General features: G+C 37.9%; 15 protein-coding genes across 45 annotated transcripts; 7 read left to right on the top strand and 8 right to left on the bottom strand.

Moving 5' to 3' along the window:
* Positions 1-31874: 31874 nt before the first annotated feature.
* On the bottom strand, positions 31875-46525 carry tmtc4 (transmembrane O-mannosyltransferase targeting cadherins 4). Of its 2 annotated transcripts, none has more exons than XM_079881345.1 (18): positions 46049-46525; positions 45740-45939; positions 45076-45191; positions 44343-44559; positions 43545-43629; positions 42391-42485; positions 42163-42255; positions 41924-42085; positions 40837-41039; positions 39482-39656; positions 39207-39338; positions 38836-38915; positions 38572-38679; positions 38330-38471; positions 36004-36118; positions 32503-32615; positions 32320-32389; positions 31875-32098 (listed from the first exon to the last, which is right to left on the bottom strand). In XM_079881345.1, exons 2-18 carry the CDS (start codon positions 45899-45901, stop codon positions 31950-31952), a joined length of 2217 nt encoding a protein of 738 aa, XP_079737471.1. In that variant the 5' UTR covers positions 45902-45939; positions 46049-46525; the 3' UTR covers positions 31875-31949. The 2 variants fall into 2 exon arrangements, with proteins under 2 accessions (XP_079737471.1, XP_079737472.1); XM_079881346.1 differs by having other exon boundaries at positions 45740-45935; positions 46302-46507.
* A 741-nt stretch (positions 46526-47266) lies between these two features.
* Positions 47267-74722, top strand: LOC307164415 (phospholipase D1; the record flags this gene model as incomplete). Of its 4 annotated transcripts, XM_079881249.1 has the most annotated exons (29): positions 47267-47608; positions 49306-49413; positions 50264-50409; positions 51527-51691; positions 53850-53980; positions 54228-54373; positions 54680-54797; positions 55043-55108; positions 55749-55807; positions 55901-55993; positions 56497-56649; positions 57044-57193; positions 57464-57547; positions 59117-59198; positions 59356-59466; positions 61699-61908; positions 65498-65723; positions 65907-66035; positions 66235-66360; positions 67100-67218; positions 70167-70280; positions 70427-70537; positions 71870-71955; positions 72057-72170; positions 72482-72531; positions 72686-72820; positions 73521-73674; positions 74142-74256; positions 74498-74722. In XM_079881249.1, the coding sequence occupies exons 4-29, from the start codon at positions 51547-51549 to the stop codon at positions 74720-74722; spliced, it is 3252 nt and encodes a 1083-aa protein (XP_079737375.1). In that variant the 5' UTR covers positions 47267-47608; positions 49306-49413; positions 50264-50409; positions 51527-51546. The 4 variants fall into 4 exon arrangements, with proteins under 4 accessions (XP_079737375.1, XP_079737376.1, XP_079737374.1 ...); XM_079881250.1 differs by lacking the exon at positions 47267-47608 and having other exon boundaries at positions 49236-49413; positions 65501-65723; XM_079881248.1 differs by lacking the exon at positions 47267-47608 and having other exon boundaries at positions 49236-49413.
* On the bottom strand, positions 71867-188642 carry nalcn (sodium leak channel, non-selective). 6 transcript variants are annotated; one of them, XM_079881245.1, is made up of 47 exons: positions 188554-188642; positions 184037-184128; positions 183817-183878; positions 183042-183182; positions 182056-182238; positions 178597-178680; positions 178342-178481; positions 178132-178260; positions 175573-175724; positions 171757-171899; positions 171309-171413; positions 166369-166455; positions 145142-145273; positions 143802-143969; positions 140680-140871; positions 139403-139540; positions 135124-135198; positions 105742-105878; positions 105080-105221; positions 104713-104786; positions 98007-98108; positions 97817-97886; positions 97632-97723; positions 97110-97232; positions 96856-96912; positions 96027-96147; positions 94897-95028; positions 94300-94467; positions 93661-93765; positions 93462-93568; positions 88124-88244; positions 87949-88047; positions 87771-87864; positions 85711-85817; positions 85552-85626; positions 85262-85381; positions 84632-84700; positions 84360-84508; positions 84035-84128; positions 83671-83803; positions 80391-80506; positions 79113-79270; positions 78740-78890; positions 77271-77420; positions 77059-77173; positions 75821-75940; positions 71867-71941 (listed from the first exon to the last, which is right to left on the bottom strand). In XM_079881245.1, exons 3-47 carry the CDS (start codon positions 183856-183858, stop codon positions 71928-71930), a joined length of 5226 nt encoding a protein of 1741 aa, XP_079737371.1. In that variant the 5' UTR covers positions 183859-183878; positions 184037-184128; positions 188554-188642; the 3' UTR covers positions 71867-71927. The 6 variants fall into 6 exon arrangements, with proteins under 6 accessions (XP_079737371.1, XP_079737368.1, XP_079737370.1 ...); XM_079881242.1 differs by lacking the exon at positions 71867-71941 and having other exon boundaries at positions 75085-75940; positions 77059-77170; XM_079881241.1 differs by lacking the exon at positions 71867-71941 and having other exon boundaries at positions 75102-75940.
* A 5747-nt stretch (positions 188643-194389) lies between these two features.
* itgbl1 (integrin, beta-like 1) lies at positions 194390-240268 on the top strand. The gene is made up of 11 exons (XM_079882435.1): positions 194390-194602; positions 195970-196172; positions 210992-211138; positions 211819-211941; positions 212488-212628; positions 219446-219586; positions 220197-220343; positions 227673-227789; positions 236537-236683; positions 237855-237968; positions 239355-240268. The coding sequence occupies exons 1-11, from the start codon at positions 194511-194513 to the stop codon at positions 239441-239443; spliced, it is 1461 nt and encodes a 486-aa protein (XP_079738561.1). The 5' UTR covers positions 194390-194510; the 3' UTR covers positions 239444-240268.
* Positions 240269-240278: 10 nt separating this feature from the next.
* Positions 240279-377519, bottom strand: fgf14 (fibroblast growth factor 14). 3 transcript variants are annotated; one of them, XM_079882437.1, is made up of 5 exons: positions 376638-377519; positions 287419-287529; positions 284491-284594; positions 245439-245637; positions 240279-243245 (listed from the first exon to the last, which is right to left on the bottom strand). In XM_079882437.1, exons 1-5 carry the CDS (start codon positions 376726-376728, stop codon positions 243106-243108), a joined length of 645 nt encoding a protein of 214 aa, XP_079738563.1. In that variant the 5' UTR covers positions 376729-377519; the 3' UTR covers positions 240279-243105. The 3 variants fall into 3 exon arrangements, with proteins under 3 accessions (XP_079738563.1, XP_079738564.1, XP_079738562.1); XM_079882438.1 differs by lacking the exon at positions 376638-377519 and adding an exon at positions 360449-360648; XM_079882436.1 differs by lacking the exon at positions 376638-377519 and adding an exon at positions 297989-299374.
* Positions 377520-386474: 8955 nt separating this feature from the next.
* On the top strand, positions 386475-388144 carry cfap97d2 (CFAP97 domain containing 2). Of its 3 annotated transcripts, none has more exons than XM_079881542.1 (5): positions 386475-386641; positions 386902-386982; positions 387153-387271; positions 387358-387538; positions 387700-388144. In XM_079881542.1, exons 1-5 carry the CDS (start codon positions 386546-386548, stop codon positions 387718-387720), a joined length of 498 nt encoding a protein of 165 aa, XP_079737668.1. In that variant the 5' UTR covers positions 386475-386545; the 3' UTR covers positions 387721-388144. The 3 variants fall into 3 exon arrangements, with proteins under 3 accessions (XP_079737668.1, XP_079737667.1, XP_079737669.1); XM_079881541.1 differs by having other exon boundaries at positions 387675-388144; XM_079881543.1 differs by lacking the exon at positions 386902-386982 and having other exon boundaries at positions 387675-388144.
* Positions 388145-388389: 245 nt separating this feature from the next.
* pikfyve (phosphoinositide kinase, FYVE finger containing) lies at positions 388390-413838 on the top strand. 9 transcript variants are annotated; one of them, XM_079882425.1, is made up of 43 exons: positions 388399-388540; positions 391711-391886; positions 393148-393195; positions 393426-393584; positions 395026-395135; positions 395310-395481; positions 396668-396875; positions 398029-398055; positions 398231-398314; positions 398414-398552; positions 398663-398820; positions 399046-399157; positions 400163-400310; positions 400398-400565; positions 401652-401714; positions 402129-402258; positions 402534-402714; positions 402793-402867; positions 402946-403053; positions 403156-403296; positions 403420-403546; positions 403986-405232; positions 405747-405847; positions 405993-406064; positions 406241-406412; positions 406517-406695; positions 406810-406923; positions 407011-407119; positions 407206-407360; positions 407448-407544; positions 407921-407975; positions 408058-408198; positions 408299-408419; positions 408511-408606; positions 409386-409469; positions 409567-409661; positions 410878-410937; positions 411603-411779; positions 411911-412014; positions 412142-412270; positions 412404-412665; positions 412761-412835; positions 412934-413838. In XM_079882425.1, the coding sequence occupies exons 2-43, from the start codon at positions 391721-391723 to the stop codon at positions 413047-413049; spliced, it is 6285 nt and encodes a 2094-aa protein (XP_079738551.1). In that variant the 5' UTR covers positions 388399-388540; positions 391711-391720; the 3' UTR covers positions 413050-413838. The 9 variants fall into 9 exon arrangements, with proteins under 9 accessions (XP_079738554.1, XP_079738551.1, XP_079738547.1 ...); XM_079882421.1 differs by having other exon boundaries at positions 400398-400616; XM_079882422.1 differs by having other exon boundaries at positions 388401-388540; positions 395310-395460; positions 400398-400616.
* Positions 413839-415397: 1559 nt separating this feature from the next.
* On the bottom strand, positions 415398-443156 carry ankrd44 (ankyrin repeat domain 44). Of its 4 annotated transcripts, none has more exons than XM_079882433.1 (28): positions 442656-443156; positions 437327-437410; positions 435654-435732; positions 435277-435347; positions 434857-435057; positions 433304-433391; positions 432093-432235; positions 431795-432007; positions 431631-431709; positions 431175-431289; positions 430994-431076; positions 429204-429321; positions 428235-428303; positions 427376-427516; positions 426346-426411; positions 423797-423908; positions 423479-423550; positions 422284-422485; positions 422113-422200; positions 421497-421614; positions 420416-420635; positions 420222-420309; positions 420044-420127; positions 419761-419906; positions 419560-419642; positions 419162-419241; positions 418835-418926; positions 415398-418417 (listed from the first exon to the last, which is right to left on the bottom strand). In XM_079882433.1, the coding sequence occupies exons 1-28, from the start codon at positions 442680-442682 to the stop codon at positions 418386-418388; spliced, it is 2994 nt and encodes a 997-aa protein (XP_079738559.1). In that variant the 5' UTR covers positions 442683-443156; the 3' UTR covers positions 415398-418385. The 4 variants fall into 4 exon arrangements, with proteins under 4 accessions (XP_079738559.1, XP_079738560.1, XP_079738557.1 ...); XM_079882434.1 differs by having other exon boundaries at positions 429204-429267; XM_079882431.1 differs by having other exon boundaries at positions 415400-418514.
* Positions 443157-445951: 2795 nt separating this feature from the next.
* On the bottom strand, positions 445952-461835 carry sf3b1 (splicing factor 3b, subunit 1). 5 transcript variants are annotated; one of them, XM_079880217.1, is made up of 26 exons: positions 461728-461799; positions 455174-455346; positions 454967-455068; positions 454690-454804; positions 453058-453112; positions 452682-452761; positions 452348-452536; positions 451704-451953; positions 451401-451613; positions 451178-451299; positions 450887-451084; positions 450599-450700; positions 450335-450514; positions 450151-450237; positions 449787-450057; positions 449530-449675; positions 449243-449389; positions 449033-449158; positions 448726-448947; positions 448448-448630; positions 448226-448337; positions 447513-447633; positions 447293-447424; positions 446934-447206; positions 446623-446839; positions 445952-446508 (listed from the first exon to the last, which is right to left on the bottom strand). In XM_079880217.1, exons 6-26 carry the CDS (start codon positions 452736-452738, stop codon positions 446350-446352), a joined length of 3507 nt encoding a protein of 1168 aa, XP_079736343.1. In that variant the 5' UTR covers positions 452739-452761; positions 453058-453112; positions 454690-454804; positions 454967-455068; positions 455174-455346; positions 461728-461799; the 3' UTR covers positions 445952-446349. The 5 variants fall into 5 exon arrangements, 4 of the variants coding, with proteins under 4 accessions (XP_079736343.1, XP_079736342.1, XP_079736344.1 ...); XM_079880216.1 differs by lacking the exon at positions 453058-453112 and having other exon boundaries at positions 461728-461835; XM_079880218.1 differs by lacking the exons at positions 454690-454804; positions 454967-455068; positions 455174-455346; positions 461728-461799 and adding an exon at positions 453668-453722.
* On the bottom strand, positions 456383-461801 carry LOC307163900 (uncharacterized protein). Its single transcript, XM_079880220.1, has 3 exons — positions 461308-461801; positions 460181-460247; positions 456383-459944 (listed from the first exon to the last, which is right to left on the bottom strand). Exon 3 carries the CDS (start codon positions 459931-459933, stop codon positions 457084-457086), a length of 2850 nt encoding a protein of 949 aa, XP_079736346.1. The 5' UTR covers positions 459934-459944; positions 460181-460247; positions 461308-461801; the 3' UTR covers positions 456383-457083.
* A 1224-nt stretch (positions 461836-463059) lies between the features above and the next one.
* Positions 463060-468752, top strand: coq10b (coenzyme Q10B). Its single transcript, XM_079882420.1, has 5 exons — positions 463060-463233; positions 465442-465594; positions 467145-467337; positions 467479-467580; positions 468520-468752. The coding sequence occupies exons 1-5, from the start codon at positions 463133-463135 to the stop codon at positions 468685-468687; spliced, it is 717 nt and encodes a 238-aa protein (XP_079738546.1). The 5' UTR covers positions 463060-463132; the 3' UTR covers positions 468688-468752.
* Positions 468753-472842: 4090 nt separating this feature from the next.
* On the bottom strand, positions 472843-480475 carry hspd1 (heat shock 60 protein 1). The gene is made up of 11 exons (XM_079882332.1): positions 480318-480475; positions 478400-478575; positions 477610-477945; positions 477081-477176; positions 476892-476985; positions 476641-476809; positions 475209-475308; positions 474800-475045; positions 474542-474716; positions 474253-474431; positions 472843-473842 (listed from the first exon to the last, which is right to left on the bottom strand). Exons 2-11 carry the CDS (start codon positions 478571-478573, stop codon positions 473684-473686), a joined length of 1728 nt encoding a protein of 575 aa, XP_079738458.1. The 5' UTR covers positions 478574-478575; positions 480318-480475; the 3' UTR covers positions 472843-473683.
* A 585-nt stretch (positions 480476-481060) lies between these two features.
* On the top strand, positions 481061-489637 carry LOC307165053 (MOB-like protein phocein). 3 transcript variants are annotated; one of them, XM_079882337.1, is made up of 9 exons: positions 481065-481168; positions 482567-482725; positions 485198-485260; positions 485662-485762; positions 486218-486260; positions 487289-487375; positions 487723-487802; positions 488547-488658; positions 489111-489637. In XM_079882337.1, exons 1-9 carry the CDS (start codon positions 481166-481168, stop codon positions 489240-489242), a joined length of 780 nt encoding a protein of 259 aa, XP_079738463.1. In that variant the 5' UTR covers positions 481065-481165; the 3' UTR covers positions 489243-489637. The 3 variants fall into 3 exon arrangements, with proteins under 3 accessions (XP_079738462.1, XP_079738463.1, XP_079738461.1); XM_079882335.1 differs by lacking the exons at positions 481065-481168; positions 482567-482725 and adding an exon at positions 484393-484497; XM_079882336.1 differs by lacking the exons at positions 485198-485260; positions 485662-485762; positions 486218-486260; ... (2 more) ...; positions 488547-488658; positions 489111-489637 and adding exons at positions 482816-482905; positions 483024-483695 and having other exon boundaries at positions 481061-481168.
* Positions 489638-489680: 43 nt separating this feature from the next.
* Positions 489681-504239, bottom strand: rftn2 (raftlin family member 2). The gene is made up of 9 exons (XM_079882333.1): positions 503752-504239; positions 497509-497689; positions 496309-496417; positions 495243-495420; positions 494367-494585; positions 492887-492993; positions 492688-492791; positions 492533-492611; positions 489681-491235 (listed from the first exon to the last, which is right to left on the bottom strand). The coding sequence occupies exons 1-9, from the start codon at positions 503888-503890 to the stop codon at positions 491038-491040; spliced, it is 1314 nt and encodes a 437-aa protein (XP_079738459.1). The 5' UTR covers positions 503891-504239; the 3' UTR covers positions 489681-491037.
* Positions 504240-511197: 6958 nt separating this feature from the next.
* Positions 511198-576389, top strand: plcl1 (phospholipase C like 1). Its single transcript, XM_079882430.1, has 8 exons — positions 511198-511911; positions 558629-559252; positions 560894-562588; positions 568832-569194; positions 571697-571900; positions 573199-573274; positions 574894-575003; positions 576134-576389. Exons 1-8 carry the CDS (start codon positions 511744-511746, stop codon positions 576299-576301), a joined length of 3408 nt encoding a protein of 1135 aa, XP_079738556.1. The 5' UTR covers positions 511198-511743; the 3' UTR covers positions 576302-576389.
* The last annotated feature ends 327 nt before the right edge of the window (positions 576390-576716 follow it).

The following is a 576716-nucleotide window of genomic DNA, read 5'->3' as shown; positions in this document are numbered from 1 at the left end:
TCCCATCGGGTAATGTTCTAAACACATTTGTGGCCAGATACAGAGAATACGTTGTGTAAGTAGACAAGTGGTCAAACGCAAAGACCGCAAGTGTGGGTATTTGGATAGACCTGTTAAGTTTCATTGTAATATAGTCTGCTGCAGGTATTTGTGCAGGTAAATCATAGAGATCTTTGAGGCTGCTAGCTCGAACAAATGCTGCCCATCCTGGGCTGAGTGGAGGTGTAACTCTCCTGACCTTGCTGTCAGCCGTTGAGCCATCCGAGCTGATGTGCCTAGCCTCCTCGGCCTGTCTGTCACGGGGGCATCAGTGCTGTGGAAATGGTTCATTTGATTCTCTGACACTGGATAGCGTGAGTTGGCGGGTGCAGAAACAGAGGTTAGCCTCGCCATCTGACAAGTGGGCACAAGAATGCACAGGAAGCAGAGATAAAGATAGGTAGAGAGACAGAGAGAGAGAGAGAGAGAGAGCTTCTGAGCGTTTTCATGAAGGACGTCGGGTAATATCCAAAGCCAAGCTACACAGCTGGGGATCAAATCCCATAGATGCAGCAGAGCAACTTAATTAGAATTCATAAGGTGCAAAAAGTGATTTGTGTTTGTGTGGGCACAGTATGAAAAAAATGAACAATAGACATTATGTGCAGAAGAAACCTTTTAAAAATATTATTTATATATTCAGCTTTTCTGCTAATTTTCTGTGTATATAGCTATGTATATAATATCCCACATCGATTATCAATGTAGTCTTTAGGAAATCTCAAATGAATATCTGTGTGTGTGTGTGTGTGTGTGTGTGTGTGTGTGTGTGTGTGTGTGTGTAAGTATATACATTTTACAGTATGAAAAATGGATATTCATTTTGAGATTTATTTATAGTAGGCCTATTACAATACACACAATCTATTATTACCTGTCATTTTAATTTTCATATTTTAATGATAAGTCGTTTAATAGGCTCTGTTTTTGTTCACATTTTCATTTTTATTTTACAAACTTACAGGACAAGCATTTGCTAGATTATGCATTTATTTATTTACCGTGCGCCACTTTTCAGATTTCCATCATGAAGGTTTGTCCAATAAATTGCAATACACTTTGTGCTTTGTTACTTTTGAAACAAAGTCTCAGCTTTCAAATTCTGTTCATTTTGGCGCTCTTTAATGTGACGCGAGATCACTGTAGCGCCTCCGTTCAAGCGAAGTGAAGCGCGAGTGAAGGCCATCATCTCTTCTTCTACCTTACAGAACTAAATAAACATGAATGTACATCAGAAAATATTTTGAAAGATAGTCCAACTTACCGAAATCTGTATCGTGTCTCTCATCTCATGTAATAGCTCGATCAGTAGAAAGACATCAATAAAACAGCTGGTAAACAATGTCATGTAACTCAGAAAAGCCATTCGTCGACTATTAACAGTCAGTAAGAGCGCACTCGCCACCAAGTGGGCAGGGGGAGAATTACAGTTACAAGTTACAATACATCAGCCTCGGTGTAATCTGTCAAAATGACAGACAGCTTTCAGATTTTTCCGTCACTGCTAAAAATATTTTGTCAATGACGAAAAATGTTTGGTTAAGGATACCTCTGATATATAACTGTCAGATATAAATGTCTAATGTATTACTAAAATTTTGAAGTAAAAAATTACAATAAAAATACACATAATTCATATATACACATATATACACATTATTCAATGAGTTATGGTAAATGTACTGTAAATCTCTTTGGATATGTGTGTGCTAAATGACTACTTATTATTTTCAGGCCAGTTGCTGTGGTCAGCAGCCCTGCTGTGTTTGTGTAGCGATCTGACTCCCGTCGTCAGGTTTCACTCCTCAAGACTGACAACAGTCTCCAGTCATCCACTGATCTGAGACAGTGTTACTATGTTGCCGTTGGCTACCTGAGTTCAGCCAGGCCAGACGCCATGACAGAGCGGCCCACTCATGTCCTGCCAGGCTTCAACCGTTTAGATAAACAGTTTAGGCTTTCAAAGGCTTTCGACGGACACCAATCCGCACATTTTGCCTGGCTCGGTATGGGTCTGCATGCTACGTGTTAGTTGAGTACTGTCCTTGACCCCCTTTGCTGAAATGATGTTTGTGGATTGTGGGTATGTAGTGATGCAATTTTACTTCCATCCTGTGGTGGAAGTGCAAAATAATTGTGAAAATAAACCTTTGTTAGAAACCAAAATCACATTCATAAATGATTTCATTTTGCTGTGAATTACTATACAATTCCATCTAGGTTGAATGACTTTGTTACTCTCTCTTCTTTTGCAAAGTTCCAAGCTATTCTGAAGAAAATTAGCCCTCATTCTGTGCGAATGGATGTCACCTCACACATCTGCCATCACTTCAGACCCCAATTATCATCCTGAGAATTTTAAATTGTACATTAACTTAATGGCAATTGGATTGTGTATGTTCATACCGCATCCTGACACTGGAAATTAAACAGGGTTCAGAATTATTATGCAAAAAATTGGCCCTTGATACACAAGCCCAATCAAATTTGTAGCAAAACCATTTAGCCCGTGTTAAGGATTAATGACGGCCATTGGAAACAATTTGGAACTTAATCAGTTTAACTGAGGAGGGTAAATTTAATATGATAATTGATCCGCATAAAGCAGAGTCACATAGCGGGGAAGCTATGCAAATGACTGACCCTTACCTAGTGACTAATCGGCAGATGCGCTGATGCTGGGATCTGTTTTCATCAGGGAACTTTGAGGAACTTCCGAGTTTAGGAGTGCAAGTCCTCCTTGGAGTCCAGGAAGCAAACCTATCCCGTCTCACACTGGGCCCTGTCGTGGTCAACCTACATTTCCATAATTCACAGCTTCCCCTGCCATGACTGCAAGACGCAAATAAGTGTTTCTAATGATATCAAATGGAGTTGTAGAGGACAGTGTTTTAATGCAGTGAAGGGGCTCCCAGTGGGACTGTTATTGCCACTATAGAACATCAGTTACACAGTTGCAACAATAGTCTCTTAATTGATTCATTTAATTAGCGGGAGATGCAGCCAGTGCTGCGTCTTGTCATCTTGTATCTTAGGGGGTCCCGTACAGCCTGTGTGCTGTCTGCCACTTAACAGTCCCTGCACTTGTCACTCTCCTATTAAAGTGTAATTATATGTAAATGAAAAACCACAAAACCTGACAGAAGTTGCCAAATGAATCGTTGTTAGATATACCATGCTTCTGGAAAAATAAGGGGAGAAGGAAGTGCACACTGAATATAATATACTGTATATATAAATATATATACCTGACATGAGACTGTGGAGCTGTAACAATTCTATGAAAGGTCACACTCAGTCTTCAAACCCACAGTGTTTTGCTAATGCCTTTGTCTCAGCCATAGCAAAGCAGGTGGCTCACAATTTGTGAGTCCTTTTAAGTCTGTATAGGTGAAGACATCACCTATGTTTCAGACATGCTCTGTGGTCATTAACCATCAATGGTTTGTACTGTATCATTGTGGACTGAGGAGAATTTTCCCAATTGAGATATTCTCCCAAAGGAGCTAGTCAGATCTTCATACAAAAAGTAATTTGGTAAAGGTATACCATATTATTGTTTTTAATGGTAAAAATAAAATGACATTTTGAAATAATTGTAATAATGTTGCCTGGGTGACCCTGAACATAACCACTTTTTCCACTCTTAAGCAGATAAGTCTGTCATATCGCTGTGGAGAAATTTTGGCCCACTCTTTGCAGAATAATTTAGCACCTTTGAAGGGTTTGTGGCTTCCAAAATTCCCTTACAGCGATGTGGAAAAACTGATTTCTAATTTTACAGAACAGCCTTTACTTTTTCCACATAGGTCCGATTTTTTTTTTTGTTGCTTTAAGTAACTTAATAATATACAAAATGTATATATTTTAACATATTATCTATACACTGAATAACATTTAGTGTTAAAGTGTGTGTGCATGATTGTGACCACCCATATTCCCATACAATAATTTGTGTGGGAATATGGGTGCGCTTCCCTAGTCCAGATGTGTATGGATGCAACCACAATCGTCACCTGACATTGGCACCTCAGGGGTAAGAACGTTTCATGAATAATTTTGTATCTAAAGGAGACCCTCTCCATACAAGTTCCGTCATTCAGGCATTTTTATATAGATCTTCTTTGCAAGTTGTCACCAGATTTATACCCCTTTCTGACATTGTGAATGACAAGTATTGATTGACCCGCTCGCAGTCTATGGACGTGTTAGTTAATTCCAGGAAAATGGAGGATGTGCTAAAATTGAGGAAAATCAAATGGGGGGGGGAGCTGGGGAATTCTGGCCTGCTGAAATACTCCATTCAGAAGACACAAGTAATTGTACGTATTACATTCGATCGCTACCTAAAAGTGCGGTAGACCCCGTGCAAAAAGTCTTGGGGCTTTTTCTATTGACTTGAGCACAGCAGTAACTCTTTGATAAAAGTGCAGAATACGAAGGCTTCTCTGTTCATTTGGCTTGCCCGCCCATTCTCCTTTCACTGTACTATAACACGCTGTGCGTTTAGGTCAATACATGGAAAGAGGGTTCGTGAGCATCATAAGGCTGGTTAATGGACACCCAAATTCACATTAATTTGACCGGATGCATACTAGTTGAACCGAATGACGAGGAACAGCGACCCATTAATCCTATTCAGCCGCATATCCTGTTGTGAGACTACTGTCATCCCCTGCACAGGGTTCTCAGATTAATTAATTGATTGAACTGATTTGCCAGCACTTACAGCAGGAAATATACTGTATTTGTAAATGTTAACTTTTAAAGGTGAGCCTGTCCCCTCTCGAGAGCGTGTTGAAAGAGAAAGGTTATAGTCACGGACGGGATTATAATTTTCTCAAATCCCATTAAATGCTCTTATCGGCGGTCAACCCAGAGGCTAAACTCTTTCTGCGGCCCTTTCATGCTGACTCAGCCCACAAAACGAATCTCCGCAACCTGTATCAAAGCTTGATTGTTCTTTACACTTTGTTTCTGTGTGTTTTGGCTTTCCTTTCCTGTCTCAGTTACATAATGCATATTCGTACCCTATTTGAGAGGGATGATTAGAGGTTGAAAGAGGGATATCTACAGAGACAGAACAACTTTCTGGCCTGCTCCCGCTCTCTGCCTTCATCTTGTGTGTTTTGAGTAGTATTGTGTTCAGAGGCTAGGGAGAGCTGTGGAATTTCCTGTTCGGGGTAGGCCAACGTGCAGCTCCGCACTCGTTCCCTGCCCCAGCGAAAGAGCGCTTTCAGTGAGTGCTTGGAGCACGATCAGTGAGCTAAGAATATCTCGTGGCCCTCGGGTCAAAACTAAATGTGCTTCGACGGTTGACATTGCTGTGTTTATTTGGAAAAGGAAAGTAAGGATGGGCCAGTTGGATGAGGTTGCCCTCTCTTTGCCCACAGGAAAAGGGCGCTGCTTTCATTAATCACAATGATGGTTTGAGCCTTGATTTCATTGGCTGAGGTAATAAAACAAATATGATTTATATCAAAATTCAAGTTGGTAATAGGATACACAGAGAGAAGCTGCACAAATCCTTCTTAAGCAAATCCAGAGACCGACTAAAGGGCCAATCCTGATATGTAAAATCGAGGGGGAGGGGGGGGGGGGTATTTCTTATTGTTATCACAAAACCTGCTAGTATTATCAGTGACGAAACATTTATCAGTGCCACGGCCGACTCAATATACTTTCTAAATATATTTTTGTTCTGTGTTTTGGTTGAGTCAAAGTTAGCAGTAGGCGTACTGTATCAAAAGAGTTTTAAGCTCAATGAATGTTCTGATTTGAGGATTATCTGAGAACTTCCTGTTCCTTGCTCTCAGATTACACAGGTGACGCTTTGCAAATCTTATCAGCGTTAGAGGACAGTTGTTTGTGTGTGTTATGATGAGTACTCTGTAAATGTGAATTATAAAAAAAATCATGCTTTTGATTGCGCACACAAGGAGTCACGTTGCGCTCTCAACAACCAGAGCATGTCTTCCTTTGCCGTTTTATACACCCGCACTTTTGCATTTAATGGAAAACCGCTTTAGCCCTGTCACACGTTTCCTGAGCTCTCAAAGTTTGTAATCGCATTTGGTGAGCAAAACTCTGAAACTCTTTCAAATCATATCCTACAGAGAAAGTTCCTGTACGCTTTTATGAACTGTGAGTTTGTCAGAGTCAAAGGCCAACATTAAAACCACAGACATTAGAAAGATTAATGCTGACATCTCATAGCCTCTCTAATATATGGAGTGATGTATGGTGTTCCTGTAGAATGACCTCACTCCCATGACTAATGGTTTCACTTGGCCGATGCAGAAAAGGTCACGACCCAGTGGATAGAGGAAATGGCCAGTTAGTGGGAGGTCACCCCACAGGAGATGCCTTTGGAGTGTCACAGTAGTGTCACCTGCACTGATTCGCTACTTCAGACCCGGCACCTGACTCCCTACTAGAAAATACTGAACAGTAACCGGTAGAGCCTTGCATTTAGGAGAACCCGGCCTCACCCAGTAGAACAATTGCAAAGTGTCAATTTCAACTAAAAAATGAAGACAAATTGAAAGAGGAAACAATTCGTTCACAACAGGACACGCGGCTGTTGAGGATAACCTGCCTTCAAAAGATGCTGGCCTGTCCGATCGGACTAGTTTAGCGCTAGGGCACTTCAAAGCATCTTGTCCCGAGCAGCTTTCCTGCCATTCTTGTTTACGGCTCTCAGGTTGCTATAAGTAGCCCGGCATCCTGTCCCCTGCCGTCTCAGGTGGATTGACTTTGTTTGTGTAGCTGAGACGCAGGGATTTAGTGGTCCTTGGTGCCTTCAGACTTCTGTTAATGGAGCTGTTCAGTTTGCTAGTGCTGTGTCATTTATCACTCTGGAGCTGGACAACTGAAGGCCACTCACGGCCAAGTTCTTTTTCGTTCTTCACTTCAAGAGAAGTTTGAAATACCTGAGCAGCAATATACTGTTAACCTATTGCGTAATAATAGCACTCCTATCCATTGCGTAATCGCCATAGTCCAATGGTAGTTCAGAGGTGTTTTCCAGATGGACCGAACTTATGTCACACCAGTTTGCTTTTTGATCTTGCTTGAAGTATATCCTGCCCTTGAGAGTCTGGTTGAGTGTTTTTTTTAAAGGCATGTAAGTGTGTAAAATAGCATCTTTAGGGGTACAACAGCTGGGGTCACTGGGCCAGTACACTCAGAAGGTACACCTTATCTACACATGAGGGGTGCATATTAGTACTTCATCGGTCTAGTTCACCCAAATTCTGTGATCATTTACTCGCCCTCATGTTGTTCCAAACCTGTAGTGTACATTTTAAATATTTTGAAAAATGTCTTTTGGTTGTCCTTGCCCGTACAATCAAAGTCAGCTAAGTCCAATGTTGGTTGGACCCCACTGTCTTTAAAATATCTTTTTTTGTGTTCCTTAAGAAAAAAAGGACAGACTGGTTTGGAACAACATGAGGGTGAGTAAATGATTATTTAGTGTACATATTAGTAGGCTACCTTTTGTAGGTACTGCCCCATTGACTAGCAGTTGTACCCCTAAAGGTATATTTTAGCACTATTTAGTATTATTGTGTAGTACATGAAATGTACTGCACTGTGGTACTAAACAGTAATAAAATATGAAATTAAATGATGATAATGTACTTATATATGAACATGGAAACAAAACCATTTTTCCTTACCAACAGCAGTCTTGAGATTCTAGACTTTTGTCTCTGGCATAACACATAGTTTTCCATGTTAATTACGCAGGCTGAAGAGGAGGAGGGGGTGGAGAAAGAGAAAGCGAAAAATGAAACCGTATAGTCAACTTCATTTAGTGGTTTCTAATTGCACCCTACAGGCCCCTGGCAGACGGCAGGGGTCTCTCTACGAGTGGGACGCAGCAGTGTCTTTTACACGCACACACACACTCCCGGAGAAAGAGAGTGGCGAGAACATGAAACGGGTCAGAGATTAAACACTTTCTTTACACTGGTAATTAAGCCATCATCAGGCTGAGGGGCGTTTATTATCAGCCCGCCGCTTGTCTAGATGGATGTGAATTCTGAGTGAGCTCTTAAGACTTCCATCCACACAAACATGCTTGTGCGCACACATACACACGTAGCCTACCCGTGTACACATACGCACACTCATTTGTCTCTGCATAATGATGTCTTCGCGCACAGGGTAGAGACTGCGTCAGGAAGCGGACAACTCCAACTCATTTATTAGGGCCTTTTATTTCTCAATATTACGTTATTGCTGAAATGATTGTATGGGCAGGGAGGTGTGTTATTTCACACAAGCTTTTATCATTTGCACTCACTGTGCTGTTGCATATGATTTAAAATGTATTATTTGAATCATTGACATCAAGCAGAAATTAATGTAGGTTTTAAAGAAAATATCTTGATTGTATCCTGATTGCTATTTAAAAAGTGGACAGGGAAAAAAAGTTGTATTTGAAGAACATGCACATATCCAGAGCAACAGATGCGGCTTTATATATATATATATATATATATATATATATATATATATATATATATATATATATATGTATGTGTGTGTGTGTGGATTACATTACATAATCAGTTTCTTTAAAGGGTGCTATCAGCTGTCAATCACAGTTTTTTAGGGGCTGAGATGAAAGACAGGGGTCTTATAAATAAATGAACATGTAAATATAGGACCTAGAATCACCTGTAATTTCAATTAATTATCGGATTGACACTAAAAAGAGAAAATATGTAAATATTCGTTTAATTTTGTATTTTTGTCATAAATAAGGCCTAAAAGTGTCTTATAAATAATGAGATGTGTAAATGAAACAAAGAAGCACAAATAGGGGATGAATGCTCACTAGTCTCATGTCAGGTCAATAGGGGGGAAAATAAACAAAATTAAAGTAGACAGCCAGTGTAGCTGTCTTAAGATGTCAGTCATCTTTAGACAATTATAGATGCAGCTTTCCTATAAGATGTTCTTATTTTGAAATTGGCATCATTATAGATATCGAAATAACATACTACTGCTTGCTTATGCCAGCTTAAAGTAATGTTTAAAGTCAGTCGACACTTACCTTTCATTTTGAGGATTTATTTACCACTGTCATTCTTTGTGTCCATGGTTGACGTGGTGCATGTGTTTCTTTGGTGGTCTCGGGCCAATCTGCTCAGCCCACCTCATGAATGGCACACATGTTCCATTGTTAGACCTCTGTGCATAATTGCACACAGTCACACCAACAAGGCGGCAAAAGTGGCACTTAGTCCAGTAAATTACCTTGGTTGGGTAATTACCTGCTTGTTCAGTATAGTTTTGTGGTCACCTGTCAGACCAGCTCCTGTCCAGAATGTACTGCTACACCTGCACCTTTTGTCAGGACCCCATAGCAGCGTCTCCAACCACCTTCTCTTCACCACCCGCCTCTTCTTAATCACTTTCGACTTTATCTCCCCTTCCGCCCAACGCAGGGGTTATCTTCCACCTTCATTACCTCACTGCTCTGATTACAGGGGAACAGGAGAGTGGTGGAGGTGTGTGGCGCGCAGCGCCCGCCATTCACTAAGTGTTTATGTAGTAACGCTTTGTGTCATTGTTATTAATGACTTGTGTTTCGGATATACCCGTCTGGATCAGATGAGGTGGGGCACAGAAGCAGCCACAGCAATTATTTGCGCCTGCCCGACAATGAGGGCAGATAGAGGAGTAAAGCTGGGAGTCTGCATTGCATTATGAAATATGCTACGTGAGGATAACCCACTGGGTTTTTGCGTGCGCCGTGGTGTGTGCCAGGCTCCTAGGCGGGCAATCTCAGAGACAGTAGGGAGGCCCGGTGTTATTTCTAGGCACATTTGGCATGGCCTCCATGGGTGTTAGCCTGTCAAACTGGAACAGAAGTCATAAAAGCAACTTTTGAGACCATGTCTTTGGATACAAATGTATTTAAAGAGGAATGGATCAATTAAAAGAGATATACAAAAGGTAAAAAAAAACAAAAAAAACATAGTCAACATAAAACCATTATATATAGAAAAAATTTACACTACCGGTGAAAAAATTGGAAACATTAAGGTTTTTTAATGCTTTTGAAAGTCTCTTAATCTCACCAAGGATGCATTTATTTGATCAAAAATACAGTAAAAACAGTAATACTGTGAAATGTTATTACAATTTCAATTAACTGATTTCTGTTGTAAAATATTTTAAAATGTCATTTATTCCTGGATGGAAAAACTTAATTCTCAGCAGCCATTACTTCAGTCTTCAGTGTCACATTATCCTTCAGAAATCATTCTAAGATCATTTCTAATTATTATTAATGTTGAAAACAATTTTAGCTGCTTTAGTTTTTGGAAATCATGATACGCTGCCATTCAAAGGTTTTGGGTAAATAAGATACTTAAGTAAAATAATATACTTTTATTTAGCAAAGGCACATTAAATTGTTCAAACATGACAGTAAAGACATGTATTAAATTAATAAATATGACAAAAAAAGTTATTTTTATAATAAATGCTGTTATTTTGAACTTTCTATTCATCAAAGAATCTTCTTTAGCACCAAATCAGCATATTAGAATGATTTCTGAAAGATCATGTGATACTAAAGACTGGAGTAATGACTGCTGAACATTCAGCTTGTTACTTATGGCAAATAAATGCAGCCTTGGTGAGATTAAGAGACTGCTTCGCTTTCACAGAAATAAATGCAATTTTAAAATGAAATGTTATATGTAATGTTATAATATTTCACATGTTTTTTGTTTGCCTCTCTGCTGCTAAATCAAAGATATTAGGTTCAGTCCAGGGTGACCCCATTAACCATATCATAATTTCACCCTCGAGCAAGGAACAAAACACTAAGTTGTTCTAGGGAGACTATGCCTGCCATTAGTGTGCTGTACGCCACTGTACTTGCTACTGTACGCGTCTACTAAATAGCTGGTCATGAAATTACAGCACTACCTGTCTGACCTACACTCTGTTTTCCACTATTCTCATTCTAATCAGCCTGCTGTGATCATCATTTCTGTCAGGACCACTATCATCAAATACGATTGACAATTAGCATACAGTTTGGATTGGTGGTATGATTCTGTTTCGGGGCGAGAACTCCCTGCGCATCCATGCAGCCTAGCATGGATAAGGGCAGGGAGAGCAGCAATAACCCCCCTTAGGGTAAACAGAACCAACATGAATGTATTGCAGATATCATTAATTCAAGATTTTAAAGTACAACATAATTCAAGAATATATTCTGATTCAAGGGGAATTAGAATGCCATACTGACTGGACGGGAGGAGGAGCTGGGGATGGAGGAGGGTAATTAGCTCCTCAGAAACGCGATAGCTGCTGATAATACTGAAGGAGCTTATATATGTATACAGTGATAGGCGTTGTATTCCTATACGTAGATGTGGATCAGCTGAGAGTCAGCTGATGCGAGCTTGACTAACGTGAAATGCCAGAACTGACGCTATGCTTGATGCTTGATGAGTCTCAAATAGAAAAGCCAAAAAGACTTGTTTTTGAGGCCACTGTTGTGACATGTTTACCTGGTATAACAGTGGCACCATGCCCAGCTGCCATAGAAGCAATGCAAAAGCTGGCCAGAGTCGGTGATGTGAGACGTCTCAGGTTGGATATCGAATGAGACTGCGAGTCTTGTCAACCCTGTTGTGTTTGTTGCCGCTTGTACAGCCTTACTGAAACGTACCTGTCAGTCTGGCCCTGTCGTGTTTTTGGGATCCTTCCTGCTTTCCTGAATTTGAGACTATGTCATGCTGAACAGTTACAGTTAAGTCACAGATTTATACAATAGAGATTGTGTCAAAGTAGCTTCACATTAATAATTGGTAAAATAATTGTTAATGTTGTAAAATTAATCAATTATGAAACAAATTGAATTTCAGCTGTAAAGCAGTTAGAAGAAGATAATAGTGTAATTTAGCTCAGTTTAATTATATGTTATTTAATCAACACATGTGACATACTTTTGAACTAAATCAGGTGAAAAAACAAAGAACAGTTCATTTGGAGTTCATTTCAGTAGTTCAGAACAGCTTGCCAAAGCAAACTTTCTGAAAAAGTTTGCTCCAGCTTGTTAATATCTTCTAACTACTATTGGTACGTGGAGATTACATATTAAGTAGGTGTGGCTCTGAGGCTCTGCCTTCTTTGGCATGGAAATCTTCTCTTCTATTCAGTCTGTCGAGTTCAGACACGGGTGAACATGAACACACTGGAGAGCTGCTTTATAGAAATTGAAGTTGTACTTCTAATTGAAAGCGACACTGTTTTTTAATACAGTAAAGCTGCTTGCTAGTAATCTCGTATATAAAGTGTGATATAAATAATGTGCCACAACTTGATTGGAGTGCCGAATTGCAGCGCTGGTGCAAAAATATGGTGAATGTGATTTTACCAAGTACATTTTCCTGGATCAATATTGTTGATCCTGGAGCAAAATTGCAATCAGATTTTGAGGGACAAGTTTACAGTTTCTGTCTGCAAGCAAACTTCTTTTTACCCTTAAGCGAAGAACGGAATTTGCAGTACGTATATTGGGTTGCTTTAACTCCCTGCTCTTAATTGCAGAGCTAGTTCTTCAAGGGCTTTTTATCATCCAAAAATTTTACAAATTAAATATAGACTTTAAGAAGATAACACTTTAATTCAGTGTTTTATAGCTCTCATACAGTTTCATGACTTGTATATAGTTGTAAAGCCTGTAAAAGCAGCTATCGGAGGACATAATCTTACCATTTTCTGATTTACAGCTGAATTAGTCCACATTATATATCTAAACCAGTTCCTTTTGCTTAACCTATGTTGGATGGTGTGGATGGGGGACTCTGTTGTGTTTCTCATGGCATGGTTGCTATGGTTACATATGTACAATAGCCTTCCCAAGGTTCTGACCCCATGCGACCTGGGTTCAGGAGGAGAATGTGGGGCTTCCTGTGAAGTATAATGGGGAAATGTGCACTTCCCAGACCTTCAAGTGCTCCCCAAAAATCTGTGATTTACGGTTCCCAGTGTGGTTTCCCTGATTGGTTTTATGATGGAACTTCCTAGTCTTCTCCTGAATTGTGTGAAGGGTGTCCACACCAGCTATATATACAACAATCGGACAGCTGGGGAAGATGATGCAATGTCCAAGAGTGATGGGCAACACGCTAAAGTTCATGAGGGCCATGTAATGAGGACATGGTCTGAACTCTCACCCTTCCTTGCATTAAATATGAGTTATGATAAGACCATGACTTTCACGCAGTCATGCAGACACAAACAAAGCCATCTATGGTTCACATGCATCAGGCTGCCAACCCCTGGTGGATTTCTATTGAATCTATTGATTGTAAATTTTCTGTATTGTGTGAGTTCATGTCAATAATGCTGAAAAATCACCATAGAGATACTTGATTATTGTTGTGTTTTGGTTTACTTTGTAGTTTTTGTGGCTTTACACCTTTCAGGAACACAAGTAATGTAACTCGATACAGCTTATCTGTTATGCAGTTGTTGTTTTTAAGTTGAGACAAGAAGCACAGCAGGTAATTGTTTTTGTTTTGTGCTTTTTGAGTTCAAATAAACCTATATTAAAAAATATATATATATATTTTAGTAATGTAGTCCTATTCACCACTTTTCCCAACAAGCACTTGTCTTGTGATGTCAGGATGTGTGTCCCTCTATTGTAATGATCTGTTTATTTCCCTTTTGTTTCATGTACAAAGTCTTTTAATGTATTTATGAGTGTTTTGTCATGTAATGTTTTGGTAGTATATCCATGGGATGTTGACAATAGTCTGAGATAACCAGATTTTTTTTTTTTTTTTTAAATCGTCTTTTATGTTCCTGAAACAATAATTAATAAACATTCAGGTTTTGAAAAACGTGAGGGTAAGTAAATGATGACAGTTCAGTAACCATTAAGTTCAGTTAAGAAAATGACATGCAAACTGTAACATTTATTTATTTTTAACTTCTGTGAACACCTAAATTGTATTACAACCAAACACTAATGACTGTCATGATGCACAGAGACTAGTTGTTTTTACAAGGCATCATTATTCAAAATAATTAGATTTATATGGTGCCCAAATTAAATGTAACAATGCAACAACAGCTTGACCACTGCTTAACATGTTTAGATTTATTTTGAGCATCCCAAAACTGATAGCAACTGATAGCAAAGAAAAACCCTGATGAAAAGTTCTATTTTGAGAACAAAGGTGCCGAGAAGATACACTCGATGAAGGACATGGTTAATAACTTTTCAATTTGGGTGGGGCCATTTTGCCTAACAAACCTTTAAATGATTATTAAGCTGACCAAAAGTCCTCAAAGCTGCTAATAGTTGACATAAAGAAAGCCAGGAGCAAGCATGAAATATGTGCAGCCCCCATGACGGGGGAGAATTATGGTCTCCCACATAAATGGGCCACGCCAGAGACAGATGGCAGCCTGGGAAAGATACTACTCTAGGCTCAGTGGCGAGAAGAATGACAGTGCATCATGTGTGATATGAGAAAGGAACAAAGGAGTATGTCATTTTCACTAACTCTGATTGAAAGCGGACAGCAGTGCTTAGGTAATTAGACTCCCGTGGATAAGGAAAAAAAAATGACTGGGAACTCATGAAGACACTGTGCACTGGCCACACACTACTTTTTTTCTTTGCTGGATGACTTTACCTTCCTTTTTGTGTGTGTTTGCTGTTTTAGTTTTGTATTTTGTGTATCAGTTATTTTTTGGCGTGTTTTGATACAGATTTCCAGTATCAGTGTTAAGTAGCATTTTCAGATGTCCTTACCTGGCGATTAACCAAAGAGAGAAGTTGTTTTCCATGACTTTACAAAGTGGATAATGAGCAAAAGCACTGTAAAACGCCTTTCAGATCCTTTTTGTAAGACATTTCATTTCCTTTAGTCTCCTTTGCAAATAAGTTGTCAGAACCTGTCTTTTCAAAGGCCAAAGCCAAGGGCGCTAACAAAGGCATTGTCTGTCTGTATCCACATAGTAACTACATCAAAAAAAGAAACTGGTCCAGGGCCTAATTAAAGGGGGAGATGAGAGTCTTCTGGCGTTAGTTCACAATAAGGGGCCGCGGCAAATCAATGGATACCCAACACTATTATTATCATCAACAGCAGTGAATTCAGGGTGATTTGACAGGGACAAAAAGACATATTAAAGACAAGTCCAGGAAACTCCAGACACCTGCGTGGCTGAACAGCGACACTGTGGACTAACAACATGTCCTGTGTGCTGGAGGGATTTTAAACTCATTTGTTTCAGTATTAAAAAAAAAAAAAAAAATAGTAAGATAAGCTAGTTGTTTTTTTCTAAGTTGACTGGATCTCCCTGGTTGTATACTGTATACATGGCGTATTTGTAAGAACATAAGTGAAGCTTTGTGCGTGTTTGAGGTAGTTAGTCTCAGCTTAGCTGGATCGGGTTGCTTTAAAAACATGACCTTGTGAATGCACTCTAATTCTTGTGTCTAGGATGACTCTTTTAGGTACTTAAAAATTGAATTCGACATTTATGCATTTATGCATATGCATATGGTTTCTTTCATGAAAGTACGAGGCAGCAATGTGTTTAGGTGGCCCGTTTGAGAATATTTAGGCCTGGTTTCACAGACAGGGCTTAGATTAAGCCAGGAATAGGCCTTAGTTCAATTAGGACATTTACCCCCGGTTTCACAGAAAAGGCTTAAGCCTAGTCAGCCTTAAGCCTAAAACAGTACATAACATTAGTCTGTAACTAGGCTTAAACCTTGTCTGAGAAACTTGGGGTTAGTCATAGAATGAAATTCAAGGGCACCGAATCAACCTTGCTGAATTCTTTTTTTTCTTTTAAATTCTTTTTAAGTCCAAAGCCTAACAAATGAATATGCATATGGAGTTCAGATTTGTCCAGCATAAAAAAATAAAGCTTAATATTAGCTAATGTTTTGTATGTGAATATGCCATCGTTCAAGCATAAATTTAAGGCTGCGAATCGTACCTTCAAATCAGGTGTTGGTGACTGCAGGGAGGGAGTCACGGGGTGTTGGACCCCACGTCCCCCACGCAGGTGGTCACTGGTGCCCCCTGAGGTGTGCACAGCCTTGTTTAAACACTTTCTTCACTCCATGGTCCTTTCATCTGTTTTCACTGTTCCTCCCTTCCATATGACAAAGCCATCTTCTCCCTCTGTATTTCCTCGCTGCTTCTGTTCTCTCTGTCCCTCCTCTCTTCTGTTCCATTTGTTTGTCTGTGAAGTGGTACATGAGATACCCTGATTGCTACAGTAATGGGGTTTTAAGCCTTGTGTCCATTGAACTAACTCTTGTTTACCTTTGACTGTACACACAGGCGCATTAAAATATATTTTGGGTATGTAAGATTATAAATCCAGAATCATGAATCACAGTATCCTAAAAAATTATGTAGCTGTTTTTAACATTAATAATAATAAGAAATGTTTCTTGAGCACCAAATTGGTGTATTAAAATGATTTCAAAATATATAATAAAAGAGAAACACTTATTTTAAAATGTAATAATATTTTACATTGTTACTGTTTTTACTGTATTTCTGCACATACATGCAGCATTGGTGAGCAAAAGACAACTGAAAGAATGATAACTATGTATTGTTATGAAAAAGAGCAGTTTTTGTGTTTTGATATTAATTTGATATTCTGTTTTAAAGGAAAAGTCATAGACATTTTGAGTGACAGTTTTCAGTGTAAGGATGCAAGTGATTTTGGCCACATTTTAGGCTTTTTTTTAATCCTAAAATAATCTTGATTTGAACACATGCCTCTGTGTTCATGGTTGACATAATTTACGGATCACATGAATCAAATCTGTTTTGGAAATCTGTCAAAAGTTGTTTAGTTATTGGGTGTTAGTGGCCCTTTCTTTTAAGTTTGTCACTATTTTAATGACTTTTCAGGTTTTTGCGGTTCACGGTTTCCCTGTGGTGTAACAAATTTTCAGTGTAGTAAATGAATGTGATGTCATAAAAATCACATGTATAATTATACAAGAAACAATTTTTGTTTAAAATATAAGTTTAAGTTTAAGTCACTGCTTAACATTTAATGGCTAGCTGTGTGCATATTTCCTAAGAAAGGAGGTTATTTCTAATAACCGTAGACCCTTTGTTTCTTTCACGTCTCTGTTGTTCATCACTGTGTTGAGTACATATGGACACACACACATTACATCTGGTATTCATGCTTCACCACCCTTTTGAAGTGACTTTCTTTTAAATTAAAAAATGTTAGTAAAAAATTAATAAAAATCCCGCACTGTACAACTTATCAAGGAAAGTCGCGCTAGGCATGTTGAGGAGTATTGAAAGCCATGTCATCTCCATATGGTTCATACGATAAATCCTCTATCTACCATCTACATCTCTCTCTCCTCCATGTTCTCGCCCGTGGCTACGTTTCTATCTCTGCATCAATTAGCGCTGTGATTAATACAACAAGCAAGCAGTTTAGAGGTAATGGCAGACAATTAACATCTCATTGCACCATAAAGGGCTATGCTAACTACCCTGGCCACTGCTTTTCTCTGCCTGGAATTGAAATAAGTGTTTGTCTTCATTCGTACACTATCTAATGTGAAGTAGGCCCAATTTGTATGCCACAACACCATTAATCTAATTAGAGCGAGCTGAGAATGAATTCACGTCCCTCCAAAGAGAATGAATGCAGCGTTGTCACTGTTATTTAGCGCTGTGCCACCGTGCCGCTTCCAGCGCCTCTCTCGAAAATGAACCATCTTCAGTGTGCGTACTGAGACTTGTTGCTGTTTTTTTTCCTGCACCTTTCCACATCCTCTCTCTCACTCGCTCTAATTATTAGAACATTGCAAATACAACTGTGCACATCAGTGAATAGAGCCGTAGCTGTGCTGTCATGGGCATTGCAGGAGGAAAAGTCCTTGGAGTGCTGTTGAATTAAATGATGCATTCTGATTGACAGCTACCTTGAGACTGGGCTGATGGAGTCGTCAAGGCAGAATGCTAACAGGCTGCCACCACTCTGCCTGCTAGCACACACACACACACACACACACACACACACACCCACAGCACACAGCGCTTTGAACAAAAGCACTCGTGGGCATGTATAATCACACAATATATATTTGAAGGTTATTGGAGTGTATGTGCCAAAGTTAACAAATGAAAACTGCTCCACCAATTAAAGAGCAACCAATTAAAAATAGCATGGTGTTCATTCCACACCATGCTAAAGAAAAAAATAGCTCTTTACCTTTTTGTAAGGGCTTTCTAACCCTCATGTCATTCCAAATCCAAATATGTCTTTATTTCTTCTGCAGATCACAAAAGCAGAACTCTTTGTGTTTGAACAAGTTGTATAGGTACGTGAATGACATGAGGGTGAGTAAACGATATTGGTTGCTTTAAGCAACTATGTTCTTGGGAGGATTTTTTTTCCTGGTGTGTTGTTGGTGTTTGCAGCAGGGGAGCAGTATTTCTAAATATCTTTATGTAAATCTGACATGTAATGAAAATAATAATAGGGATTTATTGATGTATATGCAGGTTACTGGTGCCTCAACCAAAGTGCTTAAATGAATTAAGAGAGATGCTTTGGGTTCCCATGAGAGAATCCTGCCACTGTTCAAATAACCTTCATGAAGGATTTTGAAACCATATGAAACTCTTTATTTCACAGGAACATAAAAAAGCAGATTGAACAGCAAAGCTTAATACAGTAGTGGCATTCTGCAATTCTCTGGGCCCTCCTGTGACCCATGAGACAGGGCCCCAACCACAAGTAGTGATGTCATACACAAGGGGTCTTGATGGTTTTTAATCAAGGACTTTCAATATAGCAATGGTAATAGGGACTTGGTAACGCTTTACAATGAAGTTCAAATTAATGCAAATAAATAATGATTTGGACATAAACTAAGAGACAGCAATACTTTACAGTATTTTTAAATTCCGGTTATTAATGACATGTTTAACTAATATTTATTTGAACTAATACAGATTAAAATTTCATGTTGTATTAGTTTTTTAAGAATAAAAGAATGTTATGAATTAAAAATGATCTGAACTCTGAAAACAAGTCTAAATCTGCAAATTTAAAAAAATGTCTCTGTGTATATGTATTAATGGAATTCATATACAAAAATTGTATATAGAGCTACATAATGTTCTTTTTAGCGCAATTTTCCACCGGACAAAATTGCGCTTGTTAACTCATGATTTCTGTTCTGTGCGTCTGTGCGCACCAATCTTGCACTTCTATCTACTCCTCAACCAGACCACCTAGAGACTTCGGGTTTTCGGCATTATGTTAAGGAAGGTCTAATCTCGGGAACGTACAAAAAAAATCCAGGAAAAGATTTACTATCTCTTAGTGTTGTGATCCCATGAGGTGAGAAAATTGCGCTAAAACACTCACCGAGTTTTTATTACTTGTTTAATTCACGTCCATTCATAAAAAAAATATATAATGTTATAAATGAACATTAACATAGATTAATAAATGTGTGAATAATGTTGTTTATGGTTAGTTCATGTCATTCTGGATTTTGTGAAATACATTGATGCATGTGTAAATACAGTCAGCATAAAAAGTCTGAATAAATGTACAGTATATAGGCTTTTATGTAGTGTAGAAACGGCTCTAGATATGCAAATTGAAGTCCTATTATAACTGACTCATAACGCTGTTAGCAGGCCCCCTGCACAGCATGGACTGCAGGGGCCTCCTGTACACCCTGGAAGGCTTCTACATCAGTCTCCCGCTCAGAAGTCACCTAGTCCAGCGGTCACAGAGAAACTAGGGATAAAGACAGAAATCAATGAACAAGGTGAGAGACCCTTTTGGTACATGTGATCCGGTGTCTTTCATGTTAACTGTTGGCTGTGTAGTGTTTAGAGAGAGTCTCTTGATCATGCGTACACCAGTTCAAGGGTCACGGCAGCCTGCGAGTGACCACCCAGTCTCTTCGTTCAGTTTCCGGACTTCAAGCGACCCCCCTTTTTCTTCTTTCTTTCATTTTCTGGCCCCTCCTCACAGCGACACTGGTTTTCATCTCTTGAAACAAAAGCTAACTGTTTTGCTCAGCACTAGATCAAGGGCCTCCTTTTTCCTCCAGGAGAGGTGGAAAAACAAACATGTGTACGCCGATACCTTCTGTCGCTTCCAGATTCACATCTGCAAGCTCCACCACTCTTCAGCTCCTCCACCCAGCTGTTGAGAGCCTACACACACATACACATAATATCCCAACCTGCCAACCACATGATGGATCCTACCACGAGCATCAAACGTAATACTCGGGAGGGTGGTAGCACGGGTCAGACCCCTGCATGAACCTACGGACCAGGCTGGGACGCTCGCTCTGAGCTGTGGACACAAATGTGTACAGATGCCCTGGAGATAATGGTACTGTTTGTACTGAGACTGTGATTCCCCCATTAGGTGTTCCAGCTTTGATGAGAACATTTCATCTCATCAGAATGGCTGATCAACTGGAAGTCCTGTACACTTTTCTAAACACGCATGATCGGCTCTGTTGGATCTGACGTACAATGGCATGTTTTGTTCAGGTCTTTGATCCAGACACCATCAGTTGTCATCTCTTGTCTCTAAACAGTGGTCTGCCACTTTTGATTTAAAGTCATGCACTGGCAAAGAACAAAGTATTATGTGAGGTTTTACATGATCAACTAGTATCACCAGAAATACAAACATAAAACGATTTTTCCTTATGCTATACACTAAATACTTGGTTATCTAGTGTATGCATTTTGAGTGAAGGGCAATTTAGTGCAAATATAGTGTCTCCTAAAGCATATTATGTTGAAAAGAGTATGCCTAACACTCTAACACTCTAACAGCTAATATTGCCCACAACCCATTGCGCTTTGAAGGAGGATTCGGTTCAGAACTACAAATACGAATAAAAAGTGTTAAAAACAAACATGGTGGATGTGCACAACCGAGAGGTAAGGTTTAGATAAAGGGGTTTGAGTAACTAATATTGAACCTGATTAAAACCTATATTAAATGTTATATTTAATCTGCAACAACAATGTGAACTCCATGTATAAAGCTCCGTTTGGCCATTGACTTTTAAATTCATCATTATGCAAAGACATGAGGAGAGTTCTCCTCATGAAAGATCCATAGATCAATATGTTACTTCTTTTCTCTCCAATATGGTAGGAAATTAAATGAAATGTGGAGGATGTTAACTGTGATTGACAGGCCAGTTTACGGTAGCAAGATGCTAGTGACTAAGCGACAGTGTCCATTTAAAGACATATTTTTATGGCGTGATGGTATGTCCCAAAGCTTGTCAACTCTTCTGCTAAACAGTATGTACTTTTTCTTCACAAAGAGAGCACATACGTTTAGGGCATAGCATAAGTAGGCGAATTGGGGCACAGCAAGTAATCATTACAAATACATTATCTGAAAACAAGTCTTAATATTATACAATATATTGCTTAGATGTATTGCTTCTCAAGTAAATGCATACATTTTTAGATATTTTACCAGGAAAATAAGACAAAAACATTTTTCTTCCCTTAGTGGCCTTTTGTTCACAGAACATTCGTAGATACATTTTTGGTCAATACAGAGAAATGTATGTCCACCACATTTTTCCTCACGGTACATTGTCTTGTTTTTCTTTTGTGTGAACTACTTGATGTAATGTATAGAGTAGTGCAGAAGTATGAAAAATGGGACAGTCTGTATATTTTTGAACGTTTAACTGAATAACAGAATGGCTTTTCTGGTTCACCAGCATAAACCAGCCTGGAAAAGCATTGGAATACTGAGCTAGTCTGAGGACGACTTGATTTTTAATTTATTTTATTTTTTACCAGCACCATCTATTCCTCATTCCTTCACCTTCCACTCAATCTCATCCTCCTTGAGTGTATTTGAATGAGCTCTGCTTTTCCATAAGCAGTCCGTCCTTGGTGGGCTGCGTCTCCAGCGTGCTTTTAATCCAGAGTGTCTTGATGCAGAGACAGTCCAGCAGAGTAAAGCTTCATTCTAATTGGTCAAGTCTCATGGTGTCGCGTTTCAATCGGCCTGCAATCACAAAGTGACTATTCAACAGTGTTGAGCAAAACACTCTCTTACCTCAATGTTCCATGTCTTTTCCTATGAGGATGATCATGAAGAGATCATTCCTTTTGTCAAACTGTATAGTAAATACCTTATAATGCCTATTTTGAAAGCGAATGTTAGTTATGTGAACCCGAATACCATAAATGGCCCAATCTAGCGTAATTATACACGATTTCAATCTCTTCATACAATTACAGCTGGAGAGTCTGGCTTGGAAATGATTCAGAAGAGAAGTGACTGTGACTGGTGGCGGTCTTTCATTCTATGCTTCCAGTTGTATCTGGTCAGTAATCTCTCAATTTCCTGGACAGCCAACACTTTATCATTGCATGTTCACTCCGCTCATCGAATAAGAAAAAAAAAATGAGCAGGCAGATCTCTTTTGATATCAAATATTAAGTTATCAAATCTGTAAGTCTTCTTTAAGTGACATTGAATTGCAGTGGTTTTATATTTGGCTACACAGAGAGGCTGAGGAATAAACAAACTGCTTTAGCATTCAATTGTAAGGCCTATTCATTTTATAAATCTATCTTGATATTATAAAGTAAATCCTAAAGCTTATTTAACATTTGAACATGTAAGGAGGACGATTTCAGTGCACTGTATCAGTCAGTTAAAGTCGTTTCTGTGAGCCGTTGCAAAAAAAAGTCATAAAAAAGATTTATTATATGGCTATAGCTGAGGCTGTAGCATGCATTATTAGCAACATTTACCAGAGCATCACCCTCCAGTATCGCCATAAAATACAGAACGCTTTGATAAATACCTAAACAAGTGATCAGATGTGCATCAGAGATAGGTTGCCATCTTCTGGATTTTCTGCAAAACTTCACCAGACCTGCAAATTATATTTCTGTTATTTCCTGCACCTGACCTGTGCTGTAGGCTAATTAATGTTTTGACAAGCGAGGTGAGTATTTATCTTGAAATATTGATATTAAGAGAGCCAAACGGAGGATGGAGATACAGTGTCAGTAATATGTCGCTGTGTAACAGTGTATCTCCACCCGTTACCTCACGGCTCGGTGAATCATGCTGTGGGTGGACTTTAATTAGCATCGCTCGCGCTGGAGTCAGCCGTCAGCCGGTGACAAGAGGAGCAGGCCAGGATCTCGGAGCGTGTGCGTGTGTGAGTGTGTTCTGTGCGACTGAGTCTGGTGTGAAGGTGTGGCTGCTGAGTAAGTCTGTGACCACGCTGAGTCGGCACTGGCCCCGGGAAGTGCCAGAAGACAGCGCTGGCGTCCTGCGTTCAGCACTGTGGTGGTGGTGTCCGTCGGGCTGGGAGACGCAGGGAGAACACAACCCCTCTGGCCCTGCTCACTCGTGTCTGACTGGGCTGCCAGGCGAGCAGGGCACCTTGGCGCCTCAAAAATATGTTTTCCTCCTATCCAAGCCAGGGGGTGGGGAGAGAGGCCTCATTTTCTCAAGGTGTGAACATTGTCATTGTTTTCATAATTTTACCCATCAATAGATTACACAGAGAACTGAACAGAAAGACATTTTTATTATTTTTATTTTTTTTAGTCTGTGAAGGATTTGACTCTGAAGGCTTTTACATTTGTAGTTGTTGATATTTTATATTGTAGCTACAAAAAAAATAAAAAAAATAAAAAATAAATAGGTAAAACTGTAAAGAAAGTAGTATTCTAAAAAGCTTAACCTCCTCTTAGTGTTCAGCAAGTAGACTACCCAAATTCAGTCCCCAGAGCCACTGAAACAAATGACATTCAATACCACAATGAAACTCTTTTAATAATCCTCCATTATGAAAGAGATCCATTATAATAAATTACAATCTATTATATAGGCTATCACATTTAAATAACAATACAACAATATTAATGGCAATTACAGTCAAGATTTTTGTTACTTTAAATATTTTACTTTCATGTTCAGTTTCATATCAGTTTTCTGTGATAGGATATTCGGTTTTAAATAGACGTTTAGGACTGACAAATTCTGAATCGAATAATAAGAATATGCTGAACTAAATTTCAATCATATTCAACCTTTCTGTTATTAAATTGTTTACATTTTTTCTTTTTTTAATTCAATAGCCTACTCATAAGCTTTCAATTTGAAGAATCCCTAAAGTACAGGGTGTTTTTGCCCACTAATAACTAAATGATTTATATAGGTTCAGAAAACCATATAATCGTCCTGTCATTTATCCATTTTTCTGTCCATTTTAGGACTTCAGATTCAAGGACTCAAGGATTTTTACATTGCATTGTATGAAGAAGCTTTAGATTTGAATCCCAATTGTCTGACAAAATCCCTTGTATTTAGTAGGTAACAGTAGCATGCACATGTGGGCTGAATTATTGTTCGATGAATGCTGCATCTCATCAGATCTGCTTTTTAAGCAGAAAATTCAGCTGTCGCACTGAAGTCCGTCGGGCCCCTCAAAGTCTTTCAGAAAGCCTTGATTTGATTGCTGTTTATTCCTTCCTTTTCTGTGAACCTTTGTGTTTGCCCTCTGTTGTTAATCATTTAATGGTCTGTGAAACCAAGACAAGTGAGGAGGAGTGACACTGATCCGTTTTTGTATTGTAAAACAGGTTACACTTCTTCTTTTTTTTGTCTTTTTGGAAAGATTGAGTAATTTATCTGGTCCATGACTTATCCCTGAGACCACCCATCATTAACTCTTTTATACTCTTTCATGTAATGTGAACATTGTAATGCGTTTTGAATGTTTATTCACACTCTTAACATTTAACTTATTTTCTTATTTATATTGGTTCAGCTTTTAATCATTGTTATTAAAATGCCTTTCCGTTTCTATATGACTGCAGCTCGTATCAGCCTCATTTGCCCTCTGATGATTGACAGGCTGTTGACAGGAGTATTGCCGTAGTATTTAGCGAGGTCTCGGAACCCCCGCTGCTAAAGTGAATTTTATGGAGTCGTCGGTCAGTCACACACATAAAGCAAAGTCAAAGCAGTCTCTAAATTCATGCAAATGAATGTATTTTACATCCTGTCATGTGCGATATGCCACTTGATTGCTTTGTTGAGAGAAAAGAAAAAAACAAAGGGTGCACGGAGAGTCAAGAGGACAATGTGGCCCGTGGCCTCTCCCTGCCCTGACGCAGGGGCCCAGGCCCGTGTGGAGTATATCATCAGACCTAATTTACAATCTATGGATTCCACCGGGTGGAACAGGGGCAGATATGAAGTAGTTAAGCGCTTGGCTAGCAATGCTTAGCATTCAGTCGGAGGGGAATCTGTTGTGGTTATCTAATGCCTGCAATTATGACTTATTAATGAAGAGATTAGCCAGTGAAGTGAACAGAGAAATAAACATGTAACTCTTTCACAGGGTTATGAAGAACAAATGACTGAACACATTTAAGCAAATAAAGCAAAGCAATTAAGACTGGATTGAAACGGTAGGCTTTTAATTATTTTATTTTTGTAAATATTTAGTGATGTTTATGTATGAAATATGTGTATAAAGTATGATATAGTGTATATATAGTGTTGGATGTAAGGTAATGTGAGCACTAATTTTTCCCCTACTATGTTATATTATCTAACATTATGAATTCAAATTGGAATACTTCAGAATTCAGAGCTCATTCCAGAAACACCATTTCATGTTATATCTTCAAACATGCAGAGGCACAGAATTATAATATTCCACCAACAGATGGAAAGAATGCTCATTTAGTAAATGGCTTTCTGATTTTACATGTAAATGCTCTGGCTCTGATGTTATCCATCTGCATAATTAGCCTTTTTAGTAATAAGAACACAGTGAGTGAGACATTAATTAGACCCATTTAAATGTTTGGGAATCAAATAGTGCATTAACACAGAAAACAGGGCCTCCTTGGCTCCAGTTTGACTGTTTATTTGTTTAGATATGTGTTAATTATTTAACACTTCCTCCCCTTGTACTCTTCCTTTTCGATATGCTCATGAAAGTTTTCAGTCAGTGTCGTTTGTTAATGATTTTGAACAGATTACAAGATTGTGATTGTTTTATTAGTAGTAGTAGCATTATTTGTATTATTATTATTTCATGTCATTACATTTTTTATAAAATAATATCGTCTAATTTTTTTATTGAGTTTCGCAGTTTGGGTGGTCATTCTGATTTTTTAGACAGACAGTTAGACTTTTTTTTTTGCGTCCTTGCCTAACCAGTTATTTTAAATAAATACATATTCTGATAGGCTTTTTTATTTTTTTTATTTTTAGACATAGACATTTTAAAAAGCATTTCAGAAATTTGTCTAATTTTTTATATTTTTGTAGATATTTGTTTGCTGGCTTGTTTTAATAAGTAGCAAGACATCTTGTTTCACAGAGGAGATATTTTTTTGTGAGAGAGGTTTTGCCTTTTTTTTTTTTTTAGAAGAGATTGTGCAAGTAGTTTCTTGGACAGCACTGCCCCCAGTGTTCAGTTCTGGAATTGCAGATTTGGTTAGTAGAAAGTAGTTGTAGTATTTTGTTGGCCTTTATTAATTCTCTGTAGCCTGATTTGATTTTTTTTTTCTCATTTTCTTTTTTATACAAATCAAGCATAGTTTCATTAATATAGATCTAGTATTTCATTAATTAAAAAGTGTCGTAATGAATACATTCCTTAAAACATTAAAGACATGTTATGTTTTACTATTAAAAGTGAGTTCTGAATAATAAATAAATAAAACATTTGCATTAGCTCAATTTTTTACATAATGTTATATATGGAGAAAAATAATTTAAACTTGAAAGTCTAAATGCTTATTCATAATACAGCAACTCTGACCGAGAATCTATAAGATGGAAGAAAATAAAGGTCCAATTAAAGGATTTTCACTTTGTGGTGCAGGCAGCAGGGTTCTGAGCGATTGTCTTTGCTGGGTAGTTGCTCAGCAGCAGAAGGTAATAGTGGGGTGGACCCCCTTTACCCTCAGAGCCTTCTGTTAAATTTGGCAGAAAAACACCGGGCCCAAGTAGGAACAAAGACAAACCTTTCCACATAGAATAGGAAAAGGCTTTGAGAAGAATGGTTCAATTTGACCCAATCTTCCAACCAATTTGGTGCCCTCTCTAGCAACGAAAACATTTGGCCTGAAATTACCAGAATCGAACCGAGGCTCCTCATATACATTCCGTCTATGGCAGATGTTGCGTATTAATTGGCATGTGCGCGGCTCTGACCCAGGGTCCCTAACTGTGGGTTTAAATAGCTTATCTATTATTTGTTGTAACTCGGCCGACTCGGTAGGCACTTCCAGACGTGGTATTTCACGCTTTGCGGTTTCCAGTGTCGGCGTGGGCTTTTGGGGGGAGCCCAGTGTTTCAGTGGTGATGTCGTAACAGCAGGTAAGCTCTAAACACCATCTATCAGGCACCCATACTCTCCTCTCACACGGCCAGAGCTGTGACTGATGGACCTGTCTGTAGTATGGATGTTTAGCGCAGTGGCAAGCCATATGCCACTGGCACCGTTTCCTCCTCGCTGCCCTCGCTGAGCTAAAGAGGGGTGGTGCTGAGAGAGAGACCAAGAAAAACACACAGACACAAAGAACGCAAGAAGCCCTCCACGACTGACATGAGACAAATACCTTTCTCTGATTTCTGGAAAACAAGATGATAAGAAATTACCCAACAGCCATTCCATTCGATCCCGTCCCGCCCTATTCACCCCCACCCGCCTTAAAGCCTAAAAAGCAGAGGATATTGTGTTTTTAATAACAGTGAGAGAGCTCTGATGTATTTTTCCATCTGTTCAGAGCGGCCCACCGCCCGGCCGAGTGGCCGCCCCCTTGTGAGAGGAGCACAGCTGTTACTGTAAACCCTGTCCAGAGAGCAGATCACACCCCTCTGCACCTCTAAAGGATCAAATGAACAAGTTTGGCTCGGTGCAGTCAGCCTTTGCAGCTGCAATTTCAAACCTCTTTAAATCATTTTTCATGCTTACCAGAAATGAATAATGCACACATTAACTGGTGCCAGTTAATAAATTTCCATCTCAGTGCACCATTTTTTTTTCAGTAAGATCCAGAGCATCTCATTTTGTTGTGCAAAACAGCTGAGAGGGCTCCCTTAAAAATATTCTCTCCATTCGCCTCCCTGAGGAAAATACTTTTTATTTTATTTTAACCAGACTGGCTTTTATACTGGCGGTTTTTGTTTTATGGTATTAAGTTGTCAACTAGATCACGACCCTCATTTTTTTGTTCTATCTCACTGTAAAAAAATATTTTTCAAAGTTGTAAGAAAAGTATTAAATTTACTAACAATATCTGATCCTTTTTTTCTCTCTCAGTGTACTTATCTAGAAGTACATCAAATGCAATCATACATAGTTAAATTCTGTATTAAAATTGATTTAGATATGTGGGGGCTTAGGCTCCCAAAAATATAGAAAAAGAATGATTTCTTTGATTTGAATTACAAACTTTGATTATTATTACTTAGAAAAATGTTTTTTAGAAAAAATGCATATCAATACAAGTCAAAAGTTTGTTTTTCTAGAAAATACTATTTCAGTCTGTTTTTTTTTTTTTTATCCATTTAGATAGTTTGGGGGCTATTTGTTTTATTTTGAACATAAAAAAAAAAAAAAAAAAAGGAAACTAAAGGGCCCTGCATGTCAAGGTCAAGAAGTCTCTTAAAATATCAGATATTTTAACCTTTTTATGACAAGGCATTACTAGTTGTGGTTGAAAAAGTACATTTCTAAAAACTTGGCACATATTTTAAACAAATTTTTCTATTTATATGCTTTAAAATATTTCTTTTTTCAACATTTAATTGGTTTTAACTGAATCAAATAAATACATAATGAATCAGAAAATATAAAAAAATACACCCAAGCATGCGTCTAAACTTGTTTCATGTCTCAAGGACTTGTGAATGACAGGGCAGTGTTGGCAGAAAATGTCCATGATATTAATTCAACAAACACAGACCAGCAGCTGGCATCAATGGCCTCTACTTCCCCATCGCGAACAATTAATCACAGTAAGGCAGAGGTGGACGCAGGGACTGGTGGTGGTGGCGGCGGCATCGCGTGTGACAATCAGTCCTTTTTAAAATGCTGGGCAGTGTATCGCAGTAATTCGTGGAATGCTCCTCAGAGCGGGGCAACGACAGTGTCAGGCAAGATGCTCCCTAATGAGTGCCATCCTAATAATCACACGTATGCGTGAATCTTGACCCGGTGTCAGAGGAGCGGATGTACCGTGCCGGATGGCGGCTACCGTTCTGGGAAGATCTGCAAAATGTACATCAATTAGACTGGAAGTCGGAGAGCCGACATCACAACCCATTAGTTTTGTTTAAAGGACTGCAGGGTGGGCCAGGGAGCATGTTAGAAGAGCAACATTGACAACATCCTGTCAGATTGATTAGCAGTCTGTCAGAGGAGCTCTGAGCTGTAAAATGTGATTCAGGGCTTGTTCATCTAAACATGCAGTGGGGCCAAGCGGCGTTCACAAAGCGGCACGTGTCAAGTGCTACACTACTACGAGCTAGCCAAAGTGCTGAAGCTTAAATAAACCTCAGGTCACTGACTGTAAAAAAAAAAAAAAAAAAAAAAAGGATTTTACTTGTTTTCTCTCTACAATCTCATGGATTCAAAGGATCACAGACAACTCCTAGAACTGCTGGTGTGGAAACGACGAACCTTAGCCTGATTGTTACAGGTTTGAACTGGAGAGGGGGTCTCAACTGAAATTGGTTCATAATGGTTTGATTTTAACATGGAAAATATTTAAGTTTTTACATGTTTTCTATCTAATTTAGTCCACTTTAGATAGAAAACATGAAAACATACTAGAGCCATTTTATAAAGCACCTCAGATCAGCAATTAATGAATGAATCGTCATGCTGTGATATTCCTATAGCAACATAGTCCACATGAGTTTAGGTTAAAATTAGCACACTTCATAAGTTCATTGCTAGAGAGAATCAAAGATACTGTTCTGCTCTAGATCTTTCACCTGAATTTTGTTTTAAAGGTTATTTAAAAAAAAAAAAAAAAAAAAAAATCAAGCAGCACAGCTGTTTTCAACATTGATAAGAAATGTTTCTTGAGCACCAAATCAGCATATTAGAATGATTTCTGAAGGATCATGTGACACTGAAGACTGGAGTAATGACGCTGAAAATTCAGCTTTGCCAACACAGGAATAAATTGCATTTTAAAACACATTCAAATAGAAAACACTTACAAACCAGTATTACAGTTTTTAGAGAATTTGTGATCAAATAAATGCAGCCTTGGTGACTTTACATTTAAGTGGCCCTGACAAGGTAAACTTGACAGGTAGATGTTCTCTGCCACATTAATTTGTCTCTCCAGCTTGTGAATTATGTAATTAACATAATCATTACTGTACAGGTTCCTTTGTCCCCGGAATACCTGCACTTTGATCATCCTTTATCGAACCTCCATGATCCAAAAATGTTCAAATGCATACAGTTTTTCACATACTGTATAGCACTGTTTTTTGTTGTTGTTGTTAACTTGCTGTATTTTTCAAGAACCAATGGACCTCCTATGCATGCATTTTAGTACAACTGTTCACTTTCTCTGAGGCTATAGGCAGAGATCCAATGGATTCCACACTTTTAAACTCAGTAATGTGTAAAAACAGAACTTGACACAGTAATCCTTCTATGCAACACTATGAAAATATTGCGGGTACAACATGTGTGAAATTCAAGCAAAGGTGGAGAGACACCGGTCCACCCTTGTTGGTTCAATTTCAGCAGTGTGAAGGGAAGTAGAAGAATAGCATGAAAATTCAGATAGACAGTGGCTACCGCTATAATTCAAAGCTTTTGTTGTTGTTCAAAAGAGTGATTCTAGTAATACCTTTGTCTATATATTATATCTGCAGGCTGATATTTCAGATCTAAGGATGGTATCGTTAGAACCAACAACCCTGTCATCTTAGCAGCATCATCTTTGCGATCCTTGGTCTTCAAAAGTGTCCCGTTGGCTCGAGGAAGCAGGTGAAAAAATAAAAGCACGATGCACTTTAAACTAAGAAGGAGACTTGTTGACTGAAGTTGTCTCGAGGTCAGCCCTCGCTCAGCTCACTAACTTTCAAGAGCAGCCAGCATGTGTGAGATGCCCCTAGGGACTTCGTTCCATCTCCTTTGAAGCCCCCATTCTGAGCTTCACTGTTTTCTTTGCTGTCATGGCTGCCGGCTTCCTACTTCGGGTGACCCTACGGCCCCGGGCCTCGGCACATCAGAACAGCGACTCGCAAAACACCTTTCCAACATTAACTACAGAGGACTCGGAGGAACAATAGGCCATGATCCAGTCCTCGAGACACGTATGTCAGATACCACGGAAGGCGTGTAAACAAACATGCTAACAAAAACCATTGGCCTATAGCGGTGTGTGTGTGCGACTCATGGTAACTCGACATTTTAAAACGCAATTTGTTGCAATGTCCACAGTGGGGTACGTTCTTGGTGAATAGCCAAGAGTAACATACTTTGCAATTACAAAGTGTAACAGACTAATAAATAGAGGCCCAGCTGACATAACATGAGGTCAAAGATGAAAGTCAAGATAGTGGATATGTTCCATATGTCTTGAGACTACAGTTACACGTGACAAACTCATTTGAGCCGCTTAAGAAACCGTAGTCTTGACCTTAAAAAGACTATAATGTGGCCAGAATTGAAGCAACCAAGTGAGGTGGGAATATTCATAATAGACAAAAGTGAACATTAATTAGATGAATTAATTTATTTAGTTATGTAGAGACCATACAAAGACTTCTGTGGCATGCAGTTATCAAAAACAGTGTTATCCAATAGTCCTTTGCCTCTGTTCTATTTTGCGTTTCAGCATGTTGTAGTTCTCCTTGGTCCCTGGGGCGCTGGGATCCAGTCGAAGAGACAGTTCATAGTGCCGCTTTGCCAAGTCTAGTTTTCCCCAACGGTGATAAAGAACAGCTGCAGGAACACAAAAAAGACCTGTCACTTAAATCAAGGGACTGTACAGTAACTCAGCATCGGTCCCCAGTGAATGGGAGACGAATCATAGCCACTTCGCTTTGTTTATTGATTCAATCGCACCGATTTATCCCTGTATCGTGTAACATTGCAGGAGTCAAAACTTGCACAACTGTTTTTGTGACAATACTGAAGTGCCAGCGGGATCCTGGGAGACTTACCAAGATTACCATGGCAACTGGCAACGTTTGGGTTGATCTTCAGAGCGTTAAGAAAGAATCCTTCCGACTCCTGGGAGTAAAAGGAACATTGGTTATTATAAAGTTCCTTCTGTGTCAAAGAAATTGTTTGAGTAACATTTTCACAGAGGAAGCAACACTACACGGGAAAAAGTTTGTATTAACCTTGTATTTTTCCTGTTTCCCAAGGACATTGGCGAGGGAGAACATGATGGTGTGATCTTTTGGCAAAATCTTTAATGCTTCCTTTCCAATCAGCTCAGCCTGAGCCAGATTGCCTTTCATGAAAAGACAAAACATTAAATAGTTACCTTGCTTAACCCACTGGGCATTTACTTTTTCCAAAAGATTAGGCATAATGATTTTTGGTTGGTGATAAAATAATGGACATACAAAATGCTTACTATTTTGCTTAAACCTCAGTGCTACATGAGCTTCTTGTATAGTATTCTCCCATATTTCTAATAACTAACAATCATATTATATATAACATTTTAGTATATTATATTAAAACAACTTCTTAGTAATGAACTTCAGAAGCTTTAAAGCCTATAGCATGAAGGTAGATAATAGAAATATTGCTTCGACCTGTTTTGGGACAGTTTTTTGTGAGAAAATGTAATCTTAATTTTCATAAACTGTGCCGCACCAGAAGTTGCTGCGGCCACCAAAGCTAAAGGCAGAATCATGCATAGCGTCTGTTACACTGAAGGACGAACCCAAGCAATATCTAGGGACCAGAATTTCAGTGACTACTAACTTACATAGTGTAAGTAACCACCTAGCAACCACTCAGAGCCCTAGCAACGTGCTAAGATCACATAGAACGCCTTAGCGGTTGCACATCATGCTCTGGCTATCATTTGGAACAGCCTAGTATGGATTTTTGCACAGGTAAACCACTCACATTTTCTTTATAAAATGTAAAAATCTAGCCATTTAAAATAAAGAACATTTAATTAGTGTTTAGTGCCAGACTTTTGAATCTCTTTCACTGAAAAAAAGCGTTTGTTGTGTTTTAAACCATTTACAGCAATAAAATTGGCCTAGGAATTATGAAGGAGAAAATTGATTACATTTTTATATATAGTTCAAAATGTCACAAACAGAGAATTGTATACCGTCCTTCTGTAATTTCTGTTGACTTTGCAGAGCGGATTGCTCTGGTGTGTCAGCAGCCTCCAGAAGAGAGTTTTTCCACTCCACACATGGCTGATTCTTTTAGCTTCCTAATTAGAGGGCAACACAAGGGCTACTGACTTATTGATCTGGATGTCAAAACTCCCTCTGACCACAGGCTCAGATAGATCTTCTCTCTCTGGCTGGCCCTTAACAAATTCATGAGCTGCTGAGGATTATTCCTCACTGTTGAAACCTAAATATGACTCATGTTTTATGTTGGCACACTTTCTTGATACTTTTTCAGTTTATTCTTACAAGGAAACAATAGCAGGAGAAAACTCCAATTTCCTGGTTGCAATAATTGACTTATTTTTGGGAGGGGTTTGGGGATCAATTGGGACTGGAAAATGCAGAGGGTGAAGATGCTGGTGCCAGGTTGTTTTTTTGGCAAGGAAAATGGGCCGTGCCAAGACTCTCCAGGGAGGGCCAACCTGCCTGGGAGACGCGTTTGAATAAACGGCTTCTGTCAGGGAATCGCGCCATTCTCCACACGGCAGGGAAGAGTGGCTTTAAAACAACACACAAGGCTTTTAATACATAAATTTCAAGCATTGTTGATTCTTGCTCTTCCGGTCTAATCATGTTGGGTTCTTATGCCGGCATTTCCCGGAAAAGACATCCTCTGTTAATCCTGTAATATCTCGTCAAAACGGCAATTTTTGGGGAAATTGTTCCTTCATAATAATAAAAACACAGGCACAGAAATATATGCATATCAATATGGTTAAATGAACTAAATATATATATATATATATTTATATATCCTTTTTTTTTTTTTTTTTTTTTTTTTTTAGTAGGGCTGGTCAATAAACAAAATTCTAAATATATCTGCAATCATTTTTGCTGGTGATACAAATTCAAGAAACACAGTAAATAACATGTTCATGTTTCTTAATTGACAATTACTTTTTCCAAAGGCTGTCATTAGACTAGTTTCAAAACTTTCATGAATCGAAAAATGCCAAAAGTGGTAAGTTTGATTCGTTTCTGTGAATCAGTTCTTCTGAACTGTTGACGTGATTATTTTTAACTACATTTCTACTGTTTGAGTTAAACATTTATTATTCTTAATTCTACTTTTGTTTGAAGTTATGGTTCTGATTGTAAATTGTAACACATCCCAAAGTATGTTAAACTTGCCCAACTATATTACTCAATGTGCTAATTATATCAAACAAAGACAAAACATTAAAAGGTTACCGGACAATTCTAATAGAAACTAAGTTGCTAAGGTATCCGTGTAGGGTCTGTGACGAGAAGAGGGGGTGAAGATGGGGTGCAGGAGTTAATTGTTGTAAAGGGTGAACTAATTATGCAGCATGGCCCCATGTGGCAGCGTGCACCTGACGCTCAGCATCTGCAGAATGGAAGTTCACACCTCTCTCTCTCCTTCTATCACACACACAGCTATGAGCCACGGCTATACTTGGGACACACCAGACGAAAACGACAAGGCGGGAAGAATTGGGAGGAAGCCAAGATCATCTGTTTACCCCCAAGGGCAGGGTCAAGGTCACGTTTAATGAGAACATTCACTCAGCTTATACATACATGACTGGCCCTGTCTGTACTTAACAATACGAATCTATACTGCATTGTTAAACTGTGAGACATCCAAAAGACTACGTACAGTCCACAAACTGAACTCCGATAAGGACCCCAATGTAAGGCTCACTATCGCACAGATATACACCAATTAAACAAACAAATAAACATGAAATATTGAAATAAGTTAAAATTATTTTAGGGGCTGTTTACACCTGGCCACTTCATGCGTTTTCTCAGGTCGGATAGCTATCTGATTTATCAAAACGTTTCCATTTACACCTGGTCACATAAATGTGTTTTTGCAAAACGGATATAAATCCGATCTTCAATTCCCACGCTATATGCAGATTTAATGGAGTGCACTTCACCGAAAAGCAACAGATATGAGCTGCATTTTATTGATCATCAGCTAAAATTTCAAAATCAAAGAGAGAGCGGCAACAGCCCTGGTAAGATCATTTTGTTTCTTTACTTTTAATGATGATGATGTGTGTTAAGAGTCTGCAACTTACTTTCACTTTGATTTGCGATAGTTTGCACGTTGGCTTAATGAATAGATGCTCAGCTTTTCATCTGCAGTGATGTGTGCTGCAGTAGCGTCGTCATATCTGGCTATAACATGACATATAGCCTATAACACGCTCTCACACGTTTATTTTTTAGCATTTTTGGGAGGAGTAAAATTTACATATGTGGTTTCAACAACCAGATGCATTTACACTTGTCCAGTTTCATCCGGACGATGTATAATTAAATAATTATTAATAATTATCATTATATAAAATAATTGACCATGGAATGCAGCAACAGACCAATCAGAATCAAGTATTCCAGACTACATGTAGTACATCAGCAACAAGTATACTAATTTTCCCTTTTTGTGACAGGATGAACTAACCTTTTAATCAAACCCAATAAATTCCAACTCCACCTTACCAGTGTTGTCCAACAGTATGACCATGTTGTTCCAGGCCAGGCTGTGGTCAGGCTTCAGCATGGTGGCATTCCTCCAGGCATTTAGCGCGTCAATGCTGCGGTTCAGGTCTGCATACTAGAGATAAAACGAACAAGCACCCAAAAAATTCTTATGCTTTACACTGTCATTTTTTAAATAATTTTATTCTAGGAGGAAAAAAGGGGGGAAAGGGCAATGAAATGATTTAGGTGGGTTTCAAACTAGCATTTCCTGCATAAGCAACAAAGCTCAACACGACTCTGAAGCGTGTTGATTAACCACTAGTCCACATCTTTGATAAAACTAAGGGTGTAACAATACATCGTTATATCGAGATGTGAAAACGCGACGACATGTATTGTTGATGTAAACGATATGATTCGTGATAGAGTCTCAGTTTACTGTATTTATAAAGTAATCCACCCAAAAATGTAGACTCTGTCATCATGTACTCCCCCATGTTGTTTCAAACCTATAAAATTTTCGTTTAACTTCCAAGCACAAATGAAGATATTTTTTATGAAACCTGAGATATTTCTGTCCCTCCATTTGAAGTCCATTCCTCTAAAACTTAAAAGATCTACAAAAAAAATCATAATGGCATCGTAAAAATAATCAATCGAGTGGTCTAATCCAAATCCAATGGTGCATCCGAAATCGCATACAATCTGAGTAGGTACTACATTAGAATTTGAACTTACTTCACAACCATTAAAAAAGTATGTTCTATATAGTATGAATGTAATCCGGACAAACTACAGCCATCATGCTGTCATCATGCGCGCTACCAGCGTCAGTTGCGTCGCTTAACTTCAATTCATAAATCCCCTCTAGTGGTTTCATGGGATAGTAAAGTGTCCATTTAATGCGCACTTCAAAATCTCGCCGGAAGTAGTAGGTCATCCGGGGACTTTTCGCCTACTGTTTATCAAATACTATAAGTGCGTCCCGATTCACGTACTTATGCACTATTCTATGATGTTTTTAAGTATAAATAGTGCAAGTAGTGTATTCACACTGAAATATCCCCCCAAAAAACATTTAAATACCTGGATAATGCACTAAATTAACGGAAAAAACGAAGTGTGGAATGTTAGACACTTCATGCACTCAACTGTGACTGTTACAACTTTAATTACATAGCGGAGGGGGAGGGACATCAGACTCCGATGTTGAATGACAAAATAACCTAATAAAAACCATACACTACACGGATGAGAACATAGTGCATAAAGTAAGTACATAGTGTATAGTGCGTCATTTGGGACGCAACTTATGTATTCTGTTGGTGTTGATATATAATATGGAAGTATTTGATTTCGGACGGAGTGCAAGTATTTTGAAGAGACACGATGGCTTTATATGATGAACAGATTTACAACAATGCGCATACTGTAGTAAGCGGTAAATGGTTTGGGAATAGTCATTTTGACACACTTTCTTGCGATTAGAACTGTGATTGATTGCATCGATCATCTGAAGGCACTAAACAACACTCCTCAAAGTGAACGCACAAACATAATTTTAATCACCATCTCACATTTAGTTTTAGTATTATGATTATTCAAAACGTTTTTGATGGTTTATTCTTATATGTATTGTGCATTAATAGCAGGAGAAGCGGGACATAGCAAGCTCTGGGAAAGTCTGTGCAAGAGATCCAACAAATGCCTGCATTGGAAGTGCGATTACTGCGTACAAGTTTACGGCATTTCATTGACATTACTCCATTAAACTACTATATATAATATTGTATTTAATGTATAATAATGCAGTGGGGGGAATATTTGTGGGTCCTGATAATTATAAAATAATAATAATAATAATAATAATAAAGTAAATATAATAATAAAAACCTCTCCTTTATTTTGGCTTGAAATATCTCAATAGTATTGTATTGTGAGCTCAGTATCGCAATTTGTATCGAATCGTGACATGAGTGTATTGTTACACCCCTAGATAAAACTGCTCTGAAGTAGAGTACTCATAGAGTACAGGAATCAAATCTTCATTAACACAAAAATAGCATGTCATTACACATCAAATTGGCAATATTTAGAGCGGAATAGCCAATTTCTTGCCATAATTGATAATAAATTGCACCATGTTGGTTTGTACTCATACAGGAAGAGTGAATATAATAGCTAAGGACCAAAAGCACACTAGACATAATAAAAATCCATGCTGTTCAGATTAATGAAATTGATGTTTATGGGGAATATGGGGAAATGTCTATCATAAGAAAGAAAACATGCTTTAAATGCATTGAAGGCTGTATGCAAATTATAGAGAAAACAAATCGCTTACCAGACGTCCCAAATTATAATAACAGTCTGGGTACTTTTTCCTGAATCGAATGGCATTCCGATAGCTCTGTTCAGCCTTGTCAAACTTTTTCAGACTGTTCTGAACAATACCCAAATTCATCCAAGCTGCAGCAAAATCAGGCCTAAACCAAATCAAAGAAACACAGCAGAATGATTTACAAGGATGAATTAAGGCTTCATGACAACAGCACTGATATATTTGAACTCAAAATCTTTACTCACTGGATATAAACCGCAGCTGACAGGAGCTCTTCGGCTTCCCTTAACTCGTTTCTTTCCTTCAATATATTGCCAAGATTGTTCATAGCATGAACGTACTTGGGGTGTAATCTGTACCAACAACAAACAGAAAAGGCATGTATGGAAATAAGGTGAACTAATTTATGTCGGATAATAGACACTACTGCACTGTTGAAAGTGGAAAGATTTGAGTGTTTGCCAAACCGAATATGATGCAATCATGACTTTTTTTTTTTTTTTTTTTACCTCACTGCCTCCCTGTAGTACTTGACAGCAGCACTCTGGTTGCCTCTGTCAGCAAGGCTTTTGCCAACATTATAATGCACCTGTGCAAGGAAGGAGAAAGTTAGAGAGCTCATCAAGCTAATGAACTCACTGGTGTGCAAAACTGGACTGAATACAATTGAGAACAAATATTTTATTTATTTATTTTATTTTTATTTTTTTAGTTGATGCTTCAAATCCAGACTGACTCACAGAACACTTATTACAGGTTCAGTTCAGTCTCTTCCTCAAGGCATTTTGGGTGTTGATGGGTAAGCTGAAGTTACCATAATGGATTTCACCAATGGAGTGGAGTTAAACTGCAGTATGAAGGGGAAGGTGTGCAGTCTCACCTTGGCGTTGAGCGGGCAGACAGACAGGGCGCTGGTGAAGAGACTCTGTTCAGACCTCCACTGCTGACTGCGCTGTGCAGAGCGAGCCACGTTCACACACAGCAGCGTCAACGTGGCCGCTCTCAGCAGCCTCTGCGGTCATCCCACAGACACGAGACGTGAACACAAACTCAACGGAACATTAGTTACAGTGAATTATGGTCTGATGGTGAATATTAGGAGGTGATAAGTGGGAAATTGAACAGGTTGAACAGGAAGTAGAACAGGTCACATACCTTGTGTTTCCTCCAGTGGCAGCAACAGTAGCCCACAGCGTAGGCAAGAATGAGGCAGTAGCCCGCTGAGGAGAGGTACAGCACCCGCTCTGCTATCACAAACCCCACCCTGAAGAACAGATTACTGGCTGGCAAGAATGGAATGACCAGCAGTACCAAGCCAAACGTCAGAGTCCTAAACAGGACACATTAAATTGATCAAGAGTGACAGTAAAGAAGTTTTCAAATAAATGCTGTTCATTTGGATCTTCACCCTTTAACAGAAACATGAGTTAGTCTGGAGTGCCCTATTCGACAGCATGTGTAGTTAATATAACCCCAGCAATTTTCTAATTGGACACAATGTTTTACACCAACAACAGAATTGATTTTGTAAAGTTTGTTTGTTATACACTGATGCCATTCAGATTGCCATTTCTTGCGGATATAAGTGTTTATGATATGTTTGAGTTCTGAAGGTGGAATTGGGCATTTTTTGAGCTCTGAAGATCAAGCTTCCTTAGTCACAGCAACAGCTTGATCATTTCCTGAAATTCCACAATGCCCTGGTACCCAACAAAACAATTACTTTAAAATTCTGTGCCTCCAAGGACCTCACATTTCCATAAATGCTGGGTGTTCATATTTCAGGATGAATACTCCTTGTTTTTTTTTTGTCATACAGCAAAGAGAACTGAGGTGCAAAAACTGATTGAAAAGCTGGATTAATTTTGTTGGTTGATAACTTTATTGTGTATTGCAGGGCTACATTGATAATAAGAAATGTTTCTTAAACACCAAATTAAAATATTAGAATGATTTCTGAAGGATCATGTGACAAATTAATAAAAATAGTAGCATTTTAAATTGTACTGATATTTTACAAGACTGATTTTACTGTATTTTTGCTCAATTAAATTTAGCCTTGGAGAGTATAAGAAAACATTATAAAACATTTAAGACATCTTACTGTCCCCAAACCTTTAAACTGTAGTGTTTATATTGATATAAAATACATATATTGATGCAATATTTTAAGACAAAAATGTGATTGTATTATCACAGCCCAAACTTAATGTATTAAACAGAAGAAATAGTTGCCAATAATTTTAGTTGCCATTACTTTTCCATAAGGAGAATTTGAATAAGGAGTATTTTTGTATTTTGTGTTTCAGGGAAAAAAAAAAAGAAAAAAGAAAACAGGATTGGATTTAAATGATACAAGTAATATATGTGATCTATCCATTAAAAGAAGTCTTAAAGTAGTATTACAGTATGACAACTGTATAGAAATAAATGTTCAGGTAACAACAACTAGGCTGTCTTCTTCAAATCATCACTACACAAAGCATGTCTTGTTTTGATACAGTGCTTACCTTCTCTTATTGCTGTCCTGTGAGCACAGAGCTTGGCTTACCAAGCCCATCAGACAGCACCATAGCACAAGAGGCCAAACAATCCTCCAATCAGTGGCTGATTTAATCAGAGGCACACAGCCCATTGACCAATCAAAACACAACCACCAGGGACACAGCAGCAGCCAGGCATTCAAGGAGTAGTAGTAATTATAGTTCACAATCTGAAGAGAGAAGGAGAGCAGAGAAGAGGAACATGTGAAAACACAGTCTGCATGGGGAAAAATGACTAAGAAGTTATATTAAAGAGTACAGTTTATGAATACATTTTAAAATGATTATTATATTACAAATTATTTTTATAATTATTAATATACATACATATACAGTGAAAACAGTGTCATGTAAACAAGTCCTTTTTTCTTCTAAATACAATTTTTAACTACAAAAATACATTGATATAAAATGTATAGTAAAAATACATAGGCTATTAACAGTATCACAAGCATGTTATCAAAAACAACTTCAAAAGATAGGGCAGCATAATATATAGAAATTATCTGAACATTGCAAATGGCTTATGATATTTTAAAAGATTATGAAAAGTCTAAGTTTTAGGTTGACACAGACAGCAGCAAATAGACTAGACATAGATACATGTGACATGCTTAATGTTATTAGGCGCAATAAAGCGAAGTACTCATGTCCACAGGAAGTAGTCACCAGGACAGCACATAATTACGATTTCAGTTCTCTTCCGCAGCCTATATGGCCAAAAACACACAAATTATGCAAATTGCCAAACTTTGTGAGTATTCACGTAAACAAGTCATTTATGTCTTAAGTGGAGTAAAAAGTTGAGAAAGAAAGCACACGTAACAATATCTGGATCCATGCAGCTCTTAAAGTGGCAGCAGCTTTAACAGGCATCAGTATATACTGTATTTAATTCATACAGTGAAGACTAAGCAGTGTTTTATTTTTACATTTGATTATTCAGTTTCTGTTGTTTAATAACATTATCGTATCACATATTGAATCGCATTATTTAAAGAGTTAGCCCAATCAAAAGTGCTGTTCAGAAACCCAAACTGAAAGGACTGCTTACCCTTAAGATAACATTTTCAGCAAAGGATGCTGGGTTATCCACCTCAGTGAAAGATGGAGGCCCAGTTCCCATGATCCTCCATCTTGCATACAAAAGAAAGGAACCACCAAGAAAGAGAAGAGCCAACCTCATAAGCAAACCGCTCTGCACTAACCCACCAACCTGGGCGTAAAAGAGAAAGTACATATCAATCCAAAGTTTGTTTGGATCTAAAGAGCGACTGTGAGTAAGACACTTACATCAGCTGATTTTCTCCTGGACAGAAGCCGGTGAGCGAGTTCATATATGTTCAGATTACAGACCATGAGAATATCATAAGCAGCATTCACTCCCTTCAGACACGGAAGAAAAGAACAAGAATATTTTATAGATGATCAAGGATATGTATTGTAAAAATAGATGGGATTATCTAACATTTATATGCTGTATTTGATCTGCAGATCTCAAATGTATAGATTTTCATTCACCAAAACCGTAATGCCTTGCTCCTTGCACAGCATGGCTACTGCACAAAGAAGAATGCTGCCAAATATCCACAACACAGAGAACTTTCTATCACCACCTACAGAGAAAAATCCAAGAACAACTAAATGATACAGCTTGGTACAAAGAAAGAGATATTTTCAGCAATATTCCAACATGCAGTGTCTGTAAATTAAAGGATTAATTCACCCAAAAATGTAAATGCAGTCATTATTTCTCCACTGTTCAAACTTGTATGACTTGCTTTCTTTTTTATACAATTACAATGAATGAGGAATTACGCTTTAAATCTTCAAATAGCACATAAAAGCACTATAAAAGTACCCTTAAAGAGGTATATAGAGTTCATGAACAAATAACTCTGATCTTTTCTCAGTGGATCAAGTTCACAAAACCTGTATGATCCCAATGATCTTTTTGAAGAGGTTAAATTGTCATTGAAAAATGACTTAATTTTAGTCCACAAAAATCAAACATAAGACATCAGAAGACTTACAATACAGTACACAAGTTAAATGGACTACTTTTGTGATGCTTTTATGTTGCTTGTGTCTTTTTTTAATCCTGAAATCCTGAAGTCAAGGAAAAGAGCAACCAGTGCAATTTTCGAAATTTCTCCTTTTATTCGTTACATTTATATAGCGCTTTTCTCAGCACTCAAAGTGCATTACATGTAATGGGGAAATCTCCTTAACCACCACCAATGTGCATCATCCACCTGGATGATGCGACGGCAGCCATGGTGCACCAGAACGACCACGAACACCACCTTATTGGTGGAAAGGAGACAGAGTGATGAAGCCAATCAGTATATATGGGGATGATTAGGAGGCCATGATGATGGACAGAGGCCAAAGGGCAAATTTGGCCAGGATGACGGGGTTAAACCCCTACTCTTTTTTCAAAGGACATCCTGGGATTTTTAATGACCACAGAGAGTCAGGACCTCGGTTTAACGCCTCATCCGAAGGACGATGTTCCACAGATGCAATAAAGTTTAGAACAGCAGAGTAAATGATGACCGAATAAAAAAAATAAAAAAATGTTTTCCTTTCAAGTTTTATTGCTGTAATTTAACATAATAAAATTGCCATAATAACTGTAAAAAAAAGACTAGTGCTTTAGTTTATCAACTGACCTTGAAATGCTCTGCAGTAAACCAGAAAAGAGAGTTGAAAAAAGAGGGCACACAACAAATCTGCTCTGCCAACAATGCCAGCCACCTACAAGACAAAGAGCCAACAAAAAAGATTATTCATAAGATCAACTATATACTTTAGAGAGCTAAAAGACATTGTTACATCAAGCATCATCCGTCATCAAGCAGGTCACGGCTGTGAAATCCACCCCGAGGGCATTCGTTTTAATAGCATCTACGCATTCTACATCTACACCTAACTAATGAAATCCTGCTTGTACATTAAAGACAAAAATGGGCAGCATAAAAACATCCTTCGCCATCCTTTCGTCTGTGAAATTGCCTGTATTTCTGGCAGTGCCAAATTAACGGTGGAGGTAGGAGGCAGCACTCATTACAGAACTGCAGTCGGCCCTGGCTGGAGTCCTGGGGCCACCTTCTTTGATACATCCCGTAGGCCCTAAGTCAGTGGTCTTTCTGAACCTCACCCCCTCCAGGTCCAGGGCCGGTCTTTCTGAACCTGATTAAAGAGCAGATACCGGAGCATTGCCAGTCTCTGCCGTGCTCGGACGCATCCATGGCAGGTCAGAGCGAGCGTTCTTAACTGTTAATAGCCACGGCTGACTGTAGAGCCCACCTATGTGATGCACACCAGCTGCGTGAAGCTTTCTTCTCCATAGGCCTTGTAATGTATATTTCATGCAACATCAATGAACATTGTGATGTGGAGCATTGTAGACAAAGATTGTTTACCGGGCAGAGACAGCCTGCTGAATCACGTCTTCCCACTCTACTTACACTTTCCGTGTGAACTGGATGTGCAGCAAAGAAGAGCGCAGCCAGGAAGGAAGCTTTCGGAGAGAGATTGAGTTTCGCCCCTCTTCCATCGTGAACCAGGCCGCCAATTAATATTGCAAACACATCGATCATTAACATAGAAATAACACAGTGGAGGGCAACGTTGAGCGCGTGGAAGCCGATTGGATGCAATCCACCGGCCAAGAGGTAGTTGATCCTAGGAAAATAAATAACATCCATAATAATTAAAACCAACTTTGACTACAGTGATCACAAAAGTTTTGTATTTCTGAAACACAAACAAGCAGAGATATGATGGCATACAGACATAGCAGCATTATAGAGTAACTTTTATGGTTGAGTTGGGATAACGGGCCATTACTGATGCAAAACGATGTCATTCTCATTAGCAGCATGCAGGACATGAATTACACCCCCTATATAGTTTCCTCACAGTAAGCAGTCAAATGCCAAAGACAATTCTGAAATGAGTTTGAAAAAAAAAGCAATATATGCATCCAATTTTAATGTCAATTATTGTGGCGTTTGGTGAGGAAGCACTTGAGGGACCTCTTTTGATTTCCCACTGAGAATAAAATTACAAGTCCACACATCTAATGCATGCAAAGAGGTTTGACAATATTCACTATAAGCAAATTGGCCTATTACCTTGTGTTAATCATCAGTCACACAGCAGTAATTGAAAGACACTTTTGTCTTTGTGGTAACGTACCTGAAGGTCAGGACAGTCAGTGGCCGGTAGGATTTGTGACTGGAGTTGCTACTTAAGTTACTTCCCCAAAAGTCATTTTTCCAGATGTTACTCAGAGGAGTGCCAGGATTCAAATCCTACAAAGTGTAGAAATCACAATGGCTTGCCATACAAAAATACTTACATTTATTTATTATCATCTAGCAGAAAATATAATTATTTCTTTGAAATATTTTGCATAAATATTATGCGAATATTACAAAAGTATTAGATGTATACACCCAAAATATTGCAATCCAATAGACTTGAGATAACAGCCAATCAACAAAACTTATACTATTAGACTATACAGGAGAAATTGGTTGAGAATGTAATGTAAAAGTCTGCAAATATATGTATGTTGAGATCACAATTGAACAAAATTTAAAGGGGGGCTTTGCCCAAAATGTAAAAATTAAATTACTCATAACAGATATGTCAAAGCTGTTTTGTTTTTTTTCATACAATTAAAATGAATGGCCAATACTTGGTCACCATCCATTGTCAACTCCAATGAATTGGGTTTGGAACAACATGAGGGCAAATAAACAATATCAGAATTTAGATTTTTAGGTAAACTATTCCTTTCATAATAAACAATTGAATAAATATTTAAGTAACCAAGGGTTTAGGGAGGGGTTAATACCTTGTTATTGATGATGGCTTCTGAATCATCAAAGACAAAGTCCCCATCATGGCTGTTTATGAAACAGATCAGGGCAACAAAGGCAGTGACCAGCCTGGAGTGCAAGGGTCCCAGTTTTGGCAGGGGGATGTGATGATCCCAGTAAGGCTCAGAAAGCACCATCTTTCATGAGGTCTCTGTTCATTCTGACCCACCACTGTCTTGCAGAACAAAGAAAGCCGGTTGGTTAAAATAGCAAACTAACACCCCCAAAAAAGACTTCCAAAATCAAAACATTTTACAAGAAGGGTGAACAGACTGGAAACATACCTACTGTATACACTAAAGAGATCTGTTAGAAAAGGCAGTGTGACATCTCAGCACAGTTGCATGCTATGCTGCTGCATGGTTGTATACGTTACACACAGATGCATGCAATGCATAGCAACCGGCTGTCACGGCGAGCAAAGGATACTAAACCATTCACACTTTCTACGTTTTCTACACATATATTCTGCTCGCGCGCGAATGACAATCGTCAAAACACGATTCACAAATATTAATAGTATAAACGTGCACTGACGTCAATAACTGTCTGCCCGCCGAAGAAGACGATGTGCAATCTGTAGGAGACGAGCAATACAGGCTTAAAATCACCTGTGTCACATAAATACGATGCACATATCGCGAAACCCCACGAATGTGAAAATAAATGCTTAATACGTGGCTAGACGATGGCTGATCCCTGAATGAGCCTCTCTCGCTGTACTTCCTGCTAGCGCGCGGAGAAGAATAGACTGTGACGTCACGTGACCTGAGCCAGCCAAGTGGAAATAATGTGAGGACTCATACAAACAAATGAAAAATAATTCACAGTAAATGGCTACATCACATGAAATGTTAAGCGGCAGCAGTGCGATGTGGTATACTTTATCTAAACTTTTTAAACAACATGTCCTAAATGAACTATGGATTAATGCTGCCTGCCTGCATGCCTTCACGTGCTATCGGAATTATGCTAGTTTTCTAGTTTAAAAATGGGACATGAACGTCCTCTCAAGTCAAAATTTGAACGCGATAAGCTCGTAATCACGAATTCAGAAGTGGGAAGTAACGTTAGGACATTTCCGATATGATGCCAGCATTAGCTGCAGTCTTTTTTCTTCTTCTTTTCTTTCTTTCTTTTTTTGTTGTTGCCATTTTTGACAAATATCATTAGAATATATTTAGACATATTATATTAATATCAAATTAGTTTTCTATAAAAATATGCTTTATTGTATAAAGTGCCCCCTTTTTAAAGTCTATTCCCAAGGGGGTAATCTTTCAGCCAGAAACTGAAGCTTCCCTGTGGGCTGCCATTGATTAGCAGACCATCACCTGCTGTTAGCATTCCATTGACTCCCATTCATTTTGGCGTCACTTTGACAGTGAATAACTTTACATCTGAGGCGTTTAAAGACTCCATTTGTCCATTATTTATTTCTAAAGAAACACGAAAATGTATAAAAGGCTCCATTACCTTGTATCTTACATTATGGCCCCGTAGAAGCAGTTTTTGTACAAATAGGCTAACGATTGCGTCATAACCAGGCGACTCTCTGTCGCACAGTAGTGAGATTACCGTATGGACAGTAGGAGAAGCTTGCGGGCAATCGGGGGGACGTGGAGGCAAAATGACAAAATAATTAATCAGAATACTTAGCAAAAGTTGCTCCTGCTCCTAGCTCATGGACACCTCCTACTCACACTCTCCATCTCTGCAAGTTTCGGAAGGGAATGATTCAGATTTCTCTTGGCACAGCTACTAGAAGACAGACAGGTTGCTCACGTCACATCTACGTCGTCAAGCTCAGTTTGAGTCTGCGCAGTACGGTCAGCCATCAGGAAGTGAGTGCTTCTAATTGACTTCACTTTTCTCTGTTGAATCCAATGGGGTCGCTGTGTCCATTTCTTTTACTGTCTATGTCTATTCCCCCTGGCGCCGCCATTTTGAAATTATCACTAGAGGCTACAATGAATAATAATAATAATGGTAATTATATGTTTTACATTATACTGTATATAGATATTTTTCAAAGCATAACATAAAAGTACTTAACAATATAAAAACGCAATGTAGCCTATACTGAAGACACAACTTAACAATGGAGCCTGAGTCAACAACATCAAGAGTGATTGGATCAGACTCCGAAGTTTAGTGAGAAAATAACATTACAACATTTACGTAGTGCATAGTATACGGTGACCGGGAGGGGACATGTTCGGTTCACTTAGTTTGTCGTGGCCACAACATATAAACTCGTGGGAACTTGATAATAAATCGTGGCCACGAGATCATTATGAAAGTGGTAAAGTCGTGGCCTCGAGATCATATGTTGAGGGAACGATATATTTTTCTCTATTTCTCGTGGCCACAAGTTATGTTGAGGGTACCACACCGGTCAATACTGTAACCATAGCAGTCGGAGATGGAGATGACTGATGAAATAACATTTTACTTTGAATTAGGAATGTCGTATAAAGATATAGTGCAGTCTCTGGCATTAAGACATGGGTACGTAATGAAAGACACCTGAACATTCTTAAGTTGAATGGGCTTTTTCGTCTGAAATTTGCTGGTTTGAATGAAATACTCGGGTCACGAATAAAGTCCTGTTTTAGGCAATAAACATAAACAAATTATGATAAACTTAAGATTCGGTTCCCACATTTTATTAAACGGATAGCCACGAGAAACGGATGTTGTTCCCTCAACATGTTAAGTCGTGGCCACGAAAAACGGATGTCGTTCCCTCAACATATTAAGTCGTGGGCCACAAGAAACGGATGTTGTTCGCTTAACATACGATCTCGTGCCCATGAGATATTTTGACGTTCCCACGAGTTTATATGTTGTGGCCACGACAAAACTAAGTGAATCGAACATGTTCCCTCCCGGTCACCGTAATATGTGTGTGGTGCATTATTTGGGCCACAACTTGTGACTAATCAAAATTCAAACCTATTAAAATTGTGTTTTTGTAGCCTATATCTAAACATGTTCTGTCACTGTGTAATTTGTATTTCCCTGTTTGACTTTAGAATTGGATAAAGGCCAGAAAAAAATTGCATTAATCTAGACTTGCAATTTTAAATAAACCTATTCTTATGGATCATTGTGAAGGCTAGTGTTTACCTTGTGAGATACAGTATTTAAGATTTCAGAATGGTGCCAACATGTTATAATAATGATTGTCCTACTATCCTCTTGAACCGCTGACACATCACTAATCAGTCAGCAACACAAATACCACTGCGGCCAGTAAGCTCCGCCACGCCAGTCCCCATCTCATGAGGGATGACATCACAGAGATTAGCTGTAACTCTCTGATTCCTGGTACAAACATTTCAAACACAAACACTCACACCAGTGGCAGAGCTTTCACTATCAATAGAGGCTTTGAGCATGCAGTGAAACCATTCCCTTGTTCCCCTATGGTGCAATGATACATTGTAAGAGCTGTGAATGGAACTGTCCAGTCATACTGCTAACATAATTCAAAGAGGGTAACAGCACTGAAATTCCTCAAGTTAACAGAAACCAGTTATTTGAATTACCACAGAGATCAAGACTGAGTAAGCAGAGTAGTTGCAACCTGTTGTAATCTCGAGAATCAGAAGAAGTGTTCCTCCTCCACTGGCTTCAGAATGAGGTAAGAACTTAGATATTTTCTTTAGTTTGCCTTCCTGCTGTTCCAAGCTCTGGTCTTCTCCCTTCTTTCAGCATTGTAATTCACTTTAATGAAAGAATGTGCAGTTATAGTGGTGATTGATTTAGTCTGAAGCAGAACATTTGCACAATAATGTGCTCTATTACCTGCTTAATGAATTGCCTCTGTCCCGTTTGTACTGTCATAGAATGGAGACTCACATCCTGTCTAATTACACCACAAACTAATAACCTTATTTACATTGCGGTTGTCACACATGCGATTATTATCATGAACAATTTGTGGCCTAAATAAATGTATGAATTTGGATCCCCCACAGATCCAATCTAATCCAGTAAACTCTTTGTCCTGTGTGTTTCTCATATCGAGAGTATTGCATATGCACTAAATCTGTTATATTACCTGAATGACCACAATTATACAGATAAAGTTGATGTAATGGAATTACTTTCTTTTAACTTGGCATTTGAGCAGACATTAACAAATTTTAACAAAATAATTTTTAGCTGTTGTTACTGAGGATTTATCAGACTAAATAATGTTTAAATCAGTGATAGAAGTATAACAAATAACTAATGGTCAACTACAGTAGGCCTATGTTTGTGGAGCATTTTATATACTGTATATACAGCTACAATCTTTTTCTTATTAATACAACATTTTTTATTACAAAATATATTATGATAATTTGAATAATAACAATAATTGTATTGGAAATTTTTTTTATTAATAAATATTTATTTAAATATGTAACATTAGCATATTTTAATAGTAGGCTCATAAGGCTCATGTCAAGATAAGTTTAGTGATTTGTCTGTTCTATCTGTTCTAGCTAAAGGAGTAACACCTTTGCCCGCTGCCCACAGTCCTGTTGGGAGAGGAAATCACAAGTGTGTTTGACTCTGCCCCCTCCTTACAGCCGTTGGCCCCTTGCCGTGGCCATTAGGAAGATTCTCAGTCTTACTGGAGCAATGACAGGTGAAATGAAGCACAAAATACTCTCTGTGTTTCTTTTTTGCTTTCTCTCTCGCTTTGACACAAATTGGAATGAAAAGTATAAATATTCATAAGTAAAAATGTGAAACAGGCATAAAATAAGTCCAGTGAAAAGACAAAATATTCTCTTATTATCACTGTCTTGTTATACTTTTTAACATCTCACCTTGGATTTATTTATTTTTTATTTGAGAGAGAAATTGAATGGATAAATGAAAAGCTATAAACATGCAACAAAAGTAACACATTTGTTGCAGTATGCATATTCAAATAATTTTAAATTAGTACAGGCAATATTATTTATTAACTATGTTTTTAATATAAATGAACATACCCTCACATAATGCAGTTTTTACGTCATAAAGTTAATAAAATGCGTTTCTTGCATTGTTTAGTTGCGGAAAAGGTTTGTGGCCCGTGACATTGCGTGATATCCTGCCATTTCCTCACTTTCATGCCATTTGACCCTGACCTTTCCTTTCTTTTATCATTACATGTACCGTCAGATTGCAAAAAAATCAATGTCTGTCACCCTTTCTGGGATCACAAGACATTACATCCCCATGTTCTTTGATGACTTGTCTGTCACTTTGCATTTGGGCCATTGGCTCTGGAGCCGGTCAGGAGAGAGGGGAGGAGCCCCTCATTAACAGATTTCCCCCTCATATAAATATCAAAGTGCTGCAACCAGCCAACTGATATTAAATCCATATTTCATGCATTTCGCATATGGGGGCAATTATCAGTGACCGAAAAAAAATCTGAACATGAGGTATTTATGCATATTTAGCAGACAAAAACACAGAAATGCAGCTAAATGATTTGAAGGGGTGTCTGCATTAAGTAGATGGTAATAGGAACAAATACTAATTGTTTGATTATTTTTACATACAAAAACACAACTGCAATATGGTACTGCTGCTTCAAAACTGAGCAAATATCTTTAACTAATGAAATTAAAAAAACAACTTAAAAAATGTTTCTTCAAAAAATATTAAATAAAGTATTGCATCGCAAAAGCACTATATAATTCTTCATACATTGGTCTTGTATTTGTATATCCTTTGTTGAATAAAAAAAAAAGTCTTTGTTTTTGTAGACAAAAGCCGTTAAGAGAAAATGTCTCTGAGGGGCCGTCAGAGACCTCCTAAACTGGAGCGACTGGAGTCGGTCATGAGCCGGTTCTCTGGCAGCTTGGACCAAGATGATCTACAAGACGACCCAGAGGAGCTTGACTCAAGTGTCCATACTGACCTCTGTGGCGGTAAACTGCTGCTTCAGTGTGTCTTTGCGTCTGTCGGTGACCTCATGACTGCTGACCTCTCAGCATACTGCTTTCATTATGTCAGAAGGAGAGTGAGTTGTACGATTCTAAATTTGACTTTTTGGAGCAGCATACTGTATAATGCAATAGAAACATGGTTTCTGCACAGCTGATACTGAATCTAATGTAAGGAATATGATTTACATAATGCAAGCATAAATGCAGGTGTCACGCTGGTTGCAGCAAGGAGAGTTAAGAAGCAGAATCTAATTCAGCAGTCTCTTTATTTAACAATTCAAATTAAATAACAGAAATGTAGGAGCACTGGATAAATGCAGGAGAACAAGATATAGACTACCAACTTAAAAAATTGAAATGAGAACAGACAGGGATGAACAGAAAATGAGGGCTATATATACCCAGAGTGAGCTAAATAAATGGAACAGAAACAGGTGCGTAACTAATCAGAAACCAGGGAAACAAGTGAAGTTCCTAAATTTGGGAGGAGTGAACTCCACCAACATAATTTAGGCATCTTGCTACCAGACTCAACTTCCAACCATTATTAGTCCCACTGGGGGTATATCTAAGCTCAAGTTGAGGCTGCTTCCTCGAGCCCTTCCACTGTGGACAGCAAGCCAAATAAGTTACACCTTAATAGATTAAAGATTGTATGGGCAAACGAAATCGTGAAACAAGCAAAGGGAACACAGGCAAACGGGAACAGAACAGAACCAAACCAGAACACAATGAACCAAACATACTCCCGACAGCAGAATGCAGCACAATGCAGCAAGCTTAGAAAAACTGTTCACATATTTTTGCTCTCAAATACTCAATTAAATGCTACTTTTAATTATTATCTGAATTTAATTACCAACATTTTTTACTTTCCCCCCATATAAAAACTGTAATATTTCTTAAAATTGTGACACCCAAAAGACATTCAACTCTGTTATACAAGTTATTGTTAAAAAACTTTAATATAATAATATATAATTTAATATGATATAATAACATCAATTTTCAAAGTAAATGTAAATGTAATCAATGTAAAGTTAATCAATAACAGTAAATTAAAATTTGGCCACAAACCAGCTCCTCCCTACTGACTGAGTGAATTTAGACTAAATATGCAATTACTTGCAACCGTGTAACCAATTGGTTACCATGATTTTGCTGAGCAAGACATGTTCCTGGATCAACATATTTTGTTGATCATGAAAATTTAGTCCTAACCATATAACCTAACTCTACCCATAACATCCCTAAAATCAGGAAATGATAGATGAATAACACTGATGTAGAAGCACCTAACTGGTTGTAAGCCTAAACTTGACAGAAACTGGAAACTTGTCCCTCAAATCTGATTGGTTGATTGGAATGTTGTGCAGGATCAATAAAGTTGTTGATCCAGGAACATTACTTTTTTTTTTTTTTTTGGTTGATAAATTTAGTTTATGGCATTTCAATATATATTTAACGTTTGTTACTAGACAAATCCAAGTTTTGTATACTGTATTTATTTAGACATGTCACATATTTTGGTAACAGTGTTGCAACAATTGCAAACCTCATATAAAATAAACAGAAAATCCAGCTCATATAATATTTATTTTGATCTCCTGAGGATGACGATCAATTTTTTTTCCTGAATGTTAAGCACTAGACCATTAGTTGAAAAAGTTTTTTGGCACTATTTTTTACCGTATAATGTGCTGTTTATGCTCACTTTTAAATCAGTGCATGTTCATTAATATTTCCAGGAACAATATTTCAGCAGGTAAAAGCTTACGAAAATCATTATCTGATACAGAGCAGATTTAGCCTTGAGAAACTTCAGAGCACACAGCATACTATACACCTCCAGCCGGAGTCTTCAATCGCTATCCTGCTGACAATCAAATGGAGCCTCTACATGCCATTACTGCACAACTTCAAAAGATAAAAAGCCAAACAAACTATTTCTAAAGTCGCTGTACTTTTTGATTGCTAAGATGTTATCAGCAGTTTAAAATACAAGGCCAACATGAATCAGAATGATTACCATAACATTGGTGTGTGTCAATGTTTTCTTATTGATCTCAATAGCTCATATGATTATGTTGAGAAAAAATCACTACAAAATGACTCATTTCAATATTATGATTACTTTCAGAATCAAGGAACATATCGTTTCAAGCAATATACAACTTTCTTCCATTCAAGTCCCTGGATGGTGTTACGTTTCTTGAAGAAGTGCCAATCCTGGTGCAGGTGACAGAGGTGGAGCGATTCACATCTACAAGGGTAATACAAATGAAAACACTACAAATGAATCACTTACACATTTCTTCAACACTAAAAACGTTATGAAACAAATTTTTTGAACTATGATGCTATTTTTTATAACAGGATTATTTGCTAAAGAACAAAAGTAAAATAATACTATGTAGTATTTAAAAAAAAAATCTATACATTTGTACCATGTATCATGATTAGATTAGTACAAAACATAATTAGTTAGTTCTTGTTTCTCGAAATTATCCACTCAAAGGTGCTGAATCCCAACCTGTATACTATAGAGCTGAGCCACGGAAACTTCAAGTGGAAAATCAAGCGTCGTTTCAAGCACTTCCAGGCACTTCATCAGGAGCTGCTCAAATTCAAGGCCCTCTTAAAAATCCCTCTGCCAACCAGAATGTAAGATGCACTGTATTCATTTCATCTTTATATGCATACAGTACGCTCTCTCACAAACAAACCACAAGTCTTAAAAAACAAACTTGCTTCATTGCTTTTTGAGCTGCTAAGTGTTTTCATTTTTCAGTTGGGTGTACTCAATTTGTCCCAGATGTATTCTTGTTAGCGCCCCTAAACCCTACGAAAAACCCTTTTCTCAGCCTCACTGCACTGTTACCTCTCGGTTAATCGAATCAGAGGCGCTTTCACGGACACGCAACCCAAATCTTGTCAAATATTGACAGTCAGATTTCCTGTTTTTGACAGACACTCAGTCAAAAGGAGGTCATTCAAAGGCTGCAAACGGTTTCACGGAGGACACATACCAACATTACCACGAAGACCTGATGCTCTTGTCAAAGAGGAACAGCTCATCAGTAGAAAAGTAAAATTATTTATTTTAGCTATTGTTTGAACAACTTAAATTGACCTTGGCATGCATAAGTGTGCCATAGAATATCAATCAACCCTTTATACAAAGGGTTAATTAAAAAAAAAGTATATATTCACAATATATGGAGTAAAAAGTTAAAAGGCATAATTAATGCTGGGAATATTCATAATTATATTTAAACACTTCTATATTTTAGCTTTATTTCTGGTGTTTGAGTCTTTGTTTTGTTCGTACAGTTGCAACTTGAGGACTACCTGAGGAATATATTGAAAAGGCCTTTATACAGGACACATCCTACAACGGTACGTCACAGCTCAAGCTTTTTTCCTTGTGTCCTTACGAAAAAGTACTGTGGCAGCACCATTTCATGGCAATACAATGTCATTGTCATGATATATAATGATACTGAATGATCAAAGAATGAATAAAACTTTACTCATATCATCTATGTGCAGTACCATTGTCTGCCAATAGCCCTAGCATAAAAAAATAATGGTTCCGTTACCATTGTGTCACATGATGGCAGAATGAAGGTTCTGGAAGGAACTCTACCTGCTGTGTCCCCACTCATTAAAACAGGCTATTTTGTCGAAGACGCCTCTGAGAGGTGATTCCACACTTTGCTCAGTGCTTCACAGGCTAATTTTCTGACAGTCACATAATTAGCAATAGTTTGCAGGGCTAATTAAAGAGTACCTGTACCCAGAAACATTTTCCTCTGCTTCAATTTTCACCTCACACTTCCCTGACTAATTATTAAGGTAGAACTGGACTGTACAAAGCAGAAGCCAATTTGTGGTTCATTTTAGTCAGCATAACTGAAATGATTCAAAGAACCATGCTTAACTGAAATAATGATAAGCAAATTTTAAAGTGACTGGTGTGTGGCTTATACACATTTACCATAAAGCTGCTAATAATGCTGACTGCATTTTATTTCAGCTTGAATTTTTGGAAGTGAGTCAAATCTCATTTATTCAGGATCTGGGACCAAAAGGAATGTAAGAATGTACATAGTAACATAAAATACAATAAAACAATCCTTGGCTTGATTAGTGTTTGTTCATTCATATGTTTATTTGCCTTGACAAAAGTGAAGGTCTGATCTTAAAGAAATCAGGAGGAAACACATTCCCTGTATGTTACTGGTGCGGGTCCAACAGCGTTTGTTACCGGTGGTCCAAAAGGTGAGAGCTCTTCTAGATTCATTTACTCAGGAAATCATGTTTTTTAGGAAATCATAATACTGATTGTTTTTCACCTTTGTTCACATCGTGAGGACAGAACATACTATCTTTCTGAGAAAAACACTTCAATCAGTAGTGTGTGATCTCCGTCTCTTGGTTTCATAAGTAAGAACACCAAGCCCTGAAATGAATACTGGTGAATAACAGATGCTGATGTTGAACTTCATCTGTGCAGACGGGGTTGTTATTGTTTTTTCTTTGACAAGCAACTACAGTAACATTACACTTACATAATTCACATAGCTCTTAAAAGCAAACACTAGAAGACTCTGCCCCAATTGAATTTTGCTCCTCGGATTGCGGCCTTGCTGAGCCTTTGGGTCGTGGCATGTCTTCTGTTGCGGTTGTTTACTTATTTAGGTTATTATGATGTTTTCCCACAGCTGATAGAATGGCTCTCCCCCTTGTTTTAGCTTTCATGTGGTGACTGCTTCATGTTTCAGATGGCTGGTGGTAAAAGACTCCTTTGTTCTCTACATGAGGCCAGAGGATGGCCAAGTAGGCACCGTGATTCTATACGATAAGGGATTTCACATCAAAATTGGGACCCGGGAGACCGGAGTCAGGCACGGAGTCACTATTGAGAATCTTTGCAGGCAGGTTGAGATAAATGTGTTTTATACTGCAGATAATTCATCATGCAGTAATTGGTAGATAACATGCTTTCAAAATTGTCAGTTTACATTTCCAAACATTCCTTTTGCCATATTAATTGTAATAATGTAATAATGTAAGTATGCACGTGCCTAGCATAATATATCTATGTGTGTGTGTGTGTGTTTGTGTGTGTGTGTGCATATCATATTTTGGGGGGATTTTGCTTTAAAACAGTGAAAAACATTTTTCCAGTGGGGTAAAGCTAAACTTATTTCAACATTTTCAGTATTCTCTATAAACATGTCTTATCTTAATAAAATTGTAAGATAATTGTAAGTTAAATACATTTGTCTTGTGTAAAAGGTTGTTTTTTGTTTTGTTTTTTATTGACAGGGCACTTACTATCAAATGCTCCACATATAGGCAGGCTCGTTGGTGGGGGCACTCCATAGACGAGTTTTCTCAAATGTTTGGACAGGACTTCCTGAGAGAAAACCGCCATGGGTCTTTCACTCCTGTTAGAGAAAACACTACTTCAAAATGGTGATGAATTATGCATGCACAATAATTACTTAAATATAATACTCCAATTAAATCTATAGAGGACACAGTGCATTCTTTCTAAATAAATTTGAATGTGCAGTTTAATTTAATTTAAAATAGTACATTAATCTCAGAAGTTCAACTAGTCCCTTATTCTTTGTTCTTTTTATGTCAACATGTGAGCAACACTTACCAGAACATTTTCTCTCAAATCTCTGTGAAGTACCCTGACACAGTTCTTAAATGAGGCACCCTGTGCTCCTTTTGAAGGTTTGTCAACGCAGCTGGATACTTTGATGCCCTAGCTGATGCCCTGGAAGGAGCAAAGGAGGAGATCTTCATCACAGCCTGGTGGTACAGATTAGAATAAGCATCAATTACTTCCCATGGTCCTAGCTTTTACAATTAAATGAGCAATGTCGCACTGCTTAATGTAGGCCAGTGGTAGCCAATAACCAGTAGCTAACCAAAACTGGCAAGTACAACCCTTCCAATGTTTATACCATGGTTAATTAAAATGAATTAAGCTATTAATTAATTATATACATCGTGCGTTCAGAGCTTTTATGCGCTAAGTTCCCGCCCGAACTGAATGGACCAATTATCAGCACATATTTGACGCTACGGTGATGATAAAATGTGAAACCCAGACAGTCAAACATGATGTGAAATAGCCACATAAACTAAAAAAAGATGGTTTCACTTTATTTTGATGGTCCCTTTAACACATTCTGTTGACTATTAGTAACGTCGCACCTACTTGTCTACTAACTCTCATTAGAGTGTTAGTAGAGTGTTAGTAGACTGGTAGGGTTATGGTTAGAATAAGTTGACAGGTAGTTGCAAAGTTACTTCAGTAGAATGTCTGTTGGAGGAGCATCACAATAAAGAGTTAGCAGATATTAAGCAGACAGACTACTACTGTAATACTCTAATGAGAGTTAGTTGACAGGTAGTTGCAAATTTACTTCTAGTCAACGGAATGTTAAAAAATGACCGTCAAAATGAAGTGTTACCAAAAAGAGTGATGAAAAGAGGAGAAAACCATCTTGCACCAACATAAATTAGAAAGCTTTTTAAACTATTACCACCAGTACTAGAATTTATCATGTTTTATTGGCCTAATATGTCAACATTGGCCTAATGAGGATCCATTAATGGTCTCACCTGTTATTATAACTTTATATTACAAATGTTACTGTAAAATAATTACAAGAACTTTGGTGCATTTTCATAAAGGCAAGTACTAGGTAGATTTAAAGCTTTAAAGTCTGGACCTTCTTGAATTATTGACCAAACAATCAGTTTCCCCCATGTGTGAAATGTGTAATGATGACTAATATTAGGAAAAACCTGGCCTTCAGATACTCCAAGAGCCAAAATCATTAAGAGCCTGAGGAACTGTTAAGGAGAAGGAAATAAACAAATTCAATATAAGAAAATGTTAAGTAAAAATAGTATGACTTCCCATGGTATTTTAAAGAAGAAAATTCTGTCAAACTGATAAGGGTCCAGATGCTTAAATTTAAGTAAACAAGTAATTGTTAACTAGGATATTACTTTATTGCAGTTATGTTATCAACCAACGTTGCATGAGTGTAAGATACCTCAAAAGACCATTTTGCAAAAATAAATAAATGAACAAACAAACAAAGGGAGCATACCCTGGGACCCCGCTAAAATGGTTCACACTTCAACCTCCCCAATGTTCAAACCAAAACACATTCTTGGCCAGGACGTTCTTAAACAAATTCACCTATTGTATTGTCTTTGCTAGATTAAAGAAACCCATGAATGTTTGGGACAATGTGAGGCTGAATAGGTGCTAACAAAAAATGATGCCTTAAATGTGACAGAAATAAAGAATGAAAGTTGTGTGGAAATTGTTAAAGGTTTTTAAATTGGTTTTGATATGGTCCTCAGGTTAAGCCCAGAAATCTTCCTCAAACGACCTGTAGTAGATGGGAACATGTGGAGATTAGACCATGTCCTCAAGCGAAAAGCGGTGAGTCTGAACACCTGCTCAAATCTGGACTTCAGCCAGTTTAATTTTACTTCTCACACATCCATATATTGTGTTGCACCTCACAGTTCACCCAGTTCTCTTTGGTTTTCCCAGTCCGAATGTTGTTTTAACAACATTTTGTCTTTTGTCAACTCAGCAACAAGGAGTGAAGATCTTTGTCCTGCTCTACAAAGAAGTTGAGGTAGTGATGGGTCTCAACAGCGAGTACACAAAGAAGACCCTGATGGGACTTCACTCTAACATCAGGGTGAGTCGATCAGTATTGTCAAAAGCAGAATTATGCCCAGAAATGACAGTATTACAGAGGAGACCCGTCCCTCCGAATCAGCTTCCCACTCTTATGTTTACCCATATCTCTCCAAGAACTAAGGCTCGATCAAATCAAATCATAGAGAGCACGAGAACACCTAGTGTGCCCACTACTTCCCCTCCAGACACAGGAGTAGCATGTTACTTAGATCGTGTTTGGACATTGCCAAAATACTCTCTAGTAGAATGACGGGGATCACTCTGTTGGGAACCCTACGGATTGTGTCTGAAGATGGTCAGGTTCTCCCTTGCCGATTGTCTTTATATGAGCCTGGGGCTGCAAGCCTGCTTCCTCCCCTGGTGCCACAGAGCTTCTATGGCACCATAGTGCTGTGGTATTCATCACCGTAGCACCCCAGGCCGGTGTGTGATTGACATGCCGTCACATTATCTTATTGGAGCGCTGGTTGAGTCTGGGCAGAGGAGTGACACTGGGAAGTGGCTTGGGATCCACACCCCAAGGACGTGTGCGGCAAAGCAGCTGGATGGAGGTATTCCTGGGCCCTGCTGGTGTAGAAACACCTGCCAGGGGCGGCGTCCTCTGGAGGCTCTGCCAAAGCTGGTGGAGACGCAGCTGCTTCGCACAAAAGTTGACACCATCTACATTGTGGTGTTATTTTTGGCTGAGAGCCCGCTGTATTTCTTTAGCTCATATTTAGGAAATTTGGTCAATCGACAAAAGTTAAACTCTAAAAAAAAAATGTTTTGTTGTTATGGCAACTTGAATGAAATTATGTTAAACCAACAAACTATAGTGAGTTAGAGGAACTTGTAACATGTACACAAATCTTTTTAAACTAAAAAAATGTAGTCACTCCAACTACTTGAGTTGTAGCCCTGGAACCAATTTATCTTATCTATTTCAGTTAAATCCACGCTATTATAGCACATACTAAATGTAACTTATTTATAAAGTTAATGTGTAATGTAATGTAATGTAATGTAATATAATGTAATAAATTACTTGTCACTGGCATTAGCGCAGTCATTGCTTATAGAGTCAATGTAGTGTTTACTTCATTTCATAAACTCTTCTATCAAATGGTAACCACAAAAATTTCAGCATTACAGAAACTCTTTTAAATGTCAAACATAACAGCATTAAACACTAACAGGTCTTTCCATTCACTAAAAAACACTTAATTTCAACATTTATTCTCCTTAAACAGTATAATGCAAAGCATGCTGGGAACTAGAAATCCACTACCCAAGTTTCAAAGACAATTTCATTAAGTTACTCCAACTTAATAATAAAAAAAAAGCAATTAAAGCATTTATATTACACACAATATTAAGTTAATGTAATGATCAACATTATTATGCCGACAAAATTTTTTAATTAAATCAATAAATTAGAATTTTTAACTTGCAACCATGCATTTATTTAAGTTGTGGTTAAGTTGTTACTTTTTAGAGTGCGTGTTTATCAGTTTGTGTCTTGTAAAATGTATATGATTGAATGATTGATTGATTGATTCAAAGAACTTTCTGGCAATCCACACATTCATATATGTTCTGATTGAATATTGTATATTTTGGCACATATTCAGAAGTACTTGTATTTCATGTACCGTTCAAAAGTTTGGGGTTGGTAAGATTTTTTAAATTTTTTTCACCAAGGTTGCAATTATTTGACAAAAAATACAGTGAAAACGTTTTCTAGTTTAATATATTTTAAAGTGTAATTTATTTCTGTGACGTTATAGCTGAATTTTCATCAGCCAAGTGTCACATTATCCTTCAGAAATCATTCTTATATGCTGATTTGGTGCTCAAGAAACACTTATTATTATTAACACTGAAAACACTTGTGCTGCTAAATATAAGCGTAATATTTTTTTTTTTTCATGATTCTTTAATGAATAGAAAGTTCAAAAGAACAGCATTTATTTGAAATAGAAATATTTTGGAACATTTTTTTACTGTCACGTTTGATCAATTAAATGTTCCTTGTTGAAAAAACGTACTGACCCTAAACTTTTGAACATTTGTGAATGTGTAAATAGTATTTTAGTGTTGTGCATAACAAACATACAAGAAATGACTGAGCAGAATTGTAGTATTCTGAACACACCCTCAGTCTTTTTTCTTCTTTAATAAAGAATTTCCCAATGCCTTGTGGATTTGAGAAAATGAACCTGACAAGCTGTCCATCTCTACTGATTGACAGGTCATCCGACACCCTGATCACATGCCCTCCACTGTTTTGCTCTGGGCTCACCATGAGAAGTCGGTGGTGATTGACCAGTCACTGGCCTTCCTGGGAGGGATTGACCTGGCCTACGGAAGATGGGATGATTCCCAACACCGACTGACTGATGTGGGGAGTGTGAGAAGAAGCCCCCAGCACAGTCCTTCTCTCTCCCCCAGCCTCACTCATGTAAGACCACCACTATTATTAGTGGTACTTTCTGAGGCAAAAATCACTATTACTATTCTACATACAGTTATATATCTCATAACCCATTCTTCTCCTGTAATACACTACAGTTCAGAAGTTTGTGGTCAGTAAGAAAAATAATGAAACTATGCTCACAAAAGCATTTATTTGATCAAAAATATAGTAAAATAGTAATATTGTGAAATATTATTACAATGTAAAATAACTGTTTTCTGTTTTAAAATATTATTTATGTGATGGCAAATCTGAATTTTCAGCATCATTACTCCAGTCTTCAGTGTCACATTATCCTTCAGAAATGATTCTAATATGCTGATTTGGTGCTCAAGAAACATTTATTATATTATTACTGACCACAAACCTTTGAAGGACTTGACTTTGTAGGACTGGACTTTTACCTGACTATTATCACTTGATATTTTCATCGGGTGGATAATAAAACAGGAAAAACAATCCCATGTATTCTTACAGTGTCAGAGAGCATTTTGAGGCCAGTAATACCTCTTTTATACCAGAATGGTTAACGTTCTGGAGCCAGAGCCCCTTCTTGGCCAGTTCTTAGCCAGGCAAACTAAAGACTGTTGCAAACTGTCTGCATGTTTCCACAGGTTTTAGAAACGAACGGTGACGTACTGCTGCTACACGTTGTTTACCTGCGTAACCAGTGTAAATATAAACATGTGCGTCCCAGTGTTTGTGTAGGCAGTGTGGCAACTATGTTTTGCTTTTTTTTTTTTTACAGTACAGGGAGTGATTAGCAGTGTTACACCACATTCTGTGACCTATTGAATCCAATAGCAACTACTCTGAATGACCTACCACAGGGCAAACACAACTCGCATTTTGATCAGAACATGTAAAAATGTAGTTATTATTCCTCTTATCAATAATGGATTAAACAAACTTAAAGTGTGAGCTATGAAGTTTTAATGAGTCCCTTGAGATTAATATTTGTTGGATTCAAATAATAAAAATAAAAACATAATCATTGTTATTCCCTATATGGATTTATATACATAGAGAGGGTAGGCTATATCAGAAATAGAGGATATCACTTCTTCACAGAGGCAAAAGTGAATTGGACAGGAATAAACTAGTAAATGTGACCCATTGCGAGTGTTAGCCCACAGTGGCTTTGCATGTTTGTCAACATGCCATGCTATTGCCAGCTGGGTGTTTCTGATATCTGTCAAAGAACTCAATGGGGGAAGTCGACACACACCTGACGGACGTCTGCTAAAGCCTCCTCTAAACATGTGGATTAATGCGCTAATTCAATTCAATTTTATTTGTATATAGTGCTTTTCGCAATACATGAAAATACTCAATTTAAAACTGCTCATTAACAAAATGTCATGTAAAATTATTTGTAGGACCATTACGTATTTATCTTTCTGTTATATGTTGATTTGTGATTTATACTTGAAAGCATTGACAGCTAACCTGAATTACAATTGTAGGGATTTCTATTTCTATTTTGTATAGCTGTTCTAACAATGGTGATCATAAAGGACTGGTCCAGACTGCATTTCAGTTGTATGCTTACTGGGATTGATTTTGCGGCTGGTGATTCAGGGCCTCTGCCTTCTTATTCTTTTCTTTTCCCAACGAGCAAACGTAAAATTGCAATTACGGAGCATCTGGGGCACCCTTGAAGGGCCTGCGGTTGATAATTCCAGTCCTTCTCGCTGGGCCTTTCCTTCCCCCCAGAGAGCTGCATTAAACATAAAGGCCCTACATGGATGAGTGAGTCAACAAATGACTGGGGCCACTAAATGGGAGCTTGATTTTCGTCTTTATGCCACCTCTCCCGGCCTGCTGCCTACCTGCCTGCCGTTGTGTCATTAAATATGGGTCTGAGCTTTTAAATAAACATGATTTGAACCCTTCAGATGAAGGCACTTATTGCATTTACTAAGGGGCTTCTCTTTGCATGCTTGAGTGACTGTATCTATCAGTGCGGGGCTCCTCAACTGTAAAATCTTTGCTAATATACATGAAACTGTTACAGCTGTTGGTCTAACCTTTCAAAACGTCTCCTAAGGAGCACAGTGATATTTGCACTTAATAAAATTATGCCCACCAGGAGAATAGTGCTCTGACATTTGCCATTTGTCAAGTCGAGGGCACTATGATCCCCCATGAGCCATTAACTCGCACACATCAGAGGGCATTTTACCCTCGTTCAGACTCCGCTCAGCAGACTGGAGTCACTTACACTATCGTTTAAGTCATAGCTTCCCTGGGCTGATGCCGCACGGGTGGCCATTACCACTCTCTATGTACTGCAGGCTGACAGCTAGCCCGATATATCAGCCACATATAGATAACATGGACGTTTTCACTGTTGAATTTTTCAGAACGTGTGAAGAAAAAGATGGTCTTGGTTCTTTGGCCCTCTGTTGTGCACCAGTGAGAGACTTATGTCTCTATCCATTTATTTAATTTTTTTAATAATACTAAACAGTGTAGATAGAATCAAGTCAGGCAGACAGCCCAGAAATTGCATACATGTGAGATACTGAAAATAGTACACTAAAAGTGCCCAGATGGTATAATGTTTGTGGTGGAGCATAAGTGTTCTCACAATAATCGAAAAACTAGACATTTTTAATGTGTAAGGAATGGAAAAGTCATGGAAAAAAAAGTAATATATTTCCAAAATGAAATGAAATGTTCTAGTTAAGTTAAAGGGATAGTTTACCCCAAGATTTTAATTCTGTCATAATTTACTCACCCTCATCTGACTTTCTTTCCTCTGTGAATCACAAATGAAGTTATTTTGAAGAATGATGCTAACAAAATAGTTTTGATGACCATTGCCTTCCATTGTATGAACAAAAAACACATTTCTCAAAATATCTCCTGTCATTCAGATTTGAACTATCCTTTTATGCTTAATAATTTAATGGATAGTAATTACTCTTCTTGTGTGAGTGCAATTTCTACAAAAGAACATTGTAGCCGGAGCTACTTCTCTTTGTTAATGTCTATGATGAGTCACGCAGGTACTGGGCTACTCCGCAGCGCTGCGACCCTGAACCAGTCTAAAATAGTCCGAATATAAACACTTGTTGGGATTCAGGATAAGACATACACACGGGTTGGAAAATGGATTCATGGTATACTTGCTTAATACGTACAGTTTGTACATTTTTAAAAAGTTACGGACTGCAGCTTTAAATTTAATTAATTTTATAATTATCATATTAATTATATTTATATTTTTATTCATGCAAATTCATTTGTCAAAAGGTGTGGGATCCCTGATCCATGCATTTTTTGGGGGGGCTAATATTGCCCACAACACTTTGCACCACAGAACAGGAGCACTTTGTGTCAATTTCATGTCTACTTTTTTAAGAAATTGAGACTGTTTCCCACAGCAGTTATAAAATATATGAACCTAATAGTATATTTTTACTGATACATTTTTGATCACCAGCCATGTACATATTTTTGGTGCATACAAGGTTTATTGGGATGCAGGAATGAGCTTACTAAATAGCAAAACATATGTCTTTTCTGTCTTATCTATGTTTTATACATGTTCATTTTTGTTCTGTAGCAGTCAGTTGCCATGGTGGAGGAGGGCGAGGAGATGAAGATTAATTTGATAGTTGAAGAAATTCAGACTGGAGAAGGAGGAGATTCAGGCTCAGTGGAGGATCCAGGTGAGATCTGTGTGAGCTTCGCTTTGCCCATAGAGGAGGAACAGGGAGAAAACAACAAAGGAAGACTGCTAAGAACGCCATCAGAGAAAAGTCGCCACAGCTCTGATGGAACAGAGTCCAGTAAGAGAAATTCAACAAAATAAATGGTTATATAGATATGATTATATTTGAAATACTCTCTATTTATTTTATCTATAAATTTATAAAGCTTATTTTTTTCTAGTTTATTTTGCTATTCTGTTTGGTGCCGATAGTGGTGCAATTAATTACATAACAGAAACTGTGTTTGTGTTCTGTGTGTAGAACATCACTGTAGGAATAGTCTTAATTCCAGGACCCCTCTCACTCGGGAATGTTACACCAAGAGCTCGTCTCTGCATTCCAGCGATTCATACTATCTCGGCCTTCATCACTCTCTCCCTTTGCCTTATGGTTAGTACACAAGCATTAAAACCAAACACATCTGTATGACATGCATATATTGACACATAAATCCAGTATTCATACACAACTAAACCTCATTATTCATTCACTGAAGCTGACGTTGAATGACACAGCTATGAGAACTAATCAATCCTTAAGTTTATAAATAGATGATTTGCTACATCTGTGTAATGTCGACCTGCTTTAGAGACCAGTTCCCTGAGAAGTTACATAGGCAGTACTGAACTCTGTGGAGAGACTCGCTTCTGGCACGGCAAAGACTACTGCAACTTCATCCTCAAAGACTGGGTCAAACTCAACAAGCCTTTTGATGGTACGGAACAGCTGAATTAAACACGACTGGTGCACATCTGTAATATCACAACCACAGCCAAAAAAATGTAAATGTAGACCTCAGCTGATTTATTTTGCATTACAAAAATATCAGGACACATTCATACTTCTGTGTTTCCCGAGAAGTGAATCTTTAGGCCTTAAGACAGAAAACTAGCAGAAGAGACAAAAATGACAACGACACTACATATTCTTTGATATCTTAAGTCAAATTCATCAAATGAAGCAATCTCTCCAACACAGGAATGAGGGAAAGAAGACACAGAAGTCGTTTCCAACAATCCCATTCTGTAGTCAGTATGGGGTTATTTTCCCAGCTCTATTCTCTTGCCAGAGGGAGATAACTTTATTTTTGCATCTCTGCTTTGTAAATGTGAAGTCCTGGTTTTGCACATAGTGCCAACCGGGTAGGACACAGCAGGAGAATGGAGGAGTCTGATAGATGAATGTAGTGAAATACTCTAAGATGGTTGTGCATTGTCAAATACGGTGAAAGAGAAAGACCACACTGGGATGCCTTCAAAAGGCCTGTCTGTCATCTCTGTATAACCTGAGATGTATATCTTGGCCAGGACACTCCTGTAAAAGAGATTTTAATCTCAGTGAGGTTCTCTCCTGGTTAAATAAAGGTTTTTAAAAAAAAGAAATATATATATAATGGTTTGGTTAATGTTATTATGCATTATAGCGGCTGTTTGTTGTTTATTTTTCTGGTTAAGACTTCATTGACAGGTATAAGACACCTCGGATGCCCTGGCATGATATTGGGGTGGTGGTTCATGGGAAGGCTGCAAGAGATATTGCACGACATTTCATTCAGAGGTGGAACTTTACAAAGGTAGGAGGAATTAGATATGTTCTTGGCTATCTTATGGTGCGTCCGAAATCGCGTACGGTCTGAGTAGGCACTACATTTCAATTTGAACTTACTTCACGACCATTAAAAAAGTACATTTTATATAGTATGAGTGTGTGTAGTATGAATGTAATCCGCCCAAACTACATCCACCATGTTGTCATTATCATGTGACCTTCCAGCGTTTGTTGCGTTGCTTCACTTCCATTCATAAATCCTCTCCTGTGGCCTCATGGGATAGTAAAGTGTCCATTGAATGCGCACTTGAGAATCTCGCCGGAAGTAGGTCATCCGGGGACTTTTCGCCTGCTGTTTTTAAATACTGTCTATTCAGACATACTACTCTGTTGGTGCACTGTTTTTCACATGCTGTATTGTAGGGGCGTATTCGATTTCGGACGCAGCGTTAGTCCTTCTCAATAGGATTACATTTTTTCAGTTTCAGAAAATTGTGTCCCAAATTGTGCTCAGAATTGTCAAGATATCAAATGTCAAGATATTTGCATCAGATTAATTCAAGATCAGATGTTCTGACCTGTAAGATCTAAGTTTATTTCATAACTCTACTCTTACTCTTTTTAAACAACTTTGGAAGCAACCTCTGAGTAAACCATCAGAAATGAGAACCTGCTGAGCTGAAAGAACAACCTATATCCAACATAATTTTCATCTGGAGGAGTTTTATATTTGAAAGCATATTTATTATAAGAGTGTTGCAAAGTGTAGTAGCCACATATTGTATCGTTTGCTATACAGTATGACTATAAAGCATATCCACATGAATGTCCAGAAAAATCACTTTCTTAAATGGTTAGAAGGTGCACAAATACCACCTCCATTCAGAACTCTAATTGTAAGAACTAAAGATCAGAGCGCATGCATGAAGCCGAGGTTTCCACCCTCTCTCAAGTGTGTTTGAATAACCATCTTTATTAGCTTGAGCTTAGCACCCCCTGCAGTTGCTCATTGTGTCCTGTTCTGAATGCAGTCAGCATTCAATGGCCGCCCGTACTCTCAGCCCCCTTTTAGAGCAATTAGAGGCCTTTTTACTTTGATTGTTCAGTAATTGAATTGGTTTGAGGCCTGTATGATTTCCTTTGGATTATGCCAGTCATATTTCAGGCTTGGCTACCGATCAGACACTCTGCTGGTGAATAATTAAAGGAGAGGAAGCCAGGTGTGTGTGCGGCAGACGAGGACAAACAAAAGAAAGTTGAATGCCTCTGATGAGGTGTTTAGTGGAAATGAGAATTTACGGCTCAAAGACAGACCAGTCTCATTTATATCTTTTGCTGTTGATTAGGGAACACCACTTGTCACATTCACAACAAAGAAAGTATTTCAAAGTGGGAACAATCCTGTCAGTGATTTGTGTGGATGGCATTATGAGATTTTCAAACATAGATAGTGTATATATCGAAAGTTTGGGGTTGGTACGTTTTTTGAATGTCTCTTAAGCAAGTAACTATTTTCTTATTTGAATATATTTTAAAATGTAATGTAGTATGTAATTTTCAGCATCATTACTCCAGTCTTTAGGGTCACATGATCCTTCAGAAATCATTGCTACATAACGATTTGCTGCTCAAGAAAAAAATCATATTGTTACGAATGTTGAAAACTGTTTATTTATTTGAAATAGAAATCTTTTGAAGCATAAGTGTCTTTATTGTCACTTTTGATATTTTGATCTATTTAATGCGTCCTTGCTGAATAAAAGTATTATGAATTAAAAAGTATTAAGCTTACTGACCAAAAACTTACGGTATTATACAGTATACTGTAATAATAACAATATTTGCATGAGCTCTGAATTAAACTTGTATAAACAATTCAATTTACATTGTAAAATATTATCCTGCAGTATCTTATCATCTGAACTTTTATTAAATATAACATCTGAGTTTTATTTGCCCTTTATTTATGAATAATGCTTTTGTACACCTGTGCTATGTTATCACAGAACTTTCCATCTCCAACCATATGATCAGTGTTTTATGATCTGCACCTGTAATACGAAGAAAAAAAAAATTTGAATTAGTTTAAGTCGAGCTTTTTTTAGAAGTGTGGTGATTCAGACATGTGATTCACTATCAAGGTCACTGGAGTTATAAGTATCGCTTGGGCAGCTGCCAACAGCCCGTGAGCAGAGTTAATGTTAGTTCTCCCTCATCAGGGCTCAATGGATTTTAATCAACACATTATGCCAGTTGTTAATTGCCTGAGAACCATCTGTTTATAACCACACGGCCCAGATTACCGCTTGCCCACAGTGTAAGCTGACATGGCGTACAGCTCGCTAATTTGCACCACGAGCACTTCCTTCAAGAGGGGTGAAAACGTCAAGTAAAATAAAACTTCCAAAGAAACTCAAACTTAAGCCAACAAATCCTTTTTTCTCGCTTTGTTTTAATAACACTGTTACAGAACAGAAAGTCTAGATGAATGAAGAACACATTCGTCTTTAATGTGACCAGAAAGCATTGAAACTGCTCAAAAATATTGTTTCTCCCATATGTAGATAATTGGTAGGAAGTGGCAACATCATTTTCCTTTGTTTCCCAGGAAACAAAGCTTGTCTCATGTTCAAACAACCTTTGAACCATGTGCCGGGCCCAGTTGAAAACAGTCTGAGTGTAGTCTAGTTAGGACAATAGCCATTAAAAACCTAGTTTCGGAAACCCTTCACACACACGGCCATCAATTTACTGTAATCAGCGGCACTGTCTAAGACTAAACAGAGGAGACTTTTATTCAGCCTCAAACAAGTGCTCTATCTCTGGGGAGTGGAGGTAGCAGGCAGGGGTTGATGGTCAGCCCAACAGGCTATCTGGATGTGGCACAGTAATTAACGCTCTTTAGGGGTGTGATTTTGGAGTCTGCGTCGGGCATTCTGTCTGATCCCAATCAACTCTTCTTTTATTTGCTAGCTGGTGAAGAAGCGGTCGGGGGTGACGTGCTACCCCTGCCTCATGCCCAAGTCTCTCTCCGCACCCATGGTGCCAGCTGAGTACCACGGCAAATCCACACAAGCTAACGTTCAGGTGAGATTTCAACACCAAATTACATGAGTTCCTGCTTTGCACTGGCAATATTAAGTTATCCATCATTTTTTAGAGAAATGTGTGTTTTGTGATAAGTCATTCCTTGCGATTCTATTCCTTTCCCCCCCCAAACAAACTAAAACAAGGTTTTGAGATCTGTGTGCCAGTGGTCTATTGGGTCAAAGGTCCATGAGGAGTCCATTCATTTGGCCTACGTATCAGCCATCCAGAACAGCAAACATTTCATATATATAGAGGTAAAATACATAACCACACGCAGTGTTGCGTAATCAGATTACATTTTTCAAGTAACTTTACTAAACTTACTACAGTTACTTTTATATTTATTCATTTACACCTCTCCTGTCCCCATGTTGAAATAAAAATCAGGAGATGCAGAGGCGTTATGTGCGCTGTTAACATTGTAGTTCTAGACTAAATGTGAGAATGCACAAAACCAGATTCAGTATTCCTCAGATTGAATAAAAACAGTGCAATGCAAACTCAGAATATTACGCAAACCTGCAATTATTAAATATGTGAAATAATACAAATATGCTTTATGTTTGTATTATTATTATTATTATCTCACTTTATTAACCAATGTCTTTGCTGCAGACCTAAAGCAAAAATTACTTTAGTTAAAGGGATAGTTCAACCAAAAACTATTCTGTCATCATTTACTCGCCCTCAAGTTGCTCCAAATCTATATGAATTTATTTCTTCTGCTGAACACAAAAGAAGACATTTTGAAGAATATAGGTAACCAAACAGTTGATGTACCCCATTGACTTCCGGAGTATGGGAAAAAAATACACATAAAATACAATAAATAAATACTAAATACACTACTGTACCGGTGCGAATTTGCATTTCCTTCAGCCTAGGCTTATTCATTTCACTGTTGGTGTTAAAGGCTCTTTACATTCATTTTCAGAAAAAGTAACTAAGTAACGTAATTAGTTAACACAATATAGTAACACTTACTGTAACACTGAAACAAGTATACATCAGCTGCACAATTTGGGATAGGGCCTATGCCTGGTCATGAGTGCAGAATAAAAGGTTTTTATTTTATTTTTAGGGGCACAGTAATTTATTTACCCAGTTATTCATTTAAAGTATATTATTTTTTATTTCATATGTAAAACAATTTTAAAATAAAATAAAAAGCCTTCCAAAAATGTTAAACAAGCAAAGACATTTATGTTTTTACAAAATAATTATATTTCAAATAAGTGCTATTCTTTTGAACTTTCTATTCTATAAAACATATTAAAATAGAAAACAGATATTTTACATTTTAATAATATTTCACAATATTACTAATTTTACTGCATTTTTGATCAAATAGATGCAGCCTTGGTGACCATAAGAAAAATCTTATAGACTCTGAACATGATATAAATATATCATGCATATTATGTATTAAAAAGAAACTGCAAAAAAGAAAGAAAAAGAATAAACAACTGATCCGGAACCCTGTTTTATGAGATTGTGATTCTTGCATAATGCTTCAGATGCAGTTCCTGTGCCGTATTTTCAGTTTTTCATCTTTCTCTTCTCCCTTTTGTCTCTTTATCTCTCAGAACCAGTTCTTCATCAGTTGTGCTGACAAATCCATCCACAACAACATTGGAGATGCGCTCACGGAGAGAATCCTGCGGGCATACAGGTGCATCATGACAATAGATACACTTGTATATGAATTTGAACACAAAAACATCAATGGGCAAACCTAACTCCTTATCATTTCCGTTTATGACTTGGCCACAGGGAGAGGAAAAAATTTCGGGTCTATGTGGTGATGCCCCTGCTGCCCGGCTTTGAAGGTGACATCTCCTCAGGGGGGGGGCAAGCCATCAAAGCAATCATGTACTTTAATTACAGGTAATAACCCTCCAAACATGCGTCTTCTGTAATCACCAAATTGCCACAATTAAGGGCAAAAATGCAGCAAATTACACGTGTGTAATGTGGAAACAACGGTCCCCGCAACTCACGAGAGAGAAGCAAAAGACGATTACAGCCCCAGCTTGGAGGCTCAACGCTAGGCTAGATAAGGGGAGTAGAGAGGATGCTGTGGTAACTGGGGTTCAGCGAGCGATGTGATTGGTCGGGTGAAGGAGAATTAAGACACACGATTGGTGCAAGTCAAGACAGACAGTAGATGAAATGAAATCTTTCTTTCTCCATTACAGGACAATGTGCAGAGGGGAGCGCTCCATTATTGAGAGGCTCAAATGTGTGAGTAAGTAGACTAGTATGCAGAAATATAAATTTAGACTATAGCTGTCACATTTGCAAAAATCATGCCCATCAAATGTGGATTGCATCATTTTAATGTATTATAACAGGATCAGGATGAAGAAAGTGTGTGTGTGTGTATGTATTTGTCTGTGCAGTGGCAGATTGCTGGATCAAGTACATCTCATTCTGCGGTTTGCGCACTCACGCTGACCTGGATGGGCGTCTGGTCACTGAACTCATTTACGTGCACAGCAAGCTCATGATCGTGGATGATTGCACTGTCATTATTGGTCAGCCAATCTCCCCTCTCTCACATATAGAAAACTAAAATTGGGTCGTTCTCAGGAAATGGTATAATTTGTGCCAGAAAATGTCATGAATTCATTTCAGACACAATTTAAGACAATATTTTCCCACGTTTTAGGCTCAATGAAGCAGTGCTATAATTGAAACATAGGTGGAGATGACTTGCTTGATATTCAGATTAGTGGTTGACACATTTTTTTACTGGCTGATACTGACTACTAAGGTATATTTGGAAAGACAGCATACATATTATATAGAAACGCACCTGGTCATGTTGTTTGAAATCTTTAAACTGTAAAACTATTATACGCCACTAGGGGGCACTGCATTCATACAAAACACATCTCGTGTGGACATGAGCAGAATAACAAACACCAACAGATGTTTATGAAAAGCGAAGTCACGCCTGTCTCCTCAATCCACACAAATGCATTATTAAAATCCCATTAACGTCGCTCAAATCCTGCCTGTCTTTATCAATTCCAATTATCCTCTTATCCTTATGAATAGGCTTTGAAGAAGAAAAACAAGAAACCACTGTTTTTCACTGATATGTCCTTGAGGCTCTCAATAGAGGTCACACCCAAATACAGATCCAGAACACGCATCCTACACTCCCCATAGGCATTAACTATGATAGTAGGAAAAGGAAAAGTGTCTGATAGGTATCTGTGATCTGCTTAGGCTCAGCAAACATCAATGACAGGAGCATGCTGGGAAAGAGAGACAGTGAAATGGCTGTGGTTGTTGAAGACACAGAATTCCAGCCCTCTGTCATGGATGGAGGGAGTTATCAGGCTGGCAGGTTCGCCCTGTCTCTACGGGAGGAATGCTTCAGGTCTGCTTTTCTGTTACACGTGAGCAACATGGCAACAGGATTTTCATTTGCAGTGGGAGGTTTTACAGTCCTGTGACATACATTGTTGATATTTATTGGATGAATCTCACAAAGAAAGAAATATGTACTAACATATATAGACATTAAATTAAATGAGCTAATTTACACACTAAATCTGCACTATGTTTAAATGACTAAACACTCCAGTGTGAAAACATTTATTATACACAATGTTAATTTTTGCATTTTTTACAATTTTGTGCATGGGAGAAATGTTCTCAATTCTAATGAAAATAATACAGATATAAAATTTTCAAATCGTAAATATTTGTCCTAAAATCGGGTTAAATGAAAGGTTTTTTTTAAGGTGAAAGATTAAATACAGCCTAATTCAACCAATTTAAATGTATTAATATTTTGTGCCCCATTACATCACAAAAGGTTTAATTTGGAGTCTCTCGTTTTAGGCTTGTTCTTGGCTTGCTGGGAGACAACATAGACATCAGTGATCCCATCAGTGACCGATTCTACAAGGAAATCTGGATGGTGACAGCAGCCAAGAACGCCAGTGTGTATGACAAGGTAAATAAGTCACTCAGAAAAGGTAAGAGCACAGCACTGACCTTCCTCACCGAACCCTCTAAATAGCCCTCGATTTATTTTTAGAAAAGACCGGCTCAGTCAATAGAGCCGGGTGTTTACTTGTGGTCTGATTCTGCCTTTTTCCCTCGTCATTGAAATGCTTCAACAATCCAATATTAGATAAATATGCTTAAGCTGTAATATAGAGTAGGTGTATCACCATCACTGCCTCTCTGTGCAGGTCTTCAGATGTTTGCCCACTGATGCAGTCCTAAACTATAAGATTCTGAAGGACTACATGTCACGCCCATGCATGGCTGCCGAGGACCCTGCACAGGCCTGCACTGAACTGAAGAAGATACGAGGCTTTCTGGTCCAATTTCCCTTGTATTTCCTGTCTGAGGAGAACCTTTTCCCTTCCTTCAACTCTAAAGAGGGAATGATGCCCATCGAGCTGTGGACATAGACTCTTTGAAACTGTAATGGCTGCCCTCTCTTTTGACGCTTGTCATCTAATGATGCTATATGTGCTGTCAGTAGCATGCATACATTTGTAGAGCGGAAACTACCTCTTAGCTATCCATAGACGCTAGCTTTACATGTTGCTGTGAAGTCTCAGACAGTCTTAGTGTACATAAACCTTCATTCTTCTGCTGTATATTTGTCCTTTGTCCCTGCAGGTTTATAACTGAACTCTTTTAATGAAATATACATGGACACTGCAGCTGTTGTAAATAATTAACTTTGTTCTTCCAGATTATTTCTTTATGAGTGCATAGTTCTTTTCATTTGTTCCTGAAAATGCAAGCAAAAATGCTTAAAATAACACCACGACCACTTCAGGTAATATCACAGTGACTTTAAATTTAAAAGCACGCAAAAACTTGCTGAAATTCTCATTTTTACAAAATATATTAAGTACATTATTTCAATATATTATTTAAATTATCCGTATAACTTACATACGTATCTTTATTATAATACTTAAACTGAGTCACAGTCACATAGACACATATAATATGGTAACATTAAATGTCTTGCAACAATGTTTGCATTTTGTAATCCGTAAACCCATAGATTTACAACACAAGGTAATTGTGGACCTTACAAACTATGTCATGAAGATGAATTATGGTGGCACAAAGACTAACAAAGAGAACGCTATGGCTTTGGTTAGGTGCATCACATTAAGCATGTGCATTTGCCTAACCATTACATCTAGATTATTAGCCTCTTATATTACATTACATAAACTTCCTGAGGACACATTTCAGCTGCTCTTTCATCGTACATATTTCCCATTAACAAGATAATGCTCACTGAAAATTTTCCACACAGTAGAGTGATCATTAACATGGTTTAAACCGGTATTTATGTATTTGAATGAGCAAAAGGTGGCTCGAACGGGTGCAGGTGGCGCTTTAAGCGGCATAGAAACACCTACGTGAAGCCAATACAAAGGATTGCGGCTTACGCTAAGAAGTGAATACAAAAGATTTAGCCGAATGATCCTTTCTTAAGCGGAAAATCTGGAAAACTAGTCAAATATCAATGAGGTCATCACCGCTTTCATCACTTTCCACTGTCAGTTGACGAGTCCACCACTTTTTGACTTCAGACCCCGAGGAGGCCTCGTCACTCACAGGGTTCATCTTACACACCATGGACTTCACACTTGTGCGGCCTGCGGGAGAAACACAGGACTGTGATGTGAGTCACGGGTTAACCAGCCACACACACACACACACGGCAATTTGCAGAATACTAATTACATGGAATATTAAACGATAAACAAGTCTTTATTTACCAACCCCTTTCAAAGAAACATGGGAAGCAGGGCCTAAAACAAACTTTTTGCCAAACTGACTTAAGAAAATTTACCAGAAATAAATGTTTTTTACCTACCACGAAATCGAATTAATTTGTATTAGAATAAAATTTGTATTTGATTATTTTCTTTGAATCAAATTAAAAACACAGACAGCAGCAGGAATATTAGGCTTCTGTTACTTTAAGAGTGAATGCACGGATCCAATATGCTGATACATGTTTTCTCTCTCAACTAGGATTCTTGCCAAGATTGGCCATTTTGTTTGAACATGTCTGTTCAAACGTAAGAAGACGTGAAAGAGAGCTCAATTCAGTATTCATGTGCTGTCTGAACACACAGAGAAACAAATTGAGTTCCCTTTCGTGTCTTCTCGCACTTCCTTCTGTCCCGAGTGTTGTTCACGTTTGTTCCTGTTCTCACAACATTGCATTGTTAGAATTCATAAAAATGTTACCAGCGATTGACACCGTTTCATTAACTCGCCAACACCGGATTTGTACTCGCATTTGGTGCTTGGCGTGTGTTAATTTTAGGCCCTGATAGGAAGACATTTGATAAATTGTTTATGCCAAAACAATTTGGTACAAACAAATATATTTTATATGTGCTGCAATTTTCATGGTTATATATTTATATTAAATCATTTGTAATAACTTATAATGTATATTTAAAATATAATAATTTTTATTTTTACATTTTGAACATATATTTTTAAAGTTTGTTATTTCAATATAACATTTAAATGAGTCTTATAACTTATGCATATTTTTTATAATACCTAAACATCTGGAAAAGTCTCTGTCATACAGACATATACTATGGTGACATTAACTGTGTTGCCATAATGTCTGCAATTGTTTTTTTTATCATGTTATTTTTTCTCATTTGTAAGCTGCTTAGGATAAAATCAATCATTTTGTAAATGTAACAAGCATGTGTAATAGTAAAAGTGTATAAAGTTTGGTATAGACCTGCAGGTAGTCGCCACTGTCCCAGCTTCCTCTGGGGTCGGTCGGCGGAGTCCTGTCGGTAGCCGCTGCGGTCTGACAGGGTGGGGCTCAGTAAGGTTTGAAGGCCACTGTTCTGCTGGGTCAGGACCAGGAAAATCATTTGAAATCATTTCATTAGAATGAAGACTCAACGACACACACAATCTTTCAAGAATAGACACTGGTAAGGTTACCTCTGGCTGAGTGGGATTGTCATGGTTATGTGCGTTGGTGTCCTCACTGGGGACGGTGGTCTCAATGCTGGGAGGGTTGAGCAGGCGGCGGAGATCCTGCTGTTGGCTCTCTCTCAGACTGAGAATGATGCTACATGACTGCTGCTGTTTCTGAAGAAGGAAGGTGATGTCAGTGTTTTCATTCAGTTCATCCTGCATGTCTAATATCAGGATCTATCGCAGTGCCAGTATGCCGATATGGGACTAATTCTATTGCACAATGACAATAAAGGAAATTGAGCTGAATATGCCATCAGTGATCCTATCAGTGGATCTGTGTGAGTTTTATAGCCTTGACTCTGGCCATGTTCATTTCCTACTCAAATCAGATTTCTTTTCGAGAAGAGATATCAAAGTTCTTTTCAAGAAAAGTCAGTTCACTCTGTGGCTATATATGCAATGCCTCCAGGCAGCTATTTTGGGCATGCAATTCTTACAACAGTGAGTGTTTGACATGGTAATGGATACGTTGATATGTTTGGTCTTGGCGGAAAAGATCTGCTACGCTGCTTCTGCATTTATGGGACTTTCTACTGCCAATACATACATGACACGCAGCTGTAAGCATAGAACACATGCTGCTAACATACAATATAGCATACCCATAACCCATAGCAGATCTATACCGGTGGAGTTGGGGAAGGTGGAGGGTTTCTGAAAGAGTGCTGCACTGCTACATCAAATGCTGTCTGAATATTTGAAGGTTGAGCAGCGAGCTCATTGGCTACTGATACAGCAGGAACCAATCAGCTGTGCTCTATAGAGAATGACGTGACTGCAACCAGATTGAGTAAAGGACTTTGTATTAATCTCAAAAAACTGCTCGACAAACTCGAATTTTAATAACATTTTAAATTTGCAACAAAATCTGTCCCAATTAATGTAGTTTCTTATGCTCAAATAGTGTAACAAATATCTCAGGTTGGTCCAGCGAATGTGCATGTGCAGTTCCAAGCTCAGGACATTGATTGTTTCTAACAACATTTGCAGTGACACGATTGGCTCTTTTATTTAGAAGATGGGACTTATTCTGCCGTATTACAAATTGCACTTTATCCCATTCAGAGTAATATGAATGAACAGTATTGGTACATATTCAGTCTTTGGTGATATTTACTGCTGCACAAGCTGGAAAAAGTTTTACTGATAAAGGTTACATTAATGTCAAGGTGTGGTTTATTTACATAAATATTGCATGAATTCTCAAACTGACTGGTCCCACTGCATATCAGATTTATTTCCACATATTAAAGTGGGCCAGATTGAAATTGGCAATGTCAGATTCAATGTGAAATCAGATTTGGGCCACGTTGATATGTAGAGTGAATGGAGTCATTGTCAAACCGCTGAACTGTTTTCAGTTAAGTCGGGTAAATGTCATGACTCTCAGGAGTGTGAGAGCCATGGTGTTTGTGTTTGTGTGGACTCACGGCTCGTATGCGTTTCAGGCACTTCTTTAACCACATGCGGATGGTTTGTTTGGCCACCTCCTCCTCTATAGTGTATTCAAGCTGCTCTCGCGCCAACAGCTCCTCCAGCTGAAGACTCTTCCGGATATCAACCGAGCGGTATGACAACATGCTGAAACATACATGATCAACGATTTTAAACAGACTACAGAACAAGCTTAGGGACCAATATGAACAACATAATAGACCAAATTGATTGACCCTTTCAGGTTTTGTTCTCTTTGGGCTGGGGAAGAAGATTAGAGTTTTGATAGTAACTCTATTACAAAATAGGACATTTTGATTTATCATAATATGAAAATGTGCTCTAATAAATACCACAGTTCTTTCTAACCTCAGTACATCATGGAAGGTGACATCTCCTCCATTGTGCAGACGCTCCATCTCGTAGCACATGTGTTTGAAGAGAAGCTTATCTTTGTCCAGGTCAACTTCCAGACGACCTCTCAGCAGACGGAGCAGAAACTTCACCCGAGAGGTTGGAATCACTCCCTGTATCAAAATCATCCAGACCTATTGCTGACGTTGGTTTCAGAAAACTTCATATATCATCATAACAGTAAATACCTGCTCAAACATGAAAAAAAAAAAAAGCTAAGCACTGCAAGAAAATGATCAGACTATCGCTCTGTTCCTAGTGGGCTGTCTATCTAGACAGCATTTTAAGGGATCAAAGGCACGTTCCTTTTATTAAATTCTAAGGAAGCATCATATGTATCCTTAGAGTAGGCAATCCCAGAATGCTTTGTGATAAATTATGAATGGTGAAATAGAAATAGCAATATTCATTATAAATTAAAGTAAAAAAAAATAAAAATGACTTTTGGTTTCGTCCAAAATAGTTTTGTAGGACCAAAATCACTGACCGAAACAGTGACATTTAATTAGCACTTCTCTGCTGATGCGTTTTGACTGTTTCAGTGTCAGTGTGCTACAGCAGGTAAACATGTCAGACATTTGACCATGCCCAAAAAGGATGCTAGAGTAGCAATAATGTAAAATCTGTTTGGCTGAAATATCGAGAGGCCGGCAGCTTGTTGTCGAAGAACTTTACTATGGTTCAATTTATCACAAGAGAACAAGACATTATTTTCGGTTTCAGTTTGCCTATGCAGAGTTACAAATCAGCTTTGTGAGGTTCCATCACAGTCAGGATGATTCCGAAGCAGATCACTGGATTTTGGATCAGAGCTCATGTCTCTAATTATGGACCTAGTCCTTCCTGTGCTCAGCTGTTACAGTCTTATGGTTTCAAGTGTTTCTAGCTGATCCCAGCTTGACTCATTAAGGCCAGAAAATGACTGGTGTGCCTCATTTAACTCATATACACGAGCAGATATTACTAATCCTACGGGGGGAGGTCAAATCTACACGCACTTCTCTCTGCTGCTCTCAATAAGGCTGTTTCCACCTAATGAAGATGACAGCTCAACACCTCTCACTATCTGTGACAGGCAGTAATAACCTCCAATTACTCTGGAGGTGAGAATGTCGATGCGTGTGATTCATTCATTTGCAGCTTCAGAGCCAGTGCGGAGAGCACACATGGGTATTAACTCAAAATCATCCCCACTGACAGCCGCTGATCACAGGCACGTCCCCTCCTCCTCACCTCCCGCTTGTCATCCACCATGTTCCAAATGATCTGGAAGTGACGCAGGTCGTTGTAGCTTAGCAACTGGTCCTCCTCGGTAGAGTAGAACAAAGAGAAATTCTCCACAATGATAGCTGAGGGGGAGATAAAGTGATTAGGGTTGGGTTAGCTTTCAGCTAGGCTCTCAGTGCTTGAGTATAAGGTTGAAAACACTCTAAATAAGTGTGCAAATGCATACTTGGCTGATGCATTGCAAGGACATGGTCCTGTTGTACAAACTTGTGTTCTTGCATTTCTGTGGTGGTAATAAACCTCAAAGGGGTGATAGAGTAAATGCCTGGGTATACTTCATTTTACGCAATCAGCTGAGTCAGCGCGGTCACAAAAATTTGGCTGCAATGCGCTGTTGCGGACACAGACGGCCAAAGTATACTTTGGGCTTTTCAGTACCTTCAAATGCCTCTATTAAAATGTCAAGCTGTTGACAGTTAATGCTAATGCCCACTATAGCACCCCTTGTGGCAATGATGGGAATGCAACGCATAATGCACTGAGTAACATTTCAGAGCATAAATTTGAGTCATACAACCACTGTGCAGAGTGTGTTTCAGGCCTCACCCTATTGAAAAGACTAGCTGAGACTATTATGATTTTGCTGGTTTAATAGCCTGGGAAAACCCAGACAAACTTTCGGCAAATTTTTTTTTATTTGCTCTGCAAGTAGTCTGGCAAAGAGCCCATTCAAGCCGATTTCTAATCCGTCCAAATCGAGGCACCAATCAGAAACGTTGAGGCGGGCTTTACACGATGACGATCGGTCTGATTGGTTTTAGGTCTATCCAATTGCGCCCAGAGGCATTTGAGCGATGTCCGTTGGTGAAGCGCACCAACTTTTAAATGCATTATTATATTCAAATTGCAAACACATGAGGACAGTCTCCATGAAAGACCCACTGGCAGATGAACGTGCTACTACATTTCTCTCTGAAACGGTAGGAAATTAAATTAGATTTAATAGAGGATTTTAACTGTGACAAGATGATTGACAGGGCAGTTTAAGTGACAGGATGCACGCGACAGATCCGTCCGATAAAGATGACAAAGTAGTATGTCCCAAAGCTTGCCTACTTTTTTGCTACACATTCAAAAGTAAATACCTTTTCATCACAAAAAGAGTACATACTTTTATGGCGTAGTGTAACTTAGGCGAATTGGGACGCAGCATATGGCTTTACACGATGACGATCGCTCTGATTGGTTTTGGGTCTATCCAATTGCGCCCAGAGGCATTTGAGCGACGTCCGTTGGTGCCGCCCCTTTGGAAATGAGTTATTAATGAAGCTTTGCCAGACCATAACTCAGTTACTACTGAGAATGGTCTGGTTTTAACCAGGCTACTGGTTTAAGCTAGTTATTGCAGGTTTGGAGTTGGTCTAGCAAGTGGATCACAATAACCACGGAAATCTTTTTTCATATACAGAATTTTGGGCATAATTTAAAGATTTTCAGCTGTTTGCAATGAACAAATCAAACAAAAGTAATTGAAATAGCTCAACACAACAAATGTTTCAAGTGGTTTCCCAAAATTCAATTCCCAAGGCAATGGCCTCCAGCTCAGTAATATTCTTGGGTTTGTGTGCTGCAACCGTCTTCTTCAAATCCCACCAGAGATTTTCTATGAGGTTCAAGTCAGGTGACTGTTAGCCACTGTAGAATCTTCCAGAATTTCTTTTGCAACCAAGCCTTGGTGGAATTTGAGTTATGCTTGTGATTATTGTCCTGTTGGAAGGTCCAATGACGGCCAAGCTTCAGTTTCCTCACTGACGGCATGACGTGTTCTCCTAGGATTTCCTGATATACAAAAATGAATCAATCTTGCCTTCCACACGCTGCAGGTTTCCAGTGCCAGAGGATGCAATGCAGCCCCAGAACATCACCGAGCCACCATCATGCTTAACTTAAGGCAGAGTGTTTTTTTTTCAGCTTATGAGTCATTCTTCTTCCTCCAGACATACCGCTGATCCACAGGGCCGAAAAGTTCCAGTTTTGTTTCATTGCTCCACAGAACAGAATCCCAAAACTTCTGTGGCTTATTTATATGATTTTGAGCAAATTGGAGCTGACTTTTCTTGAGCTTTTGGGTCAGTAGTGGTGTACATCTCTGATTTCTGGCATGGAAACCGCATGCGTTTTTGTGCAAGCTGAAACCTCAGTGCCTGTTGCCACCAAGTCTTGCTGAAGGTCTTTTGCAGTCACTCAAGAGTTTTTCTGAACCTGAGGTTTCTCCGCAATCTAGTTGTAGCCATCGATAGCTTCCTTATTTTGCCCTGTCCAGGTAGTGTAACCACTGTTCATTTAACTTTGCAAACTATGCTTTCCAACGATGTCTCTAGGAACATTTAGTGCCTTTGCTATCTTTTGTATCCTGTTCCTTGTTTGTGAAGGGCGATGATATCTTCTCTTATCTTTTTTGGACCATTCTTTTGACTTAACCATATTTCTAACATTCGGGTCAAACGTGACACTCAAATAACCAGTTCAGGTTTTTCATGTGTTCTTGTTCAAGCACACCTGGTGCAATTAATGAATTCCTTGATTGGTTGCATCAGGTGTGCTTGAGACAATACCTGTTTTACAGATTTGTGCTGTTGTGAGGGACTTTATTCAGGGGGTTGAATCATTTTGAGACTATAGAAGTCATTAAAAGTTGCATTTTCAGTTGAATTTGGGAAAACCACTTGAAATATTTGTTGTGCTTGAGCGATTTGCAATGGGGGTTGAATACTTTTGATTATAAATGTATTTTAAAATTTAATTTATTCCTGTAATTTTCAGCATTATTACTACAGTCTTCAGTGTCAAATGATCCTTCAGAAAATCATTCTAATATACTAACTTTTTACATTGAATACATTGCAATTTCTTAGTATTATCACAATGGTTGTGCTGCTTAATATTTTGAAAACTGTAATACATTTTTTTTCAGGATTCTTTAATAATAGAAAGTTCAAAAGAACAACATTTATTTGATATAGAAAAGTGTTTTCTGTCATTTTTGAACAATTTAATCACTTCTTGCTAAATAAAAGTACTAGAGAAAGACTTTCAGAGGGAGGAACCTCTCTGTTCTGGGAAAAAATGGATAATAAACATGGAAGGACGTCAGGAAGAATAATGAGCAGTGATATTGTATTTTATGAGCTAGTTTAGCTAGCGTCTAAAGCAGGAGGAAATTAGATGGGACCCTGGGAGATGGAACAGGATATTGTGCCTGCAGTCAGGGGAAAGAGGTGCTTACCTACGAGCAGGTTGAGCATGATGTAAGCAATGATGACATAGAAAGAGCAAAAGTAAATGAGGGCGCCAGCATAGTTTCCACAGTCTGTCTCCCAGTAGCGATGTTTGTCCGGAGTGCAGAATGGCGGCTGCACCTGGGGAACAAGGCAGACAAACAAACATAATCAACACATGGGGCTCGCAGCTGATGTGTTTTGATTTAAATAAATCATTCAGAAGTATGTCGAATCAAACAAGATGCTGTTCAGTTATATTTGCAATTCTATTTGATACATTTAAATGATTTGTTTACTGTTTTTTTTAATGATTTTCACAGCAAGGACACTTGCTTGCGGGCAAAATGGAGCTGCCATCCAATCTCTTACCATGCAGTCATGCATGATCTTATTCCAGTCTTCACCTGTGACTATTCGAAACAGTACAGTGATGGCTTTCCCCGCGGTGGAGAAGTTTGCGTGCCTGTTGGCGAGAGAGGAAAAGGTAACAGCTCACGCAGAGTCACTTCCTCTCATGCTGTCAGCTTCACCTGAAAACTGATTCTCCCAAATACAAGTAGGGCCTTCAAGCAAAACGTTTAGACAACACCACTTATATCAGCGCTGTGGGTAGTAGTAAAGTGTGTTAAAAATCTTGCCTCTGGTACGCTGACACAGTCAAATCATTGCTTCTGTGTGTCATAAGACAGCTCACCTGTTAATGTTCTCGCCGTATTTGACAGTGCCGAAAAGGACGACGCCAGCAAAAGCGTAGCACAGCAACAGCAAGAACATGCCCACGATAATAAAGAAACTCTTGTACATGCTGACGACCACAGTTAGCAAAAGCATCTTTAACGTCACCTGTAAATACAAGACAGCTCAGTGGGGGAGGAAATGCACTATACGGTTTGAAGTGGACAAGGAAAAATTATTTTCATGTTATGTTGAATATTTTTACAAGCATAATCATTTATGCATACTCACATGCTTCCCACATATGGTGAAAAACCTGAATACTATCACACATGTGCCCATCATGTATGTGTAAGCATTCTAAAGAAAGAGAAATTCAAGTCATTTCTTTGTAATATAACGTACATTTAAAGTCAACACATGTTGAGTCAAAGTGCTGTACTGTACATCACAAAACAAAACCATGAATGTTACATTTAAATAATAATAATTGTAGCTTTTGTGAATCTGAATTGAAACAACAGATCAGATCATTGTTTTTTTTACTGTTTAAAAAGCAGTGCATTTTTGGTCTGACACGAATGATAGGCCTCAAGTTTAAATTTTGGTACTGGAGTTTACTAGAAATTCTTGAACCTTTTGTATAACATTTGAAGATGTGCAAAAATTAAAAAAGTAGAGGAAGATTGTTTCCTTTAAGACATTTAATTCATCAGAAGACCCCAATATATAAGCTGTTGTTTTCCTTAATTATTTTGTTAATCTAAAAAAAAAAAAAATTGTGTAGTGCTTTTATTTGTTTTTGTATTGCCTAATTGTAATTGTGCAAGAAACTAAAAAAGAAAAAGGAACTCAAATCATTAAGGTAAAAGGTACAAATAAAATCCCATTGATGAAAATGCATGACATTTTAGTGTGTACCAGTAAAGCAAAGTGCAAAATGATCCATATGACTCCCAGGGATGTGACTAGTAGGTCATATCTGTTTCTCCTGCTCTGCCAGTATCCGGCTGGTGACATAGCTATCAGCTTCATAGTGACCTGCAGCAGAGGAATTCATTCTGTCATGACCGTACAATACTTCCAAAAGACCTCATGAACTGCAAAGCCTCTGGTGAATTTTTTAACTTTTTTTTTTGTGGCAGTAAAAAAAGAGCTTCCTCATGAAAGAACAGGAAACGGAATTTAAAAATGTACTGTAACATATTTACCTCCAGAACAAAAATGAAAGTGAAAACCACAGACATTGTGGCCAAGGGAAAAGTAACTGGGTCAAGTACATCCCACTGTAACACATACACACTAATTAATTTGTTATGTTAGTGCTAAGATACAACAAAAATGTGTTTTGTTGCTGTAACCCTCCTCACCTTAACAGACAGAAGGACAGACTGTGCTAACACCAGCACTGCGATACCTCGCTTGAAAAAAGGATGCTGGGTGATGTCGTACATTTTTGCACGGAATCCACCGTTTTCTAGAAAATGCAAGAGAAGGAATTTCAGTTTTGAAAGAACAGAAAATTATGGCTTTTCAGCATGAACCGGTACTGTGGTTATAAAACAAAGACCTGGCCAAAATTCCCTGACCTTCAGAATAATTTCTGTGCTCTCTTTTATCATCATTTAAAGGACTCACTGAGAGAAAATCGTCTCAACTGTTCATTCAATGCACTCAGTACGAGCTTTACCCTTGGCCTTGCTTTTACAGATCCGCCACATCATCGTTTTGCTGTCTTTTAGCTGGTCACAAAGTCTGAGTGTCATTCATCATGCACTGTAATCACAAGTTCATTTCAACAGCCACAGAATGCAGACAGATTATTTGAAGCTGGTTTCAATAGAGTTGGAATTGATGTGGTTACTCTGCCGAGTGCTGACTAAGGTATTGATTTTTCTGTTATTCCAGTGTGCAGACTACCTGGCAGGAAGCACAAAGGAAGCTCTGCCTAATGCTGTCTACAGCTCTGTATATCTATCCCTTATTTTAGTTCTTATACGGCATGCACTGAAAATTATTGCAGTAGTATTATTTTAGTATTATTTACATACTATTATAACATTTATCATGATTTAAGGTCTCTGACGCCCATACACGTTTAGGGCAGAAAAATAAAGAAGAACCACCTTCGATGCTTAGACCCCTAAATATTATTATTAGTAGTAGTAGTAATAGTAAGGATGTTTGCTTTTTGAGACTGCTAAGACCAGCTGAATATGTGGATGTTAATTATGCTTGATAGTGGTAGAAAAAGTAAAAAGAAAGGAAGTAAACAACTATTCACAGTTGATCATGGTTTGAGTGAAATTTAATTTAAGTGGGAAGGCTGTGTAACTTGCAGTGTGGCTTACAAAATGCATTTTGTTTCTTTGAACAAAATTAGATTTCAGTTATCAGTATTGGAGGAAGAGCATGCTGCCTCCATGCTGATAGTGAAAAGCCATTGGTTCAGTCCATTGTTTACAAAGGCGGCATAGATGAACAATTCTTTTGTAATTTACAAAGAACTTCCGCATTTTTTCTATTGGTTAAAATGATAATTGAACAAGTCAGACGTACTTAATGACTAGAAAAGAAAAGTACTGAAAATCTGTCCATTGCAGCCTTTGGAGTTTGGTTCAAAACATATCAATCAAACATGTCAGTAGATTGGAGCATTTTTTGTGTCTAATTGCCACATTAAATATGCCTGAATAATTGCCTACTATGATAATTGTGTTTATTCTTTCCTGCTGTTATGAAACATGTCTTTGAAGTGTCTGTTTCCAGGCGAGTCAATGGCAGTCAAACATAAAAACACAACGAGCTACCACCGTCACTGCAGAGCCTGCGACTGCCAAATCAATCAGTCAGTCAATCTACGGGAGACACAGGGAGAATCGCTCTTCTCTCTTTGGCTCTAAGGTGCCCACAGAGCCCAAAGTCATTCATACTACAGGCAGCTATAACTTCTGACTCAGAAGTGGAGTGGTTATTATCAAGTGTGTGATTGCCTTGGGGGTGTACCCACCGCTGAAAGCTTAAATTTAGTTTGTTCTCTACTACGGCAGAAGAGAGCTGATTAAATGCTTCAGGAAACACATGCAAAGCAGGGATGGCTCATTAGCGGAAGAAGGGAAGATGAAGGGAGGGAAAAAAAGGGAAAGAAAGAGATGAGAGACTGAGAGGTTGCTGCTGAAATTATAATACACTCACTGCACTGGTGACGTTTATCTGCGCACCACCGAAATGTCTCTTTGGTTTTCAGTGATACCTCAACAAAATATCAAACAGTGTGATGTAGTTTATACTTTAATGCAATTCAAATATAGTATTATTCTTGCTACTTATATATCCCTGTTGCTCAAACACATGATGGTGTCCAAAAGGCAACATTATGGCGATGCACAAATAGACATTTTAATTGTGGAGACCTCCAGTGAGCACTTACCTGGGCGAGGGGGGAGGTGGAGTGGCTGAGCAATCTTCAGACGACTTTTCAAATCTTCCCATCTCCTCTGATCCACAGTCAAAAGAGCTGTGCCCTAAACAAACATTTAACACATATGATCAGGGAACAGCCAACAAACATAGCTACTAATCAACTAACAGTAAGAAAACTGCCCTACCTTATTTTCATTAAAGTTGGCTATGACAACACCAACAAAAAGGGTGAGCCCAATCATACAGCCCAGGAACACAAAGACGTGGATATAGATGCCATGAATCTGAGACAATCAAAGGTCATGATCAGTCCAGTCCAGATTAATCAGTATAGAGGTCACTGTTAAAAAAGTAACTTACCGGTCCCACTCTGTGTATGATGACGTCTCTCACCTCCACCCAACCCTTCAGTGACAGCACCTCAAACAGAGCCAGCATGGCATTGCCCACATTATCGAAATTGAAGTTTCGAGGGTTTGCCCTAAAAGCAGCAGCACAAAATTAGATTTGGGTGAAAGATGAAACAGACATTTGTTATATTCCTTGTAAAGCAATAACATGAAACCAAGCAATGTGTTCAAAAGGCATTTTTAAAATGTGTCTCTTACAAACAATGTATTTTTGTCAACTATTCATCTGAGTTGGTTAAGGTCAAGAAACATGCACCAAAATGTCTGTCTGCCTGTCTCTGTGTGTGTCTGTGTGTTTGAGAGAGAGGACATGCTGCTCTACAGGCTGAACACAAACACAATACCTAGTGAAACAAATGCCTTGTTCTTTTCCTGTTACCACGCAAAGTGCTCAAAGATAAAAGTGCGACAACTTTTCTTTATTTCTCTCTCTCTCTCTCTCTCTCTCTCTCTCTCTCTCTCTCTCTCTCTCTCTCTCTCTCTCTCTCTCTCTCGGGAGTGGGTTGTTACGTGAGATTGCACGTGTGAGAGCGCCTGTGCCTTTTTTCGGGCTTTTCTGTTTTCCCCTTCCTGTTAGCTAGTGGATTGTAAAGTAAGGAAAGATGACTTTGTTGGTGAAAACCAGCCATGTGGTGTGGTTTGCTGGTATGGCGTCTCCTCGAGTACAGGGAACACCACTATTATCGCTTCATAATGGGTGCAGGTGTGTACCTGAATCTGGTGTAAATGTTGAAAATATGCTTTTGGTAGTAGAACAAATATGATTTGATAAAATTGTCTCACGTATGAATAAAGCGGTAGTGGTGTTTCTGAAATGAAGCGCTGGTTAATGAGTTAATAGATTTCTGGATGAGACAAAAGGAAAAGTGGGAGTTGAAGTGTTTGAGTTGATTTTTTTCTGAAGTGTGAGTGAAAAATCTAGGTAAACAACCGTATACTTGGGTGAAATTTAGCAATATAGTCTATGTTGCACGTTTAGATTGTTTTTATGTATCAGATAATATGAAAAATATACTTTTGCATAGTACAATTTTTCTAAAGCTTTTTCTGATTACAAGTTAATTACAGTTGACTGCAGTTTGGAAAAGTGAGCTTATAAGAGCTGCTTTTGCCATTTCAATGTAAAATACATATTAAAGGGTTCTGTCAACAATATGTTTCTCATTCCACAATGTGTATGGAAATGACATAAGAGTGGATTGTAAAGAGTTAGAGTGGCTGCTTCCCCTGTTGTCATATGGGGGAAGGATCCTAATTTGTAATAACCTGGTGGCATAAGATGACCATACTTGAAAAAAAAATAAGTTCATAAGATATTGTACAAAAAATAAAAAAATCTTTAATAGACCTTTTTTGGTGTGGACAATATTGGTGAAAGCACCGGTATTGTTTTTGCCCAGGCAAGGAGGAGGTCAATGTTTAGTGGAAATAAAGTCAAGGATAAAAGCCTTTAGACTTCAGACAGCCCAGCGACTACTGTATGGTGACATGTGTTGGTTTGAAATAGCCTGTGCACTACTGAGAAGTGCGTGCAGCATGGCACTAGATCATCACCTATTTCTCATGGACATTGAGAATCTTAATCTAACAGAATTGACAACTTTCTATATATCAATATTGAATGCATGGAAAGTGTTCAAGTTTTTAAAGAGAACTAAGTAGTGTTCAAGGCTTGTGGCTGAGAGAATAACCTCTTTTGTGCAATCCTGCAATAGATGTGGACCTTTTACCATCTACAGTATAAAGCAGGCATAACCATCTGGAATGCAGGCATAACCAAAGTTGGAAATGTAATAAATGGATGGTTGTCAGCAGAAAACTTAGCTTTAAATACCTATATAAAGTCAGTCCAATTGGGGCAAAAGCTGTTGAACAAAGTTAAAGATTTTTTTCTACAGAATTATTATTTTTTTCTCCTGAAAGTCTTTTTTAAGAAGAGCATACATTATCTCGGCTTTTCCAGAGTTTAAAATTTCAGCTGCAGTTAGGACATGGCAGGAAGTGAAAGGAAGTCTGCTTACCTTTAAAACAGAATTGTTCAGTGACACCAGTAAAAAAACTGTGTGTAAATGTGTTACATCTTTTACCTCTTGAAAACCTTAAAGATTCAAAATGGCATAAAGTGCTTGGGTCAGATCCTTTCCCGAAAGGAAGCAGGAGGACCTTGTATAAGCCCCCATTGAAAAAAGAACAGGTGATTCTACAGTGGTGGGTTGTGCATGGTATTGTAGTGCCCTTTTTGTAGGCAAAAATAAAAAAAATTCATTAATTTTTAAATTGTGAATGACTGATCCCACTTTTTAAGACACCAGCTGGAGTGCCCATGATATCCACCAGAGGATCCACTCCTTCTATCTCCTTTATCCCACCATGAGCTACATTTACCATAACCCATTGCCTGGACTAATCATGTTCTGATTACTTCCACATGTGTGTTATTATCTCTTTTACCCCTGCCTATTTAAGCCCTATGTATTCACTCATTCTTTGCGAAGTCTTGTAAGTGTTACACTGCATTTCTGAGCACTATTTTGGTTTTCCGTGTCATAATTTTGATCTTCTGCCTGTCTCCCAGGATTTCTCTTTTTGTCTGTGTCTTGGACTTATCTGGATTGTTTGCCCAGTGGTTTTTGACCCTATGCCTGTTATATGTATTACAATTGTGGATAACCCTTAATAAAGCTGCGTTTGGATCTCCGACCCAAGTCTCAGAGCACTATGTAATGAAAGATTTCGCCATATATAGATCCAGCAGCCGATTGAAATCCAGACCACAATATGGATCCAGCAATCACCCTAGTCTGCCTTTGCCAAGAAACTTGCTCACTCGAGGACCACATTAAGGACTTTCTGGACATTGATAATTTCAATGATCTCCCAGACTTTGCTCTCATTGATTTCTTCTGCTATGGACTCAACAACCCATTACAATCCACGATGATCCGTGATGGTCCTCCAGGATTGCTGAGCGAGTTCCTGGACTACACCTTCCCATTAAGCGGTTCTCCCCTCACTGTGGGGCAGTTAGAGGAAAACGCTTCCCCAAAAAATTTTTTTGCCATTGATGTCGGTGCGAGCAGCTGGCATCTCAGTGGACCTGACATCATCTTCGAGTCCGGTGGTATCGAGTCTGGGGGTCTCAGATGTTTTCCCACGTTTGATTGCACTTCCAGTTACGGCAATGGTCATTCTATGTGTCTGGGACGCATCTTCAGTTTCTCCCGAGGAGAAACCCGAGGCACCTGACCTAGTTTATCTAAGGTGGAAGCTACTGTAATTGAATTCTTGGTATGTCCTGCTATGGCCAAGGAGACCACTGATGAACTCTCTGCTTCACTGTCCGTCTGAGAACTTCCTGGCTGTCCAGTTATGACCACAGTGGTTGTCTGTGAACTCCCTGTCTGCCTAGAAATGACCATAGAGGTCATCCCTGAACTCCCTGTCTGTCCTGTCACGACCACAGAGGTCGCCTATGAACTCTCAGTCTGTCATGACTCATGTCATGACCACGGAGGTCAATCTGGAACGCCCTGCCTACCCTGTTAGGGCCACGGAGGCCATTTACTGAACTTCCTGACTGTTTTGACACGGCCCCAGAGGACAACCCTAACCTCTGTGTTCTTTGCTTCAGACCTGTCTGCTCTGTTCTGGTGGTCTTCTGCTCCGCCGTGGGGAAGTTCAGATGGGCTGTGTCACAACCACTAGCTGGAGTGCTCATGATCTTCACCAGAGGGCAATCCTTTAGTCTCCTTTATCTCACCATGAACTAAATTTCCCATTGCCTGGACTAATCATACATAATCGTACTGATTACATCCACCTGATTACTTGCTTGTCATAGACTGGGACAAGTGTTTACAGTTGTTTTTATTAGATTGATATTTAGGACTATATATAAGAAAGAGATCCATTTATTGAGATATACAGAAAGGTTTCAATTCAAATGGGCTTTTAATATTTGTATTTGTGAGGTTACTTATGATGATCTTTTAAATTTGTATGTTTAAATTGTGGTGTTTTTTTAAATATTTAAAGACTTTGTGAGATCTATGTTTGTTTAAGAAGAATGTTGTTGTGTTTCTGTTCATGATTCAGTAGATTATTTATTGTAAATTAAAGAACTTAACTCAAAATATCTCTCTCTCTCTAGCGAAACTTTGACCATTCTAGAAGTGCTATGGACCCATTTGTGTGTTTTGGTGGTCTTCATTATTTAATGTCTTACAAATAATTTGCCATTGTTTTGCCACAAATCTCTAGAGCAATAACAGACTCATTGGTGTGTGGGTGAATGATTGTGTGTTGTTTGTGTTTATGCCTGCGGGAAAGATATATCAGCCCCCTGCTATGCGCCCACGACAAACCGTACAACTGTACTGCAACACTGACTATTGCTTATGGGGAAAATGAATATGAAAGATGATGAAAATGTGGTGCTGTTTATGCAATGAGAACATTCATCATAATAGTTTGTGCTGTCACAGATGAGATGTTACTACAGGGATTTCTCAAAAACACCTCAACACTGAAGGTGTGACAGGTTCAATTTGTGTTGAATTATTCAGTGCTTTTAAAAGAAATTGAATTTGGTTTGTTTGTGAAAAGCCCATTTTTATTTTGCTTTAATTGGATGTTAAATTTGAAAAGTTTTTAAAGATAATTTGAATTTATAATGTGAAGTACAGAATGGCACCCATACAAAAGTCATTGGTAGCCAGAACATTCCTATGTGGTTATATGTTCTGAGGAGTTGCTAAAGTGTTCTGAGTGGTTGTCAGGGCATTGCTGTGCAGTTGCTAAGGTGTTCTAAGTTATTGCTAAAGTATGTAGCTTTGTTGCTGTGGAGTCACTATTTTCTTCTGACGAGTAGTTAAGAGTATTCTGAGTGGTTGCAAGGGTGTAACAATGTGTTTGTTATTTTGTTCTGAGGAGTTTCTAGAGTGTAAGTGGTTGTATACTGGCCCTTACTAGACTTGATGATATTCAGGTCCCTAAATATGACTTGGCTCCCCTATTCAATGTGCTTCTATTGGTTTGTATGCCTGTTTTATCATTGGACAGACACAATTAAAAAAACTGCTTAGAAAATAACAACACATCTCATCAAGTCACAGTTTGAGGTATCATTAATGTTCGTATTCAGGATGGAGTAATCTTAAAGTCCCCCTGTATATATACATTATATATATATATATATAGAGAGAGAGAGAGAGAGAGAGAGAGAGAGAGAGAGAGAGAGAGAGAGAGAGAGAGAGAGAGAGAGAGAACATTCTTGTTCTGTTTCATACCAAACTCTTGGCACCCAGAATCCTGGTTTCTTCTCCCCTGGCCCGAGCTTTAAATTCAGGTTTTTTGAAATGCTCACATTGATTCTAAAGATGCCGTGGCAGTCTTCCTAAAAAGTACATTTTACACAACATTTTAGTGAAGTACAGAAGAGCCTCCACTCTGAACACAATTTCAAAAGTTGCAAGAATTGCCTTGTACCTTACTGGAGATATGGGGATCATTACATTTGGCAAGTTTTCCAGCAAAGAGTTGCACCCCAAAGGTTGCAAACACCAGCATTAGTGTCAGAAGAAGAATAGAGACCTGTTTGGGAAATCAATAATCCAGTCTACGGCAAAATGGCTTTCCCACAAAATCTGGTCAGTGCATTACTTTCATATACAGTAACACTATAATAAGCTCACAGAAAAGTACCCGAGGGGAGCAAAGCTTTAATGAAGAAGGTCCATAAAAAAATCTCCAGAACAAATACTGCCAAGTTAATCTATTACATTCCACTATTGCAAAGAAGGCTCTCTGTTCTTGCCTTGCAATTAAAGGGGACATATCACAATTAATTTAAAATAAAAGTGTTTGATGTACTATGTAAACATACACTACGATTCAGAATGCAAACCTTTTTGTCCAAAAATTTCATCTACTGAAACAATGCTACAACAAAACATATGTAAAACGTAAAAAAAGTCAATGTTAAAAGAACATAATATGACCACTTTATGCAAAAATGTTAGCACAACCAATATATATCTTAGTAGAATTAACAATCAAATAACCAGTCATCTCTGCTTTCTTTTTACTTCGACTAAAGGCAGGAAGTGGACCTGTTTGCTGACTCACCAGGAATATCTCTTTGAAACCCTTGAGGACTTCTCGAACCACTTTCCTCATTTGCGGCACCAGCTTAAAGATACGCAGTGGGCGTAGGCAGCGTAGCATCATGAGGAGCTGGGCACCAGACTCAGGGGGCACATTGTTTGGTAGCCAGCATAAAAAGATCAGACTGACCTACAGAGTGGGCAGAAAGATCACCTTAAAGGGCACAGCTCTTCCCTGATTCCAGATCTTGAATGTGAAATCACTAACTGCAGATGATTTTGCGATGGCTCATTTATATTGCTTTATTAATATAAATGCAATAAGTATTCCTTATGAAATAGTCAGCATTGGCAGTGTAGGCTGTTCTATTAAATGCAAACAATGTTTATGTGAAACTGTCCGAATTCTTTTAAAAAACATTTTTTTTTTTTTTTTTTAATTTTAAAAACAGGATGAAATTGATGTGACTGGGTCATTTAAGTTAAGTACTGTTTAGGGTAATTAAAAAGGGATCTTCAGAGCCTCATTAGAGAAGTGATTAATCAGATCAAAGGCTGCCATTCACATGCATCGGAAAGTGGGTTTTTCACAGGAGAGCAGATGAGATTGGAGTTTTACTAAGTAGATGAAGATGTCCATGACGCCACCGAAGTCTCGGATGACTGCAGTGGGAGTGAAGAACAGACCATCTGCCATGATCTTCAGGTTCAGCTCAATGCTCATGAAGATGACGAAGACATATTCTCCGATCTGCAGGGAAAGGTGTTGTTTAGTATACAATAGCACACAATGAAAATTAGTGGTGTTTCATGCATTTCATTGATTTTACCACAGGTATGTGGTGTTCTTAGGCACAACGCAAGACGAAATGCCAAAAGCCTGTGGTAAATACCAGCAAGATAGAGCTTTGAGTGGCTTATTTTTTTTTAAGTTACATTTATTGCCAATTTATCAACAATTCTTCTACAAAGTAATATTAGTTAAACAGTCTAACAGTAAGCTATATATAGTAAGCTAAGCAATGTAGCAGCATTAATAAAGAGCATATGATCACAGGTGTGTGTTTATCTTTATTTTATAGACATTGAGTTAGCAGTCACATTTTTTATCTGTATTATACTAAAGCAATGAACAGAAATCATCTAATCAGAATTTCGATTATTTTTACATACAAATCAGTGACTATTAAAGTGAGTTTCTATGTGAAAGTGTAAATGACACATAATAGTACTATTGACATGATTTTGGGGAATAAACAAGCTCTACATTCAATTTGTAGCCAGCAATATCAATAATCTTTCCTCATAACAAAAATACTGTAACTATAGGTCATAATATTTCCTTGTTTGTTGGCCAGGTTTTAAAACTGGGAGTGTTGGGACACAGAACTGCGGCCGGCATACAAAAGACAGAAGACTTTCAAGAGCAGCAGGTCAATCAGTTAAATCTTTCTGTATCATAAATGACAATACAAAATATTTGAAACAGAGGCACCCTATAAACATTCACATTCAAAGTCAACATAGGTGAATTCCAAAGTAGCCTAAATCAGTGGGGATCATAACAAAATGTGCTCAAAAGTAAAATCGCAAAATTAGTTGGGAGTGGCAATCAAAAGTGCTGGACTGCAACAGAAATGAGACATGATGACCAGCCTTCAGGAAAGAGATGAGGAATATTTGCAGGTTAAAAAAGTTAGTTGGATGTTTTGTGTGGGATAGAATGGTGGCCGGTTGGGTTTAGAATACCTGCAGGGTAGGGACATGCATGACCCTAGTAAAAGGGGACTCAAACATCATGGAAATACAAGAGCAGATGGTGACCACGATCATCACCCAGTCCAGATAGGTTACCAAGCCCAGCAAATCACTGGAGAACACACAGACACACACACATGCAAGGTTTAGTGCAGGTTGAATGTGCCAAAACATGTTTTTTCTACCCTGCATTTTTCCTACTCTTTTCCTACAGTCTGAGTTTGTGTAAATTTTGTCTTAATTTTTTTTCTGTGTAAAATGTCTTAATTTTGCAGATCTTTGGAACTGGTGAAATCCTTCTAGGACAATGCAGCCGAAAAGTTCTCATCTAATCCCACACTAACTCACCCTGGCAAAACTTTACAGAGCCAATTCTCATATTGAATTTCTAGAATCAAATTAGACATATTAATTAAGGAATCATAAGGAAAACTTTACGACCCTAAAAATGTGAAAAAAATAAATGCAACCATTATTTTGACATTATTTTCATGACAATTACACACATTTCTCCTCCATATTCTAATTAATGTAAAGCATCCATATGTTGTTTAACTTTTGAGTTTTTTTTTTACTTTTTTTTCACTATTTCAAAATAAATTCTACCAGAATGTATTAATATTTTACAATTATATAATGTATTATTTCATTTGCATTACATTTAAGTAATGCAAGTGTAAGTATAAATGTAAGTGTATGCTGCTATAATTTTTTATTCTGAATTTCACTACCCTTTCCTTTAAATATGAAGACAAAAAAAATTGTTGTGTATATTATCAGGCTATCATAGTGCAAAGGCCCTAAACATTTACAGACTTACTATAATTGATGGTATTTTGTGCTGTTCACTGCGCCTGTATTGGGATCCGTTTTAGACCTATTCATAAAAAGCCCATTAACACAGTGTCAGTAAAGAAATGGAAAACACATACACACAACAGTTTGTGAAACAACATGGCATTATTTTCTGTGATTATGGTACAAAGGGATTAGTCATTGATCTCATTGATGTGGATGAAAATGCTACTGTAACTATAATATAATGCAATGGATTTGTATTAGCTTTGGTCTTACACATTGAAACGTGCCCGCACAATCATTCGGCAAAAGTTTCGGAAGCGGTGCTCTCTACCAACGATGAAGAGTGGCTTGTCAAAGTATGGATGGTTTTCCCGAAGTTCCTCCTCTTGGACTTTTCTGTGAACAGAAAAAAAAAAAGCATCAGAGACGTATCAATAAATCCATTTGGAATTTCATGTGCTGCAAACACTGATTTTATCAAAAAGATCTTGGGTGCACAGAAGGGACCTTATTAGTTCTTAAACCATTCTGTATCTGTAAATCAGCTAAAATTATTTCACTTTTATAGTCCCTCTGTACATAGCAAAAAATACAGCCAACCAGAAACAAAAGCTTTGCTTCTGTGCAATATGTCTTGATGTCATATATCAATGGCACTATGCCACCATCAGCATACAGAACGATAAGGTGCAATAACTCCCACATGGCATGTTTTGTTTGGGGAGAGGGGGAGAGGAGATAAAATCTGTTCAACTGACCACATGCCAAGGCAAGTGTATGGAGTGGCAGAAATACCGTTTCATCTCAGCCTGCTCCTTTTTCTCTTGTATCATCTTGATTTCACTGTCCTCACGCTGAGCGTTACGGTACCGGACTGTGCTGGAGTGCTGCAGAGTTCACACGCATGTCAGAGATCACAGATAGACACAGATAGCACTGTCAGCTATTACTCAATGATATCTGAGTGTGTGTGTACTCACATCCTGAGTGAGTGTTTCCAGGGATTTCCCTCTGCTGATTCTCTGGCTGGTAGAGCCATGTCTGAGGGACCTGTGCCAAAAACAGGGGGTTAATGCAGTGCACACTAGCATATTGTAGTGCACTTTATTAATATACATCCATCCAGTGCTCCTTTAATAAATTAAACAGATGAGTATGTGCTTTCCAAACCGGCGCTCTTGACGGATGTGATGCTGGACACTGAGTATGGATCTCTCTTTAGTTGGCTGACCCTCAAAGGAACCACTCAGCATACGTTGTCTGGTGCAGGCTCTGAAAGAAAAACCCAGACAAACCATAACTAGGTCAAGAGCAAATTAATAAATTATGACTGGTATTCTTTTTTTTTTTTTAAATGCAATCATGAGACTTGTCTGGCTGTCCAGACAATATTAACATAACTTTAAATGTTAACTAACTTCTAATTTAAATGTGTAGTTATACTGCATATGATTCATTAGAACATGTAAAAAGTTTTCATCATCAAAATCTATTAACTATCTCCATTTAGAAGTCTCATCCTAAATTATTTTCACTGATTATTCTGTTTCACTCAAAAATAAGTCACATTACAAAAGCTCATGTCGTTTCTAAACTAATGCATTTGTTTGGGTACAGCACTCTCCCTGCTGAAAGAGTTTTACATACTTTGAGTTTTACAAATTCGAAGTTTTTCGCATTTTGTGGAGAGAGAGCACGATTGCATACAGAAAGGCCAAAAAACTGCTAGATTATGCTATTTTTCAACAGTTTTAGAAGAAAACAAACACAACCCTAGGTATTTATTCAAAACAGTGGCTAAAATAACAAAAAATAAAGCTTCAACACCGGACGTTTCCAAACAGCACAGCAGTAATGACTTCTTGTTATGAACTTCTTTACTTACAAGATTGATAATATTAGAAAGAAAACTATGCAACCGTCTACTACAGTATCGCATCAGATAGTGCATTGTAGTCTCCCTGAGTAAAAATGTCATTCATTCATTAATATAGGAGAGGAATAATTGTCTAAACTCGTTAAATCGTCTAAATCAACAACATGTATATTAGACCCTATACCGACTAAGCTATTGAAAGAGATGCTTCCAGAGGTCATAGATCCTCTTCTTAATATCATTAATTCATCTTTGCCACTAGGATATGTACCGAAAACTTTTAAGCTGGCTATTATTAAACCTCTTATTAAAAAAACGCAACTTGATCCTACAGAATTAGTCAATTACAGGCCGATCTTGAATTGACCTTTTCTGTCAAAGATACTAGAAAAGCAGTATCCTCACAACTATGTTCCTTTTTTAGAAAGAAATGGTATCTGTGCGGATTTTCAGTCAGGATTTAGACCGTACCATAGTACTGACACTGCTCTCATTAGAGTCACAAATTATTTGCTCTTATCATCCGATCGTGGTTGTATCTCTCTATTAGTGTTACTGGATGTTAGTGCTGCATTTGATACTATCGACCACAACATTCTTTTAAAAATAGACTCGAAAATTATTTTGGCATTAGTGGAATTGCACTAGCATGGTTTAAATCATACTTATTTGACCGTTATCAGTTTGTAGCAGTAAAGAGATGTCATATCGATCAAAAGTTCAAAATGGAGTACCACAAGGCTCAGTACTAGGACCGTTGCTGTTCACTCTGTACATGCTACCCTTAGGAGATATAATTAGGAAGCATGGTTTTAGTTTTCACTGTTATGCTGATGATACTCAGCTCTATATTTCTTCGCACCCCGACGAAACGCACCAATTCACTAAATTAACGGAATGCATAGCTGATATAAAAATTTGGATGACTAGTAATTTCCTACTTCTTAATTCTGAAAAAACAGAGTTTCTAATTATTGGGCAAAAAACCTCTGCACGTATTAACCCAGAATACTGTCTAACACTTGATGGCTGCTCTGTTAAGTCTTCGTCGTCGGTTAGCAACCTAGGTGTGCTCTTTGATACCAATCTTTCATTTGAAAGCCACATTTCTAGCATCTGTAAAACCGCATTCTTCCATCTTAAAAATATATATAAATTACGACATATGCTTTCAATGAAAAATGCAGAACAGTTAGTTCATGCGTTCATGACCTCAAGGCTAGATTATTGTAATGCTCTACTGGGTGGTTGCCCTGCACGCATAATAAACAAAGTCCAGTTGGTCCAAAACACAGCAGCTAGAGTTCTTACTAGAACCAGGAAGTATGACCATATTAGCCCCATTCTGTCAACACTGCATTGGCTCTCTATTAAACATCATATACATTTTTAAATATTGCTGACTACTTACAAAGCACTAAATGGTTTAGCTCCCCAGTACTTGAGCGAGCTCTTAATGCATTATAGTCCTTCACGTCTACTGCGATCTCAAAATTATGGCCAATTGACAATACCTAGAATATCAAAATCAACTGCTGGCGGTAGACCCTTATCCTATTTAGCACCTAAACTTTGGAACAGTCTTCCTAACATTGTCCGGGAAGCAGACACACTCTGTCAGTTTAAAATCTAGACTAAAAACGCATCTCTTTTACCTGGCATTCATATAGAACATTACATTTCTATTATTCAAATCAGTTAATTGATTATTAGGCTGCATAGATTAGGTTAGCCGGAACCGGGGGACATTTCCCATAACACCTGATGTACTTGTTACATCATAAGAAGAATGGCTTCTTACGCTAATGTTAGTCTTTCTGTTTATTCCGAGGTTTACTGAAGTCAGCTGGATCCGGGCCGTATCCAGATCAGATGGTGGACCTGCGCCTGGACCCATCCATGACGCATCCCTGAGGTGCCAGCCTCATCAGCCCTGTGAAGGCTTCATCGACACAACAGCCATCGGCACTGATCCTCAACAAACTCGTCTCCATACCGGCATGATAACTCCGACTTCCAACCAGATGGAACTGGATAATATTCTGAATGTTCTGATCCAATCTGACTTCTGACCTGTAATGCTGCCTGAATCATAATCATGCACTGTTCGTTCGTTGGCCAGAGGAGAACTGGCCCCCGACTGAGCCTGGGTTCTCCCAAGGTTTTTTTCTCCATTCTGTCACCTGATGGAGTTTTGGTTCCTTGCCACTGTTGCCTTGGGTTTTGGCTTGCTTAGTTGGGGACATTTAATATTCAACAATATTATTGATCTGCCTTACTTAATGTGGACAATGATGCAATTTTCTTCTAGAAGTAAACTCTGTATTATTTTCATGTTATCACTGTGAAGTTACTTTGATACAATCTGTATTGTAAAAAGCGCTAAATAAATAAAGGTGACTTGACTTGACTTTGAATGTACAAGATTATGTAATGATCATCAGTGAACACCCTGTAAGCTATGGCACTATTGACTGTCATGTACTCTGTTGTACGTCCGACACAGCAGATGGCTCTTATTAGCTTATACTGTGTTGTGCAGGTGGAAACAGTTCTAAGCAATGGGGTGCCTAAAGAGAGGATGTCAGGATTCTGTTCTGTTTATTGTGTTTGGTTCTGTCATTCATTCATTCTCTCTCTCTCTCTCTCTCTCTCTGTTGAAAGGAATGGCTACTGTTCTCTGCTTTTCAACAAATCATTTGCACACACATTTCTGTCATTTTTCTATCTGAAGCTATAGTTGCCTGAAACATTGAAAGCTCCGGTCTCTGTGTTTAGCGCGAAAGCTCACGTGATTGCCGCCGGCTCGAGATTAAATTCGTGCAGGACAGTCGTGCCATGTACCAGCTGCTTTGACGCGATTCGTAACGTGTGCAATATCTCACGACCTCCCAAGTGTCCGAACTCGCACCATGTACGCCTGCCTTAAGTTGTCCTAATTTCCTCTGTGCCTGTTTCATTCTGTTCACCTGTTGTTAATTACCTCATTAGTTCTCTCGTTTAGTCTGTTTTTTTAGGGTACGTTTACACGACAAAGATATGCTTAAAATTTAGACTTTTTCCTTTGATTTTTTTCCGCGTATAGATGACACCAATGTCAAAACGATCTCCATTCACACAAATCTGCAAAAACGACTAAAACCCTGTATTCTGCTGCCAGGACATTAGATGGCGATGAAACCCTATAGACTGAACACGTAATGCATGAGGTCATCGTCTTCAGAGATTTACATTTTTTGTTGTTTACACAGACAGCGTTTTCAAAAACATGCTCTTTGAAACCCATCCTCAAAAGTTTGCGTTTTCAGGCACCCAAAATGATGTTGTCGTGTAAACGAACGGCCAAAACGCAAAATAGGTTTTACGTTGGTTTTTAGTTGAAAGCGGTGTTGTGTAAACAGCCCCTTTTTGTCTGATCTTGTCTGTATTTAGTGGTTGTGTTTTCTCTGTTTATCTCCCGATTTTCCTTGTGAATCTAAAATAAAGACTATTCTCTATCATTGTGAAATCATTACAAAGGAAACTAATCCTTTTTTCAGAGTGGTCAAATGTGACCTGTGGTGCAATAAAATTTCAGGTTTGGGTTAAAATTTCAGATTTGGGTTAAGATCACATGGTCAGGGAAAGGATAAAAGAAGATTGTAACTGTTGCTCTGTCTCTTTTATGCTCTGGCTCTATTCTTATTCTCTGGGTCCCTTTCTTGGGGCTCTCTCCCTTTGCCTCCTCTTTTCTTTGTCTCTCTCTCTCTCTCTCTCTCTCTCTTTCTGGTAACATTTTACATATATGCTGGGTACAATTAATGGTATAAGTTATTATCATCTCCTACATCTATTTTGTAACTATTTTAAGTGTAACCATAACCATATATTGTCATTAATCCCTTTCAATTACAAATAATGTGCTTACTAGTTTTGATTTGCTATTGACTTTGAAGTGCTACTTATTGCAATACAATGTCGTCACTCTATATAGCAACGCTCTCCCACATATTAAGCTATTGTAACTGCACTTATTTCCATCGTTGGTATAATAGACAAGAAATGTACAGTTTTCTACCATCTTGCTGACAACGTTTCTTTAGTCATTCGGCAGTCTTGCAGCCTGAACCCCTGCAGGATATCCACCCTTACACGGTTGTCAGACAACGGGATGAATATGAAATAGTGACTGAAACGCAGCCCATTAAGACTACATGTTAACTGTTCTCCCTTCCAAACTGTTAATCTGCACTAAAATCCTGATTTATAATTGAGACATCGTCTGACAAATTCACCATACACGTAAGATAAAGACAATGTTTGTGCTGTGATTTCAGCTATGGTTAGGTTAGAGAATATCTATTTTAACTGAATGCGCTGTTCCTCTCAGGCTCAGACACTCTCTGAACAGAGTAGACACAGAGAGAGGTGTGTGCGCAGTGGGAAATCAAAACCTCGCGCTCGTGCGGCAGTACCGGCGAGTCTCGGAATCTAGATAAGGCTTGTCCAAGATCTGTTGCTAAGCGTTTTTTTGGAAAAAAGTCGCTAGAGGGGTCTGAAAAGTTGCTAAATCAACTCGTTGGCAACACTGGTTTCATGAAATAAAAAATAACTAACCTAAATTTTACTTTTTTTTTATTTAAAATACTATGTAGCTATACTAGTTGTTTTTCTAAAATTATTTATGCATTTTCTGAAGAAGAAAAATTTCTCACACATTTTTCTCACACAGTCTTCATTTTTTGAAGACCCATATTTTGTGTTTGTGACAACTGCTTAAACAGGTAACAAAACATGCAGAATAAGTCTTTGAATAAACAAAAGAAAAAACCCTCTGTACTGCAGTACCTTGTGGTGTTTTCTGATGGTTTATTAAAAGCAAATCTTTTAAAGATATGTTGAAATTAAATGTAACTGGTGAGGCTATTGCTATAATTGGTATTGGGAGATTGTTCCGCCGCTGAGATCCCATTGGCTGTTTATGCTCTGAATCAGCGCTGATCTATGTATGCTTTAAAAAGCCTGCTGCTCACCACCGCCTCTCTATTGTCCATTAATTGCAGAGTCATGTACCAGAACACAGCTAATGACAATTTCAGCTTCAAGAGAACATGTCGCCCTTATTTATGGCCACTCAGAGTGATGAGTGCCTGGCTGATGAAGAGTGTGTGTGCATGTGTGTATGCAGACAGACCGAATGCCCCAGACGGCACAGACGACGTGGGATGGCTACTGATGTGCCGTCTGTCTGCTTAGCAGCAGGAGGAGGGGTGGACAAGGTGAGGTGTATGAGTGTGTGTAACACAAGGGAGGTGGGGGGACGGCATCGACGTGACCTGAAACTTAACGATAGAGACGAGAACGGTTGAAGGAAAGTGTGGGAATATCTGGCTGCATCGCTGCCAGATTTTTAAATATGAATATGTTCATTCACGCTCACAGGTGACCCACTAACAGTTACATTGATATGGAGACGGCATTATCTGCTTTGACTGCTGGGCTGGCTGGATGACAAACATGGAGTCAAAATCATGGAAATGGAGGGTTGAAATGAAAACACATTTACCCTGTATAGGAATTAATTGTTGTTGCCTATGGCAGCCAGAGAAAAGCAATGCTGTTAATTTCAAATCACAGAGAATTTCATATCTATAATATGAATAAATATTCTAATCCAAATTCATTTCAATAGTTCTGCTTGATGGAAAAACCACTGGGTCTCATTCACTAACTGTCTGCATGCATATATCTACATGCACATATCTACACATTAAAATGACAAAAATCATTACTTCATACTGTAAATAAAATTGCCCTTATTACAGAAAGATTAATTTGGACTTTTTTAAATGAATATATGGTATTCATTTTCTAGCCCTGCCAGGATAATGCTAAGCATAATATCATAATATCAATCTCAGCCACTGAAATAGTAAAATAAAAAAATAATATAATATAATAAAACAAAATAAAATAAAATAAAGTGATAAACATCAATTTGCTGAAAATCAGAAATCTCACCGCAGAATTTTATTGACAGTGGTTTCCTTCTCTATGAGGTTACGGGCACGGATGCTAAATACTGACTTTCGGAGCTAGGAAGAAAAAGAGGTTTACACAGTAAGATGAACACAGATCAATATGCAATATAATTCAGACATATACATTTACAAACAACTACTGTATTATTATGTGGGTAAAGCTACATTTTATATCAGCAAATAAAAGCATCCCAATATAATCAACAAAATATTGTTATATAACTGCTGGTTATTTAGGTCTTGTTGCGTGGGAAATGGATCTGTTCCTCTCAGAGCATTCATAAGCTTATTGTTTAGTCCCTGTGTGTACTGAGGGGGCAGACTGTGGGAGTTATGGAGTGTGGTACCTTCTGATCTATGTATTTATTATCCTCAATGGCAGACCTCTTGGAATGGTCGCAGGATGAGGACGATGCTGAGGGAAGGCGACGGAATAGACAGCTGGGGTCCTGCTGCTGTCGGTCGATGAACTGCTTCATGAAGCTTTCCCTGTGGCACACGCCCACGGGCACACGCATAGCAAATCAGACACACGCAAACACACAAGGGACTTCATGTTTTCAGAGGATTCTTGAGGACGAAGTAGGCATTTAGTGTAAAGGAATAAGTATATTTGCAAGCATGCAGGTTTGTTTTTAGAAGAATGAATCTTTCATGAAAAATCTTGTTTAAATTTGTTTTTCATTTTCTGACAAAGATCTGATTGATGGCTCCCATGGTATTGCTATGCAGTTGACAAGGCATTCTAAAAAGGCTTTTAGCATATAGCCACAGTAGCCGGTTGAAAATCCAGATCTAGTTGCTTACTAATCGAAGACACCACCAAGAAAGCCAAATGATACTCTGGCTCATATATATATATAAATTGGGAGCCTCCTGTAATGTAAGATTTTTTTGCATGTTATCATCCATCAAACGAAAAAGTCTGATCACTTTGAAAAGTAATAGCACACCTATCTTCAACAATTCACTAGATACGAGGTATCATTCAGTGCACATACAGTAGTACCTGATTCTGGGCACAGTGAAGTCTGAAGGCAGCTTGGAGATTTTCACCATCTGCGGTCGATTGGGGAACTTCTCAAAGATCCGTAATCGCAGAGGAAGTTTCTCTTTCGTATCAGCATTGGCTTCGCTCTGTTTCAGCTGTGGAGAGAAGCCAGGAGACTCACTTGAAACAAATGTTACATTCTGTGACTCAACCGAAAGACACTGATAGGCCACATTGTGTTTTCACACATAGCCCTCAAAACATTTGGTTACAGTCCAAAATTAACATAAGTTATCCATCTCTACTCCTGATTACCCCTTTTGAAAACTCAGCTAGTCTTCAAGTAGAATGCAAAGAGTGTATTTTAAATTCAGTTCCTCACTTCTGCTGGTGAGAGAGGAAAGGGTTAGCCTGTATGGTGCAACGCTCTGAATTAATGTGCTCCTCTGAGGCTTAACTGACTTCGTGTGCCCAACCTTTTATCTTTCCCCATGTCTATCAAGCAACATAAAGGCCTCGGATGATTAGGCCGGAGCACACTAGAGGACCGTTTCTCATTCTCCTGTCAGAAGAGATGCATAAATTAAAGTGAATAAGATAAAACCAAGATGACAGATTGCTTCATATTTTCTAAACATACATATGAATGCACATTAAAAACATCTACAGAATGCTCTATTGATATAAAAAACAAACAAACAAACAAAAAACATGTAACTATAATTTTATTCACTAAAACAGTAACACTCATGCTAACAAAACCCTAACCATAACAACATTTGTTAATTTTTTTTTTTTTTTTAGAGAATATGATGTTCGTTTGCCAGGATTTAAAAGCAAAACATTATGTTAACAGAGTGCTGTTCTGCTAGGCTGTCCAAAGATGGCAGCAGCGCACAGCCTCAACGCAGTTATCCATCCATTACAATGGCTGTCAACTAGTTTTGCTTCAGGACCCAGATTTTACATAGATATCAAGTAGAAACCCAATACAGCTCCAACACTGTTTACCATGCAAAAATAAATCAAACAAATATGTCATTATAACCTAATGTTTAAAATTTTTTTGTATGTTTTTTTAAGCCAAAAAGGCACAAAACAGTGATTGGCACAAACTATGTTTATCCTCCTAGCAAGTGAAACTCTATTTTTTTTTTACAGTATATTGTGTAGGTTTGTTTATATGGTATTGATGATGCAACCTGTCTCTGCCGGCATCTTTCTAATTTGTCTAGCTTCTACCTTGTGACATAAATTTGTGCCAAAATACCATAGAGTTAGATATGCCTGTTTATTTTGTTATCTAGGCATGATTTTATGGTTAGTTTTATTTTATTTTCTCACTAGGACCCTCAAAAAAGACCCACAAACCATTTTTGGTTCACTATCTACCAACATAGTGCCTATTAGGGAAGCAAAACAAAACCACAATGAGGACACATTCACACAACCAGGCTAAAACTGGTCAAACAAACAAAAATGTCATGAATAACGGAGAGCAATTAATTTAATTTAATTACATATGAAAGGAAACATTGAAATTCTTTAACTGAAAGCGTCTGAGCGCCTGTAGATAAATAGGATGCATTTCTGATTAAGAGTGAGAAACACCAAAATTAGGTTCTCTGATGACTGCTTATCTTTAGAAATAAGCAGGTGACCTGGACCCTTCAGAAAATTAAAAGAATTTGGCAAGAGTAACCAAGAGGAACCGACAAAAAGAGAGATAAGCTAAAAATGTCACTGCATTATATTACTGTATTATGACTCATGATTTTTTTCATTCATCACTTGAATTGTCCGTACATTCAGACATTAGCAGTGCACCACACATGCTGTTCTTTCATAGAGTTACAGACAGCAGGTCGTGTTCTGGGCTGGAAGGGAAGCACTACTTTGAAGAGGTTGTGCTAATGTTGCTGAAAGCCTACAGTGAGGACGATGCCGTTGGATGCTTGAGCCAAGAGGAAATGTGCTCAACATGGATCTTGATGTTTTCGATGTTTTCAATGTTTTCAGATGAGAGTAATCGCCTACTCAAACCAAATGTGGCATGCCGGTGTTAAGAAAAAATTGCTTTAGCGTCACCAACATGCTGGGTTGTGCAATGTAACCAAAAGCTCATGGAATAGGTCCGAACGAATGTTTGTGGCCATTGTGAAATGGATCCATTGTTTATATACAACAAACATTCACAACAAATATTCAGACTTGGTATGAATAGTACTTAAGGGAGGAAGAATGCATTGGGAAACCGACCGCTTGCTGTGCTTTCATATTCTTGGCTGCTTGGTGGAAAACATAAAAACCGGTTTAGTCTGCACAAGAGCAAATTTGGATTTCCCTGTCTCCTATCCAAAACAAAGTCTATATCTGTTTCCGGGCAACTTTATTATAAGAGTGTGTGTTTGAAATCTCACAAGTCCCAAAGGCTCCAATCAATAGCTCTGCACTCTACAGGGTGGCTTCATCTCTGCGTTTTACTCGGCAACAGCCTCTGATTAGCTCTCACACAAAGACACACGACACGGAGCACTGCGGAGAGAATAGGCGCTTCTAAGTAATACCAACACAATTGACATCGCTCAAGTATAAGTACCCAGATAGCATGGTGACATTGATACAATGTTGAGTTTTGATCCAAACCATCATTTTGGTTGAGATTGACATTTCAGTGTTTAAAGTGTGTTGGATCAGCATTGAAATTTTGATGAAAGCCAACAGCACACATGGGTGGAGACAGTGACATTGAACTAACAGTGATTTGTAGTTGATGAGCACAAGATCATTCAGGCATGTATCTCTGCAGAACACTAGTGGGTGTTTCTCAATCAGTGGGGCGTTCAAACCACAATGGGCATTTTCAACCGCTTTACCCGATTTGCTCTAATCCACTGAGGGCCTGGTTTAGGGGTGGGCCTTCATGATTTTAGCAAGTCTGTTGAAAAATGGTTGAAAAACATTTATTGTAGTTTTAAACTGGCCACTGACTGGTAAACACCCATTTTTGTTTTGCATGTGCACTTCTCAGTAGTCTAATGCTTCCTCATTAGAGAAAAAAACATAGATGCATCCTATACAGAAGTCTTGTTTGTTGAAGCACCTGACATACTTACATGAATTCTCTAGCACAGTTTCAAACAATGGTGCATCTACTTTATTTCTTTGTTCCTTTGTTTTGTGTACTTATTTGCGTTTGATTTGTGTTGTTACTCACTGTAATTAGATAGATTAAAAAGTTGTTAAAGTGTCTGAATAAAGCATCTATTTTTCTCCATCTTAAAAAATGCACCTTGCTTTAGTAAAGTTTATTAGGAATTTCCTGAATAAAGTTCTAATGTCATTTAACAGATTTCTTGAAGTGCAGGAGACATGAACATGAGTAAGAATGTTACACTGCAAACATAGCCCATGTCTTGCATCCGCCAGTGCTTGCATGCAGAGCACATTGCTCCTTTAGAAGGAGTGAAAGCAGATGAAGATGGACAATTAAAAAAAAAAAAAGAGAAGCACCCTTCTGATAATGCTGACATTGATTATACACTGAGTTGTTGTCGACAGCATAATAACCTGACCTGGGACTTGATGATATCCTGTGCCTTATCACTGCTTAATCAGGTAATCATTCATTTTCCTGAATCTGCATTAAATTTGAGAAATGTATCTGATTTCCATTCAGTTTAGCTTGTTTCCACTGAAACAATAACAAAAAACATATTGTGCTTATTAAGAAAGTGACTGACATGGCTATGTTGTGATATTTAAAGAGATTAAGGTCTACATAAGGTGAATCTGCAGCTTCAAAAGGATAGTTCAGCCCGAAATGAAAATTCTGTCATCATTTATTCACCCTCAAGTTGTTCCAAAACTTTTTGAATTTCTTTCTTCTGCTGCACACAAAAGAAGATAGAGTGAAGAATGTTGGTAACCAGAGAGTTGATGGTAGCTATTGACTTCCATGGTATTTATTTCCTACTATGGAAATCAATGGCCACCATCAACTTTCTGGTTACCAACATTCTTTAAAATATCTTATTTTGCTTTCCTTTAAAGAAATTTTCATTGAAAAAACCTAAGCTCTTTTATTCTACAAGATAAACTTGTTACTTGAATGCTATGTATAGTTTCACAGAAGAGATATAGTTAATGGCTATAGCTCAGAGGTGTTTGTTCCTCTTTATGAAGAGTTTAGCTCCAACTAGTGGTGGGTCATTCATGAACGATCCGGTCATTGCCTCTGTCACGTGACAAATGAACGAAAGACTCGGAAGGTAAAGTAATTATCACAGTAATAAAGTAATTATTAAATTACTTTATTACTTTATTAGACCTTTATTAACCCCCGCAGATCCGTGTCGAGCACTCTAATCATGAATAGATGGACTTCCAAAGTCAAACAGCCATTCACTCTCATTATCAAGCTTGGAAGAGCCAGGACATTTTTTAATATAACTCTGATTGTATTCGTCTGAAAGAAGAATGTCATATACATCTACAATGGCTTCAGGGTGATTAAATCATGGGCTAATTTTCATTTTTGGGTGAACTATCCCTTTAAGATATAGGGGTGAAGTGCCAGTGGTTGTTCTGTAGGCAAACAACAGTGCCTTGAATTTAATGCGAGCGGCAATTGACAACCCGTGAAATTTTATGAGGAAAGGTGTGACGAGTGCTCTTTTTGGCTATTTAAAGACCACTCTTGCAGCAGCATTCTGGATCAGTTGTAGAGGTTTGACAGTTGATGCTGGAAGGCCTGCCAAGAGAGCATTACAATAGTCCAGTCTGGATAGAACAAGAGCTTGGACAAGGAGTTGTGTAGCATACTCCGATAGGAAGGGCCTGATCCTCCTAATGTTGTATAAGACAAATCTGCAGGACCGGGCAGTTCTAGCAATGTGATCTGTGAAGTTGAACTGATAACCAATCGCAACTCCAAGGTTCCTGGCTGTCCTGGATGGAGTTATGGTTGACGAACCCAGGTGAATGGAGAAGTTGTGATGAAGTGCTGGGTTGGTCGAGACCAAAAGCAGTTCTGTCTTTGTAAGGCTGAGTTGGTGGTCCTTCATCCAGCAAGAAATGTCTGTCAGGCAAGCCGAAATGTGAGCATCTACCATCGGATCATCTGGTTGGAATGAGAGGTAGAGTTGTTTTATCAGCATAGCAGTGATAGGAAAAAACATGTTTCTGATTGATAGATCCTAGTGATGATAAGTAGATGGAGAAGAGAAGTGATCCAACCCCCGAGCCTTGAGGCACCCCAGTAGTTAGACGTTGCGTCGTAGACACCTCACCCCTAAATGACACCCTGAAGGACCTACCTGAGAGGTAAGACTTGAACCATTGGAGTGCTGTTCCAGAGATGTCTTTCATCTTGAGGGTTGACAGGAGGATCTGGTGGTTAACTGTGTCAAAAGCAGCTGACAAATCCAGCAAGATGAGTACTGAGGATTTGGAAGCTGCTTTTGCCAGTCTCAGAGCCTCAATAACCAAGAGCAGGGCAGTCTCAGTTGACTGTCCGCTTTCGAAACCAGACTGGTAGTTGTCCAGGAGGTTGTTCTGTGCAAGAAAGGTAGAGACTTGGTTGAACACGACTCGTTCAAGTGTTTTAGCAGCGAATGGAAGAAGGGATACCGGTCTGTAATTTCCTAGAAGTGCTGGACTTAGAGTGGGTTTCTTAAGTGGAGGGGTTATCTGAGCCTGCTTAAATGCTGTGGGAAATGTACCAGTGTGAAGAGTGGTGTTGATGATGTGAGTGAGTGTGGGTACATCTGAAGAAGAAATGGCTTGAAGGAGATGACTGGGTATAGGATCAAGTGAACAGGTAGTAGGGTGATTGGAAAGGTTGAGTTTGGAGACTTCTGTCTCCGAGAGTGGAGAGAAGGAAGGGAGAATGTGTATGTCAGCAGTTGAGATGTGCGTGTCGATTTGTGGAGTGGAAAATTGGCCGCTGATGGTTGTTATGAAGAATGTGGCAAAGTCACATATGAACAACCATATAAGAACAGATAGCCGAGGAGGCTCACAGAGAGCCATACGACATAGCTCCACTGCTCATTCCTAGCTCCTAAGAGCGGAGGCTTCAACTTAACAACTCTCTAAAACGAGTTCAAGTCTAACTACGTTCTATGACAATACTGCTTACAAAGGAGGCTCCAAGGGAGCTCTACAACCGATATTGCTATCCTAGCGGAGCTCTGATTGGGTGGAAATGGAAGGCTCACGAGAGCTGGGCAATTATAGCCGGAAATATATCGCTCATCTAACCGGCTGAGCTATGGCAGATCTAATCTCTCTGTGGCGCAAGACACAACATCCAAGCAACTCGTCGTATGAGTGACAGGAAGGCTGTGAGAATTCAGAAATTATATCGTCCTAAACAGCCACATCCTGCTCTTCTTGGCTTGAAGCCAGGGGTGCACTCACTGCCAGATCAGAGGATGTGAGCAATAACAGATCCTCATCTAGCAGCTCGCCCTCGTCAGCTACCGAAGAATGAGAAATTGCCATACCGTTCTCGAATTCCTAGGCAAGCTCCATCTGAGAGCCCCACGATCTCAGTTTCATCCTCGCCTCAGCTGCAGCAGGTCCCGATTCGCGGGGCATAGATGATTGTCCCAATTACCTCGAGAAAAGAGACAAACGAGAGCGGAGTTTCTTCATAGAGAAACTCCTCGCCCAAGCATATCACGCACAGATCGTGTCTATCATCAAATGTCTGACAGCACTGCACACTCACTTCCTAAATTTCACTGCCATAACTGCCTTCAACACGTCACAAACAAAAGACTCCTGAAGACAAGAAAGAGGATGATGTGTACTACAGGCGCCCAATTTATACTCTGGTCGCACCAGTAGTGACATGGCCAATGTAGTCGTTGGCCAATGTCATTGTTGTGTTTTGACACGTCCTTCAGACACCGGTCATGTCGGAGGCGTTCTCCATTAGTGTCCTAGGACACATTGCATGTTCCCATTTGAAAGGGAACTAATATGAAGGTAAAAGAGTAGCAAAACTCGAGTGCACGTAGATGTGAATTTGAGAACTTGTACAATAAATATTCGTACTTGTACATGAACATTTACACTCACAGCATATATATATATATCTGTTTTGGATCCACATGAGGGTGAGTAAATTATGACAGAATTTTCATTTTCAAGATGTGGTAAGTACACGTGATGGAGTGCTGAAGAGGAAGGTAAAGACACATCAAATCAGCACAGCTAGAAAGTGAAATCCACTGATCAATAAACAGATCAATATAAAATAGGCCGATTTGCATCTTTACATGACTGCTAGCTGCATTTCTTATATTCCCGATGGCTAGTGAAAAGTCTGCATGTAGTGCATATTTTTTTGTAAGAATGGCGTATGGCTGCAGCTCTTCATAATAATGAATCATATGTAGCATTTTTCATAAATCATAGCAGTGAGAGCCATGCATCTAAAATAAGTATGTTGGCCTTGGGACACATTAAGGTGATCCATTCACTCCTATTCACACATTCTTTCCAATTTCAGGCTCAGGTGAACCATACTAGACTATTCTCCAAGTCCCCTGCCTTTCTAGAAGACAAGGGTCTGCTTGGTCTGTGGCACATTAACAAAGGAGCCTGTAACAGCCTGTTGTGCTCCCAGCATCATGAGTGATTGGTCGGTCTACAAATCTGTATGTCACCATCCAACAAATTTACTCTACAGGCCATTAGGCACATTTATGCTCCAGTTAGGTCACCATAATACAGTGGAGAATTAATGTAGACACAGGTAATAATGTCTAATGGTGTGTGTGTGTCTGTGTGTACTTGTACAACTAAGAATATTTGAATAAAACAAGAATATTTTTTAGGCTCAAAAGTCTTCGGTGTGAAATTGGCAAGACTATAGCAGCAATAAAAGTGATATAGTTCACACAAATGAAAACTCATGTTTTTAAACTCACATTACTTTCTTTCTGTGGAGCAAAATAGAAGATATTTTGAAGAATGAAACTGTTTTTGTCCATTCATAATCAATGGGGCCTAAAACAACATTGGACCCCATTGACTTTCATTGTATGAGCAAAAACACATATTTTTTATAAAAAAAAAAAGTTTTGAATGACACGAAGATGAGTAAATGGTCTAGTGCAGGAAAATAATAAATTGTGGGTCTATGTAAACATGCACGAGACACATCATGTGCCATTTAGTTCTGCATTTTTAACATGCTGTGTTAAAGTTAAAACAAGCTAAGAATGAGGTAAAGTTTTAAAAATGCTCCAGACCAGTAGAACACATCCTGTGTAAATGACCCCTGAGTAGAGAGCAAGGTTCTCAGGTTCACTTTTCAGGTTCCATTTCAGTTAGACTGCTGATTTAGTTCTAGCATGCATGATAAACATACATTACGCATGCCGCTCTACTCTGCTCCAGACTTGGTGAACTTCCATAAGCAGCCCAGGGGTAAAGGGGTCATTCTCTCCTTCTCATTTAGTATCTAATGAGGCATGGTGCTGCATAGGCTATAAACTCCCAGACCTCTTAGAGGCACACCTTTGCCACCAGAGAGACTGACTGGCTGAATACTTAGCATGGCGAGAGTAGTGCAGCATGGCAAGGCAAACTGTCTGATGTTCCTCAAAAAACTCCTGTGTGTATATTTGGGCAGTTCTCATGACCAGACATATCCCCCACTGGAGTTTCATTCATGATGAACACAGCTGGATTTGATCTTTGCTCCCTCCAGTGTAACTAATTATGGCATTCAAGGACTAACAGAAATGTCTGCAAATAAATATGACATAAAGTCATGGTCTTATAAAGAAAACATTTAAAGGCATTGACAAATCATTTTACTTCCCGGAAATTTTCTTTTTTTCAAATCGGTCACTTTATTTTGCTGTTATTGCCATAACCTTTAATTATCAGTAAAATCACAGCAATTTAGAAAGATATTTGGCCATATATGTTTGCCAAGTTTACATGCAAAAATCTAACATTTAGTGGGGTGTAATACTGGGCAGACACTACAAGATATTCGGGGCGATTTCGGACTGATTTCTCCCCTTCTAACAATCCTAGGTAGAGTCCCGATTATCTTGATGGTTCTATAGATTTTATCAGATTTTCCCGTGGTGTGAGAGAGTGACTGAATCAGAAGAACGTCGGAGCCACCCCGATCTCGAATCGTAAATATTCAACATGTTGAATATTTACGATCAGAAATCCTGTTGTGTGGGGGGAACCCCGAGGACAAACGGGCGCACGATCTGGAGTTTATCACGTGAAACAAAACAATACCCAATCAGAAAGCAAGCTGACGGAAGACTCACCTCCAGCTCGTGCTGTAACATGTAGGGCCCTATCTTGCACCCAGCGCAATTGACTTTGTACACCGACGCATGTATCATTCCTATTTTGCACCCGCGCACAGCGGACTTTTCCCTCCACAGACGCACGTCGGTAAACTAGGATATACATTTGCGTTTCCCGGGGCGGTTCAGCGCAAAGAGGAGGCGTGTTCCGGCGCAAGCGTTCCCTGATGCTATTTTGCAGGTTTAGAAAACAATTCCGGCACAGACCAGGAAAAACCTAGTCTAAAGTCAGTGGCGCGTTGCGCATGTTATTCAAATGCTATTTTAAGGGCACATGCTTGGCCATAATCAATGTAGCGTGTGCACAACGCACATGCACTTTGATTCTCTCATCTACACAGAAGCAGCAGTTTCCATTTTTGCAAATCAAACATTATTACAATAGATAGATAGATAGATAGACAGTTTATTATAAAAGCATAAATCTTGCTTACACATTTACCCAAATTATCATACGCCTGTTTAACCGAAGTTAATTTGGGTGTGTTTCTCCATCCCCAATGTCACTTCTCTGTGTTTTACAGCCCTGACGAGAACGTCGGTCTCCTCGGCTGTGAACCGCTGCTGGCACGCGCCTGCCTGGCAAATCCGCCGTTATAATAGCAATCCGCTATAGAACAAGCGCGTCTGTTCTTTAAGGAAATGTGAGATGTCGCTCTGATTGGTTTATTTCACGTTATGCCCAAACCACACCTATGAATAATGAAGCTAATTCTGACCAACCCATTTTAGATTCGCATCGGGCACAAGAGTCATTTACCCCGCCGGTATAATAGCAACAGCGCCGAGACCCGCCCACAAAGTTACTTGCGTTTCGCGCTTGATACTTGCGTTTCAGACCATTAAAATAGTGCCCGTAAAGTCCATGTTCACACCATCTCCACGACTTAATCTAAAAAAAAAAAATCCCCCCCACAAATTTTATGTAAAAAGCTGTCCATACACTATAAGTGCCATTCTTCTTGCCGGTCATCCGCCATGTTCGTTTACTATAAAATCACGTTCGATGTGAGAGATTTTGCAAGATTTCCCATGTTACAGACGGGACTCTGTTGTTTGTGAATGGAATCTGTTAGTGTGTGGTGTGCTTTCCTGGTCACATCACAACACTCTACACACTAGGGGAGCAAAACGGTTAAATCTATGATTTCTTAAGCATTTCTTAAGGCCCCAGTTTAAGCAGATCAAAAACGTACAAATAAGATTGTCCAAGAAAATTCATATGAATTTGCCACTGTAACAATGTTAAAGGCTCAGGGAACAAGGAGGCTGGAACTGGCGAACGATCAACTAACTTTATTTCCAAAATAAACAAACAACAAAACGAAAGTAAAGCAGCAGCCCCTAACTGATGCATAAATTAAAACAAAACAAAAACATAAAGTTCAGGCCTGGTCCTCACTCGTCTTGCACTGTCTTCACTCCTCATTTAATCCCTCCGGAGCTCCTCCATGAGACTCGAAACCAGTTTGCATGGAGCGAGGCCGGTGGCCGCTCATTAGCACTCACGTCACCCACCTCACTGCATTCCCATGGCTCTCGGCCCCGCCCTGCTTGCCACAACCACCAATGCAGTAAATTGTAAAATACTTACAAAATGTCATTAAAGTGTGTTGGAATATGACCAAATACTGGTCGGTGCAACCTAGTTGACAATTACAATTACAAAGAAATGTAACAATTACATTTCTTTGGAATAACGCAAACTGATGAATCATACATTATAAGACCAGCAAAGTCTCAAGGTAAATAAGGTCAATTTTGATTTTATGTTGAAACCCCATCATAAAAAAGTGGGCTGCTGAAAGGATGAAAACGGGTCTATGTTGAAGATGGAACACACACACACAAACAGTGTCTGGGGCAGCAGACATCTGGATCAGGTGCAGCAGTGAGGGTAGGTGTGGAACTGATGCACTGGAAGGCATTTTATGGACAGGGCTGTGACTGAGGGTCCTTTCTGTCTATCGCAGCCAGAGGGAACCAGCATGTGTGTTTGTGTGCCTGTGTGACAAATTGTTGACGCCACACTTTTTAGTCTGGGTGTGATGATATACAAATGTGTATGTATGTGTGTGTGTGTGTGTGTATACACTCTATGTGTGTTAGTACATCTGAGTCCCGTTGCAATTTTTGTTAGGAATTTCTGAGCAGGACCAGATGTGCTTTGTGCAGATGAGTGCAAGAGATGGAAAATTAACAGAAAACAAAACAAAGAACGAAAGAAAAAAAATGCCGGAGATGATTTTGTCTCATGTGAAAAGAACACATTGTGTGCTTCAGCTGCTGGAAGCAATTTAATACCCTCAGAATTTTTATTTATTTTTTATCAATTCCTGCAGTTTATCTTTGTTTCATCCACAAACACAGCAATAATTTCATACTTGACTTCTTTATCTGTTACTAGACCTGGCTGTATACCACCAAACTGAGTTTGGCCCACTCTGGAGCTGCTTCTTACACACTTAAGGTCCTTGCACACTGAGTCCGAAATTTTCACATGCACTTTTGCGTATTCGTCATTCGGTGGCTCAAAACACCATTCATGCTTGCTACGGATGCGAAAAACGCAGAAAATCGAGCCCGATTTTTTTATGATGGACGAGAGTTTCAGAGGCAGTGTGTAAGCGTGATTGACAAAACGTGAGGTTGTATTTATTTTTTAATGTGCGAAAATTTCGGACGCGAATTTTGGACTCATTGTGACATTTACTGTAAATTGACTCCAAGAAGCCAGGCAGTCAAGTTAAAATATCAGTCGCACAAGCACACACTTCTGTTAGAAGGGTGAAGAAAACTGTTAAGAATATATCTAGGTCATATTAAATCTATTTTTAGGACCATTGAGATTTGTTACATTATTTTCATGGTAATTAAAGATACCCACACAATCCAGTTATTGTGCATAAAAATAATGATATACTATTTAAATATTTGAAATATATTATAAAAAAGTAGTGTACATCATTCTGTTATTTTCTGAACTGTATTTAATAAAAAAAGAAACAATTAAATAATAAATATTATTGAGTCCATACAGGATGAATTTGATTACTCTAGTACATTAAAAAGAGAATGAGATTTTTTTTCAATGGGAATTAAAAAAATATTTCCCAATGCAAATAAATAAATAAATATTTATATATATTTATATATATATATATATATATATATATATATATATATATATATATATATATAAATTGATTTGATATGATTCTTTGTGGGATTAACCTAGAGAACGTATTCCATAAGGAGTGGGAGCTGTAGGCACTAGATGGCAGTGTGGTAAGACCCTAAAGAACATTTGACACCAAGCACGTATACAGTAGTTGACACTGTGACCTTTTCTTAAGTTCAATCTTTAGATGGTTCTTTAATATCATAGAAAACATTCCATTCAACCAGCTAGGAAATAAGACTGTTAAACAACCTTACTGCCTTCAGGTAACAGCACCATTCCTTTGTAGAAAAAGTATTCATGAATGGATGCTTCTACTCTGCAATATGACTCGCAATGAGTGTATCTATTAACTAGTGTTTCTTGTTAAAGTATAGCATTGCTCATACTTAGGGTTAGGAGTTTTGGAAAAATTGTGGTGGTTTTGAAGAGATAAGCACTACTCACATTGTCTTAAGGCAATGTAAAAAAAAAAAAAAAATAGTGGGCTTTTATTGTCAACAAGTACTAAACTGTTTGAACTTTGACACACTAGAAGGTTTTGATTTGAAGCATGTAGTATGCACTTCTTGAAAGAGTACAGGACCTCAGTTAACAAACCAACCATGGTCCCAACACCAAACCCTCCCTCTCCTTCCCTTAGGGAAAGTCCTCCCTTTGATTTCTGTCAATAAAAAGATAAACATTTCCCCTATCAGCTCTAGACACTACTCATTGCCATTTAACCGGAGGAAAGTAATGATTTCTTGATCATCAATCTCTGCCATCAGAGAGGGAAATAGCTTGTGACCGGCCAAATGAACAGACTGCATCAGGAGATGTGGCACAAAAGGTGATGTGTAACAAATGGTGGTCAGGTGTCACGAGGGAGACCGGCTTATTCAGGTCATGATTTGTACCACTTTTCTTTCAACATTTGAAATTCCACTAACCACTTTTGCACATTTGACTCAACTGTGCACAGTATAAATTAGGCTGAAAAAAGTATTTACAAAATGTAATCTATACTTTGCAACAATTCGGTTAATCGGCTTAATAAAATATGTTTACATTTATATATACCAAATTTTCTAATATTACTTTTTCGTTGTGCTTTAATGACTGGTCTCCCTCCTCTTATTTTTCTACTGGCAGCTATAAAAACAACTGTGTATATAGTTTTGTGCAAATAAAACTAAAACTAAGTGTTAATCTCTCTGTTACATGTATGCTCTGTTTTGGCTTAGTTTCATTGTGTTTTGGTTCTGTTCCTGTTTGCCTGTATGCCCTGTCATTTGACCTAGTTTCCTAGTGTGTTTGATTAATGATTCCGTTGACCTGTCCTTCAATTAATTAACTCATTATAGTTCCCCTGTGTATTTAATGCCCGGTACATATTGCACGATTTTGGGCTGTCCTAGACTAAAGATGACCAATCGTGGTGGTTTCTGTGGTCGTGGCTCCTAAACGGTGCGATAATTTTCCGACAGAATGTCCATTAACAAAATTTGCATGCCAAGTTGGCCTCTCTTCCCTAGACATGACTGCTTCCATATTCTCCTCTTTCGCTTCCTCTTTTTTTTAAGCGCACATAAAAAACACATTTACCAAAGTGCAATTAATCTTGCTCTATTGTTTACCACGAGCGCATGCTGATGACGTTTTATTCTTCTATAATAACTTGGTCGTAGCCTACAATTCGTAGCCTATTATTCAGCAAGGAAGCATTCAATTGATCAAAAATTACATTAAGTTTACATTGTTAAAAAAGTTCTATTTCAAATAAATGCTATTTTATTTAAAATTTAACAAATTTTCTATTCAGCAAAGAATCATGAAAAAAAAAAAAACAGTACCATGCAAAGTACTGTATTAAGCTGCACAACTGATTTTAACATAATAAGAAGAAATGTTTCTTAAGCACTAAATCAGCATATTAGAATGATTTCTGAAGGATGTGATGAGACACCGAAGACTGGAATAAAGCTTGCTATAAATTCAGCTTTGCCAAATTTAATGTATAAATTACATTTTAAACTATATTAAAATAGAAAGCTTTGAATAGAAAAGAGTTAGTGAGCAGAAGAGACATTAAAAATGACCTTAATCTTAATGTATAAAATCATATTTAGTGGTCCTTGGCATCAAAACGTTTGAAAACCCTTGATATAAAACAACTCTCTGGGCATCTCCTTCTCAATCATCACAAATCACCTCATATTAGGGCTGGGTATTGACACAAATTTCACAATTCGATTCGATTTCGATTCACAAGCTTGCAATTCGATTCAATTTCGATTCCGATTCGATTCAGTATTGATTATTTTGGATATCAGGTACAATACATGGCAAATTTTCTCAAAGAAAACAAATCTCTTAACTAACGCTGTAAACCTACTGTTGTAGCCTACTAAGCTTCATTAGCCTACTATAATATTGAAGGTAAAAATGAACTGATTTGTATACAAACACTTAAATTACACTTTTATTTAATTTTATAATAATAAAGTTATATGAAATATAAACATTTAAATGGTGGCTGTCATAAAAACTTGCCAGATTTATTCAAACATGCATTAAATATTGAAGAACATTAAAAATTATAATGAATATGTAATATGCTGCATATATTTAGCAAAATGCTCCTCTCTAGAGTTCATTTTTCTAGATGACTAACAAGTTTATGGTCACTGGATATGGTTTTCTGAGGTAAATGTGACGTTACATGACATTGTTTACAAGCTGTTTTACTGACGTCTTTCCACGGTTGAAGCACTGATTGAGCAATTCCATGTGACATGATACGGATTTCGATAAGTTGTACTCTATCTTTTAAGACACTTGCAGATGCTCATTCATGTTTATTTCACACTGTAACTGGTATTATTAAGGCGGAAGAGAAGGTCATGTGCGCTCCGCGCTGCTGCTTCTCTTAAGCTGAGCTGCGCCAGAGCGATCTCACGCCACAGTGCCAAAACGGTAATTATGCTTTTGAATTGAAAATGGACGTAATTTGAAATCTGAGACTTTGTTTCATATCAATAGTAACAAAGCACAAAGATTATTGCGATTTATTGGATGGGATGCGTGCTACAATGTTCCATTCATTCATCAACTGAAAACAGGATGACTAATCGATTATTGGGATTTAAGAATCAATATCGGTTCGTAAAAATGAGAATCGATTAAAATCGAGAAATCGATATTTTTTACCCAGTCCTACCTCATATGCAAAGCTGTTTGAACAATTCATTAAAAATTATTTAAAAAAAAAATTGATGGAATAAATGCATGATTTCAATCTGTGCTAATGGGAGAAGAGTGCAGCATGAGCAGGTATGGTCAAGTTCTGACAGGGAAGAGGGAAGCTCATTATACACTTCCTCTTATCACTGGCTGATCTGCAACGTGTGGAACACACTGGATATTCATTAGCTCTCCCTCCTCTTATCCTGTCGGGTTTAATTACTAATGATCCTTTCTTTGTGCTTTTGCAGGTGCCTGCCACGATGCCTGACAAATTGAATCTACGCTCACAAAAAGGAGACTTCTGTAGAGGGGTGTGTACAATTTCCGAGGTCTTTACTTAACCCCAGTGGTGGTTGCTTATAGTATCTCCTTCCTGATCCTGTACCTGTTTGTTGCAAACTAGGGATTCTACAATCCGATATTGTATCGGGTATCGGCCTCGATATGGAATGAAATTGTAGATCGGGTATCGGTAACAATTGGTATCGGCATCAAATTTTAGCGAGAGCGATTCGAAAGCTTACAAAGCAGCCAGCTCTCTAAACGCTCTCGCGGTAATTCTATGCTGTGCACAAGTGTGTGACATCACGCGCTAGCAACATGCGCAACACGCAGGCGGCAGGTAAACAGTTTCCAATTCAAACAAGCTAACGTGCACAGAGCAGTTAACAGCATGGAGCGATCACATATTTGGAGTTATTTCACGCTAGCTATGCCAAAAAGTTCGACAGCAGTTTGCAATATATGCAATGTCAATGTTCCAAGGGGTGGTGATAAAGCTTCGAATTATAACACAACCAACTTAATCAGACATCTCCAGAGATGTCATTCTAAAGAGTAGGGATGCACCGATCCGATACTCAGTATCGGAATCGGCTCCGATACTGCCATTTTTGGCGGATCGGGTATCGGTCAGACAAGGCCGATCCAAATCCGATATTGTGCGTATACTATTCAGTGTTATTGTTAAGCCCCACAAACATTATAAAGCACCATAAGTTTTCGTGCACAATATTTTAAGTGTTCTGAAGCCATTATATAGTATAATGTGAGATATAAATTAATATTTAAGTGTTAAATTCAAGATCACGTAAACGTTTCCCTCAGCTGCGGCTGTCAATCATTCTTCATTCAGCACTCAAACAGCGCGTCGCGTCCGGTTATGACAGAACACACGATGAAACTCTCTCCAAGATGTTACTATTATTATACTTGATCTGTAGATAAAGGTCTATGGTTTCACATAAAACAACTTTATCTTGCTGGACTTTATTGCTGTACCTTAATCATGTTACTTTCTACCGGGTGTCTGTTAGATCACAACACTGGAGTAAAGTCAGGTACTATTTGTTCTTCACGCGCACAGTAACTGAAATTTAAAAGAAAATGCTGAATAGACTATTGCATAGATAGATACTGTATAATACACCATGCATCATATGTATTTTCTTTGTGCTTTAAACTTTTCAATGCGGACTCGACGCGCTGCGCGCTGTGACTCATGTTGCTTCAAGCGCATCATTCTGCGCTCGGGATGCGCATAAGCGCTTGAGCATCACAGTCCCGCCCACAGCCGGTGCCGGAAGTAAAAATTCAATACAATTTCTCCATTGACAGTTGGGGTATAAGCCATAAAAACGTAACCATACATGGTAGACTTAAAACCAGCTACGGCAGTACTAAGCGATTATATATGCTCATATAACCGCCAAAAGTTCATGGGGCACTAACCTTGTTTTGAGATAAATGCCTTTTATTCGCGATGTCTTGGAGAAGTACTTCATTACCCACAATCCTAAACAATCCCACAATCCCACAGTGATGCATCTGATTGGTGGAGCTCGTGTAAACCCCGTGAAAGTTCGTGAAGACTCAAGATAAATAGAAAAGAAAAAAAAACTGTTGCGTTTTTTTGCACGGTATCACTGATGTGACATTTGAACCGAGGAGTCTTCATATATGGTATGAGTCATATCAAGCATTTTATGATGCCACTGTCAAAACAATATTTAGCTTAGACATACCCAGAGCCATAGAGAGCTCTTCATGCATTTACTGAACATTTGTGTAATAATTCATGGCAAGTTAATAAACTGAATATGATGCACTTTCTGGTTTGCTGACCTTCACTTTTTAATTTTCACTTGTTGTTATTAAGAAAATACATTAAATGTTATTAAAATTAAGGATGAACTATAACTTCATGAATAAAATGAGCATGGGCCACAAGTGGGAAATTGTTGAGGCATTTGTCAGCAACCTGCCCGTGGGCCGCTGAAACTGATGAGCAGAACGCCGCGCGGACTGCCAGATCTGCACCCGTGAGCCGCGGACCGCCAGCCATGCTTTCCAGTCTATTTACACAATTACTACTGAAAGAACTGCTATAAACGGCACAAGAAAAAGTTCGCGTGGCTGTCGTCAGATTTTAAAGTCGCTCTAAAGGCTCTTTCGCGGTTGTGGCTTCAGTCGACTTCAGTGAGGCGCGGTGGTTTATGGGATGAGTAGTTCCTTCGCTCGGAAATGAAAATATGTACACAGTCTTGTACCTTTGACTTTTTTTGGATTTTCTCTCCGTTTTTTCACTCGAAATGATATGTTGTATGCCTATGAGTTCAGCCGTAGCTGGTTATCCTCAGACATGCTCTAAAACTCTTTAGATACGGATTTTCGAAAACGTCAATGGGAGAAATGAATGGGAAATTTACTTCCGGCACCGAAGCGCTCTCGGGCTGTGGGCGGGACTGTGATGCTCTATTGGAGCCTTTCATATCATAATACAGTGACGAAATGAAAGATTATTAATAGCCGTTCTTGTCCTGTCCTATCTATTATGTTGCTACCTTATTAAACAGCTGTGCTATACATTTAAAAAATGTCTCAATTTTATAGTAGGATATAAAATAATTGCTATTTTTATCTTGTTTTTCATTAATGTATTTTACAACAATACAAAGAGCAATGTGTAAAGTTTTACCAGATTTCGTGTTACACTTATTGTCTCTAATTTGTTGTCCACTAAACATTTTTTTCACAAAATGTTCAGATTTTATACAATTAATTGTGCACTCGTAATTTTTCTAGACTAAATTTTATTGCTGAATTATCCACTAATCTAGTTTATAATAGCATTTATGTCAGATTATGATCATATATTTTTTGTTGGTGTTTTTCTTTTTTTTCAGTTCTTATCAGTTTAACACAGAGTAATAGAAATTCTACTTGATTAAAAAAAAACTGCGCTGGTATCGGTACGGATCGGTATCGGCCGATACTCAGAATTTTTGGTATCGGATCGGATCGGTTCTGAAAAAATGGTATCGTTGCATCCCTACTAAAGAGCATTACAAAGACAGCTGGCTCATGTTTATTTTGAATGTGTACTAAGCTGTGAATCTTTTTTGTCAGTTTCAGCTCCTTTGTTTATTGTACTGTACATTTGATTTAAAATATATGTTTGCACTAACAAAATTATTATAAAGAGTTTTTTTTTTTTTTTTTTTTTTTTTTACATGTTTTACAAAGCTTGTGAAGCTGTTGGTTTATTCTACTGCTTTTGTATTGGATGTTAAATTCACATTTTCAGTAAACCATTACAAAGACCTACTGACTCCTGTTTACTTTGAATGTGTACCAAGCTAGTGAAGCTATTGGTTTACTTGCATTTGTTGCACAATTAGCTATTTTATAAAATAATTCACTACATTTGTCTCTGTTTCTTAATTTGTTTTACAAAGTTAAGAAAGTAATGTTTAAGTCAAGCCTGCCTGATGCCTTTCACAAAAGAATGATCCCAGTCTCTTCCACACAGTGAGGCATACTGTTTATTAGGTAATTCAGCACTGTTTTTATTTTAGTATCGGATCGGTGATCGGTATCGGCCGATACTGAATCCCAGATAACGGAATCGGTATCGGAGGCAAAAAATGCTGATCGGGGCATCCCTATTGCAAACCACAGATGAGGATATGATGTGGAGTTATGGCTAAAACGTCTCGGGTTACGTATGTAACCCTCGTTCCCTGAGTAGGGAACGAGACGCTGCATCGATACTCGATACTTTGGGGAATGCCTTCGGCATGAAGCGTCTGAAGTCTACTATACAACTATTCCAATCTGGATTGGTGCAACGTCATTACGTCAGCCGTGACGTCGCATGTGACGGTGATCCGGAAGCTATAAAACGGTCACAGGAACCAGGAAATGTTAGCTTCTAATTGGTCAAAGCAAGTCGTTCCCAGGGGCGCGAAAAGTGTGGCCGAGGGATGCAGCGTCTCGTTCCCTACTCAGGGAACGAGGGTTACATACGTAACCCGAGACGTTCCCTTTCGTAAAGGGAACTCCCGCTGCATCGATACTCGATACTTTGGGGAACAAATACCCACGCCGCCACACTGAGAGAAAAATGCCCTGGTACAAAGATCTGGTACACTCAAGGACAATAAAATGAGTAGAGGGTAGATCCAAACTAGTTTGTCGTAAGATTTGGTGTAAGAAGGGGAGGTGAGGAGCCGGAGACTCAACTGACCTCGTGGAAAGGGAAAAAACCCCGGACAGTAGAAAGTATAAGATAAAAGGTGAAGGCAAAAGCGCACCTTATATTTCAATTATAAGTGGTTTCTGCAGATAACCCACTGTCTACTTGATAGAGGGGAATGTCTCCTAACCCTTGATACATTACTAGATGGATTAACTCCTCCCAGCCCGAGGCCTAGCATAGGAACCTCCAAGGCTAGCCTTGACCACCCGACACATGCGATGGAGGATGGAATACCTGAAGAATCATGATATCGCCTACCGGCACCTCGGTACAGGGGCAACAATAATGTAGAGTGGCTCCCACACTCGCAAGTAAGAGGGGGCAGCACCACCACTCTTCCAGGGAGTAAGACGAGCAGGAAGCAGACTCAATAGATTCTCCTATATATACTTATATATTCTCAAATATATAATCGTATACTACATCCACAGAACATGATGGGTGCCAGGGATACCCCATCAGCCTGAAGCCAATAGGCTGGATGAAAAGGATCCATTCTCCAATCTACAGGAACATGGAGTTTCAGTGGGAACGTCCCTTCAAGAACACCCTTAAAGGCTTGCGGAGGGCACTGAAGGCCGCCACAGAGGCCCTAAGCATGAACAGGAGATCCCGTTAGAGAGCGGGATGGAACACCAGAACTGAAGCCAGTGGGCAGTAATACACTGGGTTCGATGCCCTCCCTAACTTAATTGTTTAGTTCCTAGTAGAGTGGGGTTCTAGTATGGATGTCCTGACCACCTCGGTGGAAAGGGCAACCTAATTATGGGTGGGACCCCCTCAGGGGCCAGACCCATAGTCTCCATAACTCTGGTCGGGGATGAAATAGTGTACCATCAGCCTGAGACAGAAGATCTCTCCTAATAGGAATTTTCCATGGAGGACTCTCCAGGAGACTAATAAGGTCCGAAAACCAAATTCGGGCCGGCCAGTACGGAGCTACAAGGAGTAGTCTCACTCCGTACCTCCTGACCCTTTCTAGAACCCCAGGGAGCAGAGCGATCGGGGGAAAAGCGTACAGACGTGACCTCGGCCACATCTGTACCATGGCATCCAAGCCTAAAGGAGCTGGATGTGAGAGAGAATACCAGAGCGGGCAATGAGAGTTCTCGTGAGAGGCGAACAGGTCAACCTCCGCCCGGCCAAACTCCCTCCATATAAGCTCAACCACTTCAGGGTGGAGCCGCCATTCCCCGGGCCTCAGCCCCTGCCTCGACAGAATGTCTGCTCCCCTGTTCTCAACCCCAGGAATATAAATGGATCTGACAGAGAGAAATTTGTCCTGGGACCAAAGAAGAATTTGATGCGCCAGTCTACAAAGAGGGCGAGATCTCAAACCTCCTTGGCGGTTGATATAAGAGACCACCGACACATTGTCTGTCCTAACAAGAACATGATGGCCTCTGAGGTCCACAAGGAAGTGCCTCAGGGCAAAAAACACAGCCAACATCTCCAAGCGATTAATATGCCATGAGAGATGATGGTCCTTCCAAGTACCTCGGGTGTAACGGCCCTCCATAACCGCACCCCAGCCCGTGAGGGACGCATCCGTAGTCAGAGTTTTTCTCTGACATGGTGCCCCCAACACCGGGCCCTGAGACAGGAACCATGGTTTCTTCCACATAACCAGAGAACGAAGGCATCTGCTCGTAACTCTGATTGTGCGAAAAGGGTTTCCCAGAGGAGAAAACCCCTTGTTCCTGAGCCACCACTGCAAGGCCCTCATATGGAGCAGACCAAAGGGAATTACCGTGGAAGCTGCAGCCATAAGTCCCAAAACTCTTTGAAACTGTTTGACAGTGATAGCCTGGCCTAGCCTAATACTCTTCATTGTGTTCAAAGTAGTATTAATACGAGCAGGAGACAATTGTGCCCGCATCGTAATCGAGTCCCACTCTACTCCCAGGAACGTAGTCCTCTGAAGAGGAGTTAAGGAACTTTTCTTCACATTGAGTCTCAACCCCAAGCACCTCAAATGGCTCAAAACAACATCTCGATGTTGAATCGCCAACTCTCTTGATTGGGCTAAAATAAGCCAGTCATCTATATAATTCAAGATACGAATCCCCTGAAGTCTCAGTGGAGCAAGGGAAGCGTCCATACATTTAGTAAAGGTGCGAGGTGATAAAGCTAGGCCGAAAGGAAGAACTCTATATTGATAAGCTTTTCCCCCAAAAGCAAATCTCAGAAACTTCCTATGATGTGGAATGATGGAAATATGAAAATATGCATCCTTAAGATCTATCGTCACAAACCAGTCCTCGGATCTGATTTGATGAACGATCATAGGTATCGTCAACATTTTGAACTTAAATCTCCTCAAAGATTTATTCAATACCCTAAGATCTATAATGGGACGCAGCCCACCATCCTTCTTTGGAACTATGAAGTACCGGCTGTAGAACCCGGAATCCCTCTGCTCTAAGGGCACATATTCTATGGCCTCCTTAGCTAGGAGAGTCTGCACTTCATCTTCCATTACCTGAGCCTGATCAGGAGATACCAGCGTCTGAACAACACCACTAAACTTGGGTGGTCTAAACTGGAACTGGATTCTATATCCCTTCTCAACCGTACTCAGGACCCACTGCGATATATTTTGAAGACCCTTCCAGGTGTCTAAATAATCTACTAAGGGAATTAGTCTTTCAGGACTAACCTCAGGTGTTCCATCCACATCTCTAGTTTCATCTTTATTCTCATTTATATTTTCGGTGACCTGAAGCACTCTTCTGGCAGGAACTAACCGAATCATTTTTTCTACAGGCCTCGTGAGAGATGGCGAACGCTTCAGAATAATAGATCTCATAGGAACATTCTGTGAAAAACATTCGCTAGAATTCGATGCGTCCCGAAGCGCACTTGACGGCGGGAAGCAACATCGATTTCCTGAGGGCTCCGCGGAGCGAAGTTTTAAAAAGCCCTCGCGGAGGGGGATACCCTCAGAGGCCTGGACGCCCCGTCAAGGCCTCTTAGCCGAAGCCTTCCTCGCCTGAATAACAGTCCTCAGATCTGTTTTCGGTTTAGAAGGCTTCGGCTGAGAGTGTTGCCCCTGCCTCCAAGCCCCTTGGGGGGGAGCACGAGAGGCCACACTCTCCTTCTGCCTCAGCAGGTGTGAGGAGCTGGCGGCGGCCCCATGGGACTGCCCCCTGGCAGCAGACCCACGAGACCTGGAACGACGGCGGGGGATAAGCTCTTTAAATGCGGCTGACTGTCGTTTCGCCTCCTGAAACCTGTCGACAACATTGTTGACACCGTCGCCGAACAGGCCAGAAGGCGAAACCGGGGCATCGAGGAGACAAGCCCTGTCCTTGTCCCCGATGCCCGACAGATTCAGCCACAAGTGTCTCTCCGTGGCTACCAGTGCTGCCATGGAGCGGCCGATGGCGCGGGCCGTCTCCTTGGTAGCACGGAGAGACAAGTCGACCACACGACGCATTTCCCTAATGTCGTCGTAGGCGACCTCCCCACCGTCATCCACCTCTTTGAGGAGGTCGGCCTGGTATGCCTGCAACAGCCCCATCGTATGCAGACAACTACCAGCCCGACCTGCCGCCATATATGCCTTCCCAACCAAAGCCGATGTTGTACGGCAGGGTTTAGTGGGAAGCGCCGGAGCCCGCAGGGATGACGCAACGTCAGGGGAGAGGTGCGAAGCAAACGACTCTTCAACCCTGGGCATCATCCCATAGCCCTCCTCCCTAGCACCCATTATGTTTGAATATAAATGTACATTGGGGCTAGATATTCTCGAGGAGAAGGGCTTATTCCACGATCTCGACACCTCGGTGTGGAGATCGGGAAAAAATGGCAGACTCCGGCGTAGAGGTTGTGATCGAGACTGCAGGAAGCGCTCATCGAGTTTACTTTTTACCGTCGCTTCCTGCGTCTCAGATGGCCAGTCGATCTTTAATTTGTTAACTGCTCTGGTCACAACCTCTAGCAGCTCCTCAAAGGCAGGGGAATGAGGTAGACTTTCACTTTCCCCTGCCTCGATGCCCAAAATATCTAGCTCCTCGGAACCAGATAATTCGAGCATCGGTTCCTCTGCTGGGGCGGAAGAAGCCGCAGGGCGGGCTTCCGCACCCTGAGCGGAACTATGAGAACTAGCTTCAGAATGCCGAGAAAGGGCCGAAGCCGTCTCGGCATCATCCACTAGATCTCTCTGCGATCCCCATGAATGCAGACGCCGCGCTGCCTCGGCAAACGCGGGACCTGATCCACGGGGATCGCGGGGCTGGCCACTCTCATTAAAAAGTGCTTGCCGGGAGCAGAGCGTTCTCAAGGGCATGATTTCACAGTTAGCACAGACAGCACCCTCGAGCGCTGCCTGTGCATGCTCCGCTCCCAAACAAATCACACACAGCGAGTGCCTAAACTGTTTCTCGGCCATTGTATTTTAATATATATGTTTTCACGGACAGACAACACCAAATAAGACAAACAGTTGTACACAGAACGCTTGCTGAAGACCAGAAGCTAACATTTCCTGGTTCCTGTGACCGTTTTATAGCTTCCGGATCACCGTCACATGCGACGTCACGGCTGACGTAATGACGTTGCACCAATCCAGATTGGAATAGTTGTATAGTAGACTTCAGACGCTTCATGCCGAAGGCATTCCCCAAAGTATCGAGTATCGATGCAGCGGGAGTTCCCTTTACGAAAGGGAACACTAAGCATCTGTGACCTGTACTGTTGATGAGGGAACCAGTGTCTGACGAAATTGTGAGTCAAGATTGTGGACAGAGTCAAAATGGCCCTCCTGGGGCCATAAAGCAAGAACTAACCCGTGTCTATCCATCAATGCCTGCAAATCCACAAATGTCCAAGCCATTTGTGTCTGTGGCTTTGAAATGTACTTCAAATAAAGACAAATCATCTGCCAGTATTGACAGATGCAAGCCATTTTCATGAATCCCATTTATTGCAATCAGCAAATGATGACGAATGTCACCATGGGAAAAAGGGATTAATTATCTCGTTGTTTGGTAAATACCATTTATGTTGTAGTGTTTTTCAACACCTTTGATGGCACAGAGAGCAAACCTTGTTGAAATTATTCTGCGCAAATCTAAAAGAATATATTTTTGAGTCAGACTTAATGCACATGTGAGAAGAAATTTGATGAAAATGGCATTGTTTTCTGTTTGAAGAACTTTTGTGAGGTGAAAGCAGGTCAATTTTAGCCAAATTCTGTGTTTTCTTTTCTTTTCTTTTTAAATTAGTCATTTAGTTTATAAAAGATATGGCAGATATTTAAACCTAATGTTCTATAATAATGCATTTCTAAAATGCATATTCACCTTAAATGCCTGCTTTTACTGGCCAGTCTTGTCCTTTGAAGGGTACACAGAAGCAGGAATACTGACTACCCTCATCTGGAGTGCTACCAAAATTAATCTATATGATGTTCCAACAAGTTATGAGTCATCATCTCAGTCCTCCAACTCCTCAGAGCAAGTTCTCTAATAATATATGTGCAAACTTTAGGTTTGAACATTTGCATTCTTAGCTGCCAGCTACTGTATGCCAAAAATATCAGTTACCAAAGTCAATATCAATGAAAACAGATATGGCTCATTCAAAGCTCTGAATAAATGAGTCCAACAAGCCACACTACAAGCATATCCTGAGTCATGAATAGCTCTCACGCAGCCTTCAGCAACCACAGTAACAAATAAAATCATGGAGTGCCACACTAGGTCCTTCTGACTGAATACATGTGAACTGTTTCACAGTGAAACAGTTCTATTCTCTGAGAGAATGAAAGAGGGATACAGTAACATGCTCTTCAGTTTTCTTATGGAAAATAAATATGCCACCATTGCTCGTTGTATGGGATCTCGGAAAGCATTTTAAAAGCACAACTGTACAATCACACTAAACTGATTATCTATTTTTTTATAATGTGGCCACAAACTTTTTCTGTGGTGTTCTGTGCTGAGTAGCTCTGCCAACTGTGAAATCTCCAACAACAACAAAACCATATATACACATATATTGTACACCAAATATGTTCTGATTGGCTTTGGGTTGTTGTACAGCAAATTTCCTCACAGGAAACGTGTCAAGCTTTGATAGGACACAGTCTAACAGTCCTTCCTCTTGACTCAAACAGTTCCAAGTTTGTAATTTTGCTACACACGATCATAAACTAAAATAAATTGGAAAAATAGAAAGGTAAAATTACTTGACAAATATTTGTTCTGTTATTTTTGTAGCTGGCAAAAGTATTAGTGTGGGAGGATAGATCAGGGTCAGACTCATTTCAACACTTACCCTGTCCTGCAGTGAGAGTGAAATGGAACCACCAGGTCTATTTGTGGAATCTAAATAAACTATTCAAAAATAAAATAACACCCTTAAAACCACCCAGCTGATACATTCTCTAGATTAGAATTCTCTAGATTTGTCCAGGGCTTTACCATCAATCAAAGTGAGATGCTGTTACTGTCCCTAGAGATGTCATGTCTGACATTTATAGCATGAAATGAGATGAAATATCTTGATGAAACAAGATGAAAAAAAACAAAAAAACATCCTGACCACAAACTAGCTATACATACTATACATATAGCCCTCAACCACATGTCTACTTTGGTTTACATTACAAAAAAATCTATACAATACAATATAGTACACACACACACAGATCCACATACACACTTTTTATACTGTACAAACTGTATATTCTACCCCCCTACACCAGGGGTGTCCAAACTCGATCCTGGAGAGCCAATATCCTGCAGAGTTTAGCTCCAACTTGCCTCAACACACCTGCCTGGAAGTTTCTAGTATGCCTAGTAAGACCTTGATTAGCTGGTTCAGATGCGTTTAATTGGGCTTGGAGCTGAACTCTGCAGGACAGTGGCCCTCCAGGAACAGGATTGGACACCCCTTCTCTGCCCTAAACTAACCCTACCCCTAAACCTACTCATCACAGAAAACGTTCTGTATTTTCACATTTTTTTATAAAACAATGTTTAGTATGTTTTAAAGCCATTTTAATTACGAGGACTCAGGAAATGTCCTCATAAACCAAGTTTACATTGTAATACCAGAGTAATTACCCCATGTCATTATACAAATTTCCTCATAAATCATATTCTCTCTCTCTCTCTCTCTCTCTCTCTCTCACACACTGATAAATATTATTACAATTTTAAATAACTATTTTCTATTTTCATATATTATTTTCAGCAGCCATTACTTCAGTACATGTCACATGATCTTTCAAAAATCCTTCTAATATGATGATTTCAGTATGGATGTGTTAAAATGACACAAAGCTAAGCCTAACCAAACAGACAAACAATTTCCTGCCAAGCTTTGCAATAAAAAAAAAAATGTCTGTGAGGATCTAAGAGATAGAAGGTTAAATATAATGTCTTGATTAATGTTCCATTTTCAGAAATCTTTCAATCTAGCAGTCGGCTAAACTTTTTAGGAGACAGTTACTGATGACTTTATTACAAGGTGACAGAGGTTCTGAGGCAGCAACGGAAAATCCTACGGAAAGAAAAAACAACCTATACTGGAGAGCTGTCATAAAGCCACTGTGAGGGAAAGGACAAAAACACGTCCAGTTGTTATTTTTTCCACATCAGCTAGAAATGGTTTTCCTTCAATTAAGGTCAGCTGTTGAATTGTGCTTTATAAAAGCCACCTGTATACTTGGAGAGCAATCACAATCTAGTCTATTTTTGGATTGCCCCCATCTGTGCTTGAAGCACCTATAAAATAGGCAATTTTACAGGTGGAACCGTGAATCAGTCAGCTGTGTCTGTGTCTGAGGGATAACCGATCTGGGCATGTGAAGATGCCTGGAGCTTGACAGCCGGGTGGATTGAAGGACCACACAGCTCATGTCATTTACTCGGAATGAAAAAAACACTGAGAAAAAGAGAAATCACAGGAAACCAGTGGCTTTTGCCTTTCAATTTACACTTTTACTTTAACAATTTGTCCTAGCATATTTTGTAACACAGCAGATTGTTATGACAAATTGCAAAAGTAATCATGCAAATTATGATTTTTTCTTTTTATGTTTTTCTCTTTCCCTCTCTCAACATTTGCTGAACTATGTTGCTGATGCGCTCAAGGAGAGGTGACATGCTGTTATCCACAGAGACATGCAACCTCTAATTGCTTTCAAAAGCCATTTCCTATGATACTTGGCCGCAGCAGAAGTTCATTTGCAGTGCGCTTGCCAAACAGGTCACGCTTTCTCACACCAATTATCTTATGAGTCATCATTACCTGCGCATCATGGCACCATAAAAAAAAATAAAAATAGACAGAGAACAAGATGGAGAACTGTACTAATTAACATGGCAGGCTCACCCTGTTTGCTGATTTTCCTCAAATGCAGAAAACTTTTTTAAGGCTATTATTTTTGCTTGTTGACAAATGTTTTTGGATATATTTTGATTCCATGGTTCAGCAACTCTAGAAAGCACATTGTCAAAGCATTATAAGCTAATTTAGTTTTGAACTTGATCTTATTAGTTAGGGTAGGTCTGACAGCGAATGGGGGGGATTTAACAAGTTGTTTTAATTCAGATTTGCTAATTGTCCTGTCCCAGAGTCATTCCCCCAGAAAAGGAGGACAGGTTTAAATGTAACCAACTGCTACGAAATAAAATAAAAATACAGGCACTACCATTCAAAAGGATCAGTAATATAAAAAAAGAAAAAAAGAATTATACTTTTATTCAGCACGGGTGTATTAAATTGATCTAAAGTGCCAGTAAAGACTTTTACATTGTTACAAAATATTTTTCCAAATAAATGCTGTTCTTTTGAAATGTATATTCATCCTCCTGAATCCTGAAAAATATTATGCAGCACATAATAAGCAATATTAAGCATTAATAATGAGAAATGTTAAGTTCTTATGTTACCAAATCACCATATTAGAATCATTTCTGAAGGATCATGTAACACTGAAGACTGGAGTAATATTTCACAATATTACACTGCTTTTACTGTATTTTTGATCAAATAAAGGCAGCCTTCTTTCAAAAACATTACAAAATCTTACCGACCCCAAACTTAATAATATAAGCAAAATAAATAGAACAATGTCTTACCTGTTTTAACTTTTTCAGGTCTTCGTCCAACTCAAGATTGTCCAAAATAACGGCCACAAAAAGGCTCAGAAGGATCTAAAACACAAGAGCATATTGAATTTAGATTGCTGGTGGGACAAAGCAAATAAACCATTTGAAGACATTTAAGACCATTTTTTTTTATCAGACACGCATCTTAATTGAACATTTGAAGGTCCCAGCAATTTTAAGACATAAACATGGTGATGTAGCTTCAATATTCTCAGTCATACATTGTCTATAGGTGTATTGTGCTGACAGGGTGATGTTGACAAATAAACTGTTGCGCAAACATGAGTTTGTCCAAGATGTAGTTCTGAATACAACAATAAAAATAATGTTTGATGAAAGAATATATCGTAGTGGCCATGCCATGTCAGAGAGAGAGAAAAAAAAAGGTGTCACCATGAACAGCATACTATACAAGAGGTACAGTATATGTATGCTCAGGACAACAACGAAATAATGATTGACAGTAGTAGATCAATAATGGATTCACAGCTGACTGTGACTTAGATGTCATCAGTGCTTTGATATTAAATGACAAAGTAAAGCTGTCCTCAAATGCATTAGGCGTTGCTTCTTTTCTTTTCATCATATTTTCTTTTTTTCCATGACAGGAAATGAATAAATGATTCAGCCGTGTCTTGATTACATGCTCGATCTGTTCTGTCATTAGTGAGCGCTCTCATTCAAATGTCAAATTTAAATGGCTGCTCCTCACTCACTCACTCAAACTTGTCAAAAGACCAGAGTACATTTTGTTCTCCACAGAGGACATTTCCAAGAAATGGTAAACACGGATCTATAGTACTTCATGTGCAAATATTTCATTATCTTCGCAAAGTACATGTGCATTACATTGTGAAGCTTTATCATGCCAATAAACTGCTCCAATGGTTGGTTCAATAAACAACAACAACAACAACAACAACAAAAAAAAAAAAACATCAACAACAAGTCACCAATGGCTAAATGTTTGCCTGTAATATCTGTAATGGGGAGTGACAGGGGCCGTGATGTGGCTGTGAAAAGCCCCAAAGACCTGTTTTTTAAAGATAAAAATATGGGTGAAGGGAGTGTGTGATGTCAGGTGTGACAACTGGAAAATACATGTGTGTTAGGATGTTTTCAGAGGCACTTCACTGTCATATTTCCTAAGCAAGTATTGTTCCTCTTCTTTCTGTTGATGGCTGGGAGGCAGCACAGGAATTTAACCATGTCTAAGAAGAATAACATCACCTGCCTTAATGATTACAGGCCTGTTGCACTCACGTCTGTTGTTATGAAGGTGTTTGAGCACCTAGTCTGTAGGAACTTAGCGCATATTACACTGGATCATCATCAGTTTGCTTACAGGGCGAATAGGGGAGTAGATGATGCAGTGTCATTAGGCGCACATTTTATTCTCCAACATCTTGAGTCTAAGAACACATATGCACGTGTTTTATTCCTTGATTTTAGTTCAGCTTTTAACACTATTATCCCTGTCAGGCTGTATAACTCTCTTCTAGCCATAGGTGTTAATACTGTACTGTGTCAATGGATCTTGAATTTTTTGTCATGCAGGAACCAATATGTTAAAATTAATAATCATGTGTCATCAACCAGGGTTCTTAACACTGGCGCCCCACAAGGTTGTGTCCTGTCTCCTCTTTTATTTTCTCTTTATACCAATAACTGTACGTCCAATTTAACATCAGTTAAACTGTTAAAATTCGCTGATGATACCACTGTAATAGGTCTTATCTCTGATGGGGATGAATCTGGTTATCGGGTTGAAGTAGAACAGCTGGTGAAGTGGTGTGAGGTCAATAACTTAATCCTCAATACATCTAAAACTAAAGAGATTATAGTGGACTTTAGGAAGAAGGCAGTTCGGGCATCTTCCCCTCTCCATCAATGATCAGGTTGTTGAGAGGGTCTCTTCCTTTTGTTTCTTGGGCACCACCATTCATCAATCCCTCTCATGGGACTTGAATATCAGTCTCATTGTTAGCAAAGCCCATCAGAGACTTTATTTTCTCCGTCAGTTGAGGAAATTTGGGGTTAGCCAGAAAGGCATGACTCATTTCTACCGAGCCGCCATAGAAGGTGTTCTGACCTTCTCTATCCTGTCCTGGTATGGTAATGCGACTAGTCAGGGTAAGCAACAGCTAGAGAAAGTAGTGAGAAGAGCCTCTAAGATCATTGGCTGTAGTCTGCCTACTATATCCTCACATTACGACTCCAGAATTAATAAAAAGGCGAAAAACATCACTACTGAGTGACCCCTATCACCCAGCCAATCACTTGTTCACTTTACTGCCCTCGGGGAAGAGGTACAGAAGCATCGTCAGTAGAACATCACGCTTCAGAGATAGTACCTATCCCCAAGCCATACGTTATCTAAACATGGTCTGAAGCTAGAACATTGAATGCTTGAATGACACACTTAATGTGCAATATGTGTTGTTTATGTTTATGTATTTGATGTTATATGGGGATATATGTGAGGTATATGTGTGGAAGTGTTGTTGTGTCAGTGTATTGTTGTTAATTAAGTTGTGAGCATTCCAAGACAAATTCCTATCAACTGTAATGTTGAAATGGCTAAATAAATCTTGAACTTGAACTTGATGTCCACTCCATACACTACTTGAATCAGGCAGTTTTTCAGGCTACAAGCAGTCTTATAGTCACAAAACAAACCAGGATTTCCCCCTTGAGGTCCTTATAGTCTCTGTTTAACATAGCAGGCAGTTCTCAATTTCTGTTCTACAGAAAGTCCTACAGTACACACAGACTGATCGCCTTTATTCACACTCACTAAGTACCTGAGTACTTTAGACAGCAGCTAGAGTGCCGCATCTTTTCAAACCACACAAAACTGGCCATTAGAGGCTGGAAAACTCCTCTCACTAACATTCAACCTGCTGCAGGATCTCTGAATATGTTCTCTTGATGGCTAGGTAAGCCAGAAGATCAAGAGAAGGAAAGGAGGATGAAGGATGATTCATTTTCTAATAGTCTGGTTGGCTCCCACCGGCACAAACACAAGCTGTCTTCATTTTAGATGCATTTGCTTTGCTACTGTGTCCCTGAAAACATAGAGCATGTGTAACACATGGAACTGTGGACCTTTACAAGAAGCCAAAAATGAATGGCAAACGTGATGAGGAAGAACAGGCTTCAGACATGTTCCATCACACACTGCCAGCTATCTTGTAAGTGTAAACCCTGTGTAAATCCCATGACCACATGCTCTCATAGTTTTACCTTGCACCAAAGATGCCAGAGAAACAACTGTGAGCTGATATGTCACCTGTCATTTTATTTTATTTCATTTTAGATTAGTTTCCAGAATTAGATGCCAGAGCAACAATTGTGAGCTGATACGTCACCTGTCTTTTTTTTTTTTTTTTTTAGATTAGTTTCCAGAATTACATTTTAAAACCCAGATTTTCATTGTGGTCTCAGACTCCATTGTACATCACCATTATATCATACAGAATGTCTGTACCACCATTATATAGTATGTGTCAGTGCAGTTGCTCCAAAGTAGATAAAAATTCAAATAAAATAATATTTTGACAACACAGTGTAATAGAGTACTGAAGAGGTGACATATTTTTGTAGGCCAAAACCTGGAAACAAGTTAGTATTTTAGACTTTTGTCCTGATGCCAATGGGTTTTTGGTTAAATGGCTGAAATAAGGTCTGTGGTAAACACAAGCTCAAGATATTCTCACATTTTATTCTACAACATAAAATACATCAGTGATTTTTTAAAGTCTTTACTTGTCTTGAAAAGGTGTTGCTAACAAGTGGCTAAATTGGACTACAGAGGTTTCGGGCACATCAAACATCATGACAGCAAACTCGCTAGTCCACTTTCACAGCCTCATTGTTTATAATTGTGCTCTTGCAAACTATTCTAATTCAAACGAGTTGTTGGAAGCTTAATGGTGGAGATGAAGTAATGTCACTGTAATGCAGTTAGTTTATAGTCGTTTATAGATACGTTACGTTAGATGGCAATTGTATTTAGGCTTCAAAATATATAAAAGTTCATTTGAGAAGATTATAATGATGAATAAAATGTGTAAGTATCAAACTTTTGTCAATATTCAAAAAGCCAATGGAAAAATTGGGCTTTTGTCGAGAGAACAAGGGTGATGCTAACTTCTGGGTTGGCCAACAAAAATACGCCATCATTGTAGCACTCTATCGAAGCCCTTTTGTTTTATCTTACAGAAAAAGCACAACAAATCATATTTACCAGTGTGGCAAAGAGGTGGTAGAGAATGAAGTATATAGCCACAATTGGAGCCCACATCTGTCCCACTGCCACCAGCGTTTGGTCCATGACATCCACCCAACCCTCCTGAGTAAGAATCTGGAACATGGACATAAATGCCTACAGGATAGAAACAGAGAAATGATCAGCCTGTATTCTTTTATTATTTCTCCTTTATCAGAAAACAACAATACGTCCTTCCTTATAAATACTCAGTTAAATTTAAATATGCTATGGCTTCATACGAGTCAGACAACTTATAGCAGCCCCAGTCAGTCTGGATATTCTGAAAGTCGTATGCCATTAGAACAACATGAAGGAGAAAAAAAACTTTATTTCTATTTGAACTAGACTTTTATGCATTTGACTTCATGAATTTGACAGATGACATTAATTGTCCTGTCTCTGAAAAGTGTCACCCAAACAAAATGGAAATGTGAAAACTAACAAAGCAGAGTAACAATTTTGCATTTGTTGCTTTTCCTAAATATATTCTCATGTATATACAAGGATTCTTGACTAACAATGCAGCAACAAAAATAAGACAAGGCAGAGCACAACATTCACTGAAATGGATGCAAAAAAAAAAAAAAAACCGGTGCGCCCCAGGTCTCAGACTCCTACGGAGTATTGAGACCACATTTTCATGGTCGTTTTTCCATGGAAGTCAGATGAAGGTCTAAACTCAGCTGGTCTCAAGCCTGGTTACAGTCACACTGTCTCTGAGTGACTGCAGATGAAGATAATTTTACAACAGGTCTATTGACAAGGGAGCTGGGTAAACATCATTATCTTCAATGGTTATCGTGCCACCCGCCTTGGAAATGAGCGGCATCTGTTTATGTGAGCCCCTCCAAATCCCAGTACGCATTGGGATCAGTGGAGTCCCACTAATAACGGAGGATAAAAAGACACCACTAATGAGAACCCCTCTCATGAGCACATAGTATCAAAAAACTTGGAAGAGAGTCTTGCATCTACTGACAAATTAGGTATTATAATATATTTAGAGATATTTTGGTCCACACTGGTTTCTGAAATCTCTATATTTAACCTGTGTTTTTCTGACGTGATAATTGTAAGTATTTTAACATCTCGGCTATTTAAATCACACAAAAGATTGTTATAATACCAAAATCTCCAATCAAATGTCACAGATTTCAAGGACTTAATTTTGTTGCTCCAAGACCAAATTGTTTTAGCATTTCATCTTTTGATCCACAACTACATTCAGTGTATCAAGAAAGAGGGAGCTTTACCCGTGGAAATGTTGTGAAACGATCCAAGTCCTCTACAAAGCAGAACATCTGCAGACTGATGGCAGACATCACTATGAGCAGACTGGCAGTGAACACCACTAGACTGCCGAGTTTCTTCCCTGGACCGAAGATTTTATACACAAAATCCTCTAGTGCTGGGGAGATCTTTATTAGACGGACCACTCGTAAAACCTGCAGGAAAGAAGGAAGGATTTAATTTGAGGTATTTCCTACTTAATATTTGCTTAAAATGCATCTTGGAATGATAAATACATTTTTCAAAGCACTACTAATATATCCACTGAAGCATCTCATTACACAATTTTGGCACAAATACCATCATGAAAACTATCACAAGAAGAAAAATCATCCAGTATTCCTCAGGAGGTCTTTCTGCACAACAAACATTGTGAGAAAGCCCTAACCATGCCCCCTGAGTGATTTGTATTATACGGCGCTCAGCCAGGTGCGGCCATGCAAAATCGGCAGCTGAGTTACAAATCAGGCCGGCTGGTCTGTTATTCAACAATGTATATGTTTTTTTCTCAGTGCGTAAATGATTATGGGTGAGTTTTCTTATATATTTCGCCTTTGTAATTGATATTATTGTTCTGAATGTCGAGATTTGCTCATAAAATGAACGCATTTTAAACTGCGTCACAAAGTGAAACCAAACCGTTTTCATATCATTTGAGCTCAAAATCTGATTGTAGTTATATTAGATTATAAGATATTATAGTCACTTCCTAGTTATAGATCACCCGATTTGTTCAATATTGTTTGAAAATGTTTGATGACATTGTATGTTTGCTGCTGTAATATTGAGCATACGCAACGATCGTGCAATCTGCGTATCATTGTTTACTTTATTATTTTATTAATATAATCAGCACGCATTTAACCCATGTATGTAAATATATATTACTTAACTGTACACTCACCTAAAGGATTATTAGGAACACCATACTAATACTGTGTTTGACCCCCTTTCGCCTTCAGAACTGCCTTAATTCTACGTGGCATTGATTCAACAAGGTGCTGAAAGCATTCTTTAGAAATGTTGGCCCATATTGATAGGATAGCATCTTGCAGTTGATGGAGATTTGTGGGATGCACATCCAGGGCACGAAGCTCCCGTTCCACCACATCCCAAAGATGCTCTATTGGGTTGAGATTTGGTGACTGTGGGGGCCATTTTAGTACAGTGAACACATTGTCATGTTCAAGAAACCAATTTGAAATGATTCGAGCTTTGTGACATGGTGCATTATCCTGCTAAAAGTAGCCATCAGAGGATGGGTACATGGTGGTCATAAAGCTTGAACAGTCTTTAAAAATGCTTATTAAATTATTAACTGCATATTTTGCAAGGTGTATGTAAACTTATGACCTCAGCTCAATGCAGTTATTTGCCAAACAATGGGGCTAATACAATTTCTTCGGGAAATTAATGTCTACAATATATATAAATTACATAAATGAAAATGTAAATATAAGATGTAAAAACAGATTACAGAATATTCAACAATACAAAGAAGTAATTATGTTCAAAAAGTTTTAGAATAAGAGTTTGAAGACAGACATTTCTATTTGCGACAATGATTCATTTCACTAATGATGGAAAAATATAGAATGCCATTTCCAAATCAAATTTAACATGGTGACTGCTCATGGTGAATCATGTGGGGTTTTTTTTTTCATGGCAGCTTCATAATCAGCCCAGATATGAATATTCACAGTTGGAGCTCCACCCCTCCTGCCGAGAGAAAACTGGAGGGAGAGCGCAGGTTGTGTCATTAATGAGGCTTGTCAACATGAGCGGGTCTCATCCATTCCCATTCCCTGCAGCTGCCTGGAGATGTATGAAAACAGCTCCGCCATGGCCACCAGTATGCATTATTATTACCCTGCATTAGTGCATGATTAGCATCTCAGAATCTAGCAGGTGCTGCACTCATGCAAGGAGCCTTTTACAAATGCTCTGGCTACACGTCATGGTCTCACTAAAATAAAAATAAACTTTTCTGTGCGTAATTTCTCAAAACACTGCTATCAGAGTCAATTATATCTGAAAACTAATCTGAGCAGTTTGAAAGATTATTATTATTATTATGCATTTTATTTATAGGCGCCTTTCTTGACACTCAAGGTCACCATACATCATCAACAAGACAATAACAATATTTAAGTAAAAACAATGAAATGCAATACAATTAAAAAAGACAATGCCGTTGTGATCAGAGGGAGTAAGCTATTCTAAACAGATGGGTTTTGAGTTTGGATTTAAAATGTGAGAGGGAATCAATATTACGGAGATCCGGTGGAAGCGAGTTCCAGAGCTGAGGAGCAGAGAAGCTGAAAGCTCTGCTCCCCATAGTAACAAGGCGTACACGGGTAACAGCAAAATGGATGGAAGAAGAGGATCTAAGAGTACGAGTGGGTGTGGGTATATGGAGGAGGTCAAAAAGATATGAAGGGGCAAGATTATGAATGACTTTAAAAGTTAGGAGAAGTATTTTATAGTTGATACGGTAAATGATGGGGAGCCAATGGAGCTGTTGTAAGATAGGAGTGATGTGATTAATAGAGGGGGTATGAGTGATAATACGAGCAGCTGAGTTTTGGACCAGTTGAAGTTTATGGAGGGTTTTATGCAGGAGGCCAAACAAAAGGGAATTGCAGTAATCTAAACAAGAAGTGACTAAACTATGAACAAGAATGGCAGTGGAGTGAGGTGTGAGGAAAGGACGCAGACGGTTGATGTTTCGAAGATGGTAGTAAGCAGACCAGGTAACATGAGACGTAAAAGATAGGGTGCTATCGAAAGATGATAGAGAGCTTATTGATTTACAAACACTGCAATTTTGTCTTAATTCAGCATGTTGACATGTTGGTAGATGACAGTACTGATGAAAAATTTAACTAAATCAAGTCAACATGAGTTTCTTCTCTCAAATGACCAATGTTTTAATTGGTCTCACATCCTAAGCTTCCAACGCTACACCATAGATTAATTTAGGCAGTATTAGGGAACATGTATGCAGGTTTGCTTGAATACTTGCATGATAAATTCCAGCAATGACTACTTCCATATGATCTTTGGATCAGTAACTGTCTCTAACCTGGAAGTAGGTGAACTGCGAGTGGTAAAGATCAGGATAGATGTGCAGGGTGGTTCCCACTACAAGCAGTGACTCAAACTTGTGTAGAGAGGAACTGATGTAGCCATTGAAGCCCAAACACCAGATTTTCAGCAGAGCCTCCAAATCAAACAGCACAGTGAAGGCGACCTGAAAACAGCAGAAAGAGGCAGGAAGTATGATAATGGAGAGCTGTTCCTTGTGTGCCACATTTCTTAGTGATTGCATTTTAAGTGTCCCTAGAGTCCTTGGTTTTTGCAAAGGGAATATGTACTGTATGTGAATACATGGACATTCAAACAAAGAAGGCTGAAGAACCATTTCCATTCACAATAACTTTGCTTTTCATTTAGAAGACACAGTATATACTGTAGGAATGCAATCATACTGAGATGCATTTAGGCACAGGAATGTCAACAGAAGACAGAACACAAAACTAGTGTTTCCCAGTTTTCCCCCATTTGGTCTGATCCAAATAAAGAGCAGTGTGGATTAATGATGAGATGGATCGGCCTGTGAATATGTGGGGTGCCTTTTCCTCCTTATCTCCGTCTTTCAGCTTGGAGTGGGCGGGTGGCCACTGTGCCACCTGCATACTGATTGCAGAGGCAGTGCGTGGCAAACAGGACACATACACACACACATACGTACCTACCCGGCACTAGTTAAAATGGAGTGTTGCCCACAAGCTGTTTGCGCCCACGTTGTCACTCAGTTGATTTAATCTCAGGGTTTTTAAGGCGACAGAAAATGATGAGGATATGTTTATATGAGCTTTCAGCAAAAGTCTTATCTGCTGACGCATTTGAGTGCAATAACAATATGGTTATTTTGCCCATCTCACAACAGATGACATAACAGAGTAAAATTGTGTCTTTTAAAACTAATACACATTGCCAAGACAAAGAAAGAGCAGAAAGCCCACCCTAGAATGCAAGAATATGACAAGAAATGTATCATTTTCAAATGTTCATTATCAAGTAGCATCTTGACACTCCAATGAATATCTGTAAAAGCCATGAAGACTTTCACAGTGGGATTCAAATTATGCAGCATTTGTAGCACCTAGCATGAAAAGTGATCAGGGTGTGACTAGTAACATCTAGGGCATCCATTTTAGGAATCAGATAAATACTCCCTAGTGAGAAATACATTTATTTTTATTCCATATATTATTAAAATATTTAATAATCATTAACAATAATTACTTTTCAGTGCAATCTCATTGCTGTACACAACACATAAAATAAAATAAAAAATAAAAACATAAAAGAAAATAAGGTCCAGGGCCATTTCTAAGTGCCAGTTTTGACAGGTCTCACCTCAGCCAGGTAGAACTCGTCATTGGTGAGTTTATGGTCCTCGCCCTTGTGGTAATTGCTAGCAGCTACAATCACGTCAACGGCCACCATACTGAGGATGAACATGTGGAAAACTGAAGATCGCATCAGTTTCTGCAGAGATGAGGGAAAAGATCAGATGCATTTAGTGCGACAGAGCAAACACAGTGTTGTTGTTAGCTTAGCCACATGCAAACAAAGTCCATATGAGACTTTCAGTCAGTGCAGTCAACTTTTTTGTCAGCTGTGCATATATATTTCAACTGTGCACGACTTCCATTCCTAGAGTCGCCATGCTGAGCATTACGATTTCTGCCATTCATTTTTATATGTGTGGTCCATCTCCTCTCCCTTTTAATGTCTCTGGATGTATATCCTCCATTATGAACAAGCAGGCTGACCACATCCTCATACTGAGTGTAGTTGCTGGAAGAACATTATTTTCCACTTGATTCTCCACTTTTGTATGATGGAAGCTTTTAATCACAGTAGTAAGGACTGAGCCAAAAATGGACCCTCACTCCCTGAGCCCTCAGCAGGCCAAATTAACACATCTCAGGCCCATTACAGACCCAGGAACATGATGCAGGAAAAATAACTTAATTTAAACCCAGATTGAGACACCTGCCTGCTGCCCTTGAAATCTGTCTATATAGACTGTGGTAGGTGTTTTTTTCTTATAAAGCTGCAACACTGGATGAATTATAATGTAGGTATTTGATATGACGAACAACCTCATTAAATCCAAATTGCATTATAAAGAAGTTTTCGTACCAAAAAGCATGATATCTGGAATACTGTAATTGTATTTTTTTATTTTTTTTTTAAAGATCAAATGAAATCATATTACTGATAAATAGCACTGGAAGGTTTCAAAAGCCTCTTTCCTCTTGATCCGACACAGCCAAGTTTCTTCCAGTGAAACACTGACTAATAATAAGACATAATCTTTTGGGTCATTTGTCTGGAAGCCAGCATTCTAGATAAACAGTTGTCAGTGGAGCTGATATCATTGGACTTTGAGTACAAAATACAACATATTAAAGCCATAGCAGTAACAAATAAGCAAGCAAACAGAATATGAAAATAACTCACTGACAAAATGAGAATGTGTTTATTAATATATATTTATACTACACCTGCCTAGCATGATTTTATTAGAAACAGCTTTGCTACAATAAATTTATATTATTGTCAATACACTGATATTTTCTCAAATCACCCTTTCACTAAAAGCGAATAAAAGCAAGTGAAATTTGTATAATAACCTGCATTTTTTATTAAGATGAGTGAAATATGTATTGCCTATTGAGTTGTCTGCTGTTTAGCGAGTTACATTTGTATTATAAGATGGGTCCACACCCGTTTTATACCCATATTTTTGTTCTATAATTTAAAAGAAAAAGAAAACCCAATCAATTACTCTGCAGTAAATAAATACGTATTATTGTGGAATTCCTGGTAAAACTACGCTACCCACAATCCTGAAGGAGATCCACCAACCAGAGAAGTAACTGTTACCATGGAAACAGGAATCATGGGAATAGTGCTCAACAGTGACCACCCACTCCCATGAAGCATTGCAAATGATGTAACTGAGTATAGTCTCTTTACACTCTGAAACAACCTATATTTATATACATCTGAATAGTTTGCAATAAACATCAAATATACAGTAATAAAACTGTAGTGGAAAAGCAATGAGAGTAGTGGAAGACACAGGGCAGGGTGGAGTCAGTGTTTAGGGAAACATATCTGGAAGATCTTTTTTTTTTTTTTTATTAAATTTGATGCTCCTAATGCCACAAAAAGTACATGCTGCACCTTTAACTCTAATTCATTAGCAATACACACACAGATGAAATACCCAACTTGACTAATGACAGAGGGCCAATTTCTCTTTCATTGCAGTGTCAAGACTTGTATAAGCACTCACTGCTTGGGTGCATTTATGTGTTATAAAACAATGAGAAGACACACCAAAGAGATGTAGATAAAATGCAACGTGCAGTCGACAGTCCAAATACATGAACACAGCTTGTGGGTGGGTGGAAAATCTCAAACTGGAAAAAAATCTGGAGAGAGAGGAAATGGAAACGAGAGGAAAAAATTAGGAAGAGGGGAGAGAAAATGAGAACAGAGGAAGGACCTTTTGGAAGACCAACAGAAAGAATCCCACATCTTTTGAAGCAGCCAAAATAGTCAATAACAATTATGTAAAAGCGATTAAACTCCTCTTTAATAAAGTTAGAGGGAGCGGAACCAGTCTACAACAGCATTAAACTGATATATCTGATACATGTATCTAATAAAAGTAAAATGTAGTAATATTTTATTACATTATATACAGGTAGGCCAAGAATATCCCCTTGTTACAAAATCTGTTTTTTGCCTTCCTTACAGACCATGTTTTTCACACTAGTCAACTAGTCATATCGCTGAAAGCAAAAGAGAGTAAGAAGAAATAAAATAGGAAATGGTCTATTAAGTAGAGAGGTGAAAGACTGAAAGATTATGTGGCAAGGTTCATGGGCAGAGACATAAAAAAAGAGACACTCTCCCTCCGGGTTTGACAGCCAGACGGCCACATGTGGAACAATGTGGCCCCGTGCCACATACAATCTTCAAAATAAAGCTTGCCTTTGGAAAGACAATGGCAAAAAGGGCATACAAGAAGAGATTATCTGAGAACAGATTTTCTCTTTTTCTGTGTGTCCAGAGGCTGTTCATCTACCCAGAGAGATATATATCGACAACGGTTCCTTAGACTTGTGTATGTTGTAAATAGAAGGTAACAGTTTTTGTAATTGGCAATAAAACCGCCCTTAACCCTGCTAGGGCTATGTTTGGATTGCAGTAAAGTCATTTAAAAAAAGCCAATGGCTTGTATACTATTAAATCCCCATTATACCATAGATTTCTCAACCGGCCACATGAAACCCACTTATGCTTTAAAAAAAAAACTTTCTTTACATTAATTTTATAGCATTTTTACAAATGAGTATGTCCCCAAAATGAGGTTATGGGAGATTTTGTCAGATCACTTGGTCCAAATTTGTCCACAAAATATGGTGAATTAGGTACACACACACACACACACAAACACAAAATAGACTGAAAGCAAAAATGGTTAACCATCCATTGACAATACCAAGCGACTAATAAATCACTTTATCACTAATGCTGCTCTAATACATTAATTGATATTTATATATTTTTTTATTTATTAAAAGGAGGAACACTAATATGAAAAGTAAACAAAGTCGTTTTCAAGAAATTCATGATTTAAGTCTTTATTCGTAAAAATCCCCTCTACTGTATTTTCAGTTCCCTTTCAGTAGTCACTACGAGATAAGTCAGAGACTGACGAATAGGGGTTTCCTGACGGTCACGAGCGATGTCTAGCGTGTTTGGACTTTAATGACGCTCAGACAGCGCTTGTGGATGACTCGTATTCTCATTGCAGGAACATGACCATCGTGGTGTTAAGATCGAGACTCAATGACTCAATGCCACACCCCAATTTATCTCCTCCTCGATAGGGGATACTTTGGCTGGTGGCCAGGGTGATCTGAGGGCTACGGTGTGAAACAACCCGACGAATCTTCCTTGGGCCACACCCCCCTGCACATCGCAAGCCGTGGAGCTTCCGGAGGAGCCTGGTTCCTCTCGGGGACCCAGTGTTTCATTCGGGGCTCCGGTGGATGATGCGTACTGGCACCCGCTAGCATCCGCCTCCAGTACCTTTCTTCTCGGAAGTGCATCAGGAGGTCACCAGGTCGTGGAAGTCCCCATTGACTTCCCACAGCCCGGCGGTGTCCTCCGCCTTCTCTTCCCTCGATGGCGCGGCGACCAACAGGTACACTGGGGTCCCCCCCTGGTGGAGCGCGCTGTGGCGATGCAATTGTGTCCCCAGAGCGCCTCCACCTGGCGTGGTGACCCAAAACACCCCTCCAAGGCCTGTAGGTTTTCGTCCACTCTCGTGGCCAAAGCCTATGCGTGACAGGCCGCCTCCGTCCTGCATGCCATGGCCATCCTTCAGGTCCATCAGGGACATGCACGAGGGAAGGGCTGACCCGGGGCTCATGCAAGAGCTGCGCACTGCCACCGACGAAGGTTACTGCGCGATCCCTGGGTCAGGTGATATCCACCGGTGTGGTTCAGGAACATCATCTGTGGCTCAACCTGGCCGATATGCGGGAGGCTGAAGTACACCCGGGCCGAAGCAAGGAGGTGGTCGCAGGAAGGCGGCACAGCCCGTCTCCGCCCCTAAACCTGCCAAAGCCAGGCTAAGCAGCGCTCCTGAGACAGGCAGCTCGGAGCAAGGGCGCAGTTCTTCCCAGGAGCTGGTAGCAGGACCACTGGAGGGCCGGGGGAGAATCTTTTGCTCTCCTTCCCCAGTCACTGGCCTCACGGTGGGCGGCACCCTAAAACTGTTAAAGAAAGAACTTACTCCCCTTCCTCCGAGCCCCAAGAGGCAGTGTGCGACTATGCCTTGCCACTCTCATCCTCCTCTGTCACCAGACCCCTGTCAGAATAGGCCGCTGCGGAACGCTCGTCCTTCCCTGGCCTCCTCTGTCAGGACGAGGAACTTGACCATGCCCCCACACCGGGACGCTACGCCTCCCATGTCTGGGCCGGTCATTCCACATCGCTGCCCCATCATGGGTATGCCTGTAGTTCCAATGACCCCACTGGTTCAGTTTTTGGGAGCCTGGCTAGAGTTTCCCAATCCGTCCCGCTGGGGGCTCGGCTATCCAATTCAGTTTCCACAGTCTCCTCCCCACTTCCAGGGAGTCCGCTATACCATGGTGGGTGGCAATGCCCCTGTCATGCGTGCGGAGGCCGCCGCCCTACTGGCGAAGGGTGCGATCGAGACTGTCCCTCCAGCTGAGATGAAGTCCGGCTTCTGCAGCCCCTACTTCATTGTACCCAAGAAGAGCGGTGGGTTATGACCTATCCTGGACCTGCGCGTCTTGAACCGAACCCTTCACAGGCTTCCATTCAAGATGTTGACAGCCAAATGCGTTCGTCCATTGGATTGGTTTGCAGTGATCGACCTGAAGGACGCGTAGTTTCATGTCTCCATTCTTCCTCGACACAGACCGTTTCTTCGGTTTGCTTTCGAGGGGCAGGCATATCAGTACACGGTACTCCCATTCGGGTTAGCCCTGTCTCCTCGCGTCTTCACGAAGATCGTCGAGGCAGCCCTTGTGCCACTCAGACAACATGGGGTTCGCATTCCTGAACTATCGCGACGACTGGCTGATTCTAGCTCACTCTCGAGAGCAGGTTTGCGAACACGGACCTGGTGCTCCGGCACCTCGCCCGTCTGGGCCTTCGGGTCAACTGGGAAAAGAACAAATTCTTCCCCGTGCAGAGGATCTCTTTTCTTGGTATGGAAATCGCCTTGGTCGCCATGTACGCGCAGCTTATGAGCGAGCGCGTACAGTAACTGCTGAATTGCCTGAGTCAATTTGAGGGCAAGAGTAACTTCTACTAAAGTTATTTCAGAGGGTCATGGGGCACATGGCATCCGCAGAGACAGTCACGCCGCCCTGACTGTTTCATATGAGATGGCTTCAGCACTGGCTTCGCGATCGAGTCCCGAGATGGGCATGGCAACAGGGCACGTTCCGGGTGCTAGTCACTCGGGCCTGCCGTCAAACTTTCACCCCGTGGTCGAACCTCTCTTTTCTACCGGCCGGAGTTCCCTTAGACCGAGTTTCCAGGCATGTTGTTGTGTTAACAGATGCCTCCACCACGGGTTGGGGTGCCATGTGCAATGGGAATGCTGTCGCTGACTCCTGGACAGGATCCCAGCGCCTATGGCATGTCAATTGCCTCCAGTTGCTGGCCGTACGTCTAGCTCTGCACCGTTTTCGGACGTTGCTGGAGGGCAAGCATGTACTGGTCCGTTCAGACAACATGGCGACAGTAGCGTACATCAATCATCAGGGTGGTCTGCGCTCCTGCCGTATGTCGCAACTTGCACACCATCTCCTCTGTAAGAAATTGTACTCTGCCTCGTCCCATATTCCACTCCAAAATATATTTTAGAATGAGCTCATCCCCAAAATGGCTTAATTATCATAGAGATTAAAGAAAGTCAAGTTATATTGTTTCTTCACCATTTGGGTTGATCACCTCCTGAACAAATGGTAGTCAATTGTAGAATGGGACTGGGTGTGGGACACAGAGAACCTTCTCAGACAATGGGGTGTCACAACTTCATTAACATACAGACCACAGCTGTTGCACCAAGAGCAACTCCATTTACATTAACCCCTTAAACCCTGAGGCCATTTTTGGAGTTTTTTGTCTGAGTGACACACAAAAAAGTAAAGACTCATAACTTCAAAACTATAACAAGGAGAGTCAAAAGGTAGGTATCGTTTGATAGAACTCTTTTCAATTTTTTTGAAAATATAAATTACATTACATTTGGACATTCCCCTGCCGAGAAACTGCTGATAAATACAAAAAAAAAAACATAATTGTTTTATGATTTTGCATATCTCTCTTGTTTGACATACAATAACTCGGGAAGGAAATACGGTAGCAGAAAACTTCTTTTTTGGGGAAGTGCCCCTAAATGTGAGCTGCATCCGAATCAAATTTTGTGGTGATCGCATAAAGTACTCAAAAGTTACAGCATTTGGAACAAAGGTAGTCTTTTTTTTTAGTCCTCACACATTTGGAAGGCAATAAAAAAAATGAGTTTTCTGAGTGACATACACAAAACTAAAGACTCATAACTTCAAAACTATAGCAAGGAGTGTCAAAAGGTAGGTATCGTTTGATAGAACACTTTTCAAATTTTTTGAAAATATAAATTACATTACATTTGGACATTCTCCTGCTGAGAAACTGCTGATAAAAGACAAAAAATATATATAATTTTATATATATATATATATAATGCATATCTTTCTTATTTGACATGGAATAACTCAGGAAGGAAATAAGGTAGGAGGAAAATTCTTTTTTGGGGAAGTCCCTCTACATATGAGCTGCATCTGGATAAAATTTTGTGGTGATTGGATAAAGCAATCAAAAATTATTGCATTTGGAACCAAGATAGCCTTTTTGTGGAGACCTTGACGCCCCCTCATGGGCATTTTTAAAATTGTTTCACCATGAAGAATATCTTGTGATAAAAGCAATAGATTAAGTTAATTTTGGGCTCATTTTAATTGTATTAATATGCTGTAAAAAATTAAGTGCAATTTTCAACGATTTTTGAATGTTTCATGAGATGTATGATGTTTTTGACACATTGCAGTACATAGTACAAAAAAGTATTTTATAGATTATGGAATTTTTTTTAAATATTTATCAGCAAATAACTCAGCAATACTTAGGAGTTTTTCAAATTGGCTACATTCACTGTAAAGTTCAGACTCTAAGGTTTCAAATGACACCAATTTTGTTTGAATCAAGGCAATATTTTTGAAAAATATGATAATAAATATTTTCGCAGCTAGGTGGCGCCATGGGTGGCGCACGCGGGCGGTACACTCCGGTTTAGAGAGACTAGTCAGCACTCGTTCAGAGTTGATTGAAGTGGTTGGATTCTTTAAAAAGCTGAGATTCTAAGCTTTAAGATGATACATATTTTGTGTTATTCCACGTTTGAAAACGAGCGCGGACGGTTCCGGGAAAATTGGAAAACACTTTGCTCCCCAGAAGGATGAGAGACTTGTTTTTTAGCCAAGTATGCATCACTTCATGAGGAATATCTCGTGATCAAAGCAATGGATTATGTTGTGTTTGGGCTCTTTGTAATCGTGAGAATCTGCTGTCAATAAAGATGTTCGATTTTTCACAATCCATGTATGTTTTATTGAGTTATGAGCTGAAACGTCACATTAAAACAACATAGCATCACTGCTATTGCTACTTCATAGGTGCGCCTCTGGTATTTTTTTGTGTCAGAACGCCATAAGGAATATCTTTAGATCTGAGTGATGGATTATGGTGTGTTTGGGCTCTTTTTAATCTTAACAATCTGCTGTAAATAATGATGTGCCATTTTCCACAATTGATGCATGCTTCATTGAGTTATGAGTTAGAACGCGACATAAGTGCTACATCTATAATAAAGATCTATGTGCGCATTTGTGGCTTCGTGTGTTACAACTCCACGAGGAATAACTTTAGATATGAGTGATGGATTATGCTGAGTTTGGGCTCTTTTTAATCGTGAGAGTCTGCTGAAAATAATGATGTGCATTTTTCTACGATATGTGCATGCTTCATGAAGTTATAAGTGAAAACCAAACGCGAGTGCTTCATGAGTATATATTTGGCTAGGTGCGTCTTTTGTATTTTCTGTGTTAGAACGCCATGAAGAATATCTTTAGATGTGATTGATGAGTTTGGGCTCTTTTTAATCGTGAGCTCCTGCTGTAAATAACGATGTGTCATTTTTCATGATCGATGTATGTTTCATGAAGATACGAGTAAAAAGGCCAAGTCTAAGCTACCTCGCTTGGCTACGTGCGTTTGTGTATTTTTTGTGTATTAGAACTCCATGAGGAGTATCTTTAGTTCTGAGTGATGGATTATGTTGAGTTTGGACTCATTTTAATTGTAAGCATCTGCTGTAAATAATGGTGTGTCATTTTCCACAATCGGAGCATGTTTCATGAAGTTACAAGCAGAAATGTGTCTAAAATTCAGCATCCATATATGGTTTACCCATGGGTCTCTTGAGGGGCTTATTTTACAAAAACCTTGCTCAAGTTTAGTAAAAGCCTGAAACAATTATGCTTGTTGTATTCTACTCATTGAGACCTTTCAAATGACATATGACACATGACTATCTGAGCAGTATGATGTTTTTGACACATTGCAGTACATAATAATTTCCCCTTCCTCATAAATTATATATATAAAAAAAATCATTTTATCAGCAAATAACTCAGCACTACTTTGGAGATAATCATAATGGCTACATTCATTGTAAAGTTTAGACTCTAAGCTTTCAAATGAAGCCTATTTTGTGTTGATCAATGCAGTAGTTTTGAAAAATATGACAATTAATTTTTTTCATAGCTAGGTGGCGCCCTCCGGCGGTACATTCCGTTCTAAAGGAATAACTCAGCACCTGTTAGGAGTTGAATAAAATGTATAGGTGCATTGAAAAGCTAAGCTTTAAAATGATACCTATTTTGTGTTATTACATTCAGTGGTTGCTTAGTAATTTGATTATGATTTTTTTTCATGGGGTGGCGTCCCGCCGGCGGGACGCTTAGGGTTTAAGTAGAACAGGATAAAAGGTTTAAGATTTGGATGATCTGGGTTAATTCTGAAGCCGGTGAACCCAAGGTGCTTTGTGTACCTTGCCTGCTATGCTGTAATATAACTTCATTTTTGAGATCTTCGACGTCCACATAATTTTTTCTTACACCTCCTATGGAGTCTGAGCATCTGAGGTCGCTTTGAGCCATTCACATCCCAGGAGACCTGAATTGTGCAGCCGACAAGCTCTCACGACTACGGCTTTATCCTGGGGAATGGAGACTCCATCCCCAGAAGGTTCAGCTTATTTGGGAACAGTTTGGCGACGCACAGGTAGATCTGTTTGCCTCCCCAGACACTTCCCACTGCCGCTTGTTTTACTCCCTGACTGAGGGGACCCTCGGCTCGGATGCACTAGAGCACAGCTGGCCGCGGGGACGGCGCTCCTGGTTGCTTTGGCCTCCATCAAGAGGGTAGGGGACCTGCAGGCATTTTTGGTTGATGAAGCGTGCCTGGAAATTAGGCCGGCTAACTCTCACATCATCTTGAGACCCCGGCCTGGATATGTGCCCAAGGTTCCCACCACTCCTTTCAGGGATCAGGTGGTGAACCTGCAAGCACTGCCCTCGGAGGAGGGAGACCCAGTCTTGGCACTGCTCTGTCCAGTACGCGCCCTTCGTGCTTACGTAGACAGAATGCGGTGGTTCAGGACCTCAGACCAGCTCTTTGGTACGGTGGGAAGCTGAAGGGAAAGGCTCTCTCCAAGCAGAGGTTGTCTCACTGGATAGTGGACGCCATTGTCTTGGCTTACCAGGCGCAGGACCTGCCATGCCCCCTAGGGGTGAAGGCACACTCCCACCAGGAGTGTGGCTTTCTCCTGGGCTCTAGCGCATGGCGCCTCGCTAACAGACATCGGTAGAGCTGCAGGCTGGGCGACACCTAACACTTTCGTGAGATTCTACAATCTCCGTGTAGAGCCAGTGTCCTTTCGTGTACTCACTCCCAGTAGCCAGTAAGTAGGACCTGCTCTGTGTCATTGCTTTTTGCGCCATTCCACTCCATGGACTGGATACGTGTGCTATTTTACTCAGATGAGTTCTCCATAGACTCTGAGTTCCTCCTGCACTGTTGATGCCATCACCAGAATACATGCCCGGTTGGTCAGCCCTCGTGATCGGTTAGGTGCCTCCATGTGCATGGTTCCCCGGTTGGGCAATTCCACCCTGCGGGCTGGATACCTCTAAGCTTTCCATATGTATCCCGTACTCAGGTAATATGTGTATTTTAAGTCCTCCCTGCGGGTAGGTGCTGTGTCACATATTCCATCTGGGATATGCTACCCAGTGTACCTTAGTATTCTTGCGTTAGCCTGGCCCTTCACTCTATTCTCACGACAAGGAGCTGGAGCTTGAAAGAGAACGTCTCGGTTAGGTATGTAACCCTTGTTCCCCGAAGGAGAGAAAGGAGACGTTACGTCCCCATGCCACTGCCATAATATGATAATGCGAGATTGCACTCACGGCTCCTTTTAAACCCACGCGGTGGGGTGGAGTTCGCGAAGGTGATAGGGCTCTCTAGCGAAACCCCCATTCGTCAGTCTCTGATGCAACGTCTCCGTTCCCTCCTTCAGGGAACGAGGGTTACATACGTAACCGAGACGTTTTTGCTGTCTTCCTTGACTGTGAGGCTTTCATTGTACACTACCATTCAAAAGGTTGGGGGGTTGTTTCTTATTGTTTTAAAGAGAAGTGTCTCATGCTTACCAAGGCTGTATTTATTTGATCAAAAATACAGTTAAAACACTAATATAGTGAAATATTTTTATAATTTAAGATAACATTTAAGTTGGTAACACTTTATTTTGATGGTCCCTTTAGAACATTCTATTGACTAAAAGTAACTTTTAACTACATGTCAACTAACTATCATTAGAGTATTAGTAGACTGTCTGCTTAATATCTGCTAACTCTTTATTGTGATGCTTCTCCAACAGACATTCCACTGAAGTAACTTTGCAACATGTCAACTTATTCTAACCTTAACCCTTAACCCTAAGTCTACTAATAATCTGCTAACGCTCTGAGAGTTAGTAGACATGTAAATGCAACGTTACTAATAGTCAACAGAATGTGTTAAATTGACCATCAAAATAAAGTGAAAGTTTAAACTTTTCTATTTTAATATATTTTCAAATGTCATTTATTCCTGCGATGGCAAAGCTGAATTTTCAGCATCATTACTCCAGTCTTCAGTGCCACGTGATCCTTCAGAAATAATTTTAATATGCTGATTTGGTGCTCAAGAAATATTTCTTATTATAATCAGTTTTGAAAACGGTTGTGCTGCTTAATATTTTTGAGGAAAATGTGATAACATTCCTCCCAAGATTCTTTGAATAGAAAGTTAAAAAAAACAGCATTTATGTAAACTATGTAAAAGTATTTCCTGCCAATTTAATACATCAATTTAATGCAACCTTGCAGAATAAAAGTACTAATTTCTTAAAAAAAGAATGCATTTCCCATTACTGATTAAAAATGGTAAAAAACAGCATCTTGCTGTTTATACACAAAATAACCCAGAATATTCCTTTTACCAATTCAAACTATACACACCTTCAAGAATGAATTGAAAATTACCTGTCAAATCTGTAAATGGAAAGTCTGTAGTCATACAGGACTTGTAGAGCTCCAGGAAATGTCCTTAGTGTCTTACAGTATATCTCGAGGGAGAAAGGTGAAAGAGGGACAGTGGCAGTCTGGTCTGTCTGCTGGTCTGGGATCACAGCTCAGAATTCACTGAGAAGCCTCTATGACTAATATGGGACATGAAAAAGCAGTCTGACATTTTCAGCTTCTCGATGTTGGTTTTCCCTCGGGTGTTTCGGCTGAAGGGGGACTAACAGGTGACTCCATTTTCTCAGGGCCCTTGACTTCACCTAAAAATGTTCCTGGCTTTCTGAAAGACTTGCTTTTATAGCAGGGTTTGAAAGCTTGCTTGTGCAATTCATCCATTGTCTACTTCAAGACTTGTCTGTGATGTGATGCCTATTTCTCTTGTATGGAGAACATAAAAACAGCACTGTCAATGCACTGAAGGTGTGGTGGCCTACTTCTTCTGATGTTGCTGGTGCCACATGAATACCTAGCCGAGCTGTCGCAATCAAATAAAAAGCAACCTTTGTGAGGGCGGGATGCACCTCTCTCGCTCTCTCCATTTAATTGCATTTGATGCAGCCCAATTTGTATGCTCCAAATCTTCCTCCAAACAGACAATTCAGAGCATCTTGTTACTGCTCCTCCTTGTATGTTTGAAACTTCAGGTTTTACACCTGTCAGCTGACACACAATTAGTGTTCTTTATAGTAAGGTGCCTGTCATGCTCTATCAGTTATGTGCCAGAATCAAAGACAGCAACAACTCAAAGGGAAGAACATTTCTTTATCATTCAGCTTACGTCAGCGGCATTTGACCAAACATTTACTGATTCCTAATGGAATAGTTGCCCCCAAAATTTTTACTCACCAACGTCATTCTATATATCCATATGAATTTAATTTGTCTGTGAAGAAGAAAGTCTGAAGACTATGCTGGTCACTCTTTTACATACCATTACAATAAATGGGGACTACTGACGCTTTCAAGTTTCAAAAGGATGCCAAAACATAAAAGTATTACCAAATCGGTCCATTCTTCACTCTTAATAATGAAGCTTCTTTACTGGCATTGATGTTTCCATGAAGAATCTTTAACATCCATGAACCTTTCCATTTCCCAAAAGGTTCTTTAAAGCAAAAAAATGGTTCTTTAGATTATTAAAATGTTCACACCAAGAAAAGCTTGGTACTTTTAAGAACTGTTCACTGACAGGTTCTTTGGAGAACCAAAATTTGTTCTTCTATGGCATTGCTGCAAAAAAAAAAAAAACTTTTAGAACCTTTATTTTTAAGAATGTTGTGCCCTATTTTCCTTCTGAAGTCACAATATCTAAGTTGTTATTCACCAAAAACTTGACATCCTCCTTCGCTTTCCTTGAACCGTTCATGAGAACAGTTTAGATAATTTTGTTCTTTACAGAGATTTGGTCGATTGAGTACACAAAATCAGTCTGAATGACTGTTCATGAACTGGACTGACCAAATATTTGTTTTGTTTTATTTAAAACAAAAAGAAAAAAAAATATTTTTTACACTTTTTCCTTCTTTTTCCTTTTTGAAGTTTGAACGCTAGTTCAGTATTCGTTGTCATTGCATGAAAAAGAAACAACTTGTGTTTGTCTTCAGAATTTCATTTGCACCACTTTCATATTGCTCTTTTACATACATTTTCATGGAATGAAAATAAGCAGTATTAACATTCTGCTAAACATCTCCTTATATGTTTCACAGAGGGGGACAACATGCAGGTTCTGAACTATGCAGGTTCTGAACTATGCAAAGTTGAGTAAATTATAATAAAATTAAAATTTTGAGGTATACTATCCATTTAAGCTTAAATTAATTTAAAAGCAAAAAGTCCAGATTTTATGTTATTCCAATTAAATGGAGGAGAACGAAGAACAGAAAGATGAAATAGATAAAGTAGTAGGTTATTCTTTAAAAAAAAACTTTTTTTTTTTTTTTCAGGACAACTGCACACTGACTGTTTGAGAGTTCTAACAAGCATCAGCCAAGACCAATGAAGCATCTTATAGTACTGTACATCTAACACACCAAATTTAAGTCATCAGCAAACTGACTGCTACAAATGCACTTTTTGTGAACTCCATAGGCATACCCCGCCACATTCGCTCCATTGTTTAATTAGAAAACAGGAACAAAAATAGCTGATTGGAGACCTGCAGTGTTCAAATCCCACTGCTTATCAAAGTTATTACTGCAGTGAGGTGATTCATGCTCTGTCTGGGACCTGCTGGTTAATTAAAGCTGACTGTCCTCTAGAATTCTCCAGCCACCATTCAAGACCAGTTTAGGGATGCAGACAGGCTGGGTCGTGAGTATCACGGTTGCGGTTGTTGATTAGGCGCACTGATGGCTGGGAGAAATAGGTCCCTTGGGAGAAATAAGTGTTGTAAGGTCAGAGTTGGAGTAATGGAGGGTTTCCTTTATATAAATAACCTTGGTGTGGGAGTGGGGCCAAGGTGTTCCCTCTATGGGCAGCACCTTCAGTTTAACAGGGTTATTAATCATGACGTCCAGGGTTTACAACACAGAGAGGCTGAGCGGGAAAGATACTGAACGATCAGGAAACTGCTCTTCATTGAACTGTATTGTAATTCTAAATGACTAACCAACTGTGTTGAGCTTTATCTAAGTTTAGTCCAAGATGTTAATGGCCAACTACATTTTGCTGTCACATTAAAAGGACAATTCACCCAAAAATAAAATTCTGGGTAACACTTTATTTTTATTTTAGTGTCCTTGTTACATGTAGTTACTATAGTAATAACTATAAACTATGCATAATTTCATGCAACTAACCCTAAACCAAACCCTAATCCTAACCTATAGTAACCCTATAGTAAGTACATGTAGGTAAATAGTATTACTCAGTACAATATAATTACACAAGTCTTACTCATAAATAACATCTCACACATTAATCATTAACAAATACCAACTGTATAGCATAAAAGAGGCACATTTACACTGTTTTGAACAGGCACAACATGGTACAATGTCAAGAGATACATTATTTTTGTGTTAATTTTTGTTTTTGTCTTAACCAGTAATGAACGTCACAAGCAACAAGCAACAACACATTATCTCATAAACATAGTCCCAATACATTTGGGGCCCTATTTTAACAATTTGAAACGCAAGTATCAAACGCGAAACGCAAGTAACTTTGTGGGCGGATCTCAAGTGCTGTTGCTATTATGCCGGCGGAATAAATGACTCTTGCACAAATCTAAAATGGGTTGGTCTGAAGTAGCTACATTACTCATAGGTTTGGTTTGGGTGTAACGTGAAATAAACCAATCAGAGTGTCATCTCACATTCCCTTTAAAAGCAGGCGTGCTTGTTCCATGGCGGATTGCTATTATAACGGCAGATTTGCCAGGCGCACGCCAGGAATGGTTCACAGCCGAGGAGACCGACGTTCTCGTCAGAGCCGTAAAAGAGAAGTGACATTGTATGGGGATGGGAGAAACTCACCCAAATTAGCTTCGGTTAAACAGGCGTATGTGTAAGCTAGATTTATGCCTATTTTTTCACATATTCATGGACACCACTATGATTTCCCTCGTGTGGAATATTTTTCCTTGTAATTATGTATGGTTTGCAAAAATGGCAACTGCTGCATCCGTGTAGATTAGAGAAGCAAAGTGTATGCGCGTTGTCCACACGCTACATTATGGCCAAGCATGCGCCTAAAATAGCATCTGAATAACGCGCCACTGACTTTAGACTAGGTTTTTCCTGGTCTGTGGCAGAATTGTTTTCTGGAAATGCAAAATTGCACCAGGGAACATTTGCGCCAGAACACGGCGCCTCTTTTCGCTGAACCGCCCCCGGGAGCACAAGTTCATTCCCTAATTTACCGACGTGTTAGCCTGACGTCGTCATACTCAGATTCTAGTCAGAATGTGAGTCTGATTCTGGTCCATTGAGCTTTGATTATGGAGAGTGTTTTAACCGAACCAGGAAAGAAAATGCCTCTGCACTCAATTGGATAGACCTACAACCAATCAGAGCAACGTAGTAAGTTTCCATTCATGTTTCCGATCGACAAATGCCTTGATCGCGGTTCTCTGTTCCTCTTTTAAAATAAATGCGCTGTCGATATCTTCTATAACAGACGCGATGGCGGAATCTACACATGATGTTTCATAAAGTTCAGCAGGAGCACGTTCACATAATCAATCCAATCAAATTGTCATCAAACACAATGTCTACACTATCAGCATGAGAGGAAGCATATTATTCACTCTGTCAACTCACCTAACATTCCTTGACAGTTTTCAGCATCCCTCCACTCACTCTCGGCTTGTCCTTCCACAGCCAGGAATACGGGGGGAGTACTTTGGGTTCGGGCCGAATACCGAGCCCGAGCCCTCTCCTCTCCTCAGACAGCACGCCAAATATGCATTTATTCTATCTGATTTATTTGTAAGCGTGAACTCGTGAAATCTCAATTCTCCAGCGGCAGTCATTTGAATTCAACCCAAGCGCTCGTTGATGACGTGGATGATTACGTTACCGTTGCTCATCTGTCCATCATCGTATAAAGCCCGCCCTGACAATTTGATTGGTCCGAACAATTTTTGTTCGGGCATAATAGCTCCTCAACGGATCGAGTCCAGACCGAACTTCCCGACCTAAAAATTTTGTGGGCGGGGCTAAGTTTGGCTGGCATCCAGGCTACCGACGTGTGTCTGTGGAGGGAAAAGTCCGCTGTGCGTCGGGTGCAAAATAGGAATGATACATGCGTCGGTGTACAAAGTCAATTGCGCTGGGTGCAAGATAGGGCCCTTGATCTCAAAGTACAACAGAAAATGGTCCTACCAAGAAGTCACAGTCTGAAACAAAAAAATATATAAAATCTGTAAAGTAATAAGCAGACTCAACTGATTTTTATGCTATTAAAGTAAAATTGCAAATCCACTATTGTAAAGGTCAGGATTTAAACTGTGAATGAAACATTTATTATTTTTGAGAGATTTATATCTAGAGTCTGAATTGAAACTAATAAAAAGTTTTTGCAAAACTCTAGACAAGAAATCTTTTACTTGAGAAACTTGCTTAAAAAATCCATTAGAATAGCTGTAGTGCAATTATAACATATAGGGGAATGCAAAGGCCTAATTAACATCATGCTGGCCTTTGGAGAAGAGATCAAGCAGACCTCATTAACCTTAACCATATAATAAAACACAACCAAATACAGAATAGCCACTGCTTCCAGTTTTAATATATATTAGAAAGAAGAAGCTAGTGTCTGCCCACAACAGAAACATACAAATGTTAGTCTATGCTGAGTTATGACATCAAGACTGATTGCACATAATGACAGCTGAAAATGTATCTGCTGCAGATTTTATTATTTTTATTAGCTTTTTGTTTTCAAAGTGTATTACTGTACTGTTTCCCATTCATTTTTATAAAAACTATTTTGTGTTGAAATCCACTTCATTTTAGATGCTGGCAATGCATAATTTATTTTTTTGCTTTACAGAAATTAGACTTATTATTTTATATATTTAGAATAGAGATATATAATCCCCCTTATATAATTATATTACAATTAGAAGGGCCACAATTCTCATTGTAACAACTGAGACAAATCAGACACAATTATTTGTTATATTTAACAAATAATCTTTAAAACTCACTCTGGGATCTATGGTCCCATCCCCCCAACAAGGGCAAAAAGGGTCTTGGTTACCATGACTATGATCAGATAAGTTGGTTTTATTGCTGTTAAAAATGTGGTCACGTGGAAAAAGCAGAGGCCATAGAAAAGACCCACAGCTCTTAAAACAAACTTTACAAGATTAATTTATGGACAAACTGATCTGTAAATGAACATAAACCCCAGGACACCGTGTGAATGATTTACTGTCTTGTGTAGTGTCTTTTGATACTATTATCTTTGATACTATGTATTTTATGATAGAACCAATGGTCAATGTAACCCCACCTGTATCCTGTCTCCTATCGAATTAATCCTCATTTAATGACTCACACTTTAGTGTACATCACCTTCTCATAGAATGCAGTGTGTGTTTGTTATATCTATCTGTGTATAAATGGACACAAACAGCAAGGCCTATGTCTAACCACACTTGAGACAGAGCCATAAATCCTCCCAACAGCGGAATTTCCCACTTGGAAATTCCCCCTTTCTTATTGGTCGAGCCTATCCTGAGAGGTGGGACCTTTCTCAGACTTTAAATGGCCTCTACACAAGCCCTTCCCTCTCTTGGCCTTCTCGGTACTTTCGCATAGCTGTCCTGCGTGGCCACACTAGGCCCCAGGGCAGCAGGCCTTGACCCACAACCAGCTGTGCGCTCATTCAGGAGAGAGAGGACTCTCTCAACCAGAACAGAATTCACCAATTCTTCAGTCAACGCCAAAGAATTCGATTGAGACTCATGGGACCAACAAAATCCTTCTTCAGGAACTTCACGATATGTTTCACTGCAAAGGCCATGCAAGTATACATTTAATGAGGTGCTCTGAAAATGATAAGCTGATGGTTCTTTTCATAGTTAATTGGATCTTTTCCATAGTTCCATTTCCTGCTTCCGGTTTCATTCTGTCACTCACCATTTTACCTATGCATGTATGTATGTGTGTTTAGTTTAGTTATGTTTGTGATTTAGTTAATAAAACTTGAGCACAATACGTACTTGGTTCTGATTCTCTGCTTGCAACAAAGTTTATTTTACGATTTAGATTTTGACTACAGGCTCTTAGTAGTACTGTACAGTAGGGCTGGGTAAAAAATATTGATTTCTCGATTTTAATCGATTCTCATTTTTACGAAACGATATCGATTCTTAAATCCCAAGAATCGATTAGTCATCCTGTTTTCAGTTGATGAATGAATGGAACATTGTTGCGCGCATCCCATCCAATAAATCGCAATAATCTTTGTGTTTTGTTATTATTGATATGAAACAAAGTCTCAGATTTCAAATTACGTCCATTTTCTTACGAAATTCAAAAACATAATTACCGTTTTGGCGCTGTGGCGTGAGATCGCTCTGGCGCAGCTCAGCTTAAGAGAAGCAGCAGCACGGAGCGCACATGACCTTCTCTTCCGCCTTAATACCAGTTACAGCGCGAAAGTCTGTATCATGTCACATGGAATCGCTCAATCAGTGTTTCAACCGTGGAAAGACGTTAGTAAACAATGTCATGTAATGTCACATTTACCTCAGAAAAACCATATCCAGTGACCATAAACTCGTTAGTCATCTAGAAAAATTAACTCTAGAGAGGAGCATTTTGTTAAATAAATGCACCATATTAAATATTCATTATCATTTTTAATGTTCTTCAATATTTAATGCATGTTTGAATAAATCTGGAAAGTTTTTTTATGACAGCCACCATTTAGATTTTTATATAATTTCATATAACTTTATTATTATAAAAATAAATAAAAGTGTATTTTAAGTGTGTTTGTATACAAATCAGTTCATTTTACCTTCAATATTATAGTGGGCTAATGAAGCCTATAGGCTACAACTGACTCCCATAGTTTACAATAATAGTTAAGAGATTTGTTTTCCTTGAGACCTGATATCCAAAATAATCAATATTGAATCAAATCGAATCGTAATCGAATCGAATTGCAAGCTTGTGAACCGAAATCGAATCGAATTGTGAAATTTGGGTCAATAACCAGCCCTACTGTACAGTAAGAAAGACATTTCCCTCACCCGGAAATGAACATTTCTTGAATTAATAAACAATTAACAATAAGTGTTCATGGGACGAACAGGTGGATTAACTGTAATATTAATTTTACTTAATTTTAATTTTAATTAATTTTAATATTAATTTTATTTAAACATTAAATTAATTCTATTAACTGATCCAAATATTCATAATCAATTATAACAAGTTATGATTGATTATTAATACTTCTTTAGAGCTAATTTGCTACATCATGAAAATAGTAAGGTAATGGTCCAAAAATTTTGCTTCATTTTGTTTATGAAAAATAATTCAAATTTTTTTGTTTTATTTTGGAGTGAAACATGAAAGACATTTTTTGGTGAGGTTCACTCAGGAACCTTTCCTTTAATTTCTGTCAAGGTTAGTGTTCATTTAGTGGCCATTTGTGGCACGACACTTCAATAACAGTTCACAATATTGAACAGAAAGCAATTGTGATTGAAGTCTATGATGAACTACACCTCCACCTACAGTACTTGCTGAGTTCTCTCTCTTTCGTTCACCCCATCCTACCCCCTGTAAACTTTGCCCCTCTCTGAGGAAATACAAAAGCCTTCCTTTACCTGATGGGATCGCATCATGGAAACCTGGCCCCAGAAATGTCATTAAATGCCAGTCTTTGATCTTGTTTCTTTCTTTTTTTTTTTTTTTTTTGCACTGAATATTTTCAAATGCTCTCTACCATGGGAACAATTGAAAAGCTTTTCACCAGGATTAGACTGTCGAATCTTAACCCAAATAGTGTGATGCATTAAAATGTATTTTTGGATATTAAATTCTATTTGACTCTGCTGAGGGCCTATTTTAACTGATGATCTCTCTCCCTCTGTGTAAGCAGATGTAAAAGTCAGGACTGTTTTTTAAAGGTAAGTGCCATTAGACTCTCTCCAAATGCTGTCTTTTCTGTTATTATCGTATTATCAACCATCAAAAGCCCACTCTATTCTATAACCATTCAAACCCAATTCATAATTTCTCTGCTGCACAGTACTACAATAATATGCCATTTAGCTTTTTGTCCATTAAAGTCAAACAAAAATGGTATTAGCAGTCCTTTTTTTTTTCTTTTAAAAAACATGTACTGATAAATCAAGCAGAATAAGACAAGGAACATGGTAAATTGAAAGTAAATGTGGTCAGTTTTGATTTCATGTTGACTTCAAAACTAATATTCACTGATTTAAAGTAAAATAGGATGAAAGTGTAAAAATCTTGGGCTTATGCAAAGATATTAAGTATATTACCTGAGTGTGTGGGTAGGTGAGTTATGTAGAAAGCATACTGATGTATATATTGTGCATGTGCTAAATTGGGCTCACAAAAGGGGGGAAGGCAAACTTTGCTGTGTTCATTCCACGGTCTATTCATTCTCTGTCAAATTCATACCAGCTAGTTTGAGCGAAATCTAAATGTGGCTATTGCGTTCAGGCCGCCTGCAGCACATTTCTTGCACTCCCACACAGCAGTGTGGCATTAAATGTGGCAGTCAGGCAATACTGAGGGTGTGCTGACGGTTGGGGGCGTCAGTGCCATTAAATCGCATGTCTGGTACCTGGAGGCAAGCAGGCGCCCGGCCATGTGGTTTATTCACGTCCACCGCCACGAGCTGCCATCCTCCAGACGCGTCCTCGTGAAACATCTGCCACCAGGAGGAGAGGTGGAGAGAGAGGGAAAGAATGAAGAAGAAAGGGAGGGCCAATTGTTAACAAGTATGAATGACTGGCGGTTTGTCAGTTAACATGCAAAGTTAAATAAATAAAAAATCATTTTAAATGCCATGAAAATGCATTTTTGATAACACAAATGTAGCAAATAAATTGGGGGGGAAATAAGCAAAAAAGTTGGCTACAAAGACAATTGGCAATCTCAAAAACAATTGGCAATTATATTATAATTCTTCACCAACATCATAACCATTTTATAAACACAGGCAAGGTCACAAGAAATTGACTTCATGATCCAGCGAGCATCTATTCACATTTCAGAATCTAAATGCACCATGACTTCACTATGACAGATACGAGGAGACAGCGGCGGAGACAGCAAGGACTAGAGTAGGGAGGCGATGCTACAGCAGGCACCTTGAATCTGGCAAACAACAGAGGCTACTCATATCCATATGTACACAGCCCAGAACTATCAGATGGCTCTGTACTTGAAGCCTTTTTATCATCTGCCTAGTGAAAATCTAAATAAAATGGATTGTTTAGAAAACTAATAGCCCACCACTGTTCAACAAACCACATCATTTGATATTATTCATTTCCATAACACAAAAGGTGTGGGATTAGAATGCTCGTCTATGTGCCACATTAAATGTTGCCGTACATTTTACGAATATATATTGAGCTTCAGACACTTTGTGCCCCCTCCAACTGTTTGGATTCCCATCCTAAGCACAAAAGTGAAAATCTGCCTATGGCTGTTCCTAATGTGCACTGCTGCTGTTCCACTTATGTCTGTCTTTTATCAGTTCAGAAGAATAGATAACCAATTAAACCCACGAGAAATGACAGTCATTAAGCTCACAATGCCCCTTCAGCTCTGACAGATTAAAAAGGTTACTACATAAATAGATATTTAAAAAGTTTCCCCTCACAGTCTTGTAATTATAACTTTGCAATTCATGTGGTAATCTTCTTAAGGGACCTTATTGAATTATATTACTTTTTATAAGACAGTCACAAAAGGGATGGTGCAAATCTTGCCAAAAGAGTATCATCAGGCCCCAGGAGAACCTTATTCTTTTTTATTTCTTTCAGATTAAAGGCATCATTCCGAGTCGTATTGTCTAACACTCAATAAACCAAGGTTTTGTGTACCCTAAGAGATTTTTCTTCAATAAGACATTTCAGCGTAATTAAAATTAAGACACAGAAAGGCTATTTGTTTTCAAGGTCACAACACTTAAATTTGTTAACTCAGGGTCATTTTTTTAATTCTGGTTAGTCAGGGGTTAGCGTCTTCACACTTTACATTTATAAACCCTGGGTTATCATTCTAATTTGCATTTTTATGAGGTCACAATAACATTGTGACCTGCTTTAATAAACGCATGTCCAAAATTGTATACAAACGTTACAATCACAGTACCAATGTAAATAAATTGATTGTGTAAATCTGCTTTCTTATTACAAATAAATAAAAAAGACAACGTGAATTAACTTTCAAAACAGTATCAGTAAGCTGATGTTTCTTGACATTTCATGACAGGAAATAGCCAACCAAGATTCTCACACATTCCTAAGCTATTTCTACCTGTGAAGTTTTAGACACCCAAAATAGCCTTACCTAGACCAAGAGCAAAAGACTACATTATACTGTTTTCGCTGCAGACATTAAAGATAAGGAATCGATTCAAAGTTTTGTAAATGGAAATGGACTTAGAAAACTATATTTTACTGAAGACAATTCAACTTTGTGTCCCTCAGAATGAGATTTGCCTTATTGCTTTTGGAAGGCTTTACTGCAGATTGCAACAAAACTGTATTCCATTTTTAAACCTGTGGCCATTCTTTTCTCATTTCTTAATCATTTATTTCATGGTAGTATGGTATTCTTTGGTATAGTAGAGTCTTGCGAAATCTGTCAAGAACATGTACAGTTCACTACCATTCAAAAGTTTAGGGTCAGAAAGATTTTTTTTCAGCATGGATGCATTAAATTGATTAAACAAATTGACAGTGAAGACTTTTACTTTATATACAAACTTTATATTCATCAAATAGTCCTAAAATAAAAGTTTATCATGGTTTCCACAAAAATATTAAGCAGCAAAACATTTTTCACAATATTGCTGTTTTTACTTGAGACTTTTTTCAAAAAACAAGCTGACCCCAACTTTTGAACAGTAGTGTATATAAAGCTTCTATTTTTTTTAACAAAAACAATAAATATATATTATTATTATTAAAATATATATTTAAATATCTGAAAAAAAAAACCCAAATCCAGAAAAGTTGGGACATTTTGTAAAATGCAATAAATCAAGAGTCTTTGATTTGTTAATTCTTTTGAACCTTTATTTAACTGACAAAGAAAAGATTTTCAAAGTTTTTTCACTGACCAACTTTCGTGTATTTTGTAATAAAAAAAAAAAAAACATTTTGATTTTGATGGCTGCAACACACTCCAAAAAAGTTGGGACAGAGGCCAAATAAAAGTGAAAAGCTAATAGAATATCCAAGTTAAACTCTTTAAAAACATAAGTAGGTGAATTGGTCATAGGTGAGGGTATTGTGATTGAGTGTAAAAGGAGCATCTCAGTCTTTGCAAGCAAAGATGGGTCATGGCTCATCACTTTGTGCCAAATATCATGAGAGAATTGTCAAACAATTCAAAAATCACATTTCTAAATGCAAGTCTTTCACCTTCTACCATACATAATGTTGTGAAAAATTCAGGGAATCTCAGCACATGTAAGGCAAGGCAGGAAACCTCTGTTGAATGTGCGTGACCTTTGAGCCCTCAGAAGGCATTGCATGAGAAACCGTCATGCTACTCTTAAATACAGCCATATGGGCTCAGTTTCTTTGGAAAAGAACTTAACAGTCTGCTACTGCATAAAGAAATTGCCACTTGTCTGTTACGCAGGTATAAAAGCAAACATCTGCCATGGTATGGGGTGCATCAGTGCACTTGCATGTGTGTGAAGGTACCACTGATGTGGAGGCATATACTGGTATTGTACAGAGACATTTACTGCCATCAAGATGACATCTTTCCTGGGGAGCGAGGCAATGGCCAGGCCTCATTTTGCACATGCTAAAACAGAGTGGTTTCTAGACACTGTACATCACAGGTGTCAAACTCAGTTCCTGGAGGGCCACAGCCCTACAGAGTTTTGTTCCAACCCTGCTTCAACACACACACACCTGCAGTTTTCAAATAAGCCTGAAGGACTTGATTACCTGATCAGGTGTGTTTAATTAGGGTTGAAGCTAAACTCTGCAGGGCTGTGGCCCTCCAGGAACTGAGTTTGACACCCCTGCTGTACATCATAGAAGGGATGTGCTTGTGTCTTATTGAAGTGCTTGTGTCTTATTATGTGAAGGGATGTGTCTCTTATTGAAAATGTATGGCACATCAGGAAAAGGAGAATCAGACAACGATGACCACAGACTGTTGAGCAGCTTATCAGGCAAGATTGGACAAAAATTAAAAAAATTAAAAAGTGTAATTAAAAGGAAAAGTGATGTGACACAGTGGTAAACATGCCTCTGTTCTGTTCCAACATTTTTGGAGTGTGTTGCAGTCATCAAAGTCAAAATTTGCCTTTACAAAATACACTTGGTCAGTGAAAACCAGTGAAAATCTTTTCTTTGTACTTTTGTCAGTTATATAAAGGTTCAAGAGAATTAACAAATCACAGATTCTTGATTTTATTATATATTACAAAATGTCCCAACTTTTATGGATTTAGGGTTGTATAAGACATGACCATTCTCATTCATGTATTCCAGTAACAAGAATAAGATTTGTTTTGGATTATACTATAGTAATGAGAATTTCAAGAGTTCATGGTTTTCTTCATGATTTGTTATTTTTGTTTGTTTCATTTTGAGATGACATATGCATCAGACATTTCCTCATGAGATTTACCCCACTAAAGCAGTGCTGGAATAAATGTTGTGTGCTATAGGCATTATTTTTCCAGAGTGCACTTCTACAACCATAAGACTTGAATAACGGTGGTCAGGTCACTCCTGTGCTGCCAAAAAAAAGCTGCCAGCTCCACTCATGCCAACCTCCAAGGCTTTGCTCCAGGACTGGCTCTGGCACTGTGACTGGCGCAGTCAGGGATACACTATGCCTCAGTTCACACAATTACACACACAACTTTTCACACCACGCCCCCGCTCCAGATTTTCTGAGCATTTGCACCATTAGCTTGGTTAGTGTGAATTTCTCACTAAACATTAGGTAGGCGATGGTTGTATAAAATCAACAGGACAGGTTTCCCCACAGGAAAGCTTTGAAGGCAGGAAAGCAAGAGCATTTAGGGTTAATTGATCATCTCAATCAGTCACATCAAATCCAAGCTGAATGACACATTTTCTGTCTTTTCCTTTCTTTTGGCCTGTTGCGCATTCAGCCACGTTCCTCTATGACTCACCCTTGAGTCTGCCAGCCGCCCAATCAGATCTCTCTGTGCCGTTCGGGGCCCCCACCTGACAAGCAGCCAAATTTATTTAAAAAACAGCTTGCTGTTGGGTGTATCCTGCCTGCTGAACGCCAGGGAAGCCAGACTCACAGCCTCCAGGGAATTATGGGAAGAATTCCTTCAGATGTCTGTGTTGGTGTGCATCAGTCTGTGCTTAATAATCATACATGCTGATTTTGATATTTTTGCTTTGGTTGGTTTAATTACATCTGCCCATATATATTTTGAAAAGAGGGATGATCAAAGAGATTAACAAATGTGGAAAATGAATCACACACCAAAGCTTGCTTGCTTTCTGTGCAGATGTGCGTAAGTGTGTTTGCATTTACCTGTGTAGTAGCTGTTGACGTGGTGCTGCTCCGGGATCCCCACATTTGCTGAAACTGCACTCTGATCTCAGCAAAAGTTTCTATAATCACAGCGATGAACACATTCTGGGAAAACAAGCAAACAAAATGAATGAATGTCCATAACTGATGAGATAAATTATATAGAAATGATATATTAAATGATGCAGAAAATTCTGCAATGCCATCACAGAAATAAATTACATTTTAAAATATATCAAAGTAGAAAAGTTATTTTAATATTATAATAATATGTATTATATTATTACTGTTTTTACTGTATTTCTGATCAATTAAATGCATAAGAGAGAGCATAACAGATCCCGAATAACCCTGACTTTTCTATGACTAGAAATGAAGGAGGACCCATGTGCCGGTTATCACTATGTTTTTGCAGATCACTGGTGTGAGAAGAAAAGGCTTTTTCCACCTTGACCAGCCAGGCGAGGAAGAAGATGAGCGTGATGAAGTAGAAATATGAGCGCCAGCGTGGGAAGCTGTCGATGGCTCGATACATGATGAAGACCCATCCCTCCTGAGACGCGGCCTCATATACTGTGAAAATACTGGTGCCTGCAAGAGGAGATGACAAGAAGGGTCATGACGGGGACAAGAGAGGACAGAGGAGGGGGAGAAGCTCATGTTTGAGATGTTCCTGTGCCCCCAGAGTGGTCTGACTGGGCACTGAGACAAAAATTCAGACATAAACACAGCCTTGGCATTAGTGAACCTTGTCAGGTGCTTCCTATTACCCAGCTATGTGTTTCTGTCTCCAAACAGCTGAATGAGATGGTTATCCGCACTTCTGAAGTACTCTTTGGTTCCATGTTGTGCCGGAGTTTAAAAGTATCAGTATATCAAAGGAACTAGGCTATGAAGAACTACACACTCAAGGACGGATTGCATTCATGGCTATTATGTCTTTTTGCTTATGATTATGTATTTTATGTCTTTTTGATCATACAAGTGTGATTTCATAAAAGATGAAAGGAAAGAGGACAAATCCTCAAGGAACTTATATGAATAGTCTTGTTATTTTCAGTATTAATTATGTTATTTAGCCACCCTCAGGCTGTTCCACACCCTGTTTTACACAAAGGGAGATGTATAGCAGAGTATTTCATTGCCTTTTCCATACAATAAAAAAAATAATGGGGATAAACGTCATTATGGCGCCATCATGGCACAAAGCATTTTTTCTGGGAATGCCAAAGCGGACAGCGCTTTCAAGGAATTACCTCCTTCACCGGAAGTACTGTAGAGCAGTGGTTCTCAACTCCAGTCCTCGGGACCCGTTGCTCTGCACATTTTGTATGTCTCTCTTATCTGACACACTCAGTTCAGTTCATGGAGTCTCTCTTAACGAGCTGATGATCTGATTCAGGTGTGTTAAATAAGGGAGACATACAAAATGTGCAGAGCAGCGGGTCCCGAGGACTGGAGTTGAGAACCACTGCTGTAGAGTAAATGTTTCTGATCAAAGATCTATTCTTTGCCAATCAAAATTCAAAATAAAATGTAATGGTTTTGGCCTTGACAACTTTAAAAAAAATTATACAAATAAAACAAGCACATAACAAAATGACTTAAACAAACTAATGGATTTAGTTTGTTACTAAAACCATTGGGACTGGGTCCCAATTCGCATGCTATTCATCCTAAATAGGCTAGTATTCATAATTAGTATTGGTGTGTCCCAAATCATAGTATGTTGAAATGAGTAATCCAAATATACCTGGATGGTCTACTATTTCCAGTTAGAATTCAAAGTGCAGATCCATGCACACTCTAACAGCTAATATTGCTCACAACCCATTGTGCGTTGGGACGAGGATGCGATTAGAACTACAAACACAGATTAAAAACAGCATTGTGAACTTTTATAAAGATACGTTTGGTCATTATTTTTGCAATGCATCATTATGCAAATTTCAAAGACATAAGGAGAGTATCCGCATGAAAAACCCACGAAAGACCCATTTCTCAATGATACGATAGGAAAGTAAAATAAATTGAATGTAGAAGATTTTAAATGTGACAAGATGATTGACAAGGCAGTTTAAAGTGTGACAGGATGCACGTAACTAAGCGGCAAAGCGGTCTGTAAAAGACACAATTATGACAAAGTAGTGTGTCCCAAAGCTTGCCTAATCTTCTGCTCAAAACTCAAAGTATGTACTTTTTCTTCACAAAAACAATACATACTTTAAGGGCATAGTATAAGTAGGTTAATTGGGACGCAGCATGAAATTAAAAAGAAAACAGAAAATATACACCAAAAAAAAAAAAAATTCAAAATATAAATAAATACTGCAATAGTATATAAGTAATATTAAAATACATGATAAACAAATGACTTATTTCATATACACAGTGTATGATGAGCTCTCTAGTTCCAAGCCCTCAATGATGTTATCTCTGCACTCACAGTGACCCATGATGCCGTGCTGCGATATGGCTGCCAAAGGCCAGCAGGAAGCATGCCACTCAGTTCTGCTTCCTGCCATTTCCCACCAGGTCCGAGGGCAGAATGGGCCAAGGACACTGGCAGGGCCCTGTAAAGGTTAGCTTCATCACCAACCATACACATATCCTTTACAGGGACCCATGTTGATGAAATACACTATTTCACTTGGCTTTTTCAAAAAACTGTGTTAAATCAATATGTAATTCGCATTAGATAAAGTACATGCTTTAGTATAAACAGTAACAGAGTCTTTCCCTGGATGAATTAGAGGGAAATGCACTTGGCAAACTAAAGACTTCCATTAAAAATCACTTAGGGATAAATCATTGTCTCCAGAGATGCCTAGCAAAGGAAATCCTTTTCGCATTTCTTACTGGATGGCCTAAGAAGGGGTATCAAGACTAAAGACCAAGGGGTATCAAGACTAAAAAAAGACAATATTATTCCAAAAGCCTTGACTGTGTTCCTACAACTCTGTTATTAAAGTTTAAAATTAAACAAAAAAAAAATAGAGATTTAATTTAAATACAACAAATACATTAAAATAATGAATACAATTATAAACTTGATCTAAAAATGTGATCTATGATAAAAAACGTTTTTTAAAAAAACATTGTGGTGGGGTCAGTGAAAACGTTGGCAGTCCAACTGGATCTGCAAAAAACATATTAACCCTGATATGGGACCTTTTTCCAATCATACTTTATGTTTCTACCTCCCTGAATCTTGGAAGCCAAAATAAGCCATTGTTGTTGAGGCTGCAATCCGCACTGTGAACACGGATGAATGGACGACAGATCACTGATGCAGGAGCGGTTCTGGTTGACTTACACATGACTTATCGGTGTACTGAACTCTATAAAGAAGACTGAGAAGGGCCCTTTCGCAGATCTCAATGTTCTGTAAGTCAACGGTTCAAAGACACAACTGTTTTTCTAGGGAAAAGCCTCCCTTCATGGCTATTTGGAGATTAGTGGCACTGCTCTGTGCACCTTTCTAGTGGATTTATCTCAAATGAAAGCGATAAAAATATGGCATGCTGCTCCGTACAGATCAAGGTGCTTAAATAAACTGGTCTATTTGTGAAGCTGCCTGCACAATGCTTTGAAATATAAGCTTTGCTGAAAATATTACATTTCCAAAATGCAGAGAGAGAGAGGGCATTTATCTGTTAATGTTTGCTTGCACATAATGCATAGATCAACTCAAAACGCTTCAGCTAAAAATGCTACAATTAATCACACTTTGTCAAAAAATACATAATTGTTCTTAATCACTGTACATAATTACAAAGGGCAGAGATGGAATAATTTTCCACAGACAATTAAAACTAGACCAATCAGGCTTATATTTCCTGGTAAAAAAAGGCAAGAGACAATGTTTTATTGAAGTAAAAGAAAAATAATATTCATAATATAATTAATATTTTAGCAACAGCAGGACAAATTGACCAAGAGCAAATTGGACACATACAAAAAATAAAAAGTGAAATATTTGGCAGATAGTTCTGATTGGATGAGCTGTGTTCAGAACTATTTTACATTAATGCACATTCTATATCATATTATTATATGCTTGGTAAGTATTATTAACTGATATAAATTATTACTACAGTAATATGTTAATATGTTAGTTAGGTTAGGGGTTTTATGTTTGAAAGAAGATGTGAGCTGAATTTTTGCATTGGCAAACACTACTCATATATTCTTCAGAGAACAGAGTGGATGAAAAACAAAATTACAAACATCATTTTATCATGTAAGTGCCGCAATGACTCACCAAGCTCATTGAAGCCACTATATCCGAGTTCCTGTCTGCTAAGTCCCAATTCTTCCAGATCCATACACTCAAACCCCGCTGGACACTGATAACCCTCCCCGTTTGGAGAGCAGTGTGTATCAGGAATCGCAAGGCTGTTCCATGTCACATTACTGGAAAAAGACCAGAGTGAGTTTTCAAAGAATTATTATCAAATGTTATATCTTATCAAATCAACCACTATATTGTAACAGGCCATCTGGTGTTTTCACAGACTAGCAGTGTTATCCTGGTGCTCTTTGGCAATAAAGTCAGCATTTGGGACTGACAACCATATTTACTAACAGGTGTGACTCTAATTGCCCTGTACACGAGATAGGAGTTTTAAAGGAGAATAAATGCATACATTATATACACATCTCTCTTCATATGTATTCATCATCAGGCTAAGCAAAAGCATTTCACCACAATGGTAACCCAGTGTAATTGAAATGGTTCTAAACACCAACATAATTGAACACTAAACACTATCACGTTTTTTCCTTTTCTCATCTTGCTCAAAAACATAAAATAATGACATTTTTACTCTTCACATTACAGTAAGTCCCATGAAAAGCATGCTAGGAGTCAAGTTTCAGTAATGTCAACAACAAAAATCATTTTCGAGTACTTACTACATTCAACCTACATAATTGAATCTATTATATTGCATATTTTAGAGAATTACATTAATCAAAAGCAAAGAAATCAAGTTTAGAAGGAAAACACAATTTTGTTGTGTAAATCACACAATCTGTGTTTTCCTGTTTTTCTTTACACACACACACACACACACACACACACACCTGCTACTTTCATTCTCTCAGATTTTCATGTTTAGATGTTGCTTAGCTTATAGACTGTATCCGCTCTATTGCATAACTAAACTGTATTTAGCACTCTAAATAAAACTTACGACCTTAATGTCCCTGAAAGATGATAAAAGATACCTATTCTAACACACATGCATATGCAGACAGCTTTAGATTGGACCACAGGTGTTACTTCAGGAGGCACTTGATGTCTCTAATGAAAATTAATGCTTTAAATTGCCTTGCCAGACATACTTTCAAATTGTTTATTAAAGACTCTGAAATGAGTAGGGATCATTGATTGCAGTATCACAAAGGCCAATCAGAGGCACAGCGGCGAATCAAAATAGCTTTAATTATTCAGTGATAAATAATCCGCCAAAGAGATCATCCCTTTGAAGAAACTGATAACAAACACTAGTCAAATGATACTGATAACATCATAAAATTATCCATTTAATCTAAGTATTGTACACTTAAATGGATATAAAATGCTAGAAAATACAGACGGAAACAGAGATTGCATCATATTCATCACCTGTCATAACTTGATGCCTGTAATTGAGAGAAATGTGTGGGACATTTTCTAAACAAGGTGATAGTTTATGATTGGCAAGGTCGCAAGGCCTGTGCTCATTCATATTTTAAGCACCCAAAATATAAAACGTTGTGACATCAAATCGAAAAATACCCCCAATAGACACAAGTCTGGCAAACTCCCTAGCACATTTATCCAATTAAATCCATGTGTAATTCAGATAGCGACTAGCCAAGGACAAGTATTGTAGTTCTGCACGATGATCAACACTGAGTTTTTCTGAAATACACTTCCATGACGCATAAAAATACTGCCTGTCTACATATATTACATGGCAGACAATATTTTTTAACCTATGACTAACACCTTTTGAATAATAATATGTTGAATGTCAGAGCAGTGAGTTATCTCACAATATAAGAGCTCTTTTCTCTCATGCACATATAGACGGATTGAGGCCAGGCAGCCGAAAAGAGGCGAGCATGTGCATGATGCCCAGGCAACAAAGGAAACATTAATTATTGTGATTAGTGCTCAGCACACTCTTCTGTTGCTGATGGTTTAGGTTCTTTGTTTTAGTGCCGGCTCTGACACGCCACACATCTGCAACGGAATTTTAAATAGGCCTGGGTTTTAAAAGAGAACCACCTCCACAGCTCCATACACACGCTGCATTAAGACTGCGCTCAACCCTGCTTTCGTCACGCCCTCAAGTTGGGATGCGTGCGAGTGTTCCAGCAAGATTTACTGTTTGTTTTTAGACCAGATTTTCTGTTGGCTTTTCAAGCGCCTCCATGTGATTAGATATGAATGAGAAATTCAGACAAACATATCATAAAATGTGGCTGTTCGTACTTGAGTGTTTATGAGGCTGTGACATCACATGATGAAAATGATCATCTGTTATTAATTCCATTTACAGCTGCTAATGGGATTTGTATTCCAAAGAACAGATGTGTGTGGGAGGTCTACAGCAACAGACGCATACTTCTTATCTTGCTCTGATGCCAGGAAAAACTTCAGCATTATGTTAAATCCCCTTGATTCATCCCAGGGATAATAAACCACAAAGAGTATGATAAAACTCACCACACAAAGAGAAGTTCTTGATTTCTTGGGCTATTAGGTTAAATTATTTTATTGGATTTAAAGAGAACAGTTGAGAGAATAATGATGATGAAACTTTCTTACTATCTCTGAGTACCATTGATGACACAGTGAAAATTGAAGGTGCCAAACATCTGAACCCCCAGGATTCCATACAGGAGCAGGAAAAACAGCAAAAATATGGTCACACTCCAGATCTGTTCCCCCGACCGCCTGAAAGGAAGTGAATTTTAAGTGGTGGATATGTTAACAAGATTACATTTCTCACATTTTTTGCACTTGTGGGGCTCTTACTTGAGAATGTTGGTTATCCGGGTGCGCGGCAGTTCAAACCGGAAGTAGATTCGGAAGGCTCGGATCATAATGAGGGCCCTCGGTATGCGTAACATTCCCCAGGGTGACATTTGGTCCACTATCTCTGCTATTTCAAACACCTTGAGACCATTCAGACGAACAAGCGGATGAGTGGAGTTACCTATGAAGCTCACTCCTTTTTAATTTGAAAGAAACAATTCAATTTGGAAATAACACTAAACACAATTTTAATACCTGAAGCACAAGAGAGACCCAGAGGAAGACCACCATGAAGCCATCAAACATGCACCAGCGGTCTTTAACATAGGAGTTCTCTCCCTGGAAACAGAGGCAGGTGATAAGACAAAGGCTGTAAATGAAAGTCCACAGGTGAGTGACAGCTGGTCTACCGGTCTAATGAAAGATTGTGGCAGCTGTTAACAACAGAGCCAGCCAAATTCTGCAATGTGAGCACTTCAGAGTATTAATCCTGCCAGACATTGCCTAACAAGTACCTAGAAAAAGTAAACATGGCACAAAAAATATATTGTTAATGAGAACAATCAAACTATGTCTCTAGTGGTAGAGTAAATATTCAGGTAGAAGCATAACATGCCCATAAAAAATAACTATATAAATAGTTAACTGTATATTTTCGTTCATGTTACTGGTTTCTTTTAAGCATTTATTTTTAAGCGTTGACTAGTTAATTTTAAATAGTCCTGTTGAGACTGAACATTTCTGGTTGAAGAAATAACAGTAAAGACAGATAAATGCATACATAAATGTTAATTAATAATGTGAATTAATATAAAAAATATTAAGCTTTCAAAATTGGTATTAATTAGAATTGTTTCTTAAGAAGTAAGTTATCTTATTAGAATGATTTTTGAAGGATCGTATGACTGATGACTGGAGTAATAGCTGCTGAAAATTCACAGGAATAAATTACATTTTAAAATATAAAAGAGTTTATTTTCACAGTATTAGGTTTACTGTATATTTGATCAAATAAATGCAGCAGAGGTGAGCATTAAAAACTTCTTTAGAAAACATTTTAAAAATCTTACTGACCCCAGTAGCATATACATATTTTTTGAAAGTACATAATATTCCAAATAGTCTTTCATTAAATATGAGGCCAGAAAGGGTTTGTTTCAAGTAGAGTGCAGCATGTCACACAGCATGTGACACCACAGGGTTTATCATGTCAACTACCTATTCACACATGGAGCTGGTGCACAGGAAATGACATCAGAGGTGTGACGTGCTCAGGTTTGTTTGTTTGAGTGCAGACTGCCTTCACGCTCCTGTGGCTTTTCTTTGATTGAGAGACAGATACTTCAGTGGATGACACACTTGTTCTCCCAAGACATCTGCCCAGAAATCCCCTGGGATTTCAGAGCCTCTGATTAGCTCCAGTGCTCAGATCTCACACTGTATTAGTAGGCCACAAACATGATTTATTTAATGGATGGCTTAAAATTTGTGTGAAGGTCTGACTGACTTTATTGATGGCAACTAGGAGAGACTGAATTTGAAATAGTTAATGCTTAATAATGAGTTACTTAATAAAACGAAAATGGCCTAATTCACAACAGATAATTAATTATTTACATTAAATCAATGACTAGACTACTGCATTAGTAACTATTCATAATGCTGTGTCCGAGTACAGAATATACCTAATGACCAAAAATATACCTGCTAACAGTAGCCGCGTTTCCATTACAGATTTGCGCAAATGTTTTGCGCTATTATCTAAATATCGATAAAAAACTATTGCGAAATGACGGCGTTTCCATTAACCGATGTTATGCGACTAAAACGTATTTTTTTCTCTCGCGATAAGTCATTCCAAAAATCACGCAACGGACGTTGGTTATAATATCACAGCCACCGCATTAGACATTATTATTATTATTAATGGAAGGAGACGTGGCGTGTTATCCAAGCATTAATGGCAGGGAAAGACCCCCGAAGGCCCGAACGACACATATACGGAGTTTCTGGGTGTTTCGCCCTCATTTCTGCTCCGATTGTGGCATTTCTTTGAGATTTAGAATCCAGTATTCCTATAGGCTAATTATTGTTTCTTTTATGAATTTAATAAAGAATTCTGTCTCGTATTCTGTCCAAACGATCCATGTAGGCTACTTTTGTGTCTATTTGTTTTTTCCTTTTTTAACCCCTAATTGAAAAACGAAAAATGAACGGTTGTTGTCTTTTTAAAACGTAAAGTTGAACACCAAAATTTTAATTTGAACTGGCTACACACAACTGCTGTGCTTTATGACTTTTTGCCCCTTTATTAAACATTTAAAATATTCACAAATTAATATGGAAAACATGTCGATTTTACTGGTTTTCTAAGGCCAAATTAGAAACTGGAATTGATGTCTTTCCCGCAGTGCTGAATGAGAAGAGCCATTAATATAATTAATAAACTATTGTTTTCTAAGTGTCGGCTAAAATCACATCTCCATCTCCGCTGTTAAGCAGATGCGCTTTTAGAGAGAAATGCTTTCATACGGATTAGCCTACATAATCAGAAGGTATTAGCTTTCGATTCGAATTTGTTCGTTTTAAAGTGGACATTTCAAGCTTTAGCCTACATAGGCTATATTTAGTTTCAGTTCTCGCGCTCCAGTTTACGGAGATCATGAAAGTGACTCTGATTGTTTCTTTTATTTTACAAAAGCACAGCGTTTTCTTGTTATTGTGAGTTTACACAAATAAAAGTGGTTGAGAATAATGTATTATTATTTTCTGTCTGACCAGAAATGATAGAGTAGCCTATTTTAAGTTGTTTCCACTAGCTGTTGATAGGAAAATGCAAGTGTTCGCGGCCGCGCCTCCGTGTCATGCAGTGCGCGCTCCACGCTCAGCTTTGTTCCTTTTTTGCATAAAAGCGTCTTCTAAATATAGCCTATTAAATGTTATAATAAAATAATATAAAATTATTATTATTTGCGTAGCTATACATGGACTTCAAACACACTGCGTCTTCTAAGTCAGGTGACTGTAAATGCGCAAAAACTGTTTCCATTGCAGTTTTGCGAAATATTCCTTTTTCGAATTGCCTGAAAAACCACCTCATGAGAGCGTAAAAACTTTTTTGCGATAAATGGGAGTTTTTGCGAAATTGACGTGTTTCCATTTAGCGTATTTTCAATTCGCAATTTCAATTTGCGCAATTTGAAGGGTAATGGAAACGCGGCTACTGATAAAGAAAAACACAAGTCTGATTTTCACAGATCATAATCACACCAAAGATTGAAATACAAAACAAATATACTGGCCTAATTAACTGAGTTGAGGTCACTGTATAATAATGATGTGAGTTCCTCTCCTTCAATAAAATTAAAATGCATGTGTTAACTTAGCATATAATTGCTGCAAGGTTAATCACCCTGTCCTCATACGATCTCAGGGCTAAAAAAACAAACAAATTAATTACTCTATCTTCTACATAAACCTTCCTGCTTTCCATGCCAGAGGAAAGATAAAGAAAATCATGAACGCATCTTGTGGCTGGTTCAGAAGGCAAATGACTCACTATTCAATATCTCTCTATGGGGTTGTTATTCCTGATTCACCAATTAAACTGACCACACGTTATTCAGCCACCTGCCTTTTTTATTCACTTCCAAAGGACATTTTCCTCATTCTATTTCCGCTATAAATCATGACAATGCTGATTGAGTGTGTTACCTTGATAATGCCCCTGATATGCATTTTGGCGATCATCTCTGCAGTGTAGAGGAACATCAGTAGTGTGTCCAGGGTGAAGGTGACATACTGCAGGGGCGGGTAGTGCTCAAAGGTCTTAGGTGTATTCATACAGACCGAAATGACACTGATTATAGCGCAAGCCCGCAGGAGAGAATGAACCCACTGAAGACAAAGAACACAATCTGTTTTAGAATGTGGCACATACTCAGGGTTTCAGTTTTGCATCCTGTCCTGACAGGGGCTGTGTCTGTCCACTATACACTAAGCAAAAGGAATTAGTTTAAAGAAATAGTTTACCTGAAAAGGAAAATTCACTATTCACCATCCAAAGTGACAAAAAACAAAAAAGGATTTGTGAACTATAATTTGTTAAGTTGATAGGTTCTCTTATGTCAAACAATTATTCACTGAAAATATTGGTCTCTGTTGTACAGTAGAGGATTTTCAATGAATAGCATGTTAAATTTCAAGCTGCTCCTCACAAAAAGCTATTGAATGGTTTTAGAAGACTTGGAATATAGCACACAAGATGGGCTAAATTTATCATCTTTATTTGTCCTTTTTGAAGTTTGAAAGTCCCTGGTCACTTTTATTACAGTGTAAAAAAAGAGCAGCATGAACATTATTCTGAATCTCCTTTTGTGTTCAGCCACTTACAGCTATCTTAGCTGTACAAAAAAGCATGTTATGCTGCTTGATATTGAAAACTGGTATTTGTCACGTATTTTTCATTTGTCATAAACACTTTGGTTTGTGGTGCAAACAGATTTACCATTTACTGTACATTCTTTTTCTTCTAGTTATCTATCTATAGCGGCTAATGAATCGGAAATCTTACACATTCACAGGAAATTGTGTATGACATTGCACCTAGTTGGGAAAAAGTTTGAGCTTATCAGGTATCTCTTTTTGGGGGTATGTGGGTCAAACATTATTGATCAGATATCAGTGATTTGTTCACATACTGGTTTGTTGATCCAAAGAATGTCAGCACTGTCTGTCAGAGTTTCATCTGGCCCAAAGTCAGTCATGGGCTGGGCCTCGACCCGCGAGCTCTGCTTCCTCTTCAGCATGCTTGGGCTCGCTGTGCTATAGAGAGAGTGGATCTGAAAGACAAAAGCACATCGACCACAAATGCTAACTTAAACGACACGTCAAGCAAAGCTCAAATTCTGTTTGTAGCCATGAGATTTATTCTTTATTGGATGCTAACTCGATTGTATATGCGTTCTAAGCAATTATATTACAAAATGAAATATTAGAAAATGAAAATCTATTTAGTTTAGCAAAATTTAGAAACAGTTTTTGCAATTTAGCAATAGGCTAAATGCTTATTACTATAATTATGTGGTATAAAAATCACAGAGAGGAAGTGTCATATCAAAAGTCCTAAGCAAAGTAACTACAGTGGCATGCAAACAGATTTGAGCAATGTATTCATAGAGACTGTACAGTAGGACATGAGGACACAGCTCAGTATGATACTAGACAGTATGTATCGTAGTGTTGCACAGTCACCGTTAAACACAATCAAGCACATGATGTACATAAAACACAGACTGTTGACTTTACAAAGAAATGCTGACTTACCTTCTGCAAAGATCACACTGGATCTTCAGCGTAACACAAACGACAGGCGACCGATAATGAGACTGCATAATATTGGCACTAGAGCTATTCTTACCGAGGCCAATAATAAAACATGGATATCACACACTCACTGAAACAAAGCGCACATACCAACGGGAAAAGTAAAGCTGAAATTGCTCCAGCACTGCACATAACATGCGATCAGGCATACCCTGTAAATAACACACAACAGTTAGTCAACATGGCATATGGTGTACCAAATGGGTACAATTATATCGACAAATAATGTCCACCACATCAGACAAGGAATATATGCAACACTGAGTGGCGGAGTCATGGACGGATGGGATTGTGGGACCAGGTTACTCACGGTCAGGCTCCTCATTGGTGCATTCATCCCCGGCATAGAGAGGAATTGAATTCAGTACGAAAGACAGCTGATCGGTGGAGTTGAGGCCTGTCCTGCAAAAACATCATTAGCCTTTTATTCTTATTTATAAAGGAGTCCAGTCAATGAATGCTCATGCTGCATCACATTACAGCTGAAAGCTTGACCTTTACATGTGATATCAACACAAAAGCAACAAATCAACTCCAAGCAACTGTCATGCCCAGTAAGGTCAGGCAGGTTTGGTGCGTAAAAAATTGTATAGGCTAACATGATGAAGTCAGATGTAGCACAAAATACATGGTCAAGGAAGGTCGTTCGAATTTCAATTTGGATCAATGGCAAGATGCACAAAAAGTGTGCGTCTGATAAAAATGTGAAGTCTACAAAGGAAAGCTGAATCTTAAAAGTTCTTACATTTATGTCAAGAACATTGTGTTCTGCTAAGAACAGCTTCCACGTAGTCACAAGCAATTTGTGAAGTAATTGCTACAGTTAGCATATGTTGATAGATAGAGGTTTGAAGACAAGTGAAAACTAAATTATAGGGTGTAAGTGCATTAATGTAGGAGTAAGTTGCAGAAGACTACAATTACTCTCACTTCTCCAGAAAGGACTATTTGCCTAAAGGCAGGATGCAATCACTAAACATTTTAATGGTGGCTGGTGCCATTTTTTTTTTTAGGCTGGCTTGTTACATAAATGTTTTGTGTTTTAGATTAGATTGTAAAAGGCAATGAGAAAGGATAATTATAATTCCCCCAAAGGCTTTTTTTGTTTTTAAAATTTTTCTACAGAAGATAGTCAGATATGCAACTATATACTGCTCTAGATTTATTATCCAATTCCAACTTCATACTATGATTGATCCAAGTTATGTACTGTATACAGTAGGAATGAAGCAACTCCAAATGAATTAATAATATTAACACATTTTTCACCATTAAAATTATGCAAAACAGCTACCACCATTAAAATTACAAATCATGGCCAGAATTGTTGGCACCCTTGATAAATATGATCAAAGATGGCTGAAAATCTAGCCTTTCATTTCCCTCTAGCATTTTGAGCGCTGTTGAAGGAATTTCTTAAACACCTATGATTGGCAATTGTGTTCACAAGCTCAACATATCTGATTGGCCATTGTGTTCACGCGTTCAAAATATATGTCTGTGATTGACTGACTACAATGATCAACGCTTCAAAAACATGTCTTCACCGAGCGCTTACACAGATACACACGGCAGCGTTTGAAAGCAAATTAATCACAGACATATATGTTAGTGTGTGAACACAATGGCCAATCAGAGACATATATGTTGAGAGCGTGAACGCAATGGCCAATCAGAGGTGTTTAAGAATCCGTTCAACAGCGCTCATAATGCTAGAGGGAAATCCTGGTATCGTCACATTTTTTAAATTTCAATACTGACTTGGTACCGAAGTCGGTACTTTTGACAACACTAAGCACCAGCCGTTTACTTTCGTTTTATTTATTTTAAAACTTCGGTTTACCATCCACCAGTTCCCCCTTCTTCCCTGTGCCTTGAACTTTGAGATATTTAAAAGCATTTTAAATAGCACATTAAAATAAAACACTTGGGAAAATAATACCTTAAAGGGTAACTAAACCCAGGGTCAGAGCCTGACTCCACCCACTGGCAATATTTGAAAAATGCTGGAAAAGTGGGCAGAGCCCAGCGGAGGGAGGGCGTGCATCTGAGACATCTCTCTGTAGGCAAGGGCGTGGTTAGCTGGTACCCTCTGACGTCAGAGGGTACCACAACTTCCAATAGGAAAATTCAACTGCAGTAGCCACCGTTCAACCTGAAGAGGGCAGCACTCAGACGTTTTTACACCATATATTGTAGAATTAAAACACTTTAAACCCAAATGTCAAGAAAAATACTTGAATCAATGAACAGCATTAATAAAGCCCCAGTCTTACAGATCATTAACTAAAAAAAGCTGTTTTAGGGTTTAGTTACCCTAAGAGGTAGGGCCATATCTTTTTATTTTACCTCAGATGTGTTTTCTTCATGTCAGTCACGGAGTGCACAGAAACAACCGCTCAAAAGACAAACGAGATGTGGGTATTTTGAATTAGAAATAAAACAGAAAAGTTTTAAGTAAGCTGTGCCATTTCTAACTGGCATAATTCCACTAGAGCCATGCATAACCATATTCAGGACATGCACGTAGGTGTGATAGCCAAAGCAAGCAAATGCCCATCGCGTAATCACTTCAACTCCGACAAAAATAACTGAGCTTCAGAATTTGAATCAGAATGAGCTTTATTTGCCAAGTCTGTGGCGTTTAGGGGAATTTATTATGGGATTTGACTGTTTGATTCATATATTAGGTGCTCAAATAGATCATACAAGTTTTTAGAGGGTTTCTTACTTTTAGACTAGTCGACTAGCCAGTTACAAAACTTCCGACTGTCAAATTAGTCGATGCGCACATCCCTATCAAATACCAAAAGATAAAAAAAAAGTCTAAACCTGACGGCCTCTGCTAGAAATCTTATAATGGGCCGCGTGGTCGGATATTCCATCAGTGATCCAAAACAAAAAACAAAATAACCACAAAAATGTGTCAATGAGCACAAAATGAAGCTTCTGCCATGATCATCCCAGCCCCCTGACCTGAACCCTGTAGAAAATGAGTGGAGTGAACTGAAGAGAAGACGCACCAACATGGACTGATCTCTTGTCAGGTGTTCTCCAAACTCATCGGGCATTATAGGAGAAGACTCTGAGCTGTTATCTTGGCAAAATAAGGTTGCAAAAAGTATTTTATAAAAGGGAGCCAATAATTGTGGCCAACGTGTATTGGAGAAAAAAAAAATTCATAAAGAGATTTTCACCTCACTTTAAATTATTTTACGTCAGTGAAAGGTTAGATATTTAGTTAGATATGAAAGGTATAGACATTTTTTAATGAAAGATCAAAAGGATAAACAATGCAGATTTTTTTTTTTTAATACATTTATTATTTATTTATTTACCAAGGTTGCCAATAATTCTGGCTATGTCTGTATGCAAAAACAGCAATATGCATCAAATGTATCCATTTTATTAATGTGTACAACAATAGTAATAATAACCAAAATAATAATATTACTGTAACTGTCTGTATTTGAAGCTAATGTGATTTTTTTTTTTTTTCATGGAGAGAAAGAAAAAATATATAATAAGCTCTTAAAACACTGATCATGAAATTACACACTCCCAACCAACTCTGTAACAGCAATTACATCAAACAATACTGTGACAGTTCAGAATACAATGAAATGTAGAGAGCGTGACATTTTTTTAAATGAATTCTTTCTAGCAAAGCATCTGTTTTTGTGTTGAGATATCTTATGGTTTAAAGTTACTTTTGTAACTGCAAAAAAATTCCCAGGGGGCAAATGTTGTTTATGACACTGCTGCAACATAATTCCTGGTGGGGACTCCCTAAAATTAAATCAATAAAGTATTTATCTTTCTCTATCTGTCTCTCTCCATGTTTAGCCTCTCAGCCCTGTGTTTTTACAAACAATCACCCGGACATTTTCAAAATCCACAGAATCCGAATCATTAATCTTAGGTTGATCCAAATAACGCTGTATGATTATTAAACACAGCATCTATTTGACCTACAGAGATAGGCCTATTTAATGCAAGACCTCCATTTTTACAGGCCAGTGCCAAAAGCCACTTGTCTTCAAAGATTTATCACATGCACAAAACATGCAAATCAGACTGACTCGAGATCATGTCAGTATATACCTTATTCATGGCAGCGCTATCATTGATTTTTAAATGGAGTGAAAGCGAGGCTGTGAATGGACATACATCTCTTCAGTGGGTTGTTTTGTTATTTAATGTGTTCTTGGATTGTTCTGCTGACGAAACACTGCAAAATATCTTTCCAAGAAATTTCAGTAGACAAAAAACTCCAGACAACATGAGCTGTGGAAAATTGGATGTGATCTAGGAGCTTTATGCAGCTTTTTAAAGCGGACGACATTGAAAATACTGTAAGTCTATCCCTCACAGCCTCGCTTTCATAACTGTCATGGCCCTGCTCTGAATGAGGTCTATACTTGTGGCACACCGGAACACAGTGACATCAGCTATTTATGCAGGGAGATTCCTCCTGCTGCCACACGGTTACCATAGCAACAGATGAGAGCAGGGCTGCTGCTGCTATAGCTCTAGCTAAATAAGCTCTTAAGCAAAAACACACGAATTACACAAAATATAAAGGCATGTCGATTAGGACATTGCTTGAATTATTGTCTAAATTTGTCATAAGCGTATCCAAAAAAGGTTTTTAATCTTTGGCAGTGCTGTTTTTTTAACAAAGGCCTTTTGGCTGCGCAGTCGGTCCACACACTTCCTGGTAACGTTAGACATGCATACAAGCCGAATAAAACAAAATACATCTCTTATGCGACACTCTAATCGAACTCACACGCCGAAACGACAGAAAAACGCTCTTTGACTTACTGGCTATTGAAGTTTGGCCGTTAACGCGATGTATAGTCCATGTCTCGTACTGAGCTCGAGCTTCACAGTCACAGCAGCCGCGCGACAGATGCGCATCAGACGCGCGTGACCCGCTACAGCACAGCTCGCAGGATGAGATCCTGCAGGCCTTGACATGTATAATATCAGTATTGATATAAAAAAAAGTTTGCCTTTTTTTATTAATGTTGAATGCAGATGAAATGCTGGTGAATTGAAAAAAAAAAAAGAAAGAATTTGAAATCGAATTTTTAGTCATTGTTAAACGTTATTGAATAGACAGTAGTTTTGAACACTAAATAACAGGATGAACAAATATTGATTAAAATTCAATACAACAACCTATCCTAAAATTATCATTGGAAATAATAAATAATAATAATGTAGATAACCCCGGGGATAAGTGTCACAAGGGCTTTCTACTAGGCTGAATGGAAAGTGTTTAAGTGAAAAGACCAATTACCCAAATACTTTTTTGCTATTAAAACAGCAGACAAAATCAATAAGGATAATACAAATAGGCCTAATATTAATTCTCATTTATCATCATTTGAAATGACTGGAGTCATGGGTTGAACTCAGTGGCACAAAAATGGGGTATGCAGTTCAAAGGGGCGCCGGACGGGAGGGGGTGCCATTGTGCCCCATTCTTTGAAAACCTCCGTTAATAAAAACTTTATTTAAAAAAAATAAAAAAATTATTTGTTTTGAAAAATCTTTATTTTAAATGATGAAAAGAAAGGTTTTTATTTTAAATTTTGCTTAACATTTTAAATGATTTTTTAAAATTATATCAATATCAACCGATCACCCTAATCTGTCTGTGACCATGACCAAAAATGGATAGATTTGGGAATGGGAAGCGTTCTGGGGCGGATGAAGAAAAAGGGGAAATGATATAGCTTAACCAATTATTATTTGAATCACTGTAAAGTCTTGACAAGACAAGTCTAATGCTTGACCAGGACACGTGTTTTTTGAAGGGGCAAGTGAAAGAGACTGCAAGTAGCTTACAACATAAGTGATTAAAAAAAATTTACTTGAAGGAAGCATCGAAACGGGAGAATGATTCTTTCTGATTTTATTAGCTACATTCAGTGTAAACAGCGATTGTTTTTTTTGTGAGAGACTTCCGTGGATAAATCACACAAAACTCACATAAGAAACACACACACATACATATATATATATATATATATATATATATATATATATATATATATATATATATATATATATATATATATATATAAAACAAGATAGGCTACAGCATACGACCAAGGGCTGCTTTGCTGAATATTATAATGATTCCAAATGTTGCATTAATTTTATAGTTCAATAAACAAGTAGGCCAAGTTAATATTACGTTTACTTACTTTTTAGACACATTATTGACTGTTTTTGTTTTACTTCACCGACGAAAATAGTTCTAAAGGAAAGCAACACATCACTGTTTTGTTACTGAAATGATTCAGCATTTTGAACGAATCGTTTGAATGAACGACTCAATGACTCGCTTATTAAGACGGTTCGTGTTTAAATGTCTCATTGCATATTTTTCTTACTTGTGAATTCAAACATTTAAAACATTAATCTCATAACATTAGGCTATTTATTGCAAATTATTTAAATTGATGTCTTATTATAACTGAATTTATTGATCAAATGTAAGAATTTGACATGAAAGATGATGCATACATTTAATAAGTTTAAAAAATCGGCCTTTATAAAAGCCCTGGGGTAATTATCACAAATATGCAGATTTATGAAAAGCTGAGAAATCGGATTTGGTCAATTCGTGCATGAGGCCTTAAAGTGACAGGAAACTTTTAATCAAACAACTAAAAAGACAAAGGGAAAATCACTCACTGCTTTAATGCAGCTGTAATTAGTGAGGGAAGCCAATGATCTTGCATACCCCTCAGCAAATGTGCAGTTGCGCCCCTGCTTAAATTACTATTTTACTGAAGGTTATTTTTCATAAATGTGACGGGCAGATTTTAACATTTCTATCTTGGCACGTTGTCACGTGTAGCCCATTAAATTTAGACTTTTATAAGATTTTCATAGATTTTTAAAAAAAAATGAGGGTAAAAACAAGTGTTTGATATTTCTGTATACTTTTAGCGAATTAGCTAGCTACGTCTCAATAATTATTTGATTCTTTAAATGTTATTTAAAAGCCACGAATTAGTTCCGCATTCAACATACATCTAAGGCTTTGAATTTACCCATACTGAAACTATGCCCGCACAGACAGCGTAACATTTTGTAACCTCACTTAAATCAATAAATGGGTGTTTCTGCAACTACGGGCACTTTTGACTATCCCAATTTTAAAAAAATCAACCTCTATGAATTTCAATTTTAACCATCACAGTCTGTAATACATATAAAAATGTACACAAAATGGAATGTAGTCGTTAAGATTTTAATCTGGAACATGTTTATTTTTTATGTTTTTCGGGTCATCTTCTTAAAAAGTGTCCTTACCGCAACATTACAATAACGTTCATTTTATGCATTTTTCTTTAGTAATTTCTATTAAAAAAAATTATATATTTAAATAGCTTTTCAAAATTGATGCAGTTTTGTAAATACTGATATTAAAAAATAATATACAAAATTTTTCTATGCCATGTAAAAAATGTACAGTAACCTTAGATGTCAATTGTTTCCATACACACAAAAGATAACATAATTAACTTTTTATGACAGATGTTGCAATTTCAATGTGTTAATCATCTCAACTTAAGTGTAAAAATATTTTTTTGCAAATGAAAATGTGAAAAAAAAATGAAAATAGAGCAGTGCTGCGGTAATGACATCTTGTGTCGGTAAGGACAAAATAAAAAAATTTATGTAAAAGATGCCATGTTTATATATATACTAATATATATACACTACTATATACTTCAGTACTAATAATATACTGAATATTTGTAATTTAATATACAGTAAACCTTGAATTTGTCTCTACCGCAACACAAGGTCTTTACCGCAACACCAAAATTTGCTGCGGTAAAGACATGTTGCGGAAATGACATTTTTGCTAATATTTTAGCTAATTGGCAGCTAGCAAGGCCTACCACATTAGTTTTGACTCTTAGCATCTTAATATACATGAATTCAACAGTAATATACATTTATTTTTAAAATGTAGTTCAAAATACACAATTATTAAGCTGAATGGTAAGGACGCACAATAAATACTAGAGCAGAAAAGATGATGTTTACCTTATTTTTTTGGTATCTTATGAGTGAGGTAGTGTGGTGGCCCAGTCTCTCAGCTCAAGTGATAATTTCTGTTTCCATAGAAACTAGACTTGTTTGTGTTCGATAAAATTTCATAATAAAAGCTTTTTTTCATTGTTGCGGTAAGGACTCAAAAGTGCGGGACAGGCACATTTAGTTAAAAAAATCATAAAAATGATCAGTAAATAATACAAAGAATTTTAAGATGCTGTAAATGAATCTGTATATTAAACTATTCCATTTGAAATAATGTCATATTGTAAAAGATTGAGCTAATTTTAAGTATCTCAACATTGAAACCACGGGTGTGGGACATGAGCAAAAATGGTGTTTGGACCTATAAATGCTTCATAATTTTACATTTAAATCATATTATTTATTCATTTTTTTTATGTCAAGGTGTGTATTGACACTACGTTTATATTTCTGAAACATCAAATGACAAATTTTAACATAAATTTAAAATTTCACTCCTGGGACTTAAAAGTGCCCGAAGTTGCAGAAACACCCAAATCCACTACGTTAGCCTAAATTATCCTCTTTCCGCGAGAGTACTAAGAAGAAATGGCGATGATGACTGACAACGTGGTAACCACATTTTTGACCTCCCACAGCTGTAAACATGGATTAGCCTACAACTGTTTAGCCCGTTTAAGTTACCTTGATTTAAACATAGATGCCAGAGCTGTTTTTGGTCGAAGTAACATCGGATTGTAGATGTATCATCTGAACTGCACTCTACAGGGGCGGGCGGAGTGTTTTTGTTTTGTTTTGTTTATGCTCATTAAACTGTTGCTGTCAAGGAAAGAGAACGTTGTTCGCTCTCTCGAGTGTAATGTATGGATTCCCCCAAGATCACAGAGCTAAATCAACAGGATGTGAACACGTGAAAACACGTAGGCTATCTTTGTGATTTTCTAATTTGTGGAAGGCGATTCGGTTGTAGAATGTTGATCGTTTCCATTCCATGAGGAACTGTGTGTCTTCCATCCGAGATCGAGCGAGCGCTCAGCCGAGGCATGATAAATTGTATTTAGCTGTAGGCTAAACGGGATAGTTCACCCAAAAAGGGAAATTCTTTCATTAATTAACTTACTCACCCTCATGTCGTTCCAAACCTGTAAGACTTTCGTTCATCTTCGGAACACAAACGAATGTCTTTTTGATTGTTGAATTTGACTCTTCAAAAGTTCCAATTGAGCGGTTTAGTGCAGATTTTCTAAAGAGACTCGGTCGCTTAATATGATGAACAGATTGGGTTTAGGCATTTATTCACATAATATTCATCAACTCGCACATCAGTTGTGGTAAATTAAAGCAATAATCCCCGCGAAGCCGTGTTTTACAGTGAATTTAGAACAAGGGGCGTTGTAAAGACTAGCATCAAAAAATATAACGTTATAACACATGTATTCCTCCGCCAAGCAATGTAGTTACAAAGAGGTTGCCAATCAACACATGCAGCAACAAAGAATCACAAGCAGCAGTTGCGCAATATGTGTATGTTTGATTAATTTACAACGGCTTCGAACGCGGCTCAACCAATCAGAATCAAGGACTGGAACTATCCATTAAGGAAGCGCTTGAAGTGCAAGAACCAATGAAGTTCATTCTCGTTTGAGCTTCTGCAATTTGAGGTTTGGCTGAGCTTCTGTTTATGTTCATTGATCAATGTTTATATGTGAATAAAAGCCTAAATTCAATTCATATGGATTAGACTAGTTGTACAATCTCTTTATAAACTCTTCAAAAAAAGTGTCAAAGTGGTAGTTGCATAGCTGTCAATGGAGGGACAGAAAGCTCTCAGAATTTATCAAAAATATCTTCATTTGTGTTCCGAAGATGAACAGAAGTCTTACGGGATTGGAAAGAGATGAGGGTGAGTAATTAATGACAGCGTTTTAATTTTTGAATTTTTTCAGTCATTTTGTCAATTAAAATGAACCTGTGTGCTTATCTTTGCTCTAATGTTCTTTATGAAATTGATTAAAAAATATATATATATATAAATAATATATAGCATAATCATAAGTTCAGTAGTAATCTTAATAACCTACTATCCCTTGATTCTTCAAATTATGCTTGAAGACAATATATGTTACAGTGTGGGCCATATTGCTTTCTTGGTGTCTGTAGCTACTATATATGTGTATTTTGTTTCATATTTACATTTATTTAATGTAATTATTCATGTATGGAAAGTGGATTGCAGACATACAACTACAGTATATTTTAAGCACAACAGGTTTGTTGTTAAATAGACATTATATAAATAGATAGAATCATTTAAATCATTATAGTGAAAGAGAACCCAACTCACTCTGCATCTATATAATTGAGGATATAGCAAATCAGCTTTTACAATACATGCAAGCAACTAAAGATAACATTTCAGTTATGAGGTTTTGGAGAAAAGGACAGCATTGCAGGGATATGGAAAGTAAAATTCTGAATAATCTGTATGAATGTTTTGAATTATGGTGACCAAGTTTTCTTTTTTGCCATTTTATCTCTGTCTCCTGCCTTTGTACCGAGAGTCACAACTAATCAAAGGCATTCATATGGAGAGCGCTGTTGGCCTCTGAAGCGTTCAAGCTAGATTTGGCCAGCCCGTTCTCCCTCTGTTTTGGAAAGTGGAAATTCCTGAAGGCACTTCACTTCAGGTTTCTGGTGGGGATCTAAACATGCATGCAGAGACTTTGGTGAACTCCGTCTTTGTTTCTTTGCTTCTTATTTTGCTCTCTGCCGTTCAAGGAAGTTTACAGCAGTCACTAAGGTGAGTTTAGCTGTGTTGTTTTTCCAATCAGTTTGACTTTTCCACTGTGCAACCACGTTTTGCTGACAGACTGGATTTTTACAGACGGAAAAGTTTCTGTTGTGTAGTCACAGCTACAGAACTAGTCCATGGCTTGTAGCTGTATATCTTAAGCTATTTACTTTTCTTTCTTTTTTGATTCTCAGCTATAAGAAGGTGCCAGCAATGATTTATTTGTTTTACTTGGTTCTCCTTCAAGCCAGCTTTCACATAATAGAGCATGAAGTATTTCCTTAAAATCAGCAACATATGCACCTTTTTGATCTCTTCCTATGGTTTTGGTAAAAGTCCACAATTGCGTGACTAATTTAGCAAATTACTTAAGTGGTTTAAACATAGCAGGTGCACATTCACCACAATACTATCAGTTCTGTACCACATTGCCTGTTTACTGTATGCTCTCGCTGCATTGCACTTAATCAGAGACAGATTCTGGAATCAGAGAGTGAATGTGCTGTTGTGGCTGACAGACTTGTTCCATGTAAGTGCAGCAAAAGTATTTTTATTACCCTGTAATGTGAGAAAGGCCAACTCCAGAGACGAGAAGCAGGAGAGGAAGGCTATGTAAGAACACAACCAAATGAAATATTTTTCACAGGGAAACTTGGGTTGGAAAATAATAAACAGTGGAATACAGTCTGCCGTTTGTTTTCAGTAGGTTTGTAATGAAATTCTTGAGACCCTTTACCGGCTGTGGACTCTTGATTATATTATATTACATTATATTATATTATATTATATTATATTATATTATATTATATTATATTATATTATATTGGTGTCCTCAATTGTACAGAAACATGAGTCACCTTTTTATTTTTTATTAGTAAGTTTTTTTTTATTATTATTATTTTTTTTTTTTATTGCTTACAAATTCAGATCTTCTAGCAGAAACATTTGCATTCACAGTGTCTAGACATGAGTTTGTTGTTCTCTGAATGTAGACTGAATCCTCTAGCAGAATCATATCTTATGACTTATGGCTCCACTAGCATTAAAGCAGTAATTTCCACATAACCTTTATAGTTATTGTATTATTTATCTCCTAGGGCTATTTGTAATCTTTAAATATTAGCTTGCAAGCTTATAAGAAGATAGAAGACAGGAAATCTGTCAAAATCTGATACATTGCACTACCTATCCTCAGAAAGGTTTTTTCCTTCAGAAAGCGAGAGGGAGTCTGGTTGTCATTACTGGTAAAAAGGAGGATTGCAAACCACCACCCACCCATCCAACATCTGGCATATGTTCACCTACATGGGAAGAACAGAGGTTTGATGTTGAAGGCAAAGGTCACAGGTGTGACTGAAAGCTCTTGTGTCTTGCAGGCAGGTGGGTGGAGAGTGTAAGATCTCCTCTGAATCATCACTGAGGCGCTGTCGGACCTCCGACGGGTTGATCTGTAGCGGAAGAGGCGAGTGCGATTGCGGGATTTGCATATGCCAGGTCACGGAACCTGGAACATTCTATGGACCGCGATGTGAATGCCATGACTGGGTCTGTCCGACATATGATGGGAAGACCTGTGGAGGTAAGAGATGTCTCAGACTCTCTCAAAACACCATTCCCACTAAGTGCTTCAGTTACTAGTTGCTTGTGAACAGGTTTCAATATCTGGTGTCTTGTTTAAATAAAATAAATAAAATAGGCTTTGTAGACATGTGCAAGACACACATCCAGCTTGTGAAGGCCTTTGATGTTCCATCCAATATTGTGTCATTAGCTTCAAGGTCTCATTTGAATTTCACAGTGCTTCTATTCAGACAAACACAGGCAGTTTCAAAGGAGCCTGTTTAGGTGCCATGTTGTTCTGTAGCAACCCTCTTTTTTTATTTTTATTTATTTTTCAGACACTATACTTCAAAGGATAATTTTCACAGACACTTCCTTTACTGTGTCAAATGTCATTTCAGTAGTTTCCACTGGATGGTGAGTGTGTGCAAAAATTGTTGTAAGCCCACAGAAATCCATTAGCAAAGACTCTTGAATAACCTGACATCCAAACGCTCAACTGACAGCTCCATGACCTGCTGATGGCTTTGAAACATCTTATACATCTTATATAATTATAAGGACACAATTGTGTCCACTTTTCAAACTGCCTTGGTGCTGGAAGTATCATCCTCATTAATTTACTCCACTGACTTCAATATAATTTTTTTAATAAAGAGGTCAAAGCCATGAACTAAAGCAGTTCAAATAATACAGGTATTGAAAATACTTTTATCAAATAAAACTTACATGTCACACTTTAAACCATTTTTTAAATAAAACGGATGAGTCAAAATTATAAATGATTGTTTTTATATGTATTTATATATTTTTAATTTGAAATATTATATAATATTAGTTTTATGGGTAGTGTAGTTTTTCTGAGTAATTCGAAAATCAACACATTGTTGTAAAGGAAGTTGAACTCGCTTTGACTAATAATCATATATCATCACTTAATAACCTCAGAGATAATCATATGTCTCTCTTGAAATGTTTTTTATATTCCAATCTAATTTTCCATGAATAACATGAATGGACTTTTTATTTACTTTTCTGCAGTTGCTCTCTATAGCTGTAGTGTGTTGATTTTCTGTACTGATTTTTATACTCTTGAAAACAGAAATCCACCCGACAGACTTTGAACAAAAACACTCATCTATTTCGGTTCCACATTCAGTTTTGTTCTGTAGACATGAGATGCTGAGGACCACTAATGGACATATGTGAAGCTGGAAACAGAAAATTTATTTGTGGGGGCATGTTGCGAGCCAGTGAAGAGCTCATTAGCTTTGGGCCATATACCTGATAATAGGGTTTCTCTCAAGGCTATGTATTCTGAAAATGGAGGTCAAATATGGACCAACAGTTTTTTCTTACTAACATCAAGGCTATTTACTGTGCATCTCTGTAAAAATACCCCACATCTCTTTAACTATAAGCTGGTTTTCAGAGCTTGTTCGTGGATTCTGATGTTGTGCCATTGTTCACATCCCTTCACTTCACTGTAATTGAAGTTTTAGAACAGCATCAGGTGGAATTTAAACCACAAATATAGTGAGAAAGGCTGTGCTTTCCTTTTGACTTCTGTTCAGTCATTTTGATCATTACACAAAGATAGATGTGCAAGCTGAGCAGGATTGTTTGTATATTACTTTGAAACTTTGTCTCGTCATTTCAATTAGCACACAGGGCATTTAAGGTCTTGTTTACGTGCTCCAGTTTTATAACCATAACCAGTTCTTTTGAAAAACTCGTTGTATTCCCTGACAGTAGCAGAATTTCTTATTGTCAGCCTTCCTTTTTTTCTTTCTTTCCTTTTTTAATAATTTAATTTCTTATTACAAGATCTGCATGATAAGTGGAGCATTTAATGAGAAATCTCTGACTTAAGAAGAAAAACCTGTCTTGGTCTCTAGAGATTTGTATTTGTTCAGGGAGACTCCATAAATCATTTTCCTTTGAAACACCTGTTTTTGTTCACTGACAAGCAGATACACGACAACAAGGCTTGACCTAGCAATAGGACTGCAAACCAGGACTCAGTAAAAATTGGGGTTCATATAACTACAAAATGTTTTACCTGACAGCTGGTCACCATCTGTGTGTGATTTAATTTTTTTTAGTTCACTCGCATCTCTGGTGTTTCAACAGGCTACATATCTAACATATGTGAATATTTCCTTTTCATTTGTTGTCAGCAAATACTATGAAAATCCAAATGTACAAGAATTGCCGTGGGATTTTAATTGTTTATACAGACTGGGAAAAATGGAGCACAATTACAGTTTTATTCCCTTTTTATGTGACCTGGTTTTGCTTTTTTCTTCTAGTTTATGGGGACAGATCTCAACGTGGCAGTTCCTTTCCACTTTTCTTACTCATGTTTCCCTCTCCCAAAACAAGTTAATTGGGTTTTCAAGGAGCCACGTGAAAGATTTGGCACAGTGGTGGCTCAACTTTTCCCTCTGTAGCTTTTTTCCATCTGTAGAAATTCTAGTTTTCTACTACTGTCAGGTACTGTCAGGGTCATGCTTCTGTTATATGTACTGTATATATATATATATATATATATATATATATATATATATATATATATATATATATATATATATTAGAGGTGGGCATAGATTAATTTTTTTAATCTAGATTAATCTAGATTAATTTTGAAATTAATCTAGATTAATCTAGATTAAAATGGCTCATTTGAATTCTGCCGAAGGCATTCAGAATATGTGTGCTACCCAAATAATGACTATAAAAGTAAGTCTTTGAGAAAGGGTTTCTGGGCGATGGGCGATATGGCCTAAAATCCATATTGTGATATACATTGCAGCCTCTTGTGATAACGATATATATTATAATTTTTCATTTCATTTCATTTATTTGGTTTATCACTAACAAATATACAATAACAAATATTCAACTCATCATATACATAACTTTTGATTAAACCAAAGGGTATAGGCTGAAGCTCAGGGCTTATTAACGCCTATCCCTCTCAATTTTCACAAACAGTCAAACAGTGCTCAATTCTCTTCTTGCAAACACTTGAAACAACAAAGTCATAGAAATTCATTACCCAAAACTTATCTATATGAAAGTATCATCTTGTTTCTTAGGAGCCTTTTAAATCCACTTATTGTTTGTGTCAATTTAAGGTCTATATGCAAACAATTCCATAAATTCACTCCTTTTACAGAGATAGTTCTGCATCTAATATTTGTTCGTACCTTCAGTTTTTTAAACAAACATGTTCCTTTTAACTCATACTTACAATAACGTTTCTCAAACATACTCAAAATTTTATCAGGCAGCATTTTATAATATGCTTTATACATTGTCAATGTAACCTTGTAATCCACTAAATCATAGAATTTTAAAATGTTTAATTTTAAAAATAAATCGTTTGTATGATCCCTATATTGTGATCTTGTGATGATAATAAAACCATTTCAGAACAGGTTACACAGACCCTGCTAAACAACTGCTAAATGTATTATTATTATTTTTTTTAAAGGGTGTATGCAGTTTTGAGAACATATATTGCGCAAAACTGTAAGTATACAACATAATTTTGCAGATAAATAAAATTTAAGTACACTAGCTGCAGAGACTTAAGTAGGTCTAATGTTTATTATGGCTTGGAGCTTATGAAACCCCAAATTTAAAATTAGAATATTGTCTAACTGATGTCTTTTCAGTTAAAAAGAAACACAACAACGATTCTTAAAATCGGGCGCAGACAGAGATTATGTGCTACACCACTAAGATATATTGGGAATAATACGCGCGCGCTGGTATTCAGTGATATGTTTTGTTTTGAATTTGAGGTGGTAGAACGGATTAGTCGTGTGTTAACTTACCGAACTGTTACCCCACACACTCTGTCTATATAGTTTGCTGCTGCTCGTTGGACGGCTTAAATCCAAACCTTTCTTTCACTTTCAAAACCAAAGCTTTCACTTTCAGCAGTTTACTTAAGATGACGACGAATTATGATGCGTTGCAGCCGGGTTTACCTCGCGGCCGCGGGTAGATTGCGTCATCATAGCTTGTGTAGTATAGAGGCAGCTCCCAACCCAACTTTGAGAATAGATTAACGGCGATATATTTTTTATCGCGCGATAAGAGTCTAGATAGATTAACGCCGATAACGGCCCACCACTAATATATATATATAATATACTCACTTAAAGGATTATTAGGAACACCTGTTCAATTTCTCATTAATGCAATTATCTAATCAACCAATCACATGGCAGTTGCTTCAATGCATTTAGGGGTGTGGTCCTGGTCAAGACAATCTCCTGAACTCCAAACTGAATGTCAGAATGGGAAAGAAAGGTGATTTAAGCGATTTTGAGCGTGGCATGGTTGTTGGTGCCAGACGGGCCGGTCTGAGTATTTCACAATCTGCTCAGTTACTGGGATTTTCACGCACAACCATTTCTAGGGTTTACAAAGAATGGTGTGAAAAGGGAAAAACATCCAGTATGCGGCAGTCCTGTGGGCGAAAATGCCTTGGTGATGCTAGAGGTCAGAGGAGAATGGGCCGACTGATTCAAGCTGATAGAAGAGCAACTTTGACTGAAATAACCACTCGTTACAACCGAGGTATGCAGCAAAGCATTTGTGAAGCCACAACACGCACAACCTTGAGGCGGATGGGCTACAACAGCAGAAGACCCCACCGGGTACCACTCATCTCCACTACAGATAGGAAAAAGAGGCTACAATTTGCACGAGCTCACCAAAATTGGACAGTTGAAGACTGGAAAAATGTTGCCTGGTCTGATGAGTCTCGATTTCTGTTGAGACATTCAGATGGTAGAGTCAGAATTTGGCGTAAACAGAATGAGAACATGGATCCATCATGCCTTGTTACCACTGTGCAGGCTGGTGGTGGTGGTGTAATGGTGTGGGGGATGTTTTCTTGGCACACTTTAGGCCCCTTAGTTCCAATTGGGCATCGTTTAAATGCCACGGCCTACCTGAGCATTGTTTCTGACCATGTCCATCCCTTTATGACCACCATGTACCCATCCTCTGATGGCTACTTCCAGCAGGATAATGCACCATGTCACAAAGCTCGAATCATTTCAAATTGGTTTCTTGAACATGACAATGAGTTCACTGTACTAAAATGGCCCCCACAGTCACCAGATCTCAACCCAATAGAGCATCTTTGGGATGTGGTGGAACGGGAGCTTCGTGCCCTGGATGTGCATCCCACAAATCTCCATCAACTGCAAGATGCTATCCTATCAATATGGGCCAACATTTCTAAAGAATGCTTTCAGCACCTTGTTGAATCAATGCCACATAGAATTAAGGCAGTTCTGAAGGCGAAAGGGGGTCAAACACAGTATTAGTATGGTGTTCCTAATAATCCTTTAGGTGAGTATATATATATATATAGTCTGTGGAAGGTGTAGAACTATAAAATATTTATCCAATCATTGAATTCGGTCTGAATGCAATAATACGATGTCCTACCTGCCTGTCAATGTATGTATTTAATATTTAAAAAATACTTTTCACACTTAAGTACAATAAATATCACACACTTTAAAAATTTTACTCAAGTAATATTCTAAACAGTGACTTTAACTTTTACCAAAGTCCAAGTGTGGCTTTCAGGTACTTTATCCACCACTGCCTCCGCGCACCCTGCTCACACAGACATCACACGTCATCAGCGCGCTTAGACAGACCTCAGCTTTAGAATTCCTCCTGATCCAAAACAATGAGCTTATGCTGCGTTCACACCATAACTACTGTAATTTGGAAAAGATGGAAATAGATGCTTTGAGACATGAGGTAGTTTAACGCCGTCTCTCATGACACTTTTGTTTGCTCCATGCTGTACGCGCTCATGTGTTTTGGAGGAGGCGTGGCTTTGGAGAGCGCTATGAAGGGAGGGTGGGATCTTATGCTTTTAAAGCTAACTCGTTATTGCTAGCCTCTCCAAAAATTGCCTACCCTACCTTTAATGTAGTTAATTAGTTCATCACACCTGTCCTGGCTGTTTCTATGTTAATTATTTCTGTATGTATAAGCCTTCAGTTCATTCTGTTGTTTGTTCTGCAATTTCTTTAGTTGGTTGTATTTTCTCCTGAGCTTGCCTGAGTTGAAATATTATATTAAAACCTGCTTTCTTCTGAGTACAACGAGGCAGAGGAACCATCTGAGTCGTAACCCAGATCACCCAAGCGTTGGCGCTTGCAATGCCAAGGTCATGGGTTTGATTCCCAGGGAAAGCAAGAACTGATAAGGATTTAAAATGTGTACCTTGAAATGCAGTGTAAGTCGCCTGACAAATGTAAATGTAATGTAACCCACATGTAACCCGGAGCCTGAGCCCAAGGACATGTCTGACTAAGTGCGCAAGCTGGCAACAAGGTGCCCGCCCCCAAGGGAGTTTTGGGGATTATTCCCATGATTCTCCCTTTCCCGCTGGTTCCACCCAGCCCTGAGTCTCCTGTTTCCCCACTGGTTCTGCCCAGCTCAGAGTTTCCTGTATCCCTGCTGGTTCTGCCCAGCTCAAAGTTTCCTGTATTCAGCGTTTCCTGTATCCCCGCTGGTTCCGCCCAGCTCACATTTCACTGCGTCCCCGCAGGTTCCGCCCAGCTCAAAATCTACAGAGCTCTCTCCCAGCCTCCCTCTCCCACCTCCTCTACCAAACTCGGCTTTTCCAGTCCCCAGCTCTGCTTAGGCATGAGGATCCGCCTCCAACCATGAGCACCGAACTCCACCTCGGTTCTCCAACCCATCGGCTTCGCCTTGGCTCCATGCTCCCACATATCTACTGTGGCCCGTCATCCCAACAGTTCTGCCGGACTCCCTCGTCCCCTTATATCCACCTTGGTAAGGCGTCACCCTGGTGCCACCAAGGGATTCTTGGCTTCCGGCTACACCTCTGTTGCAGCGGCTCCACAGCGGTATTCTGGATCCCAGCCACCACCTCAGTCCCATGAGCCATCAGCTCCACCTTGGTCCTCCACACCTGCAGTGTCACCCTGGCTCCTCGGCTCTGTCTGGGTTTTCACCACGGCCTGCTCTGTCGCAGGAGATCACATCCCTGGTCCCTCATCCGAGGTCTCCACCATGGCTCGCCCCTCCTGCGACTCAGCTATGGAACATCTCGCTGGCTGTGGCCTGGCTCCCTCTGCTCCTGGCTCCTCCCTCCTTCCACTTCCCCATGGACTGTTTTTCCTGCCCCTGACTGTTTTCGTCCCATTCCTGTTCCTCGTCCTCCTCCGAAACCACCGCCCTCACTCCTCTGTTACTATATACTACATACTATATACAGGCACTTGTGACTGCTACTTGGTACAACCTTAATTTTTGGCCCCTTTTATCAAACAAGTGTTGCCATCTAGAGACCCTTCCTCTCCATATATATATATATATATATATATATATATATATATATATATATATATATATATAGCCTATATATACACACATCAGTTGAGATGCCTGTGATTTATGATACCCTCGAGTTCCTTTTTTTGATGCGCTTGAGTGAGCGTATCAGAAGAGTGAGATTTCATGTTTTCAGGTCCCAGTGGAACTCTGTCCAAGAGCTTTTTCACAATCCACAATCTTTTTGTTGTTTGACTTCTGTTCTTCATTAGAACACCCTGATGGGGAAATGAGTGTTCAAAAGAAGGAATATTATATAACCTGGATGCTTCTTCTGGTCTGAAGCGTAAGCTTTGGAAAGTTACTTTAAAATTATAATTGCTGATGAAATATCAGGTTTAGGTTTCCATTTTTTACAAATATAGTAAAAATCCAGTGAGATTGTTTTATGAACAAGGAGTCCTACTACAACAGAGATCTGATCTTACCTTCATCGATTCAGTCTGGGATTATATGAAGCGACAGAAGCAACTGAGACAGTTTAAATCTATAGAAAAACGGTGGCAGCTTCTCCAAGACGCTTAGAACAGTCTCAATGTCTATTCCATACTGACTTGATCTGGGCTGCTTGTTCATACACAAATATCAGTGGATTATTACAATATTTGGATTGTTTTGAAATCTAAAACTGATATTTCCTATTGGCAAGACTTTTGCACACTACGATATATACACATTAAGGGCCCTATCTTGCACCCAGCGCAATTGACTTTGTACACCGTCACCGATGCATGTATCATTCCTATTTTGCACCCGTCGCACAGCGGAATTTTCCCTCCACAGACGCACGTCGGTAATTTTGGTGAATGAACTTGCGCTCCCGGGGGTGTTTCAGCGAAAAGAGTAGGCATGTTCCGGCGCAAACGTTCCCTGGTACTATTTTGCAGTTTCAGAAAACAATTCTGCCACAGACCAGGAAAAACCTAGTCTAAAGTCAGTGGCGCGTTATTCAGATGCTATTTTAAGGGCGCATGCTTGGCCATAATGTAGCGTGTGCACAATGTGCATACACTTTGCTTCTCTAATCTACACAGATGCAGCAGTTGCCATTTTTGCAAACCATACATAATTACAAGGAAAAATATTACCACACGAGGGAAATCATTGTGGTGTCCATGAAGATGTGAAAAAATAGGCATAAATCTAGCTTACACATTTACCCAAATTATTCAGGCTAATTGTATTAATGACGGATCAAACCTGTTTGACCAATAGTGGCAAGACACATAGCATCTCCTCTGCTGTCAACCACTCCTGGAGTGCGCCTGGCAAATCCGCCATTATAATAGCAATCCGCCATGGAACAAGTGCGCCTGCTTTTAAAGGGAATGTGAGATGACGCTCTGATTGGTTTATTGCACGTTACGCCCAAACCACACCTATGAGTAATGTAGCAACTTCAGACCAACCCATTTTAGATTTGCGTCGAGATCCGCCCACAAAGTTTCTTGCGTTTCGCGTTTGATACTTGCGTTTCAGATTGTTAAAATAGGGCCCTATAAGTTACCAATAATGGTTTTCAAATGCTTAAGTGAAATGTGATGATAGTTTGCTACATATATGATGGGCATGAAAGCAGCGTTTATGGTTTAGGTGAACTAACATATGCATTATATCCAGCTTCTGTCAACATATGGTGTGGGTTCTAGCTCTGGCAGCTGGTCTATACTTCAAATTACGAAAAGGTCACATGCCTTCCAGGTCAGTGTGCTTGGGTATACAGTGGAAGAGGAAATTGTGTCCACTGTGTCATTTCACTGCAAATATGAATGATGAGGCCAAAATGACACTTTAATTTCCTCTATGGTCTTTCATCCAATTAGTAACACACAATCAAATGTCAGGTGAGAGGAAATAGGCAAAAGATGAACATGATATGGGCCGGACATGAACACACATCTCCCATATGAGCACTACAGCTTGAAATGCTAGACTGCAGCTCTGACAAGTGCCATAAATCATAGATTGTCTATTAACTTATAACACACAGTGACCCTCATTCTTTAGATGATTTGGCCTGTCTTCATCGCAGCGGGTCTGCTGTAGGTATGCAGCATTATTAGCCAGGACAGATGTCTCCCTCACACCCAACCCAGCCTAGCACATAATCATTTCACGCTCTACAACGCAAAGCAGGAGAACAACTAGGGGAAATAATTACCTTACTGTCTTGTTTTATACAAAGCCGCTGTTTAACAGGCTAAGTGGAAAAAAAATCTTCAAGATCAAGCTACCACATAAAGGCCCTGGTTTACTAAAGGTTTGTGTGGATAAAAAAACATGTGCAAACTTCATAGCACGCTGATTAACAAAGAGTCTGCTGGGGACTGCTTCTTTTGAAATGCATAAAAAATCTTGTCAGTTTTTGTGGTTGTTCCTTAATACATTTTCAGTAAAATTTTACAATAAGGTTTTATTTGTTAACATTAGTTAACATGAACTAACAATGAGCAATACTTCTACAAAATGTATAATTATAGCTAATGTTAATGCAGCATTTACTAATACATTTGTAAGATCAAACGTTGTATCTGTTAGTTAAGTAAGGGATAATGTAGAGCGAGGCGGTTGTTATAGCGAATACAACCCCGACAGGCCGATTGGGACCCCGACGTGAAGCGGAGAAAGAGCTGCTTTTTGGTTCAAAAGTTTCTTGTTGTGAGCCATCCGTTTGTTACAGTTTCCTTATGTTTAGCGATTTAAGGAGGCAAGCATTGACTGAAATGAAAATAAAAACAGAAGGCAAAACAGAGGAGCAACCTTTTTTCTAGAATGTATAGAATATAATGCTTTCGTTTGTTCGCTTGGATGATTTAGTGTCTTTAATTTTTGTGTACTAATTGGAACAAGCTATTATCCTCACTGTCCAATCATAGGGGTAATTGCTGTCTTTGAAGGCACTATCAGGCACTGATTTCATGGATCTGATGACTCATTACCTGCTCACCGTCTACAATTTATCTGATGAGGACACACCATCTATTAATACTGTTCACAGCTGTTTTGACTGAGTCATACAGGGTGGCTACACGACCGTCTTGGCCCATCAGCAGGGAGGGGGTAAATTATGCCCCTGGTGGCACAGAAGCAGGGACACAGTGGACAGCAAGGACCAAACTCTTCCTCCCACATATGGGTGGGTGGTAGTTAATGTCAAAGTATTTATGTCTGCATATAGGATTAAACTCTGGCATCAAACTTCTTTCAAAACAAACATGACTAGTAATTTTAACGTGGAACTATGTATACTGATTCCCGGTGTTATCTGGACCAAGAAATTCACATATATTTGACAACTTCAGGGCTTTTGTGAAAATTACAGATTATACTTCCACATTGTTGTATCCATTGCCACAGACAGTTTGATTGACAGAGGGTAATTAAAGGTAGGGTAGGCAATTTCGGAGAGGCTAGCAATAGCAAGCTAGCTTTAAAAGCATAGATCCCTCCCTTCAGAGCACTCTACAAAGCCACACCTCCTCCAAAACACATGAACTCGTACAGCCAAAGCAGAGTCTGCAAAGCGTCACGAGAAACAGTGTCAAATTACATCATGTCTCAAAGCACATAACATTGCAATAATGATGAACATAAACAACTTAAAGATCGCTGACTTGTATCACCTGACTGCTGCAGATTAATTTAGATGTTGATAGTGTTGGCATAGAAACTCATAAATTTGACTCTGAGGACGTGGACCGCTCTGAGTATAACATCACGGGAAGACCATAGCCTTTTTTTCTCTGTTTTCTCTAGTCAGGTAGCACTGGTTTAAAAAAAAAAAAAAACGCTTTTCTACTGTAAGGCAATCAAGTTTTATTGAAAGCCCATTTTACCAGCAGTGAAGTACCCCTTTAAGAACATATTAAATGGAATTGAAAGAATAAAATTGTTTTTACTTTGTTCCTGTTTTTAGAATCATCTGTACTGCTGGTTTACAACAAGCTGGTTTAAGTGATTGTTCTAATGACATGTCTGGGTAGAACTTAGAGAGCCTTAGCTAAGTTAGTCAGCTTGAGGTGGTTAATAATGTTTTTATTTTATTTTATATTATATTCAGTTGCTAGGTAATTCTCAAATTATGACATTTTAAAACATTAAAAAGTATCCCCATAAAAGGGCACCATATTCATATTATTTTTTATTTCTTTCCCCAGGTTAAACATTATTGCTAGGTTTAACATTTGTCCCTTTACTTAATGGCATTCATTAGTGTTCTCAATGTTCAAAACAAGTTATTTGAACATACATTAAATGTCAAAGCTGGATCCTCTGAAAAAGTTCAGAGGAAGAAGACGCTTTTTAAAGTGCAAACATGTTATTCTAATAACATTTGTAATGTCTGATCACACTGTACAAAATATTTTTGCCCCACTGCTAACAACCTGATTCAGTAATGAGGAATGCCTTTTTAAAAGACCACATACAAATAATGTATATGTGTATGTATGTATATTTATTTATTTATTTATTTATTCATTTATTTATACATACAACAGTTCTTTCTGGTTCTCCAGTCTGATTTGCTGAAAGCCGTGCGATATTCCCCCAGTATCAGCACTCTAACCGTTTCACTTTCACCGCATATTATTTTTATAAACATTGTTCGGTTCATAGCTTAACATTTCCAATACCAATTTGCTTTTAAACTATAGGGCACAAGATAGATGTATCCTCCATTTGGTATTAGCATAAATCTTGCCTTTCCCTCCCAGATTGGCTACAAAACACTGAATGTTTGTGACAAGCAGCCAAGACTCTCTGGTAATGAGTACAGGAGCAGAACAAGGCTATTGTTAAGGACTGATGGATGGCCCTTGAAGACGACATCAAATTTACATGATGGATTAGTGCAAGGAGTGATTGAGAATGACACTTCAGGATGTGGCTAAAGGAGCTGAATTTACAATAACAGGATGTATTTATAGCATATTGTGTCTGCCTTTTTTGTGCACAAATGCACTTTCATCCATGGAGTCAAGAATAATGATAGGCAATCATAACAATGGTCTGATATAGATTTTTTTTTTCTTGTATCACCCTGGTACTCTTGCATGCAGATTGAAGAGGAAGATTGAAAGAAGAGACGAGAAAGAGAGTGGTGAAAAATGAATGAAAACATGCTATTTCAGTATTTGTAATGTGTAGAATGCAAAATGCTGTAGAAATTAGTGCTTTGAGCTTTGAGACTGCAGGACAGACTTTGATTACATGGTATTAAATCCATTTCTGTCCAACAAGAAATCGATGGTGTGAGAATAATTTAAGTTAAGTATACTGATGTGTATATTGTGGTTGCACAGCACCTGCAGAACGTCTAACAGAATGACTAACCTAAGCCAGGTCTATATTCAGTTCCATTCCTGGAGGGCCACAACCCAGAGAGTTAAAGGGATACTCCACCGTTTTTTCATATTAAACTATGTTATTCCCTTAACTAAGACGAGTTGATACATACCTCTCTCGTCTCAGTGCGTGCACTAAATCGCTCTGTCTTGCGGTGAAACTTTGTTAGCACTTAGCTTAGCCCAGTTCATTCAATATGGGCCAAGCAGAGAAGCTACCAAACACCTCCACGTTTTCCCTATTTAAATACAGTTACTCGCATAGTGTAACTCGACCTGGTGACACAAAACAAAACGTTGCGCTTTTCTAAGCGTGTAAAATGGATAACTATATTGTATGGCGGAATACCATAGCAAGTGCTTGGAAGCACTTCGACTTCGGCGCAGTAATATCTTCACTAGAGGGAGCAGGGGCCGGTGAGAGGATTTTTCACGAGTGAAGATATTACTGCGCCAAGTCGAAGTGCTCACAAGCACTTGCTATGGTATTCCGCCATACAATATAGTTATCCATTTTACACGCTTAGAAAAGCGCAACGTTTTGTTTTGTGTCACTGTCCTAGGTCGAGTTACACTACGCGAGTAACTGTATTTAAATAGGGAAAACGTGGAGGTGTTTGGTAGCTTCTCTGCTTGGCCCATATTGAATGAACTGGGCTAAGCTAAGTGCTATCAAAGTTTCGCCGCAAGACAGAACGATTTAGTGCACGCACTGAGACGAGAGAGGTATGTATCAACTCGTCTTAGTTAAGGGAATAACATAGTTTAATATGAAAAAACGGTGGAGTATCCCTTTAAGTTCCAAACCTAATTTAACACATCAGAACCAGCTAATCAAGGGCTGCATCCAAAAGCGCACACTTCCCTACTATATAGGCCTAGTAGGCAAAAAACAATACAGTATGTGACATGAGAATTATGTCTGAATTTACTGTACTCATAAAAGGCAGAAAGTACCGGACGACCTACTACTTCCGGCGAAATTCTTTAGTGTGTATACGATGGACACTTTACTATCCCATGAGGCTACGGGAGAGGATTTGTGAATGTCAGTGAAACAACGGAACTGACGCTGGTAGGTCACATGATAATGACAACATGGCGAATGTAGTATGTCCGGATTACATTTATACTATATAGAACATACTCTTTTAGTGATTGCGAAGTAATACTTATTCAAAATAAGTAATTACTCAGGACAGTATGCGATTTCGGAAGTATAGTCATCGTCTTCAGCATTACTTGCAGGTGTGATTAGGCTTGGAACTAAACTCCGCAAGTCATGGCCCTCTAGGAATGGAATTGAATAGCCCTGACCTAAGCTTTCCTTTAAGATTTTTGGCCTTTCATTTTGTATTTTAATTTCAGACTTTTCATAGTTTCAAGAGGATGTCAAGCAACCTATTCATATTGACAAACTTGGCATCTATCTCATTTGGCTAGCTTCTACTATATCACACATGAAGTTGTGCCAAAATACAATAGAATTTGAACACAGTCGTTGAAGTCAGCAACAAAACAAATGGGGAAACGTTTTGCTTTAACAATATGCAATTAAATAGCTACCGCATCATTCAGCAAATAGCGTAAAAAAGTGTATAGAGGTACACTCTCGCTGAACTTGACCTGTTCGAGCGAGACCCTGATCTGACCTGAGCAATTTTTTATTTTAATGAGTTGTAAAAATGAAATACTTTTACACTGTTCAGGTAGCAGAGCATATGGCTATGCAATTTTATATTGTGTGGAAGTAGACCATAAGAAATCTTCAACACCTTTTTAGCTGTGAAAAGCACACATATGTGAAACACACACAACTCCTATCCTCCTCTCTCAGGGTTTCCTAAGCATGCATGCGTGGAAAGTGTTAATGTCTTGCACATCACCCTGCCCTTCACCTCTCTCCAAACACCTTACAAATGTGTTACTAATCACAAAATCAATCTCAAAGGGAGCTCTTTGGCTCCTCCGACATAATATCATTTGTTATCAACCCGTTTACTTTTACGCTGTGGTTTTGAATCATGACTGCATGTTACTCAAAACAATCAATAATTGTAATCTGCATATGTGTCCACTACAGATCATGGGATATGCAACTGTGGAAAGTGTTTCTGTGATGAAAGCTGGTTTGGGGAATCCTGTCAGTACCAGGAGCAATGTTCCCTCTCCAGCAAAACCAGTAAAGACCTCTGCCGCAATGCCCAGGGTGTAGTTTGCTCCAATGCAGGTAGGATATTTGATATTTTGTATTGCATGAGGGCATACAGATAATAGAACTAAAGATCAAGATATATGGCGTGCAGTTGTCCAAACATTCTTTCTGGGTGGCCTAGAAAATAACAGCCTGCTTGTATTTCACACCTTGCCCCAAACCCTGTACTTAACCCTTACACTGACCTGAACATTAACTTTTGTTGATGTGTCTGTATGTTGTTAACTGGGGACCCAGCTGGTTTGCAGATATTTGTCACCATGTCAGGGCGTGTGTACATGAAAGTGCTGTGCATCAGGATTGATTTTCAAAATGTAATACGTTTATTTATTCCGAGATACTTAGAATTTTTTTTTTTTTCTCAACTGATCAACATAAAATGTATTATTGAAATTATTATTATTATTATTGTATTGAATTTTATATAGTTATATTATATAGCTATGCTGTGTTTATGATAACGTGTTTATGATAACATGTTTATGGGTACTGAAAAATAAGAAAAATAATAATTAAAAATAAACTTACAGAAAGCTCAGTTCAATTCTGAATAGCATGCAATTCTATAGTGTTTATAGCCTTAGGTCGGGTGTTGTTGTGTGAGCCTGTGAGTGTCTTCATATGTAGAAGTGTGGTTGATGAGTGACAGCATGAAATCTGTGGATTTTGACATTGGTGTATCTTCTGGCGGACAGGCACCTGTAAATGTGGCAGCTGCATGTGCCATAATCCCGATGGGAAGGGCCTGATCAGCGGACGCTACTGCGAGTGTGATGACAGCGAGTGTTTGGATGAAGACTCTGGAGAAGTGTGTGGAGGTATGACCACAGTGTGACCAGTGCTTCTAGATTCATCTACAGCGGTCCCAAAAAAACATTTGGACACATTTGTATTAATTTTATTGTATTAGATAACACTGTATTAAATCAAGTGGCACCTGCTCTGTTTTCCTTACTCATTTTTGCTGAAACACTCAAAATGGTGGCATTAGGAACATCCATGCACATTAGATGGCTAGCCTGTAAAAAATAATGTATTTATAAAAATCTAATATAGAGGGTGTTTCAAAATGATTGACCCAATTTCAAACAAATATATATCACCGTTGCCGTGATTCTTTTTTAAGGTCATCCCGATTAGTCACTAATGGTCTAATGGAAAATTAAAATATTTAAAATATTAAAGTTAATTAAAGTTAAAATATTAGTTAGATTTCTCTAAAAGCAAGACTTGTGTCCTTTTCCTGTAGCTTACAGAAGTATGTTGTAGTTACATTGTAGATGATCAATAGCATGGTTTTAATGAAAAATCTAAAAACTCTGAAACGGAATTTCTCTCTTCCCTCTCCCTGGTCGTGGTTGCAGGCCATGGAAAGTGTTACTGTGGAAACTGTTACTGCTCGGCTGGTTGGCATGGAGATAAATGTGAATTCCAGTGTGACATCAGCCCATGGGAGAGTAAGCGGAGATGCACATCTCCAGATGGCAAGATCTGCAGCAACAGAGGTCTGTCTTTGTGCAAGCATTTACCTTACTCGGACATAACCAATGTTTCCCGTCACCCTTTTACTAATAATAAATGAATTAAGGTTATCCTTAATGCTACTGCTGGGGCATCTAAATCAAATTATAATTTTATTTGATTGGTTTCCACACAGAATCTGTAACAAAATATGCCTAATTGTCCCATATCTGCTGTATACAGCATAAGTAATTTCACCCAATAAGCACAAATGAGAGTGGGACAATGTATTCTCCATTAAGATACATCAGGCTGCCAAAAAAGCTTTGGCTCTCATATTGCCGGTGAACCTCCAGGGAGCTTCTCTGAAATTGATTACAGCAAAAGGGTGAAGTGGTACACAGTATAAACTCAACCTCACATCTGAACCACTGTCTGTGGTTAAGTAATCTGCCCACAAACCGTATCCACTCATCACAAGCAACCACGCTGGTTTTCTGCATCAAAAGGTGGGCACACAGCATTTGTTTCTAAAAACAACAGCATTTTAGCAGCAGTTACACTTTCCAATAGAACAAATACAATCTCTTAATGCCATTGGCTTTCTTATCCATAAATTTGACCACATGTGTATTTTCATCAGCAGTATTATGTTCTGTTTGAAGGAAAAGCCCTCGGTCTCTAACAGGAATTAGGATACTTTTGCTCCAAAAAAGGTGCACTTGTTTGTTCCAGTGCACATGGTGAAAGATATCCATTATTTTTTCCACTTTTAAGCTATCCATCCTCATTTTCCCTATTTTATATTCTGTTTATACCCTTCAATTATACGTTCTGCCCTGTGAATGGCAGGTCTCAGTGGATCGCTGCTATTGTGTGAAATGACAGCTTCTTTTAGTCATTCAACCTCTCAATGCATGAAATAGCTTGCCCTTCACTTTGAAATACACCCATGCAAAGTTATATGCTACATTTAATAACCTTTTCAGTAAAAAAAAAAGTATAAATGAAGCAAAATGCTTTTGCTATCGCAAGCTATACTTTTAAAATCAGACTCATGAATTACCCTATTTAGGACAACATGTGCAAAAACTTAAATGTGATTCTGGCAAGTATAGGATGCCAAAAAGAGGCCTAAAAAGGTTTCCCTTGTTAACCACAGTTCTGCAGAATTTTAAATCAGTTCAAGGGGTCAAATGGCAGATGCAGGCAGACCAGCATGTGAAGAGTTGTTATATTCACTAAATTCTAGAGAGAGAAAAAGACCTGATATAAACTACCATTCAAAAGAGTGGGGTCGGTAAGATTTTTATAAAGAAAAAGTATCTTATGCTCACCAAGGCTGCATTTATTTGATCGAAAATATATAAAAAACAGTACTATTGTAAAAAAATATTTCAACAGTTTTTTATTTTATTTTATTTTTTATAAATTTAAGATGTAATTTATTCCTGTGATGGCAATTATAATTTTTTAGCAGCCATTACTCCAGTCTTCAGTGCCACATGATCCTCCAGAAATCATTCTTATATGCTGATTTGGAGCTCTAGATACATTCTGTAGCTGCTTAATATTTTTGTGGAAATGGTGATCATTTATTTTTCTTTGATGCATATAGGCTACAGTTCAAATGAATAGCATTTATTTCAAACAGAAATCTTTTGCAACATTATAAATGTCTTTACCATCACTTTTGATCAATGTAATGTGTTCTTGCTGAATTAATTTCTTTCATTAAAAAAAAGGATTGACCCAGAACACGATAGTGCATATCCTATATTGACCAATATGGTCAATTTAATTATTTAATTATTTAATTTAATTATCTAATATTGGCTGATAACCGATATTGTATGCATCCCTGATTTTTTTTTATAGTTTCTGCCTTCTCTTAATGGACTTCCACTGACTCTTAGCCAAATGTAAACAAGCCAAACCAAGTTAGTGATAAGGTTATGGAAGAGTGGGCTACTATCATTGTATTTGCTTTATTTCATTGTAGGTTCTTACAGTAAGCAACATACTTTTACATGCATGACTAATAATAAAGCTCATGCCATTTATTTAAGAATTCACCGAAGGTTGCATAAAGCAAATCAAGCGCAATGAAAGTAAGGTCTATATTCATGAGAAGAATGCGAATGATGGCAGCAACAGTGGTCTAGCCTCCTGCTCTCAGGACGCCAGCTGGCTCGGTTCCCATGGTGCTTTCTCCACACAGATAAGAGAAAACAGGATTTCCAGTTGTGCTGCAACTGGTCTGGCTAGGATTCATCAGAGTTGAGGTGTTTCCCGCAGCTCTGTTGCCATGACTGTCGCCCCAGCAATAGATTAGCTGGAACTTGGAGTAAGCATCCTCATCAATCCTTGCCATGCATGGTCCCTTTATTGTCAGCTGGGCTCTGGAGGATTTGGCCCCCAGGAGAAATTTGGCTTTCCTTTTCAACATCACTTCAATTATAGTGCTGTGCAGCTAACTGTTTCACTGAGCTCTAATCCCTCTAACACAGACAAAACAGTTTGAACCCATATTCCAACGAAACGGCCTTACCTGGCACAGACCTCTTTTTCATGTCTTGGTTTTCTGTTTTAGGGTACATTTACACGACAACAATATGCTTAAAACGGAGACGTTTTCCCTTTTTTCAGAGTTCTGCGTATAGACGACACCATTGTCAAAACGATCCCCATTCACACAAATCCGCGAAAACGACTAAAAACGCTGTATTCTGCTGCCAGGCCATTAGATGGCAATGAAACACTGTACACTGAACACGTAATACGCATGTGTATGAGTGTTCGTGGTTGTTGTTATTATTATATAAATGATCTCCTTTGTCGTTTGCTTCATTACAGCCACCAACCGTGACAGAAATATAGTTCAAATGTCAGTATTGGTTGCGTAAAAAATAAATAAAGAGCTAGATCTAATCGCATGCCGTGAAAATTTAAACAAACACAAAACAACACTTCTTAGGAACACAGGAATTGAAGAGAACGCGATCAGAACAACTGTCACATAAAGGCGAGATCCCACAATTAACAGAATAAACAAGGCTTAAATAGACAGACGAAACCAATCAAAGAACTGAGACAGCTGATACAACTTAATCAAACAATGAGTAAACAAGGAAACTAACTAAAAAAGGGAAACAATTGAAAAATAAGGGGCTGTTTACACTACACCGTTTTTAACTAAAAATGTACAACTTTGTATGCAGTTTGGCTGTTCCTTTACTGGACAACAGCGTTTTGTGTGCCTGAAAACGCAAAGTTTTGAAAACGGGTTTCAACGTGCAAGTTTTTGAAAACGGTCTCCGTGAATCACATGCGTATTACGTGTTCAGTCTATTGTGTTTCATCGCCATCTAATGGCCTGGCAGCATCATACAGCGTTTTTAGTCATTTTCGTGGATCCATGTGAATGGGGATCGTTTTGACAATGGTGTCGTCTGTACGCTGAAAACTCTGAAAAAAGGAAAAACGTCTCAGTTTTAAGCATATTGTTGTCGTGTAAACGGACCCTAAGACATAGAACTTTAGGCCCTGTTTACACGTGAACGCTCGCGGGTGAAAACGTAAAAATATTTTAGCAGATGTGCCTTTCGTTTAGACGGCGACAGCGTTTTTGGGGCTTAAAAACTCAAAAAAGTGAAACCACCCTCCAGAGTGGAAATCTTAAAAACGCTCCACCGTCGCGTTCCCGTCTAAAGGGTAAAAACCATAGACGGTATATAAACTGGACACAGCGACCCCATAGGTTTCAACGGAGAAAAGTGAAGTCAATTAGAAGCTCTCACTTCCTGATGGCTGACCGTACTGCGCAGACTCAAACTGAGCTTGACGACGTAGATGTGACGTGAGCAACCTGTCTGTCTTCTAGTAGCTGTGCCAAGAGAAATATGAATCATTCCCTTCCGAAACTTGCAGAGACGGAGAGTGTGAGTAGGAGCTGTCCATGAGCTAGGAGCAGGAGCAACTTTTGCTAAGTATTCTGATTAATTACTTTGTCATTTTGCCTCCACGTCCCCCTGATTGCCCGTGAGCTTCTCCTCCTGTCCATACGGTCATTTCTCTACTGTGCGACAAAGAGCCGCGTGGTTATGACGCAATTGTTAGCCTATTTTTACAAAAACTGCATCTACGGGGCCATAACGTAAGATACAAGGTAATGGAGCCTTTTATACATTTTCGTGTTTTTTTGGAAATAAATAATGGACAAATGGAGTCTTTAAACGCCTCAGATGTAAAGTTATTCGCTGTCAAAGTGACGCCAAAATGAATGGGAGTCAATGGAATTCTAACAGCAGGTGATGGTCTGCTAATCAATGACGGCGCCCGGGGAAGCTTCAGTGTTTTCCGGAACACTGCCCCCCTGGTAAAAACGCAAAAGTCTGCTAGACAGTGAAGGTTGTACCAGAGCCCATCTACGGAGAGCCTGCGCACTCCCTATTAAGTCCTATTGTACCGAATTTTGGTTGTAGTTCCACCAGAGTTCCACTGGGGGCGATCGCCCATGAGTGCAAAATGAATGGGAGTCTATGGGGCTAGACGGCTAAATTTGTCTCTTTCACCCGATTGCAAATCTCAGATTTGATTGTAGGTTTTGCAAGTCCAACATGGGTTATCGGTCGAAAGTTGAATGAACGAGTACTTATGTCCTTTCGATTTCTTACAGGTTGAGTTGTTGTTGCCCATAACACGCTAGCATTCTGCTAATGAACGCTGATTGGTCAGTGAAGGACTGATTACGACCAGAGATACCGCTTGATGGCATTGTAGCATCCGAAGCGGGACCAGAAACAAACAAAACAAAAACTCTTCTAGCACGTGTATTTACCTGTGTCAGCTGTGTTGTCGATGCCTCGAGAGAAAAGAAAGTGCAGAGCGCGAAAGCACCAAAGTGACTGAAGGATTGCCGTAAAGCAGTATCTCTGGTCGTACGATGTGTATGACGTCATTGACACTTTAAAAGACTTTTTAAAGCAAATAAGTAACTCTAAAAAATCGAACACCCATCAATGTGTAATTTCTTTGCATCTCCTTTCGAATACAACATTCAAATTACTAGACAAAAAATGATATCCTGAGAAAAGTGGATTTTGATGGGTATAGCTCCATAGACCTCCATTCATTCTGCACTCGCCTGCGAGCGCCCCCGCATGGACAGAGATGTGTTACTGCAGCCAGTCCAGAAACCGGAAGTAACCAGAGAGTGCCAATTCTCTTCCTATTAGCAGAGAATGTCTAATAGGAAGAGAATTGGCACTCTCTGCTTACTTCCGGTTTCTGGACTGGCTGCAGTAACACGTCTCTGTCCATGCGGGGGCGCTCGCAGGCGAGTGCAGATTGAATGGAGGTCTATGGCGAAAAACCCTCAAAATCCACTTTTCTCAGGATATAATTTTTTGTCTAGTAATTTGAATGTTGTATTCAAAAGGAGATGCAAAGAAATTACACATTGCTGGGTGTTAGATTTTTTAGAGTCACTTATTTGGTTTAAAAAGTCTTTTAAAATGTCAATGACGTCAGAATGCTGACGTCATTAGCAGAATGCTAGCGTGTTATGGGCAACAACAACTCAACCTGTAAGAAATCGAAAATAAATAAGTACTCGTTCATTCAACTTTCGACCTTTAACCCATGTTGAACTTGCAAAACCTACAATAAAATCTGAGATTTCTCAACGGCAATCGGGTGAAAGAGACACATTTAGCCGTCTAGCCCCATAGACTCCCATTCATTCTGCACTCGCCCGCGATCACCTCCAGTGGAATTCTAATGGAACTGCAACCAAGATCGATACAATGGGGCTAATAGGAAGTGCCAAGGCTCTCCATAGACGGGCTCTGCTATTAGACATTCTCTGGTTGTACGCAGGCACGCGGACTTGGTGTTGTTGTGTGGCAGTGCTTCACATTGCCACCTAGCCGCCTGGAGTGCATACTACATCGAATTTCACACACTTTTGCGTCACCATATGCACGCAGATGTCCCTCCCATAACGCTCGTCTAAACGCAGAATAAAAAGTGATAACGCAATGCCACACTTGCGTTTTCTCTTAAGATCGTTTCCGTGTAAACATAGCCTAAAACATAATACAAAACCCAGCCAAACAGAACACAATCTCAGAATACCCGTTACAATCAATTATCAAGTCCATATTAAATATATCAAAAGTGACAGCAAAGACATTTATAATGTTACAAAAGATTTATATTTTAAAGAAATGCTGTTCTTTTGAACTTTCTATTCATCAAACAATTCTATAAAAAAATATTAAACAGCACAACCGTTTTCAACATTGATCAAAATAAGACTAGATTATTAGAATGAAGGATCATGAGACACTGAAGACTGGAGTATTGGCTGCTGAAAATTCAGCTTTGCCATCACATGAATAAATTACATTTTAAAATATATTCAAATAGAATACAGTTATTTTAAATGATAATAATATTTCACAAGATTACTGTTTTTACTGTATTTTTGATTAAATAATGCAGCCTTGAAAGAAACTTCTTTCAAAAACACAAAATCTTACCAAACTTTTGAACAGTAATGTATTCAGTAAGTATAATTTTTAATTAGAAATGTTGACTTGAGAAAAGCTTGTTTGAAAGATTTGAAAAAAAAAAAGTTTCAAAAAAGTTAAATAAATGTTGCATTAGTTGTGATAGATTTTTATATTTAATTGTTTGAGATTTTTGAGCTCCTATAAACGGTTATATGAACATTTCAAGAGTCACACCTGTTAGTAAATATGATTGTCAATGTTTGACTGCATGAATGACTGTCAATGGTTGACTATGTGAATATAATAGAAAATACTTTACTATTATTTCACCCTGTCTTTGTAGGCACATGTGTCTGTGGCGAGTGCACCTGTTATGACGTGGATCCCTCAGGAGACTGGGGTGACATCCATGGAGACACCTGCGAGTGTGACGAGAGAAGTTGCCATGCCATGTATGACAGATACTCGGATGATTTCTGTTCAGGTGAAGCACTAGTTGAAACATTTCTGTCAAACTTCCCGTTCTTATTATCACATTTGTGTTGTATATATTAAATGTGTAACCCACATGTCACTCTGGCAGTGTGTTTCCAAAGAAAAGTGGTTGAAATGTTCAGTTTTGGCTTCATCAAACCCCCTCAAAAGGAAATGGTTCACATTCCAAAATCCAGCAGTGAAAATACTGACGTTGCTGAAAAAGAGGACAGGGTGGAACTGTTTGATATCCGTTCACTCCACCTATCTGTGATCTTGCATAAACACAGGCCACATGGATTATCCTGAGTTGAAGAACAACAGATGCATTTCAGAAACATTTCAACATCTGTTTTAATGCTTGAGGAATGACTCTGCGGCCATATGCGAGGGTCGCTTCAATCTTATGTTTGCCTCAGAGGGGTGTGTACACAATTCATTTTTACATTCATGGTCAGCCAGACCTGTGAGCTGTGCCCTTTAACTTCAAATCCATAAACCGACACACATACACCACCGATGTATAATCTTTGCCTGTATCTAGGACAGCTTCAGGTAGAGCTTCAGTCGATCGTTCATCCATTAAAGGACTCTAAATCCTGCTATGTGTCTGTTTGAAGGTCACGGCCAGTGTAACTGTGGCAGGTGTGACTGCAAGGAAGGCTGGGCTGGAAAGAAATGTGATCATCCTCTCTCCTGTTCGCTGTCTGTGGAAGCCAGTCAGAAAAAGTGTCGGGGAACCTCCAGCCTGCCTTGCTTTGGCAGAGGTAATTAAGTCTAGTGTCTATTCATCTGTGCCAAAGTGGGTTCTGTCTGCAGCGTTTCACAGATCCGAGGTGTTAAATTTGTTGGTCGCATGGTAGGCCGGAGGACTCTTAAAGGTGAAGTGTGTAATTTTCGGCTCTCCTGATTAGTCACTCTGACATGGCATGATGCAAAGCTTGAGCGGAAAGATCAATGCTAAAATTAGCAATACCGTCAATTAGCATGCCAGTCTTAATAGACTGTTTTGAATTAAACATGTTGTTACATACATAATGTTGTGGCTGTATGCGTCATTCTTCAAGGCCTGCAGTTTAATTGGAAACTGTGTTTCAGCAATGATTATAAGAAACCAAACATCTTAATGCTAATCTCAGAAATAATACAAATACTCAAAACAGATGCAGGATGATTTCTGACAAACAATGGATTTTGATAGAGCTGTGTGAGTCATTGACTTTTACTTCTTTGGATAAATTGTTTGATTTATTTCAGATTATTACATTTCAAAACATTTGGCTATGGTAAACCACACTTTAAAAAAAGTTATTTGTACTTGATCTGACCCTTAAAATGACTTTTGTTAGTGTAGCCTAATGTACTGTAGTCAGGTTCATTCAGTCACATTAAATATACATTTTTGACCAGCATATTTCGATGTTACCACATGAAATGCAATGTTAGTTTACCTGGAAAAAAAAAAAGGTACAGTAATTGGGGTTATACTAAAAAGATTCTGCCACTGTTGGAGACCCCATATTCATTTAATATGTTTTTTTTTTGTAGTAACAGTGGCATTTGGCAGGCACCTTACAATTCTAACCCATTTAATATATATTTTTAAAACAAATTGCCACAATCATTACAGTCTCATATGAATATGTGGTTACAATGGTACTTTTTGTAATGGGTATTGTGAACTTATAGTTTGCTTTAGGTGGTAGTGCTGGTCTGTACATACTGTCTTTGCATGAGTCTTTTTAGAAAGAAAAAATAAGTCAGAGTAGATGAATCAGAACTAGTGTGATTGTTCTGAGACAATGCTATTTCCATAGTTCCCCCTGCATAAGAAAGTGAAGGGCGATAATAATAGTCCTGTTTCACTGAGTGAGGTGATAATTTAACTTTAATGGAGCCTGCGTTCTGTGCAATTGTTTTTTAAAGGACTTCCACCCCTGTGCTCTTTTTTTATACTCTAGCGACATAGAGCAGATCATATAACTTGACTCATTTTAAAAGTAAAAAAAATAAATGGCTTTTGCTGTCATGGCTGGGTTGAAAAAAGAGTACACATAATTCAGTACACAAGCTGTTTGTTTTATAGTGCTACAGTAAATACTGAAAGCTAGACTTGTTTTAGACAATGTCAATGATGATTACATCCAGCGTACCTAAGAAATACAAATGTAAAAAATGCAGTCTGGAAGAATCAGATACATAGTAGCTTTTGTGCTTCATCCCTCAAGGCTTTAGCTCGGCATGTTCTCTCTCTGAAGCACCTGAAATAACACTGAATCTGGCAGCAAGTCTTGCGGTGAAACTTAGAAACAAGTCTTTAAGTGAACCAGATGCATTGTATTGTTCTGTTCTTTAAAGGAACATAGAGAGTACGATGTGAGTTCTGTCTCTCTAATAAAAAAGAAATGATTAAATTGTAACAATGTCACTAAAATTAATTAGCCTAGCTTGAATTGTTTCAGCTGTACCTTTAAAACATCTAAAATCTGCTTCAACCAAATGGTGGGTTAAATTGTGCACAAGCGCAATAATTAATTGGCAGGAAAATAAAAATGAAAGATTTCCTGGAAGGAAGCCAGTTATTTATTTAATTTATTGCAGCACTGACTGAAGTCAATTTTATAAGGTATACCACTATGTAGGCTATTCTGATTAACCCTATAAAGCCTGCTGTATTATATGTGATGCCCACATTTCTAAAAGGCTTCTTCTAAAAATTATCAATATGAAAAAAAAAAAAGAAATGGTTGTACAGTACACAATATAATACATGCCTTCTGTTGTCTGATTTTTGCTTTTGTGATAAGTAAAATGCATGTTAGTGTAATTCCAAAATCTTCAGGTTGTGGCACACATGTCTTTTTACTGTAAAATTGTTATATTGTTTTGTAAAACTAGATAAACACTTACTGGACTGAAGCAACTTAGGTTTGCTTGATTATCCTTAAATCACATTTTTTCAAATATGATACTGCAGCTTTTGAGGAACATTTATTTGTACATCTCTCAATAATAATTGTATTGCGTTACTGTATGTGTTTTACCCCACGCATTTAAAACTACAGAGCTTTGTTTATAAAAACTAATAATTCAAACATCATCTTACTAAGATGTATTATTGGGAGTTATAGAGTGACAACTGATATTTATATGCATTTTTTATAAGTAGTCTATAATAATTTTATAGAGATCACATTGATTTACATTACATGCGATCAGAATTTCAACGTAATTTTTGGCCATTTAAATATCAGCAACTGAACCAAATTGCATATTTCGAGTATGAGCTCCATATTGTCACTATATCATTCATATTGTCACTATATCATCATAGCCAAAAACGAGCCTGATATATAAAATATGTTTCTCAACAAAAACACATATATAAACTTTTTTAAATTAAAATCTTGATTTTTAAAAAATATGTATTTTGTCTAAAGGTGCAATAAACTCGTCAACTTAAAAAAAAAAAAAAAAAAATTCTAACTATTATTTCATATGTCAGGCTTTACAGGATTAAATGCTAGTTTATATATTATATTAATAATTATTCTTGATTTAATTATTAATAATCAAGTATTTGTAATGTATTATATTATACATAAAAATAAAGTGTATAAATCATTAATATTTCTTTATATAGACCAGTGCCTGATTCTTTTTTTAAAGTGCTTTTAAAAGTATGAAATGGATTTTTTTTCTTCCACACAGCTCAAGATTGTTGCTAATGAAGAGCTTGGAACTGTGGCACCAACCAATCAGCACTGCAATGCCATCATTTTCCTGCAGCTCCATGGTCTTTTATTTACATGGCATTTACAGCTCAGGTTTTTGGTTCAAAATCTTAAAACCGTGTATACTTTGGACCATTTTCAGTCTGAGATTTTAATGCCCAAGACCAGCCCCAGCCCTGCACTTTCCGCGTCCCCTGTGAAACTGTCTTTATGTTGAAGTGGTACTGCCGTTCTGTGACTTTACTTTATTAATTCAGCATCAATAATCCATAGATTCCCTGTCCCTTCGTACAGTGAGCAAGTGCTTTGAGACGTGGCCAGCAAATGATGATTTATACATCTGTTTACATAGAATTTCACCCATGATTGGAGCTATAGGTCTGCTTGCTGCATCCATTATCCTGACAGCAGGTAATAATCAAGGTTTCCTCTGTTCTTAATTCCATTCCCACAATTAAGAAGGGCTGTCATCCTGGCTGAATCAATTCAACATTTACACAGTGACATGGAGAAGCCCCATATGAGGGATTCCCATGCCACATGGCAGTTTGCTTGGGATTCGTGAAGTCTCCGACTAAAAATAGATATCTTGATGTTTTAAATCAGGCTTGTGCTTGCCTCATTTAGTTTTTCCTAGTTAAGAATGATGGCCATCATCACTGCCAGTGACTTGTAGCAAATGGACACAGAGAAAGCAGGATTCAGTAGAAAAGCTTGTAAATGGTTTTGAGAGGAAACAAAGAGCCAGTTTAGCCGGTGAAAATTGGGAAGATTTCACGTTCTCTTAAGCCTGGAATATCCTCCAGGAAACACCTGTTCTGAGAGTGTTTCTGCTGAGGCTGGAAAACCAATTTCAACTGTAGAGAAGTTGATTCTTTTGTGAATTTGTCAGCAGTTCCATTGTATATGATCTTTAGGTCTAACATTTGGCATTTCAATGATATCTGAAAGATGCTTACTGTATGGTTGTATATCCCGCCATTTGAGAAGCAACAAATGAGTGATTGCACTTTTTTTTCTTTTTTTTTTTTTTTTTTTTGATAGCACGGAAGTTACTAAGTGTTGGTTTTTACACTATTCATTAGCTCACTAATGCACTCTATAGATTACCGTGCAGAGCCTGTATGCAAAGAATGCATCTTGATTAAACATGCACAGCAGCAATCATTCAACATTCCCAGCCATCTTACAGGAGAGGGAAAAGAGGCCTAATTTGCCACGCAGATGTTGACTGATATCCAGTGTGTTGTAGGAACTGCTTGGTGTGATGAGCGATCTTTAAAGCAAATCAGCAGAATTAGGGCTGATTGCAATCACTTCCTCTGAGTTTAATAATGGTGGCCTTCTCTGGTGCACAAGGACCAAGTGGTGCTCTGCATTGAGAAAGAATGTACTTTCTGAATGTGTCCAATTAGTATGGATATGCTTATTTATATTTATATGCATGCTGTTGAATTGTGGGTTGAACTTTCAAGTCAAGCAAAAAATAAATGAATATAAATACATGACAAAAATACCTTATGCTATAGAAATGACATTTTCAAAACAAATATGTTATATAAGTGAATTATAGTTATTGGTTTATGAATGTGTTGCATGCAGAGTGCTGTGTCATTGTGGTGGTCCTTATGGCTGCTAGTGGGCAGCACCTGAAAAGTGGACTCGAGATGCCTTTAAATGTCACATCTTAACACAACTCACACTGTCCTCCCTGACCTTTCATTCCCTGTTCTGATTGAAAGGCTTCCAAATGCTATGTTTCAAAATTGTCTGACAGAAGTGAAATATTGCAAAAGAAAAAGTGGTAAAGCTAGTACTTCTCCCCAGATTGCTCTATATTCAGAATCAGCAAATGATGAGAAGTGGTGCATTAGGAACACATCAAATATTAATGCCTCTTAAAATGTGGAAAGCTGTATGTAGTGACTGTAGAGTATTTTACTTTATTTTCTAAACAAAAGTAGTTCCAAATGGAGCCAACAAAGGATCTGATATGCATATCACAGCAAAGGATCTGGTATGCAAATCAGTTAATCATGAATTGAATGAATTGCAAGCGTAAATTATTTATTGACTCGCTCATAAAGACCTAAAAACTCTCTCACACCTGAATGAATCCGTGTTTTTGAAAGAATCGGTTGAATAAATGAGTCAAATTATTATATTATATTATTATATTTTTATTCTTACTTTCATTTTCATCAGACTTTCATTTTATATTCATATATACAAACCTACATGCATTTGCATCTAAAAACCTACTGTGAAAAGGTCCACCTCTGGTTCTATGTGGCTTTTGACATTTCTTAATTGCACTTTAAAAATCAGACAGTGAAAAACTTCGTCGCCCCCTTTAGCACCCTCGGAGTCTCATTTGCATGAACCTCAGTATTTGGCAGGTTCATGCTTCACAGGACACATCAGGATACACTCAGCACGACTCCACCACGCTTGTCATTTAATGTCAGAGCTGGCAGTGGTCTGTGCAGCTAAACACTGGTGTCTTTACAAGCCTGATTGTCCTTGTCAAGTTTGTGGCACAAGAGTGATAGAGTCTTGGCATTCATCATCAACATTCTTTCCAGATATGCCAGAGAATAACTTCAAAATGGCTGTGTCCCAATTCTCATTTGTCATAAAAAGTAGAATTAGTGTGTCCTACATTGAAAATAAGCATTGCAAAGGTGGATTTCGTAAGTACACTCATAAAAATAAAGGTTATTTATTGGCATCTATGGTTCCATGAAGAACCGCAAACATCCATGGAACATTTTCATTGCACAAAAGTTTCTTTATAATGGAAAAGAGTTCTTCAGATTATTTAAAAGTTCTTCACACTAAGAATTTTTATTTTATTTTAAGAACTGTTTCTTGAAAGGTTCTTTGGGGAACCCAGCATGTTATTTTAATGGCATTGCTGTGAGATGAAAAAAAAGACACCTTTTGGAACCTTTTTTTTTTGGCTATAATATCACGCACAAAACCTTGAGTCCCTGAGTTTTAGGGCCAGATTAGCGCCAGCGCAAACTCTCTTTCGGCGTTAAAAAAACTACTGTCAGGATTTACTAAAGACATGCAGTGAAAAGGTGTGGACAGGGTTATTTTTGCTGCTGACCTAATTGCATATGCATTCGTAGAAGTTGCCCTTTCAGATGCAAAATAAGTTTGTAAATTGTGACATAACCAATATCTACTGAAAACTGCTTAACAGAGATAATATGATAGAAGTCCCAGTCTAACACAGAACAGCTGGTGCTGCTCCCTGTACAGCGTTTACTCTAAAAGCTCATCCCAGGATTTAAGCACCATGGTCATAAATTTATAATAATGTAACTCTTAGAGATGAATTAGGGGTCGAATTATTGGAAATTGATGATGCTGAACCATTATGATGTTTAACAATTTAGAGCAACGGGGCTTTTGTCTTGGCATCTGCAAAGGCATGGCTCTCTAGAGAATTGAACTTGCCGGATGGCTGTCTCTCAAATATTGTGAAGGAATTAAATGTTTCGATTCGGACCAAAGCTCAGTACATGATCAGCGAGGGAGCCATTAATCACACTGAAGCTGCCAGCGCTGCTTTCTCCATGTACGCACACATAATGCTACCAGCCACTGTGAAAGCATATGGAAAATATATACGCTTTCTGTTTAGTGCATCATGTGTTTCATATTTTCTGCATAAAGGTATTGAATAATGTGCAGAATCAATTTAGTTTAGTTTGTATGATTACTTGTACATTTTAACTCGTTGAGCTCCACTTGTTGCAGACAGCACAGTTCTACATAATTTGGTACTAGTGATGGAAAACGCTATTAGAGAAGTGAAAATGAAAGGAATAAGACTGAAAAGACAGGTGGTTAGTCATTAAATGTTTTTATTTACATGCTCTGAACACTCTCTTGCAGCTTAGCATGCAAGCTTAAGGGAATGACGTCACTCATGCTAATCGATAAAGGAAAAGTGTTTTGACATCACCAGTTACCGTGGCAACGGCAGTACGCAGCTTTTATCTGCATGGCAGGCTGAGAGGTTGTCAGACAGGGCGTTGCTTTGTTGTTCTCCTCGCCTGCACGGAGCTGGAGTTGTAACGGCTGTCAATGTCAAACAACGACAGTGCCACTTTAGCAGACTAATGTGCTCTATGATAAGCATAGACTGAGGCACTCTGTGCTTTTCAATGCAATGAGCTTTTCAGTTGACCTTGATAAGCCAAATTCAAGGTGAAATGTAGTTTTTAACTACCTTCATACAATATCTTGATAATAAAATGGCAAAAATAGCCACATATGTTAGATTGGATTGAGTTTCATTCTCATTTTTTGCTTTCTGGCCAGTCACAGAGTATTTGTGTGTTTCAGGGCAGTGTTTGTGTGGCCAGTGCACTTGCCACCCACCCGGAGATAAACGCGTTTATGGCAAGAACTGTGAGTGTGACAACAGGCAGTGTGAGGACCTGAACGGAGAGATCTGTGGAGGTAACACACACAAACACACACAGCAGGACAGATAAGCATAATGGTGCCATTGTTTGATATCTCTATGGTGCTGGTCTATGAAAATCTTATGAAAAACTGAATGGGAATTGACCATAATAATGCAATCCATCATTGGGGCTTCCAACAAAACTCTCACCGCAACGTATGTGTTTTTCTATAATCATAATCATGTAGAAGCTTGTGGGTTTAAACATTAACCTATAAAGACTCAGCTGACTGATCAACACATCATTCAATCGACCGAGGGCATTGACATATTAGGTCTATATTTTTATGCATTATGATGGAATGTAACATACACTTACACCATCTGACTTTAGGGATATTGATAATAAACACTAGGGAACTAATCATGTTATACATGGTTCTGCCAAGGCAAGTAGGTAATTAATAGAGAATCAGCATCTATCCTGCCTTTCATGGCCACTCTCAGAACATACAGATTGGTTCAATACAGGTACAGAGGTGCACCTTTTATTTAACAGAGTTAAACAAATTAAAAAAAAAAAACTCAAGTCACATGTTTTCAGTAGGCTATAATTGAATTTGGATGTGAGGTTGAGTTGTTAACCATCCTCAAACTTTCACTTTGACCCATTTAGGCAAATTTGCAAATCAGTTCTATACATGACAGGCGAACCGTGTAAATAGCAAATCATAGTGCTCACATGATTTGTCACATGTATTTTGCCACACTTTAGGACCTCTATGAGAATGCAATGAGCTAAATCAAATCAATTTGAAACCTTATTTACTGGTGTTGCTCTTGGACATTGTTACTTTTAGAAATAGTTTTGTATTATATACTTACTATTTCATGTCATATTTCACTTTTTTATTTATTTATTTATTTATTGCTTTTTACTGTTAACTAAAACTGTTAATTATTAACAGTTAATTATTGTTTTTGTGTTGTTGTTTTTTTTCATTTAAATGAAGATGCACTTCTCTGAGAATATATCCCTTCTACAAACCTGCCAAAATGATAAATTACAATTTTTAATTTAATCCTACTTCTCTGAGAAGTTTGCACTCTTGTTTGAAGGCATCTAGGCACAGAGCGTTGACTTGGGGGAAAGTTTTTTGCCGAGGCCAAATGCTCACCAATTTAGTCATTTCATTTTAATTGACATTTTCTAAGACTATTTGCTTTTGGACGGCAGCTTGAATCATGTAGATCACAGTATGTACTGTACTTTAAGATGAAGAAACCACAGGAATATTGACACTGGAAATTATTGACAGACTTGTGTATTCTTAGAATTTGCTGACATAGAAACAGACTTTACAGATTCTAGTAATTACATTATTGGCTAGAAAGCAATACTAAACAAGATGATTTTCATACCCTCCTGCTGGGGTTGTCCGGTCATACCTGAGCAGTGAGCAGATCTGTTTTTGTGCATGTATACGACTGTTTCATGAGTGCTTGTCCAGACAACATTGTCCCTGAGGCCACATAGCTGAGATATGTTGCCACGACTTTCACTTATTAAAAAGACTATTGCTTTCAGTTTCTTCTCTATACTTACTTTCGGGATTTCAGCCATATACAGTGCTAATACCTGACACAAAATACTTTTTTATTAATTTATTATAAAAAACTACTACAATGTATTTGTACACTTAAAGGGATAGTTCTCCCAAAAATGAAACATCTGCCATCATTTACTCAGGCTCATCTCTGTCCAAACCTGTAAAAGTTTCTTCTGTGGAACATGAAAGAACATATTTTGAAGAATTGTTTAGCCAAATAAAAGTTGGTTAAACCAAAAAAAACAAACAAACAAAAAAAAAGTTTTGGTTACTGTTGACTTCTGCTGTATGAAAAAAAGACATTTGTTTAAGTCACCATAAAATCAAAATTGACAATTCTTGTTTTTTATGGAATATTGCAGTATTTATTATAAATGTTTTATCTGTGCACATCTGTTTTTAATTTTCCATGTGCTGTTACAAAGGACTGGTTAAGGTGACATAGTTACACATTATTATATTCCCAGTTATCAGCAAATAATATATATCTGCCACCAATATAAATGTTTATCTGTCAAACTGTTATCTATTCTATAGCAGTGCCATTTGAGAAACCCCCCTGTGAAAATGTGATGATAGATGAGCACAGCAATTTCAACAATGGTACACGTCTGTATATTAAAGGCCCACTGAAGTGCCTTGGAACGCGCAGCTTTGTATGCTGTGTTGATGTCATTTCCACTGAAACACGAAGCTAAGGCGGGGCATATTGAATGGCTCCTCCCCCTTTTCAAATAGCCAATAGCGTTTAGTTGACCTCACAGACTGCAAGTCGTACTTGACAGCACCATGAAAGCGAATCCGAGCGCTGATGATACGTTGGATTCAATAGTAGAGGTGTGAATAAATTCAAGCCATTTCATTCTTAACCAACGTACAGTTGGAAAATGGAATAAAACTCGAGCATTTGAGTGACCGAACATACATCTCTAACCTATATTGCTCCGTGACGTGTCAGCGCCGGTTGCTTTGGCCAGGTGGTATTTATAGTATAGGGGGCGGGACGCTTCAGATTCTAGAGAGCGTTTGATTGGACAGAAGATGTGATGAGAAGCTAAAGTCCACGGTGATGTCATAAAAATCCGTGATCCATTTTAGCGGAAGTGAGAGACCATAAGTTTGAATCTCCTAAATGTGAATTTTGTCATTGTTTTGGAACACACCAGCTTTTTCATAAACTTAAGGCTAACATTCATACTAAAAGCTAAAAAAACGGCATTTTGATTTCAGGGGGCCTTTAAGAACGACATTACTCCTCTTTTGGTGGGGATACAAATTTAATGCTGCTTCTTTCTGAATGCTTACTGTGTTGTGTCACTAAGCGACCAGCCGCCACAGCTCGGCCGGCTGCCCTTGTGTGGGCCAGCCCTAGGAGATGTTTAAATATGTATAGGGCTCGGGACTGTGACTGCCTGAGTCACAGTCAGACAGATGAGAGTGCTAACAGAAGTGAAGCGTGGAAACACGCCTTCCCTCCAGCTCTCAGCTCAGAGAGACAGCCGTCACACACACTGATGAAACGTTCATCTCAGCTAATTGCATAGATGGTCCTGCAGGACTGAATTGGTGTTCAAATGAAGGGCAGCCTTCAGATACGCCTTGCCTATCATGGGATCTTTAGCTCTTGAGAAGCTATTCCAGCTGTATTAACATGAAAGTGTTTTACTGAAATGCAGGATCATCAATATTTCAGATTGGATTTATATAATTTTATGAGGCACTTGCCTGAGAGTTTAGGACTAGGCTACATTCTTTGGAAAATATCCTTCCAAAGATAGGTGTGAGAAGCACCGTGAATTCAAACATGCCCACACTCGAATTGCATTTACAGGCGGGATAATGGGGAATCGCAGGTGCGCTTTAATTGAAAGGACTGGGGTGCCACTCACCAAAGCAATTAAATGCTCTCGTAGGCTGGCTGATTGAAGCAGTCAAGCATGTAGCTCTACCAAGAGTGCATCAAACTTCAAGCCTGTATACCATACACCCACAAAATAAACGAGTTAGAGAGAGGAAGACAAAAGAGCCACACACAAAAATATTTTCTTGCAGTTATTATAAGGTACAGTCGGAATACACTGCCACTCAATCCATTTATTCTAAATAGTCACTACAGTGCCTGTTCTGTTTATTTAATCAATTTGCCATTTCATAACCTCCTAAATAAGTATTTTATTAGAACTCAGTGTGTAAGTACAAACATATTTCACAAATGAATCTCTGTTGTGATTTGGCCCACTTTGCACATCCTCTGCAACAAATATTTCCTCCCAACTGTATAAAATAAACTTTTAAATTGGGTACTTTCATTCCTATTTTGATTTGGTGTTCCAATTTGGTTAAAATCACCTTGCACAAAATGAAACACACACACATTTATAAAGAATAGCATTTTTAAAATGTATTAAATACAGCAGAGCTTGTTCATAGAAGTCCATATCATGACTAATGCTGCCTTCACATGTTATCGGAAATTTCCTACTTAACTACTTAAAACCTAACTTAAACCTTAAGTCATAATTACGAGCTTGTCGAGTTCAAGTGCATTGTTGTCGGAAAGAACAAGTATCATACACCAGGTTTATTCTTGTCTATTTATTGGGAAAATCTTGTTAAAGCCTAAATGATATAGCGTCCCATTCATTGACAACCATTTATAAATTCACTGTGATAATTTCAGTCATTTTTCACAGTGTATAAAACTTACAATACGCTTTAAATGAATATTCATATATGTAAATAGGACATATACATTAACGACAAGACAATGCATTAGCTATTGGGGAAAAAATGTAAAAGAATACCAGTCACAGCAGCAATCGTTCTCCCCTCCGCCATGTTTAAAGTTTATGGCACACCCAACTCGGGATCTTGGGTATCAATTTTGAACTAGGAAACTCGTATTTACGATCATTACAATAGCATGTGAAGGTAGCATAATATGCGTCAGACATTCAGTAAACATACTGAGCACTGAAGAGAATGTTCAATATTGTCTGTCTTTTCATTTTCAGGCACATTCTTTTGTTTGGTTTTAATAACACATTTCTGCCTTGCCAGATGTAGTCTAGGCTAGGGGAATCCCTTGTTTTTTTCTTTGCCAAGCACTGTTCCAGAAAGTAAGTAAGTCAATGGGTTTAGGAGTTGTTCTATCACAGTGAGTCACCAACTGCTCTTTAAAGATTAAGGGAAAAAACACAGTTCAGCTTCAGTGAACATTTGGTTTCTTTGCAGCCTACGTGAAATAACGCCCATGCACAAATCTCCCGAAGTGACGCTCTTGTAAATGCCAAATAACCCGGTCCATAAGTGATGAGGACAATTAAAATGACAACTTTATAAACTTTATAAATTATGACTCCAACCACTTTTTATTATCAACCTGTTCATAGCTAACGTAAGTATGTAAACACTACAGATTTTCAACCCATTTCAAGCAACTTTCCCTTTAAAAATTGGACATGAACGGCCTCTCAAGTTCAATTTATCACTGAGAAGCTCGGGGATATGTGTGTTATTAGTTAAATAGCTATAAACATGTTGACGACTTACTACCATAAAGTGGTTGGAGTACTAATGCATGCAGGCTTGTTTAGCTATCGTCACCTATGTATAGGCTACAGTTTTTTGGATTTTAACACTATCATGACTGCCTTTGTTCTTAATGCTGATACAAACATGACTGCAACTGTGATACTGTTTTACAGTTCAATAAACACAAAGTTATATTGAGTAACTTACATTATATACACAATATTGTACTTACATACTGTCTATTTTTCTCAGCCAATGAACATCCAAACAAAGTGGAGCAACAGACTGTAGTGGAGTTCCAAAATGAATCTGTGGTTTTGAACAAATCTTCAGTGAATTAGTCAATGGCTCACTCGATTCGTTCCTGGACAATTCAGTGTTATGAACGAATCGGTTGAATAAATGGTTGAATGACTCATTCTTAAAGCCACCAACAGGCATAACAATGTAACCTGTGGAAAGAATCGTTGAAAATCTCTACCACTAATGCACAGACTGTGTGGAACTTGTCAACAACAGTTAAAATCGCACTTTGTTGCACCCAGGGAGGTGAGATGGTGCCCTGGTACCCCCTTGGAAGTTGGTGACCGACTCTTTCTATATCCTTTCAAAGCAGCTTTACAGAAAATGCATGTTTCTACATTACAATTAAGAGTAATCTGCTATCTTGTGACTGTGTCAAAGTAATGTCCATATTGCAGAAATGTACAGTTCTAAACTATACAGATCATGCAGTTAGCCAACATTATGTAGTAATTTAAGCAAAAACAATGAGCATGTTATGAAAAGCAAATGGAGATTAAATGGAGAGTAGCAATCTGTTCATAACTTCTCAAGCAAAATCATGTGCATCTGATCTGATATAGCTGGAGCACAAGGTTGTGAGATGTATTATGTGAATGCTTGGCTAAAGAGATGTGTCTTTAAAGGGGGGGGTGAAATGCTCATTTTCACTCAATCTCCTGTTAATCTTGAGTACCTATAGAGTAATATTGCATCCTTCATATCTCCAAAAAGTCTTTTGTTTTATTAAATTTTTAACAGAAAGATAGGCTGTACCGAGTCTTTCCGGAAAAAAACGAGCGGCTGGGGGCGGGCCGTGTGGGCGAAGCTTAGCTGTGCTAACGCACCAAGCTAGTGACAACACACAGAGACATTTGTTCAACAAACAGTTTTACTCACCGTCCGGTTCCAACGCACGACCGCGAACCTTTATCATTGTGACTGCTCGATCCTTAAGCATTAGACGATCTGCAAATCCGTAGATCTGGGCTTTGTTTATAAAACAATCATCGTCGAAATGCAGGGAACAACAGTCTTACACAACTCCGTTTATGCTTAGGAAAACAAACTCCATCCACGGGTTCCTTAACGCTGGGTTCTTTGGGAATCTGTGCAGGGTTGTCTTGCCCTGGCAACCAAAAACACACTTCTTTGGTGACATTGACTTCCCAAAAGCCGGGCAGGGCGCTTTGATGGCGAACTGCTTTCACTCTCTTGCTCTAGTCTACGAGTGCGCGCGCGGCCGCGATCTTACCGGAGAAGTGCCCTTAGGACCCATATAAGGAAATTCCGCCCTATCTTACGTAAGACAGAGCCATACTCGAAAAAAACTTTCCGAAACTTGTGACAAACCGGAAGGAGTATTTTTGGAACAAAAATACTCCTTCAAACGTACAACTTAGTTTTTGAAACTTTGTCCATGTTTAGCATGGGAATCCAACTCTTTACCAGTGTAAAAAACTCAGTATGCATGAAATAGCATTTCACCCCCCCTTTAATCTAGGTTTAAACTGGGAGAGTGTGTCTGAGCCAACATTATCAGGAAGGCTATTCCAGAGCTTAGGAGTCAAATGTGAAAACGCTTTCTCTCCTTTGGCGGACTTAGATAGGTATTACCAAAAGTTCTGAGTTTTATGACCTTAAAGAGCATGTTGGATTGTAGCGAGTAGAGGATAGAAGATCAATTAAATACACATGAGCTGAACCATTTAGGGCCTTATAAGTACGTAGCAATATTTTATAATCGATATGGAACTTATAGGCAACCAGTTTAGAGATGATACTATTGGTGTTATTTGATTATATTTTCTTAACCTGGAAAGAAATCTAGCCGCTGCATTTTGGACTAACTGTAGTTTGTTTATTGTGGATGCAGGACAGCCAGCTAGTAATGCATTACAGTAATCTAGTATAGAGGTCATGAATGCATGAACTAACTTTTCTGCATCAGAAACAGATAACATCTTCCGTAGCTTAGCAATGGTACTGAGGTGGAAGAAAGCCGTTTTTGTAACATATCAAATATGATTCTCAAAAGACAAGTTGCTGTCTAATATAACACCGGTCTTTAACTGTAGAGAATGAAGAAACAGTACATCCTTCTAAATACAGATTTTCTAAGATCTTTTGTGTACAGGTTTTTGGTCCAATAAGTATATCTCTGTCTTATCTGAATTGAATAGAAGAAAATTACTGGTCACCCAATATTTAATTTCTTTAACACACTCTGCCAACTTGGATAATTTAGAAGTTTCATCTGGTCTAGATGAAATGTATAACTGTATCATCAGCATAACAATGGAAACTAATCCCATGTTTTCTAATATTACCAAGGGGCAGCATGTATACTGAAAATATCTAATTAAAATAAGTAAATTAGTGAATAAATATATACAACATTACAGTACTATAGGTTGAAAAATATAATAAAGTTAATAGAAACTAAATTTCTGTCAGGACCATTATCGTCAAATACGATTGTCAATTGCATACAGTTAGGATTGGCGGTATGGTTCTGTTCTGGGCAAGAACTCCAGCCTAGCATGGATAAGAGCAGGGAGAGCAGCAATAATTCCCCTTAGGGTAAACAGAACAGAACCAACATGAATGTATTGCAGATATCATTAATTAGAGATTTTAAAGTACAACATAATTCGAGAATTTATTCTGATTCAAGGCGAATAAGAATGTCATACTGATTGGACGAGAGGAGGAGCTGGGGATGGAGGAGGGTAATTAGCTCCTGAGAAACGCGATAGCTGCTGATAATACTGAAGGAGCTTATATATGTATACAGTGATTGGCCTCGTATTCCTATAGGTAGACGTGGATCAGCTGAGAGACAGCTGATGCGAGCTTGACTAACGTGACCTGACAGAACTGACGCTACGCTTAATATTTTTCATATAATATTGGATGATCATTATCATATTTAGGGGGTCCATGGAATCTACAAGGTTGAACATCCCTGCTCTAATCAAAGTCTAAGTCTATGTATCAAGCTTAAATCAAGATCTAGGCTATAGATAATAGTATTTTTTTCACGCCAGCTGAAACAAAGGATTTGACGGAGTACAATTTAGACAGCTCGTTACAAATGATGAAACCAAACCTCAACCTCATCCTAAGCGATCCGAGAGGCTAAAGAATGTTTTATCCCACGGGGTCCATAAGTGATAAGAGCCGTACAGCTAACGCAACACCATTAGCCAGTCTGGAAACGAATCCCTGTCTGTTTGAACCAATTATATTTGCCTGGATCAATCAGACCGTTGCTTTGTTTTGGCAGATACAAATGGCGGTTTTCTTTGGTAAGGAGAGAAAGTGATTGTGTGTGCACGCGCACGTACATGTGCGCTGTGTGTCTCCCCCAGGCCACGGCTTCTGCTCGTGTGGCCGCTGTATCTGCAGTGATGGATGGTTTGGGAAGCACTGCCAGTTCCCCCGCAGCTGTGACATGACGGACGAGCAAAGCAAGAGCCTGTGCGAGACAGCCGACGGCATCATGTGCTCTGGAAAAGGTAGGAGGGACGATGCTTCGAGCGCCACCTTAAAAAATCTCTTAAAAATGAAAGTGGGTTCCCTCATTTGTTTGTTGGGAAACAAACTGAACAATTAAATAGATTCCCTGCATATGCTTCTCTAATGAGGTGGATGGCACACACAACTATCAATTGTTATTTGGGGAGGGTTTATGTCACATTTAGTTGATAGAGAGGGACTGAGATTGCATCTTCATAAGAGCTGTGGCATAGTGGTTAAAAGCCACATTGGGTTATGGCTTGCTTAATTTCTTGTAATCTTGGTTCCTATGTGTAATAATATGAGAATCCCAGTTTATAAGACTTGTTTTGTGCAGTCATGTTGACTAACATCTAGAGACCAGGGTCTCCCCAAAGCATCATACGTACAACAATACTTAGGCTTATGATGCATTGGGGAAACGCAAACCAAGGGTGGTCAGTACAAATTGAAGACAGCAAATGCAATGCCCACAAAAATAACGTCAAAAATATCACTTATTTGACACAATATTCACTCAGAGAGGGAGATAACACTTGGCCTGTTAATCAGCCAATCAGACAAGGTTATCAACTAGGAAGCATATTTCCACCATAACTGTTATCCAGTAATATTGCTTATTTTTCTATTCTTTTTTAAATGATCTGATTTTAGATATTTAAATAGTTTCCCATTGTAAGATTTAAAAAATCAGAGATATCAGAGTAAATTTCTTTAAATATTAGTTTTTTTAATGCACAGTAAAATTCCACATACGCAAATTTAATACATTTATTTTAAATAGTTTATTTTTTTATTTTTTTCACAAATCAAATTTATAATCTGTAATTGTCCTAACTATTGGCTTATCGGCATTTGCTTGAATTGTATTAATGGTGCAGCTGTATTATCGACCAATGCAGATTATTTCCAAATGGCCAAATATCAGCCTATCGACTGGCCTAGCTTGTATATTGGTCTGTTACTGACTCGGTAGGAACATGAAATTGGACCTTGCAAACAACAGCTATTTCACACATTTAGAAAAACAATTTACCCTATTTAAATTCCAATTAGGAGCCGTATCACAGCTTTAAGTGTTTTATAATCACGTGAAATAGCACAGGAGAATAAGGGAAGACTAATGGATCTCCAATGGTTGTGTGACTGAAGGCTAATTTGTTCTTGCAGGCTCTTGTCACTGTGGTCGCTGTATCTGCTCACCACAGGAGTGGTACATTTCAGGGGAATTCTGCGAGTGCGACGACAGGGAGTGCGACAAACATGACGGCCTGGTTTGCACAGGTATGTGTTCAAATGCAGCACCGCTCCACCAAACACCCACTCGTACGCTGACAGATCTCTTTGTGACAGTTATTGAGGTTCTCTGATGTGGCTGCCGTTTGATTAGACAGCACTGTGCGACTCTTAGGATGAGCCGTCCAATCAGTGGGCTCCTGCTGTGTTGTTCTCGTCCTGCTTTTCAATGGGAAAGATGCTCCGAAGAGAGCCAAGGTTTTCCTTTAAAGCCCTGAAGAGTTGGCCAGTCAGTGGTAATAAAAAGCACAATAAATATTTGTTATCACAATAGCGCAATAGGGCTCGAGGATGCTTGGACAGCTCTGTATAGAAACTGTTTACTTATTGGTCTAATGACTTAGTTATCAGTTGTCGTGTCATTCAACCAATTATACAGTTCCTCGTGCAATTCATTACAAAACGAGATGAAAAACAATTGACAAAAGGAATGCATAAATGTGTCTGTTAAATGTCACTGATTAGCATAGTAACGATTAGGGCATATGTCATAATTTCCATATTCATAAGTATTATTAAAACTATTTTCTCATGTTGCTCAGGGATAAACCTCCTTTTCTCTTTAGATGAAATGCAAATGCAAACAATCAGGCAATTCTTTCCCTTACCTTGGGTAACAGTAATGCACTCAGCCTTTATAATTATAATCATGCAAAAATGTGCCTGCCAGTTTCTAAATAATAATCTTCATGGCTTCTTCAGTAAGATATTCTCATTACACCCACAATTGATGAGCGCTGTGGAAAATTCAACGTATTAGGGAAAGCCAGGGCTTAATTTCATGCACAGCAGATGCGAATTCCAACTGTTTTGGTATTGATACAATAAACGGCTCTCAAGCTTTCTTCTGAAAGAAAGCTGCTGTCACATAGAGCTTTTCTAACGGCATATGTAAACCTCACTTCAGCTGATTTACAAGTAGCAGGCGATTTTATTGACCCGACCTCTGCAGCTATATGTACTGCAAATTATGTGAATTCCCAAGACACTTTTTAAGTAGCAGTAGAAAATATTAGACACTCGGTATAGATCAATATGGAGTTTGAGTTATACAATTAATGTGTGTATGATATACAAATTACACTCTTGAATTATCTCAGTAAGCTTCCACAGATAATGATTTTTGTGTACACCAGATTACAATGTTCACTTACAAACGCTGAATAAAAAGGACTAATAACACTATGTAATCATACCAGTGCTGCCACATGGACTGAGTTTGAACTGAATAGATGGGACCCCAGAGATATTGGCTCCAAAACTTGGTTTCCCTTTGCACATTCCGCCAAGGGGGTGTGAAGAGAGAAAGCATGTCGAGACTTGGAGAGTGGTGATCTGGGTTTCTCAGTTCTCTTCTCTCAACTTCTGTTCCAGGGAACGGTGTGTGCAACTGCGGAAATTGTGACTGCTGGGACGGCTGGACAGGAAACGCCTGTGAAATCTGGGTTGGAGAAGAGTATTAACCCCTGGTGGACACTTAAGGACACTTTCTGTTGTCAGTCAAGAAAAGAGTGGCTACATCAACAGCAAACAAGGGAAAATTGATTTTAGAAATCTGTGCAATATATCAGCCTTCATTTTCTTAAAGCGATGTGGTTTCAAATCCATTATAAGCATATAAAACAGCTGTGGGACTTCTATAATCCTCTATAGTTTTCCATATATATATATATATATATATGTGAAAATTGTGTATAATAATGCTTACATAGACTTTTGACTGACACATAAGCACAAGTAAAAGGAGAAAATCCATGGAAATGGCAAACAGATAAATAAGAGCATTTTATTATTTTTCAGGTTGCTGTTTTTCAGAGCGCTGCTTGTGTGAAAAGATTTGACCCTCTTATATTTACAGCAAGTTTCATGTGACAAAAGTTATAAACAGCCTGATGCCAATAAATGTAACCTGCTCTGAGATGTCATGAGAATGAAAAAGCTCTTTTTTGCAATCTGCATATGTAAGCTATTAATAATTTTACTCTTGTATAAATCATATTTCCTGTCATATCTTTATTATGATGATATTTTATGATTTGTTTTATATTAGCTTTGATATTTGTGGCCTGTAGGACTGTAACATTTCATACTGTTCTTTCACTTAATGAAAATGTTGAAAGAAATTGTGCCCGTGTTGAAGGTAAACAATGCTGACATTATTTCCATAAATGAAAAATGAAAACAAGGATAAGGATGATAAAATAAGTTCAATAATATTTGTATTGCAGAAATATCACATTGAATTGGTTGGAGAGATTTCAGTACCTTTATATAAATATTTTATTCAATATGTTGTATCTGTGTATACAACAAACACAAACTGTACAGTGCAGACAAACTCTTTGCATATATGTATGTAAAATTAGCAGAACATACCAACAGTCCATGATACACATAGCCTACGACATGCAGTTCATATATGCCACCCTCTTCCCATGCAACAGATGAAGTAACTGTCAAATCAATGTTCAAAACCAATCAACAGACAATGGAGACCTTCCTTCACCACTGAAAATCAGAAATACGGAGAAAACACAGAAATGATCAATTGTTCAGCGATTGCTCCTCATTACGATAAACGACGTCACGCACGACCTGAATGGAACGAAACAAACACGGACTTCTGAAAGAGGAAGAAACAAACGAACATACTAACAAAATGCACACGTACTCACCAGTCACTTACAAAAATAAATTTAACCTTCGTAAAACCAGTTCACTGGTCTGCAGGGCAGCTGTAGCCCAGCATGTAGAGCTCATTGGAGTGAGTGATTTGTTTGGTGTGGAAGTGGGACACCAGCCTCGAACTGATTTCAAATATGAAGCTACTTTTCCTGTATAGTACTGCATCTCTTTCTAGCATTAAATTCGGCTTTGTACAGACAAATATCTATTAAGTCTAACTAATGTGCTTGAACATCTCCTAATATGAAACTAGCTCAAAATCCCAATAAATGAAAATATAGGTCTTCAAATGAAGTGTAGAATATATTTGTATTTAGCAGCATAGCCTCGGTCTACTTCATAACATTCTAAACGGTATTCATCATTCAAACTATGAAAACTGTTAAAGCAAGACAGGCTTTGTCAACTTGGCTGATAATTGACTAGTCGTTAAAATCCTAAGTAGATGTGAGTAGATGACGATTTCAAACGCAAAGTGCAATAGTCTCAATCCAGAGTATGAGAGAGCCTTATATAATCATGCCCATTCAGTGTAGCCCTACACCTCAAACTAGCTTTAGACATTTCTAGCTGTCCCATACTTTGGTCCTTAAGAAAACGCATGCAGGTGATTAGTAATAGGTACCCCGGTCTTGTGCTAAATGAACAATTGAAGTAAAGGACATCATTTGGAATCTCTTCAAATTTGAATCGAGACGATTAAAAAGTAGAGACAATTGTTCTTTGTGATGAACTCTAGTCACAGTGAGGACAAAAACTGAAGAGGACCACCGTCCTCCGAGTAATTGAAATTGTTCGGCTGGATTCTCGTGTTTTCGGACTTTGGTAACAATCAACTTTTATGTGTTTGTGGATTAAGTTGCTACTGAATCTGTGTGTGTGTGTGTGTGTGTGTGTGTATGCGTGTGTCTGGGGCATGAGGCACCTTTAACCCAGCACAGACTGGGTACATGTTTTTGCATGCTGGGTTAGAGGTCATCACAGGCACATGATGAGCAGTACTGGACTCTGCATGCTGAGCTAGGAAAAAACCCTCTCATTTCAGAATCATAATATCTGGTAGTTAAAAATCTATTTATTTACTTATTTACTTCTCTCTTTTTTTAAGATTTTTGTTTTATTTGTATACAGTGAAAACATCGTTATAGAAGCCATTTCTTGCACTGCGTCAGCGTTGCAAGAACAGAATGTAATACTAACCTTGCCCATGCCTTTGCTGAACAAAATGGGTGTGCAGCCAGTAGTAATGGTGCTTACTTACATTGAGCCGTTTTACCGCACAAGTCTGAAGTAGACTGTATTTTTCTACGGCTGCCGCTCTCGTCACATGTAATGTGCTCGCCAGAACTAGCCCATAGTTCAGAGAAGTCAGCATGTCAAAGAGGGGCCTTGACCAGAGGCCTACAAGGCCTATAGATATTCCTAGAGCCCACGCTCTAAATTAAGAGCAAAGAAAAGTGTAAATTCACCTAGTTACTGGAGTTGAAACCTGTCTGCACCATACTAGATAGTGATATGTACTCTATACACCTTCTCCAGCTCTTGTGTTTGACTGCAGCGGGCGTGACTAATGCCCTCGCTGGCATTTGCTGTCGAAGTATACTTGTGTCCCTTTCTAGACATTACGAGAATGAGAAGACATGAGCGCTGAACCTTGGATAATGAGTTTGATTCTGTTTAGGAGGCTCCGTCCACTTGATCAACGTCTCTTGACTACTGAAGTCGTGAAAGGACTTTTAAGGATGGGTTTACGGAAATCCATCATCGTGTTTGAATAACTGCACACCAGAACGCATCGCACACTGCCCCGACAACAAATTTCGTAAGTAACCCACAAAAGGGAAAGATTTGGTAATTCGAGCTTTGAGTGGGGGACACCTAGAAAGAAAGACACAGGAGCATACTTGATTTAAAAAAAAAAAAAACACAAAAGTTGTGGACTGCCATCCATATATGTATATCTTTACAGTATTACCCCAGAGTGTGGCTGGTGTTACTGCGTATATAGAAAATAGATCTGAAATGTACGGTCTCTGCTGCGACAGGGTTCAAGAAAAGGGTTATAACGGGCGACTGTTAGCAGGCAAAAGAACCGCCACTCAAGCGCCTGCGGTACATAATTTCATTCTCGTGGATTGTCTCGATTACAGAAAAAACATCGGCTTTATTGTATGTCAAAAGGCATTCCATTATCAGTTAGGGCATTCCATGGTGAAAGTTTAGCTGGTTTATCCAGTTGCATCCTCCTAGTGCACAGCTGACCACTCTTCCGGAGCCAGTCCATCGTCGAATTAAATCGGAACAGTCAGAGGAGTGAAGGGGGAATGGAGGGAATGGTGAGGAGAGAGCAGAGTACGCCTGGATCTGATCCACAAACATGGAGAGTCTGACAAAAGGAGCACGGCTCTCGGGGGTTGAGCATGGTCGAGCTGGGATCTGGCTATGTGGTGGGCTTGGTTTCCTTGCTGACAGGTTTGCCTCCGTTCATGACGGCCGGCTCTGTGCTTTTACTGGGAGGCACGGCAGGTTTGGGCACTGTCTCCCCCACGTCATGCAATGATGGTTCTCGGTACATAGCGACTGCAAAAGACATTACAGAAGGAAAGAGTCAGTCAGGTAACCACATCTGTCTCTCTTATTGGAGAGGATTTTTGAGGCCGACCAGGAATATGACTGAAATCTGTGAATAATTATGTGTAGGAAACTTTCTCCAAACTCATTTTCATTTCAAAACCTGAAACTTGGCTAAAAAGGCGACATTCATTAGAGCAACTCTGACAGGACATGTGTGAGTTTGTCAAATTGCGGGCAAGCTGTCATCAGAAGATGGCCTGATCTCTTGGGATGCATTTGCCTGGGTTCACTGCTTCATGTCAGTTCAAACTCACTGTATTCTTAGCAGTGCCGTTACACTACAGGTTGCTGGCTGGTGTTTAGGTGTTAGCGGAAAATATAATGAACACACAACAGGATGAGAGACTGGTTTAAAATGTGAGCATCTGTACATGGCAATAAAGCATCGCACAGACAGGAACGGGTCACACATCATTGCAAATTACACCTCAAACCGTACATAAAGCATCAATCTCACGCTAGCCAGACACATTTTACAATGTGGCCATAAAGGAGCTGTAAGGAATATTGGGAAGGACAGGTTGTCCATCATTATGGTATGAAGGTGGGTCTTGGATATGTAGTGCGTTGAAATAATGTTTATTGAGTCATAAATCATTACGTAATTAAATAATGGAAATATAAAGCCAATGTTTCTGGTCGAACCCTTGGTGAAGAGCTTATTATCAAGATAAAATGTTCATTTTACATCCTCATGATCCTCATACCCTAAATCTGAAATTCTTCAGTTCCTGTGACCTGTGCTTGCTCTGTACAGATGCTTTTCTAACACACATTTTAATATTTTAGCTCTACAAACAAAAATGTGTTCATTTCACAGTTACCATATGAGTTTAGAAGACTTGGAATATAACACATTTTTATGCTAGTTTTATGGTAATATTTTTTGTCTTTTTAGGATTCACTTTAATGTAAAAGAGCAGTCTGGATATCCTGTTGTGTTCCACCAAAATCATACAGCATTTAAACATCAATAGGGTTTTTACCCACAATTTTCCCCAGAACACAGCTAACATCACTGATAAGACCTCTTTTGCTGATTACAGTGTTTCTTAACTTATTTTACACATTTCTAAAGTCAGTGCTTTCAAAACAAATAGTTCTATTTAATTCATTAATTCACTTTATAGTGAGTGCTGCATTATTTTCAGGTAACACATTTAACAAAAGCAAATGATATCAAAACAGTTGTGTTTTCTATTGACGGCACCTCATATTCAGGTTATGTTAATCATAAACAAGTTAGGCTATTTCTTTTCATGTAGTTTTTAAATATTTCTGTATGCTTTTCTATATATGGCACATAGTTGCAAACCAAATGTACAAAAATGTTTGCTGCCACTAAATATATAATCAAGCCTCTCATTTGTGAGAATTTCCTCCACATCAATTCAAACTTTGTATCTAAGGAAAGAATGGTGTAGATGTTCAATTCACACCTGGCACATCTTATACGGCCCCACGAGAGCACGGCACAGATGGTGATGTTGGGTCTTCCCTTGGTTTTCTTGAACTGCTCACATTAGCCTAAACTCAGTCTGGCCTCTATCAAGAATCCTTGATTCACTGTCAGTTAGACTGGCTCTCATTTCATTTGAGACTGTCCCCTTTCTTCTCTTCTCGCCTCTTCTTACTTTGTCTCCTCTTGCTCTTTCCTCAACTCTTTCGATGTCCTCTCCTCTCCTCATCCTACATGAATTCCTATTTCTCTTCCATCATCTGTCTTCCTCCTCCACTCACTCTCTCATCTTTATCTTTTCTTTCTATTCTTTCTTATTGTTCTCTACCTCCTCCATCTCTGTAGTTGCTTGTATTAAATGTTCTGAAAGCTTGAACCTGAGTTTTTGTGAGTGGGTTTTTTTTTTTTTTTCGCTAAAAATGATGCATGTTGTCATTTGTATTAACGCAATGAAAATGAAAAGTGTTTTTGGAAAGGTGTTCAGATGCATGTGTTCCTTGTTTTGAAAACCTTGACCTTAGTTTGAAGAAATGTGTAAAGCCAGTTGAGAAAAAAAACTGTAAAAAGGCATTAGGCAAAAGCATATCTCTCAGGGACTCATGCTCTTCATTACCATTCTGCTAGTGTCACAGTGACCTGGATGTTAACCGTTCTCTTGAGGTTTTCAGAGCATGATTTACCTTCTAATGGCTTGGGCAGGAAGTGAGCAGCTGGTTTAGTTTTCTTCACCCGGTTCCCCTTCATGGCCTGGCCATCTTTATTCAAGCCAAGGAACCATGCTCTCCCCGACTCCTGCTGCCTATACAGCATGGATGAGTAGATCACATAGTAGTTTTCAAACACAGACTCTTTAAACTTGCATTCCGGCGTAAACAGTTCCTGCAAGAAAGAGAGATGAAAAAGAACGGAGTCACACGAGAGCTGTGGGAAATTTTGTGTGGGATTTAGAAAAGATAATTTTGTCTCTTGTCTGCTGAACCCCATGAACCTGACGTACCAATACACAAATCCTCACAAGCTGATATCACAAATAATCATTTATAATTTGAATAGTGTTTTTTTATCAGTTTGACTTGGTAATATTTAATAAATAAATAAATATTTTTTATATATATATATATATATATATATATATATATATATATATATATATATATATATATATATATTAGCATTGCCATTTCTATCGCATCTCACAACCCCCTGCACTTCCATCAAAAATTCCTATTTTCTAACATTCAGATTTAAGACACATTAAGTTCCATATTTATTTGGGCAGAGATTGAAATCACAACAGCTATACGACATATAGAACAGATTGTACTTCTGTCCCTCACATCCTTGTTTCCATTCATTCATTAAATATGCCGGCCACTCTGAATAACATCTATGAATATGTTAATACAGACAATTGAACAGACAATTAATCAGTTTGTGGAGTTTTGTTTTTTGTAATCAACAGAATAGAAATAGCAAACTTGTTATCAGAACACAGACTTCCCAGAATAACATTAAAATTCCTGTACATTTTCCTATTACTCTCTCTGTATGCATGGTGATATGCCTGAGGCCTAATTTGTAGGCAGACACTGCAGGTCTGTCTGCTGATACCTGAACGAGCATACAGACAAAATAATTGGCCCCAAGACAAAATGTGATATTCGCTCATGACAAATTAATCTCTACTTTCACCTTCACTCCAGGTGCCATGCTCAGCCAGGCTAAGTCTATTATTTTGTTCAAATATCCATACCAATTGCACAATCTACACTTTAGCAACGGCATTCCAAACTCTTCTTCACCATCTTTTCACTACAACTGATTCCACCCCTCAGAGCATTTGACAAAAAGTACAAAGTAAATTATGGGCATACTGTCCTCTCACACTTCATTTGGCTCCACGAAATTTTATTTTGTAGTTCATTTGAAAACTTTAGGACGCCTTACTGTGAATCTAGCAGAAGCAGTTAACATTATCTGTAAATACTGAATCTAAAAATAATTTCTCAAAACGAGAAGTTTAAAGGAACATGTTTTCTCTCTCTCTCTCTCTCTCTCTCTCTCTCTCTCTCCAGAAACTTAAGCCAAGAATCTGATTAAAATTCCTTATTTTCATAAACATCTTACACCTTCTTATCCAGAACATAAAACTGCATCAGATGTTTCAATAAAAGAAAGTAAAAACAGCACAACTGTCACACGGTGTTGTGATGCAAAGGTCTTAAAGAATGAAGTTAATTGAAGTTGTAATTCAGTAGTGTGGCTCTGCACATTTCAATAATAATTCGGTCCATTTGTTTTTAAATAAGTGGTGCATCAAAACCACTCCTTTCCTAGTAAAAAAAACAAACACAACAAAAAAACTTGATTTTCCAAAAGTTTGCAACAGCTGAATGTAACATCTTTAGTGTTACATCACCTGAGTAACATGTCATTTATTGAGTAACATGTCATTTAACATGTGCTTTCTCCAGCACTTTTTCTAATTACACAAAAATGTAACATAATTCACCCCTCGTGCACATTGTAACATCCGTCAAAAATCTGTTTGCCTGTCGGTTGGAATATTAGAAATAAAAACATCGACATAACACACTCATGGGCATCACTCACTTCACTGAATACTTGCCGGCTAAGAAATAAATCATTTTTACCATACGATCCATCTGTTTTTGAATCCACATCGTTTGAAAATCATAACATCGATAACTCTCAGAAAATAACGTGCACAATACACGGTAGAATTTATCATGTGTTGATTTTGACGGACATTTTCTATGCACAAACTATGCATTCTGAATCTGACATTCTTGATTTGAATATTTTCAATAATTGTCTGTTCTTGACTGATCATTTTTGCTTAATTTTGGCATTATATATGAACTGTTAAATGATTGATCTTGAGATGAGTCCCTGTAGTTATTATTTGTTACATTTAATTAACCCTTAACAGATTCTGACTCGTATATCATCCAGACTGATCTAATGATTTTAAAATATTGCTGTGTATGGTCGTCTTCAAAATGACTTTATTTAGCCAGTGAAAGTCATTCATCTCCTCTGTATGATCCATTATTTGGTGCCATCTGTAAACACTGTGTGTATGTTGCATTACCCTGCAAATTATTGCATTGATTAAAAGCTTCCAGGCTTGCTATGTCGATTCAATATCTTCACCACTTCAATAATCCAAGGAGCACTTCTCTCTATTGGTAAATAGCACCAAAACTATCATTTGTAAACCTACAAGTTCCATTAACACTCATCATTAAACTGCACATTAAAGACATCACATCTGAATAAGAAAGCAAGATCTAAATGCATATCTCCTAAAAGTCTCTTCTAATTGGCAAATAAAGATTTTACAGTAAAAACACTTCCTAAATATTCCTTAACACTGATGAATATGAGATTATACATCTCATATTTTAAAAGGTCAGTTAATCACAAATAGAAATCCCTATAATACATTATGATGAAAGTTAAAACTACTTTCTCCTAGTCTCTTTTTAAAAGATATTAATAACCATCAATAGAATTGGTCTTAAAAATATTATACACAGGTGCTACTGTAACGCGTATGTTCTGTCTTGGTTTCGTTTTCACTGTGTTCTGTGTCCCTAGTTAGTTTCCTTGGTTGTTAATTAATCCCACACCTGTTCCTAGTTATTTTAATTATCTCTCCCTGTATATTTAAACCCTGAGTTCTGTTTGTTCCTTCTCCGGTACAGTTGATGTTGGAAGTGGTTGTGTTTTTCTGTGATTCTCCTGTGTGTTCATTATTAGATTGTGAAATAAAGACTTACTGTTTATTCTCCAATGTTGTACACTCATTGCAGCCACCCTAATGTGACAGCTACATTTTTGAAAACTATTGGGGTTTGTGTGTGTGTGTGTGTGTGTGTGTGTGTGTGTGTGTGTGTGTGTGTGTGTGTGTGTGTGTGTGTGTGTGTGTGTGTGTGTGTTTTGTTTTTTTTCAGCTAAAAGAAAGGTATTTCCACAGACCTCATTCCTGCCTGTTATTTCTGTGCTAAATTGTTTCTTCTCAACTACCTTACTTGGTTAGAAAAGAAGTGGAGACAGGAACTAAGTGACATGTTAGTCAGATGCAATTGCAGAACAAATGGGATGAAATTGCATTATGTAAGGGAGTTGAACTCGGATGTGTTTTGGAGGGCTCTCTTGCACCCTTGATTAAACACTAACAGCTGACTTCATTGACTGCATGCTAACCAAGGGCTTTAACACAAACCAGATCCTACCAACTGGTGATCAAACCTTGTCAAAGACATGTGCTTTCAGGCATATTGAAAGGTGAAAGTTCAATTGATGAGTCATTTTATAAGCCACTTTTATAACACAAAATAGCTTAGTCGAGTGTGCCTTTAATTCAGAACGCACAAGTAAGGCTTAAAAAGTGTGTGCAATGTGCTTCATTCAACAGAAATGAGCAAAGATAATCATATAAATGTTTACTGTAAGGTTAAATTAGTTAGCAATAGTGGACACTACAAAATGTTAACCACATCTGACAACAACAGCAAACTAATTTGCCAGTTTAGCCTTACTCCCTTTTTCTCATAGAATATCAATATATCAAAAAAATTATTATTAAATAAATAAATAAAACTGACAATTATTCAGTTTCTTAAAATAAAATCTAATACATTCAACTATAAATGTTTCATTTATTTTGCCAAAACTAAGCATGCTCCTATTGCCAAAAAGAAACAATGCAAATGGTGATGTAAAGTACATTTTTATTAGATAGAGAAGAATCATCAAGACCAGAATATAATTAGACACTTCTTAATGATGCTCATAAACTTAAAATGTCAAATGTAAGTATATATTTGTAATGATGATTACACTGTTTAGAAGATGTCTTTCAAATTTTGTTTCATCTTAGCAACTTTGCAACTTTCCTTTTGAAATTGATTATTGCGATGTAGAGAATCTACAAAGTCTCTGATTCACAGACTTGTCTTAAAACAAAGCCTGTCATTCTTTGATGTCACTCTTAAAATATTGGGTATGATAAAAGCTACACTAAACTATAACTGACTGAACTTAATAATGAATTTAAAATAAGTATGAATAAATAAGAGATAGAGAGAGGTACACATAGACTGCTTGCACAAAATTAAACACAACAACAAACCACAAATGAGTCCAGTTTAGTTAATGATTTTCTTTATATATATATTTTTAAAAAACTATTCTAATAATTAATATGCAAAACTCCTCATCCTTTAATAATGCGGACTGGAGTTCATATAAATTTGAAGTCTCTCAAAATCTGTTATTTATCTATTTCTTGCCTTTGTCTCTCTCCACCTGTTGTGTTAACCACAAGCAGACTATAGACACACTAAAGGGATACTGACAGCTAATTGGTTTGAAAGGTTCGCACTGATAATGATTGGCTATCTTATATGGAAGGCTGCATTTATATTTCTGTTGCATTTTAGCCAGAAACAAACAAGGCCGATTTATTCACAAAATTGATTAAAGCAACAGTCAATTGTACCGTTTTAGTGTTGTATTTATTTAGAACACATTTTTTGAGCAGGCTGAGCCTCCCTTGCTTGCTAAACTTGATTGCAGACTGCAAATGTCTCCCATGGGTCGGCACAAAGAGAGCTGGCGGGCTATACAATGAAAGCTTTATCTAATTTTGCATCCTAGCCAACAAATTAGACAGGTGATATGTGCCACACGGTCTAACTTTGATCTCTGGCAGCAAACAGTATGAGGAATAGGCAATCCATGCTTTTAACCGCCTTCTGCCTGATGCTCTTTTCTTGACAGCTCTTCCATTTCACAGCCTGCTATTAAAACAGCACATACCTTTCTATCGCGTAACCATGGTAACGCTTGAAAGGCTCCTGCCTAGCAATTAAGGTTTTTTTCCCCCTTCTTTCCTTTTTATTTTTTTGAAGGGAGACATCAGTATTTTTAGTGTTCGAATATGCATATACATGAAGTCTTTTGTTCGTGTTTCAAGAGTAACTGTGTGAAACAATGCATCATGGAAGAGTTGGTGATCTCAGTAGAAGCATGTTGAGAACTTAATTACTATCAAGTAATTAAAGACTGTAACTTAAATATATCTCCTTTGGTATTTCACTAGGCTATCATAGAACAACCAATCTCCTACGAATGTACAAATGCTTCTTATACTGCCCGGCCAAAAAAAAAAAAAAGTCACTGTTTGTATTTAAATAGGCAAATGCTTAAGAATCTATAATTGGATCATTATTGCTGTGATTATTATGTTTCTAGCATGTTATATGTTTGGAAACAGTTCTTTCAACCCTAAATGCTAAATGTAGGAAGACACATCATGGAAATACATGTGATGTTATTTCCATCAATTGGTGCAAGAGGTGCATCGATTTTTGGTCAAGATTTTGTATTGATGATGCAAGAGTCAAGCACTGTGTAAAGTGTACTCCAGCACATCCCAAAGACTTTCAATGAATTTAAGGTCTGGACTCAGAGGTGCCAATTCATGTGCGAAAATGATTCTTCTTGACATTGTCATCCTGGAATATGGCCATGATGTGTCTTCTTACATGGTTGTTTAAGAAATGAAAAGCTACACACTCCATCAGTTAGGGCTAAAAGAACTGGTGCCAAACATATAACATGCTAGAAACATAACAATAATGATCCAGTCATAGACTTTTAAGCATTTGCCTATTTAAATCCAATCAGCGATTATTATTATTTATTTCTTTTGGCTGGACAGTGTATTTAATATTTTAATATTCCAAACCAATGAAATGACAGAAAAATGTAAGTTGAAGAGATATGGAAGAGATCTTAATAATGGAAAGGGGAAGAAAAGCTGCTTGGAAGAAACAGCCCATCTACTGCACCTGTGTTTCACCACTTACGTTCATTCTGCTTTGAATGTGTGGCCGTAATTGACCTTGGCTGGTGCCAGAAAGGGCAGTTTACTTTAGACACAGATAATCAACCTCATCCCTCTCTGAGAGCAGACAGAGACGGGGGGATGGGGGAAAGAGAGGGAGAGCGAAGAATTGAAAATATAGAAGTGAGAGAAAAGAAAGGTTAAGGGAGTCTGGGCTGAACTAGGAATACAAAAAAATATACAAGGGGAGACAGAGCACGAGAAAGCGAGTGAGACTTGCAAAAAAAAACGTGCTGGGCTGCCAAAGATTTCTAACTTAACAGAGAAAAATTTGAAATTGTTTAAGGTTAATGTTTGAATTAAGTCTATTGAAAATTAATATTGAAGAGACTGAGCTCCCCTTACATCTCTCTTCATGTTAAATCATCAAAAGAGAATCATATAATGTGAGCTTCACTGAATTTCCTCAACCAGCCAAACACTATAGAAAAGATGCTGTTAAATATGGATGGTACATAAATATGTATTGTCTCGGCAGGCTCTGATGAGCCTCTTGGCAACGTGTGCATCTTGATATGAGGAATGATAGGATAGGGCCGCAAGAGGCTTATTGGCGGTTTTGTGCACATGTAATCTGTCTAAAACGCAGTTACGGTTCACTCTCTACAGTGGCAGACATCTGCATTCACACCATTAATTTCTGCCATAATAATATTCATTTTTGCATATTATTCTACTTTTGCCAACTCTTTGGCATAATATCAAGTCTGTGGAAGCTAGTCTGGATATCCAGTCACTTGCACTGCTGAACATGCCATAGATTACCAATTCAAACACATTTTTTTTTAAAGTGCTACTATTAATCCCATCTCACTGTCATTCATCTCCTTGTTGATTATGGAGTGATTTTTTCCCATGATGAATAGCTAAGAGCCCATTGCCTTTTGAAGAGCAGTCTAACCGCAAGCACTTAAAACTCTCAGTTCATCCTCCCTGAAGAGAGTGACCTTTCGGCTGTGTGGTATATTTTTAACACCAGCTCTATGAAAGCCAATGTCCCTAGATTTTGAGTGCACTTTTAAGTGTCTCTGCTTCATCTCCTGTGTGTTTACTCAGAAACTGGGTAAAGAAAAAAAAAAAATGTGAACCCCTACAGCAAATACTGTACTGTAGATCCTAAATCCTAAATGCATACCAGATGAGAGGATCAAAAATCAGCTAAAGTATAGGTAAAAACAAACAAATTATTTCTCAGTTGAGGATATCTCAGTGTCTGCAGTATTTATGCCACTCTTGTCTGAGTGATGCATCATGCATAAAGCTCTCAAGACTGAACTGAACGGCTGGTTGTGGTCCAGTTCACACTGGCACAGGCTGGATCCGAGGGCTGGAGAGGACGCCCTTACTGTAGCAGGGTCATTCTCTAAAAACAGTGCCATTTGAATACCACGTGTCCCTGTGATTTACTACTGAAATATTTAACAGGATACTGAACTTATTCACATTATTTACACTATTTACACATAAGAACAATTTTATTTTTAATGTTTGCTTTTCATTAGAATATCAGCCAATTTGCATGTCCCCATTTATCCCCATTGTAATTAAAAGGACTATATAGGGCCCTATGATTTCCGTGATGTGGAAAACAAGGACAGAATCACAGAATCTAGTCATAAAAATGGAATTTACTGTATAACGTGGAGTTTCACAGAATTTGTCAAATTTTTTGATGAATAAATAAAAAGGTCAGTACACTTCAATCAAATCACGATATAGACTAGTGTCTGTGAATATTAAACTTCAAAATGACTATTTAAATATAAATCCTCCATGTTCTGCACCGCAGACGCGGTTTCATTTACCACACACACACTGAGGCACGTGTAATTCATTTAGCACACACACACACCGAAGCACGTATAACGCTCGTGGTGTTTTCAGCCTCTGCTGTCTCACAATATGAGGACATGAATGATTTAAATTGAATTAAACCATTAAAATTGAAATCCAGAAATCTTGAAAACACAGAATTTGGTCAAAGTAGAACGGATTTTGAGGAAAAATATTAAAATGTATTTCATAGGGACCCAAACATGCAATTTTTGTTAAACTTTTAATAATTTGTTTTTATAACATGATTTCAATTAGTAGACATGATTTTTGATTGAGTCCAAAACAATTAAAAAGGACAAAAAAACAGAATCCAGAAAAAATAAAATGGAATTTTTAAAAAACATTTGTAAAAAATAAAATGGATTTCATAGGGCCCTAGATTATATAGAATTTTTTTTTTTAGCTTTCATCGAAATTATACTTTTAAATGTATATGTTCTACATTTATATACACCTATTTTTTTCAAAAATGCTTTCCCCCATTTAAAAATAATTATTGAAACAGAGACATGTTTCTTTTAACATCAAAAGTGACAGTAAAGACATTTACTGTACATTGTTCCAATATATATATATATCTTAAAATCTATTAAAATAGAACACAATTATTGTAAATTGTAATATTTCACAATATTGCTATTTTTGCTCACTAAATGTGAAATACATGCAGCCTTGGTGAGCTTAAGAGACTTCTTCCAAAAACATTTTTAAAAAACCTTACCGACCTCAAACTTTTGAATGGTAGCATAGTTGTACAAAACTACAGACTGTTAATAAATAAATAAATAAATAAATAAAACTACTTTTGTTATTTGGGGAAACACATTGCCCTGTGGTGGTCCCTCAATGTCCATGGCGGTTACGCTCCGTTCTGAGGTGGGAAAATATTATTTCCCTAAAGTTCAACAGTAACCTTTTCAAATGACTCAATTGAAAAAAACAAATCCTGAAATGTTGTAGCATAAATGGCACAGTTTCCTGTGAATGACCCAGCCGCAAGTCAGTCTAGGAACTCCACACAGTGCTCGACCTTGAGAGAGATCTCAACGGGTAAACTTCCTGCGAGCCAGCACTTGCCACCAAAGAGCTGTTGATCTTTAAATTGAGGCCAGTCTGGTCTTAAAGGAGTAATCCAGCAGTCATTATTGACTAGCCAGGAGATGTGAGGTCTCTCTAACAAGCTGACAGACTGCAAGAAGGCAGTACTCGGGGCTGTGGCAGAGTCACACGGCGCACAATTCCCTAGCTGTCAGCCTGACAGAGATGTAGATGACACACAGTCCAATGCCCTAAGAAAGAAACATGGATTTTGCCTTTAGGCTTTCAGCTGCATCATGGGATTGATTCGAAAAATGCATCAAATATCTGTGCGGTAAACAACGCCATTTTGTCATCTTGAGGAAACCCTAAATATTATGCAGTGTGCAACTTGTCCTGCGTAACTTATTCCATGCACATAAATAATACTTCAAATTCTGCAGCTTGATGTCGAGAGGCATACTATAATCTCCTAAGTGATCCTAAGGAAACAGCCTAAAAAAAAAATCCATAGACTCACACTGAAGGAGGGTGACCTGAGTTATATCAACTTGGGGGTGGAAATCTTTGATTTGGTCAGTTAGCACATAGCAACCTTCTAGAACAGTCTAGCAACAACCTAGAAACCAGCAAAAACAACCTAGCAACAACCTATTAAGAACACCATAGTATTTGCATAACAATCACTTAAAATACCCTAGCATTAAATATTGAAAATCATTGAAAATATTTTGGCAGCAAGGTTTGCACAGCCAGCCACTCACATGTTCTCCATAAAACATAAAAATATGACTGATCTTGGGCTTTGTTGTTATTGTCATGGATGCATATTAAAGTGTTTGCCTGTAAACTCTCAATAGCCCCTTTCACACACACAGTCTTTAATAGGGAGGTGTGAGTCTAGTCGACAAGTCGATTAAACGATAGGCCTGCTTCTGCTGCTACTCCACTTGGAAATACAAGTTTGTTTGTGTTTTGCACATTTAATGTTTTGCTATATATTGTTCCAAAGAAAACGTTTAAATTACCATTATATTAATGTAACATTTTAAAATTAATATATTATTCTAAAAAGTGCATATGTGGAGCAGAAAACATGTCGTCATGTCATGTCAAACTATAGGTAGATAACAATTAAGCTTGCTTTTGGCTTGTTATACTACCAGTTATGAGGGATAATATGGTATGAAATTTTATATCGTATTAAAGGAGCAGCATTATGAATGAAATTTACTTGACACTTGAACAGTTGTTATGTCAACATACTAAATATTATATAAAGTATAGTTATCAGTACATATCAAGATTTTCTTGTGATTTTGCAGCCCGTCATGTGTACAGATACTTTTCATACACGAGAATCGCATTCAAACACAGACATGCAAGTGGTTGCCATGGTAATGAACAATACCGTAATGTGCTGACTTATGTGGACTTACTTTTATTTGAGGAAATCTGTTAATAAAAGGCTATTAGGTTTGAACTTATTGGTCCTGTGCTGCCTCTTGATTCTGCTTAAGAGAACACAAGTTTAATATACAATGATCATAATGGAAGGCAAACACATCGCATGTATCTGACCTATTTTTAATGGCATTCAGTATGGGATGTGAGAGTTCATAGATTAAGTAGTCTATTTCAAATGTATCACATATACAGACTCCGGGGGGGGGGGGGGGGGTTACCAGTAAAATGACAGTACGATGTTGCTTGTACAAACTGCACATTTGTGTATTGTCACAACGCGCACACAAACAGGTAAGATCCAATAGCAGTTTTAATGGGGTAATCCGTAATCACAAACCAGGCCAGGCAAAGGGTCAAAATCCATACAAAGGCAGTCCAAAACAAGAAACGAACAGGCATGGAACACAGAAGTGCGATGTGACATCAAACAAGGACTCTGTGACAAACACTGAAACAAACAGGGTATAAATACACACAGATACTAACAAGGTGATGGGAAACAGCTGTGTGCAATGATCAATGAGTGACAGAACAGGATGATGGGAAATGTAGTATGAGTAAATGACACCGTGGGGGAAGAGGAACCTCTAGTGGTTACCCAGGGAAACACAAACCAGACACTGTGACATGTATTTACCGAAAAAGTCAATCTGGTAATTTTACGATAATTTACCGGGTTTAATGTGTGAAAGAGTCTAATGACTCAGATAGGGCTGTCACGATTCCTCTATTAAATTTGAGTACTCGATTTAAAAAAATCCTTGACTACAATCGACCCGTGTCGATTAACTGGCAAATTACCAGATGTGGCGCATTCCACGGACGAGAACCACATTATTAGACCGTTTCCTAAGGCTGCACAATATACTGTATTAAAACCATTTAAAAACCATACTATAGCATATGCATATAGTAGAGCTATTGTAATTTCACAAAGGCTGCAATTCATCTAAATAAATAAATACGGCCTGCCGGTTTAATATATACTATATGCTCTTTAATTATTTATGTGCGTCTCAGCAGCTCTGCTCACAGTAAATGCTGCGCCACATGAACTGTTTCACTCATTTACATGCATGGAGTACATCTCAAACTCCATCTCTACATATGCTGTGATCTTGGGTTGCTTATAACGTTCATCTGAGAATGCAATGTGTGCCATTTCATCAGATATGTCTTACACGACGCACAGAAAGATGAGCGCCAGTATCGTGCGGACAGACAGCGCGCCAGAATCAAGTTCTCTTTCGCGCTTGAACAAACAATAACACACATAATAATGCTAAAATGCCTGTTTTGTTGAGTATTCTCATAAGAGCAGTCTTAAATTAGTTAAATAACTTTTAGAAAATGAGCTGCGCATCAGCTCCGCGTCATGTGCGGCAGAGGCAGATCTTAAAGTGACAGCAGCCTAAAAAAACAGTTGCTGTGATGTCTGTCATTAATGTTAATCAATGAACAAATGTAACAGAAATTGAGAAATAGTAGCTTTAATAATGATTAATCTATATTTAATTTATTTATTTTTTTGCAGTGATAACTTTATTCAATTTCTGTATATTCCCTCTACCTGTAAATTGGTAACTATGACATTTATTATAATGGGTTTATATAAACATTGTTTTAAGTTCACTTAAATTAAAAGTTGGCCTATTTTTTTTAAAAGTCTAATAAATGTTGGAATTGATGGCTTTCAATTATACTGTAATGTTGAATGTCTATAATTAATTAAATTAAATTTCATAGATCCATCAGTATTAGCATCACTGATACTGGCCTTCATTCATAAAAAGATGCTTTTAAACAAGTATTTAAAATACACTGTCTTTAAGTTGTTTCTATTTTGGAGAGTAACTGTGAAATTATTACAATATAAAAATATAAAAAAAGTGAATAAAAAATATATGTTTTAATCGCGATTAATCGTCATTAATAGAAAAATGTGTGATTAATTAGCTATTTTTTTAATCAATTGACAGCACTAATATATATATATATATATATATATATATATATATATATATATATTAGTGTTATTCTATAAAACCAACCATTACTTGCTTTTGATACTTTATTTGAACCAAAAATTATTGCCTCATTAAATATATATACTCTATGTATTTTAAGTCATTTTAAAGGCTATTGTTTGCTTAGGTCTATTTTTATTACCACAAAAAATATCAGATTACTCGATTAATCATCAAAATAATCGACCAATTACTTGATTACCAAAATAATCGTTAGTGACAGCCCTAGACTCAATTTCAACGTGGTGGCCACAATAAGAGTGTAACATGCCTAATATATAATAAATATGTGACTCAAGAAGATCTGTAATACCTGGAGATATCTGTCTGTTAGCATTTCAGGCAGTTGTTTGGCTTGGACGCACAGCCCGTCAAGTGACTATGCTGCCAGAGCATGAGCTGAGATGTCAAAGGCAGTAAAAGGGGAAAAGTTCATTTCACGCTTTTAAGAGTCCTCCGAAAAACTCTGGTGGGCTACAGCTTCAAGCTAAAAATATCGGTAGAGCAGGGTTGGTTTAAACTTATGTATGCATACATGTGTCTCCCTCGTAGACAGGATTTTCCTCCAGCAGGAATTCCTGTCTGCCAGCGAGCATAGTGAGTCACCTTCCACCTCACATTCACAGCTTGTGTCAGTGTGGGAGAATTTGTCTGTGTGTGTATGTGTGAGAAAAAGTGGAAATTATTATTTCCTCTCTTCCTTCCAATATCTGTTTTGAACTGCTAGCCAGAATATTCATTGAAGTATTTGCTGTTTCCTCTAATCCCTTGATATGCCTGTTTGGCGGATTTGGTAAGTGCAGTCTGGTTGGAGATATGTACTTTATCACGGATGAAAATCTAGGATGACATTTGCAGGGCCGTACACTTTGAAGATCTACATTTCATTTTACATAGCCAAAAATACAGGAAGGACATGAAGATCTCCCACTTTAATGCTAAGGGAATAAAGAAACACTTTAATTCCACATATCCCTAATGAGGAGACAAATAGCACATCTTGATCAAAGAAAAGATCAAGCTTTATTCCACAATATAACAAATCTGTTGAAACCTTTTGTTATCCCCAGATAACACAGATGGAATCTGAGTGATATGGCTGATCTTCAGTTAGAGACTCCAATAGGAGATATCGTTTCTCTTTGTTGTTTCAAATTGGGCTCTTACACACACCCAGGGAGGCAGACTTTGCCTTTCACTGGTCCAGAGCATTGCTCACAGAAATCTGTCAAACCCTCTACACAGAGGAATATGAACTGCACCATGGGGCATATTTAAACCATCCATCTCCACAAGCATGGGAATAACATTCTCTAAAGAAGCACCATCGAGGTGACATCTCTGAAGCCCTGAGGAAAACTTGAAAATTTAAATGTAAATTTACTGAAGTCAAGCTACAGGTACAAAGATAATAGATATTCTTTTGCTGTTCAGTCTTCACATTAAAATTGTGACAAGGCGAAAACTAAAGGGATAGTTCACCCAAAAATGAACATTTTGACTTCATTTACTTACCCTCATATCTTTTTTTTTCTTTCTGTGGAACCCAAACCCAAAATATCTTAAATATTTTTACTCTTTTGTGATCCACAGAAGAAAGTAGCCTAAGTCAAACAGGTTTAAAACAACATGAGGTAATGATGAGTAAATGAGTAATAATTAGTATCCCCGAAGAAAGAAAAATTAGATATCTTTAAAATCACAGCTGCTTCTCCTATAGCAGTAAAATTAAATGGAAAGCAAACATATGTATAAATACACAATGTCCTTTAGCACTTGCATTAAATTCATAGATGTTTGGAGTGTTTGTATGGGGCTTTCAATTAAGAGATCTCTGTAAAATGCAGATTACAAACAGTGGCATGCTTTGTCCTTTGATTAAAGACAGCTTATACTTATGTGAATCCAAGTAATTATAAGCATGAATTAATCTTAAATAGGGCTTTATTCCATGACCTGCAAAGCAAAAATGCATCAGTATCATCTCTGGAATATAATTTAATCCTAAACTAACCCATAGCCTACATTAAGGAAATTCAATGCAATTGTTTAAATTAATCAGACATAGTGCCCTCACAGGAAGCTATGAGATTAGCAGCAATGGGGTTTACGCTAAAAAAAAATTATATTAGAGACAAATCAAAGTGAAACATTTGCTACTAATGTTTGATTGTTGGATTTAGTCACTACTGCATTATAAACAAGTGTCAAATCAGAACAGTGAGGATTGGGAACTTCTCAGCCAATTGGAAAGGTTTAAATTGCCCCTGTGCTCCTAGTCACTATAGCTGCATCCCAAGATGTTTCAGGTGCTTCGATTAATGATGTAACCCATTAAATGAAATGCGAGACATCTGCTAAAGGAGGGGCTCACTTCGCACAACAGTAGCATCATTACACATTATAAAAAAGTAATTGAGATCTACGGTCAACAACCCTGGCTGTCATGCAGGAGTTACGACTCCCGACAGAGCATTTGGACTTTGTTTACTGACACACGTTAGCATGTGCGCTTGTTTGCAGAGTTTATTATGATGTGATCATTTAATAGGACACCCATTAAACTGAGAAAAAAATCTCAGTGCATTCTGCCAAATAACACTGCCACAAAATTACAGTAATGTTGTCAACACAATGTTTTGGCATGCAATGTATCGAAAAGGCCATAGATATTTCAATACTCCAAACGTAATTCAAATAGATCCTGCTCACGAATACAAGTTGATGGAGGAGTACTTCAAAAGGGAGGACTAAGGTTGGATCTCTGCTCTCTCGAACATGGTTTGCAAACCATGCCTGCGTTCTTTCATCCCTACACTCATCTGTTCAATAGTTTTGCAGATCCCGTGGAGCCAAATTTGAGCAGATATAAGCCAGGCATGCAGCACAGTCCAAATGTACTGTGTGGTAGAAGAGAGAAGTGATTATGTTGGGGGTCTATATTTGTTTATAGAGAACTGAGAGCTGCCACCCCCCATCACGCACACACAAACCATCTAAAGCTCAGAAGAGTGAAGCTGCCAGAGCTGTCAGAGCAGACGTGTATGTGGGAAAGAGAGTGGGTGTTCGTGTATGTTTATTAAACAAGACTGTGGAGGGATCCCGAATGGTTGAAAATATCTCCCCGCCTGGCAGCGGGGATGAGGCGCGCTGTTAAAGGTAGCGTGTGGGTTGAGAGTCTGTGCTGTGCGGAGCGTTACTGAACAAAACCATCTGGGCCTCAGAGATATCTTCTGAGAAACAACTGGAGACGCCGTATCTCGCTTTTCATCTCATAGCGGGTGCATGCAGAAATGCCACGGCTTGTGCTGAGAGCTAAGAAACACATTCAGACACTCCAATCCACCGTTATAGCTGTGACATATATAGACCATAACAGATTAAAAAGGCCAGCTGGTTTTGATTTTAAGAAACTTTGTTTCCGCAGCTAAGTTAGCAAATATTGTAGCATTCGTAAGTCACTCTAGATAAATTAATAAAGTATAAATGCAAGCATGCAGGACATAATACACATTTATGGCAACAGATGTACACATGCTTATGAAATGCTAGACATTTGTCTGGTATCATGTATTAGTGCTTCTGATGAAGTGGAGTGGATGTTTTACATTAGCTAATAATAACCTCTTAAAATGTAGTGAGATTAAGCTGTCATCTAATTTTATATGGGCGCTCCAATGAAAACGTGACCTTGTCTTTTTAAATCACTAACTTAGTGTTTCCCACACATAGACTAATTCGTGGTGGTGCGCCACAGAATCAACACCGGCCGCCACATATTGCGTTTCGCTATAAAAAAAATTTTGTTACACTATTTAAAACACGCAGCGTATTCATTCAGCTGCATTTCCTTTCCCTGCTCTCCCTCCGTCTCTCTGTCACTCATCACTCTCTCACAAGCGATTTTTTTGTCTCGCCAAAGCCTTATTTGATCGGTGAGTGATGTAGATGTCTGCTGCGCTTGCGATAGGGCGCATATTACTGAAAGAACGAGCAGAGAGAGAGAGCCCCGGTCGCGCGCGTGTGCGCGTCTTCAAACTGTCTTGCTCTCTCTCGCTCCCTCGCGCATATTAATCAAAATCAATTGAGAATTGAGACGATGGTAAAAGATCAGAAGACCGAAGTTTCACGTGGAGCATTCAGAGATTTTTCTTCCTGAATTACCGCTGGGTGTGAATTGTGCTAAAAAATAAAAAATAAATAAAAAATAATTTTTTTACGTTGCCTTATCTTCTCTGAAAAGCGTTCCGCCCATTCAGCTGACATAAAAAACACTTTCATTAAAACAAAACAAAACCTATCCAATGATGAAATGTTTTCTGTGTTGACAAATCTTGTGCAATGTCCTAACTGACGGGATAATCACACAACGCGTACAAGTCCACTAATTACACGTCCGATTCGCGAACTAATGACTCCTTTGAACCGATTCCATTTAATGAATGGTTAAAACAACTGATCTGTCCAACACTGAACTCACGACATGTGTGAATCGGTGTATAACAAATCGGTAACACTTTACAATAAGGTTCCCTTTATTATAGTTAACTACATCAGTTAACATTAACTTCTACAGCATTTATTAATCTTTATTAATGTTAATTTCACTATTTACTAGTAGCCTACATTATTTAAATCAAGTTGTATTTGTTAACATTAGTTAGCCTAATGCACTGTGTGAAGTAACATAATAAAAATACAGCTGTTCATTGTTTGTTCAACTAAGATTAACAAAGATTAATAAATACAGTAACAAATGTATTGCTCGTGGTTCATGTTAGTTAGCCTAGTACATTAATCTAAACAAATCAAACCACATTTAACACCTCTTAAAATGAGAATGTAAGTGTGCTTACCCCATTTTTTTAGTAAGAGTGGTTAGCAAGATAAACCTTAATAACCTTAATAAACTACTGTATTTTCAGGTATCTATATGACAATGTGTAGAACAATTACCAAAACAATCTTTTAGTTTAGACTGTTTTCGGTAAATGCAGTTGGGTTGTCAAGGTAAAAACCCTAAATAAGCTGTGAATCAAATAAACTTACTATAAATAATGTTATGTAATGTTTTTACTCTTACATTGAATGTTTGGATTTTGTAAACCACCACCACCACCACAAAGTGCTTTCTAATCTGTGGGAAACACTGTAACTGCCATGCCATTTCATCCTCTGTGCACCTCACCCTGATACAACAGCAGCTGTTGTTTACACGATTTCTTTTTCTTTAGTGTGTGTTTGTTATTTATGACCTACCCCTGTCAAAGTTCACATACAAGCATTAGTCTCAAATTATGGCCGGAATACGTAACTCTTTCCACACCAGCATTTTGTTTTGTTTTTTAAGTTGCCAGCCACACTAAATTTTCATGGCCCCCAGCATAATTTGTATGAATATCTGACCATGCAATATCGAAGGAAAGTACAGACCCTCTTCTTTTAAACAAAACAAGCTTATTTCTAGCTTTATTCTAACTTAATGCATTCTTTTTTTATCAACACCACAATGTGGGTAAGTTTAATAAAAAAAGCAACATTTTGGGCAAAAAGCTGAGAAAAACGTGTTTTTGTCAAAGACTACATCCAGATCAGATTCAGAACGATGATCAAAACACAGACGGAGTAGATCGAGTCCATCAACACCCCCAAAGCTTTCACAATCCTATACCTCATCCTGGGTCGACAGGAGGGACTGTCTGATATTGATTCACCAGATTTGTTGTTGCCATGGTATCCGAAGCACAAGCTGTAAAGGCCCCGCCCTCTTTTGGAAAGCCGGCAGAGAGCAGCTCATTTGAATTTAAAGAGATACACGAAAACAGCATGTTTTTGCTTACAGTCAAAAAGGGCATTTACAGCATAGTTTAATAAATGATTTGTAGGGTATTTTGAGCTGAAACTTCACATACACATTCTGGGGACACCTGAGACTTATATTACATATTGTATAAAGCGGCATAATAGGTACAAGTTACAAATCTACAGCATGCTGTCAACAGAATTATTTTCGACAATGCGCTTACAATGAAAGTCTATAAATCCTGAAACCTTAAATAAACATTAGAATACAAGATTTCGTCAGTCACGATGCACTGCTGGCCCGATTGTGCAAGTGAATATTCCGTCATGTTCCGACTCTCGAAACGCTAGAGTCTAGTATTGCCGCATGCAACGTGCTTGACTTGTGCAACCCATTTTGAGAGACAGAGAGATAGAAGCACCGTTGAATCACACACGCTGTTTGTGAAATTCCATCTAGTTTTTAAAAGACTGATTTGATTTTATAATCTGTGTGGATTCATTTACTAATACAACCTACATGCTAAAGTGAATCAATGATTGCGGAAATTTCCTGCATTATAAGTGGGAGACCTGCGGGAATGATTAGAATTATGCGCAATACCCACGCCGAAAATTGAGCCCTGGCCTAGCACGTTTAGACAATTTAAAGAGCTTTGCAGCTCAAACACAACAAAATTTTGTAGGAATAATTAAATGTTTGTCTTGACCTGTGACTTTCATTGCAAGTGCAATATTGTAAATGTAATTTTTGACCAGTGAGAGAGGATTCAAATTATTTTCTATGTTAATCGACACTATGATAGCATGACAGTATGATAGCCGGAATATTCCTACAGACAGCTTGGAATGGAACAGATGAATATTGTGTCATTGCATCTCAGAAAGTTCTTTCACTTCATGGCTTTTAAACCCCCTTGATTTAGTTTTCTGCAACAATAACAAAAATTACTAACATGAATTCACAACATAAACAAAAAATGACAACATGTAGTTATGACATCAAGCAACAGAAGTCAATATTGGTACATTTTCTGCCATGGCTTTCTTGTGTGGTTTGTGATGTAAAATGAATCTGAACGATTCGAAGCCTTTCGATACTAGCTTTCCCTATTGATTTCTGTATATTGCTTTATATGAAATGCTTTCATTTTGAGAGGAAATAAAAGACACTCTAGAGCTCTAGGGTCTGTGTGAGTGTACCGTTTGCTGCAAGGGGTGAAGGAGTGCTGTGTTCTTTACATTTTCTGAGCACAGCTTCATCTCTGTGACTGCCTGGTGCAACGACAGACTTATAGAACAGATCTGTGGGAAGCTGTCTGTACTCTTGTGGCCCGAGGGGCTGGCATGGAAACAGCTATTGAGCTTGCAATGGTGCTCATTACACTTTCACAAGCAGCCCAAAAACACTGCGTAATGAAAAATAGGCTGCACTTTGTTCTGTAGACAAGTGTGAACTGTGGAAAAGAGTGAGATAAAAAGATGAAGGAAACCATGACGGGGACATCTCTAGAGAGATGATTATTCAAGGTCTGTATAGTGAGATTGTATGACAGCCTTACAACCAAGCAAGCTGATGGAAAAATCAAACACACTTCACTATAATGTCCTCCCTTTCTCAAGTACTGCTGGGAAATGGGATTCATTTCAGCCAATTGGTTCAGTTGGCTAAACAATTTACCAGTCATCATCCCTGAAAAGTGTTCACTGAAGTCCCTTAAATATTAAGGTTTTTTTTTTTTAACTATTGCTCATACCTATTATTGTTCTTCCAAGCAATAAATAAAACAGACTGTTGGAAAAATCTCATTGACTTACAGAATACCTAAGTCAGAATGCCATAGAAACTTAAGAGTGGTCCAGTAAACTACCACCCTGGCAACCATCTTAACACAACTGCATAGCAACAGATCACCACCCAGAACACCAAAAAAACTTTTTTTTTTTTTTTTAGACATCACTCAGAAAACATAAAACTCTAGTATTGTTATCTAGATTTTTTGTTTTCTTTATTTATCATATTTATATGTTAATTTTTGCATTAAAGTCTGTCATTTTAATTAAGATCTTAATGTTTACCTTATATACAAATGATGAATACTGCTCTGATTTTTCTAATAAATTGTATCATCTACACTATCGTTCAAAAGTTTGGGGTTATTTTTTTCAAAAACAATTAATACTACTGTATGTGACCCAAAAAGACATTCATAATGTTACAAAAGATTTCTATTGTATCTATATCTATATATTAGGGGTGTAACGGTTCACAAAATTCAGTTCGATATGACACAGTGGTGTCACGGTTCGGTACGTTTTTGATACTGCAAAAAGAAAGAAATGCCAGAGAAATTTCCATGATTTTTTTAATTTATATTTTTTTTATTAAAACTAACATCATAAAGTATGATCTTTTTTAACTTTGAACAATGTTGGAGCTATACTTGACCCATCTTCTGGGGTGTCTTCTTAGCAGCATATAAAACAAAAACAGCTCCTTGTAAAAAAAAAAGAAATGTAATATTGTAATAGTTATAAACAAATACAAAGAAATTACCATTTGAGGGCAGCATTTTTATTCATAATGTCGAAATAATAATTCAAAAGCAAAATGATTAAAAAAATAAATATTTGGTAGTGGAAATGGCAGCCACCTACTGGTTACAATGGTAATTTAATGTAATTTATTTTTAAATAAGAGTTTCCCTATATCTTGAAACTTTTAGTTTTATAAATGGGAGTAATCTTTGAAGGATGAAAAACAATCTTTTGGTCATCACATTAAAATAACATTTAAATATGATAATATTTGAGTTTCGAAGTGCTGGAATAAGATGTGTGACGTACTTGAAAGTATTTTATTATTCCTGCCAAACTTCCATGGTTACAGTTAGTTTTTCTACATTAAATCCAAAGTGAATGTTTCTGATATGTGGACTTAAAGCCTATAACTAGTTCATTCATGGTAAAATGTTTCTCCTGGTTTCCCCGTCAGCGTTGATCTAATAGAGATCTACCGTTAATAACGGAGAAATGTGAACGTTTCTCACTAGATCTCGCAGCGATGTTATTACTTCTGTGGTGAATTTAAATGCTTTCTTTACTGGATTTCTTAGAGCTGTGTAGTAACAGTGATCAAACAGTAAGATCAGCTCGCGCTGCACTGACATTGATCCAAACTGATAAACGGTCCATGAAGCAGAAGCACAAATGAGTAGCGCAGTTTCGTTCCGCTTTCATTACATTTGCTATTTGATTGTGGTGGTCGCACCAGCGAAAATCTTCTTCTTCTCCACCCACGCTAGAAAGCGTATTGGGCGACTTAAAAAAATCTTACTGACCCCATATATATACAGTATGAATTGTATAATAATATAATAGTTAAATTAAGAAAACAATTCCCCCAAATGAAGTTTTGTTATCAGATTATAGCTTGCTAGCAACTTTTTCAAAAGGGTAGCCTAAGGCTGATGCTATTTGAGTAGCTTGGAGCTTGGCAAGCTGCAGTTTCAAACTCTGTTAATCGCTGAATGTGTTTGTCTGTAGAGTTGCCAGCTTGATGGCTCTAACATTGCTATCTACCACAGCATAAAGCAAAGGCAAGAGTTTGTGATGCTTTTATGAAACATTCATCCAAAGCACGCCTGTAAAACTGAGGGTGGACAAGGCTGGGATTCAATCCACAGAACACACCACCCACGATCACCATCAAATCTACTCTGAAAATAAATAAGATGCTAAGCTAATTACAGGTCCTCCAAGTGCACTCTGACAGTTGCTACGACTATACGCAAATCAGTGTTATCAGGCTGTTCAGCTAAGACACAACTAATTACATCTTTTCACTTAATGTCCTGGTCAATTTTGCCATTGTAGCACCTCTTTTATCCTTCCGTGGGCTCATTTGCATGTTTCATGTTCGGAAAGCAACAGGCTGCACTATGCTTTGACATATTCCGCAATTAGAAAGACAAATTAAAGGAACTATTTCTTCAAGGGTCACAAGTATTCTCACATGTGAACATGTCTTATGGCTTTGGCTTGCATTATTGAGTAATATATGGAAAGTAAAATAGAGACAATGGCCACTCTATGAAGCTTGTTCTGTGGGTACTGGATCTCTTGTCTTGTGAACTCAATTTATCATGTGTGAAGAAGATTCATGGAGGACCCAGTAACATCAGGATCCTTCTGATACCAAAATCTAATGAATATACATCAAGGTAATGCTGCATTCAATGTGGAGCAGCTAAAAAGACTCGCTTTTTAGGTTGTTTTAAGCATTACCATTACAAATGTCCACCATGCATGGCATAGTGAGGTAAGAATGCATGGAAACCTTCATTATCTACTGTAAATCGACTTCAATGTCATTTTCTCATAAAGTACAAGTGAGCTAACAAAAGTCAGAAATAGTTTCTGCTGAAATGTTTGTGTTGCACTCACAAGTTATTTCTGAGGCATATAATCAAAGAGCAATTTTCTGTGAAAAAATTAAACGTAACTCCTCAGAAAAAGTGTTAAGTACCAGTAGGCTATATTAAACCATTTGTAAGTATAATCCCAAACCCCTGCTGAGTCCATCAGCAATATGTAATCTAGACAAGTTTTTTTTGTTCTTTTCTTTTCTTTTTCCATTTTAGATCGGGAAATGCTCTTATGTTACAGACAAGAAAAAAAATGGATTTAGAATGCAGTACACTTGGTAGGAACTAAAAAGAACGCACAATTCAGAAAGAATAGTAGAAAACTACATTTTTATCTTCAAAATCAGAAAATAGGAAATTTGGGGAAAAAAGCACTGTTGTAGGCACTCTGTTACAGACCTGACAGTTTTGAATGTGGCAAGTCTGAGGCATTGTTAAGCTATCCATTTAGACTGTGCAAGTAATGTAATTAAACCCACGATACAATCTTACACAATAACTAAACCACTAAATGCTGTGATTTACAATAAAGTTTGCTTTCACTGCTTCTTTCAGAGTGAAGCAGCATTGCTCTAGTGCATGTGGGGCTCACACTTAGCAGCAGAAACATGAGATGATAAATGTTTATCATATTGCAGCTCCAGTCGAAAAATGATTGTTTTGACCAAATTGTTTGATAGCTAAATGAGCAATGTATGCATAAAGCTTTCATTTGAATCAGCTTTGTTAAGACTCATATATTTGATTTCATTTTTTTTTTTTCAAGCTTGATTTTTTCATAGCATGGTATGCCCCAAATAGTTAATGGAATTTAATGTATGCATGTTGACAGTAAGTCAATGGGGAGCTGGGCAAAGTGGGCACCTTATGGAAATTTAAAGTGTAATCACAACAGATGCGGATTAAAATATTGACATTGATTATAAGTCAATGCCATTTCACTAATGAATCAGTTCTAACAGAGTGCATGCAAATAGTTATGGTTTATACTAGTGTGCACCACTAGCGGCGCCAGGATTTTGATTGTAGGTGGGCCTCCAGAAAACTGGATGGGCCAGTTAAAATAAGCCAAAAAAAAAAAAAAAAAAAAAACCGGGTTCCCCTTCATCTCAATTTCAGCGCTTTTCTGCGGCACTGAGGACAGCGACTCAGTAGCCTACCTGAATTTAATGAGTAATTAGCAGGTTTAAAAAAAAATTAAACAGGAATTTTTTGTTGCTTTTTTTAATACAATTACAATTTAATTTAATTTATTGTTTAATAAAATTATAGGCCTATTATTTTTAGTTTATTAACAGCAACAACAGCTGTAAAGATGAAGTTGACGATCGCCATCTCCGTAGTGAACGCGCCTATAGAGAGAAATGCACATCATGGATTACATAACCAAAGAGTAGCCTATTTCTTTTCGTTTTAAATTGTTAAGACATTTCAAGCTTTCTTAAGATATATTTCATGTCTGTGAGGCATATGCTGAGTTTCGTTAAGTTAGGATGAGATGCGCTCCTGTTCACGAGCAATGCAAGTGACCGCGCGGGCGCCTCCATGATTATGTTTGCATTGCTTCTTATTTATTAAATCCAGGCAATTGGTTGATTAAAAAAATATTAAAATTAAGATACAATTTATACAAAACGAAATTCACTTAAAAAAAGGCTTTCTACAAAACAAAACTTAATTAAGTTGTCAAAATCATGTCTGACCCGCTCCATGTCTCTCGATATTGCGTATCCTATCTTACTCGTGCGGTTCACTTTTCATAATCAACATAGATGAAAAAATAACATTATAATATTTTAACAAATATGAAACTAAATGAGCTTATTTAAAGGCTACAAAACATATAGTAGGCCTACAGACTCTCTTTGTACAAATTGCTGCACATTCATTTTATTCTGAATTTTGCACACATAAGTTGAAAGGCATTTGTTTGTGCATGCATGTAAAACATATCTGCAACATTTATCAAGTTCACTGATAATTATGCGTGCATTTATTAATTATTATCTTAATGAATAATGTAACAAGGACGAAGCATGTAAACTGCGTTGTTTGTTTAGAATGGAATGGATCGCAAATAGATCCGAATGAAGAAACGTACAAAACCATAGTAGAAAATGGGTGGGCCCGGACATAAAATGGTAGCGCCACGGCTGGTGTGCACTTGTCCAGCAAATACTGCGGGCTCTTCAGCTGTCCCCCAATGAACAGGGAATACAGAGCTCCTCTTGTGTGTGCACGGAGAGAAAATTAAAGAGAATGCTTGAAACAAAAACAAAACAAAAAAACAGTAGGCTACATTTTTCTGATTCATCCAATGATTCAGTCATAGGGAGTGTCCTTTTATCACTGTGCAGGGCTCCAGACTGCGACCAAATGGTCACATTTTGCAACTTTTTTGTTTGTGAGAGAGTGCGAGCACCTTTCACAACTAGTCACACGTGTGCGACCTGCAAATTAGGCTTCCTGCGGTAGTCCTGTGTTACACAGTGTTTGGCCGTACACAGATTACATTACTTGGCCAATATGGCACCGCACCGCCCCCACTGTCGTTTTGCTTTTTTATAGAAATAAAAACCATTTAGTTTAGCCTGATAATGGACGCTACAATTATAAACTGAAACCGTCTGCTCTGCTCCATACAGCACGAGCTGCAGGTTCGCAGCACAGTTCAGCAGGAGTCAGATTTAACTTATTACGTAACGAGAGTAAGGCGAGAAGACTGACAGGATAAGGCCCGATCACACAGAATGCGGTTTTCAGGTTTGAAAACGCAAGACGCACCGCACTGCCTTTTTTTGTTGACTTTTTTTTTATTTAGAAAAGAGCAGTGCGCTGCATGTTGCTAAGCAACCACCGAAACAGCTGTCCTGTCAGTCTGATCAAGGATTATAGCGCGAGCGCTCTAAAATCTTTGGTTTGCTGTCAAGTAAATTGTCATATTAACTTTTTATTAACTTTATTTACTTTTTGTTAACAATGTGGTATCTGAATCATAATCATTAACACTGTGCGCCTGAATCATAATCATACAATGTTCGTTCATTGGCCAGAGGAGAACTGGCCCCTGACTGAGCCAGGGTTCTTCCAAGGTTTTTTTTTCCATTCTGCCACCTGTTCCTTGCCACTGTCGCCTTTTTCCACCTTTGTTGCCATTGGCTTGGCTTGCTTAGTTGGGGACATTAAATTTAACATTTAATTTAATATTCAACAATATGTATAATACATATATATATATTAACTAAATTAATAACTTTTTTTAAAACAAAAAAGAAACATCACTGAACTTACTTAAGATGGACTGTGACTGGAAACAAACTTTTTTGCATTATTTTCCTGTTATCTCTGTAAAGCTGCTTTGAAACAATCTGTATTGTAAAAAGCGCTATATAAATAAATGTGACTTGACTTGACTTGGTAGTTGTGGTTCGTGAAGTCATACACCACGGGGTAACCTGCGACAGCCACCACAAGCTTCTCCTCCCTCTCCGGACGTTCAAAGCAACGGTAAACGTTCGGCACTTCAACGGAAGGCCCACCTCTCCATTCATTCGATTGGACAGTGGGGGGAAAAGGCAATGACATCGGGTGCTTTTTTTGCTGAGTTGATTTTTTTTCAACTTCAGGCGCTCAGAACGATCCTACAAAAAAACGAGGCGCAGCAGGCGGTTAAAACGTGAGGTGCCTAGGGCACAAAACGCTCACTGCCAATAGAAAACAATTTAAAAAAGGCGCCTCTCACGGCAAAAAACACATTCTGTGTAATCAGGGCCTAATGGTGGAGGATTTTGTGTGCAACAGATTCTGAGCATCATTGATAAATATCTTGTAAAATGTGCGGTCAGTACCACCGCTCCCAGCTGTTTAACACATTTATGTATCATACAGTACCTGCAAATATTTTATTAAAAACTCTTATAAACACCTGATATTATTTTTAAGGGAGGTTGTCAATTGTTTAGTTGCAGATGCAAAGTATCAATTATTGATCAAATAAATATCACTTATTCCATTAGGTATTACTTATTATCACTTATTCCATTATAGACAATTCACTTAGCAGTTGGTAAAGATTTTGATTCCATAAAATTAAAACACACTGTCTTTCTTCCTACATGGACAGCTCTATCCAATACAATGATTCTATTCATAATCTATCATGACTAAATTTTTCTGTCTCAAACAGCCTGTCTATGACTCAAACAACCTCAGTCAGGAAAACAGAAAATGTTTTGTACGAATGCATAATCCACAAGGGCTACAGTATGTTTTATACTAGTGTATCTTAAGTGAAGCTCTCTGACTGCTCGTAACAATATAAAAATCCTCCGACATACCCAAAGCTTTTTTCTCCTGTGCCATCAAGAAGATCCTCCACCTTTCAGACTGTCTCCCGCTCTCTAATCGATATTGCGTACTTTCCACTCTGTTGTGCTCAGATTATCTGTCAGATACACATAATGCACAGCTCCAAAAGTAGGTCATCTCTTTTTTTGCAACATCCTTTTTCATGAAGACATAGGCAGATTTTACAAAGTCATTTTACCTGAAACAACCCCCCCACCCTTTCATTTGAGGATCAATGTAAATCATCATGGTTGTACGGCCCTTCCGAGGAGGAAAACTGGAGAATAAATTGTCCTGCTTCTGTTTTGAGAAGACAGCTCCAAAGCTTTATGGTTAAAATGCCAGTAAACTTACTACACCTTCATGTCGATAAATACAAGGCCAGTTGTACCCACCAAATAACTAGTGATACTGGTCGTCTTTTGTAGATGATGGCCTTTCACTGATTTGTGAATGGTGTCTAATTAAATTGATCAAAAATGACTGTAAAGACATTTATAATATGTGACCCTGGATCACAAAACCAGTCACAAGTTGCACGGGTATATTTGTGGCAATAACCAACAACACATTGTATGGGTCAAAATGATCGATTTTTCTTTTATGTCAAATCATTGGGATATTAAGTAAAGATCATGTTCCACGAAAATATTTTGTAAATTTCCTACCGTAAATATATAAAAATGATCACATTTCCAACAAAAATGTTAAGCTAACTGTTTCCAAAATTGATAATAATAAGAAATAAAATAAGCACCAAAAAGCATATCAGAATGATTTTTGAAGGATTTTATTAGTAATGGCTGCTGAAAGTAGTGGCTAATATTACAATATTCACAACATTACTGTTTTACTGTATTTTTTATTAAAGAAATGCAGCCTTGGTAAGCATAAGAGACTTCTTTCAAAAACAATAATAAATCTTACCAACCCCAAAGTTTTGAAAGGTAGTGTATAACACAAGGATGCTGACTGTATTCTTGACTGAGCAGTACAGGTGAATATATAAAGAGGGACGTATAGGACAACCATAACCAAAGGAAAGCATCTTAAAGGAATATTTATGACTTTTTCCAGTGGGATGTTTCAGGCCCACAGTAAAACTTAATGAGAACCAAGGTACGTTATAAACAGAGAGTTATAAATATTGCACAAGCAGATAACCGTATGCTTCAGTCCATAAAGCCATTTTTTGGTTCACAGCTTGTATTCCAAAGCTATTACATGGCTGAAAATAGATGACAAAAAAATCATGTTGAAAACATGGCCAAACTTGCCTGAAGATATGGCCAGACAAAAAGAGACCAAACTGGCATGGCTGTAAGGCCAATGTCGGGGAGCAAGCAAAGTATTCTATTTAGATATAGTCTGACAGTGAAATTGCTTTCACCTCCATTAGTCACCTGACCTGGTTTTGCCTATGTATTTCCAAATAAGACCTGCTTTCTGCCACACAAGCTGGCACAGGGAAACTTTATCAGCGCGCCAAGCTCCATCTCACTGGTAGGGCTTCCATTAACTCTGCGACTGGGCTTTCACGCGACACCTTCCTCCTAATCCTCCATCCTCCTTTAAATGACTGCATTGAATTCTAAGTGAGCGAGCCTGCTCTCTATACCAATGCCAGTAAAATCAATGAAAAAGCATGGACATTCTGTCAAGTCGTGACCCTTGGGCTATGTGTTGCAAAAGTGCTTAAGCTTACTGACAGACTATTCAAAATTGAATTGTCCGCACAACGGACATAGTACTTGGGTTAGATACAGTTTTGACTATAGTTATAACTATATATAGGCCAAATGACAATAATTGAAAAAGACATAAAAGTAAGTGTGGTATTATTCAGCTAAGCAGAATGAAAAACATGGCCTATTTATAACCGACTTGTCCCCTGATTCTATTTTCCAAGCCAGCTTGTAGCTTTGACCTTATTGTTCATTAATGCATGAAGATGGCTTCTCACCAGTCCCTTGTTCCTCCCTCTGCTGTCGCTGTATTCAGGTAGCACAGGTTGGTGAAGCTTATTTAAAAAAAAAAAAAAACACAGGTCCTCATGACGATTTGCATTCAAGATGCCAATTTAACACAAATAATAAAAGCTAAAGCATTTTAGCATATTCCATTTAATAAGGTGTTTCATCAAAAAATGTTATGCTCTGTGATTCCGGTTGCTTGCTCAAACAAAACAAACAAACAAAAAAATGTGTAGGAAGATTTAGACGTGAGGGTGAGAATAATAAACACTTGAGAATATAATCAGACTGAGCCATCTGCCATCAGTGAGAAATGCCATGGGATGAACTCGCTCATATCTTATCTATTATAGCTTATATCCTCAGGTTGTTTTTGGGCTGCGGTTTCTTGCCCATTGGAGAAGCATGCCCCTTATAACAGGAATAAATATGTCTAAAAAGGTGAAGGAAGGTATTTTATTTGTTTTAACAGAACAGATAATCTTCCAAACGTCAGGCGGTGACCATCAGCGGGAGGGCAGGGATAGGATGGTGCTTATCTCTGACTGGATAGGTTATGTGAAATCTCTGGTTAGATATGAGATTACTGTTCAAAAATATGCTGTAAGAAGACAACTTCTTATCTTTAACCAACATATATGTCTACCCTACAAGAAATCCTGGCAACCAGCCAACTCATTGCAGGAAATTATGGAAAGATTTGATTGTTTTTATAACCCCAATTGTACACCCCCACTGAATGAGATTACAAGTACTGTAGAAAAACATCAAGTGAGTGGAAATGCTGTCATTACGTCAGAAGATGACAGATGTGATTACTTTAATTCATGGAGATAAAATCTCTATCACTCAGAAATATGCCAAAAAGATCCATAAAAAGATGTATCCATTACTGCAATGTGTTGTGGCTGCATTGTTCAGTAAGTGTTCAGAAAGTAAATCAAATACTTAACAAGTGAAAAGAGCTTTGTACGCAACCTCTGGTAGCAATAGTTCAAACACAAGCACCAAAGGGATGTAAGTCTACAGGGGCCAGTCTACTGATGTGAAGAGTCAATCTAACACTCATGAAAGGTAGCTCTAACAACTGTGGCAGGGCGATAAAGCTATAGACCTGTCTCTCTTCAATGCATAGAGAAGAACAAATGGCTTTGAAAAGACCCAGAGAGCCACAAAAGGCCAAATCACTCAGCCATATAACAGTGACTTGAATGAATATACGATTTTTTTTTAATGTTCTTTGCCATTTGTTTTAATAGTTACATACACATTTCTCATTCACTCAAGCAGACAAGTGTTTGCTTTTCAGACCAATGCTCTGTTTTGTATTTATATAACTGCATAACTGTCACACCTGCAGCCACCTAGAAAAGGAGCTTGATTATTATTCCAAAGGATGAATCAGCCTATGAACATCAGAAGCAGAGAGGAAAGCAGAGTTTGAACCCTTTGAATAAAAGAGAGGGATTGAAAAATTGAAGATTATTGAAGTCTTTCTTTTCTCCCAGGCATGAGTCCATTGTGCCGAGACTCCAAGACATTTTGATACTATCAGGTCACTTGTACTCCTGCACAGTACAAAAAAAGGCCTGACAGACAAAAGACCAGGATGCAGTGCTAGAGCTTCTTAATGGAATTCTGCTCTATTCAACAGGACTATTGTATTCTTCCAGCCTGACTCTAAGATAGAATAGAGAACAACTAATCAAAGTGGGCTGTCAGCGTGCCTTCATTTGTGTTTGACTGATGAAGGTAAATGAGTAACGATTGATTGTACACTATAAAATGTCATTAATCTGAAATACAATAAAATGTTGGAATGATAGAAACGGACACAAAATAATTTCAAAACTCATTTTAGCCAGGGCAGACCAGTTTTAGTAGTCTGTGGCTTTCATTAGAATAGTAATAAATCTCATTCTGGTCTATTTTCCTGCTTAGCGGTTTATGCCAAAATGCGGCATACTATTAATTCCATCATTTTTATTCATTTAATTTAGCAAAAACTCTTGAGTATATAAAGTATGAAGCTCTTTGAAAAATGGTTAAAGTCAAGTTTGCCGTAGTGCTAGGATTAAAATGTATTTTCTAATAAAAAATAATAATAAAAATGGCCCTTAATGGATGGAGGGTCAGGTAATAACTGCACGCTCTCATAGAAAGAGGAATAATGACAAATGAATCTACAAACCGGAGAAAAGGAGAGGAGCTTTCTCTGCCATTACCTGAATCATTCAAACAGGAACAGAGAGAGGAGAAAAGAAGCAGTGATAGAAAGCTGAGAGAGAGCGTGGGCGCATCCATAGAGTTGATTAGTAAGCCCATTAGGAACAAGAAAGATTTTCATTGTGTAGGACTCCATAGTGAAGTATGCGGGGTCAGCTGTGGCTGAATATTGGAAGTTTAAGCTTTGTCACCTGGGAAAAATAGCTTCTGCATTTCAACATGTTTAATCCATAAAACCATTATTCTAAAACTAATGTCTAGCACTAAAAATACCTGTATTATTGGAAACATGTATGGAGCATATACAGAGGCACTTTAGACACTCTTAAAAATATATGACAAGGGAGACTTCCGGGTTAAGGATGGAGTAAGACATGTTTTTTGGAGCTCTGCTGACTTTCACTCAAATTTCATTAAAACAAGAAAGCATAAAGTTCGCAAGTGATCTCGAAGCCTTTATAGTGTTGCATACGTTCAGTGTCATTTGCAACTTGCTTTTTTAAATGCCGTCGAAGAAACAAGGGAAGAAAGATGCTGCTGAGGGAGAAAGTTTGGCAGAGACCGTGGGCTCGTTGGAAGAGGCCTGCTCAACCGCGAGTAACGACCCGGTGCTACTTGCAATTGAATCAATCCGAGTGGATTTGGGCAAGGTTAAAACAGAGAGCTTGAAAGGAGACATGGCGACTTGGCAAGAAAACTGATGCGAAGTTTGATGCAATGCAGTTAATAATAAATGACCACCGTACAACTCTCGAACACCTTGAACAGACCGCTAATGCCTCGTCAGATGCTGTTACGAACGAAACTACAAGCCAAAGTTAAAAGTCTGTCTGAGGAGGTGTCAGAACTAATGGAGAAATGCATCGATCTGGAAGGCCGTTCTAAGAGGCAAAATCTAAGAATCACGGGAGTCCGAGAAGGATTGGAAAGCGCTCAAGGAGCCAGAGAATTTGTAGCTAAGCTGCTCATGGAGGTGCTTGGACTAGATGAACTTCCTGTTCTGGACCGAGCGCACCGAGCTCTTCGCTCCCGGCCTGAGGACAGTGACCCGCCGCGCCAGTTCATCACTCGAGTGCATCATGGCCATATCATGGAAAACATCATGCGCAAAGTGTCATCACAAAGAAAGCTAACCTTTAACAGTCACTCCATCCAGATCTTCAGAGACTACCCTTCGGCTTTGGTCAAACGTCGCGCAGCCTTTGCCAGAGTACTACAGATCCTTCGGGATAAACCCGGTGTGAAGTTTGGCATTCTGTATCCTGCGAAGCTGCGGGTGACGTACAGCGAGGGAGAGAAACTTTTCACCGATGCGAATGAGGCATGGAAATTTGCAGTCGAACAGTTTGGGGCAGTAAAGTAGATGTTGAACAATAACTTGAGAAGAATTCCTGTTGTTTTGTTGGAAGTTTATTTTATTTAGCGGACACGATGCTGGATCATTGTGAAGTCTTTGAAAGGTAATATGCGGAGGTGGGCTTTTCTTTTCTACGTTTTATTTATTAGTTTGCGCTTTTCTTGCCTTCAACTTTGTGAAAAAGTTCTGCTATACATTTGTTCCTGTAACAGCTAAACATGTTCTGTTATCTAATGTTTTGTTGGGAGGGTGGGTCGGTGCTAAAGGTTTCCATGGTAACAACTACCAGTGTGTAGGTTAGGGCTGGGCGATATGGACCAAAAGTCATATCCCGATATATTTAAGCTGAATATCGATATACGATATATATCCCAATATTTTTTCCGCAAAGTGAGAGCAAATGTTCAGTCAAAGTCAAAGCCAAGTTTTATTGAAACCAGCTATTTCAGTGAACAGTTGCAAAATCAAATGAATAAATAATAAACAGGTTTCTTCACCTAAGTTAGGGCTGCAAAAATCATAATTGCCGATTATTCCCTTTGAATTGTAATTGCAAATTTGAATTGTAATTGCATAATTGTAATTAATCCCTTTGAACTATATTGATACATGCGATATGGTCTAATTCCATATCGCATTTCAAAAATATATCGATATCCCCCAGCCCTAGTGTAGGTAATTGGTTGGAGCAGATTAGGATGTCTGTTATAATCACTGTTTATGTTTAATAATCTAAATGCAAAGGGGGCTTCACTAAATTTTTCAACTTGGAATGTTAAATGGCTGAATGAACCAGTTAAGAGAGGGAAAATACTGTCTCATTTAAAATCACTGTCTTAGGATATTATGTTCCTGCAAGAAACTCATTTGAAATGCACTGCCCACGTTAGACTGAGGTGCAAGTGGATTGGACAAATATATCATTCAAATTTATCTGCCAAATCTAGAGGCACAGCTACCCTTAACCATAAAGAAGTTCCATTTAAAAATAATCAGACTATTTCAGATAAAGAAGGGAGATATGTGATAGTTGTTGGAGAAGTATTTTCAGAAGTGACTTTTTCTATTAAAATAGTAATATGGAGAAACCACAAAGAAATTGGAGGCTTAATTCTCATTTACTAAGATAATAAATAAAAGTCTTTATCAATTACTTAAAACAGGAGATAAAACCCTTTTTCGAGTTCAATCTCAAAGAAAAAGAAGTTGGGTTGAATTAGAGGTATCTGAAATGAAAAAACAGCCATGTTTTTAGTTGCTAAACAGCCATGTATTGAAAATTATAAAGAAATCTGTGCACTTAAATACAAATTGAATCAAATTCTCTCTTCTAAAATTTCTAAATCCTTTCTGTATGTAAAGCAAAAATACTTTGAATTCGGTGATAAACCTCAGAAACTTTTAGCTCGACAACTCCGTAAAATAATATCTGAACGTACAATATACAAAATTAGATCAGACAAAGGAGAAATTCTCACTTCCTCTAGGGATATAAATAGTAGGTTCCAGACATTTTATGAGGCACTATACTCGTCTTAAGGAAGTATAGATCCTAAAGTTATGGCTCAGTTTCTAGACCAACAGAATCTTCCCTAATTAAATCAAGAACAAGTTGACGAGTTAGGTGCAGAAATTACTATTAAAGAAATATCAGATACTATAAAATCTCTAAAAGGCTGTAAAACTCCTGGGCTGCGTTTCCCAAAAGCATCGTAAGCCTAAGTTGATCGTAAAAACGATCGTACGACTGATCTTAATATTATGGTCTGTTTCCCAAAAGCATCGTAGCTTAAGTAGCACTTGAAAATCTTCGTAGATCTACGAGTACTCTGGAGTAATCGTACATCCCCAAGTGCATCGTAAGAAGACAGATTTATGAGGACACCTGCAGGACAACCGGCAGATTACACCTTTAACTTTATTCAAATGCAATGTGATTATAATATAAGGTTTTGATTGTACTTTATTGTACACATTTCATTACTTTTTTTTTGTTGTTGGTTAAATTAATGTATAAATTAAATAATTAAAAAGGTCAGAAAACAAAACTAAAAAAATATAAATAATTTAATCTAATAATTTTAATCAAAATAAACAAAAAATAAATAAAAGAAATCCTTTAAATCTGTTAAAAATTACATCTTTGTTTTGCTCTATCTCCTCTAAAAGGACATTAATTTCATCTTTTTGAAAGGTATCTTTTCTTGTTTTTTTTTGTTTTTGTTTTTTTTGTTCAGCCATTTTGTCAGTGCCTCCGCCTGTAGGTGCTTTATATAGAGTTGCCTTGATTGCTAATCCACAACAGATGACAATTATTAGGGTAAACGTTCAGAATACGATTCCATATAAGGTTATATTTCAGCACTTCGCGAATGGACAGCGACTCTTAAGTAGCACGTAGAGCGCGTTCTCGCGCGTTCATGTTAAGTGCATTTTTGGGAAACGCTCTTGGAATTGCTGCGAGCGTTCATAACCTTGTATGTAGAAAGCGCTCTTAAGAGCTAAGATACATCGTTATCGGGAAACCTGGCCCTGGTCCAGATGGATTTTGTGATGAACTCTATAAAGCGTTTAACAAACTACTATCACCTTAGTTATATAGGGTTTACAAACAGGCATTTATAGATCACCCCCTACCGCCGTCCTTAGATGAGGCAATTATTATTGTTGTCCCAAAAAAAGGAAGGAACCCAGAGAAACTGGGTTCTTATAGGCCGATCTCACTACTAAATACAGATCAAAAAAATCTGGCAAAAACTTTGGAACATAGATTAAACACAGTAATTAGAAACTTGGTGCACCCAGATCAAACCGGCTTCATACCAAAACTTAACTCTTCTTCTAATCTTAGGCGTCTCTTAAACATAATGTACTCTTCCAGAGGCCTGGCGCAAGATTCTGTCATTGGATGCGGAGAAGGCATTCGATCAAATTGAATGGCCTTACCTATTTGTGGTATTGAAGAAGTTTAATCTTGGAGACAATTTTATTTCAAGGATTAAATTTTTGTACTCTAGTCTGTGTGCAATAATTCTCACAAATCAAACAATATCCTCTCGTTTGAATTTATATAGAGGTACAAGACAAGGTTGCTCGCTGTCACCACTTTTGTTTGCTTTAGCGACTGAGCCCTTAGCGGACGCCATTAGAGTCCATTCCGGTATTAAAGCCTATAAAACCATAAATACTGATAATATATTAGCGTTATATGCAGATGATATAATTTTATTCCAAATATCCTTAATTTGATTAATTTATATGGTACATTTGCAGGATATAAAATTAATTGTGACAAAAGTGTGTTGATGCCAGTCACTATCAAAGATTCTTCTTGGCTTCATCACTTGCCCTTTAAGGTTGCTTCAGAACAATTCACATATCTAGGAATAGAGGTGACAAAAAAGTTTTCCAATTTAGTTAGGCTAATTTTCAACCCCTGTTGTTTAAACTTAAATCCATGATCAAGTTCTGGAGAATGTTTCCTATTTCTCTTCTGGGTAGGGTAAATGCAATTAAGATGATATTTCTCCCACAATTTTTGTACATGGTGCAGAACATTCCTGTATTTCTCTATTCTGGTTCCTTTTGTCTGGGACTATAAAGCCCATAGGATTTCTAAGCAGCACCTATGTAAACCCAAAATACAGGGTGGGCTCGCCCTACCTTATTTCCTTTATTACTATTGGGCAGCAAACCTGAGGGTTCTGACTTCATGGATAGATTCTACTATGATAGGGGAGAGCTGGCTGATGCTGGAACAGGAGGAATGCCTCCCATATTCCATTAACTCAATACTTCTATCACCTACAGGTATAGATAGTTCACTTTATAATCACAACCCTGTTACTCATAATTCTATTCGTATTTGGAAACAGTTAAAGACGCATTTTAAATTCATCCAGATATCGTTTTTGCTCTCTACCTCAGCTAACCCCTCCTTTTGCCCTACGATGTTAGACAGTGCATTTGAGATTAGGAAACATTTAGGGTTACGAGATATAGGGGATTTATATATGAATGGAAAATTTCAACAGTTGTGTAAGAAATCATTTCTTTAGGTACCTTCAAATTAGAGACTTAGTCTTACATTCCTAATTATGTCACTGCCAAATGTATCTGGATGCATTCTTGGAAAGACATCATAGAGATGGTAATACCATCTCCTTTCTGTACAAGGCTTTAGAACAGGTGAAAAGTCCTTCGATGGAGAAAATTAAATCTGCCTGGGAAGAGGAACTTGTAGAAATTCCTAGTGAAATGTGGGAACGCAGTCTTGAACTTGTCCACAGGTGTTCCATTAATGCAAGACATTGTCTTAATCAGTTTAAAGTGCTTCATAGGCTTCATTATTCCAAGTGTAAACTGAACAAAATATTTCCAGAAGTGTCTCCATTATGTGACAAATGTCAAATTTTAGATGCCAGCCTGTCTCATTGCTATGTTATGTGTCCAAAATTACAAAGTTTCTGAAATAAGATTTTCCAGGTTTTTTCAGATACGGATACGTTTTGAACCAGATCCTATATTAATTATAGTTGGAGTTTCTGAAGAGTTTTCGAGACTTACACTGGTACAACAACATTTTGTTTCATATGGTTTAATTTCTGCTAAAAATTATTTTGTTTTGGAAGAAAAAGGAAGTTCCGACGCTTAAACTATGGCTGACAGAGTTGACTGGTACACTACATTTAGAAAGAATTAGGTGTGCTCTAAAAAACAAGATTTTGTTATTTGAAAAAATGTGGTCCCCTTTTATTTCTTTTCTGCAAGCTAGTGATTAATGTTTACTATGCCTTCATCACCTGCTTTTACCACTGGATAGCACCTTTGGGTGGAGTGTTTGGGTGGAGTTGGATGTTTTTTTGTTTTGTTTTTCATATTTGTTAGGATGTAAGTTTTATTTGTTTGCATAAAAAAAGTGTAGTTACAAATGATCTTCTGTTGAAATACCAAATAAAAACACATTTAAACACCAAAAATATATGACAACAATAAAAAATATATATCAAAGCAAGTTTAATTTATATTAAAGATACTTTTCAAGCAAAAAAAAGAAAACAAAAATCACAAAACCCTTCAAATTATGAAACAATTGATGAATGAAAATCTTTAGACCATCTGGTCATTGTAAAAACAAGTTTGTTCAGAGAAAAGGTCTAGAATCATACGTTTGCAGACCTCACTTGGTTTGACATTCTGTTATTGAATGCAATTAAATCCATTAATTTTAAGTGTGGCTTAAGTGTCCAAAACTGTCTAAATACTTTTGGGGGGGATGTCTCACATCTGCCTGTTTCAGTATGCAAAGTTATTTGTATGATGTGACACGTTAGATTTAAATTTAGATTGATTAGTTCAGTAGACACTTTTACCCACACTGACTTACAAATACAACAACCAATTCATTACCCCCAGAGAGGAATGGTAAGAGTAGCAGTGTTTCAGCAACAGATCTTCTTGATAAAACTACTAATGATTATGTGGGTGTGCATAACTGTGGTGTGCATTTAAAACTAAAACCATAATAGAGACATTATGAGCTATTATGTATTATAGCTCCATAATGATTTCTGCCGTGTAAAAGACATTTATATGTAACTTCTGTCAGCTACCTCCTGTGTACCTATCTGGACATATATTGTCCCATATCTGTTTATTAGTGCAATATTTGTTTTTACAGAATTAAATAATAGATCACAAGATGTCCAGTCTAAAATTTTGCAGTAGTCGCAATGACTCATCTTTTACCTGCAGTGAGAATATTTTTCATATGAGTTTGTGCTCTAGAGGTATAAAGGAGTAGCAAAGAGGGAATCAGCTTTGAGCCTGAGCTGATGTGTCATTGTAAATGAAATGGCCATGCCGACATCTGAGAGAGGGCAAATGACTGATACTGAGAGTGAGAATGGGCAATTTTGTATGTGCAGATTTTTTATGTGTCCAAGGCCACAAAAACATGACATTTCATAGTTAAACTATCCAACCAAACCCTGTTCCAGAACCAAGGGAGCTTCCTTGAAACATACTCATCTAATTACAATGGAAAATATTACCCATTATTTGTATGTGCTAAGTATTTTGTGGCTATTAAAGATTAGCATTTATAACTTAGCAAATATGCTAACAGAAAAACTTCATTGGAATCAGTTGTGTATCACTTCTCCCATGTACAATCAATCAGTTGTTTCAGCTAGGATACCTAATTAGAAGGAGATTCTGGTACAGGGCAACAGAATCTTGAACAAACTGCCATCTGTAAGACCTGAATTCTTCACAAACACTGTGTACTCACTGATGTGTACAGATGGCCTTCTCCATTCATGGCAATGTACAAGCCCGTCTTCACAGACTGAATAGCAACGACCCGAAGGCCCACAGGAATGAGGTTGAACAACGCTGTAAAACAATACAGGGGTTAACAAATGCGAATTTCCCATGAATTCAAATTTCAACAAATAATATCTGAAATAAGAAGTGTGGAATTGTGGAATTACTGTCAAATTTGAAAATGAAGAAAATTTGAGTACAGTAAAGTGCTTTTGAATGTTGCTATGCAGTTCTCAAGAGTGATTATGATGTAGAACAAACCACAGTCCTGCACGCGGACGGGTGAACAGCTAACTTTGATGTAACGTTGCGAGTGCGGATTGGGAATCAATAGGCACGGGCGGACTGCGGGTCCAATAGCCAAGAGACTATTTTGACTGAATTTGGTAACCACTGATAGGCAGCTGCTTATTTGTGTTTGCGCTCTATAGTCTGAAGACCGCTAAAAATGTTACAATGTTTCAACGTGGATTAGCGTTGAGCACAGCGACGTTTGCGCACTGCCTGCAACTTAAGTGATTGACAGCTTCAGTCATTAAGAGAGCGCTCTTTGCCCGCTTTCTGTATAGCCTACAATCTATTCTCAATTTGTATAAAAGTTTTATTTTTTATGCTGCTAAGAGGACCAATGTCCGCTTATACACTGCAGAGTTTCAGGAGAGACAACCGCATTTAAATGCAGAGTGAATCCGGTAAAATATCACTGATCTAATACCTATTGTGGCAATATAGGCTCATTTGGCCATATTCTTCTAATTTATGGAGAGCTCTAAGCATCAGTATATGGCCTATTTCTGCACATTTGTTCAAAATAGCCTGCATGGGCATATTGCTCACATACAGAAAAAAAGTTTTGTTTACACGACGGATGCACTTTCTCATCTTTTATTTCAGTTAATTATCACCATGTGCTGCCACATGTCTATTTACCTTAAATGCATCAACTCAGAATGCCATGTTGATTTTATTGCTTGTGTTACATGAGAAAATAAATGATTAAATTAGTGCTGCTGTCGGATAATGGGTCAGGTGTTCTGTTAAGTACTGCGGGTTCGGGGCGGGTGAAGGTTTACCAAACAGGGCCCGTGCAGGACTCTGGAACAAACCGCTAACCCCAAAAATAATAGCAAATAATAGCATAATAACGTCACTAAAATAGAATTAGAATGATAAACATTGGGCTTCTAATCTGAACCCATAAACTGAACATGAGCCGCACTCCACAGAGTGCATAAACAAGTGTGGTGCATAAAAACTGATACACAGAAATTGAATGGAGGCCTCATATTATGTAAAATAATTGTTTTTATGCCCAGTGGGCAGCAACAGAAGCCTGGCGCTACAAGCTGGAGCATAGAAGTCTAGTGATTGGAGACAGTAGTAGTGCGTGGCAGATTTAATGGGTCTTTTGTTGTTGGAGCAGCTCTTCGCTTTTGTTAGGTAACGGCCATTGTTTGTACTGGAGGGAAGTAACAGCCTAGCTGGTGACACTAAGTGCATCCAAAGGGGTGATTTAAACCTAAAGTGTAATGAACTGACTTCAACTCACTGTTAATTGGCAGAGCTCCTGGGGTGCTAGAAAATGATTTCAGAAAAGCCCTGTTCTGGAAGACTCTGGTGTGGCAAAATAAGAGTGGGACAGTTTACATCAAAGAAAGTTTCTGGAAGTGCTTCATGAATGGATTCTTACAAGGGCACCAAAATGGACTTTGCATCCTAGTCTTCCAAAGCAAGCATGATATTGAAATCTCTCATGCCATTTCATTCTTTTCCTTCTCCTCCTTTTCTCTCTCCCTCCATCTCAATCTACATATGGATTTGCAGCTTATAGAATTTATATAAATAACCCATATTAATATTATTATTTTACTAAAAATGAAAAAAAAAAAAGTAAAGTGCAATTTATTTTTAAGATAACACAAGCATTTTCACAGAAAATCTAATTATCAAACAATAAATTAATGATTTTTTTAGACAAAATGGTTAAAAATCAATGCAAAGATGGCAAAAACTTAGAATTAGAATTATTTGTTTGCAGATCACATTTTGTTATCTAATGCAATTAAATGTTTTAATTTTTTGCAATTAAATTACATCCAAGTCTGGCTTAAGTGTCTGAAACTATCCAAATACATCTGGGGTTCCAAATTTAAATACATATTTGGGTTTGCAACTTATATAAATATTTTATATAAAATTATACATTATATAAAATATATATACAACTATATAAATATAATTTATATAAATAAAAAAATTATAATTTTACCTAAAATTAAAAGAGTTTGTTTTCTTCCGTGTAAGCACTTCTGTTTCCTTTAGAAAGGAAAATCTAGTTACTGCTAATGCCATAACCTTAAGCTAAGGTAACTACTTTTATTACCTTAATAAAACTTTGATTAATTTGAAAAAATGTATAATCAATGTGTTTTTATATTGTTTTTGGTAATTTTTGTAGGTGTCACAACTGTCGAGCGTCATCTTCTCTCGGAGTGTGTGACTAACAGAGAGCCCTCTGTGTGTCACTCTGTCGGTACAGCTACATATTAAAATCAAATTAAGCAGCTGGCCTGAAGCATTTGAAAAGCAGGCCCAGCAGAGCCTAATAATACACCTCTGCCTCCTGAGTTATCATCTCACATGCACACACAAGTCTCCCCAAGGACCAGCCTACTGCCATATCAGCAACAGTGATAACTACAGAAAATGAATCAGTAACAGGGATTTCAAAAGTGTGTGCAGTAAATGAAATGATATGCATTTGTGCACACTTTACCTTTTAAGTGAAGCATTTTCCCCACCAGAAATATCAAGCAGGAGTCATTCCTTTTGAAACATGTCCATGTTTTGATTATTTAGTATGTGCAACGATTATGAAATAGAGGGAACTCACAAGAATTACTACTGTCATCCTTGGTCCCGTCAAGAGATCCATCTGGGTTCATCTGCAAGTAGTATCCCTGCCTGCAATATAACCTGGTCACTATACCCTTGAGCTGGGGATCTGTGGAGAAAGACAGAAAACAACAGTTCTTGAACTATGGAGTCTACACACACCATGAATGTAAAAGGAAGTATATGTAATCTACCAATAAATCACAATAACAATGTAAAGAAATAGTCCACCCAAAAATGAAAATTCTGTCATGATTTACTCACCCTCCTTTCATGTCATTTCAACTCTGTATTTTTTCTTTTGTGGAACACAAGATAACACAAGATATTTTTAAAAACACTGGGAACCAAATAACACTGGAGCCCATTGACTGCCATTGTATGAAAAAAAAAAACATTATTATATTATTAATTATATGTTATGTTCCACAGAAGAAAGAAATTACACAGTTTTGGAACGACATGCGCGTGAGTAAACGATGACAACATTTTTATTTTTGGGTGAGCATGATTATGCAAAAGGATAGCAAAATGTTAAGGAGAAGATGTAAAGAAAATCTGTCCTGGATTAACTATGAGGAATTTTGTGCTGTGCAGTGATTTTAATATGAAGTAGACTCAGTAGCGCCCTCTTTAGCTGGGCCTGATAAAGATTTTTCTTGACCTTCAAGTGCTGAAGTACCATACAGCAAGGCTGTAACCATGTCTTGAACATACAGTATATTAACCATGTATTGGTATTTTTTATTTAAAAATAATTAAATAATTACATGATTAAAAGGGATTTAAGCAAATAAAAAACAAATAAGAATGGCAAAAAAAGTTTTAGGTCTAATTATGAAGTAATCAACTATTTGCAAATACTGTTTTATTTTAAAATATGCACACATTCACTCTTATTCATGTTTAATATGTCAAAAATGCAAAACATTTATTGTCACATTCAGTTATGAATTACGTGAATCACATAAATGATAGTATATTTTCAAAATCTCATAATAAACAAGTTAAGTAGTTTGCATTACTAGATATTACTGTCAGTCGTTAAACATTTCCATCGTAAAACCGTTGTAAGTAGCTATACATTTATTTTGGATATCTTACCACGCACACTTCCACCATTAAAACTAAAGCATCATGTTGGAATTCGCACTCATCTTCTGTGAGCAGTAAGGCCTGCCTTCTTTGATCTGATTGGCCATCTCAGTCATTTTGACATTGATGAGTGCTGTTAGAAAACTGAGGCAGATCAGCCTAAACATGTAACTTTTAAAACTTTTTGTCATCTTAACAACATTCAAAGCAGAGCGTAATGGAAGGCAGCAGAGCAAGCATCAAGAATATTAAATGTTTTGGGGCAATTTGGCCATTTCTAATTATTGAGGGGGAGGAGCTTGTCCCCCTCAATGTCTATGGTGGTTACGGCCCTGCCATACATACAGAAATACATTCTTTCTTAATAATAATAATAATAAAATGATATTGTTACTATAATGTGATAACTGTAAAGCAGAATAGCAGAAGAAACAAAGACAATTATAATTTGATATCAACAGTCAGTTTATCAGACAAATCACTGAGGTAACCAGGCAAGTGAGATCGCGGAGTCGCTGTTCACATGAACAGTTTGGGTAGCACTGTAATCTGACTTATAAACAGAAGGAAAAGGTTTCATGATTAAAAATGTCTCTGATTTTGCATGCACAAATTATCACAGGTCTGTTTTTGGAAATAATTAAATTGGATTTGAGGATATCATACTGTAGTAAAAAATAAAGATATTGGAAAGTGTGTCCCCTCTAGGTCTTTTTATGTCAATAACTGATTCTGTATGAATTTGCTCCTGTGTTTGTCATGGTTTCTTGCTTAGAACAGTAAAAGGAAAAGATTGTTTTGTCATATGAGAGTGGAAATCTAAAGGAACGAACAAACCAAGGAAGGTTCAATCAAAATATTCGTAACTTCAGAGTTAGCCTAATACACACATTACAGCTACGCTGTTTTCAGATGCGTCTGCTCAGAAGTATCGCAAAGGGAATACCGGACGTGTGCATACTAGACGGTGCTAATTCAGAAAGACACAGAACAGCAGTTTGCACTGTTGGAACTCATCTAAATACAGTAGACATGTGGTGGAGGAGCGTTCAAAAGCAGCAACAAGCATTCACACCAAATTATCTCATTCCAAGTCTTCTGAAGAATTGCACAGGGAGACGCGTTTCTCCAGTTTTGACTTCAATAAATTGTGTCTTCAAATCAATCATAATGTCCCAAGTTTTAATATGTGGACATCAGCTAAATTTGTAGTCATACGGGTTTAGAATGACATGAGAAAGAGTAAAATATTTTTTTGATGAACTATTCCATTAAAATTGTAAATGCAGTATGTGAGGATTGTAAAACGATAGTGAGAAAACAACAACAAAAACACTACCTTTGGATGTTTAACTCTGGGGAGGCTGTGTTGTGCTTTAGCAAACACTGCTCGGGGGGTAATCACATAAATAGATGCGAGTGACACCAATTTCAAGAGACAGAAAGGGAAAAACCAAAGGATTTTTAACAGCATGAAGTGCTTTAGTCTCATTTGGTTATAAGGGTCTCCTGTGATACACTTAACCAGCCTTGTTGTGCTTAACTCCACGCTGGTAAACAAATAACTACCTTGTCATATTGATGTAGGTACAATGCTGCTGTTCACAGTTGGCCTGCTGCCCTGGATTTGCCTGTGTTACGCTAGGGCAGGGCTGAAGAAATTGCCACATCAAAGGTGGAGAGAGAAAAAGAAAGAGCGGGTGAGAGAAAAGAACAAAGGAAGGAAGGAGAGGGCGAGTTTAAAGAGAAAGAGAGATACAAAGAATGCTAATCACAGTGGTGCTTTATGATATCTGCCTCCCCCTACACAGAGATAACGCTGAGACAGCATCCTGAGATGCTTAAAGACAGCAAAGATATCATCAGAATTTACTTAGACAGGCACTATGAGGGAAAAAAACAAAGAACAATCAAAGAGATGGGCATGAGCTATGGTTCCATGTGCATGCCCAAACTAACGGATGCAATATTGAGAGGATGTAAGGAAAATGGCATTTCCACATTTTCTGAAGAAAATATACTGTATGTGGTGCTTGCTCATGCAAAACACTCCTTGAGAGAAGCTGGACTCTCTACCACTCTAGAGTTGCCCATGGTGAAAGGCGGTGGGCTAGTGTGCGTTTGCTTATAACCCCCCAGCTCAGCCGCCATGTGTTAGAGTTCACCCCGGTGAACGACAGGGTCGCTTCCTTGCGCCTTCGGGTTGGGGATAGGTCTCTCACTGTCATGTGTGCCTACGGGCCGAACAGCAGTGCAAAGTCCCCGGCCCTCTTGGAGTCTCTGGGAGGGGTGCTGGTAAAGTGCTCTGACTGGGGGACACGTTGGCAGTGACAGTGACCCCTGATCTGAACCCGAGCGGTGTTCTGTTATTGGACTTCTGTGCTAGTCACAGCTTGTCCATAACAGACACCATGTTCAAACATAAGGGTGTCCATCAGTGCACGTGGCACCAGGACAGCCTAGACCGGAGATCGATGATCGACTTTGTGGTCGTTTTATCCGACCTACGGCAGTATGTCTTGGAAACTCAGATGAAGAGAGGGGTGGAGCTGTCAACTGATCACCACCTGGTGGTGAGTTGGATCTGATAGCGGGGGAGGAAGCTGGACAGACTCGGCAGACCCAAACATACTGTGAGGGTCTGTTGGGAATGTTTGGCCGAGTCCCCTGTCAGAGAGATCTTCAACTTCCACCTCTTGCGGAGCTTCGACCGGATCCTGAGGGAGTCCGAGATATTGAGTCCGAGTGGACCATGTTCTCCACCTCCATTGTCGCTGTGGCCGCTCGGAGATGTGGCCGTAAGGTCTCCGGTGCCTGTTGAAGCGGCAATCCCCAAACCCGTGGCGGACACCGGAAGTAAGGGATGCCGTCAAGCTGAAGAAGGAGTCCTATCAGGCCTGGCTGGCTTGTGGGACTCTTGAGGCAGCTGACGGGTACCGGCAGGCCAAGCGGACTGCAGCCTGGGTAGTTGTGGAGGCAAAAAATAAGGCCTGGGAGAAGTTCGGTGAGGCCATGGAGAAGGACTATCAGTTGGCTTCGAAGAGATTCTGGCAAACCGTCCGGAGCCTCAGGAGAGGGAAGCAGTGCCCTACCTGTTTACCATCTGCCCTGAGTACCTCAAGTCTCTGGATGTTGTGGGGCTGTCTTGGCTGACACGCCTCTGCAACATCACATGGCGGTTGGGGACAGTACCTCTGGACTGGCAGACTGGGGTGGTGGTCCCTCTTTTCAAGAAGGGGGACCGGAGGGTGTGTTCCAACTACAGGGGGATCACACTCCTCAGCCTATGCCAGGGTACTGGAGATGAGAATTCGGCCAATAGTGGAACCTCAGATTCAGGAGGAAGAGTGTGGTTTTCGTCCCGGCTGTGGAACACTGGATCAGCTCTACACCCTCTCCAGGGTGCTGGAGGGTTCATGGGATTTTGCCCAACCAATCCATGTGCTTTGTGGATTTTGAGAAGGCATTCGACTGTGTCCCTCGTGGCGTCCTGTGGAGGGTGCTCTGGGATTATGGGGTCAGGGGCCCTCTGCTGAGGCCTGTCCGGTCCCTGTACGACTGGAGCAGGAGCATGGTTCGCATTGCCGGCACTAAGTCAGACTTGTTCCCGGTGCATGTTGGACTCCGGCAGGGCTGCCCTTTGTCACCGGTTCTGTTCATAATTGTTATGGACAGAATTTCTAAGTGCAAACAGGGGCCGGAGTTTGTCCAGTTTGGGGAGCACACAATTTCGTCTCTGCTTTTTCCGGATGATGTTGTCATGTTGGCTTCATCAAACCAGGACCTCCAGCATGCACTGGGACGGTTTGCAGCCGAGCGTGAAGCGGCTGGGATGTGAATCAGTCCGAGGCCATGGTTCTCAGTCGGAAAAGGGTGGCTTGCCCGCTTCAGTTTGGTGGAGAGTTCCTGCCTCAAGTGGAGGAGTTCAAGTATCCCGGGGTCTTGTTCACGAGTGAGGGAAGGATGGAACAGGAGATTGACAGATGGATCGGTGCAGCTTCTGCAGTAATGCGGTCGATGTACCGGTCTGTCATGGTGAAGAAGGAGCTGAGCTGTAAGGCGAAGCTCTCGATTTACCAGTCGATCTACGTTCCTACTCTCACCTATGGTCATGACCGAAAGGACAAGATCTCGGATACAGGTGGCCGAAATGAGCTTTCTCCGCAGGGTGGCTGGGCGCTCCCTTAGTGATAGGGTGAGGAGCTCGGTCACTCGGGAGGAAGTCAGAGTAGAGCCGCTGCTCCTCCACATCGAGAGGAACCAGCTGAGGTGGCTCGGGCATCTGATCTAGATGCCTCCTGGACGCCTTCCCGGGGAGGTGTTCCGGGCACGTCCCACCAGGAGGAGACCCGGGGGAAGACCTAGGACACGCTGGAGGGATTATATCTCCCGGCTGGCCTGGGAACGCCTCGGTATTCCCCCGGAAGAGCTGGAGAAAGTGTCTAGGGATAGGGAAGTCTGGGCATCTCTGCTTAGACTGCTGCCCCCGTGACCCGGCCCCGGATAAGGAGAAGAAGATGGATGGATGGATGAATGGCAGTTTTTTTCAACTGATTTATCACCTATCAGGGAAAAACCATAGCACAATTCTCTTCGACAAGCCATCCAATGTGAGGTATAATTCATGCCTGCAGCACAAATGGTGCAAAATGAGTTTTGAAACATTATCTCTACACATCCAAAAATCATAACGAAGAGTATGTTAGCAAAATCAATGTAAATAAATGCCATCCATGTAATCAACATACAGAACATCCATCTCTCACTCCTTTCCAAAAAAAATAGCTTAAAGTGATAGTTCACCCAAAAATAAAACTGTCTGTCATCATTTACTAATGTTGTACCAAAACTATATGACTTTCTTTCTTCTGTGTAACATGAAAGAAGATATTTTGAGAAATATCTGTTTGTTTGTTTTCGTAAATGAAATGGAAGTCGATGGGCTCCAATGTTGTTCAAAATATTCTACTTTTGTATTCCACAGACGAAAGAAATTCATCGATTTGGATTGACATAAGGATGAGAAAATGTTGACAGAATTTTCATTTTTGGGTGGATTATCCATCATAATCATATACCTCAATCTACCTTTACAAACTGCTTTATTGTCACACTGAGAATAAAGAATCAGGCATTGTGACATCTGAAAATTCTGGAAATACATCTATTTTTTAAAGATGATTGATGTTCATAACATTCATCCTTATAAAAGGTTAGCAGCAGGTGCATGGTTTTGTGTGTGTGTGGTGGATAGAGAGACAGAAGGAGACAGACAGGTGGAGGCAGCTATCATCAGACAGACAGGGATGGGGGGCATGTCTCACACACAGTGCCAGCTGCAGACTTAACCACATGTGATTGACCCACTATAGACCTTTAGGAACAGAAGGGCTTTTCCAGCTTTCGTAAGCACACCCGCACTATTCATAGTCACAGGAAGGACTGAGAAAGACCCGCCATTACATAAAATCTTGGAACTACTAGCAATTATGAGATTCATACTCTCTTCCCAAATATTAATGTAGGCCTAACTCATTTGATTTTATGAAAAAGACAAAACAAGAATAAAAAAATGTGCATGTATATATACATACATACATACACACACACACACACACACACATATATATATATATATATATATATATACATATATATCACCTCTATAAATAACAATGAATATCACTGTTACAGCCATAACATTGTGGAACATGGCGGAAATGAATTAAACTTGTAAAACCGGAGAGTAATTTAGTCATTACAGGCGAACTGACATCAAGCTCAGTAATTTACACAGTGCAAGAACAAGCACCACCTTACACTCAAGACTAAAGGAGGCGCTGTGCACTTTCAGTCAGGACTAATTGAGTGTACTGTATGCAAGATTCATCAGACTTTTTAATGAGACTTAGCATAGAGAGAGATTAAAAGCTAGTCTCCACTGGTGGTCTTCCATTCCATTGAGCATTCTAATTGGACGCAACACGTAACGTCCAAACAGCGTGTTGAACCATGTCTTGCAGTGAAGAATCTCTGTCATATTTATCACTTATCCGGATAATAAGCATCAGAGCACTGAACTTTCACAGTGGATAAATGCAGAAGCACAAAATGACAATAAATACCACAAAACTGTCTAATTTTGGGGCAGTTAATTGATACAGATGTTTTCTGCACCCTTCCTGGTTCGCTACATGCTTTTAGCGAAACTTGAATACAAGGTTAGAGTTATACAGTTTGCTATAAAAGAACTTGTTCAACCTTCCACCAACTAAATTTATAAATTGAATTTGCCACAGGGCATTTTAGTAAGCAGTCACTTCACAACAATGTTTATTTTTTCATGGCCATTGAAGGCAAAAAATGTCCTGTGGAGTAAAAAGGATCAAATTTGCACTCAGGGATGCAATCAAAAAGATAACCTCTCTGTTTTGAACGAAGAGATTTTAAATAAATGAAAGATGTACTTGTTTTTACCAGCTTGACGGGGACCTTTCATGTCTGGAGCCGTTTCTCAGATTTTTACTGAAGTCAGACATAGACATTTACAAATAGCTCAACCACCTCATATTATTAGAATTGTGGAGCCATTAATATATTAGACATGGATGGCTTGAAATGGCATAAAGGTGCAGCATCAAAAGAATAAATATGCCAACAGTTGGTCAATTTCAATATCTGACCTATAGTGAGCCTTAATCAACCTTTATTCTAAAATACCTATGCCAGCCTAAAGTCATTTCCAATTTTACAACATTGTTGTGACCCCAGTGAAATCCTAGGTACAGTAAAAGCTAAAACATACAACTATCAGACTGTATAATATACATTTATCTAAGACTTTGGTAACAACTGACAGCACTGACTGGGCATTTGAAATGAACAGTCTGTTTCCGTTCTGACATCTTAAATCAAAATGGTACCTTACAAACCAAAGCAAGACCATGTGCCAATGTTGGAAAAGCTTTGCTTGAAAATACTATTTAGGTTTTCTTATTAACTACTGTGTTACTATTGATTCTTCAATCAATTTTGCCCTATGAGCAAAGAAATATTTTTTGAAATTTGTTTTAGATGACAATCATGGCAAAAATTGAGCGAACCCAAATTAAAACTTTTCTTGTGCTTACTAGTGCTAACACATTTATAAAAGTCTGAAAAAAAAAGCAGCATGATAATGGATCAATGCAACATGACACATAGGCTATCTCTGTAATAATCTGGTCAAACCAATCAATAATAGCATTTTGCTTGAGAGTCAAGAAAGTCACATTTAAACAGTATATCAGGACTGTTTCTTGTTTAATGTTTTTGAATGGGGCGCTGACCAAACCTGAAATCACAAGACTGAGGTCCAGACCAGTACTCCAAATGCAGGAGGAAAAAAAAATTGTACTTCTCTTTTGGCAAAGTGATATTGCCATTATTATCAACGTTCATTCGCCAGACATTTGACAAACCGAAAGGACACTGAAAATACGCTTGAGGAATTTTTTTTTTTAACTACTGTCTTCTCTGATTTCTGTTACTACACTGCCACAAGGCAAAATGTCTTAGTTCATGGTCTGTAGATGCTTTTTCCATACTCTGGGGATATATTCCTATTGTCTGTATGTCACGACCTAAAAGTCAGAGTTAAAATGGAGACGAATGTAGCATCTCTCCCTCGTGTGATGGGAGGCTATGCTCAAAAGCTATGCTCAAAGTGTCCTTTTTGTGACCACTACTAAATTACCACCACTAAGCTAACCACGATTTCTCCTGAGCACACAGGCTACATGTGAAAGAGCCTAGGAGGGTGGGCAGGCTAACGCTCAGCTTCAGAGAGCCCCTGGTGAGCCCTCAAGGCTGTGAAAATGCTCACTGAAGATTTTGTAAATCTAGCTGCAATGGGAAATTAATGAGGTAAATCCCAGGGGGTGCTCCGTCAAAAGTAACTCGGGCAACAACGCAACAGGCAGAAGGACTCAAAAGAGGCTGTCTAACCAGCTGTGAGCACTGGTAGTCATCTTAAACAGCTAATGCTTAAAGACACCTTATTTTAATGTTTTCGATTCTCCACGTGTAATTGTACATAGTGACATCATGGGTAAGCTTAACCTACAAGCCTTGTAAGAAGCAGCTTTCCAAAAAAGTTCAACCTAGGAGTGTAAGAGGAGGCCATGAGCTGTTCGCCATCTGTAATAAGATGGCCGTCACAGGTGCACGTTAGCCGAGACGTTGCAGGGCTAATTCATCACTCTCAGTTTCTCCTGGCAACAGCTACATCTTTTACTCACTACTTATTTGTGCAAGATTCCTCTCTGGACATCTCTGACAGGTACCATGATATACAGAATGCCAAATCGCCACCTCTATTATAGTTTTATCAGACTGTAGCTCATCTATTGGAAAATTGAAAAAAATTGAAAAAAAAAAATGTTTTTTTTATTTCTGCATGCAGGCACAATACACACACAAATGTACACACACAAATATTTTCTGGTTCTAAAAATGAGTATTTAACACCCGGACTGTGATTATACGCTAACATATACTACAACATTACAACATAACTCTATGATATATGACTGTCCTGAGCTGATTGTCAATTTATAAGTTAAATTGTTTGTGTCCTGAAAAATTGCTTATTTTCTGATTATATAAATGTATTCTCTAATTGCTATATTAAAGTGCTGAATGAATAAAATGTAGTATTGTATTTGTTTATATAAATACTTACATTTATAAGAATAGACATTTATTTATTTATTTTTTTTTTTTTCACCTGAACAGGTCTCTATTACTCTGGGCGGTGACAGGAATCTAATCTAATTTAATTTTAATCTTACCTAAACTGAATATTGTGTCACTGGCATTTCCATTAAGATAAGCTGTCATTGGATGTTGTTTACTGATGGTGTGATACAGTGATAGGATTTTTTTTTTTTTTTTCTGCAACACGTTGGGCACCTGCTGCTTTACTTGCATTCATGAAACGTGCCAATAATTCCACATCAACAACACCTCTCAAGGGTATAGCAAATGGGAGAGAGATTGCCAAATCTCAGAATATTTCAAACAATATATCTAGCTTAGTATAAAAAATCATTATCTAGCTCTGATATAGGGTATGTGGCCTTAAAAACAGGAGACAATACTGAGTATTATTTTGAAAGTATGACGTACATAGGTTTGAGTTGAATGCGTGGTCTTATTACTTACTTAACAATTTGTGTTGAAAAATAATGACAGATGTGCAGACTGATGGAAATAAAACTGTCTGTCAAAGAAATCCGTCAAGACACAACACACAAGTCTATACAAACTCTATAACCTATTCTCGTCGAGATAAACAGCATCTCAATGCCGTAGGTCCCTTGTTGTCAAAGCTGGATGTGAAAATGAAATGTGGGCGTATTATCTCAAGACATTAGACATAGCATAGACTTATTATATGCACAATTATGGTTTGTGTACGGAACTTCCCACACCTTGTCGTCGTAGTCTGCGTTTCCTGAGGCCGAAGATTCGCACTTTGGAGAAGATGTCGACCAGGTTCCCATTGCAAAGCCCTTTATTCTTATTGGGGCTTTTTCTCCTCCTGTTGGTGGATGGTCGGTCTATATGCTGCTCCCGTGCCTGTCTCTTCTGGCGGATCAAACCGCTGGCAATCGCCGCTGCCATGTCTCAAAAACAGGGCTGTTGAACTCCTTACACACAAAGCACAGACAACAACAACAAACCGCCCGATCTGTCTCAATTATTGTCCCATTTTTGCGACTGTTTGTGTGCTCTGCCCTCTGAAATGCACGGATGATGATCAAAGATATCCACACATCACGAACGGCGAAATAAGACACTGAATTAGCATAATGAATACAAAGGTGAAGTATTACTCAACTGTCCGTATTTCACATGTTCTCCGATTTTCATTTCGAAGTCACGCAGGTTACTTTTCATTCCTGATTTCACAATGGTTTTCGGAATATGATTCTGACATGAGTTGCCCGGCTGCTCCAAAATATAGAATATGAAAATATATTCACGTCACGCTTGAGAGTCTCTCCGATCCGTCACTTTCCTTCCTTTATTTTTGACCCGGTCCTGATGAAATTCAGCACCCTGGCCAGCGACGTCCACTCCCGGAGTCTGAACAAACAAAGCGTTTTTCGTTCTGAGCTGTCAAGCGGAGAAACGCGACCACCTTCGTCTCCCAGGTGGAGCCCTGCGACTACACATATTCATGTCTCACATATTCACCAAGTTTAGCAGATATCCACGCCGGTTCTGTTCAAACGTTCACTCATCTTGAGAATAACCGACGGCGCAACGACGGTGACTTGAAGTTTGAACGAAGGTGTTGATAAGGGATCTCCTCAGACGATCACTCCCCATTCAGACCCATGTTCTAGGTCGCGTGGTTATTCAATAACGATGTGCGTTTGTTCCTTTTCTAAAGCAGCATGTCTTGAGAGAGAAAAAATGTAAGCAACACCGAGCGGCTCCGGTGAGAATGACGTCTACCCGGTGTGACGGGAAGGAACAAATAAATAAACTCAAATAAAAAAGTCTTTGGCTGAAGCGGGAGTACACAAATGTGCAGCATAAGTGCTAACGTTAGCCAGGAAAGAAAACACATTCAAGAAATGCTCCTCTTCATCCTCCAACTCGGTCTCCAACCGTTTGGAGCGACTGAGGCGCACGCGCTTCCCGCCTCAGTCTCATAGATCAACGGCATCAACAAGTCTTAACGACCACGCGCTTCCCGCCTCAGCCTCACGGGTCATCAACAAGTCTTAACGACAAACTCCTCCTTTGCCATCATTTCAAAGACGAGAAAAACCCACCCTTCACTTAATGTCCGTATATATATGTGCACGGAAGGATTGTTCTCTGTGTGCACGGGCTGATAATAAGATTCAAACCCGACGATGACATAAAAAAAAAGGCTAATTCATCTTATCACATGGATCGTCTGATATAATTTAGTGTTTATAGAAGCTATAAGCAGTTAACATGCGCCAAAAATATTTAATTATATATATTCAGATGCCATATTCTATCTAACAGATCTCAGACGCAAAAAAACAAACCATTTAGCCTATTTTTCACTGAATTGCTTGTATTAGGAACTATCAAACACAATTTATGTTATGTTTATGAGACAGAAAGCCTGAGAAATTAATTTCACTCAACCCCACCAACACGCCGCACGAGTGCAAAATGAACCAGGACTACAACACACCTCTGAGGTGCTATTGAGACCCCCGGTGCTTTAGACAAACACACCTATGTAAAGCATTGTGCGGATGAGTGTCTGTGTTTCTATAGGCCTACATATATCTGTCGTCTGTTTCTTTAATCATATGGTAATGAGTGTTGCGATAAGGGCTGGGTGCCAATTTAATATCATGCCCCAATAACACGCAGTATTTTCTCATTTAGATTAATATCACCAGTGAAACACAATCACAGAGAATGAATTTAAAAAAATAAAAAAGAAAAGAAAAAGAAAAACTCAAGAGGGCCATCTGCTGTTTGTCGCTGCAATGAAATATTCAGTCTTTCATCCCCCCTGATGTTTTTCAACCCCTTTTACCAGACTGACAATGTAACTCTGGTATGGTATTTCCACACCGGTCACTGCTTGAGAAGATTGCAGAGAAAATATAAAAATATATGCAACATGCATTTAAATCTAATAATATACACATTCATAGACATTCTTAGTCTTATTGCATTAAAATGAAAAAAAAAAAAAAAAAAAAAACCCTGACCTTATAAGCATACAAATTATATGAGCACAGAAATACCAGACTGCTAAAATAATGAGCTTAAACTGTCTGCATCATTGCCGGTGAAGCAGCCACTGCAGTTTGAGCAGCCGCCAGCAGCGGACACTGTCAGCTTAACTATGACTCCATTTATTTACAATAGCACAGACAGATCACTAGGTTTCATGAATAAGCCATTAACATTAAGACATCTGTAGCCTACTTCATGGACATTCAAATGTAAATAAATTTGAAAATATATAAATCCAAAAGCCTTATTTAATGTATTACATTAACGGATGATACAAAGCATAATGCAATAATTTTGGCTAATAGCTTATACATTCAAATTATGCAGCTGTTATAAATAGCTGCTTAACATTTATATAGTAAATGCAACAAAAAAAACAGTCTTGTTTTATAGTCTGACAACATGACTTTGTGCACAGAAAAAGAACAAGAGATTATGCAAAAAAAAAAAAAGTCAGTAATCAACGCGACTGCGGTAAACCATGAAAAGAGGAATGGAAGAACATGCCTGTGGCATTTTCTTAGTTCTTCTATTCTGAGTCTCATGAATACAGAATTGGATCTTTTACCTATTCCTCTCCAATTTCATCTTTAGTGTATGGCAGGAAACTTTTACACGTCAGAAGCGTTTACTCAAAATAAAAGGAAGCAATCAGATGGCAAATGGACTACACAGCAAACCCCATGACAAAAAGAGACCAAATAGGGAACAAGCATTTCAATTCTGAATCAACTTGCACGCATGAGAGATTACTATATTTCAAAAAAAAAGAAGAAAGAAAGAAAGAAAGAAAAGAAAAGAAAAGAAAAGAAAAGAAAAGAAAAGAAAAGAAAAGAAAAGAAAAGAAAAGAAAAGAAAAGAAAGACAACTGCATTGTCATGAATATGAGATTGTGCACATACCTACATGCTTTCTCCTTCTGAATGTATGAGACTCCATAGTGAACCCATTTGCACATTCAACCGAGGTAACAGCGCATTTCTCTGCCTGGCTGTCAATGACATGGCCCCATTTATAGGGTCTATACTCACAGATAACATTATTAGTAAGATCTGCCCCAAACAATTGCCGTTCAGCCGGCTGAGACCATCTCCTCCGAGGCTTCAGAGGCAAAATCTTAAATAACAATGTTCCACTTTGAACTTTTAATTATGATGAGCTGAAGTGTTCTGTATTTTGCTCAATTTTACCTAGAGTTTAATGTAGAGGCACCCATGCGAACAGCACAGCTCAAAGATCATAAGAGAGCAGATGTGTAATTCAAGAGAAGCACTTTTGATGAAGAACTAATTAACTGCTATATAAATGTGAGCCAACTCCAGCCTCCCACGCTGTCCTCCACCTGGTCTTTTATGAACATTAGCTGACAAGATGAATGAAACATGGTCATTCTAGGAAATGCCATACGATACAATACCACATGAAATCAAAGAGAATGGACAGCTAGTCTTTTTTAAAAAAAACATGAGATGACTGCACATTCTGTTCTATACAAATGTGCAGTGCTCTGAAGCTGTCCAAATAATAAAAGGGAAAGAGAGATGGATGAGATATAGAGGTGGAAGGGAATAAGAACTTCAAATTCACCAAAGTCCAGTGGAGCAAGGAGAACAGGAGAATTAAATCTTACTTCAAGAAATGTCACAGCAGACAGAGACACCAAATAAACAAGTCGATACTTTGTATCACTATGGAAGCCTTTAGGGTCGCCTGGCTTTTATTAGCTGTCGTGATGACAGCAGTTGTAAATTGGACTTAACGTCGAACGCGCTGAGACGAGAGGAAAACAGGAGATTTAGTGCTTTGTTTCAATCAGATTGTTTCACACTGTTAGGGTGGGAAAGGGAGTTTAATTTAATTGAGGAGAAAGTAATGATTTTTGGTTAGTGTTGTTGACATCGGGGTTTAATCGGCTTGGTGAAATGTCACCGTTCTGAGAAGCTGAAGACACTGAGGCTCTAAGACTTTGAATGTGGAAGTGAATGTAGTGTTTGGAACAGAAATCTCACCAACGTCTACTTCAATGGCTTTAGCTAATATAGCAGACTTGATTTGGGAGTAACAAATCAAAGGATTAAAAGGAAAAAGAGAAATGAGTTTTCTGTTTAAGTGGCGGAGATTAACTCTCTCATTTTGAGGGAATTACTGGAGGAGATATCAAAATCTTGTTCTCTCATTTTCGATGTTTTTTTTTTTCTGATACAACTAACAAAAAAAAATCTAGACAGCAATTCCGAGTCTTATAAACAACATTAAAGCAATATTACTGTAATTCTGGTTATATTGATAGGCTGTTTCAGCATTAAAGATATATATAATACAGTATTAAACCAAAATGGCTATCAAAAAGTCATATTCTCAGTCTGCAATCTGCAGCAAAGTGTCATTTTGTTTGATAACTTCAAAATAAGTACTTATAATTGACACTATAAGGTCTAAACACCATGTGTATATTCTGAATGACATATTAGCATATTTCTCATATTATTTTATATGCAAATATGTATATTATGTGGACATTGCAAATGTTCTGACCTACAACATTTGGCAAAATATGCAGTACACAAGCAGAGGACAATGCGTGGAATTATGTATCCCATAATGCAGTGCACTCAAATTCACCCTCCATTTTTAATAACTTTTTAGTTATTTAATCAGACTGCTAAAAGTGAAGTTATGTTTACACAGAATTGCATTAAAAATGCAAAATAGCCATATTTTCTTTCCAAGATGTTAACTGGACATGACCAGCTAATCTAAATGTTGAAAGAGGGAAGATCCTGTGTTAAATTTGTTAAAAATAAAACATGTATTGGTGCATATTGTTTCTATATTTTTAATCTGTGCATATTCTTCTATAATAAATTGTATGCAGTAGGCTACACTGTAAAATATGCAACAAGCTCTATCTTGACTGCATTGCAAAGAATACATTATACATGATTCTCTCACTTTAAGTAAAAAAAGCAAGTCAGAAACTGATTTGCATAGGCTGTATGTGCATGCCAGTGTTATTCTGCGTTTTGAAAAAATAAATGTGACGAGTCTCTAAATCAAGCTAAAAGACGAGCACCTGTGTTAAATCAAATTGTAGATTAATGAGACAAGAACAAAAAGTATCCAGCAAATCAATACAAGTCTGTTTGAGCTTGAGGGTTTTGCCATTAAGCTTGACATTTAAATATCAACAACAGATCTCATTACAGAGGTGAGAATGTCAGTAATGTAGTAAAATGAGGAAGGACACTTCCCTGTAAACAACCATACATATCCTTCAAACTACAGACATTTTATCAGGGGCCAAAAACCAAATTAGCCTAACAATAAGCAATCAAAATACATTATTGAATATTAATTATATTATATTAGAGTAACTGGTTCTGGCACTGTTGAGATCAAAATATAAGGCTTGTATTATTTATTGTTATGTGTAATTTTATTGTTGTGACTGTCTTGTTTTGTGTTACAGTGCCTGTTTTTATTGCTATTATTTTAATTGAAATCGCCTTTCCCCTTGATTAAATGTGCTACATAAATAACCTAAAATAAAATTAACTATATTAACAAAATACATTATTTTACATTAACTGTTATTATTTACTTTTTATTAATAATTATTGGTGCTTCATAATTGCTCATACTTCTGGTTAAACATAATATGACAACTTCAGAGTTATGCTGTTACGATTCTTAGTGATTGGACATACAATCTAAATAATAAACACTGTAGTAACCACTAAAACAGCTTAAAGGGATACTCCACCGTTTTTTCATATTAAACTATGTTATTCCCTTAACTAAGACGAGTTGATACATACCTCTCTCATCTCAGTGCGTGCACTTAATCGCTCTGGCTCGCGGTGACACTTTGATAGCACTTAGCTTAGCCCAGTATATTCAGTGGTATATAACAGCAATGAATTTAGAAGTGACCAAACACCTCCACGTTTTCCTGCGCCGAGTCGAAGTACTCCCAAAAGTGCTATTCCGCCCTACATTATAGTTATCCTTTTTAACCAGCTTAGAAAAGCGCCACGTTTTATTTTGTGTCACCATAATTGGTCGTATAACTACTCGTGTAACTGTTTTTAAATAGGGAAAACGTGGAGGTGTTTGGTCACTTCTAAATTCATTGCTGTTAGATACCACTGAATATACTGGGCTAAGCTAAGTGCTATCAAAGTGTCACCGCGAGCCAGAGCGATTAAGTGCACGCACTGAGATGAGAGAGGTATGTATCAACTCGTCTTAGTTAAGGGAATAACATAGTTTAATATGAAAAAACGGTGAAGTATCCCTTTAACAACTGCACAGCAATTGCCACAACCCTGGTAATGACAAAGACCTAAAGAGTTTTGCATGGCGAAGCACCACACATATTTTACTTCTAAAATTGACAAATTTAGCTTTCTTCTATTACTGGCACATGGCACCTGTCTAAAATGTTCAGTATGTGTGAACTATGGGAATTCTGTATACTTCGTGACACCTTTGGATGTGTAAAGTGGAATTGTGATTTGCTAATGTCATTTTTAGTTGTGTTTTGTCACTGACCGGAAAGAATATGAGAAAATCAGAGAGTGGTAAAAGGTTTCATGACATTACTGAAATTGTGTGTGGTGTGTGTGTGTATGGGGGGGTTGGGATGTCATTGGTTTTTAGTCACTGTTGACGTGTTCCATATTGTACTGAGAAGAGCAGTGCTCAGTGATATTCACAGCTTTTGGCTCATCACTGACCTCTGAACAGTGAGAGCAGAGTAAATTTCTCTGTGAGAGAGTGTAGTCTATATGACAGAGAAGAACACAACGCATCACACGCCGTTACTCCCACCAGGGGGTGGGAAATGCCGGGATAAGCTCCAAAGAGATGGATATAGACAGAGCTGCTCCCTGAACAAGAGTTAAAAATTCAGCTCACATCTCTGCGTGTCCTTTGATCCGGTTTTTAAGTATGCAACAGTCAAAAGTGTCTTGTCAGCACTGGAGCAAAAAAAAAAAAAAAAAAGCTCATCCGAGAAAGCCTGGGCAGACACTGTGAATTTAAATGAGTTGATTCTCTGCCTGGAAAGCCCTCTTTTTTTCTGGTCTGTGAGAGAGAATAGGGAAGGACTCTGCAAAGTAATCTCCCAGTGGAAACCCAAGGGACCTCCAAGCATACAAAAATGGGCCAAAAGCATATAGCCTTGAGAAACCCCTGGAATGATAATCATGTTCAGTTCAGTTGAAGTTAAAGCACTGCTATAAAGATCCACACTATATCAAATGCTCTCATTTCAGTTTTATGGAACATCGGGGTCCAGTGCACAGTCACCGTTAGCTGACATCAGGGTTTCCTACTCTGTTTTTGCAGCAGGGAGATGCTCATTATAGAAATACAAATGATACAGACATCACTAAATATAATGATAACTTGCAGTTTAATAAGTGATTCATTCGCTCTGGTTGATTAAATTAAGTGAAGAATTCATCCCAGTAAATTGTCTCTCTTTAGTGTTAACTGCTCTTTAAAAGACCCAGCTCATAAGTAACATTCGTTCATGAATGAGACTACACTGATCATACTGTATGTTTTTGATTCACAAAACGAACTGGATCATAAGTCATTTGCTTATGAATCGGTTTACACTACTCACACTTTCACGAGTTCACACTTACATATAATTTGAGGGGGTAAAGTTGAATGCGTATTTGGCGTGCTGTCCGGGGGGAGGGCTCCGAGCTCGGAGTTCGGCCCGAACCCAGAGTGCTCCCCCCGTATGTAAGTGCTTAGGACTAGAAGTGTGGAGAAGGGGTGGTGGAGGGATGCTGCAAAACTATCAATGGATTGAGGTGAGATTGCTGAGTGTATATACACCTCTTACCATTGATTGCTGAGTGCTCTCCACTTGTGTTAATTATCTGAACGTGCTCCTCCCGAACTTTGTTAATAAAACATCATGTGTTTTTCATTTTACAAAACGGATCATAAAAGTTGTTCATGAATCAGACTATTTGTTTGTGAATCGGACTACAATGCTCATGCTGTATGTTTCTGATTCACAAAAAGAACCAGATAATAAGAGTCATTGGTTTGTGAATTGGACTTGCACTCCTTGTGCTGAATGATTTTGATTCACAAAAAGAACCAGATAATAAGAGTCATTTGTTTATGAATCGGTTTACACTACTCACGCTGTGTTTTTCATTTTACAAAACGGATCATAAGTCATTTGTTCATGAATCCGACTATTTGTTTGTGAATCGGACTACGCTGCTCATGCTGTATGTTGTTGATTCACAATAAGAACCAGATCATAAGAGTCAAACTGTACAGTATGTTGTGCTTGAGCGCAGAAGACGTTTCTTATTATTTGACAGTACTCTGCCATGGAGGACTGGCTTTACTGCTGAAAAGAAGTGCAGAAATAACCCTGGCTGACATTAACGGTCATGTTATGTTGAACCACTATTTCCCCATCATTCTCTCTGATACACATCAAAAGCATTTCATCTCAAACTGGAGCCCAAGGGGAAAATGTAGCCTACCTACAGTCTGCAGTGACATTTGAGCTATTCAAACATGATGACAGAATCTCAGTAAGAGTGTGAGAGCGAGAAACATCTAAAGGAGATGTTGGCACACAGGGAACGTCCCTTCAGTATATCGTCCACAGTGTATTTGCTCCCACACACCACATGCTGTGGCCTGTTTCTTGCGCTGGTCTGAACCAAATAACATCAAGTAAGAAGAACACACCCACCTAAAAAATCCTAACAAAGGCGTGCAGGGCACCCACACAAACCCCTACATACAAAACACACACATTATTTAAAATGGGAAGTCTGACAAACGTGAGAAAGAGAGACTGCGACAAAATAAGCATGAAAGCTGGAGGGAGAGAGAGACGCATCACTACCCCCAACAATTCATGAGATAAATGGGATTTCTATTAGGTACATCCATTGAATGCTAATACCAAGCAAGCTGCTTAGTCTAATGCCCATCCCTAATCTGAACCTTTTTCTCTGGACTGCCTGTTTCAGCAGTTACATGGAAAATCCCTGTTGGTCAACTTACTATAGCTCAGTGGATTTTTCCCCTCACTCGTGTTCGCTTCATGACGGATGATTTTTTTTTACCTAGCTTGCTCCCAAGGATTTGTTCTCTTGGCTGAAATGGAATGCATAATGAATTCGCACACTGACAACATACATTTGTTATAGTGATATATCTATGTCAGCTATTTTGAATGACAGGGGTAGATTACAATGTGTTAGAAATGTGTTAGTGTCAATATTTCTCTGAGGAAGGTTTATAAATCTCTCATGAACAGCCTGCAACAGGCCTTGATCCATTTGTCAATGTGTCCCCATGCAGAGCAGCACAGAAGTAACTCTAAACGCACATACACACACAGGCCTTATCAGTGCTGAGATCCTTCCAACTGACCTGGAACCAGCTTGAAATATTAATACGATCTTAATTAAATCACAGTGTTGTAATTTTATACCTAAGTGAAACTCATTTAAAATGAGCAAAACCACAGATCAATAGGAACTGTACCTTTTGTTGCAGACTTAAATATCGCTTCCCATGAAAACTGATCTGGAATGCCAAACAATGAGAAAGCTTAAGCTACGTCAACAAAAACCTAGCGCAGGCTGTGAGTGTCAACATGTACCATTGGAGTCAGGTTGTGTTAAAGCAATAGTTTGTGTAAGAAAGAGAAGAGTGAACATCCTTTAAAATTTATTTTTTTGTGTTCCACAGAAGAAAGTCATATGGGTTCGGAACAACATAAGGGTGAGAAAATTAGGTTACACTTTATTTTAAGGTGTCATTGTTACAGTGTAATTATACATTTAAGTACTGAGTAATATTAAGCAACTACATGTACTTACTATAGGGTTAGGGTAGGATTAGGGTTTGGTTGAGGGTTAGTTGCATGTAAATATGCATAACTTACTGTTATTACTATGGTAAGTACATGTAACATATGTAACAAGGACACTGTAAAATAAAGTGTTACCGGGTAAGATTAGGTTTTGGTTTAGGGTTAATTGCATGTAATTATGCATAATTTACTCTTATTACTACGGTAAGTACATGTAACATGTACAAGGACACTGTAAAATAAAGTGTTACCGAAAATTATTATAGAATTAGTTTAACTATTTCTTTAATACAGCAGTAATCATCCTTAATAATTTCACTTTACACATTTTATTTCGATAGTCCACTTTATAAATTTTACTAGGCTTTTAGTAATTTTGCAACTACATTTCAACTAATTCTCAGAGTATTAGTAGACTGTTAGGTCAGGGTGAGGGTTAGTAGAATAAGTTGATATGTACTTGCAAAGTTACTTATAGTTAGTAGAATGTCTAAAGTGGACTATCGAAATAAAGTGTTACCACACTTTAAAATGAATTTCATTAAGAATATTAACGAATATTACTATGTTATGTAATACCTAACGGATCATCAGTTAGAAAGTTAGAAATGAATTAATCATAGTTAGAAATGGCACTTTGACACTTTAAAATAAGGTTTAATTTGTTAATATTACTTACTGTAACATGAATTAACAATTAACAATACTTTTAAAGCATTTATTACTCTTTGATAATTATCAAAGTTGAATAAATGCTGCACATTGTTAGTTCATGTTAGCTATTGCATTAACTGATGTTAACAAATACCTTAAAGTGTTTCAAAAAATTCTACAGTATGTTTTATAAATCTTCTTCACAGCACCCCTGTTTAAAAGCCCTTACTTTAACACAGCTGTTTTTAGTTTATTTTTTATTTTTGTTGTTGTTGTTGTTGTTGTTCTTTAACAGAAAAAAAGTGATTCTACTTCAGCAAGTCAGTGACGTACAGTAGTCTTACACGTCACTTACATCTTACAAATCACAAGTTAATCATAAACATTTCCTCAATCTTACATCACAGTATCTGTCCTAATGTTGCATAATCCTATAGTTACACCATTTATACAATACATTACAATCGTATCTAAGTCTCCAATTATGTCCTCAATAGTAAGAAGGTTTAATGCTTTTTCATCTCTGCAGAGGAACTTTAAATCCTGCAGAGCCTTGAAAAACTGCTGACCAGGTGCTAAAAGCCAAGGGAAGGTCAACTGCAGAGAGCACAGAGACAAAGACCAGCCCTGGACACTTCTCATCGGCCAGGAAAAGAGATTAGCTGTCTAGCATCTGGCCTACAGCAGGCAAAAGTGCACTTAATACTGTTAGTGATCATAGCAGGTGTGAACTGAGATACTAACTGTGGAAGTGTTGACTGTGTACGTACCTCCAGAAAGCGTGCGATAACCTCGCCACACACAGTGTGTGTACAACCACTGCAAACACAAACCAGCCATTATGCACCCATGATAAACTCTCTCTGACATATTTACAGCAAACAGATTCTCCCTTGAAGGAAAACACACATTTAAATGTCATTCCCATAACAGACACAGCGCAACAGTGGATATCCGAAGCAGCTCTGAGATCCATATCCCACAATCCCCATTTCCCCGGAGAGAGAGAGAGAATAGCTATGCAGAGATTGTTTATTTGCCCATGGCTATTTTGGGGGGGAATTTAGAATAAAAAACATGGTTTGTACTGGGATAGTTCACCCAAAAAGCACCATAAAAGTGGTCCATATGACTTGTGCACTTTATTCCAAGTCTTCTGAAATCATAAAAAAAGATTTCGGCTCACTGAATCAGTGAGTTGAACCACATCAGTCTGATTTGTGAATCATTCTGAAATGTGAAAGAACAAACGGTTTCATAGAAAATATTTATTCACAAATCGGACATTGTAACTTCATCATGAGGTCTCATAAACATATCAAGAAGAGGGCTTTTGCCAATATTTTTATATAACTTATATTTCAGTCTGCTCCTCATACCAAAGTTATCAAACAGCTTCAGAAGATGTTTCGTCTAAAAAAAAGAGCAGCCAGGATAATCTTTAAAAATTCACATTTTATGTTCGACAGATGGAGGAAAGTAATACAGGTTTGGGTAAAATATGACAATAAGTAAATCATTTATTTTTAAATAAAAAAGTGTAAGTAATCAAAGGGACCTGTGAGAGCAGACGCAAGACCAATGTATAAGCAATGACACAAATTATATAAAGGGTTTATGTGATTAGGGGCTTAATCACCTGCAAACAATGATTTATAGTTCTTACAGTCAGATCAGCTAAATTGCAAATTACTGAAATCCAAAGAATGTATTTATTGAGCTCCATATATAAAAAATATTAAAAAAAAAAAAAAAAAAAAAAAAAAAAGGTAGTTTCTAACATTTGTGTAAAGCAATACTGAAAAGGTAGGATATTAGAAGACAAATTCAGTTGAAAAGTCCTTGGTAAATGGGAGCACCCACCCACACAAAAAAGATAAATTTAAATAGCAAGAAAAATAACAGTATTCAGATGTGAACAGTAAGTGCTAGAAAATGTTTGTTTTCATAGGTGATGAATGTTTGTTTTATGCTATGCTGTTATAAAACCACAAGAGGGAGGTCAAGAGCGCAGCAGAGAACAGCTCAGTGATATCATTATCAGACACAAACTGCAAAATGTGGCTAAACAATCCCTCATGACAGCCATTATCCGTTATGTCATACTGTAATGACTCTTTCAGACTTTCAGCTGAATATAATGCAACACTCGCCATAACATCCTGAACACAATATTTAACCGCTTGGCATAGGCTCCATGATGAGGTCATCCTAGTTAAACCAATAAGGCAACTTGTCTAGAAATGCTATTTCTGTAGTTTATGTGTCTTATTTACTAACGTGCTGCAAAATGAAAATGACCATACTAGTGAATAAAAAAGGCAGGATAAGAAGACAGATAGCAAAATAAGAAAGGGTCTTTATGTACACGTTTCAGACAGCAAAGATGCCCTCAAGTGGTCAGATTGGGCTACTTCAAGATTGAAGTCGGAGGGGGTGGGGGTGGGGGGATCACTGCAGAGACTACAAACAGTTCCTCACTGATTTAATCATAGCACAAAACACAGCCACAGCACTGACCTGTGAACGAATGTAGCCACAATTTAAACACACATGCTCTTTGCAAATAAACAAAAGAGAAGTCAGGTATTCATGCATATTAAATGTCATCAGAAGCAACAAACACTGGCACTTTCATGAACAGGAAACATCTGGTACGGAGCTGGATGACATGCTTCCTGTGAACTGCTGCAGGCGCCATTACTCACATTCAAAATCATTACGGCTCTGTGTCCTGGCCGTCAGAGCGTTGTGCAGTGAAATGCAGATTGATCTATTGGCCTGCCCTCACCCCTGCTATGACATCATCAGCAAGAAGATCTTTTGGTGCATGTCATTAGGAAGTGTATTATTTCACTTCCAAAAGTTACGTAATGCAGACGGCTCTCTGTAGTTTCTCACTGCTCTGAACCCCACAGCATGGATTACAGCCCGAAGCCAAAAGCGATCCGATAGTAGTGCAAGTGCGTGTGTACGTGTGTGTGTGTGTGTGTGTGTGTGTGTGTGTTGGCCCAAATTATACATACTGTGCAACACTCTCACACAGACCGTGAGAGATTTAAATGCTTTGTATGAAGGTGAGAAGGACAGCTTGCGCCCACTGCAAGTTGGGAATTCAGAGAACTATCTGTTAATCGTGTCATTCATTAAACACATCAGCATTTTTAATTGATCCATCTATAGCCACTGCATGTTTAATCCATGCACCTTCAAATCATCCTGTCACGCATGTGTCCCGTGATCATCCCCATATTGACAAGGTCACCTAGCCATTCAAACCTAGCCATTTTGATATTTTTCTGCAAGTTACCACAGTCCATCTAATTAAGGTTCCAGTAAGTGCAATATTACATTATAGAGAACAAAAACGATTTTTGAAGTGATACTTTGAGTGTGATTACATTTTGCAGGCAAAAAAGGTCTATTGTCCATAATTTAGCGATGTATGAAGCACAGCTAACACATAGCCTATAGTCACTTATAAACCAAGCAGCTTTAGCAGCTTAAAGGAACACTCCACCGTTTTTTGAAATAGGGCTTATTCACCTTCTTTCCTACATTTAGATAGGTGGGCAAATGCATTTTTGTCTCAGTGCATAGATTGTTTTAGTTTGACAGGGTCGGCGCAAGCTTAGCTTAGCTTAATGAATGGAATCCTTTGTTGCCAGCTAGCATGTACTGAGTAAAAGTGATCAAAAAAAAAAAAAAAAAACACCTAATTACTTCTTGTGGCCTGCGTATTCACAACGAGTACAAATAGCGAAGCAGATTAACACTAGGCGATTTCCTAGGCAGATATTGACTTGGGACTATATTACGGGGAAGCACAGGCGAAGCACTGCTACTTGGGCGCAGAGATATCACGCAACACATGAAATCCCACAAATAGGGTATATGTCGAACGTCGCATGACGAAACCGGAAACCTGGTCTCATCGCATCCGCTTGTCATAGAAAGTGTTAACAGCCGTATGAACTGACGCCGATATCTATGGAATTTTAAGGTAATCAGCTAACCTACCTATCTCACTTTGTTATTGGCGTTTTATTCTATTTAAATATCTAAACGTTAGTGTGAAGATTTTTTTTTTTTTTTACTTTTAAATATCGATCTTCACATGCGAGGGACATTGGTTATGATCATCTTTGCTCGCTCCTTTTAAGTTATCTTGAGTAAAACAGTAAAAAAATGCAAGAAGCACATACAAAAGACCTGAACCTGAAGCGATGCGTTCTGTTTTCCGGTTTCGTAATGCGACGTTCGACATATACCCTATTCCGTAAGTTACTGCCATCGATGACCAGGCTCAACGCGTAAGATCAAGATGAGCGTGCCCGCAGTTGTGTCACAGCTACTGAGGATTTCACGGCGTTGATCCATCCTGCAGTACTCGATTTTTTTTCCCGGTGTGATAAAGTGAACTGGAAAAAACGGCCCACGCCGAATGGACCAAATGGACCAAACTGTCCACAGAGTAAGTGATTATTTTAAACATGACGCATGTATAGATCAACCCATAATATACCTGTATTCACAAGTCGTGGGATTTCATGTGTTGCGTGATATCTCTGCGCCCAAGTAGCAGTGCTTCGCCTGTGCTTCCCCGTAATATAGTCCCAAGTCAGTATCTGCCTAGGAAATCGCCTAGTGTTAATCTGCTTCGCTATTTGTACTCGTTGTGAATATGCAGGCCACAAGAAGTAATTAGGTGTTTTTTTTGTTTTGTTTTTTATCACTTTTACTCAGGACATGCTAGCTGGCAACAAAGGATTCCATTCATTAAGCTAAGCTAAGCTCGCGCCGACCCTGTCAAACTAAAACAATGCATGCACTGAGACAAAAATGCATTTGCCCACCTATCTAAATGTAGGAAAGAAGGTGAATAAGCCCTATTTAAAAAAAACGGTGGAGTGTTCCTTTAAATCAATGCATGACCAACTTGAACCCATTGCGAAATCTGCATGGGGGAATCTTTCGCCCTCATGCAAAATTCCAGATTGCGTAGATTCCTATTGAATTGACTGGATTTACCCCGCAAAATTTCGCAGTGCAATGGTAAAGACCTGCAACCATAATGCTAGGATGTTGTGGGTGATTGGCAGGGAATTTATATTTGTTTTAGTGACTCACAGCATTAGTCTAGCAACATGCCATCACCAAACTCTAATGAAATAAGGTGAAAGTTACATCTTCCATGCAAATAACTATTTGTGTGGTGTGAAGAGTTGCTACTTACAGAGTTCCGAATCAGTCACTTAGGAGTTTTTTTTTTTTTTTTTGCGCAAGGCAGCTCACTGAATTATGGAAAAAAGCTCAATTATCTTGACTCTGAGAATCTATGGTTTTCCATTCTGAAGAGCTACAAGCTACAGGGTTAATATAATGAAAAGAGTAGACATCTCAAAAGTTCAATTTAGAGATTGGAGGACATCTTTCAGGCTGGAGAAAGAGTGGTAATGGAGCATGACAGGATACATCCATTTCACAGGAGACAGATAGACAGGCAGAAAGAGAGAGAAAGAAAGAAACAAAGAAAGACAAATGTAGCAGCGCTCATGTTGTCTACTCCACTAGGTATGTGACCTTTTAGCACTAGCTAAATATAGCCCAAGCTAGGGGGGGGGGGGGCAGGGGGAAGGCAGGATTTGTCCTCTCCATTTCTTTCCCCACCTCTTCTGCACAGGTCTCTTTGACGTGGTCAATTCCAGCGAAAGCAAGTCTTATTGACAGGCTTTAATGAGATTGCTTCCCCTCATCTATCTTAAGTAAAGATCCATTGGCTCTCTTCTTTAGCCACAGCTACATGATGCCCATCAAGCTGTGATTTACAGCGCTAACCCATCAGCTGACATCCAGTGCTTTCCGTAGACGTCTTTTTTCATACAGATCCTTTTTAAAAATGGTCCATAAATCACTAGATACCTGATAGTCCCGAAAGACAAAGGAGCCATCTTTATCACATACATTTAAAAGAGGGATGGTACAATAGTGGCTCTATCTTTTTTTAGTATCACTATTATTATTGCTCAGATTTGGGGTTAGGGATTTTAACAAACCCCTCACCCTGCGTGTCCACTAGCGCGTGGTGAGCAGAGATGAGCGAGTGTTGCCAATTCATTCTTTATGGGTGGCAGGCTTGTGCTGGGGACTTTAGGATTGACAGCAGAACAGAATAAGTGGTAAGAGTGAATAAATGTGAGAAACGTCTTTAAAATGAGAGCTTCAAAAAGCGGGGCGGCAGTGAGGTCAGTCATAGACCCAGAATGGACATTAAAAAACATTAAGGCTGAGTAAATAATGACAGAATTTTAATTTATCCCGTTAAGGCCAAGATTTATCTTGTCTTTTCTTTTTTCTTTTTTTTTCAGAAGGGGAGGGGGACATTATTTTAAAAAGTTGTTTTTAATATATTATTGTTTTAAATGTATTCATTCAATTAAATTAAATTCACGTTAATACATCATTTCAAAACAGCTTTACAGAAAGTAAATATTACAATTTAGAGTGATCTGTTATCAGAGGTAACTGTCTAAGTTATGTATTTCAGAAATTTACATATACAAAATCACAGTTAGCTAAAAATGTATTAATTTAAACAATGTAATAATTTAATGCAGAAACAATGAGCTAAATGAAGTAATGAATACTTGTTAGTTAACAAATTATTATGACAATTCATCATTATAATCATTTTGCATCAAATATTTATTTCCTTAAAGGAGAAGTTCACTTTTAAAATGAAAATTCTGTCATCATATACTCACCCTCATGTTGTTTCAAACCTGTATGAATTTCTTTCATCTGCTGAGCAGAAAAGAAAATATTTAGAAGATTATCAGTAACCAGACAGTTTTTGGGTCCCATTGACTTCCATAGTAGGAAAAAAATATACTATGGAAGTCAATGGGACCCAAAAACTGTCTGGTTACTGATAATCTTCTAAATATCTTCCTTTCTGTTCAGCAGAAGAAAGAAATTCATACAGGTTTGAAACAACATGAGGGTGAGTATATGATGACAGAATTTTCATTTTAAAAGTGAACTTCTCCTATAAAGTACAGGATTTCAAAAAAACTACTAAATGAAACCACTAAGTAACCGAAATCTTTAAGTGGAAGAAGAACCGGAACCATCAAATTCCTGCTCCTACTGTAACACCCTAGTGGTGATGACTTGTGCATGTACAAAAGACCCCAGTAAAAATCTGGTTGGTGTAGTGGTTGTGGTTTGAGAGAGCTGAATGTAAGGATGGAGTTTCGGCTGAAAAAGGCTCTCAAGTCTACAGCAGCTCTAGAGCGGCCCGATGGAAGTCTGAATGTGAGCGACAGACGACAACAGATCTGGGATTCCCCAGTTTACTGATTCTCGACACGTTCCCTCTGCCCGACTTTCCTCCGCCCACTCTCTCCCTCTTCTTTCTTTCTCTCTCATCCTTTTACAATATAAAGGTGAAAGGCTCGATGCGTTGGGAGACCACCGTTGTTAGGTAACAGCCTGCAAGCTCCCTAAAGGCACGTGTAGACTGTTTATGACAATATCACTCCACAGGTGCATCCATACTGCGTCAACACGCTCAAACGCACGCGCACAGCCACACACAAACTATCCAGTGGGGCGTCTGCACTCTAGATGCCTGCAAGCACTCACTCACTGTTTACCCATAATACATCAGTAAAGGTCAAATGCTATAAACCTCAGCCTGCTATTCCTAGAACCCCGCTATTTATGACACTCTCCATCTACTATGTCTGCTCTGAGGCATTTCGAAGAAGTCGACAAAAAATACTAACGCAGCCAATGTAACACTTCCTCATGCAGAAAGCTGTCAAGCAGAGCTGGAGTAAAAGAGAAGGTGCAAATGCCTGTGTGTTTGGTGGGAGCTCTCTATGACGGGCTTCAGACAATTCACACACTGAAAAAGACATTTTCACTCAGAAATTGCTAGCACATTTAAAGTAGAAAAACTGAACTAGTATTTTCTTGTTTACTCCAATAATCTTTGTTTTTTTTCAATCTACAGAGCAGCAGCAGAGAAAACGTTCCCTGTAAGTTCTTATAAAATATTAATCTGATCATGACCGATTCAGTCAGGCAGAGGCAATATGGCTCTGGGACGAGTCCCTTGACTACTTAGACCGCCATAATATAAAACCTTGTGTCCAGTGGGCTTGACCTCCTTTGAATGAATGTCCAGGTTCAGCCACTGGGGAGGATCAAACTGCAATATTTCTGCTAGCATTACTCAATCAGGACAGATTGCACCAAACTGCCATCAGATGATTAAATACCTTAAAGATTCTAGCGATGTTGTAATAGATCAAAGAAAACACAATCAAGCAAGCCATCTGTCCACTACCTTTTTCTTTGTGCCTGTTGGGGTGTAGTATTATCGGTGTACTGTACAAAAGCATCTATCCAGAAGGCTCCTATTTCGCTAGTTTTAGCATTCTGGCACAGTTTACACAGCTAAATGAATGATTGCATCAGATCCACTGATGGTAAGTGCCAATAAGCCGGAGAATGATATAAGAGAGTGGATGGATCAATCTCTGTGCGTGTGTGTGTGTGTGTGTGTGTGTGTGTGTGTGTGTGTGTGTGTGTGTGTGTATGTGCGCATCTTAAAGCGCACATTCAATTAAAGTAACTCATCAAAGTGTTACAGTATAGGTCCAACAATCTGAGAGCTGTCAAGAAGGATCACTCCTTTTTATTCCTGAGGAACGGGACTGAACTAGATTGGTTGGCCCTCTCTCTCCCTGTACTGTCCTGCTGATTCTTCTCTGTCCTGTCTAATGATGGCAAATAAGCCAAAATATAATGAAAAAAAAAATATGAAAGTGCGCTATCTAGTTGATCTATCTATGCGGTCCAGTCCAAAATGTGTTTATTCGCGGTCAGGATACTTTACAAAACGCAAACCACTAAACAGTGGCATCTGTGAACAGATCTTTCACAGGAGAAAAATTATAGGACCACGGTAACCACACAACATGCAAACCTGAACACATCAAACTAACTAGTATTTATTTAAACAGACCACCGTTTAAACATTTGTGGACTGTAAGATTTTTTTATTGTTTTTAATAGAAGTCTCTTATGCTCACCATGACTGCATTTATTGGAAAAAAAATTGTGAAATATTATTATGTTTTTAAATATCTGCTTTCTATTTGAATATATTTTCAAATGTAATTTATTCCTGTGATGGCCAAGCTGAATGTTCAGCAGCCATTACTCCAGTTTTCAGTGTCAGATCCTGAAATCATTATAATATGATGATTTGGTGCTCAAGAACTTTCATTTCTTATTATTATCAATGTTGAAAACCGTTGTGCTGCTTAATTACAGCATTTATTTGAAATATAATTTCTTTGTAGCATTTACTTTTAATGCATAATTGCATTTAATGCATCTTTCCAGAATGAAAGTATTCATTTCTAAAGAAAAAAATCGTACTAATCCCAAACGTTTGAACAGCATTGTAAATATGAGAGTAAATATTTTCTAATCCAGTTTTAAGCATTTGTTTACAAGGTAATCTAAAGAAGAAGTGCTATTTTATTTATTGTAAACCCTGTAATTAAATGATCAATAGTTTTATTTCATAATGTCATTTCAAAATGTACATTTTATCAATCCACATTTAAAGAATTTTTTTTAAAGATGTAACATTATTAATAAATTTAAGCAAAATACAAAATTGTAAGTAAAAAGTGCACTAAAAAAATAAGTTTCTTGTTTGTTTTCCAAAACATTATTTTCTTCAATGTACTGTATCTTTTCAATGAATGTTCATCAGCTAGTGAAGGTGTACAATCCCCACAGACAAATGAGATTTATCAGAAGAGAGCAGTTATTGATCCATCGGTCTGATGTATTTACACCAAATAGCTGATCAAAGATTGTCTGCTCTAACCTGTCATTGTGGGAGGTTACACCTCTGGTCCAAGCGAAATACACTGGCACCCTGATAATAAAACAACGACAGCCTCAGTTTGCTTTATGGGCAAACTATTAATGATAATAATATTAATGATTTATCAGTCTAGGATAGGTGGTGCCAGATCAAACTCCTTTCTCATAGCGATCGAAGAAACAGGCTTGCACTGACGTAAGGGGAGACGATTGCTCTTTGACAAAGACACTTAGTAAATCCTATGACACAAATTACACAGACATAATGAGAGCTATCTCTAGATTAATTTTCATTTTTGTGATACGCGCTAGCCTTCTGAGTTATTCAGTTGTCACTTTGGTTAAAAAGGTCTGATAAATGAATTAATGTAAATGTAATGAAGCCACCAATTACAGGCAATCTACTTTATCCTATAGAAATAGGAAGTGATCCAGGGTGGTCTCAGTGTGCTGTGGGACTGTATAAGATGGATGATGTTTAAATTCAGCAGGACTTATCACAGGGGCCATTTATGTGAAGTCCCTGGAGAAAGGCGATGTTGAGAAATGGCACAGTTGAGCTTTGATGAAAATCAAATTCCAAAGACTGAAGAAGGCTTTACTTTTGTGTTAAACACTGTGATTCTGTTGCACTATCAAAACACTGCTTGTACTGCTTACAAGCCCAATACAGCAATATTGGCTAAACCAATGGCAATGGAAGTGCACATTTCCAATTCTGTAATATTTATAAATAAATATATTTTGGCATGAACAGATTATTTTGCATTTGGGAAATTATTTAAATAACAACCTTTTGTTTTAATATCATATTTACTATTTTTCTTACATACGGTAGTCAGAATCGTTTTTTATATACATGAAAATATATGCCTTTACATTTTAGGACAAGAGACTCTAACATGTTACTGTATATAACATATTATATTTTGAGGACCTTGGTATTTGAAAACTCCTGCCCTAGTTTGTTTACTTTACACCACTAAAAAAAAACCTTGTATTGCCATATGAGTTTAGTGTGGTAATGTATTTATCAATTAAAACAGAAAAAGAAAAATCAAATTCATGTCTTTTTTGGCAGTCGGCTGCTTATCGGTTTTCTATAAATCACACAAGCAATATTTACAAATGAATCACCACTAGAATGAAATACAAATAAGAATGAAGATCATGAAAAAATCAATGTGTCAAAATAATCTACATGCAATTATACACTACATTCAAAGAGTCATTTAAAACTGCATTCACCCCACAGTCTTCCACTGTCTGGAACTGGAAGTGTTTTACTTCTCTACATGTTTTCCTTTATTTTTTCAATCAGGGGCAAGTTACATTTTTCTATGCCAAAAGAAGCTTTCGATGGATCTTAAAGAAATAGCTCACCTGAAAATTCTGTCAATAATTACCCACCCTCATGTTATTCCAAATTATTCCAATTTTTTTTTTTTTTTTTTTTTTTGTCTATACAATAAATAATCTGGTTTGGACTTTCATCGTATGGAAAAAAAAAACATCCTTCAAAATGCCTTCTTTTGTGTTCACGGAAGAAACGGATGTCATGCAGTTTTGGAACGACATGAGGGTGAATAATAATAATTTAATTTTCAGATGAACTATACCTTTAAGTAGTTTAACCAGTAATACTCCCTTAAAGATGTGCATTGTGTGCATGCCTGCGTGTGTGCTTGTGTGTGTATTTGTGGTCCCGATAAACCTTTCGTAATGGGGACAAAATGTCCCCACAAAGATGGCAATATCCTAAGTCCTTGTGACATTTTTTTGGTCCCCATGAGGAAAACAGCTTATAAATCATACTAAGTGATGTTTTTTGAAAATGTAAAAATGCAGAAAGTTTTCTGTGATGGGGGTGGGTTAGGGTTAGGGGATATAATACAGTTTGTACAGTATAAAAATCATTATGTCTATGGTTAGAACTAGGCCACAAAGAACTATAATATGATTTCCAAGAATGAGCTGTATGTGTGGCAACAGTTAAGGTCAATTCTGCAACCTAACCTGTAACCGTCTGGCACCTAGACAGGGACATTCATTTATCAAGTCACACAGTGGCCGCAAATGACTCCGACTTTTCTCTGAAGTGGTGGGGAGAAAAGGGCATAATGGAACAAAGCATATGATATAAGGCATGATATAATCCCGGTCGGGCCGCAGTAGACGAGCTGAATTCAGAGAAGGAAAATGATTCATAAGCACTCTTCTCCATGCCACTTCATTCATCATAATTCATCTTGAAATATAACAGAACTCAGCATCCGTGAACAAATCAATAGATCTCTGCAGCCCGAGCCGAAAAGATAAATAAATAAATAAATAAATAAATTAACTTAGGCTTTATTGAGCTTCTTCAATTATTCAACAACTGCTCTATTAAACCCCAGAGGCCTTTAAAGATACAGTAAGGAGATGAGGGAAGCATTCTGAGCGGTGCTCACTTCCAGGTCTCAGCCCATCTGCTTAAAGACAGCTCTCTCCGCACGCCGAAACCCTCAGGAGGCCAGCGTTAAGAGACCTGCCTCTTTTATCTATGGCACTCGTGCTCGTACGTCCTTAGCTATGCGTACTCCAGCGAAGCTCAGCTACCGAGCAGGTGATCCTGCAAAACACCGACTACGCCACAGGGAGAATCGTCTGCCTGATATGTGGCGCCAGATGCTGATTTAGTGCACTAGCAGAGTTCTAAGGGGAAGGAGTGGGGAGTGAATAGGGCATTAAATCATAAGCTGAGCTCTGGGTTTCAGAGCGGCAGAGATGAAGAGAACTACAGTTAAGGAGAGAGAGAGAGAGACGTCACCTCGTTTAACCTCCTAGCAAGCTCTCCTGGGACCATCAAGCCTCCACCTGCACCCGCAGCCTCTGAAGTGGGTGGCACGCTGAGCTGGAATGCATGTGGGCAGCAGGCTAAGTGTTGCTATGGGTAGTATAGAACCCACTGACCTGTTGGAAACAACATTGAGCCATCCCATAACTTCCAGCATGCACCTGTCACATCATATCCCCTCCATCCAGGTCAGTACCTTCCAAAGAAGAGCTCTTAGCATCTTAGCTCACTAAAAAACTGCCAAAGTGAGTGGTTTTGATCATCAGGCTGGTAAAAGCATCAACAGTTGCCATTATTTATGAAGCAGAGATGCTGTTAAATGTATAAGACCCTGCTGAGGTTCTCCATTGCGTTAATATCAATGTTGGGAAGTCATTAACTAAGGGAAAATTAAAATTAAGAAATAAATTATTTGAGATTTTATAGGATTTTTTTTAGTTTGGCTCATGTCCCATTTGTTTACATCGAGAGGGCGGGGTTTAAGCCATCAGGGCGCAATCGAAATGCTTTGGCTTTACTTTTCAGGACTTGTGCGGCACACTTGGCCCGTACCAAAACAGAAAATCATACATTTAGGGGATGTTGTTCACACTTGTTCTCTTGGTTATTTTGGTCTGGACCAAAAAAGAAAATGAGACCCATCTTTTCAGAGGTCTCTGTTCACTTGTTTAGTCAGTGCGCACCAGGGTTCGAATGGCAGCGTTCAGACTTATTCAAATGAACTGCACTAACGGAACAATCACACCAGAGTTCATTTTAAGTTCAAACCTACTAAGTGTGAACAAACCCTTGGTTCGCTTATTGTTCACAATTTCATTTTTATGACCAAACCTAAAGATAAAAAAGTAAACAAACAATAAATAAATAAATAAATAAACACTTTTATGACATATATTTTGTGACAGAACTTACAGAACATCCAAAACAATGCAGTGTGCTGGTCTAAATGTAGCGCTGTGTGTGTGTACATATGATGGTATTTTTACCTGCTCGCGAAGAGCTTAGAACATGCATAAAGGAGTCAAAAAAGCACCAGGAATTCCACACAAACAAAGATCTGCTGCAAGGAGACACGGTTCCGACACCTGTACCAAACTGTAATGGGATAAGTAGCTCCTATGACGAGAAAATCCAGGTACAGTATACTTGAGCATTTTGTTCTTTATAGGGTCGTGACTTGACTCTGAACTGGATACTGTAAGTGAGTGAAGTGAGGTAGAATAGAATAGAATAGAATAGAATAGAATAGAATAGAATAGAATAGAATAGAATAGAATAGAATAGAATAGAATAGAATAGAATAGTGAATGAGATTGGAGAACATATCTAAATATACTAATAATCAAACCTACAACTAAACCAGGGGTAAAGAACCAAGAGGTCACAGAATCACAGAAAACCATAGAAATGATGTTGCTTCTACAGTGTAATGGAAGCCTGGATTCTATTCTATTCTATTCTATTCTATTCTATTCTATTCTATTCTATTCTATTCTATTCTATTCTATTCTATTCTATATTGTGGAAGGTTTGTTACACTTTCTTTACAGTGACATCGGTGACCTTAAATAAATGTAAATGTGGTTTACTTCATTATATAAATTATGCTATAACTGTGATACAAAATGAATCTGTGATATAAATACTGTGATATAAGATTTTGGTCATGCCGCCCACTCTCATATTGCACTCTTTCTGTCCCCCCATTCCCTCCCCCCACTTGTATAAAGCAGCTCTGGGCTTTAGAGAGTTGGTGACAGGCAGAAGCCACTGAGACAGACTGAGAAAGCTGAGAGGAGTTGCCGGAAGAGCCTGCAGGACTCATAGGGATTAGCAGTGGTGAGGGACATTGGGTCATGGCACTGCCAAGCGGGTCAGACTTCTGAGGACGGAGCAGTGGGGCATCTCTTTATTCCAACTAAATCAGGAGTGCTGGGTTTTCAACTGTGGGACTCATATTAACCCCTTGCTGGGGAAATTACAGTGATCTCATTACTTTTCCTAGGTATTCATACTCGTAATGCTTTAGATGTTGCCAGTTTGTTGAAAATGTACGTCAGTGTTTATCCAACAATGTATCTGTGGCTAGAAACACACACAAAATATCCCTAATGAGATCACATTGAGGAAGCACATTTTACTATCGTCTGTTTTCGAATTCAGCACCTTGGACAGCTCCAATAAGTAAAAATGCCTGCAGAGATACACAGTTCTTCTAACATTCGTCTACATTATGCCCTTCTTGCAGGTCGCTGAATCCTGCAGCAGAAAATTAGGTTAAATACTTGAAAATCATATTGGAAAAAAAGTTTCATAAAGCTTCATACTAGGGCAGAACAAAAGGATAACGCCAGCATAATCAGCCCATACAGCTTCATTCTGCTATTTGCTGCTATTTAGAGGATGGCCCATAGAACTAGGCATGTTACATAGCATGGTCACACAATTACGTATGTCACTGGGAAATGACAAGATTTATGGACTCCATTGTTTTTCAGAGCCAAAGAGACTCCAAGTTCTCCACACAGTTCTTACAATAGACAGCAACAGCATAGGAGAAACAGAAACTATGTTCACAAATGTATTTATTCAATACTTCTGAGATAGATAGATAGATAGATAGATAGATAGATAGATAGATAGATAGATAGATAGATAGATAGATAGATAGATAGATAGATAGATAGATAGATAGATAGATAGATAGATGATAGATAGATAGATAGATAGATATAGGTATTTATATCTCTATAAATCACTGTGTTGTTGACATAAGGCAATGAGTAATGATAGCCAAGCACATAATGAGACTTCGGCCTCACTAGCTTATGCACACACATACCCAGTGTTTGTGGCTCTGTAGAGTATGCTTGGTTAGTTGGAGACATCTCCAGTGGGAGAGCGCTCTTTGGTGCAGTCTGGACTGATGAGAAGCCAGAGATGTGGGGGTGGTGTGGGCTGGGTCATGCTGACTGCACTGAACTGGCACCAGGACTGATTAAGTTCAGTATCGCAGCCTGGGATCAATGATTTCAGGAAATCAAATAAGGTCAGTCTCATCAAACGCAGTATACCCACCACCTAACCGCCAAATGTTTAACATGGGTCTAAAAGCGCTAAGGTGATTTGGCAAGCAAAACAAGCAAAGCAGCACCAGATGTGGCCTACAGTAGTCTCAGACGCCCACAGTCCGCTCACTGACCATCTGATGCATATTGCTTACAAAAAAAAAGGAATGCAAGTTCTCAATCTGGAAAGCTCTAATCTGATTGGATGACTTTACACAACTTCCGGGAATAAAGGCACATCGTTACTTTAGGACAGACAAAAATTCGTACTAGTCTATATACATTTTCCATTTACTTTTTCATAAGTTTTCTGTTGGGATGCACAATATATATCAACAGCATATCGTAAATGTACATAACTGATAAGAAAATACTGGTAACACTTTACAATAAGGTTTCATTTGTTAACATTCGTTAATGTATTAACAAACATGAACTAACCATGAGCAATACATTTGTTACTGTATTTGTTCATCCTTGTTAGCTGTTCATGTTACTTCACAGTGCATTAACTAATGTTAACAAATACAACTTTTGATTTTAATAATGTATTGTTGAAATTAACATTAACAAATATTATTAAATGCTGTAGAAGTGCAGTTCATTATTAGTTCATGTTAACTACTGTTAACTAATGAAGCCTTATTGTAAAGTGTTACCAAAATATTTCTAATTCAATGAAAAAAACTGGGATTGACTTGATGATAAATTACAAGATGACTTGTTCTTTTTTACTTTCAAAATGACATGAAATGTCCTATTAGATATTTTATAGTTTTTCACTGTACAGAGAAATGGAATTTTACCATAACATTTTATTAAAAATGAAAGTCCATTTCTCATACTGAGCATTATGTTGCGATGCCTAAACTTTAAAATAAAAATAAAAAACTGGTTTTAGTATTTAATTTTAAATTTTTTAAATAGATTTTACAAACAAGGAATTCACTGGGAATTTATCAGCTATTGGCTGTGACATAAAGCTGACTCTTAACTTAGCTTATCAATAATATAGGTGCATCCCAAACCCCATCTAAACAACAGTTAATACAAATGTCTGATAACCGATAAATGGCACAATTGTTTAATTAAACATAATGGCACTAGTGCTTTTTCTCAGCTGCCGCCTGCCAGTACAAGACACCAATCCAGCACAAGCTCCATGAAAAACCTATTTGCATGCACTATGGCAGAGTACAAATGATCCTACAAAAAGCACTGAAATGATCTGATCCATGAGAGTCTGCTGAGTGATTCACTCATTCGGAAAATAGTACGCACTCCACACAGAGTCACTGTTGCGCATTAGGGTGTAATATGCTATTCGAGAGAAGTACGGTGCGTAACAGGTGGCATAAAGATCACACACGGCTTCCATTAAGCGATGAACATCCCCTCATTTACAGAGCAGCAGTCACATTGTTTCCTGCACTTCGAAGTGCACTTCTGCAGGTATGTTTGAGAGCAAATTATCTCCGGTTTTTATGCCCACTTAAAGCTGTATGATGCTTAGTAATGCAGCTCATTCACATTTGCTAGGCTTGAAAATGAATGGGCAGAGTATAGAGTGATTAAGATCTCCACATTTATCAGGATTACTTTTCCAAACACACAGCGAATGTAAATCATAACTGGACATTGAGCTCTGCTGTAGAATGGTGGTATGTATTTGAGTACATATTTACCAATAGCTCTGTGAAGTGTACTTGCATAATAATTGCATATACACTACCTGTCAGATTTTTTTTATGTTTTTGGAAGAAGTCTTTTACGCTCACCGAGGTTGCATTTATCAAAATAGTAAAAACGGCAATATTGTGAAATATTATTACTATTTAAAATTACTAATTTAATATATTTTGAAGTGTAATTTATTCCTGAGATGGCAAAGCTGAAATTCTAGCAGCCATTACTCCAGTCATCAGTGTCATATGATCCTTCAGAAATCTCAATTATTATTATTATTATTATTATTATTATTGGTGCTCATTTATTAATAACAGTTTTTGCTGCATAATATTTTGTGGAAACCATGATACCTTTTTTTCAGAATTCTTCTCTGAATAGAAAGCTTAATGAAAAGCATTTATTTGAAACATAAATATTTTGTAACATTATAAATGTCTTCACTGTCACTTTTGACCAATTTAATTCAATAAATACAAAGTTCTGGCATGAAACTCTCTATGGTACAGGCTAATAGTTCCTTTTACTCACCTGTTCATAATCACATCGTTATCTATAGGGCACAGCTGATTGGTTCCTGCCGTATCAGTAGCCAATGAGCTCGCTGCTCAACCTTCAAATACTTTGGTAGCATTTGCCTTAGCAGTGCAGCGTGTTTTCAGAAACCCTCCACCTTCCCCAGCTCCACCTGTATAGATCTGCTACAGGTAATTCATGTATGCTAAATTGTACAGCAGCAGCACGCCTTACGCCCGTTTCACACATACTCCGTGTGCAGTGCGTGTGCAGTGCGTGTGCGGTGCGGGTTGCAGTGCGTATGCAGTGCAGGAGCAGCACATGCAATAGTGCTTTCACATATGCTGCGTTTGCCGTGCGTAACTGATCCGCTGCTGTAGGCTATAACACAAATACTTACTCGCTATTTGTATTTCAAATCCAGAAGTTATCAGCAACTTTTATTTAAAAAAGTTTTTTTTTTGTCAGCATTGCAATTCTCTTTGTACACCTACACTATTTAATAGACATATTCACGTTTAAACACAATTTAAACAACATATTATTGAATGCATTACTTCTATTTAATTATAGTTGCTCAAGCAAGTGGTAAAATATTTTACCATGTACAAATATTAAAATCGAATAGCCTACATTTTAAATTAAAACTTAAAATAGACAAAAACAGCAGACTCATACCTTTTCTTTTGCATAATTTAAATCTTTATACAATAAACCTTGCATGTCACAAAGAACTTGTTTTTCCACCTCCACGAATGAGACGAGTGTTGTTCATTATGCCTTGTTGAAGTAAATTGTATTTTCCCTTGATTTACCCGCGATCTTAACGTCTCAGCATTGCGATTCTCTTTGTAGGCTATACATACTCTTTAATAGACGTATGCACGTTTTAAACACAATTGCAACGGCAGCCTATTATTCAATGCATTACTTCTACTTAAGTTGCTCAAGCAAGTGGTCAAATATTTAACCATGCATAAATCGCAAACATTTTAAATTAAAACTTAAAATTGATAAGAACAGCCGATTCTCATGCCTTTTCTTTTTCATTTAAATTTTAATACAATAAATCTTGCATGTCACAACTTGTTTTTCCACCTCCACGAATGTTCATTATGTCGCCTTGTTGAGGTAAATAGTAGCTTTCCTTGCTTTACCAAAAACGTAGTAGGCCTATTTAATTAAATACATTTATGGTGAGATTTACTACATTTTATTTCATTAATCGCATTTATGGTGAAATTTCTACATTTTCAGGTCAATCTGTGTTCATTTTGACCACGAAACATGCGCTGTCACTTTAATTCAGCGTGTGCAGCACAGCAAAAATAGACTCGGTGCGGAAACGATCTCTGCACTGCTGTATACGCACCGCAACTGGAACGGATCGACGGACTGCAACCGCGTGCAGTGTGAAAGCTCTAACCTGTTAACATGGGTACGGAAAAAAATACGCACCGCAAACGCACTGCAAACGGAGTATGTGTGAAACGGGCGTTACTTGCTCACAGCAGAGTGTCGTGTATGTATTGGCGATAGCAAGTCTCATACTTGCTCTACCGCAGCAGCAGCAATAAAAGCAGCAACAGTTTTTCTAAGAAATGTTTCTGAAAGATCACGTGACACTGAAGACTGAAGTAATAATGCCTGAAAATTCATCCAAGGAATAAATTACATTTTAAAAAATATAAAAAAGACAACTGTTGTTATAATATTTCACAATATTACTGTATTTTTGATCAAATAAATTCCTTGGTGAGCATAAGAAATTTGTTTCAAAAACATAAAAAAATCGTAATTATTCCAAACTTTTGGCCGGTATAGTGTATCAAATTCTTATTATATATCAATATTTATTTTCATAACATTTACATTTCTTTTTACACAAGCATATGATGACATCCTACTCAAAACCAGTCTGAGCAGCTCAAGTGTTGTCTGTTTGATGATGTTGCAGTCGATTCCAAATGAACAAAATTTGAGATGCGCTTCTACAGATATCCCCTGCTGAGTGTGTAGGGAGCAGTCAACACTGTGCAGGGACCCTGTGAATCGAAACACAGCTTATGATTTTGCCAAGTAGGGCAATTTTTTTTTTCTTGGTCTTGGAACCATTTTTCTGTTAATGGAATATCACTACTTAAAGGGTTAGTTCACCCAAAAATGAAATGTCTGTCATTAACTACTCACCCTAATGTCGTTCCAAACCCGTAAGACCTTTGTTCATCTTCGGAACACAAATGAAGACATTTTTGATGTAATCCGAGTGGGGTTGAACCACTTTAGTCACATGGACTATTTTAACAATGTCTTTACTACCGTTCTAGGCCTTGAAAATATCAAGATATCAAAAATATCTTGATTTGTGTTCAGAAGATGAACGAAGGTCTTAAGGGTTTGGAACGACATGAGGGTGAGTAATTAATGACAGAAATTTAATTTTTGGGTGAACTAGCCCTTTAAAAGTTAGGGTACAGGTTAGTGATAGGATTCTGTTTGATGGGAATGTTGTTCTAAGAGCAACAAAAGATGCAGATCCTGGAACACTCACTTGTGTCACAGCGCCACAATGCACAGGAGCATGCACGTGCACAGATGCACATGTGCTTTCTATGCCCCTATTGCATGTTAGGATGACGCACTTAAGATGCAATGAGTAGCTATAGGCAGTTTTTGAGTCACATCTATGTATCTGGCTCAGCAGCACTGCATAATCTAACTTCACTTGTCCATTCTCATTGAGGGATGATCATTGTTACTGCAGGCACATTTTCTGGCTATACACCATGAATTTCATACTAAACCCATATTACAGTTGAATTTTTATTTTGAATTGCAATTTTGCATTCTGCTTGATACCTAAATTAAAATTCAACTCAAAATTGAAATGGGGAAAGGGGAGAACCTGCACCACAACACACTGATAAATACAATTAAATCTAAATTAGAAAAATGCATAGCCTACTTTATAAATGTTAAGTCATTAAAGATTTGTGCACCACAAAATGGCTGCAACAACAAACAAATCAAAGGAAATAATTAGAATCCAATTTGTCCATTCATACGCACTCATTAATATTCATTATTTAAATGAGATAGACTACTCAAAGCTGCGGTGTGATTTTTTGTACTACTTCTATTCTAGTTTAAAGTACAGACCCGATATAAACCATAAGCCATATATAGGTTAATTTCCCAAATACTGTAAACACTGTGGCCGTGTGGCACTGACATTACTCTGTTTGTTTGAGAGGCATGACACAGCATTTTTTGCTCAACCAATGACATGAGTTTGGGACGGGACTTTCCTTTGGAGCCTGTTGCAAATGTTTGGAATTCATTCGTTTGTAATTCTGTTTGTGCATCTAGTGGTCAGAAATTACACACAGCTGCTGCAAATAAATTCAGCTGAATGACAGAATGACTGCATATGTAATTCACAGAGATCTATGCTGCAATAAAGCCAAACTACCTCATAAACATCAAAGCCAATGCTCAATGAAACTTCAAGAGAAAAACATTTTAGAAATGATTATTTGTCCATGTGACAACAACTCTCTCAACATTCATAAATAATCAGCACAGCTTTTTAGTGAGTGATAACTGCTCCTCATCTCAAGTGTCATATTTAATATGGGGTTTCTTACTTCTTACTACGTCTTAAAGGAAATAGTGGCATCTGTCCTTAACTGTGAGAAAGGAGTTACAATTTACACTTCTGTAAAACGCTCATTACGCCTGACAGGGAATTCAGAGCAAACAAAAACATATACAACTCTCCCACACTAAACATCTTCATTCCTCAAAGCTCCACACAGGAGATTCGGTGTCGCCCTCACTGTGGAAACAGATCTTTAACTAAAGCTCAGAGGTGAGAAGAAACGTGCACCACCTCTTTCCTCAGCTCAGCATTTTCAACAAGCATTAAAAATAAATCATGCACTTAAATGTTTGTTCATAACGCAATCTGTTCATCTGCGTCTAATGTGTGTCTGATGGTGCGACTAAATGTGTTCATATGTAATTCAGAGTACACGTACAGTAGTGTTGTGACGAGGGCATTATGTGTGGTGTGCATATCCCGTGAGGATTTCATCACAACTTTTGGGAACATAACACACGCATGCACTGTTATGGGAACAAAAGAGAAATAACACCTGTACCATTTCTCTGTTTTAAGTCATTATGTTGCAAATTATTCAGATTATGAACATGCAAGAGGGAAAAATGGAAATGTAGCACTTTTGGTGTATTTTCAGAATGTGCAAAACAGGGTGAAATTATTTAAGTAAGTGTTGATGAGAAAGGGAACGTGAGAGGGATGCTGTTAAAACCGAGTCCTGTGGAGCTGTGGTTCTGCGGTTAATGTAGGTACAGGTGAGGTATATTCTCTCTCAATGGCCCGAAATAACATAAAAGAGTCTACTTATCCCATCATTGACTCATTGTACATGAGTCACTGTGTGGCACAGCAAGAACAGCAGAATATCCTCCACTGGGATATGATGTACTCCCATAAAGTTCTGCATGTGACATTTTCAGGGAGCTATTCGCAGCAATACCGATATGAACATAAAGTTGAGTAAAGACCAAAAGATATTAAAAATAGTCCAGCTAAAACCACTTTAGATGTAGCATTCATCTGCTAAATTCAAGTCAGCATGCATGTCTTCTTAAGCAGTGCATGATCATAGACATATACTTAGACTGATCTTTATCGCTGAATCCAATTGTAAATAATGTACATCTAATTATCATCAAGTAATTTAATACCATGATATGTACCAAAACCCACATGATGCAATCACTAGTTGCAAGTTGCATCACTAAACCAGTAGGTTCAAATAAGTGATTGTCCTTGTAAGTGAGTGTTTGAACCATTCATTCATCAAAATATGTAGATTCATTAAGAAATGAAACAAGTAACTGTGAGTGTAAAGGTCCATTCAGACCAATCACGATAAAGATATAGTTCTAAAAATCATTCTAAAGAATAGCAGAATAGAGTCCACACCACAACGATAATGGCACAGAGAAACAATTTCCAGTTGATTAATGATAAAAACAGCCAATCAGAATCCATCCTGCTTTAAAGAGCTTGGGCATTTAGCAGCAGACAACAAAACTGCAGCACGCTTATAATAGACAGAATGATATTGTGCGTTACAGTTATTTTTATAGTTACTGCTCTTGATGTGAACAGGCCTCATCAATCACAGATTAGTTTAAAATGTATTTATTCAGAAAAGAAACGAGTTTGACTGAATTCAGAATAGCATACTTCCATACCACTCTTACTATTTTGCCATATTAAGCCACTGTTTATATGAAAGAGTCACTGAATCACTTTCAACTGATTCGTAAAAAAATGTTGATTCATTCAGAAATGGGGTTAGTTCACCCAAAAATGAAAATTATCCCATATTTTACTCACCCTCAAGCCGTCCTTATAAAGCTTGATTTCCCCCAGAACTCGACTTGCATACAGCCATTACGAGCGTTTATAATTTATACAGTTATGAATATGGATATTTTTCTAACAAAAATGCATCACTTCACTACAGAAGGCCTTTATTATCCCCCTGGAGCCGTATGAATTACTTTTATGATGTTTGGATGCGCTTTTTTTGGCTTCCAAATCTAGGGTACCATTCACTCCCATTAAATCTTGGAAGTGCCAGGATATTTTTTGATATAACTCCGATTGTGTTTGGCTGAAAGAAGAAAGTCATATACACCTAGGATGACTTGAGGGCGAGGAAATTATGGGATCATTTTCATTTTGGGGTGAACTAACCCTTTAAGGCACACTAAATCCACCACTTCGGAGCAGTATTTAAGGCTTAGCCTATTCCATCATTCATCATGTTCAGGAGCTCACGTACCCCGAAATCGTGAGCTGTTGAGGAAAACCTTCTAGTGTAAGTTCAATTATTATAATTGGAGTAAAAAGTAAAGTGTTGTACAAAACTTTTGCAACTGCTTTGCATCACCTAATTAGAAGCACCATAATTAAATTGTATCATGTTACATATAGGGACTATTGAATAGACATTTAGAAGTTCAAAGCACAAAGAATTGAAAATCAAAATGTGATAATAAAGCTCTGTAAAAAACTTTTGCATTTTTACAACACTAATCAAATGATCTACACACATGAGGTCTTCATGCCAACTTGTATTAACACTTCACATAAAATGTTGTAATCATTATAAACCTATTGTTTATTGACCTGATGTATAAAAGCAAAGACACTCACAATCACCCTGTTTGTCTCAATATCACAACTCATCATATCTTTTGCTGTGCAGCTGTAGATTAAGTAGCAGCTGAATATTGGTGCAGGAAAAAATGTCAGAGTATTTTAAGACAGTGTTCCTTTTGCATCAGCTAGACAATGCAGACCCTGAACAGATGAATGATCATGAATATTTTTCTTAATGGAAAAGGTTTTTGATTCCCAACCCAAATGCTGAATAATTTCATACTAGCCCACATTCGTCATTTCATGTTCTCATTAATTGCGATGGCAGTGCTGTTTTGAACCATAAAATATTTTAGAGACTCCAAACACAGGGGCAAGGTTAAGTGCTACTCCAAAAACACAAAATTATCAAAAACTCCAAAAGCTAAAAATGTATGCACCTCACTCTTAAACCAAACACACATCTGCACAAGCAATTGAAAATAATGCAGTCCCCTGCGTATACTGACTAAACTAAGCATGCATCACTTGGAATTGTCATGTTGGAGAGTCATGAATAAGTCATGAATTCAGTAATAAGAGGTTTGTAATTCCCTTGCAGTCACTTATCATTAGCGAGCTGAAAATGAAAACAGCATCAAACTGCAATTAACCGACATGTAACTTCTGCTACTGTAAAAAGTGTGACAAACACATTTTTCCACCAGAAATTACATTGTTTTTTCACCTTATCTTAGGTAGACACAGACTGGCAGAAAATGTCCCGCTGAACAACTCCATTACTCTTATAAACAAAGGTATAACAATGGTCATAAAAAACAAACAGAAGGGATTAGAATTTCACGTTGTGCTCTTTCTGCTGACTGTAAATCCATTCTGAACATGTCTTGGGGCAGTGCATGCTGAGATCTTTGCTGACAGGTGCATTTGTGGCTGTTAGAGATGGCTATTATTGAGAGAAGATATGGAAGCTGAGGTGCTACAATAATGACATTCGTAATTGGATTCCGCACAGATCTTAACATTACTCCAGATCTGTGGTTTTCATATAGCTTGGCCAGCATGTCAGTGCTCATGAATGGACAAGTATCATTGTCGGGGATAGAAAATCAATACTTTCCTTTAAAAAATGCTGGGTTGTTTCAACCCATGTTTAGATCAAATATGGACAAACATAACCATTGGTTTTAATAAAAAAAAAAAAAAAAATTCCATATTTGACCCAAACATGGGTTGAAACAACCTACCATTTTTTAGAGTGTAATGCATGTTACACAATCAGATTAAGTACCTATTGTTTATTAAAATATATATTTTGATAATATATAAAAAAAAGTCATTTGTATTTTAATATGAATATAAAATATTTACAATAATATTAAAATATTATTTTTGTATCTATACCAAGTAACACTATTTTCAAATTCATCAAGTCAGTGAGTAACACATAATGTAAGTATTGCTAATATTGCGTATCCACTTCATTTTTTAACATAAAAGGGGTCACAGACATTTTTCTTTTAAATGTGCAAGGCTTCTGGTGTCATTCATAATTGTAATCATAAACACACTGCAGTGGTTTGTCGTGCAAATAGTTTATTGCACTACCTATAGCAGCTACTGAATCAGAAGTCTCACACATTCACAGGAAATAACTTACTTCTGCATTGACAAATAAGGTGGAGAGATTTGGTTTAAAACCAAGATGATTTAAATCAGTAGCCAGAGACCAGAAACATCATGAGCTGAGTTTATATAATGATTTGAAAACAGCAACAGTGTTTTAAGTCTGTGCACAGCACCATGGCTCTGAGACAAATTTCCCCTCAGGGTCAATAAAACATTTTTCATTTCAGGTTATTTAAATATATTCCACATAAATTTCCAAGCAATCAACTCAAAAAAAAAATTTGATTAAAAAAATCCCTCTATTTCAAACAGAAGGGTAAAATAAAGTGGCTAAAGTAAATGTGGATCACATCAACACCAGATAGATCTGTTGGTTATAATGAGACCCATCTAGTTTTGTTGTGACTCGATGTAAACGTCCAGTATAAGCCACAACCTTCTATTTATCTCATTTTGCACCAAATACAATTTAAAACATTTTCCTATCCCTCACAACATAGTCACGTAGGTCTATGAACAACACATCACCATGTCTACACAGCAAACGAGCGGTGAACAAAGTTATCTTTTCTGCAAGCAAGGCAACATCTACACACTGTGTCTGTAAAAATGCTGTGTGATTTCAGTTACCCAAAATAAAAAATAAACCATGCCTCAGACAGCTGACAGTAAGAACAAGTGGATTTCCTTTTTTAGAATATTAGTTTATATTTTTTTTATGCTTTAATGATGTAACAGTTACGTTTTTACAAGTAACAATAATTTAAAGTAACAAACTACATAAAAGTAACAGTTACTTTTTTACAATTAAGAATAATATAGTATGTTATTTTTAGAGCAACATTCCTAACGAATACTCAAACGAAACATATTGGCTTGAATAGAGCTGAGATGGGCAGGTGTGTGTGGAACAGTCAGTCCAGGTCATAATAATACACTCTTGTTTCATCTAATGGCTCTGGATTATGTCCGGCAAATGGGGCTTGGATTGGATTAACAATATTTAGGAGATAAACTCCTTTTTCATAACAGATGAACAACAAAACGAAGGGATATAAGAACATCTGACTGCAACATTCCAATTACAAAAGAGAAACACTAGTGATATAACAGAATTTTGATGTCTGGTTTAAAAGTGTGTGTTTGTGTATGTGTAAGACCAGGGTTATTATGTGAGGGTGTTAACAGCGGAGTGATTCACACCCGGGACTCTGCACCCTCAAGTCTCACTCAGCGCCACTGAGGCATCAATAGTGTGTTATCAGACCCATCAGGTGACATGCCTATTCTTGGAGTTTCCATTCAGCAAGTGGAGAAACAGCACACCCAGAGCAGGTGCCCGCAGGACACTGGCGCTCAAAACCATGACTGTTATAATCTTGACTTTGGTCATTTGCGCACACACCTGCATGTGACATGCACTTACAGCCTCATTAAAGTACAAAAGGACAGTAAGGAAATGTTAATACGCTGTGTAAATGTGTGAGAGCATGTGACAGCAATCTGTGCACTGGACAATGACTTTCTCTATCTGCAGGGCTGACGTCACCTGTGCTGTCTCTCTGATCTAGTTAAAGTGAGCAGATCTCTGTCAGGAACCAGAGCAGTGGCGAAGATCACTCATTATTTACAGACTCTTTCCCCAAATAACATTCAAAATAGGCAGCTTAAAGGAGAACTCCGGTCAATTTTAAAATTGAGCTCATTTTTTTGTAAATTTGGAGGGAGTGCTGTCAGTACAGAGAACAACGACAAAAATCCTGTTTTCGGTTGAAGTCCACAGTAGTCGATTGTCGAGTTCGGGCGCATGATCGTACGTACTAAACCTATGCGCGTGAACTCGACAATCGATTACTGTGGGCTTCGACCGAAAACAGGATGTAAATACAGGTATGTGCGCTGGCTGAAATAACAGCATTTTTATTCATATCTTGCACATCTACTGCAGTCAGATTCACCCGTGTTCACTCTGAAGGAATCACTCACATGACCTGTGCACTTGTAATGACACATCAAGGATGTTAAGAGGCTAAAAGCAGGTTTAAAACTTGCCCCATTGAAGTCAAGAGGGTGCAAATTTTAAAAAGAGGATAACACGGTGTAGGCAACACCGATTTTTGTCGTTGTTCTCTGTACTGACAGCACTCCAAATTTACAAAAAAATGAGCTAAATGAGTTAAAATTGACCGGAGTTCTTCTTTAAAATTAAAAATCTGTGAAAATTTTGATTGTTAAACATAATAGTGTACAACAAATATTGTATGAGCGGTTTTATTTTCCATTCATTTTATGTGAAGTTTGCTAGTTTGGCAAACCTGTTGTCTAAATACAATTTAAATCAACAAACATTACATAAACCTAAAAATGAAATAGACAAAATGTAAAAAAAGAAGAAAAAAAGAGATAAAGATAAATAGTAAATCAATAATGAACATGAAAATTACCTTTAAAGTCTGTCCCACCTCAGAGGTCTTGAGCTTCACAAATGTATCCAATTAAAATAAATAAAAAACAGTCATATTTTTAATACAATAAACTGAATTGATATTAGTGTTAAAAGTAATTTTTGTCAAATGAAAATCTTGTAAAAAGTATTTTATATATTACCTATATAATGAAATTATGCAATAATAAAAAACAATTGTATAATTTTTATATTACATAAATAATATCTAAATAATAGGACACAAAAGTCCACCATATTGATGCAAAGTGTAGGTGGTGTAGGTAGTGCACTAGTGTAGGTAGCGTAACTACACTAATACCTCCTCTCAGCTTCTGTCTACTCTTATCATCATCCTCTCCCTTTTGTTCACTCACTACTGAATGATAGTAGATGCTGTGCACTGATGAACTGTGAGTGGGGCCGCCTCTTCACTCTCTGTTTATCCTACACAAACAAGTGGTTTTCTGAGTCGCCCGGTTAGAGTAAATACTGTGTCCGTTAGCTCTTTAGCTAGAAAAGAAAGAAAGAAAGAAAGAAAGAAAGAAAGAAAGAAAGAAAGAAAGAAAGAAAGAAAGAAAGAAAGAAAGAAAGAAAGGAAGGAAGGAAGGAAGGAAGGAAGGAAGGAAGGAAGGAAGGAAGGAAGAACGGTGGGTATGTAAGAAGAAAGAAAGAAAAAAGGAAGGAAAGAAAGAAAGAAAGAAAGAAAGAAAGAAAGAAAGAAAGAAAGAAAAAGAAAGAAAGAAAGACAAATGTAGGAAGGAAGGAAGGAAGGAAGGAAGGAAGGAAAGAGAAAGAAAGAAAGAAAGAAAGAAAGAAAGAAAGAAAGAAAGAAAGAAAGAAAGGAAGGAAGGAAGGAAGGAAGGAAGGAAGAACGGTGTGTATGTTAGAAGAAAGAAAGAAAGAAAGAAAGAAAGAAAGAAAGAAAGAAAGAAAGAAAGAAAGAAAGAAAGAAAGAAAGAAAGAAACAAAAAACGGTGTGTATGTAAGAAGAAAGAAAGAAAGAAAGAAAGAAAGAAAGAAAGAAAGAAAGAAAGAAAGAAAGAAAGAAAGGAAGGAAGGAAGGAAGGAAGGAAGGAAGGAAGGAAGAACGGTGTGTATGTTAGAAGAAAGAAAGAAAGAAAGAAAGAAAGAAAGAAAGAAAGAAAGAAAGAAAGAAAGAAAGAAAGAAAGAAAGAAAGAAAGAAAGAAAGACCGAAAGAAAGAAAAAGAAATGTAGGTAGGTAGGTAGGTAGGTAGGAAGGAAGGAAGGAAGGAAGGAAGGAAGGAAGGAAGGAAGGAAGGAAGGAAGAAAGGAAGAAAGGAAGAAAGGAAGAAAGGAAGAAAGGAAGGAAGGAAGGAAGGAAGGAAGGAAGGAAGAATTATATTCTGCTCAATTAGTAGGCCTGTGCAACAAAACTACAGTACATTTCCCATCATTCTCTGTGGCTGCAAGATAATGACACATACATAAACATCAATTACACAAGTAGTTCATATTATTTGCACTTCCTATCCTTGTCTGGAAGTGAAAAAGACATAAACGAAATATGAAATTCCCCAACACATTAATTTTATTCCAATTAAAATCACTTTAAATCGCAATTTCTGAACTCATAATTAGGAACTTCTCTGGAGGATTTGAAGGCAGTAATATTTCACACCTGGTGACAGCTGGCCCTCCAAAGTGCCAAATATTACACAATCTCCTGCTTTCTGCATCTTGAGGGTTTCGTATCTCGTATGTTTGGCAGAGCCATTAGACATCATTATGTCTGGCTGACTCTATGTTCACACCCTATGTAGGAACAAACTCACAGTCACATTCTCTGCGATAAGCGTGTGACCCTGTAGGACGTTACTGAACCGCATCAGTCGGACTCACAGTCACGCAGTCACTGCTAATACACTCTGACACTAACAGGAGGGGGATAAATTGGTTTGATGTGTGGAGCACTCAAAGTGGAGGAAAGCTATCTGGGTCAAATTCTGCTGACGTCCTTCCACACTTCCTGAGCCACCTGACCTGAGCAGACTTCATTACACAAAGGTGGGGAACGCGCTGGTCACCGTTCCGGCGTCATGTGAACTTCGGAAATATAGCAATATCAAACAGGAACACAATTGAAAATAACCAAAGCCTGCCTCCACTGAATTCCCAGCATACTGGGCAATCTGTTACTCAACAGTTACGTATATTTTGAATATAATACAGTAGGCAAGAATGCCATCTTGGTTACCATAGTTATCCATTCATCTCCACTCATTCCAGGTGCAAGGTATCATTTATTTTCCTCTCTGGTATTATTTTGCTGTCTGCATGTTACTTATGTATTTTTCATTGAGATACATATAGGGCCAGATTTACTAAACATGGCAAATCCCATAAAAGCGCCAATGGGAGTGGAAAGTTCTGCGAGCAATTTTACTGACAGTGTGCACATTAAGAGAAACCCCTACAAATGCATATGCAATAAGGTCAGCCGCAAAAATGACTGTCCCTTTTAAAGCCTTTTCGTTCTGTCGAGAAACTTTGCGTTCGTTCGCAATTTTTCCGGTCTTTGCGAGCAAAAGCAAAGTTTCTGGGGAAATGCAAACATTTTGCAAGCGAACGCACAGTTTCTCGAGGAAATGCAAAACATTTCCATTTCCTAAAACTAACTTTTTGCCGGCCAGCCATAAATATTTTTTACCGGCCATGAAATGTTTGCAAAAACAGGCAGTAATGACACCAGAATTTTAGATACCAGTGAAAATTCACAATTCTCTATTCCAATTTCGATAAGACAGCTAAATTTACAAGCCTTACTAATGTCAATTTAAAACATTATTAAAGACAAGTAAACAGTCAGTAATAAAATAAGAACAAATAATCAAATTACAAGCAAAAGCATAAATAAATACAATGTAACAAAGATACAGATGAAATAAACAATGTATTTTTCGGTAGGTCTGACAGCAGTTTTCAGGGACAGAAATTTAACAAAGTAAGCAAATGTAATATAACACTGCATAGTCTTCACCGTATAAATTAAACATGATTAATTAATCCTTAATAAAGTAACAAAAGTTACTCAGTCAAGTGATTTTTTCTTTGTCCTTTGTTGTTTGATTAACATTAAAAACACAGACAGCAGCAGGACTATTAGGCTACTGTCACTTTAAGAGCAAATGCACAGATCCATTATACTGATACTGTATACTGTGCATGTTTACTTTCTCAACTGTTAACGTTCACTTAAGACATAAGGGACCGTTCGGTATTTATGGAAGGGGCCACCGGAGGAAAATAGGGGAGGGTCATGTCTTTTTATTCTTTGTTGAGGGGAGGGTCATCCAACTTTTTTTTAGTCTAGGGGGAGGGTCACCCAACTTTTATATTCATTAAAACAGCAACATTTCAAAGTGGCTTGTTTGGTGCTATTTTTTTTCCATTTAGCTCCATGTTGATCTCGCGTTATCAGCCCCCCTTCGATATCAGATGGGTCTGACCCAACAAAAATCCAGTTTGGCGCTGTTTGACAGTGCGCGCGCACTTCAGTTCGCGCTTAGAAAAAGTGCATCATGTCAGAACAGAACGCCAATGAAATGTTTACCCGGCAAAGACTTAAAACACGAGCAAATAATGAACTGTTGTTAAGTGCACAGTGTCCTGTGAGTGTAACTCTACCCGCTGCATTAACATGTGATGTGAACGTACGTCGAGTTTAACAGTATTGGGACTGAGGCGCCAGAACTGCTGATAGAATGTGCGCTGTAGGGCGATACTGCATATTTTAGTTTCCATTCTTATTTTGTTTCCACGATGTGTAAAATGTAGGGCTACCACCAGCCGCGGCGCTACCATTGGGCATTTAGGTCCGGGCCCACCCATTTTCTAATATGGTTTTGTACGTTTCTTCATTCGGATCTATTTGCGATGATCGATCCAAATTCTAAACAAACAGTTTACATGCTTCGTCCTTGTTACATTATTCATTAAGATAATAATTAATAAATGCACGCATAATTATCAGTGAACTTGATAAATGTTGCATATGTTTTACATGCATGCACAAACAAATGCCTTTCAACTTGTGTGTGCAAAATTCAGAATAAAATGAATGTGCAGCAATTAGAGTCTGTAGGCCTACTGTGTTGTTACCATTAAATAAGCTCATTTAGTTTCATTTTTGTTAAAATATAATAATGTTATTTTTTCATCTATGTTGATTATGAAAAGTGAACCGCACACACGAGTGAGTATACGCAATATCGAGAGACATGGAGCGGGTCAGACATGAATTTGACCACTTAATTAAGTTTTGTTTTGCTGAAAGCGATTTTTTTAAGTGAATTTCGTTTTGTATAAATTGTATCTTAATTTAAAAAAAAAAAAATTATCAACCATTTGCCAAATACCAAATATAGCAGACAACACAATCATAGAGGCGCCCGCGTGGTCACTTGCACTGCTCGTAAACAGGAGTGCATCTCATCCTAACTTAACGAAACTCAGCATATGCCTCACAGACATGAAATATATCTTAAGAAAGCTTGAAATGTCTTTTTAACAATTTAAAACGAAAATAAATAATGATGTGCATTTCTCTCTATAGGCGTGTTCACTAGGCTACTAGGCCTACGGAGATGGCGATCGTCAACTTCATCTTTACAGCTGTTGTTGCTGTTAATAAACTATAAATAATAGGCTTATAATTTTATTAAACAATAAATTAAATGAAATTTTTATTGTATTAAAAAAGCAAAAAAAAAAATAAAAATAAATCCTGTTTATCAATTGTGTGTGTGTGTGTGTGTGTGTGTGTGTGTGTGTGTGTGTGTGTGTGTGTGTGTGTGTGTGTGTGTGTGTGTGTGTGTGTGTGTGTGTGTCGAAATAATTTGTCCGCAGCTGCTCAAAAAAAAACAGGCAAATATGTTCAATATAGCAGGAGACATTTTAATTGTTTACTAATAAAACAGTTATTTTTTATGTCAGTGTCGGCTAGACAGATGAAGTTGACGACTCGCGATCTTCGCAGCGCTACCACATCTTTAAATTACTATTAGTATTATTTAAGTTAACATAAAATACATAGACCTACACCACAAAAACTAGTTGAGGATAAATTCGTTAAAATTGGGCGATTCCAGTAAATGGAGGTGACATTTGCAGTCAAAACTTAAAATAAAAATTCTCAGAAAATGCATTTATTTGAAACGTCTGAAAGGAGTCAAGACATTAGAAAAATATCGGTCTACACATGCGTTTTATATTTAATATGAGGGAAATACACGTGACGTGACACAAAAAAATCTTTAACTTTTAGGTGGCAAAATATTTTTTAGTAATTCTATAAATTACACTGTGCAAACCAAAATATATATACCCACCGGATGAATAAAGATCGGCCTCCACAGAACATAAAATATTATATTATTTTTATTTTATTTTTCGTGTTCGCATTTATGTGAAGAAAAAAAAATGTTACGGGCGTGACAGTTCTCCATTATAGAACATGACTGCTCTGAAGCGACTTTAAAAATTTCACAGAGACCTCAAACAGAAAGCACAAAGCCTTTCTTTAAAGTGAATTTCGTTTTTTTATTAATTTTATCTTAATTTTAATCAATGTTTCATCTGGATTTAATAAATAAGAAGTAGTCTAAATATAGTAGAAAATAGATAATCATGACACGGAGGCGCGGGCGAGTGAACTGGACTCTTGTCTCATAAATGAACCGTAACTCAGCGTAAGGTATGCTACTTGCCTCACAGACATGAGAAATATATAGAAAGCTTGAAATGTCTACTTTTAAACAGAACAATTCATAACGAAAGAAAACAGACGGCTTTCTGCTTATGAAATGTGCATTTCTCTCTGGCGCGTCCTGAGAAGATCGCGACGCATCGTCAACTTCATCTTTGCAGTAGACACAGAAAACACTTGTTTATTAATAAACAATTAAAATGTCTCCTAGCTATATATGACATATTAATAATCATTACTTTTGCCGGTTCTTTGTGACAGCTTTTAGATGCTTTATTCGCAACGCCACCCACATAACGCGTCACACCGCATCAGCACCGAAAACATGATTTCTTTTTTCAAATCTAAAATCAAAAATCGTGATACGAGCCGAATCGTAGGTTTGGTCTATCGTTACAGCCCTAGTAAGATGAGAAAGCAAGAGTTTATGGTTTAAAAAACAAACAAACAATGGCTATCTGAACACCTTTGCCAAGCGCAAACCAGTACTGAAGTAGGCTAATCAATAAATTATCGGGGAGGGTCATGCCTTTTTTCACAATCATTTTGGAGGGTCATAGAAAAAATTATTGCTGGCGAAGGGAGGGTCATGTCTTTTTTGACAACAGATCTCAAAACTCCTCCGGTGGCCCCTTAAATAAATAACGAACAGTCCCTAACCGACTATATTTACAAGGACACTCGCTATTTTTTGACAATTTTGTGTGAATTTGTCCAAGAAGACATTTCCACACAAAACTTTCCACACACGCAAGAGTAACGAAATGAGCTCCCTTTCGAGTCTTCTTGTCAAAGCTTAAACTTTCGTTACAATGAAGCGCTGGCACATTTGTTCACGTTTATGCATTGTTAGAATTTATGAAAATGTTAACCGGACAACTGGCGAGTAACACCGTTTCATATACTCTTTTACTATTTTTACTCGCATTTGGCGCTTGTCGAGTGTTCATTTTATGCTCTGTTTGCAAGAGAACGCAAAAGCATTGACAAATCATTTTTCCTCCCATGTCATATTCTTTTCCTTCACCATGTCCCTTTGGTGGATCTGTACTAATGTCATTTCATTGGTGTCACAATTTTAAAGGATGTTGCCAAATGTTACATTTTGGTAATGTTCAGTTTCCTCATTAAAATGAATGAGTAACCATGGTAACCATGATTTGTTTTCCCCTCATGCTAAAACCACGCCCCCAGTATGTAGTACATGTCTCTCCTTTCGAAGCATGCGCCCTCCGAAGCGTAAATTGTTGTAATTTCTTTATGACTTTGGAATGAAATGGTTTCTTTACTGAAATGAAGCAGCTTCAATGACATAGCTAATGTGTTGCAGACTGTATGCTAAAGCTAAATATTATTGATGAGCCTTCAGCTACTACGCAACAATCACCATTGTTCTGACTTCAGCTGAACACAGGCTCCGCCTACTCTGAACAGAAATAAATGTAATTAGGCAGCTGAACAGACTCAGGTGGGTGATACAGTCTCTCTGTCACCCTTTAAGAGAAAAGCTATTACTTAATGTGAAGATTATATAACAAAACAACTCGAGTTCTATCCCATAAGCACACAGACACTCTCAAAGAGCCTTACTAATTAAAAGAAGCATTGATTTCTGAATACTATCTGCAATGCACTAGCTGTTCACAGGCTGGTGAAAAAAAAAAGAGAGAGCAGATGATCACTGGCATACTCAGGGAGCATGTTTCTCTGAATATACCAATATATGATAGATTTTCTTTTTCTTATAAAGATTTTGACCAGTTGCTTTTGGCCTGGGTGACTTAAAAATTCATTAATAAACTTGAATGATATTTTCAAGTCAGCCTTCACACTACATTGTAAAACCTTCTACAGCAATCCTTGATTACATATTTAAATCACAAGCTGTCAGTAGTGCAATAAAAACACATGCTGACCAGCTATTTATAGACAATAAAACTTGAAAAATTACTTCATTGCTCAAATGCTATTCTGCTTTTAAAAGGGAAAGTTCACCAAAAAAAAAAAAAATCTGTTTATTTTCTCACCCTCTTGTCTTTTTTATTTTTCTGTTGAGCAGAATGACAATATTTGTTTTCATACAATGAAAGTAAATGGTGCCAAGCTAAAAAGTATGTATGGATGGATGGATGGATAACAAAATTCAATTCAATGTAAGCGTTGCATGAATAATTATTTACAATTCTGGAGCAACAGTTCATCATATCAGTTATATTCAATATTCATCTTTCTCACCTCTTTGAAAGATTTGAATGAGGTTAAAATAACAGCTCTATTTCACCAGCATGTGCGTACAACATGCCTGGACTTGCCAGGTTGAAGACAATTAAAGAGCCAATTATCAGTGTGCTGTGGAGAGTGAGGCCCTCAGCTGTGGGCCAGTGGAGATCAACACCAGCATGGCCGCCTGTAGAGCATGGCAAAGGTATGAAGCTGTTCTCTCAGGGATTTGGCCTGCACACAGATCTCAAAGAGCCATCTATCACAGCCAGACATTTCCAGCAAGTCAGCATTTCTACAGCGGCCACACACGATACACACCACGCCAAGCACTACCCATGGGCTACAACAGATAGATGAACCGGGGAGATAAGCGCTTATATGCACGCAGGAGATAATAGTACTGATAGCCCTAATGCCTCATTTGGATAACGTTTGGGAAAAGTTGGCATCAAGCAGGAGGACATGTTCTCCCTGTGCTACGGTTTTGTTTTTCCCCAGGAAAACCAAAGCTGGTTGCTTTCATTTAAAATATGAATAGCATCATTCATATTTACTGTGTTCCTATTTAGCACCCAAACTCTGGAATAGTCTTCCTAGCATTGTTCGGGAGGTAGACACACTCTCTCAGTTTAAATCTAGACTGAAAAACATCTCTTTAACCTGGCATACACATAACACATTATGGGCCCTATCTTGCACCCAGCGCAATTGACTTTGTACACCGACGCATGTATCATTCCTATTTTGCACCCGTGCACAGCGGACTTTTCCCTCCACAGACGCACGTCGGTAAACTAGGAAATGCATTTGCGCTCCAGGGGGCGGTTCAGCGCAAAGAGGAGGCGTGTTCCGGCGCAAACGTTCCCTGATGCTATTTTGCAGGTTTAGAAAACAATTCCGCCACTGACCAGGAAAAACCTAGTCTAAAGTCAGTGGCGCGTTGCGCATGTTATTCAAATGCTATATTAAGGGCACATGCTTGGCCATAATCAATGTAGCGTGTGCACAATGCACATGCACTTTGCTTATCTCATCTACACACAGACGCAGCAGTTCTCATTTTTAGAAAACCATACATTATTACAAGGAAAAATATTAACACACGTTGGAAATCATTGTTGTGTCCATGAAGATGTGAAAAAATAGGCATAAATCTAGCTTACACATTTACCCAATTTTTTATACGCCTGTTTAACCGAAGCTAATTTGGGTGGGTTTCTCCCATCCCCAATCCCCATACAATGTCACTTCTCTGTTTTTTACGGCCCTGACGAGAACGTCGGTCTCCTCGGCTGTGAACCGCTCCTGGCGTGCGCCTGGCAAATCCGCCGTTATAATAGCAATCCGCCACAGAACAAGCACGCCTGCTCTTAAAGGGAATGTGAGATGACACTCTGATTGGTTTATTTCACGTTATGCCCAAACCACACCTATTAATAATGTAGTAAAAAATGATCTGTTGGGTATTTTGAGCTGAAACTTCACATACACACTCTGGGGACATCAGAGACTTATTTTACATCTTGTGAAAAGGGGCATAATACGGGACCTTTAATAACAGCCGAAATGCGCAATTTTCCTGTTATCACTGTAAAGGTGCTTTGAAACAGTCTGTATTGTATAAAGCGCTATATTAACCTGTTAACTAACATCGGCCCTTGGTCAGGCTGTAGGGGCGTGTCTATACTTTTGGTGACTTGACTTGAAAACAGCATAATATTAGTGATAGTAAAGGCAATAAAAAAAATACATATAATATTAAATATAACTTAATAATAAATTATCAATAAATATATTTAAATAAATATTATTATGTATTTTTAACAATAATATTATTTATAGATATATAGTAAAGCCTTTTAGAGGTCAGGACTGCACAGTTCTATAACAGTGCAAATGAATGAATAAATAATAAAGAAGAGCTGTTGGCACCAAAAACAATCAAAGTCTCAAGAGTCCATCCATCCATCTTCTTCCGCTTATCCGGGGCCGGGTCGCGGGGGCAGCAGTCTAAGCAGAGGCGCCCAGACTTCCCTCTCCCTAGACACTTCCTCCAGCTGTTCCGGGGGAATACCGAAGTGTTCCCAGGCCAGCCGGCAGACATAATCCCTCCAGCTAGTCCTAGACATGGCGCAGCCGGGGCCCCACCCTGGAGCCAGGCCCGGGGTTGGGGGTTGCATGCGAGCGCCTGGTGGCCGGGCCTCCCCCTATGGGGCCCGGCCGGGCTCAGCCCGAAGGTGTGACGTGGGCCGCCCTACCGTGGGCTAACCACCTGCAGGAGGGACCGTAAGGGGTCGGTGCATAGTGGATCGATTCGGGCGGCAGCCGAAGTCTCAGAGTAATCGAAAATAACCCTTAAAAATGAATGCAGCGTTCCTGGCCAAAAGATTGCTTACATGAGCATTCACTTGATCCATCCAGGAAGCCAAACCCTGAACGTGGGATGCAGCACTACACCGGAGCCAAAACTCTGAAAAGCTGCTGGTTAGGAGCATTTCGAGGCATTTTTTAAGCAAACTGTAATTGCCAGTGATGAATTTCCATGACATCCAATGTATGAATAAGTAATATCATTTCTGCTAAAACAAATCTGTCATGAATTACACAAATACTACTTTTTTTAAAACGAGTCAATGAATTGTTAATGTTGTGGCCTTTTTATAGACTTTTTTTTACTGCATTTAAAAAGACTAATTTAATGCAGTCCAGTCCTATTTAAAGTTCATAGATTTATGTTTGGAGAAGGTAACATAATCATTGCACATGATCTTGTTTCAGAGGAAACATATTACTATACTAGTTTACTAATTCAGATCATATAATTTATAATTTAATCAGAATATTACTTCTCTCTACTTTCTCTGTACATTTACAAAAAAACAACAACAGCAACAACATAGCAGTGTTTATCTAAATGCTCTGCTATAAAATGCTTTTGGAGGATCTCAGATATTCCAATTTCTTTTTGAATTGGTTTATTTACATGACTCATGCAAAGGAATCAACTCACTAAAACGAATTGGACTTTCCAATGCGATAACAAAAATGAGATGAAAACATTTAATTATTGCCTCAACAATTTTGTGCGGAACACAACGCGACCAAAAATCTTAGCATTAGCATTTTGTCATGCTATAATGCTACTTGTAGAAAAGTACACTGCAGTAGCTTTTTACTGAAGAAAATATTATGAATACAGACTGGAATGTTACTGAAGACTGAGACTCATTTATTCTTTTTACCCATCTAAATAACATCTTGTGTGCATTATAAAATGATTTATAGTTTAAAGAACCATTTTTCTTGCTATTAAATCTATCCATACAGAAGGAACACATCTCCTGGCCATGAAAATCTTACAGATATGAAAGAAGGAATAACCTAGTTCTCAATAACCAACACAGACCATACTGCTGGAGGGATATGACATTTATGGATTCATAATGCAGTTAAGGCACAATCAAAAACACAGTCCCAGACAGTGCTCTGCAGACACACGTGGCTGAACCTAGAAGTGACTGACTCACTGAAATGAGTAAGGCTGAGTAGCAATCCCATCATTACAATCATTAACTCTCGATGTGACATATGTGACCTTGCTTGGATATATCATGCTTGCGTACACAGGTGCCATAACATCTTCCAATGAGGTTTGTTTATTAGCTTTCATACAGTATATATCTCCTAATAGCAGAGACATCCGCTACAGAATGTGCAGAAAGATGTTAAGATTGACATTCACCAGATGTCACCAGAAACGCATGCAAAGTGGATTTGCAGCGCTGAAAACAGCGTCTTCTTGACATGTCGACAGCACAGACCAAACTCCTCCAGTAAGTAACAGGAAGTGAATAGCTGAAAACTCGTTTAGGCAGTTCTTTTCTTTTAGGATACAATAACTTAATTTGTCGTGCACTTCGATCTTTAAAACTTTGCAGATCTTTACAGTCACAAACAGCTATATTACACACTACATTAAATATACTATTTGAAAAAGCATAATAGGGGCACTTTAAGATATTTATGAGATTGTTGTACACAAAAAAAAAAACACTTTCAATGCTTTCCAGATGGGACATCTGTAACGTATGTTTGCATACTGGGGACTTATTCATTGTTGATATGTTTTTAGCATTTTTTTAACAGCTGTTGCACCAACAGAGGTATCTAAAAACCATTAGGGTGATTGTGTCCTCTTTCTCTTGCTAACATTAAAACATTTTTCAAAGAACCGCAAATAGAACACTACTTAGGCCTACAGTACTACAGTTAAAATACTGTTGACCTAGTTTCTCAATTTCCAACACAAACTTTGCCAAATCCTAGAATCATATTTATTAATCTACATGAGAAATCACATTACTCAAAAAAGAAAAAAAGAAACCAAGGCGGTTATTTCTTTTATGACTACATGTTTTAAATAAAGCTGTAGAACAAAAAAATACTTGAAATAACTATTTGCTTCATAGCCCCCAGGTAAGTGTCCTTGCCTGTTACCCTTACCTGTTTGCACCATCAACACTCCTGCCTGGCTTCAGGAGGGTAATCAAATAAGAGGCTGCGTGAATCAAGGAATCCAACAACAAAACTGACCCCTGATCTCCTCTTAAGTCACCACTGCAGCAAGCTACAGCCACCTCAGCAGTCATGTACTTCAAGGACACGCTGGAGTTTCTCCATAATTAGACAGTGTTCATACACAAACAGCATTCTAATAGCAGTCCCACATTCCAATTACGCAAATCTTAGGATTTCAAGTTTTGAAACAGATGCACGGAACAATACTTTTGTCACATCATATATTTTTTGCTTTGTTTTGTTTTCCATTGAGGTACACTTATTATGTTAGTCAGGTTTTCTCATGCCAAAATATTCATAATTCAGTTTTTTTTTTTAACGGGCATGCTGTTTCTTTATATAAATATTTATGGTTTATACATGTTAAGCTCAACCAACAGCACTTGTGGTATAATGTTAATTACCACCACAACAACAACAAAAATAATAATAATAAAAAATTCCGGGTTACAGTGAGGAACTTTCAATGGAACTGAATGAGGCCAATTTGTAAACATTAAAATTTTATAATTAAAATGTAAAGCATGTACAGTGTTAACATGATTTAAATAGGCTAACTAAATTAACATTTTCTTTTTAATGTTACATCTAATTGTACACCTTTATTGTCATGACAATGTAACACCTAAATATAACACCTAAATATATAAAATGAAAAGAACAGAATGTTATTACAGCTCAAATAACACAGAAGACATTTTAACAGAAGAATTAATGTAAGTGCTTTAATAAAATTACATGGTTCACATTTCTGCTGTTAAATCGTCCAAAAATTTGCACTGTAACCTCGGAAACTCATAATAAACATTATATCACAAATGCTGTCCATTGAGCTTAACTTGACTTCAAGATCGATCAATAACGCTGTCTGACTTGTCCATCCTTTTTGCCAAACTTTCCCTTCCTCTTCCCTTTGCCAGAGATCCATGCATATACCCCTAACATCCATTTGTCAGTGTCATCAAAGGATTCGGTTTCTGAGCGATAAGAGTTTTTTCCCCCCTTCTTGTCTCATTCCCTCAACTTTCTATCCACTCAGAACTGCAGAAGGACAGAGAGAGGTCATCTTAAGAGATTCAACAACACACTGGCACGCAGAATCACAGGTCTATACTCCCCGAGGGGATCGGGTTCTACTGACACCTGCCTTTCCGGGCCGGTCCAGTGCTGAGATGTTGCACTGGCAGGGAAAATTGATACAGGCCGATAGATTGAGAGGAAGCAGATCTAGCCACAAACAGATTTCCCCCTCTTTTAAAGCCACTAGAGCAGTCCTCTGTAAATACGCTGACATTTGACACGGGAATATTACACCACAGTGAATAGTGCTGGGTGTGCTTGTGGGCTTTACCAGCTACCACATGTAAATAAAAGTGTTTAAAGTAATGGACACATTCAATAAATAAATTCAATCTGTATCACTGAATCACCATTCTTCTGTGGAGTATCCCACAGCACATTTAGCTCAGGTTTCATTTCATATGCGTGAAAAATGTTTTCGCTGATCTGAAAATGTAAATCACCAGACACACAATGCGAGCTAAAAAAAAAAAAAAAAAAATCCTGTAGGGAAGGGGGGTTTCAATCTGAGAAAACAAAATGTATATAACAACAATAAATAAATAAAGTTAAAATTTCTGCTTTCTAAATACTGATTGCAAATCAGGTAGGAATAGATTAAGTGTCAATTTACAGTTTTTCTGAATTGCTAAAACACTAAATCCCACTCTCTGAACCAAATTCTCAATAGTCTAAACCAATATGTTGAATAAATCACTCTTTCTGTAAAACATTAAATAAGTTCATGTAGTTAAAAAACTGTTTGCAAATCGCATACTTTTTTATGTAAGTGCAAAATTTGTTTACTTTGTTACAATATTTTTTTTTCTGTAACTATGCTTTGGATTCTGTGTTCTCCATTTTTTGATGTAGTGTCTAATGAATGATCTGTAGTGTTTATAATTTTGACTCGCTGTGTGTATGATCGGAAGGCATTGTTTGAATATGAGTACAGATAAAATGATTTTGAGGCAATAGTTTGATTTTGCCAGAAGAGCCAGAGGTTCTGTGAATGTGGTTTGAAATTTTGGTTTAGTGTTTAAGGTTTTGAGAAAGTGAATGATGGTTTCAAGAAATGTGTTTTAGCAATTCAGACCCTAACCCCAACCCTAACCCACTTCAGAAAAACTGTAATACAAAGTAAATATTTTCCAGATTAAAAAAATATACATATATAAATATTATTTTTCACAGTTAATAACTGACCATTATATTTGAAAATCATGAAAATCACTACAAAGCTCCATGATGATAGTTGGTTGCCAGGGCATTGCTATTGGGTTACTAAAGTGTTTTTGAGGCACAATTATGAGGCAGTGATGAACTAAACCCTGTATGCTATACCCTGTTGGGGGGAATATTAAAGGTGTCACATTCAATGTACACTGTAAATATTTTTTTTATTTCCTGATTTATTATTAAAAAAAATTTGTTAAATCAACTTAGTTTATGTGGTTCAGATAACATAATATTTTGAGTTTATGTTGATCAAACCAATCTCCTTCAATTTCATTGAACTCAAAATTTTAAGGCAACCAGGTTACTAACATTTTAAGTTAATCCAACAATACTTTTTTACAGTATTTTTTGTTGTCCTCCAGATGAAAACTGAAAACAAACAGCATGAATCAATCTAAGGTCATAATAACAATTCTCAATTCGATAAACTCACAACCCCAAGTATGAACGATGGTGACACTTGCTAGAAAGCAGAGCACAACTAATAATTTATGACTCTTGTGAACTAAACTTTCGAAAAGTGCAGCCTATGTAAAGTTAAAGAAACGTAATGCCACTTTTTGGTGGGAAATCTTGGTGCAATGGGAGCTGCTGTTTCAGCATGTGCTTAGTCAACCTAACAATGTCTAGACTGGTAACTTAATTACTTTCAGACCCCTTACTTGAGCCTTCTATAGGAAATGCTGCTGCGTTGGGTAAAACGATCACTTTTGAATCTCCAGAGGGGAATAATGGATGCGGCAACTTAAAGCACTGCCCACAGTCCCGTGAGACCAGCTGGCTTCCTTTGTATAAATGAAATCAGTGAATTACAGTAATAATAGCGGATAACTTATAGAGGTAATTTATTAGCCTTTACAGTCATTTCACAAATGAATGGTTCCTTACTTTCACATTACCCGCAGGGTTATGTGAATATTGCATAAGAGACTTTGGTTAAGTCAGGCTTTTTTATAGGAATCTCACCCTGGATATATCAGTGACATTTTACGTTTTTGCACATTTAGGGCTACCAGTCCTCTGAGCTATAAAGACATTAGTGGTGAAAATGTTGCAGGCTGGTTCATTGATCCGGAACTTTGAACAAAACCCCCCTCTGTCTTCTTTTTCATGTCATTCTTTTATCTGTTAGATACCTCTTTCTCTTTCAAACACTGACCCATCAGTTGACATAGCATGTCACTCTGTCTGTCTGTCTCACTCTCTCCCTCTAACTGATAGCTATGTATAGTGCACATTACTTTGACATTACAGAATTTGGCATAAAGTGGCACTGAAATGACGTGTTAAATGTTTAAAGGGATAGTTAACCCAATTCTGCAATCATCAACTCAGCTTCATATTGTTTGAAAATTAAAAAAAAATATATATATATATATATATATTCATTTTCTGTTAAAATGTTGTTTGGTTTGATTTGACATGAAGAAACATTTGGAGTTTAGATTCAGTGAATGAGTGAGACAGATCAATTCAAACTGATTACTCAAGTCTGACACTGATTTGTGAGTCTTTTGGACTGATTCAAGAACAGGTCCATAAGAGTCATAGTCATTCTTTCATGAATTGGATCACACTGATTTTGGAAGAACCATTAATGTAACTTAAAGGAATAGTTCACTTCAAAAATAAAATTCTGTCATCATTTACTCACCCTCAAGTAAACCTGTATGAATTTCTTTTTTCTGCTGAACACAAAGGAAGATATTTTGAAGAATGTTGGTAACCAGACAGTTGATGTACCCCATTGACTTACATAGTCGGAAAAAAAATACTATGGAAGTCAATGGGGTACATCAGCTGTTTGGTCACTGACATTCTTCAAAACATCTTCTTTTGTGTTCAGCAGAAGAAAGGAATTCATACAGGTTTGAGACAATCTGAGGGTGAGTAAATGATGACAGAACATTCATTTTTAAGTGAACTATTCCTTTAATGGATATGAAAAATTGTTTGGATCCAGTACTTGAAAAAAAATGAAAAAAAATGAAAAATCATTCTCTTAATAAGAACCAGGTTTCGATATCCAACTCTAAGATTGAGAAGGTGAACTATCCCTTTGACAGTTGTCAGCTGTGACCCCATGGAAGTAACTCACAGCACCGGCAAATAGACAGTCTCATCAAATCAGTGTTCAAAACTGATCTTTTCCACATTATTCCTCACTATCCTCCTCTTTGCCTTTTTCTTGCCGTTCCTAAAATGAATGATGAATCATGTAGCAGCAGCTTAGCCCACTCATGGAAGACATTAAAACAATTTCTACATCAGTTCCCCAGTGGGAAAGTCAGTCAGTGCAACAGGTTAAATGCCTGTGCGAGAGAATGTCAAAGATGATAATTACTCTGTTTTAAAGCTCCAACCTTTAACAGAAGACAAAAGCCCTTGAGAAAGTTCAAAATATATATATTTTGTGTTGTACAGCACAACGCCTTTACCTGCCAGAGAAGCAGACCCCCTCATGAGGCCAGTGTGACATGTCATTAACTGCTGCGATTTGATTTAGAATAATACATCATTATAAATGAGACACCAATGTTGAGACGTTGCAAACTTATAATGTTGTGACTAATTGTGCACAGATTCCTCTGTGAGAAAGACAGCAATTGTGACTTGGGATGAGAGGGAAATAAAGTGAAGATCTGAGACAATACTGCTGACTGGAAGCCAAAAGCAAAGTAAATCTCAGCACAAATAAACAGTCAAAAGTATCCAATTAACTTTCTAAATAGGCGTGAGAGTGCAGAAACGATGTTAAAACTGTTATTTTTCTAAGTTTAATGGCAGCAGTACAGTATATGTTATACTGAAAACTAGGGGTAGGCGATATAGCCTCAAAATTATATCACGATATTTCAAGAATATTTGCGATAATGATATTTATGACGATATATAAAAAAAAATTGACAATTTTTTTTATTACATTTATCTCACCTAAATGTTTGCTCACTCATTGTGTTTTTACAATTGGGTAATTTTGTATTTCAGAGTTTACACAACACAAGGAAGCTTGATTTCAATCTTTGAATTAAATTGAAAAAAGTAGCAAAACATATATACAAAATAATAAAGATACAAATAAAGAGAAACGTTTTTGGGTAGGTCTAACACTATTCAGAAATACTACAGAAACTGAATAAGGTAATCAAATGTAAAATAACACTAGTCCTGACTAAATTAAATTAAAGGCTATTAATTCTGATTCCTTACAATGAAAGCTATCTTTTGTTGTTTTGACGACAACATTAATGACAGACACATATGGCTGCTGTCACTTTTAGAGCTAGTGCCCGGATCCATTACTGTTATACTGTCTGTCACACTGTCACGCACGTATGGTTATTTCAGACATAACCGACTGTTTACGAATATACTAACCATGACCGGAATTTTTACACAATTTTGCGTGTTTTTTCCCCCGTTAAAGCAATATAATCCGCGAAATAGAACTTTTGTTACTCGCGAGCTGTTTGTGAGGCGGCTTTACTGTATGCACGCAGAGTAAACATCTCTCAGAGAGCGCGCGAGAGTACTGAATAGTTTAAAATCGCAAATGTTTAAACTGATAAGACTTAAAAAGAAGTGAAAATGATCAACTTTAGTTACGATGCAAGTGACAAAAGACAATTCCGTCATGTCCTGACTGCTAAACACAAGAGTGTGGTATCGACGCTTGACTTGTGCAACCCATTTTGAAAGCGAGAGAGAGAGAAGACGCGGCACCGCTGAAAACTCACGCGGTTGGTAAAATCAATATTTGCGGGGGAATTTCCCGCATTATAAGTGGTAGACCTGCGGGAATTATTAAAATACTATTGAAGTAGCTCCTTTTTAGGTACTAAATCGTCATTGGAGGCTGACTTGCTGCTCTCGCGCTCAGACAGGTGTTGTTATTGTGCGTGCTAAGGAACGTAATGCGCCATACGTCATTGCATCGCTATATCAGTGATATCGCGATATGACACTTTTTTATCATGTACAAATTTATACCGGTATTATCGTGGACGGTATGATATGGCACACCCCTACTGAAAACTATTAGTGGGGATGTACGTACTGTATGAAGTTTGTTTACCTGTTGCAGCTGTTTACTTTGTTTTGTTAGTTTTAGTCTATATATTTTTCACCTATATTCTCTGTCTCTGTATCTATAACTTTTTCATTAGAATTCACATTTGAAAATCTTTTGCTCAACACCCAGTTACACCACATAAGATCACATAAAAGTAGTAGCCTACAATGGGTTGTGATTACCACTTCATGTTGACTTTAAGAGAGGTATAGGGTCCAAAATTCAGTCTTCTTTTATCAATATACCAAGCAACTTTACAGAAACAAAGACGCATCCATTCTTTCACAGCATTTTACATAACTCCTTATAATATAGCATCTAAACAAGACAAAGACGGTGAGTCAAGATCACTCTATTCAAACAGATTTCAAAAGGCAGTACTGAAGTTCAGTTTCTTTAGACAACGGATCCCAACTCTGTTGCTATGCCACCTCTGAAAGAGATAACTATATTTAGATGGCCATTATTATGAGGCTTTTCACACATCACGACCAAGATAGATGGAGGAGGTGTAGGTGTGACGACCTATCTTATGTTAAACGTGCGTTACGCAGCGCAATGCCAATCTGACTTTCTAACTTCCCTTTTCATGTGTGCCATAGTCTTGGGAGAGGACTATCATGCTCCTAAAAATAGTAATTTTTTTTTTAATCACTATTTCCAGTTGTAAGGACAATGTTTGTTTAAGGAGACCTTCATGCTCTAAATCGTAAAGCGTCATTCAGCACATCAGCACTTGTTTAGAGTTTGAACTAGAGTTTGAACCAAGCAGATACATTGTAAAAAAAATTACAATGATTTAACTCATCAAAATAAGTTAAAGTCCGCCTGTAGTCAATAATTGTATCCCTTAAAACTCATCTTTAATCACCAAACTGACATATTTAGAAGTTTTTTCCTTAAAAAAAATTCTTCCTTAAAATAGCTTGAATGTAACTCTACACACTTGCCTCATTAAGTATACCCAGTTCTATGAATATGCAAATTAGCCCCCCCTCCACTCACTTGCACTAGCTCAGAGACCCATTCGTTGACGATCACACGTTGACGTGATTGGTTACAAGGTAGTTTGTGACATCAGAAACACCAGCGATTTCAAAACGCATTTTTGAGACAATCTTTGGTTCACTGCAGTCTTAAGGAGAAAATACTCAGCAATGAAGCTTGATTTTCATTTTTTTAAGCTATTTTTTTAATATAAGTTATACAAGATTCAACTCATTTTTTTAAGTCAGCTTAATGTAATTTAAGTTGAAATGACTTAAACATCCAAGTGGATTCTACTTAAAAATTTAAGGCAGCAACTTTTTTTACAAATAATGTATACATTAAATTGGACATAAAACCATGTGAGATTGTATGTGAATAATTGGTTAAATGATTGGATAATGAAAAGTGGGTGCTACATACAGGTATCACAATGGAGCCAGACCAAATGCTAAGTTTGTTAGAATGGTTGCTAAATAGCTATTTGGCAATTAGTTAACATTAACTCACATGGCCTATATGTGACATGAGCTGAAAAGGAAAATCATTTCAAGGGAAGAACAAGTTATTACATTTTGATTAAAAAAGCTGCAAACATTTTTTTTTCCTTTGGCAGCACAAGCACCAATGAATAATTCAGAATTAGACCAGGAAAGTGCATTAAGTAAATAGGGTAAATTTGACTTTAATAAGGTACTTTAAATAGATAAGGACTAATAAGCAAGTGCAATGCTGTTCTTGCATTGGCTACATACATACAAAAGCCCTCAAAGACTGTCCTCTTGGGCTCTTGTAGTCCAGACAGAGAAGAACACCTCCTCGTTTGATGTTAATGTGACATACTGACTGATATGTGAAATGAAATCATGGACATGATTTGGCAAAATATAGGATATTTTCTGCATCAGCATTTGGAACAACTATAGATTTCTGAGTTAGGTCCGGGGCTGTAGCTTGAACAATCAGTCAATAAGCTCTAAAAATGACAAAAACACATTAAAAGTATCATAAATGTGGTCCATTGCACTCATGCACTATATTCAATGACTTCTAAAGCGACAACATTGTGTGAGGGACTCGGAGAAAGCTGAAATTTAAATGGTTGGATGAATTACTGTAATGCTGTGATCCAGACCTCTGGAATGGCCATCTAAGTGCCCAGCGAGAGAGACTCGAGTCTGTTGAGTGCCACCTGATTATAAAAACATTCCCATGTCAAGCATGTACATGTATGCTTGTGGATAAAGAGAGTTATTTGTGGGACACGTGTGAGTGTGTGAATGAAACTATAAGATAGGCTGCAGAGTGACAGTATAAACCTAAAGGATCCAATATTTTTCTATAACTTAATCAAACTCGACTTAACTAAAGTCTCTTATATTTCCATAAGGGAAATCGAAGCTCCGCTATTTCGAATTGTTTAACTGACCAAAGAACAAACATCAACTTTGCAGAGAGTATATGGCCTTGAAGAGCAGCAAACCGGCCAATGACTGGATCAGACTGAGTAACAGTAGGTTCAGAGATAAGAGTGTCCAGAGAGCTGGCAGCCTTGCAGCCCTGCAGCACCGGGGTCTGCCCTTCTCTCACCAGCTCCTCTAATGAGACTCACTCATCTCACACTCCAGACAGGTGAGGGGGATGTGAGGGGATGCCAGATGTCGTGAATGCATAATCAAATCATTTCCCCTACTAAAAAAAAAAAAATAATAATGATAAGATACAAACTTGACCTTCCAGTTTTATTATCTGCAATGCAGCGATTAGTTTTATCTGTCTGGCAATAGCTATAGATAGCTGTCTTCCCCAATATTTTTATGTGACTGACTGCACATGATTTACACTTTGATTCAATGTTTATTTACAACCATGGAGTGAGAGGAAGAGGAAAATGAAGAGAGTTCTGCTCAAATCACTCATGCCTTTGCACGCAGTCCCTGGCCCTTGTGAGAGAGAGAGAGAGAGAGAGAGAGAGAGAGAGAGAGAGAGAGAGAGAGAGAGAGAGAGAGAGAGAGAGAGAGAGAGAGAGAGAGAGAGGAGGGGGTGGCAGATTTTGTTTGCGGTTTCTGAAATTTTAATCGTGCAAGATCAGCATATCTGCTCTGGTGTGTGATATTCGGCAGACATTACACTGTCTCTCTGACTTAAAGCAGTTCTCAAGAGCAGAGCTTCTCCACATTAGTTTTACAGTATATTTGAAGGCTGTTGCTCATTTGATTATATATTGGTTGTTTGTTCATTCCCTTAAAAGTCCAGTATTATACCTTTGTTTTTTGTTTTGTTTTGTTTTTTAAAAACATTCTGTCGTAATTCAAATGTTATTTCAACAAGTAAAAATGCAAGTTCAACTACTAAGAAAACCAATTCATAATAATTTTCATTTTCAATATGTACTAATAAAATATAACACTATATTATATTATACACAATATTACTACTAAAAACGTCATTTTGACAAAAAAAATTCAATAGAAAATATTATACGATAAAACCTACTAAGAGCAACAACTAATAAAACTAATTTTTAATCATAATTATGATTTTACTAGTAGCCTAATGATACCAGATAATGAGTAGCAGTCATCCTGATTTTAATAAAATCATTTAAAATCAATCCAATGATTTGAATAAAAGTTTAAATTTATTAATACAAATCATATGAACTGAAATGGTTAATTCTCTTGATTTATAATAAATGTTTCGAATAATATGTAAGGATCATTATATAAATATTTTTTAGATATAAATATTTTTTAGTGATTTTTTCCCAATAATATGCCTACATATGAGTTCCATTGATTTTTACTTTTCGATATATACATAAAAAAAAAATAGAAATTCGTAAACCTTAAAAACAGGCTTAATTTTTTGAGTGTTGAATTCTGGATATGTGAGCCTGGAATTTTTACTAGTCAAAATTTAATAATGCATCTGTTGACCTGGAATTATGGGATTAAAATTGTATAGACAGCATTGGGTGTAATGCATTACTAAGTAATTAATAACTGTAATTTAATTTCCTTACACTTGAAAGAGTAAAAGTAATGGATTACTCTTATTTTTTTCTGTAATTTTTCTGTAAATTGCACTAAATACTTTATTTGCTGTAGAAAAAATTATATATATATATATATATAGAATTGTTCTGGTCAAGGTTGACATGGGACTTAGAAAGCTATTAGTAATAAGTAATGCAATACTTTTTAGAGAGAGTAATCAGTTCAGTAATCTAATTACACTGTTGAAGATGTAATTGGTAGCTAATAATTAACCCAATAACTGATATCATCAATGTCAAATTCTATAACAGATATCGGATTGAAATTTTGACTAAATTGCATTATGACTTGTAACAGTGAGGGCACTAAAAGACGAAACAGAGATGTCAGTAGCAACACAAAATATCAGGCACTTCAGCTTGCACTTACCCTTCACATCAAGTTTGATTGCACTGCGTATGCGTCTCTCAAAAATCTCGATTAAACCTGAGGTTTCCATTTTCCAGCTTCTCAACATCAACCAACCTTCACCATTGAGCTGAACAGCCAGCAGTGAACTTGTGAATGCTACCCATGCTCTTATGGCCTCTTCAGAGGTAAGCAGATGCTATGTGGTACTGGTTACCACTAGAAGCACTGATATGCTGTTGAATAATGATAACCTTTGAGAAATGTCAAGTGTTACCAGTACAGCACATCTCTATCACTTAGATATTATGTTGTGCCTGATATTGTTCTTACAGGTCAGGACAGACCATGATGCCAATTTCCAGTAATAGCAGTCTCACCATGGAAACATAAAGCATGTACAGTGCTGCAAAACACGAGAGCTGTATATACAAATGTTAGTGTTGTTTTGAGAAGTCCCTAAACGTTGTAGTTACAACAAAACTCTGTTCCAACAAAAAGTTACAGGGTTCAGAAGGAGACCTTCATGTTCCCAGCAGATCTCTTATTGACAAGGTCAGCTTCTGAGTACAATATTCTTCAACCCATTCTCAATCCCAATGCGTCAAATACTACCGCTTGAATAAGAGTCCTACAAGTCACTATGTAGACACCAAAGAGGCCTGAATCTTTATAGCGATGTGGTCGATAACCCCTTTGCTTTTAATGAGAAACATTTGGTGTCAATATACTGATAGAGAGGGCAAGTACATCATTATGAAATTAATTTCTCACAATAATATCCTGATTTGAAAAACACTGTTTTATATATTGATTAAACATGGTTCTGTGCTGTTCCTCTAAAAAAAAAATAGGGGTCTATATTTTATTAGAAAAGATTCCAATTTACACCTTAAGAAAATAACCTATATCTTAATCATTTTAATTTACTTCTACTACTACGGTTTCAAAATTCCTGATAGTACCAGAAGTTAAAGTGCTCATTAGGCCATTTTAAAAGGTTTCTAAGTTTGTTTTGGAGGTCTCCAATAACAGGTTTACATGCATCCAAGGTTAAAAAATTCTAAATAAAAACCTTTCATTTTCTCATAACATACATTGCAGCATCACCTCTTTTCTCACAGTGTCTGACACTGTTTGATAAAGGATTTGCTCTCTCTAAACCCCTTCTTTCCAAGAGCCTACTCTGCTCTGATTGGTCAGATGGCCCTGTCTGTTGTGATTGGTCTACAACTTACAGTACAGTTTCGGAAACAAAACGCCTATTATTGAATTTCAGCTCTGGAGGCTTCTTCAGCACTTGTATGCACTACGAACAGTAACAATGGCATTGCTTTTACCACATCAATGCATGTCCAAGTCCTCATCCTTTAGAAGTGCATGCAAAGTGGATTTGCTCAGAAAACAGCGTCTTCTCGGCATGTCGACAACAAGAACCACACAAAAACTCCAGTGTTTGAGGGTGGGTCAAAGTAGACGTTGTTTGCAGGCAGCCAATGAAAACTATAGGCAAGGCATTACGCAAATTTGTTACAAATCTACGTAGGTCCGTGCAGGAAGTAAGACTGGATTTCCCGACGACTCGTTTCAGGCGGTTCAGAGTTTGTTCTTTCATTTTGGAGACAATAAATCCATCTGTGTTTTGATCTTAGAAAATTTGCAGACCTTTTACATTCACAAACAGCTATATTACACACTGCAGGAAAGGTAATATCCCAAAAAAGCATAATTCGGGCACTTTAAACCAAGGAGATTTATTATTTAGACTAATTATATCCAATTACACACTATTTTTAGGAGCCTGTTGCATGCAAATTGTCATTGCGCATTATCATTGGTCTTTTGCCTTCTGACATGGAAAAACATTAAAGTTTGTGTTCTTTAAAAGCTCAATGTCACCTTCAATCATTTTCCAACTGTCTGTCGCTCTCTCCGGAAGTCTCCTCCTCCTCTCTATTGTCCCCTCTCTGTTTGAAAGCATCATTATTAGTGAATGTATTCAATTAGCCCTAGGGCAGATGAGTAAACACTAACAGTCCTCTAAATAATAGCAATTATCCATAAACCTACAATTAGCTGTGCCATGACGCCATTCGCAATGGTATCATTACCAATTACCGCAAGAAAAAATGCCAAGGAAACTTACTATAGCAAAAGTTCAAAACTGCAAAAGAATTGCGGACTAAGTTGAACACCCAATAATGCCGGGAATAATAACTTCCTAAAGGTCAGCATAAAACGTTGACAAAGCTAAGTGTAAACGTAAGGCTACAAAGCACAGGGGATGTCAATGATGATGGATGAATACGAGACTAATGCAATTTTTCTTAAACAAAGCAGTTTGGAGGTGCTCCACAGCTTGGAAGCAGTGCTGCAAAAAGGCAGACATATTCTGCGAGAGGCGGTGTTACAATACCGTCAGCTGCACTGCAGCAAAAATTAAACAGCACAACCTCCAGTAGCTCAGATCCCTGAGTAGACTGCTGGAAAAAGAGAAAGAGAGAGAGAGAGAGAGAGAGAGAGAGAGAGAGAGAGAGAGAGAGAGAGAGAGAGAGAGAGAGAGAGAGAGAGAGAGAGAGAGAGAGAGAATCTTCTACTCACACACACAGAGTCAAGCTGAGAGACAACTGTTCGCTTTCACAGGTTATTCATACTGTTTGCAATCCAAACAGTTACCCGCATTGTAAACCCATCAGCTAGCACAAGCTACAGGCTGAGCTTATACATAAAAAGCATTCTGCTCAGGCACTTTGACAAACTAATAAACCAATACTATAAAGAGGAAAAAAAATAGCATTAGCCTATCGCTTGGCACACATGCTTTGACACGGTGGTGAATTCATGAAAACAGTAGGACATCTCAACACTAAAATGTATTCACTGACATCATTAAGGAAGGTATTATCGCTGTAAGCGGAATTTAATTTAAAAAAGTGTTTGTGTTCAATTTCTATTGATTGTGCCAATCCAGTGATATAGAAGTATTCTAGCTGGCCATATATATTAAGACTTGTAGTGTTGCCACTTGCTGTATTTTAAAAAGCCAAATTGTGAACCTGGATTGCAGTGATGAAGCGATGCTGTAGAGTCCCTGCAAAGTATGTCAGGTCATGGTAGTCTGCTACGTCCTCCATAACCTAGTACTAAGAAGCGGCTCAAAAAAGCCCACGTGTAACATGCTATAGTCCTAGTGATTAAAAGATTTAGGCTAGTAACTTAAAAACTGATGGTTTTAAACCAACAAAGGTTTATCCATTAGCTATCACCATTGTGTCATTTAATAATAAATGCACTTCCGAAAATCAAAACATATGTGTGTGAAATAATATGTATAAGTGATTAAAGTGCCGGCTAAATGTTAACTCTGCAAACTGCCTTTGTTAAAACAAGCAGAAAGGAAACCATACTGTACCCAACTGGTGAAATCAAAGAAATCTGTGCAATCTGGATCCAATAAACAGCGAAAGAAAACAACAATGTAAAATAATATGTGGTAAAATGAGATTGCATCATTTCAAGCTTCTGTTTGCATGAACGGATAGTAAAACGAGGCACTTTCTCAGCACAGTCACTCCAACATTAACCTGAAATCCATGAAAACAACAATGTCTGGCTATGAAACTGAGATATATCTCATCACCAATTTATGATGCACTTTATGATCTATGCTCTTAGAGTTAGTAGGAATTTTAGGTGTATCAGTATTTAATGCCTAAAACATACTTTACACAAGTATGTGATTTCACACGATAATACACTTGCCGGCATTTTCTAATACAGGTTACGCAAAACAAGTAAGACACCACAGCAGGCAACTATGGTCGGTTTTCTCTTTTTTAGGTCAACTACTGTCACAGCAACATTTTGGGCAGTTTTTCAAACATTCACATCTGCGTTTGAGTGTCTGGCCTAAGAATGAGAGCAAATTCACCAAATACATGAAGTGTGGGGGGGAGGGGCACTTTAAAATCAATGCCGTATCACGAGAGGAGTGGTGTATGGTGGTTAGGAGTCACCATCAAGCAACTTGCGGGTGATTCACATTGAAGACTACATAAGGAAACCCAGACGGGTTGCCGAGATGCAGGAAACTCTGTAAGCAGTTCTGACAGATGAAAAGATCTGGCTGGTGCAGAGGAGTTGTTTGATTTCAACAGGGTGCAGCAACCATTTCAACAAAAGGAAAAAAGGTCTCTTACACACACAAATACATCATACAACTACAGATATTTTTTGTTAGCGTTGCACAGTTATTGTTATAGCCTCCTGGGACCCAGGAATATACTTCTGTCCACTGTATGGACCTTATATATTAGTGAATTTCTCTGAGACCATACATGACACAGTTCTGGATGTCCTGTAAAGAGCACATTCATGGCTTTTTAGAGATACCAAATGTTTGGAGATTTCACCATGACAACAACATTTACATTTAATCATTTAGCAAACGCTTTTATCCAAAGCGACTTACAAATGAGGAGAGCAATAGAAGCAATCAAACTAACAGTATGCAAGTGCTGTGACCCTTCCCAGTTTAGTCTAAAGCAGTATACGTATTTAAAAAAAAATAGATATAGAATAGAAAAAAAGAAAGAGAAAAAAGAAGAGAACACATTCTTTAAAAATTACTGACATTAATTTAGTGAAATCAAATTTAGCACTCTTATGGAAATATGATCATATTTTTTTTAACTATCAATTAAAACAGACTAATTTTCAAATTGTTTGTCATGAATCAACATCTCAGGAAAATGTTATGGGGTGTCCAATCAAAATATGACTTTATAGAGGACTTGAAGCATGTTTATCAGGCATTTTGGGAGACACGACAACTGAATAGAGAGAAGTGAATATTCCTATGAAATATTAGATATTATTATAAAAATGTTGCCAATTATTACTCCCATTATTACACTTCTTTTTTCATTACATGTTGCCCCAAGAACACATTAATATGCAAATTAGAGATAGTGTATAGATACATTGTATTGAATGGCACTACCCATTTATGGCTATTTTACATAGAGTAAAATGGTAGATCATTTAATCTTTCATTACATAGTTGAGAATCATCTTTACACAAAGTTTGGTTAAAAAAATCCTGAAACTTAAAAATGTATTTGTGAATGAAAAAAAAAAGCCCATTGTTTTTCCCTATACATGTCATTTCATTTCATTTTTTTTTTTTTTTTTAAACAAACTTTTAAACAGTCCTGGTCACAGTGCACATAGAATATATGAACAAAATAATTTTTTTCAACAACAGAAAACTCTATGTTGCTCTAAACAATGTACTAAATTCAAAACACTTTTCCCCCTGGTTCTCAGGAGGATAGGTCTACGCTGTGACAATTTGGGTTTTTTCTACAATTTCCAGCATGTTAGTTGGTAGATAAAAAATCAATCCCACACATGACTGTTGACATCACCACTACTACAGCTCATCTTTGCTCAATTATATCAAAATATAAAAGGTGCTATATTCAAGAAGGTTATGTAAGTGCAAGCTTCATGTGCTATTAAATAACTCCATTATCATGTGGCCAGAATAGACACAAGCCTGATGTAACAAATAAACAGGACCTATTCAGTCAGTGCGATTCCTGCAAATTACATTTCAAAGGAAATGATGTACAAAACCATCAGCATGAGGACATGGCAAAAAAGGAGGGGTGGGCTCTAATGAGGCATCTGATAGGCTTTTGGCCATGTCAATAAAAATATACAGGCAGTTTATTGTGTTTGTGCGGAAAGATCTGGCACCCGTATCGTATGCATTACTCCATACGTTATTTGATCGTTTTCCTGCTTGACACATGAAATGAATGGGTTAGTCTTTGCCTTTCTGAAAACAGATTATTCAAAACTGACAATTTCTATGTTACTGTCAGGGTTGAACAAAATTCATGATGTAAGAAATGGCTCCCTTTAATCTCTTTCAACCCCAAAATAAATTTTAACTTGAATGAAAGGATGAAAAATGTATTGAATTGCAATGAAATTCAACAGAAAAGGGATTTCATTAGTCTAGTCTAGTTTCGTTCATTTTGACAAATTATGTCTATTTATTCCCTGAAATGTAGATAATAATCAAAATAAATAGTCCAAAACAACTAACACCGTTTTCTTTTTATTTAGTCCCATACCTCCACAATGTCAACAACGTTGTTTTCAGATAAGTTTATAAAAATAAATATTGACTTTAAAATGTGGTAAATTTTAAATATGAGAAATAAAGAAGGGATGCACAGATACTGAAATCCTGGCCAATAATGAAAAGTCAATAATTATTTCCAAGTTATGACTGATGTTAAAATTCTATACTATTTTGTCTAAATAATAAAAAAAAATGAAACGGTAAAAACTAAAATCAGTGATTTTAAGTATTACAAGTGAAATGAGTAATCACAACATTATAATGTACAGTAGGAAAAATGGATGTTCATTTTGAGATCCACAAAATGTTACATTAAAATTATTATTAAATTAATGTTTTTGAAGATTAACTTTAAATCTTAAAACAAATTTTATAGTATAACTATACACTCACCTAAAGGATTATTAGGAACACCATACTAATACTGTGTTTGACCCCCTTTCGCCTTCAGAACTGCCTTAATTCTACGTGCCATTGATTCAACAAGGTGCTGAAAGCATTCTTTAGAAATGTTGGCCCATATTGATAGGATAGCATCTTGCAGTTGATGGAGATTTGTGGGATGCACATTCAGGGCACGAAGCTCCCGTTCCACCACATCCCAAAGATGCTCTATTGGGTTGAGATCTGGTGACTGTGGGGGCCATTTTAGTACAGTGAACTCATTGTCATGTTCAAGAAACCAATTTGAAATGATTCGAGCTTTGTGACATGGTGCATTATCCTGCTGGAAGTAGCCATCAGAGGATGGGTACATGGTGGTCATAAAGGGATGGACATGGTCAGAAACAATGCTCAGGTAGGCCGTGGCATTTAAACGATGCTAAGGGGCCTAAAGTGTGCCAAGAAAACATCCCCCACACCATTACACCACCACCACCAGCCTGCACAGTGGTAACAAGGCATAATGGATCCATGTTCTCATTCTGTTTACGCCAAATTCTGACTCTACCATCTGAATGTCTCAACAGAAATCGAGACTCATCAGACCAGGCAACATTTTTCCAGTCTTCAACTGTCCAATTTTGGTGAGCTCGTGCAAATTGTAGCCTTGTAGACCCGGTGGGGTCTTCTGCTGTTGTAGCCCATCCGCCTCAAGGTTGTGCGTGTTGTGGCTTCACAAATGCTTTGCTGCATACCTTGGTTGTAACGAGTGGTTATTTCAGTCAAAGTTGCTCTTCTATCAGCTTGAATCAGTCGGCCCATTCTCCTCTGACCTCTAGCATCAACAAGGCATTTTCGCCCACAGGACTGCCGCATACTGGATGTTTTTCCCTTTTCACACCATTCTTTGTAAACCCTAGAAATGGTTGTGCGTGAAAATCCCAGTAACTGAGCAGATTGTGAAATACTGTCACAATCTGTCTGGCACCAACAACCATGCCACGCTCAAAATTGCTTAAATCACCTTTCTTTCCCATTCTGACATTCAGTTTGGAGTTCAGGAGATTGTCTTGACCAGGACCACACCCCTAAATGCATTGAAGCAACTGCCATGTGATTGGTTGATTAGATAATTGCATTAATGAGAAATTGAACAGGTGTTCCTAATAATCCTTTAGGTGAGTGTATATATTACATAATAGCATCTAATATTCCTGGAAATACCCTATGTGATCAAATCTTTTCAGGTAATTTATACTGAAAATGATTTTTTTTTTTTTTTTTTTTTAAATCATCAGTTTCATTCCATTTTACTTCTTCTTCAAATTTGAATCACAGTTCTCCTCTCTTTTTCATTTTATTCATTCAATTCATTTCTGAATGGTGCACAATCCTGCTTACTGCAGCATCTCTGATCCAAACCGGAGCAACAACATTTTGTGACCAAAACATTTCTTGCTCATATCATTCATTCTGATTTGATTCTCAACCATAAAGTGTGATCTGTGTAATCTATCTGTGTGATCTATATTGGCATGTATGAATCCATGTCCTGGAAGAAGCTTGGTGTGCACAAACATCAGTTCGCTGTACCAGATAATGACTGTAGCTCGCGCTCGGTCATGTGACCTGGACTCCAGAGCTTGTGAGATAGTGCTGAGATGTGTTGCGAGTAAAACAGAGACAGGTTCAACTAGATAATTCCCCATTCAACTACAGTAGCCCAGAACATGGGAGACTGCGGAAACACTAGTACTGGGAACCTGGGACCCTCCAAATTGCTACATGATTTATTGAGGCAGTGTGAAACATGCTGTTACAAGCCATGTGAGAATGATCCACTTTAATCAGAGGGGATCACTGACAACATGGGAAAAAACCACATAAAAAAAAAAGCTTGCGCACACCTTTGCTATTGTCACAGTTGCGATATATGTGCATGCAGTGCAGATGATTTATTCCCACTGCATATGATACAAATGCATCACATCTCAGCAGAGAGAATAAAGGAGCATCTTTCACAGATCATTTATCCTTGAAATTATATTGTACTTTAGAGCAATACCTGCTGATGAAATAAATTTGATAGCTTAAAAGTTAAAGGGAAAATATTATGACTGATAAGTAACAGCAAATTGAATGCATTCAATAAAAGTACAACACAGATTTATGTCTTCTGCAAACATTAATGATACTTGGAACTGCAGTATAAACATGAATTACAGCCTTACTAAATCACGTCTTTATAAAGTAAATATTGTCATAAATTACTGTTTTTTTAGCACCATTTAACTCGAGAGCTATTTGTAATGTAGCTCTACACAAGAACAGTACACTTGTAAAAGTACAATTTGTGTGGGTTTTTGTATGCTGTCTAACAATAAAAAAGTAAACAGCTTTTTCTGAGACTTCAGATCTTTATAAATCCACTGTTAATCAGCATTAGAATCGAGTTACTATTATAGTTTTAATAAAATATTTTGAATTCGATTTTTATATTTTCCTTTTCCATTTTAATATCAGTAAAATGTATTATAAAAGCTATTATAGTATTATTATAGTAATTTTGTTACCATTTTTAGAACTTTTTTCTTAAATATGTCAATATAGTTTTTTTAATATAGAAATGTTAGCAACTTGCTTAAATAAAATATGTTTTATATTTGGTTTAGTTTTAGTTAACTAATAACCCTGCTGGTAATTTGTGTAAATCTATTTACAGTAAAATGTACAATTTTTTTTTTTTTTATTTGAATACAGAGATTTGAAGAGTAGAGAGAGAAAAAAAAAAAAACTATCTTTGGTATTTGAATCAACATGAAAGCAAGACGTTAGAAGTTACGGTCCCACATGTTGCATTTACGTTATAATGGCAGACCCACACACACACGGATAAACACAAACCAATTCGCTCGCTGATGGATGCAAGTACAGAGAGCACTTACTTTGTCCTCTGAGGGTATCAAGGCTAATGCCACCTTCCAGGGAAGCCGGCCAAGAGCTATAAACTCTACCTGCTTCACTGTGCCATGTGGCGCTGCAGCATGGAGCCACAGGAGCAACTTGATGGCAGCTTTATGTAAATGTCTACTGCGTCTAATGTGTTGCAGAGGGGCTGTGGACCTTCCTTGTTTTAATTGGACTGCTCTATATGTAAAGTTTATTCCATTAATGAGACCAGAAAGACACATGAGACAGGCCATGAATATTATCGGCATCACACAAACACAGCTTTCAGTGCAAGAAGCACTTTCAAAGACTAAGAACAACTCTTTATCCCTGCAGCATGCTGCAAATGCAGCAGTCGGTTACATCAACTGAGACACTGTGGGCTATTTTAGCTAAATAGCTCAAAAAAAGTAGGACTTTTAGTTGTACAACAACCACAGCTAAAGTTTCATTACATTGACACAGCGGAATTAAACTGCTGCTGTCGACGTGACAAAAAACCCACGAGAGATTGTATAAAAATCTCCTTTCAGCTCTGTTCTAATTAGAATGTTTTGCAATATAGTGTATTTCCTATATTACTCTGACAGCAATAATGTCTTTTGCACAAACATGAGAATTGCATGAAGCAGATATACTTCAGCAATATTCAGATATTAGACGACCCAGCAGGATCTTTGTCACCCATTAGTGCGAACTTGCGCAAGATAGACATTCACTAACAGAGAGGGAATGCTGATGAATGTTTCGAAACATTCGAAATAGCGGAAACCACTAGTTTACTAATGGAAAAGCAATGCTGACATGGCTAAGAACAATAGAAAAAGAAACGGTTTAAACAGAGGAGTCAATTGTTTGGGAAAGTGATAAACAGGGAGAACACGATTCGTTGTGTCCCTTTGAGCAGAAACCCAGCTGTGCTTTACCAATTATGACATTCTCACTGTCTGCAATGTTTCCTGGGTGATTCTTCATTTAGAGGCACTTGACTACTTGAAATCTTGAAAAATGAAAGTTCTCCATCTCATGATCGGATCATGACCTGCTTAACGACACTTCAGTCACTCTCAAGTACCCCATGTCTAAAATCTTCAACATATTGCCACCAAAAAAATAAAATAAATAAATAAATCTCACTGGACTAAATGATCTGTCCCTATTACATCATATTCCACTGAACTGATCTGAGTTTATAGGGAACTTCTTTAAAGCTTTAGCTTGGCAAGCTACACATTTATTCACTATGTAAAGTGGCTACTACCATTAATTGTGCAAGAATTTATTTTGATCTTTTTACTAAAACATTATGATTGGTGACTTAAAAAAAATTATTTTACCATTTAGTTGAAATGAATGGATCAATTCACTTAAAGTCCCCTTGTAGTCAGTCATTTTATCCCTTAAAACTCGTCTTTGATTATCCAAATTACATATTTAAAAATAATTTAATGTGAAAAAAAACTTAAAAATAGCTTGAATGTAACTCTACATCCTTGCTTCATTTAGTGTACGCAAGCCCATAAATATGCAAATTAGCTCCGCCTCCACTCACTCACACTAGCTCAGAGATCCACTCGGTCAACTTTACTCTAAATGCTGCACAATGGTATCGCTCTCTACAACGTCAGACACATAATGGTAATTAATATGATTAGCCTTTTGCTTGACTACATCATCAAACAGCTGATGTGTTGCTAATGTTACACAAACCATGTTCCCGTTCATCATCTCAGAGTCAGAAAGCTGCCTTCTGAAAATTAGCATCCTTATAAACGCTTTGAACAACTTAGAACGTCAGTGGAGAAAGGCATATAGTTCATCAACGCAATATCATATACATCATACACCCACTATATTGCTAAATGTACACGATTTTTCATATCAACAGAAAATTATACCAGGATAACCTGGCTTCTCTTGAGACTCCCCTGCTTCGCAGCATAGTTAATGATATGCTAAAGCCCGCACACACACACATTGATGTGATTGGTTACAAGGTAGTTTGAGACGTAAGAAACACCAGCGATTTCAAACCACGTTTTTGAGACTGTCTTTGGTTCACTGCAGTTTTAAGGAGAAAAATACTCAGCAATGGTGTTGACTAATGAATTTGCACATGGTTTGTCTTAAAGCATATTAAAAACACCACATAGTCATATAAACAACATTAAAAACTTGATTTTCACCACAGGGGGTCTTTAAATGAATCAGACATCACAACACCACTTGAGAGAGAACATTCTAGATAGTTGTGGATTATTTCCTCAGCTCATTTGCGTACAATACACAGTGATGAAAAGTGATTGCAGGAAATTGTCATGCTAGTCAGAAAAAAAAGCATCTACATTACAAAAAAACCAAACTATTTTGATATCAGCTGTTACTGTCACGTTAGGTTAGTATTGTTAGCATGTCGCTGTACTGGTTGTTTGTTAATGAGTATTCCTGCACGACTGCAGTATCAAACTGTTGCATATTGTCCACTCACATTGCTAGATGACATCATATTGCTGTGCATTTGCATAAAGTTGAACTCTGCTCAACTTTGGTGCGTCGCCAGTGGTCACATATGTTGCCTCAAATCGCCAACTGTCATTGAAAATGAATGACTTCTAGTCACTTTGTTGCTGTAAATCACTGTTGGTGTGAATGGCCCTGAACAGGCAGACTGTTTAATCTTGTCTGAACAGGTAAGAAGTAGTTAGGTAGTTAGTCTGTTGAGAGGGAAGCACAAAGGAAATAAATTAGGAAGCTAAAAAACAAGTACACACACACCACAAAAAATATATATAGAATTCTTTGATTGAAGAAGAATGGGAAATGTACAACCTGCAATTTGTAATACAAGTGTATTCTATGACAAAGATTGTTTCAGTCACTCAGTATTAATGTTAAAATGGTGTAATATGTATTAATTTGATTGTTTCGTTGCCAGTGCAGTGCACTTAGACAAATACAGACAAATTACTTTCTCCTGAAAACTTGTTGCATCAGTCCTGATGAATGAACAGAGTTTGACAATGCCATTATTAGAAACTACAAATCATACACTACCATTAAATAGTTTGGGGTCAGTAAGATTTTTTTTTTTTTAATGAATACTTTTATTCAGTAAGGATACATTAAATTGATCAAAAGTGACTGTGAAGACATCTAGAACGTATACATTTATAAATACAGCTCTTTTGAATGTTCTATACACCAAAGAATCCTGAAAAAAAAGATTCCACAAAAATATTAAGCAACATAAATATTTTCAACACTGCTCAAAGTAATATATTTTTAACACCAAATCAGCAAATAAGAATGATTTCTGAAGGATCACGTGATGCTAAAAACTGGCTTTGCCATCACAGGAATAAATAAGTAATTATATTTCAAAACAATATTTCTGTTTTGACTGTATTTTTACAGTATAAAATAAATGCAGCCTTGGTGAGCAGAGACTTCTTTCAAAAACATTTAAAAATCTTACCAATCCCAAACTTTTGAAAGGTGTACCTAAAATCAGGTTGTTGCCTGGGGTATTAAAAAAAAATGGGTGAAGAACAAATCCTGTAGACTTGCATCGAGGAAAGAAAAATAAACTTGGGTGTATGCTATTGAAACTGTTGTACCATGCAGCAATGCCATAGAAACCACCCAGAATACCCTAGTAACCACATAGCAACATACTAAAAATCATTCAGAGCAACTACATAGCCACACACAACACTTTAAAATCATAAAGCCGAATTGTGCACAGATAAGAACCATTTTCCATTATAAACCTTCAGGCCTATACAGCACGAGATAAGCTAACTGTTTACCTTAAAGCAAAATATTTACTCATTTCCCATGTGGAAAAGATAGTGCTTATAATATTTTTTTATCTTATAATAAACTCCTGTGTTTCCCCTATGGATCAAATGTTTTAAATTTTAAATGGAGAAAGAAACAGCACTGACAAACATGAAATTTCCATTATGAGCTATTACTGGCACTGTTTTGACCACAGTGGATAAGTAGATAGCATGCAATTTGAGCTTTTAAGCAGGGTTTGAGGAATCCTTGATCAAAAGAACAAAAAAGAAATAAAGGATGGTTTACAGCAAGACTGGACTGCTATCTCAGACTGTACTGATAGTCAATGAGACATAATTCATCCCAAAATAAACAGAGTTATAAACTATAGGAACAGCCAGATAAATGGACTAATGTATCATATCGTTTAATTCAGGAACTGGATGTCACATTCTTTTAACAAAAAAGGAGCTTTGATGGAATTTTCCTGCAAGTTATTCTTGCGTAATCAAAGACAACTCAAACAGTCTCGCTTCTGATATGGGTAATTGTGACGTGAACAAACAACAGACGTGTCCACAGAAAAATGTCAACGCCGATTCAAATTACTGTTGAGATCCAGTATATGTAGTAAATGTAGCTAATGGACTGCCCTTAAAGGGATAGTTCACCCAAAAATGAGCATTTACTCATCATTTACTCCCCCTTATGTCATTCCAAACGTTCTTCTGTGGAACACAAAAGAAGATATTCTGCTAAATGTGTCAGTGCTCATACAGTTAAAGTCAGATGTGGACAAAAATAGTTCCTTCTTTAAAATATCTGTAGTGTTTCACAGAATATTTTTGGGTGAACTATAGTATGCTTTAAACAGTCTAGTTGGTACAGCCTGAATGGACTGTGTGTGTGTGTGTGTGTGTGTGTGTGTGTGTGTGTGTGTGTGTGTGTGTGTGTGTGTGTGTGTGTGTGTGTGTGTGTGTGTGTGTGTGTGTGTGTGTGTGTGTGTGTGTGTGTGTGTGTGCGTTCTTAATATTTAATATTTTTTTCACCACCAGAAGTTACTGCAGGATCCAGTCTGCCAATTCTGCACAGAGGACTGATCTAACAGTGTTATGACAAACTATTCTATAAATAAATGCCATCTGAGAACAGATTGTCTATGTGAAAAAGAGTCCAATGAGTCTTTTACACTCACATAAAATAAAAAAATAAGCCACAGCCATTACAGGCATTGTTATACTTCATGAATGAAAGGTTATACTGTAAGTGCCCCCTATTCACTTGCATCCAGAGGGAGAAAGTTCTGTCACGCCACGCAGATTCCAGCAGGTTGACAACCAACCTGTGTTTACCTCGGTCCTACAGCATCAGCAAACACAAACCTTCATTGCAATCCACATTGCCAAGTGCAAGACTTTGTCCCTGCCAGGAAAACATTAGCCAACACAAGGCTATCAGAAAGTGCCATCTGTTGGAACAGAAGACAGCCATTGAAACCACTCTTTAAAACTCTGGAAAAACGTCGCCTGTGACTTCACCCTAAAAAAATGAAAAAGAACCAGGACCAAGGGAGTGTTACATATAAGAAAGTGTTAAGTGATAGAACTAAACTAAAGTGATTATACTTCATGCGGCCCCTGCTGCATGTTGTGTTTCTAAAAATACAGCCTGTGTGCCATAGACTATAACCAGCAGGCCCCAGCAGCACTCGTCTCTCTTTATTAATCTTATGCAGCTAAGACCGTAATAGCCATGGTAAACTAATCAAAAACCTCACGCTTTGCTACTTCTAATCACTGACGGAGTAAAACAAATGATGGTTTCATTTAACTATGAATGCATCACACTGGACATTACTGCTAGACAGAGACAATCAGTGCTGGCTATAATTAAACTTTGCCCCTAAACTGTATTTTACAGTTACAAGTATGCATTTAAAAAGAAAAAAAATACTTGCTTAATAGTAAATAAAATGTCTACAGGATTTAATCTAATGTTTTCACATGATTTTACATATTTGAATAGGTTTATATTGTATATTATTGTATTATTATATATAGATAAGTATGCATGTTACAGGTCGTTTCTGTCAAAAAGCCAAAAATTGTTCTTAAAAGTTTGTAGAGCAACATCAAATGTATGCATACGCATTATCAATGCACATAAATGCTTCTGGAATATAAAATGATGTGGCAGAGGTACAGAATTAAAATAAAGGCAAATACAGTGTCAAGAATGACAGACGGTCCATTAAACTACAATGAAGAAATGTGTCGTGTCAGCATGGGAAAACTGCTATGATCTACTACGCTGCAGTGTCAACGTCTAGGAAAGAAGGTGTCAACATCAACTTAGGACTGCACGCTCTGTACAGTTTTCCTTTGTGTCCATATTTGTCAACAGCTTTGTTAAAATAAAACTGCGCAAGTGTGCCCTGCGGACCGCCTTGTTGTGATTTGTTTTTGGGGGAATTTGTGTGGAACAACAGGGTAGCTGTACATGCTTTGACCGGAATAAACTGCAAGCTAATGATCTCTTAATGAACAGATGAATAGAAAGAGACAAACGACACGAGGTCTTTGCACTGCACATCATCACGTAAGAATAAATGCTGCACACGAATGCCAGAGAGCAGCATCACTTTAAGTGATGCAGGACTGAGAAGGATGCTGCAGCATCCCTGAAACGAACCCCCCAAAAATGTGCTTCCCACGTACGGCCCAAGTAAGACTGTTCAAGCTGTCTTAACACTACATACCTGTGGGATTTAGTTGAAAAAAGTTGAATGTTAAAGCCTTCGGCTGTGATATCTGTGATTGGTCTCACCACTAGAGCTCAAGTTATCCTCAGCTTTGCCTGCATTCACTGACTTGCTGCACAAATTTGACTGCAGATCAGCACACATAGAGGGGAAGAAGAAGACGCAATGGCTCTTACCACTTGGGTTCTTGTTCTTCTTAAGACTCTTGCCACAAAGACACTGCAGCATATGCGTTCCTTTGCTGAAAATGTTCCAAAGAAACCACATTGATTTGGGCGAGGAGCGATCCAACAGCTTAGACACCCTGATAAAGAACAGATCCCTGCGGTTGCATAATAATAAGAACACAATGGGATGCTCAGTTTTCCAGTAGTAACATAGAAAAATATGTATTACTATCCAAGCGTCTTCATGCACGAGGTAAAATATTCTCTTTAGAGCAGGCAAAACAAAGGTATTCTTCTTAGTAATAAAGGTTTGTCGGTCATAAAAATAGATACTCTATAAATTGCATGTGCTGCAGAGGGGGAACGTGCAGCCCGTTATAAACTAACGTGAAAGACACGGCGGATCTTTGCGTTCCCTATTAGTTCATCACTCAGATGAAGGGTGGATGGATGTGCACGGCATCAGAAGCCTGGAGGGGATGCATCCCATTTAAAAGCAGCGATACCTCCGAGCAAAGCGCACATTTCCAGCATGAGCTCAGTGTTTCTCAGGGAAGTCTTCCTAAAACCTGCTGCTGCTGCTGCTGCTGCTGCTGCTGTGTCTGTTGCTGCTGCTGCTGCTGCTGGTCAGTAATATCCATGAGCTTTCATCAATGTGAAAGCACTGCACTGATCCTGATGCTGAGGATGCGGTTGGAGTGCGGCTTGATGTTTCACCTGTGCATCACAGATCCAGTTGCCTCCTGAAAAGTATCTCGCACGTATCCCTCTTTGCCTTGGATCTGTGTTGGATATAGACGAGAGGGAGGAGGGGTTGAATTGAAAGATTGCCTTTCCATTACGTAAAACACGTGGTTTGGACTCTGGCATATCACTGACGCTTTCGGCATTTCGACATAGAGTAGCGTTGGGAAATCCGATGCATTTTAGCGAATCGGTTCGTTCGAACTACTCGTTTCGATGGAGCGGTTCGTTTGAATCACCACTCAGAAAGTCTTCCTCGTTTTAGATTATATTCTTCTGAAGTTCAGTTAATATTTGGCTGTTATCAGGTGTTTAAATTACGGTGTTGTGTTTGCTGTATTTAGTAGGCTACAGCCTAAATGTTTGTGTAACAGCTAAATTCTACCATAAAAGAGACTCAAGACACAGACACAATTTTCTCACGTTCAAATATGCTTGATGAAATGAAAAAGAAAAACACTGTTCTAACAGTTTACAGAAGGTCCTTCTTAAAAAAAAAAGGCTTCTTATACTAGGATTTACAAATTGAATCGGTTTCTTTGAACGGCTTGTTTCAGTTAGACCTGTTTGAGTGTTTGTTTTTGCTCAAAAGTGTTTCACGCGCCGGCACGGCATTTTACCTTTCACTCTTTTGCAATAAAATGAATAATTGTCTAGAGCTTGGCACAACATTACACTTTTTGACTTTCTCAGTTTGTGTAAATTCACTTGGAGTTCAGAGTAGGCTACGTACTTATTTTTCCCACATTAATATCACACATGTCTAATACAATTGTGTGGTTTTGTTTCATTAATACAGTGTATACTTTTTTCTTGATTTACCCCGAAAGAATGGAAGTGAAATGTGACAACATGCCCCATAGGTGGGGTACGTTGTAACATGTGAGAGGCACATTGTAACATGAAATGACAGCTTAAAATGTTATCTGATCTAATAAACAATAAATAAACAAGACAAACTGAAATATTTTGTAAATAAAATACAATTATTCACTTTTTCATATAAAATAATGCCATTTTTTAATAATTAAAAATAAAGTATTTTTTTAGTTTGACAACAAGCACAGCAAAAAAAAAAACAGCTATACAGCATAGTTCAAAACATAATAATAATTAATCATTTCTGAACATTGACTCTCTTTATTCGCCTTTTTCTCATGGTTTCTCAATAGAATTCATAAAAGAACAGCAGTTAAAATAGGGGCGCAGTGTTACAACGTGCCCCACATGCGCAACTGGGATTTAAACCCTGTCTTCTGCTGGTTAGATCAGCATTAAAGAACTATCTCAACTGTTAAATAACAGATATAAGATTAAATTAATATCAGATTTGTCCTAATTTTAAAAAAACAAAATTTTTACAAAAAACAAAACAAAACAAAAAACAGAAATTAAAAATGAAATTAAGTAAGAAATGTACTTTTGCTATAAATAAATGTCAGTGATATCTTCTTTCTCTATATTGTTGATATCAACTCTAATCAACTCTAAGTTTCATCATGCATGTGTAGACATTTTTAAACCATGTGTGTTACAACTAGCCCCTTGTTAGGTTGTGTCCCGCTCACCCTATTTGTAAAAAATTGTACAATGTAGAAATAAATCAATCAATCAAAGTTTTAATTAAAAAAAAAACTCCTGTTTGCTCTTCTTTGTTGGCATATAAACTGGCGAATAAAAAATGAGTAAAAAAAGATTATAGGCAGAAATAAAACTGTGCATACTGTTTGTAGCCTATATCACTTGCATCTGACAAGCAAAATTGGTTTATTATGGGACACACCAAAAATCTATTCCAATACAGCCAACTATTAAAAATCTAGTAAACTTTCCATTGATGATATAAATCTTCTAAAGGCATTACCATGTTACAAGATAGGCCTATATAACCTGCTTCCATAACAGGTTCCTTATAATTTTGATAATGCTATCTCACGTATAATTGTTTTCCTTGAAGAAAAACAAAAGAGCAGTGTTCAATTAACAGGAAGCTCCACGCTTTGATTTACTGCATTAATCTACTTTAACGACCTACTTTTGTTCAGCCCAAGACTTGCCACTCTTCTGTGATGTCTAGGTCTTCAGGGAAGTGGGCTCCTTTGAGGCTCAATGTTTCTTGACTAAATTCCCCACAGAAAGTCTGACACAGCCCAATCATTCCCACTACAAGATGATCACAAAACCCGAATCTATGAGTCATCCAAGCAAGGGGCACTTCCCTGATTAAAGCAACAACACATTGCCGTAAATCCTTAAAAGATGAGCAAAGTGCATCAAATTTGAACACAATAGTACTCTGTCACTGTTTGAACCATGCGTGACATCTTTGTGACACAGGGAATTTGGTAACAGCACTTTAGAAATTCAACATTATGACCTGATTTTGCAGATAAGTGTCTGCAGAGACTGTCTGTGTAAGGGATAATGCAGCACTGAGGTTTTCTCTGCTCTTACTGCCAGACCTAGTATTGATCTGTTTCATGTAAAGTAAAACATCATTGCACCCGAGGGAAGATCCTCTGACAATTTTGTCAGGCATCATTATTATACTTCTTTTTGATTATGCTGTAAATTGCTCATGCTGGGGGATTAAGATGTGTTATTATTGGTGTACTCTAATATGCATCTATCATTTAAAATGTAAAAAAATAAATCAATGAAACTGCTAAAGACTTCTCAAGACCATCTCTGCCATGTGCTAAAAAGACCACAAAATGCAACAAGCATAAATGGAAGTCTAAAAACAATTTATTACATGGCTCTCTGGAAGACTTCAATCTGATTGGTCATTTGAAGGATATTGTGGTTGAATATTTAATATTGTCCCTGGCAATCAGTCAATTACACTGTGCTAGTTTGGTGTTTCACATCTTTTTACTCATAAAAAATAAAATATTTAAAGCTTTATTGGTTTAAATTATTAAGTATCCATGTAATAAAAGGGATAGTGTACAGTTAGATGCTCATTGTCATACAGAAACCCCTTTAAAATCATTATCACATCATATTTTTAAATAATTTTCTGAAAGCATTTTATCCCTTACATAACTCATAACCCCATACTGTTATGAGTTATGTAAGAGATATAATTTTTGTTTTTTTGTTTTTTTACTTAAACTCCCACAGCTTGTACCAAAACTTCCCCCTTCAATGGAAAAGGCGCATGGGCAGCAAATTAAGCTTTAATATGAATCCCATGTGATGAGCACAGTGTCCGAATATTCTCTCTTGCCTGTTCATGTGTACAAAACCCTCCAGTCTGTCCCTTCCACATTTACTAATGACTAGCCACTGGATGACACCACAGCACAATTCACTTGAATGAATGTTGGGCATGTCGGGACCCTAGGCGACCGCATTTATCAGGCCTTCACCTTCCCAGCAAAAAATTTAATACAAATCCAATACTACGTGACTGTGCATGTAAAAACGCTTTTCTACAAATAACGAAAAGGCTGACCCGGGCATTTCTGAGAATAAAAAAAGTTTGTTGACCATGTTTACAAAATCACCTTGATACTAGGTGAAAATAAGATCTTAAAAGTTGTTTTGTTCATTTTCATAAAGGCAAATAAAGTGCAAGTGCCTCCACAGTATGACTAACGGTATAGTGAACCTGACTAAACCCACACACATGTGAAGCAGCACCTCTTCAAACAGTCAATTAGAGATGTTTTATCAGAATGACATATTGGCTTCAGTGCTGGCATTTGCCTGCTTTTATAGTCTTTGGGTTTGGTTCTGTGCTCATATCAATTTGTGCCACTCTCATGCATGTTAAAAGTCTCTATCTGGAGCAAATCTACATGAGCGCAATGTTTCATAAGGAAAATGAAATGTAACTTTACAGTACAAAACCCTGATTGAATTAGTCAGCCCATCCAAAAGCAGATTCCTGTACTTTTGGCAATGCATTTGGTCCAGGTTAACTGAAAATCAAGGTTGCGTAGCATGAGGGACAAAGGATTGTTGGATTATAGAAATATGTGATTTATCCAAAAGTCCCCAAGAGTGAGAGCGTAATGCAAGCGAAACATAAAACGTTAAAAAAAAAAACTGTCCCTTGGTAGAGCCTAGGGCAAGTTAGACCTTTTACTGTCAGAGTTGCTTTAAAAGCACAGTAGTGATTGAGCCGAAATGGATATAGTGGGCATATTTGTCCATCGTCTTTACTGTCCCAGAGCTGCTGATGCACTTTTTCCCCTTCCGTCGGATGACTTGACATATGCAGTTCTTTGACTGTGCCCATGGATATTTCCCCACAGCAAGAGTACTTTTATGACGCTGTTCTAAACACAAGACAGTCTCATGCTCCATGATAATCATCTCTCAGGGAGTATTCTAACCAGCACAAACTTTGCTGACGTTTTCAGTGTGCCAAACATACTATGATGCATATGTAAAAATCTCTGGGAAAACGCATTCCCCACTTATAAAAACTAAAATGCTGGGTTGTGTTAACGCATGTTTGGGTCCAATATGGACAAACCCAACCGTTGGGCTTAAAAGTTTAACTAAAAAAGGTAAACCAACGGTTTTGTTTGCATGTCCATATTCGACCAAAACATGGGTTGGAACAACCCAGCATTTTTTAAGAGAGTAATCATTCAAATAAATATATCTGAACTCCCATTTCTGCTATCTTAAAAAAAAAAAAAGTGCAATAATTTGATATTTTTGCTGTAGTCTTTACAATAATTTGGGCTACTGAAGTACTGTTGCATGGCTGTCTGGAATACTTAATTTTGACTATATTTTCAATATATTTTTGTATAATCTTGAACATTTATTAAATATTTGATGTGCAATATATAATGCCTGCTTTAACCATTGCTCCTGGCAAACAATCTCCCGCTATTTGTTTCTCATAACACTCTTTGTCCTCACAAAAATGTGTCATATACCGGAAATAATATCATGTCTTATGTCCCTCTAAATTTGTCCACCACAAAGGAAAATGTGTAACTTAAAAAAAGTGTTGCTATAGGGTGTTGCTGTCACAATTTATATTATAGTCGTTCCTGGCCTAAATTTAAAAAGAAAAAGAAAAATCCACTCCCAGGTCTCAATGATATTATAATAGATTCCACCCATTTTTGTTGCACAAACGTAAGAGATACGTTACATGCCACAGTTTAATACTTAGCAGTTAAAATCGTTATCCGTAAGCAAGCAATAATAATAGAGATGCTTGCCCTAGAGATTAGGATAAATAAAAAAGCATTTATTATTCAAGGTGTCCTCTGCTGCATTACTGATATGCGCATGTAAACAGCTAAACTGGCACAGCTTTAGGCACAAACACCCACAAATACTGGGCATCAGACGACAGAGAGTTTTCAGTTACACTCTTAATAAGAGCACACTTCCCAAACATGTCTCCTCAGCAGCGAGAGACCCTGTTGAGGATGTGACCATCACTAGACGTTACCCCCCCTGAGACTTGTTGCCTTGATCACTTTCCATCACAGTGAGAGAAAAACACCGATCTCACAGGCTCCTAAAGGAGCACGTCTGGCTCTTCGTTCTCAGTAGAGACTTTAGTGCTCCCCAGCAAAACAACAGGGAACAACGGGTATTTGTATCAGCCAACGTTGCTAGTTGAAATGTCTTGAGAATGTCCAACTTCCATGATGTTTGTATTAAGAACAGCTGATGATACTAATTCAAAAAAATCAAATAACAAGCATTGACTGCTTTTTCTTTACCTCCTCACATATGTTGACATGAGTGGAAATAATTACAGGATAAGTCCTTCACAAAAGAATGTACTGTAAATGTCCCTCCGGTGCTGGCTTATACAGCAGCGTAACAGTAAAGGGCAATTTGCTGTATCACACCACTATTGGGCATCATTATAGCGTATGTTCCTGCAGCCCGATGTTCATTTGGTACTTGAAGTTCGCAGAAGACTAGGAATAGATCATACACCACCGCTTGATAATTAGACACCAACAGGTCCAATTGCGCAAGAGGGAATTTTTGCACATGGGCATCATCTTTAGGGAAAGGAGCTTACCAAACACGCTTTCTGCTAATGATGCCTGGCTTTGCCCGCTCCCTTCTGAGTTTCCCTGGAGCTAATTTACTGGAACATCGCCACCGTTGAGACTTTTTCAAGCTTTCGTCCCTTTGGATACAGATTCTCAAGACATGGATAACGAAGGGAAGCAACTAATGCATGTCAGGCAAAAAGAAGACCGCATATCCTTTCCAGGTCACGTCATCAGAAAAGATGATTCATCCTAATCTGATTTATCCTACAACAGGCTAAAATTGCTCTTCATTATTAATATTAAATCAGGACATAATGGTAATGACGGAATGCAGAGAAAGCTTGCTTTTATGTCTAACAGCCTTACACTAAAACAGGCCAAGAGCAAATTCAGTTGCTGAAATGTTGCTCTGTCATAGCTCCAGAGATTTAAAGGAGCTCTCAGTCATATTTTATTTAAACATTAACTTAACTTAGTTTCAGATTTTTCTCCTGAAATTACTAAGAAATCAAACTAAATCAAGCCAATTATAGAAAATTATAGAAAACTCAGCTCATATAGTTTGGTCATGGAAGAGCTGAATGAGAAATGTTTGATTTCAAACCGAAATGTCTGACTTTTGATTGAAGATTTTTGTTTCTTGGCAAATATGAGCACAATTTGAGACATTATTGTCCTCATGAAACATAAGATTACTAAAATCTATTGCGCTGGAGAAAAAAACTTAAGCATAAGTCTCCATTGACTTTCAATCTCATTGCTTTCTAAGAGAAACAACTGAGACATTAATCAGAACTCATTTGAGATTTTTCTTGTCAACGGGACAACGGGAGAAACCTCGAGAGAAACTTTCTGTTTTCACCTGGCAGACAATAAATTAGGCACAAAATTTCTAACCACTGCCAAATTGTACAAAGTGTACACATTACAGAGAAAAGCTCTTTGTTGCTGTCTGATCAATCGCAAGGCAGTTATGAGACTGCTTTGGGGTAAACTATATATTTTGCATATTTCTATACCCTGCATTAATCTTTTCTTTAATTATTATTCATTAAATGCAGGTCAATTTGCCTGTTTGGAACCTGAAAAAAACATGATAAATCTCATCTCTGATATCTCATATATCTGATGTGATAAGCTCAATATGTGTAACGCAGTAAAATAAAGCAAGACGTTTGTCTGTATTGGTTATAAAAGGGAAAGATTGATCATTTTCAAATATGTCCTGGCAAAAACAAAACTGACACACTAAGATTATATCTGAAGGAAGAACATCTTAAAGGAAAAGGTCAATCAAAAATGAATATTCTGTTCTCATTTCCTAATCTGTATGACATTCTTTCTTCCATGGAACAGAAAAACACTATAAAAGTAGTTAATATAATTTAATTTCATACGAGTGAACTACATGCATCCTTCGGAAAACTGTGAACATCTCCTTTGAAGAAAGTCAGTCATACAGCTTTGAAACAACATAATTTCCATTTTTGAACTAACTATTCCTTTAACATAATGCTAAATAGAAAGAGCACTATCTAGGCGTCACTGTCTCCTGAGAGTGTCGCCATCTTGTAATCCTGCTAGCAGTAGTCTGTGTCATTACTCAGCTACGGTACAAATTAGACACGTAATATTTTATTGCCAGTGATTAATTCATGAAGCAATTTTCAAGGCAATAAACTCAGACCTCAGTTGAGAATGAGGGGCTAATAATAAAGGACGTCATCGTATACTAAAAAAGAAACCAACCAAACGTAGTGAGACAACTCTGCCATGCAGGCATTCAATTTCACTGGAATAAGAAGTGTGACAACTACAGTAGCCCTGTACCTACACATCAGATACCTAATGTTTGTTAGAATTATGAATTTTGTATTAAACAGAGAAGCTGTAATATCGAGCAGAAATAATAAGGCGATGAAACTTTACAACACAGAATTCTATTTAAATTCTTTCTTCAAGCATGGAGATTCCTGTTCATCTACAAGTGATATTGCACTCTTCAGACCATCACACCCTGCATGTTAACCACTCTCAATACTGTAACAGTTCATAAACCTGCACAAATAAGACATTTCTGAAGAAAAGGCCAAGAGATGACTCACTGCTATACAAACCAAAAGTCAAGAGAATAATTTGCACTCATATAACCATTATATGAACATAATCACTGCTGTTTGGAGTGACTGCGTACAGTTCAGTAGAGGTTACGTTTACATGAACCACACTAGAACAACAGAGACATCAAAGTAACTAAGCAACTGTTGTCAGGTTTTAAACTCTATAACTATAAAGCCATTATATTAACATAAGCAAAAGGTTAACATCCTTGCTCTTTATACAACTATATAAGGTAAACTGAAAATCAAAGGATTCAAATTCATCTAAAAAGGACACAATAATGGGGATATATATTTGTGTGTGTGTGTGTGTGTGTGTGTGTGTGTGTGTGTGTGTGTGTGTGTGTGTGTGTGTGTGTGTGTGTGTACTTGCTAATTTAAATTATATTAAATATACTTGCTGATTTAAAATGATTGCCCATATCTTACTCTCAGGTTCAGGTGTTGTTGAGCTACATGTCAAATGAATCACAGAGGCAATGAAAGCTACAATCTCCGCACTCAATGTCCTTGGGACAGAAAACACAAAACATCTAACATTAGCCTTTACTTGCATATGGACACACGCATATATCTGTGCTTCCTCTTAAAAGGTTACATTAAGGTTGCTTAAATTCTGTTGGGTTCACAGTATATTAGAGGGCTTCCAGCTTTTCCATGCATGCTGCTCTGCTAAAACAACAGAGCCCTGCAGGACACAGAATATTCATATCGGACAAGGACACTATGCATGTAGGCCATCCTTTAAATGGGTGAGGGTGCCCTCTCAATGGTGCTGCTGGGTTAAACTTCTTAAGAAAGTTTGGATAAGAGGCAAAAGGCAGGGAAAGCTATTTAGGATGCATTTAGGAAAATAAGTGTTCATCAAACTGAATGAATGGGACTCATTTACAGTGTCTCAGAGAGTATCATTTCATAAACATAGACTAAGCTGTTTCTTTCTGAATGGCTGCCATGGCAACAACCACATGACTAGCTCAAAACTCAAGCTGAACTCATATCTCTGTTCATTGTGGTTTCTGGTGCAGCTGGATTCAGGCTACAGCGAAGCAAAATAATGCAACATCAAGCTTACCAACCTGTTTTGCCCTGTGTTAATAAATATCTGCAATACAGATGGGACAAAAACTGCTATGAGATGCACAGGAACAAGGTAAAATGGCAAATTGCTGGTTTATTTTGGACATAGTATACCATGGTAATATGTTTTTGGTTATTCAATGGCATTATTTGAAATATCATAGAGAACCATATTGATACCATGTTATCTGTCAAAGTACAATGGTAGGCCTACATTTTTGTACGGGATATGACATGGCCAAAGAAATATAGGCAACATGTAAAGTTTAATCACTGAGATACACCAAGTGCTTCTTTGTATAACATATGTTAGCATATGCATATTATTTCAAGGTTAAATCCGCAAAATCAACGATCAACACTACTTCCCCGAAAACCTATGACCATCTACTTGTCAAGTTTAAGAAAAGACAGGTAGGACGACTGAACTACATCGTTTCTTGACCACCAGATGCCGACATTTCCCTTGATAATTATCAAAAAAATAATTAGCCTATCAAGGAAAGCATGAGAAACACATGCTTTAACTTTGTAAGTAAATCAATGTCAGATAGGCCTATTCTTCTCTTATCCATCATATCCAGCTTGAAGAAGAACGGGTTTCGAGAATCGAAAGAGAAAATCAGATGCTTATAGATAAAATGGCCCATATAAAGCAGACCACCGGGGGAGTTAACTGCAGAAATGACTATGTAAAGAAAAGGTATAAAATATCCAACAATATAATATTGCAATTTACATGATATTCATTCATATATAATATATTGCACTTCATGGCTTCTGTTTCAGTCTTGGCTCAGAAAAAAGACTGCAGGAGCTATTACACATCACCAAAGAGAATCAGCGTATCCTTCAGCGTTTGTCCACATGCAGGCCACATCACAGCGTCCAAGTGTGGCGCGAGCAGTGGCTCAAAAACCTGGAGCTCATGGAGAATATAGGGAGATATCCGCGTCTGTACACCGCACAGGTCGGCAAATTATTACTAAAATGTACAGATATTTCCCATTTATTTGATGCATTTTTATCTATAGGCTACTTATTTATGCATATACATAATTATGCATACTCTGACTTGAGTTTTTCCATATTCTGTGCTATTAAAGAGATCCTCCTTGCCACCCATTTCAGCTGACAGACACTGAAAGGTAGAGAACTAGAAAACTGCGAGAAATGAGGATGAACGGTCTGCTAATGTAAGGAATGAAAGGAAGGAATGTGATGAGAAGACTAAATCTGAACACAAAGTTACATCTGAAGACGAAGCGTAATTCTGCAAGACAGAGTGTAAATCTATGTTAAAATCTAATTCGTATATGTTTTCTATGTCTATAAAACGTTCTTTGCTAGGCCTACTGCTTTGGACAAGTTAAATTGTTTGGCTAACAAAATACAAATCATAACCACTAGGGGTAACTGTCAATGTTTTAATCATAGACTGGAAAAAATGTTTTTCTCTTTGTTATTTTTATTAACTTTTATTAAAAAAAAAAAGTATTCATTTTTTTTTGTACTGTCTCTGTGCGATATACACACCCCCTGTACAAGTTCTAAATCTAAATAAAACCATTAAGCCAATCGTGACTGACCATGTGTTTGACATTATGACCAGACATGATGATGACTCAAATGAACAAACAAACATGACATGAGCTTCAGACATTTTATCTACACATTCTGTCTGTTTATATGAACTCTTAAATCCTTGATTAGAAGCTTAATTAAATGTATTAAAACAATTCTAAATATTTTTAAATGACAGGCCTATTTTTAATCGATTAGCTACGCCTCATCACGAGAGGCGCTATCATAACACCACACGAATTTTCTGAATCGACTAAGCGGGTCTGATCAAGTCGCCGAACATCACAAGGGTGGAATTAACTGAAAATGTCTTTTGGTTAAATGCATTAAGGATTAATGACATCTCTAAACAGCTGACATTGACATGGTGTAAAAAACGACGGCACAGGTACGTCTAAGATTTATGCTATGCTATGATACATGTATGCTGTTATTAGTTTATCAGACAGCTAACGTTAGCTTTGCTAACTTTACCGGGGGCCTTTGATAAATGTAAACAGGAAATTTGACGGTGTTGTCAGAAAATAATTGTGTGTGTTAAATATATTTTGTATATATTATGTAAAATAAGCAAAGCTGATGTGTGTGAATTATAAGCCTGGCAAATTAAATGAATGAAATACTATCCGATAACAGCATCTACAGCAGCATCACAGCTTAAATGTGACACATCTCAGTATTCATCTGTATTTATTCGCTCTGTTGCTTTCTATTATGTGTCGGCATGTTCGCTAATGTGCATTTTCCAATGCTCTAAACCTATTTATAGTTATTTTCGTCCACTTCACACATGATTTTTGGTTTGAGTTTAACATTAATAACACTCTTCCTGCCGTGTTTGTAATAGTAATGCACATATACGTAGGGTTAACGCTCTGCAGCAGTCGTAAAGTTAGCTCAAGGTATATGATAAAAGTATAATAAACGCCACGGAATGCGAACTTGTTCTACTATGGCGAAGGCTTGACTCCTGAATGACGCCTTCGCGTGCTATCGGAAATTTCCTACTTCCCACTTCTGACGTCGTGGTTACGAGCTTATCGTATTCAAATTTTGACTTGAGAGACTATTAATGTCGTTTTTTTTTTTTTTAACAAGAAACAAGTAGGCCTATTTACTATAATTCCGATAGCACGTGAAGGCAGCATTAGTAGTACACTTAACGTTACCTGATTGCGTGAAAGGCAGACGTTAGTATGTTGGCATTAGTGAGGTGGGCAGTTAGTTGATTGAATGTTGTTACCGCTAAAATCAGTATGAAATAATTAGTATTAATGAGTAGGCCTTCGCCATAGTACAATTCTCAGGGAATCACATGACATATTAAAACTCATGATTTCGTTTTCCGGCCTTTTTGACCCATTACATACACATCACTTGGTCACATACAGTTACTTTAAAGTGGCGGTCCTGTTTTTGAAATTAGTGGATAATAGATGATAAATGACGTAATGATTAGCTATTACTTTCTCACTGACATGCCTAGAGGAATCATTTTATAAATCTTAATTGACTGAGTGTTTGAACTGATAACACATTGTCCTGAAGTCCTATTGTTATAAGGTCAACTTCTCTTAGTCTTCATTGTGAATTATTATTATTATTATTATTATTATTTGTCAAGTTTTGTTCTGTAGTCAGCAATCCTTTGTAATCACATGTCCTCATTTACTGTATAGTGTTTTTAAAGTGAAGTTAACATTATATAGTTCACATGACTGACTTCCCCATAAACTTGTGCTTTAACCTAGAGTTGCTTTGACATCAGAGAGGTTTTGTCTAGAATGCATTGCGGATTCATCATTCATAAAGACATCACTAGCATGAAACAGCAGCATTTTATCAAACGTACACGTACCTCTTAATCAAAATTGTGCATAATTGATTTCTGTGGGGTTATTTAAGGATATTTGTGAAGTTAATTATTTTTGCAACATATTCAGAATGTAATAATAATAATAAGAAGAAATTCTAAATAAATTACTATGGCATCATTTTATGTTTGAAACCTTTCATATAAACAAAATGTATAAATATAAGTAGTTTTAAAGCTGTTGAGACAGTTGAAAAACTTTTGTCCGACAATTTGTAAAATTTCAAATGTCAGGGTGGCGCAACTGGTCTTTTATTTATTATGAATTGACAAAGTAATAACAGTAAGTGTGATAATGCAGCATCCAGAGGACCCCAACTGATCCTTGTGGCAGAGATAAAATCTCTTTTAAATACTGATAAAAGTAGCTACTTTTTAAGTATGGGTTGGTACACTTTACATGTCAGATACAAACTAGGAAACCTGTTGTATTTAAAAAATCTACGTATAAACTTGCCATAGGCAAAAGTTCATACAGGCAAGTAGAAACCCGTTTAATGTAAAATTAGTTGCAAAAGTCAACAATGTCCCTAGGCCTATATGAAAAAAAACAAAACGTTTAAGATAAATAAATAATACATTTAAGCTAAGGTTATCTGTTATTATTATTATTATATTTTTTCAATTATTGTTCTAAGTTAAAGATGTTTTACACTATCAAATATTTCATGATATTTTTTAAAATAATTTTAGATGCCACTATCATATCAACTAAAGAAAAATATAAAGTTATATGCGCACTTAATATAAAGTGGGATTGAGAAGCACGACAGGGAGCGCGTTCAAAATGATCCGGCTGCAAGAGGAGCATATTTCATAAATGCATTTTTGACTTAAGCTTCATGATTCTTTTTGTATCAATATAAAATATGACTTTGTTGTTATAAATGGCAATCGATAGGGTATACTTACTCATGGGGACCGGCATGGACACCGACACGGACACTGACATGACAACGGTGCCCATATCATGATGGTGTCCGTGCTGGTGTCGTTGTGTTTCCTTTAATAGTAGCTTTAATAAGTATCAATGTATAATTTATATTGTGAAGTCTATGTAGTGTTTTATTTTTATATTTGTTCATTTAATTTCTTTCTTGAATGCTTCTGTTAAATGCACCTACTGTAGCTGAAAAAATAAAGCACTGTTTATTTAATTAGTATATTATATGTTGTGTATATGTAATGTGTATCTTTGTTCTTATTTTTTAATAACAAAGAAAATAATGACAAAGATTTTTATCTTCGCCACTTTGGCCTTAATGTCTGCCATTCTTTTTTATTTTATATTTTGTTACCCTGTAAGGCTTTGTTTTTAAAATAGGGACATTAGTTTGGCTGTAATGCTCAGTCACTTGCAAAATAGTAAAACCAACATGAAAGAGAATCGTGATAAAATCGTAAATTGTGATTTTCCTGAAAAAAATCGTGATATCATATTTTTGCCTACCACATGACCAAAAAAAAAAAAGTCAAAACATTTATTTAAACACTTTGAAATGTTATTTTAAACCTGTTTAAACACATTGTTCTTGAATCGAAATATGCTTTACTTCAATTTTGAAAAGATTTAAAAAATAAAAAACTTTTTGGGAACTTTATTTGTCCACCTCAGCATTTAAATAAAATCAAATGTACATTAAATAAATGTATTTGGAATTGGTTTGGTTTGAATTGTCCCACAGGGGCAGTGACATGGCTGCCGAAGACAAGGCTGCGATGGACTGGAGCTCTGAGCCGGCGCTCTCGCCCACCAGTCCTTCCCATCTAACGCACTTCAAACCCCTGACCCCCGAGCAGGACGAGCCGCCCCTGCGCTCCGCTTACAGCTCCTTCGTCAGTCTGTTCCGCTTCAACAAAGGTGAAACGGATTTATTTCTCGCCATTATGCCGTACTCAACATCTGCACCTGCATTTATTTTCTTTTTTAAAGTCTATAAATCATTCATTTGTTTTCAGAGTTTCACAGTTTGTTTTCTGTCATCAAACACTGATTTATGGCAAGACTTTGAGTGGGAAATGAGTATTGTGAACCATCACTTATTTGGAAGCTTCAATCAAGATGATTTTGGGAGTGTTGATTGCATTTAACAACGATAAACTCATCGCATGTGCAGAAATCTTTTAGGCTAAAGTTGTTTGTTTTCTGTCATCAAACACTGATTCATGGATACCCCCCCCCCCCCCCCCATCCATTATCTGAATGTAGTTCCTTTTAATGGATCGATAGCACTTCTTTGGATGCTTAGTATTTTGTATTCCTGATGGCTGTACACATCAAACCTTAACCGCAATCATTTTTATCTTTTGAGTAACTTTTGATTTCTGGAATAAAAGTTCAAGGTTATGTAGTAGTCATTCTGTTTTTAGAGAGTACAGGGTTCTTCTGGAAATTCCAGAATGGCAGAGCAGGGAATTGTATTGAAGAGTCATGTGACAGTGCTCGTGATGTGCCAAGAACACTGTGTGCAATCCACTCGACGACTTCTTTTACTCACATGTTGTTGTTGTTGTTTTTTGTCCCTATGTATAGTATCAATTCCTGTAAGAAGCATTGCAGTACACGACTGAAAAGGGAATTATTAAAATTAAGTTATAAAAGCATAGGAAATTTACTCCAAACTGTTCATAGGACTGACAGGAATAGATGATTGAATAAATGCTCTCTATTAAAGAAGTAGCACACCCTAAATTGAGGGGTAAAAACAAAAGCTCACTATGCAAAGATGATGTTCTCTAAAGAACACTTTAGAGTAGTGAAACTTTATACTGTATGTGTACTTGATTAAGAAAAGGAAGAAAATCGAACAGGTTTAGCAAAATTTAAGCCTTTATAAGTATGGAACACACAGATTCTCTTTTGCTCTGTTATAACGAAGTTGCATTTGTGTTGGACATTGTTATTAAATGATTGTTTTTAGGTAATATATTCGATCATCAAGTCATTGGAGCTGAAGAAAAGTTTGATGTACTACAAAAGAGAAGTTTCTGGAATTCAAATTACATTTCTTTTAATATTAGTCTTGATTTACAGTTAATCAGTGTGATTATCTGTAAAACCTTCAATTCAAACTACATTTATAGTGATCAACTCTCTAACCTCTCCCTTTCATTCCTTTTAGAAAAAACAGGTGCAAACATTGCACCAGCAAAAAAGCTTACTAAGCTTGGTAAGTCTAGCTTTTGTACAGAAATGAAAGTAAAGCAAGTAAATAAAAGTATAGAATTAATAAATGGGAAAAATGATTTCGGAATAAGAAAATGAAAAGAAGAAATGTCAACACAATGCAAATTCTTTCTTAAAATCAGACAATCACCACAACATTTCTACCCAAATCCACCATTTCCTCATGAATCTCTACCTTCTGACCAAGCTTTTCTGTTGGTTTCAATCATTCAGAGGAAGGACGGCCTCCTTCAGTGACGGAGAAAAGTCAATCGGCTTCATCATCACCGCAGGGGCCACGGCACAACTGGTCAAGTCCTTCCCATTCCATACATGGCTCTGAAACTCACAGGAAACATCCGGAGCTTCTCCGAAGAACATCCACTGCCTCAGGTACAAAAACACAATTTTACATATACTTGCACCCATTTGTCTTTTAATCTGTCCACAAGTAACATCCAGGTTTTAGAATTATTTACGTTGCTTCTTTTGATTTTTGGGTGAAATATTGACCCGGTCACATTCAGTAACCCTATTCTTCTATAGAAGACAATGCTAAAATCATGTGTTTTACTGTAGATAAAACTATCGTTCTGAATTCTTTAAAACATGCCCTTTCTAGAGTTAGAAAAGGCAAGCCTAGCGGCAGCCTGGTTCTCACACGGTTTATCATTGAAGATAACAGTTGATTCAAAGGCTAGACTCTGACCTCAAATGATCCATACCACTCTCCGGAGGGCCACTGGACATTCACTGTAAGTGAAAATTCAGGCAACAATTCAGGAAATCCATGAAATCTACCTAACGCTAAACCTGTAAAACTACATTCTGGAGTTATGGCAAGAATTTGAGTGGGAAATGAGTATTGTGAACCATCACTTATTTGGAAGCTTCAAACAAGATGATTTTGGGAGTGTTGATTGCATTTAACAACGATAAACTTATCACATGTGCAGAAATCTTTTAGGCTAAAGTTGTGTTTATGTTCCTTTCTGTTCACAGTGGAGTGGGAAGGTGAGGATTCTTTATTTTATTTCCCTGAAATAAATCCCTGAAATTATTATCTGTTTGAATTCATCAGCACTGGTTTGGAGTATATGTGTATACTGTAAAAAAAAAGGATTTTCTTTTATCAGTATTTTCTTTTTTTTCTTTTTTTTGAGAAAAAAAAATCTTTAAATTAATAAGATATATGTCCTTGAGAATCAAATATACAAAGGCTTGTTTTCAGAGACTATGTCTTTTAATTAGGTGTATTTTTCTTACCACAGTGGCTTTGTAAAAAATACCAAAATAGCTAAACTACTGGGCAATTAAGTCAAGGTAAACTTGTTTTATCTGAAAACAAGTCTTAGAATCTTATCTTACTCTCAAGTAAATGTGTCTTGTTTTAATGATATTTAGATGTGCTTACTGGAAAATAATACAAAGATACTGATTAAGAAAATAGTTTTTGCAGTGTATAGTTTTAAATGAACCACATTTGTTGCATGTGAAAGGGTGTACCGAACGGACTGCCTGAAGTTCTTGCTCGAAACCTTTGGTGCTGTGAACTGAACATTTAGTGGTTGATCTTAGTAATTTCATATTCGTCTATTCATGAGAGTCATAATCCCACAAAAAAGAATACTCTCTGGCCTATGCCGGCTTACATAAGCAATTGCATTTCAATAAGCAGTGACGGGATCAAGAGTGCTGGTGGATATTTCACTGCAAGCTTTGGCTTTGAATGAGCATGCGTGCCATGTATTTTCACCTGCATATTGTACTTATAGTAGGTCTAACATCTTAATTTGTAAATTACTGGTGCTCGTGTGTTTCTTTGCATTTATAGAGGGTCGACGGAAATCAGAAGCCCCTCTGGGCAACCACGATCCCCGAACTGCTGTCCAGTTACGCACAGCCCTCAAGAGACTCAAGGAGATCATGGAGGGGAAAAGTCAGGTATTGATTTCCAGTGAACTTAGTGGGAAAATTTCTATACAAATGAGTCAAAGCTGATTGACAAAAGAGTCAATGATTCAGATGTGAATGGAATCCACTACAGAGTACAACAGTGTTGTTTTGTTGTTGTTGCAGTTGGATGTAAGAGATGTGAATCATGTCTTTATGTTCCAGGACAGTGATCTGAAACAGTATTGGATGCCAGACAGCCAGTGTAAAGAGTGCTACGACTGCAATGAGAAGTTCACAACCTTCCGACGGCGTCACCATTGTCGACTCTGTGGCCAAATCTTCTGCAGCCGATGCTGCAACCAGGAAATTCCTGGCAAGTTCATGGGCTACACGGGTGAGTGTTGTTGGGGTGTTCGCTTTGGGGAGTGAGGGTCTCGTTCTGACCGCTGGTTTGTGGACGTAGCCTCTTTAAAGAGGCTTTCGACAAGGAGACGAGCAGCTATGTCAGATTAAGAGTAAGAGCACCTCTAGCATGCTGCGTGTGTTTGCAGTGGTTTTTTGGCCTTTGATTTAAATGGGTTGTAGTGTGAATTTTGAACTTTGTGGACTATCTGGTGTGATTCTGAAAGAGGTAAGAATTTGTCTGTGCACTTTGACCTTTTAGGAGGAATCAGTACTTAAAAAGCCTTATTATTAAAAGGGCACGTGGCAGCTTGCTAGCATCTGCATCTCCAACACTCGTAACACAGTTCAGTGGCTATGACGATTTCCATAGGGACCTCACGAAGTCAGTCCAACGTAACGTTGATCGTGACTGACTGAATGGGAACGTTTGGGTTACTAGTGTAACCCTCGGTCCCTGAAAGAGGGAACAGAGACTTTACGTCCTCCTGCCACAGCCCTGAACCACCACTGAATGGTCGAGATCCCTGTCTCGGCTCCTCCGCAAAACATGAATGAAGTGAGTAATGCCGGTCAAATTTATACCTGTATGTATGGGTAGGTGTGACTCGGCATGCAAATCTCACCGGCCAATGTCCATTGGCTCGTTTTGTTACCACTTGGAGGTGATTTGGGCTCCCAAGTGAGACCCCATGACATCAGTCCGACGTAACGTCTTCGTTCCCTCATATATTAGTAACGCAGAGTCCTAGACGTTTTTATTTTTTGTTTTATCAATATTTTGAATTAGCTTTTATTTTTAAATTTTGAATTTTCATGTTAATTTTTAGTCATTTCATTATGTGCTTTTGACATTTTATTAGTTTTTAAAAAAAATTGGTTAATAATATTAAATTTAAGTTTAATTTATTTTTATTTCGGTTTTAGTTAGTTTTACTGTTTATTTATTTCCAGTTAATCATTTCAGTGCCTTAACTTAAACTTATTTCAGTTATTGCCAGGGCAACATTTCTAATTTACCTTAAGTTTATGTTTTTCAACAAATATTTTATAATTAATTTTATTTCAGCTTATTTTAATTAAGTTTTAATTAAATTTTATTTAGTTTTAGCGATAATAACCTTGGTTGGTTCTCTAACTTCTCTTTTGGTTTCATATCCCCCCCACCCCTACTGCAGGTGATTTACGGGCGTGTACGTACTGTCGTAAGATAGCGTTGAGCTACGCTCACTCAGCTGACTCAAGTTCCATCGGAGAAGATCTCAGCGCCCTGTCAGATTCGGCCCTCTCCGTGTGTGTGCTGGAACCCACCGAACCACGCACACCTGTGGGGGGCCGCAAAGCTAGTCGGAACATCTTCCTGGAAGAGGACCTGGCCTGGCAAAGGTGAAATCTACAGAAAAGGGACAGGGCATAAAGACATATCACTATCTATTCCATTGTTCCTGCTCACTTTACCTTATCCCTATGGTGTTTCTCTGCTCTGTTTTAACACTGCTTTCTTACCATACTCATTGCTCTTGCTGTTGATCTCTTTCACATGAGGATTGTAGGAGGATTGGCCCTCCCAGGTCCATCTAATCAAGTATCCACCTGATGATTTATGATTCATCTAAAGCATAGAAGCAAATTGGTAGTTAACAAATAACATGGCATGTACAAAGAAAAGTGAACCTTAAGAAGTAAAACTTCTTTGAAGTTTATCTTCATTAAAAATTGTTTGCTGTTGAAATCATTTTAAATGGAGTAAAGCATGTTTCTGGGTAAATCTCATGAAACCTGTCAAGAACATGTCTGGGGTTATGTTTCACGTTAAAAAACAAAAAAGAGAATAATACATTGTATTGTCCTTAAAGGACAATAAAGCCTTTGTTTAGGACCAGTAAGATATTTTGCATTGAGACATTATAATCATATCAATTAAGCAATTTTCATTACTGTGATGTAATAAACAATGATATATTAATTAAATTAAGTATTTTAGTCTTTCATTTATGATTGAGTTGATTTAATAATTGAGAAAGTCATTGAGAATAATTGGAATTAAAAAAGTAAGCTACTTATTGTGTAATTGTCATGAAAGTAATTTTACCATGCAAAAAAACCTAACTGTCCCAAAAGGCTTCATTTTCTTCATCCAAAATATCATTTCTTTTTTATTTTTGGAGTGAAATATGAACTGGACATGTTTTGTGGGATTCACTTTGCTAGCGTCTTCAAATAATTTGGACTTGCAGACAGTTTTTAGACAGTGTGCATTATTCAAAATAAAGTTCTGAGCAAAGTCACAGCTCCTTGCTGTTTATTTCACCTACTGTAACCAATGTTTACTCTTTTATGAACCATGTTACTCATAGAAAGCTTCTAGTAGTTCCCCCACCCCCCGACATAGCAAATGACATAAAACGTAGTCACAGGACTATTATGATGCAAATGAACTTCAACCCTCTCTGCTCGCCTTTATTTAATCAGCTGGCTCCTTCTGTGTTGTGTGTCTGTCTCAATGCTCATCTTTTCTCCTTTCTCTTTCCATGCATAGAAAAAATTCCATTGGGATGAGGAAGAAGTGAGTTTTAGTGTTACTTTTGTTTTGCATGACCTCCTAGAGAAGACATGCTGCTGCTCTTGAGTGTGACTGTTTCATGCAAAGCTTGACTGTCATTTATTTACATAGTATTTCAAAGGGAAACGATTAAGATGTTGCTGACGTTCATTTGCGTGTATGTGTGTGATCACTCTAGTCATCAAGAATCTCAGAACAGTGGTCTCAGTTCCAGACTTACAGCAGTCCAAGAGGATATGGGCAAGTCACCGGCCAGGAAGAGGTGATTATGGTGTATTTTGGCCATAGATTCTTTACTCATTTCAATGCTTATGTTTACAGACTATAAATACAATGTTATCCATTTATTGCTTGTGTTAAGGTCAGCTAGTGTGACCAACCTGTCTTTGGACCGTTCTGGCTCAGCCATGGCTCCTGCCTATGAGAGTTCAGTTAGTCCACAGAACAGCCGGGCCGTATCCAAGACCGACCACAACGAAGAGGAGCGAAAGATCCTTCTGGTACGAACTTGTCTTTCACAGATTCCTCCTCAACTTTCCTTAACTTTTGTATTAGTATATTATGTGTTATATATGTTGTTTTATAATTATAATGGCTGATTATCTTGTAGGATTCTTCTCAACTTAAAGATCTATGGAAGAAGATTTGCCACAACAGTACAGGGATGGAGTTTCAGGACCATCGGTATTGGCTGCGTACTTACCCCAACTGCATTGTCGGTAAAGAGCTGGTCAACTGGCTCTTACGAAACGGCACTATTTCAACTAGGTAAGAACTTAGTTCATTACATCTTCAAGTGTGGTCAGACATTAAAATATTAATTTAAGCTATAACAGTGTTTTGTTTCCTTTGCGTTCTTCTGAGTCAAGTCACATTTATTTATATAGTGCTTTATACAATACAGATTGTTTCAAAGCAACTTCACATGAATAAACAGTGAAATAACTTGTATAACATGTTAATGTTGTTAAACTTTCAATTATTCCGACACAGGGCTCAGGCCATAGCTATTGGGCAGGCTTTGGTAGATGGTCGCTGGCTTGACTGTGTAACCCATCATGATCAGATCTTCCGTGATGAATATGCCCTCTATCGCCCTCTTCAGGTTAGTATAAGTATAAATATGTGCCATAATTATGTTAAAGGCACAATTTGAAATATATTTTCTTTAAAATATCCCAAAAAAACACTAGCACAGTGTTATATATTTTGTTCAGTTGTGTACTTGCATTATCCCAAATAGTTTTCCCATAGTTTTCAACTATGTTTAAATCCAGAGAAATTCGCAATTTTAGCCAGTGTAATGGCCCATTGTCAAATGTGTTTTATTAGACTTTTGAACAACTGTTTGGATACCTTTATCGACAGATAACTTAAACATTGTTATGGTCTTGTTTGAATCACGTTTTCTTGATTTACAGCGAGAAACATGTTTGTACCATACCTCAGAGACAACACTATTTTGGTCAAGTGGCTAACATAGCATAATCAGCATTTTCTCCACCATCTAATATATTTTATAATTAACTGCATGCCATTTAGCAACACAAAAGTCATCCAGCTTTTATAATATAATATTCTAATAACGATCTAGCTTATTGCAATGTGTCTCATACCAGTCACCGAGCAAATGCACAGTAACGTTTTAATATAACTTTCAACACACTCGAATGTATTTATGATTGTTTTGCAGTACTGCATTACCCCACAGTTTTAATTCGTCAACCTGTATCAGTAGTAATTCAGCACTCGTGGCTATTTCAGTAGAAAGAGATAAAATATGCATGTATTTTTTGTGGAGGTGTAGATGACAACTCCCATGATTCCATGCTCATTCACAGTGTCATTATGCTACGCCTTTGTTATAGTTTTAAATAAGCGACCTTTAGCAGAGAAGCTTACATACTGTCCCTATAAATTTAAGATAAGTATAAGTTTCTGTTGAAATTACATGACTAATATAACTGAGCAAGCTAGTTGCTTGCAAACTGAAACTGAATTTTTGTAAATCTGATTTGGATTGTTTATTGTAATGAGCACTATACAAATAAAATGGAATTGGTTTGATTCCTTCTGTCATCATATTAGTAATGTGTTTGTTGACTTTCAGAGCACAGAGTTCTCAGAAACCCCCTCTCCAGACAGTGACAGTGTGAATTCTCTGGAGGGACACTCTGAACCGTCATGGTTTAAAGACATCAAGTTTGACGACAGTGATACTGAGCAGCTAGCAGATGAAAATGACTTTGTCACACCAAGTATGTATCCCATGACTGCTGATATCCTATAGCAGTCATTATGTCTTTCCTTTACCAACTTGCTGGCTCCCTCTCACAATTTTCCAGACTCGGCCAGCCCCAGCAAAAGAACATCCGTCAGCAGTTTCCATTCTGCAGTGGACAGTGACTCAGCCGCCTCCATCAACTTAAACATGGAGCAGGACAATGTCAATTTCCACATTAAGAAGCAGGCCAAGTACCCCCATGTGCCTCCTTACCAAGCCGAGCAAAAAAGTATGGAGCCCCATGACCCGTTCACCCCAGAAACCGACATCCATGCACCAAGTGAGGAGAGGCGGAGAGGCCCATTGGCCATCCTGGTTTGCCTCTGTCTGCTTCAAAAGCAGCACTAACTCACTGGCTTTGTTCCAAACCCTAGTGAGCGGCCTCACTATATACTGTCTACATAGGCAGCAACCTTGTAAGGCTACAACTTACATAGAAACCTTTTTGATGAATTGTCAGAGGCACAGCAGTTTAATATTCTGGTTCAAAGAGTGGGTGTAAAGTCTTGACTAACAATTCAAGTGCCCCTTAGGAAAAAAACGAAGAAATTTTTTTTTTTTTTTTAATGTATAAGCACAAAACACATTTTAATTATTATAATAATTTTTATATTCATTTTAATAAATTTATTTTTAATAGTTTTTTTTAACAAATGCTATCTCAGATTTAAAAAAACAAAACAAAACAAAAACAAATAGATCTCCATAATGCAGTCTGGGATTGCTTTATCCTAAAATAATCCATGTGCTACTGCCTCAGACCTAAGCTAAAATGTGGCATCTTATGAAACAGAATAATTTTACTGCATTATGTATGTGTCAGGCTTTTGCATCAGGAGCATTGTGGTGATGCCTGAAAATCCTATCTAGGTAGGCAGCTCACTAGGGTTTGGAACAGAACCAATGTCTTGCTGATCTGAGACCCACCACTCAATACTAGTCTGACCCTCCAAATTATAATTAACAATTGAAGTAACAACCCTAACTATAGCATACAGTCCTGCATGACTGATTTGTTCCTTCCCAGCCTCACATTATTTCCCTTCCCAGTCCAACATTTCAAATTAACGCATTTCCAGTTTGTCACACTACCTCAAAAGCATGGCTTGCTGCTTATGTCATGCATGCCTCACAGTTACAAAGCAGTAACACTGACTTCCACTTCCTCAAAAAGACTTGTTGAAACTAATTCATTGTCATGTACTAGACTGAGGCATCGCATTATTGCAACATTTAAATCCATATAATCCAACGTGTCTTCCGATGTCCACTCTTGACTGTCCTGTCTCACATGCACTCTCTCTCTCTACATCAGTGGAAGTCCTGCTCTCTGAAGATGGAGGTCAGCATATATCCATCAGTGATGCCTTCATTAAAGGTAATTGTGTCTTGCATCTTTTATTGCAGCGTTACAATACTTTCATTCAAAAGTTTAGAATCACTAAGACATGTTTTGAAAGCTTAAAGTTTAATTTAAATGCCAATAAAAGAGTATTATGAGTAGATGAATCAAAGTTTGAGCTGTTGTGGGTATCATAAGGTTCCATCATAAAAACAGCTATGGGAAGTGCAACAGAAAGCATGGGATGAAACTGCACCTAATTTTCTTCTTAAACTGACTGCTTAGAAGGCATCGAGTTTGAAAAACAGCATTAGATAGAAAAAGCCATTTGTTATTATGAATGTCTTTACTGCATTTTTACCAATTTAATGTATCCTTAATTTCTTTCAAAAACAGTGTAGTGTACATGAACTCTTGTCTTGCCTATGCTGATGGGTTTCTCCTCTGTAGAGTCTTTGTTTAATCGGAGGGTTGAGGAGAAAGCTAAAGAAATGCTCTTCACTCCTCTCGGCTGGCATCACAGCTCCTTGGACCAGCTGCGGGAAGAGAATGGGGAAAAGAAAGCGATGGAGCGTTTACTGTAAGATTTAAAAAATATATATATATAATGTAAATTTTTTCCAACATATAAGATGTTATTTTTAAGTTGGTAACTTGTATTCATAAACAATTAGGAGCAAAATACTTCACTGCTGTACTTTTATCACCATGTAAAGTACTAATATATATATATAGTAAATACTAAATATAAACAAGTGTCTAATGTGTAGTCACACAAGCATCACATAAAAATCACATGTAAATGAGTCCAGGGACTTTTGGAAGCACACATCATGATTAATACTTCCTCTTCAGGTCTGCTAATCACAGCCACATGATGGCGCTTCTGCAGCAGCTGCTCTACAGCGAATCACTGTCTCTCTCCTGGCGTGACATCATCGTACCTGTGGTGAGGCAGGTGGTGCAGACGGTGCGACCGGATGTGCGCAGCTGTGATGATGACATGGATATCCGTCAGTTTGTCCACATCAAAAAAGTGAGGAACGCAAGTGGATGCAAAATCAATGACTCTAGTTTTGCCAGTTAAATTTGTCTAATACTAGATATTTTGTAGATTCCAGGGGGAAAGAAGTTTGACTCTGCTGTAGTGAATGGCTTCGTTTGCACAAAGAATATTGCACACAAAAAGGTTTGTATTAATTCAACATTATGCTACAGAGGAGGCCATGTGATATTTGCGCTAACAGTGTTGGGAATTTCTCAACAGATGAACCCTTACATCAAAAACCCCAAGATACTTCTCCTCAAATGCTCCATTGAGTATCTGTACAGAGAAGAGACCAAGTTCACCTGCATTGACCCAATTGTGTTGCAGGTGATGCTTGAAATGTGATTTCAAGACTTTTTATCTCCAGACAATATGCTAAAAATACAAGAATCTGAAAAACCATTTCATTTACAATTTGCTTTTTTACAGGAGCATGAGTTTCTGAAGAACTATGTTCAGAGGATTGCTGATGTCCGACCAAACCTAGTGTTGGTGGAGAAGACTGTGTCCCGTATCGCTCAGGACATGCTACTGGAGCACGGCATTAGCCTTGTGATTAATGTCAAACCTGTTAGTACCGTCTTTAAGGCACTGTTTAAACATTATTTCCACATTGAACATTAATAATTGTGAGTTGTGAAGAGTTATTTTGGTCTAGTTTGGGTAAGTAATAGCTCTCTTTAATCGTCACAGCAAGTCCTGGATCGTGTAAGTCGAATGACTCAGGGAGATTTAGTCATTTCAATGGATCAACTCCTTACGAAACCTCGTCTGGGTACCTGCCACAAGTTTTACCTGCATTCCTTCCAGCTGCCAAATGGTGAGTCTCTATCTCTATCTCTATTTATGATGTATGTCACTGTTTATGTTATTAATGAGCTTTAACTGGCTTCTCATTTTACTAAAAGTTGTTCCCTTTAGGGATGCAATAAGTACCATATAGGCTATTCATTTATCAGTATCTGTTCCTTTGACATCATCTAACACCCACTAAAAGCTAATCAGTTTAAAAACACAAATAATTTAATAACAATGTTCAGTGTAATATTTAACAAATCTGAAAATGAACATCCCTTTTTCACACTGTACAATATAATGTTGTGATGCTTAAATTCACATCTTGATAAGGACAGTTGTGATCAGAATTATGATTTTCACCAAATTAGTTTTATTTATATTTTTCAGGTCTGGCATATTTTTGTTTTTTTTGGTAATTTTCAAAAAGCTTTGTAAAATTCACTTGCTCCCTCTGTTTACAGATGAACTGAAGACCCTGATGTTTTTTGAGGGCTGTCCTCCTCAGCTGGGCTGCACTATTAAGCTCCGCGGTGCCTCAGAGTATGAACTGGCACGGGTGAAAGAAATCATAATTTTTATGGTGTGTGTGGCGTACCACTTACAGCTAGAGATCTCTTTCCTCATGGATGAGTTTGCAATGCCTCCCAGCCTGGCTGAGAGTTCCTCCTTCCCATGTCTGCTGGAAAGCACCACTTTGGAGGAAGAGGAGGAGACCGGTGGGGAAAAGGAGAGCCAAGATAATGATGGGTCCACGCTGGGGGACGTTAGCCTCACGCTTCTTCCAGAAGCAGACTTTGAGCCAGGACTTCAGGAGATTATCAAACTCCACAGTAGAGAGCCTTCCATCTCAGAATCTTCCTATAAAGATGGAGAAAGCCCCAGAATAAATAAAAATGGTTCAGTTGCTTCCTTCTCTGGAGGAGAGGAAGACATTATAAAGACCTCCACACCCCTTTCCTCCTTCTCTTCCAGCTTTCCCCAGCTGGTGTCACCACCTTTCCTGAATTCAGACCTGAAAGAGATGTCACGGGAAGTAGACAAGGGGCCAGTTGAGGAGGAGAAGAACAAAGAGCTGGAGGAGCATCTGGTCCATCAGGACAGCACAAGCTCTGAGACCTCCCTTCCACCAGCCCGGCTCTTCAGGGATCCCTTACAGGACGACACAGGCCTGTTTGTGACCGAGCATGTAGCTTCCTCAGATGACCGCCTCAAGTCAATCTCAGCTTTATTTAAACAGGAGCTAAAAGACATTATCCTGTGCATTTCACCTTTTATTACATTTCGGGAGCCGTTTTTGCTCACGGGGGCAGGACTGCGTTGTCCTAGCCGGGATTATTTTCCAGAACAGGTTTACCTCTCACCTCTATTAAATAAGGACTCGAAAGAGCTGGACGGACGCCGCAAGCGGCAGCTGCTGAAAGAGTCTAGCCCGAGTTCTGGCAGCCTGACAAACGGTACTGTGTCGCATCAACGGACCATCCAGATTTTGCCCTGTCACAAACTCACGAGTGCCCGTATAGCAGACCATCTAGGCAGCAGTCAGAATCTGGCACGCATGCTGGCTGACTACCGTGCCCAGGGAGGACGCATTCGGCAAAGAGAAGGAATGCAATTTCGTGAAGCCCCGCCCACAAAGGCACCAATAAAGGCAGATAGTGAAGATGATAAAGGGGCGGCAGGACCGAGTGAAATGACATGGGCTACAAAGGTGGGTTTCTCATCAGCTATTATGTTTATTCTTTTACTTTATTCCACATTCCGAATAGTGTGAGGCACTTTGCATGATTAGGGCCCAAAACTTGAAATTTTAAACTATTGTTTTTGGTCAGTGAAAGGAGATGCTTAACCGTAGGAAAAAGTCAAGGTCAAAGTAATTATTATATAAGCTGTATTATCTCTTAATTTTATGAGTTTTTATGTTTTTGTAACTTGTTTCCAAAAGTTAGAACCCTGATTTATTAATTTATTTATTTATACTTGTATACAAATAACAGGAAGTGTAGCTAAAATTAATTAGCTACTCATTAGGGGCCAGCTAGGTATCCACTATATATTGCAGAAAAATATTTGTTTTCTAAAAAAAAAATTTAAACAAATACATTACTTTTTTGTAGTGAGAGAAAATCATTCTGTAATGTCATTGCATGCGAAATGTGGGGCTTAAATTAGTTAATGATTAAAAAAGATTTTTTACTACAATTAATTGTTTTTAATTGTTTCAGTTGGACTGTTTAAATCCAATCAACCATCAAAGGCTCTGTGTGCTGTTCAGTAGCTCATCAGCTCAATCTAATAATGCCCCAAACCCCTGCGTCAGTCCATGGTAAACTCTCAGTACACTTACATTATTATCATATTAATTCAAGATGTATTAACATTAACATGACAGAGTGATGTTACTGACTGTGTTCTGAATATGTAAAAGTTAATGTCTAGGTTTTTTTAATGTATCTGCTCTGTATTTACAGGATTGTAACAATGGAGTTTTATGGCAAGAATGACTTGACTCTTGGTGTATTTCTGGAGAGATACTGTTTTAGGTAATTTATTAATTCACACATTTATTTTTGTCATTCCTAGGGTTGTCACACAATAACAAAATTTGTCAGTGCAGAAGTTCTGATACTACAACAAAAAATTAACACACCTTTATTTGAATGTGTTATAATCTTTTTGTATTTATTTCTAATTTTGTTTTTATATGGGTGTAATTCAGACCCTCTTACCAGTGCCCCAGCATGTACTGTGAGACCCCCATGGTGCACCACATCCGGCGCTTTGTGCACGGTAGCGGCTGTGTCCAGATTGTTCTGAAAGAGCTGGACTCGCCTGTACCTGGATATCAGCACACGATCCTCAACTACTCTTGGTGCCGTGTCTGTAAACAGGTAAATGGGAGACGTTGAATTGTATTGTTTTTTTAAACAGAACTAAAGTAAGCTATTTTGTGCTTTAGTATGTTTCATGTGAATTGTTACCCATTTTGTTTCAGGTGACTCCTGTGGTCCCTTTGTCTAATGACTCCTGGTCCATGTCCTTCGCCAAGTATCTAGAGCTCCGTTTCTATGGTCACCAGTACACCCGTCGGGCCAACGCCGAGCCTTGTGGCCACTCCATCCATAAAGATTATCACCAGTACTTTTCCTACAACCAGATGGTGGCTTCCTTCAGGTGTGCATCTTCACAGTATAGATCTCATATCTTTGAATATGCAGAATGACTACCTGAGTACATTTTTATGAACTTTGTAATCCAAATGTGTTTGTACTCTTCTGTCTCCTGTAGCTACATCTCAGTGAGACTACTAGAGATCTGTCTGCCGTCTCCAAAGATCATCATCAGGAACCAGGGACCCTCTAAAGCCAACTTGCAGCAGGATCTCAAAGACTTCTCCCAGAAGTAAGATTCCCTACAGGTATCTCTCACCCAGCCTCATTAACCTCCTCCGGATGTCAGCTAAATGAATCGTTTCTCCATTGTTTGTAGGGTGGCTCAGGTGTACCTGGCCATAGATGACCGTCTCACCTCTTTAAAAACTGACACTTTCAGCAAGACCAGAGAGGAAAAAATGGAGGACATGTTTGCACAGAAAGACGTATATTTCTTTTCATGACTTTACTTATTTCATCCAAAGTATTAACCAATGTCCAGTTACTTTAAATAAATATTCTTCTGTCTTAGATGGAGGAATCCGAGCTTCGCGGTTGGATAGAGAAGCTACAAATGCGTCTGCAGACCAGTGCAAAGGACTCGCCACAACAACTACAAGCTGTTCTGGAATCAGTGGTGGTCAAAAAGCAGGGCTTGTGTGAGACCTTGCAGTCTTGGAACAACAGGTGAGGACTGCAGTCATTCAGCCATAGAGATGGAGACTAAACATCTGCCATCAGAAAAACAGAACTGATGTTTTATCTCATCTTCAGACTTCAGGACTTGTTCCAGCAAGAGAAAGGCAGGAAGCGTCTATCTGTTCCTCCCAGTCCTGGCAGACACAGACAAGCTACATCAGATGAGAGCAAGGTCAGTCATTTATTTCGCAAATAATGTATTAATCACCAGGTAGTTTATCAGTATTTTTTAATTTAGCATGTTAAAACCCTCTCTGAGAAGTTGCTTCTCTAAATGTATCCCCTTTAAAGGATCTGCATTCTGTGCTAAAAATAATAAAGATTAAAAAAAAGATAAATTTAAAGATAAATCCATTACCCAATTACTCAGTTATTGGACCACTAGTTGACAACTGGGTGGCCTTGTACTAACTTGTACTTGGTGGATCTAGGGCTGGTAACCAAAAGGTAGTGGGTTCGAACCCTGTGCTTAAGTAAGCCACCTCCTGGACTTGAAATAAAAGCATCTACATACTTTTGATCATTTATTTGTTGTTTTTGATTCATAGACTAGTGCGTTGGAGTCCTCTCCTCGTAACTCATCCCAAATGGATGGAGAGAAAGGTGAGTTCATTGGTCCTTTATTCATCTTAAAATACTTCTTCTTGATTGTTGCGCACAGTCGACTCACAACCTTTTCTCACAGAGGACCGTCATCTCAACACATTTCCGTCAAGTACAGGGTCTTCATCGTTACTACAGTTACCGTCTCCGGCTGATCAAGCTTCAGATGTCATTACGAGCGGACCATCTTTTCCTGATCAGGACTCTGTCAGCATTTCAGAGGGTAAACTTACTTTGAACACTTCCTTGTGTTTGAAATCACACACAAACATCCCACCTGATTTTCTCTCTCTCTTCATCTCTCTACTTCTTTTTTTGTTTAGACATGTTTGATGGACACTTACTTGGATCCAATGACAGTCAAGTAAAGGAAAAGTCCACCATGAAAACCATCCTGGCCAACCTGTTACCGGGCAACAGCTACAATCCCGTCCCTTTCCCTTTGTAAGGCTGTTGGTATATTATGGATGCTAAAAGGCAAACCAATCCTCTTCTCAATCTAATAAAGGTCTTTCTTTTTTTCTTGGTATGTTAGTGACCCAGACAAGCACTATTTGATGTATGAGCATGAGAGAGTTCCTATAGCAGTGTGTGAGCGAGAACCCAGCTCCATCATTGCTTTTGCACTCAGGTACAGCTTTTGTACACTTATAACTATTAACACTTGACTAACACTTACTATTCTTATATCTAAAAAAAAAAAAAACATTGCTACATGTACTGTGCTAGACTAACTAGGAATAGTCACAGCACTTGCATATTGTTGCCCTATTGTTGGTTTGATCTCTTCTATTGTTCTCCATATTTGTAAGTCGCTTTGGATAGAAGCATCTGCTAAATGGTTAAATGTGAAATCTAAATAACTAAAAATGAGATATGGATATTTTTAAGCCTTTTGATGCATCTCAATATTTATGTAATTGCTCAGAAATGGCTTAAATTAATATTGTATATATATATATTTTTTCAATTATTTCTTTAAATTTTGTATGATATATTTTTTGTTCATTTGGAGGAACCATTGTTTTAACTAAACAGCCATTTTTGCCAAGTAGATCCTGTAAATCAATGGTGTTAACCAACTCACTGAAGCAGACTTGCTTCCAGATTTCTGAAAAAGAATCAAACTTCTCAGTAGTATCAGCATTTTAAATGAGACACTATTAAAATATTGTGTTAATGTTCTTGTACTCACAAATTGTGAAGCTGGCCTACTGGCATGGATCTAAAGTCATGTTAAATCCATTGTGATATTTATGATATTGATTCATTTTAATTTTGTCAACAAATAATATTAAATACTTTGTAAATATTCAATGTATAGCTGAAATGTCACTGCAGTTTTGTTTCACTGATTGTACCCTGGTGTTTCTTAAACATTATCCTAATTCTTCTATTCCCATCATCCAGCTGTAAAGAATATAAAACTGCCCTTGAAGAGCTTACAAAGACTACAACGAAAAGCGGAGGTGACGACACATCTCAGGCCATAAGGTACATAAATCACTCATTCCCCTTATTTGCTGTATTTTCTCAGTGTACATTGGTTAAACAGCAAGCTAATTTCTTCTTCTTTTTTTGCAATCTATAGTGCTGGAGAGAGCAGAGTAAAGAACAGCCCAGCCAAACCTAGCGACAGCAGCATGTCACAGCTGAACCGCAGTAGCATTGATGCTGACCCACTCAGTAAGACAAACCACAGTTTAACAAATACTAGCCCAGGGTTCGAAAATAACGACTGTCTGATGGCAAGCTTGGAAGACGCTCTGGACAGTAGACGGAACTGTCACTTGCTGGATCGGGCCAATGCTGCATTTTTAAGCCTGGTTAATTTAAGTATTCAAGCGCAAGAATACGTGAAAGAGAACTCTATTTAATACTTGCATGCTGTGTGAAAGTTTTATGCGCGCCCACATTCCGAAGCATGTGCCCAGAAATAATTGCAGTTATTTTATAATTGATTATTCAATTTCTGTACCGGAAAATTGTTGTTAGACCAACCTGAAAAACATGAAAAGCTCTGTTTATTTCATTTGTATGTTTGTTCTATTCAGGGTATATGCAGGAATCTTGAAGTTAATTTTAATACCTTTTCAAGACTTTTTCAAGACCTTCTCAATATTTTTTAATACCTCACCGCCACTTCAAGCGTGGCCACGAATTAATAATACCTCAGCAGGTTATACTAATTTGTTCCCTCGTTTTACTATATTGTGGCCACGTTGTACAGTGAGGAAAATAAGTATTTGAACACCCTGCTATTTTGCAAGTTCTCCCACTTAGAAATCATGGAGGGGTCTGAAAGTGCCATCGTAGGTGCATGTCCACTATGAGAGACATAATCTAAAAAAAAAAATCCAGAAATCACAATGTATGATTTTTTTAACTATTTATTTGTATGATACAGCTGCAAATAAGTATTTATTTAGTATTAATACTTTAGTATTAATTAGTATTAATACTTTTTAAGGGTCTTAATTTTCCCAAAATTGATTTATCACCTTTTAATACTTTTCAAGACCCCGCGGATACCCTGTCTATTGTATTTATCTTTGCTATTGCGCATAATTTGAATATTTGTTCTTATTTTATTACTAACAGTTTACTTGTCTTTAACAATATTTGAAATTTACATGAGTTAGACAAGTAGTTTGTGGTGTCATAACCTTATTTATTAATGATTTATTAAGGCCTATTTTATTTCATTACTTTTTTTGTTTGGGATAGTGAAAATTTTGGCTAGGCAAGTAAAACCAGTGAACCAGTGGCCAAACCGGGCCAGTAGAAGAAATAACTTAGTGTTGAGCTCTGTAGCCACTTAGAAATAGCATGTAATGTATAATTTTCTCTATGTAATATGGAATTGCTTATGAGACTAAATGTTTATGGGATCTCTTTGCAGAGGATCCTGAAAGTGGAGACAAACTGAAGAAGCAGACCGGAAACCCACACATTGAGCTGCGTAAGTATCAGTCTCAAATGGCAGGTGAAAACATTCCTTATATTTAGGTCAATATTATTGAGCCCTCCGACAGTAAATAATTGTGCATCACACAAACTAAGAAAAAGTTATGCTTTTTTTGGATCTCACGTTTCATGTAGTGTGTAATATAGTTGTTTGTGAATGTAAAAGGTCTGCAAAGTGCTCGGAAAAAAGTTATTCAGACCGATTGTGAACTGCCTGTTCAGACTATGGTGTTTATTGGCTGAAATGAACTGAAATTCAGATTTGGTTATGGGCGTTTCATTTTTTTGACCTGCTGTAACAATCACAACAAATTGGGCCATCTGACCAATCAGAGGAGGGGTTTAGAGAGACCGGATCCTTGATCGAATGGTTTCAGTCACTGTGAGAAAATTGGTGATGCTACAGTGTATATTATAAGAAAATGTAAGGTTTTTTTTTTTTACCTTGGATTCATGTAAACCTATTGTAGGAGACCTCCAAATCTAAATTAGGAAACTTTAAAATATCATAATAGGGACACTTTAATGTTTTCACAGATTTGATTTATAAATAAATTATCTGTTTAATTATAATAATAATAATAATAATAATAATAATTGGTATAAATATAAATAAGAACATAATTAATAATAAATCTGAAAATGATACTTTTGATGCAGAGTTCTCAGATGCCAATGCCAAGTTTTACTGCCGGATCTACTACGCCGAAGAGTTTCATAAGATGCGAGAAGAGATTATGGAGAGCTCAGAGGATGAATTTGTGCGGTCGCTCTCCCACTGTGTCAACTGGCAGGCTCGTGGCGGGAAGTCCGGTGCAGTTTTCTACGCCACTGAAGGTGCGACTTGATCTAAGGGTGCAAGATTTACAGTGGATTCTTTACTGAATGTTTTTTTTTTTTCATGAACGCAGTTGTCGTAAGTGAAGACTTGTTGGATGTATTTAGCTAAAGTTGCTGTTTCTCCTCAGATGATCGTTTTATTTTGAAGCAGATGCCCAGATTAGAGGTCCAGTCTTTCTTAGACTTTGCACCCCACTACTTTACTTACATCACAGGATCAGTTCAGCAAAAGGTAAGCATATACTGTACGTGCTTGTATATACAGTATAGGTCTTGTCATAGCTCTGTATGAGGCAGCATTTTTTGGCCCGTTTTAGGTTTTTCTTTCTAAACTCATTGTTTTTGCATCTGTTTTACAGCGGCCCACAGCACTTGCTAAGATTCTGGGAGTGTACCGTATCGGCTACAAGAATTCTCAGAACAACACAGAGAAGAAACTGGACCTGTTGGTGATGGAAAACCTTTTTTATGGGAGAAAGATGGCACAGGTATATTAATTTAAAGAAAAAAGTCTCTAAGACTTTAAATCTGCAGCTTATAACTGATTTGACATTGGTTTTTCAGAAAAACTGTCATGTTTTTATGCTCACATTTACGGTCCTCTTAACTGTTTTTGTGCAGGTGTTTGACCTGAAGGGATCCCTGAGGAACAGGAACGTGAAGACGGATCAGGGAAAGGAGAGCTGTGAGGTGGTGCTCCTAGATGAGAATCTTTTGAAACTGGTGCATGACAATCCCCTTTATATTCGCTCCCACTGCAAGGCCATTCTGCGTGCTGCCATCCTCAGCGACGCCCACTTCCTGTCCAGCCACCTCATCATTGATTATTCCTTACTGGTGGGCCGTGATGATGCCACGGATGAGCTAGTCGTGGGGATCATAGGTGAGAAAATGTTATGTTATTGTAAAATCCAAGTGGTTTTTTTTTGCTTTTTTTTTGTGGTTGTTAAAACACTAAAAACACTTGTTTATTTGAAGATTATATCCGGACTTTCACATGGGATAAAAAGCTGGAGATGGTGGTCAAATCTACTGGGATTCTTGGAGGTCAAGGTACATATGCTGTTTAAAAAAAAAAGAAGAAGATATCTCTGATAATCTCAGAAGAAGCTAAAACTCTTACATGTGTTATCATCTTTCAATCCTGACAGGTAAAATGCCCACGGTGGTGTCACCAGAGCTGTACCGATCACGTTTCTGTGAGGCCATGGACAAATACTTCCTCATGGTCCCTGATCACTGGACGGGTCTTGGGCTCAACTGCTGAGGGGGCAAGAAGAGAATGTTACAGCTGGAAATGGATATGCTGCTCTCTTATGTACTTTGCAGTGATTCATTGGAAAGGTGAACCCTCCATTATCTGCAGTGGTGTCTGAAGATGGGTGAAACTGAACGTCTCTTTTTATGCTGTGTACAGTTTGACCAAAACTGACGTGCCAATACCCAGTTCCTGAAGATCCACGGAAGAGACTGAACTGAAATGGCATAACTTGTTGAACCCTGATTTGCAGTAGTGTTTGTTTATAACCTATTAATCTGAACTGTGGACGATGTAAAATTTTATAAATGTACAGAGATGTATAATTAAAGATTATTAATACTGATAAAAGTGTCAGCCTTGTGTCACTGTCAAGGTGTGTATCTCTACGAGGATTCTGAGATGTTAACCACTATGCTACACATATATTGATATTATTGCTCTTAATGGGGTTTGAGATGACTGTGAAGGCTTCAGTAATCAACAGTTCTTGAACCTAAACATCTTTGACCCTCTTCCACTGACACTTCAGATGGGGGTCAAGAGCTACAAACACTTGAATTTCTGTGAAAACTTCAATAGACTTTAGAAATGTTCATGTGTTCAAAGGAGCTGTAGAAGCAACTTAGGTTTACTTGATTATTTATACATAATTTTTAGAAAAATCATGTTAAAATTAGATGATACCAGGCTTTTTATTTGTTCAATCATCACAGTGCTCACGACCGCCCACACCGGAATGACGTCATCATGTTGTTGTTTACATAAACGCATGCCAAATACATTACCAGCACAATGAAATAGAAAAAAGAAAAGAAAAAACATTTAACACACAAGGTAAAACCTAAAACAGACACTGAATACAGTAGGGAAACTTTAAACGCGAAACATAAGGAAACCCCCATTGGGAACTGACTCGTGACCGTGTAAACAGGAAAACGCATGCATTCGGATATTTCGAGATCGGTTTCAGGCCTCGTTCATTTGTGGAAATAAATCAGATTTGTGCCAAAGCGACTGTCATGTAAACAGGCAGATCGGATTTTATGAGGCATAGGCAACGTCTCCGCGGTTTAATGACGATCGAGAGCATCCCCGACGCGCTTCTGCAAAGGGGACAGTATGGAATTACTTTTGTGTCAATAATAATGAACGTAACTTTTCAAGAAACTAATGGAAATATAAATTGAAACTGAATAAAATATCTTTGAAACTGAAAAAGAATAAATCGCAGGCAATTTTTTTGACTTCGTTTTTAATATACTGCATGTTTTGCGAAGTTGTGTAACAATATATCGCAATAAAAATGCAACAATATGTATCGTGAATGACAATATGTTGAGTATAGTTCACCCAAAATTAAAATAGCTGTGTGTGGGGGAAAAAATCAAGTTTACAGAGAGTCAGTAGCCTACATAAATTACTATATCTAATGTTGAATATAATGTAGGGAGGATATATGTGTCCTGATAATGCCAAATGTCTTATGTTACCTAAAAAGTGCAGTAGGGGTAGGCTACATTATCTAGTCAGTGAAACAGTGCCGCATATTATCATTTTAATCATTATCATTAATCAACAGTTAATTTTTTTTACCATATCTCTTGGAATATCGCAATAATATAGTATCGTGAGTTCAGTATCGTGTGATGTATCGAATCGTGACATGAGGGTATCGTTGTCCCCTAGTCTAGAAACCAGAGAATGTTCAGAAACTATCTCAGAGGACTGAGGTATGCTTCCTCCTCACCGCTAGAACTTACCCATAGAATTAAAATCATTCATCCTTTCACACTGCACTACATCGTGCACACAACACACTCAAATGTTGCACCTTCCTTTTACAATCGCAGACTGCAACTTCACAAATATGCTGGTTGGAGTATCTAGTGGAGCAAAGTATATAAAGTGGGAGGAGTTGGATCGGTATGGTATCCAACCTCGCCCCCTAGATCTCGTGTTCTGCAGCGAGGATCATCTCATGAAGTTTGCGCCATATTATCAGCGAATTATGACTGACCCTCCTTCTTTTGCTGCATTAGCATTTTATTAAAACAGTCCCAGTAGAACTTACCTGATAATAATAATACGATTGTCTAATTTTTATGCAAAATTAATTTAGCTTTATGCAATATTTAATTAGAGGCTATTAATATGTTTTTGATGGATCTTTTGATCTGATACTTTAAACTGTAACAGTAGGCCTACTGTTAAAACTAGTGTTCATGCTGAAAAACTACACTATGAAACTGGTTAAATACAATGCATTTCACTTAAGCATGAAAAGTCCCTACTTATGAGTTAATTCACTGAATGAAATTAATATTCATGGATAAATAAAAAAAGACTACACAAAACTCTGTTAAAACATTTTATATAATAGTCATACAATTTATATGTTTATAAAAAAACTTGAGCTGACAAAGAACCTTCAAAATCAGAATGGAGGAAACCATGATCTAGATTGTCATACATTTCAAAGCTTTTTTTCTGTTATAATACTGTTTGACACCATTCCTCTGCATCCTTCCAATCATAATCAATCTAATTTATTAAAAGAAAATCAACCACGTGCTTTTGTAATAAGACAGTCGTGTGCAATTTTTGCTCTGGTGATGATAATGTCCATGAGCTGATATGTACAAAGACTATTTCCTACTGTAAATCACACACTCGTAGGCACAAACATCAGGACTTGGTTAAAAAAAAAAAAAACATTGGCTTACTATTGGCAGGTGTGTCCCAGACTTATCTTCACATCTTCAGACTCTTTCATTACACTCTAATACATACACACAAATGCACACTGATGTAATCTAACAAAACTCTGAAAATGCAGAACAAGGCACTGGACACCGAGAAACTGGCACATTGTGGACAAAGGCAAACAGATAAACAGTGGTTTACATTTTCATTTAGAATTTTCTGGAAAGTTTCTGACCAGCAAGATTTTAAAACATCATCTTCACTAAAAGCTTTTTATCCTTTGAAGCAAAATGGATTCAAATTTGAAAGCAAATAAACACTCTTGCTGAGATCCCCCAAAAGCATGTTAGAAATCTGTTTTAAAAGGATTAATATTCAACCAGTGCAAAAGAAGGGAAAGAAAAAAGGGTAGGTTACTCATAGCTCTGGATTCAATGTTAAATTAATAACCCCAAAATGCAATTTCTGTCATTATTTACTCCCACTCATGTCACTCCAAACCTCGGTGTTGTTTTTCTGTTCATGGAGCACAAAAGAAGTCTTCTAAAGCCCTACAATAATTTTGAGAGAGGAAGAGACTGAAATTTAAGTCATTATTCACTTCACTGATTACTTTTGTGACTTTATCAGTGAGTCAGTGAGGTCACCGGATCAGTTCAATTAGTGAACATTCTTTTGAATTGGTTATTTTCAATGAATTGGTTGATTTGATTCACAAAACAAACTAAATGATTTGTTTTCATGATTCAGTTCTTGAGTTCAATTCACTAACGCAATGATCCAGTACCAACAGCTCACTGAAGAGGAGCTCTTTCTCAGACAAAGCTTTCATTTGAATTCAGAAGATTTGGAATACAGTACATAGTTTTACAAGTACAAATACTTTTAAAAGTACAATACTTTTTGGAGGTATTTCTGTCATTTTTGGAGCTTTACAGAGCCGAAGTATGGAAAGAGACACATTTAGGTTTTTAACAACATGAGTAAATAATGACAGAATTTTTATTTAGGGATGAACTATTCCTTTAAACACCCATTTACTGCTATACATAAGTGCATACAACTGTAGTACCATTGTTATCTAAATGTAAATAAATATTGGTACAGGCTTGAAAACATCCTGGTTCACATAACATGCCATGTCCTCTCACTAGAATCTAAAATTCAACCTGAATAGAAGTATTATTTGAACACTGTCTCTATGTCTGAGAAGGAACTGAGTGACAAAGTGTCACTCTCCAAAAGCGTCAGACTTAAGATTAGACCATCAAGGCCTAGAAATCTACTTATATCTATAGCATAAAAATGCTCTTCTTTACAATATAAATCTCAAGAGCCTTCTATTCACAATGTGTCAAATTCAATGTGTAAAGTACAACTGGTGTACGATCTGGACAATGGAAAACTTGCATTGGATTTTCATCACATTACAATGGGTTTTATGGACTTAGTCAAAAGGCTGGAATACACTACACAACTTTTCAAATCTAAACAGATTTTAAAACATAGGCGTCATACGCTTGCAGACTTTGTAGATGGTTACAGAGAAACACTGGGCATTATACACAAAATGAGGATCACACACACTTACTAGATTTTAGTCACTCCGAACACAAACTCATAAAGACACATGCGCCTTGTTGGGAGATGAATGACAAATGAAAACAATGTGCTGTAAAATCGGTTCAAAATATCAAACATGTTTGATATTCTCAGACTGGGTGGAAACTTATGGTGCATTCCATTTAAGTGGGAAGTTCCAAGTTCCAAGTAGGAACTTTTAAGTGGAATGCCCCCTCAAGTCAGAGTTGCAAATGGGAAACCGCAACAACCCTGACTTCAGAATCCAATATGGCGGCTCAGCGCATCAACCATAGTAAAACAGTAGTACTATATTGTTTATTAGCGTGTCTGTTTGTCTGTGTCTCAATAAAGTCAGTTGTCTGTGCCCATCATATACAATGTGATTTTTTTGTCAAGTCAAATCTGCACACTGGCTCTGACTTTTAACAAACTGTCCAGACTTAAATCAGCAAAAATCTGTGCCAAAGTCATGTAGTGTATTCCAACCTTTGCTCTTACAAATAAATACTAAGTGACGTTGATGCAGTGATGGCAATTCCCCTGTTGTTTCAAAAATGTGATTTCTTGGTTGGTCCCACAGTGACAACAGGAGTGAAATGACTGTGACCTAACCTTGTGCAGGGTTTGTGCTTTCAAAAGTCCACAGATTAAGACAGACCACGCCACACTATACATTACCGTACTTCAAGCGTGAGAAGGCGGTCAACATTTGGCAATCTCAATCATCCTGTGTTAAAGTGATTAAAATGGCTTTCGAAAAAAATCTCCTGTGCAAACAAGTGTGGCAAAACAAAAGCGTACCAAGTGTACTATGTCATGTTTCATAATCTCTTGTTATAGAGGCTGCGCTCCATAATCAAAAATCTGTACAACTTCTGTAAGGTTCATGACAATATGTGCTTTGATAACTATGAAGGGCGCCTCTAGAAGGAGCCGGGGTCAAAATGTCTCTGAGTCCGAGTCGTTTTCAGTGGTCGTGCCCTCGCTGGAGGGACCGGAGGGGTCCCTTGGACTGCGGGGGCCTTGGGGACTCTTGGCCTGGCGGGGCAGAGATTTCAGCAGGGCGCCTGGGGAAGGAGTTCCAGAGCTGCAAGGGGAGCAGAAAGGCATCATGGTAGCCAGAATGAGAGCCAGGCAGTCAGCCACTTCCCTGCTGGGAGCGCAAGCCAGAGCAGGGGTGAGACCTGCGTGGAAAGACAGCCAAAGAGCGAAAGAGACAGGATAGCAGAAAGAGGTGAAGGGAGGGACGGAGCAGTGGAACAAAAGGACAATGGTGGGGAGGTGATTGACGAAAGCGGCATTCCATTAGTGCCTCGCTAGTCAGGAAGCCAAACACATGGTTGGGGGGCAAAAGGGGACACGCATGACACCGTCAAAGCTTTGAAACACAGCCACTGCTTTGGCAAAAGCTTCTACGGCACTAATAAAAGAAGACTGGCATAGACAGATGCACATACACTGACAATCTACGCATGAACAAAATCTGCTGAGATTTCAGACGCACCATTCTCATCTAGTACTTGAACGCTGGCCCCACGAGAGAGCAGCTCTTGCACTGTCTGCTTCATCCCGCTGCGAGCAGCCAAATGGAGAGGTCTGAGAGAGTGAATGAGAAACAAGCGAGCGAGAAACAAGTGAGGATCAATTGCTTCTTTATTAATATATAAGAGCATGGTGCTAGCAACGTTAAGGTCACAGGTTCGATTCCCTGGGAATCCGTTAACTGATAAAATGGATTCCTTCAACGCAATGTAAGTCACTTTGGATAAAAGCATCTACCAAATGCATAAATGTAAACATAATATGTAACATAATGTGGAAGGGAACTCACGTTTGCAGTGCAGCGTTTGTAGCAACGAGGGCAGATTCTGGAATTTTTCCAAGAATGAGCAATGCACATTCCTCCATTCCCTGGAAAAAAGCAGACAGAACAGGAAAATCATCTTTAGAAGACATCAGGATTAACAAAAACATTCAAAAATACTGTCTGCAATGTTTGTTTTCATATCTGGCATCATTTTTTGTTTCATAGTAATAATAAATATTAGTAATATTAATGGAAACCCCATGAGAACTGTCATACATGCATTACAAATTTCAACATTTGTTTTTAAGAAGGCCATATTAATAAATAAATATGATTTTGGAGTGAGTAGATAATATGAAAATATTAAATTATATGAAAGTTATAGGGACTGATGAACCTGGCATGCAATTGGCTCTACTTACATTACTGCAGGCTAGATGAAGTGCTGTATTGCCCTTCTGGTCAGTCAGACTGAGATTCACATTGGCATCAGTAAGCAGAGCTTCTGTTTAAAACACATGCCACACTTTGCATAAGTGAGCTCATTTTCATAACCCTTTTATACAAATGAACAGAGGCATAATGCAAAAGAGGAGAAGAAAAACATGGTGAAGAATACATACCTACAACCTCAACTCTTCCTTTCTCTGCTGCCATAATCAGTGCACTGTGCCCTGATTGGTCAACATCATTCACAGATGCATTATGGGCCAGGAGCAGCTGAACACAGTCAATGTGCCCAGCGAATGCAGCAGCATGGAGAGGTGTCCTGATAAACCGAGACAACAGTTCTTCTTTAAAATAATATCCACTGGCTCATGTTTATTATATTTGTTCAAATTTTGGAGCCACTGTAGGTACAATTCTATTATATTCTACTATCTCTAGCATAGGACTGTTACTAACCTGCCCTTGGAGTCTTTGCAAGTTACAATCTTTGATCCCATGGCTTCTAATAAAAGGGTGGCACAAGTCTCATGGTCATTGACCCTGTAAGGCAGAGGATTCAGAGACAGACAAGTTGAAACGGAGAAGAAAAGGGCAACAGATGACAGAGATGAAGACAATCTCACAGCAGACATACACAGCGCAATGCAGCGGAGTGAAGGGGTTCCCATCAAACTGACGAAAGTCTTTTTGTTCGAGTATGACCTCCACACAGCCTTCGTGACCTATAACACAGACAATGCTAGTCCACCATACTTCAAAAATTTCATTCTGTTTACTCATAATTAAAAGCATATTGTTAAACTCATAATGTAGACTGTTAAAACTAACCATAGTAACAGGCCCAGTGCAAGGGTGTGTATCCCTGGTTGTCTCGCAACGGGGGCAATGGGGGTTCAGAACATGCGATATTGAGCAATTCGCTCAACCAGGATGCGTGACCCCTCGCTGCAGCCATGTGGATCGCTGTCCGACCCCTGGAGTCCCCCAGTACCACTGATGCCTCCAGCTCCAACAGGGACTGAACACATTCCTCCTGTCCACACAAGAGCTGAGAGAGAGAGAGAGAGAGAGAAAGAAAGAGAGAGTTTAAAATAAATTAATTAATGAATAAAATAACTCATAAGTCATGACAACCAAAGAGTACATCTTAAGATATGCTAAAGTGTCTGTCTTTCTAAACTTTACTCTTACTGCTAACAATATCGTTCAAAAGTTTTGGGACAGTATGATTTTTTTTTTATTAATACTTTTATTCAGATAGGATGCATTAAACTGATCAAAAGTGACAGTAAAGGCATTTACAATGTTACAAAATATTTATATTGTAAATGCTATTCTTTCTATTCATTGAGGTATCCTGGAAAAAAAAGTTATCACATTTCCTAAAAAATATTCAGCAGCACAACACCATTTTATTCACTATCACCATTTTATTTATTCACCATCACTATTTTAACACCATATTAAAATGATATCTGAAGGATCATGTGACACTGAAGACTGGAGTAAAGGCTGCTGAAAATTCAGCTTTGCCATCATAGGAATAAGTTACATTTAAAAAAAATGCAAACCTGTTATTTTAAATTGTAATACAGTTTTACAATATTACTGTATTTTTGATCAAATAAATGTAGCATTGGTGAGCATAAGAGACTTCTTTCAAAAAAATAAATGTTTTTTTAAATCTCACGACCACATCAAACTTTTGAACGGCAGTGTGTATAAATTGCAAGGAATCAATATGTCTGGAGTTTGTGCGTCAACCATTAGGCCACTGCTCTAAATGTTTGTATACATTTACTGTAGAATTAGTATTTTATTTTATTAGCATTACCATCAACACCAAAATAAAGTAAAAGTCCTTGCATATCTTGGACTTCAACACAGTTGACAAGATCAGGAAACTCACCCCCAGGTGTAGAGCAGTCAGACCCTGATGATCAGCCATGTCTACAGTGGCCTCACGCTCCAACAGAAGAGACACAGCGTCCACATGACCCCCCATTACTGCCAGCATTAGAGGGGTCCTGCAAATACACACAGAATGTGTGTACATTAATGCAATCTCAAGCGCAACAATGTGTGTCTCTCCAGTGCACTTTGATTTCAATTAAACATCACTTCAATCAATCAATAATCTTCCAATAAGTTCTTATGCACATTTTCTATCTTAATTTAGGCAAAATTAATATTTTGTTAAAATACAGCTGTTTATAACTGTTGATTTAGTTACGGTCTATAAATTAGTGAGTTGATTCACTTTATTACTAGTGTTAGTATGTAGTGTGTTGACGTTTTTTGTTGGCACTCCAATTTATTTATTACAGAAAAATAGTTATGTTGCTTTTAATGGATTTAAAAAAATAACTAAATGTAGTCAGTGACTTATGGGTAACTCCTTTTTTTATTTTTTTTTTATTTTTTTACTTGAATGTAATTAACTACTTTAGTTTAACACTGTTGAGATGTAAAAGGACATGACACACTCATTCCACTCCAAAATAGTTAATAAACGAATCACTCACTGTCCCTGAGAGTCCGCTGTGTCAACCAGATCTGCATTATCAGAGTCTTCCAGCAGGAGACGCACACATGATGTATGACCATTCATTACTGGAAAGAATCAGTGTATTTAAATTTAAAATATTTAAAAAATTGCACAATTGTGTAATTTCCACCACGCATAGGTACAATACCTGCAAGGTGGATGGGTGTACGTTCTCGTGTAGTATCTCTGCTTCTCGGTGAGGCCCCGTGGCTCAGAAGTGTGAGAGCACAGTCGTTGTGGCCCCTGAGAGCAGCAAGGGCCAATGGAGTCCGACCCACCTCATCCCCCTGATCCACCTCGCAGTGACCCTCCAAGAGCACTTCTAGAGCCTGTGCGTGACCATGGTATGCCTGGACACAGACATATGCACTTGTCAAGGTGGAAGATTAACTGTCTGAAAATGTCACCAACAAATATTGGTGTTTTATTGCTATCTCAGCAAACAAAAATATGTTCTAAAAACATTTTGCTAACGTTCCTATTAAGTTATGTAACCAGTATTTCTGAATGTTCTCTGAACGTTTAAATGTTTTGAATGTTAAGAGAACATTTCATTTTATCATTTTGCAAAAAATATGGGAACATTCTGTAAGCATTCTTTAACTTTTTAAAGTTAAAGTTTATTATTGTTACTGGAATAATGTTTGTCCATAACTTTGAGAGAACCTTGCTAGAACGTAATCCAAAGTTCTGAGAACATTCCCTGTCAGCTGTGATGCCATTATTAAGGTGTTTTGTTTTTAGCATGTTGCTATGTGGATGTTCTTGGAATCTACTAGGTGGTCAGATGGGTTTCTTTAAATCATAACACTATGAACGATAGCCATTGAGATGCTTGTTTTAGAGAGAGAGAGAGAGAGAGAGAGAGAGAGAGAGAGAGAGAGAGAGAGAGAGAGAGAGAGAGAGAGAAGAGAGAGAGAGAAGAGAGAGAGAGAGAGAGAGAGAGAGAGAGAGAGAGAGAGAGAGAGAGAGAGAGAGAGAGAGAGAGAGAGAGAGGCAAGTCAAACAATACTGCTATTTGTCTGAGCAATGGACAACGGGGGTAATAATTAGCTTAAATGCATGCATTGTTTTTGGGTATATATAACACTGCTTAATCAGCTTCATTTACAATAAATTGGAGGTAATGTGAACTGTCCTAAGAAATGTGTGTACACTACCATTCAAAAGTTTGGGGTCAGTAAAATTTAAAAAACTTATATATTTTAAGAAATGTATGTTTTTATTCAGCAAGGATGCATTAAATCAAAATTGACAATAGTTACAAAAATATATTTTTTCCAATAAATGCTGTTCTTGTGAACGGTAGTGTAAGTGAAAAATGAAAAGGTGTTTGGACTTACAGCCAGATGCAGTGGACTTCTGGTTTGGCTGTTCTCCATCTCATCTGGATGGTTCTCATCTCTGTCCAAAAGCTGAAATCAAATTTGAAAAGTCTGAATTACAGTTGTTCTCAATAAACCTAATTCAAAAACTAATCTAAATTTAATATGACCACATTCATTCTTGCACTGACAAGTTAAACAAATTGCAGGCATTAACACGCATATCATTTTACTACAAACAATGAAACTACAAACTTAATTCATTTGCATGTTAGGTTACATATTTAAATCTAGGAAGTGCCCTGAGGCACACACTGGAAATGTTTGTGTCCTCACCAGTTTCAGACAGTGTCTGTGGCCGTACGCTGCAGCGTAGTGAACGGCACTGTAGCCTTGTTTATCTTTAAGTGACGGGGCGGCACCTTGCTGCAAAAGGAACTCAAGACACCTACACGCAAATATAAATATATATTTAACAAACTATGTATAACAAACATACACACGTCTATATATTGTGTGTGTGTATGTATATATATATATATATATATATATATATATATATATATATATATATATATATATATATATATATATATACAGTATATGTGTGTGTGTGTGTGTATGTATGTATGTATGTATGTATGTATATATACACTCACCTAAAGGATTATTAGGAACACCATACTAATACTGTGTTTGACCCCCTTTCGCCTTCAGAACTGCCTTAATTCTACGTGGCATTGATTCAACAAGGTGCTGAAAGCATTCTTTAGAAATGTTGGCCCATATTGATAGGATAGCATCTTGCAGTTGATGGAGATTTGTGGGATGCACATCCAGGGCACGAAGCTCCCGTTCCACCACATCCCAAAGATGCTCTATTGGGTTGAGATCTGGTGACTGTGGGGGCCATTTTAGTACAGTGAACTCATTGTCATGTTCAAGAAACCAATTTGAAATGATTCGAGCTTTGTGACATGGTGCATTATCCTGCTGGAAGTAGCCATCAGAGGATGGGTACATGGTGGTCATAAAGGGATGGACATGGTCAGAAACAATGCTCAGGTAGGCCGTGGCATTTAAACAATGCCCAATTGGCACTAAGGGGCCTAAAGTGTGCCAAGAAAACATCCCCCACACCATTACACCACCACCACCAGCCTGCACAGTGGTAACAAGGCATGATGGATCCATGTTCTCATTCTGTTTACGCCAAATTCTGACTCTACCATCTGAATGTCTCAACAGAAATCGAGACTCATCAGACCAGGCAACATTTTTCCAGTCTTCAACTGTCCAATTTTGGTGAGCTCGTGCAAATTGTAGCCTCTTTTTCCTATTTGTAGTGGAGATGAGTGGTACCCGGTGGGGTCTTCTGCTGTTGTAGCCCATCCGCCTCAAGGTTGTGCGTGTTGTGGCTTCACAAATGATTTGCTGCAAACCTCGGTTGTAACGAGTGGTTATTTCAGTCAAAGTTGCTCTTCTATCAGCTTGAATCAGTCAGCCCATTCTCCTCTGACCTCTAGCACCACCAAGGCATTTTCGCCCACAGGACTGCCGCATACTGGATGTTTTTCCCTTTTCACACCATTCTTTGTAAACCCTAGAAATGGTTGTGCGTGAAAATCCCAGTAACTGAGCAGATTGTGAAATACTCAGACCGGCCCGTCTGGCACCAACAACCATGCCACGCTCAAAATTGCTTAAATCACCTTTCTTTCCCATTCTGACATTCAGTTTGGAGTTCAGGAGATTGTCTTGACCAGGACCACACCCCTAAATGCATTGAAGCAACTGCCATGTGATTGGTTGATTAGATAATTGCATTAATGAGAAATTGAACAGGTGTTCCTAATAATCCTTTAGGTGAGTGTATATATATATATATATATACACACACACACACACACACACACACACACACACACACGTTTATATATATATATATATATATATATATATATATATATATATATACACATATAAACACCCTTTAGCCATGACTTATTCACCATAAATCACAGCCTCTTGTACCTTATTGCTTACATATACAGTATACTATGGTTTAATTACTGTTCAATATTATTGCGCTGTTTTCATTGAAGCACACACACGCATACATCATTTGCACCGTATAAACATCACTTGGAGACAGCGCCGTGCGCACACAGAAACATTCAGGAGCACAGAAACGTATCAACGCTGCCCCGCGACTTTTATTAATAAAATAGCTTGGCTACTGAATCGCTACTTTATATTTTTCAGCATCGAGGGGTTACATTGCTGGTTTTGAAGTAGTTAAACTCACAGCTTCGTTGTTAATAGAGAGAGACGCTTAACAGACAGGTAATTCGCACACGCATATCTCTCTCTCGCTCTCTCAATAATGAATTCAAATAAATGCTATAAATCATTCATTGATATAAATGTAATCTTACGCACCACTTTATCTCTGTGACTGATTCAAAGCGGGCAGAATGCTAGATCTAATGAGCCGTAACTGATGAAAATAACTGTCATTTTTACCCTTCTGGTCAAATATTGCGCTGCAAACATCAATAACAGTTGTCAATGCTGAAAAATGACCATGGTTGAAGTGAGGCAATACACAGCTAGCAGTGCATTAAACATTTTGTACGCACTCCACGGAGGTAAGGCAACCGTATGCATTTATGTGTGTACATTGTATGTATAAATGCATGGGATAAAGCATAATTATGCATGTGCTCTACTTTGGAAGTTGAGAAGGGAAAAGTACATTAAGGTTGCCCCAGACAGTAAAATGATGAGGTTACAGATGCACGCAGACTCAAACACCCAGTGTTTTTGCATCATAGCAGCGCACGTATAAATGAGGCTGAGCAGACATGGACCAGAAAACTCACAGAGCTGCCTCCTTCTCCCTCTCAGCTTGAACACCGTCACTCTCTGGTTCCAGGACCACACGCCGCCTTCAGAGAAAACATGTACACAAGGTCACTTCTCCAACAATAAATCGAATCTTTTTTTTAAATATTTTTTAAAAAAAAAGCATCAATTAAACACAATATAATTAATATTACAATATTAAATGTGATCAGGCATGTGATCAGCTTAAGACAGCAATTAATGTCTTAATTGACCCCCCCCCCTTAATTGAAAATAAAACTTGATTTTAAGGTGTCTGTGTTAAAGTGTAATTATACATTTAATTACCGAGTAGTAATAACTACATGTAAAGTGTAATAAGGACACTGTAAAATAAAGTGTTACCAAAATTAAACTTTATTAATTAAAATGTTTCTATGGTACAATGTCAGAAACTACGGTGACCAATTCATTACTCATTTACAATTTTTTTGTGCCAGTGAAATCTGGCAACTAATCTACTTAAATTAAGCACAAAGGTGTTTCCGTAACTTGACGCTGAACCCGTCTTGGCACATAAGCTATCCCAATGACATGAGACTTAAAAATAGCCTGTGGTTGCCATGGTAACATAGATATATGCGTTACTGTAGCTGCAAGCAGTCAATAGAGATGGGGACTGGCAGTGCACTCGATTTCACCTGCTGTTGGACTACAGCTGCTGTTGTCTACATCATTTAATTGTGTTAGACATGCATCAATTACATGTTGTTTGGCCACAACTAGCTCCATTTGTGCACTGTAAAAAAAAATAATGTGGGGATGTTTTGACCCCAAGAACCCCCAAGTACAAACTATGATTAGGGTGAAGGATGATTTAGACTGATGAGCTGCAGGTTTTTTGCATTCAAACATTTCAGAATATCAGGCCCCAAAGAGCTCTATTATAAGTCTATTACTGAAAACGCAATATTTGTTTATTTTTACAAACTCAGAGCCAAATCTATTTTTTAACTGAATCTTGAAGGAGGAAATCACAGATGTGGTTGTTTGTGTAAATGTGTATACCTCCTGTCCAGATCAGATGCAGCAGCGTAGTGCACAGCAGAGCGCCCCCAATGGTCAGTGGCATTAATGCAGGTACCGCAGGACACCAGAGTCTCCAAGCACTGAAAGTGTCGACTAGCTGCCGCATAGTGGAGAGGGGTCCTGTCAACAGCCATAATAAAAGAAAGAGTTAAAATAAAGTTGACAAAATTTAAGTATGATATAACAGTTTAGAGTACAAAAAAATGTGTACAAAGGGAATGATATAATTTAATGTGTGCAGTGATATTTGTACAATCAGAAAATGTCTATGAAAAAGCTTGAGATTTGAGTTAAATTTAGCACTTACTACTCTTCCTGAAAAATTATTTAATCTTCACCTATCATATGACAATGAAACTTATAATATATTACTTACAAATTATTTTATAAAATGATCAAGTTAAAAATGCTATGAAATCTGAATATGTCGTTAAATTGTTACTGTATTCCAAAAGTAACAGTTTTTCTTTAAGCCGACATTTTAAAATACTTTAAAAAAATATATTTTTTTATATATAATTTATATATATATATATATATATATATATATATATATATATATATATATATATATATATATATATATATTTCTTAATGCAATTCAAATATTTACTAATTATTAATGCTTAATTAAAAAAAAAACATTTGTTAATGCTGAATGTTTTAATGATTTTAGAAAATATTAAATTTTCCCCTTTAATGCAATGAATACCGCAGATGTTGTATTGTCTATGTAGAAGATTCAGTACTTTAACTGCAGCTGAAGTGAGCACAGGCATGAAAAGTGAATGAGCAATTATCCTGATGTACATGTCTCATATATTTACCCATAACTCACCTTCCATGTTTGTCCCTGTGGTTATGATCAGCTCCACTGCTAAGTAGTAGCTTCACACATTCCACATTACTGAGAGAGAGAGAGAGAGGTCAAACAATACTGCTATTTGTCTGAACAATGGACAACGGGGTAATAATAATAATAATAATAGTTTTGATATTGTATTCATGCAATTTAAGGTATTGTTTTTGGGTATATATATATATATATATATATATATATATATATATATATATATATATATATATATATATATATATATATATATATATATATATATAACACTGCTTAATCAGCTTCATTTACAATAAATTGGAGGTAATGTGAACTGTCCTAAGAAATGTGTGTACACTACCCACTACCATTCAAAAGTTTGGGGTCAGTAAGATGTAAATGCTGTTCTTGTGAACGGTAGTGTAAGTGAAAAGTGAAAAGGTGTTTGGACTTATATTAATTTAATAATTAGTTTTGATATTGTATTCATGCATTTTTAGGTATTGTTTTTGGCTATATATAACTTAAAGACTTCTACATTTTGTATCACATTCCACATAATATAACTGCATTTATAAAAGGTCCAATCAGAAATAGAATAAGGAACTAGACAGACCTCTATTAAAAAACAAAAGGGAGAAATAGCAATCCTCAATATGGCAGATGTAGCAAAAGATGTTCCGCCTTTCAGTTAAAAGGTTCAGTCACCTTATTGGCTAAGACTCTACCTAACTGTATAGCTCTACAATGTGTATGCACACTTGAAATATACCGTTTTTAATTTCAGCTAAGCTAAGTTTATTATCTATTTTTTGTCAGATTGGATAAGAGATTGTTTCTTCCTTTTTTTTTGCATTTTTGAAATGTTTTTGAAAAGTAAGCTTAGCTAACACCAGCACAACACCTGATCACATCTTATTAGACATGTATTTTTTCCACATTTAACAGGGCTGTCTGCAAGACAGACAGACTCACCCGCCCGCAGCCGCAGCGTGTAGACATGTCCTGCCAAGGTTGTCTGGTGTATCGATTTGATAGCCTGCAGACAGGACCGAGTCATTATTGAGAGGGCACATTATGCTATACCTCCGTCCTGTAGAGGAATGACAAGATGGGGAGGAAGGATGCAGTGCCCCCACAATCAGACGCAGACAGTCACAGTGTCAGACCGCAGGAGGGGGAAAGAATGAAATGGGGAAAAAGGAGTCCAAAAAGAGACAATGTGAGAGAAAGAGAGACAGAGAGAGAAAGTATGTTAGTGCAGGAAAAACAAAGACAGTGCACAAAGGAAACACAAGACAAACACACATCGCTCACACAGGTGAGAACACAAATGTGTGCAATCAAACAGAATGATTTAAAAGTACAGATATACAGCATCTACATTCAATCTCATGTTTCCTCTACAACAATCCCATGATCAAGAGTCCAAGTTAAGCAAGCACACAGAAATTAGGGCATTCCAGACTTCAGCAGAGACATGAGGAAAAATTCATGCCAATCATTTCACAAAATATCTTTTAACACACAGAATAAACCTTATTACATAAAGAAGAACAGCATTTAACACAAAGAGTAGTATGAAGCATTTCTTAAAGAGGAGGGTTGTCTGAGTCACATCAATTTGAGGGGTAACTCTTGGTTCAGTACTTGGTCCCCTCTTCATCTCAATATTGACAACAACACTATATGGCCAAAAGTATGTGGACCATAGCCAGTGATTACTGATTATTTCATTTCAAAATCATGGGTTACCAAAATACAAAACAGGCCCTTAATAACGAGTGCTCAAAGTCTCCCAGACCTGGTGTGATATGTGGTCAGTGACATTAAATCTAACACCTTTGCAAATAATTTTATTCTGAAAGGATTAATTATTTTATTCAAATCATCAAATTGATCGAAAGTGACAGTAAAGACATTTCAGTCATGACAACTCTCGGACTGTTTGGCATGGTAATGGGCATGACAATGTTGATTTGCTATTCCGCCAGATCTGCTATTCTGCAAGTAAGACATGCTGCTGCTGTACAATATTGCATACATGAATTACCCATAGCAGATCTATACAAGTGGAGCTGGGGAAGGTGGAGGTTTCTGAAAGCATGCTGCAACTTGGTTGAGCACATGAGCTCATTGGTTACTGATACAGCAGGAACCAATCAGCAGTGCCATATATAGAATGATGTGATTGCAAGCAGGTTGAGTTAAGGACCTATCATCTACAGTTTCATGACAGAGCTTTGTATTTATGTTTCAAAATATTTATATTTCAAATAAATGCTGTACTTTTGAATGTTCTATTCATCAAGCAATCATGATTTTTTTTTTGGATAATAATAAGAATTATTTATAATAAGCATACACTGAAAACTGGAGTAATGGCTGCTGAAAATTCAGCTTTGTCATGACAGGTATACATTACATTTTAAAATATATTCAAATAGAATATATCTTATCAATTGTAATAAGATTAAACAATATTACTTTTTTACTCTATTTGATCATATACATGCAGACTGGGTGAGCATAAGAGACTTCTTTCAGTAGAGTAAAGTAAAGTCCTATAGAAAGAACAGGAAATAATGGGGAGAAGTAAAAGGAATGGGATCAGGAAATGTCCAGAGTCAGATTCAAACTTGCATTTTCTGCTGGAGCTTAATGTGTACATTACAAGCACATTTTAAGCAAAAATGGTTTCCACTAGGTTTACATTGTTATATTAATGCAGTGCAACTAGTGTGATTTGGTGGCATAGTTAGTACCTGAGGAGAGGAGTTTCCGGCAGCAGTCGGCATGAGCATTCAGAGCGGCCAGATGCAAGGGGAACATGCCGTGAACTCCTCTTCTGCAGAAGAATATAGGGGAGAATGAAAGAGTCTATCAGAGACAACAAGTTATGATGCTTTACCAATATTTTTAACAAAGATCCAAATGCAGTCAAACCTGGTGCAGTCAGCTCCACTCGTGATTAGAGTGTTTATTAAAAGTTCATGGCCGTATCGAGCGGCAACGTGCAGCGGAGTGTTCCCATCCTTATCAACACAGTCAATCTCTCCACCTGTATCAAAAACACACAACTGTACTCACAATGCACCTGCAAATCAGTGCATATCAAAATCAAATGCAGTTTAGATTCAGACATTTTAGGGGCCGAACACACAGAACGTTTTCCATTCCACTGAGCTAATTTTCCATTCTTTTTCTATGTAAACACATGGTAGACAGACGTGTTTGGCCGCTGAACTTGTCTTGCTTTTTTTGCAGATTCTTGTACTGTTCCTATTTTAAAAAACGTGTCTCCAGACCTTGCCTTTTTTACCACTGACATGTGTCTCTCATTTTAACTGCAAAAACGCATTCTGTGTGAATGGTCCTTCAGCCGGCTAAAAACAGCTTTACCGTTTTGGATGAGCGTCTGGGAGCGTGTGAATCGTCCGTGCACTGCCGTCAGATGAAGAGGGCTTTTCCCATCTCGACTCTGAGGAAACATCACAAAATGTTTATTAGCATACAGGACACAGGATTTGGATGGTCTGTCCATATTTAGTCCAAGTTGGGCATACCTGGACGTTGACATCAGCTCCACTGTTGACCAGGAACTCCAGACACAGGGCACCATGGGTGGACGCAGCAGCAAAGTGGAGAGGTGTGAAGCCCTTGTTATTTGGCTGACAAACATTAGCACCATAGTCGATCAGCTCGCTGACCACTGCGTCCTGTCCATTAAAACACGCCACATGCAGCGCTGTGTTCCCAAAGGCATTGGCTTCATCTATCTACGAGTAAAGCATACAATGTAATGGTCAGTCCAATGACCCAATGGTCTCTTACCTATATGTATCTATTTGCATCCTATAGTACCTCTACAGCCAGGCTAAGCAGATGTTTCACCACAGCGATCTGACCATTGGAAGCAGCAGCATGTAGAGGTGTGTATCCCCTCTTGTCCTTGCAGCTGATCTCGGCCCCTTGACTCACCAATAAACACACTACATCTAAGTGACCTGCAAGAGTATAGAGAGGAGCTCATGAACACATAAACACAGATATAGCAGATTAAACATTTCACCCAAAAAAGAAAAATCTGTTATTAGTTACTCTCCATCATGCCATTTCAAACCTGATTCTGTGGAACACAGAAGGAGATGTTTTCCAGAATGCTGACTTCTTTCCATAAAACAAAATCAGAAAGTGACTAAGGTCCGTAAAACTCGGAAAAGGACAAAAAACACAATAAAAGCTCTACAAACTAGTCCATACGACTTGCACATAATTAGCATTTTTGGTTGTGCGATACTGACTAGTAATGAGATCTCAATATTTTGGGGGGATTTTGTTGATAACGACAATTAGACAACATTTTGCTGAGAGTGTTTTCATGCTGGTTCCTTGGCTGGTTTAGACCTGTCGTGGGAAAACTGACTCCAAAAGATTTTCATTTTCATAATATTGCAGTAAGAGAGTAAACTGTGCAGTGTTTAGTTCACAGCAGTAACAGAAATTATAAAGGGTCAATATTTGACCCTTTTTTGACCCCATCTTTTATGCCAAATTCTTATATTAAATTAATAAATTCAATTAGAATAATGAGGCACTATAGGCCATTACCAATCAAATTAAACCAGTATCCACAAAATGCAATTCCGCACAGTAGAGATGCCACAGAAACTGCATCTGAAGTGGCATTTGAATGATTCGTTCGAAATGGCTGATTCATTCTAAAATGAAACAAGTGACTGTCTTTATGAATGGGTTATTCACTTAAATGATTCGTTCAGTAACGAAAGGCTGCTGTGTATGTTTGGAGACCTCCAAGAATTCTGCTTCGGACTAGTTTAAAAAAAAATGTCATTCTAACAACAATTACACTATTATTGTAGAGTTAGTATGAAAGGAGAATGGACTACTTGAGTGGTGATTTGATGCCCTTTATGGAGCTTATCAGCCCCCTCGTAACTATTTTTCACATTTGAATGGAAGAGAGCAACATGAACATCTCCTTTTGTGTCCCAATGAAAACAAAAGACAACAAGGGCATACATGTCACAGTTTTTATAGGATCGTTCCCTCACCCATATACGCTGCCCAGTGCAGTGCACGGCAGTCTTTCTTATCAAAGGCGTTGATGTTGGCACCCTTGGCCAGGAGAAGGCTAACCATCTGAAGATAGAGAAAGGAAATTGAATTAATGTGACAGTGACTGAGATGGAGAAATGGAGGAGAGAATGCATAAAGCATGAGCCAATAATGCACCAGTAATTATGGGTCTCCTGAAGCTCTTATTGTGTGCTGCGTGTTTGTATCACAATTTATATAATGACTTTCTAAACCATTCTGCATTGTTAAGAGCTCAATAAATGTCACACTATGTTGACAATGCAGTGTGGGAAGTATTTAGCAGCACCCTCACAAAATTTTGCATTATTATTAGTGTGCTATTAGTAATAATTTCAGTCTACTTATTATGTACTTCTCAGAAATATATGGCACTTAAGTATACTTGACTTATACTGACTTATACTAAGTATTAGGCCAATTCTTGTACTCAATATTTTGATTGAGATATGCTTAAAAGTATACTTTGTTTGTAGTTGTGTTTACTCTTTTAATTGAGTAGCTTACTAAATACTTTTGTCAAGTTTTACATACTGTCTTATAAACTTACATTGTTTGAAAATATTGATATATAATAAAAGAAAAACTGATATGTTCCTAATTCTGAGTATGTGAAATTTTGTGTAGGCTAGTCTACAGGTTGTGTACATAGGACTTCATTTCAAATCTACTTTCCCCACCATTGACTGAATTTTCCAGCTATCCATGTTTTCACTGTTATTTGGTGAGGGGCGCTTTTACGCTTCTTCTGAATAGTACTGAATCTCCGAATCAAAACACAGGTGAAGAAGAAGCAGAAACAATTGATAGAAGATTGCTTACGAAAATCCTCAAATGCGATCATCAAACAGGATACCTATTTAGGAACATAGTAGTATACTTAAAGTGCAAGAATAGTATATAAATAGAAAACTAAGTATGATGTTATGTTCACTTAAAAAAAACTTGCAAGCATATTTGCAGTATAAAACTAATAAACTAGCAGTTTACTGAGAGTATACTTCAGCGTGTACATTCATAAACTAAAAATGTGCTACACGTATATGACTAGTAAACTATCAGTATACCATTACCTATATGTTCACTTGTAGTATATTTGTAGTATAATTGAAAAACTTAGTTGTAAACTAGTTGTGTACTCAAAGTTTACTACTGTTACACAAAGTATACTTTTATACACTAAAAAGTGGGCCAATGTAGTCCCAAGTAGTATTGAAGTAGTACACTTACAAGTATACTTTTAGTACATTGATATTAGTATACTTAATACATAAAGTATACTTAAAATATACTTGAACTTTACTTAAGTATACTTAATAAATTAACTTGAAGTATACTTATTTTTTGTAAGGGCCGGCAAGTGACTTTGTATCTAAAAGTCAATTTCCCAGTTGGAGCGTCACTGCCTCAGTCCTTTGGACTTGCAACACTTATTGCATTAAACTGTACCAAAATAAAATATGATCTAATTCTGTATTGCTATGAATTAAGCAAAAATATTTAGTAATACCTCCGTGTGTCCATTGAGGGCAGCGTGGTGTAGGGCGGTGCGTCCCCCGCGATCTGAAACATTGACGCTGCTCAGGAGCGGGATGATGACTTCAGCACAGCGCAGGGCCTTGTTGGCGGATGCGACATGCAGCGGAGTCTGCCAGTTCTTGTCCCGTGCATTAACATCGGCAGAATGACGGATCAACACGCGAACGGCCTCCTAGATTTGTGCAAAAGAAAACGATTGTCGACAACTGTAACAGCTGTAGAAGTATTTTGACCAATCAGCATCCAGGGTTGGAAAAAAACATTTTCTAATCACACAGGAGTTGCTGCATATGAATAGCACTGTTTTAAAGGCATCCTGGCACGTGACAACATCACACAGCAGCTGTTTCTCATTCAAACATGTTTTTGCGTGTTTAAAAACTAAGCCCACCTCGCTACGTGATGCCACTGCCCTGTGGAGTGGAGTCAACCACATGTTGTCTTTGGCATTGACCCGAGCCCCTAAAATGAAGTAGTACAAGACACATTAAACAATAAGAACTACAATAAATATAAAGATTCGCTGGATTTTTAAAAGGAATAGTCCACCGAAATATTTCAATTCTATCATAATTTACTATATAATAGTAATACAAGACACGGGTTTGGAAAGGTATAAGTAATTGATGACAGAATTTTTACTTTTGGGTAAACTATTCCTTATTGCTTTTGAACATGCATTTATTTTTATATGAGATGATGATGTAAAGCTACAATGGAAGGGAGGTGGGGAAGGAAAGGAGGGAGAGAGAAAAAGAGCAACTCTACCTGACACAATGAGGAGATCTGTGATCTCAGCATCTCCAAGGAAGGCTGCTGCATGAAGGGGGGCACGCTTATCAGGGTCCTGAGAGAGATTGAAAAACAAACAAACAAAAACAGAGTGAGACACATCGAAAAAGAAAGTGGGTTAAAAATTAACTACATGTACTTTTACTACATGTCTGTGAGCTTTGAACCTCTCTATATGCTAGTGTATTCTCAAAAGTTCATACACATTTAGAAATTACAGTCTTCCTCTACCAGGAAGGAATAAATATTTATGACTGTTGTTCAAAAGATTGGGGTCTGTACAATTTGTCTCAACAAGTCTCTTATGTCCAATGATCACCAAGGCTGCATTTATCCGATCAAAGATAAAGTAAAAAAAGTAATATTGTGAGATATTATTACAATTTAAAATGACTATTTTAAACTAATTTATTCCTGTGATGGCAAAGCTGAATTTTCAGCAGCCATTACTACAGTATTCAGTATCACATGATCCTTCAGAAATCATTCTAAAATGCTGATTTGGTGCTCAAGAAACATATCTTATTAATTTTTATTATTATTATTATTATTATAAAAATAGTTTTTGAAAACAGTTGTGCTACTTCATTTTTCCCGATTTTTTAATGAATGAAAAGTTCAAAAGAACACAACAAATCTTTTTTTAAGGCATCATAGATGTCTTTACTGTCTTTACTATCTTTACTGTTTTTACTTTACTGGTTTCTAGTAATCCTGAAGACCTTGATTAGCTGGTCCATGTGTGTTTAATTAGGGTTGGACCTAAACTCTGCCGGACAGTGACCCTCCAGGAACTAAGTTTGACACCCCTGGTTTAAATGGTAGTGTATCTTGCGCTTAGAGGTGTATATTTTTTGTGTCCAATAAAATGGACAAAATATCCCTTTAATACCATCTATAACCACATATCAAGAGCAAGCAACACATCATATTTTGCAAGCTGTGGCATATACAAAAAGCTATTGGCTAATAAAAAAAAGGATAGGCTAAACCATTCTATGTGTCTTACCCTAACTTCCTGTTTCAATTGGAAATCTACATCAACGCTAGAAAGACTGAGTCACACTAACCAGACTCATGTGACCTATACAGTACATTCCACTATTTTTAAACCTCAAAATATTGTACATTTTCAAAAGTCCCATTGTGGACTGCAAAGCTTTCACAGAAAATTGGACATAGACTTGATCACTTCTAAAATGAATATGCTGACTGGGGGGTCAATGCAAGGGATCCACAACAAAGAAGCATTGACTGGCTCTCTTCAATCGCTAAAGGGGACGTCAGTGTGTACTAATGTGCTCACACACTTATGGTGGTGACATCTCAACGTGTGTATTGTCTGAACCTGTTTGCACATGCAGCCTAAAATCATGACTTTGGTCCAGCGGCTCTATAAAAACATTCAGACAGCGAGCTAATTCTTGCTGGAGCCATTAGGGCGGACACAGACAGACAAGCAGAATAAATAAATATTCTGGAAGAAGAATGGCCTTGAAAACTGTTTTGTGTCCTGTTGCCTTTACTGAGACAAATGTATATAAATCTCTGGCTGTTTTCCATGGGGTTTCTCAACTATTGTGCTGCAGGGAACAAAGAGGATGATATATAGTCATGTGAGAAGAAGAATAGAAGAAACTAATTCATACCAGTGCATTGATGTCTTCAGATTTACATATGAGCATACGAATCTCATCGGGGTCTCCATTAAAGATGGCTTGGACGAGGGGTGGCTGTGAAAAACAAAAGATTATTTAAACATGTTATTAAAAAATAAAATCATGAAGCATTGGTTTGAAGTCAAGTTAACTTGGTTGCTATACTATTGACTATAGATATACGATTGACGATTCATACATTGCGACACTAGTCCTGAGTCTGACAATAGACTGACCTTCCTTGTGACTGCACCTTTATTAAGGTTACAAATTTAAACAAATCCCAAATGCTAGCAACCACCCATAATACCCAAGGACACCGCCTACTAATGCCCCAGCAACCACATAGGAACACACTAAAAACCACTCAGAACTGCTTCGTATCATACAGCAACAATCCTTGCAACCACCAATACATTGTGGCAGCAGGTTATGCAATGGTTAGTGTTGCATTTTATTCAAGAAAAAGTGGTAATCTGGATTATATTTATGTTAATTAAACAAACCCAATGTTTGGAATAATTTAAAAGTTTGTCATTCAGAATCAGTGAAATAAATTCTTCAAATCCGTTTCTCTCAGCACAAATCACTAACCAGACAAGTAGGCTTTGAAACCACACAGTCTCACCATTTCCATAAAATGGCGTCATTACAGGGAGGCCAAATCAGGACCCAAAGAGCCCCAAGGAAGCTTTGCACCACATACTGAATTAAAGTCATGTTTCCTTTACATAATTATCACCTTCAATCCTTGTTTATGGAGAGAGACTAAAGACTAAACTGAACCCAAATATATTTATAAACTGTATTTTCCAGCTATTTTCTTGAATTCAAGTGCCAAGTTCCAAACATTAATGGCAGCACAATGAAATGCATGATAATCTGATGCACGCGTGGGATAAGAGAGGAGAGGTGGTTTGAGCCAAACTTGGCTGCATCTATCCTTCCAGTGTCTCTTTCTGCAATAACCCCCACATCTCACTTCCTGTTGCTTTTTTTTCACCTTCTCAGAAGCGACACAGAGGAAGCGTGGAAAGCATTTTCACTTCCGCTATACAACAGAACACATGCAGTCAAGCCAACATGCAAATTAACGGATGAGGATTGTGTCAACTTTTAATCTCTTATCAGTATATCAGCATACATTGCAAACCCTAGTATATGAATTGATAGCTGTAATGGAGTTACATTATGGCTTTTTGTAAAGAAAAGTTATGTTTAATGAAAAATATAAATACATTTTTTCAGGCATGTCAAAATATGTTTCTAACAAAAAGCTTCTTTCACTCTTTGACTTTTTCTTTATCATGCACACATGCAAACAAACTCGGTGTAGAGACAACAGGAGATGTGTTGTTGAGATCTGCTCTATTTTCAGCAGCAGAAACAGGCCATCTAACACCCACTCACTTCAAACTCATTTCATCATCCATAAAAAAACGATCTCTGCAGGGCCAATTCGCCACAACAAGCCATCAGTCATTTCTGTTAGTCATTTCAAGTCACTCAGCTCTCTAAAAAACCAAAAGCAGAACAATTTCATGCATTTTTCTTTTCATGAATCTTATAAATATATAAATATAAATATATAAATATATATACAAATATATATATATATATATATATATATATATATATATATATATATATATATATATATATATATATGAAGAGTTCAGATGCAAAAACCTCTAAATGCCATCTGAAATTTTCTTAAAAGAATGATCATTTTTATCAAGCTTGTATATTTAAGTTCAGTAATTTCACTTAAATGACAATTAATAGGTAATCTTCATTGCCATTTAAGTGAAATTATTGAATTTAAATATACGAGCTTGATAAAAAAGATCATTCTATAAGAAAATTTCAGATGGCATTTAGAGGCTTTTGCATCTGAACTCTTCATATATATATATATATATATATATATATGTGTGTGTGTGTGTGTGTATTATACATATATATACAATTTTCAAAGGTGCTATACAGTGTGTGAGACACATCGTGTATCGCCTGTGAAAATTGGCCGAATAACAATAAATGTGACCTCACATTTACTGCAAGTTAACCATTTGTCTCAATTCAGTTTTCATTCCTCCCCAAATTTTTTTTCTCCCCAAGCTGAAACATATCCGGCGCGATGAAAGACCAAAATTCTAAGAGGATATCATATAAAAAACAATACCATTAATAATTAGACCACCATTGAACCCCCAAAATTTCTTCTCTTGGTGACATATTTCAATCAGCAGAATTCGAAAAAAAAAAAAAAAAAATTAAAGTTTGCAAGGCATAAAAAAAACACATGCACAAGATCAACAAATGTAAGATTTACAACACAGCACTGGCCCAAACTCTCTCACGCTGGCACCGGGCCATCCTTATTGAGCTCTTTTATGAGAGCATTGACACAGTGTTGAATTCTCTTCACTATGAGATGTTGCCTCTGTCTTGATCGCATACACAAGCACACATCTCGTCTCTCCCTTGAAAGAGAACACAACAGCTGGTGACAACAGTGCTGTCTGTGTTGTGGCACCGCAAAGCTTCAGGACGAGATTGCTGAGCGCTGGCACAAGCGCACAATCTGGACGGGGCTCATCACAAATGAGGACATTCCCCGACCTCCCAGCACCACTCCATGCCAAAGCCAAACGCTGCAACACTGAAGCCATTGTTGACATGCATTTGGCTACACGGCCTTCCCCCAACTCCTCGTTCCCATCATCTACCTCTACGCCCAATAGAAGTGAGCTAAATTTCCTTCTTAGCCAATGAAGGCTGAGGTTTCTCCACTTTTGACACTGCAGGTTCTTCTTCAAAACAGCAGAAATGAGGAACTGCTGATGTCTCATTTTAAATGAACTGCAAAACTGAAATCTAGTTCCTTGTGACAGCCTTTTTTCCCAGATGTGTAAAGTCACAGCATGAAATGGAAATTCACTCAATCTATCTATGAACAATTCATCCATGCATAGGTTTAATTTTGACCTTAAAAGTCAAAAACTAATGTATGTCATGAAAAGCATAACAGAACCATCTAAAGTCTTAAGCACTGATGATGTCTAAGCAGTAAACACACTATCCTCTATTTCCTCTCGCTCTGGCTCTCTGAACTTGTGTCATGTAACCCTCTGAGACTACAAAAAAAAAGCATGAGGGGGGAATGTTGAGATTCAACAACTTCCTGTTCCTTTCCTCTTTGGGGCAAAATATGGAAATCAAACTGTACACAAGACCAAAATGACTGTAAACATTACTGACGCTCCGAACACATTTAGTGTCACATATTAACTTAATGTCATGGGTTTAATGCAATTTAAAATTTCTAGGGCATGGTGTCAATTACCACACAAAAAAATATTTAAACTTGTGTCTAAGTCTGTAAAAACAAACAAGACATGCGTTTATATTAATGCACTTTAATGCAGAAGTCTAAGGGGAAAGGCACTGTGCCAGAATAAACGTTAAAATACCGTTTTTATTGCCACAAGACTTAAACAACTTTACAACATTCTACACTTGAGATGTTCCTCATTTTTAAGCCTCTTTGGTTAAAATGTCTGCTAAATAAATGAATGTAAAATCTAAATGTGTAAAAAGTATTATCCAATCTTTCAACTCTTGTCATGACAGTAAAAAAAATCGACTCCCCTCAGTAAATTATTCCCATACCTACATTTACGCTTTATTTAAGCATAAACGGAAGTACACCAAAGTTCATCCACCTAAAACACTTGTACCACCACTAAAGATTAATTTAGGCCAAGGGTTTTCAAACTTTTTCATACTAAGGACCCCAAAATTACAATAACACCCTTGTGAGGGAACTCATTGATAAATATAAAGGCAACTGTATTTTTTTTTTTTTTTTCTTGTATAAAATTAAAATTAAATGTATAAAATTACTGTAATTAATGCCATGATTTTTGACCAGTCTTTAGAAAGCTAAATTTTCAATAGAGTGAATGTAAAAAAAAAATACATTAAACATACTTCATTAATATCAACTGCATTCTGTAAAAGATTACATTTTGTAAAAAATGAATACAGCTCAAATATGAACATGAACGAACAAATTAATTAAAGTGCTATATTAAAAATATGATCTGAACACTTCTGCTTTTAAACCCTCTGGAATCTCATTCCATTTTTGTAAATGCATTACTGTACACACAATTTTTGTTTGCTATTACAAATTGAAGGACAAGTCAAGTTGGTGTTATTTTCTGTGGCAATCAACAACATGAAGTTGTCGATAGATTAACTTGTTTGAATCCGAAACATTCTTTTAACCGTGTAGTGTGCAAAGATTTAAGTCTCTACATTCTCACAGCTGAAAAATCTTCTTGACCTTGACATGAAGTCCACGGGGCCCCTGATAGACATCAAGTTGCTTGTTGCAAGGACAACCTCCTAAAACATTTGCAAGTGTCTAGATATAAGGGCATCGCATGACCGTTAGGGAAATAGGTCTACTCGACACAAAAACTAATCCTTCTCACTTTTTGCCCACCAAATGACACATGAAAAACAATTAGTGGAATGACTAGTCTCAAAATATACATGTAACTCCAAGTGTGTAATATAGCTTACATAAATATAGCAGCAGTATTCAACATATCATAGATAAAAATGACAATGAATTCAGTCTTTTACTAACTAGGCTGCAAACAAAAAGCATTGTTGGAACCTAAATTACTGCTACTATCACAACAAAAGATCCAGTGAACAATCATGATATTAATGACAAAAAGGAACTTGACTATCTGAGCTTTAACTGGGTGGAGCTCAACCATACATTGGTACAATACTTACTCTACACTAGTTAAAACAGAAAACTGACTAGGTGTGCTGATAATGATATAATGATTCTTTTTTTTATCTTCTCAAAACCTGGATCGGTGTACAGATTAGATTTAAGAGCCATATCAACATCAGCATCACAGCACACTACAGCAGGAAGTTTGTTCTCTCTAGACGAAAGCAGATCATTTTCCTTACACAAGTTATGCAATAAATGTGAACAACGACTTGCACGAATTGCTTAGGATGTTACCGTTTTTGACTTTCAAGGAAGACCTTAATCTTCCAACAAGAATAATGTCGTTTTAGCAAATTGCATGTGCTGCACATGCATCATGCAGTTTCTGTAGCAAGCATATGAAGCATCACATGATGTATTTTATGCATTCATTGAAAATCACATTCAATCATGTGCAAAGCCCTCAGTTAGATAAGCTACATGACATCCTCCAATTAAACTGTTCATTTTGCAATCAAAAATATATTGTTAATTCAAAAAACATTGTGCAATTACCTGGTCGACTAGTTTAAGAACAGCCATATCATGTGAAACAGCACATCCAAACTCCTGAAAAGATCTAGAGGTGAGGATTAATCAAATCCAGACGAGCCTGTTCGCTTTTTTCACGAGAGGATGGTGCTGCACAATGATGTGGCATCAAAAGCTTGCTTCCTGCTTTGCTGTGGATCGCACCCTCCAGGGGCCCGGGGTGATGTGACGGCCGTGGCCGGGTCTGCAGGCGCTATCTTCGGTCAGCGTGAGCAGCTGTGGCCGCTGCCTCACCACCAGCGCTCCGGCGCTCCGGGAAAGAGGAAAAGGGGAGGGAGGAAAGGATGCGAGGGCTGCTGTAAACAATCCGCATTTACAGCAGTGGCAACAACAGCGATACCGATTTCAGATATTATATCCCACTCGCTTATGTCCTGCGATATGTGTTCATTCGTTCTAAGAAAATACAGGAAGTCAGCGTTTTTTGTATGCTTCCCCTTGCTATTTTCGAGATCCTACTATGGCAAAGTCCTGACTTATGAATATTAATAAAGTACCGACATTGGTAACAGATTGGCTGAGAGGCAAAGTGGGCGCTGTTGAGATGGCCAATTAACAAATCCTACACCGGACTTATGAATTAACTACTGTTTCATGAATATTAATTAGGATATTTGACTGGATGTTTCAGGGAAAATAGGAAGTAACGTCACCAAAACCTGATTAATATTCATGAACTATTCCGTCACCATAGTAGGTTTTGTTATTTTGTTTCTCCTCTGTATCTGATGCACAGGATTGTCAGTTCTTCCGAGGGGCCCCATCATCATCATCATCATCATCATCGCCTCACTGATGCCCTCGCTAGTCTGACGAACGAATGAATCATTCTAGTGAATCTGTTCTTTTTAATGACTCGATCACAGTGAGTGATGACTCCAACGTATACGTGAATCGTTTTAGTGAACTGTCCGAACGAACCGATTTGCTTAAATGAATCAGTTCTCAAAGAGCAAAGTCCTCTGGTTTCTTCTATCTACGCATACAATACAGCTGTCATACTTATCAAATAGGAGGCAAAGTGTCCGTGTTGGTAATAGTCCATCTAAACTGTAATTTTGGGCCCTATCCTGTTCAGTAATGACCTGCCTTTAGTCTGTCCATCTGTTAATGCTGATGACAGTTCTTTATGTGCATGCTAAAAACAAACAGCAAGCAAATTATTTAACTGAGGCATTGGTCCATGTTTCTGATTGGTAGTAATTCATATTTACGTCTGAATATAAGCAAAACTGTTTGTATGTTCTTTTCACAAAGATGTACAGTGATTCCTCATCCTGGTGTATTTGTTAAAGGAGAAAAGCTCAATGTCGTTCCTGATTTTAAATACAGCTGTCTTTTCAAAAGCATGCTAAAAAGGTAGCCAATATTATTAAATTTAATTTGGCCAACTTGAGGCATAAGACCATATTTGGTAGCAGAGGTAGCAAAATTTTTATTAATTCTATGGTATTTTCTCATACTACATATTGCTTTAGTTTAGTTGGTCTCAAGCAAGCACAACAATTTTAAAATCAATTATCATCTCTTTACAAACAGACACTTAGAACATTTGATAGGAAGACTAATAGTTTTCATCACTGCAACAGTGCAAATAGCTAATTTATTGAGTTTCGATTATATTAAACATTTTGTTGATGCTTGCTTGATTTTTAAAAATTTAAATGGTTACGCTCCTCCCCCATTAAGGTAGTTTATAATGCAAAAGGATACTAATAGCAAAGCAATTACTAGAGGAGACTGTTGCACAGTTTAGGCGTACAACTTTCGGACATCAGTCTTTTCAGTTAGAGCCATTCATTATTGGAATACTCTACCAACTGAGTTAAGGGGTAGTACAAACTATTCTACATTTAAATTTAAATTAAAGAAATTGCTAAAAGCAAATCAAATTTATAATCGTGTAAATTATTATTTTTATGATACTGCAATTATTATCCTTAGCAGTGTTACTGTATGTAATTTGATATTTTTTATTTATTGTGATACATGTTTCATTAGCCTGTGGGGCTTATGTACAGTGTTTGACTGTTGATTGATGAGCACTGTACCTATTAAAGAAAAAAAAAAAAAATATATATATATATATATACATATATATATATGAAATTAAATTTGTTGTTAGTGACTAAAAAAAAAAAAAATTACATTTTAAGGTGCCCGACTTTCAGGAAGTTTGTAATTGTCATTTAACCTTTTGATATACACTTAAAAGATGAACACTTGTGTGATAAGAATTTAAAACTTTTTGTTTTGATGCTGTTCTGTTGGTCTCGTTACCTATGCAGTTAATAAATGACAGCATTACATTCTTCAAGGAATGAAAAACAGGAACTTGCCCACAATGTCACTGGAAGCAAATATCAGTGTTTGTTTGTGCTCTGCTGGATGACATCACCTAACAGACTCCATGTGTTACAGACTGATACAGAGGCTATATTTAAAGAGGCATGGGAGTTTGACCTGACAGGTCAGGAGACCACAGGAAGTAGCTGTTGCTTGTGTAGAACCATATTTACATAGGAGGATCTAGTGGAATTAAATTATTTCCTAAAACATTTTAACAAAACTAGTTTGGAATGAACATGCAGTCTTCCAGGTAAAGATATAAGTGTCTGATCCAAAACATTCTTTTATTTTAACTTAGCAGCCAAGGACCATTGATCAAGAAGGTTAAAGAGAATATTTTCAGTCAAAATCAGCTCAAACATAGTGCAGGCCATGATAAACCCAATTGTTTACAATTTCATGGAAAAGAGCAGATGTTATCAGAAAGAATTCTCTACTTGAGCATAGCCTCACATTGTTTCAGACTGAGAAACTCCAGGACCCTCATGTTTGTGCAGAACCACAAATGACAATCTTCTCTCCGTGTCTGCTGTTATGTCTAAGTTAGAATGTGGGAAATAATCAAACAAAACCTCATATAATAGATGCATTTAACCAAGATCCTTCCACAAGGAAATGGGAAAATAAAGTGTAAAAAAAATATTGTAAGCTTTTATTAAACATGATTTAGGTTTAAAATGTCTTGCGATAAGCATTTAACTACAGGTAAAAGCTAGAAATATTCCTTGATCAAAGGTCTTTGTTCACACTGCAGTCCAATCTGATTTGATTTTCAAATTCAAATGTTAGTAATGACTTTCCCAAGTGACGAAACTTAGTTCAGACAACATTTGAAAGAATTTTAAACAAAAAACAAATCAGGATTTAATTTGGTTGCACTAACCCATTAAAAACATCACAGAGGAGCTCAATCACTTTTAATACACAAACGTTTATTCAGCCAAACTAAGCAACATTATAATAAGAACAGATGTGACTGAGCAAGAGTGAACTTGACAGACCAGCACAAGTCTCAAGTTAAAAGACATGAATCACATTCCTCAGAAACTCTGCTACTACCTTTAATTTCACTGTGCTTGGTGCCACGCCGTAAAAACAGAAACGTCTAATCCAAAGATCTAAAAGCGACACGTTTGACAGATTCTTTTTTTCGACATTTTTCTGCTCTTTAATAAGAAATAAATTTTAGACCACAGAATCTGTGGTACTGGTTTCAATCTACCAGAGAACATAAAAAAATGGACCAAGTCCTATAAACCATGAAATAGACAGATATAGGAGGAGAGAGTGCACATGTAAGGGTAGACATTCACAGGAAGTAATCCAGCTCATAGCGAACGAATGAGTTCTTCTCATCGTTGAAGACGAGAGGATAATGTGCGATCAGTGCGTCCTGGGAGCCGATATAGATGGAGTTGTAGATCTTCCAGTATACGTCACGCACTTTACGAGCAGGATGGAACAAACCCTATTGAGGGAGAAAAACCATTGCGCCATTAGACAAGTCTTCATAACCCAATGGAAAAACTATTACATAAATACCAAAGAAATGTGCAGATTCCATGTTGGAAGTCAAACGTACCTGTAAGCAATACTGCAGCATGCGGCAGGGTCCAATCGCCACCCGCAGACCCTCGAGGGCCCCCATTACAGCTTGGATCACATGAGGAGACGTTTCAAAGACATTGGGCCAAACATAATTGAGCAAATGATTGAGAGAATCTTCACAGCCAAAGCCATAAACTCCTAGAGACATATGCTGCACCACAGCACTGGCTGTTTGCCTGTGTACGAGATCCCTGCGACCGAGAGCAGAAATACAGGAGGTTAGAGTACTATTGAGAACAATCTGCATGCAACTGTCTTGTGAAAAGAAATAATCTACTTCCTTACCTATCCATCAGAGCATCCTCCAACAGAGGTGTGACAGCATAGATATAATCTTTGCCCATTTCACCAATGTACTCAAACAGGAAAGACAGAGACTTTAGGACACCGTTCTGAACATTAAGCTCAGGAACACGGTACTCATTCATCAATGCAGGAAGCACGGTGAATGGCGAACACGTCTCAGCCACGATAGCAATGGCTACTGTTGTGCACACACGGTTCTGACGCTCCTGCACCTTCAGATTGTTGAGCAGCGTGGCCAGCACATCATGAGGACTAGAGAATTAAGAACAGGACAAATTAAAATCCGACATTTTCATCCATGTAATGCCAGATTCTGCATTATCAGAGAAGGATTTTACCCAATGGCCTTGGCGATGTAGCCGAAAGTGTTGACAGTAGCTCTACGGATGGCCTTCTTGTGGGCTTTCAACAACTCCAACAATTCAAAACAGATACGCATCCATTCCCTGGCAGACACGTACTCCGCACCCCTGGAATGGATAAGATGTGTTTAGGAGGCATTATTGACATTTTTCAAAAGTTAACGGCTTAAATTCTGTGAAGACCTATAGGACTGACCTGTCAGCGATTCTGCCCACTAGATCAATGCAGTTCTCCTGCACCTTCTCATGTCTGTTCTTCAAGATGGGAGTCAAACGTGGAAGCAGGTCTTTGATAGGTGGTGTCATCTTGTGCATACCTGAGAACAAGACATTTAAACATTTATTCAAAGTCAAAAGAATGCAAAGTAGAAACAACATTCAAATTTATTAAACGTTGATTAAAACAAAATGTGATGCACCAAAATAACTTCAACCAAATCTGAATTAAAGTTTCCATTTAGCCAAAAACCAATACTAATTTGTTTTAGACATTTGGGTAACTGAACTTGGTATGCTGTTCAGGATATTGTGTTTTCAGTTAATAAATTAAGAGTAAAGTTCCTCTGTGACAAGATGCCTCTCGATATTTCAGTTGAACACATTTTAAATACTGCTACAGTCACGGTGAAGTGCATCCACAATGCTGACATGTTTAACTGTTGTAGCTTATCCACATTATGTGCACAAAATAGATGCTCAAAGTCAAAAAGCACCATCAGAAAGTGCACTAATTAATCATTACTCTTTGGGTCAATGATATCGGCCCCTCAAAATGCTTTGTGATTTTTGCTGCTCTGGATGAATATTGTGCACATCACTAAAAACAAACATTGTGATCAAAGTTTAATAATTTGGATTAACGCATAACTGCTAGCAAGCACAACTCAAAGTGCTTTTGCTGACACTCACCAATGACATTGACGATAGCTTTAAGGGCTCCAAGAATGCTACCCAGCACTTCTGGGTATTCTTCTCCCAGATACTCATACAACACCACACCCAAATGGCCCATGAGCTTTTCCTAAAGGGAAATGTCAGAGCAGGATATATATTATTAAGCACGATAAGTAGTTTCATTTAACCAGTACAAGTATTTTCACGTCCATAAATGAACATAAGGGCTTCCCTCACCTCTTGGCATGTCTTCATGACCACCGCTGTGCGAGAAATTAGGTCAGCAGCCTGTTGACGGACTTTGGCGGATTTGTTGTTGAGACGCCACAGCACTGTACCGCAGATCTGAGGCAAGTATGGTTTAACTCTCTTACCCAGAGCATTCACCACCGTACCGAAGCCATTCAGCATCACAGAGTCCTGGAGATACAGGCACAATTATAAGTATTATAACAATATAAATTAGAAGATTAACGGAGCAGGATTGTTTAACTGCAGCAAAGTCTGAAACTCACCTCAGTGGTCTGTTCCTGAAAGGCGTACAGGATACCGTCAATAAGCTGCTCCTCCAGTTTATGATCGATGTCAGCAGCACCAAGGTTGCCCATGATTTTCTCAATGGTCTCCATAACCATCTTTCTGTACTGCTCAGCTTCATCCTTCAAGTCATCCACGATACGGGAGATAATCTCAGCTGCGCCTACCTTATTGGCCAGCTCCACTGTAGTGTCCACTAACTGTAAAGTGGATAAAAAGACAAATAAAGTTAAATGTGTATTGATCATGGTTAGTTACTTCTAATTAGGTGTTGATCTCACAAACCTGTCTGTAGTTGCGCCTATCCAACGCCATTCGGTGCTGCCAGAAATGTTTAAAGAATGGGGGCAAGATCTCCGTTTTAATGTAATTGGCTTCCACACCATCAGTGCCACAGCACTGCTTCACCACCTACAATATATAAGAAAAAAGGTTAGCCTAAAATGTTCAGAGAGATCATGTTTTTAATACTTGAATCTTTTCTTCCTGACGCACCTTGAGGACAATCTTCTTCATCTCCTCGTCAGGAGACTGGAACTCTCGGATGAGGATAAGCATCACTTCTCTGGTGTAATAGTTGGCATATTCAGCATCCATAAGAGGAATCAAGTATCCAATAGCTTTCAAGAAGGCAGCAAGACCCTGAGAAGACAAATAATAGTGTAAGAAACATTTACTAAAAATAATCCTTTCAACCCAAAAACTAAGTTTGAAAGCAAACTTACGGTACAAATAAAAATGACAATTACTTTAATTTACCATTGATCAAAACACATGCTCACCTTGCCTCTGTGTTGCCTGATACCTTTCCAAAGAGGTTTCAGCACAGAATCAAAGGACTCGATACCGTACGGCGTAGCAGCTTCAGCCAGGGCAGCGATAGCCAGAGCACTGATGGTTCGTACTTTCTGCTGCTCATCCACGAGACCTGAGGGAAACAACGGATTGAGACTGGCCCATATAGCAGACAATGTTAAAGAATTTTGGTACACCCACGTACAGATGAGTCGAACAGACTTCACCACAAGGCCATACTAACCATGCTCGATAATCTCCACCAAGCTGCGGAGATGGGGCAGAATAGCACAGCCCATGAGAATAGCGATCTGCTGTACGATCTTGATGCCTGTGTGACGAGCCTGCCAGGATTTCTTGCTCTTGCAAACAGCCTTGAGGAAAGGCAGGAGAGATGGAATGCCCAGGGCAGACGCCACGACGGCAAAAGCACGAGCTGTCGTATTTCTCACATACTCGTCCATGTTGTCAATGTCAGGCCTCATGGTGGAGATCATGGTGGCCAGACCGGCAGCCTGTGAAAGAAATGTAGATTTGATTAAATCATTAAATCAAGATCTGTTAATCAACCAGAGATGATATTTGCTATTTGAAGTCAACCATCTTACCTTTGCCAAGTTGGAGATGATCTCTCTACCCTCTACTCTAGCATAGTAATCTTCATCAATCAGCAAAGGCTCAATCACCACAAGAATCTGCAAGAACATCCAGGTACGTTAGAAAAGAAATGAAAAGGAATACATTTATACTCTCATATTTTAAAATTGATGCTTACAGGTAACTCAGACTTACCTTGTGGACATATGGTCGAACCAAGTCGTCAAGTTTGTAGAGAATACGATCGATGACTTTCACCAACAGATGACGCTCTTGGTCCTCCAGTGTAGGAGACATCAGCAGTGGCAGGATCTGGTTAAATAGGGGTCCTGCACCAAACTCTCTGGCCTTATCTGTGATTTGACGAAGAGCAGCCTGAAATGAGAGTGCTGGTTAGAGAACTCTGGTATTTGAAAAATTACATGTTACAGTCCACCAAGTTTGAGAAAGGATACTAACCTTTCTCATGGGAGGTGTTCCATTCTTGATCTTCAGAAGAAGCTTCATGATCTTGCGCTCCTTCTGTTCTTCTGGACTGAGGGTGGACTCATCAACTTCAACCTGCAAACAGAGATGGAATAATCAGTCAAAAAAAAGAATTAAAATAATATTTTTATAATATTTAATTTATTTTATTACTATTATTTTTTACTTTAATACTAAACTAAATTAATAATAAAAAATACGACTTTTTTAAAAGTATCCCAATATTGTACAGGAGATATCCCTGGTGTACATGTGACTCACCAACAGTTTGTCAAAGTACTGGATGTCATCTGGTTTGAGGAAAGGCAGGTTTCCAGAGGGCTGGTCATTGACTTGTTTCATAGATCTGTCCTCTGTTTGCATGTGGAAGCCAGTCATTCCTCCGATGGGGGTGGGAGTGGCAGCTAACTTGCGTGCAGGGGTGCGGATGGGCACATAACCTGCTGGTGGGGGCAGTACCTGGAAGAATTGGCAAATGAAAATCAGGAATATCAATAAATTCATTTTTAGACAAACAAAAAATGTCCTGTATATGTTAATATAATTATATACTTTGTATCCTTCTGGAAACATGGCATCAAGTTCATCATCAGTCAATGGGCGGTTCCTCTCATCAATCTCTCGCTCCCAGCGCCAAGCCTGCAGCTGTTCTGGGGTCATGCTCATCAGGTGACCTGCAAACATAGAAAACTTTACAGCAACATCCACAAATTGGTGCAGAAAACATCATTACATTCAACAACAATAGAAATAAACAACAGCATTTGTCCAGTACCTGGAGTGGGCGTGGCCATATTCATGGCAGGTGTTCCCAGAGGGGTTTTTCCAGGGGTAAGCAGAGGAGTTGAAGAGCCCATCTGACTGGCTGGTGTTTCATCCCATCTTGACTTCCTCTTGCTTGCACCCGGGGTGGGCGTCTCACCCACTGACTCATCTCCTCTATCTGTACGTGGAGTCTCAGCCCAGCCACTGCCATGACCAGGTGTCTCTGAAACACAGAATAAAACAACTTAAAATCACTCTGCTTTACATCTACTATTAGAAAATACACAAAAAAAAAATGGACAAAATAAAAGACCTCTCTCTGTCTTTGGTGTCTCATCCCAGCGGTTCTTGCGCACGCTGGAAGAGGCGCCTCCATGTCCGGGAGTAGCATGTCCGGGAGTGTCTCGACCAGGAGTGGCAGCTCCGGCTGGGGTGTGACTCGGTGTGGGCTCCCACATACGGGTGCTCGGGGTGGCTCCAGGGGTCTCGCTACCTTTGGCACGGCCAGGTGTCTCGTCCCAACGACTGTTGGAAGGCGTGTGTCCCGGTGTATGTCCGGGTGTCTGGGTACATAGAAGATCATGATTAGCAATATTCCTGGGTAAGTGGCCTTGTGATAATGTTGTTTAGGCTGCAACAACTAATTGATAAAACCCATAAATCGATAATGAAAAACAAAAACAAAATTAAAAATTGAATTTAATCATGTCTGCATGTTGTGCACAAAAAAAACATCCACCAGTCATCATATTACAGTAGTGAATAATGCATTTGTATGTACACAACACATCTGAAATGCAGTGAAGGAAACAGTGCTGTGGGAAAAGTGCATGAACCAAGTTACCAAAATATGAGAATGCTTTATTTGATGTGCTTTAAACAAACTCGTAAGCATATGTTTTACAGACTGATTGCAATATGTTGCAGCCCTGATATTGTTAGAGATAACAGACTCACGTCAGAAGACCCATCTGCCTGGTCCCAACTGGACACTTTTTTGGGTGTGGAGTTGCTGGGGGTTTGGTCGGCTGTCTGGTCCCAGCGACGTTTGCGTTTGGCCACAGCAGCCTGAGCAGCAGCAGAGCCGTTCACTGCTTTCAGCTCTCCAGATTTTGCTTTCTCTACCATCTGCAGCCTGATCTCTCTCTGGAGAAAGTAACATGAAAGGTTTTAGTCAAAGGAAAATGTCTTAATTTAACTCAAGGTTCTTATGAATTTTTTTCAATCAGCAACATCTTATAAACCAGCGTTTCACAAGAAGACAAGCACACGGATGTAGAAAAACACTCACCTCTTCTTTGGACAGATGCTGCTCCTTCATAACATCCATGTACGTCCTGACCTGCATCTTGGGGTCCGGTGTTTTGCCCCCTATGCGAAAGAGCACCAACAAGATGCGAGACCGTCAGTCAAGTGAGTCTCAAAACCAGTGTTTCACACACAAAGCACTACAGTCAACTGTCCCTGAATAGATGGCCTTAATGTTTAAATTACTGTCCTCTCATAACACAAAACAACCCTAGACAATAAAAGCTAAGCACTCTTTACAGTCATACATTAAGAACAGGCAGGTACAAAGAGGTTTCTGTTGCTTTTAAGAGGAGATAAGGAGAGGATATAGCCATCACTGATGCAGGGTCCTGGGCTGCGCTCTCCAGAATACGTACACTTTCAGTGCCAAGGGTCCCTCTGCAGTCAGACTTCAACCGGCAGAAAAGAAGCCTAGAAAATTTCTCTTTACCATTAGTAACACTTTGGAAAAGGGTTTGAACTCACACACACAATTGCATACCACCTGTTCTGTTCTTGTCACTCATTTATAAACAAAAAAAGGGAAAAAAAACCTTGTAGTATTCCAAAACCGACTTCTAAAATTATTTATTTTACTATACGTGTTGCAGCCAGAGACACTGAACACTTTGGGGAATTCTAATCAAATCTTTAAAAAAATAAATCAGAAACAAATTAAGGATTTAAAATGCACACTTGTGTGCATAATTGTGCATCTGGTTACATTAAAAAAAAATAAAGCCATGATGAATTGGTTTTTAAAAAAGTTGAAATGAGAAGGGAGGACATGAAGTTGAGAAAATTGTCCTTGATGAGGCTTTAAAAATGACACATAACTTCATAAAAGTAAAAAAAAAAAAAAAAAGGTTTTGTGAAACCATGGTGGATTCCCCTTAAAGGCCCTCTGGCCTCACACCAAAGCAAAACTACCAACTATGGTCTTGATTTATCTGATAAACACGCTTCTTTTTGTTGACCATAACCTACACAGGACGAGTTGCTGCACCCTTAAGAGAGTGCAGACAGGACTGGCATAGCAGTACTGCTGTAGGAGAGAAATTAAGGACAGTTAGTATGGGCCTGTGGAATCTTGGTACACAGATTCTTCAATAGATATATCTCTATTTTATGATAATAAAATAGAAATATATTTACACAACAGTTTTGTAAAGCTTCCTCTATCTGGGACTACATGCAAGATGATCCAGAATCAATTCCCTCCTATAATCTGATCCTGAATGTTGCCGTTTTGAGAGTGTGTAGCTTGCTAATTTGTAGCAGTATGAGCACCCACAGGCCATAGATTTAAATATACTAAAATAGCTGGAAAACATTTAATTGGATGTTCAGTTTGGCTTTTTAACACTAAAACCGGTAAACAGTTAATTTTAAAGTTTTTCCACAGGTGGCTCAAGTTTATTTAGAGTTCCACTCTTGTTTGGAAAAAAAAAATTACAAAAAAAACAACTGACACATCAGGGGTTTCTAGCAAACATGCCATTGGGCAAATATCTAGAATATATTATTAAGGGACAAGAGAAAGCAGAAAAGAAAACTGTAACTGCACAACCACAGTATGCTGCAGACTCTTGTAATAATAAACTTTTACTTGTACTTCAAAGTGTCTTTGTTGGAGGTGCCTGACTATTATATTGCCTGTTTCACACACAAAAAAATTCATTAACCCTTCGAACAACACACCTACCTGCAACCTATGCCTTGATGGGACAGATGACACCACCCAACCAACTGTCCCCCAAAACCTTTGCTGCCCAACTCATTTATAACCATTAATCCATCATAATTCTCAATGCATTCCATTAAATGATCTGTGTCTTCCTGAGACAGTCTTACAGGTCAGTTGAGTCCAGGGAGCAAGCTGTTGGGTGGTGTTCGAAGGGTTAAGCAGCAAAAAAGACCAGTCTGGGCCGGAACTTCATGGGCAGAGTAAATACTGATCGGCATGGACAGATAAATTAAACAGAGGAGAACGATGGTGTGAAATTTACCATCAGCAAACGGGTCGTGGCGCTCTGGTGAGATGATCATCTTTTGTCTGCGTTTCTTGTACTCGTCCTCACGGTCCGAAATCTTCTGTGGTCTGTGTTCAGCAAAGGGATCATACTGCAGGGTGGGCAAAACAGAGAATATTGTATAATCACAGTTTTCTTCTATATCCTACATCAAATGCATTTGGGAAATACATAAAGTGACGTTTTATTGAAAACTTCACAAAACTAAACAAAAAGAATATTGGAACTTGAAAATGGAAAATCTGTCCATTACCTGCTCATCTGACTGAGGAATGGAATTGAGTATTGCAACCGGTGCATGATATCCTGGTTTCTTCTGTCCAAGCAGACTAGTGGAAGAATCTTCATCATCATCCTGAAATAAAAATAGTAGGGATCAGAAACACCACCATGCAGTACTTACACATTCTGATATGGGTTCTTTTAAAACTATTATAAGCATTTTGTCATCATCGCTTACTTCTTCCTGCTCGTTGGCAGCAATTGAAGTCACATATCCGGCAAAACGGCTGTCACTGCCTCCGTAGATCTCCTGGTCATAATATCCAGTGGAATCAAGCCCGACACCCTGGTCAGCTCCCTCTACCAGGGCGGCTTTCATCCCCTGGATTTCCAGGATCTGAGCCTCTATGTCTAAGAAAAAAACAGATATAAAAACAGATTAGAGCCCCAAAATACCTACAAACTGCTTACAACTATATATAACCATCAAGAGAGCCATACTTTCTTTGAGATATATAAATATATATATATATGTATGAGAGAGAGAGAGAGATGTACGTGCGTACACACTTAGCATTTTTCTAATATAGACAAGAGTGCGTAAACATGTATATTGTGTTGTTCATTTTACATAATATAAAGATCCGTGCGTTTTACATAAGCGCCGTAAATTACTGGACGATGAATACAACTCATATTTCTACAAAATGCTAGAAATAACCACACTCAATTAAAACCTCTATGTAGAGATTAGATAATAGGACAAGTTTTGTTCTGTGTTTAACTGTTTGCAACGCCATTTTGGTTTCAGTACATCGGTGTGTAACCAGTACGTTTTAACATTTACACAGCAAAGGCAAATAGCATAATATGTAATACGCATTTCTGCAAATGAATGTTAGAAATAACTCTGCTATAAACCACAATACAAATCTCCAGATGGAGGATTAGTTGATATTTCTCATGTGCGCCACGGCCAGGTTTAAATCAACGATCAGACGCCATATTCTAGGTATGTGACAAAAAAAATCAATATAAAAAAATTCATATATAATCATAACCATATGATAGATAATAAAAATACCTTTAAAATGGTTTTTAAATGATTCAAATCGGATAATTATTAAGAAAGTTATGGAATTTTTAAATTCGGAAATTTGGGGTCATTTTTGTATCTAATTAAACCAATAAAACAATGAAAAACTGTGACCTCTTCCGCTTGACCAAACACTTCAAAATATCATAACTTCCTCATTCCTTGGTCTATTTGCATAATTCAAACACCACAGTGTAGGTAATTAAAAGCCCAACATGATTAAGATGACCTCTTTTTAAAAGGTATATATAAAATTTTTATTATTTCTAATTAACCACTAATTAATGAAACCGAGAGCATCAATCCACACATATCTTTCCATATGAAATCAAAATCCTCTCAAATAAAAGGTATAATCACATATTTATTGTATTAAACAGACAATTGGCATTGCCACATGAATTTCATAGTTTCTTTAGTCATCTTACAAAGCAATTTTACTTCTGCTTACATGATATTAGATTAAATAGAGATTAGTTTACATAGAGATTAGTTTACATGACAAGAAGATCTAAAGAGACAGGCCAGGGTTTTCGTCAAAAAATACGAACTTTTATTTTAATTCTGGCTCAAAATCAGACACACACACACTCGGTCGGTCTCTCTCATACACACACACTCTCTCTCTCTCTCTCTCTCTCTCTCTCTCTCTCTCTCTCTCTCTCTCTCTCTCCCTCCCTCTCCCTCTCTCTCTCTCTCTCTCTCACACACACACACTCTCTGTCTCTCTCTCATACACACACTCTCCCTCACTCTCACACACACACTCTCTCTCATACACACACTCTAGCTCTCTCTCTCACACACACTCACTCTGTCTCTCTCTCTCTCTCTCTCTCTCACACACACACACACACACACACACACACACACTCTGTCTCTCTCTCTCATACACACTCTCCCTCTCTCTCACACACACACACACACACTCTCTGTCTCTCTCATACACACACACTCTCCCTCTCTCTCACACACACACACTCTCTCTCTCACACACTCACACACAATTCTGTCAACAAAACGATTACTAAAATAGTTGAATCGTTTCAGCTCTAGGATAATGTTAGATCTTGGCATATAAGGTCTGCTGCTAATTCATACGCCGACACTTCAAAGTCTACAGCATCATCATACGATTCATTCTCACCCCAATAGGCAATTACATAAGTTCCTTTTTTCTTTTTTTTCAGTTTCTCGACACGTCCTGAGTAAACAGTCTTCTCCCCAGAATCACTATCAAACCATACATGACAAATATTACGGCCCACTAAAGCACCAGAGAGAATATCAGTCACAGCAGAAATGGAGTTTTCTTCCAACTCAGGAAACTCGCTCTCGATCAGGGACACATCTAACACTTTAAGTTTGTTTTCAACAGCTTTTCGCTCCTTTTGATCCTTCTTTTGACGCTTCAGGGCAGCCCTTCGTGATAATTCACCCCTCATCTCCACATGACTTTGCCGATTAATTTGTCTTTTCTTTCGAGCCATACCTACTGCCCAATAGATGATATTTTCCTTTTCAGGATTTTTCAGTTCATCGAGGTACTCAACTAGATGGTTTTTTTGAGCCCTCATCCTAGATGACATGAAGCATAGGGTGGCATTAGGAGCTCGGTGCTTGGCAGCACTAAACATACCGATGATTTCTTCAGAGTCAATGTTGTGTGGCCTAGCTGTTTCTGTTTCTTTCCGTAATTCATCAGTCACAATCAGTTCTAAATATCGTTTGTACTGTCTTTCTATGACAGCAGTTGTAGCAGAAAGACAGGCAGACATCATACTGACAAAAGAATCTTTGTCCGATGGAAACTCTAGGAGTCTGGCTAATGTTGAGTCACACTTGTCAAGGGTGTCACCAAAAAAATCAGTATCACGAGTGAGGACACTGATTGGATCCTGTTGAGCTTCTTTGAGGGATGACAGAACGTTTTTGACAATACTGATTCCTTCCAGGTGATCAACTTGCTTATCGGCAGAAGTGTAAAACTTCTTCATCCAAGGGCCTGATAATAGTTTTCCATTCAAGCCGAGGACCTGGATTTCCAACTTGGCAGTTGGGTTAGTGAAGTCTTTGTGCAAACCTGACAGCAATCCACCACATGACACTGTCCCAGTTCTCAAGAACTTCTCAAACAGTTCATAATGCTCTATGTATTTGCCACATAGGTGAAAAAGTACATGGAGACGATTCCCGCGATAACGAGGTAACAAGCCACGGGGCAAATTGACATCTTCAAGAAAAGTAGTGAAACCCTTTGGGTCTCCCTTCCCATCCTTATAACGGAGTTTGTTCATTTGGAGGACAATGTTTGCTGCCAGACAGTCTTTACCAAATACATGTCCCTTAGAAGTCTCCAATGTCTTCAGTGCAGCCCGGCATGAACTGGCAATGGTGTCGATGGGATGAAGGTGGCAGTTAAGCTCATTAAGAGGTTTGCCCCACGACTCTGAAATTCTCTGGATTGCAGCGTGGTTTACAACTGCGCGGTCTGTCATAACATTTGAAATGTTGCTGATAATAGATTTACGGCAGTCTTGGTAATCACAGAAATAAAAACCTGAATAAACTTTAGCCAGTTCATCAATAGAACTTGTCACATGTTCAGCATAGTCTTCCGCAGTGCCACCAGGTAACTGATCGATGGCTACTACAAAGCACTTTGTTTTAGTTGTAAGATGTATGCTATTTATATGAACACCTTCCTGTGTTGTTGAGTCAAATCCTAGTGTAAGGTTCTCGGTAGTCATTGCCACTTCAGCGGTTTGTAGGTCCGATATCGCACCAAGCTCCCGGGCCATCTGCTCGACAGTATTTCTGTGGGGAACAGCATCAATCTTTACTCCAAATCGCATAGCAAACCTTCTGATGAGTACTGGTATATTCTTAGTAGGAACTTGGTTGATTATTGAATCATACACCATCTGTCTCATATCTAATGAGAACGTTTTCTCATCTTTCTTAGTTTTTTTCTCCACAACAGACGCTTCATTAGTAATGGATTCTTTAAGACAGAGTGTTTCATTCTCTAAGTACCTTATCTCATCATCTTTTTCAGTTAACAAGTTTGAGAGTCTAGTATGGTCATTCTCATGAAGTTTTTTACTAACGGTAGTAAGACGCCTGTTCTTGTTGGACTGCTTCAATCTGCGGTGCTTCTTTTTCAGTCTGGCCAACTTAAATTTAGTTTCCTCTAGCTCAGTAGCACATTTTGTGGTTTTCAGTTCATGTCGAAGAATCCTAATTGTAGATTTCTTCCTCTCTAGGATTTCATCTTTCCTTTTAAGACACTGGTTCAGGTACTTCACACTCTTATGCTGTCTCAGCTTCTTTCTTAACAACTTCATCTCCATAGCATGCTTTTGCTTCATTTCACTTCTAGATTTTGCCATGAGATCCAGTCTTCTCCTCATTTTGAGTTTTCGTGGAGTCGAGACATCTCCCCTTAGCTGTGGAAGGGTGATCGATTCAGGGGTCGAGGCTGAAGGTGTATTCTCAACTGATGTAGGTTCTAACTGTGGAGAGGTGGGTTCGTCACTCATAGATGTAGGAGGATCAGTCCTGGAACTAGGGGAATGATGAACAGGGAAAACTTCATTGCAGATCTCCTTAAACTTTGCCATCTCTGCATCACGAGAGAGGTTCTTAAATCGTTGTAATGATCTGGACACAAGGGATACCACTTGATGCTGTAGAATTGAGATGTCAGGAATTTTGTTACTTATATCCCGGACAACATTCGTCCAAGAATGGTCATTAGAGATGAATGAGAGTAACACGTGACCATTCTTTAGCTCCTCATGATTAGCTGGTACAGCAGTGAAATGTTCCATCAAATACTGACGAGACAGGCCTGGCTGAGGAGAAAACGATCCCCGCTTTGGCTTTTTCTTTGGTGGCATGATGGTATAACCTAGGGGAAAAAAAGAAGTTTATTTAATTTATATCCAATTTAATTCATGAATATTGAATGCAGTTCCAAAATTGCTCATCTAGAAGAAATTTATATTTTGTTGTTGTGGAAATATAAATATGTAAACACCACACGACCTACTCCAGTTTTTCAGTATAATTTAAAATAAATATATACATATTAAGACTACTACTCCATAATTCTATTTATTTCTGTTAGGATGAAAAACAACTCACCTTGGATGATATGAAAGTCAAGTTATTTTCCCACCACTGGCATTGTTTCATCAAGAAGTAAAAATACCTACAAAATAGACAATTATTTATTTCTCAGAAGTAATATTAATTGATGATTGTTATTTATCATTTAGCAATCAATAAATGCATGCATGTTGAATTTTTTTTAAGAATAAACATCAGTACACTGCAAAAAATGCGTAATTAGTATTTTTGTTTTGTTTCCAGTCCAAATATCTAAAAATTATTACATCAAGAAGCATTTACTAGAGAAGTAAAATGACATAAGAAATTCTATTTTGTTTTAAGATAAAAAGAAAGTCATTTAAGTAATTTTTGCTTAAAACAAGCAAAATTATCTGCCAATGGGGTAAGAAAAATAATCTTGTTTTCCATTCGAATTCAGATTTTTTTCTTACCCCATTGGCAGATAATTTTGCTTGTTTTAAGCAAAAATTACTTAAATGACTTTCTTTTTATCTTAAAACAAAATAGAATTTCTTATGTCATTTTACTTCTCTAGTAAATGCTTCTTGATTTAAGAATTTTTAGATATTTGGACTAGAAACAAAACAAAAATACTAAGTAAGAAAAGCATTTTTTGCAGTGTAGGCCAAAGAAATTCATTCTCACAACACACAGCAATGAGGCCTTCAAGTACTAAAGACATTCAGTAATTGTGAAAATAATTAAATTTTACCAACTCTGTGCAGAATAATACAGCACACATTGGCTAAAATGTTTGTAAGATTTGGCCAATCAGCTTGCTAGAAACGGGTCACATGACTTGGCAGGCAGCCAGAAGCACAGTTGTTCCTAAACAAATCCATAGCCATCCATGGTATTTATATATATGTTTGACTAAATCATGACAATAATGTAATCTAGAGATTCTAAACCTTCGTTCTGTATGATTACTTTGAAAAATACTGCACGGATTGATGAAAACTGGGAGAAGTTTTGGAAGCCAATATGACCGAATGGCCGATTCAGCTTTTGACAACAACGTCACTTGCGGATCGTAAAAAAACACATGCGAATGTTACAATCAATCCCAAACTTCACCTAATTCAAGTTAAATGTATATTCTATCAAAAGTATTGGGTTTGAAACAAAAAAATACTCACCTTCATAGCGGATTTTGACGCCAAACACGAGAGAAATGTTGCTTCGCTTGTAGCTTTCTTCTTACGGCAGCCATCTTGGAAATTCGAACGTGAGAATCAACGTGATGACGTAATTTATGTCACTAGTATATGGGCTTTAGAGGTATTCACAAAGCAAAGATACGACAGCTTTCCTAAGTCACCAACGCGCCTGGCGCTGATCACCTGCTGAGAACACAGCCGCGGGAACAAAGCGCTCGTGCGTATATAGGTCAGTTTGTCACATACCTACATATTCTATTCACCGCCTCACACAGGTCTAATTCGGCTTAATTCTCGCTAATTCCACTTCTTAAGAATAGAAATAGCACCCCAAATACAATATATGTGTATGAACAACAAAATGCGATATATTCATAAGAAAAAATTGAACAAATTTACCGTCGTGTGTTTTGGCGATCTGCGCCATTTTCGAGCTGTTGTGTGCGCCTCAGTACCGGAAGGCCTTTGACTGCACATCCGACTCTGCGGTCACAAGAACGCGCATGCGCAGAGCACGAGCACTAGACGTCATCACAGCTGGCAAATGTCAACAACACCCCCCACTCTGCTTGAGAATTGTAGCCATAGTGTAGATTTTGGGAGATTTCTTTGTGAGTACATTTTAGACTCCAAGATATAGATTATCAAGATAAAGTGCAATGAAGCTATTTATAATATATGTATGTGGCAAAGACCACACTTTATTCCGAGGAATGTCATCAGGACATGCAACTTTTTATCTCTTTCTAAAAATAGCCGTTCTAAAAAGCTTTTAGAAACCTATTCTAAACAAAAGGATTATATAAAATGCATGTATTGTTTCAAATTGATATGTTACACAACCATCAAATGAGGCAGAGATCCAACTACAGTTTTCAAAAAGCATTATGTAGAATAAAGAATAGTGTCCATTTCCATAGAAAATCTTGTGGAGTAACTGGAATGCTATACATTTGAAAAACTGAATAATATAACAAATATTAAAATTTAGCATTTACTGATACAAACCAAATAATGGCATTAGTCTGGATCTGGAAGAAATACATAATATACAATATAGGCTACATTTATTTTAAATATTCTACTTATTCTAAATTAATAAAGGTGAGGTCAGAGATCAACCGCCAGGCAATGACCATTTTCTTATCAAAATTTGATAGCTTAAAGGGACATTTAGAGATAACCTACTTTGGAAAATACATTATTGGAAAAAGTGTTCCAACTTGGATCAGGGCTAACTTATATTGTATCAATTTCATTGATGTATGACAAGCAGTCTAAGTCAATGTAGTTCAGTAGTATATTTATAACAGCTATAATACGGGACAGACATGAGGGGTGAATACAGGTTGATTGGGACACTTTTTCCAAGTCATCTCAATGGCAAAAAAGTGTCCCAATCAAATCACTCTGAATTCACCCCTATGCATTTTAAACTAAAGCCATTTTCCTCAAATGAATTCGTTTAAGCGTATTCGTCTTTTTAAAACTTATTAGTGATTTTACATTGTGTCCTCAAACAAATTTAGCTGTAACCTTTACTAACTATGCACTGTAGGTCGCGCAGTCTGGGCAACCCAATCCCGCATCCCGTGACAATTCTGCGCACGCAAACCCTGTGCACAATTAAAATACTGACGTCAGTAGTCTCACTATGTGACGGACGGAAAACCCAACCAATCCGAATTCAAGAAAAACAGCTTCAGCCAATGAGATCCCAGGGAGGGTCTCTGAGAAGGCTGGTCTTCGAGACGGGAAAAAAAGATTTCTCGACGGGAGGAGGCGAAAAAGAGGTGAAGTGAAGATGGCGAGAGGCTCCCGGTGTTTGAGGAGAGCGGTGGCGGAATGTATCAGAAACTTACCTTCCACAACCAGTCGAGAAACACCGGGCAGGAATGGAGTGAGGTAAATAACGACGGTTTAGTGTTTCGAACGGCCTGTGTGCGGTTATGTGAAGATCGAAGTGATTATTGAAATAACTCGCGAGCTGCTGACGATAGTTGGACGGTTAGTTTCGCTCTTACAAGCGGATACAATTTAAGGCCAACTTGACATTTGTGTTAATAAAACCTTTATTTATATTCCAACAATGTATTCATGGATTTGACGTACTCAAATAAATGTGTAAAAACCACACTAACTTTAGGAGGAAGGGTGGGAGGGAGTCACATATCTGGTTGCCAGATAAGTGACAGCGGCAAGGTTAAGATATTATGTAATTGACCAGGTGTATCTAACAAGAGCTTTTCTCATTTTGGGAATAAATGATTATCAACTGCATGCAGCGGGTGTTTATTCGAGTGTATTTATTTTATCAATATAGCTTCAAGCTCAGATGCAGCCAAATGCTTTTAAGGGGAAACAACAAAAAGTGTGATTTTTGTTTTATTTTTGGAAAATCTGGTCACCAGCTGCATACAGTTAGTGTTAGATACGATTTCATTATTATACAATATAGCAGCATATCAGATGCAATCACTTTTTTTTTATTGGGGAAATAAACTTTTGCCACCCATTTACTGGGGAACTAACAAACAAACTTTTGGCACCCACCATGTAACCAAATATATAGTGCAACAATGATTTCATTAGTAATTCTTTCCAGACACCTTTGCAGGTTTACAGAATTCTGCAGAATATGTGACGTCACACAAGCCAAGCTGTGACGTTTATCACTTTTGGCCAGGGACGTAGTGTACCCATACCAACTGTTGGACAGCTTAGTGCCATAACTGCTTGGCATAAAGCCATCTGAAGTTTCTGTTCTGTCAGTATCTGCTGTCACAGTTACACATTACTTGACAGCTCTTGGCAGCACTTGCGCCGACATGAATGAATTTGGGTGCCGGTCTCTCCATTGAGGAGATATTGTGCCTTTTTTAGAGCAAAGTCCCATCCCCTTGCGTTTCAGATATGTGTACGTGATTGATCTGGCGTACATCGGACACATCTTAATGGAATGGGTTGTTACTACTGCCCTTGACTTGGTTATAGTGGTCAGTGATCTCTTGTGATTTATGTCTTAACAAATAGAGGACAGGTTAACATGTCATGATCTGCATATCCTTATATTTCCTTTAACCATGCTCCCAGTCCCATGGTGTGAATGCACAACTCCATAAGGTTTTGTAGTTAATGATGAACAGTTTGAATCAAGAAGTATTCCTTTTTTTCTTTTTCTTTTTTTTTCTAGTACACAACTGCTTTATGCAGCTTGTATTGTGGATTGCTTGTGTGGTCTAATTTGTAAGGCTGGTAGCATCACAGTTGGCATTTTTAAGCCCCTCATTAACATCTCAGAAGCTTGCCATTCAAAGTCTTTGTAAATTAAATTAGCCAGTGCATAACAATTAAAACAATACCGGGATCTCTTAAATGCTAAATTTTTACACACAATTGTTAAAATTTGCATAAATAAGTCATGATAGAGCATTGTACGTAAACTCTGTGCAACCTCATCTAGGCTACACGTACTTGTCACATGCTGTTTGCATTTTGGAAAGGTTGTTGACAGCTGTTTACCAATATTTTTTGTACATTTTAGTTACAAAAGTAACAATAAAGAGTCCATAATTATAATTTATTAACAATTATTCAGTTGTTTGCTAGGGATACCTCAAGTAAATTAGTAATGCTGAGATGGACATCACTGAAAGTGTTTCAGTGCGTTTATTCAATTAAGGATTCGTCAGCCCTTTAGCTCATAAGTTTGTGAATCTTGAAACGATTTTTTTAAAAGAGCTGGCTTCAGAGAGTTGTTTTATGAATTGGACTACATTGGTTGTGCTATATGTATGTGTGCGGCCCACAAGGACAACTCAATTTTAGAGTAGTTATTGGGATTTCGCATATTATTGTGATTAGATTAAAGATAACGTGCAACTGTTTTCACTATTCTTAATTCTTGATTGAGAGTCCAAATCTTGTCAATTGCAAACAGCTATCTATGTTGCTCATACGTTCTCTCCACTCTTATCTGTCTCAGGAGTCGTCTGCTATCTTGACACATCCAACAAACAGATAGTCCCTAAATTATCACACTAACAAAGTCTATGTATATGTACTGAGTATGCTTTTGCTGAATGACACACTTTCACCCTGTTTTGTCAACAGATATCTGTCTTCATGTGGAATTCTGATGACCAGAGTGCCTCCCCTCTTCAGGGCTGTGTCAGGTCGTACTGTGGTGGCTCCTGCCAGGAGCTTCTTCAACTTCTCAGAGTCCTTCAACAAGAGGAAGGAGTACTCTGAAAGACGTATTATTGGGTATGTTCCCAACCAAGTTTGATATGGTGGATGAGCTGTTGCTATTTTTTATTGAGATCCATGATTACGTTAGCCCCAGTGTTCCTGCAAAGATTGTTTATGTAACAGGGCATGGGAATATTTATTGTGTCAGCTTTCTAGGTATCTGGGGTTATTGGAGTATGGATCTGTTCTGGTTATCTCACGTCATCACAAGTTACTTAGGAACCGCTTCTGACAACCGATGCCTGACATTTTAGAGCAGAGGATCAGCTGTCCTGCAGAATAGAGCCCCAGCACTAATGCAGCACATGAACACATACTTAATTTGAAGAAGAACTTGTCTGCAGCCTATGACACAGGACAGGACACACTATATCCGCCATGTTGGCATCCTCCTTTGACCCATGTGCTCTTTGACCTATGACATACTAACAATAACCTTAACAATTCACTTCAGTGTTACTTATACTTGAAAAGAGACACCTAGCTCACAAGCCCCCCTCAGACTTACATTTCAGATTCAGATTAGACCAATCTACCTTTCTATGACCAGTCTAGATTCAGACTAGATTCTACAGGAAGGTGGTTCTCCTGAGACATACTGTTGGTATCCAGAAGGCTGTAAGGAGTGAGCCATGACAATCACCATTGTACCCTTGCATTGAACCATACATTGCTTCAGGGCAAGTCCATGTAATAAATCTACCATTAGTAGCTTTGGATAAAAGCATGTGCTAAATGATTATGTGAATATCCAGGAACAAAACTGAGCGACTGTGTAGTAAGCGCTTTTTAAAAAGAATCATATTGGTCGGATTGTGGCTTACAAGCAAATGGTGTGGGACTTGAGTTATTTCTCTGAACATTTTATTTGATCTTTCATCTTTAACTTGAAGGTCTTAAAATGCTCCAAAATGAGACCTTCAAACCTAAGGTGACCCCACTTTTACGTATGATGGACCCTGTGTACAAAAAAGTGACTGTAAACAAACAGTGTTTGACCTTTCTTCTGTCTTGATTCCATTCTGCAGTGACGTTCAGCATGACTCAATCCCACACTGATATGTCCCTTCATATCTGATTGGTTGTCTGAATCGACCATCAGAAACATGTTTCAGTGACGGCACTAAATCCATCTTCGTCTTTAGCAACAACCTTTTGTTTGGGTCACACCTATATGGTGATGAGTTATATTTAAATCATCCAATCTCCTTTGCACTGAGGTTATGAGCTGCCATGCCGATATTGTTAGATTTATAGGAAAGGTCATCGCACTCTTCAGACTATAACTGTAGATTCTGTGGTGTGACGTAATGACTAAAGGAGCTCAGGGCGGGTAATCAGACAGTTTATGAGCTATCACCATTGTGACCTTGAGCACTTAACCCTGGATTACTCCACTGTATTCAGTGTACTGTAAGTCACTTTGAGTTAAAGTGTCTGCCAAATTACGTAGAAAGACCCCCACCCAAGAGATCTTCTACCAAAATAAAAGCAAAACAATTGGTGTAATTTACACAGAACATTATTGTATTATCTTGGCTAACTGTCTTTTCTATGGCATGTAGGTACTCAATGCAGGAAATGTATGAAGTTGTGGCCAAGGTAGAAGACTACCTGCTGTTCGTGCCCTGGTGCAAGCGTTCAGACGTTGTATTCCGCCGCACAGGATTTTGCAAGGCCAAGCTGACTGTGGGCTTCCCTCCTGTGGTAGAAAACTACACCTCTCTCATTACTACAGTCCGCCCTCATTTGGTGAAGGTATGTACATCTTCATTTTTCTTTAATATAGATCTATTGTATGAATTGATGGCAGTGATTTAGTGGCATATACAGTGTTATCAGACTTTGTTAATCAAGTGTGTGAGCTACAAGTCATTTCTAACTTCTTCTGGTCTTAAGGCATCTTGCTCTGATGGAAAACTTTTCAATAGCCTTGAGACGGTGTGGCGCTTCAGTCCTGGTCTTCCTGGCTACCCCCGTACATGCACCCTTGACTTTGCTGTGAGTATTACCAACACAAACTGGTTTATCGTCCTCAGGTTAAGCTTTTTTTTTTTTATGTTTTTGAAACTGAAGTTCTTTTTGGATTTTGCAAAGACTCCTGTTTACCATTGCTCATACTTAAAGGAATATTTAAGAAATGAAAGTTTTGTCGTCATTTATTCACCCTCATGTCATCCGAAGCCCTTAAGTCTTTGTTCATCTTTGAAACACAAATTAGGTTATTTTCAGTATTTTTAGTTTCTATTGAAAGTTTGTTAAACCAAAACACTCCAGACACTGTTGCTTTGTGATGAACATATTTACTTTCGGCCTTTATTCACATATAAACTTTGATCAACACATACTTTTCAGCTTATCAAATATGGTAAACGGAAGCTGGTTCTTGCGTGTCAAGCAAGTACATTTCAGCTGGCTCAAGAAGTCCCATTCTCCTTCTCTTATATTTCAGAAAAGTCTTAAAATAAAGAGTTTTGGACCTTGAACCAGCTCTGAGATGAGTTATAACATTTATGAATTACAACATTTGATAACATTTGATTCAAAGCAGGAATTGAAAATCAGTGGGGAAAAAGGATTGTACTTGGCTCCTATTAAGAGGAAATGAAACATCTACTCATCCCATAAAGCACTGCGAAAAATGTAAATTAATCAGTTTGTTTTTATAATGGTATCCTACAAATATTCATAATGGTGGCTTTGCTACAACGCTTAAACAAGATTCACCAATCAGTTTCATTGCTTCTGGTGTTTGACTGCTAAACATTTTTGTCATCACAATGACTTTTACACAAGCTTGTACCATCATTTAACAAACTTAGAGCTTATGTTAGGTCTCTCTTAGAAGGTTTATGGGTTTAACTTAAGGAACCCGACTTGTGAGCTTTATAAATGTCGAGTTGGGACTGTCTTTGATTCGCTGCTTCTTTCTGTTCCTAGATTTCCTTTGAGTTCCGCTCGCTCCTGCATTCTCAGTTGGCCACCGTTTTCTTCGACGAGGTCGTGAAGCAGATGGTGTCAGCCTTCGAGCGGCGGGCGGCCAATCAGTTTGGCCCAGAGACACAGATCCCACGCGAACTCATGTTCCATGAGATCCACCACACGTAGTTCATTCCACATCTTCAGACGGATGGGGAGGGGGTGTCGTTCAGGGAACTGGTGGTTTTATTGAACGCTTACATTTAGAGTATTATAAAGACAGTCGGGAGAGCGGGAAAGCTGTGTGCTTGAATATCGTCAGTGCCTGGTCCAAACAAAACGGTTGATTTAAAACATTTAATGCTAAAAAACATGGCTGGATCTTTTTATGGGGGGCTTGATTGTCCCCACTGTGCCCTGCCCCACTACCTCCATGTAAACTTTTTTTTAAACCCGCTGTCAATATGGCGCCAGGAGCCGTATTTTTTATATGAGGACCTTGACATGGTTTTAAAAACAGCTGCCAAAAACCATAATGGCTTCATGAATGGCACAGTAGTCAAAGATCATGGGTTTCTTCGAAAAGACATTATTTTGAGGTATTTGAAAGTGCATTATGGAAAGATTGTCCCTCACGTTACACAGTTTATGTGACAGGTGAGTGATGTATTTATTTAAAAGCTTTTAGGTGATCCTTTAAGATTTCAAGAAAGGGACGAGGAGACTCAACTTGAGTGCATACGTCACGTGCAGAAGACTGACAGTTACTGCAGGCAAATGCACATAAAGCGCTATCAGGGTATCAAGGCCGCACACCGGACTCAGGTCTGTTGTATTCTTGCATACCAGCACAAATAAAGGCTTGAAAAACAAACGCTGAGAGGCTGACAAAAAAAACACTGCCTTGCGTTATACAAATTTGTGCAGTTTATCACTGGCAGTGGCGCTCCAGTTCACTCCTCCCATGGAAGTGAAATCTCATGATTTTAAGTGTCTATACTAAAGACTGCTTTTCTCTTCTAGAGGTGTGCAATATATTTGTATGTGGTTTTTAACAGACTGCTCACCCATCTACGATATCCACTGCTTTTAAAAGGGCCCAAACTCTGGGAACAGAGAGCGTACCGAATCTTTCCCAGAGCTCTCATCAGATTGTAGTGAGGTATCCGTCGCCACCGACCTTTAAAGATTCCAATCCACACCCTGCGCACATCCTCATGATTACTGCTTTTTTACAGAGAAAGTTACATATTATTTATCCTTATCTTAAATACATGTATGCGTGTAATCCGTGTATCCTATATTTATTTTGGTTATGGGTTAACCACGTGTACATATCTGATGTAAGACCACAGACTAAACTATAGTGCGCAACTGAGCTACAAAAAAAAAAAAGAAAAAAAAAAAAAGAATAATCTTTTTTTTTTTTCTTCATTTCTTTATTTCTGGGATATCTTTTTTTGTTTGTTTTAATTGAGGTGTTTTAATGAGTGTGTTGTGGGTGAATATATATCCTGCCTGCATGGTTTATAAACTATTTTTATATGTAAAACCTAGCCTTGTCTGGTGTGGTTTGTGTTTTGTTTATCAACATCTGGTTCTGACTAGTTTCTAAACTTAAAATAGGTTGATCATGTGAGGGGGTAATATTAGAAGGCTTCCAAATAACCCATTTTATGACCCCTAGTGGCCAGTGTCAGTGGCGGCTCTAAGATCTAATTACAACACACTGGCTGTGTTGGAATGGAATATTAGTGTCATGAAAATGTGCAGAACGCACAGCATGCTGTCTACTATTTTTAGTTTTAGATAGTGTGTGAAATGGAATTAATTATTCAATGGTATAAATATCAAACTGAAGCATGTAACATTCGTCACAAGTCCTTTTACTCAGAAAGAAATGGTTATTTTGCGTTGTTATAGAATACTACATTTCTATTATTATTATTATTGCACAGAAAATGAGCAAGAAATACTGCTGTTTAATAGTATTAGTATAATAGTATTATGTTATTCACAGCCTTTGGATCATTGAAGCAGTCATTTATCATCCTGAGAGAAGTTTTGGTAACACTTTTATTTTACACTGTCCTTGTTTCAGACATATGTTAACTGTATAGTATTAACTGCAATTAACCCCAAATCAAACCCTAAATCCTAACCTTCACAATATAGTAAGTACATGTTCTAAATTAATATTACTCAGTACTTAAATAGATAATTACACTGTAACAAGGACACAGTTTTTTTTTTTTTGCAAAGTACAGGAACACATTCACAAAACTACTGATCTCTGAAAGTTATTAAAACTATTAAATGTTACATTAGATCATTAATCTACATTCAGATAAAGTTATGACTCATGAGGTTTACCAAGGCTGCATTTATTCGATTAAAAATACAATAAAAACTAAATATTTTGAAGTATTATTAAAATTTAAAATAATGTAATTTATTCCTGTCATGGCAAGGCTGAATTTTCAGGATCATTACCAAGTAATCATTACCTTTAAATCTCAGACTAAAATGCTGAATTGGTTCTCAAGAAACAATTTTTATATAATTATTATTTTTATTTTTTTTAGGATGCTTTGATAAGTAAAAAGTTCAAAAGAAATCCATATCTTTTGTAACATTTTAATGGCTTAACTCACTTTTAATCAATTTGAAGCATCCTTACTGAAAAAAAGTTTTAATTTATTTAAAAAAAGAAAATCTTACAAAACTTTTGAAAGGAAGTGTTTATGAAACTACTGATCTGGATTAGTTCACTTAAAAAATTCAAATTCTGTCATTTACCTCAAACCTCTTTGGAGATTTTTTTTTTTTTAGCATCTTCATGCAGCTCTTTTAGACACAACGTTAATAAACTGTGACCATGTGCTGTCAAGCTCCAAAAGGACAAAAAAAATTGCACAAAATGTATCATAAATGAAAATCAAATATGGCCCCTATAATGATGGTTGGATGTCAAACCAGCATAATTTTCATGTAAACAACTACTTAGGACTTATTAAGGTGTTGTACTATTCACATTACTGTCAACAAGTCAAGACTTGACATGAAATCAGAATGAAGCGATTTCTTGATATGTTCCTGGTTGCATTAGTGCATATTACAAAGGAAACAAATGTTTGTCTTTGTAATCATCAAAACATAACTTCACGGTTTTCATTTTCAGGCTGCTGGTGTTTTGAGGAGTGTAGTCATCTATGGAATGTCCTTTCACATTCCAATCAATTCTTCAGTGGATGAACTTGAGTTTTGAGTGGTGTTTTATGATGACTTCATTGACTTAAGAGGCCTGGTTTCACAGACAAGGGTTAGATTAAGCCAGGATTAGGCCTTAGTTCAATTAAGACATTTATGAACGTGAATCTGGAGACAAAACAATGGCACTGACATATTAAAGATATTTCAGTGCCAGTTGCTTTCAGTTAAAAGAGCTCAAACATACATTTTAGTCTGGGACTAGGCTTAAGTCTTGTCTGTGAAACCGAGGGAAAATGTCTCAAGTCATCAGTCCTAGTCACGCCATCACTACAATAAGGCTGCGTCAGAAATCGCATTCTCTCTCAAGTACATTCTGAATGGTGAATGTGTAAAGTATGAATGTAATCTGGACATACTACATTCGCCATGGCATGTTGTAATTATCATGTGACCTACCAGGATCTGTTGTGTTGCTTAACTGCCATTCATAAATCCTCTCCCATGGAGTCATGGGATATTAAAGTATCCATTGTATGCACACTAAGAATCTCACTGAAAGAAGTAGGTCATCCGGGGTCTTTTTGCCTACTCTTTTATGAGTACTGTGATTTCAGACATATGTCATATACAGTTTTTTTGCTGTATCTGCAATTTCAGATGCAGGCTAAATTCATCGCTATTTTAAAAGGATTATCTTCCAGAGAAGGAAGCCACTGAGGCTAGGACATTGACGGGACAAAATTTATTTCTTTGTGAACACTGAATTTTATTAAATAAAAAATACAGAATTAATGACTATATTGTACAAAACATTGTTGGATGATTGTTGCACATTCATAGAGAATATATCTTAAAAAAACAAAACAAACAAAAAAAATCTCTTAATGAACAGCAGTTCTTCAAACACGATTCTGTACCACTAGACTACCGAAGAGTTCGATCTTTAAAATGAATTCACACTAATCGTATTCAGTATATTGTTGGGCATATGCTTGTATGACTGTTTTTAAACTGATGTGCAACAAGTTCACCCATCCCTCCACTTAACCTTCCTCACAAACTCTAGTCTTGACCAAAAGATGTTTAAAGCTCAGATTTTAAAAGATTAGTTCACCCACAAATAATATTCTGTCATAATTTAAGTCAGTGGGGTCTGATGTTTTTTTTTTTTTTGAGCCCATTGATATTCAAAGTATCAACTTTGTTTCACAGAAGAAGAAAAACAAAAACAAAGAAACATACAGGTTTAGAACAACATGGAGAATAAATGACAGTTTTCATTTTTGGGTGAACATCACTTTTAGATATTAAACCAGAAAAAGAAAAAAGGAAAACATTAGCAAACAATTCTGCAAGCTGATATCCAAGTATTTCCATTCAGTGGGAAAAACTGTAACAAAGGCAAAACAAGTACATGCTTTGTCAGAGTTATCCTCAAATGAGGGTTTTATTTTTATATGAAACAATGAACCATGTACAAAAAAAAAATGAACTGTTAAATGAAGTGGAATTTTTTTTAAAGATACAACTGATCAAAGTTTCAACTACTTTCTTGCTCATGAAGGCAGACTTTAACCATAACATTTGGCTTTTTAAGCCCCTACAGATGGTCATTCAGAACCAGCTATATATCACATGGTACAACAGCATGACAATATGCAATTTGTTAAATGCACTTTCCCATTAGACATTATTAGTGAGCACAATGTTACAGAACAAAGGCGAAAAGACTCATTATCCCTGGTCACATGATCGGGAACTCGTCTTTAAAGAAGTAGGGTGATGTCTTCAGCCATGAGTAAAGAGATAAGATCGGACAGTGGTGGAAGGATGGGAGACTGTAACGTCCATTTCTTTTGCTCCATGTTCAGACCACTAGCACTCAGTTTCGGCAGGTTTTTCCAAGATGAAAGGGAGGGGCAAATCATGTCCCCTGCCCACAACCCTTCCACTAAAGTCAGTGCAAATCGGTTTAGAATCCCATGCCACCCATTCCACCCATGCCTCCCATTCCTCCCATTCCTCCAGCCGGCATGTCCTCTTTCTCCTTCGGTAGCTCGGTGACAACGGCTTCAGCAGTCGACAGCAGAGACGCAACACCTGCGGCGTCTAGCAATGCCGTCCTCACAACCTGCAGGGGGAGACAAATTTCATTTGAATAAAAGAGCATTACAATTCTGGCAGATACTAATAAGCCAATTATTATTTTCATGTTATAGCCAATAACTGGTAAATGGCAAATATTAAAATTCAATGCCATTTTGTCTAAGTTAAAAATAATCAGTTTAAATGCTACAAATTAATTTAGGCAAATCATTAAAATGTATTGGGCATCACAATAAAATATATAAAAATGTAGCGTCAGTGTGATTATTATTTTAATAAATACATTCAGAGCAAGGATTCCTTAAAAAATAAGATAAAGTGACATTGAAGACTTGTCACATTTTTATTTCAAAAGGACTTTATTTAAAAGCCACTTTGATAGAAGTTATCGGTTTAAATCAGTGACATCTATGTTTGTGAACCACACATACACACCTTTGTGGGGTCGATAATGCCTCTTTCGACCATATTGACATATTCTCCAAGCATAGCATCATATCCAATCTCTGGAGAGCCCTGCAAGATCTTTTCCACCACCAGAGAGCCTTCAACTCCTGCATTCTTGGCAATGGTCATTGCCGGAATACGAAGAGCTCTGCGAATAATGTCGATACCTGGAAGAGCAAGCCAAAAAAAAAAAACGACAACAACAACTCAGTTTTAAGAAGTTAACACAGGGTTATTTCTTTTAGGGTCTGGACTGAGGATGAGATCTCGTCCTTACCAATCTTCTGATCAGAATTGGCTGGCTTGATGTTCTCCAGGGCTGGGATGCAGCGGAGCAGGGCGCATCCTCCTCCAGGAACGATTCCCTCTTCCACAGCAGCTCGAGTGGCATTCAGCGCATCAGTGACACGGTCTTTCTTCTCATTTACTTCAACGTCACTTGTTCCACCAACCTAACAAAGAGAATAGTGATTTTTAATCAGGATGATGGCAGATAAATGCATTACACTAAGCTACACGCTTCCTGCTTTCATACCTTAATCACAGCCACTCCATCAGAGAGCTTGGCCAGACGCTCGTTGAGTTTCTCCTTCTCGTAGTCACTGCTTGTGCTCTCCAGCTGTTCAGCAATCTCATTCGCACGCTTCTCAATGGCTGATGGATCACCGCGGCCTTTGAGGAGCATCGTGTCATCCTTTGTCACGATGACCTCTCCGACCTTGCCAAAGTCATGTAACTGGATATCCTCAATGGCCAGACCCATGGCTTCATCACCAAACACCTAAAAACAGTTCAGGGGTGTTAAAAGATTGGGCAATGGAAAATACCTCATGATATGATACACGCCACAACAATTCAATATGTTGATGCATCACATAAGTGAGGCCTTTTAAATGAGTTCATTTAAAATCATGAATACAGACGAAGACAAGACGGGTACATACCGTGCCTCCAGTGGAAACTGCCATATCCTGCAGCTGGTTCTTACGGTTATCCCCGAATCCTGGAGCCTTGACTGCCACGACCTGAAGTCCAACCTTCAACCTGTTGGTGAGATTTAGCATTGACCTTTAACCCAGAACCTTTAAATAACAGGCTATTCATAAACATCAAAATGACCATCTCTTACAAAAAAGAAAATAGGTTTCCACCAAAATACTATTACTACAATAGCTACATTTTTGTATGCATGTATGTATTGAAATGTTCACTAGTATTAGTCAAAGTCATTAAAAATATATAAATAAATATTTTATAAAATCAGTAATAGTATTTCATTAATAATTCTGTCATCTATTTACAGTTTTTAATACATGTAATGATTTCAAAACCATTTGGAAAACATTTTGAAGATGATTTCATATTTATTCAACAACAACAACTTTTGTTAGGGATGACAATCAAAATCAGTCATTGACTTTTGTTTAGTGAGTAAATGCAGTGCCAAGTTTGACGTTGTTTGGATTAGAAATGCAAAAGATAGTTAAATATATCGGTAAAAGAAGCACTTAGAAGGTTGTGGTTTAAAAATAAAAATTCTGACAAACACTCTGTCAGCTAAACATTAAGTCAGCTACACTGTTTACTTCTGAATATTATATTTTTATTTACGGCCATCATTTGTAGTAGCCTATTCACAAACTGTTTGCTTAAGCGTAGCGTTTTCTCGGAGTTCACTGAGTAGCCTGCTCCCTCAATCGTCGCGCTTATTCATTTGTGGATGTTAACTGAAACTGTATGTCAGCTACACTGTTTACTTCTGAATATTATATTTAATTCTGGTGCGCTTAACGCTATCGCTACTGTGTAATAGTAGCCTATGCTATTCACCAACTAAACATATCCTATTCAATGCGTTCACAGTCTCTTTCACAGCCATCATTTGTAGTGGCCTATTCACAAACTGTTTCCTCAAGCATAGCGTTTTCTCGGAGTTCACAGTGTAGCCTGCTCCCTCAATCGTGTAGTTCAATTTTCCATATTTATGTCATTATGTCAGTATCAGTATTTGCTTTCTACCATGCGCAAATAAAAATTTCACTGAACTTTTGCTGTGTAATTGTAACAATGAGCACTCAATCACACCGAACCAACAATTACTGAAAACACAAAAACTGATTTTGCACCGGCACTTCGCACTAGTTTATTATAATGTCAAAAATTCTGAAAACTGTTTAAAGGAGATTCCATAATTAATTAAACAACTAACTGTACAATAATAGTATTTTGTTCATTTGTGTGGGATGGCAGTCAAAATCAGTCAGTAAATGGACTTTTTTTGGAAGTTCAGGCTTAATAAAACCTAGTTCTCTTTCATATTTATCCATTTCACACATTTCTTGTGGATTTGATGTTATTTATGTTTGAGAAACAAACCTGTTGAGGACCAGAGTGCTGAGTGCTTCTCCATCCACATCTTCAGCCACAATGACCAGAGGCTTGCGATGCTGGTTGGCAATTTCCAGAGCTGGTACGATGCTCTGTACGCTGGAGATCTTCTTCTCACTCAGAAGCACATAAGCATCCTGGAACTCACACTTCTGGCCTGGAAGAAGAGAATAAACGCTGTTGTCATTCCAGCCTTATTAGTGGTACATACACATGACCTTCCAATACCAAATACGCACCTTTAGCGGTGTTGATGAAGTAGGGAGAAATGTAGCCACGATCAAACTTCATGCCCTCAATGATCTCAAGCTCGTCATGTAAGGTTTTACCATCCTATAAACAATAATAACAGTTCAAGTCTGAGATATTTTAAGGACCAAACCATAATTCCATCTGTACTAAATACTACTTTCACTGTAGCAGCCTACCTTCACTGTAATAACACCCTTGCGTCCAACTTTCTTCATGGCATTGGAGATGATTTGACCAACTTCAATGTCTCCATTGGCAGAAATAGTGGCCACCTGTGTCAAAGAAAGATTGACGGAAATAAAATTTAAAGAAAAAGGACAAAAAAAAAACTCTGATCACATTTAGTATTTAAGGTTAAGGTCAACATGAAATCTGAACTGACCATTCTTATTTTGTTTTATATTGCCATATTTATTATAAATGATTTTCACGCACATTTTTTTAAAATTAATGTGCTTTAATCAAAATAACTTCCCCCTCCCTTGTGCAACTACATCTCTTTTCTGATGATGTGTTCACCGACACAAGGGTAGAACAACTTGTCACATGAGATCACAGCAATAGCAAACCACAACAATCCAATCAATTCCCTGAAGTCCCGACCTAATTTTTTTCTTGTTCGAGAAGTTGTTTCACTTGGACATACATTACAAAAGAGAAGAAAAGCAACTTCTATTTCATGTCGAATTTAAGACCACTTTTTACCTGAGCAATTTCCTCAGGTGTTGTGACTGGCTTGGAGAGTTTCTTGAGTTCATTGATGATTTCTTCCACTGCCATCATGACTCCTCTACGGATCTCCACAGGGTTGGCGCCTTTGCTGATGGTGTCAAATCCCTCCTTGGCAATAGCACGTGCCAGTACTGTGGCGGTTGTAGTGCCGTCACCAGCCTCCTCATTAGTGTTGTTGGCCACGTCCTGTACCAGCCTGGCCCCGATGTTCTTATACCTATCTTTCAGCTCGATACTTTTAGCAACAGTGACACCATCTTTGGTGACTTTGGGGCTTCCCCAGCTCTGCTCAATGATAACGGTGCGACCCTGGAGGAAAGAGGCCAATCTAGTTGTGTTTCTTCCATTAATGATTACAAACTTGGCTTTAAAGGGTTAGTTCACCCAAAAATTTGAATTCTTTCATTGATTCCTCACCCTCATGTCGTTCCAAAGCCGCAAGAATTTCGTTCATCTTCGGAACACAAATGAAGATCTTTTTCGATGAAATCTGAGAGCTTTCTATCCCTCCTAAAGACAGCTACGCAACTACAACTAGTGATCTCTTTATTATGAAGCGTCAAAGTTTCGGTTGCGTAGCTGTCTATGGAGGGACAGAAAGCTCTCAGATTACATCAAAAAGATCTTAATTTGTAAAGTCTTGTGGCTATGGAACGACATGAGGGTGAGGAATCAATGACAATTTTCATTTTTGGGTGAACTATTCCTTTAAGAGCAATAACATGTCTACTGTTCCTCTAGAAACTTGTCAAACTAAGCATACCTTTGGTCCCATGGTGACAGCCACGGCATCAGCCAAAAGGTCAACGCCCTGAAGCATGAGGGCCCGGGCATCTGCCCCAAACTTGACGTCCTTGGCATACGCACGAGTCAGGTGTGGGGCCAGGGCCCTGCACACTGGCCTCATCTGTTTCATTACACTGGGTAAACGCAGCATTTCTAAGAGAAAGAGAGCAGAAGACTAACATTCAATATTTAAAAAAAAAAAAGATAATAATTGTAAGTGATTTCTACACCATTAAAGTATTAGTAAAAAAGTTAATCGTTCTCAGAAGACTAGTGATTATCAACTTTATAATGGCCCCCATTGTCTCCTTTTCCGGATAAAATATTTTTATTCACAATTTCTACTTGATAAAATATTTTAGAGCTTGGCAGAACTAAACTAAATGAATATTCTTTAAAAATGCCCACAAGATCTTGGCAATTCTTTATAAAAATACCCACAAGATTGTGTTACATTTACATTTAAAAGTCTAGAAATCACACTTTCAGAATGAGGCTTCCTCCCGTATCCAGGTTATCCAACACCCTGGAAATACTGGTTCTTCAAATACTACAAATTGAATTAAAAATATGAAATGTTGATTTTTAGTTGTTTTGTCTTTGTTAGTCACCTTTGGAAGTTTGCCTCAGCCCCCTGGTTGAGAACCATTCATTTAAACAAAACAGGTAGCCCCGCCCAAAACGCACGGCATTGGTTGAGGGTAGCACACAGCCGTTTCTGATTGGCAAATAGCCACAGACAGCACGCCACTCAAGTTTCTTTTTTGATTTGCATAGCCTAGTCACAGACTAATGTGATTTTTCATAGGAATTTTAGTGATAAAGACATTTTAATACATGGCATTCATTTCTAAGAAAATACTTGTTTGTTTGTTTTAAACCACATACAAAAATAAGTCTATTGTCGAGGTCACATGCTAACCACCCCAGACTCCAAAAATTAGACTTTGCCCCCGCTGGTCCTTGAATGGATTACACTGCCTGATTCATTCATTCATTCGTTATCCTACTCTCTTTATACTTAATGTCCTTAACATCAAAACATTCCGTAAAATGTTTTAATATTGATCGTTAAAGTAAATGTGAGGAGATAATCACAATTTCATGGTTCTCATGGATAATGTTTCGAGGAAAAAAAAAAACAGATAAAAAAAAAAAATCAAAACAGGAAAAAAGGTTAAAAGTTTTTTTAAACTAAACTGAAATGTGTGTTCACGTAAACGTGTAGATGCAGAGTCCCTCATCTAACCCACGTGTGTTCAGGGCGTCCGTCACAAGGTCAAAATCACTCCGCGTCACGACAGAGACGGAAATGATCCCTTTCATCTCCATGAGTTCACGTTAATTCCCGGGGTATTCCTTTTGTTTTATTAAAACTACACATTGTAGCCCTGACACCGATTAATTATTCCATACATATATAATATGCTTAGGCCTCAGTTTCATAGAATTTGCTATAGTTAGCATGCGAGCTATAATCATCACTATGTTTCAATTAAGACTGCGCTTTACTTCTTTTGCTTATAAAACAGTAACGTTAGTCAAGGCAGCAGATATAACACCAATGCAGTATAATGGCTAAGCAGTGCACATGCTGTGCGAAACACGTTTGTTTGTGTAATTCTGATAAGCAGCATCTGCAATAACGTATAAATGTACAAAAATATGACTAAATGACAGCTAACTAGTCAATAAACATGCACAATGTTACTTTCAAATCCAAGAAACAAACTGACAGTTACAGTTACTAGCATTACATGATGGTGTTACGTATCTGCCTGTTTGATCTCAATAACTTCATCTTTATATTAACTTACCAGGCCGGTTAAAAGCGTTATGCAATATAGTATGTTGATACGCTTTTATAGAGGTGGATAATTCTCTAAATGACTTACTGCAGAGTGGTCTGTAGGTGAATGAAGGGATGCTCGTGACCGTCAGTACAGCAGACTGAATGATCTAAGCTGAGGAGCCGCTATAGATTTGCTGCAGTTACACTCACTTTAGTGAACATGTGTTCTTCATCCGGGTAACCTCCTCGCCGCCCCGACATCTGAATAACACAATACTCTCATTAAATACTTGATTATTCTCTTCAAATACCTACGTCCTTTTATTTGCTTTTTGCCTCAATGCCACTGAACACATTTTATTGATACTGCGGGAAAACATAAATAAAATATACACAAATTGGCCATTAAATTGTTATTATGCTCGTTCCTGGGTTTCAAGTTCGAGAAATTTCGCTGATTCTATTGGAGAAAAAAAAGACGTCAGAGGTCATGGTTGTGCAACCACCGAATTTATTGCGTTTTTCAAATGTCTATGGATTTGTTAATAGTTTTATAATATATTTGTATTTTGTATTATATAATTATCAGTGTTTATTATTATTTATTTGATTATATTGCCACTTTTACCATTCATTCACAACCTTTATTTTGGTTTTTACTATTTCTTTGGTTATTTGTAATCCACTTCAGTTTTAAATTTTTGTCGTCTTTTTAGAATAGAAATTACACAAAAATAAATATATATTAAAATGTCTTTGTGCAACGTTCAGGCGATCGAGGAATATTCTAGATTGCAGGACGGGGTCGGTAAGGATTGTCTTTTGGCGCATGCGCAGTGGCCTTCCAGACATTTCTTCTTCACGTGGATCGCAGGAGTGAACAGTGAAGTGATCCAGTGTGACTGTCTTATGCCGCTCTGCTGCACGCTCATTTCATAAAGATCAACTAAAATGGTAAGACGCGTAACATAATTCATCTAGCTGCATCATCTGAATGAGTTGTTTCAATAACTATTTGATCTTTGTGAATGAGATCGCGCAATGTTTTATAATCCTCCATCAATTGCAACTGCAAGGTCACGGTTAGTAATGTAGTCATGCTCTGACTTTATACGAGATAATGATGTGATGCTAAGTATGTTACTTGGTACATGTATAGTATGGGAGAAATGTTTAAAATGCGTGGTTTTCTGTCATCAGGATTGGTGATTTTCGCAGGTAAACCGGTTTGTTTCACGAATTGCTAAATTATGGTTGTTTTTAGACAAGTTTAACCTCTTAGTATAGTATTGTTTAAAATGTGGTATAATTATTTTACTGCTTAAAATTTCATATGACAGTCTGTTTAGTATGAGAATATCTGTTCACGCGTGTAAATTATATTTGTTTGCAGGTATCTGTCACATCTTGCTTGTGAAAACTTAACATATTTCCATGATCATAACTAGATAACTTGAATCGGGTTTTCACGTTCAGCTAAGCTCCAAGATCATTTCAACCAATAGCATTTCAGGAAGAAATGAACTTCCGGGTCATTTTGAATGGAGTGAACACGTGTGATTTGTGATGTACAGTAACTGTTGTGCCTTTGTCTTTAGTTAGATTGAGGCATAGTAGTATTCTCTTAAGCAGGACTGACTGTTATCTGTGTCTATTAACCCTTTTGATAAACTGCCATAGCGTAGTAAGTATGCGCATACTTCATTGGCTACCAACTAGACTGTAGGAAACTTCACTTGTGACTTGTATTATAAATTACATTGTAATTCATCTCAAATGTGTTATAAGGTAAGGTAAAATGCACAGCTGATTCATTCTAGAATCTTCTACATTCCTGACTGTTCAGCCTTGGGGGGGTTATCTTGTTGCCTGTCCTTTCGTCCTTCACCAGGATGGTAAACATTGACAAAACCTCCAAACTTTTCTCCTCCCCAACATGAACCCTCAACATCTCCTATATCCCATCTACCCTCCTCCATACACAACCTTCACTCAAGGTCACACACACATCTGTTCTCAGACAAGCAGCAGCTTGTGTCTTTGAAACTGTGTACAGGGTGATGGTCAATATTCTTTCTCCAAGTTGTCTGATTAAAGTATGCGTCTAATTTAGTTGCCTAAAATTTGTCTTTTAAAGAAGGTCAATCAAAGATTTTATTATAACCGAAATCAAGAACTCATAGGAGAAAAGACTTGAGATTAATTAAAACAATTGGTTTTCGCTTAGCCTGGTCTGTAACGCCCCCTGGTGGTTTTATTTTATTATTATTTATTTTTTTGGGAACTTTTACAGTGTTGCGAAACATGCATTGACTATTTCTACACTGCACTAAGCATTTCTTTGCCCCACAGCAGGCTTTCCGGAAATTCCTTCCCATGTTCGACCGTGTGTTGGTGGAACGGCTTGCTGCAGAGACCGTTTCAAGAGGAGGCATCATGATTCCAGAAAAGTCTCAAGCCAAAGTGCAACAGGCTACAGTGGTAGCAGTGGGTCCAGGATTCACCAACAAGGTAACCTAATCATGCTTTATGATCTGATTGAAACATCTGTGTGAGATCTATTGGTTGTACTTCAGAGTTTAAATAATGTCTGTCTTTCAGGATGGGAAAGTAACACCTGTCTGTGTCAATGTTGGGGATAAAGTTTTGCTGCCTGAGTACGGAGGAACTAAAATTGTACTTGAGGATAAGGTTAGAACATTTGCCATGATTAGATGAATTTGTTTTGTTATGTATTTCTTATTAACTAAATTATAATTTGCATAAAAGTAACTTGATTTTACAATTGCCGTTTTCTTTTCTTTTGTAGGACTACTTCCTTTTCCGGGATGGAGATATTCTTGGCAAATATGTAGAATGAAGTCTGCTTGTTCATCCATCTGCGTCATTCTGGAGCTCGTAGAAAGAATGGCTGTTCAGTGTTTGTTTTCTTTTTTCTATGTCATTTGATTGTAAATAAATATGATCATGTTTTGTTCAAATAAAGTGATCTTGATGTTTCGTCTTTGCTTCTTCATGTAACAGAACAGTTTGGAATTGATTATGTGAAAGGACTGTCTAAATTGTGTGTATTAGGAAACAAAATATGAATTCCAATGACTTCATAGTCCATATTCATGAACGGTCCATTTTTGCGTTTGGTCAAATGTTAATTATGTTCTTTAATTCTTAACTTTGTACACGTTTATAATGAAGTCAGATGGAATTTGGACTATGATGATAAAGTAACTAGTGAATTGCTAATTCTGGGGTTTGAAAATTAATTTGTTTTACTGAATATCTTTTATCTCCCTAATCATTTCCTTTCGATTATGAATATGTGCTGCAGGATGTGATCAGAAGGTATAACTAAAATAATTATTGTACAGTGCCTTCTGAAAGTAATCTGACTTCTTGACTTTTTAATCACTATAATTCATTATATAAAATGTTTTTTCAACTGACATTACATTTCATTGTTCATTAAAAATTATTAAATATGAAGAATGGCTTTTTCTTATTTGATATGATATACAATAATCAGTTGCTAAGTACAAATATAATGTTGAAAAGATCTAAAAAAGATAGTAGTGTTGTGTAAAAAAGTAGTGTACCATAGGAAGTTACGTTTACATAGGCTATAATTTAATCCCTTTAAAAGGAAAATCAGCAAAATAAATATGAATGGACACAAGGCTTTTCATTTGTATAAGAAGGGCTTTGAGTCATTTAAAATAAGAACATAAGGGATAATAATGCTTACAGTAAGCTACTCTATTAGTCAGGTCTTTGTGGACTTGTTAGATTGAAGGAGTAAAAGTCATTTTCACACTGGGGACAGTTTCATAAACCCCTTATTACAATTTAGTCATTAATTTTTTTTCAAGACATTTTTCAAAATCATTTTTAATTCATTGGTTAAAGTTGAGAATGAAATGTCCATTGGTAAACTGGTAGTTAGTCAGACGACTAGGTCTTAAGACATTATGGCTGTGTTAGTACAAGTGGCCCCAAGGTCAGTTAAAACCTGAGAGTATCAGTGCATAATGCCCTTCCCATTGGCAAGGATTAGAACATTAGAAATGGTTTTAAATAATTACAACTATTTTTTTTTTTTGAGATGCAATGCAATAACATGCATTTTGTCCAATATTTGTTGGTGTCACTGAATCTGAGCTCTTCCTGTAGTTGTTCTACTCGTCCATTGGGGGGCGCGCTGTCAATCAAACTCTAAATCTGTCGAGATGGTCATGGCGGAGGGCACAGCTGTTCTGAGGAGGAATAGACCAGGCACCAAGGCGAAGGTAAAATGAACAACGAATAACAATTTAAATCGTTTTCCAAGCTCAAATCAGTTCGCAAAGTATATTGCAATGTAATAATAATAATAAAAAAACGATTTGTTTTCGTGGGAGCGGAAGCCGCAGATAATATGCTAAAGAGCTAAGCTATCAGTTAACCGTGAAGACCAATGATTCTCAATTGAAGGGTTTTACCTGAATATTCTGTTAAATTCATCTGGTCATAATAGGATTGTATCTTCTCTTTTGTAAGTTGGTGAGTATGAGGTGGAATATGAGTTAGAAGGTGTCCGAAATGGCAGGTTTTCATGATCTAGTTATTTGGCTAACAGCAGTCAGCTAGCAGCAGCCGTTTTAAAGTACCCGGATGCACACAACTGCTTATGTTTATATACATTAAATTATTGAATTTAAAACACAATTAAGTTAATATAACATTATATAGCCGAGTCATGAAGCGTTGAGCTGCTCTGCACTGCTGCATTGAGTCACTAATACTTCATGCAATTGACAAAACCATTGGGACCACGGGTTTAGAATAGATATAGATGTTACAACGTAAGAACTAGGCCTATAGTAAATTGTCTAAAAGTCCCTTGAAGTGTATATCTATCAAATATGTTCTGTCAACAGCAATTACTGATACAGTTGTGTTGATTATTTTAGTGCTAGCCCTATTAACATGTTTTGTTTTAATCCTTAGGACTTCTATAACTGGTCTGATGAGTCTTTTGAAGAGATGGACAGCACCCTGGCAGTGCAACAGGTGAGAGCTTTTCTTACTTGAGTGGATCACAGAATAATATTTTGAGAGGTGCTGTTTTCAATACAGTGACCACATTCTGTCAAGCTCTAAAAAACACTGTAAAAGTTGTCACTATGCTTATTGTACTATATTCTAAGTATTTTTAAGCAGTACAGTAATTTTACATGAGGAACTAGTGCGAGGGCGGGACAACCTGTCACTCACATGAGATTGCAGCAATAGCATACCTCAACAATACAATCAATTCCCAACGGACAAAATCAAGTTCCGCCCTACATTTTTTCTTGTTCAAGAAGCTGTTTATTCATATACATCACAATAGGGAAGAAAAGACTGACATGCAACTTCCATTTCTTGCTGACCTTAAAATGTAATTCATAGTAATATGTTTTCCTTTTCAGTATATTCAGCAGAACATCCGCTCAGATTGTTCCAACATAGAGAAGATTATGGAGCCCCCAGAGGGACAGGATGAGGGGGTGTGGAAATATGAACATCTCAGGTATATTATTAATCTCTGATTAATCTCTAAAACTCTGACCATTTCATCCTTCACATCGTCTAGTGTTATAATGACTCCATCTCAGTGTATGTGTATTCCATTTGTTTTTGATGACTAAATGGGTCCTACTTTATATTAATTGTCTTTATCTACTATGTACGTCAAAAATTGCAAAACACGTATGGTGTTGTTGATATGGAAATGAAAACAGCTGTAATTGCAAGCAGGTCTTAAAAAAAAAAAAAAAAAAAAAAGTACAACATAAAAACATGTATGTACACAATAAGTGCACTGTATCAAATGAGTAATTTAGATGTTAGTACGTAATAGTTAAAGACATTTAATATAAAGTGGGTCCACAAAATGTTATCATACACTTGTTGCTGCAGTGTCCCTGGGAATAGTGTAAATGTAAATATCATGTGATTTTTTTTTATTTATTTTTTTATATATAGACAGTTCTGCTTGGAGCTCAATGGCTTGGCAGTTAAACTGCAGGTAATTATCTTTCTTACAAATATTACTGTTATCTCACAAACAACTCAAGTAGTCTGTACTGCACTATTCATTTAAAAACTAATGTACACTACCATTCAAAAGTTTGGGGTCAGTAAGATTTTTAATGTTTTTAAAAGAAGTATCTTCTGCTCACCAAGGCTGCATTTATTTGATTAAATATACAAACAAAAACAGTAATATTGTGAATTATTATTCAAATTTAAAACAGCTGTTTTCTATGTGAATATACAGTAAAGTGTAATTTATTCCTGTGATCAAAGCTGAATTTTCAGCATCATTACTCCAGTCTTCAGTGTCACATGATCCTTCAGAAATCATTCTAATTTGATGATTTGATGCTCAAGAAACATTTATGATTATTATCAATGTTGAAAACAGTTATTTACATTTTTATTTCATGATGCTATGATGAATAGAAAGTTCAAAAGCATTTATCTGAAATCTAAAGCTTTTGTAACATTAAACACTACCGTTCAAAAGTTTGGGGTCAGTAAGAATTTTAATTTTATTTTTGGGGGAAAGAAATAAAATAAATCAATACTTTTATTCATCAAGGATGAGTTAAACTGATCAAAAGTTATAGTAAAGACATTTATATTGTTAGAAAATATTCTATTTTTCTAAATATTTAAATCATCATATTAGAATGATTTCTGAAGGATTATGTGACACTGAAGACTGGAGTAATGACGCTGAAAATTCAGCTTTGATCACAGGAATAAATTACAGTTTAAAATATATTAAAATAGAAAACAGTCATTTTAAATTGTCATAATATTTCACAATATTACTGTTTTTTTTCTTTTATTGTTTTTAAACAAATAAATGGAGCCTTGGTGAGCAGAAGATAATTCTTTTAAAAACATTAAAAAATCTTACTGACCCCAAACTTTTGAACGGTAGTGTATGTCTCCTTGTCATGCCACATTGTTTTAGTTGACAGACTTTACTGTTGTCTTAATATTATATTTTTAATATTAAAATACTTATAATGCTTTGCGCCATAGAATGAGTGTCATCCGGACACATGTACCCAGATGACGGCCACTGAGCAGTGGATCTTTCTGTGTGCTGCCCATAAGACTCCCAAAGAGGTGAGTGTCCTCTGTGTCAAAAGTTTGGAAAGACTGAATTTATGTTTCCCATGATCTTAAAAAACCTCAAAAAAAGACATGATCTTAAAATGTCCATGTATGAATTTTAGGGCTGCAACTAACAATAATAAGTTGATTAGGTATTCAATTAATCAGATAAAAATACCTTTTTTTTTTTTTTTTTTTAGTGAGCAGAATATGATTAATCAGTGTACATTTGTTGTTGGTTATTTTTTTTTATTATTATTGATTAGCCCTAATGAATTTCTGAACCGACTTCAGCTGGAAAAGCTAAAATATAGATGATTGTGTCTTATGTTGATTTGTTTGTTTACTGTGGCTCACAGTGCCCTGCCATTGACTACACAAGGCACACCCTCGATGGAGCTGCGTGTCTTCTCAACAGCAACAAGTATTTTCCCAGCCGGTGAGTTATTGAACATCTAATCTATTAAAGCAGGGGTGTGCACTGTTCATCTTAGAGATCTGTCTTCCTGCAGGGTTTAGTTCCAGCTCTGCTCAAACACACTGGATTAGTTTTTATTCAACCCCAAAACCTTGATTTTGTTTTTTTATAAAAAAAATCTTCGATAAATCTTCAAACCTGTCATTTATATGCATCATTTAATCATGGCAGTGATACTCATCACTAAATAGTAATTAGGCTTTTTACTACACCAAATTTCTATTATTAAACAACGTTACAGAGCTCAAACCTTTCAATGCATAATGAATCAACAGCTTGCTCCAATTACTAAAAATATATCCAGCTGTGTCCGTATACATGGAGTACACTCACATAACACGATTTATACTTAATAGCAAATCTTATCTCTTTATATCATCATCATCATATGCAAATGATCCTACCGCCCAGCTCTAAACTGCAAAATGTGAACAATTAATCATTGGTATTTTGAACATTACCTTAATGAGTGTCTGTAAAGCTGCTTTGAAACGATGTGAATTGTGAAAAGTGCTAAATATACACCAATTAAATTGACTAGTTTCAGGTGAGGGCTGGATCTAAACTACCTTGGAAGGAAGTCCTCTATGAGCAGATTTGAGCATCCATGCATTACTATGTTAATTTCTAGGATTTTCTAGCTGTAAACAAGCCATTGAGGTTTTGTTTGTGTAGCCACTGATCCTCTCACTGCTTTCCGTATAGCGTCAGCATTAAGGAATCATCTGTGGCCAAACTGGGCTCGGTTTGCCGTCGCATCTATAGGATCTTCTCCCATGCTTACTTTCACCACCGCCAGATTTTTGACAAGTATGAGGTAAGCAAGAATTCTTCTTTTTCTTTTTTTTTTTTATCCATAAGCACATAGATTTTATAAAACAGAATATCAGCTCTGCTCCAAAACCTACTGCACTGCCTATTTCGGCATCATTTCACACTACTGAACCTCTTGAAAAATAGGAAAACATACTTCAATCATGCAACCCAATATTTGTGTGCTGTATTTTTATGCTCAACAGAGCAATTGTGAGTTTGTGCACCACAACAGGAATTGCTGCTCATTAAGAATGTTTCCAGTTGGTCAGAGATTTCTGTCTTAGAGGCCATTACTTTAAATTAAAGTGAATGTTAAGCATGATAATGACAGTGCTCATGACAAAGCAACTACTGTTCATGCTAGCAACAATTCCTGCTATGGTCAGTAGGAGGCAGGTTCTTAAAAAGGCATCCGATTGACATTGTATCAAGAGTGTCATCTCTCTCCCACAGAATGAGACTTTCTTGTGTCACCGCTTCACTCGTTTCGTGATGAAGTACAACCTAATGTCTAAGGATAACCTCATCGTGCCCATCCTGGAAGAGGAAGTCCAGAGTGCCACTGCTGGGGAGAGTGACGCCTGAGCTGTATCTTGTGCATCTTCAGCCTCTAGCATCCAGACAGCAGAGGCATACAACTTTAGTCATTTTGTTACTTTTCCACTCACTAATGCTTTGTTTGATCCAAATCTCTTCATTCAGCTGTAACAATCAAAATGTAACATCAGCAGCTCCTTGTACATATCTCACTCCATCTCCATTGTAAATCCTGCTTAACCAATAAGAATTTCCTTTCTTTTTTTTCCCCTCTCTCGACTATAACAAGTCTGGTGATATTCACCCTGTCTTTTCCCTTGTTGTTAAGTTATTACATGGGTGGAGGGTTCTTACCTGGCCCACTTCGTCCTTTTTTTTTAAATGAACTAAAATGTATGGTATTTTCATTATGTCAATTGTTAATAAAAGACTTGTACCTAGTGCTTTTTATGTCATGTGTTAAGTAACAACACAAACAGCCACTTTAAAATGAGGTAAATACCCATTTAATAAAATATTACAAAAAATGGTCTGAATCGTTCAAATACTACAGTTGGTAAATAATACTGATCAGTTCTGGCATATTAGAATATAATGTTAAATATCTGAGCTCAGCTTCTGGAGTGAAGAAACATCTTACTAGTTTCTGAACAATTGGAACAATTACAGCAGCTTGATAGTCTGTTTTGCCAGCTAAAACGTGCTTATTCTATTCTGCCATTCCTCAAAGAGGGATAAACATTGTCAAGGCAATATAAGATGCAAAAATTACAAAGCTTAACTCAGTTAAAATTATACAACGTACAAGTGAACAAGGTGGCACAAGCAACACCATTGCTGCTTAAAAAAAAAAAAAAAAAAAAAAATCCAGCCTGATAAATCTAATTTGATCATCAGGCTGAAGAGAAAAACTGAAATGTTGCCTCTTACTTAACATGCAAATCTGAGTGTATCACCATTCCCTTTTAGATAGCAGAAATTCCTAGGAGATTAACATACAAATTCAACTCTAGCACCACTTAAGTTCATGGCAGGGAGTGAGATCAACCAAACTACAGCATCAAGTTCTGCGTTTAGTGCAGGCTAGTTCATGAGATCCTGCCTGCAGCGCTGTACATTTACAGTGCACATGCATTTCCCTTAAACACTGGTGTCCCAAGCTGTATTGAGCATTCCTGATGTTTTGACTCCAAGGCCTGGAAAATTCCTGCAAAACAAATCTAAGCACGTCCCAAATATGCACACCAAATAAACGTCTTCGTCCTACAGAGGGGCTGTTTGGACACTCCTGAGTTCCTGAGTGCGTCACACGGAACCGTTCCAGGTGTTGGAACAAACAACTCAATAGTCAGTTGGTTTGAAGTAAAAAAAAGGAACAGGAAAACGAACAGCAAAAAATAAACCGTGAGGAAGGACACTAGGTGATGAGGAGGGAAAAAAAGATTTGTTGAGGTGTTGGAGCCTTTTTCTTGTTTCTGTTGTGTTATTGTGCTACAAATGTGATATGAACTGTACATGTAGTTGTGTCGTGCGAGTGCTGTGAAATACTGCTGTTGCAAATAAGTGACTTTCAGTGCTGTTATTGATACTTTGTGTCAAAAAAAGAGAAGGATTGCACATACTTTGTGCTTTCAAACGGGTAAAATAAAACTGACCTCTATTATACGTTATGGCTTGTTAAAAAATAACTTACGAAAAGTTAAAAGTGCTATGAGTCCGTTTCTAATACAAGAATGCCAATCTCTTTGTCCTTGTGATGTGGTCAATTCTAGGGCATTGCTGCAGCTCGTAACCATCAAAGGTTTCTGTCGGACAAAAGAAATCGCGTCTTTGATTTGGTGCGTCACATACAGGTGACTTCTGCAGCCCCATCGTCTGGCTCAAATCCTCCCTCATCTAGGTGGGAGAGTGCACTGAGATACCCCCCTCCAAACACTGGGAAACCACCGATCCCCCCTGAACATGGAGACGACAGCTCCGTGTGCGCTTCCTCCACACCTCGACTCACAGAGTGACTGGACGCCTCTCGCCGCGTGGATCCCTGGAGGAACAAAAACAAGGCTTTTAAAAGCTGAAATACAATCAAATAAATATTAGATGAAAACTGAAATCAATCAGTGTTATTTTAGAATCATTAATATACTATGATAGTCTTTGTTAACGTTTTTAATTAGGTTTTTATAGATTTTTCACTTAAATTTTAGTTCAAGTTTTAGGATATTTTTCACTTTCATTTTAGTTCATGTTTTTGGTTTTTAGTTTGTGGTGTTTTTTTTGTTTACACTTTACAATGTCTTTGTTAACATTAGTTAACTAACAACATTAACTAACATGAACTAACAATGAGAAATATATTTGTGCAGCATTTATTACTTTTTGTTAATGTTAGTTAATAAAAATGTTCATGTTAGTTAACAATGCATTAAGTAAGGGTTAATGCCCGACGAGGTGTCCATTATCAGGTATTAATGGACGACGGCGAGGCGTGAACCGTCCGACGTGCAGCGGAGGACGGTTGCCTCCGCCGAAGTCCATTAATACCTGATAATGGACACCTCGAAGGGCATTAACCCGCTTATACCATGGTCACTTACGAAAGAAAGAAATATTGAATCAATTCATAATACTTTAATGTGTTTTAGAGTAAAAATCGTGAGGGTTTTTATTAAGTCGAGCGCACTATTTAATATCTCCCGTATACAGGCATTGCCAAGCAACGTGGCCACAGCGACCAGACCGCAGCAGTTGATCAGTGAGTTTGAGCCAGCGCAATCATTTAGAACTGTCATCAGGGAAATTGACGGGACGCCTTTCCTAGGTGTACATTATCACTTTTTAATGGACACCCTGCAGCCAATCAGAATCGAGTATTCACCCAGACCATGGTATAACTAACGTTAATAGAGTAAATGTTGAAATTAAAACTATTAAATGCTGTAAATAAGTGTTGTTCCTTGTTAGTACATGTTAACTAATGAAACCTGTAAAGTGTTACCTTTTATTAAATGTCTAGTTTTTATTAATATTTATTTATTAGTGATAGTTTATTTAATTATATATATATATAAAAAATGACAAAAGCACATAAAATTACTACAAATGTAACATCAACATAAAACTGTAAAAATAAAAGCTACTTATATTAATAAAATACAATAATGTTATATAAATTACACTGGATTGTTTGAAAAAAAATGTGGTTGAAATATCACAGTTACTCTTCCTCACAAAAAATTGACTGTAAATAGTTACATATAATTATTTCTGACAGACTAAGTTATAAGAAAAGCAACAGATTGCCAATTTAATTGACTGAACTGACACTGGTAAACAGGTACCTGACTGTGCTGTGGTACCGACTGGCCTTTGACAGGTCTTTGCAGAAAAACAACTTGTTTAGTGGCGAGATTCCCTTCACTGCAGGAAAAGAAAAACAGTCAGCTTTGGAAACGGTGATGGGGTGTAAATGAAGATAATTATACAGCTGTCCCACCTGTCATGGCGAATAATTGGGGTGGGCAGCACACAGGTGAGCAGCCAGCCGAACTCTGCTAATGTGTGGAGCAGAGGACCATAGTCGGTCTTCACATCTGAACCCTGACACGCAAACCAGAATAAATTAAGGAGAACAGAAAAATGCCATTCACAACACACTTAATGTGATAATGTGACACCTTTCAGACATTTCACACCTCTATAACAGTCCACTGCTCCACTACAATAGTGTCATTGGCAGGTGGCGCTGTGCTTTTCTCCTCATAGACAAACAGCCCCTCTAGAGACCTGGGCACTGGCTCACCTGTAAAAACAACATGATACAGTAAGAACTGGTATATGACAATTCACAGCTAGGTTTTTACATTATGTCTGTAAGAGTACATGTATATTTGTATGTTCATTTAATTGCTCAAAAGCCTAATCTGAAGCAGGAGCAGAATTAATGACTTCCCTTTAACATGATTACACAGATCTGAACATTATAAGTGGCTGTTTTTAACTAAGGAGACTATTTTATTCTGATATAGTTACCCACTGAACCACAGAGCAACAATTTGTAGGTCTCATTTAGTCAGTGCTTGGAAGTGTGTCAATGACCTACAAAAGATAATGAAACTGAACTACTTATAAGACAGCAAGACAAATCCATGTGCACCAACATGTATGAGAGGACAAAGAGAGAGAGAATGAGATTATACAGCCAACACTGAGAACATATTTCAAAGATTTCTGTATTTTTACAACTAAATAAATAGTCAATTACATTTTAAAATAGATTAAAATAGAAAACAGTTATTTTGAATTGTGATTTTTTTAACAATATTACTTAATTTATATTTTTGATCAAATAAATGCAGAGCCCCGCACGTGACATGCGGACAAAAGATATATATCGTGGCCACAAATTAATAATGAATTCCCACAAATTAAGAATTTGTTCCCATGATTTATTAATTCGTTCCCTTGTTTTAGTAAATCTTGGCCACATTGAACTAATTCGTTGCCTGGTTTTGATTGAACTAAAACAAGAGAACGAACTAGAACAACGTGGCCACGATTTAGTAAATCGAGGGAATTAATTATTATATTGTACGGGACAAATTAGTAAAACATGCTGACATATTAATATGTCAAGGAAACAGATTGTTAACAGATTTTTTCCTGCATGTCATGCGGGGCTCCATATGAAAGAGACTTCTTTCAAATATATTTAAAAAAAATCTCGACCCCGTACGTACATACATACATACATGCATGCATGCATACATAAAGTATAGAGAGTGAGCCCAGATGTCTCAAACACCCACACACACAAACAGACACACACATCTGATTTAGCTCCTATTAGTCTAGTGCGAAACAGGAAGCACGGTCGTGAGGTTAGGGACATGAGCTCTAAATTTAGTTCTGGTGAGAGACAAGAGAAGAGAAATCTTGGCTTTAGTTAAAGACAGAGAGATGTGGCGGGTTTAAAAAGAGGAGGATGAAGAACATAACTTCTGAGGATGAAAAGATGTACTTGGAGAAAATGAAGTTTAATGACTTCCTTGGGAAGAGCTAAAGAGAATGTAGACATCTTTCTTTTGCAATCAGAGAAACTCAAACACGGCAGCCAGATGAACAACCAGCTCAAGGAACCACTCAAACGACAGTCAAAAGAAGTCAGAGAACTACCTTTAGGTGTGTCCCAATATATAAAGGAGTCGACCAGTGACCAGCCCTTGCGGTAGTAAGCTGCGGTCAGTTCCAGCCAATCAGCTTCCAGGGCACTGACAACTTGGCCCTTTCTGGACACACGCATGGACAGCGCCCCCTGGTGGTAACAGCAGGCGAGAGAGTCCAGCGGGGCACAACCCGGAGCCCATGAGTGAAACAGCACCAACAATCTCAGGTCTGAAAACGACAGTGACAGTCACACATTTTGTCAGACAAACGAATAATAGAATGCAAGGTCAAACTTACTGGCAAATTTCAATAGAATAAGTCGTGCAATGATCAGTGATTTAGGCACCATTTTTATTAGGTCAAACTAGCAGTCCATCTACCATAAATAATAAGTCAAATAGGGCAGATAAATGAGGTACAGTACTGGTGTTAAGACGCTAACAGCCTCTGACTGATCTTAATCTCACATGTGGCCCCAAAATGGTTGGCGTGGAGAATCGAGCGGTTGGTGTGATGCCCAGAGGGCGAGGAAGCACTGCAGCTCCACAGAGGGCAAAGATATTACAAGGTTAAACCAAAATTAAACTGACACCACTCAAACTGAAGAGGGAAAAAGAAAAACACTCTTCATTACTCTGAATAAGGTTATACAGACTGGTTGTTATTTTAACAATGCTATGGTAAAAAAATATAATTTTGCTTTTTGATTCAAAGCTGAAATATAAGTTCTTCGAATCATGCGTTGTTGGGTGAATCCCACAAGGCATTTATAGTTCATCTGTGCAGTCAAACATCATCGTATATGATTTAAAGCTATTAAAAATAATAACTGTTTAATGATTGAGACTTCAGATGGTCTATAATGAGGTTAGAGGAAAATCTCACCTGGGCTGTAGCCACGGCCCTCTAGATCTCCGTCTCCGGGCGGCGTGCGAGGTGGGGTGCGGGATGGGGAGCGGCAGCCCCTCCTGGGACTGGGCACTCTACCGTTACACCCCCCTCCTCCAGCCTGCTGAAGCACTGATCCCACAAACCTCACACCACCCCGGGCATAGCTGTTCACCTGCAGACAAAATACATATGGTTAGTAATAGGAGTATGGTCAGTATGTCTAAACCCTCCAAGAGGAACTGAAAGTTATGCAAATAGATTTTTGCAGAGAAAGACCTCTGACACTTAAAGTCGGCATGAAATTCAATATTTTCTAAATGCATGTTATTGATCTTTGTGAAGAACTTTTTTGAGCTTGTAATTTTTAATCAAAATGTCATCATTCGATAGAAGTTGTCATAGCTTCTCCAATCATTTAGTCAGCTTAAACCCCGACCCTTTCATACAATCAGCTGCCATCTCACAATCAGATCTGCCACCAACCAATCAACAACCAACAGATGGTACATCACAATACGGAAGAAAAAATAAATAAATATCGGTCACTTTTTCCATTACAATGTGCCTTCAAAATTGCCAGATATCATGCGTTTTTGGGCACTAATATAACTTTTTGCCAAAACTGATTGTGAGTTTCCAGTGGGTTTTAAGAAATGGGATTGTAAGAAAAAAAGTCCGGCATTCATTGAAAAATTTGTTTTTATTGTGACTCGTTCACAATAAGATCAATGAGTTGAATTTCCAACGTAAATTGGGTGAATTTCCAACTTTAAACAGCACGTTCTATGGACCCGCACAGATCTATTAATAAACATTGCAATTACAATACCAGGGGGGTAAAAATAGACAATGACGATTATCATAATTGTGCAGCCCTATTAAATATAGCTAGCAAATATAGATGAATTTTGTTTTATGCATTTGTTCAACTTATTTATTTTTGTAAAAGCAACTTTATAAACCTAAACATTTTATGAAACAGTAACCATTATTTCTAGTAAACATAAAAATGCATGGCTAAAATAAACATGTTTTTTTGTGGTGGAAAAAAACCACGGACCCTGTCGATGAGCAGTCTCACTGTGTCACTGGTCAGAGATTCTCCAGGTAGAGGCCACTCCTCCACTCGCAACACTGGCAAGCTGTCAATCATCGGCACAGCATGATTACTGCAACCACACACACAGCACAAACAAACACACATCAATTAAGGCAGTTGTAAACATTATGCATATTTTATAATTGCTGACATTTGCTATTCTTCACGTGTCCTCGATTAGCAAAGTATCAATTTGCTGAGAGGTTTAACCCCTTCTAACCCCAACTGACCGTATCAGCGGCGTCCGAAAGTCAATGATTTAACAGACAGCGATTCTGTATGAAGCCAACACTAAAACTGATTTCAGATATGTTTTCACAGCACCATAACACAAATGATCTAGAACTGATTCAACTGCGCTTTAGATGCGAGCAAACATTTACTGACTACAATGCTTACTTCTTGGTGGAAATAGGTTCATTAAAAAGCCATTTATAAATAAATTCCTGTCAAGTCAGCCTATTTCTAGTCCATCAGACAGCATTTTATTCTTTCAAGCAACCTCTGAATCACACAGACAGTACTGTTGGGTATCACAAGATGCAAAAATACTTCTATGCTGCTTTCCTTCAAGAAATTACCAGATGTAGGCATCTTAGTAGACAGGAAGTTAAGCAAACAATGGATGTGGATACGTCTGGATGCCACTGCCTGATATGGCAGCTTTTTCCGAGTTTCATAGCCATTGTCTCTGCTTGAAAGCGCATTCAAGCTTATGCTGACTGGATGCAGACATTATTCATACAGTATTCACAGGAGTTGGCATTACACAGCTCAGTGTTTTTCACACCACAATACTGTTAACACACTACAACTGTCCTAGACTTTACTTTTGAATAATTTATTGTCACCTAAAGCATCATAGCCTGTCGGATCATCCACAGCTGCTTTGCAGGTTCTCATTGGTTGGTGAAAAACTACACTGTTGTCAGGGCTTTCTTATAACTTACATTTAACCCACATCTGCACCCCAGTCTGACTTCACACAAGCCCCGCCCACTCTAGCTAGACTGTCTGACCTCCAACTACTGATTATTAAATATTCATGCAGAGCAGACTCATTAAAAGTTAATTATTATTTACTTGGAAGGAGCTGGTCTGGGTTTTTTGGGGTACAGAATAGGGGGCGCAATGATGAGGTATGGACATGGTCAACATTACCTGGACCGTGGGCGGACCAGAATGGCCCTGTAGAGCAGGCTGCAGGGCAGAGAGCGGGTACGGCCCACTGAGAGGATGATGGGATGCAGGGCGGCCAGTACAAAGCCTTGGGTGTAGTAGGACTGCAGGGCATGGGGCAGCTCGCACAGTGAGGATAGATACTGCACTGTGGGACGACTGCCTGTGGAACACAACAGAACTAAAACTTACAATGCACTCAGTGAAAACCACCATACAGTGCTAAAAGACACTGGCAGAATATTATGAAGACTTGATGAAAATATTATGAAGATACAGTCTTTCGCAATTTATATTCACCAAGAGCCGCCCATTTAGACAGCGAAGGGTTATCTTAGGGTTAAAATAAAAATAAAATAAGGGTTATTTTATCATCTGTGGGTAGTTAATTTTTTAGGGGTGGGCAAATGTGAAATTAGATCAAACTTTTTTTCCTACTCCTGAAAATTGCATGAAGAATAAGAAGACTCTTGAGAAAGAGCCATTTCAGTGTTCAGTATACAGTTCATTAGAGGTTTATCTGACGTTTCACCACAGCTGATATTATATTATACTATATAAATTGTCCTAAATGTGACATGTACACTACCGTTCAAAAGTTTAGGGTCGGTAAGACTATAAAATGTTTTTGAAAAGTCTCTAATGCTCACCAAGGCTGCATATATTTGATCAAAAATACAGTAATATTATGAAATATTTAATATAATTTAATAAAATACTTTAATATATTTTAAAATGTCATTTATTTCAATGATGGCAAAGCTGAATTTTTCTCCAGTCTTTAGTGTCACATGATCCTATTATCAAAGTTGAAAATAGTTTTGCTGCTAATATTTTGTGGAAACCATGATACTTTTTTTACAGGATTCTTTGATCATTCATAAAAAAGCATTTATTTGAAATACTGCATTTGGCCAATTTAAAGTTGTGTCCTAAAGTTTTTATTTCTTTTAATTTTAACTTGATTCAAAATAGCTGAATTTACAATGTGAAAATAATAAAAGTAATAAAATAATTTGACCTAATATTTGTGCAATTTTTTATGCACAAACTATTAACAAAGGTTACTGAAGTCAATTTTAGTCAAGCCAAGCGCTATTTGTATGATGCAAACTGTTGCTGCCCATGTGCAGCGTTCCATTCCACTTAGGATGTTGTCTATGTAGGTAGCAAACAGCAAAGCCGGCCACTAGGTTTTGGAACAGAGCCAATGTTAAGGTTTCTCTAAGCGGCTCTTCAATAGCGTGCTACCGTTTAGTTAGCTTCTCGTCCTCCTGTCTGCAGCCTCTGACAGAAGATCACCCTGACGTCTCCCTCCTCTCCCCCAACCCCCCAACACACTTCCTGTGTCCACAAAGAGCTGCTGTTCACAGGGAGGCCTGGCCCCATGCCACACACACTCAGCCTCACAAACACAACATTCCACCACACACAACACAAACATACTCGCGCAAACATTCTGTCTTTCGGTTCCCACACTGGAGCAGACCCGAATTTGTAACCTCACATGAGAGACGATCTCACGGACCACAGAAAACTCATTCACAAACAGTAAACGGCTATGAACGAGTTTTCTATTCTCGTCCAAGTCTGATTTTGCAGCTACCTGAAAGTTTCGCCATCCCCGGTGTCTGTAGCCACTAAAGGGCTTTAACTGGCACGTATACATGTCCGCCCTTCACACCTGAGCTTTATAGACTCGTCATGGACACAACGACCCCGATGGGCTGGGGAGAGCGGTGGCTCGTTCACAGAGACACAGACCTCAGAAAGGCCTGCAATTTGTCCCAAACCCTTGAACCCCCCCCCCTCCTGTCAACTCTCACACAGAGGCCTCTGTTCTCTATAGAGACAGAGAGAGAGAGAGACTGTGTATGCGTGTTGTTTATAAAAAGAGAATGAGCTGAATGGGTGAATAAAAAGAAAAGGGGGTGAGAAGACATGGAGAAGAGTTTGAAGGTGTGAAATCTGCAGAGGGAAAATGAGAAACAGATAGACTGGGATATGAGAGGGAGACGAAGGAGGTAGAGGGAAGGAATTTATGGGATATTTTATGACCCAGAAAGGGTTTAGGGGAAAAAGATGTCTTGTGTATAGAAGTAGACCTTTTCAGAGTGTGGAAATTTTGCACATTTTGCCACATTTCCTTCAATCAAATATTCCATCAATTCAATGCATTCAATTTTCTGTTATATTTCACCCCAAAATCTAAAATATTTATAAAAGAATATATATATATATATATATATATATATATATATATATATATATATATATATATATATATATATATATATATACACACACACACACACACACACATAATGCAAAACAAATTAAATATTTTGATTTTGACGTGAAATAACAACAAATATAACACCACCATGCTGTTGTAATGAATATAGTAAATATTTAGGCTATACATCTTGGTAGTATTTGCTATACTGAATTTTGTGATGATTTTTAAAAAAAAAAAATTTAAGTGCTTACCTTCCATCAAATGCAATAAATTATTTATGGTCTAAATGGCCAAGATTTATTTACATTATGCAAAAATTGTTTCTTCCTTTTATTGTTTATTTTGGTGTGAGAGACATGTTTTCACCCAGCAAAATATTGCAAGGTCATCATAGTAGTTCATTTCAGTTACAGGCCTTGAGATAACCCGATTAACCAGTTTTACTAGATTAAACTACATTGCCTGAAAACTCATTTAATACTCATAAATCCATCAGCATGCCAGAACGAGATTAACCAAAAGGGAGATTACACCAACATACCGTACACCTTAAATCTGACAATCTGATAATGTTGAATGCTATTGTTTAAAGGATTCATTCACTCAAAAATGTAAATTGTCATCATATACTTATGCTCAATTATGGAGAGGGTGAGACCATTATGAATTTTAATTTTTGGGTGAACTAACCCTTTAAGAATATTATTGACTCCTAAATGGACAGGAAAATTGATGAAGGTTTTTCAAATGGTGATTTAAGGCCAAAATGAGACATTGAAACTAATTCCTTTTTCGACTTGTCAGACAGCAATGAAACTGATCCAAGGTAGAGATTAAGGCCACTCGTAATTCTGTCTGCTGCCTCTGCAACATGAACATCTGGCTTTCTACAACCAAACACCCAAATTAAGCATCAAGCAAGCTCCTGTACATGCCAATAGCATTAATGATGCATAAAATGTCATAAATTAATTTCTAAATTAAAAATAGATTGGTTAGTGAACATTACAGTACTTTACATAAATTATTTTATTTCTCTTTATAAAAAAAAAAAAAGAGAGAGAAAAAGTTATTTTCTTAATTATGTATTATTTGGATGAGGACAAGGTTGAGTGTCCAAGAGAGCCACACATAAGGAGCACACCAAACCTTGGAACTTTCCAGAACCCAAGAGGAATCAGCCAAGAGGAAGATCCTTTAGCTTTCCTCTTGCACAACAGACAAGACCTCTAAGGTTATTTGACAAAACAGTTTACACATTACAGCCCCGCACTCTTAAAAATGAAGGTTCTTTATTGGCATCTATGGGTCCATGAAAAGCATTTAACATCCATGGAACCTTTATATTTGACAAATTCTTTAGATTATTAACAAATTCTTCAAAGTAGCACGAAGGAAAAAATGAATGGGAACACAAATGGTTCTTCTTCTATGGCATCACTGTGAAAACATCAGTTTGCAACTTTTGTTTTTACGAGTGTAGAAACCAGCATTGTTCCTGTTCTGACATGAGATGCAGGACAAGACAGGTCCAAGCGAAGAGAGCCTGCATGGAGTATGCAAGCTAACAACAACTGTGATATTTTTCCAAGTGACACACGTCTACTATGATTTTAGGCATAGATAGGTGTACTTGTCAAGCTGAGGTCTTGCAAATGGCTGCAAAGAAGAACTGAGTCGAAAGGTATAGCCACATCATCTCGTAACCATTCAAACACTCACAGGCACACAGCCGAGGAAGAGTTTCCACAGGTTACATTCGATATGCAGATAGAGCAAGGCAAAGGAGCACAGCCTGTGATGCAGATCTGTCTAAATAATGTGAGCAGTGTCAGACACCATCGCTTCAGGAATCTGTACACCAGGTGTTCTCAGGAATGAAAGACTAGAACAAAGGGGGCGCTGACATGCCAATTGACTTTTCCCTCAAATCGTCAACACCCACACCCGCAGACATGTTTATGTTCAGATAAAGAAAAGTATAGCTAATATCTGGATTAAGATGTGTTGCATTAAAATATGACTTATTGTTCTGTTATTATTGAGGCTTTTTACGCTGACCTTTATAACCAGCTGACAACAATCCAGGTAACCTAACTGATTTAGCTCAGTTTCAGAGAGATTAAATAATTTGCCTCATAAACTTCTAAAGTGGTGGACTTGAGGCCTAGCCAGGTGGAGACATGTAACCTGCATACATTACCATCACAAAACAATGATTTTAAACGGGTGTGTGACCACCTAGATGTGTCCATCATTTCGACAGAATTTATCCATACTACAATTTTATAGTATTCTCTTATATAGTATCTTTCTCAGATCTGAAACCTAATCTAAATGTGTAAGCTTATGTAGAAAACAAGTGGCAATCAGAATGGAATGAGTGCTTAAATTACATTACATCAATCCTATTATTGGTACTTTTTACTTTTACTTTTAATAACTGTAGGGAACAAGTAATTTACATACGATGCAGACATTCAAGGCTTACACAGGTTTAAAAACCCATTTGACATATATTTAACATAAAATGAAAAATTTACATCATGTCAGAACCCATTGTCTGTCAAACATATTTTATTGGATTGTAATATTTAGCCATCTGGAAAAAAAAAAATCAGTTAATACAGAGGGTTTTTTTTTATATCAAGTTAACCTAAATTTAGTTTTAGGAAAAATGGGTCTTAAATATATTTAGTTTCTCTATTTTAAATTTTATAACTCAAGTCACGTTAGGCCTATGGTTTTCGCCATGAAAACTAGCTAGCATGGCATAGCAAAGAAGCTAGCATGGCATTAATAAACAAACAAAGAAACACACTGTAGTGTAAATACTGGACAATTCTATGTACATCTCATTTCCCATCATCCTGTAAGAAATATTACTAAATCTAAAGTGCTGTGATACTGATCAGCTAAGCTGCTGCTTTGTTCCTCAGCATATTACAATAGTACAATAAACAAAAAGTTAACATTAGATAATGTACATTAAAAGAAAAAAGTTTGTACAGTTTTTTCGTTAATGAAAATGGTTCTAACGCACAGACTGAAATACGGTCTGGAGCAGCAAAATTAGTGAAACGGAGTGAATGAAGTTTCCTCTCCTCGTGCTCAAAGCGATCATTAATCACTCCAGGTATTCCAAATCCATTACGTGGTTTTCACTTCCCGCTCCCGGCTGGTTAACGAGCGAGAAACCCGCACAAACTTTCAAACAATCCACTTCTACTCCAGGCAAAGTAACACAACACTACAATACACTGACTATACTATGCTGCTATACTATACTATACTATACTATACTATACTATACTATACTATACTATAAATGTGGGTAGTACTTTGTAAGAGTGTGCATGGTTCCTTCAAACCAAAAGAAAAAAGACGCTTATGGGAAATTAAGATAGTGGAAACTGTACGGAGGGAGTCTCTGAGTATGGATGTCATCTTGAACTGGCGCGGGTGAGCTGCTGTCTTAAACCCCCTGACCTATTTCCACATGCGATGAGGCTTCAGCGCTGTTGCTGGGTAAAACGGTATTAGCTCTCGCAAACTCCAGGACGCACATGTCAGGATTCATCATTGCCAGAAGTTCGAAATTGAAAATATGATATTGTCCCAAATCTTAGCGAGCTTCCTGTCTAGGGAGCATTTTTGGCCACCACTGGCACGTGCCACTGTTATCTAGCCAGGCGGAGGGTTGTGTGAGACACAGCCGAATGAACAACTGCTGGAGCTCTTTCTCATTCATTACAGCCTTGGCTTGCAAAATGGAAAAAGTAGCCTGCCACGGAAGGAGTAATTTTCAGGAGGGGGAAAAACAATTTGTTTAGTTTATTTTTTTAAACTACGTTAACGCAGTTTTATTGTAGTAAGAATATATGAAATAACTAGTATTTTGGTGGAAACTATGGTTAACGTTACCATGGCATTTTTTGTAACATCACATCCACACTTTTGTTTACTGAACTGTTCTGTAACGTTACCTTCCAAACTGAAGTCCAGAAGCACATACTCGTACACGGAGTCTGTTTTGGTCTCGACCTGTGGTCTCTTTAAAGTGGAGTAGATTTTCCCCGGGCTGCTGTCCTCCGGGTCCTCCAGTTTCCGTAGTCCGCATCCCATTATAACGGGATCTCCAGCACTCGCAAGGCCGGACACGGGGCGACCCACTCGGCCACACAAGAGGACTCCCGCTCCTGTGCTTAGAGGGTTTGCTCCATATTCCAACAACTTAATCCTTCGGGAGTGGCACTGAACCGAGGATGACGTGCAGTGTATCCGATCCCCTTTAAGAAAACGGCTTAAGTCTTAATGAGCAAGCAAAGATCACCAAGTCCTGCTGCTGCGAGAGGGTTTATGAAATCAAATAGCCTACTTTCTGAAGTTGATGTTTAGTTAATAAATCCAGATTGTTTTCCTTAAAACCTCTACCAGAAAAAAGACATCACCTCCAGTCTCCCTAAATGGCCGCGAAATAATAAAGCAAAAGTTGTAGAGGGTTGGAAGCATGCTGAAATTAATGAGGGGGCGTGGCGAAGGAAGAACGGGATTGCTGAATAATTAATCAGGGCGGGGCTGCATATTAAACAGGAGGAGGGGCGTGTATAAATCATAAATGTAAAGGCAGAAAACGTTCCAGTAATTTTTTTAAAACACAACATTTTCACACATGGTGATTAAGGAAGAAAAACGATAACTATAACAGCTCATTAAAACACCTTGAGATAATAGAATGGACTCTCACTATTTTGTCCTCAAATGGTTGTCTTAACTTGGCAATTTAATTTAATTCTATTATTACAATTACTTTTTCTATAATTATTAATAATTGCTTTATTAAAGAATGGAATAGTACATTTTTCCTCCCCCAACCATAATTCATTAATCCACCCATTCTCTAGACCACTTGTATCCTTTTTGCATGGTCATAGGGATGTTGGAGCCTATAATTCATATTAATAATTTTAAAATGAAGTGTGGGTATTAAACAGGAGGAGGGGCGTGTATAAATCATAAATGTAAAGGCAGAAAACGTTCCAGTATTTTTTTTAAAACACAACATTTTCACACATGGTGATTAAGGAAGAAAAACGATAACTATAACAGCTCATTAAAACACCTTGAGATAATAGTAGAATGGACTCTCAATATTTTGTTCTCAAATGGTTGTCTTAACTTGGCAATTTAATTTAATTCTATTATTACAATTACTTTTTCTATAATTATTAATAATTGCTTTATTAAAGAATGGAATAGTACATTTTTCCTCCCCCAACCATAATTCATTAATCCACCCATTCTCTAGACCACTTTTATCCTTTTTGCATGGTCATAGGGATGTTGGAGCCTATAATTCATATTAATAATTTTAAAATGAAGTGTGGGTATTAAACAGGAGGAGGGCGTGTATAAATCATAAATGTAAAGGCAAAAAAAAGTTCCAGTATTTTTTTTAAAACACAAACTTTTCACACATGGTGATTAAGGAAGAAAAACGATAACTATAACAGCTCATTAAAACACCTTGAGATAATAGTAGAATGGACTCTCAATATTTTGTTCTCAAATGGTTGTCTTAACTTGGCAATTTAATTTAATTCTATTATTACAATTACTTTTTCTATAATTATTAATAATTGCTTTATTAAAGAATGGAATAGTACATTTTTCCTCCCCCAACCATAATTCATTAATCCACCCATTCTCTAGACCACTTTTATCCTTTCTGCATGGTCATATGGATGTTGGAGCCTATAATTCATATTAATAATTTTAAAATGATGTGGTCAATAATTCATAATAAAATCAGCAATGAAGCAAATGGCTTTTAGGTCACTTTTGGCACTTTGACAGAGTAAAGCAGGGATGGAAACTCTATAAAGGGACTTGAAACCACTTTAAATTAAGACCGTTGCACTAGAAACATCTGCTCAAACTAAGTGGTGAGCTAAATTTCTTCACCATACAAGGAGCAGAAAATTATATGTATGAGCATGAGCGATTTTTTTAAAGATTAATGTCTAAAATACTTAATTTACTAACCACATGGTCATTTATTTAAAGAATTTTCTTTTTAAGTGTTATTGTATGTCATATGCTCATGACTTTCATCATTTCAGCTACCTGTTTGAAGTCTACAGACTTGTGGGAGTGAGATATTGTGTCATATGTGTCCCGTGTGTTTGCAGCCGTTATGCAGTCCTAATGTTGAGGGTTTTTTACAGGGCATCTGGATCTTGTTTGTGCGTTTAATAAGGAGCACACGACTGAAGCACAAACAGACCACTGTGGCTGTAAAACAAGATAGTGCCTTTTCTCTTACATAAGCAATAAGAGCATTTTGTTGATAAAACAGAACAAAAGAGAGAGAAGGAAGGAAGGAGGCCTCTAAATAGGCGGAGCAGAGGAAAGCTAAGAGACACAACTCAAATATGTGTATTACATGGCTCTATTTTTACACATTTCTGTCAGAGTCAGAATTCACCCTGGCTAAAGCGGAACCAAAAAACAAAACATGAAACTACCAAAGTAGCTCACTACTGTACCACCTGTCAACCTTACAGCTGAAAACAATGCCCACCTGCTGGCCGTGACCAGTTGAACAACAGTCGCATTAACCAGCCACAAAGCGGCATATTTTTGAAAGCAGCTCATTTTAGTGGCTTTGTGTCGCTTTATTGTTTTGGCTCTTGCCGCTCACGACACAGTATGATTAGGGATTAGTTTCAAAATCAATCCTTCAAAAACATCTTTGTGTCAAATTTCCTGTAATTCTTTTTAGATTATGTGGCCTTGGGTCACCCTGCAATACAACAGACATCTGATGCATTTAGAGCCAAATCCAATGTTGGAATAATATGGATAGTATTTGTTAATCTTTCATAGAAATGAAAGAACATCCAAATTTTAGATCTTGACAGTATGTCACACAGCTGTCTGCCCATGTGCCTCTTAGTCAGTGCTCAGAAATAACACTGAAAAACCAAGTCTGGGTCCTAGACCGGAAACCACTGTCATTCTGAGACCACACCCAGAGGACACTGGGAAGGAAACTCATGCTTTCTTTAAACACACAGTTTAGGAAGGAAACAAATATACAGTAGGTAAAAACCGAAACAAAACAGTGTGCAACACACCTACTAGAAAAGTGAAACACAAATGCATTATTTAATCTTAAACTTGTACTTCTGAAAATCACATGCACTATTCATTTCTCATCTGTCTCCACATTTTCATCCCAAAATGAATACAGACATCAAATTATAATCCCACCTCTGTTACTGTGAGATTGACCTGTCTTACATCAGTTGCTCTGACACATAATCCTGATTCTACACAACCTATTCATCTAGGCTATTCCTGAGCTCCAGTGAGATCATATCTGATAAGAATCAGGTGTAACTTTTTAGTCATTTTCAACAATAGAGCGGCACAATGGAGCACTGTCGCCTCACAGCAAGAAGCTTTAAAATGGATGGATGGATTGATTTCAACATTTATATTCAGACGGACACTTCATTGTGTTTCATTTAGTGATGAATTTGTGTCTTATTTTATCTTTTAAAGTCATTGAAAGGCACTTACATATAGGGGAGATCAGGAGAGTTGTAACAAGATGAGACTTGCAGCCAATCAGAAATGAGCTTATGGTGAAATCACTATCAGACATGACCACCACCATAGTAAGGTGGCTGTAGAAGTTGTACAAATTTAAGTAGTATTTAAGTAGAACAAAATGTGAAACACTCCACATTCTGTCCAATAATTTTCGCAAATGAAAATGCACAAGAAAATGTAGCTAAATATTAAGGGTATAATATTGCTTAGCGCTGAGTGATCACAAATTCAAATGGGGCTACTTAAAGACACAAAGGGCACTAAACTGGGCTCAATTTCTTTTCTTTTTTTTTTACTAAACTGGGCTCATGCTAGTCGATCTTACAAAGGAACGTTACACGCTTCTTCTCCAATACTTGTGACACAGCGCCATCTACCGTTAAACACATGTAGTAATCTTGTATTGAATAGTTTCATTATGTAGATACAAAATTACAAGTGGCAATCATATCGGTTAGTTTTTTTTTTTTTTTTTTTTTTTTGGTAATAATTTGTGTAATAAAATTGGTTGTGGATCTTTTGCCACTCATAGTCGTACAGTGGTACTTTGACTGTGATAAATAGCCTAATTAAAATAAATTCTAAAAATAAAATGTACATTTTTGCAACTGATTATCACTATTATAGATAAAAAAAATACGCTGGAACAAAAACAAAAAAACAAAAAAACAAAAAAAAAAAAAGAAAAAGAAAAGAAAAGGAAACGGATATGTTGATGCATTGACATTTGCTGTTGGCCCTCACCAAATATTTTCAAACAAACTATTACTCTGATTTGTTTAACATGTAATCTGTCTGTAATTTAAACATGACTATTATGACTGAATAGCTATAATGCAACCCCTTTTTTAAATGTGACTGGTTTCTTTATGGTTTTTAGCATCTTCCCTCTTGTGAAAATGTGAGATTTCGGTACCAGATGCTACTAGTCTTTTCATTACTCGAGAGTACTTTCAACACTTTGATTCAACACAAGATAAATGCAATTCAATTTTGAATGACGTGAAGAGAAATGTAGAGCGCAGATGGAAAAGAAGCAATGATGCAAATATTATTTTAGATCATGTAACATTTCAAATACGTTATAGGCTACCTTATAAAAACGTAGGGGTTTTAGTGCATTTACCACGTTGTTCAAAACGTCTTTATAACACATTGTGACCATTTGATTTCGACTTTGTTTTGAAGTAATAGATACAAATACTCTCTGCACCTACTGTTATCTGATTCTTCACCGAAAAGGGAGCAAAGAAGCAGAGCTGAGGAAGGACACAGAGATAAGAGCAGCACGACCCTGACACACATCTGTCACCTCTCACACTCGCCTGTGCTCTCTGGCAATAACAAGCTCTTGTTTTGGAGTGCATTACCTACACACTAACTTCACTTACATAAAGCAGAAACATTGTAGCAACATTTTTACAGCTAGATTAGCTAGGTAAACAATCGTTTAGGGTTCATAAGTCACAAAAGCATATAATATGTACCATATTTTCAAAGTAAGCTCTATATTTGTTGTTATAATTGTTTGAGGTAGGCTATATCAAATGTGTGACGTTTCCGTTTCCATACTATGGAAGTCAATGGGGCCCATCAACTGTTTTGGTTACACATATTCTTCAAAACATCTTCTTTTGTGTTCAGCCGAAGAACGAAATTCATACAGGTTTGGAACACCTTGAGGGTGAGTAAATGATGACAGAATTTTCATTTTTTGGGAGAATTATCCCGTTAAAGTTCTCAAATCGTTGTAGTAGCCTACACTTGAGGGCGCTGTTGCTAGTTTAGTGAAAACCCACATGTATAATTACACTTCCGTGAAAACTGCAGTATGTTTCGTAAGATATTTCAAGGTGTGAATGTACACAAATTTAAATTATTATAGTGGACATAATTGTTGTTTGCTGAGTTAAGTTTTAACCTGTTTCTAAAATATAAACATATGAAAGAAAACAGATAGGCCTACTAATCTTGTAGATGATATTCAAAGAATATAAGACTAAATCAATATTGTTCACAGAATTCCTCCATATATTGCTCATATAATTCATATTTAGTGGACACTACCAAATTTCCTAAGAGGTAACAGAAACACAAAGTGGCGACTGTTGTGGAGTTGAACTTCGCTGTGAGAAGATCTAGTTTTCAAACCTCTTTCCCTCATAAACTGTTAACTCAAACACACACATTCAACATCTTACACCAACTGTCTACTTTTGGCTGAACGGGCTGACTAAAACGGACCCCATTCTTACACTGTTGTTCTTCTTTTTCATTTTGAGAACATTAATGGAATTTTCATAACCCCCCGGTTCCACCCAATGACCTAAACATTTAAGGTGTGGCAAAGCAAAGTATGATGTTAAAAACACGAATCAGTCTTAAAGTGTATATTAGAGCTCTCTTTAATGACACTGTTCTCATAGAGAGGGTTTAGTTTTACCAAGGTAACCTGACGCCAGGGGAAAATCTGCAGAGAGGTGTTAGAGTTTTTAGCCCTGCTAATGGCCCTCGGGTTCTGTCTACTTTTCACAGAGGCCTTGCATCTCGAACAACCTCTCATTCGTCTGGTACATCAGTTGGCTCGTCACCAGGGTTTCACAATGTTCTTTTACTCTGCATTTCTGTGTGAGTTTTATTAACTAAATTCACACGCTTCTGTCATGAGCTTTGCACACACATCAGGCACATAGAGGGCAGTCCAGATATCATTTAGGATAACATTCATCATTTAAGTGTTAAAAGCCTCATCTCAGTGTGGTTCTGCTGTCTATTTTTAGCAAATAGATGTCTAATAATGGAGAATATTAACATAGCAAAAACCTGCTATTTTTGCTGTAAAGGCATTTGAAAGACACTAATTTTGTCAGGGACGGTCATTGAGAAACAATAAAATCTCACTTCAGACTTAGGGACCACCAGTATGCTTGATTTTCTTGTATAAAAATTATATTATATTATTATATTATATCCTAAAAAAAATATTTATACATAAGAAAAAATAAGCATTTATTTTATGAAGTGGAGTTTTAGCTCAATATTTATGAAGAATAAATGTCATTTAATTGCTGAAATCACTAGAAAACCTTGGAATTACAGCATTTTTGCTTTGAATAATTCTTTTTATGTAACTTACTTTACATTTACTTATTATTTTGTTATTTTTCATGTATCTGCTCAGCAGTGTTATTTTAGTAGCCTATCACTGAGATACTATTCTTTTAATTAATATTTTATATTTGTTTTTATATTTTCATTTTAATGTAGTATGTGTTTGACATTTATAATATACATCTATGCATACATTTTTGGAAAAATTGTTTGTCAAATTAGAGCAAGTGTCAAAATTAGAAACTCAAGGTTTGTTGAACTTTATCAGATCTTTCACTTAGAATTCAAATGTTATAAACAACAGAGCATGTGTTAATTCAATGACTGCCAAATAGTAAGTGAAGATGTAGCTAGCCTACTATAAAGTATATCATGGAACGCTGCCCTAGAAAAACACGCATATATTACATTTTGATACACAACACAGATTGTCAATAGTATCGGACTATCCCCGTTTTTCTACATCGGAAAAGTGATACCCCAAGCTTCTTTTCTTCCAAACATCTGGTAAACTCAAATGAGTAACATTCCTGAGGCTCATACGCATGGCTCCTCCTCTTTGAAAAAAGGAGCGATTATAGTTTGTGGAAATTTGAGAGTGCCTGATTGGCCACGACACCAGTCAATCAAGAGCTTACGGACGCGAGGGGCGGGTTTAGCGGATCTAAGAGGTTGTACCAGTATCAGGGGCGTTCCTTATTCTTGACTAACCTAACAACACACAGTGAGGTGAGGCGATCAACATCCACAACTCCGGCGTTTCTCTTCCATCATGCTGACACAGAATGCGCACATTTTGGGTTGTTTTGATGCCCGTTAGTATCTGGTGACCCGCAATCCTTCCGCTCTACAGCATATCTGTTAACAAAAGTGCATTTTTGCACGTGTCAGATTCAGATTGTTTGACGCACGCTGGATCAATGAGAGAAGTTAGGTCCTGGCGGTGCTTTTTAACTTGTTGCGCGGTGATGCAAGTGTCCTATTGCGCAAGAGAATGATTCATGAGTCAGTTATTATACATATAATTTATTCTTCGAGCTATTTGACGGGCAAAAGTTGCTTTAGAATGGGCTCAGGGGACGAGATCCATTCTCAACCTGCCGTACAGTCTGCGCAATTAAGTTAAAGTGGACTACCGGAGCTACCCAAAGACGCATATCAAGAGTTGGATGTGGACGTTCTTGGGTCCTAATACGTGCACCTTTAGAGTAAAATTATTTTGATTTCCTAACCAACTAATCTTGGAGATGTCTTACGAGGACGGGGTGTGTGGAGATGGAGCTCCGGACTTCATCCCATCGAGAGCGATTCGATCAGGCCGGCGGAGTGGAGTCACCGTGCCGCTGGTGGAGCGCGATGAGGCGGCTCTCCTGGAGTCGGTGAAAATGGCACCGAGGAGGAGCAGCATCATTAAGGTAATAGCAGAAAAACATGCCTATGAGTTGTCAATAGTTTGGTAGTGTGAATCGTACACGATCATGTCAGTTTAAATGAGAATTCATATTGTGGAATAGAGTGAAGCGAGTAACCCTCAACATGTAAACAACAGCCTGTATCCTTGCAGTTCATACAAGTTAGGCTATGACAGGTTCGGTTCTCTTGCCTTTAAAGGTTTGGGACTTGATCAAGGACGCAATGTTAAAACTTGTGAGGTATGAACCTACAACATTTTAGTTTACAGCCTAGAGTACATGAGGATGATGTAGTTCTCAACTGGTTTTGCTTCAGGAACCAGACGTCACATTTCTCAGACTCGGTACCAAAACTGTCTAGTGTAAACGTTAACAAAAATGTTCTTAAAATCAAACATTGAATTGTTTAATTACGTTTCGAGGACGAGGGCATGTTATAGCCTACAACCTGTCCATGTTGACATATGGCCATCCTCTGGTAAAAAAAGTTATTTCTGGCTAAATAGTTTGAATAAATGTATAGCATTTGATATTAGCAACATTTTCAGGTCCTTTAGAAGAAGAAATGATGCTAGCCTATTTATTTTGCAATCCTAACCATGAAATTATATGGTTAATCACATTTTATTTAGTATTGTTTTTCCCTGCTGTGACCCAGAACAGACTTGTGACCCATTTCACAACCATTGGTGTAGATTCATCTCAGAATTTTGATATTAGCATTCCTTATGAATGGAAATTATGTTGACAATGTCCATAAATATAACTCTGAGCCCATTGGTCAGCATTACAGATCTTTCCGCTGTGCCTTGAATCCTTGAAGTTGAACCTGTAACTTGATATTTAGTTTCTTGCTGAATTCACACATTCTTACCTGTGAAATCACATGACAGTAAAAATTTAACTACAAGAGAAATGCTGTCATGCCTTTAGAGTAATTGTGATATTGCAATGAGTTGATGTTCCAGTCCTTTCGTTTACTTGTCTATCCTTTACATAGGGTCAAAACATAATTTTTTTTTTTAGTGCAGGTACGATTTTACAAGTCACTAAATCACTAGTCATTAAATTACATATAACCATAGACATTTGGTCTGCTTTACTTGGATGGAAGCATTTGTGTCCCCTTTAACACAAAAGCAGTGAAACGAAACGTGCCAGAGGCCGTTTTCCACAGAATGGTTGTTACAGTATGTAAACTGCAAGGCCATTGTGACCTAAAGGTTGACCTGAAACAATTGCATTTTTGCACGAATAAACCAGACAATGACTAAAAAGAGGTACATGAAAGGGGACTCAGCATTTATAAGGATCCCTAAAGAGAAAATGACGTCAACAGGTCAGATCAACAGCCAGACATGTTTGAAACACACAAATGCCCTTAGGGTCTTGGGTTTACTAATGCTTTAGATAATCATTGATCCAATGTTGTGGAGTAACGCAGCAATGACTCTCCATCAGTGCTTTGCAATGAAGGTCAGCCAATTATCTTCAGCATGATTAGGTAGAAGGATTACGGAGCAAGCCAACGGGGCCAGTGACTGACTGAGGGACCTCCAGCTATGAGACACTGCATACGTAACATATATAAAACAGCACTTGCCAGTGACTGTTGCCACATTGTGACACAAAATGTTAACCCTGCACATTGTGTTTGAGACATTGAACATTGAGACATTGTGTTTGAGTGTCTTTCTCATATGTACGATGTAATTTTGTTGTTTAGACATTCGATTTTGCATTTGTGACAAAGGTGGTGCCACTCTACGTCACACGACTGTAATTCATATTTGGGTGCTGCCCATAACCCAAGTTCAGAACACTCTTAAAAAAATAAAGGTTCCAAAAGAGGTTTTTCACAGCAGTGCCATAGAAAAAACATTTTTGTTTCTTCAAAGGGTTAGGGTTAACCCTTAGGGTTAGGGTATTTTTAATTGGTGTGAAGCACATTTAAACATTTTAAAGAACCTTTTCCCATGATTAAGAACCTTTTGTGTAATAGACAGGTTCTATGGATCTTAAAGGCTCTTCATGGAACCATAGAATCAGTAAAGAGTGTACTCGCAGGTCTTGAATAGACTGTCTTAGTTCAGTGAGCAGGAAGTGGCACTGGGTAATTGACAGATGGCAAAGAAGCTGATGATGTCAGTGACAGGCACTGTCGATAGAGCGGAGAGAGGGGGCAGCGTTCATGTGACTCATCCCAGCCCGGGTTCTTGGTTCAGTTTGTTTCAGATCCAGAATGTGAGTAATGTTCCCTGTCCTCGGCCAAAGTACACAGCCCTCCAAGACAATGTCCAGAGCCATCATTGTTTTTTAAATGGATGCAGAATTTACACCTATTTAATACAGAACTTGTTGCTTGTTGCTCTCTCTGTGCAGTAGTGCATGCGCAAGAGTCCCCCCCCCCCCCCCCCCCCCATGCACTTGACTGAGATGAGTAAAAACAAATTGATTTGTGATGTAACTAATTTATAAAGTTTCCCAGATTAATCATATTAAGAGTTTGCAGTTGTTGACAGTATATCAGTGTGGTGCTCAGGAGACAATCTGGATACTAGCCACTTGTTGACCTGCTGTTTTTGAAGGTACTTGTGCTCTCATGGTTGAATAAAAGAAATAAGAGGCCTACATTTCATTGTGCGTGAACAATGGAAGAGGTGTTGAGTAGGAGTGTGAGTAGTACTGTGTCCAAATTTTACTCAATATAAGTCCATTAAAAGTATCCACACAGAAACATAAGTTAATGTAAAATTTGCTTGTACTTAATTATTTCAAATGAAAATGTTTTTGTTAGCTCTTGAAATCAATCAACAGATTTTCTAGATCTTCTAATCTGGAGTGTAGATATTCTGGAGTATAGAATTTCTTTTTGAGGTAAGTTTGATGCACAGTTATATTTTTTAAGTAACCTGTTATTCATTAGATTTGATTATCTCTGTAAAATGAAAATATTTTTGTTGGAAATTTACAAGTACAAATAAAATATACATATTCTGTGGTACTTGAGTAAAACTATATAATATAACTTAAGTATAGTAATGAAGTACAGTTACTAAGTTACTGAAAAGTGAAAACCACTGCGTATTTATCAGGAAATAGGAAACCACTCTGTAAATTTGAGAGTGAAGCTTTAGTGAGTTTTGACAGTTGAGCAGAAAAACAAACTTGGGGAAGTTCAAGTACAGAGCCCTGGGGAACACCTTGCTTGTTTTCTCAGCCTCATAAGCGCTTTTCGTTTAATCAATGCTGTCTCGACCACAGCTTAGTATTGTGTATCCATTACAGTCTTCCACACAATCTCTACCTCCCATTTCACCTTATTTGCTGCAATTCAAGATTCTCTCATTTCCTTTTTGTTCTTATTTGCCATTTTCTGCCAAACTCCTATGTTTTTCTCTCCCCTCACAGTTTTCTCATGAAAAATAAAATTTCACTCATTAAAGATGGGTTCATCCAAAAATTTAAATTCTGTCATCACTTCCCCCCTCATGTTGTTCCAAACCAGAATTACTTTTTTCTTCCGTGGAACTCAAAATGAGACGTTTTGAAGAATTAACTAGTCAGTGAATTTAACAATCTAAATTATATAGATATTAAACACTTTGGAAAAGCTGTGAAGAAACCCACAGGCCCCATCTTAGGATCCATTATGCATTGTTGTTCACCAGTTTGACATGCTTTTTGATCTTTTTGATCACAGTAAACTTTGTTCTACAGTGTTGTGCTCTGTTCTGGACAGTGATTGTTTAGAAAGCGTCACTGGCTGCTAGTCAAGATCAATGACAATGTAGCTGCTATGACACTGTGTTACTTTGTGTGACTGACTTTGTGGTTAAGTTGGCCTGAGTATGTGAGTTTGACGTTGTCCTGAAGGCAGACTGGACCCTCTGTCCTCTAGTGTCACTCAGATACTGGTGCCACAATCCACTGGATGCTGTTATCCTTCCTATCTGACACAAACACTCATCTCTGTCTCTGGGTCCTCTCTTGTGATCACACGGTCTAGTGTAGGGATGGGACGAAATATCGTTTGACGAAATATCGCGATACAAAACGTGACGAAACGCATCGAGGTCGAAAAAAATGGATCGCGAAATAAAGATAGATGGCACTGCTGCATGATTTGCGTAGTATATAAATAATTTAGTGTATTATATGTGTGTGTATGTATATGGGGCAGACATACAGTCTATGGTGGCAGGCTGGCAGCACCATCTGCTGATCAAGCAGGGTAAAACTAAAGGCCATTGCACACTGAGTCCGAAATTTTCGTATGCGTTTTTTCGTGTTCGTCAGCCTTAAAATTCGTCACGCACAGAAACCTTGCACACTGAGTCCGATGCGTATTTATTAAACCTTTGCGGAAAAAAACGCAAAAAATACAAAAAGATTCGTCAAGCAGTGAGGATGAATTTGTTGCACTCTTTCTTCTTAAAAAGAAAAAAGAAAGGAAATATTGGGTCCATCCAATCCTGAGATTGCGCCGAGAGGAAGGAGAGTTTCACCTCCTTATCAAGGAGTTGCGAAATTATTCCGAGCGATTCAAAATTTACCTCAGAATGTCAGTGGAACAGTTTGATGCTTTGCTAGCGATACTGGAGCCACATATTAAAAAGAAGACCACCAACTTCCGTGAACCAGTCGATCCTGAACAGGCAGTATGTCTATGGACGGACACGCACACACACACACACACGCGCGCGCGCGCGCGGCCGGCAGAAGCCCTGGGCAGACAGAACAGCTGTATAGGCTACAGGTTATATTTTATTCAGTGTCTTTGTAATCCGCATTTTGTTTTTCATACAGTACTGCGAGACGAAGTGTATCAACTTGTCAGACGTCATTCTGGATTTTGTCGTTCGCTTGTACGGTGGCTCTGAATTTTCAAAAAACCTCTCAAAACACTGTCTGTGGATGCGAAAAACGCAGAAAACCGAACCCAATCCGAATTATTTTTTTACGGACGAAAGTTTCGTAGGTCAGTGTGCAAGCGTGATTGACATAACGTGAGGTAGAATTTTTTTTTTAACGTGCGAAAATTTCAAATGCGAATTTCGGACTCAGTGTGCAATGGCCTTAAGACTGTGTGTAAGCTATGCCATGCTGTCATTCCGTACACCACATCCAACACATCAAACATGAACCACCACCTTCAACGTCACCATAATAAGTTGTTGTTATACAGTAATATTTTTTTCTTTTTTGATATCGTATCGTGACGTATCGTATCGTGACCCTGGCATATCGAGGTGCATCGTATCGTGAGTTTAAGTGTATCGTCCCATCCCTAGTCTAGTGTGTGTTTTTATGTGTCTGTATTATATAAGTTGGTTTATGATCCAAATCTACGTCGGGTGGGTGGCGACCACTAGGTGTTTTATCGCTCTCAGTCTGCGTGTCAATTGGAAAGTATACACAGTCTTTTATAAGAGGATGCAAATTTTGACATTTCACAGCCCTTTTCCTGTGTGTTTTCAGTGAATTTGGCTCTGTTTCCTAGCAGTACCTCAGGTGCCTACATCCTGAAGACACTCTCATTAATTTTTTTTTTTTTTTTTTAAACATTTCCTTGCTTTTCAGTGCTAGATGAATACTGGACAGAAAGTTTGCCTTGTTTGGCCACTTTGTGTGAGTCGAGGCTTGTGCAGAAAAGGCAAACTAATGCCAAACTTTGTTTTTAGACAAATTGCCAAAAGCTGAAGACTATTGTGAAGTTCAAAACATCATTACCCAAATTTTTTAGCTAGCTGCCCTTGGTTGTGTCAGCATTTGATCATTCAAGTAGCATTTTGTTGTTATCATCACTCCTTTGTGTGGAGACAGCTGGAATGCAAAGAAGTCAGGAGGAGATACAGAAAGAAATAGAGAGAAGTTCTGAGGTAAAGAAGTGCGATAGCTGAAGGAACTATATTCTTATAGCTTCCTGTTTAGTAACACCCAAACCACAGCTTATGTCGAGCTTGTCTGGTGCTAGAGCTGCACGACTAATCATTAAAAGATCGCGATCTCGATTCAAACACCCACACGAATTTCATTCCTAAATGACAATGATTCGCCTACATCTATTAAACCTTCGAAAAAATCATACCGGAACCTTTAAATCTGCATTGGCGCTGCCACTGATCCAGAGAAAGCAGTTATCATGTGTATGAAACAGCTTCACAAACAGTCTTTTCAACCACACAGTATTGTTATTTCTGTGTTAGATCAATTCAGATTATCACAGAAGTACAGGGATAAAAGTTTATTGTTCGGATATTAACACTGATGTCTATACAGTAATGATCAAAATAGAGCAAATCACCTTTTAAAACTAACTTGGCGCCTCAAATGACTATTGTATTGATTACATTTTTATGCCACCAGGTGGCGAGTGAGTGTTTAAAACATTTATTTGTCATTGAATCATTCATTTTAAGAGGTTTGTTCAAAAATGATGATTCATCCAATAATGAAACCAGTGATATCTTTGGCCCTGTCCCAAATGGCACCCTAAGCACTCGCGGTCTTCCTACGAGTCCGCACTTTCGTGACGTAACGCCGCTTTGACTGTCGGGAAGAAGTCTGCTGCAAAGCTCGTGTCAGTACGGGCTCGGCAAAAGTACGCATCGAGGGCGCATATCGACCACAAAGGGGGTGCTCGCGAGCACCCTTCTGAAACCTAAAATGACAAATGGGACTCCCTACGGTCTCATGGATTTACTCGCACGCAGCAGCCATTGTAAGTCCACAAGACCAAAAGTGCATTGTGCAATTTGGGACAGGGCCTTTTTAAACCGATTAAAAAAAAATTATAATCTGATTAATTAAACATTTTAAATAGACTGCAGCATTTTATTACATGTTATTTTGTTTAGTTGTCGGTTCAGAATCGTGATCTCTGTTAGAAACAACAAAATATGATTCTCGATTTATCCAAATTCGTGCAACTCTATCTGGTGCACACTTTTACTTATGGTCACCTATCTCAGAAGTACATCTGCGTTCTGCACTGTACTTTACTGTGTGTTCCCATCACAATAACAACGATATTCAAAGAGGGGACTTTAGGGGATGGAAGGCAGAGGTATACTAATGTCAGAGCGTGACTCTGAACAGCAGTGACAAGGGAAAGCCATGCGTGCTTGCTTAGCCGTAGACAGGAAGTACAGTACAACAGATTGTATGATAGCATGAAAATATGAGCAAGCTGAATGAGAAGGAGGGGTGTTGAAATAGATGGTTGGTAAATTTCATCACTAGAGCAAGTTTTACTTTAGGGTGGATCTCGGCATGTGGGCACTCAACTGAGAGCAGCCGAATTAGAACTTCTCCCCTGGTCAACCACAGCCCACAGGAAAGTGATCTTTGGCTACTCTTAGATGTTTGGGGCTGGGACACTGAGATATGCTCACAAACACGCTGTCGTCCGTGATGCATGGTAAACAAATGAGGGATGAGGTGACTTGAAAAAGACAAGTATATCTATTCAGGTTCTTACATTGTTGTGTATTCAAATCTTGGATGAAGTTCTCACCCTGTCAGGGTGAAATTTACTCTGTTATTCCAGTCTGCAGTTTGTCATTGAAGTTTCCCAGCCCTCCCTGGGCCTGGCACACAGGGCACGAGCAAGAATCTGAGAAGACTGACTGAGACCCTAGAGACAAATGTTCTCAGCATGCTAGATGACATGCTCATCAAATGTTCAGTGTTTTTAGTCACTGAAGCATGTAAGAATTTTGACCAATTAGAATTCAGCAAAAAAAAAAAAAAAAAAAAATTGCAGCATTTTTCTGATTATGACCTCTAATCTCATTAAAGTCAGAGTTTTCAAACCGTTATTAGTATACACAACCGTTCATACGTTTTTATTGTTTTTGAAAGAAGAGACCTTTGCTCACCTAGGTCGCATTTATTTGATAAAAACACAGTTAAACAGTAATCTTGAGAAATACTAAAATAAACGTTTTCTATTTCAATATGTTTTATTATGTAATTTATTCCTGTCATGGCAAAGCTGTATTTTCAGCATCATTACTTTTTCAGTGCCACATGATCCTTCAGGAATCATTCAAACACTGTGTCCTAACCAGACACGAATCACAATGCGATAAGATTCCAGCAACAAGCAATTTTTCTGTCCACACCAGATGCGACATGACTACGAGATGCGACAAAATCAATCAAAAATCACATCCAATAAGAAGAGTGTGTGGGCGGAGCCTCTCTGCAAGCGCACTGCACTCTCAATGAAACGTAATTAAATTCAGAAATATTACACTATTTTAACATTATTGAAAATGTGTACTGAGTGACTGAAGCAATCTTTGTCACAGCATAGGCTTGCATGTTCACATGGAGTTGACAGTATGAACGTTCTTTTTTCCTTTAATTTATTTTCAAGATCTGAGGTGAATTATACATTGTCAAAAATCAGGCCCCCAGAATATTTTGTTGTATGAATATCTGAACATGCAATATGTCAAAAGATAGAATAGTGTGTGGGCGGAGTTTTAAAACAACAACAACAACAAAACACATTTCATTATTATTTATATGCTGTTTAATATTGATGATCGCATTATTCATCTGCTTACATATGATATTGTTTGTTTCTGCTTCTTTTTCGCCTGTGTTTTGATCAGGAAATTCTGTACTCTTTCAGAAGATGCCTAATAGCGCCCCCTACCGTATAATAGTGAAAACACGGAAAGCCGACGTCAGTGGCAGGGAAGCGTTTTGTCACAAATGACAGAAAGTTAATAAAAGGCATTTCTTTGAAATACAAATCATTTGTAAAATTATTAGTGTCTTTACTGTCAGTTTAGATTATTTAAATGCAAGTTTTAATTAAAAAGAAAATCTTGCTGACCCCAAAACATTTGAATGGTAGTGTATAAAATATTTTGCATGTATCATTGTGAAAGTTGCAGAATTTATAGGCTTTACATGGTCTTGTCTGGAGGATTTCAATAACAATGCAATGCATGTAATTCTATCACACCTATCTCATGGTAACATTTGTAATATGTCTATACTTTTAAAATGTGTATTTTATTTTCTATCTTGGCCATAGACTTCTATTATAAGTGCTTTACAGTCAAATTCATGCTCGTTTTATTGTTGTATGATTTTGTTGTTGACATAATTGCCTAAATAAATATTATATTTTGAAGGTAACTTATGCCAAGACAAATGTAAGTTGTTAATTAAACCGATTGTTGTGTCTAGTGCAGGCGTTCTACAGTCTTTCAGCAAGAGTGTGTCCAAGAATATTAAGGGCAGACCAGCAAGAATGTGATATTGAATTCTGAATTGCGATGATTTCATTCCAGCCCGCCATGGAAATCACTGGCACGCAGTTGGGCTACCATGGCAACCGATGGCCCTGACACAATCCACCTCAGTGTTCATTGACATGCAGAACGCGGTTTTGTAGTCTGGGGTGTGGTCACAACTGTGTCAAATGAGGTCTACACAACATGCACTCATGTTCTTGTTCCTCTCTTTTAAGCACGGCCTGGCGTGTGTCTCTGTGGGAATGTGATACTTCACTTTGGAAGAATTACAAGGAACACTTAAGAGTTCCGCAGAGTTTCACCCATATGCACTCCATCAAAAGGTCTGTCCTCTTCCTGTGAATAACAACAGACAGAGAGATTCTCCATGCACAAGCACTAATTTCCTACTTGAAATTCTTATTTTCATTCCTCCTTCCACAGATAAAAGCAGCTTTTGGTCCTTTGACAGTTGAGAGAGTGTGTTTAGGTACAATTGAGGCTTGCTAAGAGAGGTGAATCCTGAACGCAGTTTCTGTAACATGATTACATTTCTAATCGTCTCCTCATCTACTCACCGTCTCTAAGCAGCAGTGAAAGGGGAAACGAGAGGAAAAGGTGGACAACCAGAGGCAGACATTAAAGCATTCAAATTAGAATATATTCCAGGTTAAATACAATTTAATACAATTTGGCATGCAGTGGATTACCCTAGTTTGTCCCTCAATCTTTAAAAACATACAATCATTGTGTGTACAGTAATGCTCTTACAATGTTTGGGAAGGACATAGCTTGGGAATAAACAGTCATTTATTATTACCGGTACAAAAAAGTTCCTGTTCACCCTGTTTGGGTTTATTTTTTGATCATCTAAGGAATCTATGGAAATGTAGAAAAAATGCCATCATTCAAATTCACCTTTGTGTTTTCTGTTTTTGGCCTACACTGTAGAGCTGCACAATTAATCGTTAAAAGATTGGGATCTCGATTCAAACACACACGCGATCTTATTTCTAAATGGCAACGATATGGCTATGTATATTAAACCTTTGACGAGTCTGATCACAACAAACATTCAGATCTGCTTTGGTGCTGCCGCTGCGCCAGAAAGAGCAGTTGTCATGTATAGGTATGGAACATCTTAACAAACAGTCTTTTCAACCACACAGTATCGTTATTTCTGTGCTACAATAATTCAGATCATCCCAGAGGTGCTGGGATAAAAGTTTATAGTTTGGATATAAACACTAGCAATTAAAATAGAGTACCTTTTGCAAGTAACTTCACGCTTCAAATATATTCTATCAATTACATTGTTAAACCAGTAGGTGGCAACAAGTAACTGTTAAAAATGTATTTGTCACTGAATCATTCAAAAATCTAGTAATGAAAGAAGTGAAGCCATTATGAGTGAGTCATTGGATCATTCATTCAAACTCTTTCTTTTAAAGGGGTGGTTGATTATGATTTCACTTTTTTAACTTTACTTAGTGTGTAATGTTGCTGTTTGAGCATAAACAACATCTGCAAAGTTACAACGCTCAAAGTTCAAAGCAAAGGGAGATATTTTCTTTTAAAGAAATTGCTTTTTAAGGACTACAACAAACGGCTGGTATGGACTACATAACATTCCTCCCGGGTTAGTGACATTACTAACCCTAAAATTTACATAAACCCCGCCCCTGGGAACGTGATGAATAGATTATCATGAGAGAATATGCTAATCAATGATTAGAAGATAGTTAACTCCACATCAGCTATATAAATTTAAACATAAACAAAGAGGTTTTTGAATTTTTCAGGACACAAGCTGTTGAAGCTCCGCCCTCTGTGCCGGGAGCAGCTGCTCATTTGCATTTAAAGGGATAGACACAAAAACGGTGCATTTTTGCTCACCCTCAAAAAGTGACAATTTTATTATGCTATATAAAAATATCTGTGGGGTATTTTGAGCTAAAACTTCACATTCACACTCAGGGGACATCAGAGACTTATTTTACATCTTGTGAAAAGAGCATTATACCACCCCTTTAAACAATTAATTCAAATTAATTAAATAGACTGTAGCAATTAACATTTTGTCAGAATTGGTAATAAATGACATGTTATTTTGTTAAGTTGACTGTTAAGAATTGTGATCTCTACATTAAACCAAAAAAAATCGTGATTCTCAATTTATCTACTGTGCAGCTCTACTACACTGGTGACTTTTCTCAGGTGTGGGTAGAGTGTCTTGTTTTCATTTGTCATCTCCTCCTACATGATTTTGTTTGGCAGTTGTATCCATAGACAGGGTTGTATCTTGCTGCCTCTTCTTCTAATTTTTTTTTTTAAATTTATGACGCATGGCAACCATGTGTGAAAGGTGAAATACTGCCACCTACTTATACTGGAGTGTCAACCAGAAAGTTACTGGTCCTGGATTATTTACGATATTATTATGTGTAGTATTAACATGATATATATATATAACATGATATATATATATATATATATATATATATACAGTATATACGGTTATCATTAAAATCAGTATATTGCGACATCTCTAGTGATACCATTTGTTAACTTAACTCGTCAGTTTGAAGGTATATTGAGTATTTAAATCATTTTCTGTCATGACCATCACAGGGTTTCCAACTGTTTTTGGCAAATTTTGAATCACATAAAATTTCAATGTGAAATGCTTAAAACACACAAATACCTGGATATAATTATATGTGGTTGGGTTGAGGTGGATTTTCTGGAATTGTGCATAAATCAAAATGCACATTTATTGTGATAAACTTTTCCCCCCATAAAAACAGTAATGTGTTTATTCGGCTAAATAAGTATTACATTTTACAGCTTAAATAAGTATTATTTTACTGAAAACATTCATTCAAGTGCTTTAACAAAATTATGAGTTGCACGTTTTTACCCCCCGGCCTGCTTGCCCATTTTCCACTCTAAGTGCATTACTGTAAACCAATTTTCTATTTATATCTATATATATCTATAAAAATATCCATATATATCTAAAAAAAAAAAAAAAATGGACTTGATAAGGACCACCCTAATAGGGTGGTCCTTATCAAGTCCATTTTTTATTTTATTTTTTGCAAAATGATAGTGTCTTAACCTTTTAAACTGTTCCTTTTAACTTCAAAATTAGAAATATGCAAAAATGTTGACAAAAAAATAGATATTTAGAGGTAGCTCAATCATGTGGAAGATTGCCTATGTTAAGCTGTTAAGTTCCGGGTAAATTTCAAGGAACGTAATGTAATTTTTTAAACCAAAAAATGTGCTCTAAACACAAACAATAACCAAGGTGATCATCAATAGAAATATGTATTGATTCCACCAGGAAAGGTAAATCTGCTAAACTGGGTCATGGATGGATTAATTTGGATTTAGTTTCTACAATAAGTAAACTGAGATATGTATCTAAAATACTTATTTAGGAATATATGGTGCATTAGATGCTTTTATGGAGATTTTTTTTGGAATTTTACTAGCCAGGTACAATACCAAATCAAATTATCTGTTTTTACCAAAATCAACAAAATCTCAGAAAGTTTAAAGCTATTGAGCTACCAGTAATTGTTATGTTACTGCCATAAAAATTGGCATGCTGTATTTTCTTATATAAAGGAACAATTTGAAGGGTTAAGACCATGACAATTGGATACTTTAAAAATAAGGACCACCCTAATATATAGGCTATATATATATATATATATATATATATATATATTCTTTTCTGTGGTAAACGACAGCAGGCCACAGAACGGTTGCATTTATCCTGGAATATTCCTTAAAGGGGGGGTACAATGGTGTTTCATGTATTCAGAGTTGTTTACAGTGTTAAAGATATGGATTCTCATGCTTAACATGGCCAAAGTTTTTAAAAAATATTTTGGACGAATAACGGAGAATTTCTGTGCCGAAAATCTTACTTCCGGGTTGGTACAAGTTTCGGCTGTTTTTTTTTCGACCGTGGATCTAATGACGTAGACCAGAGTGGAACTCCTTATATGAGCATTTCTCCCGGAAAAGCGCGGCCGCGCACACTTCGACCAGAGGAGAGCGAGACCGCGCACATCAACGCGCTTCAACAGGAAATCATCGGCAGCGCTGCATATTGTCTCCAAAGTGCGTTTTTGGATGTGAGGGAAAGCTTCCCAAAGAACCCAGCGTTAGGAACAGTGGATGCAGATTGTTGTGTAGTTGTGTAGACTGTTTGTTCCCTGCATTTTGACGATGAATGTTTTATAAACAAAGCCCAGATCGACGGCTCTGGCTTCGCCCACACGGCCCGCCTCCAGACGCTCGGGTTTTTCCGGAAAGACTCGGTACAGCCTATCTTTCTTTTATAAATATAATAAAACTAAAGACTTTTTGGAGATATGAAGGATGCTATACTACTCTATAGGTACTCAAGATTAACAGGAGATTGAGTGAAAATGAGCATTTCACCCCCCCTTTAAGGTGAGCAGATGGAAGGAATATTTTGTTGGTCTAAATTAGTTAAATGTAAAATTTGTGTTTTGCTTCATTTTGTTCATGTAAAGCTAGCCATTGTCTCAGCTGGGGGAACTGACAAAATAACTAAAAGACAGTGAAACAGATGGAAAATTTGGGAAGACAAAAGTACATCTTGAATTCAGAAAGTGTGTTGTAATAACACTCCTTATAAGTATCTTTTTGGTTTCTAATTTTTTCCATATCTTTCCAGTCTCTTCCAGTTCAAAACCTCAAACCGAACCCTGTTACAAATCTGTTCTTGTATCCAAAACAAAACTTTGTTGACTATTATATCTGATTACCCCTAATGCCACTATACTCATGCATGTCTGATTTTGGCTTGAACATTTCAATTGGCAGTTTTTAGTCTTCAGGCAGTTGTTCTCCCCTCATTTCCCAATTATTTGCTCTTTTGTTGTTTTGGCTGAGATTCATTCGTTCTCTTTCACATTTCTTCCTCTTTATCAGTGATGCTTGGCAGTCACAGAGTAGACATTTCCTCTGCCACACCAGGATTGAAAGTGCCAGTGACCCTGTGATCTTTGACTCTAAAAAGAGGCAGGTTAGGCAGTTTCCATAGTAATAAATAGGAAATATCGGCTTTTTCAGCTTTACCCGTCTCTCCCTTCGCGTCTCTCTGTCTCTATTGCCTTATCTCCATCTTTGCTTGCTCCCTGCTGTCCAAGAACGCTCCTGTGAGAACTGCAGTTCGACACTTTACAAATCACCACTGCCAAGAACACAGGCTTATCTCTCTCTTTTGCCCTCCGTTTCGCCATCTCTCGCTCTGATTTATCTGATCCCTATAGTTTTTTTCAGGGAGGGACGTAGACAAACAGACAAACAGGATGAAACCAAAACAGACATGGCAGAGAGGATCAGGCCTGCAGACAGGCAGAGATTTATCAGATAAACTAGAGAGCGATGGAGAAAGCCGGATGATGGAGGCAGACAGTTTTGCATCATTAACCCTTTGACGTCTGCGATCACACTGGTGTGATCTGTATAGGCTTGTTCCTGGAGCGTGTGATCACACCGATTAGAACGTTTAGTGCATCACGTGATCAACTGCTAAATTCAAATGTGCTTTCGCACTTTGGCTGGAGCTGATCCAGAGATAGACGCACTCAGTGCTTGTCATAAATCTCAACTATTCTGTGTTTTCAAGTGTTGTCGGTCTCCTACGCTGTTGACGTAGTAAACACAGTGCAGCGCTTCCGAGTTCTATGTCAGAACGCCAGCTCACCATTTGCCGGCTCCTGCGTCAGGAACACACGCATGCATCGCTGTGCTCACGGGAATAGTGTCGGCCAATAATGAGCCGGCGTTCTGACGTAGAACCCGGAAGCGTTGCACTGTTTACTACGTCAACGGCATAGGAGACTGACACAGAAAAGAAGAAATTGTTGAATAAAGTCTTTTCTTTCCCCTCGCTTCATAACATTAAAGCTGCAGTCCGTAACTTTTTTGGGTTAAAAATGATCCAAAATAAATTTTTGAGCAGTACATAACCAGCCAGTGTTCAAAACTATCTGCTTGCCATAGTTCGATTCAAAACGGTAAGCTTGTAATAAGGTTTTTAATTCCAGTGGTACTGGTGGATTTCCGCGGGAAATTCGAGCATGTCTTTGCATCATTACATCACATTTGTACACATAAAGAAGGAGTCCCGGCTAGTAGGCTATGTTGCAAAGTATAATTTGCACGGTTTGACGTGATACGATAAGCGATCGTTAGATTTAATCAGCGCGATTTACTGCAATGCTTTTTTTCCCTTAGTTGGTCAGAACAAAAGTGGATGTTACTTGCTTGTTCAGATGACATTTTCCGGTGAAAATTCTTATGTTGGTCATACCTCCAAAAAGTAGAATCTGTGATTCCGAATTACAGTATCCACACCGGCGCGGTGACTGACAGCCGCACATTCTCCTCAAAACATTGGATTCATCCGTGCTGTGCCGTGCCGAGGCACAACCCACGTAAAGTTGATAATTCCGCGAATAACTGCAATTGCAGATTTCGAACAGAGGTGGCAACAAAGTGGAAAAACTACGGACTGCAGCTTTAAGGTTGAACTACTGTAGTCACATGGACTATTTCATCAATGTCTTTACTACCTTTCTGGGCCTTGAAAGTTGCAATGACGTTGCTGCCTATGGCTGGTTCAGAAACCTTTCGGATTTCATAATTTGTGTTTAGAAGGACTTGCGAGTTTGGAACTACATAAGGGTGAGTAATTAATTAATGACAGGAATTTCATTTTTGGTGAACTAACCCTTTAAGCTAAAAATGCCCTATTTTCCATAATATCACCCTAGAATTGATTTCCAGGGACATTTTGAACCTTTTTTACCATATGAAAAACATACCATATAAAGCACATTGCCCATTAAATAGCAATCTGAATGGCTGTTAATTATAAAGTTGTATGACTACTTGGAATATTTGTAATAAAAAAAAAAATATATATTACTCAGCAGGACCATTTAACTTTAATGAAGGCAAAAAATTTATTAAAATGGTGAAAATTTAACAAAATCAGAACTCAGGTTAATTTCTGAATTCTGACCCTGAGAAAGTGTGAGAATTACTTACTCAGTTTATAATGAACAATGTGGAAGTATTAAAAGCCCATGAATTCCCACAGGAACTGTAGCTTTAGTTTTTCTGTTCAGGATGTATAGATGACACCCGCCCCTCTGTAACAGACTCTGAGCTGCAGGCCAAAACACACAAATATACACAAACACAGCGACATACACACGTGCCTGTACACCGCAAACATGCAGCGAAACAAAAACAACCCTGGGCCTGCATTCAAATACAAAATGGGACTAATTAAGCTAATTAGTGTTTTAGTAGTGTAAAGAGATCTATTCGGTGCTGTGGTTTTGCTGCTGTGGCTTTTTTCCGTTTGCACCCCAGGCTTTTACTCATATTACGGACCACTTCAACTTTATTACTTTGTTGGAGTGGGCGTACCATTAGAGGTCCAGTCTTCTGTCATACCTCTTCCCTCTCCGTAAAATGTAAAACGCATGCTTCATTTCAGTTATTTTGATATTTTCTTTTTTTATAATGATATAAATTTGATATTTATTTAGTAGTTTTTCCCCAAACTGATTTCTTTGTGTTTGTGTAAAATCCCTCATTGTCCTGCTTCAGTCTGTAGAGCTGATTTACCAAAACATGCACCATACATGTGGTGTTCCCAGGAAACATGCAAACTGATCAAATCTATACTGTACTTTGAATGCACTGTAATAAATCTGCCTTTTAATGCAGAACGTAGCTGCTGTCTGCAATTTACTCCATCAGTGGAATTTAAATGTGGCTTTTTTTTTTTTAAAGGGGTGGTTGATTATGATTTCACTTTTTTATTTTTAGTTAGTGTGTAATGTTGCTGTTTGCCTTGAGCATAAACAACATCTGCAAAGTTACAACGCTTAAAGTTCAGAGCAAAGGAAGATATTTGCTTTTAAAGAAATAGTTTTTTAAGGACTACAACAAACGGCTGGTAGAGACTACACGACATTCCTCCCAGGTTAGTGACATCACCAACCCTAGACAGAATATGCTAATCAATGACTAGAAGATAACTACACATAAGCTACGTAAATTCATCAACTAACCATTCAGAAATGTCCTGTTGCATTCTACATGTTGTCACTTCTTCTTGAGTTTCTCCATCATTGACTGAATCCGGTTTGAATATAAAAGACTAAATGTTTTTGAAATTTTCAGTGCATGTCCGTGTGAGTGCAAGCTCTGGAAGCTCCGCCCTCTGTGATGGGAGCAGCAGCTCATTTGCATGTAAAGGAAGTGACACAAAAACGTTGCAAAAAAAAGTGACAATTTTAACATGCTATATAAAAATATCTGTGGGCTACTTTGAGCTAAAATTTCACATGCACACTCTGGAGACATCAAAGACTTATTTTACATCTTGTGAAAAGGGCATTATACCACCCCTTTAAGTGAATAAGGATTTCAATGAATCATGTAGTTCTACTAAACAAAATAATTTACATTAAATTAGCATATGCTTTTATCCAAAGTGACTTTTATCAAAGAAATAAGGAATGTACAATTGATTTTTTGTAAAGTTTTGTTTTTGGCCTTTTTTGGATAGGACAATAGAGATTTTGACAGGAAAGTGTGGGGTAGAGAGAGAGGAGAACGGGATCGGCAAAGGACCTCAAGCTGGGAATCGAACCTGGGTCACCGAAGGCGCAGTTGCGCTATTTGTCGGCGCGCTAACACAGAAATGTACAAAGTTAAAAAAAAATAGAAAATTTGTCCAGAAGAGAAAAAAACCCCACCCAATTAAAATAGCGTAGTGCTGGAGATTAATCCTGAACTAATGATATAATTCTAATCTCATTATTTATAATCCAACCAAAGCACTACAACAAAGAGAGATTAGCACTAGCAAAACAAGATTAGCACGAGCAAAACACAGAGCAGGGACTTGTTATAGTTTGGATATTGCTGTGTGTGTAAATATTTATATACACGATTATATACACATATACACATTGTGCAAGAAAATAAAATGTATCTAAGTCCTCATTAAGTTGACCTGTGTTTATTTATTTATTATACATTACACACTATCAAATGTTTGATCACAAGGACTGAATTTGTCTCCCATAGTCCTAAATATTTTCCCAACAGTTTTATGTTTGAACAACTTAATATATATATATAGACATGCATATTTATTTACTTATTTTACACACTACATATAAATGTATTTATTTAGGTATGTATTATTTATTTATTTTTACAAACTGTATATTAAATGTTTGTCCTCACTTGATGGAATTTGTTTCCCATAACCTTACATTTTTGTTGTACAGTTTTACATTTATTTATATTAATAAACATGCGTAATTTGCATCCCAGTTCTCCCTAATAACCCATCTTAAAAGAAAGCATGCAAGCAAAAAAAGAGGTTTGTAAACCACCAACACCACCATCACCAGCATCATGTTTTTATTCTCATTTTTCCGTCATGTCACGGTAGATTGAAAGTGATTTCCTGGAAGTGGCTTTGAGCGAGTGCTAATGAGCTGACCTGTAAATAAACACAGCAGGGCCTTGTGCTTCACCTTTCACCTGCCCTCCACTGATCTCAAATCTGATTACCATTACAGCCTTCCATTGAGGACTTCCTAATGCATCTACTGCAGTAATCTTTAGCCCTAGTTTAGCTGCCTAGTTGTGCAAATGAGAAGGCCTCCCAGAGAGAAGAAATACTTTTTACAAATATTTCTTACATTTTCTGAATGACTTGCCTGTGCAAAAACCGTAGCCGTGATATTTTGAGTGGTTGTCTCTATGATGTTCAGGTCTCTACATATGAATCTGTGACTCCTTCAAAATAAGTGTTATATGTATTTGCAAAGGACCCCTACCCACACATCTCAGTGTTTCTATAGTTACCCAGTTTGTCATTCAAAGTCACGTACACAGTCTCTGAAAGAGTATCCTCTCTGTATCTATGGTTACCCTAGCTGTCACTCACCCTCTTACTATGAGCCTCCACACAGGGGTAGAATTGCCGGAAGAGCTCAAGGTTAAAAAAGTAGGTCATGTGGTGATGACATTGGCTCTTCCTGATGGATCTGGTGTGGAGTTTCAGGTCCAGACAGGAGCCTTCTGGAAAGCGTAATCAACCATATGTTCCTTCTGTAACTGCAAGGAATAATTATAAAGTACCTGTGGCCCAGTCTATTATATTTCTCTGTGTGCTTGGTATAATTAAAACAGCATTTATTTGATTGTTTTAAAAATAGTTCTCATTTATATGCATTTACAGTAATTTAGCAATGATAATTTTGTGGTAGCACATTTCCCACAGACAGTTACAAAAAACATCACAGGAACAAATTACAGTACATTTTAAAATATATTAAAGACCCCCTGTGATGAAAATCAAGTTTTTAATGTTTATATGTCTATGCAGTGTTTTTAATATGCTTTTTTTACATCACAAACTACCTTGTAAACAATCACGTCAACGTGTGTGTGCGGGCTTTAGCATATCATTAACTATGCTGTGAAGCAGGGGAGTCTCAAGAGAAGTCAGGTTATCCTGGTATAATTTTCTGTTGATATGAAAAATCGTGTACATTTAGCAATATAGCGGGTGAATAATGTATATGATGTATATTGCGATGTTATGATGAACTATATGCCTTTTTTATGCCTATAAGTTGTTCAAAGGGTATCTAAGGATGCTGATTTTCAGAGAGCGATACCATTGTGCAGCGTTTACTAGAGTAAAGTTGACCGAGTGGATCAGATAATCCGAGCTGGTGTGAGTGGCTAATTTGCATATTCATGAGTCCGCATATACTAAATGAAGCAAGGGTGTAGAGTTACATTCAAGCTATTTTAAGGCATGAATAAAAAAAATTCACAGGAAAAGTTATGTTTAGGTATTGGGTAGGAATATGGTAAAAATAAGGCATTAATATGTGCTTACTAATAAATAAGTTCTAATAAACAGTCAATATCCTAGTAATATGCTTTCTAATAAGCAACTAGTTAATAGTGAGAATTAGACTCTAAACTAAAGTGTTACAAAAATAGTTTTTACTGTATTTTTTCATTAAATAAATGCAGCCTTGGTGACTTTAAAAAAAACATCTTACTTACCTCAAACTTTTTGAATGAGAGTGTATATTAAATAAAAACATTTGCAGCAACTATTTACTTGGTTTCTGTTTTATTGAGCTATCAATCACCAGTTTACTTGTTGTTGTTTGTATATGCCATTTTGTAATTTTGTAGATGCCATTTTGTAATTTTGTAGATGTATTTCACACTCTTTTTCCCCTGAAATCTATTATATAATATCCTGAATATTGACATGTATTGCATAAAATTATCATAATTACGTTTTCATCTCTTCTGCCAAAGTTGGATGGGTCTATCACGTCCTCACAATCGCTTTCTCTATCTCCAATGATGTCGACGTATCATAAACATTTTAGTCAGACTTAGTCACAGTGCTGGCTGATTTATTACATGTTCCTGTGCATCCGCCTGCTCTCTAATCGTCCTGCTCCGCCTGTCACTATGTTATTTAATGTGTCTGCACACTCCAGTCTCTCCCCTTCTCTCCTTCCCCAGTCCATCCGTCCACCCCTTTGAGTCATCTTACAGCCTGGCTGTCCTGTTTACCGCTCTCGATTAATCACATTTACGCCTGTGTTCACGTGTCCCCTCCTTCTTCCAGATCTCCTGCAACATCCGCCCATCACTTCCGTTGAAAACGTTTTGTCACACTTAACTTGAGTCTTCGATCCTCGAGTGAGTCTGTGTCCTCCTGTCATCCATCTCTCTTTCTATTACACTTTCTCTTGTCACCACGTCCCCATCTGCCATTCCCACTCTTCTATTTCTCTGAGTTCTCTTTGATGTGTCCTTCCTCCTCCTCTTCCTGCTTGCTTAATTTCATTAAGCTGTCTCCCACCTGTCCATCCTTCACTCTCGCTCTGGTTTTCTCTCACTTTCTCTCTATTTCTCACCCACTCCCACCATTCTTTCTTTCCTTGGCCTCATTGCTTGTCACAGTTTCAATACTCAGTCATTAATCCTGCTGGCCCCTCCATTAGTGAAGTCTGAGAAATTCTCCTCACAACCTTTTCCAACCTTATCTTCTGGTTACACAAGCTAATAAAACTTAAAGGTGAAGGTTTTTTTTCTTCTTTGTTTTGGTTTTATAGTTTTTATACTTTAAAAAAAAAACCTTCACCTTTAAGTTTTATTCATTTAAAACAATATTTATTCATTTACAATATTTATTCAATATTTATTCATCAATAAATATTTATTCATTTACTCACCCTCATGTCATTTCAAATCTATGTATGACTTTCTAATGTGAAGCACAAAAGGAGAAATTATGCTGCTAGGCTCTTTTCCATTCTATAATATATTAATAATGCAATGAATGTTGACTGAGGCTTTCTTGAGGCTTCATAAAGATCCCCATAAATGCACTATAAAAGTAGTTTAAACAAAGTGTGCACCACATTTATTTTATTTATTAAGTTGTTTGGACTACTTTAATGTTTTATTCATATATTTTATCTTTATATTTTTATATGTAGTCTAAACTTGTGCACAAAATGGGACAAAAGATAAAAAGATTTGTGATTTATTCGAAGGAACAAAAAATGAATATAAGCTCTCTCTCCTCCTATCTTTTGTCTCAGCTCTGCCCTTGCCCCTCTCTCCATTCCTTAGCTATCCCCTGACTGTGTCTAGACTTCTTATTAATGTCAGTTAGACTGCGCTGCCAACGATACTAAAATGAGCCTGGAGCATCGGCCAATAGTAGGTCATCATTTGTTCTTGGAGCTTCTGTATGCATTGCTTTTAACATTATGTGCACACATGTACACTAAGCTTAAGTGCACGCTCATGTATGTTCAGGTTAGCTTGTCATGAATGCAGTCTACTTTATGTACGTGTGTGTGTGTGTGCAAATGCAAATAAATGGCTATTGACTGAGAGGCAGGTTTTGTTTGTAAGCAGAGTTTAGCACCGGAGCATGACAATACAAATAGCACTGTGACTTTACATGCAGTTGCTCATTTGTTTATTTCTCTCTTTGCCAACATTGTATGAATGCAAAATCAGTGTTAGAGTAACACATTACATGCAGAAGAGTGCTTGAAAGCAGTCAGATTGAACTGTGCCCTTTATCAGCACGTTCATTTCACTGTAGTTGTGCCATCTGAACCCCCAATGATCCAATGAAGCACACTGAAAAGGTCTTTCCTATCCTATATACTTTCAAAGAGAAGTTCAGTGTCGCAGCCTTAGAAGACCGTTTTATAGGCTGCAGCTTACAGTTCACTTATTGTAGGGTCGGTCTTCTTGGAGTTTCGACTTTTACTTGAGTGCCTTACCCATAAGCACAATGGTGAGAAAGAATATCTATAATTCCTTAGTTAATAGATCATCCTACCTGTATCGTTCAATTCTTCACCATGTTAAATGAGCCATTAAATGAGGAGCAGTGTTGAATTCTACCCAGGCATCACACTAGAACACTTCTTATCATGGTCAAAAAGAACCTGTCACTTTTCTTCTTCCATTTCCTTCTAGATCATAATCTTTTCTATTTCAGATGTCATTATTTTTTTTCCTCAAACAGCATCCTATCATGTCAGCATGCCCTAAAGCAATCATTCCTTTTCTTCCATTTTTATGTCCTCCATGTTCTCTTCCATCTATTCCATCTCAATAATCTGCTGTTTTCAGCCATGGAAGTGTCTTATTGGCTTTCTTCCGAACCCTAGGGAGCTGCCTACCTAGACAGCATTTTAAATATCAAGCTGTTCCAGAAGTATTCATTTCTTAAAAATGAAAATCTTACTGACGCTAAACTTTTGGACAGGATAGTGCATATGTGCAAAAGACTTAAGGGGGGGCATGGCCTGTTAATGAACGCAATTTTAACACTGCATGATTCTTTTAATTGAGTTTATGCCTATGTGGGGCAATTTTAAGGGACCGCTGCATTCACACAGAAAGCATTGTTGCGTCCCATTTTTAAAGTGTTTTACACTAGATAGATGGCTTTGACCGTTATAGCATATCTTATTGTTTTTTTTCATCCTCATTGTTCTATTATGTTGTGTTCCCTCAAGCTTGATTTAAACACAAGAACGCATCCTGATTGAACAGTAGCTGCATATGTGGAAAGTAGAAACTGTGTGGACGGGTTTGGAACAGAGCCTTTGTTTTCAGTCATCCTGTTGAGCTTGTTTCCTGAGATCTTCTAGCACTTTCTCGCCGATTTCACACCCTGACTGAGAACCTTATTTTCTCTATGTTGGACAGTCAGCTGACCTTCACACCTGAGCAGCGGGTCATGGCTGGCTGTTTATGGATTTATAGAGAGAGGGGCATGTTGGGACTTTTTTAAGGAGCTTGTTGTTACACTGCCTCCACCATCTACTTGTGCCATCATACGAAAATGATCGCTGGCCGCAGGTGTGTGCAATAATCTGAATGTGATATTTGGCTGCGTGGCATCAGATGCATATTGATTTTCATAGCACATGCCATGCGTGTAGGCCACCGCAGGTCATCTGTTCTGCGGCATGGTCTTTATTATAAGTTGATAATCATTTGAAATGGAATAAATTTGCTCTTTGTGTTTCATTTAGGCCGACCGGAGCATCTGCGCACCCATGTGCCGTTGCCCCCATTGCCATGGTAACCATTACCCAGCAGCACTGATGAAAGCATGTCTCCTGCAGACGCCTCTATAGGTCCTCATTACCTCACCATGTGTGTCTGCCACCAACAGGGAGAGTGTGAGTGAGAATGTCTATGTGTGAGAGAGAGAGAACGAGGTGAAAACAGAGAAAAAAGATTAGGAATATTTATTGCGTTTAGAAGAGCAGAAGGGAAATAGTGGGATTTTATTATAGAGCGTTATGCCTTCTTAATCAAGATTTTTAAAAGAAAAACGTGCCTGCACTCAGGGTTATTATTTCTCTTTAAGCAATGTGTACATTTTGTTCCCATGTAATTACTCAACTGTCAATCATCTGTTCATATTTAGCTGATCTGATCTGTATAAAATTGTTCTTGCCTGCAAAGTATGTTTTAACATGAACAGAAATGGACAGCAACAGGAAGGAGGAGGACTCAAAGCATTCCTTTCTTCTCTCTCGGTTGGTATTTAATCATTTCTTTAATTGCCTCAGATGTCACACTGACAGACCGCCCATGTTCAGCTCAGGTAGCATCTGATGCATATTTTACACATCAAAATGGCAAAAGCTTTTTGTAACGGCAAGCTCCAGTCTGATTGACTGACTTTATTGACTGAATACAATTTCTGGGTGTCAGGGTAGACAGATTTTCATCAGCATGCTCATTTTCAAACAGTCATGTTTACAGGTGGTTTTTGGTTTGCAGGGTTCATGGCATTGAATATTAAGCGTAGCATCAGTTCTGGCAGGTCACGTTAGTCAAGCTCGCATCAGTTGTCTCTCAGCTGATCCACGTCTACCTATAGGAATACGACGCCTATCTCTGTATACATATATAAGCTCCTACAGTATTATCAGCAACTATCGCGTTTCTCAGGAGCTAATCACCCTCCTCCATCCCCAGCTCCTCCTCTCGTCCAGTCAGTATGGCATTCTGATTCCCCTTGAATCAGAATAAATTCTCGAATTATGTTGTACTTTAAAATCTTGAATTAATGATATTTCCAATAGGGTGGTCCTTATTTTTAAAGTATCCAATTGTCATGCTCTTAACCCTTCAAATTGTTCCTTTATATAAGAAAATACAGCATGCCAATTTTTATGGCAGTAACATAATAATTACTGGTAGCTCAATAGCTTTAAACTTTCTGAGATTTTGATGATTTTCGTAGAAACAGATCATTTGATTTGGTATTGTACCTGGCTAGTAAAATTCCAAAAAAATCTCCATAAAAGCATCTAATGCACCATATATTCCTAAATATGTATTTTAGATACATATCTCAGTTTACTTATTGTAGAAACTAAATCCAAATTAATCCATCCATGACCCAGTTTAGCAGATTTACCTTTCCTGGTGGAATCAATACATATTTCTATTGATGATCACCTTGGTTATTGTTTGGGTTTAGAACACATTTTTTGGTTTAAAAAATTACATTACGTTCCTTGAAATTGACCCGGAACTTTGGCTGAATCAAGCAGATTATCAGGAGGCACAGGCAACCATGCAATGAAAGTAGTCAATGATCACACCGAGAGAGGAGTGGCTCTGATTCAAGAATACAGTGGCTATCTCACACACTCTGAAGAACAATTGCAGTTTCTCCTTCATGTGGTGGAAGATCACCAACGGATCTATCCAGACTGCAAAAAGTCAACACTGGCTGCTGAGCATCAGAAATTAGGGATTGTTGAAAACTTTGTGCTTTGAGATTGTTGTCATTGTTGTCATGTCAGTGTTGCTATGATTTCAATAAAATGTAGTTCATTTGCAGCAACTTTTAATATTACTTGCATATCACAATACCGCCGCACAGCTTAACATAGGCAATCTTCCACATGATTGAGCTACCTCTAAATATCTTTTTTTTGTCAACATTTTTGCATATTTCTAATTTTGAAGTTAAAAGGAACAGTTTAAAAGGTTAAGACACTATCATTTTGCAAAAAAATAAATAAAAATTGGACTTGATAAGGACCACCCTAATCTCCAATACATCCATGTTGGTTCTGTTTCCCCTAAGGGGGGTTATTGCTGCTCTCCCTGCTCTTATCCATGCTAGGCTGGAGTTCTTGCCCAGAACAGAACCATACCGCCAATCGTATTTGACGATAGTGGTCCTGACAGAACTGTCAGTTTAACGATTTAGTTTGAGACACTTTAGCAAGTTCACGTTTCAGTTCAATTCAATTAACATTTATTTGTATAGCACTTTTCACTATACATATCGTTTCAAAGCAGCTTTGCAGAAAATGCATGCGTCTACATTACAATTTAGAGTGAAATGTTTTTCAGAGGTCCAAGTAATGTCCATATTTCAGAAACAGTTCTAAGATAGTACAAATCATGCTAATTAGCTAACATCATATATTAATTTAAGGAAGAAAAAAATAGCTCATTAAAGTAATTATTATAAGTTGTGAACATAATGATTACAATATATAGAAAATCTGGCAGTGGTGCTCAGAGTTGGCATCATCTGAAGTCCAGGAGTTGACGTCATCTCTTCACATGTGTTGGGCCATCTGAAGGCTTCGTAAGAGGCTGGATCCAAACAGGAGCTGGCGTAGTCTCTAGTCTCACATCCCGAGATAACATTTCGATCAAAGATAATCATGTGCATTTGATCTGATATGACTGGTGTACAAGATTATGAGAGATGTATGTGAATGCTTGGCTAAAGAGATGTGTCTTAAATCTTGATTTATACTGGTATAGTGTCTCTGAGCTCCAAACATCATCAGGAAGGCTGTTTCAGAATTTAGGAGCCAAATGCAAAAACTCTCTCCCTCCTTTAGTGGACTTGGATATTCTTGGTACAACCAAAAGTCCAGAGTTTTGTGACCTTAAAGAGCGTGATGGATTGTAAGCGATAGAAGATCAGTTAAATACACTGGAGCTGAACCATTTAGGGCCTTTATAGGTCATTAGCAATACTTTGTAATCGATATGGAACTTAATAGGTACCAGTGTAGAGATGAAAAAATTGGTGTTATTATAAGATCATATTTTCTTGACCTGGTAAGAACTCAAGCAGCTTCATTTTGGACTAACTGCAGCTTGTTTTTTGAGGATGCAGGACAGCCAGCTATAATGCATTACAGTAATCTAGTCTAGAGGTCATGAATGCATGAACTAACTTTTCTGCATCAGAAACGGATAGCATGTTCTGTTCTGTAGCTTAGTGATGTTTCTGAGGTGGAGGAAAGCTGTTTTTGTAACAAATAAAATATGATTTTTCGAAAGACAAGTTGCTGTCTAATATAATACTCAGGTCTTTAACTGTAGAGGATGAAGAAGCAGTACACCCTAATAGATGTAAATTGTATTCTAAGAGCTTCTGTGTACAGGTTTTTGATAAGTAATACCTCAGTATTATCTGAATTATAAGTACAAAATTTAAGCAAGTAAACAAAATATCCTTGAATACACCTGCTTTTTCTGCTTTGTTATGTCTGTTACATCTGATTGACCTATGTCTGTCATTTATTTACTTATTTTTAAATCAACTAATTTATCCCACATTACACCTCGTCCATTAATTGAAAAAAAGTTAAAATAAAATAAAATATAAATAGTACATGGAAAAACTTATTAAACTTATTTCAGTTAGTTTCCAGTTGTTTTAAGATAAAGTACTAAAAATGTGAAAAAATAATAAAAAATAACATGGAGATGAGTTTTATCACCTGATATTTTTCGCTATGCAGGAATTCTTATAGCCACTATTCACCCAAATAAATCTAATTTTGTCGAACTATGAACACCGTGGTTTTTATGCAAGTAAAGGAAATCGAATTGACATCAGAAAGCTTTTATAGGGGTTTATTATGGGATATTTAGGACGTCTCTGGCCTCATGTGGTTTTATGTGCTGCAGTTTGAGGCGTAAGGCAGACATTATATACAGTGAGGAAAATAAGTATTTGAACACCCTGCTATTTTGCAAGTTCTCCCACTTAGAAATCATGGAGGGGTCTGAAATTGTCATCGTAGGTGCATGTCCACTGTGAGAGACATAATCTAAAAAAAAAAAATCCAGAAATCACAATGTATGATTTTTTAACTATTTATTTGTATGATACAGCTGCAAATAAGTATTTGAACACCTGAGAAAATCAATGTTAATATTTGGTACAGTAGCCTTTGTTTGCAATTACAGAGGTCAAACGTTTCCTGTAGTTTTTCACCAGGTTTGCACACACTGCAGGAGGGATTTTGGCCCACTCCTCCACACAGATCTTCTCTAGATCAGTCAGGTTTCTGGGCTGTCGCTGAGAAACACGAAGTTTGAGCTCCCTCCAAAGATTCTCTATTGGGTTAAGGTCTGGAGACTGGCTAGGCCACGCCAGAACCTTGATATGCTTCTTACAGAGCCACTCCTTGGTTATCCTGGCTGTGTGCTTCGGGTCATTGTCATGTTGGAAGACCCAGCCTCGACCCATCTTCAATGCTCTAACTGAGGGAAGGAGGTTGTTCCCCAAAATCTCGCAATATGGCCCCGGTCATCCTCTCCTTAATACAGTGCGGTCGCCCTGTCCCATGTGCAGAAAAACACCCCCAAAGCATGATGCTACCACCCCCATGCTTCACAGTAGGGATGGTGTTCTTGGGATGGTACTCATCATTCTTCTTCCTCCAAACACGTTTAGTGGAATTATGACCAAAATGTTCTATTTTGGTCTCATCTGACCACATGACTTTCTCCCATGACTCCTCTGGATCATCCAAATGGTCATTGGCAAACTTAAGACGGGCCTTGACATGTGCTGGTTTAAGCAGGGGAACCTTCCGTGCCATGCATGATTTCAAACCATGACGTCTTAGTGTATTACCAACAGTAACCTTGGAAACGGTGGTCCCAGCTCTTTTCAGGTCATTGACCAGCTCCTCCCGTGTAGTTCTGGGCTGATTTCTCACCTTTCTTAGGATCATTGAGACCCCACGAGGTGAGATCTTGCATGGAGCCCCAGTCCGAGGGAGATTGACAGTCATGTTTAGCTTCTTCCATTTTCTAATGATTGCTCCAACAGTGGACTTTTTTTCACCAAGCTGCTTGGCAATTTCCCCGTAGCCCTTTCCAGCCTTGTGGAGGTGTACAATTTTGTCTCTAGTGTCTTTGGACAGCTCTTTGGTCTTGGCCATGTTAGTGGTTGGATTCTTACTGATTGTATGGGGTGGACAGGTGTCTTTATGCAGCTAACGACCTAAAACAGGTGCATCTAATTTAGTATAATAAATGGAGTGGAGGTGGACATTTTAAAGGCAGACTAACAGGTCTTTGAGGGTCAGAATTCTAGCTGATAGACAGGTGTTCAAATACTTATTTGCAGCTGTATCATACAAATAAATAGTTAAAAAAATCATATATTGTGATTTCTGGATTTTTTTTTTTAGATTATGTCTCTCACAGTGGACATGCACCTACGATGACAATTTCAGACCCTTCCATGATTTCCAAGTGGGAGAACTTGCAAAATAGCAGGGTGTTCAAATACTTATTTTCCTCACTGTATATACAAAAGTAAATAAGCCCTGTCACCTGATGAACTATCTCTACTGTATGTGTTTTGTGTGTGCTGGTCTAATACCTCTAGTATTGCTTTGAAAAAGTCTGGAGAGAACCATTTTGCATAGCAAAAGCACCGGGAGATCATTGATATATTATTTGGCACTTTAAAATTCACTACAGTGACAATCAATCTATTGAGCTAATCCCTGAAACCACAACAAACTCAACGAAATAAACTCAATTCCGCCTCCTTTTAGCTCACCCATTGGCCTGTGTGCTTATTACTTTGTTTTGATACTTGTTTCATCTGTGCTGCAGAGACAATGGCTTGTTAGCCCAATCACACATCCCTCGGCGACAGTTGTCATCTTGGGTCGATATGGTTACAGTGATGACCTCACGCTGTCACCGTAATCAACAGGACAAACAAGAGACAATTGAACGTTATTATAAACTCGCTGAACAAGAAGCCCTTCAGACTGAGTGGTTATGGACCGTTCCAATTTAATATGATTGGACTGGTCTCTGAGGACAGGGACGAGTTTATATGTCCACATGTGTGTTTCTGTTTCTTGAACCGTTTCGCTGATCTGGCTGATTGGTCCAGTGGGTTTATTAGCAGGAAACTGCACAGGAAAAGCTCCATGCTGGCTATTTGAACTGGATTAGTTCAGATCACGCTTGGTTGGACCTGTGAGATCATGTGGAAGAACATACGAGAGGGAATTACAGACTCGTACAGAGGTACTTGTGCTCAAGATGTGTGTGTGTGTCATCAGACTGAATATTTTTTTCCTTTGAATTGAAGGTGCCAGAACGTTGTGCCCAGTTTAACCCTTGGCTGTGACCCATTGTGTGTTGACGTTTGCAACTTGCCCTGAAGCACATGGCCTGTGCGGGTTTGAAGAGCCATCCGGGTTGCCGTAGTTTAGTTGACACAGTGTGGGAACTCGATGCAGTGTCTCTCCCTCTGCCCTGTTCCCACGTCGATCTTTGAGCACTGCTCCCATAAACACACACCACACACTCATAGATGCACATCTGGCTTTGGCCCTCAGCTAAGCATTGGGCTATTATGTGTGTGTGAAAGAGAGTTAGAGGATTTTCAGAGCATTCACAGCATGTAGGCGTGAAGAGGCATATTCATATTTTGGTAGCTAACATTACCCCCGATCTGTTGAAAACCAGTCTTTTTAGAAAATAGGACAGTGTTTATTTACTCAACATGGGCTTACTGAATGTTTGCATGTGCGTTTATTGTGGAGGTTTGTTTGTGTGCATGCCTCCGTTGCGTGCACACCTATCACAATAGAACAACAAAAAAGTACCATGGTGTTTTATATTTTGGGAATTTTTGCCTTTATTGGAAAGGACAGTCAAGTAGAGACAGGAAGCGATAAGGGAGGATAGAGGCGCACAGGATGTTTATGTATGCATTAGAAAGTTTATTTTCATGATCACGAAATTAATAATGTTAAGACTGTGTAATAACTGGGTTTGTCCGTATTTGACCAAAACATGGGTTGAAACAACCTGTAATTTTTTTAGTGTGTAGTGCATAGCTCTTGGACTCAAATTAGTGAAACTTTTTCATTTTCAATCTGATATGGTTTCACAGGGGGCCGAAATGATTGTGTATTAAATAGTTGTGCACATTGTTTGTCTGTTTATACTCTAGTCTGTAATACGTGATGGCTGGTGTGTGAGAATGGAATAGTTTGTCAGCGTCTGTATATGTTTGTCTCTGACGGCCCCCCAGAGCTGTTCTGTCATTCATTTGTTTATGTGTATGTGTGAGGTTGTGTGAATGACGTGTGCAGAGGAGGTCATCTCTCAAGAGGAGCGAGAGGCAAAGAGAACAGGAGTGGATGCTGTGCTCTCTCGTATGTTGCATAAGCAGATTACATTATGTAAGAGTTTTGTTTTTTTTTGCCCCAAAGGGGGGCAGACAAACGCTTTTGCTTTAGTTTGTGGGTTGGCTCCTTCCACCATCCTGACTTTCTGCCCCAGTACCCCCACACACCCTCCAGTTCCCAGAATTCATCAGTATGTACTAGTGTTGGGGAGTAGCTAACTAAAAGCATAAATGCTGCTAATGTAACTACATTTTTCAGTAGCCTGTCAGTAGCTCAGCTGCTAAAAATAGTTGAGCTTTTACAGAAGCAAGCTTCATTTGCCAACAAGTTGCATTGTGGCGTGACAAAATGCTACATCACTGTTGAATTGTGTAAACCGCTTTTTAGCTGACTGAGCTGAGTCAGTAATTGAATCTCCTAAACTGCCCTCTCTTAAATATAATATTGGGAAGTCTTTTTTTGTAAAAAAAAAATTATTGGACATTTCATTTAATTAACTTAATAAATAAAAAATTCACTTTTTCCCTGCAAAGTATTTTAAATGCTGCTACTCACCATGTTTTTAGGCATTTGGAAGTTTTATTCCCTTTTATTCATTAATTTGTTATTTATTTATTTGACCATAATTAACTAATTTTTTTCAACAAGTAAATAAACTACTGTTCAAATGTAATAAGTAGGGCTGTCAAACGATTAATCGCGATTAATCGCATTCCAAAATAAAAGTTTGTTTTTACATAATATATGTGTGTGTACGGTGTATAATTATTTTCTATATATAAATACACACACATGCATGTATATATTTAAGAAATATTTGCATGTATATACTGTGTATATATATTTATATTATATATAATTTATATTATATATAAATATTTTATATATAAATAACACATTTTTCTTAAATATATATGCATGTGTGTGTATTTATATATAGAAAATAATTATACTCCATACACACACATATATTATGTGTAAACAAACTTTTATTTTGGATGCGATTAATCGCGATTAATCGTTTGACAGCCCTAGTAATAAGATACATTTCTTATTATTAGGGCTGTCAAAATTAGCGCGTTAATAACGCGTTAACGCAAAATCATATTAACGGCACAAATTTTTTTAACGTGCGATTAACGCAGCGCGTATTTTCTGTTTGACCCGTGGCCCAACCCCTAGTTGGAGAAATGGAGATACACAGTGTTGCCAACTTAGCGACATTGCAGACCCCTTTAGCGATTTTTTTCCCTTCAACAAAGCGCTCAAACCTTATTTAGTTTCTGAGAATCTACCGGTACCGCCGGTACTGTTCTCTCAGCACGCGCGCGCACCTCTCGCTCTCTCTCTCTGCGTCTCGCGCGGAGGAGCAGCGCTTTAATTCAGTTAAGCACAGATATTATGTTGCTTCTCTATTTTTACAAGTATAGCCGAAATCAGAGCACAGATATTGTCTTTATCCTATGTGAATTTGATTTCACCAGACGACGGCTCAATTATCAGAATTTTTGTGCAGATTAACTTAACATCTTGGAAGGGAGAGCTGGTTATGTCTTAATGGGTCACGTTTCAGTCACCATTTCAAATTCATTCCGTTGGTTGACAACAGAAACAGTAAAATATACCAATGAAAACAGTTTTGTTGAGAATTTAGCTTCATCAAAATGGGCACAGAGAGAGACAAACTACAATGTAATAGGCTAATAAATAATAAATGTACATTTAGCATTTTCAGAAGAGCTGCCCTGTCATGCAAAAATCTAAACATGTTTGTGTTAGTAAATTGCTCAGTGCAAAGAAAGAGAAGTAATGGTAACCTGGTATTTTTTTGTTCTTTCTATGTGTCTAATAGACATGAACAAGTTCTTTGAAAAACATCTGTGACCTTTGAAACATGTCTCATCCTTATGCTCTATATTGACTATGGTTTCAATAATAAACATACATTTGCATAAAGCATCTATATTTATCCATGCCCATGTTGATTAGAGTATTACAAACTTGAAAAGTATTCATTTAAGGTAAATTTAGAACAAATAAAAAAATGTGCGATTAAATGCGATTAATCGCGAGTTAACTCATGACAATATGCGATTAATCGCGATTAAAAAATTTAATCGATTGACAGCCCTACTTATTATATATTAGAGTGTTGAAAACAGCTACTTGTGAAAACTGTCATGCATTTTTTTCAGGATTCTTTGATGAATATAAATTCAAAAGAACAGCATTTTTTTTAACATTATAAAGAACTTTACTGTCATGTATGATAAATTGAATGCATCCTTTCTGAATGAAAGTATTCATAAAAAAATAAATAAAAAAAATTCTTACTGAACCCAAACCTTTGAACTGCAGTGTATGTATGCGTATAAAGCAACTTAATCTCTACCTTGTGTCTCAGGATTCTAGGCTATTATTTCAGTAGCCTTCCCAACATTGTTGTTTTTGCTGTCTGTCTGTATCTGAATGCTTCTCTACGCACTGTCAGAAAGCATAGGTTTGTGTTCCACAGCTAACTACCACTGCTCTGTCGCTCTCCATCTCTTCAATCCTACCTTGCAGTAATGTTATTTAACATCCACTGAGGACTACATGTGTGGTGGTGTATAAGCAGGCTATATTGAGCAGCAGATATCTGCTTACGTCCCACTCCTCTATACATAGCCCTAGATATTCCACCCTCGTGTTCTTCAGTACTCATCCACAGAGTTTCCCTCACCTTTCACTTGCTTTGTTCCCACTGATCGATAGAATAAATGCAGTATTCAGTGTACTTTCTTTTTTTTTCGAACAGTAGTGTATATCAACTGTTGGATATGGTTAGTAGACAAATTAATCTATAAGAATGTGAAAAGTGTGTATTTTGTAGAAGTCTACAGGACCAAAAGTGCCCATAGTCTCATAAATGTCCACCAGTGGATTTCACGTATGTTTTGCATTAGAATTTGTCAGATGAAATCACTGGTATTTTTGAGCTTATAGTGTATATTTTGACACACTGCCCTGTCCTTTAGCAATGTCCTAATGATGAGTGTTTCTCTGAACCTTGCATGCTCTGCTGACCTCTTCCCTTAGGCGATCCTTCTGCCCTCGATTTTTATATTGATGACATCAGTCATAATCTCTGTTATTCCCCTCGGCACTCCATTTTCTTTTTCTTTTTGTGCCGCTCCACATCTGCTTTTCAATCAACCTAGCTGCCACTCCCCTTATACTATTTTTTTTTTCTTTATCTTTTATCTCCAAAGTGCTTTTTATAAAAAGTTGACTCGAATGATCGGCCAATATTTCAATTACATGACAACTCTTTTTTTGAACCTGTATGATTTTTCTTCTGCAAAACATAAAAGAAGATATTTAGAAAAATGCCTGGGGTTTTCTTTTGTCCGTACAATGGTATTTTGGACCCCACTGACTTTCATTGCATAGGCAAAAACATTCTTCAGCATATCTTGTATTGTGTTCCAATGAAGAAATGAAATGTTTGGAACAACATGAGGGTGAGTTAATGAAGAAATAATTTTAATTAAAAAAAACATGACTCCACTGGAAGCATCATTGCTTACCATCCTTGCGTTCTCCATGAGTCATGCTGTTAGCATTTAACCCCCTCAGCTGAGGCCCACGGTGGTCTTTAGGTGCCCTCCCTCTGTGCCGCCCCATTCCTGCTGGCACCCGGCCATTCACACACAGCTGCCAGTGGACAGACATTTCCAAACACACGAGCAGAGAGAAAAACACAGCTAAAATGTGCCCAGCTAAAGTACACATTGACTTTCACACAGACCTGTGATAGCACAATGTTTTGATGCACACTATGCCACTGTATTAACACACTCAACACAAGCTATTTGCATAATACACTTACATCCTTCTATCTGTAGCTATCACCCCACTCTCCCTCCACTGGGCTTCATGTCTTATGCCTTTTCCAAGGCCATCTTCTCTTTCAATTGGTAAGATTTGCTCTCCAGACCTCATCCTCTTCCCCTCTCTGCATTACTTTCATGTTGCTTTAGTTCTTTGTGACTGCCTTTTTCCCTCTGGACTGTTTATTGTTCAGTGTTATTATTTCCCCTTTGTTTACGAATAAGCAAAAGATCAATTATGATGCCTGAGAGCTCTCCATCCCATAGGAGATACTGTGCATCATTGGGGACCAGCCTCCTTCATTGAATGACCTTTCTGTGTGGCTTTCAAGTTGCATTTTAAGTGTCCTCATTGCACGTCTAATTCTCTCTCTTTTATCTGCTTCTCTCTTGTGGTCTTTCCTTTCTTCCCTTACTTGCTTCTGGTTGGCTTGAGGATTAATATAAGAGGTTTTTAAGCTTTGGCATCATGACTTCCTGTTAATTTAGCATATTTAGCTTGATAATGTATTTATTTGTTTGACAGGTTATGGCATCCTTGTCCTCAGGAAAAGTGTAAAGAAGTGTTGTTGTTTTTTACATGCAGTGTGAAAATGTGAATCATTTTATTTGATTGAAAGGCCAAAATTGAAAGACTAACATTGTACCTAAACAATTTTTTTTCCAAACTTTTGAACTTTTTATTCATAAAAGGCATTATGTTCGTTTTCACAAAAATATATTAAGCAGTACAACATTTTCAACATTGATTTTTTACTTGAGCACCAAATCACCATGTTAGAACAATTTCTGAAAGGTCATGTGCCACATTCTAAAATATATTAAAATAGAAAACAGTTATTTTCAACATTACTAGAGAAACTTTAAGAAACATTTGATATATAACATTTGACATGGTTTTCAAATATCAACCTCACACATACTAAAACATCCATCCATCTCTCTCTCTCTCTCTCTCTCTCTCTCTCTCTCTCTCTCTCTCTCTCTCTCTCTCTCTCTCTCTCTCTCTCTCTCGCTCTCTCTCTCTCTCTCTCTCTCTCATTATGGAATTTGTATTGTATTGTATTTGTATTGTATTTTGTTGTACTAGCAGAAGATGTTGTCATATATATTCAGGGCTGTTTTGAGGTTCTGGCAGATTTTGACATTTGAGGTATCCAGTGGCCTGACTGAACATTATTAAAGGGACAGAGGTAAAGAGATGTTCTGCAACAAACAAAAGAAGGTACAGCCTTGAGGGAAAGCACCAGTGGTTAAATCACTTTACACCTCCACAAGTTCATACGGGTCATTTTATAGATCACTGCTGCTGTTTGTTTTGTGGTATGATGTTGTTTTCTCTCCAGTAGTGTGGGTGGCTTTCAAAAAGAGCAGACCCGCTGAAAAATAAATAGGGATAATCTAAAATAGAGTTCCTCGGGAAGTGGGAAACTCTTTTTCTCAATTTCAAAGAAATTGAAGAGATAAAAAAAAAAGTTACAAAAGGGTGCAGTATAGGTCCAATCATGGAAGTATTATAAGTAGGAGGTAGAATAGTTAAAATTATTACTAAACATTGACAATTTATTTCATGTGCCAGAACAGTAATAACTTGTGTAATATGTGAACCACAGTGAAAAAATAAAATAATGATAAAAAATAGTGAAGGATTTTATCTTTGTCTTTGTTGACAAAGTAAATGATTAGCAGTAAATTACCTCTGCTTTTTCGTACATGTACTTTGACTAGGAAATGATTAGCAGTAAATTACTTCTGCTTTTTCATACATGTACTTTTTTTTTCTTTTCTTACATTGCTGCTTGTTATGGATGGAGCCTGGAGTGTCACATTTAGATTTCCATGATCAAATATGTTTCACCCCAAACTTCGCCTCTCTCTCCTCTCTCTTGTACCTTTCACTATACTTCACACTCATAGTCATGGTGCGCAGCTGAATTCATAGATCCAAGCGTGTTTCTTATGCATGAGTAAGTGCCAGCCAGCCAGCCAGTTAATTCCCCCCCCCCCCCCCCCCCTTCTCTCTCTTTCTCATTCCCAGCCCCTATAGCTTCTCTTTGCACTTGTTTTGCTGCCTTGTTTGGCATGCTGTGATGGCCTGGATCCCTTCACTTGCACTTTCAACAGAGATAAGATTGCTTCCAGGCTAGCGTTTCATTTTGTGCAAAAAACAAATCAAACAGGAAATAGGTGTTACCACATTTGGGTGTAAGTTGATTAAAAAAACAGCCACGCAGTCAAACGGATTGCACAGTATTGTGGATAATTCATATTTATGATGAGATGACACATTACTGTATGTATTTACACAATGTACATATGAATATTTATATCAATTATGTACTGTATATATGTATTTTTTCCCTAAAGTATGGGTGATTGGAGAAAAATAACAAAATACAGAAATAAAAATGGAAAGAAATGAGTTGAGTATTGATTTGGAAATCAATCAATCAATCAACCGATCGATCGATCAGGAATTGGTAGACCTGGAAGCCTTGCATATTCAGTTTAAAAATGGCCGCACCCGCTCTTCAATTGAAAATAAGGTGGAAAACTACACAAGTGGTGTAAATCTCCTTCCATGGGTTGATCAGTTCTCCAGGCTTGGCTTAGCCTCTTCCCCCATGTCTGCTGTAATTAACCCGAGGGATTGGGAAAAGCTTTTCTAATTAACAGCCTGGAACAGCTCCTGAGTTTGTGGCACTCAGAGCACCGCTTTTTAGCCACTGAACCACATCCCAACAACAATCCTTGGGCCAATCGGTCCACTAAAACAGCAGCTGCTTCCGAAGACAGGTGTGCGCACTGCGCACTTTAACTTGAATAAACAATGTCATCCCAGGTGATTGCGAATTCATCCTGGAAGGCATTTTCTATCAAGGTTATGCAGCGGAAAATTCAGTCATTACTTATGTATTATCCAGTTGCATGTTTTTCACCTTGAGTTGCTAGGCAGCGGAGAGATAGTTTAATAGCTTATTCTTTTTGTACCGCTAAACATTTTATGTAACTGTCTTGCCTTCAATTGTTTAACTGTCTTCTGGCTGAAGTTTTTTTCTCTGATGGGTGCCTTAGCTTTTGCCATACAGTCAATTATTAAAAGTTCCTAGTTCCATGTCTAAATCCGTGGGGGTGAATAGTAAAAGATGCATAAACTTATGTGTACTCTTCCATCAGTTCTACTGTGTTGGTTGTGTGCATCCAGAGTTTTCCCTCTTCTGTTTTACTGCATGGAAAACCATTCAGATGTGCTGGAATTTTAGAGAGCATGGATCTCTTGGCAGACTCCTGTGCCAGCTTGGAGTGGAGTAGCAATGTTAATATGTAATGACAGACCCTTTTATAAGTCTGCTTTCAGCCCTCGCTTGCTCTGGGTGAAGACTCTCAGCAGGGTCTGGACGTGACTTTGAGGCTCTTTGAAGTAGGGTGGCAAGGGGAGACAGCAAGTTCAATGGTACATCAGTTGGACATGGACGTGCAAAACGAGCACATTATCCTTTGGATCAAACATGATTTTTTTTTTTTCAAGGGGCAGGTCCTAGTTCATAAATGAAACTTTCATAATTTACTCCCCTTCATGTTGTTTGAAACCTATATCACTTTTTTTCTTAACTGTTAAACTGTTCCCCATCGACTTTCATTGTATGGACAAAACAGTTTAACATTCTTCAAAAAATCTTCTTTTGTGTTTTGCGGGAGAGAGAAGGTCATACAGGTTTGACAAAAATGTTCAATAAATAGTTACATTTATTATTATAATCATTATGATTGAATATCATCATAAAGAATTAATCTGCCAAGTAATATATTCCTTAAACTAACTGTAAGCTGTTTGTGGTTGCACTTTAAAATGTGGCTCATCCAATCAAAATTTATAGGCAGATTTCTAATTGACAATTCTGTAAATGCATAAACAACAGAAGTGTGATTTACTAGCCTAACAGATGGAAGACACTGGGCCAAATATTTTATTAGTATTAATCATATTACAAGTGACAGATGAATGCACCACAATACTGTAGTTTGTTTGGATGCACAATTTTGATCTTCTTTGCCTATTTAATGTTTAGTTGCATTTTTTTATTTACATTTTAGCATAGGCCTGCGTGACCCAGTTTCACAGCTTTCCGGTTGAGATCCTCTGGTTTAGCTAACTAGTTAAGTCTTTCTCTCTTTTCGGTATAAGGAAGTATGAGTGCTGAGGAGATTTTTAGATAACAAATAGTGCCTGAAAATCACTCTTGGTAGACGTGAGTAAGTGGCGTATCTGAGCTTTTCTCTGCTTGTTTGGGGTAGCTTTGAAGACTGCCTGAGGACTGATTGTTTTCAGAATGGAATCTGTGAAGCAGTGTAGGCTGATGAATGTGTAGGCTGTGAAAAACTGTGATGATAAGAGGAGCCTGATTGTGGGAATGGTCTGCAATTACTTGATCGTGTGAGACCAGCCATGCTAGTTTGCAATCATGCTCATCGACGTGAGCTGCTTTTCTCTATTCCAGAGCTTCTAGTTGGCTCGCAGAAAACTCATCTGCTAGATAGATGATAAAGTAAAGCAATTTGGATAATACAACCTGGAAAATACTAGATTTGTCTCTAAGTAGTTGTTGCAAGGCTAATAGAAATCATTGAAGTATTGAACACAGAATAAAACGGTTCATAAATCAATTTATTGAATGCCAGTCTCATATGGTTACCAGTACTTATACACCCAGAAAATGTTATGTTTATGAGTCGACATAGATTAGATTAGGGCAATGATGCATCTGTGAAGTAATAAAACTATATCTTCATTCCAGGACAGACAGGTATAACAGAAGGTTCAGCGAGTGTAATCATATCAAAGTCCTGTTTAAGTTTTACAGCATGCATTTAATTATAAAGCAATTTCCAAGTGATGAGTTGGTGCATTTAATTCTCCATAGTTGCCAGTTGTTATTAGGCAGGAGTTATTCACATTCTGCTGGAAGAATTTTTTTTTCACACTCTGCTATACTTTCTTAAATTACTTATCAGTATTACTAAGAAAAGTGAAGGGTACCTAGAAGAATTTAATGTAGTCTTTATGCACAACCTTCCCTACCATCCTCTATAATTTGCTCCTGGGAAGAACAGGTGTTTGATAATCTCTCTTTTGCTGTACTCATATTTGCTTTAACAACACATTTCATCCTTCAAGCTGTTTATAGACAAGCTCAATGTCAGGAGAGCAGCTCTGCCTCACATTTCTGCATGACATAATTCTATTTTGATCCACACATCAGCATTTTCAATTAGTTGGACAGTAGGATTGACGGCTTGCTAAACCCATTGTCAGTTAATCCATGAGCGTTCCCCTCTAACCCTACTAAATCACTGGCTCTCCATCCGGCACGGATTACCCCTCAAGTCTCATGGGGTGGGAGCGCTGCGGCTGCACTAATCTACTGCTTTCTCAGAGCTGGGATCATTAGCTGGATTGGAGTTCTGTTCCGTGGCTTGGCTGGAGTGGATTACAGCACCAGGTGTTGTCCCAACTGATGAAGTCAGCGGTACGGGGTGGTATTTTGGGGTGGGGTTAGTGGACTCTGTTGTGAGTGGGTTAATGAGCTGATGGATGGATATGCTGTGTGCCAAAGGGATAGTTTACAGTAATCATTTACTCACTCTCATGTTGTTCTAATGTAGTTTCTTTCCTCTGCTGAACACAAAAGAACCACTTTGAACTACAATGACTTTCATTCTATGGACAAAAAAGAATTACACTTACATTTACATTTATTAATTTAGCAGATGCTTATGCAGAGCAACTTTTACACTCACCATGACAAGGCTGTAACTGTCTTTTTTTTGTCGTAACAATTTTTTTTATAAAGCATTAAGAAATATAACAGTGAGGGAAATTCTGGGTCTAATTCTAGTTGAGAAATTATCATTTTGAACTATTTGCAAATAATTTTTGCATAAATTGGCATTAAAATTTGCACACATGTAGCCTACATTTATTTGAATGCCTAATATGTCGAAAATGTAAAACGTTTCCTGTCTCCTCACACTTAGTTAGGAACTCAACTGCATCAATCATGTAAATGCATATTTTCATATTTTCAAGGCCATATTAAAGGAGAACTCCGGTCAATTTTAACATTGAGCTAATTTTTTTGTACATTTGGAGTGCTGTCAATACAGAGAACAACGACAAAAATCGGTGTTGCCTACACCGTGTTATCCTGTTTTTAAAATTTGCACCCTGTTGACTTAAATGGGGCAAGTTTTAAACCTGCTTTTAGCCTCTTAACATCCTTGATGTGTCATTACAAGTGCACAGGTCATGTGAGTGATTCCTTCGGAGTGAACGCGGGTCAATCTGACTGCAGTAGATGTGAAAGATATGAATAAAAATGATATTTATTTAGCCAGCGCTCATACCTGTATTTACATCCTGTTTTCGGTCAAAGTCCATAGTAATCGATTGTCGAGTTCACGCGCATTGGTTTAGTACCTATGATCATGCGCGTGAACTCGACAATCGATTACTATGGACTTCGACCGAAAACAGGATGTAAATACAGGTATTTGCGCTGGCTGAATAAACATCATTTTTATTCATATCTTTCACATCTACTGCAGTCAGATTCACCTGCGTTCACTCTGAAGGAATCACTCACATTGGCTGTGCACTTGTAATGACACATCAAGGATGTTAAGAGGCTAAAAGCAGGTTTAAAACTTGCCCCATTGAAGTCAACAGGGTGCAAATTTTAAAAACAGGATAACACGGTGTAGGCAACACCGATTTTTGTCGTTGTTCTCTGTATTGACAGCACTCCAAATGTACAAAAAAATGAGCTCAATGTTAAAATTGACCGGAGTTCTCCTTTAAGGAAAAAAAGTCAAGTAGTTTGCCTCACTGGACGTTACTGTCGGTCGTTTAAAATTTCTAATGCAAAACAGTTGACATGTATTAAATGGTTCACTATTTACATTTTACCTCACTCTCTTTCAACATGAAACTGACGCTTTGCGCTAGAATTTACGCTTTGCTTCTGTAAACAGTAAACCCCGCCTACTTTGGTTTGATTGGCCATCTCAATCATTTTGACATTGACGAGCGCTGTTTGACTGCTGAAGCAGATCAGACAAAAAATTTTGTCATCCTAACAACATACAGAGCGATGCATAATGGAGTGCCTTTGGTGGTTACGGCCCTGCACCATGGCTGCATTTATTTGATCAAAAATACAATGCAACAGTAATATTGTGAAATATTATTGCAATTTAAAAGTTTGAAATACTATTGCAACTATTTTTCTATTAATATATTCTAAAATATAATTTATTCCCGTGAGGGCAAAGATAAATTTTCAGCAGCCATTACTCCAGTCTTCAGTGTCACATGATCCTTCAGAAATCATTCAGATATGCTGATTTGAAATCTTCTTGCACAGCCTTAAATATTTTTGAATCACTCTGTTGTCTTCCTTTCAGTCTTGAGTGTTTGAATTGGCTTCAAGCAGATGACAGTAGTAAACACTGTGCTGTGTGAAACAGTTTAGCCTCAGGAAGCATTGGAAAGGTTCAGTGAGGACTCGGTAGTAGTGAAGGCTGATGTCATTGTGGGTTTTAGCTGCTAAATCACTGATGAGCTTGAAAATGGCCTTAAAGGGCAGGGACATGACTGTTATTAAAACCAGTCAGCTCTTGTAGGAATAGACCATGGGTTCGCGTTTTAGTACTATTATTTTTTTCCCTTGCCACTCCTCATTTTCTCCTCTGTCCTCAGATTCTCTGTCCACCCAACCTCCAATTATTATCTCCTCCTTTTCTAGTGCCTGTGCTCCCTTTCTATTCTCCTCCTCTTTTCCTTGATTAAGTGGAGATGGGAGCACATCTAAATTTAACCACACTTCATCTCCTAGCTCCCCTTGCTGTGTCTGATACTCTTATCCCTCTCAGACTAATGGTGGGAAATTGCTAATAATGTCAGTGTAATTTTTATATTGAGGAAACATGGTCTTTTACCTACTACCTAGTTTTTCCAGCAGTGTTTTTGTGTGTTTTGTTGCACTCCTCCCTCCATCTCTCTTTTTTTTACTACCCTTGCTATGTGCCTCACCCTTTTATTCATATTCCTCGGCTGTTCTTCTAACACTCACTCACTTTCAATCCTTTCCATACTGTCATCCTCTCCATTCTTAGGTTGGAAAAGACAAAAAAAAAAAAAAAACACATTTATGTTTCAAAAAAACAATGCAAAGTGAAGTGCGCTTAGGGGGATTAAGTCTGACACATGCCCTTTTAGGCCAGAACGATACATTAAAAGCTTTGCAGACTTGTCGTCATAGTTTCCTGGAGAACCCTGATGGGTAGGTGGCATGGATGGATGGACAGATGAGCGACCTGCTTATTTTTCCCTCTTTCTCAGGGTGCCCTTGGCAGTCTAACCACTAAAGTTGCATTTTAGCCTTGCGTGGTCACGGCTGCTAACCTGCGCGACTGTACTGCCTGGCTCACCCCGATTGCTTCAGTCCCGCTATCACCCAGTCTGCTCAAACACCTGCTGACCTGGATTCACAGCGGCAGGCTGTCGGCTCGTCAGGCAGGTTCTGATCCAGAAGCACGGCAGCTTTGAGGAATGGAGTCTGCCAGCTGCATAAAAAAACAGACAAACTAAGACAAATGAGTATGTCAGAGTGCTCAGTGACTGCACACTGTACTCTCTGACCTTACTTGATTCACTGCTTCTCTGGTCTGAATGTCAAGGAGGTTTTGCTCAGTGGAAGAACTCCAGAATTGTTGTGTTTGTTAAAGCTCTGGGGGTGCTTGTTTTATCTGATTTAAAAAGTATATCAATTGTGATAATAAAGAAGCAGAAATTGTAGCATGTGAATGAAACTACAGTGTAAGAAACAAATCTGTTGAAAAAATAATGTCCTGGAAGAAAATTACTTGAACGTTTTCCGTTAACAGACATTTTCTTCAACCCTCAAACTTAACAGAATGAAATGCGTAATTCAAAATACAGGAAAAACACCTGGGAAAGATCAGTAGAGAAAACTCCTTTAAATTAACACTGTATTTTTATTGTATTTTTATTAACTACATTTTTCAATTTTCTAAGCAAAAAAAAAAAAAACAGTCGTTCTTTCTTGTGAACTTGCCATGCAGGGGCGCAACTACCCAGTGTCAGAGGGGTATGCAGCAACAAATTTATTTATTATTTTAGCTTTAAATAATAAAGGTTTATTTTAAAGTATATCAGCCACTGTAGGCCACCATACCATAGCTATGCGCTATATATGTGTAGACATACACACACACACACACACACACACACACACACACACACACACACACACATATATATATAATTAACAATGTTAACAAATAATAAACAGTTACAAATTGACAAACATTATCATTATAACCAATGCAACATAATGCCTTAAAATGCAAAAGTAAGCCTACAAAGATCCTTTAGAACCTTCTCTGTTAACTAGAATGTAGTTTATGTAACAATTAGGGTTGGGCATCGTTTTGATTGTAACAATTCTGATTCCAATTCAGATTCTTCCTTTTGATTCCGATTCTTATCGATTCTCGATTCCGATTCTTTGAGTGGTGGAGTTGAAACACATGCTTATTTCACAGATAAGAGTAAAAATTTATTTTGATTCAATGGTTATTTAAAGTTTTACCTGGCTTTTTCAGCCACACTTTAGAGCACTTTGGAGTTCTAATGTCTGTTAACATGAATATTTGCAAGCCTCCAAGCACAGACGTCACACTTTAAATCCTACCTGTTGCCTTTCACCATCCACTTATTTAGCTGCTGTTGCATCTCTTGACATGCCATCTACTTTTCCCTCTTTCTTTTTCTATTTTTAGCCCCGACTGCTTTTTGCTTTATCCATCTTTTTCGACGACAACTCACTACTCGTACCTGCTCGCTCAGCGCTCACAGCGCCCCCGACCGCTCGCGATATTACCCCCCTCTTCTATGTCAAAATTCTATGATGGAATCTTATTAGGGCGCCTACTCTTGCCTGTTAGTCCTCTAAAATGTTATATAACTTTGAGGAAATGCAGAAATGATTTAGAAACGCACAACAGCAGCTACATATAGAAAATACCAAAAATATATATATTTTTTTACCATTGCTTTGGCGCTCCATGCGCCGCATATGGCGCATACCCACTTTTTGCGCCACTGATGCCATATGTTGTGGGTGATTGTCATTGTGTTCTGGGTGAATGTTGCTAGTCATTTCTAGTTTGTTGCTAGGGTGTTGAGGGTGGTTGCTTGCTAGGTAGTTGCTTACTGGCCCAAGTCACAAGAGCTCTCTTCTCAGGTTTACTTGATATTCTGGTCCCTAGTAGACAGATATTGTTGAGTCTTTGGTTGATTTTAATGTTCACCAGATAAAAAATATATGTCTGGTTGACTTGAATAGTTGAATAGTTATGACACACAGAGTAACTGAAGACATTCCAATGGGACTGTCTTAATTGTATTAAGCCCATCTTTGAAATTTGGTATGCCTGAAGTTCATTAGCTTCTGCATGAATACTCCCTGCATTTAAAAGCCAGTCTGATTAGTGCCAAATGGCTTTGGGTGGAAATCCTAGATTACACATTCTAACTACTGCAATGACATAATGTGTTTCCATCAGGAGCCTTTGTTGTGGATTCGATTTTAGGTATTAGGACATAAATAGGCCAGTACTGCAAGCAGACACTTCTTTTTTTTAAAAAAACAGCAACAGCCCCAGCAAGCATACACCTTTTATCTCCTTTCCTTCCAGTAGGTCAGGCAAGGTGACAGTTCCACCATAATTTAGCTTATGGTGTTTTCTACTCTATTGAGTTTGTTAATGTCAAATGTTAATAGGCACAATTGCTAATTAATGTTACCACATCATTGTATTTGGGAATTCATTAAAACTAGCATTTTTTTTTTTCATTATGAAGGCCAAGATTTTAAAATTGCTACATAAAAGTAACTTGGATACTGAAATATAGCTAAGTCAAATTCAAAGCTAGCAATGATTTAAAATAAATACAAAATTTAGGATAATAGAGGGAAAAAACTGGGACATTTTAGCATCTGACAATGGCAATACACAGTCCAGTACTGCTGGTCAGTGATGTAATGTAGAATGTGGTTGGTTTATTCTGAATAGGCCATAGTTCATAGCACTGTTCATTTCCCTTAGATGGCATGAAGCTCCATTAATGTCCACATTTTGCCTCAGTGGTTTTGTGAAAAAGTTATTTCATGCTGAAACATGCCACATTTGTTTGGACTTAAACCTAGAGACATGCTTGAACACAAAGCTTTCTATGATGAATGAGATTATTTCCATCTTGCTTTGTTGCTAAGATGCTTTACTAGAACAGCTCTTTGTAGAATGACATAGAAGTTTTCTTCATTTGTGGTTCACATGGTGCTTAATGTTTTTCTTTTTTTCCCCCCCCAAGGACCCTTCAGTGGCCAAGGTCAGTGGTGGGAGGAAGAAAACAGTTTCCTTTAGCAGTATTCCATCAGAAAAGAAGGTGAGCAGTGCTGCAGATTGCCTTGCCTTCATGCAGGGTGGCTGTGAGCTAAAGAAGGTGCGTCCCAACTCGCGCATCTACTCGCGATTCTACACTTTGGACCCTGAGCTGGCCTGCCTTCGTTGGGAACCCTCCAAGAAAGATGGTGACCGAGCCCGACTTGACATCTCCACCATTCGGGAGGTCCGCACTGGGAAAAGCACAGAGACCTTCCTCCATAACGGCCCATCAGATCACCTGGCTGAAGAAGCAGCCTTCTCCATCATTCATGGTGATGAGTATCAGTCCCTGGACCTGGTTGCTCTCTCTGCTGATGTGGCCAACATCTGGGTGACAGGGTTGCGGTACCTATTGTCTCACCCTGGGGCCATTGGAGGAGGGAGTGGAGGGGATGGAGGGGTGGGAGAGTCCAGCATTGGAAGCAAGATGAGGCAGAACTGGCTGGCGGCAGAGTTTTCTCTGGTTGATGAGGATGGACATGAAATCGTGTCTGAAGATACAGCAGTGGCCACCATCTGTAAACTCTGTCCTGGAATTAAGGAGGCAAAGGTAACACATTTCCTTATTGTTCAGTTTATCAACCACAAAATCTTACATTTCATGACTAAAGGGTTTCAAAAAAATCCAAACAATACTAAATATGTGACTCCCCAAATTGAAAGCAATCAGAAATACATATTTCAGAAACTGCAGCAGTTTCTATGTAGGACCCATCAAATAAGAATCATAGTACTGTCCTATAGCAGTGAGAAATGAAAAAACGAGCGCTGAGAGAGCCATAAATGTGAACAGCAATATGGTTAGTGGAGAATTTAGATGGCTCTTCCAGAGCTCGTCTCTCTTAGCTTGACTTCTTAAGGTGTACTCCCACTAGGCAGGATTGTCTTGTACCATGCCCTGGCACTAATAGACCTCGTTATAGATTTATCATTTATGCTGCGTAACTATTTTCACTTGAATTGTGCTGCACGTATCAGAAGATTAATATGGAGGCAGCTGACGTGGAGGAATTTGCAGATTTATTTGCAAACTACAGTACAATTCCTGTTCATCAATAAGGTGAGAACCAGACCCGTTATAAACCTAAATATACTTGATTTAAATTAATTGAAAAGTGTACTGTCAAAGTAGTAATAGAAGATGTTTGCTGTCTTAATGATGGCAGTGGCGCACAGCTGTTCCGTGCTCTGGCACGGTTAGCGCTCACACTTCATGCATTCCGCACCCAAGCCTAACTGAACCGTGCTCTGGCCCACTTCTTCCATGCAGGCCAGGGACGGTTCAGCGAACCACGCCTGGGCACAGTAAGGAGCGATCACACTAGTCAAACGAACCAGATTTTGGGGGTCAAATGCCCTCGGGCACGATTTAGATCGCCTAGTGTGAGTACACCCTTAGTCAACCCTGCTGAGGCGCAACAGCAATTGTTGGGTTTTGAATATGGCAGTAGATTCATACGTGTGTTTGTGTGTGAAATGGACAGCTGGGGACAGGAGGAAGACAGACTGAAGCCACAGGGCCAAGTCTTTTTGACAGCGGGTGTGAGGCATCTGCTTCATGTGTCTAGAGAGACAAGTAAAGGCAAAAAGGGCAAGCAAACAGGGCTGAATAGGAATGACTCGCTTTGCTTCTGGCCGTGTCCTAATCTTAAAAAAATGCTGGACACGATATAGGCCCTGTGAAGAGCTACTGTTCCTGAATTGGTTTGACTTGTGACAATTTGTCTCTCAAGATTCAAATCAACATATGCTGCGAGCTGCTTATTTGATGTGCTTCTTGTCTGTGTAATAGTGTGTCACTGTGATTGCTCATTAATTGGAAGAAATTAACCCCTCAGAATTTCTTATTCAAGTAACAAAACCTGAAAAAGTGATGAGACAGGCTTGCAACATAAACAGATGATAATTGCAGTAGACTGCAGAACTCTCAAGGCCTTGGCCATCAGTGATCATATCTCACTTGACAGCAGTGTTATTTTATTTGTGTTATTTTATTTATCATTCAGTATATACTTTCAAATTCAAAGCAAAGCATCCCCTCTTGAACAGTAGCACAATGGTCATAGTTTGATCCTTTCCTAATCACACTTTAAAACAACAGGATTTGGGTTACTAGCTCAAATTGTTATCCATAAATGATCTAAAACTTAAATACATTAATAACTCTCTTTCTTTATTTTCTTTTTATCAGGTGCGTTTGCGTTTTAAGGAAATTCAGAGGAGCAAAGAAAAGCTAACGTCTCATGTTACGCTGGAAGAGTTCCAGGAGGCCTACTGCGAGTTGTGTACACGACCTGATGTCTATTTCCTGCTAGTGCAACTCTCTAAAGACAGAGAGTGCCTTGATGCTCAGGACCTGCGTCTTTTCCTGGAGACGGAGCAAGGTCTGTCATTGGCCACCAGTGAGGGCTGCTTAGAGCTTATTCGCCGCTTTGAGCCCTCTGCAGCTGGACGTGAGCGAGGTTTACTGGGATTGGATGGCTTCACCCGCTACCTACAGTCAACTGAGTGCCAGTTGTTAGACCCTGAGCATCAGAATGTGTGCCACGATATGAAGATGCCCCTGTCTCATTATTTCATCAGTGCCTCCTACCGCTCCTACCTGCTAGATGACCAAGTACATGGCCGGGCTGATCTTGGGGGGCTCACTCGAGCCCTGCAGGCTGGCTGTCGCTGTCTGGAGCTGGGGGTTACAGATGGGCCAGAAGGGGAGCCACTATTGGGTGTAGACTATGGTACAGATGGAAAACATCATCACCACCACCATCACCACCATCACCACTATCATGGTTCTGTTACTCTGCGCAGTGCCCTTGAAGTAGTCAACAAATATGCTTTTCTCACCTCCCAGTATCCTCTGCTGCTGCATCTATGCCAGCGTTGCTCACCTTCCCAGCAATGTACTCTTGCGCAACACCTTAAAAAGGCTTTTGGATCCAAGCTCTATACCCCTGAATCTCTGCCTGTCAGTCTGGGAGGTCGCGCAACCACTTTGCCCTCTCCAGAACAGCTAAAGGGTAAGGTGCTTCTTGTTGGAAAGAAGCTGCCCCCAGAAGAGGAAGGTTCTGAAGGAGAGGTATCTGAGGAGGATGAGGAAATTGGTGGCGGTGGTCCTCTGGCTGGCCGAAGAATGACTATCCCTGGGGAAGAGGAACTAGGGGTGGTCCTTGTTGTCCCCCCACCCCCACAGCCAAGGCGCCTCCGTTTGCGGCGTGAATTGTCCGATCTCGTTGCCGTTGCTCGTACTGGAAGTCGCAACTTTTATGCTCACCGGGCGAGTACTCAGCAGTCCCAGCAGCATTCTCCCCCTTCTACTCCTTCTACACCAGGTACACCTATGACACTTGACCCACCCTACTGGACTCTGTGTTCTCTCGGGGAAGGGGAGGCTGGACGGCTTGCTAGCGAGAGCCCAGAGGAGCTTGTGAGCTTTACTAAGCGCAATCTAACCCGTGTGCGGCCAAGTTCAGTAAGGCTAGACTCTAGTAACCCAAATCCACAAGGCTACTGGAAAGGAGGAGTGCAACTGGTTGCGCTCAACCAACAGACGCCAGGTGCCATGCTAGACCTGACCCGTGGCCGTTTTATGCAGAACGGTGGGTGTGGGTATGTGCTTCGTCCAGCAGTCATGCGAGAGGAGGTTTCCTACTTCAGTGCCCAGTCACAAGGCTGCGTGCCTGGTGTACCACCCCAAACACTCAGGGTGAAGGTCATTAGTGCCCATAGTCTACCCAAACCACAAGGCTCTGGTGCCAAAGGAGAGGTCATCGACCCATATGTGGTGCTGGAACTGCATGGTGTGCCTTCAGACTGCACAGAGCAGAGAACTCGCACTGCTGCCCAGAACCAGGATGACCCACTGTTTGATGAAACATTTGAGTTCCAGGTGAGAGAGAAAGACTACCACATCATGAATGTTAATCAGATTTATTTCATGTGTGATTTTGGAAGACTTTTTAAAAGTTAAGCCGCCTTTTCACTATCTCTGAGAATCACATACAATTTTTGCATATGCCCCCTAGTGGCAGTTACATTGAACTTTTAGATTGGTTGTGAAGCAGCTGTTTACACTCTGCAGCCATGACCTTCTGAGATATATAAATATATCCAGACAAAACAAATGACCGGCAATGCATCTGAAAGAAAAACATAGTAGATTTTCTATGAGTAATCAATGTAAATAATTATTACTGACATAATTATTTATAACCGCCCATTTTACAGAAATCGTAAAACAAAAATTTCACATACGAATATGATTGAGATGAAGGACTTAGGTTCTGTCGTTTGATGTTTCTCTGGGTTAGTGAAAAGATTGCATAAGAAAGAGATTGATAGTTGAGACATGGGATGTATTACATGATACCTTGCCCAGTGGGTTTTTTACCCTGTGTTCTGTGGTGTGGTCACTGGCATGCAAAGGTGAGCTTCTTTGTGTGTCTTGAGGGCAGAAATTAGAATTATCCAGTCCAGTCAATGAGGCAGCAACTGAGCCATGTCTCACTAATTACCTACTGCATGCAAAATTGACACAGTTCCGACTGAGCTCAGCTATGCCATATCATATAACATAACATATGTACTCACTGACCTCCTTCAGCAGGTTGTAATGATGCATTTGACAAGGTGATTTCAATGGATGGTATATTTTACTGCCGTTAGATAAAAATCTCACTGACTTTTGTTTCTGTAACAAAAATGTTATTGTCACTGTTTTTGTGTTTTTTTTTAAGTTTTTTTTTTTTTTTAAATAATATCAATCAGATTTTCTCTCTATGTATTAAGACAAACATATCCTGATAGTATGTGGTGAGTTTAAATGTTAGCTCTCACTGGTTGCTGCACTTGCTTTCATTTCTTAGCATGCATTAGCCTGAGCTGACAAATAACAGAAATGTCAGATATATGAATAACATGAATGTACTGAGGACTGACCTGTCATCCACAACAAGAACGAGGTTAATGGATGCAGTCTGTCCTCATGGTTGCACAAGGATGACGCAAGTGTGTGCAACTTAACACAACTCTTCTTAGATCGGTAATTAGGGAAGATCTCCATCAAAACTTAATAGCCTGCTAACACAAAAGCTCCTGCCCTGGATTGTAGTTCAAACCTATGGTCTAGACAACTCATTGCACTGCTGTAGAAGTGGGGGCCAGTTTCTTCCAGCATAATTATTTTTCAATGATGTGACCTTTCTTTTAGCAGGGCCTAATTACACTTGCATGCCAAATTTAGACAGCTTTAAAGATGCAGATCAAGGTAGCTTTTTGGCACAGGTAAGGGTTTATTTTACCTATGAAATCCAGCGCAAAGAAGTGGACACAAACATAGTTCGTCTGAGGAGAGATAGTGTGTTTGAGTGAATTATCTTGCTAGTAATTTTTGAAGTGTAAAAAAATATGTTTTTGTCAAGAATACTAGTTTATATCAACAAGTACAGACACATTCAAGCACTCCATAAACATGCTGTCATCATGTATTTTTTCACTGATTTATTTTTATTGAAGCATTAGTTGTGCTAGTTATCCACAAGTTTCTTAAAAAAGCAATGTGCACAGGCATGACAGCTCTGTTTGTCTATTGTCCCTTTTTGGTCACATTAAAAAAACCTTGTAGAAACTACGCGCACACACACACACACAACAAACCAGGGCTGCGTTTCTTAAAAGCATCATGAGCTAAGTTGATAGAAGAGAGACCATTGGTGGAAATGGTTCTACGACCTACTTAGGCTTACGATGCTTTTAAGGAAACACAGCCCAGAACTGTTCTCATTATAAGACAGAGTTAAATGTAAACATGTTCTGATGTTGATTGTCACAAAAATATGATTTTTGAGCAAATCTCCATATACAGTGCTGGTCAGAATTATTTGCCCCCTTGGTAAATATGATCAAAGATGGCTTTAAAAAAATAAATCTGCATTTTTTATCCTTTTGATATTTTTTTTTTTTTTTAAACAAAAATATAGCCTTTTATTTAAGTAAAATAATTGAAAGTGGGGGGTAAATCACATTATGAAATAAATGTTTTTCTCCAAATCACATTGGGAACAATTATTTGCCCCTTTTTATTAAATACTTTTTGCAACCTCCAAAATAACAGCTCTGAGTCTTCTCCTATAATGCCTGATGAGTTTGGAGAACACCTGACAAGAGATCAGAGACCATTCCTCCATACAGAATCTCTCCAGATCCTTCAGATTCCCAGGTCCATATTGGCGCTTCTTCTCTTCAGTTCAGCCCTCTCATCTTCTATAGGGTTCAGGTCAGGGACTGGGACGGCCATTGCAGATGCTTGGTTTTGTGCTCAGTGACCCATTTTTGTTTTGATTTTGATGTTTGTTTTTGGATCACTGTCCTGTTGAAAGATCCGAACATGGCCCATTATAAGATTTCTAACAGAGGTTGTCAGGTTTAGATTTTTTTATCTGTTGGTATTTGATCGAATCCATGATGCCATGTATCTGAACAAGATGTCCAGGACCTTCTTTTTCAAGTATTTCATTTTACACATGGGGTACTTTTTTATCCCTGTATGAACCAAACCCATATTAAGTGTTTGCTGCCAAAAATCTGTTTCATCTGTCCATTGAACATTTGAAAAGTAACTGACACTACTGGAACTTCAAATGGTCTATGGTCAGATGAAACAAACAAAATAGCTTTTTTGGCAGCAAACACTTAATATGGGTTTGGTGCACACAGGGATAAACCTGATGTGTAAAATGAAATACTCTGCTGTATCTTTAATGCTGTGGGCCTAATTTTCTGCCAGAGGTCCTGGACATCTTGTTCAGATACATGGCATCATGGATTCGATGAAATACCAACAGATAAAATATCTAAACCTGACAACCTCTGCTAAAAATCTTATAATGGGCCATGTTTGGATCTTCCAACAGGACAGTGATCCAAAAACAAACATCAAAATTAAAACAAAAATGGGTCACTGAGCACAAAACCAAGCATCTGCAATGGCCGTCCCAGTCCCTGACCTGAACCCTATAGAAGATGAGAGGGCTGAACTGAAGAGAAGAAGCGCCAACATGGATCTGGGAATCTGAAGGATCTGGAGAGATTCTGTATGGAGGAATGGTCTCTGATCTCTTGCCAGGTGTTCTCTAAACTAATCAGGCATTATAGGAGAAGACTCAGAGCTGTTCTTGGAGGTTGCAAAAAGTATTTAATAAAAGGGGGAAAATAATTGTTCCCAACGTGTTTTGGAGAAAAACATTCATTTCATAATGTGATTTCCCCCCCACTTTCAATTCTTTTACTTCAATGAAAGGTTTGATTTTTGCTCATTTTTTAAAAATAAAATATCAAAGGGATTAACAATGCAGATTTATTTTTTACAGCCATCTTTGATCATATTTTCCAAGGGGGCAAATAATTCTGACCAGCACTGTACCTTGCCTTTCATGCTGAAACTAGAGGACATTTGATGCTTTAAAATTAAGATTTCCTTTAATACATTTAATATATAAAGTTTTTGTTGTTATTATTATTGATTAGCTTTTTGTTAGATTGGACAGTAGAGATTTTGACAGGAAAGTTCAGGGAAAGAGAATACATATTTCTGTATTTATTGCATGTGTTTACTCTGGACAATGTTTGTGTTCGTCATGTTCAAACCTGCTCTGCACCACTGCTCTTAAAGAAACAATAGACTCATAGACTGCAAAAAAACTAAAAGTTTAATTAAGCACTTTATTTCTATGAAAAGAATAATCTATTATCTTTTTTGGCTAATAGAAAGTAAAGCAACGTTAATATAAAACCCTCTCACAAGATAACAACAATAGTCTTTACAGTATGTATGTATCTCCAGCTACTTTACTTCCATGTTCAGTAAAAACCTTTTGAATTGTTTTTTACACAATAGAAATACTGTTCTGTAAGTAGACAGTGATAAAAAAAAGTGTGGGTGAGACTTGCCCTTGGTGCTTATAAATTTAAATCCCTGCTATTGTGATTTAAACCAAAGACTGTGCCATATGGTTATTTGAAGAGGAGGTTTTGTGAGGGATCCAGTGAAATCACAAATATATCTCTCACGCACACACTTATTCTGTCCTGGGGGATTGTGCCTCTTGTTTGAATTTGTTTGTTTCTTGTTGCTTGGAGCTCGAGGACGTCATACAATTATAAGTCATGGGATGGTGTACACCTATCCAGAGTCCCACTAACAAACACACACACACACACACACACACACACACACACACACACACACACACACACACACACACACACACACACACACACACACACACACACACACACGCACGCACAGGAGCAAGTGTGCATCCCCTGGTGGGATCTAATAGAATGCTTTTGCATCTCTTCCTGTGGCCTTTTCCACTAAACGCATAAGTCACTGAGAGCTCTATGCCCCTAAGGATGCCAGTCTCACTGTCAAGTAAAGTCAAATTTATTTGTATTGAGCTTTTCTCAAAGCAGCTTTCATGATTTTCATAAGGTTTATAATATTTTATTATCATGCCTTATAGTTACATTTAATAGATCATAGCTGGGTGAAAATATAGTTCACATTTTGTGACAATCCAAATCCAAGCAATTAAGATTTGCTATACATCACTTTTTGCGAGCATATGTATGCAGATAAAGTTGGATATACTTATATAACTTAATATAAAGAGCTGTAAGTAATAAGTAAAATTTACTTAATTTTTCTTTGGCAAGTTTTTGCACGCATATTTTTTAAGTAAATTTCACATATGGAATTAAGTAAACTCTACTTAACTAAGTTAAGTGAAATTAACAAAGAAAATAAGTAATTTTAACTTGGCTAGTTAAGGTTGAGTAATATCTATTTAGTTGAAGTTTCCTTTGCAATACATTTCACTCAAACAATATAACATTGAATTAAACCATACTAAGTTAATAATTACAATAGATATGTGAGACACCATATTTACATTTCAGACATCATATCTACATTTCAGAAACTACACTGCATGTGAACGCAGAGACCTCAATACTTGGTAGACAATACACAATGACGGTAACCTTTGATGGATCGTTTTTGTTTGAATGTGTCATTTTGAGTAGAAAATGAGCTCCAAATGTCACAAAATGGCAAGATACTAATCCTAACAACAAAAGCAATGATAAAACAGTGTAAATAGAGCTGGAAAACATTGAAAAATCAACTTTGAATAATTAATGAGTTTCTGTAGTATTTACTTCTCCACAAAATAATTTTTATCAGTGTAGGTTTATCAGTGGATGTTGCACACCTGACTTGAACTATTTTCTCTTGTTTAGAGTTGTTCAGGAATCTGTGTGGGTGTCTTCTGCCAGCTGAGGCGTTTTATCTTTGTTGTCTGTGTTTTCCTGCCAGATTTCTCTCTTTTTTTTTTTCATTCCTTAGTATGAATATGCATATTCAGTGTGACATAACTCTTTTGTGTCTCATTTGTTTTGTGTGTTCACTTACAAATGTCCTCACAAGGATTTTGGATATTGCCAACGTTGTCCCCATAACATAGGGTATACATGAAACACACACACACACACACACACACACACACACACACACACACACACACACACACACACGCACACACACACACACAAACAAACTTCCAGGTGCCATTTTTCACAATGAAATGCAGACTTCCTGTTATTCTCAATGTGTCCTTTACATGCTAATACAAGTATGCTTATACAAACCAATAGTTACACAATCATTTTTGTTTCGACCTGTAACAATCCCTCAGTTATTCATGCTATGCAAGATGTATGGTTTTGTTTAATTGCGTCCTTGCTTATGTATGCGTGTTTGTCCTACATAGCCAGATGCCCAGGTGATGTTGTGTGTGCATGCTAAATATTTCCATATTTAAATAGATGAGACTGTGGGAAATGCGCTTTATGCAAATTATCTTTGAACTACCATATTCTGCGGTGTTGAAGTTGCACATTTGGCTCAGTGGTCTGCACTAAATTTTGCATGCTTCATATTTTAAAGGGACTGGTCATGTGTTAAGTGTCTGTTTACATATCCTAGATATTTCATCTGTAGAAATTTTAGTTGTAAAAAATGTTGCACACCTGAAGAGGCTGAATAATACACGCACTGTTATCTCTTTTTTAGGTGAACATGCCTGAACTAGCCCTGCTGCGTTTCGTAGTTTTGGATGATGATTATATAGGCGATGACTTCATTGGCCAGTACACCATCGCCTTTGAGTGTCTACAGCCTGGTTACCGCAATGTGCCACTTCTAGGCCTCGCTGGAGACCCTTTGCTCCATGCCAGCTTGTTTGTACACATCGCCATCACTAACCGCAGAGGTGGGGGAAAGGCCCAGAGACGGGGTCTGTCCGTCAGGAGAGGAGTGCGGCGTGGACGAGAGTATGTCACCCTGCGTAACACGGGCATCAAAGTGCTGGATGACACTTTCCGCCCAGCCAGCGGACCTCTGCGAGAAGCTACAGACCTGCGAGAGGATGCGCTGGTAAGGGAGGTGGTGCGTGTTCAGACAACAGTAATACTAGCAATTGAACTTCTTCAATACTTGGCAGCCACACCCTGCTGAAAAGACCAGGTTACAATTTCCATTCTAGTTCAGATTGGTTTATGTTGATTAGTGTGGTTTGGTTTTGGTCGGCCTGGATGGTTTTGCCATGTGATGCTGTGTGATCAAGGAAATCCTGCTGGTTAAAGGGATAGTTCACCAAAAAATTAAAATTCTGTCATAATTTTCTCTCTCTCATGTCTTTCCAATCCTATAACACAAATTGATTAAAAAAGGTTGTAAAACAAACCCATCTGAATTTGGCCGTTTAATCCAAGTCTTGTGAAGTCATATGATAGCAGATTTAAATTTAGGCTTTAATTTACATCTATGATGGATCATATTCAAATATTTTATTTTATTTATAAATATTTCAATATTCATTTCATATTCTTTCTGTAATGCTGTACGAGGGCAGCTTACATTTTTCTGTTTAAATGGATGTAGCTGTGATTGGACGCGGCCACATTAGGGTCAGGGTAGCACTGGTCCGCCCAGATTGACAGATGACTTACCCAGTCAAAACTTTCTGAATGTAATGGTTTGAAAATGGTGAGCAAAACAATTAAGTTGCTTTTTGTGAGTGCTATCAGTGCATCGTGCAGATAATTGGTCTTGTTTGAGTAAATATGTCTCGTTCACTAATAACATGGCCATGTCAGACACTGAAAACAGATATTATAGTGAGACATTAGGTGGATTATTGTAATAGTTTTCTTTTTATTAAACATTTGCTTGGCTGACAAGTAATAGGTTCTACATTCTAAATTCTCTCACCTGAAGATTTTGACCTCTTTACTTGTTGCAAACTTTTGATGCAGAGTCTCTGACTGATTCTGATGCTTTTAATAATCAGCCGGTACAGCTGACATGAATTTCCGGCCTTAATTTAGATCTCAGTTCTGAACATGTAAAAACCAGACACCACCACACCTCCACACTGGAGTTTGGCCATCCATTGTGAAAGCAAAGCTCGGTTTACTTGCCATTTCTGTGGTTTGTCTTGAGTAAGTAATCAACACGCTCACTCACACATTTCTAGCATCTTGATGCGTTAATCTGAGTTTTCAAGCAAGCCCTAGAAATAAAACCAAGCAAAAAACAACAGTTTTGCTGGCCTAGACTCTGCAAAGTCATGGTATGATTGGTGATGGTAAGGGGAGGAAGGATGGAGGGTAGAGTATCAGTGGGGGGGTCAGGTGACAGGACTGGGATCAGATGCCACCGCAGTGTGTTGTGTGTTGAGGGATAGGAGTTACTCCACGTTCATAATTACTGTGTTCACAAAAACCTGCTGATCCCAGAGATACACACACACAACCAGACAGTGACCCCAAAAACTATTTGAACCATTGCTTTAGTGTTATCTTTGCAATTACTGTTAACCATCTGGTCCCAAGGCCAGAGATTTATGAATCTGTTACCTCACACACCATGTATCTCTTGCCTTGCCATTTAAAACATATCAGACTTTTTTGTTACATTTTTGTAATATTTAGCCCAAAATATGTACTTGTTATCTTTCATTAAGTTAAATGTCACTTTGTTTGATATTTCTTATCTAATGCAATGACATTCATAATTTTTTAGTCTCCGAATACTTTATGGAGCCACTGTACATAAACACTGGCGCCTCTTTGTCCTTCCATGTCTGTATTTTTTCCATGTGCTATTATTGCTGAGCCACAACAATGTCCACTTTATTCACACCCTATGGACTCATACAAATAAACACCGTTATACAGACTGATCACCTGCATTAATTCCCCTGAACACACATACATCTCCAAATAGCTTTGGTAATCACGGCTGTGGGTGTGTGATCCTGTCAGGTGGAAAATAGAAACAGGCTCTCTATCCGCCACACCGTAATGAAGGGAAATGTATGATAAAAAGCTGAAATGCAATTAGACTCAAAGCTGAGGCCTTTGACAGTCATGCAGACACAGAAAACAGTTAAATTACACAGGTTTATCGGTCTGTATAAAGGAAAGCAGTTCATTATTTTGATTTCGCCTCATGAAAGTATCTCTGCATAACATTCAATGTCTATAGCATTTTTTAAATAATATAAATGTCAGCAGTTTTCAGTGACTTACCTTTCTTCTTTTCTCTCATATACTGTGTTTTGCGATCATATACTTTGAGTGTATGCGGCCCTTCAAAAGTTTGGGGTCTGTACGATTTTTTTTTAAGTAATTAATACTTATATTGTGCAAGGACATTATATTATTGATCAAATTATTATTTTTTATCAAATAAATACACTCTTGGTGACTTGAAAAAAAAATCTTTCCAACCCCAAACCAAGTTAGGACATTTCAGATTTATTTCCTGTTTATTAACATGCCAATTCTTTTTGTCTTGTTACTTGTCTTTATCTCTGTAACTTGGTCTTACTGAAATATGTGTGGTAACCAAGTGCGTTTTCTCTTTCTTTAGAACACTACAGTGGCTTTTAAAGAGCAGTGTGGGCTCCCCCCGATGGCCACACCGAAGCAGTGCATCCAGAGCTTGGCCACGCGGTTGCAGACTCCAGACGGGCCCCCAGGAGCCACACTCACTCTGAAGGAAGGATACCCATGCCTGGAACCTGTGGGCAACTTGACTGACACCACCCGTAAACTGTTAAATGGTTATGACACGGTAAGAGACACACATTTATGTAGGCCGTTTTAATGTCACGCATTTTTTTGGTCGGGCTGTAATGGTGGTTCCATTTAATAGATTATAATAGGCCAACTTTATGCTTTTGCTAAATTCCTCAGTTATTACTAATGTGCTGATAAAACTTAGGATGTAGAGACCTCTCTTTTTTCGCTGACAAAGCAATATTTAAAACATGGTATTTTACTGCTGTAAATATGAACAGTATCATATTGGTGTCTAATAATAATATCTTAATATATCAGCTATCCTCCTCTCTGCATTACCTGCCATTACAATGGCATTTGTCTTTTTAGCCATCCCACATATAAATGTGTTGGAGTAAGAACAGGCACATCGGAGTGAGTAAGACATTTGAGGCTTTAGTCACCATCCTCCTCCTCTCCTTTCGTAGGTTCACTGTTTCTCTGTCTCTCCCTGTGGGTTGACTCTGGGTCCTGTTGTGTGTTTGAGACCGGGAGAGTCAGACAGCACTGACTGGCAGGACTGCATTTTATAAATATCTTAACTGTGGGAGAGGGCAGCAAGGGTCTTCTCAGAAGAGTTTTATAGCTTAAAGATTACTTTTTCATAGTTCATGATGGAGTTCTCAGATGTGTGTTATGATTGAGCATCAGCTTTGTCTGAAGAATTATACAATAGTTAGCATACAGAGATATAAAATGAACGTATAATTTTAAAGCACAGATAAGTCTGGGAAGAATTTTTGGAGAAAATGTGTCCTTTGGGCCCACATGCTGTTAGCCATATTCATAAACTCTGTGTGTGTGTTCTATCGTTTAGTAATTTGGGGTCGATACATTTTTGAAATGTTTTTGAAGAAGTCTCTTATGCCCACCAAGGCTGCATGTATTTGATCGGAAATACAATAATAACAGTAAAATTGTGGAATATTATTACAACTGTTTTCTTTTTGAATATATTTTAATATGTAATTTATTCCTGTGATGGCAAATCTAATTTTTCAAGTCATCAGTGTCACATGATCCTTCAGAAATCAGTCTAATGTGTTACTTTTGTCCTTTTAAGAAAGATTTCTGATTATTACCAAGTTTTTTTTTTTTCTTCTCAGTATTCTTTGATAAATAGAAAGTCCAAAAGAAACGCATTTATTGAAATGGAAATAATTTGTAACAATGTAAATGTCTTTACTGTCACTTTTGATCGATTTAGTGCATCCTTGCAGAATTAAAGTACTGATAGTATTCATTTATTTATTACTTTAAAAAAATCTTACTGAACATATCATAACTTAGTTCCTCTTTGCATCCCCTTAGATGGTCTCTGCTAACAAACAGCTGATTGAAAATGCAGATGGAGTGCAGGAGAGAATTGCACAAGTGCAAAAGGAAGGTGAGTAGAGGTGTGGGGGGAGAAGATGAAAGGAAGATGAATCATTTTTGTCTTTTCTTTCTACAGAATGATGTGTCAGTTAGGCCCCAGACGCCCAGAGGATGTGTGAAAATCTTGAGAAACAATTCACAGATTTCTCAAATTTGCATTCAAAGTAGATCCTGTTATCTACAACACTCACAGTCCCCTGCCATTGGCTATTGGCTTTTATCCTCCACAAAGTTTTTTTTTTAAAGGTTTATTTCACAGTGTTGATGAGTTACTAACTAGTGATGCTATTAACTACATTTTCTTAGTGTAAGAGCAGGGCCATTGCTTGGGTTATAGCACTCTACTTGCCGGAGGCCCCAAGTATTGTCACACCAACTTTCACGCCACAAGTGCGACACTACTATTTTTAAAATAGCGTAGCTTTTCTAGCCACAAGCCACAAGCTTTTTTCCAAAGCACGTTTGTTTTTGTAGCATGACAAACCACAACACCGTTATGTGATATTGTATTGGGCATGCAGCTTTATAACCAAGTTAGTCGACGCAGTATTTAAAGAATTTAACTTTAAGAAGTTTGATTCGTTTGAGTGACTCTTTTTATTCTGCCGGTATCATGGAAATAAACAAATCACAATTTACTTAAATGTTGCTTTTGATCACTAATATGGTTGCAACCCAGTTTTATAAACTGGGATACATTATACTTTTTAAAATGTTTAATTCAGTTTAATTAATCTAAATGAAGGACTATTCAAGTGTAATCTAATCTGTTATCCTAATTGACATTCATTAATTTAAAAACCCTTAATGTTTTAGGCCTTAAAAATTACAACTCTTTGTAAATTATAATTATATTAAAATATAATAATGATAATAATAATAAACTTTTTATTAGAAAATATAAAGATTGTCTCTTCTAAATGAGCATGTGTTTAGTTACTGTTTTTTATTAGCTTGGACTGTAGCTACAGTAACTGCTTTTTCAAAATAGTATCTCGATTATAGTTGAACTACTTAAAATTCTGATAGTTTGACAAGTTAGACTACAGTTTCAGATTAGCCGATTATATGAACACTTACTATTGTTTCTATTTAAGAAGTGTTGGCATTAGTGGCTAATACCAGGTTACCATGTATTTATTGCAGTATCTTATGGTATTTTGGAAGAAACTGTGGTTACTGTGATCATTTAAGTGGGACCACTGAAGACTTTAGTTTAAATGGTTTCTGCAAGGACAAGAATATCCTCTCTCTGTTCCTAGCCTCATTATCTCTCACACACATATTATTTACCCCCAATTACACACACCTGAGGCACTTAGGTCAAAATACTGTGTTTTCATGTCCTTATGAGGGTATATTGGTGAAATGAGAGAGAGCGAGTACAGAAAAACACAGCAGATTAAGAGTGAAAGGGCAACTGACATGCCAAAAGTCATCCAGGGAAACACTATATTCCCTAACCAGAGGATGAATGAACGCATACTACATAGCATCCATTATTTGGCAGGCCGGTTCCTGCAGAAGCATGTTCACACCATAAATGGCATTTTGAAAATCTCAAACCAGAACAAAAAAGAAAAAATAATACATATGTCGCATATGTGTTTGTTTTCTATGTCCTCTCAGGAATGGTGCTTCATGAAGACCTGCCCAGGTTAGGAGAAAAGGAAAATCTGAAAGGCCGTAAACAGAGTAAAGCTGTGGAAAGTTTCACTTGGAACATCACTGTGCTGAAGGTAAATACCGTGAGCTTTTCCTTCTCTCCCTCAAATAGCCTTGAATTTTTGGATGATGTTTTCGCTCTGCTTTTTAGATGAAAGGGAGAAGGGCTTTTGTTGTTTTGAAATTCTATCTCCCAAATGTAAGTTGTTTGACCTTATAAAATACAGTGTGTGTGGCGGACTTTCAAAATGAGAAGGCAAAAATCCTCTCTGGGGGTTTGGGGGACTTTTAGTTAGATGTAAATTCATGTTCCAATTCCATTTGATGTTTATAGCTTAAAAGATTATGCAACAACATTTGCCTCACACTTGGGACTATAAACAATACCAGAATGGTTATTTTGTATGTGTATGTGAACATACTATTTATTAAAAACAAGTCTCTTCAAAGTCTTGTTGTTTAGCTATTATTAATTATTGCTGTCTTTTTAGAGCTTTAGTCAATACATTTTCAATGTCCTTTAAAGGGGACTTACTTTTAGTTTAGTTTTTTTTTTTAGGCCTTGTTCTAAAAAAAAATAGTTCTCTTCAGATCGATTGATTAAAACTTATGAGGTCTAAAATAAAATTAAACATTTACATGGACAAATAATTCACAATAAGATCTGTAACATGCATATTAGAAATAGATAGGATATATTGATTTCCATTTCATGCCAATGCCAACTTTAATATACATTTTTTAACTTATTCATACTTCAGTGACGCTGCTTCTCTTGTCTCCTCATGAAGAAAAAGAGCCTAGTTATTAATGTTGTTAACATGATTAAGGTGATGTGGATAATTGTTTTCGTTTGCAAGTGTTTTGCTTAATACAGCAGTTCATTAAACGAGAAGTTTAAATTAAGTAACTCGCATTTTAGACAAAATATTGTCAATCAGTGACTATTATTGCTTTTCCAATCGAAAATATTGCCAAGTGAAGCCAATATCAACAACCAAAAGCCGCGCACCTCTGAGCTAAACAACGTTTTTTCATTCCTGAGTGAATCAGTGTTGTTGAACAAATCAGTTTAGTGAATGATTCAGTAACTTGTTTCCTGAAATAATTAGACTGTCTGGAGCAACAAATCAGATTCATGCACCAGAACTAACTATTGAATAACTTTATAACCTGGTTCATATAATCCGTCTCTCTTTTTTAGGGTCAGTGTGACCTCCTGCGCAGTGCTAAGATGGATGCTTTGGATACGTTGAGGCAGCTGGCGTTGGCCTGTGAGGCATCCGGCCTGATCTTGACCTCTGACGGTCAGTACACCCCTCACGGCCTGTCCTCCAGACGCGGCAGTAGCCATGGCAACGGTCGCATCTGAGCCTCAGAGACACGCAGAGGGATTGAGAGAGAGCATTTATTCGTAGGTGAATGAATGGTTGAATGTTAGAATGGGAAGATGCAAGTAGAGACATTTGTCCTTCATTGCAATGGGTACTTGTTTTTAGCACAGCATTGACCAGAAGTCATTTGAGGACAAATTAAGGAATGTTCTTATCAAGACCTACTGAATGAAGGACGTAAGAGGAATTAAAGCGAATTCCTCAGCGATATAAAATGTCAAAAACATCGATTTTGCTGGAATGAATATCGTTCCTGCAATATTTAAGAGGACTTAAGTGTTGAACTTGTAGTTCACAGGCTGAAGATAATAACATTCTTTCGAGCATTTTAGAAAAATGTATAAACCTAAAACTTAGTGGTTCCCCTAGTTCATGACTAAACCACCAAAGTGT

The sequence above is a fragment of the Squalius cephalus genome (assembly GCF_949319135.1).
Source record: "Squalius cephalus genome assembly, chromosome: 9".
NCBI classification, from domain to species: domain Eukaryota; kingdom Metazoa; phylum Chordata; class Actinopteri; order Cypriniformes; family Leuciscidae; genus Squalius; species Squalius cephalus.
The sequence above is the reverse complement of the archived record's forward strand: the minus strand, read 5'-3'. Positions and strand labels throughout refer to the sequence as shown.

Excerpts from the sequence above, each read along its gene's own strand:
- pikfyve (XM_079882421.1), top strand. The coding sequence starts at position 391,721 with ATGGCTGCCGAAGACAAGGCTGCGATGGACTGGAGCTCTGAGCCGGCG. Across the intron at positions 395,482-396,667 it reads CAAGTTCATGGGCTACACGG|GTGATTTACGGGCGTGTACG; the intron begins GTGAGTGTTGTT and ends CCCCTACTGCAG. Across the intron at positions 412,666-412,760 it reads GCTAGTCGTGGGGATCATAG|ATTATATCCGGACTTTCACA; the intron begins GTGAGAAAATGT and ends GTTTATTTGAAG.
- ankrd44 (XM_079882431.1), bottom strand. The coding sequence starts at position 442,682 with ATGGCTGTTCTTAAACTAGTCGACCAG. Across the intron at positions 423,909-426,345 it reads AGGGAGAAGGAGGCAGCTCT|GTGTCTTGAGTTCCTTTTGC; the intron begins GTGAGTTTTCTG and ends ATTTGCGTGTAG. Across the intron at positions 419,907-420,043 it reads TGCAAAGACTCCAAGGGCAG|GACACCTCTCCATGCTGCTG; the intron begins GTTAGTAACAGT and ends TCGGTTTATCAG.
- LOC307163900 (XM_079880220.1), bottom strand. The coding sequence starts at position 459,933 with ATGCCACCAAAGAAAAAGCCAAAGCGGGGATCGTTTTCTCCTCAGCCA.
- LOC307165053 (XM_079882337.1), top strand. Across the intron at positions 485,261-485,661 it reads GCACCCTGGCAGTGCAACAG|TATATTCAGCAGAACATCCG; the intron begins GTGAGAGCTTTT and ends TTTCCTTTTCAG. Across the intron at positions 487,376-487,722 it reads CCCATAAGACTCCCAAAGAG|TGCCCTGCCATTGACTACAC; the intron begins GTGAGTGTCCTC and ends TGTGGCTCACAG.
- nalcn (XM_079881241.1), bottom strand. The coding sequence starts at position 183,858 with ATGTGCAGTGCTGGAGCAATTTCAGCTTTACTTTTCCCGTTG. Across the intron at positions 96,913-97,109 it reads GTGCGGGCACGTTTCAATGT|GTCTAAAACGGATCCCAATA; the intron begins GTAAGACCAAAG and ends TTTTATGAATAG. Across the intron at positions 93,569-93,660 it reads ATCCCCATATCTCCAGTAAG|GAAGACTGCCACGGCATCTT; the intron begins GTACAAGGCAAT and ends TGTACTTTTTAG.
- rftn2 (XM_079882333.1), bottom strand. The coding sequence starts at position 503,890 with ATGGGATGCGGACTACGGAAACTGGAGGACCCGGAGGACAGCAGCCCG. Across the intron at positions 496,418-497,508 it reads CTGGTCCGCCCACGGTCCAG|TAATCATGCTGTGCCGATGA; the intron begins GTAATGTTGACC and ends GTGTGGTTGCAG. Across the intron at positions 492,612-492,687 it reads CCAATTATTCGCCATGACAG|TGAAGGGAATCTCGCCACTA; the intron begins GTGGGACAGCTG and ends CTTTTCCTGCAG.
- tmtc4 (XM_079881345.1), bottom strand. The coding sequence starts at position 45,901 with ATGGTGCTTTCTGAGCCTTACTGGGATCATCACATCCCCCTGCCAAAA. Across the intron at positions 43,630-44,342 it reads ATCCAGTTCACACGGAAAGT|GTGGCTGGCATTGTTGGCAG; the intron begins GTAAGTAGAGTG and ends TTTGTCTTGTAG. Across the intron at positions 38,472-38,571 it reads TCAGCTGCGGTTTATATCCA|GCCTGATTTTGCTGCAGCTT; the intron begins GTGAGTAAAGAT and ends GATTTGGTTTAG.
- plcl1 (XM_079882430.1), top strand. The coding sequence starts at position 511,744 with ATGTCTTACGAGGACGGGGTGTGTGGAGATGGAGCTCCGGACTTCATC. Across the intron at positions 511,912-558,628 it reads GGAGGAGCAGCATCATTAAG|GACCCTTCAGTGGCCAAGGT; the intron begins GTAATAGCAGAA and ends TCCCCCCCCAAG. Across the intron at positions 571,901-573,198 it reads TGTTAAATGGTTATGACACG|ATGGTCTCTGCTAACAAACA; the intron begins GTAAGAGACACA and ends GCATCCCCTTAG.
- cfap97d2 (XM_079881541.1), top strand. The coding sequence starts at position 386,546 with ATGCAACATCAAGCTTACCAACCTGTTTTGCCCTGTGTTAATAAATAT. Across the intron at positions 387,272-387,357 it reads AATGACTATGTAAAGAAAAG|TCTTGGCTCAGAAAAAAGAC; the intron begins GTATAAAATATC and ends CTTCTGTTTCAG. Across the intron at positions 387,539-387,674 it reads CGCGTCTGTACACCGCACAG|AGATCCTCCTTGCCACCCAT; the intron begins GTCGGCAAATTA and ends GTGCTATTAAAG.
- itgbl1 (XM_079882435.1), top strand. The coding sequence starts at position 194,511 with ATGCATGCAGAGACTTTGGTGAACTCCGTCTTTGTTTCTTTGCTTCTT. Across the intron at positions 227,790-236,536 it reads GAACGGAGAGATCTGTGGAG|GCCACGGCTTCTGCTCGTGT; the intron begins GTAACACACACA and ends TGTCTCCCCCAG. Across the intron at positions 237,969-239,354 it reads TGACGGCCTGGTTTGCACAG|GGAACGGTGTGTGCAACTGC; the intron begins GTATGTGTTCAA and ends CTTCTGTTCCAG.
- coq10b (XM_079882420.1), top strand. The coding sequence starts at position 463,133 with ATGGCGAGAGGCTCCCGGTGTTTGAGGAGAGCGGTGGCGGAATGTATC. Across the intron at positions 463,234-465,441 it reads CCGGGCAGGAATGGAGTGAG|ATATCTGTCTTCATGTGGAA; the intron begins GTAAATAACGAC and ends TTTTGTCAACAG. Across the intron at positions 465,595-467,144 it reads TCTGAAAGACGTATTATTGG|GTACTCAATGCAGGAAATGT; the intron begins GTATGTTCCCAA and ends TATGGCATGTAG.
- hspd1 (XM_079882332.1), bottom strand. The coding sequence starts at position 478,573 with ATGCTGCGTTTACCCAGTGTAATGAAACAGATGAGGCCAGTGTGCAGG. Across the intron at positions 474,717-474,799 it reads ATGGAGTGGCTGTGATTAAG|GTTGGTGGAACAAGTGACGT; the intron begins GTATGAAAGCAG and ends TCTCTTTGTTAG. Across the intron at positions 474,432-474,541 it reads CAATTCTGATCAGAAGATTG|GTATCGACATTATTCGCAGA; the intron begins GTAAGGACGAGA and ends TTGCTCTTCCAG.
- sf3b1 (XM_079880216.1), bottom strand. The coding sequence starts at position 461,755 with ATGGCGCAGATCGCCAAAACACACGACG. Across the intron at positions 446,840-446,933 it reads GAGGATGCTCTGATGGATAG|GGATCTCGTACACAGGCAAA; the intron begins GTAAGGAAGTAG and ends TCTCGGTCGCAG. Across the intron at positions 446,509-446,622 it reads TGCTGCAGTATTGCTTACAG|GGTTTGTTCCATCCTGCTCG; the intron begins GTACGTTTGACT and ends CTCCCTCAATAG.
- fgf14 (XM_079882436.1), bottom strand. The coding sequence starts at position 298,181 with ATGGCAGCGGCGATTGCCAGCGGTTTGATCCGCCAGAAGAGACAGGCA. Across the intron at positions 284,595-287,418 it reads GGATGACAGTAGTAATTCTT|CGTTGTTCAACCTCATTCCT; the intron begins GTGAGTTCCCTC and ends ATTGTTTTACAG. Across the intron at positions 243,246-245,438 it reads CCTGCCCAAGCCATTAGAAG|TCGCTATGTACCGAGAACCA; the intron begins GTAAATCATGCT and ends TGTCTTTTGCAG.